The sequence below is a fragment of the Sorex fumeus genome, unplaced genomic scaffold, assembly GCF_029834395.1.
Source record: "Sorex fumeus unplaced genomic scaffold, SorFum_2.1 ptg000122l, whole genome shotgun sequence".
Lineage (NCBI taxonomy): Eukaryota > Metazoa > Chordata > Mammalia > Eulipotyphla > Soricidae > Sorex > Sorex fumeus.
Window position 1 is genome coordinate 50,979,015 of NW_026606179.1, and position 575,136 is coordinate 51,554,150.

General features: G+C 46.8%; 7 protein-coding genes, 2 non-coding genes and 1 pseudogene across 17 annotated transcripts; 6 read left to right on the plus strand and 4 right to left on the minus strand.

The window, feature by feature from the left end:
* Positions 1-793: 793 nt before the first annotated feature.
* On the minus strand, positions 794-31,548 carry TERF2 (telomeric repeat binding factor 2). 2 transcript variants are annotated; one of them, XM_056137263.1, is made up of 10 exons: positions 31,151-31,548; positions 30,982-31,077; positions 30,248-30,378; positions 17,724-17,810; positions 14,973-15,119; positions 13,205-13,311; positions 10,868-11,260; positions 6,157-6,248; positions 2,340-2,383; positions 794-1,931 (listed from the first exon to the last, which is right to left on the minus strand). In XM_056137263.1, exons 1-10 carry the CDS (start codon positions 31,527-31,529, stop codon positions 1,773-1,775), a joined length of 1,635 nt encoding a protein of 544 aa, XP_055993238.1. In that variant the 5' UTR covers positions 31,530-31,548; the 3' UTR covers positions 794-1,772. The 2 variants fall into 2 exon arrangements, with proteins under 2 accessions (XP_055993238.1, XP_055993239.1); XM_056137264.1 differs by lacking the exon at positions 14,973-15,119.
* Positions 31,549-71,082: 39,534 nt separating this feature from the next.
* On the plus strand, positions 71,083-71,208 carry LOC130044583 (small nucleolar RNA SNORA32). The gene has a single exon (XR_008795436.1). It is a non-coding gene; the product is annotated as a small nucleolar RNA SNORA32 (small nucleolar RNA).
* Positions 71,209-80,830: 9,622 nt separating this feature from the next.
* On the plus strand, positions 80,831-348,632 carry LOC130044522 (cytochrome b5 type B). Of its 2 annotated transcripts, XR_008795395.1 has the most exons (6): positions 80,831-81,101; positions 95,835-95,963; positions 97,011-97,040; positions 109,957-109,985; positions 113,818-114,007; positions 348,619-348,632. XR_008795395.1 is itself a non-coding variant. In XM_056137272.1 (5 exons), the coding sequence occupies exons 1-5, from the start codon at positions 80,940-80,942 to the stop codon at positions 113,906-113,908; spliced, it is 441 nt and encodes a 146-aa protein (XP_055993247.1). In that variant the 5' UTR covers positions 80,831-80,939; the 3' UTR covers positions 113,909-115,282. The 2 variants fall into 2 exon arrangements, 1 of the variants encoding a protein (XP_055993247.1); XM_056137272.1 differs by lacking the exon at positions 348,619-348,632 and having other exon boundaries at positions 113,818-115,282.
* LOC130044541 (uncharacterized) lies at positions 101,776-101,874 on the plus strand (annotated as a pseudogene).
* Positions 119,753-119,859, plus strand: LOC130044633 (U6 spliceosomal RNA). The gene has a single exon (XR_008795468.1). It is a non-coding gene; the product is annotated as a U6 spliceosomal RNA (small nuclear RNA).
* On the plus strand, positions 211,470-315,796 carry NFAT5 (nuclear factor of activated T cells 5). 6 transcript variants are annotated; one of them, XM_056137256.1, is made up of 16 exons: positions 211,470-211,666; positions 213,478-213,531; positions 257,534-257,659; positions 271,405-271,544; positions 271,686-271,963; positions 277,344-277,536; positions 278,649-278,839; positions 279,957-280,129; positions 294,593-294,727; positions 294,848-294,900; positions 299,830-299,962; positions 302,910-302,993; positions 306,473-306,621; positions 308,128-310,621; positions 311,701-311,944; positions 312,056-315,796. In XM_056137256.1, the coding sequence occupies exons 1-15, from the start codon at positions 211,594-211,596 to the stop codon at positions 311,934-311,936; spliced, it is 4,512 nt and encodes a 1,503-aa protein (XP_055993231.1). In that variant the 5' UTR covers positions 211,470-211,593; the 3' UTR covers positions 311,937-311,944; positions 312,056-315,796. The 6 variants fall into 6 exon arrangements, with proteins under 6 accessions (XP_055993231.1, XP_055993229.1, XP_055993230.1 ...); XM_056137254.1 differs by having other exon boundaries at positions 271,405-271,963; XM_056137255.1 differs by lacking the exon at positions 213,478-213,531 and having other exon boundaries at positions 271,405-271,963.
* NQO1 (NAD(P)H quinone dehydrogenase 1) lies at positions 325,542-339,865 on the minus strand. The gene is made up of 6 exons (XM_056137270.1): positions 339,763-339,865; positions 330,926-331,090; positions 330,693-330,823; positions 328,501-328,614; positions 327,382-327,483; positions 325,542-326,596 (listed from the first exon to the last, which is right to left on the minus strand). Exons 1-6 carry the CDS (start codon positions 339,767-339,769, stop codon positions 326,291-326,293), a joined length of 825 nt encoding a protein of 274 aa, XP_055993245.1. The 5' UTR covers positions 339,770-339,865; the 3' UTR covers positions 325,542-326,290.
* Positions 348,633-349,034: 402 nt separating the features above from the next.
* On the minus strand, positions 349,035-354,283 carry NOB1 (NIN1 (RPN12) binding protein 1 homolog). 2 transcript variants are annotated; one of them, XM_056137267.1, is made up of 9 exons: positions 354,129-354,283; positions 353,909-354,041; positions 352,346-352,476; positions 351,980-352,051; positions 351,745-351,864; positions 351,471-351,668; positions 350,979-351,076; positions 350,739-350,883; positions 349,035-349,478 (listed from the first exon to the last, which is right to left on the minus strand). In XM_056137267.1, exons 1-9 carry the CDS (start codon positions 354,189-354,191, stop codon positions 349,209-349,211), a joined length of 1,230 nt encoding a protein of 409 aa, XP_055993242.1. In that variant the 5' UTR covers positions 354,192-354,283; the 3' UTR covers positions 349,035-349,208. The 2 variants fall into 2 exon arrangements, with proteins under 2 accessions (XP_055993242.1, XP_055993240.1); XM_056137265.1 differs by having other exon boundaries at positions 351,745-351,867.
* Positions 354,284-356,764: 2,481 nt separating this feature from the next.
* Positions 356,765-470,694, plus strand: WWP2 (WW domain containing E3 ubiquitin protein ligase 2). Its single transcript, XM_056137260.1, has 24 exons — positions 356,765-356,896; positions 370,615-370,699; positions 379,916-380,063; positions 380,239-380,360; positions 404,559-404,696; positions 406,700-406,796; positions 425,779-425,906; positions 437,092-437,308; positions 450,550-450,639; positions 456,633-456,807; positions 462,396-462,450; positions 464,993-465,074; positions 465,453-465,581; positions 465,775-465,850; positions 466,003-466,074; positions 466,275-466,363; positions 467,427-467,586; positions 468,443-468,576; positions 468,761-468,901; positions 469,093-469,213; positions 469,323-469,427; positions 469,826-469,922; positions 470,060-470,132; positions 470,550-470,694. Exons 2-24 carry the CDS (start codon positions 370,630-370,632, stop codon positions 470,647-470,649), a joined length of 2,619 nt encoding a protein of 872 aa, XP_055993235.1. The 5' UTR covers positions 356,765-356,896; positions 370,615-370,629; the 3' UTR covers positions 470,650-470,694.
* Positions 470,695-482,191: 11,497 nt separating this feature from the next.
* PSMD7 (proteasome 26S subunit, non-ATPase 7) lies at positions 482,192-489,885 on the minus strand. Its single transcript, XM_056136176.1, has 7 exons — positions 489,701-489,885; positions 487,675-487,766; positions 486,921-487,013; positions 486,193-486,290; positions 485,356-485,436; positions 483,335-483,426; positions 482,192-482,673 (listed from the first exon to the last, which is right to left on the minus strand). Exons 1-7 carry the CDS (start codon positions 489,772-489,774, stop codon positions 482,235-482,237), a joined length of 969 nt encoding a protein of 322 aa, XP_055992151.1. The 5' UTR covers positions 489,775-489,885; the 3' UTR covers positions 482,192-482,234.
* Positions 489,886-575,136: the final 85,251 nt, after the last annotated feature.

Sequence of the window (575,136 nt, forward strand, 5' to 3'; positions counted from 1 at the left end):
TTGGAGGGTCATGTAGCACTGGGACTTCAGATATGCTGGACACATGTTCTGCCACTTGAGACATAGGCTCAGCCCCTAGGATATTTTGCTTTCCTAAGTGCATCTGAGTGACCTTCTGCTTAAAGAGGGCCATCTTCTGATACCAGGGTTCAAAGGAGAACTGCTTCCAGAACCTAACTTAAACCTAATCTCTTGAAAGATTACAGTCCACTAGTTGATTCTTGGCTGCATCCAAAGGAAACTAAACCCTTTTTTTTTTTTTGGCTTTTTGGGTCACACCTGGCGATGCACAGGGGTTACTCCTGGCTCTGCACTCAGGAATTACTCCTGTCAGTAGCTCAGGGGACTATATGGAATGCTGGGAATTGAAGCTGGGTCAGCTGCGTGCAAAGCAAACACCCTCCCCGCTGTGCTATCGCTTCAACCCCATAAGCCCTCACTTTCTTAGCAGTTTCAGTTCAGGCTAATTGTTAAACATGTAGTTATTAGGGAGTAATGGTGTGTTTAGTTTACACCTAGAAATCACAGGATGCATTTTTAAGTTATAGCTTTTTTTTTTAATCCTTACCTTTCATTTAAAGAAGAAATTCTCCCCCTGCCCCAAACTATGTTATCTGCAGAAATGGACCCCCCTGTGTCCATGCACTAGCACGTTCAAAAATTAACTTTGGATGACATCAGTGTCTTTCCCCTGCATTTTTGGTTTTTGGGCCACACCAGGCTGTGCACAGGGCTTACAGCCTTTTCCTACCTCCATCTGTTCATACATGCTGTGCTGCAATCAAACAGCTACTTACGTTTGAGAGAAGCAAGACTTTAATGAAGAATGCTACACGTTATGGACAATAATTCCCGTATTTTAAAAAAAGATTACAGAAAACGCTACTGAAATTTTTCTAAAAAGACCATCTTTAAGTACGTCAGAAAGACAATAAGCACAGCACAGTACAAAAGGAGAAGGGAATGTCGGATTCCTGTTCAAGACACTAACAGCACAATCAGGGAATCAGGCGGAAGCGACCATTTCACAAAGAATGAAATTAGGCATTTATAGTCCATCAGGATTTTTTAAGCTTTAAAAGTCCAGCATAAGGAAAGGAATTGGGAAAAGAAGATGGGGTTGAGGCTAAGCATATCTACAATCACCATTTTACCTAAAATAAAAAGGAAAAAAAAAAACCCACACGCATGAGAAGTGCTGCCTATACAGCTCAGCAAATATGAAGAGCAGATGCCAAGGCAGTCAAGTTTCAATGCCGAAGTCACAACTAGCTCAACAGATTTTAAAGGAGTCAGACTCCACCAGGTTGGGTCTCACATCAGCTTTGTGACAAAGTTCCTTTGCATTTGCATCAGAAGAGCCAAAGCTTTACCTGGAACAAATTCATTCCAAATAATGCTCGTGTTGCTGGTTTGAACAGATCATGGAATCATGATGGCTCTCGACAGACTCCACCATTTCCTAGGAGGTTCTACTAGTTACTGGGGATTTAAATTCAAGCAAACCACTAAAGAAGGGAAATACTAAAGATATTCTGGCACTGTACAAGCTATGTGCCTGTCATCTATGCCAAGAACATGGGCAGACTTGGCTGTTTCTCAGGTCCATGATCTTCAACAGTGAAGTGAAACTGGGACCTCCCCCACGTCGGAGGAGGATGCCGAAAACCCTACCCCAGTCCAGCTTTTGAAAAAAATAAGACTACCAGGGACTATTATTAGGAACCATGCTCCTGTGAATTCTGTGAATTCTGTAGAAATAAAAGCCGGTTTCAGTTCATGCCAAGTCTTTTCATGGTCCGCCAACGATCCTTAATCATCACAGCTGTTCGGTTAACAAATGGATAATTTTTAGAAATGGCAGCCCAGTTTCCTTCCCCGTATTTCTGCACTCCGGCCTTGACCCACTCACTTTCTTCTACAGTCCACTTCTGCAAAGAAAACCAAAAGATTTATCACAACTTACTCATCTCAACTTACTCATCTTTTCATATAGTATAGGTAGTCAAGACTCCTACAAGGATAATATATTATCAAAAAAAAAAAACCCAAGGTCAGATTTTTTTAAACAGCAGTAACACCATGAAATGGACATTCATAATTTTAAATGACCTGCCATTTCATTCTCAATCATCACTTATACTTTTAAAATTAAAAGTTATGCAGTGTTCATTGTTCTTGGTCCATAATGAGTTGGGTTTCTGTACTAGATTTTGTTCCAAAGAGTAACTTTAGTTTGGGTATCTGAAAAATTATGATTTTTATTTCAGCTAGGTACATGATAAGATATAGACCCTTACTCTTTTCCCACACAATCAGAAAAGAGAATTTCAAATTACCTGTTTTTTTGTTACACTACTTGCATTTTCTTCATCTGGTATTGCTAGAAAATAAAAATAGACTCATTTCAGAGTTCACCTTTGTCTTTACAAACCATAAGAAAAAGACAGAATATTCCTAAAGGGAAAAATGACTCAAATTTCACAAATTTTAAGAAAGTATTACTAAGAACTGCTTTTTTGTCTTTCTTTTGCAAGACAGTACTCATTTCAGTCTCTGACAGTTGGTACAAAGCACACTTTGCAAACAACATATGTTACATATATGGTGGTTAGTGGTGGGGAATTTTGTGGTTTTTTTTTGAAAACCAACATCTTTTCCCTGTTAATTTTTTAAAGACATTTTTGGGAGGAGGGCTGGGAACCACTGCCAGCAATCCATAGCTCAACTATATTTGCCAGTTCAGTGCTGAAACCAGTGATGTGCTGTTTTGGAGACCACTAGGGCCATGCTGTGGTGCTGATGGGACCAGTAGTACTGGGGATCAAACTAGGGGTCTCCAGTTCAGAATGCTATCTCCCTAGATCCAGCAAAACTATAAAATTATTGAGAAGCTCTGGTACTTAAAACCTGAATGTAGGGACTAGAGAGAGTGCAAAGGTTAAGGCATGTGCCTCATATGCAACTGTGGCCAAAGCCCTGGTTCAAATCCCCGCACTACAAAAGGTTCCCTGAGCACAGAGCCAGGAGTGGCCTCCGAGAACTACCAAGTGAGGCCCCGAAACAAACCCACAGGATATTATGTATCTGTACTCACACACAAGTGCACACATATATTCATATATTATGTATACAAAATTATAGTTTAATTCATTAAAAAGAAAGGTAGTAATTGCTTCTCATTCTTACAGACCATGTGAGATGCGCACAAACTTTCTTCTGTGATCTTTTTTCACCCTATGAACAGATCAGACCTCAAAACATGCAGCAAGCGAAATAGGGTTTTTCCCCCAATCTGTTTCTTTGGTTTGTCTTGGGACAGTACCAGCTTACTCCTGACTCCGTTATCAGGGATCACTCCTAGCAGTGGTCAAGGGACAAGGAACCATATGTGGTACTAGAGACAGAACCTAGGCTGGCTGTGTGCAAAGCAAGTGCCCTACCTGCTTTACTATATTGGCAGCCTGTTTATATTTTAAATTTCCCCCCTCCCTCTGCTGTTGTCACACTGTATCAGTATCTGCAATTTGGGGTGGTACTGGGAATGAACTGGAGACTTCAGGCACTCTATGAGGGAGCCAAGGTTGGTCTGTTTTTTTTTTTTTTTTTCTCTCTGAGCAGTCCCCAGGTGACTCAGAGGCCACTCCTGCTAATACTTGGGCTGGAGAGCTCCAGGCAAATATAAAAATTAAAAATTTACTATTTCAAGCCAGTGAGAGCCACTGACGAAGCTGCAAGAAAAGGCAAAGTTGTATGAACATGAAACTTGTTGGAATGGCTGGTTGAGCAAGCCAGTCCCACCAATGTTTCCTAAACAAAGGAGAAAGTTCCTTGCACCTTAAGCCCTGTAATGCCTCTCCAGCCCCAAGTATATTATTCTAAATTGAAGTACTGCTGGAGAGATAATACAAGGCTTAATGCACTTACCTTGCATGCGACAGACTTTGATTTGATCCCTGGCACACAGATAAAAGGTAAAAAGGTAAAGGCCCTCCCGTTGATCGTCGATTTGCTCGAGCGGGCCCAGTAACGTCTCCATTGGAGACTTTGTTGTTACTGTGTCTGGCATATCGAATACTCTCGGTAGCTTGCCGGGCTCTCCGAGAGGGGCGGAGGAATCGAACTCGGGTCGGCCATGTTGGCCGCGTGTAAGGCGAACGCCCTACCGCTGTGCTATCGCTCCGCACACAGATGCTCCTACAAATGAGCAGCACTCTGAATGATTCCTGAGTGCCACGGGGTGAGATCCCCCCAACTCCTCCCGAAAGACGAATTTGGACCAGAGGGACACCTCAGACGGCTGAGCTGATACAGAGCATGCTTTGCATGCTAGAGGCCCAGGTTCAATCCCCATGGCCACATGGTCACCCAGCACCTCTAGGAGTGACATCTGGGCACTGGGGTGTGACCCCCAAATCAGAAATAAAATGAGATGAAATATTTCATACTGTAGGGGAAGCAGACTTCTAAAGCTGACAAATCTGGACTTGCTTGAAAGTGGAGGTTTTCTAGAATTTTTAGATGCTGTTGTTTAAAAAACAATGCCATTTTTGTTGAGTGTTCCTGTTACCTCCCCTATTTTCTTTAGGACCTTGTTCTTTCTAGCTGTTCTTCAGTGAAGGGTTTTATGTTGAGCAGTGCTAGAAGGCAGACCCAGGGCCACACATTCAAGGCACCAGTTAACACCCCCAGCCTCAGGGAAGTTTTTGAACATCCAGCAAGGTTCGGGTTTATTGTGGCTTGATTCTTGGAGGGAGTCACTCCTGGGAGTGTTGGGGATTAAACTTGGTGTTCAATCCTTCGAGCTCTTTTTATCCTTTGAGCTCTGAATGCATTTTTTAAGGACAAGATCTTGAATTGGAAAAATATGTGTGAGCTGGTACTGGTACAACAGTACTGCGGATAGGCATTTGCCTTGCACGTGGCCGACCCAGTTCGATTCCTCCGTCCCTCGCAGAGAGCTCGGCAAGCTACCAAGAGTATCCCACCCGCACAGCAGAGCCTGGCAAGCTCCCCGGGGTGTATTTTATATGCCAAAAACAGTAACAACAAGTCTCAATAGAGACGTTACTGGTGCCCGCTCGAGCAAATCGATGAATGGGAGGACAGTGCTACAGTACTACATCATTGGAAATTTTTGAATTTCCAAAATTAAAATTTAGCACCTCACTCTGCTAGACTATAAAATATGGCTTAAGAAGATCACTGGGGCTGGAGCAATAGCACAGCTCGTAGGGCGTTTGCCTTGCACACGGCCCACCCGGGTTCGATTCCCAGCATCCCATATGGTTCCCTGAGCACTGCCAGGAGTAATTCCTGAGTGTAGAGCTAGGAGTAACCCCTGTGCATTGCCGGGTGTGACCCAAAATGGAAAAAATCACTCAAAGGCATGCTGTAGCATATGATAGGCATGCTGGAGCTCTGAGTTTGATCCCTAGCACTGTTTGGTCTCCTGAGGACTATGCAGGATATAACACTGAAAACAAAGCCTGGGGCCAGAGAATATCTGCCTGGCATTGAGCTGACCCAACTTTAGATCCCTGGCACCTTAGAGCAACTGTGCTGCTAGATGTGGCTCAAACTTCCCCCCCTCCCCCCCGCAAGAAAGCAAACTGTGTGTTAGGAGCTATTATATACAAATATTAAGAAAACAGAAACTTGGCCACTTCTGTTTGGGGAGTCCCTACCTGGCAGTGCTCAGGGGTCACTCCTGGCTCTGTGTTTAGGGATTACTATCAGCAGGCCTTGGGGGACCAGATAGGATAGGATAAAACAAAAGCCTTAACCCCTGTACTGTCTCTGACCCCTTATGACCACTTATGTCTATGTAAAACAAGCTTTAGGAAAAAGATCAACATTGGTTAGAGGGAAAGGACATAAAACTATGCCTGAGTCAAAATGAGAAAAGTAAACTTTCTGGGTGCTGAAGAAACAGTACACCTAGCGATGCTCTGGGATTACTCCTGGCTCTATACTCAGGAATTACTTCTGGCAGTGTAATCCCTGAGCGTCACCAGGTATTACAGAAAAACCAACCTTCCCCGACTAAAACCCTTTTTCTAGTGTAGACAAGTAGTTTCCAGAACATGCAAGGACAGTAACACGCATCTACACTTTAGCAATTAAGGGGAGACCACAGAGACTTTCCTCACTTACCCTGAACTTTAAACAAGTCTTCTTCTTCCACCCATGTCTCTTTTTCTTCGACCCCATTAGACGTGGAGGTATTCCACTTGCCCTTGGATGTTCTGTAGGGAGATTAGAGTACAGGTGGGGAAACAGATTCATCCAGTCACCTCTTAGTTTGTCTTGACCCCACCCTGCCCTGTGATGCCACTGGAGTTCACCTGCACACAATTCTGAAATCTGCCATTTTCCCCTTCCCTGGCAAGACCTCCCCATATCACTCTCCTCCTGGCTTTGGCATTCACTCCCTAAATAAATTCAGCACCTTCTTTTTCAAATTCTTCATGTTCCTGTATTTTGTTGTTACCGTATTGTTTTTATTTTGGGGGCCATGCCCAGCTGTGCTCAGGGATATATCCTGGGCAAGCCAAGTGCCTTAACTAACTCTCTGGCTTCTTGGTAAGTTTAAAGGTCTCAGCATTCTTCTAACCTGAACGCTGCAACTTCCTCTTCACCACCAGAATTCCTAGTAACTGTTCTCTCCTCCACACTCCACTAGTACAAGCCAGGGGTCCTTCACCAGCACAGCCCCTTCCCCTAACAGCTATCTTGAAATCACCACACCTTTGGACCATTAATGATGGCTTTTTGTTACCTAAACAATTGTTTCAGTTCCCAAATGGGGATGGAGATCATTCAGTATAGTCTCAATTTCTTGCTCTAATGCTCCTTTTCCCACCAGTATCTCCACTTGGCCTTTCTCCTATACGCTCTGTGCTCTCCCATCTCTTCACATACAATTTCCTCTGTGTGGAATTCCTTTCTTTACCAAGTAAAATCCTACCCATCTTTCTAAGTCATTCTCAACAAAGCATGCCCAACACTGATACCTAGAACCCATAAAAGCCTCTGCTTCTCAGGCTGGAGTCCTAGCATAGGGATAAAAATAAGCCTTTATGTAGCAGAACTCAGTTTGATCTTGGCACCAAATGATCACCAGGACACTGGGGGGTTCAGCCCCCAAGCATCGCCACTGGCCTCAGCAGCATGTCCTAGGCAGGACAGGCAGAGAATTGAGATTCCAAGGGAAGGGCCTCCAGGCATCCCACCCCCAACAACAAAAAAGTTGCTGCTTCCGGTGATGGTCCTGCTTTCATATGTAATGCGCTTCTAACCCTTAGTGTGTGAAGGTAGGCGTATCTACCTTTGTCCTAAGCACCTAGTATAGTAACTCTCCTTCCCTACAGGAACTAGAGAAATACTAATAAATAATGGAATTACTAGGGGTGGGGAGGGTTGGGATTGGACTCAGTGTCTCATGCACAGGCGAGTGCTCTGTTACTGAGCCACATCTCTGGCCCAGGCAGTAACCGGATTAAGGAGAGTTGCCAAGGAATCACATTGTGATTATAAAAAGGAAAGAGCAAACAGAAGCCTTCCTGAGAACATGAAATGGCACATATCTGAACATAACTAGAAAAACTGAGGCTGAAAAATAGTTTGATAACCTAATTTCAAAACGAAAAATTCTATCTCTAGAATCTTTTTCTATTAGCAAATCTAATCAACTTCAGTTGTTTTTACCTTATAAATTCTATAGCTGCCCTGAGAAAATAAAATAGCGCAAACTTGATCTTTTATTAGAACAATTTCTGATGGGCTGGACAGATAGTCCGGGTTTAAGGCACTTGCCTGGTACATGATGACCCTGGTACAATCCCTGGCACCACCACCTATGGTTACGAGCCCCACCAGGTGTGAACCCTGAGCACAGAGCACAGCCAGGTGTGACACCCCCCAAAACCAAAAATTCATTGAGTTCTGTGAGTTTTCTATTAAATTAACTTAGAGGCTGATGCCTCTAATTTCAGTTACTTATTTTTAGGTCTTGTTAATGTTATTTTTGATAATTTGATACAAGCATAAAAAAATAGAAATTTTTCTTCTTCTCAGGAATATTACTAATCTGTTTAAGTTACAAAGTCAGACTTAATTGACGCTCCATACATGATCATTTCAGTGATAAAAGTTGCCTTTAACCTCTGGGTCTCTGGCCTGAGCTTCCGCCTGTCCTATTCTCTCTTCCTGCAGCCAGCCGTGGCATGCATTTGTGACCTGTACAAACCTTTGGGTGCATCCTACCTCCTGCGGAAGGGACTGAGATCTGATCTTCAAATAAGGCTTTGCAACCAGACAAGTCAAGTCACTTGCAAGTCTGTGCTCCTCACTGAGGAGCCAGATGATCTGGGGGGGTCATGGCCTAGGAGGAGCCAACTATGGCCCGAGGCTGCTAGGTTCTGTACCGCTCTTGTGCCAAGAATGATTTTATATATGCTTAAAGGATTGTTAAATTAAGCAGAAAAATAAAAAAGCAAAAGGCAGGAGACAAAAGTGGCCCACAAAGCACAAAACATTAGTTCTTTACTGTCCATTTATAGTTTTAAATTTCAAGAACCATGAATTATTTTTATTGGTTATGTCTATTAAGGACTTGTCAGATACCTTGGAAATAAAACAATAAAACTCGTAGTTGTGGCCCTGCCTTCCAGATGATCACCCAGATCTTGCCATACTGTCCTCTAGCTCCACTGCCTAGATCCCCCTAGACCTGAGTGCACTCCCGGGCAGTCGCTCGTATCCTCTCAGGAAACCCTCAGTGGGCTTCAGGTTGCTTATATTGGACTTACCAGGGGCACAGTTAGAGAAGCCGATCGTAGAGCCAGGGAGCTGGCTCATAGCACTAGAGCCAAGGTTCGATTCCTGGTCCCACACATCCCCCAGCCCCTCCAGAACAGGTTACAGAGAAGTCCTCTGCCCTTTTTAATTTAGTAGCCAGGAACCTGGGAATGTACAGTTAAGAATTAGTCCACAGGTGATAAAGGATCTCTGGCCTGCAAACCTCTGCCTGTTGGAATAGGACAGAAATGCGAGCCCTGGCCTGTCCACCCAGACTGTTGCTCTTGCCCTTCTGCACTCCTCTGCCACACAGGCCCCACGGCCTTTCTGGAGCATGCCAGACTCGCGCGCCTTGATGCAAGACGCTCCTGCTGCCTTATCTTCCCGCCCCACCCCCACTCCATGGCCAACTTACTGTCTGCTTCTCTGCAAAGTTTACTCCACTTCCAAATCTGAACAAGCTTAGTTCTCTCCTGGAACCCCCAGCACCCATCACATACACTCCTTTAGAGCTGAGATCACTGGATCCCATTTTTCTGTTAAAAGGTTGATAATATAGGTGATACTATCTCAGCAATGTAGCATCAAAATGATGGATGTGGCTGTGTTCCAGTGAAACTTTTATTTCCAAGAACAAGCAGTAGGCCAGTTTAGCCCAGGGGCTTTTGTTTGCCAACTTTTGCTTAAGAGTATCCATCATGCTTCATACCTTTGACTTGAAAGGTATATATGTCTGAAGCCTTCACAAGGCCTTCCCTTTATAAAAATCACTCTAAGCCTTCCCTGTTGCTAGCTTCCCATCTGGTGGAATACTTAAGCTTCATAATAAGCTTAGATATCAAATGAGAGCAAGTGTGTTGAGCTGCATCTGTTTCCCACCAGCTGTGCCCATTTGTCAACTTAGGACTCACTTTCAAATGTAGGTAGTGGTGCAGAGAGTACAGATTTGTACCTGAAAATAAATCACTTATCAAATGCTCCAACCCCTTAGGGCACCTACACATGCATGCCAGAACACAGGTCCCCCATACAACCACAACAGAGAGCAGTGGTCGGGATGACAGTGGCCTGGGGAGACCAGCAAGATGATCACTTACAGCAAGGAGATCAGGGAAGACTCATGGAGGAGGCAGAATTAAGAGGAAGCATGGTGTATATGATCTACAGGTCACGGGCTTGTCTGTTAAGACTGACTTGAATTAAATACCCCATGCTCAGCTTGCCACTTTGCAGCTGTGAGTTCAGGCAAGTAACTTTTCTGTGCTTCCCTAATCAGTTAAATGAGGCTAATCAATCTATCACTAACATTGTACAGACGGCAGAGAATCAGTAAGGTAATGCTCAAAAGTGCTGGGCCCCCAGAAAGCAGTCAGCATCCGCTTCTCTTCCTGTTGAAAGATGGATGGGATTTTGACAAGCAATGATGAAGGGATGATAGTCCAACCATGGGTAATGACAGGAAGAGTACAGTAGCAGAAACAAATACATTGTGTTCCAGAGAAAGCAAGCAGACGAGTTTGCCCGGAGGAAGGACCCACAACAAGGCACAAAGGGTAGCAAAACTCGAAAGCCAGGCTGGGGTCCTGAGGTAGAGCCAAACGAAAGCTTTCTAACCACTGCCCCAGAACCTAGGAGAAAACGGGCAATTGATAAATATTTACTGAATTTGCCAAGTCACAGAATGCTCATAGAAGGTGCAAAACTAAATATTCATGTCTCTTCTAAGGATCAAAATATAATGTGGCCCGATTCAATTTTCTTTTAACGAGACTACCATGTGGTAGGCACTGAGAAGTTGGCTAGGAATGAAAGCAGCGATGAGTAGGAGGCTTTGAAACCTTCCCGTCCTCACTCATGCCCCAGTGCCAAGCCTGGACGCTCAGGGACTTCAGCACTGGTGGGGGGCTATGTCGTCACTCCCCACTCCCGAGTCACATGCTAACAGTCTGAGGAAGCCTTGATGGCGCATAACTTAGCTGCAAGTGGCTTCATTCATGGACTCAATACCAGGCCCAACCAGGACCACCAACCAGCCCCAAAACTGCTACAAAGGAGGTCTTCATACTTGGGATTCTTCTCCCCAGGGAGGGGTTGGTTGAGAGCGGTGGGCTTGGGCGGCGATGCCGGTACGCTTTCTTGGGAGGAGTCAAGGCCTGAGCCCGGGTCTGTACTCTGGCTGTCCTCCTCCAGAACCAATCTGCTTATTGTCATGCGCTTGCTCTTGGGCTGCAGTTCAGAGCTGCCCTCGCCCTCAGCAAGGGCTGAACTTTCACTGTCATCTCTCCTTGGTCTCTTGCTTTTGAGGACTGGAGATGATGTAGACACTCGATTAGGAAGTACCAGGTCTTTCTGGTCCAGTTTCGAGAATGCTGCCTCCGAATCTTGGGCACCAGACAGAGTCTTGAAAGCTGCCTTCAGAGTCATCATTCCAATGGTGGTTGGGGGATTCTGGAGTTGCCTACGAGTAAAGCAGACAAACAGAGATCAGGGTCACCATCAGTGAGAGAGCTACAACTTCCTCAGCGCCTGAAGCTTCCAGCTAGAGGATGCCTTCATGATCAGAATGCTTTACTAAAGAGGCAGAGGGCCAAGGAGGTATGGTGCTGCCTTGCATGCTGCTGACCCAGCACTGCATATGGTGCCTTGAGCACCCAAATGATGATGACAGAGTGGAGGTGGGGTGGGAGATGGTAGGTCAAAGGGCTCGTGCACATGCTTTGCATGCAGGAGGCCTGGGTTCAATTCCCAGCACTGCCTGGAGTGGCAACCCCCAAGGCCGGGAGTAGCCCCCGAGCACTCCAGAAAATGTAGCACAAAACGCGCTATTTAAGTTGAATTATCAAATCAAATTCAAGTAAGGGGCTGGAAAGAGAAGACTGAGGTTAAGGCTCTTGCCGTGCGTGTGGCTGGCCCTGTTCAATCTCCGGCAGCACGTGGCCGCCCAGCACTTTAGGCACAACCCTAGAGAAGCACCACCAGAAACTCCCGCCGCCAAGTAAATGAAATCCGAGGAGAAGTATCTTATTAGGAGCTAGGCCATTGGTCTGGCCTCCAGAGAGCTAAGCTTATGTGCTTTCCAATCCCGTCTATATGGATAGAAATAACGCCTCTCCCTCTGCAAGAATTCTGCAGTTACTGCCTAAGAACTCCCATTCCCTCTGGACAACCAACCAATCTCCCTTTGGGAGTCTTTGAGGTGTTCTAGTCCAAACGTTAGAAAAAGAAGTAAAAGACTAAATCTCCAAACTGTCCTTTCTTTCCTGGATTACTTTTAGGACCGTTTTCTTGAGAACTCTTAGTAATAAGAGCTGTACATTGCTTTAAACAATGAGAAACTGCGTTTTCAAAACCAAGTTATCATTTGATTATTTTTATTTCTACAGTCCTAGGGATTGAAGAATCCCTGCATGCAAAGGCACACCCCAGCCCTATCTAGCATTTGAAATAATTAGTGTATGTTGCAAGTAAAAACTCTTAGCAGAGGCAGCCTTAGAGAGCGAAGTTAGCTGACAAATGTGTCCTACCACCTAAGCGTGTAAGTTTTGGGTTTACCTATTTATTGGTGAAGCAAGGTTGTTTTTTATTGCACCCAATTTAGAAAGCTGTGAGGGGAGAGAGAAGGAGAAGGGCATACTCAAGAGAGAGCACAGCCTTCTCCAGAGTGTAAATAAGCAAAGAAACGCCGGGACAAGCACGCGGGAGCCGTGTTCAGGAGAATGTGCGCTCCAAGAGCAGGGCCAGGGCGAGAGTTCAGAGGACTGGACACAGGCTGTGCATGTGGGACCTCATGGTTCAGCGCCAGCACCTGGTTCCTCAAGTGCTGCCAGGAATGGCAGTAACAAGAGCATTAATAAAATGAGTAAGAGTAACTATTAGTAAAACTTTGATAATATTAGGAAGAAAAATTTCTCATCTTACATAAAATATTTATTTTTTAGTTTTGGTGCTAAGTATGGCGCTCAGGGCATCCTATCAGTGACACATACACTCTCCCACAGAGCCCCCGAGCCAGTGCCCCAACACAGATCCCAAGTCTGGGCATCCTGGGTAGCTGTCCCCCTGTAGCACTCCTGAAGTGTCAACTGCTCTGCGCCACAGGTCTGATTCTCAAACTCCTACCCTCCACCCTCACCTGCCGTGCTCGCTAAGAATTGGTTTAAACTTGTGATCTGGGGAGTCTCATTCACAAGTGTGAACTCCACTTCGTGAATGTTAAAAGATTAAGAATCCATCAGAAGTACTGAGTGGATGTGAGGCAGGAGAGAGAAAAAGAGAACCTTAGAGGAACCTCGGGCCTTGAGTGAATAATGCAAATTACGGGAGTTTGATCACTGGCAGGGGCTGCCCCTCTTCCAGCAGACCACCCTGTGCCTCCCCGGCTCTCGAAAGGGCATCCTCTTACCTGGCAGGTTCTCGGGGCGACTTGGTCACGGGCTCTGGTGCTGGCTGCTTCTCTTCCTTCAGGGTTGCGGAGGTAGCAGCCTCTGGTCGCAACGCCCTTTTGGCCACCTGAAAGGAAGCATGCCATCAGGAAGAGAGGAAGCAGGGTCTCACATGCTCTCTTCTCCTGCTCCCATGTACATCCTCAATATGCAACACTTACAGATCCAATCCAGGCCCAGACTAGAGAGGGAGGGTATAGGCAAGCAGTTCCTCACATTTCTTTCCTCGGAAAGTGGTGGTTTTCTATAGGAAAACACTTTGTCAAGGTGCAAAACTGTATCGATACTGCAGGAATGCTTTAATCCTTAGCAAATAATTATATGATTTTACTCTATTCCCTCTTTTGAGTGATGATTTTCCATAATCCCCAAAATATTTTTCATATTATATACAAAAGCCAAACATTTCTTCTCAGACTAGGGTAACTAAGGTTGGCATGCCTTTCATTGTGCATACAAGTTCATGTCATTATTTCTACAATTACATTTTGCCTTAACTCTGAAAGATCTTTATTTGTACTGTATGAAACCCTGAGTACAAAGTTAGTCTTACTCTCAATCTCGCTCCAATTCCAACTGCTTATCTGTTTTACTATGGTTGAGGTTTTATGAATGACTTGATAATTTCCAATCAGTTTGCTATTATCATTTCAGATACAAATCTGTAACCAGATAAGTATGTCTATTTTGGGGGGTGATGGGAGTTAGAGGGGTGGGCTAATAGGATGGTTCTCAGGGGGGCTACTCCTAGTGGTGCTCGGGAACTATATGCAGTGCCAAGGCTCAAACCAGGATCAGCCACACACAAGGCAAACGCCTTAATACCTGTACTATTTCTATCCATGGATAATGTCTTAAAGAACTGAGTGTCTCTCCTCACAGAGAAACAGTGGCAGATTATTTTCCAATTGCCTGGGTCACACAGGAAAAACTCTAAGGCCAGACCTAATACTTGTAAGGTTTTTATTATAGATTACAAGGTGAGGTGTGTCCAATATGAAGATTGTTGACCTGCACTTAATATGAATCTCACAGCTACAATTAAGAGCTAGGATATTTTCTACATACCAACAGGGGCCAAAGCAGCACTACAGTGGTAGTGCATTTGCCTTACACATAGCTGACTCAGGTTCAATCCCAAGCACCCCATATGGTCTCCCAAGCCAGCGCCAGGAGTAAGCCCTGAGCACTGCTGGGTGTGACTCTCCACCCACCTCTCAGAAATCTTGGTACAAGCAAATATATTGTTTTCCTTAGACTCTCTCCAAGAGAGCATGGTCTAATTCTTCCCCTCATTCTCCAGAACCTCAGCCTCTCTTTCCTTCTGGGCCTCTTGTCTCAGCACACTTCTAATCAGTTTTTCTCCAGTTACGCCTTCTTCCTGTTCACACCACCATCATGCCGTATATAAAACACTATCTCCCCAGACTCAAATTTCACCTCCTATGGGAATCTCCATCAACTACTTATATTCCACTTTACTCAAAATATTATACTCCTATAGAACAGTGAAATGGATGTGAGGAGAGGCCATGCGACCCACTTCCCTCTGCCAGATATCTCTGCTTCTATAGATTTCATTTTAAAGCACTAAGGAAGACAGTGTACAGAATTTTGAGTCTTTCCCACACTTTCACTCATTTCACATCTAAAACAAGTTGTCTTTTCCCGAACACTGCCTGAACATCCCCCAAAGCTACAGCGGGTGAGAGGAAGGTGGCAGCCCACCGTGAGGAGGTAGGGCTCCGTGTCATCCAGATGGCTCTCCAGGAAGCGCAGCATCTTCTGCTGGAAGATCTCGTAGGAAAAGTTCTGGATAACAGGATGGGTCACATTCTTTTCACGGATAATGTTCAGGAGGTCATTCCTCAGCTTCTACACATAGGACCAATATTTGCAACATGAGGATGGAGAACTCTGAAAATTCATTGAGTTAAGACATGCTTTTGGGCTGGAGTGTGCTACGTGGGAGGAAGGTGCCTGCTTACAAGAAGCCAATCCCAGTCTCTGGTCCTCCTGAGCACTGTCAGGAGTGAGCACAGAGCCAGAACTAGGGGTAAGGCCTGGGCATAGCTGGATGTGGCACAAAGACCAAAAGAAAAAAAAAAGAAAAAAAACAACAAAAAGCAAAATCTACCCAGTGGGGACTGAGATGTGACTCAATGGTACAGCACGTGCCTCGCATGAATAAGGCCCTGGGTTCCACTCCTGGTACCACCAAATAGATGAAGAAAGCTTAAAAAAAAAAAAAAAAGCCCCTCCCGTTGATCATCGATTTGCTCGAGCGGGCCCAGTAACGTCTCCATTGGAGACTTTGTTGTTACTGTGTCTGGCATACTGAATACTCTCGGTAGCTTGCCGGGCTCTCCGAGAGGGGCGGAGGAATCGAACTCGGGTCGGCCATGTTGGCTGCGTGCAAGGCAGACGCCCTACCCGCTGTGCTATCGCTCCAGCCCTTAAGAAGTGTAAATATGTGTGAGATGATTTTTTTCCTCCTTTTTGGTGCTGGGGATCAAATCCAGGTCTTCCACACTACCAAATACAAGGCACGTGCTCTGCCACTCAGCCACGACCCCAGGCTTTAAGTAACTTTCGATCCCAAGTTATTCATCTTTAGTCTATAGCTAGCTATTACCTGGTGCTAAAGCCAGGTCAGCTGTGTGCAAGACATACACCGTACCCATTGTACTATCTCTCCAGCACCCCGACAGCTCCCATTTTTAATTTTCGAAAAGAGAGTTCAAAAAAAATCTCCTTGGGGCTGGAGCAATAGCACAGTGGGTAGGGCATTTGTCTTGCACGCGGCCGACCCAGGTTCGATTCCCAGCATCCCATATGGTCCCCCAAGCACCGCCAGGAGTGATTCCTGAGTGCAAAGCCAGGAGTAACCCCTGAGCATCACCGGGTGTGACCCAAAAAGCAAAAAAAAAAAAAAAAAATCTCCTTACCTAATAATACAGAATGAGCAACTCTAAGAAAGTAACTTATAGATTCAGATGAAGGAGATAGCTCTCACACATACCTAGCCACGTGTGAGAGCCTGAGATTATCTCCTGTCACTGTCTGATCTCCCCAACGCTGCCGCATTGGGTTCTGCTGCCCCCCGAGCACCACCAGGAAGGGCCCTCTTAAAAAATACTCAAATTTGTGGGCAGAATATTCTCAAGTACATGTATGGGAAGAGCAGGAAAAATGGATCTGTGTGTGTATATATACACACATGCACACTTAGCTGCCCGCTTATACAAAGAGCTCTGAAAGGATAAAAGAAAAAGCACCGACTGCTCCTGAGAAAAGGAACGAGGCTGACTGAGTCAGAATTTTCAATAACCTCTTTTTTGTACTTCTGAATTTATATTAATTATAAATAGTACCTTTTCACACCCCTCCCTTTGAGGAGGTATGGGACTCCCAAGCAGTTCTCAGGAGGTACAGGAGCCCCTTTTGGCTATTCAGGCAACCAGGCCAGTGGTCAACACAAGGACCCAAGGATGCAGTGCGGTTTGGGTCAACCCAGTGGTGCCAGGATTACCAAGAGCGTCCAGGGACCATATCCAGTGATGCTTGGGAATTCCATGTTTTCAGGGATCAAACATATTATCTTTCCCAAAACTAAATTTAAATTTGAGGGACCAAAAAACTAGTATAGGGTTTATGGCACTTGCCTTCTATGTGGCTGCAATTCAGTCCCCTACACTGGGTCCCCCAAGCATAGCCAGGAACAGCTAGGTCCTAAACACAGCTAGGAGTCGGTCCAAAAGCCCAACATTAAGAAAAAAATAGCAAGGTATCAAAAGAATTTCTGACTCCAGAAAGTCTCTACTAAGGCAGATTCTCAAGTCTATAAGGATTAATATTTAAGTAAGTAAATTTAGAAGTATTATGGTGGGGCTAAAGTACAGCAGGTACAGTGCTTACCCCACGTGGCTAACCTGGGTTCAGTCCCTGGAACCACATATAGTACCCCATGCCCCACCAAGAGTGATCCCTGAGCATAGTCGAGAATAGCCCAGCGGGTAGGGCGTTCGCCTTACAAGCGGCCAACATGGCCGACCCGAGTTCGATTCCTCCGCCCCTCTCGGAGAGCCCGGCAAGCTACCGAGAGTATTCGATATGCCAGACACAGTAACAACAAAGTCTCCAATGGAGATGTTACTGGGCCCACTCGAGCAAATCGAGAATAGCCCAAAAAAACAAAAATAAGAATTATGGTGTTGATAGCTTTTTTTTTGGTTTTGATAGCTTAAACACTGTCCCTAACCAGAAAGAAGGGGGTAAGTAAAATAACCTATGTATAGTTCTCTAATAAAAAAGAAATTTGGAAATCCAATATAACATGGTAAGTCATGTAAAATATAAAAGAATACTACAATATAAAAGACAGGCTGAGATTTTAAAGATGAATAGTCAGAGAACATTCCTAACAAATAACTGTCTCCTCCCACAAACAGGAAAGGATTTAAGTCACATCAAATTTACCTGAGTTGTAGGGTCCTTGGACATATGTTTTTTCAAAATTTTTGAAGCCTTTTCAAATTCTTTGTTTTTGATACAAATGATAACAGCCTACAAAAGGAAGAAGTTATTTAAAATGTTGAAATCGCAGTGTTTAATAATATTAAACTCGACTAAAAAAAAACTGAGTCTTACACGCCCAGCACCTTTTTCACAGTCAAATTCCTGTACTTAAAAGGCACCATTTAGATCTGATAGAGCAAGTACAGTGCTTACCTTGCACACAGCAGACCTGAGTTCCATCCCCAGCACCTGCAGGAGGGAGCCCTGAGCACAGAGCCAGGAGTAAGCCCTGAGCACAGATGGGTGTGGCCCAACAACAAAAAAGTAACAGTTATTAAGTGCTGTGAATAAGCTTGCTCTCTAGACTTAAACACTACACTGGACTAAAGAGGGGGGAAAATGACCAACAGCAGAATCTGTTTGCCCTGAATGATAGTCAGTTTACCCATTTTAAATAGGGTCTCCTCAGAAAAGGCATGAACAGGAGTCATTCAGGGTCCCCAGGCGGGAAGAAGGGGCTATGGAGGAGTGGGGAATAAAAAGAGATTTGCTGGGGCCTGAGAGAAGGCTCAAAGAACTGGACATGTGGGAGCCCCACGTTCGATCCCCTGCACCATCAACAGCTGGGGGCAGCCCCCAGCACTGATGACTGTGACTTTAAAACACAGAACATTGACAAAAACAAAAACAACAGGGAAGTGATCCTGACCAGAGAGCTCTGTTAGTGGCACTCAGGAAAGGCCTGGGCCGTTTCTGCAGGAGAACCCACTCAGGTTCTCAATCCCTGACCCCAGCTCTCAGCCCCAGCCGGCCCCAGCGTGGCCCGCAGCAAAGGGAATCAAGTCCCAGGCACTTGACCAGCCATAGAGAAAAGGAGTCCTCTTTAAACTGAAAACAGACCAAATACACCCCCACTTTCTAACAAGAAATACTGCCTCAGAGTCTATGAAACATACCTCACATACAGGAAGGGAGGAAACTGGGCCTCAGACACTTTCACTGCTCAAAGGGAAGAAGTTAAGGTGTTACAGACCAAGAGAGGGAATAATAAAGAAGTCCTGACTAATCCTGGAGACTGTCCTCTGCACAGCCACACTGATAAGGGAATCTTGAGTAGTAGGTTCTCCTGAGTACTAAGTACCCCCCTCAGTGCTGGGGAAGTGTAGTTAAGTCTTCTCATCTTAACCAGATTCAGTTACTTTGTTTTCAGGGCCACACCTAGCTGTGCTCAGGGGTTAGCTCCATGCAAGGTAAGCTGCTAACCCTCCGATCTGCACAGCCCTTTGACTTTAGAGTATTGTACCCAGCAGTGCTCAGGAGTCACCCTGAAGTCCCTGGGAGACCATACATGGTGCTGACTTGCGATCAAGCCAAGGTCAGCCCCGTGCAGGTAAGCACCTAAACTCCTGCACTCTCCCCAGGTCTGTCGCATGACTTCAATCGGGTATTCATTCTTTTTTTTTTTTTTCATTTTTTTCCTGACACTCGCTCAGTGTTTACTATTGGCTCTGTGCTCAAAAATCGCTACTAGCAAGGCTTGGGGGATCGAGCCCGCCAGCTGCAAGCAAAGCAAGCGCCCTACCTGCCGCGCTATCACTCTGTCTCCTCACCTTTGTATTTCTCACTTACCTGGCATATAGTAAAAGGGACATTCTCAGGTGTACTGTTCAGTTTCATTGTACATACTGACGCTAATCAACATCATAAAAATAATTTTTAAAAAAACCCACTATGCATCCCAAAACTTCCCGTGTCTTCCTTAAAATCTAAGAATGGAAATACCATGTATTTCCATTCACATATTTTTTAAGTACAAGCCCTAAGCAAGTATCCAAAGAATACTAAAACATTAGTTTGAAAGAACAGTTGCGTCCTTCACTGCAGCATTAATCCAAACAGGGAATCAGCCAAAATACCTACCTAGTTATTTATTTAATGGATACCATTCTGTTTTCAAATGATGTGACTGTGCCTATTGTGACAATGTAGACAAAAAAGTGGAATACAGCTTTTCTCTTGTTTATTTTTGCATTTTGAGCCATACCTGGTGGTACTCAGGGCTTACTCTTAGCACTGCACTCAGCACTCACTCACTGGCAGTGTGCAGGGGACCATATGGGATGCTGCGGCTTGAACTCAGGTCAGTCACGTCTAAGGCAAGCACCCATACTACAGCTCCGGCCCATTTCAGTTTTTAAAAAAGTATCTTGGGGGCTGGAGAGATAGCACAGCGGGTAGGGCATTTGCCTTGCACGCGGCCAACCCGAGTTCGATTCCCAGCATCCCATATGGTCCCCTGAGCACCGCCAGGAGTAATTTCTGAGTGCAAAAGTCAGGAGTAACCCCTGTGCATCGCCAGGTGTGACCTGAAAAGAAAAAAAAAAAATCTTGGGGTGATTCAGTAAATAAATAAACGCCAAAAAACAGTATCTCGGTAGAGTTGAAAAGACAGTGAGTAGGGCACTTGCCTTGCATCTGGCAGACCCAGTTTTGATCCTGATACCACATATGGTGCCTTGAGCAGTGTCAAGTGTGGGCCTACCCCTTAGCCTCAAAAAACTCTTAGAGGGGCTGGAGCGATAGCACAGTGGGTAGGGCGTTTGCCTTGCATGCGGCCAACCTGGGTTCGAATCCCAGCATTCCCATATGGTCCCCTGAGCACCTCCAGGAGTAATTCCTGAGTGCAGAGCCAGGAGTGACCCCTGAGCATCGCCGGGTGTGACCCAAAAGGCAAAAAAAAAAAAAACCTCTTAGATACAAGTTGTTGTTGTGGGTTTTTTGGGGTTTTTTTTGCAGGGTGGATCCAAAACCTGACATTTCATGTCTTTGATCAAAGTTTAATTTTTTTGCATAGGGGCAGTCAAATGTTTCAGTATCATTTATTGAACACTATCCTTTTTTCTACTGCATACTCTTTTCTATTCAGTTGTCCTTGTATTTTTTTTCTTTGCTTTTTGGGTCACACCCAGTGATGCACAGGGGTTACTCCTGGTTCATGCACTCAGGAATTACTCCTGGCCGTGCTTGGAGGACCATATGGGATGCTGGGAATAGAACCCAGGTCAGGCCGTGTACAAGGCAAACGCCCTACCCGCTGTGCTATCACTCCAGCCCCTGTCCTTGTATTTTAAAAAAAAACAGTGCCCAGGGGTCAGCCCAGTGGAGCATGGTGGCCCATGTGGCTCCTGGCAGGGATGAAATCCAGGGCTCCCACATGCCAAGCATGCACTTCTCTGGGCTTGAAGGTCTCTGGCCCTAGAAATAAGTTGATGTGAGCTGCAAATATCTTCTATATAGCCTATTTTCCATCATTTTCTCCCTCCTTCCGGTGGGGAGGGGAAGGCTTCTAAGCACTGCTTAGGGGGGTCTATGTTCCTGCCTGTGATTCTCAGACAAATAAGTCAGTGGTCTGTTGCAAGGCTCTGAGGTCCGGGGCTGAGTCAGTGGTGTGGTGCTGGGGATTATCCTGGCATCCCCATGGTTCCTAGGGGTTTCCAAGGCTACACTGTGATGCTTGGGAAACTCTGGTGCCAGGGATTCAACTAGGGTCAGTGCATGCAGGGACTGTACCTTACCTTAACCCTTGTATCATCCCCTCAACTTTTTACTCTTGGCTCTGTGCTCAGAGATTATGCCTGGCAGGTTTGTGGGACCATACAAAGAAACGGGGGTCAAACCCAGGTTGGCATCATGTTAATCAAGTGTCCTACCCACAGTATCACCTATTCAGCCCCCATCCCCCTCCTTTGTTTTTTTGGACCATACCTGGTGATGCTCAGTGTTCTCTTCTCACAATGCTCAGGGACCATATGGGATGCCGGGATCGAACCCGTGTACGCAGTGTGCAAGGCAAGTTTCATGTTTCTCCTAAAAGCGTCCTTGATACTTGTCACATTTATATTGTGATCCATATTGAATTACTTCATGTATTTGGTCAAGGTTTAACTTTTGCATGGGGGCATCCTAGTGTTTCAATACCATTTAGTGAACACTCCTTTTTCTACAACATACCCATGTCTATTTAACTGCCTTAGTATTTTTCAAAAAACAGACTAGGGCTGGGATGTGGCTAAGTGGTACCCAACAAACCTAACAAGTCTGAGGTCCTGGATTCTATCCTTAGTACTATCAAAAATTCAAAACAAAAAATAAGCAGTGCTGGAAAGATGGCTCTAAGGATTAGGTGCCTGTTTTCCATAGCGCAGGTCTGGATTTGATTCCTGGTACCAGTTCCCTGACCACTGCCTGGAATACCTGCTTAGCACACCCCTCCCTCCAAATGTTTTAATCTGTCAATTTGTATGGGTCTGTTTATGGATTTTCTTTTTGGTTTTTGGGTCACACCTGGCGGTGCTCATGGGACCCTATGGGATGCTGGGGATCAAATCCAGGTCGGCCACGTGCTAGGCCAAAACATCCACTGTACTGTCGCTGCGGCCCCTGGATATGGATTTTTTCTTCTGTTCCACAAATATCTGTCAAAAGTTTCAAGTGCTGTGGCTGCATAGTAACTTTTTTGAAAAGCTCGCTTTAGGGCTAGAGCAATAGCACAGTGGGTAGGGTGTTAGCCTTGTAATTAGCTGACCCCAGGTCAATTCAATTCCCAGCATCCCATATGGTCCCCTGAGCACTGCCAGGAGCATTTCCTGAGTGCACGAGCCAAGAGTTACCCCTGTGCATTGCCAGGTGTGACCCCCAAAAAAGCAAAAAAAAAATGCTCACTTTAAGTTTTACACCCCCTTCTCTGCGTAGTGATGACCAGAGGGGCCACACACATGCACAGCGGGTGCTAGCTCACATATCAACTATGCTTGTCATGGGCCACACAGCAGCTTCCGGTGCCTGCACAAAGCCAGGGCACTCTCCCAGCACTGCATGCTGTGGCTGTTAGCTTCATGCACTGTTCTAGGCTTGTCAGGAGAGGCTATGCTCACACATTTGCATGTTAGATAGTGCACTCCAGGTCCTGGTGCCCACACATGCTTTAGTTGTGGTGCCTTTTGGGGACTGCACCCCTTTACTGTGGTGCTTAGACACACCTGGCTGTGGTGTGGCCGGAAGTGCTGCCATTGTATTTCACACTCAGTTGCAGCACCAGTTCATTTTGCCATCCCAGCAGGTATTCTAAGCCCCTGAGCTATTCCTCGAGGTGTGTGGCCACTTTCACTGGTGCTCAAGGATCATTCCTGGCAGGGCCTGGGGTGCCTGGAAAAGAACCTAGTTTGGCTGCATGCAATCCAAGAGCCTTACCCACTGTACTTTCTCCAGCCCCTCACTGGTTCTTTTACAAATATTTTGGTTACTCTAGTCCCTTTTTCTTTCCATATGTGCTGGAATCAAACTGTATTTAGGAAAATCCTGTTGGACTTGTGACAGATTAAATTTTTTTTTTCTTTTTGGGTCACACCTGGCGATGCACAGGGGTTACTCCTGGCGGTGCTCAGGGGACCATATGGGATGCTGGGAATCGAACCCGGGTCGGCCACGTGCAAGGCAAACGCCCTACCCGCTGTGCTATTTCTCCAGCCCCGACAGATTAAATTTTCAATTGGAGAAAATTCATCTTAACTCTGTTGTCTGACAGTCATTGAACATGGTATAGTTTTCTAATTATTAGGTCTTCTTTAATCAGCATTTTATGTTTGTACATGTAAATCCTATACTTGCCAGACTTATACCTAAGTATTTCTTACCATTTTCCTAGAGCTATTGTAAAACAGCACTGTTTCGGTAATCTCATTTCATAGTATTCACAACTAAGGCTGAGGAGATGGCTCAAAAAGGCTGAAGTGAGGGGTCAGAGCAAGTTAGGACGCTTGCCTTGCACATAGCTGACCCAGATTCAATCCCAGCATTCCATATGGTACCCCAAGCACCTCCAGGAGCGATTCCTGACTGCAGGACATGAGTAACCCTTGAGCATCACTGGTGTGACCCAAAAAACAAAAAAAAGAGGAGAGAAGGAGGGGAGGGGAGGATGTAAGCCCTGATTTTGATCTTTGGGACAATGTCCTCCAAGCACTAAGCTGGGAGTAGTCCCTGAGCACTGCCAGTTTTTGTACCTTCCCCCAAACCCTAAAATGTTCGTTGCTAATATATAGTGATTTTGTGTGCTGACCTAGTAGCATGCAATCTTGCGAAACTATAGATGTTTTATGTGTATTATATGAGATTTTCTAAGAACATTTTATTTCTTTCTTTCCAATTTGGTCTTTTGTGTATATGTGTTGGGGGCCAGGGGTCACCTTTACTCTGCTCAGGGCTTACTCCTGGCTCTGTGCACAAAGGACTGTATGTAGTATTGGGAATCAAACCCAGATCCATACATACCCTTAGCACACTACTCTCTCCAGTCCCTACTGTCCTCTACTTTTTGATTTACTGTACTGGGTAGGCTTTTAGGATACCATAGGATGGAACTGATGCGAATGGACATCCAGGCCTTTCTTCGAACTCAGGAACAAAGCACTGCATTCATAACCATTAAATTGTTAGCTTTAGGGTTTTTGTAGGCAGCTCTTATTGGGTTGAGGTACCCTACCAATTCTAGTTTGCTGTTGCTTTTTAAAGTCATGAATGTTGAAATCTAAGGCATTCTTCAGTAAGAGCTGATATGATCATGTTCTTAAGCAATGTGGATTACACTGATTGATCTCCAAGCATCCAGAGCTAAGCAGAACAGTTTAAAAAATAAAGGTCTGGAGGGCCTGGAGCAATGGTACATGGGATAAGACATTTGGCTTGCATGCGTCCAGCCCAGGTTCGATCCCTGGAATCCGTTATGGTCCCCAGAGCACTGCCAGGAGAGATTCCTAAGTGCAGAGCCAGGAAAACCCCGAGCCTCCCCAGGTGTGATCCAAAAACAAACAAAATAATAAAATAAAGGACTGGGTGTTAGTGACTGAATATAATACAGAAAACAGCCAAGCTGGATTTGATCCCTGGCATCCTTATGGTCCTCTGAGCCCTACCAGGAGTGATCTCTGAGTGAAAAGCCAGGAATAAGCCCTGAGCATACTGGCTCAGCCTAGAGATGTGTCAGAGATGTAGCTCACTCATCGTGATTCCCATGTACTTAAGTCCTTTTGAGGTCTGAGTTCAATTCGTCACACACACCAAAAGGTTCTCTAGAGCACAGAGCATGCAGCATATTCTTTGCACTACAGCTCCAATATTAAATGAAGGAAATTCTTAGATTTTAAGTGTCTATACGGCTGTCACCTCACCAATACTGCTGTCTGGGTATTTGGGCAGGAAAGAGAAAAGGGAAAAAAAAAAAACCTAAAATCTAGATCAGTATGTGATCCTCTCTGATCCTTTAAGACCCTTAGGAATACAGCTTCCTTGGTCCCCAGAGCAGAGAAAGCCCCTCTTAGAGCTCAGTTTACGCCTGGAGTGCATTGGGGTTTTAGGATCCTTCAAGGCAGTAATGGAGAGGGGCAAATGGCAAACTATTCATCACCTGTTTGGTGCAATGTCAAGTTCTGGCCACCTCCCAGTAAGTTTGCTACCATTTATGTTTCTTAAGTGTTCGAGCTAGCTGAAACTGTAACAGAAAGAGCATGCTTACCTTGTCTTTCCCAGACCTGGGACACAGACCTTATTCTACTTGTGAAAGGAAATGAGAATGCTTTCAAATTTTCAGCCTGCCTCCAGAGGCTGTGCTGTGAATGTACATTTTAAACCCAGGATTCCTCCATGCAAACATTAAGTTCTCTCTAATCTACCAATGTAGTTGTTTTAAAAAAGAACAATTGCTTTTTCAGAAATGTTTTCTCGTGTTATTTATTAGAATGTATGAGATACCAAGTCTCTGGCTAACTTAAAAAGGAAGTGCTAAATACAGATCTTACATATAGATGAGGCAGGCTTCTATATACTGGGAGAAAGCACAGAGGAAGAGAAAACCAAACTCACTGAGCTGGGGGAAAGAAAAGCTAAAACAGCAAACTCAGAAGGAAACCGGGCTTTTCTAGGACGCACAAATGCTTCAAAAGCTGCATCAAAAAAAGCATTTTGTTTTAAGAACTAGAGTTCAGGAACTGGAGCAATAATACAGTGCTGAGGGCACTTGCTGTGCACGCAGCAGACCTGGGTTCAATCCCCAGCATCCCATATGGTCTCCAGAGCACTGCCAGGAGTAATTCCTTAGTGCAGAATCAAGGAGTAAGCTGTGGGCACCACTGGGTGTGTCCAGTCCCCCCCCCCAAAAAAAGAAAGAAAAAAAAAAGAGTACAAAGCTGTGTATTTGCTGCACCAGCCCCACCCTATCAAGAGCAAAGGAGAGAAAGCTCAACAAAAAGCAGGAACTAACGCTTCTGCAAAAACATGCCAGACACGTTAATCTCTGAGGTGTTCCAAAGAAATCTGAGTCTTTCCTCAGAGAGAACACCCATGCCATGGTTTAACAGTCCACAAAAGCAATTATCAAACTTCTTGGTCTCAGGATTCCTTTATACTCTTAATGAGCACCCTGAAGAGTTTTCTGTCTGTGTGGGGATGTATTTGTTGATATGCACCGCATTAGAAATATAAAACAGAAAATTTTAAAGTATTTATTAATTCATTTAAAAAATGACAAATTACAGGTTAATACAAGTAACATCTAAGAAAAATTACTATATTTCTAAGACAAAAGTTATAATGAGAAGGGTGGCACTATTTTACACTTTTGCAATCTTTTAAATATCTGGTTTAATAGAAGATGGATCCTCGAATCTGCTTCTGCATTCAGTCTGCTGATAATGGTTGATGTAAATTAAAATATCTGGCCTGGGACTGGAGTGGGTAGGGTGCTTGCCTTGCACGTGGCAGACCCAGGCTCAATCCCCAGCATCCCATATGCTCCCCGGAGCACCACCAGGAATAAACCTTGAACACTGCCAGGTGTGGCCCCAAAGCAAAACCAAAAATCTGGCCACCTCAAGGATGCTGTGCAGTGGTTAAGAGTGCATGCTTTGCAGGTGTGAAGCCCAAATCTAATCCCTGAACCTCACATCCACCCAACCTGGCCTCATATAGGAATTCAGAAAAGGCGGAGGAAAGTATTTTAATTTCCTTTTAAGAAAACTGTGGATAATACTCTTTAATTCTACAAACTTTTCCTAAGCTGTTAACATTAAAACCTCATAGACTATCTTGCACTTTTGGGATTAAAGGGCTAAGTCACACTGCAATGCTCAGGGCTTATTCCTGGCTCTGTGCTAAAGAATAATTCCTGGTTATGCTCAGGGGATCATACTGGGTGCCTGGAATTGAAACTGAGTCCACCACGTGCAAGGCAAGTACCTTAGCGTCCATACTGCCTTGTCCCAAGTCTTACACTTTAAATGGCCTTTTATGAAGTTACATAGATTCTTCATTGTGGACATGTTCATCAAAAGTATTTTAGAAATCCCAATTGTCTGTATCATCACCAACCTCATTAGAAAAATTTTTTAAGTATTGAAATGCTTCTGCTTTTCACATGAAGGCTTGAATTCTACCACTAATGAAGAACGCTATTGTTTTCCTGGAAGTTAACAGGTTCACATCACTTTCTCAAGGAAATAATTGCCAATTACCAAAATCTGAATAACTAGAGACTGTTGTTTTCAAGTAAAAATGGTACTTCATTTTTTAAAAAGCATCTCTATCAGCATACAATTCAGCCAGACAAGTTCTTTTCCGATAAACCACCATTCTGTTTCTCTATGCAGAAGTGCTTCAGGCAAACATCCTAATTCCATCACACAAAATACTGAAAAGATGTCTGCTCAAGGATTTATATTTAATGAAGTATTTTTTGCTATACCTCAAACTATTAACTGAAACTGGCTCCCCCCTCCTTAAACTGCCAGCACATGGAATGAAAACAATGACTACTAACTGGTACAATTCACCATTGGTCATTCTAAGACACAAAAATATATTTAAATTAATCAAGGGGCCTACAGGATAGTACAGCGGGTAGGGCACTTGCCTTGCATGCAACTACCTGGGCCCAACTCCCAGCACTCAATCTGGAGCCCTACCACGAGTGATCCCTTAGCATCGAGACAGGAGTGAGTCCTGGTCACCACTGGGTGTGGTCCCAAAACCAACCCCCCCCCAAAAGAGAAGCCAACCAACATTTTGGCATTATGAAAAATTGTGACTGCTAAAAAGATCCTAGAAACCTACAGAGAATCCCTAGATCATTTAAGTTTTAATCTGACAAATGAATATGGTATTTGCTCTCCAAGAAATCAAGATAATTTGAGTCAGTCTCTAAAATGACCCCTAAGACTCCCAATTTCCTACACAGTTCTGTTCTACTTCATAATCCACAGCTGGTCTGGTCTGTATTATCAGTAGCATAACAAAAGTCATGTTATGTCACTTTCAAGATTTACTTTTTAAATGGGGTGGGGGGCTGGAGCAATATGGGTAGGGCGTTTGCCTTGCATGCGACCAACCCGACTTCGATTCCCAGCATCCCATATGGTCCCCTGAGCACCGCCAGGATTTCTGAGTGCAGAGCCAGGAGTAACCCCTGTGCATCGCAGAGTGTGACCCAAAAAGGGAAAAAAAATGGAGGGGGGAAAAAAATAGTTCAAAGAGTTAGAGTGCATGCTTTGCAGACAAGAGGATGAGTGTAATCCCCAGGTACTGCATGGTCCCAGACAGCCCTAATACTGATGGGTGTAACACCCAGCCCCAACAGAACAAGACAGTGGCTTCTCTCTGACCTCCCCGTCAGTTCCTTGGGGAAGCAAGCTGTCCTGTGGGATATAAAGCTGTGCAGAGGTAAGGAGTCAATAGTGAGGACACGGAGTCCTACTAAAAAAATCTCTGAGGAAGCATGGACACAACCTATTTTGGGTGGGGCCACACACACGGTACTTGGGGGTCCTGCACAATAGTGCTTGAGCAGAGTGGCAGGACTGACCCCTGCATATAAAGCATGTGCTCAGCCCACTGACTTTCACCCCAGCCACCCAGTTGCATCTTGAGCCGAGTGCAACCCGAGGAAATACCTGAGTTTCTCATGAGGGACTCTAGCCAGAACCTCTTAGTTAAACCACAACCTGATACCCAGCTTATTGTTTTAAGCTCTCTTAGTCCAACTTACTGAACAGCACAAAGTTTAACAGGAGATCTGATACCTGCTGGAAAATGGGAAAAAGGAAGTCAACCTAAGAAAATGATTGACTATTTTCAGGGAATTTAGATTTTTACCGATAGTAATAAGTCCCCGCATAAGAGGGCTGTGATGTTAAATGCTAGGAAAACAATATAAACAGGCAATCAATGGATGGAAGTCCAAAGACTCCTTTTGGAAAGGGGCAGGACTAATCTGTAGTCTCATGTTGTGAAGAAGCTGCATTTCTCAAACAGCACCGTAATGGGAGTTACAGGAATTACCCTGAATTTGATTTATTTTTTTCCTATCAAAAAGAATTCCTAGCTAATCTTAGAGTAGGCATGAATTTCTCCTCCCTGGTGGCATTTCTCCTCCAACACAGATCTGACTAACTAATACTAAAATCTATTCTTGAAATTATTCCTCCTTGGAATGGAGTAATATTAGATCAAGCAGTTTCTGCAAGACTAAAAGTAGTTCCCACCCCAGGTCCTTACTGAATAAATAAACTACCTGCACCTCAGTTTCTTAAATGGCACTTGAGGAGTGCCATTACGAGTCCCAATACACACAGGGACTCAGAAACTCCTCCTCGCTCACCCAGGTTGACATCCCTGCAACTAAGACCCCGTCCTCGGAGGGAAGGGGGTTATTCTTTCCTTAGCAGTTTCCTTACTTCCAGCCAAGGCCACGTTGAGCTATTTCTCTCCAGTCCCACCTCTGCATCTGTTCCCACAACCCCTAATCTTGGTTACTGGAGAAGAAAAGGCTTTTCCTGACTGGTTCCCACGGCCACTTCCTATGTTTTAAATAAGAAATAAGTTCTACTTAAAGCCGCCTGAGCCACGGCAGTCCCAAATTCCTCCACACTTCACTGGCTGCTTTTCTTGCCAAGAACAGTGCCTAGGCCCCAGCCTTCAGCCAGGTTTCTAACCTGCTGGTGATCCAGTACCTCTGATTCTGTTCCCTAGGTTTCCCTTTCTACAAATAAATGCACAAAATTGTTCAGTCAGTCCCACACTTCCCAAGGCCTCAGCTAGTCTCCTGTAAGTAAGGGTGACCAAATGTAGGCCAATGATATCAAGCCCATTTCACTGTGCTCAAAAAAAAGGTGAGAACTCTTCCATTGCACTTCACTCTGTACTGCCACCCCCAAGCCCTACCCCGCGCCCCAGCCCCCAAGGCCGCAAGAGAAATCACCAAAGTTACAGACACTAGGTACCTTGCCGGCAGTGTTTCTAAGTCCGGGCTGGAAAGAGCACCCCAAGAAACTCTCTGCACCTGCACACTTTGCTCTTTACCCCACACAGAACAGAAAAGCACGGTCTTCCCCCAAAGACCTGAGACTTTTGTTAAAAAGAAAAAAAGAAATGAATCTTACAGCCTCCTTGACCAGCTTTCTACTGGATTCGACCACTGCCTCTGTCAGTGTGAATTCCGTTTTAATCATCTCCAGCACATTGATAGCTGATTCCAGTGGCGTGAGCTCAGCCTCCATATCAAAGGAGCAGTCTAGGACAAAGCACAGTTTGCATTTAGGCTGTTTCCTTCGGGGTGGAATCGTTATGCCCCAAATAGCTACGATATAAAAAAGCATGCAGATATACTAAGATTTGGACATACTGGTTACAGGCTTAAGAAGCAATAAACTTAATGGGACCGCTTTACAGACAGAAAATTATTTTTAACACGTACACTCGAATCTCAAATTTCAAGGCACAAAGTAGTCTCAGATTTAAGCAAGCAGACAAGGAAGATGGTTGGGCCAAACAGCTGTGTCGAGATCGATTCAGGAAAAAAAAATGCGCTCAGACTCTGAAAACACTGTCCCCTGGGGGATGGACGAGGAGGGGGAAGATGTCCGTCTCAACTCACTCCGATAACTGCAGACTTGGGGCGAGCAAGAAACAGGTGGGAGCGGATGGAAAAGCCCAGGAAAATCGGCCCAGAGATTCCCCAGCGGAGGAAACTAAAGCCAAGGACCCGACCCCTCCTCGAAGGAAGAGGAGCACCGCGATGGAAACGGCAGCGCCCCGAAAGCCCGCGTCCAAGTTTGCAAACAACAGCGCCGTACCCCGGAGGAAGTCAACCCCGAGAACACAAAAACGGCCATACCTAGGTTCTCCCCTTCTTCTATGCGCGACAGACACTGCATGACCCGCAGCAGCCGGGACACCGTGTGCTCCTTGCCCAGGGGCCTGACAAGCAGAGCTGGGGGAGAGGACAATGTTGGCGCGGCGAGCGCGACCCCGCGGCCCGGCCCCCCCCGCGGCCCGGCCCTCACCCTGCATGATGTCCCGGATCTGCCTGAAGTCCGCGTAGCGACTCCCCCGAAAGGCCCGCAGCGCCTCGTGGAAGTAGAACTTGAGCACCCAGCGGTTGACGACCTCCTCCAGCCGGGCCTGCCCCGCGCCCCGCGCCGCGGCGCCCCCCAGCCCCGCCTCGTGGCGCCCCCGCCGAGCTCGCCCGCCATGGCGGGACGCCCGCCGGCCCGCCGCCCGCCCGCTGCCGTCGCTGCTCCCGCCTCCCCCGGCCATCTCGCCCGACCGCCGCGCGCGCTCCCCGCCCTCCCGGCCGGGCCGCTTCTTCGACTGTGACGCCGTCGGGTCACGCACGACGCCCGGGCCGGAAGCGGAGCCCGCCGTCCCGGCTCCCGCGGCCATGATGCGGACGGGCTTTGGCGCCGCCCGCGGGCTTCTGGGAGGGAAAGACCGGAGGGCCCGGCCCCCGTCTCGGACACCGTAGTCCGCCGGGCGCCCGCCGCGGTGCCTGCCGGGACTTGAAGTCCGCGCTGCCGCGGCGGGGAAACTAACGGGTTTGCGGCTCCCGGGGCCGGCCGTGGCTTGAACCGCTGCCCCACTGCACCAGGTGCGCGGGAGCACGGTGACTGATACGGTTAAATCCATGATGCTTACTGGAGACCCTCAAAATGGTGCAGTCGGCTCGGAGCCGCGGCTCCGGGCTGAATGCACGCTTCGCGGGCGGTGGGGGAGCGGGGCTGGGTTCATTTCCCCTTCCTGCCGGGAGCCGCTTCAAGTAGCCTGCGGGCTGCCAGCGTGGTCCTCCCAAGGAGACAAACACCAGAAATGTGAAACGTAGCGGGGAGATTTTGTTAAGCAAATTCACATTTTAACCAAGGCAAGGGCAACGTTAGTCCGGTCTAGAAATGGGATTGTTTAGCCAGCGCTTCTCAATAGTTCAGGTCTTCTCTTTTGCTGTGGGGACCACGTAGTGCCAAACCAGGGACTTCTGGAATGCATGTGCTCCAGCCCTTTGATCTAGCTCTCTCCCCCAGGACAATTTTTTTTTGTTTTGTTTTTTGGGTCACACCCGGCGATGCACAGGAGTTACTCCTGGCTCATGCACTCAGGAATTACTCCTGGCGGTGCTCAGGGGACCATATGTGATGCTGGGAATAGAACCCGGGTCGGCCACGTGCAAGGCAACCGTCCTCCCCGTTGTACTATTGCTCCAGCCCCAGGACAATTTTTTTAAGTGATAAAAACAGCATTTTATAGAACGAGTAGGGAAAAAGTAAGCAAAGTTGATAATATCTAAATAACTTAAAATCTCAGGCCAGTGTGCAAACACAAAGGGGCAGCGGCACTCTATCTCTCTCACTGCCCGCCTTAGATAGTCTCAGGTAGTCTCAGCCGTTTCCCCCACCCTGGGGAGGTCCATGGCAATGGGCAGGTGAAGGAAGGAATGAGGGCCAGGCTGATCGGTATCAGTTGCAGTTTATTCCTTATCAGTTGCAGTTTATTCCAATCTCCTCTGAGTCCCCTTCATTCTCCTTCTTGCTTCCCCCTCATTTTCCCCAGGCCTCTCAGCCCACTCTTACAGCCTAGTTTATATAGAAATCATGTAGGGTGGGGATACAGAGGTGGGGTTGAACATTAACAAATCAACAAAGAGAAGTAAGGCCACTCCTCCAGGGGATTAACTCCAGGACAAAATCTCATCTAAGGAGATTACTTCAGATTACTAGGGAATCCACCCAAGGGTGGGATTCCACTCAGGGTGTGTTGCTTCCTTCTAGTAATCCACATAAATAGTTGTAGTAAATCTACTTCTAATATTTCTAGCAGTGTCATTCTGTATGAACACAGTAAGAGATATATCACACTTAAAGTTGGGTTTTTCCTGAGAACATCTCACTATATATTCCGGACCACAGTCCTCAGTCCAGGTTAGTCTTCCTAACCCCAACAGGGTCCTTATTCAGTTATCTCTTTTGGATCATGACAGAGTTTGTCCATGACCATGCTCTTGACTTATAGCTAAGTATTGTGGCTTTTTGGCCTGACCCATTTCGATGCCAGGGTAGCTCACAGCTTGCCCTGGGTCCATCCAGTCGCTCGTCAGGACCCTGCTTTTGGGGTGCTAGGAACTAAAAGCAACTGAGGCGTAAGTTGAGAAATAGATGTCCAGGAGTGAATATTATTTGGAGTCAATTAACTCCCAAGTTACAAAAGCATAATATTAAATGTCTTCCTGTGTACATATAAAAAGGACATTTCTTTAAATTAAACTATGAAAAGGACATTGTACATATAAAAAGGACATTGCTTTAAATTAAACTATGAAAAGGATGGGGAAAAGCAATATTTAACTCACAATACAAGTTCAGCATCCTTAGAAGGTTCTGACCTCACAAGTTAACAGAATCTGATTCGGAAAAAAGGTTGATTAACTGGTTGGGGAGAAGAGCACAGAGATGAGTTACAGATAAACACAGAAGAATGGGAGTGACTATGATGGGAGCACTATGATGGAAGTAACCTGATAAACCTAAGCTCCCTGTGGCAAGAGAAAAAAGACCAATGTTATCCTACAGGCCAGAGCGAAGGCATATGCTTTGCATGTGCTGATCCTAGTTTGAATCCTCTAGGATCACACATGGTCCCTGGAGCATGCCAGGGGTACAGTCAGGATGTGGCCCAATATTCTCTCTCCAAAAAATAAATTTTAAAAAGAGAGCTGGAGATGTAGTACAGGGGTTAAAGTGCTGGCCTTGCTTACTGCCAATCCCAGTTCAATCAGGGCACCAAATATACTGCCTAGAGCAGTACCAGGAGTGATCCCTGAACACAGAGCCAGCATTAAGCCCAGAGCACAGCTGATATAGCCCAAAAATAAAAAAAAAAGGAAAAAAACCAAAGACCTCACATAAAAAAATAAGTTGGTGGGGCTGGAGTGATAGTACAGCAGGTAGGGTGTTTTCCTTGCACGCAGCCACCCATAGTTCAATCTCTGGCATCCCATATGATCCCTCAAGCACTGCCAGGAGTAATTCCTGAGTTCAGAGCCAGGAGTAACCCCTGAGCATCTCTGGGACCCAAAAATCAAAATAATAATAATAATTTGGCATTTAGATTTACAGATTTCTAATGTCTTTTGTGTAACTATTGGGTGTGTATGTATCTTTATTTTTCAAATTGGATCATATAATATTTTATTATGCCCTTTATTTTTAGTTAACATATAATCAACATCTTTCCATGCCTTCCACGTTTTTTTAATCTTCTGTTTTATATATATATATATATATATACATATATATATCTGTCTAAAGTAAGCAAAGATTAATTTTGCTTTTCAGGATTATTACATTATTTCTTTTAAGTGCTTGGAGACAGTGCCAGAAACTTCACCACATGGGCGCTGAATAGGGTTGCTTTGGACAGTGCTTCTTTACCATGCAGGCTGGGTATTGAATCAGGGTCCCTGCATATAAAGCCTGGGCTCCACTGAGCTATCTCTCTGGCCACTCCTTCATTTTAATATCAGTCTTTTGAATTTAGGTTTGTTTCCCCATGCAAAGTTAAAATATAAATCTTATTTTGATCAGCTGAAATTAATGCAGTATTGCTAAAATTGTGTATTTTAAATTTTTATTTATTTGGGCTGGAGCAATAGCACAGCAGATAGGGCGTTTACCTTGCACACAGCCAACCCGTGTTCAATTCCTCCGCCTCTCTCGGAGAGCCCGGCAAGCTACCGAGAGTATCCCGCCCAAAGGCAAAGCCTAGAAAGCTACCTGTGACATATTCCATATGCCAAAAACAGTAACAACAAATCTCACAATGGAGACACTGGGCCCACTTGAGCAAATGATGAACAACCAGGGAGGACAGTGTTACACTGTTACAATGCTTGCCTATACAGTGATTGCATATGTAACAGTGTGGCATTCCAGTATATAGATGAACAAGTTTTCCCTTTTGCAGAGGGAAGTTGTTTGAGTTTGTTTTGAGGCCGCACCTGGTGTTACTCGAGGTTTACTCCAGCCTCTGCTCAGGAGTCACCTCTGACATCCATGATGTCAGGGATCCAGCTGGGATCAACCGCATGCAAGCACCTCAAATTCTGTCCTCTCTGCTCACCTTTATTTTGCCTTTAGTTTGGGGGCCATTCCCAGAGTACTACTTCCTCTTGGGGCTCAGGAGCAACTCTCAAACTGATCCCGTGATCAGGAGGTACTGGATTTAGCAGGGGCTCCCCCAAACAGAGCATGGTGCTCCAAGCCTTTGGGCTATCTTTCTGGCACACTTTTTCCTTTATTTATTTTTAGATAATAAGCTCCTTAAGTTTTATTGTGAAATGAAAAGTCAAGGTGCAAAATAATGTTTTTATAGGGGTCAGAGAGATAATATAGTGGGTAGATCATAGCCAGGTCCTATTTGATTCCCAGCACCCCATATGATCCTCTGAGCCATGTCAGGAGTGATCCCCAAGCCCTCAGTCAAGAGCAGCCCTGAGCACCACTAGGTGTGGCCCCAAAATTAAAGGGGAAAAACAAAGTCTTTATAGTATACTCCTTTTTATAGGCATTTTTGTAATGGACACGTGCAAAAATCTGTGCAACAGTACAGAAGCCGGGATGGAGCAATAGCACAGCGGGCAGAGCGTGTGGCCAACCTGGTTCGATTCCCAGCATCCCATATGGTCCCCCGAGCAGCACTGCCAGGAGTGAGTCCTTGAGTACAGAGCCAGGAATAACTCCTGAGCATTGCCATGTGTGACCCAAAAAGCAAAAAAAAAAAAAAAAAAAAAAAGTACAGAAGCGATCGCCTCAGGAGAGAGGCATATGGGGAATAGATGGAGGGAGTAACTTTCATTTCACTATATACTCCTTTTTTTATTTGGTTTGGGTTTTTTGGTATTTGTATTTGGGCCATAACTGGTGATTCTCAGGGGTTATTCTGAGCTCTACACCCAGGAATGAATCCTGACAGTACTTGGGGGACCATGTGGGATTCTCAGGATGGAATGGGGTCTGCTTTATGCTAGGCAAGTGCCCTACCCACTTGTAGTGTCTTTCCAGCCCCAACTATATACTCCTTTGTATTAAAATATTTCCTCAGCTGAGATGGAAGGAGTATAGCAGGTAAGGCTATACTTGCAGGCCGTGCGGAGTTCAATCTCTGGCACTGCAATACAGTCATCCAAACCCTGCCCGGAGTGATCTCTGAGTGCAGAACCACATGCAAACCCTAAGTACTGCTGGATGTGGACTAACCCCCATTTTCCCCTCGAGGTTTAAGGCTTGGACTCGATTTTTTGCATAGCCAAAAAAGAAAATTACAACGGAATAGAGAATAAATTAGAATATATTACTGGGGGCAGCTAGAAGAATCTAGGTTGGTGCAGGCACATCTGGAGTAGAATTCTCTCTCCTCCACATTTGAAACTGGAAGTTTTACAAGCTGGAACTAAACCCATGTCAGAGCATGAAGCCTTTTCAAGGAGACCAACCTACACGTGTAAACTTTCTTTTGTTTTTGTTTTTAGACCACATCGGGTGGTGCTCAGGATTTATTCCTGGCTCTGTGATCTGGGATCACTGGCCGTACTCCGAGAACCAGTCGAACCCAGATCAGTTTTGCATGCAAGACATGTGCCTCGACTCCTATACTATCTACTTGGCCACCGCAGGCATCTTTGAACTGTGTAGAAAGTAAGACATGCCATTTTAATCTTATTGTGGGGATATTATGCTAAAAATTTGAGTGTGGAGGCATATAAAAGCATAATTCAAAAGACTAATTAAAGCCTCATTAACTACTCCCTTATTGCTCTCATTAAGAGATGAATTTGGGATGGGAATAATTCTGTGCTACTTTGATGTTATTAGTATACAATTATAATTAAAATGCTAAGTTAAGCCCAAGGAAAATTATTGGAGCTTGGAGGCTTGTGGTCACGGCTTACAATTTTTAAAAAAAGATTTTCAAATACAAATCTATTATTATTGGAGAATAATCAAAGGTGAATAATGAACTTTCAAACATCAAAATAGACTACATTAGTGCCTCACGGATACGAGGCCTGAAGTTTTATCCCTAACAGCCCCACCCCAACTGAGAGCAGACATGGATTTCAAGGAGAGAAAAATGATTTCAAATTTCTGAGTATGCAGGCCAGAGTGTGAGCTCAGCAGGCTGGGTGCGGGCCCCCTGGGACTCCAGGCACTGATGATGCTAAGTACCTCTCGTAGCATGAAGCCAGAACACAGACCCAAACTCTGGCAGGTCTGAACCCACCCCCCCCAAAAGAAAGCAGTGTATGTTCAAGAAAGGCTTTCTTCACTTGATCACTTGACATCCCGTTACTCACCGATTTGCTCAAGCGGGTGCCAGCAACATCTCTATTTGTCCCTGTCACGTGCTGGTGTAGCCCAGTGGTGTCTGCTTGTTCTAAGAACATGAACAGCCTCAAACCAATCATTCAGTGTCTTGACGAAGAAGTCTGACCATTTCATAGGTGGGCAGCCACGTGATCTTTTGACGTCCTGTGGAATCCAGTTGGTAATGGCTCTAGTCCAGCGGTCATCTCCAAATCTCATTATGTGTCCAACCCATCTGATTTTCGACACCTTGGCAAACGAGACAGCATCCCTGATTTTGATTGTTGACAGAGGTCGGAACTCCGGATTCTTTCTCTCATTTGAGTGAAACGTGATATTCCAAGCATAGCTCTTTCTATTCTTCTTTGGGAGACCCGAATAGCGTTCTCATCCTGTTTCTGTAGGGCCCAGATTTCTGAGACGTATGTTAATGCAAGAAGAACAGTGGAATCGAAGAGATGTGCTCGGAGCCAGAGGTTCTTTGTCCTCTTAGCTGTTTCTTCGACATTCTTGAAAGGTGTCCCAAGCCGCTCTCTTCCTCCTGCACAACTCAGGTTCCAGGTCATTCATCATGTTGACTTCTCGACCTAGGTACACATAACTGTTGCATTCGAAGATGGTTGTTCTGTTCAGAGTGAAAGGAACGTCAGGAACGAGACTGTCTCTCATAAACATTGTCTTCATGAGATTCAGCTGGAGTTCGACCTTTCCACACTCACGGTCAAAGTTGGCCAGCATGTGTGCCGCTTGGCTAATGTTTGGTGTTAATAGAACGATGTCACCAGCCAAGCGGAGGTGGTGTAGTTGCCAACCATCTATCTTTATTCCCATTCCTTCCCATTCCAGTCTTCGCATGACATTCTCAAGGGTGGCACTGAAGAGTTTCGGTGAAATGGTATCACCCTGCTGAACCCCTCTCTTGATGTCAATGATCATCTCCCTGTAGAATGGTGAGATCCTGGTAGTGAATCTGCAATACAGCTCATGGAAGATCCTGATGTATTGAGTTTGAACGCCCTGTTTGGCTAGGGCTTCGATGGCTTCAGACTCAACAGAATCGAAGGCCTTCTTTAAATCAATGAACATTAGACAGAGCAGCATCTTGAACTCCCGAGAAACCTCAGTGAGCTTGGTTATCGTGTGGATATAGTCGATGGTGCTGAATCCTTTGCGAAACTGGCTTGCTCACATGGTTATCCTTCATCTAGTGTTCTGCCAATCCTATTCAGGATGACTCGACTAAACAGCTTGTAGACGACAGACAACAGGCAGATTGGGTGATAGTTACCAATGTCGTGGATGTCTCCCTTCTTTTACAGTAGTATAGTCCTGCTGGTTTTCCATTGGGATGGAACCTTGCATTCAGACAGGTAGCGTGTGAAGAGCCGAGCCAGTGTATTGATGAGTACTGACGGCAGGTTCTTCAGGTGTTCGGGTTTGACCTTGTCTGGGCCGGGTGCTGTTCGCTTTTTTACCGATGAAATGGCGTGTCAGATTTCAAAAGGGAGAAAGTTGGGAGCGACATATCCATCCTGCAGAATTTGGTATGTGGGCAGATGGACATGGCTATTGAAGAGATCCAAGTAGAAGTCATGGATAATCTTCTCCATTCTCGCCAACATGGCCGACCCGAGTTCGATTCCTCCGCCCCTCTCGGAGAGCCCGGCAAGCTACCGAGAGTATTCGATATGCCAGACACAGTAACAACAAAATCTCCAATGGAGATGTTACTGGGCCCGCTCGAGCAAATCGAACATCAACGGGAGGGCCATTACCTTATTCTCACTTCGGCAGCAAATGCTCATGAGACTGTGGGGCGGGAATCACACCCAGGGCTCCTGAATGCAATGCATGTGCCATAAATGCCCTGAGCCTATCAAGCTCTCTCTCCAGCCCAGCCCTGACTTTCATTTTTATTTCTTTTGGTTTGGGGGTCCCTGTTCACGGGTCTCTCTTGGTGGTGCTGGGGAACAGAGAGCAAGTATCCAGTCCACTGAACTCTCTCTCCGGCCCTCTTTTTATTTTTAAGTGAGTTGAAATGGATATTAGATCATGGTGTTGTTTAGGTTTCATTGGCTAGCTGAGGGACAGCGACCTATATCTTTTCCATGCAGTTAAATGTTTGATGAATCACCCCGGAAAATTCCCTTATGTCCCTTTCAAGTTAATCCCCATTCTCAGAGAAGTTTGGATTTTGAATGTAATAGTTTTTGTTTGCTCTTGAATTTCATGGAAACAGAATATATAGTGATTGCTCTTCCTGTCATGCCTGACTTCTTTTATCTAACAGTGGTTCTGAGATTCACTTTTCCTTCTTCTCATTGCTGAGTAATGTTTCGTTCTGTGAAAATCCAGACTTTAGCCATCCATTCTCCGTAAAAATTAAGATTGTTTCCAGGTACGGGCAACTACAGATAGACTAAGCATCATTCTTTAAGTAAAAAAAAAAAAAAGTGGGTAATTTTAAGGCCGGCCAGCATTTGTACCGTTTGACTAATGTTTGGTGTTATTAAAACAATGTCATCAGCAAAGCAGAAGTGGTGTAGTTGCCGACTGTCTATCTTCACTCCCATTCCTTCCCATTCCAGTCGTCGCATGATGTTCTCGAGGGTGGCACTGAAGAGTTTCGGTGAAATGGTATCACCCTGCCGCACCCCTCTCATGACATCAATGATTACTTCTTTGTAGAATGGTGAGATTCTGGTAGTGAATCTTTAATAGAGCTCACGGAGGATCCTGATGTATTGAGTTTGAATACCCTGATTGGCTAGGGCTTCCATGACCGCTTCCGTCTCAACAGAATCAAAGGCCTTCTTTAAATCAATGAACGTTAAACAGAGCGGCATCTTGAACTCCTGAGAAACCTCAGTGAGCTTGGTTATCGTGTGGATATGGTCAATGGTGCTGAATCCTTTGCGGAACCCGGCTTGCTCGCATGGTTGTCCTTCATCTAGTGTTCTGCCAATCCTATTCAGGATGACTCGAGTGAACAACTTGTAGATGACAGACAATAGGCAGATTGGGCGATAGTTGCCAATGTCGTGGATGTCTCCCTTCTTGTACAGTAGTACAGTCCTGCTGGTTTTCCACCGGGACGGAACCTTGCATTCAGACAGGTAACGTGTGAAGAGCCAAGCCAGTGTATTAATGAGTACTGATGGCAGGTTCTTCAGGTGTTCAGGTCTGACCTTGTCTGGGCCGGGTGCTGTTCGTTTCTTTACCAATGAAATGGCGTGTCAGATTTCGGAAGGGAGAACATTGGGGACGACATATCCATTCTGTGGAATTCGGTATGTCGGCAGGTGGACATGGCTATCGAAGAGATTTGAGTAGAAGTCCTGGATAATCTTCTCCATTTCCCTTCTGGAAGATGTGATAGATCCATCAGGACGTCGGAGGGCAGTCATCTTGGTCTTGTAGTTGGCGAAGGACAGGCGGGCGTTATGAATACTTTTCCCGGCTTCTGCCGCATCTACCAGCACTTCTGCTCTTCTCTCTTTGAGGTCTTCCTTTATCGCATCTCTGCACTGCTTTGCGAGCTCGGACGTTAGCTTGCGGTTGCCTGAGGCATGCGCCAAACCACGCTGGCGAATTAGCTCAAGAGTATTCGAAGATAGGCGATTTTTTGTGGCTATCTCTCTCTTGGCGTTCCTCGCACATTCATGGAGGTACTGAACCAGTCGATCGTATTCCTCGTCAATGTTGCCAACAATGGCATCTTCCCATGTTGCCGCAATAGTGCCAAAGAGTTCCCAGTTGGTGGTCGTTCTGGGAGTTCTCTTTTTGAACTTTGCAGCCCTTTCTCCCCACTCTGTGAAGTAGAATTTTGCACGAAGGAGACAGTGGTCCGATCCCATTTGGAATTTTGGGACAACAGCAACATTGGTCAGGCAAAACCGTCGATTGAATATGATGTGGTCTATTTCATTGTGGAATCGTCCACCGGGATACTCCCATGTCCAACATTTAGATTCGGTCTTCTGGAACCTTGCCGACTTCAACCGTGAGTGTGGAAATGTCGGACTACAGCTGAATCTTACGAAGACAATGTTTATGAGAAACAGCCTCATTCCTGACGCTCCATTTGCTCTCAACGGAATGACCATCTCTGAATGCAACAGTTATGTGTACCTAGGTCGAGAAGTCAACATGACGAATGACCTGGCACCTGAGTTGCGCAAGAGGAAGAGAGCAGCTTGGAACGCCTTCAAGAGCATTGAAGAATAGCTAAGAGGATGAAGAGCCTCTAGGGCACATCTCTTCGATTCCACTGTTCTTCCTGTATTAACATACGCCTCAGAGACCTGGGCCCTATGAAAACAGAATGAGAATGCTATTTGGGTCTCCCAAAGAGGAATCAAAAGAGCTTGGAGTAACCAGCTTCACTCAAATGAGAGAAAGAATCTGGAGTTTCGACCTCCATCGACGATCAAGAATAAGGGACGCTGTCTCATTTGCCAAGGCGTCAAAAATCAGATGGACAGGTCACGTAATGAGATTTAGAGAGACCCGCTGGACTAGAGCCGTTTCAACTGGATTCCACGGGATGTCAAAAGACCGCGTGGCCCCTCACCTACCAGATGGTCAGACTTCTTCATCAAGATCATGAATGATCGGTTTAAGGCTCTTCATGTTCCTAGAACGAACAGACACCATTGGGCTACACTAGCAAGCGACAGGAACAAATGGAGACGTTACTGGCACCCGCTCGAGCAAATCGATGATTAACGGGAAGTCAAGTGATCAAGTGATCAATTTTAAGACCCCTTACAATAGTACAGCGGGTAGGGTTCTTTCCCTGCACACAGCCAGTCTGGGTTTGATCCCTAGCACCCCCGTGGTCCCCCCAAGCTCCACCAGAAATCATCCCTGACCATAGCCAGCTGTGACCCAAAAATTTAAAAAAAAAAAGGGTAGTTAACTTTATCTGATCTTTTTTTTTTCTTTTTGAGTCACACCCAGTGATCTTTACGGGTTACTCCTGGCTCTGCACTCCGGAATTACTCCTGGCAGTGCTTGGGGGACCATAGGGGGTGCCAGGGATCGAACCAGGGCCGGTCGCGTGCTCTACCCTCTGTACTATCTCTCTGACCCAAGGGTAGTTAACTATACCTCAGCTTTAAAATGTGCAAGGGGGTTGCATTGTCATCGGCAGTAATTTCCTTTTCTTTTTTATTGTGGAATATAACGTGCAAAACAACAGCACACGGTTTTCCACAGCAGTTTTCCCATCCAACTCAGCTGTCCGTCCCAACTCTTGCTGCCATCTGATCTACTCCTTCTCTTGGTTACCATGGAAACTCTTCTTTTTTTGGGGGGGTCACACCTGGCGATGCACAGGAGTTAGTCCTGGCTCTGCACTCAAGAATTACACCTGGTGGTGCTCAGGGGACCATATGGGATGCTGGGAATCGAACCCAGGTTGGCCGTGTGCAAGGCAAACACCCTACCCACTGTGCTATCGTTCCAGCCCCTACCCTGTAAACTCTTTCTCCTTTACTGTCAGTGCCTCTAGTCTGAGCTCTGCTGAGTGTGGGCCCCAATCTCCCACACACCAAATGGGGTCACATGATGAGGAGTGAGGGGTCACAAACAGGGGTTAGAAGTCACAGGGCGAGGGGATGTGGGGGCGACTAAAACCTCATGGGAAGGGGGGCGTTCTGGTCCGTCCTTCACGCCCTACCGAGGCCACCAGTTGCCCCCCACGAGCGGCTCTCCGGCACGGCCACGGCCCCAGAAGCACAAGGACTTAATACAGAACCCAGCAGCTTGGAGCAGAAAAGTGAACGGACTATGCGTTGATCCAGCCCATCAAGTCTGCCGGAGGGGAAAGGGTGTTGCCCCATTCGCCCTCTCCTCTCTGGAAAGAAAGATGGCGGCCACATGGGAGCCTTGTGGACAGCAGGTATGAGCCGGGAGTGTGGGGGCGACTAAAACCTCATGGGAAGGGGGGCGTTCCGGTTCGGTCTTCACGCCCTACCGAGGCCGCCAGTTTCCCCCCACGAGCGGCTCTCCAGCACGACCACGACTCCAGAGCACAGAAACCAATCTCTTAATTATCTGACTCTCAGTAGAAATACTTCCAGGGTTAATTAGCAAAATAGCGGAAATCCAAAACCAACATTTAATTCTTGAACCCAGCTGTAGAAAGCGAATCACTTCACAATGCTTTCTCAGCATGTCTGATTTGGGGGAGGGGGTAAACTCTAAATAATAGTGGTGCATCTTTTATTGAAACAATGAATCTAATCAAAGCAGATAGAGTGTCAACTAGAATTCATCTGCCTCACAGGGACGGGGAGGGGTGGGGGGTGGGGCTTTATTGGGGTTCTTCATGGTAAAAAATAAGTATTGGTAAAGGGAAAGGTGTTTGATATTTGCATGACTGAGACCTAAACCTGAAAGCTTTGTAACTTTTCCCACAGCGATTCAATAAATAAATAAATTATTTAAAAAAAAAAAAGTCACAGGGCGAGGGTCACAGACAGGCGCCTTCCTATAGGGAGACAAGCAGTTTTGTTTTTGTCTCTTGGGGTTTTGTTTGTCTTTGGGCCACTCCCAGCTGTGCTCAGGGTTTAATCCTACTCTGAGCTTAGAATCACTCCCAGTGGTGCTGAGGCACCAGTGGGGTGCCTGGGCCGCAGCCCAGGTCGCAAGGCAAGCACCCTGCCCACAGTACTCTCTTTCTCCAGCCGATTTTGCTTTTGTCTTGTTGCAATTTTACCTCACGGGCCATGGAAACAGTATCTGCTTGGGCTCAGGACTACCCCAGGGACAAAACTCCAGGGCAGGAAAATTTTGGGGGGGTGGGAGGGTCCCACAGACTGTGGAAGCAGTCATCAGTTTTATGAGCATGACCTCTCAGCTGGCCGAGGTAAACTGTCCCGCAACCTTCTCCTCTGGCTGGACAGAAAGGACAGTGCTGCGTCCCAGCACGCCAGGGCTATCCATCACCTAGAGCAGGGATCACTCCATGCTGCTCTTCCCCCGCCCAGTCCAGCCACTAGCCAATACACTTCCATCGGCAACCCCCCTCCCCCAACAGACCCCCTCCCGCCACCAGACCCCCTCCCGCCACCTGGCTGGCACTGTGAAAATCCCGCGCCCATCCCAGGGCCTTATAGCCTCTGGGAGCGGACGCCCTGGCCTTGGATGGAGCAGGGCCTGGATAAGCATCAGGGACAAGCAAATGAGTAACCACATCAACGTGTGGGTAAGGGGGGCCACAGAGATAGTGCAGAGGTCAAGGCCTGGCTTTGGATGTCACCAGCCCCAGTACAACCCCTGAACACAGAGCCAGGAGTAGCCCAAACCCCACTCCCGTGTGTGTGTGTGTGTGTGTGTGTGTGTGTGTGTGTGTTTGTGTCTAATATATACCTATATATTAGTGTGCTCTTATCTCCTACAGAATAACAAGTAATGGATCGATTATGTGAGTGATCACAGCCCCAAGCATTGGTACTACAGTAAGAGGTGGGGGCTATTGAATACCTATTCCCACCCCTTTTTTCCACTACAGAATCACACCTGTGGGAGGGGGCAGTGAATATGCAGAAAAAAGGTCATGGAGTTAATTCTTTCTGGTGTTGGGAATCATACCCAGGGTCTCACACACTCAAGGCAAGTGCTCGCTGCAGTTGAGCTGCACACCCCTGACCCAGGGAGCATGTTTAAGCAGTCTGGGAAATTTGCATTTGGCTGTCCAGTCATATGTGAGAATGATAAGATTTATTCTTTTTTATTTTATTTTGTTTTGGTTTTGGGGGCCACATTCGGTAGTGCTCAGAGATACTTTACTCCTGGCTCTAAACTCAGGAATTACTCCTGGTGGTGCTCAGGGGACTATATGGGATGCCGGGAATCAAACCTGGGTCAGTTGTGTGCAAGGCAAGCACCATACCCACTGTACTATCGCTTTGGCCCAGATTTATTCTTTGTAAATAACAATTTGGCAGTATCCACCAAAACTTAAAATATACCTGACTCTGAATCTTCCTAGATGTTACTCAGTATCCCAAAATGTAAGCACAAAGACAGGATTTTTTTTTTTCTCTTTGGGTCACACCCAGCAATGTACAGGGGTTATTCCTGGCTCTGCACTCAGGAATTACTCCTGGCGGCGCTCAGGGGACCATATGGGATGCTGGGAATCGAAGTCAGGTCGGCCACGTGCAAGGCAAATGCCCTAAGAGCTGTGCTATTGCTCCAGCCCCAAAGACAGGATTTTTGAAAGAAATAAATACTTAAAACCGGGAAAGTATCTATTAAGCACATGTTTGTGGGCTTTTTTGAAGGGTCATACTTGGAGGTGCTCAGGACCCAGTGCTCAGGGTCACTCTTCAGTTCTCAGGGAATTGCATGCAGTCCCAAGGATGGAACCGGGGTTAAATACTTGGAAGGGAAATGCCATAACCCCTGTATTAATTCTGTGGCCCCTAAATAAATTTTTTGGTATTATTATCATCACCAGAAACAATTCACTACCACTAGACAAAATTAAGCTCCTACTATTATTGAGACTTATTTTAGCCCATCAAAAAGGACATGAAGAACAACTTATGATACATTGGAATGTTGTATCTCCACCAAAAAGTTTCCTAGTCATACCAATAAAAAAAGAAAAAAAGAAAAGTAACAAAGCAAAGTGCACAGTATAATTCTACTGGTGTAGAAAATATGCTGAAGAAAAATTGTGGAAAAATATTTTTTTAACTTATCACTGATAAGTATGATTATAGGAAAGAAAGTTTAGCTTTTCTTTCGTCCATAAAGTTTTGTTTGAACTTTAAACTTTTGGGCCACAACCTGCTGAGTTGGCAACTGCTCCCAGCTCAGTGCTCTAGGGTCACTCCCAGGGTTCCCAGGTGACCCCTGCCAGGGAGTTAATTGGGCCTCCTGCATGCAAAGCATGTGCTGCAGACCTTTGCTATATTCATGACTGTTTAAACTTTTCTTTTGGCCACACCTGGCAATGCTCAGGGGTTACTCCTGGTTCTGCGGTCAGCATTTGCTCCTGGTGGGGCTCAGGGGGCGATACTGGATTCTGGGGATCAAACCTGGGTCAGCCACATGCAAGGGAATATCTCTCTGGTTCTTGTCTAAATTTTTTTAACCTAAGAAAATATTACTCATAAAAAATTTGACTTAATTCCATATAACCTTCAGAGCCTGCAAGACTTAAACTTTTCCAGCAGGGGGCAGCAGTGGCTCATATAGTTCTGACGTCAGCGGAAAGTTGAGGATTAGTGCACAGATTTCCAATTCCATGCCGAAATACTGTACTTTGATCATTGGATTGTAGAGGGAATATAGAGCAGTGACCATAAAAAAAAGTGCTTAACTACTGTAAGAATCATGGTAAAATGCCTCCTAGATGACTTTTTCTTTTCAATTTCTGTCCTTGATTCTAAACAGGTCACAGTTTTGTCGTTTGTTAAATCAGAGGATCTGGGAATAACATCTTAGAAGGTCTACTTCCAGCTCTAAAATTTAATGTCTTCAAGAATAGAATCAGCATCAAAAAGAAGCAAGTCCCATTGCTCCCTGAAATGAATGTTTATCGGAGAATCTATCTGCTTGACAAACCCTTAGCTAATCAGGATGAGTTATTGCCATTTTTCTCTGCAGCAGACATCAAAGAATACTTGGGGGAAGTTGTTGGTATTTATGCAACTCACTGAGGACGAAGAAAGAGAACTCTCCCACTCAGTAAATATCTAACATGTGTGTAAAGGTTTTAGGACTGGTGTTTAGAAATTACACACAGGCTTAGGAAAGAATCTTTACCAGGCTGGCCAAATTAAACAGCAGGCAGTTGCAGGGAAATAAACACGAGTTAACATTTAACCACAGGCCCCTGTTCTTGCTGCTCAGGTTTTTTTTAATAGCCAGAGTCTGGGAGGGTCAACTTGCTGCCTGTCGTTCCAGCACGACGCTGGGCTCCTCTGAGATCCGACCCATCTAACACAGGGGCCCGAGAGCCGACTCAAAGGGCTGGAAAACGTGCTTTGCATGCAGGAGCCCTGGGCTTCCTCCCTGGTGCTGCACTATTTGCCATGACTTGGCGTGGCACTTGGCAGATGGAAAAACCTGTTAAAATGCTACTTTACAATATTGTTGGATAAAAACTTAAGCAAACAGGGGCTGGAGCAATAGCACAGCGGGTAGGGCTTGTGCCTTGCACGCGGCCGACCCGGATTCGAGTCCCAGCATCCCATATGGTCCCCTGAGCACCGCCAGGGGTAATTTCTGAGTGCAGAACCAGGAGTAACCCCTGTGCTTTGCCGGGTGTGACCCAAAAAGAAAAAAAAAAGCTTAAGCAAATAAGAATTATGCATGCATGGTCTACAGAGATAATCCAAGGGTGAGGCATTTGCCTTGCATGCAACTAACCCTGGTTTGATCCATGGCACTGCATATGGTTCCCCCAAGTAGCACCAGGAGCAATCCCTGAGCACAGAGCCAGGACTAAGCCCTGAGCATAGCCAGATGTGTCTATCTGCCCCCCTCAACCAAAACAAAAACAAAAATGGAATTATGTATATAACCACATATCCCTGATACTGATGTTTCTTTCTCAGATGCTGCTGAACCAAGTGACCAATTTCCTTGAGATTTATTCCTTGTCACGTTCTGATCTTTTGATCCTACTCGAAAGTCTCCAGGGAAGGGCAATGTTACATAACCCCCATTCCTTTGGGTTCAAAAGAAACTTGAGCTGGGGCCAGAGCAATAGTACATTGGGTAGGGCGTTTGCCTTGCATGCAGCCATCCCGGGTTCGATCCCTGGCATCCCATGTGGTCGCTCTCAGAGCACTGCCAGGAATAATCCCTGAGTGCAGAGCCACAAATAACTCCTGAGCACCGCCAGGTGTGGCCCCCAAACAAACAAACCAAAAGAGAAATGAGCTAAATCCCAGAGCAGGAGGACTGAACTTGGGGGAGGTTGGGGAAATTGTTCAAAGCGTTGATCCCGACGCTTTGTGTTTTGTGTGAGAGCCTGGGGTATGAGCCCCTGAGCACTGCTGGCCGTGCTCCCTTTCCCCCACACCCCTGAAAAAAGACACCAGCCTGGACGGTTGGTTAGAACATGTCTTGGTTCCATTCATTTCCTGAGATTTTCATTCTGCTGCAGATTGAAGTGCGGTACATACTTGGCTAGTACTCTAAGATAGCTATTATCATGGGAAGGGCTGCACGCGATTGTAGCCCGCTGACAGTTTTCTTCCCAAGCCATTTACGTGTTCTTTTCTCCCGAATTCTGACTCCTCCATCCTCCCGGAAGAACGTGACTTTGAAGTGCAGGCACAATGCCCTTCCCAGCTTGAGTGCAACTCGGGGCTGTCCCGTTGGCCTCTGACGCTCTCGCCCACAGCTGCCCCGGGAGAGCTGTGCTAACAGCTTGTATTCATGCAGAGGGGTTCCTGGACAAACGACCCAAAGAAAGCCCGGCCCAAAGCCTTCCCCGCCGGCTTCCTTCACTCCACACTCTCCATCCCTGCTCAGTGCTAAGGGTCGCGCCCGGGGGTGCCTGCAGGGGCCCGCATCAGGCCCAGGTGATGTCGATGGCCCCACGGGTGGCAGAGGTGAAGTGGGGAGGAGAAAGACAGTCACTTTCTCCCGATCTGCCTCTGCCATCTGGGACCGAGGGTTATTGGGTTCTTGTCTTGCCTCGCAGAAAAAAATTTCAGGAGTAGACTAAGCGGTGAAGTAAAACAGATTTTTTTTTTTTGAGGTTTTGAAGGGAAGGAGAGAAAGTGGGAGAGAGTGGAGAGTAATGTGCTTAAGAGAGATCGTGGACTTCTCCAAGGGTGGAGAGAGCCCCTACACACATCCCAGCATTAGATAAGAAGGCATGAAAGTCCACATCTCAAGAGGGGAGATGTGGGCGACACATGTGTTCAGGCACCACATGTGCTCGGCTATGTGGGCGCAAGCAGCATGTGGGCTGCATCTGCGTGCCCTTCCTTTGTTCAAGGTGGCCTTCAGGGGACTGGAACAATAGCACAGAGGGTAGGGCATTTGCCTTGCACGCGGCCGATCCGGGTTTGATTCCCAGCATCCCATATGGTCCCCTGAGCACTGCCAGGGGTAATTCCTGAGTGCAGAACCAAGAGTAACCCCTGTGCATCGCGGGGTGTGACCCAAAAAGCAAAAAAAAAAAATAAATAAATAAAAACCAAGGTGGCATTCAAAGGGTTTCTCCAACCTGCCCCCATCTGGGGCTTCTGCCTAGGTCAAAGTCCCTTGCTAAGGAGGTTACCAGGGAGGTTGGGCATGGTGATGGTCTTCTTTGAAATTCCTTTCCTGGCCTTTTGTTCCTGTTGGAGCTTCTCTGGGTCTGTGGCTGTAGATAGGTGAGGGTCTCTTCAGGCCTCAGTTCCTGTTTTCCCTGTTTTCTACAAGGTCAGCTTTCGCCGTTGCCTTGGGAGGGGCCTTCCCTGTCCTGCCTACATCACGGGGATGGTACCGGGTCCTCTGGCACGCAGAGAACAGCTGGTCTCTCAGGCCCTGCTCTCTGCTCTGAGCTACAGGCGGGAGAGGGGCTGTGGGCAGGTCCCCAGGGAACTGCTCTATACCTTTGTGTGTGTGTCAGTTCTGGTTCTTTCCCTCAGGAAGGGGGAGGGAATAGGGGTGGGAGCAGCATGCATTTGCAGAGAGCCCCCAGGGCCCTGGAATCCTGCAGGAACTCTGAGCAGCACGGGTGGGTTCTCACATTCTCCTGGCTTGCGGTGGCCTAGTGTCCCGGCTTCTCCTGCGACAGGCCCCGGCCGACAGCGTCGCGCCCGCCTGGGTGCAGCTGAGGCCAGGCTGACTGCGTGCGTCCTACCCAGCTCCGTGCAATGGGGACAACTAGACGCCCGTCCTCTCTTTCTCCCGAGGAGGGAACAAGACCGGGCCTGTGGCCCAGGCGCGACCCAGAGCAAGTCATGGCAGATACTGAGACGGGTGGTTCAAAATCCATTCCAGCCCCTCCCCGACTCGTTTCCGGACTCTTGCAACACTTGTCCCTCGTAGTTACAGTTGTTTGTGACTTAGATTCTGTGTGTGCGAGGCGGGAGAGATGGGAGTTGGCAGAGGGGTCAGGTGTGAAGCCTGCATTTCGCTGGCATGGACCATGGTGAAGGTGCAGAGATGCCGGCGCGGGAGCTGGGCTGGGTGGCAGCTGCCTAGTGCTGAGCCTGCCGGGGCGGCAGATGCTGGCACTGGCTTGTCGCTTGTCAACTTGGTTCATGGTGTGATTTTTTTTTTTCTTTTTGCCTTTTGGGTCACACCCGGCAATGCACAGGGGTTACTCCTGGCTCTGCACTCAGGAATTACTCCTGGTGGTGCTCAGGGGACCATATGGGATGCTGGGAATCGAACCCGGGTCCGCCGTGTGCAAGGCCAACGCCCTACCTGCTATGCTATCGCCCCAGCCCCCGCACGGTGTGATTTTGGAGCCATTTCCGGACATCTGGCTTAAAGTCTAATTCTCTCTTCTCTCCTTTCCCTTCCTCTCTATTGAGCGGGAGCTGGAGGCCCAGGGGTGACTAAGGCCTGATGGGGCCCTGAGATGCCCTGAGTAGCTCTGGCTGTCCTCTGCCCACTCTAGCCCGCAGTCCCTGAACTCACTAGGTATGGCCCCTTTAATTTTATTTGGGGCTTGGGGGGGGGCATACCTAATGGTGGTTAGGATTTATTCCTGACTCTGTGCCCAGATTTTAATCCTGGTGGTCTCCAGGGGTCGTATTTTTTTTTGTTTGGAGCCGTGCTCAGGGATCACTCCTGGCTGGGCTCCGAGGACCATAGGGGTACCGGGGATGACCCTGAATTAGTGGCTGCTGTACTATCCCTGGCCACAGCTGGCCCCGATTCTTAAAAACAAGTTCATCGTAGTGTTTTTGCTAAAAGACAATCTGTCTTGAAACACAAGTGTCCACATTTGGTTTGCAAAACCACAAAACAAATTGGGGACTTCGGGGCAGGAGCAGTCATACAGCAGAGGGGGCGCTTGCCTTGCATCGGCCAACCCGGTTTGAATCCCCGGCGACACACACATGCTCCTAAGCCCTCCAGGAGGCACCACTGAGCACAGAGCCAGGACTAAGCCCTGAGCACCACCAGGTGTGGCCCCCAACCAAAACAATCAAAAAAGCTTAACAACAAATTGGGTTTTTTTCTATCAGATAGGTAAATGGTTCCCACATTGGGCTTCGCATTCATACTCCGTGATGCACCCAGACGCCAGTCACACTCCAGCCTGCGTTAGAATCTTGGTGTCGGGGCTAGAGCAGTAGCACAGCAGGTAGGGCGTTTGCCTTGCACGCGGCCAACCCGGGTTCGATTCCCAGCATCCCATATGGTCCCCTGAGCACCGCCAGGGCTAATTCCTGAGCGCAGAGCCAGGAGGAACCCCTGTGCATTGCCGACTGTGACCCAAAAAGCCAAAAAAAAAAAGGTCTTGGTGTCGAGAAAAGTCCATCCTTCCCACGCTGCCCAGGCAGTTCCAACAGGCAGGCAGGGCCAGGGCTATAGTTCCACGGGAGAGCATGTACCTCACCGGTGAGGCCCTGGGTTTGATCCCTCCTGGCCCCTCAGACAACAGAAGCAAGAGCCCTGAGGACAGCGTGCAAGTTTGAGAACCAGAGAGTTGAATGTAGTGGAGGGTTCCCTTACATTCCCAATGAGTCACTGAGTTATTTTGTGGATATTTAGAAGCAGTTTCTGTGTGGGGCTGAGGTGGGAGACACATTAGGCTGTGCTCAGGGCTTACTCATGACTCCGCACTCAGGGATCACTCCTGAATGATAATTCTTGAGTGGGGCTGGGAGTGTGCTGGGGATTCATGGGTAGTCAGAGCTGTAACCTCAGAATTATGATTGGTAGAATAAATAATCGAGAAGTTGGAATTCCTCTAAAAACCTATCACATGAGAAATAGTCAAACACAAAGGAATATTATGGAAAAGCTAAATTGTTCAAAGAATGAATTGAGAGGCAGAAATAATAATACAGTGAGGATGGTGCGTGCCTTACAGGGGACTGACCTGGGTTTGACCTACATGCTTGCCATGTGTCATCCCCAGAGTATCTCTGGGTGTGGCCCAAAGACAAAAAAAAAAGAGGAACTGATTTACAGTAACCATATAAAGTTCATTATATTATTAAGTGAAAGAAATCAAGCTACATCATAATGCAGATAGGGGGCTGGATTGATAGCACAGCAGGTAGGGCGTTTGCTTTGCATGCGGCTGACCTGGGTTCAATTCCCAGCATCCCATATGGTCCCCTGAACACCGCCAGGAGTAATTCCTGAGTGCAGTGCCAGGAGGGAACATTGCAGGGTGTGACCCAAAAAGAAAACAAAACCCAACAGAATAATGCAGACAGTAGTATATGCTTATTTAAGCACCCGTACGTGACATATTTTCTATAAGCAGTGCATTTTTTTAATGAGTAGTACATTTGTAATGTATGTAAGCTTAGAAGTGATTTTTTTTTGGGCTGGAGCGATAGCACAGTGGGTAGGGCGTTCGCCTTACACGCGGCCAACATGGCCGACCCGAGTTCGATTCCTCCGCCCCTCTCGGAGAGCCCGGCAAGCTACCGAGAGTATTCGATATGCCAGACACAGTAACAACAAAGTCTCCAATGGAGACGTTACTGGGCCCGCTCGAGCAAATCGACGATCAACGGGAGGGCCTTTACCTTTACCTTTACCTTTGAGGTAAGGAAGAAAATGGCACTGTGGGGCATGTTCTTTTTTATTTATTTTACTTTTTGTTTTTTTGGGTCACACCCTGCAATACTCAGGGGTTACTTCTAGCTCTACACTCAGGAATTACTCCTGGTGGTGCTTGGGGAACCATTTGGGATTCTGGGGATGGAACCTGAGTGGCCGCATGCAAGGCAAACGCCTGACCCACTGTACTAGTATCCGGCCCCTGTGGGTCATGTTTAAAGGGAATCAAAATTGTACCTGCAGCCTTCTAACTATTTTCCAAAAAGAATATACTCAGGGCCCCAGAGTGACACAAAGGGTTGAGAGCAGGCGTCACATGCAGGAGCCCTGGATTCAATCCCTGCTACCACATGACCATCTGAAGTGCCTCTAGCACTGACCCCTGAGCACCGAGCCAGGTGTTGCCCCGGAACACAATGGGTTTTGATCCAGAAACAAAACCCAAGAACAAACAAATAGGAAAGGAATGTATTCTTACAGAAACTAGTAGCTAAGAGCGATAGCACAGCGGGTAGGGCGTTCGCCTTACAAGCGGCCAACATGGCCGACCCGAGTTCGATTCCTCCGCCCCTCTCGGGGAGCCCGGCAAGCTACCGAGAGTATTGGATATGCCAGACACAGTAACAACAAAGTCTCCAATGGAGACGTTACTGGGCCCGCTCGAGCAAATCGACGATCAACGGGAGGGCCTTTACCTTTTTACCTTTTATAAGAAAAACAATGGTCAAATATTGAGATGGGATCATTATAAACTTGTTATTCAAAGCCAGAGTAATTTTTCTACATTTTGGCTGATTAGAGGCCCAGGGAGACAGCAGCCAAAGAGCTATACTCTGCCAACTCAGAAACTTCTAGAATACCAGCGTCCTCAATATGCAGGTTTGTCACCTCCCTCCACTTTCCCTCCTTTCACACAGATCATGAAAAGGCCTGAAGATTTACCCATCTGACGGCTGTAGCCCTTTCTTCCCCTACAACCAATCAAGGGGGGCTGGGGCCAAGGCACGGGAGTGCAGCTAGTGTCAGCTGCTCTCTGCCCCCACCCCGCCACTTCCCCACACGCAGATGATGAATGAACTTGGCCCTGTGCAGTTCAGACCAGAATGCGATGGTCCCAAGAAAAGGCTGAGGAGAGGAACTCACATTTCCTGAAATGATTCTCTCTTGACATTATTTCACATTTAGGAAGGAGCTGCCTAAGGCTTTTATAAATATCGTGAAATATATGTGACTCAAGACAGCCCCGACTTCCTTCTGTCCTCCTGGTGCCTCCTGTGCAGAGTGACACAGGGACACCGGGAAGCGGCCTTTTCCTCCTGTCCCCATTCAACAACGCCGGGGCCTTGCCCCCAGCTCTGGGGCCCAGGTGCTTGGAAGCTCTGCCAAGCACTTCTGCCAACTTCAAAAAAAAAAAAAAGATTGGGATCGTATACCCATTCATTCTGGATTAGGTTATCGGCGCACACGCAGAGGATTCCAAGAACACCAAGTGACATTGGTTCCTCTTTCTGTGACCCCCCAGTTTCCCAGTTCCTATCCCAGTACTACCAGTGTTTTCTCCAAGAAGAGAGATTACCCATCAAACTTTAAAGAACACACACGTGTACAGTCGTTGGCGCCCTAGGTCCAGGGTGGCCACTGTATTGGGGCGGAGGGGGGCGCTGTTCTGATTCCTTCTTTCCCACGCTAGATAGCTGCTCGTTTCAGACTGTCCAGGAGCCTGTGGTGTGGCATGGTTGGGATCCCCTTCGATTCACTGGGCCAAGTCCCTGGTGCGTGTTTCTAATCTTGGCTAGGAACTCAAATCCCATCATTCGTGTCCTAGTCCATGCAGCATGTCAGACCCAAGAGTGTGGGTGTCTATAGGAAACTCACGGATGCAGAAGAGCTGGGTCAGGGGAGTAGAAGTTTCACCGACTTCTTTTTCATCGCGAGCACTTGGCCATGGCTAAATTAAATCCTGTGTTAATTAACGATGGGATTTATCCCCTCAGCTGTGCCATTGGGTGCCTTTGTGTGAGTATACGAGTGGTGTTTTGTTTATTTCTTTGTGGATCCCACCCAGCAGTGCTCAGGGCTTACTCCTGGTGTGGCTCAGGTTGCATGGAGGATAGGCGCCTTACCCACTGGACTTTCTCTTTGGCCCCTGTTGTAGTGCAGTTGCACTAAACCCAGGTGGCACAGCCTGTCACATCCCTCTTGGTCCATCGGAAACATCACATCGCTGACGTTGCCAGTATCCCTGGCAGTTGACTTCAGCCTCTTGGATGGAGAAATCTGTCAGCAATGTAATCGTCCGGGCTAGGATTGAATTTCCCCTCCCCAAGAATTCCCACAAAGCCAAGAGAAGAATGCCACGCAGTTTGTAACTGTTGGACAAGTCTCAGAAACGTAGTGTGGAAAGCAAGAAATGTATCCCCAAAAAGTGCAGGCTGTGTGCTCCCACTCACACTGGTAAATGGAGAACAAATAGGAGGGACCTACGAGATCGGGACCAGAATGCAGGGGCCTGACGTAGCAATCCTAGGAACTCACGGCTGGCAGGAGGAAAAGCTGTCCATCTCCATGTGGCTGGCGGTTACAAGAGCATTTGCCGTTGTCCAAATGCATCCACTTGTGCAGGAAAATGATTTGTTTTTGTAAGATGTGCCTCTGGGGGCTGGAGCGATAGCACAGCGGGTAAGGCACTTGCTTTGCACGCGGCTGACCGGGGTTCAATTCCCAGCATCCCATATGGTCCCCCAAGCACTGACAGGAGTAATTCCTGAGTGCATGAGCCAGGACTAACCCCTGTGCAATACTGGGTGTGACCCAAAAAGAAAAAAAAAGATAAGCCTCTGTTTAAAAATTTGAAACAATGAGTCTAATTTGAAGCTGTGAAGTCTGAAACAGTTCCTTTCTGTAGGCTCCAGCCCCAATTAAATGTCTTTCTCTTGTTTGGTGCTGGGCACGGAACCCAGGCCACATATGTATATAGCTCGTGTTCTGCTCCGGTGCTCATACTGTCTTTTTTCCAATTCTCCGAACATGCCAGGCTTTCCCCCACCCGACGGTGTATCTGTTGGTCTCACTGTCTCTTACTTCCCTTTTTTCTGGCACCACACCAATCTCTGTCTCTCTCATGTAACATACATGCACGAACACACATGCACATACACCTGTCTTTTTTATAATTCCCCGAACTCCTAGACCCGGAGATGCCTCACAGGGCTGAAGCACATGCTTTGCATACTAGAGTTCTGGATTTGAACCTGGCATTGCATGATCCCCTGAACATGGCTAGGAGTGACCTCCCACTTCACTAGGATTAGTAGTCCCCAAGTACTGCCAGGTGTGGCCTCAAAACGGAAACCAAAGCAAATAATTCACTGAGATGTGTGAGTAGTATAGACAATAGCTGGAATGGTGCACAGTATTATAATTTATATGAAATTATATGTGCCAAATGAATGTAGAAGAAATTATCTATTTCCTGGGCTTTGGGTGAAAGTTCAAATGTTAAAGCATGTGCACACATCTGTGAAGCCTTAGCCAAAATCCCAGCACAGCATGGCCCCCTTATTCCGGCACTTCTGGCGAGTTCTTAGTGTCTACCCAGAGCCCCAGCCAAGCTCACAGATCAGCTGAGGCAGGCACAGTGGAGCTGAGTATCAGGTGAGTGACCTGGTATCCCCTGAGCCTTGCCGGTGTAGCCCTCATTTTTATTTTTATTTTTATTTTGCTTTTTGGGTCACACCCGGTGATACACAGGCGCCATTCCTGGCTCTGTACTCAGGAATTACTCCTGGCGGTGCTCAGGAGACCATGGGATGTGGGATGCTGGGATTCGAACCTGGGTCAGCTGCGTGCAAGGCAAACACCCTACCTGCTGCGCTATGGCTCCAGCCCTGTAGCCCTCAGCCCTCTTTTTTTTTTTCTTTTTGGGTCACACCCAGCGATGCTCAGGGGTTACTCCTGGTTCTGCACTCAGGAATTACTCCTGGTGGGGTTTGGGGTACCATATGGGATGCTGGGAATTGAACCCGGGTCGGCTGCATGCAAGGCAAACGCCCTACCCACTGTGCTATCACTCCAGCCCCTGTAGCCCTCATTTAAAAAAAAAAATCACCTACTTCTCAATTTGAGGGAGACCCCAGTTACACACAAATCTCTACCCTCCTATTGGGGTGAGTGACAGTCTTTATCCTTGGCCTCCTGAAATGTTTGTGTGTGGGAGGGAGGAGGGGGTGTTTCCTCACCTGCTGGTGCTAAGGGCTTATGCCTGGCTCTGCACTCAGGGGTCACTCCTGGCTGGACTTGGAGGACTGTATAGGGTACTGGGATACCCAGTAACCCAGGCAGGCCCCTGCCCACTGCACCAGGTGCTCTGGTTCAGCCTCCTGAGATTAAACTGGAGTATAGGAAATGTACAACAGTGGGCGATGGGGCTCTGGTCCTTGTGCCTTTGTGGTGTCGCCGACATGAACATTGTTCTGTCTGGTTTGCATGCATGGGAGAGGATGAGTTCCATCCCAGGGACCCGTCTTGGAGACGCCCAACTCCTGGGAAGGGTTTAGTCTTCCCAGGATCCTTGTTTCCCCAGCCCGCCACTTCTGGGGTTTGGTGTGGAGCTGGTGTGGGACTCTTGGTTGCTTTGGTACCTTTCTCTGTCCTCCCTATTGGACTTGCTTCTAAACAAAAAACCAGTTGGGAGGGGTCAGAGGGATTTTGGGGAGCCCCAGGGGGAGCGAATTAGTCCACAGACCCTCTCACTCAGTTTCCAGTAGATAACGAATGGCTAGAGAGAAAGAAAAGACTGGTTTTGATCCAAGAGACTAAGAGCTTTGCAAACAATTGAAGTAATTAAAAGTTCTCAGAAGTAGCCGATGGTGCCCTTTCACCGGGGGAATGTGGGCCAAGCATGATATATTAAAAGAGGGAGCTGCTCTATTGAAGTTAAAAATAATCTTCTGTCACATGGCTAATTTGTTGGAATGCAGCAATTACAGGGCTGTGACCAGAGGGAGAGCTGGAAGCAGCTGGGAGTGGGGCCCAGGGCACGCCCTGGGGACTGTTTGCCCAGAGAGAAAACAGTGTCACAGCTGACTTGGGGCACCTTATCAGAAAACCCACAAAAGGGGCAGGAAGAAGGAAAAGTGAGGTCAGGTTCAGAGCTGTGACCTTTGGGTGTAGCAGACAGTGACCGGCTGGGCTGGGACCTGTCACCTGTGCTCCCAGGATGCTGATTCACTGGGCAGGGATGAAGGCTTTCCAGTTCCCTTTGCCTTTGAATCCATTTCAAAGGAATACATAACCCCAAGGAGCCCTTTGATCCTAAATTCATGAGAAAACCCCATCTATAGAGTCTGGGGGTGGGGGGGAATCTGGCCAGCAGTACAAATCCTACTTTGGGAAGTTGTTCCTTTTATTTTTTTTTTAATTTTGAGAGCAGTGAAAGGTTTGAAAAGTATTCATGTATAGAGATAGCTCAATGGGCTGAACATGAGCAATGCATGTGGGAGGCTAGGTTTAATCCCTTGCACTGCAAGGTCCCCTGAGCACTGCCAGGAGCAGCCTTTGAGCACTACACTGGGAAGCGGTGTCCCTGAGCACTACTGGATGTAGTCAGAAAGGATTTTGCAAGGTGGGGGAGAAGGGGAAGGGGCACACCCAATAATGCTTAGGGTTTACTCCTGGCTTTGTGCTCGGGAACTACTCCTGGCAGTGCTGGGTGGACTATATGAAATGTCAGGGATCAAAAGGCAACAAGAGCCCTACCTGATGTATTACCTCTCTGGCGCCAAAAAAAAAGTTCTTTTTTTTTTTTTAATTTATCTAGAATAAATTTTCAATCCTGAAATTCACAGGTGTGGCAACAAAGCTAGAGGCTTAACCAGGAAGTGACAGAGGTGTGTGTGGGGGGGTGTGTGGGGGGGAGTTGGGCAGAGAGACAAATTCAGGAAGTAGGAGCTTGCCTTCCCTGTGGCCAACCCCTATTCTATCCCACCCACCCCCTGCACCACATACTGTCCTCCAAGCATTCCCGGAAGTGACCTTGAGTGCAGAGCTAAGAGTAGCTTCCGAGTACCTCCAGGTGTGGCCCAAAAACAAATGAAAAAAAAGTGACAACTAGATTCTAGCCGGGGTTTCTAAGTAGAAACAAAACACTTGGGCAGGGGCTGGAGAGATAGCACAGCGGGTAGGGCGTTTGCCTTGCACGCGGCCAACCCGGGTTCGATTCCCAGCATTCCATATGGTTCCCTGAGCACTGTCAGGAGTACTCCTGAGTGCTGAGCCAGGAATGACCCCTGTGCATTGCCAGGTGTGACCCAAAAAGCAAAAAAAAAAAAAAAAACCACATGGGCAGGGGGCAGGGGGCTATAAGGTCTGGGGTTCGATCCTGGGGGAGTTGGTGGGGAGGTAGGTAGGGAGGGGGAGCGAGAGAGAGAGAGAGAGAGAGAAAGGAGAGAATTAATTGATGGCATGTAACCACAAGTGCAGATTATGGTAAGATACAAGGGTTCAAAAATGTCCACGGGGCATCTTTCTTTTCTCTCTCCCTTTTATTTTTTTCCCTTGTTTTGGAGGAGGCCCATTGTGTACACCTGGCCTAGTGCTCTAAGTGCTTGGGGGAACCACGCGTGGTGCTTCAATCCCCACCAGTGTCGCGGCCACAATCTAGGCAATCAACCTTAACCTTCTACAGTTCCTCAGGGCCTCGAGCCTTTAGACTTTCCATCTGGCCGACAAAGCGGCTGCGAGGAGCCCCAGTTTTACCTTCCAGTTCAGTATCTGTCAAGGTAAGAGCGCCAGTCGGCAGGTGCCAGCCTGAGTGCTCTCCCCCTGATTGGCTGCTCTTTGTCACGTGCCCATCCCCGCAGCCGCACTCTCATCGCCCAGGAAACGAAATACTCTGATTGGACAGATTGGATCACAGGTCACGCCCCTCTAAGCGAGGCAGGGCTAAATGACCAGCTCCTCCAGAGTCAGAGTGAGAATGGGAAGAAGTGGAAGAGCAAGATGGAACTAAGTTCAGCATTGCATGTGCACTGTTTTGGTGGGGAGGGTAGACGGGGTTTGGGCCACACCCAGCGGTGCTCTGCATTCAGGAACTATTCTTAGCGGTGCTGGGGGACCAATATGTGATGCCCAGGATCCAACCTGATTCGGCACCGTGCAAAGCAAACACCCTACACACTGTGCTATCTCTCCGGGCCTATGTGAACTTTTCTGTCTTTCCGGGTCACACCTGGCAATACTCAGGAGTTGCTCCTGACTTTGCACTCAGTGATCACTCCTGGCGGTGCTTGGGGAACCATATGGGATGCTTAGGGATTATGCCTGGCTCTGCACTCAGGAATTACTGGTGCTTGGGGTGACCACATGGGATGCTCACGGGTTGCTCCTGCCTTTGCACTCAGGGATCACTTGTGGCGGTGCATGGGGACCATATGGGTACTCGGGTTGCTCATGGTCTTGCACTCAGGAATTACTCCTAACGGTGCTCTAGGTACCATTGGATTCTGGGAATCAAACCCGGGTTGTCGCGTGCACGGCAAGTGGCCTCCCTACTGTGCTGTGTTCTGGGCCCCCATGTGCAGTTTGCTGAGATGGTGGTTCAAGTTGGGCTCATGTTCTCTAAGTGTCTTGTATGCGGAAGAAATAAAACACTGTCCTCTCGTTGCTCATTGATTTGCTGGAGTGGGCCCAGTAACATCTCTATTTTTTTTGAGACTTCTTGTTACTGTGTTTGGCATATTGAATACGTCACGGGTAGCTTGCCAGGACCTGCCATGCGGGTGAGATACTCTCTCTGAGAGGGGTGGAGGAATCGAACCCAGCTGGGCTGGGCTGGCTGCATGCAAAGCAAACGCCCTACCACTGTGCTGTGTGGAAGAAATAGAACTCTGAATGAGGTAAACGCTTCTCACCACTCTGGATAGGTAGTTATTTCCCCAGAGAGGCTCAGTGTGGAGCTTCCAGATCCCTTTCTCGCCTTAGGTGAGGAGAGCGAGCTTTCAGAGAAACAGACACCTGTTAAGTAGCATCTTCCTTTCCTGATTCCCCCTTCCCCCCACTTGTGAAGGGGCCCCCTGGGCCCTGCTGCCTGGGGTTCATTCGTGGGAAAGGCTGTTAAAAATAAAGTAAAAAATTTAAAAAAAAATTCACATTCTCCAGGGGACTAGAGAGAAAGTAGGGACTACTTTCTCGTAGGACACTAAGGCAGCAGTAGGGCACTTGCCTTTGCACGCAGCCAGCCTGGGTTCGGTCCCCAGCATCCCAAGTGATACCAACGTGGATATGGTCCCCAAGCACTGCCAGGAGTGATTTCTGAGTGCAGAGCCAGGAGTAAGCCCTGAGCATAGCTGACTGTGGTCAAAAATCTCCCAAAAATAATGTTTTCCACCTCCATGCTTCATCCGGAGGGAATTAATCCCTCTTCTGAATGCCTCGATTCAGAGCCAGGTCAATACGGTGGAGAGAATTCTAGAAGCTGGTCCAGAGGGCAGACTCAAGGCAGAGGCAAGGCAAGGCAGCTGGATTTGCAGCCCCAGGTGAGAGGGACTGGGGTTATTTCCTGTGGAGGGAAAAATAAAAAGCACAGAAGGGGTGGTTTCTTAGCGGCCTGGCGCGCGAGGGTGTGGTATCCTGGTAGTTTTCCACATCCTCACCCGGAGGGGTCGTGGCCACGCCGGTCCCCTCTGCTCCCGGCCTTCTGTGTGCGACGCCCACCGCTCGGAAAATAAATTGTTCCACTTCCACAGAGCGGGGGGATGGTTGGGGCTCACATACCAACCTGAACCAAAAAAATATCATTTTTATTATTTTTCCCCCTCCCCTATGTTGTTTTATTTTAAAAAGTTGGGTGCATTCCTGGCAGTGATGAGGGGACAGGGCAGGGACGGAGCTCTGGTCCTTGCACTCACAGACCTCGAGTCTCTGTCCCTTGAGCCACCTTCCTGCCTGCGTTGTCTTGTGACAGGGCCAGGGCCTGTGCACATCACAAGGTGTTTGGCCCCTTTCTTGGGGCGCACATTGAGGCGTCCCACGCTTTTGACTTTCGCTCTGTCACACACGCTTGGTTTGGTTGTGGGACACAAGAAATCACCCTCCTGTGCCACTCGCATCCAAGCAGCAGGGCTTCCAGGATGACCAGGATGGCACTCAGAGCAGGGTCAGGGACAGGGACTGAGCTAGAAGCCTCGTGCCTGCAAGGTGGGGGCCCTGTCTTGGTGCCCTTCTTCCCTTCCTGTAAAAAACTCCAAGGGCGGCCAAGGGGTGGCCCCAATGGCTCTTCCCCTGGCCGCCCAGGTTCTGGGTGGGCCCGGGCTGCTCCCCCAGCCAGGGCGGCCCGGGCCCTGGGGCAGATGACAGAGGAGATGAGGGCCAACTCAGTGGATTAATCAGATGCTGTTTATTCCGTTCTCATCCCTGTTCACTCCTCTCTCTCTCTCTCTCTCTCTCTCTCTCTCTCTCTCTCTCTCTCTCGTTCCTTCTCTCCCGGCCCCGATCTGGAACCCCTTTCTCCCTCTAGCTCTTGACTCTGGATCTTGATCTGATCTCCACCTTCCAGCCCACTCTTACAGTCTAGTTAAATCCCCCAACCATGAGCAACTGGGGTTACATATAGGTGTGGTCACAATCAGTAGGGGTAAAGTTCTTTCCCTCAGGGGATGCTGCCTCTAGGACAGATTCTCTTTCAGCAGGATGACCCACCCAAGGGCGGAATCCCATGGGTGTGTTTCTCCTCTCCTTGTCCAACAAACGTATAAGCATTCATAATATTAATCATTTTGTACTGACATAGTAAGAGATGCATTAAGCTTATAGAATTGCTCTCCTGGGGTCATCTCGATCTCAGACTACAGTGCTCAGGCCAGATTAGTCTTTCCCATCCCTAGCAGGGTCTCCTTGTTTCGTCTTTACTTTTGGATCATGACAGCATTTGTCATGATCAAGCTCTTAACTTAAAGTTAAGAATTGTGGTGCTTTGGCCAGGCCCATCTTGATGCCAGGGTAGCACATAGCTTACCACTTGCCCTGGTTCCATCCAGTCCCTCGTCAGGACCCTGCTTTTGGGGGCGCTAGGAAGTGAGGGCAACTGAGACTTAAGTCAAGAAAGCAGAAGCCCAGGAATGAATAATATTCGAAGCCAATTAAATCCCAAGTTACAAAACTATAATATTAATTATTTTCTTGTGTCTATACAAAAGGACATTGCTTTAAAGTAAACTATTCAAAAGACATAAGGAGAGGAGAAAGGCAATATTAACTTACAATATAAGTTCAGTATTATTAACTTACAATATAACAATGATGGGTCTCATTCTCCTAAAGAGCCTTGAATATAATCTCAGGGCTAGAATGAAAGAGACGTTACTGGGGCCTGCTCGAGGCAATCGACGAATAACAGGATGATGAAATGAAAATGAAAATAAGTTCAGTGAACAGAAACTGATTAGGGGAATAAGCTGATTAACTGTTTGGGGAAGAGAGCATAGAGAAGTGGTTACAGATAAACAAAAGAATGGGAGTGACTCGGGAGTGACTCAGGAGCACTTTGATGGGTGTGACCCGATAAACCTAAGCTCCTTGTGGCAAGGGAGAAAGGACAAAGTAATGTTATCCTACACCTTCCTTCCTCTCTTCCTTCTTCCCTTCCTTCCTCCTTTCCTTTCTTCCTCCCTCCCTCCCTCCCTTCTTCTCTTCCTTCCTCCCTCCCTTCTTCCCTCTCTTCCTTGTTTTCTTCCTTTCTTTCTCTTTTCCTTCCTCCCTCCCTTCCTACTTCCTTCCCTCCCTTGTTTTCTTCCTTGTTCTCTTTTCCTTCCTTCCTCATTCCCTCCTTCCCTTCTTCCTTTACTTCCTCCCTTCTTCCCTTCCTTTCTTCCTCCCTCTGTTCTATCCCTCCCTCCTTCCCTCCTTCCCTCCCTTCCTTCCTTCCTTCCTTCCTTCCTTCCTTCCTTCCTTCCTTCCTTCCTTCTTTTCCTTGCTTTCTTGCTTGCCACACCTAGCGGTGCTCAAGGCTTATTCCTGGCTCTGTGCTTAGAGGATCCCTCCTGGCAGTGCTCAGAAACCATATGTGGTGCAGGGGACTGAACTGGGGTTAACTACATGCTTGGCAAGTGCCTCTGTACTAACTCTCTGGTCCTATTATGATTTTTCTTTGGGCCACATCCAGTAGTGCCCAGTGCTTGGGGACCATATATGGTGATGGGAACTGCATCTGAGTCAATAAAGTGTTTATTATCTCCCCAGCCCCATTCTTAAACTAAACTAAACTAAAATATTTATAATAAAATGGTGTTTAGTTTATGTATTCGATATGCCAAACACAATAACAACAAGTCTCACGATGGAGACGTTACTGGGCCCGCTCGAGCAAAGTTGATGAACAACAGGAGGACAGTGCTACGGTGCTACAGTTTATGTTTTGCTTTTAAGTTGATTGAGATTCTGTGGTTATAATACTGTTAGGAGAATCCTAATACCACACCCCTTACCAGTGTAGGGGTGTTTCCCTTAAAAAATGAAAACGAGGAACTCAGAGATAGTACTTGCCTTCTGCATGGCGAACCTGGGTTCAGTCCATGACACTGTCCTTGGCACCCCATATGGTGCCCCAAGCCCTCCAGGAGTGATTCCTGAGTGCAGAGCCAGGAGTAACCCCTGAGCATCACCCCACCCAAAAAATAAATAAAAGAAATGATATCTTCTCCACTTGATCTTAGGATCTATGGATGCTGTTCAATCAAAGTTTTTCATTGTTACTACTTCTCTTTCTGTCTTCTGACTTCAGGGATGGTTGGCATTAGCGGCATCTATCTGAGAAGAAACTGCTAGTATGGCCCCTCATTTCAGAGAAGGGCACTGAGGCTCAGATGCAGCCACACCCATCTTCTGCGTAGGGGATCAGGGACATTCTCCTGAGATGTGGTGCTCAGCTTTGTTGAGAAAACAAGGCCAAAGAAGTGGTTTCCCGGGGCTGGAGTGATAGCACAGCGGGTAGGGCATTTGCCTTACACGTGGCCGACCCAGGTTCGATTCCCAGCATCCCATATGGTCCCTGAACTACCGCCAGGAGTAATTCTGAGTGCAGAGCCAGGAATAACCCTTGAGCATCACTGGGTGTGACCCCCAAAAAAAGCAAAAAAAAAAAAAAAAGAGAAGTGATTTCCCTAAGCCAGACTCTTGCTTGCTTCTGTCTCAGAAATACCAGCATCCACCTTACTGCCTTGACCTCCACAACTACAAAATTTGCTTCTGGGAATATAGAGTCACAAGGGAACAAAGAGCCCAGGGAAGGTTCTTAATCAGAAGGAGAATGATTTTATTCCATGTGTTTCCTTACAGGAGCGGGGACAATAAGGGGAAAGAATGGGAAGGAATGAAAGGCCAGTTACTCAGGCCCCTGGGAATGAATCACCCCCACTGTCATTCCCCAGCCCGAGTCAGGAAAAGCTTGAGTTTTTCCATGCCAAGAGAAACAGAGGGCAGGAAGAAACAAATTACGACCTTGTTTGTGTTTTGTGTCTTAACGATTTGATTTATAGACCTTGATCCAGTGATTATGGATGAAAGAAAATATCCCAGTGTCCCAAACCTAACCTGAACTTCACCGGGGGTGGGTCTCCTGTCCCCTGCTCCGAGTTAGCACGAGGTTAAAATGCGTTTAAGATGAAAAGCTTGCGGCTGCTTGGAAGCACGCTCAGCTCAGGGGCAAAGCCAAGTTCCTTTCCCACACTCGGATTTCCAAAATCTCCTTTGAGAAACTTTGCCCCTTCCCCCTCTTCCCAGAATTTGGGCATTTGTCTAGTCTAGCGCCTCCTTTGAGCCTAGCATCGCACCGGAAACTCGGCCTGTGATGGTGCGAGATCAGTCAACAGGAACATCAGAAAAATATTTTAGTCATGATAACCCCAGAAAGAAAGAAGGCAGTGATGAATCGGCTGTTAGACCTCATATTTAACTTGATATCAGGGTGATAAAAATTGAAGGTCCCATTGGGTGGGTGGAAGACCATTTCAGGCCAAGGGAGAACCTCCTCAGGCTTGCATGCATCTCAAAAGTGACAAGATAACTCCCACACATAATAGGGGAGGGAGCGAGGGAGGGGTGTGTGTGTACACGCACGTGCGTGTATGTGTGTGTGTGTGTGAGAGAGAGAGAGAGACAGAGACAGAGACAGAGACAGAGACAGAGACAGAGAGAGGAGGGCAGAAATGAAACCATCTAAATGCAAGAAATTCTTTGCCATTAGGATTATTTATCAGGAGTTGATCTAGATTGGAGGTAGTTAGGTTCCTGTTGGACCCTTAACTATAAACATGAATGTTTGGCTTCATGAATGAGTAAGAAATGGGATCCACTCCCCAGAAGTGCTCAGGGGCCCCTGTGGCACCAGGGACAGAACCAGAACCTGAAACACACAGAACACTTGAACCACAGCCAAGCCCTTTTTTTTCCTACTTTGTCAGCTTGTTTTCATGATCATATCTATCTATGTTGGAAATACAATCAGAAATTATAATCTTAAGCATCCATAAATATTTTTAAACAAAAAACTATTTTAGGGGCTGGAGCGATAGCACAGCGGGTAGGGTGTTTGCCTTGCATGCGGCCGACCCAGGTTCGATTCCCAGCATCCCATATGGTTCCCTGAGCACTGCCAGGAGTAATTCCTGAGTGCATGAGCCAGGAGTAACCCCTGTGCAATGCCGGGTGTGACCCAAAAAGAAAAAAAGCAAAAACTATTTAAAATTTAACCATAAATCTCTCATTGTTGAAGAGAATTAGTCAGCATTTCTAAACATTTCTCATCAGTCTAAAGGCTTCTGGTCTCTATGCTTTTTTATGTAAAATTCACTTTAAATCATTGCTCCGTCTATTCATTTTCTTGATACATTACTAAGAAGTTTCCTTTATAATTGGTATCTAACAGCCTATTTATGAGTTATTGAAACATGGTTTTGCTTGAATTTAACCTTTTTTGCAGTTCATTGACTATTTTAAATCTGAAATTATTTGGAGCTAGAGAGATAGCACAGCGGGTAGGGTGTTTGTCTTGCATGCGGCAGGCCAGGGTTCGAGTCCCAGCATCCCATATGGTCCCCTGAGCACTGCCAGAAGTAACTCATGAGTGCAGAGCCAGGAGTAACCCAAAAAGCAAAATAAATAAATCTGAAAAATCTGAATTTTTTTTTAATGTAGGAGTACTGCTATTTATTCAGCCACTGATTAGCTGATTGAATTGGCCATGAACTCCACTGAAATTACTTGTTTTTAAAAGAATTTAGTTCACTTTGATTCCTTCTATTCCAATTATTTTTGTTTTTATTTGCCCGTAGGTGTTTTCATATTTTCATTCTTTTCATGTGGGGTATCTCTTTAGCCTAGTCCTTTCAACATGAGAATGGTTTAAAACAAACATGATAAAGGGGTTGGAGTGATAGTATGGAGGGGAGGGGACTTGCCTTGTAAGCAGCCCACCCCGGTTTAATCCCTGGCACCCCGTATGGTTCCCCAAGCCCCGCAAATACTGATCCATGCCGAGTGAAGTCAGCCAGGAGAGAGACATACAGAATGATCGCAGATGTGGGATACAAAGGAAAATAATAAGGAATAACAGATGACCAAAGGCTCCAGACCCCAGGAACTGGCCTTACCGGGTGGGGTGGAGACAATGGTGGCAGGAAGTGACACTGGTGGTGGTGGGGGGTGTTGGGACACGTTGTGCACTAAACACGATCATGAACTGGATTGTAACTCTGGGTGCCTCAATAACAATTTTTTTTTTTTGCTTTTTGGGTCACACCCGGCAAGGCACAGGGGTCACTGCTGGCTCTGCGCTCAGGAATTACCCCTGGTAGTGCTCAGGGGACCATATGGGATGCTGGGAATCGAACGCGGGTCGGCCGCGTGCAAAGCAAACGCCCTACCTGCTGTGCTATCACTCCAGCCCCTCAATAACAATTTTTAAAAGGAAAAAAAATAGTATGAATGCAAAAAAAAAATAGAAAAGATAGATGAGAGACTTTTCTGTTTCACTGAGGCTTTTCATTGAGGTTTTGTGTTTCATTTTTTTCTTTTCTTTAGAAATCTTTTAAGGTTTTATTCAATAATTTGCACAAAAATATCAGTCACTGTCCTCCCGTTGTTCATCGATTTGCTCGAGCGGGCCCAGTAACATTGTGAGACTTGTTGTTACTGTGTTTGGCAGATCCAGAAAAAATAAGTTACACAAATGTTTGACTATTAAACATTTAACAAAGTTTAATTATCTTCCAGTTATGAGACAATTCAAATATAAATTTAGAAAACACAAGTTTGGAATTGAAATTATGTGTTTTAAAATATTCATTTTTCTTTAAAAAATTAGTGTTTTTATTTATTCTTTATAACTACCTTTTTTTGGGGGGGGTCACAGCCGGTGATGCACAGGGGTTACTCTGGTTCTGCACTCAGGAATTACCCCTGGCAGTGCTCAGGGGACCATATGGGATGCTGGGCATCGAATCCGGGTCAGCCACGTGCAAGGGAAACGCCCTATCGGCTGTGCTATTGCTCCAGCCCCTATAACTACTTTTTTATCACTCCGCAGCAATTTGTTTGTATTCCAAGATTTTTTGGGAATTTACCTTTATTTCATATACTTCTGATCAATTCCAACTCATGCCCAATTATATTACCCTAAATTAAATCAACAGATGTTGATATTTAATGTTTTTTCTTTTTGTTTTTGTGTCACACCAGGCAGTGTGCAGGGGTTACTCCTGGCTCTGAACTAAGGAATCACTTCTGAGAGGCTCGGGGGTGGGCATAGCACTTGCCAGGTATGGAACCTGGGTTGGCTGTGTGAAAGGCGAACACCCTACCAGTTGTGCTGTCACTCCAACCTCAAGACTTTTGTTTTAGGGCTGCGCCAGGGGTGCTCAGGAGTTACTCCCGAAGGAGTTTTCAGGGCTGGGGAAACGTGGTGCTGGGGATTGAACGCAGGATTCCCACATACAAAGCAGCCTTTTAAGTCACCTCACCAGCTCAAGACTATTTTTTTTAAAGTGTTTTTCTTTTTTTGCTTTTTGGTTCACACCTGGCGATGCACAGGGGTTCCTACTGGCTCATGCACTCAGAAATTACTCCTGGCGGTGCTCGGGGGACCCTGTGGGATGCTGGGAATCGAACCAGGGTCGGCTGCATACAAGGCAAATGCCCTACCTGCTGTACTATCGCTCCAGCTCCACTATTTTTGTTTTAACTTTCAGTCTTGAGCCACCATGAATGAAAAACATCGAAGTTAAAAACTGTCCCCTGGGGGCTGGAGCAATAACACAGCGGGTAGGGTGTTTGCCTTGCACGTGGCTGACCCGGGTTCGATTCCCAGCATCGCATCCCATATGGTCCCCTGAGCACCGCCAGGGGTAATTCCTGAGCGCAGAGCCAGGAGTAACCCCTGTGCATCGCTGGGAGTGACCCAAAAAAGAAAAAAGAAAAAAAAAAGAAAAAAAAACAAACAAACCCAAAAAAACTGTCCCCTGGAATAGAAGCCAGAAAACATTTTACCTAAATAAGTATGGCCGATGGTTGCTAGAGAGCCCGTTAGTATATGGAAATTCTATCTCAGCAGGGCTGATTTAAAGGGCATGTTAGAAGTTGAGTCAGCACTGTGGTGCTCTCTGTGCCTCGGTTGGCTAGATAAAGGCCATTGACCAAAGATAGCCGGAGCAGGGTGAGGGCAGCACCCGCCTAAAAGGAGCCAGTGTTGGCGGAGGCTTATGCCTGGTGGACTGTAGTAAAAACAGTGCCCGTCATTCATCCGGTGACCTAGATTATCTTTATCAAAAAGACTCTCTTACAGTAGAAAGGACTTCAGAATTTTAGCATCCTTCCAAATCCATTACTTCCCTGGCTCCGTGTCTGGGAAATTGTAGCCCTTTATTTATTTATTTTACTTGGAGGAAGGTGCAGAATTCCCAGATGAGCCCCCCCCAGCCCCCCAGCTGTGGTCTCGGGGGAGTCACTCCCAGGGGTGCTCCGAAACCCCAGAGGCTCTCCAGAGCAGTGCTCTGAAGGCCAGGAGGGAACAGAGAAGGAACCTGGGTCTTTGCATGCTCCCCAAGCCCTGTAGGGCTTTCCCAGCACCACCTGCTTTGCCTTTTTAAATTTTTGTTTGATTTTGGCTGACCCGTGTTCGATCCCTCCACCCCTCTCCAAGAGCCTGGCACGCTACCGAGAGTATCTCACCCTCATGGCAAAGCCTGGCAAGCTACCCGTGGCGTATTCGTTATGCCAAACACAGTAACACGTCTCACAATGTTACTGGGTCCGCTCAAGCAAAATCAATGAACAACGGGAGGATGGTGACAGTGACTGATTTTGCAACCTAGTGGTAACTGGGACATATTGCTGGCTCTGTGCTCAGGGTCTGAGAACCAAGTGTGGTGCTAGGTGGTGCTAGGGATCAAACCCAGGTCGGCTGAGTGCAAGGCAAGCACCCTGTAGGGACCTTCTGTTCTGTCTCTGTTTTTTTTTTTTTTCCTTTTTGGGTCACACCCAGCAATGCTCAGGGGTTACTCCTGGCTTTGCACTCAGGAATAACTCCTGGCAGTGCTCAGGGGACATATGGGATGCTGGGGATCGAACCTGGGTCGAACGTGCAAGGCAAACGCCCTACCTGCTGTGCTATCACTCTGGCCCCTATCTTTATGTTTTTTTAATCTCTCCTTCCCCTGCTTCACTCCTTCTCCCTGATCATGAATTAATTTTTCCAATGCTGTTTCTAAGGTTATCTACCTTTTTTCCCCTCAAAAAACATTACTGTTATTATTTTCACACTATAAAATATCGTACTTATCCTTCACTAATTTGTGTTCAAACTGTCGCCACAGCTTTGGTCATCACCAAAGCTTTTAGGGTGCAATTTCTGAATTGCCATGGATATACATGACCTCAAAGAAAATGCCCCATGAGGTTTATCTTCTGCTACCTTGCTAGCATTCAGTCAACGGGGAACATTATTATTATTTTTTTTTAAATGGGGCTGGAGCAATACTACAGCACGTAGAACACTTGCCTCGTAGGCAGCCAACCTGGGTTGGATCTCTAGCATCCCATATGGTTCCCTGAGCAGTACCAGGGGTGATCCCTGAGTACAGAGCCAGGAGTAAAAACAGATTGCTGCCACAGGATCTGAGAGGTAGTATAATAGTTAAGGCACTTGCCTTGCATGCAGCCAACTTCGGTGGTACCACATATGCTCTCATTATATGGTCCCCGAGCACTGCCAGGAATAAGGCTCTATGGTTCTATGATGTGCCCCCCCCCCGCCCCCCAACAAAACAAAACAAAACAATGTTCTCTTCTGCTTTTGCGGGATAGAGGTTGATTGAGAAAACCCAGAGCCCCTATTATGCAAAGCATCCACTCCTCCATGGAGCCCCCAGGCTTATTATCGAAAGTTCTGGTCACACAGCAGTACTGTCGAAAGTATATCTTTTCAGACTTCGATTTTCTGTTCTTTGCTCTATTGATCACTCTACTAGGCTAAGACTTTTTGAAAGCTGACCTCCCAATGCATTGTAGGTGGGTGTGTGAATCAGTATGTTCTGTAGGAAGGACAATTTGTTAATATGGACCAAAACTGTAAAACCATGTGTTCTTGGGGCTGGAGCCATAGCACAGTGGGTAGGCCATTTGCCTGGCTTTTGGCTGACCTGGGTTTGATTCCCAGCATCCCAAATGGTCCCCCAAGCACCGCCAGGAATAATTCCTGAGCGCATGAACCAGGAGTAACCCCTGTGCATTGGGTGTGACCCGAAAAGAAAAAAGAAAAGCATGTGTTCTCCGGCCAGCTAGCCCTACTTCTCGGCATAGAACCCAGAGAGAGTTGCACTTGAGCAGAGTGAGAAATGAACATTATTTGTTGAGTATCGAGAAACACAACAAAAAGACTGGAGATAATAAGCCCACAGACAGGGGCCCAGGAGAGACAAGCCGAGGAAAGGGGGACGCAACGTTCCCGAATGCTCGTTGGCCTCTGGTTTCGAGGCTGGTGGGCTCTTTCTGATAGGTTGTCCTTAGCTATTTGTTTTGCAACCTGGAGGCATTTACAGTTTCAGATTTAGGTTTGCTTAGATAGGCCCAAGGCCTGAGAGTCCTCTGGTCTGCTGGGCTCCTTGTTTAAATTCATTTAACAATAAACAAACGAGAGGCTGAGAAAATTAACTATAATTTAGCTCTACACGGAATGCCATGGCTGTGGAGAGGATTAGGCAGCTCTCTCTAAACCGACAGGGAAAGGTGTCAGAGAAAATAAGTGAATGAGACAACATGGTCAAAGTGTGTGTAGTGAATTATAGTCTATAAAAAGGGGAGAGAGGCAGAGGATAAGCGTGTAAACACAAAAAGACAGCAGCGATTAATCTCTTCCGCCGCCTGCGTTCGGTAGTCTCAGGCCGTTTCCCCCACTCCAGGGAGGTAGGTGGCGATGGGCAGGCGGAGGAAGGAAATGAGGGCCAGGCTGGTTGGTCTTGGTTGCAGTTTATTCCAATCCTCTCTCCATTCACGCCTGTCTTTCCTCTGCCTCTCCCAGCCCACTCTTACAGTCTCATTATATCCCATAAAAGAAATTGGAGGGCCCAGATTCTTTCAGACCTATCACCCCCAGGTTCTCTCAAGCCTGTGTTCTCTAGGTTGTCTCAGGCCTGTGTTCCCCCCAGAGAGCCCCAAAATCTCCTTTTATTGATCATGGTACCTCTAAAGGGCGCAGTGCAGTGATGTCATCAAAAGGAGTTACAGGAAGAACATTAAAAATCACAGTTACTATCCTCCCGTTGTTCATCGATTTGCTCGAGCGGGCCCAGTAACGTCTCCATCATGAGACTTGTTGTTACTGTGTTTGGCATATTGAATACGTCACGGGTAGCTTGCCAGGCTCTGCCGTGTGGGCGAGATACTCTGGGTAGCTGGGGCGGAGGAATGGAACTTGGGTTGGCCATGTTGGCTGCGTGCAAGGCAAATGCCCTACCACTCTTGAGGCTTCAAAACATACATTGTTTCTTTGCATCTGCAGGCCAGTAATTTTGGCCTCCGAAAGAAGATACAAAACCGAAACTGAAACCTTTCTTGGGCTACAAGCATGCACTTGGATTTGCATCCCAAAGACTAGTCTGGCTAGAGCCTGGAATCTGCATCCTAAAGATCAGGACTGGCTAGCACCTGAGACCTGCATGTCAAAGACCAGCCAGGTTTCTGTGAGAAAAGGAAAACTGCCTCTTACAATATACTGAAATTATTTACTGAAGGCAGTTTGAAGGGGAAAAATGTTCAGCCTCATCCAAACTAGTCAGGACACAGGGAAAGCCTCTTCTAGGACAGATTCTCATTTAGCAGATCAACCCACCCTAGAACGGAATCCCCTGGGTGTGTTTCTCCTCTCCTTGTCCAACAAACATATAAGCATACATAATATAAATCATTTTGTATGGACACAGTAAAAAAATACTTTAAACTTATAGAGTTGCTCTCCTAGGGCCATCTCGATCTCAGACTACAGTGCTCAGACTAGATAGTCTTTCCTATCCCTAGCGGGGTCCTAGTCTCGTCGTTACTTTTGGATCATGAAAGCATTTGCCTATGATCAAATTCTTAACCTATAGTTAAGAATCGTGGCACTTTGGCCTGGCCCATCTCAATGCCAAGGTAGCATATAGCTTACTGCTTGCCCTGGTTCCATCCAGTCCCTCGTCAGGACCCTGCTTTTGGGGCACTAGGAAGTGAGGGCAACTGAGGCGAAGTTGAGAAAGCAGATGCCTGGGAATGAATAATATCCAAAGCCAATTAAATCCTAAGTTACAAAGCATAATATTAACTGTCTTCCTGCATCTATACAAAAAGGACATTGCATTAAAGTAAACTATTCAAAAGACATAAGGAGAGAAGAAAAGCAATATTAACTTACAATACAAGTTCAGTGTCCTGAAAGGATCTGACCTTACAGATTAACAGATTCTGACTAGGGGAAAAGCTGATTAACTGGTTGGGGAAGAGAGCATAGAGAAGTGGTTACAGATAAAGTAATGGGAATGACTCCGGAACACTATGATGGGTGTGACTCAATGAACCTAAGCTCCTTGTGGCAAGCGAGAAAGGACAAATCAATTGTTATCCTACAGATAAGGAAATAAAAAATGGGACAGGGGAGATGGTGAAAGAATCCATATTAGGGCATCAAATTTTTGTGTGCTTCAGCTAACTTGCAACATTGCTTTCTGTAAAACTGCTTGGCTGCTTTGCACCTGGGGGAGAGGGGCCTTGGAAAGTGAACAGGGCATAACTTCTTTCTAAACCAAGTGTGACAGGATTCAGGTGTATTTACTGTTCCTGGAATGTATTGTCTCACTAAAGCACCCTGCAGACTTGGGTAACTCAAAAGGAGGATGGTCAAGGGAGATTACCTAAGGCTTAATGATTCCAGCTATAACCTTGCTTGTGCTGACAATCGATGTACATAAATGCTGATCTTTGAATCTATAGGCTAAGGAGTGAGGTACTTTTAAATGGATTGGTTAAGAAAGTATATGTTGTTACAAATCTATTGGCTGTGAAATGCGCGGGCTTTGCTGTAACGAACGGCCAGTGAAGGCCTATATAAGATCCCCTTTGAAGAAGTTCGGGGCTCTCAGCCACTGCCCATTTTTGGGGTATGCTGCGGAGTCCCAGCATGCTGGTCTAAATAAACCCCGTTTTTACTCCTGCAGGAATTGTGTCTATCTGGTCTCTCCGCGCCTCCCAGGGCTAGGGAACTCCCGATCCCAACAATGGCACAGGAGGCTGAAGCATGAGGGCGTCTCCTTTGCATGAGGGAGTCTGGGCTTTGATCCATCCCTTGGCAGCCAGGCTGGGAGTAGTCTCCAGCCCTGACAAAAGCTGGGTGAAGGACGTATGTGGGGCTGGAGATGCAGCTCAAGGTTTAGCGCACATGCTGGCATGTGCCAGGCCCTGGGCTTGATCCTGGCAGAGCAGGACCTCCCCCCCCCCCCCCGCTCCCCAAGCAGTGTCAAGAATGACCCCAAAAAACAAAACAAAGTGGATATTTGGAATTTATATATACTTCACACACATATTTATGGATCTAGATGTCCATGTAGAGTTTTGCATATATATTTTCTTTGGGAAAGCAGAGTAGCTGGACTGAGGGTGTAGCCCAGTCACAAAACACTCTCTGGGGTCGGGAGTGTTGCATGAGAGGCACATACTCAGTTCCTGGCACTGCATGAGCCCATGAGCACTGTAAGCAACCCACTGGATGTGGCCCCAAACCCTGACCTCCACCTGTTGGGATCGGGAGTTCCCTAGCCCTGGGAGGCACGGAGAGACCAGCAAAGCCCTGGGAGGCGCGGAGAGAACAGCAAAGCCCGCGCATTTCACAGCCAATAGATTTGTAACAACATATACTTTCTTAACCAATCCATTTAAAAGTACCTCACTCCTTAGCCTATAGATTCAAAGATCAGCATTTACGAATCATTAAGCCTTAGGTAATCTCCCTTGACCATCCTCCTTTTGAGTTACCCAAGTCTGCAGGGTGCTTTAGTGAGACAATACACTCCAGGAAAGGGCAATTTCCCCCAACCACCCGCATCCTGAGTTATCCTTTACCCAAATCTGCAGGGTGCTTTACTGAGACAATACATTTCAGGAACAGTAAATACACCTGAATCCTGTCACACTTGGTTTAGAAAGAAGTTATGCCCTGTTCACTTTCCAAGTCTCCCCCAGGTGCAAAGCAGCCAAGCAGCTTTACAGAAAGCAATGTTGCAAGTTAGCTGAAGTACACAAAAATTTGATGCCCTAATATGGATTCTTTCACACCCACCCCCACCGAAATAAATGAAAGCACTTGCCTTGCATGTGTGAGTTCCTGTGTTCAATTCCAGGCACAATAATAATAATAATAATAATAATCACTGTCACTGTCCTCCCGTTGTTCATCGATGTGCTCGAGCAGGCCCAGTAACATCTCCATTGGAGACTTTGTAAATAAAAGCCAAACAAGCACAAAAACTGAACACCAGAGGACAAAACCAAACCCCACTGCATGTTCTCAAGTCAAGGAAACCAACCCAGGATTTTTTTTTTCCTCTTCTAGAAATCAGGCAAAGCTCGTGGGAGTCACGTCCCAATGACATAAGACACCAGTCAGTCCCACGGAAGGCTCAGAAGCTGTGCCAGCACAGAGCACAGACTGCCTTGGGGTTGCAACCACGGGTGGAAGCTGGCAGCTGGGCTTTCCCTGAAGTCAGGCCCCTGGGAATCAGGGTTCCTAGCTTTGTACCAGCTTCCTCAGCCTCCCTGACCCTGGACTGCCCCCACCCCACCCCCTCCCACCCCTGGCTTTGGCAAGGTAAAGAGAAGGTTCACTAGGTAGCCTGAACAGTTTGCCTTCCTGCTGGCAGGGGAAGAGCTCAGGTTGCCAGGGTGTATACTCCCCTGCAGAGCAGAGCAGACTGGAGGGCCACCTCTGCATTCCATTCCTGGGACAGGACGGGGTGGGGGTGGGGGGTGTTTCTTCCTCACTCCCCCAGACCGGGAGGACACTGCAGTTGACACTGCCAAAACTGGGACAGAATCCTGGTTCCTTGCTCTGTTTCTCAGGCAATATGTCCTGTGTTTTTCTTTCCGGTTTCTTATTTCAAATCCAGTGTTAGTACAGTAACAAAATGAGCTCACAAGGTAAATAACCAGGCCCCTGGAGCTGCGTTTCCCACACTGAGCCAAGCGTTATCAGGGATCAGTGACATGGGGACAGGGTTTTCTAATTTGTAAAAAGAGAAAAAACCTAAAATCTATGGGGGGGGGGGTTGGAGTGATAGTACAGCAGGTAGGGTGCTTACCTTGCAGGCAAACAAAACAAAAATGTCTTGTACGGTTAATGCCAGTTACCCTTCCTTAAGAAGTTAAGTCTCTTCTAACACCCAAGAGTGGCCGGGATTAGTACCAGGAGGTCTGCTCCATGGCTTGGAGGCCAGCCACACATGCTAGGGGAAAAGGGAGCTCAGATAGAGAAGGGAGCACCAAATAAAGGATGTTGGGAGGATCCTCCCAGGATGGGAGAAGCCTGCTGAAAGTAGACTCTAGACCAAACATGATTGCCACTCAATGCCTCTTTTGCAAACCACAACACCCAAGAGGAGAGAGAGAACAAAAGGGAATGCCCTGCCACAAAGGCAGGGTAGTATGGGGGGGTTGGGGGGTGGGAGGGATACTGGGACCCGTGGTGGTGGGAAATGGGCACTGGTGGAGGGATGGGTATTTGATCATTGTATAATTGAAACTCAAGCACAAAAATTTGTAAGTCTCATGGTGTCTCACTAATAAAAATTAAAAAAAGAAGAAGTTAAGTCTCTTGGCTGGATCGATAGTACAGTGGGTAGGGTGTTTGCCTTGCATGCATCGGCCTGGGTTGCATCCGACCTGAATTGCCTCAAGCACTGCCAGGAGTAATTCCTGAGCACAGAGCCAGGAGTAAGTCCTGAGCATCACAGGGGTAGCCAAAAAAAGAAACAAAGTTACATTTCTGAGCCAGAGAGATAGTACAATGGATAGGGCATTTTTCTTGTGCATGACTGACCCATGTTCGATCTCCATCACTACCACTTAGGGTTTCAAGCCCCACCACGAGTGTTTCCTGAGCACAGAGCCAGGAGTAAACTGAGAACCACTGGGTGTGCCCTCCCCCCTCCAAAAAAATGTTAAGTTTAAGAGTTGGGTCTTGGTTAATAGAACACAAATAATACTCCTATGTTGTTAGCCAATAAATGTCAAAGAACTGGGAGGAAAAACTGTACATGCGCAGAAAGAAAATTATAGGTCAATATTTCTCATGAAAGAATTTCTCCAAAGGGAAACAAAATGAACCCAACAATGTGTAAAAAAAAAAAGGTCACATCATAACCATGTGAGACTCCATGAATATAAAGTCAGCCTTTCAATTAATTCACCATATTAATGAAATTAAGGAGAAAACCCCTATGTTCAAACTAATAGATGCAGAAAAAATATAGGATTCAACACCCTTACTTGATTTTTGGAAACCGCAGTGGGCTGGAGAGCTCAAAAGGTTGAACGCATCTTTAGTGTGCTGGAAGCCTGGGTTCCATCTGGTGCTGTCCCCTCAGCATGGCCAGGAGCAACCACCAAGCACTGCATGGGAAGTAATCCCTGAACACCACTGGGAGAGGGGACCCCGCTGCCCCTCCGTTAACCTCTTAGGGATCAGGGGAGTAAGTCAGTGATGGGTAGCACATGTCTTGGGTGTAGAGGGAGCTGGCATGCTCTTTGGGCCCCAGAGTACCATAGGGCATGGCCCTGGTGACCCCCAGCACATAGGGCCTGATCACTGAACCATCTAGCCATGTGGCCCACAGTCCCTAAACACTGCTTGGGAGGCACCCCTTCGTCCCCCCCCCCCCCAAGTTAACCTTTTCATTTTAGAAAGCTTTTGATTTCTAGAAGAGTTGAAACATCAAAGTTTTGTAGAACCCTCTCCCCATTTCCCATAATGGTGCTATGTGACATCACTCTGCTACCTTTGTCCCAAAAAAGAAATCAAAATTGGCCTATGCCTTTATTTAGGTGTGGCCAGTTTTTCCAGTTGTGAGATCCAGTTCCAGCCTCCACACTGCATTTAGTTGTGTCTTCTAGTCTGTTCAGATATTTGACAATATCTGTGTTTGTTTTCTAATTTTGGGGTTACACCCAGCAGTCCTCAGGGATTGTATGGTGCTGAGTCTAGAACCAAGGCTTCTTCTCCTGGAGGTGCTCAGGAGAACCAGGAGGTGCAGCGGTGAATTGGTGTTGACCATTTATAAGGCAGGCAGTTACCCCGGTACCATCTCTCCCACGAAATATTTGTTTTCAATAATAATTATAATAAGAAATGGGAGGAAAAAACCCAAGAAAAATATTAACCGTCTAATTTTTTCCCCCTTTTTGGGGGGGTCACACTTGGCGATGCTCACAGGTTACTCCTGGCTTTGCACTAAGGAATCACTTCTGCAAGTGCTCAGGGGGCCATATGTGATGCTGGGAATCGAACCCAGGTCCGCAGGGTGTGAAGGCAAACACCTTACCCGCTGTGCTATCGCTCCAGCCCTAGCAATTTAAATTTAAAAAAATTCATGGAAGGCCCTGAAGGGGTAGTACAGCAGGTAAGACACTTGTTTTGCAAACAGCTAACCTGGTTTTAACCCCTTGTACCACATATGATCCCTGAGCGGTGGAGTCAGGAATAAGCCCTGAGCACAGCCAGGTGTGACCCAAACGCCCCCCTCTCCCCCCCCAAAAAAAAGTAGTGACTTTTTCAAGTTACTTGTTTGAAATTCTAAGACAAATTCAATTATCAATTTAAAGTATTTTAATCTGAAAAGGGCTGGAGCGATAGCACAGCGGATAGGGCGTCTGCCTTACAAGCGGCCAACATGGCCGACCCGAGTTCGATTCCTCCGCCCCTCTCGGAGAGCCCGGCAAGCTACCGAGAGTATTCGATATGCCAGACACAGTAACAACAAAGTCTCCAATGGAGACGTTACTGGGCCCGCTGGAGCAAATCGATGATCAACGGGAGGGCCTTTACTTACTTAATCTGAAAAAAAATTTGTAACCTAGAGTTCAATGGCTCCGCAAACATTCCGTTTTTGTTTTAGACTTTTGGGCCACACCCTGTGGTGCACAGGTAACAATTCCAGTCGTTGTTGGGGGATCATATGGGATGATGGTCCGACTGGGGTCCACCGCGTGCAAGGCAATTGCTCTACCCGCTGTACAATAGCTATCGCTCTGGCCGGTCCTTAATTTCGAAACTGGGGACACTGGTGGAGGGAAGTGGACCCTGGTGACGTACTGGTGCGGGAGCGTTTCACCTGCAACTTAATTACGAATAACTTTTTTTTTTTTTTTTTTTGCTTTTTTTTGGGTCACACCCGGTGATGCACAGGGCTTCCTCCTGGCTCTGCACTCAGGAATTACCCCTGGCGGTGATCAGGGGACCATCTGGGATGCTGGGGACCTGAACCCAGGTCGGCCGCGTGCAAGGCACGTCCTACCCCCGTGCTATCGCTCCAGCCCCTCACCTGCAACTTAATAATGAATAACTTTTTAAAACTGAAAATTCACGATGATTCAGTTGAAAAAAAAATCTGCTCTATCTGTCCCCAGCAGGATTGATTCACCAGATCCCAGCCTCGAGGCTGCACAATGGAGCTGTAAATCCGAGACCGAACTAGAGATCAGAGGAAACAGACTTCGCGGGACTCTGGAAGCGACCACGGATTAGATTTTACCATTGACACTCGACCCTTCCTCCCAATTCTTGGCCGGTATGTAAAATGGAGCAAAGGAAAAATCTCCTCTGCCGAGGCGCCCACTCGTCGCTTTAGACAGCCTTTCGAAATCATGGCCTTCGATTGGCGAGATTTGGTGCTGGGCGGCTCTGATTGGCTCCCTGGAACTCGAACCAGGTCTCCCTCCGTGGATGGGCAGAGTGGGCGGGACTTGAAACCGCATCCCCAGTCTCATTGGTGCGAGGGAAACGCACTAGGTTCTGTCCCGGGGTGTGATTGGCCGTTGCCAGGAGCCGCCCGGCGGGTCTAACGGGGCCCGGTTACGGAAGCCGCGGAGGGCTGCGGGCCGGCTCCCTCAGGAAGTTCGCCGTGCGAGCCCCCGTAGCGGCGCAGCGGTCTCGGGCCTAATGGCGGCCAAGGAAGCCAGCGGCGGCGAGGGGCTGGGGCCCGGGGGCGAGAAGCCCGTCACCTACTACCGGTTGAATGAGGTGGCGAAGCGCAACTCCATGAAGGAGATATGGCTGGTGATCCACGGGCGCGTCTACGATATCACCCGCTTCCTCAACGAGGTGGGGCCCGGGAGGTGGGCGGCCCCGGGGCTGCCGCGGGCCGGGGGGCGGGGGGGAGTCGGGCCCGAGGCGGGGCGACCCGTGTGGGGCCCGGGGGCGGGCCAGTGGGGCGGCCGGAGCGCGCAGCCCCTGCACGGTGCCCGGCGACCCCATCTCCCAGGCCGGGAGACTGAGCCGCCGGGAACCGGGGTGGGGGGTGGGGGCGCCCCGGGCCGCCCTCGCCACGGGTTCTGCAGCCCTCGCCCCCCGCGTGGGCCCCTGACGTCATCCCGTGGGGGGGTTCCTTCCCCACCCCCCATTCCTTCCCGCTGCCTCCCCGCCCCTCTGCTTCCTAATTTGGGCCGACCTTGAGGCCAGAAGGTCGCGGGTGAATCCCATTTAGCAGGTCCTTGAAACTTGGGTAACCGAGGTTTTTTTTTTTTCCCTTTTTAAAATTTAAACTCTAGGAACCAGAATAGCGATTTCCTCTGATTTTTATTGAGTGGTAATTGCCACGCAGTAAATTGGGCCCATTGAAAACGCACCCTTTGGTGAGCCTTGTCTAAGTATTCACCCTGGTAATCATGACCCCAATTAAGAAAATTAAGAGGCATTCCGTCCCTGGGAAAAGTTCTCTTTGAAGTCATTCCCTCCACACCCCCCCCATTGCACCCTTGAGGCACTATATATGCGTATGAATACATGCACATGTTGCATGTACTTTGTGCATGGTTTTTCTGTGTGGGTAAGTAACCATTAATAATCTTAGTCATTACTGGAACTCGTGCATAATATGACCTTGTTGGAACTGAAAAGTTTATTTAGATTTTTTTTCTTTGAATCAGATCTACTGGTAATTTTTTTTTTCCTCTTCACTCACTTTGGGCCTAGGGAAGACATTTCTGCACCCTGACTCATAAATCAGTAAAAATGTCAAAATGTCAAAATCCCAAGTTTCTCCTAAAGAAATTTTTTTTTGAGGTGTTAGGGACTGAACCCAGGGGCTCAACATGAGTCAGGTAGGTGTTCTGCCGCTGAGATACAGCCCTGTCCCCCCACAAATCACAATTATCATTTTGGTCTTCTGTCCACACCTGGCAGTGCCAAGAGTTGATGGTTGGCTCTATACTCAGGGATCACTCCTGGTGGAACCCAGGGGACTTGTGTGGTTCAGGGATCGAATTTGGGTTGGCAGCATTGAAAACAACACCTTTCTCGCCGGCCCCCTAAATCCAGTTATTTAAATCTTCCTAGTGAGTAGCCATAAAATTTAATAACTTGTTTTGTTTGTGTTTATGCGTCATTTTCGGCTTTTAATGGTGCTATTATTGGGCTGGAGAGGTTGTACAGCGTGTAGGGTGCTTGCCTTGCACTTGACTGACCTGGGTGGATCCCTGGCATCCCATATGCTCCCCTGAGCCCGCCAGGAGTGATCCTTGAGCTGAGAGCCCTAAGCACCACCAGGTGTGGCCCCAAACGAAAGTGCTATTGCTGGGCTGGAGATACGATACAGGAGGTAGAGCACGGGCCTTGCCAACTGTTGCTTCCTGCCAACTGTGGTTTACATCCCTGGCACCACATATGGTCCCCTGAGCACTGCCAGGGTGTCATTCCAGAGTTCTCTGCATGTGGCCCCAAACTGCCTCCCAAACAATAATGAAAAAAGTGCTATCTGAGAATTTCATTCTGTATGTAAGTAGTTGAGGGTGATTTGGTTGGGAGTGACTCATCCCAGCTATGGAAACAGGTTTAGAGAGTTTTTGTCATATGGTTGGTGTGTGGCAGCCATTTGGGTAGATCCCTTGGTTTCTCTTGTCCGCATAGCATTACAGACCCCCCTGCTATCTGAGAATAGAATGTTCCTATTTGCTGTGATTTGGCAGGTTATTTTGGGGGTCTGGGAATGCTAAGCATTTTTTCCATATAAATTAATGCTAATAGCATTCCTCGGCTCCCAGAATAACCTACCAAATCGTACCAAATAGGAACATTCTATGTTTGTGAAAGGACAGGGGCAGGGTGGGCATTCTGCCTTTGAATTTGGGCCTTAGCTATGTCCTTTTGTGTTGGCCTCGTGGTTATGTTTCATTGGGATGATAACACGTGGCACTGGTTAGGCAATCTTATTTTTCATTTGTGGTTCCATTGCCTCTTTTCTTCTTGAGTGATTCTGAATAATGAACTTAAAAGGAACACACAGTGCTTAGAGTAGGGGGCAAGCATCCGGCCTCAGGGAGCGGCGGTTACCCGGTCAGCACACGCGGATGGCACCAGAGCCTGTGCACGTGGGCCACTGCTGCTGCAGTCGGAGCTGTCGAACTTGAACTTGCCCTGCGTGGGCCGTTCCTTTCCTCTGCAGTCTCTGTCCCTATTTTCTTTGCCATCCCCAAGCCTGTTCATTCATTTATTCAGGTGTTTATCAAAGTGTCTGCAGCATGTCAGATACTATGTCTATGTGCTGGGGGGGTGGATAAACATTTCCACCCTTATGGAGATTACAGCCTTTGACCAGAAGCAAAGTAAATAAGGAAAATATGTACTGTGTTAGGTGTAGTGATGGACGCTTGGAAGACAAAGCTGGGAGGAGGGCTGTGGAATGTAGAAGGGGAGGGTGTGAGGATGTGGGCTCACAGCCTCAGGTCTGAAGGCTTTGTTGAGGTGACTAAAGGCTGGGGAGGAAGTTACTGGCCCTCGGGCCTTGGGAGTATCTGCAGGAAGAGCATTCCCAGTGGAAGGGGCAAGTTCAGAGGCTTAAGGGAGGAGGGTGGCTAGTGTGCTTGAGGAAGGGCTGTTGAAGCTGTATCTAGATGAACTTGGACTGATGGGGCGTGGAGGAAGAAGGTTTTGCAGATCATGTATGTCTTTTTTTGAGGAAGGATTTCGATTTTCTGAGATGGGAAGTCATTGGAGCAGAGGAGTGACATGATGTGACTTAATGATTTCGTGGTGTCACTTTTGCCTGCGTCTTGAGACTGAGGAACAGACATGAACTCAATTAGAAGTAGGAATTCAGCCCAGGGGGGCTAGTGAGAGTGTCAGCTTGAAAAGTCCTATGGTGACAGAGCCTGTTACTACCGCTGGATTTGGTGAGGGTGGGAAAGGAGCCAAGGATGGCACCTTCCTCTGGAAGAGTAGGTTACTATTCAGTGACACGGAAGACGACATATCGTTTTTTTTCTCCAACCTATAGTTACTGTGGGCTCCTCCTAATCTTTTTTTTTTTTTTTTTTTTTTTGCTTTTTTAGTCATATCCGGCGATACACAGGGGTTACTGGGTTACTCCTGGTTCATGCACTCAGGTATTACTCCCGGCGGTGCTCGGGAGACCATGTGGGATGCTGGGAATTGAACCCGGGTTGGCCGCGTGCAAGGCAAATGCCCTACCCGCTGTGGAGTCACACCAGCCCTCCTCCTAATCTTAATGTCCTCTATCTATATATTGCTCTTCAAAAAAACATTAAAGCACGTGATTACAGTGTCATCCTATACTTTGAATGCGATCACTTAGAATTGGTAATAGAAAATGAGTTATCTTTGGGGGCGAGGGTTTTGGGGCTCCACCAACAGTGCTCAGGGATTGTTCCTTGCTCTGTTCAGGAGTGACCCCTGGTGGTGCTCTGGGGACCATGTGTGGTGCTGGAGATTTGAGTCAGCACGGTTGTGGTCACATGCAGGGCAAGTTCCCTGTTTGCTGTGTTATTTCTCTGCTCCCGCTCCCACTTTTTTGTTACTTTGGACCACGCTCAGTGGTGTTGAGGGACTGTTCCTGGTTCTGTGCCTAGGAGTATCCCCTGGAAGTACTTGGGGGACCATATGTGGTGCTGGGGGTTGTACCAGGGTCAGCCACATGCAAGGCAAGTACATTATCTTCCATACTATTTCTCCAGCCCCTTAATTGAATTTTCTTTATCTTAACAGATTTTGCATGTTAAAATCAGTGATACGGTTTAATCTATTGAGTTGTAGGTTTAACCTGCCAAAAAGAGCATACAAAAATGAACGTCTTTTCACTCTTTAGTAGTTTACAAACATCACCTAAAAGTGATAACAACGTTTTAAGACATTGACTAGAAAAGATCGAAGCACATCTGTAGCAATGATAAATAGGTTTTTGTGAACTTTGGTTTTGGGGACCATACCTGATGCTGCTCAGGAACTATTGTTGGGGTGCTTGGGTGTCACTATGCTTTCATAGTAGTGATTATATTTGGCATTTTGTTTTATACTTGCAGAAAATTTTTAAATTGATTTTCGATGAAGGCAGCATGATTTACATTTTGCCTCTCTACTGTCTTGTGTTTTGCCGATGACCTGTGCTGTCGCTTCCTTGAACCCGTTGAGCATCCCCATCATGGCATCAGCGCACACGCCGTCTGAGCAATGGCTGGCGTTGCTTGTGTCTTCCATGGCTTAGTCTTCGCTGATTGAACTTAGTGGGCTTCTACATGTTTTCTCCATTGGCTTTCTAGTGTTCTCGCAGTGCTGGGGGATGAGTGTAGTCACCCCCCACTCCGCAAGATCCCAAAAGATTTGAGGGTCATTTCCCTGTCTCCTTTCCCCGTCCTCACAGAGCAATAGGAAGAATAACTGTGAGCAGCACCTAAATTGTTGAGTACATGCGTCTAGCAGCTGCACACGTCAGGGCTATGGTGTGGCCCTTAATATGGTGCAGGCCAGTGTAGCAATGATAAATAGTATTTTGGGCCCCCCGGTTCCAGAAAGGCCCAGTGGTGTCAGCCGAGGCGAGCCTCACCTGGGCTGGTGGAGCTGTGAGCAGGTGGTCGGCGTATTTGGGTTTTCTTATTCTGAGGGCTTAACCTATAATTTCTCTTTCAGCCCTCCCAGCCTCCTGTTCAGAGATGAGAAAACTGGACAGAGAGTTTTCAAAAATTCATAAGGTTAAGGGGTGCAGTGATTTACAGAGTTGTTCATGATGGTTTGTTACAGACATTCACTATTCCAACACCAATCCCACCACCACTGTCACCTTCTCATCACCACTGTCTCCATTTTCCCAACCACCCCTCAAGTCTGCCCCTGTGGCAGACCCACAATAACTTATTTTATTTTGCTTGTTACCACTAAATGGGATGATCAGAAAATACTTCAGTAAAAGAAAATTCATGGAAATGGCTATATCTTACCATGGGGACATTAAGTCCGTGTCTGAGGGTTTACTCAGCTGTTGCAAGCGAAGCCTTCTGTGTTAATGTTTTTGTTAGTCAGGATTGGTTGGCTTCTACGGTTACAGTCCGTCTGATCTGTGTGTTCCTACTAGGATATTAGTATTGTAAGGTTTGAAGGTGTCACTCCAGAACATCCAGGATATTTAGCTGGGCAGTATGGGTGGAGGCACGGCACCAGCTTTTGGGCTGTGAGTGTGGCTGCCGGGGCTTTGGTTGGGCGGGGACTTGGCTTGGCCGCCCCTCCCCTGAGGTTGCCCCAGAGGTCTCAGCCAAGACCAGGTATCCTAGAATGTTTTTGTGGCTAATTAATCTCTTTCGAGATTTAATTATGAGTCTCTGAACAGGGCTGGTAGATGAGCTTGCATGGTGGCAGTGGGACATGGGTTAAAAGTCTTTTGAAGAAGGAATAGGGAGATATGCAGGGCTTACAACATTCATCCCTGCACCAAATCACCTTCTGAGCCTCACCTGGTATGTAGCCCTGGAGCCCCCAAGCATCAGCTCGTAGGGCCCCGAGCCCAGCTGCCCTGTGGACCCTGGTACTACAGGACCCAAGCGGTACCATGACCTCAGTCTGGTTTGCTGTTACCAAAGTGGGCCCCAGACTCGCTGAACCCTTCTTTGAAGGCCTTCCCCAAAAAGAAAATTTAGGTGCATTCTTAGATGTATGAAATATAATTTGAATGGCTGAGTGCTAATTATTGTGGTTCAAGTGTTAAGTTCCGGTTTCCTGCTTGGCCACTAAATAGTTGTATAACCTTGGGCAAATACACTCTGTAAAGGTCCTCTCCTGTAAATGCAGGCCATAGTCTCTGTTTACAGTTGTGACAGTTCATTTTGATAACGCATGTAAAGGCTGTATACTGACATTAAAAACTCAATAAACGTTAGCCATTTGTTTGTCTTAATAAAAAAACATGCTAGTTTTTAAATGTCTTTTGATTGCTTCCTAAGCGCCCTACTGCACTGAAGCCAAAGTGAAGAGAAGGTGAATTAGACGGATGCCTTAGACTTTATAGAAGAAGAGGTCTTGCACCAGTAATAACTGTGCGAAGTAGAGAGCTGTCTGACCTCCAGATCAGGATAAAGGCTCTGTTACACACAACCCTACTCTCCTCCATGCCCTGTGCCATTTGATCATCCCATGCTTGGTTGCCATGGTGCCTTGAGTCTTCCCACGCCGTTAATTCTAGGGTAGTAAGACAGAAGCCTGACATCCAGGGCTGGAGAGGGAGCTCACAGGTCCAGAGGGCATGCTTGGTTGGCTCTCCAGCACCGCCAGGAGCAGTCACTGAGCATGAAGCGGGGAGGCTGGGGACGAAGCAGTTTCTGAGCACCGCAGGACTTGGCACTGAAACGAAACAAAAATTAACCTCTAGCACTGTCGAGGTTAGACACGTTGGTCAGCAGAATGACTTCATTTCTTTAGTCTGTGCCATGGGTGCTCCACACACCACCGAGGAGCTAGAGGGGACAGTGGGCGCCAAGCCAGGCGAGTGGGCCTGGAGCTCACTGTGTTCTAGAATCCAGCCCTGGGCAGTGTAGAACGATGGGGTAGCCTCAGGGGAAGTTGTGGGGGTACTTTTCTGTTGGAGTCAAGAAACGGTTCCCAAGGGGATACTTAGTGTTTTTTGTTTTTTCCCTGAAAAGAGGACAGTAGGCCAAGTAAGTTTGGGAACCTCCCAACTTATGGTAGAAAGAAGACTGGATCATTGGAATTATTATGATTACCATAAAGGTGCCTAATGAATTGTGGGACTCTGTAAGAGTGAGGCTGGTGAGGAGTGGGTGACAGGTATGTTTGGCTCTGCCGTCTTGAATTCAGAGCAGTGGTGGCTTGGCCAAGGTCACACTCTTTCTGGCATTAGTCTCCTCGGTGACATCCTGTCTAACTGGGCTCATTCTAATCCAGATGTAAATACTGTGCATCTGCCCCATTTCCTTCTGTCCACCACCCAGGGCTATTATCTTTCAGGCTGCCATATCTTTATTTTAAAACTGTTGTGAATGGTTCAGTATGTAAATCACAAACTTCACAAAATGGTTCACGATACAGTTGTTTCAGGTATTCAGCATTCCCAACACCAGTGTGCCCTTCCCTCCACCAATGTCCCTGTGTCCCACACTCCCCCAAGCCTGCTCCCTTAGCAGCACTAATTAATTTATATTGCTTCTTACAATCTGTTTCTTGTTAAAGTCATGGCCGGAGGCCGTTGGGCGCTTTGGGCCTTCAGTTTTCCCATCTAATGTTTGTGTTTCTGCTGGGCTGCCAGGTCTGTGAGGCCACTGAAGGCCCTTAGTGGAGGTGTTGTGGCTGCCTGCGTCAGGGGCTTTGGAGCTGGGACGATCAACTGCTGGGGTCTCTGGCATCTCTGGGATCAGTCCTGAAATGGGGTCATTTCTCTGGCAGTCACAGGAGCGAGGCATGGGTGGGTGAAGCGCTGAACCTTTGGCAGTGCTGGGACTTCATCTGCCCCATCCCGGTAGCATCCAGAGATCAGGCCCAATGGTGGTCAGGCCTTCCTGGGATAACTCAGCTGCTGGTCTCTGTCTTATTTTGATGAGGTATTCTGCTAATTTGTTTGGTGAATGATTCCTTTTTACATCACCCAGACCAATTTTGCAGCTTTTGGCATCTTACATGTTTTTAGATTTTTTTTTTCTTTTTGTGGGTCATACTGGGCGATGAACAGGGGTTACTCCTGGCTCTGCACTCAGGAATTACCCCTGGCGGTGCTCGGGGAACCTTATGGAATGCTGGGAATCGAACCCAGGTTGGCCACATGCAGGGCAAATGCCCTACTTGCTGTGCTATTGTTTCAGCCTCTAGATTTCGTTTTTCCACGTCTTCAGTGTATCCCTATTGTTACATTTTTATTACATCAGTGTATAATTCCTCTGCCCCTCTCATTGAGCCCGGCAAGCTACTGAAAGTATCACGCCCGCATGGCAAAGCCTGGCAAGCCTTTGATATGATATGACGTATATCCGATATGCCAAAAACAGTAACAACCAGTCTCACAATTGAGACGTAATTGGTGCCCACTCGAGCAAATCAGTGAACAATGGGAGGACAGTGACAGTGATAATTTTCACCTACAGAGAATGTCATTATTTTCCCAACATCATTTTCGTCCTGAAACTCACCGTACACATCCTTCATATTCTATTCTCTGCCTATTGTCTCCTATCCGTCCCATAGAGTTAGTCATCTGGATTATTGCGAGAGGAGTTGGGGGGGGGTGCATACACGCCTGGGAGTGCTCAAGCCTTACTCCTGGCTCTATTCTCAGTTCTCAGAAATCATGTCCTGATGGGGGACCATGTGAGGTACCAGGGATTGAACTTGGGTTGGCCGCATGCAAGGCACATGTCCTCTCCACTGTATTATTGCTCTGGCACTGGAAGTCCTTTTTTCTATTAGTTATTTTTCCTCTTTATTTTCTATATTAAAACAAATGCTTTCTTCCTCTTTCTAATAAGATTAAAATAAGCATACTTACTTTGCCAGAACAGTATAGTGGGTAGGACGCTTGTTTTGTATGTAGCCAACCTGGGTTTGGTCCCCAGTACCCCATATAGTCCCCCAAGACCACCGAGTGTCCATTAACATAGAGCTAGAAATAAGCCCTGAGCATTGCCTGGTATGGTACCCCTCTCAAAAAAAAAAAAGTGTATTTCACAGAAAAGCTAAGTTCCCTTTACTCTCTACCACAGGGTCTCTGGACAGTTTTTCTTTTGCCTTTTGGGTCACATCCAGCAATGATCCGGGGTCACTCCTGGTTCTGCACTCAGGAATTACTCCTGGTGGTGCTTGGGGGACCATATGGGATGCTGGGGATCGAACCCTGGTCGGTTGCATGCAAGGCAAATGTCCTACCTGCTGTGCTATCGCTTTGGCCCTCTGGACAGTTTTTTGTTTTGTTTTTTTTTTTTTTGGGTCATACCTGGCAGTGCTCAGGTATTACTCCTGGCTCTGCACTCAGGAATCACTGTTGGCAGTGCTTAGGGGACCATATGGGATATTGGGAATTGAACCCGGGTCAGCTGCGTGTAAGGCAAACGCCCTACCAGCTGTACTATCATACCAGCCCCTCTGGACAGTTTTTGACTAAAATCTTGCACAAGAGGACATTACCAGATTTCCTTTTGTATTTCACTTTGTTATTGCTTGAATGAGATAGAAAAAGGTAAGTGGTTTTTTCTTTTTTGATAGTTTATCATCCTGACTGCAGTATATTTTATTTAGTTTTTTGCTTTTGGGGTTGAACTTGGCAATGCACAGGGGTTACTCCTGGCTCTGCACTTAGGAATCACCCCTGGCGGTACTTAGGGATTCTGGTAATTGAACCTGGGTCGGCCACATGCAAGGCAAACGCCCTACCCGCTGTACTATCGCTCCAGCTCCTGCAATATATATTTTTTTATTTGTAGTATTGTGTAGCTGCTTACATAAGCAAGACTGTCCACATCAAGATCATTTTGTTTGTGATTCATATGTTTAAAGGCAGAGCAGGAGCAAGAGATATTCCAAGAGGTTAAGGCACTTGGTATGCTTGTATCCTGGTTTGATCCTGGTACTGCATGTGGCTGCCCTAAGCAGCGCACTGAACACAGAGCCCCGAATAAGCCCTGAACACCGCTGGGTGGTTCTTTCATAACTGTATTATGTAACTATTGCATATAGTTATGTTATAATACATGGGCTGGAGTGATAGCGCAGTGGGTAGGGCATTTGCCTTGCACGCAGCCAACATTGCTGACCCGAGTTTGATTCCTTTGCCCCTCTTGGAGAGCCCGGGAAGCTACCGAGAGTATCTCGCCCGCACAGCAAAGCCTGGCAAGCTACCTGTGGTGTATTCGATATGCCAAACACAGTAACAAGTCTCACAATGTTACTGGGCCTGCTCGAGCAAATCAGTGAACAATGGGAGGACAGTGACAGTGACAATACATAGTCATAATAGATATGTATGACTATTAACTCGTTTGCCATTTTTGGATTATAGAATTCTGGGTTAATTAAAGTTATAGTGTGTAATTATTTCTGCTATCTAATTCTGAAACTTTTTCTCTGTCACTCCAAACACAAACTTTGGAACCATGAAGCAGTAATTCCCCACTCATGGCTCTCTCCAAACTGGACCTTTTAATCTGCATATTACATGAATATGCCTATCTAGGTACCTGATGCAAATCACTTAACACTTGTCCTATTTATTTGGTTTCTTTCGCTTAGCATAATGATTTGATTTTTAAAATTTGTTCATTGCAGGGGCTGGAGTGGTAGCACAGTGGATAGGGCGTTTGCCTTGCACGCAGCCAACATGGGGCGACCCGGGTTCGATTTCCAGCATCCCGTATGGTCCCCTGAGCACCGCCAGGAGTAATTCCTGAGTGCATGAACCAGGAGTAACCCCTGAGCATCGCCGGGTGTGACCCAAAAAGCAAAAAAAAAAAAAAAAAATTTGTTCTTTGCAGTAAAACATAGCATAACTTTACCGTATCAGCCAGTCAATGTGTAGTTCAGTGGTATAACTTCATTCTCATTCTTGAGTCACCATCACCACCTATCTAAAGTTTTTCGTCTCCTCAGACTGCAGCCATACCCATGAAACAATGATGCTTCCTTGCCACCTCTTCCCAGCCCTGGTTGGCACTATTCTGCTTTCTTACTCTGTGGCTTTGTCTAGGTATCACATACAAAGTCGTGTAATATTTGTTCATTGATAGCTAGTGTATTTCACTGAGTATAGTGTCTTTATATTTAAAGTAAAACAGATTTTATTTGGAGGGTTTTAGGAAGGGGAAGGAGGGAAACAGAGGGAGGAGAGAAAGAGAAACGTGCAATCTCAAGAGGGGACATGGAGGGATACATGTGCTTGACTTGGTGGGCATAAGCACATGGACGGGGGCAGCTTCTGCGAATTGTTCCTTTGTCTTGGTGGCTTTTATCTGGTTTCTCCAAGCTAGGTATCTGGTTTCTCAGTTGCTAGGGTGTTGCCAAGGGGGTAGACTTGGGAGTGGTTGAAGATCCTCTTTGAAAACTCCTTTTCTTAACCTTTGTTCCTGCTGGGTTTTGTCTTTGGAGGGTGGGTTGAGGGTTCTGCAGTAATTTCCTTTAGCCCTTTCTGTAGGGAAGGGTCTAGTCTCCTCAGGGTCAGCTCCTGGAGGTCTTAACACGTTCTTGCTTTCTGTATCCACAGCTGGCTCAGCCTTAGGACTAGTGGCTTTATTCTAGGAATTTCATTCCATGATGTTGGGGTGCGTGCTCTTCCCTAATCTCCCTGCCTACATCATATTCCCCCATGGAGATTTCGTTAAGGGGAGACTGGTCAGAGTTCTTTAACTTCATGCTGACAAAGGGGTTGTAGATCCTGCCGCACAAAGGGTGAAATCTCATGCTACCTCAGTTTTCATGGGACCCAGGCAGTGAAAGCACATATCAGAAGTCCTTTTAAGGCAAAAAATACTCATATATGCTCACTCATCCATTCAAATGACGAGTTTTCTCTTTACATTTTATTTTTTGGAGCCACATTTAGCAGTGCTCAGCAGCTACTCCTGTCTGTGTACTCAGGGTTTGCTCTTGGAGGATTTCAGGGTACTGTGCGATGCCAGGGTTCAAATCCAGGCCTCTTGCATGCAAAATGTGTGTTCAGCCTGCTGAGCTGTTGCTCTGGCCTTCATTTCCACGCGCGCGCGCGTGTGTGTGTGTGTATGGATGTATTTAATGTTGTGAACCATGCTACAATGACTTGTTTTTGTTTTTGTTTTGGGTCACACCCATCTGCGTTCAGGGCTTATTCCTGGATAATTCAGGGATCATTGTTCGTTTGGGGAATGAGTGAATTTTTTTTTTTTTAAATTGGATCACACCCAGTGATGCTCAGGTGTTGTTCCTGGCCCTGCACTCAGTAATCACTCCTGGCAGTTCCTTGGGGACCATATGGGATGCCAGGGATTGAATCTGGGTGGTTTGTGTGCAAAGCAAATGCTTTATCCCTGTCTTCTTCTTATTATTATTTTGCTTTTTGGGTCACACCCGATGCATAGGGGTTACTCCTGGCTCATGCACTCACGAATTATTCCTGGTGGTGCTCAGGGGACTATATGGGATGCGGGGAATTGAAACCGAGTTCGGCCATGTGCAAGGCAAACCCCCTACCTGCTGTGCTATGCTCCAGCCCCTAGGTGCTGCATTATTGCTCTGGCCCCCTGCAGTGACATTTTTATTGATATAGACACATGTGCAGTTACAACAATAATAATGATCCCTTTCCCATTCTCCCTCCACCCCTCCATTATAGCATTTAGTAGAACTGTAGTATAAAATGACAGTGTATTGGCATTGGTACACTCCATAGATCTTATTTTGATTTTCCTAGTTTTACTTCCACGTTAGTTTTTCAAAGAAAACACAGGATGAATTAATTTGAGTCAAGAGTCACTTGTACTTGATTATAGTACTCAACCTGCAAATCTCATCTACTGCCATATAAAAATGGCACTCTGCTTCTTCCCTTGATCGTTTAATCCAGACAGAATTTTCCTCAGGCAGTCTTTAGCTATATACCTGCCAGAAATGAGTATCTCTCTCCCTTTTTTGGTGGGGAGGGCTGGGGGGCACATCTGCCAGGGGTGGTCCCTGAGCCAGGAGAAATCCCCAAACATACCAGGTGTGGCCCACCCTCCACACCACCCCCCTCCTCCCCCCAGAAGAACAACCCATAAAACAATAGCACTGTAGCAGTGTCTTCCCATTGTTCATCGATTTGCTCGAGCGGGCACTAGTAACGTCTCCATTGTGAGACTTGTTACTGTGTTTGGCATATCGAATATGCCACGGGGAGCTTGCCAGGCTCTGCTGTGCTGTGGGATACTCTCGGTAGCTTGCTGGGCTCTTTGAGAGAGATGTAGGAATCGAACCCAGGTTGTTCGCATGCAAGACAAACGCCCTACCCACTGTGCTTTTGCTCAGGCCCTGTAGCAAAAGAACCTGAAAAATTTAGAACTCAAATTTAGTTATTTCCATTTAAATTAATCCAGAATGTTGATAAATGGTTAGATAAGTGCAACATATTTTATCTTCGTTTTACAATGAAGGAAAATAAGAGATCTCAATACATTTTTTTTGGGGGGGGAGGGAACATACCCAGCTGTTTCTCCTGGCTCTGCACTCAGTAATCTTACTCTTGGCGGTGCTGAGGAGACTGTATGAGATGCCAGGGATCGAATCCTGGTCGGCCACAGGCAAGGCAAGCACCCTACCCTCTGTACTGTCATTCTGGCCCAGATCTCAGTTTCTTAGTGACGTGTTTAATGTCATCTGCCTTGTAAATTATAAAAGCTACTTATAGATAGAATTTACTTTGGTATAAAGACAGTTTACTGTATTTTGATCTGATTGTTTAGCCTTTTATTTTGAAAACATTTGGAAATTGGAGAAAAGTTGTGGGAATAGAATGAAGAATTCCGTAAGTCCTCATTTTGCTTCGAGTTCCCTTTTGGGTTTCTGCAGCTGTCTCAATAATGTTGACCAGGGGCTGGAGCAGTAGCACAGTGGGTAGAGTGTTTGCCTTGCACGCAGCCGACCCAGGTTCGATTCCCAGCACTTCTAGGAGTAATTCCTGAGTGCATGATCCAGGAGTAACCCCTGAGCATCGCCGGGTGTGACCCAAAAAAGCAAAAAAACAAAAAAAACTCATCAATAATGTTGACCAAAGGCAACAACCCAGAAACACACACTGTGCTAGTGATCCTTCTTTATTTGGGAACAGTTCTTGATCAGTTGTTTTGTAGAGTTTCTTTCAGTTAGCCTGGGTCCTGGGTTTCCTCAGCTATAAATCTGTATTATATATTTGGGTCCAGAATTTTTTGTTGGTTTGTTTTGTTTTTTTTTTTTTTTTTTTCTTTTTTGGGTCACACCCAGCGATGCACAGGAATTAGTCCTGGTTCATGCACTCAGGAATCTCTCCTGGCGGTGTTCGGGGGACCATGTGGGATGCTGGGAATCGAACGTGGGTCTGCTGTATGCAAGGCAGACGCCCTACCCGCTGTGCTATTGCTCCAGCCCCAAGGCTCCAGAATATTCTTGAAAAAAATGTCTAATTCTTTTCATTGCACTTTGTTACTGTGGCATCAATTGTTACTTTGTTCTTTTTTGTTTGTTTATTTGTTTGTTTGTTTGCTTTGATTTTGTTTTGGGGCTACATCCGTAATGCTCACGGGAGAACCTGGCTCTGCACTCAGGAAAACTCCTGGCCATGCTCAGGGGAACCACATAGGATGCCAGGGACTGAACCTGGGTCAGCTGCATTTAAGGCAAGTGCCTTCTTTGCTACACTACCGCTCCAGTCCCATTTTGGCCAATCCGTGTTGGATCCTGGACACTCGATGTGGTTTCCTGAGCCCCGGCAGGAGTAACCCCCGAAGTGCAGAGCTAGTAGTAAGCCCTGACCACTGCTAGTGTGGCCCAAAAAAAGGGGGGGGGGAGAGAGATAGGGAGGGGAAAGGAGTAATACTGGTTTGCTCTTAAGAGATTCCCTACTCTGTCTTTTCCTTGTAGCATCCTGGTGGAGAAGAGGTGCTGCTGGAACAGGCTGGAGCAGACGCAAGTGAGAGCTTCGAAGACGTTGGCCACTCCTCTGACGCCAGGGAGATGCTAAAGCAGTACTATATTGGTGATGTGCACCCGGTAAGAGCCGAGTTAAACATGCTCGTGGGGAGGAAGCTACTTAACAGAGAACATAGGCAATGAATTATGAAAGTGCAAGTTCAACCCTCGCATAAAGCCAAAATTTTCTCCTAAATCATCTATCGAGCCTTGCTAAAATGCTGCTTTTTGTTTGCAAAGCAGCACATGTATAAAAAAACCAAGGGAATGGGTTTTGGATTATTTTTATTTACTGATCTATTTTGTAATGCAGTTAATGGCCTTTCTATGTAAAACAGTGGTTTGTCTCTCTCTCTTTTTTGTTTTTTTTTTTTTTTTGCTTTTTTGGTCACATCCGGCAATGCTCAGGGGTTACTCCTGGCTCTTCACCCAGGAGTTAACTCCTGGCGGTGCTCGGGGGACCATATGGGATGCTGGGAATCGAACCTGGGTCGGCCATGTTGGCTGCGTGCAAGGCAAACGCCCTACCCGCTGTGCTATCGCTCCAGCCCCGGTTTGTCTCTTTTTGCAGATTACTTGCTCCAAGTGATTTGCTGACTATGGTACTCGGGACTTACTCCTGGTTCTGTACTTGGGGCTCCCTCCTGGTGGGCTTGGGGAATCCTATGGGGTACCGGGGCTCACACCCAGGTTAGCTGCATGCAAGGCAAGCGCCTTTCCTGCTGTTTTATCTTTCCAACCCCTTTCAACTTTTAAAACTATATGATTTGAGGGACTGGAGCAATAGCACAGCGGGTAGGGTGTTTGCTTTGCACATAGCCGACCCGGGCTTGATTCCCAGCATCTCCTTTGGTCCCTCGAGCACCGCCAGGAGTAATTCCTCAGTGTAGAGCCAGGAGTAACCCCTGAGCATTGCCGGGTTTGACCCAAAAAGGAAAAAAAAAACCTGTATGATTCGCACAATGGTTCTTATTAGGTCAGAGCCAAGGGTGGGTGGGTAGGGGAGCACTACCTTTTTACAAATTCTGAGGTCTCAGGGAACTTAATTACTCTAAGAATGATGTCTCATATTTCCAGTTGGAAACAAATTCATAGTGAGAGTTTGACTATGTTTTCCTCTTTTAACAGAGTGACCTTAAGCCTGAGAGTGGTAAGAAGGTAAGATGTCATTTGCTTCTATTATGTTTCAATTGTTTTTATTTCTGTTTACGCAAATAGAATTACTGTCATTAAAAAAAATCCCTTTAAGCAAAAATCCTATTTTTCAGGCATTTGGACTTAGTACCATCTCAGGAAAAAAGAATAGCTGGATCTTAAACAGTAGAAAACATTTTGTTCGTGCTTCTATTTGTTTCTTAAACAAGGTTGAAACTCTAAAACCATGTTCCATGTGGTTTTGTAATAAATTTAGTTTATGGATCCAATAATAAAAAAGCATTCCTTATTCTTATATTAAGTAACTGGCTGGAGCGATAGCACAGCGGTAGGGCGTTTGCCTTACAAGCGGCCAACATGGCCGACCCGAGTTCGATTCCTCCGCCCCTCTCGGAGAGCCCGGCAAGCTACCGAGAGTATTCGATATGCCAGACACAGTAACAACAAAGTCTCCAATGGAGACGTTACTGGGCCCGCTCGAGCAAATTGACGATCAACGGGAGGGCCTTTACTTACTTTACTTACTTATATTAAGTAACACAGGAAATTGATGATTCTGTGTCGGAAAAAGATTTGGAAAGTGGATTTTCTCTTAGAAGATTGGAAGGAATTGTAGACTGTTCATTGTCGACTGTATAGGCCTTTGTGTTTCTATTTCTCAGATCTAATTCTCTCATTCTGTAGGCATAGATAGGCCCATACCGTGCCCATTTACTTGGTGATACAGCAAAAAAGCCTGGAATGATTATATGTTGAAAACCCTTAATGTACATTGCATTGCATACCAGGAAAAACATAGGAAACCATTTCACTTCTCACTGCCGGGTGGTGCAGCTCCCTATGTGGGCCCTTGGCTCCGCCCTTTAGCTATGTTTAGTTGCTGCTGAGAACATCTTGGAAGTGAAGCTCCCTCCCTTTTTCTTGTTGCTTCTTCCTCCTGGAGCAGAATTGCTGAACAAGTTTGACACAATAGTTAGCAGTTGGCCTCAACACAAGAATTCTTTCAACACGAGAGATTGCTTGACACGGTCTGCCATCTGTTGCTCTCAGTCCAGAGTGTGTGTATAAATAATTCTTCTGTCTTGCTACATTCTGCTGCTCTGAACAGTTGAGTCGCTGGTGACTGGGGGTGAACTGCCTTTTTAAAGCACTTTTGTGAGCACTGTTGGTTTGTCCTGACTGCCTAACTCATGTACAGGCATGCCTGGGAGATCCTGAGGCTGCAGTAAAGCCAGTCACATGGATGTGTTTTGTTTCCCAGAACGTGTGAAAGCTATGTCACGCTGCATGGGGGTCTAATAAGTATATACTATCATTATGTCAAAAGGAAAATGTACCCCAGGAGTATTTTATTGTGGACGCTGGAGAACTAGTACAAGTGGGTAAGGCGTTTGCCTTGCATGTGGCTGGCCCAGGTTGGAACTTTGCCCCTTTCCTCAGTTTCTTAAAATAAGACAATTACGCTTAATAGCTCTGATTGCCTTTTTCTTTCCTGAAAGAATTCTTTGTAGGGGGTATAACAGGTAGGGTGTTTGTCTTGTACATGGCTGACATGGATTCAATCCCTGGCATCCCATGTGGTCCCCTAAGCACACTAGGTATGATTCTTGAGCTCAGGAGTATCCCCTGAGCACTGCTGGGTGTGGCCCCCAACAGAAAAATAAGAGCAGATTTCTTTGTGGCATACCAAGTTCTTTGATACTATCTTACCCACAGTTGAACTTTTAAAATCAGAGTAAATTGGGCCAGAGAGATAATATAGCCAGCAAGGTGCTCGCCTTACAAACGACCAGGTTCTATCCCTGGCATCTCATAAGGTCCTCAGTCACTGGGCGTGGCCCCCAAACAAAAAAAAATCAGAGTAAACCTTTTCCACCCTGACACACTTTGTCACTAAGTGGATTGTGATGTTCTCAATCTTATCTTGCCTTTTCAGTAATGATCACAGCTTCCTCACCAGGAGATTCCATCTCAAGAAACCACTTCCTTTGTAAGAGACTTTTCCTCTTAAAGTTTTATCTTGAGATCACAGTCTCATGATAATTCAGTCCTATCTTTATGCTCAACTTCTGATTTTAAACTCCAATTTTCTTGCTCTTTCTCTCCTGTCTGCAGTTACTTCCTCCACTATCTAAGTGTCCATATAGTGAGCAGTCATATTTTGAAAGGAATTTTTTTTCTGAGCAGAAGGTCTCTATGGTGGACTTCTAGCAATGTTGCCATAATTGTGCTGTCCTACAGATTTTTTGTACCTTTTCCAGAGCACAAGCAGAGCAGAGTTAATTTTGTTTTTGAGTCACATCTGGTCTTGCTCAGGGACTGCTCCCAACTCCTGCAAAGTGTTTACTCCTGGCAGTGCTCAGGGGATCCTGTGTGCGAGGATTAAACCCCGGGCTCACACATGCAAAGCCTGTGCTGAAGTCCTTTGAGTCATCTCCCTAGCCTAGAATTAATTCTTAATTCTTAAAGCCCTAGGATTTTCAGTGCAATCAATGAGCATTGGCTTCAACTTAAAGTAACCAGCTCTATTATCCTCTAATGAAAGAGCCTATCCTTTGAAGCTTAAATGCAGGCATTAACTTGTCTTTTTGTTTTCTCCAACCGCACAAATCCTTTGTAGTATCTTCCAATATAAGAATGTTTTCTTCTTTCCTTTTAAAAAATTTAGGCACCCTGAGTGATTTATAGTATTAATAATAAAGGCTGTTTCCTCTGTATTGAACATCTTCACTTATCTTAGGCCACCTGAATCCCTTCCTGCCACTTCCCCAGGCCCAGGACATCCTGCTTTACCTTCAGATAATGGAAGTGGCCTGAAGCTGTGGAGTTGGGGTCTCTTCTGAGACTTTACAAACTACCCCTGTTGGTTGCAGATTTTTCTTCCACAGTTTCCTCAGTCTTCTCAGCCTTCATTGAAACGAAGAGTTAGAGTCTTGAGCTGATGAACTTTTATATCCAGGCTACTGAAACTTTGTTCATGCCTGTTATGAAGACCATTTTGCCATTTTAAAAAAATTTTCCGTAACCAGTGATGCCTGGGGTCTGTTCCTAGCTCAGTGCTCAGAGATTGTTCCCAGCGGTGCTCAGGGATCAAACCCAAGGCTCTTGAATGAAAGCTTGTGCTCTAGCCCCTTGAACTACTTTCCTGGTCCTCCCTCCTACTGTTAATGTGGTCATTGAGATAATTTCATAATTTCCTTCAAGAACTTTCCCAAGGGGCCAGAGTTCATGTCAGCATTTGACATGCTTTTCTCATTAATGTGAATGATTTCTAGCTTTTGTCTTAAAGGGAGAGGCATGTGATTGCCTTTCCCTCCCTCCCTCCTTCTGTACTCCCGCCCTCCTACTTGCCCTCGAGGTTTGTGGTGCTTGGAGGGATGGTGCAGTGCAGGGATTGAGCTTGGTCCCTCCTAATTCAGAGAATGCACTCCAGCCCTTCGAACCAGTGACTGTTCAGCTTTCACTTCAGTCCTTAGAGGCCCTTCCAAGGTCACTGATTAATTTCAGCATCATGTCTCAGAATAGGGAGGCCCAGAAAAGGCAAGATGGGAAAGTCCAGCAGGTGGTTTTGGTCTTTTTCCCAACATAGTTAAATTAAATTCCTTTTTTTGTTTATTACATGTTTACATGATTGTTGTGGGGCTTCTCCCCACAATGCTCAGGATCATTAGTGCCTGGGAGCCCCCAGGGCTACATCCACTTGTGTTCACTGCAGGAGTGGGACCCAGGGCCTCCCCCCAGACTTGGATCTGACCACTTGTGACCACTTGAATCACATCTCTGGACCCTTCCAGGTATTTTTTTTTTTAACTCATGCTGGTTTATAGCACAGGTAAATAATTGGTCGCTATTAGATTGGTAATACCTGAATTTTTTTTACTTATTTTTGTTTTTTTGGGTCACACTGGTGGTGTTCTGAGCTCAGGGCCTCCCCCCAGACTTGGATCTGACCACTTGTGACCACTTGAATCACATCTCTGGACCCTTCCAGGAAGTCTTGGGGTACCATATGTCAGGGGTTGAAACCGGGCCGACCAAGTGCAAGGCAAGTGCCCTCCCCAATGTGCTATGACTCTAGCCCCTAAGCTTGAGATTTTTCTTGTCAGGCCAGGCATGTGGCTCAGCCCTAAAGCACTTGTCTTGTGTGTGTGACGCTTTAGCTTTGATTCCTAGCACTTAAAAAAAAAATTATTTTTCCCCCCCGAACTGTTTTGGTTATGGAAACTTACCTTAGAAACAGACTTAGTATTTTCTGTGCCAGTTTGTGTGCCTCCACAGTCTGCAGCTAACCTAGAAATATTTGCGTTCCATCAAGTCTCTTTTGATTTTTGTATTCCGTAGTAGTTTTATCTCTCAGTTAGCGGTCGGTTCAGGAGGGACACTGGCCAGGCGCTTGCTTCAGCCCACACAATAAAAGTGTGGCGGGCCTGCGCAAGAACGGCCAGGATCTGTGGCGTGTTCCGTATTTTTTCCATATTTTTTAATGCATTGTAGCACTGTCCTCCCGTTGTTCTTCGATTTGTTCGAGCGGGCCCAGTAACATCTCCATTGTGAGACTTGTTGTTACTGTGTTTGGCATATCGGATACGTCATGGGGAGCTTGCCGCAGGCTTTGCCGTTTGGGTGAGATACTCTCGGTAGCTTGCCGGGCTCTCCGAGAGGGGTGGAGGAATTGAACTTGGGTTGGCCATGTCGGCCGCATGCAAGGCAAATGCCCTACCGCTGTGTTATCGCTCCAGCCCACTTCGGCAGCACATATACTAAAATTGGAACAATACAGAGAAGATTAGCATGGCCCTGCACAAGGATATTTTTTAATGAAGCATAAAATTTATACCTTGTATGTATGCGGTCCTGGGTTTGATCACTAGTACCACGATAAATAAATATGTGGAAGAGGGGCTGGAGTGATTGCGCATTGGTGGGGCACTGGCCTTGCGTGTGGCCAGCCCAGGTTAGTTCCCAGCACAACACCTGGAACTGACCCCTGCCAGAAGTGAGCCCTGAGCACCACCAAGTGTGTCCCAAAAAACAAAACAAAAAATCCCAGAAGAAGGTGCACCAGCTTTTCATTTATTCAACAGTTAATATCTAGGGTTAGCTACTTCACTGGTCAAATCTTGTTATAAATTATAATCCTAATAGCTTGACCATTTTCTGTACATTTTGTTTTGTTTACCTCTCTCTCTCTCTCTCTCTCTTTTGTGTCTGTGCCACACCCAGAGGTGCTCAGGGCTTCCTCCTGGCTCTTCACTTAGGGATCACTGCTGGAGGTGCTCAGGGTACACGATGGGTTGCCGGGCATCGAACCCTGGTCAGGCCTGGTCAGATAAGGCAAGGAAGCACCTTATCTGCTGTATTTTTTCCTCCAGCCACATGTGCCTTACTTTTAAGTTTTCCTAGTATTTTTTTTTTAATTTTATGAAGATCTCTCTCTCGCTTTTTCGCTCTCGCTCTTTTTTTTTTTTTTTTTTTCGGTGGGGGGCTCTCCTGGCATTACTCATTACTCAGGGCTTACTCCTGTCTCCGCACTCAGGAATCACTCCTGGCAAGGTCAGGAGACCATATGGGGCGCCAGGGATCAAACCAAGTTGGCCGCGTGCAAGACAAGCACCACTGTACTCTCTCTCCAGCCTTCTCTATTCATTCTTTTAAATAGATACTTAGAGTTCTGTAGACAAAAGTTTTGATGAGCTCACATTTGCTGAATCAAAATTTGATCTCTTATTTTTTGGGAAAAAAATCTGCTTAATATATGTATACATGTTTTAATCAACCATTTTATTTATTTTTGCAGCATCAGGGATTGACCCAAGTTTTAGTAGTGAGCTACAGCTCTCCTCTTTTATACATTCTGTGTGTGTGTGTGCGTGTGTGCGTGTGTGTACGTGCTCATGTGCACATGCCACATTCGGCAGTATTCTGGGTACTGGAGATAAAACCTGAACTACTGAACTTTTTCTCTGACTCCTCAACATGTTCTTTATTTTTTTTGTTTTGGGGCCACACGTGGTGGTGCTCGGGAGTTTCTCCTGGCTCTTCACTCAGGAATCCTCAGGGAACCATACGGGATGCTGGGGATCAAACCAAGGTCGGCTGCATGCAAGGCAGGCACCCCGCCCACTGTACCATCTCTTGCCTTTCAGCACGCTTTTATTTAATTTAATTTTATTTTATTTTTGCTTTTTGGGTCACACCCAGCGATGCACAGGGGTTACTCCTGGTTCATGCATTCAGGAATTACTCCTGGCCGTGCTCGGGGGACCATATGGGATGCTGGGAATCGAACCTGGGTCGGGCTGCGTGCAAGGCAAAATGCCCTACCCGCTGTGGTATCACTCCAGCCCCTCAGCATGCTTTTAAAGTACAGCGTTTTCCTTCCTTTGTTGTGAGACCCAGTTCTTCCTCTTCAGTTGTAGTTGTGCACACACACATCTTTGGTCGCAGTGTTCTCTGAGGGTTGCACATGACTACTGTGCTTGCGTGCCTTTGTAGTTGCTTGTCGGGGTGCCAGGGGTCAAATGGCTATACTGCTGGTGTTGCTTGTGGAGAAGTTTAACTTAGAAAAATTCAATGAATTCCTTCATATTAGATGCAGTCTGTCAGTTGCACTTGGATATATTTTTGTGTCCTGGGTGGCTTTTGTGATGACTAGTGATTACTGTTTACCAAACAATTTTTGTCTCATTGTCTAGTTATTCTTTATTTTTATCTAATTTTTAGCATAGTGGCTTTAAAAGCTTGAAATGTAAAGGAAAAATCACTCTTTAAGACAAAATGCTCTTTGTTGAAGGATCACAACGATTAAAGACTTCTTGATAAGATCTGTTTTAAAATGAAGGGTAGTTTTACAAGACAGTGTCAAATCCTTTTCAAATTAGCTTCCTAGTAGTAAAACAAGTTTTTTTACTTCCTGGGTCCCAGCAGAAATTCTGTTTTCATTGTTTTATGCACCGATGTGTTATATAACTAAGCACGAGGGTTCTTGAGAGAGTTGCATACAATTTTATTTTATATTTTTTGGTTTGGGGGTCACACCCAGTGGTGCTCAGGGCTTAGTCCTGGCACTGTACCCTGGGGTTGCTCAAGTTGGTGCTTGGAGACTTGGTGCTGAGGTGCTGAGGGGTCAAACTGAGTAGGGATCAGCTGTGTACAAGGCAAGAACTGCACCATCTTGCTGGCCCCCAAGTTTGTTTTTATTCTTGTTCTTATTTGATAATGCTGGGGATGGACCCTGGGGTCTTGCACATACGGCCCAAGTGTTCTACTCCAAGCCACATCTACCAGCCTTAAAATTTGTTTTAGAAGGTATTTTTCACCTTTGGATTTTTCTCTTCGGTGCAAGGATAGACTTTTTGTATGACTGAACTGACTCGAGGGATATATGCCTTGTAAGGTAGTGATTGGTAAACAGTATTTTTTTTATCATGGGAGAGATGTTATTACATTGGAGCTTTGTGAGAAAGCTTAAGATTCATACACCGTGGTTGTGTCATGGTTGGTACTATAAGATGTTGGAACCGTGTATTTGGCTGCAGATAATGTTTAGGTTCCATGATGAACTTCACACTAAAATTCATACAGTGATACCTCATGCCATGAGTCTTGTCATATGGAGGAAAAATTTTTAGTACTGCTCAAATTTAGAGTTCCTGGTTCTTTTTCTTCAGTTCCTACCCACCTAGATGCCAAAATACATTCTAAATAAAAAGCTGCAAAATTACCCGACCAGCCAAGTACTTATTAAACTTGCTGACGGTGTCCTGTGGCTTGAGACACTTCTGATTTTAAATACTTGAGATCCTTTAAGAATGGCAAGCACGCGAGTGAGGAGTTCAACCATGAGCTCCTATGTATGTCCTAAACCTATGGGAGTCTCAGTACAGACTGCTCAGGGTGAAGGTAGACTGTGCTGCCCGCATACTCTATGGAGCCCTAATGGTAATTCTGAGCATTGTTTCCCATATCCCGGTGACCGAAGTCCACAGCCCGGGTTTTTCTCAGGTTCTTCTGCGGGAGTCGTGTAAATAGGGCTGCTGGGTAAACTGTTGTTACCAACACAAACCCCTAGCATGGGGCGTGGGTTGGGAGACATTTCTTTGTCCTTGTAACTGGAGCAGAGAGGACAGAGCCATGTGGCTGTACTTTGGGAGGATCATCTGGTTGAACACCCCCACGCACCCGCCAGCTGTGACACGGCCGTCCTGTGTGTGGGGTAGCGGCTCCTGTGCGTCTCCGTTGAGCCACGGGAGAGGAGGGTTCCTTCTCCCTGACCTTTGGGAGACCAGGCTGTGGGTTTGCCAGGATGCGCATAAGTTAGAAAAAATTATGACTTAAGAATTCAGTACGGCGGGTGAGGGTGCTTGCTTTGAGTGCTGCCGACCCAGATTCCCAAATGATCCTCGGAGTCCACCAGGAGATCTGATCCCTCACTGCAAAGCCAGGAATAATCCTGAGCACTGCTGGGTGTGACCCGCCCCCCCCCCCCCCCCAAGCAAGCAAACAAAGAATTCAAATTAACCTGGTCTGCACCTTTAACTTTTACAAACAGGGAAACCGATTTAGTGTTGACCTTATTTTATATTTAAGGTATTAGGTATATTTTCATTTATGAGCAGCATTATTAAAAGTTTTTATAAAATGACGTAGTTCCTTTTATTCTGTAAAATTCATGTATAGCTTTTATTTTTGTTTTTGTTCTTTGAGCCACACCCAACAGTGCTCAGGGCTTACTCCTGTCTCTGTAGTCAGGGATCACTCCTGGCAGTACTCAGGGGAGCATATGGGGTCCTGGGGATGGAACCCTCAATTTAGCATTTATATGCTGTTGATTTTTTTTTTTGGAAGGGGGGGGTCACACCTGGCAATGCACAGGGGTTACTCCTGGCTCATGCACTCAGAAATTACTCCTGGCAGTGCTCAGGGAACCATATGGGATGCTGGGAATTGAACCCGGGTCGGTCGCGTGCAAGGCAAACGCCCTACTATTTATTTATTTACTATTGCTCCAGCCCACTGTTGATTTATTTTATAGGAAACTACAGCCTCAGCAAATTCAAGTGAACTTTTTGAAATTAGTTTATTAAAAAGTTGTTTTTTGTTTGGGGGCCAATACCTAGCGATGCTCAGGGCTCACTCTGGATCTGCACTCAGGGAGCATTTCTGGTGGGCTTGGGGGGTGCTGGGCCATGTGAATGGTCAGTGCCATACCCTCTTCTATTGTTGCAGCCCTAAACAGTTAACAGCTAAAATCAGAGTGGACTCAAAGCTGCTGGACTATTTGGAAGTATATCCCACGCTCCGTGTGGGAGATGGACAGACATGTATTTAATTAATAACTCAGTACGACTGTTCCTAGAACTCTGGTTTTGATCTGCCCTCATAACTGAAAGCATTCCCATTTGGGCATCCCCTGCCAAAGATCATGTATTTGTTCTTTTGACCAAAGGTTTTGCCTGAAGCTTAAAGTGTAGGGAAGAATAAAACCATGTTAGATATGCCTGAACACCCCAAACGAATACATTAAGGCCGTCCTGAGCCGTAGGGATTTCACATAAACATCTGTAAGATTCGGCACAGGTTTTTCGTGGGGACAGTGCATAGAGCCTAGAAGGGTGGGGTGAAGGAATGTGTTTCAGAGCCCATTTCTCCTCCGACCCTCCTCCTCGCCCTGCTGCCCTTCCTTCTGCCCTCCCCACGTTTCTTTCTTTTCGCTGTTTCTCCCTTTTCCATTGCTGTTGGAAAGAGCCAACCATACACTTGGTTAGACTGTGCATGGGGTGGTTTGGGTTGTGGTTCTTGCCGCGGTCTGCACTCTTGCTGAGACTGTGTGTTTTGTGCTGGTGCAGGGTCCCCGATAGCAGCTGTCTAAGGGCTCAAACTCTGCTGGTAGGCCGACAGGTCAGTGCTCTCCCAGGGAACCATCCTGGGGCCCACGCCCTTTTCTTTTCAGTTTTGTAAAATTACAAATGACTTCCGACTTCTTCCTAGCTGTTTCTAACGCACTTGACTCCCAAGAGGCAGTGCCTTCAGCAAGTCCTCCATGGCGCTGAGTGAAATGCACAGTGGCCGCCTTCCCTCCCCAGCCCCTGCACTGTCTCCCTTTCCTCTGGTTAGGCCAGTTAGTCTTTTGTCTCCAGGTAGATTTAACAATGAAAAATCCATTTTTTGTCATATGTTTTTATTGTGTTGCTTATTGGGGGGGGTTCTGGAGTAATAGTACAGTGGGCAGGGCACTTGCGTTGAATGACTCACCCTGGGTTCAATCCTCAGCACCCAGTATGGGCCCCTGAGCACCACCAGGAGTAATTCCTCAGTGCAGAGCCATAAGTAAGCTCTGAGCACTGTCAAGTATGGCCCCCAAATAAAAAAAAAACCCTAAATAACAACAACAGCAAAAATGACGAGTTTGCATATTACAGTTTTGTTGGGCAGGTGTTTGGGCCACACCTTACTCCTGGCTCTGCACTTAGGAATTACTTTTGGTGGTGCTCAGGGGACAATAAGGGTGCTGGAGATTGGGTGGGCTGCATGCAAGGCAAGCTTCCTACCTGCTGTACTATCTCTTCAGCCCCCGTATTATAGTCCTGATTCACTCTCTGGCTTCTCTCAGTCACTTTTTTATTTCCGAGACTCTCTGTCATTAATATGCATCCAGGACTTTGGGTCATTAAAAAATGGGTCAAAGTTTTGAGACATGGTCCATATAGTTACATAAGCCATATGACTTTTAGCCTAAGTACAGGTTGAAGTCACACATGTACTCCGTGATCTCTCATGTAAGGCTTCCAGATTATCACAGTTTTGGGTGTGTTTTGTTTGTTTAGGAAGGGAAGAGGGTTTGTTTAAGGGTACATACTTGGCAGTGCTTGGGGTTACTCAGGACCAAGTGCTCAGAGTACCAGTGTACAGTGCATTTACTCTGACTTGAGCTGTCTCCCTTCCCCTGTCTCAGTTTTAAATTTTTAATTTATTTTATTTGTTTGCTGGGTTATTTTTTGCAACATCCAGCAATGTTGGGGGTTTACTCCTGGTTCTGTTCTTGGGATCACTCCTAGTAGTTCACAGCTCAAATGGAATGACGGGGATCGAACCCAGATCAGCTGCATGCAAAGCGAGTGCTTTACTCTCTGTACTATCTCTCCGACCCCCAGTGGAATTTTTAAAAGGCAAAATCTGAATTAATTTCATACATATAACCACTGTCGCTTCCACCTTCCAAATCTGTAAGCTACTTAAATGTATTTTCCAAAGATTGGCCTGTAGCACATTTTAATTAACCTGATTCTTAATTATTGTGGCAGAAATGTTCCAAATAATTATATCAAGGGCTTTAAAGTTTGATAGTATATATCAGTGTGTTCATTCTACAGTCTCTTAATTAGAAGTTTCACTTGCCTATAGACTAATTTTTTTTTTCAGGTTTGGGGCATTTGGTCATTTGCATGATAGTTTTTTTTTAAATGAAATTAAAATTCCATTCATGTTCTGCTCTACAGTGTCTAGGCCTGTATGTAGGCTTTCTGGAAATCCGTGGAGATGCCTGAGAACAGTGGTTAACCAGTGGAACATTCTGTGTTCACACTCTAGCATACCTCTGTCTATTGGCAAAGATGGTATTTTGGGCTGCAAATATCATGCTAATGAATGGGCTGCTGACCTCTGGCTGTGAGTCAAAAAACCTTTGTTCCATACTGCTAGTTAATGGAGTCAGCTATAACCTCTTACCTTGGTTGGATGAAAATGTTTAATTTTAATAACTGGAGTGGTGCAAATGGAGCACAGACTTTGCATGAAGGAGCCCTGGGTCTGATTCCCAGCACTGCCCATTCCCAGAGCAAGGCTGGCTGTCCACCGCCCAAAACCCGTTTCCATACTGTCTAGTTGCCCTTATAACGTGGACAGAGAGCAAGGACAGTCACCCTGTCCACTGAGCTGCACAGTCAGAATTGGAATCCATTTTGCAACATTCCAAAAAGCACCACATACACAGTAATTATTTCTCTTCCTTCCCTGCTTCTTTTCCCTGGCCCCTTGGAGACCACAGATCTATATTCTACTTCTATGGATTTGCCTGTTCTGAATAGGTCATGTAGAGGAATTGATTAGATAATATAAGGCATTTTCTATCTGACTTCTTTGATTTAGCATAATGTTTTCAGGATTCGTCATGTTGTTATTTATATTACTCTGTCATTGTGTTTTATTGCCAAAGTTTCATTTTTAAATTTATTTTGGTATTTTTCTTCCTTTCCCTTTCATTGTAAAAGAAGGCCTCTATCATAATTCCTGTGATTTCAGAGAGTAAACCAATTTATCCTTCTTAGCCACGGAACAGTCATGTGTGTGATCTAGAGCATTTGACAGTTACTATTTTTAGAAATGTGGGACCAGAGTAATAGTAGGGTGCTTGTCTTGCATGGGGCCAACCCTGGTTTGATCCCTGGCACCCCATATAGTCCCTTGAGTCCATCAGGAGTGATTCCTGAGCACAGAGCTAGGAGTCAGCCCTGAGCACAGCAGGGTGTGCCCCATCCCCCCAAAAGAAAAAAAGATTTTTAATATGTTGTCAGAAATTGCTCTGCTAGCCACTGCCAGTGGCAAGCCCAGTTGAACCAGGCATATCATTGTGACTGTATGTTAGTTCATTTCAGTAGAATTTATATCAGAAGCATTTTTATATTATCTGAAAAAATTTAGGTAATTTCTCTATGCTTTCCTCCATGATTTTTCATTAGGAAGAACCAACATATAATCAGAAATTATTCCCTGTCTACCTTCCACATCTGAATTTTCAAACATCAAAATGCATGAACGATGATGTTCTGTTGATAGCTACAGTAGTGATAAAAAGTCCTCAAGATTTATATACTCTGTTAATCGTCTTTTCTTTTTTCTTTTTTTTAATACACATCTTCAGGAACCTTCGAAAAGTGATGCGTGCCAAAGGTTAGTATCCCCTTAAGAGACTTGTACTCAGTGTAATCTTTTCCTTTATTTGCAAGGTTTCTTTTCTAAAGTACCTCCGTAAAGTAACTGCAGAGTACAGTACAGGGCTGCAGATGTGGGGCAGTGGTAGAGCACCACTTGCCTTGCAAGCTTGATTTCCCCCAGCAGGACAAAAAGAGGACGACATTCTGACAATTAATTCTGGCCAAAATTATTGGTCAGTTTAGTAGTTGATTAGCATTTGGATATTTGAATTTGAATTTTAGTCATTTTGAGTAATCTCAAATTCATGCCTTGAGTAGTTTTTAAGTCTTTTTTGAGATATAAATTGGCATCACCCTTAGAGGTGACGTGGACACGTGACTGCTCTTAAGCCCCTGCCTGGTCTGCGGCTCAGCCCACCTTGCTTCTTCCACTTAAAAACACTCATTTAGTCTTCACAACTGCTGTGTAGTGTAGGTGCTACTTTTACAGTTTGCAGAAGAAAAAAATATGTACTAGAGTCATTAGGGATTTGGGTTTTCTCAAAGGTTTACTTATGATACATTTCTTACAGTAATGTAGTAATACATATACAGGTATTCTGAAAGCTAATCATATCCATCCTAAAATTGTCTCTACTTGACAGATTGTAGTCTTTGGTGTGTAAAAACAATAGGGGAGGGGGCTGAAGTGATAGAAGTGATAGCCCAGCCAGTAGGGTGTTTGCCTTGCACTGTGGCCAACCCAGGTTTCATTTCCTGCAACCCAATAATGGTCCCCTGAGCACTGCAGGGAGTAATTCCAAAGTACACAGCCAGGGGTTACCCCTGAGCATCACCAGGTGTGGACACAAAACAAAACAAAACAAAACAGAAAAGGGATTGCATAGAATATCCTTTTTTTTTTTATTTAATCTTTGTTTTGTTTATTTGGCATTTTGGGTCACACCCAACGATGCTCAGGGATTACTCCTGGTTCTGCACTCAGGAGATACTCCTGGTGGTGTTTGGGGGACCATATGGGATGCTGGGGATCGTACCAAAGTCAGCCATGTGCAAGAATATCTTTATCTTATATCTGACTTAAAGCATTTAATGCATAAAGGCAGAAAATGTGTCATTTTTTTCTCATAAAATTGTTACATCTTTTTAGTTTGAAGTGATGAACAGAGTATTGAGAATGCATACTTCCAAGAAACTATTAGTAAATTCAGTTCCTTTAATGTTAAGCACTTAAGACTTTCAAAGATTTTGAAAACATAAGCTACAAACTGTCATAGACATGAGTATGATGAAGCTGATGAGGAATCACTACAGAGAGTATAAAGAAGGCTTACAAACTGATTTGTAAACTTGCTGCAGATTTAGGTACGCCTAGAACAGATTACGAATCCCAAGACAGGGCAGAAAGTACAGTGGGGGGTCGGGGAGGTGGGCTCTTGCCTTGCACACAGCTGGCCTGGGTTCAGTCCCTGGCACCGATGTGGTCCTCCAGACCCAGTCAGGAGTGATCCCTGGGCGCAGAGCCAGTAGTAAACCCTGAGCATCTCCAGAGGTGCCCCCCAAAACAACAAAAAAAGAATCACAACACAGAGTACATAAAGAATTCCTACAAATTGGCTTTTCAAGTAACTCAGTTGATGCAAAGTAAAATGAAAAGTGTATTCCATACATACTTGATTGTCAGACACTGAAATTATTGGGGCTTTTCAAATAGGTGGTGGGCTTGCCTACACACAGCCGACCTTAGTTTGATTCCCCGTACTCCTGTGTGGTTTCCCTCGCCTTGTGCACAGCCAACTGTGGCCCAAAAGCAAACAAGATAAAAACAAAGAAAAATTTTAAATACCAAAATAGGAGATACTTAGGAAGTAGATCTACATTTTATGGATGTAAAAGGGATATGATGACTTTGTAAAACACTTTGAAATTGTCGACTCAGTACTGGAGATTATACTCAAGAGAAATGGGTGTACACTTGTAACAGGAACCCTGTACAAGGAACTACAGAACTTAAGATACCGAAATATCAGAAACAGCCCAGATACCTAATCACTAATACAGTGATTCAGTTGAGGGGGGAGGGTAAGAGTTCAGTGGAATCTGCCGTAAAGGTAAAGGAATCACAGCTCCATGTGGTGCTCGCATGCTTCTCCCTGCAAGGGAGCACTGTCTCTGGGAGCCGGGAACTGTTGGCCCAGCCTCAGCAGCGCTTCGGGACTCTGAGGCCCTGGGGCCTCCGTCTCTTCAGCGGGAGAATTTCTATTCTGGGTTGAGTTCTCAAGGGTCCCACTTTGAAAGTGTTTGTTTCTTGGGGTGCTCTTGGAGATATCTGAGTAAGTTTCCCTGTTTCATGTTGCGGCTTTACATGCCAGCTTGCCGGTTTTAAGCAAACCTTCCTGGCTGACATTCAAAATTTGTCCTGAGCAGCTTTCTGCTGGTCTTAAATGTATAGAATGCTAGCCATGGTTTTTTTTTTTGTTTGTTTGTTTTGTTTTTGCTTTTTGGGTCACACCCGGCAATGCACAGGGGTTCCTCCTGGCTCTGCGCTCAGGAATTACCCCTGGGGGTGCTCAGGGGACCGTATGGGATGCTGGGAATCGAACCCGGGTTGGCCGTGTGCAAGGCAAACGCCCTACCCGCTGTGCTATTGCTCTAGCCCCAGTGCTAAGCATGTTGAGGCAGAGAAAATCATTTTCAGTCTTGAACCTCAGCTAGCTTTCTTGGCCTCAACATTTTTTTTTTTCTCTTTGGGTCTCACCCAGCGATGCACAGGGTTACTCCTGGCTCATGCACTCAGGAATTACTCCTGGCTGTGCTCAGGGGACCATATGGGATGCTGGGAATCGAACCTGGGTCAGCTGCATGCAAGGCAAACGCCCTACCTGCTGTGCTATTGCTTCAGCCCCAGCCTCAACATTTTTTAATACCAAGACCGCAGCTGTTCCCACTAGAAGGGCTACTCAGTCATTGGGTCATGGGAGAACCAGACCTTAAAGTTAGCAGCCGGAAGGGCGACTGCCTTGCACACAGCTGGTCTGGTTTGATCCCCAGCACCCGGTATAGTCCCTGGAGCCCTACCAGGAATCCCTGGGGCAGAGCCAGGAGAATCCTGAGCACAGCCAGGTGCGGTCCCAAAATATGGAAAGGGAAAAAGAAAAACGAAGATGGGTTGGAAGGATGGGACAGCAGGTAAGGTGTTTGCACGGCACGTGGCTGACCCGGCTTCAATCCCCAGCATCCCGTATGGTCCTCCAAGCACTGCCAGAAGTAATTTCTGAGTGCAGAGCCAGGAGTAACCCCTCAGCATCGCTGGGTGTGACCCAAAAGCAGGGGTGGGTGGGAAGAGTTTCTCCTTTAAAAACAAAAACCACATATAGCCAGATGCCAGTAGTTAAGTTAGATGACACTGCTTCAAAATTCACACACACACACACACACACACACACACACACTATATGTGTGTGTGTGTGTGTGTTTTCCTGTTTAAAACATTAATTCTAGAATATGCGAAAAACATGAGAAAACTTTATCCAAAATACTATACCCAGCACTAACCCATAGCCCATATTACATATACTCATATATAGGCATATATGTGTGTGTATTTTTGCATATGTATATATTAGTGTAATACATTGTTTTTAATCTTGTAGAAATTGTTACTTAATAATACTGCCCATTCCGGATCCTTGCTTTTTTTCCCCCCAACTGCTGTGTGTATTAAAGCAGTTAAAGTTACCAAAGAACACCAACCTTTTTGGCATGTAAAGATATTTAACTGTGAGTGTTGAAAACAAAAGTTTGGTCTGCAAGCCTGACGACTTTATTGCTTTTCCCCCCTCCCGTAGTTGCTGGTCCTACTGGATCTTCCCCATCATAGGCGCTGTTCTCCTAGGCTTCCTGTACCGTTACTTCACGTCAGAGAGCCGATCTTCCTGAGGAGGCCTTGTCGGAGTCTGGAAAGCAAACCCACTTGGGAGTGAGAACCAGAGACTGTTGGGACGCTGAGTACTGCCCTGTTTGCGAATCCTGCCCAATGTATCAGCCCCTTGGAGCCTCGATGGTTGGCCAGGCCCCCCGCCCCCCACACCAACTCTCAGAGCTTTGCTTACCATTCTTGCCCCTGCCTCAGCTTCCTCTGCCTTGGTTTCCGCAGGCTTCTCTACCTTTAGAAACTCACTTTCCTGATTGTCACTCTTAGTCGCATTTCCCCCCCAGTTAAAATGCTTTTCAAAACATTGAACTGCATATTAGACGTGCCCAGAAGGTGAGCACTCTCTGGAAGTACACACGAGAATGTTTCGGCTTCATTTTATGTATCATTAGTGGTTTAGTTTGTGAAATTGCCCGCTAGACTTGAAGCACATCTGCCCAAGCTCCATGTTCCCTGTTTGTATTTGTTGAAACTAGAAAGAATCGTGTCATGCGATTCCAGCTGATCCTCTCCTTCCCCACCCGGCGATGCTGAGGGCTCACAACTGGCAGTGCTCAGGGGACCATTTAGGATGATGGGGATCGAACCTGGGTCTGCTGCGTGCAAGGCAAATGCCCTCCCCTCCTCCCTAGAGGCTAGAGTGGCAGGCCGGGCACGCCACCCATGGAGTCCAGGCTGTGTGATTTCCACCTGGCACTGCGTGTGTTGACTTCCCTTTTGTTTACTGAGAACGGGGAAAAAAGAGAAAGGGAGAGATTGGTGCGATGGGGTGATCCATGGTAAATGTTTCTTCTAAAGAAGATTGAAAACATTAGGACAGGAGTATAGAAATGGCCCATGAACACCGGTTTATCGCCATCTGTTTACTCCCCCCCACCTGTCTCCCTCTCGCGCTCTCTGTGTGTCTCTCTGTCTCTCTCGCATCAGGGCCTTAGACTCCTAGGGCAAGCGCTCCACCGCTGAGCTCTGTTCCTGCCCCCCTCCCCTTCCTGCAACCAACTTTTCTTGGTCAAATACAAATTTGTAATGACGTCTGTAGAATTTTACCAGAAAATTTTGATGCTTTTATGTTTTTTGGTTAGCAAAAACTTGATCCTACCTTTTTATAAAAGTTAGAAGAGGTAGAATATTTGATCCGTTTACCCTGGTCAAATCACTTTTCTAGCGAGGCGGCGTGAGGAGGATGTGGGCAGTTATGGCAGGTTTTTTCTCTGTCATCTCTTTTTTACTTCCTTGGCTCCAATTTGTGGTTTTATTCTGTTTTCCATTGAGAATAAAAAACAAACAAAAAACTGGCAGTTTTTCTCTTGAATGAGTGTTTTCCTTGAGAAGGTGATTATGTGGAAATCCGTTATTATTCCTCGTGGTGGAGGAGTCTCTCTCTGACATCTCCGACTTGCCTTCTCTTTCTGTGGAAGCGCCTGAGGAGTCGCGCGGCTGTTTCCTGCTCACCCCTACTGGTGGTGACGGTCCCGTCCCGGGGACGCTGCTGGTCTCCCGGCCCGGGCAGCTGGCTTCAGGCAGGACCAGGCGCTGCTCTTGCCGCCTCCCGCTTCCAGCTGGCCAGCGCTCGACAAGACAGGAAACTGCCCAGCTAACTATTTAAGAAAAGTGCAGCCCAGACCTGTCTCCTGCGATTTTGCAGTTGGGTGGATTCAGAATTCATCAAACCTCGTACTTCCATTATTGGATTGTGACCTTTCGGAACAATTAGGGGACTTGGGCCTGACTTTTTATATACTAGGGGTATGGGTGTGGTCAAACTTTTATCTTTAGAAAACGTTTTGTATGTCTTCTAAAATGCCACTGTAAGGCGATTTAATTGAAAAAAAAAATCCTTGGCTGTTTACAGCAATGGGAAAACTGATGCGCCTCTGTGTGAAGCAGGGAAGACTCGCCGTGAATAAAGCTGCTATAAAAATTCAGTTGCAAGATGCCAGGGGGCTACAGGGGGTAGGAATAACCAACAAAGGAGCATTGAGGAGCCCGAAAGGGAACATTCAAGCTACCACTAAGCCAGAAGATAACCTGGATCAAGTAAAAGTTCTTTGGCAGTCTCCGTCGGGACTGGAAATTGTCTGGCTTATAAGAAACACTGGAGAATGAGTCGAGTGAACTTAGTGTTTTGGATATCTTTTATTGTAAACACTGATGCAAAAGGTCTTTTCAAAATTTCATACTGGCTGTCTTTTCCTGTTTATATCTCGGCTTGTTCTTACTCAGAATCAGAGAAAAAGGTTCTCAGACTTTGTATCTACCCCGCATGAAACGTGTCCAATTCCCAGGACTTTTGAACGACTGCGAATGTGATGGTACTCTGTGGCATGAAAACCACACTTGGGCCGCGCGCTGTTACTCCACTGCCTACATCAACAGCCGCTGAAAGGTAGAGCTTGTTGGAGAGTCTGCGCGGGTTCTCTGAACAATAAAGGGACACAGTGTGGTAGCCAGACCCGTCAGAAGGGACTTTTGTTTGAGAAAGCCCTTCCCGAAGAGGCAGTCTCGGAGTCTCAAATCAGTCTACACACAGGGAGGTGGTGAAAACCCCTCCAGAAGAGCCAGGCCCTGCGTGCCCGGGGCCCCAGGGACAGACCCAGGGTGTCGGGTTATTTGTCCCTGAGGAGAGAGAGCGGCTGCGGCTTGGAACTGGTGCCACCGAGGATCGCGGATCCTGAAGCCAGGGCCCAGCCGGGTCACCAGAACAGCAGTGTCTGTCCGGCCGCCCTCTGCGGAAATTGGTTTTGGTTTTGGTTTGCAGGGATCGGCCTTGGCTTTTAGCTTGTAAAGGATTTCTACCATCTCTAAAGCAGTGGGGATAAAGTTTATATTCTGTTTAGTTCGTACATAGAAGCAAAAAACACCATTGAAACCAGTCACTTGAGCCCCCTGAAGTTCTTTTAGCTTGTCCCGAGCGCGTCTGTTGTGAAATAAGAGCGTTGTTGAATTTAGATTCATTTAGTTCTGATGTAGAGCAACGAAAAATGCTTTTTCAGGCCAGGCATATCATTACTTAATGGGATCTCATGCTTAAAATCTCAAGTGATATCTTTCTGATTAAATTCCATCTTAGGAGAGTGAAATGCAGAACATTAATGTTCACTACTTCCTTCCCCAGGAGAAATGAATTCAGACATGCTTGTCTCAACAAGAAGTTGATTTAAAAAAAAAAAACTATCTCTTGCCAAATATCACAGAAGTAATGGGGAGTTTAGTCACATTTGGCTGTTGTGCTCTGAAAGGGACCGGTTTGGAATTTGTGGGGGTGATCTTAGAGGGGAGGTTCCAAGGAGCAGAAATAATCAAGTTACGGCCCTCATCCCGAGTCTGCTCCGACTTCGAGGCCTGCCCTCTGCCCACACCTGGGCCCTGCCTTGGCCAAAACATTATTATGGTTATTTCACTTCCTTTCTTTCTACTTCACCCTCCACTGTGGACAAGTAACGCTGACATTCCTTTTGTGTATTCAATAATGGAGTTTGTTTACCTATTTTATTTCAGCATATTTTGAACAAAGATCTTTGTCTCTTTCTGCTGGAATGTGCACACAGTGAATGTTTGTTAAAACTAACACAATAAAGATACTGTTTTCCTTTTCTTGCTCTGACTGCAATTGTCCATTTTTATTTATTTTTTTTCTTTTAAGTTTTTTGTTTTAAAATGGACCTGTTGGCTCTGAAATTCTCATGGATTCTGGATGAAAAAAGGCCTGAACAACCTGTTCTTGGGCTGGTGCTGTTTAGCATGACTCGGGGGCAGTTGTGTATTTTGTCAACATTCTCGCTGCAGCGAGTCGCTCATTTGGTAATCATGAGATGCGGAATCAACGCTTCGCTGTGGTTGGTGAGTGGGATGCGGGGAGTTCTGTTTTCACTGAAAGCAGTGCAGAAGCCAGTGCTAAATGAGCACTTCTGTGCAGTCCTCGTCCATAAATGGTTGTTTTCTTAGAAAGAGCTAAACGGGTAGGGAGACTTCAGTACTGAGATCGAAAGTTACAGTGATTGTTAATAACAAGGGGCGATAAATCACTTTGACAGTTACCTTTACCGTAAACTGACGGCCCACTTCACAGTTCTAAGGAGGCCTTGGTCTTGCATTCTCATTAGCTGAGGATTAGTAGCTAGAAATGAGAACCCCATTCAGCAGAATATGATGTTTAATCTTGAATCGTCATAGTTCATCTACCTGTGGTCTTTTTTTTTTTCTTTTTGGGTCACACCTGGCTCTGTGCTCAGGAATTACCCTGGCGGTACTCAGGGGACCATATGGGATGCTGGGATTCGAACCAGGGTCGGCCGCGTGCAAGACAAACGTCCTACCCGCGATCTTGTTTTTTGAGGGAGGGCACAGCTGGCAGTGCGCAGGGTTTACTCTGACTGCACTCAGGAGTTACTTCTGGATGGCCCGGGGCACCATGCTGGGGACTGAACCCGGGTCAGCACTTTGCAAGGCCTGCATCTTTTCAGAATTTCTATAAATCACGTGGAGATTGAAAATGTGCTTCATGTCATGAGGCATAGGATTTGGAAAGTCCGTTTTTCTGCTCTCCAACTTGGAGCACAGGAAGATGATTCCAGCTCGTTGGAGAGGCACAAAGACAAATGCTGTTTGTTCCAGGAGTGACATGGGACTTTTCATCCCTTGGTGCCAGTCTCAAAGCAGCAGTGGCCTGTTGTTTGCGCCTGCTTCCAATCTCTGGCCAAAACATCGGCGCCAGTGTTGAACCGCATGGGATGCGGTAAGAGAAGACCCCAGGTGCTTGAATTTTACCTACAGAAGCTTTGGGAACCGTTTGCCCTAGTTTCCTCACCTAAGATTTTTTTTTTTTTAATTTTTATTAGTGAAATACCATGAGGTACAGTTGTAGACTTACAGATTTTTGTGCTTGGGTTTCAATTATACAATGATCAAATAGCCATGCCTCCACCAGTTCCCATTTTCCACCACCACTGATCCCAGTATCCCTCCCACCCCCCCATCCCTCCCGTCCCACCCAGCATCTGTGGCAGGGCATTCTCTTTCGTTCTCTCTCTCCTTTTGGTTGTTCTGGTTTGCCTCATGTTCGGTCTCTAGTCTACTTTCAGCATGCATCTCTCATCCTAGGAGGATCCTCCCAACACCTTTACTAATTTTTTTTTTTTTTTTTTTTGCTTTTTGGGTCACACTTGGCAATGCATAGGGGTTACTCCTGGCTCTGAACTCAGGAATTATCCCTGGCGGTGCTCAGGGGACCATATGGGATGCTGGGAATCGAACCTGGGTTGGCCACATGCAAGGCAAACGCCCTACCCGCTGTGCTATCATTCCAGGCCCCCCCCCCTTTTTTTTTTTGCTTCCAACACCTTTATTTGGTGCTCCCTTCTCTATCTGAGCTGCCTTTTCCCCTAGTGTATGTGGCTAGCCTCCAAGCCATGGAGTAAACCTCCTGGTACTTATCTCAGCTATTTTTGGGTGTTAGTCTCCTATTTTGTTACTTTATGTTCCCCAGATGAATGCAATCTTTCTATGTCTGTCCCTCTCTTTCTGACTCATTATCCTCACCTAAGATTTAAAAAAATCGGTGTTGCCTTACTTTCTAGAACAATAGGATGGTGTCTGCAGTAAAAATGGATTTTGCACACACATTTACACAGAGAGGAAACCTAGTGAGGAAGGAAGAAAGGAGTTTGGAGAAGTTCATAGCCCTTGAACACAGGAAAATGAACTTTCCAAAGGATCTGATCCCTTTACCACTTTCGGGCCCTAGGACACTTTATTTTCTTTAGCTCTTATCCTACCCTTTCTTTCTCCCTTTAACCAGTGACGAGACAGTACATCAGTGTTTATGCCTTTGTTTTAAAGTATTCTGTTTAGTGCTCGCTTCAGCAGCACATATACTAGAATTGGAATGATACAGAGAAGATTAGCATGGCCCCTGCGCAAGGATGACACACAAATTTGTGAAGCGTTCCATATTTTTAAAATTTAACGCGTTGACTTGGCAAAAAATAAAGTATTCTGTTTAAATGTACCCAATGAGCTGGCCTAGAAAGTATTTGGAAGGACTAAAGCTGAGTGCTTTTTAATCTGGACTGTCCGTGGTGACTGCGGCCTGTTCAGACATCACTGTTGGCCGTGACAGACAGCTAGATTCTAGCTCCAGATCTTTCATGGAGGAATTCATAGTTTACTTTTTGTCTTAATTGACTTTGGTTGGTTTTGGAGACACATCTACCTACTAATGTATGTTTTCTTTCCTTAAAATACCTGCCTTAGCAATGCCTCTCCCACAGGGCAGAAATTCTTTTTACTCCGTGCCATCTAGGTATTATGGGAAAGAAAAAAATCTTCCTCACTTTCAAAAGCTAAACACTTGAAATGAGTTATTTTTGCCATTGGATAACAAAAACAGCATCGCTAATATCAATAAACGGGAAATTGTTATGACTGGTTAGGAACGGGTATTTCATAGAACTTAAGGGCAGGAAAGTCAGCTGGATCTGAACTAGAATTCAGAAGAGGAGAGAATTCAGGGTGGCTACAGTAGTCTCCATCTAAACACCTGATAGAAACTCATTCCTAGAAGCCCGTCCAACTTTGGCTGACCAGATAGTATCAGTGTCTGGTGCCTTCGACGTCCTTACCTTATGCTGGGCCAGTCAGTATGGTTTATCAGCTGGTGTCTGAACTGTCCAACACAGCCTACATTGACCTGGGACCATCGAGGACTCCCAAGTCAAATTTTGAGATAAATCCCAGTGTCCCACCCCCCGCTTGCAAACCCACAGGCAAGTCCAATGTTCTCAGTAGATACAACTGCCAAGCTTGGTGACACAAATATTTTTAGTAAACTTGCTTGGAACAACTTTTTAATTTACAGAAAGGATTGTGAAGATAGTACAGAGAGTTCTGATAAATTCGATACCCTGTTTCCCCCATTATTAACTCCTTACATTATTATGTTACAGTTAATGAGCCCACTGCTGGAATAGCTTATGCTTTATCATTCCCGTTTTTACCTAATGTCCTGCATCCCTAGAATCTCATCCAGGACACCTCAGTACATTTAGTCACCAAACTGCCAAGGTCCCTCTTTCCTGTGATGGTTTCTTGTGCTCTCATTCTTTTATTTTTTAAATTATAATTTTTATTGAATAACTGTGAGATACAGTTTGCAATCGGGTGCAAAGTTCCAACATCCATCTCTCCACTAGTGGACATTTCCCACCAATATCCCCCATAATCCTCCTTCACCCCTCCACCTCCTGCCCCCCACTCCCCTGCAGCTTGCCTCTGGCAGGCTCTCTCTCTCTCTCTCTCTCTCTCTCTCTCTCTCTCTCTCTCTCTCTCTCTCCCTCCCACCCTCCCTCCCTCCCTCTCTCCCTCTCCCTCTCTCCCCCCTGCCTTCCTCCCTCCCTCTCGGCTCCTTCCCCTCCTTTCCCTTCCTCTTCCTCCCCTTCCCCATTTTGGGCATTATGGCTTTTACATCTTGAGAAGCCATTATGTTTGGTCCTTTAACCCACTTTCAGCACACATCTCCCATCCAGAGCGATCCCTTCCAACCATCATTGTCTCACTTGTCCCTTCTCTGTCCGAACTGCCCATTCCCCCAGCCCTTCCTTGAAGCAGGCTTCCAACCACAGACAGTTTGTCCTGGTTGGAACAGGTTGTTAACCTGGTTTTGAGTATTAGTCAGGTACACTGAGAGATGCCTGCTGTTGGAATTTGAATTTTTCTCATGATTAGATAGATTGGAGCTGGCAGAAAGAAAGATGAGATAAAGAGGCCAGCCCTTTTGTTGTTTGTGTTGTTTTGCGTGGGAGTGGGGGTAGGCACATCCAGAAGGAACTCAGGGTTAACTCCTGGTTCTGTGCTCAGGGTCACTCCTGGTGGTGCTCAGGGGACTGTACCCAGTGCTTTTCTGTACCCTTTCTGCAGCCCTAAACTGTGATCACCTCATCTCAAGGACACAGGCCAATTGACATGGTTTCTGAGCTGATGCTGGCCTTCATTGTGGCACATATCAGTATCTCCCCTGGAGAGTTACTGTTTGGCAGGAACTTGCCATCCTGTTTCTTCCCTGCTGAATTGAGGTTGTATACACTTAAGAGATGGGGTGGGCTGTGGGGAGGGGATGCTCTGTGTCTGTGCCGGTGGACTGTGTACATTATCTGGATGTACCTGCATGGGAGATTGGTCCATAGAATTTTATACTTGATTGATAGTTTGTTTTTGACTAGCAGGAAAGGTTATTTGATTGAACACAGTAGTTTGAACTAACTTGTTTGTCGCCGCCCCCTTCCTAAAGCCTCACAATAAGACTAGGGAATGGAATAAAAGAGAAATCCTCACCTGGGCTGTTCCGTGACGCACAGAACACACTGGGTTGGTGGCTGGCGTTGTCACAGTGAGCTGGGAAATGCGCCCTCTGGTGGTACAGTAGAAAAGAGCATTTCTCTACGACCTTGAGCTGACCTCTAGGGATGAAATTAACCAACATCTTGGATCCTCACTAGAAGATCCTTGCCCTACTGGGACTTGGTATCATGAAATATTAAACTTTTCTTAAAAGTGCCTAACCTATACCAAAAAGCAAACAGGCGGACCCCTGAGTGCCTGCAGTATGCCTCTCTAGCTTCGTGCCAGGAATAACACAGAACTTTTTTTTGCTGGGGCCATTCCTAGGAGTCTTCGGAACATGCGGTGCTGGGAATCAAACTCCAAGAACTTGCACCTGCTGGGCACATGCTTTAGTACCTGAGCTGCAATCCCAGTCCAACCTCCTGTGTCCTCAAAGAAGAGGAATTCTTAGCACAGTCAGTACCCAGTGGATATGCAGTAGCTCTGATAAGACAGGCATGATTGATGATGATGGGATATTATATTTTTACTTAGAAAGGCTTTTTCCCTAAAGCTTGAGACCCACTGAGATCAAGTGTGTCATTGATGAATTTGCTCATATTCAAACCGTGCTTATTTGATATGTAATGTCTGTGTTGATATGTTCACTGCCTTATAAATTTAGTGCCAGTTAAAATTGGAAACATTTGTGAGAAAGACACTTCCTCAAAATGTTAATTTTGTGCTAGATTTCAGAAGGATATCCGGGATTTTTCAGTGGTTAGTTGGACAAGTTGCCCTTGTCTTCATCCTTTCTTGTGGGGTCTGAGAATAGTCTGTTACATATTTATCCACTATGAATGATTATTTAAAGACTTTTTCTAAGGGCCGGAGAGGTAATATGGGGTTAAGACATCTGCATTACATGCAGCCAGCCTTGGTTTAATCCCTGGCACTACACATGATCCCCTGAGCACTGTAAGGAGTGACCCCTGAGCCAGAATCCTGGCATAGAGCCAGGAATACTTCCTTGAGCCCTGCTGGGTGTGACCCAAGAAACAGAAGCAAAGATTTAAAAAATAAAATACAAAAATATTGGTACACATGCTCTTATATGTGTAAAATGTATGGACCTAGACAGACAGTAGTTCCATATTTTTGAAAATACTATTTGTCCTGTTTTCTATAGTATTATCTATATGTCCTATTACCTATACTATTATCCATGGCCATGTGATTTTATTATAAAACAGAAATGCCACTTTTGTGTCTATCATGACCTTTCACTGATGAGCCTGGCTCCCCACTCACATCTCCCTGGACGCCCTCGCGTGAATTTCACCCATTCTGATAAGGAGTAGGTACTGATAAAAGGGATGTACTCAGGTTACATCCCCAGTACTGAAAGCAAATGCACGTGTGTGTTCGTGACTCATTTATAATATTTGAAAATTGGTTTTTCATGCAGAAGGTATTCAAATATGTAGGGGTCTGAATAGTTGTTGAGTGTTATCAAGGTAGTTAAAAGACCTGGCGTCCTTTGACAACCCATGATTCACTGACCTGACAGCACTTAGATGAGATGCCATGTATGTGGCATGCCTTCGTGTGGTTTTCAAGGAAGAGAGCATTGTACTAACGGTACCAAAATGTTCTCTCCACCACTTGATCACAAACTCCCAGCAACTTTAAAAATCAGTTTTATTTTGAAAGAATATATGTGTATGAACACTTTTGCTCATCACAGAGCTTGGTACAATAGCCAAGATATGGAACCAGCCCAAATACTCAACCTCAGCTGAACAGATCAGAAAATTGTCAGAGGGGCCGGAGCTATAGCACAGAGAGCAGGGTGTTTGCCTTGCATGGGGCTGACTTGGGTGCAATCCTCAGCATCCTATATGTTCCCCTGAGCCCCACCAAGGAGTAATTCCTGAGTGCAGAGCCAGGAGTAACCATTGAGCATCACTGGGTGTGACCTAAAACAAGCACAATCAGATATGACCAGAAAGGTAGTACAGCAGGTAAGGTGCTTTCCTGGCACATGGCCGACCTGGGTTTTGATCCTCAGCACCAATTATGGTCTCCCAAGCACCACTAGTAGTGATTCCTATGTCTAGAGCCAGGAGTAATCCCTGAGCACCTCAGAGTGTGGCTCAAAAGAAAGAAATTGTGGTACATATACATAATGGAGTACTATGCAGCTCTAGAAAGGACAAAGTTATGACATTTGCCATGACTAGGTTGGAACTAGAAGGTATCTGAGTGAAGTCAGAAGGAGAGGAACAGATACAGAATGATCTGGTGTGTGGGGCTTAAATATACACAGCAAAGGAGCAATAGGGCCAAAGAACACAGCAGGAGAGAACTGAGTCTGTGGTGGTGGTAGAAGGAAGGAATGTGGGAACCTGCAGTCAGGGAGATGGTGCAGCTCTGGTGAGTGGGTACCGTGTTGAAAGGATACGTACAGGAGACCATCATCAACATTATTGTAAATCACAGTTCATTGATCACTTTTTAAAAATTAATAAATTGGGGGATCAAAAAATGCAACTAAATTAAAAAATAGGTTTACAATTCATTGCCCATAAGGGCAATTCAGAGATAAAGCTCATTGACGTGCAGAGGAGAGAGAGAGGGCAAGAACGGCTGTGTTTATTTTGTTACGGTCAATTTATTCTTTCCTCCCAGAGAATTACTTACCTCTAACCTTGAATCTACACCCGTCTGTTTAGCCACAAATCTCTGTTTCTAACCCTTGTTACCATTTAGCAACATTAACCGTGCTTATGAATGAACCGAACCAGACAGGTTCTGGTTCCATTATGGGCCTGCCTGTTCCCAAGTTTAGCCGTGGTCTTTTCAAAAACCACACCACACCAGTGATAAGTCTAGGACTCTGAGGATAATCCCACCCCTGGCCCCCATGTTTGACTGCACAAGGGACACAGTTCTTTTTTGTGTGGGGATGGGTGAGGGGAGGGAACCATACCTGACAATGCTTGCTTCTGCCTCTGTACTCAGGAGTCACTCCTGGCGGTGCCTGGGAGACCATAGGTGATGAACCGGGTCAACTGTGTGCAAACGCCGTCCCTGCTGTGCTGCGGCTCTGGCCCCAATGACACAGTTCTTCCCAGTGAGACAAGACCTCCAGAAGACTCCAAGGAGGAGGCGTCCCGGGAAGAACCGCAGTGTCTGTCTGCAGCAGCCTGGGAGGGAGGTCGATGCCAAAATGGCACGTGGAGGGATGGAAAGTACCTGGCTCCTGGGGGCCGGGGCACTGCCAGTTCAGTGAACCTTGAGGCTCCCCCTTGGGCGGGACGTCCCTTTATGTGGAGGTCATAAATTTTCTCATTGTTTGAGCCCTCTGAGTTGGAGTTGCTGTTCCTTGCAGCTGGAAGCTCAGGAGTAAACTATTCCGAGGAGGAATGAGTCACGGAGAAACAATCCTCCTCCCAGCTCCTGATGAACTCTGGCCTCCACAGTGAATTATCTGGGCCATCAGATACATCCAAAATATGGAGGTCAGAAGACGAAAATTACAGTGGTTGCATCGAGCGAGAGGGCGCGACGAGTTACGGGAGGGGAGGCGAGAGGGGCTTCTGGAATGCGGGTCATTTCTTCATCCGGATGGTGAGCCGACGGGTGTGTTTACTTTGGGAGGAATTCATTGAGCTGTGTATGATTTGTGTGATTTGGGCGCTTTTCTGCAGGTAAGTTATGCCACAGTTAAAAAAATAAATATTTACTGAAAAGTATTCTCCGGTCCCCAGACCTCCGAACGAGCTGTTTATATCTTGAAGGATATGACTAACCCATCACGGGCCTTCGACTGGGCGGCCACACCACGCTGTCTTTTAGAATCTTCTGGAAGCGCATTGTTCGGCGGTTATCAGCCTGTGGCCGGCCCACTCTACTGACACCTCAAGTCTGTGGAGAGACAATGTGCTTAGTTGTTTGTGGAAGAATCTATGGGCTTTGGGGACCAAATTATCTGGAGAACGATTTGGCTTCCCTAGAGGAAAGCAGCTGAGGAAAGTTACCCTCAGCCACACTGAAGGGCAGAGCTGGGCACGAGGCAGCAAGGACCTGAGAAGGCCAGTTCTCACGGGGGAGAATCTTCCATGTGGAGAGTCACCCCCTCATGAAACTCAACGGGGAATGGCTGGCGCTGAGGGCCAAGGAATTCACAGTCGGCACACAGGAATTCACATCCCCAGCCTGTAGGGCTAGAAACTCAAGGGCCGGAACCACAGTACAGCGGGTAGGGCACTGGCCTTGCACTTGGCTTGGGTTCAATCCTGGCACTTGATATGGTCCCCTGAACCCGCCAGGAGTGATCCCTGAGCACAGAACCGGGAGTCACCCCTCCACACCACCGGGTGTGGCCCTCAGACATCAAAAACACAGAAGACTCTGCATGGGTTGGAGGAAGATCTCAAAGGGCAGAATGTAGACTTTGCATGCAAAAGGCCCAGGTTTGGGCCCCCCCAGCACTGCGTGGTCCCCTGAGCACCTCACGGAGCATTCTCTGAGCACAGAGCTGTTTTGCAGCTGAGCACTGCCAAATGTGGCCATCCTTCTCCAGAAGAAGAATGTAGAGGGGCCGGTAGCTCAGTGTGTGTGTGTGTGTGTGTGTGTGTGTGTGTGTGTCTGGATTCAACCCCTGTCCAGGAATAGGACGAGAAAGAATGTGGAGATATGTTAGCTATCAGGGGCTTCTCATTTCTTCATCCCGGCCTTGTGAGACCGTTTTGTGTGATGTGAGCTGTGTACGCCTGCCTGAGAGAACAGACTGGTGTGTCGTGTGCAGCTGGGGCTGACTTGGTGGCTCCTGGCCGCAGCAGTATTCAGGCACCAATGGGGACAGTGCATCTGGACACCGATGGAGGAGCACCTTTAGCATCCACGGCGACAGGCCAGGGGTCCACAGACAGTCTTCCCCACCCCAGCCCAGAGCGTCCACGGCGCTGCTGCTGAGAAAGCCTGGGCCTGCTCAGTCTCTTCGTCTGTAAAATGGGGCATCGGCTTCACCTCGTCCGACTATTATCACCAACAGGCTAATCGCAGTTGGTACTGTGGCCGCCAGCCCCCTGTCGCCTCCTAGGAGCCGCCTTCATAGGGCTTCTCCTCAGAATGAGATAATTCTTTGGGTCAACTACCCAGCCACCCCTGTTTCGTTTCTGATATTGGTACCCAGCAGGCATTTTGCCAGTGTTGGCTGGAGGGAGACGGACACCGGGTCCAACCAGAACAGGAAGCGTTCCTTCTGTCGGCACTGCGTCTGGGGAAATCCCAGAGCAGCCCACTGAAGACCAGGCATGGCCGGCCAGGCCTCGGAGGCACTGCCTCTTTCTTCTCACCTTCGCCCTCTCTGCTGCTGGTTGTCATTGTGTCATTGTCGGTGCCTTTCAAACCCCCTCACACACACACACACACACACACACACACACACACACACACACGCACGCGCAGGCTTCTGTCTGCTATGTACATCCTGGCATCTGCCTCGAGTGGGCATGTGGGGCTGGACGCTTCCTCTGGCTACATCCCTATCACACCTTTGTGGGTTCTTTCCTGCTCTGAGGCCAGAGACGGTGCCGGGTTGGAGCCCTGGGATACGGGGGTGTCAGACACACTGTCCCCCAAGGTCGGGCCCAGGGTCCCACACGAGCAGCTGTTCCACTTCCACCCAAGACAGTCGGGAACAATTCCACGCAAAAACGTGTCCACGTATGTTCCTTACCGCAGATTCGTGATAGCCAGAAGGGGGAACAGCCCAAAGGCAGTCCCCATGCCAGGGGGTGTTATTCAGCATAAAAGGAACCACACAGAAGCTACAGCACCAACATGATGCGAAGTGAAAGAAGCCAGATGCGGAAAACCACGTTACGTAATTCCACTTGAGCGAAATGTTCAGAACAGGCAAATTCAGGAGCCAGAAAGGAGCGAAGTGGCTGCCAGGGGGCAGCGGAAGAGGGGAAATGGGGGAGGGGGATGACCGCTAATGGGTGCAGGGTTCCTGCTTGAGGTGACGAGAATGTTCTAGAATTAGGTTTCCTAATGACCTCATCAGTAGTGAGATTCTGACTATACTAAAATCCACTGAATTTCGTACCTTACGATGGGTGCTCTGTGGTCAGACTGATCTTAAAGATGTCAATTAAAATGTAGTATCCTTATCCTTCACTCACTGAAAGCCAGGGGTGAAGTACCTCAGACATGCCACAGGCCCGTTAGCGCATTGTTGGGGCCACGGGGGAGGCTTTGAGGGGAACATGACCCATGTGCGGTCAGACCTTTGTCAGGACATACACTCCCGAGGGGTTCTCTGAGTGGGGGGTTATGGAAGGGACCGTCTGCGGTCGTGCGGGCAAGCCTGGGCCAGCTGGTGAGGGACCAGGAGGTACTTCCCGGTTGGTCCCAAGCAGCCCCCACGAATGCGCCTTCTCTGTGAGTCTCCCTTGGCTGCAGGGCTGGGAAAACGGCCGGGGAGCTTTGGAGAAGCCCCTGCAGAACACGGAGCCATCTCTCTCCCGCGGGCCTGACGTGTGGAGAGACACAGAGAGAAAAGGGTCACAGGAAGTCATAAACGGGCGGCCTGAAGAGCACGTGGGTGTGTGTGGCTCCAAGGTTTGGGGCTCAGGAGTTGAAGCTGGGACGCAGGAGGTGAGACCCCGTGAGAAGGGGAGGCCTGGGGGAGAACGCCAGGGTCCTCCCCCACCCCAGTACCTCAAAGACAGAACAGAAACCAGTGTTTCCCTGAGTGGGTGATGCCGGCCCCTGTGGGGCGTGGGCCAGAGCCGTGGGGTGGGGGGATAACAGAGCTCCCCCGACTCCCCCATTCATTCTGTTTTTCTGCTCGAAACAGCTGAGTTTCCTCGGGGCGCTGAGGGATTTCTTGTTCTCTGTAAAAGAGGCTTTCAAGCCAAGACGTTTGCAGACCTCTGACACAGACACACACGAGCAGTGTTGGCCAGCGAGTCCCCAGGGGTCAGGATGAGGCTGGGCAGCAAGCAGAGGCCCTGGCAGGGGGCTGCTACCCCGGGCCCGCCCCCCCGGAAGCAGGACGTGTGTGGACGGCGCCTCTCTGGAGCTTACCGTGGGTGCTGGCTCGGCACGCTGGCACTGGGCCCACCTGCTCACCCTGGTCTCCTCCCTGTGCTTGGTGGGAGCCCTGCCATGGCCCAGGTCCCCCTGTGGGGAGGGGGCACGTGGCCCCCCACAGGCCAGTCTAGTCCCCATCACCCCATCACTGGTAAGGAATACTGGGGTGGGCCCGGGCAGGCACGGTAGACCCTGCACCCCGGCCAGGGTCAAACAGAGACCACAGGCCTGGCTGGAATCTGCCACAGCGCAGCCCTGGCCGAAGCTCACCTTCAGAGCTCCTCGACCGCACACTGTCACCCCGTTTTGTGTTTTCCTCGGAGCTTCTCTTGCCTCTGGCTCCCTGCCCAGCCAGTTGCCCACAGGCTGGAAAACAAAAGCCCGCGGCCTTCCCTGGAGACCTGGGCTTAAGGGATGGGCCTCGGGCAGCCTGGGCGGATGCTCTGTTGCTTTTTTTTCCAAGTGCAGAGAATGTGACAGCCAATTCCTGTTGGAAATGGTCTTTGTTTTCTTTGGAGCCTGAAGCACTTTTCCTTTCTCGTGATCGTTTCAGTTCAGGTTGTGTTTAGGATGGAGATGATGTGGGCCGGCCCCGGCACAGTTCTTAACCTTTTGGGGCCCAGAGTTTACCGAAACCCCATGAAAACATACGAGACCTCCCCCACCCCCCCCACCCCCCCCCACACACAAACGCCTACAGGCTGAGGTCCCTGGCAAAGGAAAAGGCACCCTGCCCAGCCCCCAACACCCCCCGCTCCCCACCGCAGCCAAGTTTTGTTTCCAGTCAGGCTCTTGCAAACCCCTTTCTTGGCCCTTTCAGTTCTTGCCTGGCCCGGCCTGAATTAATCCCGTGTGTCCAGCCTGCTAAGGAGAAGCGGCCTTGGCCGTTGCTGGCCGCCTCCGCCTTCAAGGCTGCAGCCCCGAGAAGCTCTTTTTTTTTTTTTTTTTTTTAAGCAGCAGAATATTCCAGCAGGATTCGTCAAACCTCGTCTCTCTCTGGGCCGGCCCGCTCAGCCCCGGCAGATTCTGAAGAGAGGGCACAGCGCTGGGTGAGGCTCTGGGGAGACAGGCGTTGTCTGGTTTTGTTAAATTCCAGAAGCAGGTCCCTCTGCCAAAAATGCCAAAAATAAAAAGGGCCGTCTAGACACTTGCATCGCAGACGCTCCGACACCGAGCAGAGCCCGTTCTGCACCTCACAGATGAATGCCGAGATGGCGCGATGCAGGGGTGCCTTGGTGTCACGAACATACGTGGTGGCTTGCTGTGTTCTGGCCCCCCCGCGGGACACAGTGAACAGAGGATTTAACACAGTGACGAGGGCAGGGAAGAGAAGCAAGCGGGGGAGCATGATCAGTGAGCGCAGGGCATGTCAGCGGCCCTGGTTCCATCCCTGGCACCAGACGGTCCCCGAGCATTGCTGGGAGTGACCCAGAGTGCTGGGCCAGGACTGGCTCCCGGGGACCCTAGGGATGGCCCCAACTCCCCCTTCCCCTAACCAGAAGGCCAGAGGAAGCGTCTCCTTAGCAGGAGGTGTGGAAACCGAGTCCTGAGTGGTGGGAAGCGGCACCCCCATCTGAAGGTGGAGGCTCGGCACAGGGAACAGCAGCTGCGGAGGCCTCGAGGCTGGGCCAGCTGCCCAGGGAAGCACAAAAGCGCATGTGCGGGCGCTTAGGCAGGGAACCTGGCGTCTCACGGGAGCCCGGAGCAGAGGGCTGACGGGATTTGGTTTGCAGTTTTCGATGCGATCTCAACCTCTGTGGGGGGAAGAGGATTTCCAGCGGCCTTGGGGGCCCACGGGAGCTGTCAGGTGAGTCCCCGGGAACCTACACTGGCCTTGTGAGAGAGCTGTGGAGGTCTTGCCCCTTTTGGGAGAAACAACAACAAAGAAGCAAATCCTCCTCGGGAGAAAGTTCCTTGGCTGCTCTTGTTTCCGCAGAATGTTAATCTCCTTGGCACGCAGGGGAGAGATGGAGTGCTGGTGCGCATTAAGTGCCAACTGCATACCTTGACCTCATCTAATCCCACAATAAACCTGCAAGGTCTGTGTTATTAGCCTTTTTTTTTTTTTGAGATGAGGAAACTGAAGTTCAGAGAGGTTAGGTATATTGCCCAAGGTCACATAGCTAACAAGTGACAGAGCTGGGATCCAAACCAGATCCTCCGATTTGCAATTCTTTCTGCATTGTCCCTGGCTAATGAGCCCAGGTCAGCACCTGGGAGACGCCTTTACCCTCCCGCAGCCCGTCCCAGGGTTTTTGCTTCTCCACAGATGAAAACAGGGTTCCTAGGGGGCGAATCACAGACTTCTCCAGACCATGGGTGTGATGAGTACGCAGGAGTTCAGGGCAGGTAGGTCAGACCTTAATTGGTCAGAAGCCTTAAGGATGCCAAGTCATATGGAGAAAGATGGAGTTTGGGTCTGGAGACCCCTCGGGCTCATTCACGGAAACAAAAAAATCCACTGAGGTGAAATCAATCAGGACTAACTGGGAGGCCACACCTGTGTCATGTGGCTAGACTTTCAAAGTGAGAGACTAATGGTGACAGCTGACCTGTCTTGGAGGCAGGTCAGGACAAGGATGAGGGAATCCTGGGCTGGGAACCCCACCCTGATGCTGTCGTTGGTTGCTGTGTGGGATGGCCCAGGGGTGCGGGTGGGGCTGGAAAACTTCCAACATTCCCAATGGGACCCCTGGGTCGATACTCCGTAGGAGCAGGCCTGTTACCCAGGAGTTTTTCAGTTCTGGAGCCTTCAGGAAAGGAGGGTGTGGCCTGGACCACCTGAGAGAGAGGCAGGCGGCAGTTCTGGTGACAGACCCAGGGCCAGACCCCCAAGACCACGGGTGTGCCCAGGTTCCAGGAGACTCTGGTGCTGTGATCCCTCTGAGGGGCCACCCGCCTGCCACCCCAGTGCAGCTCCCTGAGGAAGACCGTCTTTTCTCTCCCTGTTTGTGTGCTTGAATGAGTGAACTGAGTTGGACGGACAGACACCTTGTCCCTGGATCTGACGCTTCCGCTGGAGTTGGGAGCCCCGTGAGAAAAAAATTGGCTGAAAAGCATCCACTCAGGTGTCAGTCGGGGAGGCCTTGCTCCCTCACTGAGGAACGGGCTGGGGGGCCGCTGAGGGAACCGCTCTGGAGCCTGCCCAGGACCCCTGCAGTTCCCCGACTAAGCGTCTCTCTTTAAACGTCCCCGAAAGGCAAGTTCACCGAGTAATGATACTCTTCTTTTGTGTGGTGGATTCTCTTATTCTCTGTTGGGTGCCATTTTTTTTGTTGAAAACTGTGCTGAAGGGTCACTTGGGGTCTGTCCCGGGAAGATTCGCTGTGGAGAGACAAACTTGTCGCAGGGTTGAAGCTCACGGCGGAGCATGTAGTCCTTGAGGCTCCGGTTTCTGGCACAAAGGTTCAGCAGAGGCCGTGGCTTTCAGCATATTCATAGAACAGCCCTTGCCATGGATTCCAGAACATTCTGCTCACTCCAGAAAGTCACCTGGCTTCAGGAACAGTCACTGTCCGACCCCCCTCCCCAGCCCCTGGCAATCATTAATCTCCTTTCCGTCCCTGTGGGTTGGCCGGTAGAGCAGCCTCTGGGTTCAACCAGTTACTGGCCTTGGAGGGAGGGGTCCTGTCCACCCACCACAGTGGGGGTTCTCTACCGGCTCCAGGTCCTGGGCGGTGAATTCTGAGCCTCACAGACACCCAGAGGTGACTCATGCTGTGTCCCCACTTCCTACGCCCACACGAGTCCCACCCAGACCTGCCCCTGACTCCCAGCTTGGGGCCCCAGGGCAGAGGAACCCATGAGGAGCCAAGGTTCAGGCCCAAGGACACCCCAGATGCAGAGAGCGAAGCCAAGGAGGTTCAGTCCATGCGAGGCAGGCCGGGAAGTGGATTCAGAACCGAGTGGGACCAGAGGAAGTCAGGGTGCTGCATTGGCTGTCTGCAGAAACCTGGGCATAACGTGTGCCCCTGTCCCTGCCTGTTTTCTCCACCAACATGTCACCCAGGACTCTGGTGGCGATCGTCCTGGCTTTCTCCTGCTGCTTTGGAAAGGAGTGGCCAGAGAACCTGAAGGATGGAAGGAGACGGGAGGCTGACCGCCATGTCCCCAACACAGCTGGTGGTGTGGGGGCAGGTAGACCTGTCCCAGCTTTACAGCCACTGATGGATGCGAACGGACGGGGGTCTGTGATAAGATCTGGAGATGTTGTCCAGGGCGCCCTAGGCAGGGAAAAGGGGTAAGTCCCCAAACCCTCTTTTTGGGGGAGGGGCCACACCCAGCGATGCTCAGGGCTTACTTCTTGCTTTGCACTCAGGGATCATTCCTGGCTGTGCTCAGGGGACCTTATAGCGTGCTGGGGATCAAACTTGGGTGCTGCGTGCAAGGGAAATACCCACATTACTGCACGCTCTTTTTATTTTTTTAAGAGCCTTTTTATTGTGCTCTTCAGTATTGATAGAAAACTGGGAGTGTGGGAATAGGACAGGACAGAAGCATTTGCCTTGTCGGAGATTGACCCTGGTTCAAATTTCTGGCACTGTGTGTGTCCCTGAGCATCACCTGAGCACCACTGGGTGTGGCCCCAAATCCCACCCATCCACCCCAATTAAAAGAATGAAAAGGAGGTAGGGCTTTGGGGAAACCCAAGGAATACTATTGCAGCATCTTCACTGGCAAGACAAAACCATGAGGGCCGGGTTCAAATCTGAGCATTTCGGATCCTTCCTGTAGATCCCCATAGATACTTACCCATCACTGCCAGGAGGGTCCCTTGTCGGACAGGGAATCTGTTCTGAGACCCCTTTGTTTGCTTCTAATCGTATATAAAACCACTCTATACCTTGTTTCCTCCCATACATCTGTACTGAGGACAGCATTTTACTTGTAACTTGGAAATGGTCAGAGATGGAAAAACAGTGACTTCGTAATTAGAATGATTTTAACAGTAGGCTATCATGAAATTTAAGGGAGGGCTGGAGAAATGACCCAAGGGACTGAAGCACCTACGTTGCCCCCGGGAGCCTCAGCTTTGATTCTTGGCCTTAGATGGCCCCAAAGCACCATCGAGTATGGATGCCCAAATATTTTTTTTCTCTTTTTGGGTCATATCCGGCGTTGCACAGGGGTTACTCCTGGCTCATGCACTCAGGAATTACTGCTGGCGGTGCTCGGAGGACCATATGGGAATGCTGGGAATCAAACCCGGGTTTGATGCGAGGCAAATGTCCTACCCACTGTGCTATTGCTCCAGCTCCCCCCAAATATTTTTTTACACACAAAAAAGTTAGGTGACTAGGGCCTCTCGTTCTCTCTCCATCTATTCTATTGTATATAGTATTTTCAAACTCGGGGTCACTGAAGCAGGGAAGGTGACGCCTGTTTCAGCGGGGACAGCTGCATTAGGTGGGTTTGCCCGAACAACTTTGCTCCCCAGCCAGGCGTAACCCGCAGGGAGGGGACTCCCACTGCTGGTTATTGGGTCTGTGTACGTATGCGTGTGTCTCCTGTGATACTTGCATCATATTTTTAAAAAATCATTTAAATTTGTATTTTGATCCATTTTAATTGGGGAGGGGGATTGTGAACCCAGCAGTTCTCAGAGCTTACTCCTGGCTTTGTGCTCAGGGATGACTCCTAGTAGTGCTCGGAGGACCATATGGGGTACTGGGGATCAAACAGGGGTAGGTACATGCAAGGCAAGTGCCTTACTGCCTGGAATATCTCTCTAGTCCTCGTGATCCATTTTAGTCTTAATTTTTGCTTCTTTTTTGGGGTGGGGGTCACATCTGGCAATGCACAGGGGTTACTCCTGGCTCTGCACTCAGGAGTTACTCCTGGCAGTGTTCCGGAGACCATATGGGATGCTGGGAATCAAAGCCGGGTTGGCCGCGTGCAAGGCAAACGCCCTACCCGCCGTGCTATCTCTCCAGCCCTAGTCTTGATTTTTAATGTTTTATTGATTTGCCATTGATTTCTCATACTACAGCACGGCGGGGCGCAGCTTCCCACCTCCTCGGCATAGAACTGTCTCACACACCCACCGCAGAGGCCCAGTGCCATCACACTTTGTGATCTATTTTTAAATAGGTGATAAATGCACATGGACAGTCTCCCTCCCCTTTTTGTCCTGAACTGCAGAGACACCCACTCTCCTGCTGTAGGTAAGGAATGTTCCTCATTTCTTATGTTGCCTTCCAGAACTTCGTTATGCTTATGTAAATCGATTTGTATAGAAATGAGTGAGGTTTTTGTTTTTCTTTCCCTGTAGGTCCCATAGATTGAACCCAAGTTGCCTCACGTGTGCGGTTAATATGCTTATACTGAGCTCTATTCCTAGCCCCTGAATAGAAATTCTCCTGTTGTTGTTGTTTTGGGGGTCACACTTGACAGTGCTCAGGGCTTACTCCTTTCTCAGGGGACCATATGTGGTGTAGGGGACCAAACCTAGGCTGGCTGTATGTGAGGCAAATTCCCTACCTACTGTACTATTGTTCTGGCCCCTAAATAGAAATTCTTTTTTTTTTTTCTCTTTTTGGGTCACACCCAGCGATGCTCAGGGGTTACTCCTGGCTCATGCACTCAGGAATTGCTCCTGGCAGTGCTCGGGGGACCGTATGGGAGGCTGGGAATCGAACCTGTGTCAGCCATGTTGGCTGCCTGCAAGGCAAACGCCTGACCCGCTGTGCTATCACTCCAGCCCCTAAATAGAAATTCTTAATCCAGAATCTTTGAACTGTTACTCTAGGAAAGAAATTAGAATTCAAACCCGATGACGAGACTCTGAAAACTTTCCACAAACATCTAGAGATGGCGAAGAAGTGGAGACCTTAAAAAGAGGAAGGGATTCTCAGCAGATGTTTAAGATAGGTTAAATATGCATTTCACGTATAGCGCATAAAAATAATACTTGATAAATTCTCATGATAAAGGTGCCAAGAAATGCAATAAAAGGAGAAATCGGGGCTGGAGCGATAGCACAGCGGGTAGGGCGCTTGTCTTGCACGCGGCTGACCCAGGTTTGATTCCCAGCACCCCATATGGTGTCCCAAGCACCGCCAGGGGTAATTCCTGAGTGCATGAGCCAGGAGCATTGCCGGGTGTGACCCCAAAATGAGAAATCACCGCAACCCTTTCTACCCCACGGGCCAATGAGCAGCTTTCCCTGTGAGCCTGTGGCACTTCCTTGCTCTGCTGCGGGATCACTAGCCCCATAGGCTTGTTGAGCGCTTGAAATCTGATCCGTGTAACTGAAGACCTGAATTGTTTATTTCATTTTATTGAATTTTTAACTGAAAATAAAAATGCATGCCGCATGTGCCTGTGCCTGCTGTGCAGGAGGTCCGAGTCCCAGCCTCTCTCTGCACAGAGGCGTGTAAACATGGGCTGGAGGGGGGCCGTGCTGCCGTCCCAAGTGTGAGCCATAGTCAACTCTGCATCATCCTTCTAGGAATGACCCTAGCAAATGACCCTCAGGAGGCCAGAGAGATAGTATAGGGCTTAACGAACTTGTCTTTTTTTTTTTTTAAGTGTTGCATATTATTTTTGTTTATTTATTTTTAAAATTTTTTTATTAGTGAGATACCATGAGGTACAGTTGTAGACTTACAAATTTTTCTGCTTGGGTTTAAATTATACAACGATCAAATACCCATCCCTCTACCAGTGCCCATTTTCCACCACCACGGGTCCCAGTATCCCTCCCACCCCCCATCCCCCACATCCCACTGTGCCTCTGTGGCAGGGCATTGAGTGGCAATCATGTTTGGTCTAGAGTCTACTTTCAGCATGCTTCTCCCATCCTGGGAGGATCCTCCCAACACCCTTTATTTGGTGCTCCCTTCTCTATCTGAGCTCCCTTTTCCCCTAGCATGTGTGACTGGCCTCCAAGCCATGGAGCAAAATTCTTGGTACTAATCTCGGCCATTCTTGGGTGTTAGTCTCCTATTTTGTTAATTTATGTTCCCCAGATGAATGCAATCTTTCTGTGTCTCTCCCTCTCTTTCTAATGTACTTGTCTTGCATGTACCCAATCCCGGCCAGAAATAAGCCCTGAGCACAGCCAGGTCCGTGGACCAATCATCCAAAGATAAAGATAATCTTTGGAGGGGAGGTGTGGACCATACTGTGTGGTTCTGGGGATGGGGAGGGAATGCCACTCCAGGCTTTGTGTTTGGGGGTCACTCCCGACGGTGCTTAGGGACCATGCAGCATGGGGTGATCATGGGATAGACAGCTCAGGATCAGGCCTGTGTCCCTCTGTGCACCCCACGATGTTCCAAGGGGGACAGAGCACAAAACTAGAGTGTCAACTGGTAGGATGAGGGGGAGGGCACAGAAGGGAAACAAGGTTGGAAAGGGGCTGTGTTCGGGAAAAGGCTGAAAAACCCAGGGCAGGATTGTGGAAGGGCTGTGTGTCACCCAGCTGTACCCTCAGATTCAAGGGCTGCAGCCTCAGCTCTTCCTGTCGTGATCCGAGTGACTGTTGCCTGGAACAGACCAGAAGGGGCCACAATGCAAGCCAACTGCCTTCCCCCCATACTGTTTCTCTAGCCCAGAAATATGATCATCATTTGGCTCAAAATCTATCTCTGAGAATGTTTATTAATATGAAAAGCTGGAACCTTGTAAGACATGTTTGCAGATGGGTTAATGTGAAATAATGTGTCTTCACTCTTCACGACTTCCACTCAGTGGAAGGCAGGTGAGAAAGTGGATGATTCCACGAAGTCGCGAATATCAAAAGCCTCACGAGCTAAGTTTCCAGCGACCCAGCTCATGGCAGGCACTCATGAAATCCTCATTCAATGCGTTAGTAAACGTTAATATGAGTTAGCACTGAGGGAGGTGTGAAGTGATGAGAGATCTTTATTTTCTTCTGCTCCTGTGCTTGTAGTGTCTAACTCCATGGCAAACAATGCTTTGTAATCAGAAAAAAAAAAATCCAGTTATTGACGGAAGGAGGGTTTTTCCCTTCTATGAAAGAAGGGTTAGACTCTGAGCTAGGAGTAACTTCTCACGGCAGATGTGCCCAATGGCCAGCCAACAGCAGACATCCAGATTTCCCAACCACATGAATATCTTCAAGAGCAAGTGGAAAACCCAGCCAGATCCTCTCCTGGATGACCATGGCCAGGACCAAATTCCTGTGTGGCCACTCACGAGTCCATCTCGGCAGGAAAAAAACAGACGATGTTTATGTTCCTCCCAAAGATAGAGATGATGAGAAATATAGGGGTGGGTGGGAGAGAAAACAGGGTAATTAAGGTGTTTGCTTTGCATGTGACTAAACCCAGTTTGATCCTGGCACTGTGTGGTTGCCTGAGCATGGCCAGGAGTGACCCCTGAGCACTGCTGGGTGTAGAAGACTCCCCCCACCAAAAATAAATAAATGAATAAAATAAAAAACTGTCCTAACACTTTGGGCCTCTTGTCTGGGTGAGACTCTCGCCGGACTCTCCTCCCCCAAAGTCCTCTGGGTTGTGACCCTGGCCTGGGCACCCCAGGGCTCCTTGTCCAAGCAGTGTGCAGGGTAAAAGTCTCTGTCCCCTGCCAGAGGGAGTCTCCTTCTCGTCCCCATGTTTGGGTGCTTCGAAGCTTGTTCTCTTTCCAGATTCTTCGCTGAGTCTCTGAGTCGCTACCTCAGATGTCCTTTCTTTTCAGTCAGCCTTTGCAGCTGATGTTCGTGCTCAACTCTGGAACTTTTTAATACAAAATCTGCTTTATCCCACAGAATCATTTCTGCCAGCTCGCGGCTCTTTGTTCCTTACCTCCATTCGCCGAATCACTTCCCCCCTGAATACCAACGGGATTCTCAGCACTGGTAGTGACTTTAAAGAGTCTATCCAAGAGAAATGAGGACATAGACAAACAAAAAGCAAAAAGGCTGGTAGCAGGAGCACATGTATGGGGGTCTGGGTTCAATCCCTGGCACCCCCCTCCTTCCTCCTTACAAATAGACTGTTTACTTCAGCTTAAGTCACCATCCCCCAGGCTGCCCATGGGTCCCCGCAGGAGAGTGGAGAGGCTGGGGTCCTGCACTGCCCCTGGAATATTGCTCAGGAGTAAAAAAGGGAGAAAACACTGACCAGCCACTTTAATAGGCCACGAACACATTCCACTCCATGGAAGGTATCTAAAACAAATAAACAAACAAACAAACAAACAAACAAAAAATGAACAGGGGAAACTTGTGCGCTTCCATTTGGGTTAGAAAAGGCAAAAGGAACCTCAGGGGGGAAATAACCAGGAGGGGGACTCTTGACAGGGGTTGGCGGGACCCACACGACACCAGTGAACACGGGATGGGCAGTTCAGGCTCAGTGTTGCTAGACAGGGTCCTGTGTCCCTCTGTGAGCCCCCACGATGCTCCAAGGGGGACACAGTACAGAACTAGGGGGTCAGCTGGTAGGATGGGGGGACACAGAAGGGAAACAAGGCCAGAAGGGGCCTGTGTTTGGGAAAAGACTGAGAAACCCAGGGCTGGATTGTGGAAGGGTCGTGTGTCACCCAGCAGTACCCTGGGATTCAAGGGCTGCAGCCTCAGATCTTCCTGTCGCATGTGACTGTGTGACTGTTGCCTGAAACAGGAGAGAAAGGGGTGCTGAGAAATTGGCTGTGGAGGAGGGGAGCACTGGAAAGGGAGGAGAGCTGCATGGGTGGGACAAGAAAGGCAGAACCTTGAGCTCTGCTGCAGCAGCTCAGAGGGGGGATCGTTATGTGCTTTGTGTAGATTTGATCTGGTTCACTGAGAAAGTGTTTGTGTGGGGGAGTGCCTCCTGAGCGGTGCTGGGGGTCTTGGGGGCCCCTTCCAGCATTACTGGGCTTACTGGGCCTGATGATTTAACCTGTGGCTTTGGTAGTGCTGGAGGCAAAAGCTGGTTTTTTTTTTTTTTTTTTTTGCTTTTTGGGTCATACCCGGCCATGCACAGGGGTTACTCCTGGCTTTGCACTCAGGAATTACTCCTGGCAGTGCTTGGGGGACCATATGGGATGCTGGGAACCGAATCCAGGTTGGGTGCATGCAAGGCAAACACCCTACCCACTGTACTATCGCTCTAGCCCCAAGTTGTTGGTTTTTAATTTAAGAACATATATATATATATATATATATATATATATATATATATCATCATGGTCATGGTCCTCCGATTGTTCATTGATTTGCTCGAGTGGGCCCAGTAATGTCTCCATCATGAGATTTGTTGTTACTGTTTTTTTTTTGCATATCGAATACGTCACAGGTAGCTTGCCAGGCTCTGCCGTGCGGGCGAGATACTCTCGGTAGCTTGCTGGGCTCTCCGAGAGGGGCGGAGGAATGGAACTTGGGTCGGCCATGTTGGCCGCTTGTAAGGCAAATGCCCTACCGCTGTGCTATCGCTCCAGCCCGATATATGTATATATATGTATATATATATATATATATATATATATTTCCTTTTAATATAGGGTCTTCACCTGGTGATGCTGGAGGCTATTCCTCACACAGTGCTGGCAGGGGTGGGGGGGGTCACTCCTGATAACAGTCAGATCATGTGGTAGCAGGGATGGAACCTGGGGCTCCAACATACAAAGCCTGGGCTTCAGCCCTCTGAACTATTTTCCTGGCGTCTAAAAGTATTGTTTGCACTGGTGGAGGGATGGGTATTTGATCATTGTATAATTGAAACCCAAGCACAAAAATTTTTAAGTCTACAACTGTACCTTATGGTGTTTCACTAATAAAAATTTAAAAAAAAAGTATTGTTTGTCTGTTTTTGTGTTTTTTTGGACCCCACCAGGCAGTCCTCAGGGCTTACTCCTATGGGGACTCTGGGGATTAAACAGGCGCGTGCCTTGCCCACTGTACCTTCTCTCCTGGCCCATTATTGTTGTTGTTGTTTTTAAGTATGAATATGTTATTTGTATATATCATTGGGTCCCAGGGATAGTTTAAAGAGAGTTTGCTCAGGGGACTATTTATCAGTGTGTGTACAGCGTAGAGAAAGCTGCACAAGTTGTACATGAAGATTTGCTTTCAGTGAGTACGAGGTGGAGGAGGGGAGAGAGGAAGTGGACGCTGGGCACTCCTTCCACCGTGTCAGCCCGGTGACTCGACAGTCAACAGCCAGAGATCCTTGAAATGTGGTGATGAAATTGGCACTTGGCGGCACTCCCCCCGCCCACCCCCCGCCCAAAACCTGCAAGTTCAGATAGATCACGAGAAGCCTGTCCCACTAATCCCCGCCAAGGCCCTCCACAAAGTACCTGATCACTGTCCACAGGACTGTTGAGTGCCTCAAAGAACTCGGTCAACAGAGCGAAAAGGCAGCCGAGAGTGGGAGAAAGTATTTGCGGATTAAAGACCTGATAAGGAATTCCATCTCCTCTACAGAAAGAATTCCTCTAAGTCAGCAACACAAAACCAAGCAACCCAGTTACAGTACAGGCCAAGGGCAGAAGGAAATATTGCTCTTCATAAACAGCAAATGGCTTTTCAACATGTAAAAAAAAATGCCCCACAGGACTATTCATCAGGGAGATGCAAATGAAGATGATCCCACCACCTCACACCCATTTGGATGGCCCCTCTGTCAATAACGGCAACAACAACAGTGGCAAACCCAAGCAAACTGAATTCAAGTGTTGGTAGAGGTTGGAAATCAGAGAGAATTGGAAGGAAGTGGAGTCCCGCGTTCCGTGAGTGAATGGGAGTTAAATTTCCATCTTCTCTGGAAAGCAGAATGGTGAGTCCTCAGTTATCCACAATCCAGCAATTTCACTTCTGGGTCCAACTTAAAAAAAAAAATCTTGAAAACAGCTAAGAGGTAGGTCATAGGTCATTCACAGCAGCATTTTCTTTTTCCTTTTTTCTTTTTTTTTCTTTTTTGGGTCATACCCAGCAATACCCAGGGGTTACTCCTGGCTCTTCACTCAGGAATTATTTCTGGCAATGCTTGGGGGCACATAAGAGATACAAGGGATTGAATCTGGGTCAGCTGCATGCAAAGCAAATGTTCTACCCACTGTACTATAGCTCCAGCTCCTCAGCAGCATTTACAAGAGTAAAGGGTAAAAACCAAATCACGTTCATGAAGTGATGAACTGATGAAATGTGGGATAGGTCCGATGGAATATTACTCAGCCCTTAAAAAGGATCCCCTAACCCATGCTATATTATGAGTGGAACGGGAGGGCATAATACTCAATGAAAAAACTGCACTTCCACGGATAGCTAGTCAAATTCACAGAAACAGCACACAGGGTTCCGGAGCTGGGAGGAAGAGAAGGAGGATTTGTGGTTCAGTGAGTATACTGGTTCAGTATTGCAAGATGAAAACCTCCTGGACTTCTCTCTGTGGTGCAGAAGTGTGAATATATTTACCTTTTGGACTGCAAACTTCAAAACTGTGAAGCTGTTTTCCAGTGATAGGGCATATGTCATGTGTGAGTGTGTGGCCGTAGGCTCAATCCCTGGAACTGCAAACAATTTTTTTTTTATTTTGTCATGCAGATTTTGCCAATGAGTCTTAAACTCCTACGGTCAACAAAAAAACAAGGAAAGGCTGAGAAATTCTCAGAGCCAAGAGGCACTTAATAGAGACAAAATGACTAAGGGTAATGTCGTGTTCATTTTTGTTTTGTGTTTTGGACCATACCAGGCAGTTCTCAGGACTTACTCCTGGCTCAGAGATAACTCCTGATGGTGCTTGGGGGACTCTATATTGGTGCCAGAAATCAAACGGTGTGTAAGGCGAGCACCTTGACCCCTGTATTATATCTTTAGCCCTAAGGTAGTATTTGGATAGGGTCTTGGCACTAAACAAATCAGAATAATCTATAATCTGTAGCTAATATGACATGTCAACACTGGTATATTCATGATTGCATGCCACAGGATTAAAAGATATTAATGATAAGAAAAATTAGCCGTGGGGGTCTAAGGAAAGCTCTGCTATTTTCTTCATAATTTTATGTACATCTAAAACCAATCTGCAAAATAAAATCAGTTTCTTTTTTGGGGGGAGGGGTTTGCATACCTGGTGATACTCCGGGCTTACTCCTGGCTCTGTACTCATGCATCATTCAAGGAAGGGCTCAGGGGACACGTGTGGTTCCAGGAATTCTGCCCCGGGTTGGCTGTGTGCAAGGCAAGCACCTATCCTCTGTACTATCTCTCTGGCCCTAAAATAAAGTCTGTTTTTAAAGCTGACAGCCTGGCCCTCTCCCTGAAGAAATGGAGTGACTGGGGGCATGAACTTCAACTTGGTCTCTTGGGTTCCAACCTTGGCTTGCCGGCCTACCTGGCAGGATGCCCTTGAGCGGTTGAAGTAACCTCTTGGCCCAAGTTTCTTCCTCTGCTTAAATAGGAGCAATACTAAGCCCTTCCTCAAGGGGGTGCTGTGCGGAATAAATGAAGTGCTGTGTGTGTGTGTGTGTGTGTGTGTGTGTGTGTGTGTGTGCGTGCGCTGCTCCTTGGGTGGTGGCCGCAGCAGTTCCTGAAAGAGCCAGAAATCCAGGCGGATCATGCAGTGCTTGAAAGAAAATCTTTCTGGAGGCCGGAGTGATAGTTCAGTAACTGGGGTGCTTGCCTTGCATGAAGCCAACCTGGGTTCCATCCCGGGCACCCGCCCCTCCACCCCCACATGGTCCCTCCAGCCAGACAGAAGTGATTCTTGAGCACAGCTTGGTGTGCTCCCCCAAAAAACAAAAGAAAAGATAAAAAAGGAAAAAAAAGAAACAAGGAAAGAAAGAAAGAATGAGAGAAAGAAAGGAGAAAGGAAGGAAAGAAGGAAAGAAAGAGAAAGAGAGGAAGGAAGAAAGAAAGAGAGAAAGAAAGGAGGGAGGGAGGACGGGAGAGAGAAAGAGAGAAAAGAAGAGAGGGAGGGGAGGGAAAGGAAAGGAAAAAGAAAGAAAAGAAAAGAAAAGAAAGAAAGAAAGAAAGAAAGAAGGAAGGAAGGAAGGAAGGAAAGAAAGAAATCAGGGAGGGATGAAGGGCAAGGAAAGAGAAAAAAGAAGGGAGGGAGGAAGGGAGAGAGAAATAAAGGAAAGGAAAGAAAAGAAAAAAGAAAAAGAGAAAGAAAGAAGAAAGGAGGGAGGAGGAAGGGAGAGAGAAAGAGAAAAAAGGGAGGGAGAAACGGAGAGAGAAATAAAGGTAAGGAAGAAAAGAAAGGAAGGAGAGAGGGAGGACGAACATCATTCAGGCAGAGAGGTAACAGTGCAGGGTTCAGGCATGTGCCTTGCATTTGGCGCCCCCCCAATTCCATCCCAGGCACCACAAGGAGGTGTAGCCCGCCGAGGCCCCTGGGCACCCCTGGGTGACTCAGGCACACTCTGGCAGGCACAGGCAGTCTGCACCCAGATGCCCACTCTTCCAGTGAATCCTGGACTGGCTCTGTGTGCTGAGTCTCATTTTTCTTAGCTAAGAGATGGTGGTTGGGAAGGTTGAAGGAGCTTCTGCACACATAGCCCAGCACTATGTGTGTCCCCAGGAACCTGGGGGTCAATGAGTGCTGGTGGGGGAGAGACACACTCTAAAACGGTGGGAGGCTCCGCACAGAAGCCAAGAGAATGGTCTGGGAGTACTGGAAGGCTTCCTGGAGGAGGCCACCCAGAAAGGTCTACTCTGACCTCTGGGCTGGGGCTACCGATGGGTCTGCTCCTCCTTCCTCCAAGACTCTCAGTGACCTCGCACCCTCCCACCTGAGGCCCCCCCCACCCAGGTCCCGAGCCTTGGAACAAAGCCTCTGTGTGGTGTTCCTCCGCCGGTCTCTGAAGTCTGCTCAGATTCAGACACGGCCCTGCTCCTGCCTGTCACATTCAATCCACTGCAGAGCCTCATCCAGCCCGGCGGCCCCTGCACGCGGCCTGTGCTCTGATGCCCTTGGTTTCACCGGCTGCCTCTCAGCTCAGTGAAGAAGACGCACCTCAGGCCCTTGGCAGAGTTCGGTTGTAAGCCTGAAGAAACACCAGAACATGTTGAAGGTAGTGCCTTCTTGGCCGGGGGTCTCTGCGGAACACTTGTCCGTGTGTGCGAGGCCCCCGGATTCCGTCTGCAGCACCCCAGAAGGGAAACAGAAAACACAAGACAAGGAAGATAATAAAAGATGCCTCCTCTTCTGCGGGGCGGACTGCTCCAAGGTGCCTGCATTTTTTGTATTTGGAGCTTTGAATATGATCCGGGGGCACTGCATGAAACTGCCGCCCACCTTGCCAGCACTTCTCAGTGTACCCCTCCCCATCCCTGAGCCAGGAGTGCCAGGTGTGACCCAAAGATTAACAAACAAAAGGCAAACACAGGGCTGGAGCGATCGTCCAGCAGGTAGGGCGTCTATCTGCCTGGCATGCGGCTGACATGGGTTCGATTCCCAGCATCCCATTTGGTCCCCTGAGCACCACCAGGAGTAATTCCTGAGTGCAAAGCCAGGAGTAACCCTTGAGCATTGCTGGATGTAACGCAAACAAACAACCAAACAACCCCCCCCCCCAAAAAAAAAAAAACCCAAACTTGCAAAGGGCAAACACAAATGCCTTCTCTCCTTGGTTCCTTTTTTTGCTTTTTGGGTCACACCTGGTGATGCACAGGGGTTACTCCTGGCTCTGCGCTCAGGAATTACCCCTGGTGGTGCTCAGGGGACCACATATACGGGATTCCGGGAATCGAACTTGGGTCGGCCTTGTGCAAGGCAAATACCCTACCCGCTGTGCTATTGCTCCAGCCCCCTGAGCTCTCCTCTTTAAAGCACAAAGCTGCTTAGTCATTCATCAAACGCCAAGGTACACCAGAGCAGACGCACACAGAGCAAGGAGGAGGAAAAGTCGGCCCAGGTGGGGAATGTTAAGGCGGTAACGCTGGCGGGGCTGGGGGGTGGGGACTGGGGATGACCTTCGAGAGTTGTCCCTCCATCAACCCAAATTTTCTTTCCCACTCTCACCCTTCTCCTGAGGCTAGCGCCACTCACTCCACCCCAAAGCCGCCGCCTTCGAGCAGTACACCAGGTGCTCAGGCTTCACACTGCATGTGGAACGGAGCTCCTCCTCCTTTCTCCCACTGGGACAGACACAGGAACTCCAAGCACCCTGGGGAACAGCAGACCCCAACCTTTCTCTCCTCTGTCACCAGCCTGCTTGACAACCCCCCTCCCCCATCTGTCTCTTCCTGTCCCCATCCTCTTTACTTCCTCAGTCTTGGGCTTTAGAAGCAGCCTGTGGCGTTGGGCGGGGGGTGGGGGGGGGCTTAGGGGAGCTCACGGGCCACTAAGGGGCTCGCAGCTCCAAGATCATGGGCCAGTCCGGCGTGTGAATCCCCACCTGGGCATTTTCTCGGTCAGCGACTCTGAGCCATACACCCTGCCCTTCACTTTCCACGTCTCTGGGAAGGGGCTCAGGGCAACCCTTGATGTTGGGGGTGGTCTGAGTTTGTCCGTGAAGCTCAGCGGAAAGAGTCAGGTGGTGGTGGAGGACATTGACGCATTGGCTGTCCAGGAGAGCTTGCTGGGTGCTGATGCGTTTGCTGGGTCCAGGTAGGGACACACACACACACACACACACACACACACACACACACACACACACGTCACGTAGAAGTGGTGACCTTCGGGAGGCTGGTCCTGCTCCGCGCACAGCAGGCCGTGTCCCGGGTCCCTGGCCTGCCTGGGGCCCTCATGGTCTAGTAAGCCCTTTCTTGCCGCCGTCGGGCCGCGGCCTTCTCATCTCGCTGCTCTGCTCAGGAATCTCCTGACCTCCTCTCCGCAGCCCTGGGGCCTCGCCGCCTTTCTGTTTCCTCCTGACTAATTGGAAGTCAGTGGGTCGGCACTGCGGCAGCTGGTGATGCCAGGCTTGGCTGGCAGCAAGCTATTCTGTGGTTTATATTCAGTGAGTCCTCAGGGCCAAAGGGCCAACGTGTTGGACTTTCACTGGGCCACTGCCCGGGCCTGCAGCCTCTTCCTGCCCAGCTCCTTGGACGAGGGTGCAGAGAGCCAGCCCCTGACCTCCACGCTGCTCAACCTCCCTGGGGTGGGCCTCCCTGAAAGATCTCTGGCAAGTTCTGCGGCTCTGCTGTGATCTCCTGGTCTTGGGGACTTAGAGGATTTGGAGCTGTGGTTTCTCCAGCTCCGGGGATGGAGTGAGGCCCATGCCTTGGCGGCAGGATGCCTCAGTCTTGGGGAGCAGGACGCCTCAGTCTTGGGGAGCAGCCGGAGCCGCGGCCATAGAGATGGGGCCTTGTGGTGGAGACATCGGCCTGGTGTTAACAGTGATGCAGGCAAGACCGGCATTTCCAGGGCCTGACTCCAAGGTCACAAGCACAGTGTGAAGTTTTGGTAGCGCAGAGCTTCCTAAGAGCTGAGCTGTCAAGTGAGACGAGGGTCCGTGTGCTCCCCAGTCACTGATGGTTGGTCACCTTGGTGATGGGTCCCCTCTGATCTCAGTGCCTCCGAGTGTCCAGTGCACGTTCCTACCTGCCCTTTGCCTGTGGGAGTTGCCTTTTCTTTTAAAAATTAGTTTATATGGAACAAATTTCCACTTGGTTTTGTTTGGAGGCCACGCCCCGCATTGCTCAGTACTTACTCCTGGCTCTGTGTGCAGGGACCACTCGTGGTGGGGCCTGGAGGGTCATATGAGATGCCAGGGTTTGAACCTAGGTTGGCCAGGGGCAAGGCGAGCACCCTCACTCCTGTTTTATCTCTATGGTCTGCCAAATTATAAGTTTCCGGAAAAGTCATAAACGTGGGATCCAGAAGGTCAGATCACCCTCGCCGCACTTGTTTGCGTCCCCACTACGTCTGCAGGCTTGCGTGGGCCCACGTGTGCCTGCACGTCTGTGTATACAGAATGTTTTCTTGCATCGCCTGCAGCTCAGGGCCACTTTGGCCCCTTCAAATCTCAATGTGTGTTTCCTAGGAACAAAAAGGCTTTATTCCCTAATGGCTTTATAATTATAAAGCTTCCGAAAGTTAGCATTGATCCCCAACTGTGATCAAAGCTACAGTTTATATTCTTATCTCAACAATTTCCAAGGACACGTTTTTTTATTTTTATTTTATTTTGTTTTTTAAAAAATGTATTTATTTTTTTGGGTCACACCCGGTGATGCACAGGGATCCTGGCTTTGCACTCAGGAATTACTCCTGGCAGTGCTCAGAAGACCATATGGGATGCTGGGAATCGAACCCGGGTAGGTTGCATGCAAGGCAAATACCCTACCCACTATGCTATTGCTCCAGCCCCTAAATTTATTTTTTGTAATGGATCCCCATGAGGTGCAGCTACAGAATTACGAACTTTCATGATTACGTTTAAGTCATACAATGCTCAGTTTTATTATAATTTTGTGCCATACGTGGTAGTGCTCAGGGCTTCCTCCTAGCTCTGCACTCAGGGATCACTCTTGGAGAGGGTTGAGGTGCCAAATAGGATTCTGGGATCCAATCCAGGTCTACCACATGCAAGGCAAGCACCCTACCGGCTGTACTATCACTCTGGCCAGAACCTGTTTTAAAAATAATTATTTCCCCCCATCTAGAAGCTAAACCACACAGGTTAGCTGAGTTGTGTGGTGTCATTAGTTTTCTTTCATCTAAGACTTCTTACTCAGTCTTTCTCTTTCTCGTCCTTGTGAGGGTTCTAAGTGTAAATAAATCCAGAAACATTCTCCAGGCTGTGACTTCTCTAGGGCTAACTTTGAAAATAGAATCTTTTCCAGTCCTGGCCTCTGAGTCCTCAAGATGGGGGGTGGGGGGTTTGACAATGGTCTTTGTTGGCCAAGCCAGGACATTTGTGTCTTATCATCTGCCCTAGTCTCAGTTGATCCTGGGATTTGTCCTGGGTACACAGTAGATGCTTAAACCTGTTGGCTTGCCAGGAGAGAAAGTGATTAATGACTAGATTAAATAACCCAAGTGATATTCCAGGAAAGTTTTGCTGAGATAGGTGGAGGCAAAGGACAGCCTCTGCTGGAGTTGAGTACTAGGGGCTCTAATCCAAGGACAGCTCAGAGTTGTTTGGGACGTGTATAAGTGTGTGTGTGTGTGTGTGTGTGTGTGTGTGTGTGTGTGTATTTATAAACTTTATTCCCTCCCTCCCTCTCTCTCTCTTTCTCTTTCTCTCTTTTTCTCTCTTTCTCTCTTTCTCTCTCTCTCTGTGCTCAGGGACCACTCCTGGCAGGGCAAACCCAGGTAGGCAGTGTGCAAGGCCAGTGCTAAGTCCTGGTCCTTTGTCCTTTCTGTCCTAATGCACCACGGCTCTCCTCAGATTCCCAGCGGGAGAGCCAGGATTGCATTTGTGGGCGCTCATCACATGGCCGTTTGGACCCCCGTTACCGGGTCAGATCTTGCCCCTCAGGTCTGTAGGTTTGGATTATCACCCCAGAAACAGTGGTGACTTGGACTTTAAGACACCTCCATGAAGCAGGTTGGTGCAGTGGCTGACAGATGGGTGAAATGCCAGGCTACAAAGGTGGTCTGCACTTTGGTGTTCTGGCCAGCTCTTTGTGGGGGGAAGCTGGCTCCTTTGAATATACCCAGTCGTCCCTATGGCCCCCAGTTAAGGGCCTGCACTTCCAGCCAGCCTTCACCTGCAGCCTGTGAGCCCAGTATCAGAATCTTGTTTCGACCACCCTCCAGTTCCTGACCCATAGAAACAGTGGGAGATACCAAGTTCAGGGGATACTTCCCTGCAAGAATTAATGATGGAGGGGCAGGAGACAGTGCAGGAGGTAAAGCCACCCGCCTTACATGCAGCTTGCAGCGACTGTGAGCCTGAGTCGAATCCCCAGCACCACGTAGGGTTCCCTGAACACTAGCCAGAGGTCATCCCTGACCACAGAGCCGGGAATAGCCCCAGAACACAGCCCGCTGTGGTCCCCCAAATCCCTCCCCCTCAAAATAAATAAAAAGAAACTATTTATTTTTAATTTTTATTAATGAAACACCATGAGGTACAATTGTAGACTTACAAATTTTTGTGCTTGTGTTTCAGTTACACAATGATCCAGTACCCATCCCTCTACCAGTGCCCATTCTCCATCATTTACATTTTTTAAAAAATTTTTTGTTAGTGAAACACCATGAGGTACCATTGTAGATTTACAAATTTTGTGCTTGGGTTTCGTTGTACAAGGATCAAACACCCATCCCTCCACCAGTGCCCATTTTCCACCACCATGGGTCCCAGTATCCCTCCCACCCAAAAAGAAACTTCAATAAACTTAATAATTGATACATCAGTCCATTGAAACTGTGACCCAGACATTCCACTCCCAGATGTGTTTGTTCCCAACAATGAACGAGGAGAAACTGATACCTCACTCCATGTTGGATTATACACAGTAGCCTGAGGGTGGATGTAATACAGGGGTCCTCCAACACATGACTGGTTACTTTTGGGGGTTTTGTTTGTTTGGGGGTCATAACCAGCAGTGCTTGGGAGGCTCTTCTCCACTCAGTGATGTTTGGGGGGGTCCCATGCAGTACAGGGGCTTTGAACCCAGGCTTGCCCTGTAGCCCTGTGAGCTGGCTCTCTGGCCCAGATTAGGGAGTGTGGATTGCCTAGTGCATGAATTATGTCTCAGTAATATTTTGTTACAGACAAACTCTCAGAAGGTCTGCAAGGGGTTTCATTCCTACTTCCAATATATTAATGTTTCCTTTGATACTTTGGTGGTGGTGAAAAATGACACAATTGTAACCAGGTCACCTCAATATAATACATATATATATATATAAAAGATATTAAAAGATACTTGTATATCTTTTGCTGGGTGCAGGGAAGTTTCTGTGAGACTTACCTGGCTAGCAGCTGCAAATGAAATGCTGGAGTTCAGAGTGAGGAAGAAAAGGAAGTAGTCTGGGTTAGTTCAGGGGTTACGGTGCGTTTCTTGTGCTCTGCTGACCCGGGTTCAATCCCCAGCACTACGTGAGCACTCAAGCATCACTGGGAGTGACCCCTGAACACTGCTGGATGTTGCACCCTCCCCCACCCCAACAAAAAATAATCTGCTAAAATAATTAAAGAATAATCACTGAATGTCGTGCAATCAAAAAACAAATCAGTTCCGAGGAAATTTAACTTTGGGGAGGAAGTTAGCAACAGAACCCAGATTCCTGATTAAGTCCTGGTGAGCTAGTGTGTTCCCAGCATGTAGGAATGACAGTAGCTGTGGGCTGGAGAATGCTTCTCCCTCTGCCTGACTGAACTCCAGTCCAGATGATAAGCTCAGACTTTTATCAACCAGTACAACTAATGTTTCACCAACGTGCACTCGAATTCTCTGAAACTGCTGATTAGCAAGGCTTCCTCCCTCCTGTTTGGCACTTGCATTCCAGCATGTTGGGCTCCAAAACGTTTTGCAATCATTTTAATTTTTCTTTTAAAATAAAATCTGGTTCTGCTTATTCCTGTCTCCTTTTTTTTTGTCCAACATGTTCTTTAAAAGTATTTGTTCCTTGGCTGGAGTGATAGTACAGTAGGGTGTTTGCCTTACATGTGGTTAACTGGGTTTGATTCCCAACATCTCATATGGTCCCCCAAGCAGAGCCAAGAGTAACCCCTGAGCATCGCCAGGTGTGACCCAAAAAGCAATAAAAAAAAAATTTGCTCCCGGGCTGGAGAGATAGTACAGTGGGTAGGGTGCTTGCCTTGCAAGTGGCTGATCCAGATTCGATTCCCAGCATTCCACATGGTCCCGGAACTCCGAGGAGTAATTCTGGAATGCAGAATGCAGAGCTAGGAGTAACCCCTGAACATCGCTGGGTGTGGCCCTCAAACAAAACAAAATTATTCTTTGGAATGGAGAGATAGTACAGCAGGTAAGGTGCTTGCTTTGCACGTGGCTGATCTGGGTTCAATCCCTGATACCCCATATGGTCCTCCCAAGTGCCACTAGGAGAAATTCTTGAGTGTAGAACCAAGATATGCCCCTAATAAACAAAACCAAATTAAAATAGAAGTATTGCTTCTTCAAAATTAGAAATCAAGAGAAATGAATATGACCTATACTTAGTTAACATAGAGATGAGGAAGGAGCAATTAAGGTGGGAGAATATTGAATGAAAACATTTTCACTGAATGTTTTCTGCTTCCGTCCCTCTGCTTGTCATTGCAGTGACCCTGCAGGAAGGTGATGGTCACGCACACACTTGATTGTGGGGCTCCCCAGAGGTCACACGTCAAGTCGGTGGTGCTTGCTCACTTCTCTGCCGTGTGACCAAAAATCACCTTCAAGTCTGGGAATCACAGACAGCAGTTGCCTGGCTCTTGAATGTGGTGGCCTCAGGGGTTGATCTCACAGCCTCTGCTCACAAAGCAGGTGCTCTGCATCCCTGGGCTGGCCTCTGGGCTCCATCCTAACAGGATATATGGTCCAGGTATGCAGCCAGTAGCACATCTGCCTGTACAACAAGTCCCCACTCAAAGCCTAAGTCCAGCCTTCACCATACAATTGGCCCCTGTTGCCCAGTTTGCTCACTGCTCATTACACTGCCCTTCTCGTAACAGTTAGTTTGGACTTAAGAGTCTAAACATTCGCTTTTATATTCTTTGATTCATTTTTTTTTCTTTTTTGGATCACACCCAGCAATTCCTGGCTCTGCACTCAGGAATCACTCCTGGCGGTGCTCAGGGGACCATATGGGATGCTGAGAATCGAACCTGGGTTGGCCGCGTGCAAGGCAAATGCCCTACCTGCTGTGCTATTACTCCAGTCCCTGGTTCATTTCTTTATTTGGTTTCTTGACATTAGCCATATATGAGTGAAAATAATACGGTATTCTTCTTTCTCCACTTGGCATATTTAAGCTTAATAGCCTCTTAATCCATTCATATTGTTGCAGATGACAGGATTTAATCTTTTCACAGCTGACTGTGCATCCTTTCTAGTCAATCATCTTTTGAGGGTGCTTTGGTTGTTTCTAAGTCTTGATTATTATGAACAATGACATCATATTGAATACAGGTTGCATATATCTTTTCAAAATAATGTTTAAGTATTGGGGGTGGGGAGTAAAGCCATGCCTGGTGGTGTTCAAGGACTATTCCACGTGCAGTGCTTAAGAGTCACTTCCAGCAGTGTTCAGTGGATCATGCAGTACAGGCATGAAACCCAGGACAGCCGCATGCAACACAAGGGCCTCAACTGCCGTAGAATAGCTCTAGCTCGGAGTTAAAAGTGGTTGTGTGTGTGTGGGGTTGTGGAGTAAATATTGCAGCTGTGGGATAAACAAATTGTATGGGATTTAAAATTTTAAGTTTTTGTTCTGACAGCACACCCAGTGATGCTCAGGGGTTATTCGTGGTCAACATTCAGGAAATACATCTGGCAGTGCTTGGGGGACCATAGGGGGTGCCAGGGATTGAACCAGGGTCAGCTGCATGCAAGACAAGTGCCTTACCCACAACTGTACTATCTCCCCTGTCCCTTAATTTAAAAAAATTGGTTGACGTCATTAATTAAGTTATTCTGTCATTGAAAATTAAAGGGCTGGAACGATAGCAGAGCGGTAGGGCGTTTGCCTTACAAGCGGCCAACATGGCCGACCCGAGTTCGATTCCCGGCAAGCTACCGAGAGTATCTCGCCCGCACGGCAGAGCCTGGCAAGCTCCCCGTGATGTATTCGATATGCCAAACACAGTAACAACAAAGTCTCACAATGGAGACGTTACTGGCCCGCTCGAGCAAATTGATGAACAACGGGAGGACTGTGACCGAGACCGTGACTGGGCCACACCTGGTGGTGCTCAGGGGTTACTCCTGGCTCTGCACTCAGGAATTACTCCTGGCAGTGCTTGAGGGACCATACGGGATGCTGGGGATTGAACCTGGGTCTGCCACATGCAAGGCAAGCAAGCACTTTATTTGCTGTACTATTGCTCTGGCCCTAATTTTTAATTTTTGAGGAATCTCCACACTGTTTTTCAAAATATCTGCACCAATTCACATTCCCACCAGCAGCACATATGAGACCCCTTTACTCCACACCTTTCCAGTACTTGTATCTGTTTTCTGGATACTATTCATGCTCAAGGTGTGAGGGGAGAGATCATTGTTTTGATTTTCTTTCCCCTAATAATAAAAGATGGACAATGTGTCATATGTGTGCTAGTGATCTGTGTGTGTTCTTTGGAGAATGTCCCTTCAGAGGTTGGAGATGCCCATAGAAAATGGGCTGAAACACAGGCTTTGCATGTAAGAGGCCCAGGTTCAATTCCTGGAAACAAATGGTCATCCAGAAGAATACATAGTATTTTCAGGGGATGGAGAGAGAGCACAGCTAGTGGGTAAGGCACTTGTATGCACCTGACACGGGTTCAATCCCAGCATCCCATGTGGTCCCCTGAGCACTGCCAGAAGTAATATCTGAGTGCAGAGCCAGGAGTAATCCCTGAGCATCACCAGGTATGTCCCAATAACAATAACAATAAACAAACAAAGAGTATTTTCAGTTACTGGGGACATAGCTCAAAGGACTGAAGCACATGTTTTACATGCAGGAAACCCAGATTTGATCACCAGTATGACATAGTCCTCCCACTCTGCATGAGTTATCTCAAGTAACAAGCTGAAAGTAATCAACTTTTTAGCATCTTGGGTGGCTCCAAAGCAAAAAAATTTAAAAAAGCAAAAAAACAAACAAATAATGAATATACATAATTTTAAATTCAAATGCTCCTGATGCATTTACTAAAACAGGTCATATCCTGGACCATAAAATAAGTCTCAATAAATACAAAATCATATAGAATATATTATCTTGCCACAAATGGAAGGAAATTATATATCAATGAAAATAACGTTGAACAAACCACTGCACTGCACTGCACTGCACTGTCCTCCCATTGTTCATCGATTGGCTCGAGCGGGCACCAGTAACATCTCACAACAAATTGTGAGACTTGTTGTTACTGTTTTTGGCATATTGAATACATCACGGGTAGCTTGCCAAGCTTTGCCGTGTGGGTGAGATACTCTTAGGAGCTTGCCAGGCTCTCCGAGAGGGGCAAAGGAATCGAACTTGGGTCAGCTGCATACAAGGAAAATTCCCTACCCGCTGTGCTATCACTCCAGCCCTGAAAAACCCAAATATTTGTAAATATAGTACAGTTCTAAATAATTAATAGTCCAAGAAATCATAGATTATTAAATGTTTTGAGTCAAATTATTATAAAAATGACACATAACAAAACTTATAAAAATAATACATTTATAGCTTTAAGTCCTAATTTGAAAAGAAAGTTTTATTGTTTAACTTTCAGAAGCTAAAAAAAAAGGACAAAGAAAACCTAAATTAAGAGATAGGTAGGAAATAATAAAGAGAAGAAATTATAAAATAGAAAGCCTATAATCTGGCCTAATGGCTCCATGGTGAGATACAACAATACTCACATACCCTCTTCTAAGGAAATATTTTTTGATCATTTATAGCGAATTATATATAATAAGAAATATAAAATAAATTATTCAAGGGCCTGCTGTAGGGGCAGTCTTGAGGGGTGGTTGGGATCACTGGAATTAATGGTGGTGGAAAGATGTACTGGTGGTGGGATTGGTGTTGGACTATTGAATGTAATAAATCATGACCAGTTTTATAAAAATAATTACAAAATAAATTCTATAATCTATAAATTAAACAAGCCCAAAAGTTGGTTAATAGAAAAATATATATCTATATATTTTTTTGTTTTGGGATTACACACAGTGATGTTCACAGGTTACTCCTGGCTTTGCACACAGGAATTGCTTCTGGAAGTGCTCCGGGGACTTTATGGGTTGCCACATACCAAACTGTAGTTAACTGCATATAAGGTCAATGCCTTACTCACTGTACTATCATGGTGGTCCTGAAAAATAAATGAAATTTATTAATCTCTCTCTATACCTGGTCATATTCCCCTACCAAATAAAGAGAAGACATATTACTAATATCAGAAATAAGATATATTCTGAAGATATTCAGACATGAAAAGTTTAATAAGAGATTGTCATAAATAATACTGCACGAACAAATAAAACAATGTATATAAAACGGTGAATTTTTAGAAAATTATACCAAATTAATATAAGATAATATAAAATGAGTATTCTATTAGCTGGTAAACACATTTAATACATTATCAACATCCTTCCTACAAAGGAAACTTCAGATATATATGGTTCATTATTAATTTTATCAGATACCAAATAAAATTTTATTATTAAGCTATACAAGCTCTTTCAGAAAATATAAAATGGTCTGTTTTCCGATTTGTTTTTTTTGAACTAGTATAAGTTTGATACAAAAACTTGAAAAGTCAGTACAAAAGAGGAAAGAATAAGAAAGGAAGATGAAGGAGCGGGAAGAGAGGAAGGATATTAATAAAGGAATATTTGGATAAAATAAGGTGCAAAATCCATAACATCATATTAATAAAATATGGTAGTATAAGAGTAATTTATCATAACATATGGGGTTTATCTCAGTAATGCAGGCTGATCCAACAATTGAAAAGTCATCATAACTTTCCATAATAGCAAGAAGAGGGAAAAATATAGTTACCCTAAGTAGAAAAAATGGACCATTTTTACATCTATTTATTATAAGGATATTCATAAAAGCAGTAATAACAAATAATTCTCAATCTGAGAAAGGGAATCTCTTTCACGTCTACAGTCTACATAAATGGTGAAATATTGAGTGCTCTCCTGTAGATTGGGAACGGTAGAGTAGAACATCCCACCTTTTGTGTTCAACACTGGAGATCCTAGCCAGTGTGATAAGACTAGAAATGGAACAAGTCAAACTTCTATTTGCAGATAATCTGATCTTTTAGATAGAAATTCTAAGGAATCCACAGCAGAAAAAAATAAGGAGGGTTGGAGAGATTGTTAGGAGGGTAAGGCACTTGTCTTGCATGCAGCAGACCCTGCTTGGATCCCTGGTAATGTATATGCTTCCTCCAAATACCACCAGGGTTCAGTCCTGAGCACAGAGCCAGAGCCAGATACTGAGGAATAAGTTCAACAGAAACGAGTTCTATACTCTGAAATCTGTACATTGTTGCTCAGAAGAAGAAGGGAAAAAATGATCTAAGTAACTGTCATGTCAGGAGCCGGAAGACTCAATATTGTTCAGATAACAGTTCTATAATTAGCAAATTCTACTTCAGAGCCCTAGTAGGTTTCTATTTAAAATGACAAGAGAGAAAGTGCAGGGATTAAGGCACTTGCCTTGCATACAGCAGCTCCAGTTATATCACCAGAATCACATTTGGTCCCTGGAGTATTGCCTGGCGCAGCCCAAAAATGCCTTCCCCCAAATGACAAGCTGATTCAAAATTTATACTTGGAACCTACAATATCCAGAACAATACTGAAAGAGAAGAGGGAAAAGGAGAAAAAGAAAAGAGGACTTCAAACCTTCCAGTAATTCTACAATACATTTTAAAATTAAGTACATAAATAATCTGATAGGGAGATTAAACTCTTCTCAATAGCTGACATTATCTAATACTGACATTAGAACAAGCTGATATCTGTACAAAGAAACTTCTACTGTATGCAAAATTTAATTTGAGATATATCATAGGCCTGAATGTAGAAACTAAGTCAATCCAGACAGGAGAACATCTTCATGACTTGGTGAGAATTCAGAATTTTTTAAACATTCAAGAAATTGAATAAGCAGACATAGATGGGGCAACATTGTTGAAAAGAAAACACATATCTAACAAAAGCTTGGAATTTGTTTTAGGAGGAAGTTTTAAAACTAAAGAACTATCAAGGCAGGGGCTGGAGTGATAGTTCAGCAGGTAGGGCGTTTGCCTTGCACGCAGCTGACCCGGGTTTGATTCCCAGCATCCCATATGGTCTCCCAAGCACCACCAGGAGTAATTCCTGAGTGCATGAGCCAGGAGTAACCCCTGTGCATTGATGGGTGTGACCCCAAAAAAAGCCAAAAAAAAAAAGAGAGCTATCAAGGCAAACAACCCAATAAAATCTGTGACAAGATGCAAGCAGCTATTTCACAAAGATGGATGTATGACCACTATGTGTTTGAAATCATGCTCGTTATCATTATTAGCTCATGGAGCCAACTATAGTTATAAATACAAATTAAACTACTATGTGCTATCACTATTTATCTATTATAATAAGTTAAATTCAAGAGACGGACATGGCACTGGGATATGGCCTATGTAGTAGAGTACATGCCTTGTATGTATGTAGTACATATGCCTTACATGTATGTATGTATATGCCTTGTACATGCTTTATATGCGCAAGGTCCTTGGTTTGATCCCCATTACCACATGCCCATACACACCCCCAACACCACTAAGTGTGGCCTTGGTGGCTTCCATGTACAAGTCGATCACTGTCACTGTCCTCCCGTTGTTCATCGAATTCCTCTAATGGGCCCAGTAACATTGTGAGACTTGTTACTGTGTTTTGGCATATTGAATACCTCATGGGTAGCTTGCCAGGCTTTGCTGTGCAGGCGAGATACTCTCGGTAGCTTGCTGGGCTCTCTGAGAGGAGTGGAGGAATCAAACTCAGTTGGCCGTGTCGTCCGCGTGCAAGGCAAATGCCCTACCCACTGGGCTATCGCTCCAGCCTGTAAAACTCAGCGTGTCCCCTAATCATTATTTAAAAGGCCAACACCAAATGTAGCACTGTCCTCCTGTTGTTCATCGATTTGCTCGATCAGGCCCAGTAACGTCTCCATTGTGAGACTTCTTGTTACTGTGTTTGGCTTATCAAATACGTCATGAGGAGCTTGCCAGGCTTTGCTTTGGGGGCCCGATACTCTTGGTACTCTTGGTATACTCTTGCCGGGTTCTCAGAGAGGGGCAGAGGAATTGAAGTCGGGTCAGCCGCGCCAGTCACATGCAAGGCAAACACCGTACTGCTGTGCTATGGGATACTATTCAGCTCTAAGATAAGATGATGTCTTGCATTTTGCTACAAATGGATGAAATGCAAGAAGGTGATGCTAAGTGAAAAACATAGGACATAAGGAGAAAAACAAATACTGCATAGTCAATGTTTAATTAAAACTAGCTACCTTTTTTTTTAAGTTAAGTTTTTAAGTTAATACAACAGTATTGAAAATACTGGATCACTGTCCTCCCGTTGTTCATCGATTTGCTCGAGTGGGCCCAGTAATGTCTCCACTGGAGACTTTGTTGTTACTGTGTTTGGCATATCGAATATGTCATGGGGAGCCTGTCAGGCTCTGCCGTGCGGGCCAGATACTCTCGGTAGCTTGCCAGGCTCTCTGAGAGGGGCAGAGGAATTGAACTCGGGTTGGCCATGTTGGCTGAGTGCAAGGCAAACGCCCTACCCGCTGTGCTGTAGCTTCAGCCCTATTAAAAATACATAAGAGGGCAATGAAAGAGGAAGCCTCAGTTTTTCCTTGCCTGGCAAGCAACTTTATTTCAGCTCTCCCATCCTACATTTTAAGTATTCCTGCAAATTCCTGAGCTTTTTTGAGACTGAAGGAGCTCACAACTTCCCCAAACCATAAATTCTGCCCCAGACCAAATGTGGCAAAAAAATATTGACTGCTATTTTCCTGCTGGAGCTGGAGTGATAGTACAGCAGATAGGGTGTTTGCATTGCACATGGTCGACCTGGCTTTGATGTGGCATTTCATAAAGGTCCCCTGAGCACCACCAGGAGTAGCCCCTGAGCACGGAGCCAGGAGGAAACCCAGAGCATCACTGTGTGTGGCCCAACTATCCTCCCCCCATTTTTTATTTTTCTTCTAATTTATCTATGTTAGTAGAACTATAGCACTGTCCTCCCGTTTTTCATCGATTGGCTAGAGCAGGCACCAGTAACATCTCACAACAAATTGTGAGACTTGTTGCTACTGTTTTTGGCATATCGAATACGTCACGGGTAGCTTGCCAGGCTTTGCCGTGTGAGCGAGATGTTCTCGGTAGCTTGCCGGGCTCTCCGAGAGGGGTGGAGGAATCGAACCTGGGTTGGCCGCATGCAAGGCAAATGCCCTACCCGCTGTGCTATTGCTCCAGCCCTATCTTGGTAGGAGCGTCAAATCATATAGCAACTTTGGAACAATGATCTGGAAGTTTTATGTGAAACTAATAAAACCCAGATGACCCACAGATTCAGTTTTTGCTATTTATCTGGGAGAAATAAAAGCATATGTCCATCAAATAACTAGTATGGCAAGGGTGAAAGCATTTTTCTTCATAAAGACCCCATTGGAAATATCCCAGAAGTCAGTTAATAGAAGAAAGCATAAACAAATTGTGTTATATTCACGCAATGAAAGGGAACAAACTACTTATTCATGCAGTACCATGAACGAATTTCATAAACATTGCACTTATGAGTGAAAGAAACTTTAGACAAAAAGGCCTACACTGTAAGATTGCAATTATATGAAGTTCTAAAGCAGCAGGCAAAGCTAATATATGCAGAGAGAGAGAGAGAGAGAGACAGAGAGAGAGACAGAGAAAGAGAGAGAGAGAGAACTGATTGTGGAGGGCATTGACATTGATTGGGAATTTCTAGGTAATTAAAAAAATTTAGTCACTGTGATAAAATGTTCTTAATGATGATTTCATTCATACAATGTTCCAACACCACCCCCTCTACCGAAGTATCTACTTTCCTCCACCTTTGTTTTAGGGTCCCCCTGTCCTCCCCATTAATCCCATTCCCATTACCATCTACCTACCATGGTAAGCTCAGTTTTATAGGCCAGTTATTAGGTTCTGTTGCCTTTGGATATTTGTTATTTCTTTACCACGTTGCTTTATATCCACACTTAAGAGAGATGATTCTGTGTCTTTCTCTCTCTTTCTGACTGACTTCACTCAGGATGACACCATTCACTTCCATCCACACAGCAGCAAACTAAATAACTTTATTTTTGCCATCCAATTAATTTATTTACATTTTCAAACTTTCCCTTACACTTTATATAAACACTGTGGTTTACAAAGTTGTTCATGATGATTTGTTACAGGTATTCAGTGTTCCAACACCAATCCCCCCACCATGACACCTTCCCTCCAATATGGTCTCCAATTTTCCCAACCACCCCTTTTGCCTGCTCCCAGAGCAGGCCCTCAAGAATTTCTTTCATATTGTTTGTTATCAATAGTTTTCTAAGAGAATGACAAAAATTTTATCATTAAATTTTTAATTAGAAGAAAGTTAATGAAGATTGTTGTATCTCACCTTGAAGCCATTAAGTCCTTGTGAAAAAGATTACTAAGATGTTACAGGTTAAGCCTTCTGTAGTAAATGGAATAATTTTTTCTTTTCCTATATCCAAGCAGTATTCCATTGTGTACATGTGCCATAGCGTCTTTCTTTCTTTCTTTCTTTCTTTCTTTCTTTCTTTCTTTCTTTCCTTCCTTCCTTCCTTCCTTCCTTCCTTCCTTCCTTCCTTTCTTTCTTTCTTTCTTTCTTTCTTTCTTTCTTTCTTTCTTTCTTTCTTAATGTGAGAGTACTGCTATTTATTCAGCCACTGATTAAGTTGATGAGCTGAGCAATCTACCACAGTTTCTTTATCCAGTCACCTGTTTTTGGACAGTGCTGCAATGAACATAGAAGCTTAAGTGTCCTTTGTGAAGAGACTTTTGGGGAAATCTCTTTTTTTTTGGTGGGGGGTGAGTGGCACACACCCAGCAGTACTCAGAGCTTATTCCTTGCTATTCTCTCAGGGATCAACTTTTGGTGGGCCTCGGGTGACCATATGTGGTGCCACAGATCCAACCTGTGTCAGCTGTACATGTGGCTAGTGCCCCCTCCATCTGTACTATCTCTTGGGACCCTTTGGGATATCTTTTTATTCTTTTTTTCTTTTTGGGTCATACCCAGCAATGCACAGGGGTTGCTCCTGGCTCTGCACTCAGTAATTACTCCTGGCAGTGCTCGGGGGACCATATGGGATGCTGGGAATTGAACCCGGGTCGGCCGCATGCAACCCTACCCACTGTGCTATTGCCTCAGCCCCAAGGGATGTCTTTTTATTTTGGTCATTGTTTATTTTTGTGGTGCAAAAGCTTCTTAATTTGGTGTAATTTCATTTGCTTATCTTTGTTTCTGTGAAGCTTGTCCAATGGCATTGAATAATTGAAGATGCCTCTAGATTCAATGTCAGGAAGGATTATATGTTTCCCTCAATATAATTATGGATTCAGCTCCTATATAGAGGTCTTTATTTTCTAAATTTTAATTTATTATTATTTTTCTTTTGGAGCCACACCCAGCAATGCTCGGGACTTATTTCTGCATTCAGACGTCACTCCCAGGGGGCCTCAGTGACCATATGGGCTACTGGGGGTTGAAATCGGGTTGGCTGTAGGCAAGGCAAATGCCCTACCTGCTGTACTATTGTTCCAGCCCAATATTGACTTCTCTAATCCATTTAAAATTGACCTTTGATCATGATATGATATAGGAATCTGACTTCATTTTTCTATGCATGGTTGACTGGTTTTCCCATCACCATTTGGTTAAAGACTTAATTGATTAAAGAGACTGTCATTGTTCCACTTCACACTCTTAGTTCTTCTGTCAAATATTAGCTGACCATAAACCTCATTATCTGTCTCTGACTCTCAGTTCTATTCCTTTCGTCTGAGAGTCTGTTCTTATTCCAGTACCATGCTGTCTTAATTACTACAGCTTTACAGTATAATTTAAAGTTGAGCAAAATCTCCAATCTTCTTTTTTCATAGGATTATTTTGGCCTTTCAGATGGTAGTGGGGGTATTAATCCATTATAAATTTCAGCAACATTTTGTCTATATCTTTTCTAAAATGTCATGGATATTTTTATAGGAACTACATTGAATTCATATAGTGCTTTAAATGGGATGGTCATTTTGACAACATTAATCCTTTCAACCCATGAAGAGAGGATGTATTTGCATTTCCTTGTATTTTCTTGGATAATAGCTTTTATATTTTGGTAGGGATTAGGTTTACTCAGGTGTATATATTTATCAAGCTTACTTACTGACTGATATTTAACATGCAAGCATTTTACTTTGTATAGGTTTTCCCTCAAAGAAAAACCCACAAGAAAATACTAAGCTTACATTAATGATAGTAATACCAAAAATTTGGTAAAAAGGTATGTGAATTTCCCTTGAAATGCATTCAGAGGGGTCAGGGAGAGGTGGATTTATGGATGGTTGGAGGCATATACAAATGATTAAAATATTATAACATGCTAATTTAGAATATAACAGAATATAATATTCTAATATAATTTAGAATAGAAGCTCATTAAATGTGTTTATATATGTACTTCTTATATTTTTTCTCAATGATTTTAACTTTTCTATATGCATATATGTGTCTATCATACACCTTTTCTATATGCTTGACATTTTTAAAATTAACTGGGAGAAAAAGGAAATACCACACATATTGAATACTATTTATAGAAGCATTCTTTATAAATGAAATCCACTGTCTATCATCATTGAAGGGATGGATCAATTGCCTTATAATTATACCATGGAATAGACTATAGTGACAAGAAGGGAAGATCTATGATTTTCTGCAGCAATATGGATGAACTTCACAAACACAGGGTTGAATGAGAGAAGTTGGAGACTAAATGCATGACACACTCATATAATATACAGAACAGGCAAAACTAGTCCAAGCTGTTCAAAATGGATGGTGATTGACCTGGGTGGAGGAATGAATGGACAAGAGCAAGAAGGGGGTTCGCAGGGTGCTTGGCCCGGTGCCGGCTATATGGTGGGCTGCTTGTGAAGTCAGTAGTGGCACAAATTTCTCCATCAATCGCTCATTGCTCTGGGCCAGAGAGAGGTACAAAGGATAAGATGCCTTGCATGCAGCCAACCTGGTTTAGATCCCTGGCATCCCATACGGTCCCCAGAGTTCTGCTAGGTATAATTCCTGAGGGCAGAGCAAGGAGTAACCACTGAGCACCGCTAAACAAACTAAATAAAAAAATAACTAAATTAAAAAAAAAAACTATCGTTACTTCAGTGAAAGTTGTTTTGTTTCTTTAAGAAGGTGGTGTTAGGGGTCAAAAAGAGGTAGTGCAGTGGGCAGGACACTTATCTTTCACACAGCTGATCCAGATCTGATCCCTGACACCCCACATGGTTTCCCGAGCCTGCCAGGAGTGACCCCTGAGTGTAGAGCTGGGAGTAAGCTCTGAGCACAGCTGGGTGTGGACCAAAAACTGAAGGGAATTAAAAAAAAAAAAAGAGTTAGTGTTAGACCTCACTGTTCTTAAAACAGGTTCCTCAGCCCAGCCCCAGCCCTGGGAGCGTTTTGCCAGCCATCTCTCTCCAGTCCTCTTGCTCCCAGTCCCCAGGCTCCGACACACCCACCAGGTCCCTCTTCTGCCAGGAAAACGTTCAGTGCAGAAGAATTTGGTTGTCAACCCGTACCAGACTTCAGGAAGGCACACCTTATAAGAGGTTGAAAAAATGACTTTACCTAAACCAAAGAGACACATAGTCCCCAGATAAGTTCCTTAGCTTTCTTACAAGAAAAAGAAGATTATGGGGGACATTTTGGGGGGACTTTAGGAACTCCCAAGTGATGCTCAAGAGGACCTAGGTGTCACTCCCAGTGATACTTGGCCACTGGGCCTATGGATTAAAGTGAGGCCCCAAGATGTGGTACTGCTCAGGCCCTGCAGGTCGGGGACCCCAAGTTTGCCCTGGCCACGCATGGGAGCCCATGTGGTGCTGGGGGGGAGACATCGGTTGGGCTCGTGGCCCTACACTATCTCTCCCACCCCGTCAACTCTGTGTGTGTGTGTGTGTGTGTGTGTGTGTATTTTGGTGGAACTCAGGGCTGACTCCTGTGGGGTGACATATAGGTGGGCACCTTACCCACTGCACTGGATTCTCTCTCCAGCTCTTGGTTGGTTGGTTTTAGAATTTAATTGAATAATATGCAGATAATGTTAGTAATGGGCAGAGAAGTTAGGAAGATTTTACTTATGAGTTTCTAGCTATGCCTACTTTGTTGAACTTAAAAACTCGAGGCACTCGTATGTATGGGGCCTGGGGAGCGTCCGGTGGCTGAGCTCCTCCTGCCTTGCAAGTTGAAGCCAGTGAGACTTGCTCTTCGAGCTCGTGTTCTTCCTTAAACACATGTCCTGCTTGCACGTCTCTTGTCTGTTTGTCTGCTTAGGTCCACTCAGAAAAAACTTGTGTTCTCTTGAACACTCACTTCGTTCTGTATCTCCCCTGACATCTTTTTAAATAAGTTTGAATATAAAAACTGTCTTGAGTTGAAGCCAGTGCGACCTCTTGCTTAAGCCCCAGAACCCAGCCCACTTATGAGCAAGTGTGACCCACTGGCTCTGCAGTTGCGGATACATGGCACCACAATATGGGATCTCTAGAATTTGTTTTTTTTTTTTTTAGGGGGGGTAGAGGCACACCTGGAGGTGTCAGGGCTTACTCCTGGCTCTGCACTCAGGGGTCACTTCTGACAGTCTCAGGGGACCACGTGGGTTTCCCAGGATCTAGCCTGGAGTTGAGGCATGCAAGGCAACACCTACCTGCTGTACTATCTCTTTGGCCCCAACAACCTGTGATTTCCTGTGAGAGCCCCGACAGCATGACACCAAGGAGAGCATGACACCAAGTAAGTGTTCCACCCATGCATGATAGAAGCATCCCCCGATGAGGGCAGAATAAAAATTAAAATCTAGTACATTTTCCTAAAAAATCCAAAATTTGGGTCAGAGCAACAGTACCCCAAGTAGAGTATTTGCCTTGCACGCAACTGACCCAGGTTCAATCCCTGACATCCATATGTCACCCTGGATAGCAGGAGTGGTCCCCGAGTGCAGGGGTAAGTCTGGACCAGGTTTGGGAGGAATCTATGTGTGGCCCAAATAGAAGAAAATAAAACCCAAAATTTCCTGTCAAAGGGCTGGAGCGATAGCACAGCGGGTAGGGCGTTCGCCTTACAAGCGGCCAACATGGCCGACCCGAGTTCGATTCCTCCGCCCCTCTCGGAGAGCCCGGCAAGCTACCGAGAGTATTCGATATGCCAGACACAGTAACAACAAAGTCTCCAATGGAGATGTTACTGGGCCCGCTCGAGCAAATCGATGATCAACGGGAGGGCCTTTACTTACTTTACTTTACTTCCTGTCAAAGGTATTGTGTCTCAAACTGGGGGCAGGGGCCAGAGAGATAGTGCAAGGAGGTTGCCTTGCATGTGGCCCACCCTGTTTCAATCCCTGCTCCTTCTCGGGTCTTGTGCTTTCGCTCAAGAGGCTCAGCCCTGAACGGACAATGCCACAATTTTCTCAGAACTGTCAGTCCCTGAACTCAACCAATCAGCTTCGACTTAATTCCTTTTCAGCCTGAGTAGCTTCTGAGCAAAAGAGACTGAGAATCAGGTCTCGGCCGAGCACACGGCCGCTTCCAGTCACCTCTTGCTGCTGCGGCCGCACTCAGAGGAGTGAGCAATGATTCACTTCCATCCTGCCGGGCACCTCCAGATTTTGGCCACGGGCAGGTTTGGGGGTTGGTTGGTGGACTATGTTTTTCCCTTCCTGCCGTTGAAAGGGGAACTTTGTGTTTCAAAAAGGCACCTTCTTTATGCAGGGACATTCTGTGGTGAGGGCTTCTTGGGCCGGGTCTGGGAGGAACCACCTTGGCTTATGTCTGGGGGAGAGAATGAAATCAAGCACCCCTATTTCCCCCCCTACCCCCTCTCCCCGCGGTACTGAGGCAGAGCTGAAAGGTGTCTTTCAGATGTGCTGGAGACAAGGAGGTGACTGCGTGGTGAGCGCGCACTGGACACGAGGCTGCAGAGAAGTGGCTTCTTGTTTGTGCGTGTGGGTTTGTGGTGAGGAGCTCTGTGAAACCCTCCTCCAGAACACCCCAGTCCCGGGGACTGCGTAGAACAAATAAAACCTCTATTTGTTCATCTCTCCCCTGGATTTAGATGGTGCTTTATGGCCAGGGTTATTGGGACCCACTTGAAACCCTGGCTGTTTATTCCCGGGACTGCAAAGACGGACAAATACCTCTCTGTCCTGCCATTTTTCAGGCCAAGGGGGCAGGAGACACTTTCAATCGGGAGGGCAGGCGGTGAAGAATTGCTTCTTAGGTGCTCACTGGGTCTCCAATGAGGAGTCTTATTGGACATACATAGAAACATACATAGAAAAAGGATGAAATTCAGACTCAAGCCTGCAAGGCATAGAAAATGCAGTTAGCAGAAGGAAGGAAGGTGCAAAAGAAATTGGGAAGAAAGTATTAGCAGTGGGGGAGGGATTTTTGGGGGGGGGCACTAAGAATTAATCTCATAAGTTTTCAGAGAAGAGGACAATGAATTTGGGTGTTGGGCAGCTCTTAGCCAGACCCCACAGTGAAACCACTAGGTAAGAGAATGCTTATCGGACTTGTTCCCCCACCTGGCTCTTAGCACAATACCCAGCAGAGTGGGAAGCTAATATCTGAGGAGCGAGTGAAGGAGGGGGCTGGTATTAGATAAATAGGTGAACAAGAGGGAGGAGGGCATTCCAGCATGAGTCGAATGTCTTGGTCACACTGGTTTAACCACCGTGAAGGGTGTGGAGAGAGGTACAGTGGGAAATGAGGTTAGATATGAGGACGGCTGGTGAAAGGTTGGAAAGCCGGGCAGAGGACTTAAAAGGCCAAAAGTCCTTCATGACCATCCCCCACCCCCTTTAAATCAAGCTTTTGGACATAACCTTGACACAGAGGCAAAAATGGTGGAAAGACGGTGATGAATGAAAGGCTATCCCTCTGTTGACAATAGGCAGAGAATCTTCCCTTGATTATCAACTGTGATAATTATGGTATGGACATTTTCATGGTCTAGTTGCAAGAAAGTAAGGCCGCGTTAAACTTGCTCAAATTAATCTGGTCTGCTTAAAGGTAAACCAGACATCCAAGGCTGGAAAGAGGCGTTTGCTAGAGACACGAGATGGCTTGACTTGATAAACAGGCTTGGTTCTCCTCCCTCCCTCTCTGTCTGCAGTGCCTCAAGGATGGTCTCGCACTCCTGACTCTTTCTCTCGCTATGTCCTTTTCTCCTGCTTCCCGCTCTTGCTAGGATTTTCTTAATGTTAAGTTTCACAGATGAACACCACAATATACTCCTGCACCGGATTCTCTAATCCTCACCTACTCTCAGAGACCTTTAGGGTGGAACACCAAGGGAAATGCAGCTGATTGGTCCAGGTGAGCCCATGGATGAAGAACCCTGAGTCAGGTGATCACTCAGAACCAATCTGCTGTGGGCAGAGGAGCAGATCATGTGATTAAAACATGGCGGCCTAAGCCAATCAAGAATTGCTCATCATAATTCCAAAGAAGGTTTTGTGGACCAGGTGGCAATAATCGAAAAACCCAAATTCCTAAAGTTAACACTGCAGAGAGCGACTCTTTCACTTGGATTAGGGTGGTAAAGAGAGAGGATTATCAGACATAAATAAGATCAGATTTAAAAGTTGGATTTAGCCTTGGTGGTGTTGGAGAGGGTCCTCCCAGATCTGAATAAAAGCAGTGTTTTAGGGCAATGAGACTGACCCTTAGGAGGATCTGAAAAAGTTGAGAAACTGAAGGGTCCCATACCTTCAAGAAGGCTTTAGCTTAATCCAGAATGCAGCCTTTTAGAGATAAGAAAAAAGTAACTTAAAAAAAACTTTTTTTTAGGTCAGAATCTGATTCTCATTTCTTCCTATAACCCTGACCTCATAGTCCTGCTCAGGGCAGCAGCTCATTACACGTTTTTGACTGAATTGAATTCTCCTAAGCCCCAGACAAACAAAAAACACATTGCTATTTGTATTTGTTTAGGGACAGAGGCAGGACCCAAAATACACACACACACACACCCCAAAATATGATTTTTCTGATTTCTGATGAAGGGCTCAGGTCACTGGAGGCAGACTCGGTGAGAAGCAAAAATGTGGCAGGAGAGTCTGGGCCAAGGTGCCTGGCAGAGGGCTGATGAACAGATAGTGCTGGGTCCAGTGGCTCCAGGGGCAGATCAAAGGCGGCTTCCCAGCACAGGCAGCAAGCATGGCAGGAATCTGGGGGACCTCTTACCCAGTACCCCACCCACGCGCACAGATGAAAAGCCAGGCCATTAGTGGCCATACCTTTGAGCACTGCTCGCACTCGGGCACTTGTGACAAAGCTTTCATCATCTAGTGTGTAGATCTCTGCAGATCGGCTGCAGGAGATCGGGCCACACGATCTCTGGCCAGACCAGGTGATGGACACCCAGCTCTGCCATTTAGGCATGTTGCTTAAGTACTTAACTGCTTTGTGTCTTAGTTTCACCATTTGTAAAACAGGGATAATAAACTCCCTTAGAGGACCCAAGAGAAGGTAAAATGAGATCACATAAGCAACACCATTCAAGCAGCACCTGGCTGGTGAGCCTTGCTGTTACAGTAAGCCTTACTAAAAACCTAGTTCTCAGGCCAGACCTGCCCAGCCTGGACGGGTCTGGAGAGGATTTATTTTTTTGGTTTTGTTTTGGGACCACACCCAATGGGCTCAGGGTTTAGTCCTAGCTCTGTGCTCAGATCTCATTCCTGGCAGTGCTCAGAGGACCGCATGGGATGTTCAAAATGGAACCCGGGTTGGCAGTATGCAAGGCTAGCACCCTACCTGCTGTGCTCTCTCTCTCTCTCTCTCTCTCTCTCTCTCTCTCTCTCTCTCTCTAGCCCCTGGAGATGAACCATTAACTGGGGAGAGCAAACTGTTGATGGCTATGCTGTGGCCTGCCTACCACCCATTCCACTTTCTGGGAAAAGACTCATGATGGTCCAGGCGGAACCAGAGAAACAAAGTCAGATTCATTAGATTTCCTCTGGACAGCAGAGACGGTACAGGGGTTAAGGTGCTGACTCGCATCCTGCTGGCCCCATGGTCAAATCCTCAGCACCACAAATGTGGTCTCCTGAGCACTGCCAGGACTCCTGAGCACAGAGCCAGAAATAGTCCCCTGAGCACAGCTGGGTGTGGTCCCCCAAATAAACAAATAAAATTTAAAATAGACCGCTTCCCTAGGATTTTATTTTCCTTTCTTATTTTTACCCCCTAGGATTTTTCTAACTGGATCTTTCAGCTGTTAGAAAAGAAGTTTTCACCATCACTCCCACCCTTTTCAGAGCCAGTAGTAAAGAGAGGAATGTTAAAAGTACACTTCTAGGCTCTGAGCATTGGCTAGGAGTGAATTTTGTGGAAGAGCTGGGTAGGACAGTAGCTTGAAACTCTGCATCTGATTGGGCCTAAGAGATTTTCTGGGATGTGGAACTTTCACTGAACATCAGGACAAGTGGGTCATCCCCTGTGAAACCTGATGGGACTCAGGAGATACCCCTGACTCACACAGGAGGCCTCAGCTCACCCGGAAACAGTTGCAAGGAGGTCACTGAGCAAAGTGTCTTGCGGGCGCCTGTCCCTGCAGCCCAGGGAGGCAGAGGTCAGCATTACTTCTACCTGACAAAGATGCACAAGCAAAGGATCATTTATTCCCCCATCCCTGATGAAACGCCCGCTTTGCACCCCCTGGGGGCCTGGCCTTAGGGGCACAGGAAAATGTACCTCTCTGCAGCTTCCAACTGCCCTCCATGAGCACAACATCTCAGCAGTGCTGGGAGAGGAGAGGAGAGGAGAGGAAGGAATGCCCCATCCCCCCCTCCTCCGCCACCCCGCACCAGTATCGGTGTCTTTGAAAGAAAGTCTGTATTGATCCTGGCACTGCAGAGAATGCGCTTGAAGCCGGCCCCCTCCGTGGTTATGGAGCCTGGAGGTGGCGGGCAGGGGAGCCACGAAGCCCCAGGTCTCATTTATTCTGCGGCATCTGCCTCAGATCAGGTCAGAGAACTAACTGGGGGCCAGCCTTTGCTGACCGCCCCGGGGAGCGGGGGGTACTCTGAGAGCCGGCGTCAGGGCCCCCCAGCTCCCCACGGAAGGACTGGCAGCCTGTGCCCTTTCCAGGCCACCAGTTTGCCAATCCAGGCGTGCCAGGAGGGCGTGTGGAATCGCGGGGCTGTCGCTCACCGAGGGAGGGTGGTGCAGTTCTGGGGGGGGGGGGGGGAGTGGGGCGAGGAGGGTCCCGAATAGGCTCCCTCCGCGCTGACTCGCCAGGTGTTGGAGGCGCTGTGGGTGGGTCCCAGGGAGACAGGTCCGCCCCCTCGTGAAATCGTTCTCTGATGAGATGATGCATGTTAAGTGAACTATAAACTTTTAAGAGCACATTCCATCCCCGCTCATAAACATTAGGGCTCATTCCCTTTGGGAAAGCTGGTATTCGTGAGGCACTCGAGTGTACCACCAGCCTAGGGGAGGCCCTGCCAGCACTTCCTCTCACCCCCAGTTTGCATTCTTGTAAGGGAGCCAGAATTAGAAAAAAAAAGGGTGTAGGGGGGCGGGGGGCTTGGGGTTTTATTGAGACTTTAGCTCTCACACCTTTGGCGTCTTTGATTCCCTTTAACACAGTGGCAGAAACACAGTATTACATCTGATAAAGTGGATAATTTCTCCCCTCCCCCTTCCCACCTCCCCCCCCCACTCCCCTTTTTCCCCCTGCCACTCCACTGGGGCCATCAGATCTGAGTTCAGATCCCCACTCATGGACTAGGGAGAGCTCAGCTGGCTGGAGTGTTTTTTCTGCATGCAAGAAGTCTGGGATTGAACTATCATGTGTCCCCCAAGCATCTTCGGGAGTGGCCCCCTCACCCACTGCCTCCACCAGCACAGAAATAAAAATCAGTGACAAGAAAATGTAAATCTCAGCTTACCTCTCACCTGATGGCTGGTGTATGTGTGGGTGGGGAGGATAACCCACTAACCCTTTCAGCCCCTGAGAGTTTCTCTTTTGAAAGCTTGGTGACAAGGAGTAAAGTGAGTCCCAGAATCGCAGTGCAAGCGGTAGAACAACATGCTAGGACATGAGTCAGGTACCTGGCACCCCAGAGCACCTCCAGGTGTGGCCCCCACAGTAATAAAAGATGAGATGACACAGGTTCTCCCTATGAACCAGAAATCCTGGATATATTTGTTTTCCCAAGAAAAATGGAAATGAACATTCACACAAAACATAGATGCAGATATATGCAGCATTTCTATTCCGGATTTCTCCGCACTGCAAACAACCCAGATGCCTTTGAGCTGATGAGTGGACAGAGCCAGTGGGCTCCGTCTGTCCCATGGAATCCAACTCTCCAATAACAAAGAATAGATTGTCAGCACACAGTTCCCACGGTCATGACGGGGACCCATTGCAAATGCATTCTGCCAATAAAAGAAAACACAGAAGATTACCTACTGCATGAGTCCAGTTATATGACAATCTGGAAAAGGCAAAACTGTCAGGACAGGGTACAGTTGGTGGCTGGTAGGGGCTGGAGGTAACAGAATTGCAAAGGTGCATGATGGAATTGTGGGTGGAGGGCCAGGATGTGGCTCAGTGGTAAAGCACAAGCTTGGCATGTGTAATGCCCTGAGTAGATCCCTGGGAACACACAGACACAGACTCAGACACACACACACACACACACACACACACACACACACACACACACACTTTGGGCTTTTTTTTTTTTTTTTGCTTTTTGGGTCACACCCAGCAATGCTCAGGGGTCACTCCTGGCTTTGCACTCAGGAATTACTCCTACCGGTGCTTGGGGGACCATATGGGATACCGGAGATTGAATCCGGGTCAGTCGCGTGCAAGGCAAACGCCTTAACTGCTGTGCTATCGCTCCGGCCCCCACACACACTTTGGGAGGGTAAAAGACTATATCTAGATTTCAACTACCCAATTGAGTGTATTTATCAAAACTTGTAGAACTAAAAATAAAAGACTTTTCTGCTATTTAAATTATGCCTCATTAAATCTGACATTTTGGTTTTTTTCTGTGGGGTCACACCCAGTGGTACTCAGGGGCTACCCCTGGCTCTGCACTCAGAAATTACTCCTGGCAAGCTTGGGGGACCATGTGGGATGCTGGGGATCAAAACCCGGTCAGTTGTGCGTTCAAGGCAAGCGCCCTACCCGCTGACCTCTCTCTCCTGCCTGAAGTTTGACCGTTAGCAAACGTGGAAGCGGGGATATACCTCTTGCGTGGGAGACTATAGAGCTCATTCCTGACAATCCCCCACCCTCCTACCCCCCACCCCACTTATGAAAACAACAGGAAAGCCTGATGACCTCAGGAAGAAGTACCTATGGATTCCTTTCCCTTAGGGTTAGGCACAGTATATTTTCTTCAGGATTTATTGTCGAGGCCATTTATTAATTATTAATTAATTAATCAGCATTTATTAATCTCCCAAACAGTGCTTAGGGACCTAGGGACTAGGGCAAAGGATTCAGAATTGCTGGGAACCTGAGGTGGTGGGGGTCCCGAGGGTCACACCTGACGGTGACAGGGAGTGGGGGGCAGGTCTCGGCATTGGGGTGGGGTGTTTGTGGGGGTGAGGTCTGAACTCAGTCCCATGGCATGCATCCACCGGCTATCTCCCTGGCCTCATATTTTTTACTTTTATAGAAAGATTGTGCAACTTCTGTAGAAATACAGGGGCGGCTGGGTGTATGTATGCATTTATTTGTATTGCATAAAGAAATTCTGGAAAGATACGCACGAACCTAGTGAGAGAGGCTGCCACACAGTGGGGCAGAGACTAGCCAGATGGGGGCCCAATCAGAGGAAGAGTTTCCAGCAGAACGTGTGTGGGGCGGGGCACGCATGTATATCTATTATATAATTTTGGAACCATGTGAATGTTATGCACAAAATATAAATAACACCCCCACCATCCAAATGGAAAAAGGTCTTTTTTTTTTTTTTAGGCAAATGCTTATTCCCTAGGCTGCTGCTCCGCCCAAGGAAACTGCGAGGGGGCAGCGTTCTTGGGGCACCCCGGTCACGTGTTCCCGTGTGTCCCTTGGCCCTGGGCGTCTGCACTCTACTGCTACTGTATTTCCCCTCAAGATCTGAACCACTGAATAATTCTCACACCTTGGTGTTTTTTGCTTTGTGTTTTTCCCATTTTTAAGAATGCACAATTTTGGGCTGGAGCGAGAGCACAGCGGGTAGGGCGTTTGCCTTGTAGGCGGCTGACCCGGGTTCCACATTCCCAGCATCCCATATGCTCCCCTGAGCACCGCCAGGAGTAATTCCTGAGTGCAGAGCCAGGAGTAACCCCTGTGCATAGCCAGGTGTGACCCAGAAAGCAAAAAAACAAAACCAAAACAAAACAAAACAAAAATAACCACAGTTTTAAAATAAGTTTCACATAATGGTTGTATCCATTCTCTCTCTCTCTCTCTCTCTCTCTCTCTCTCTCTCTCTCTCTCTCGGAGGGGCCCACACATTTTTGTTTTTCTATTATTTTGGCATAAGGTCTGGGACTGTTTTGGGTGAAATTCATGCATCGGGTGGAAGACAGTAGCTGACCAGTTTCCGGTCCAGGGAGACACAACTTATTTTTTTAGGTTTTTATCTAGGGGGACAGGTGAGAGCTCTGAGGTGAGCCAGACAGAGTGCTGGGGTGCGGCCAGGTGTGGGCCTGAATTCAGATCTTGCCTCAGCCTCTTCCTAGTCATTATTCTCAGGATGGGCGTGCATCGCCCAGTGGTGCAGCATGGGGTGCAGGGAAGATCCAAGGGGACCTGGTGATGACCCCACGGCAGCGCCAGAAGGAAGGTAGCTGGGAGCTCAGCAGGCTCAGCCTGGCCCACCTCCAGGTTGCACATGTGCTTCAGGGGAAAGGGTGACAGACTGCACAGAGATGGGGGACGGACCCGCCGGTGGAAGCAGGGTGCGGGGCTGACTCACTCCTGACTCATTTCCTTGCCCAGGGATGAGCTGAGCATCCAGGGACTGCTCCTCACTTGCTTCACAGCCTCTGTTCCTCCTGGGTGGGGAAGGCCCAAGGAAAAGCCCCCTTACCCTCTGGGAGAGTGGGGGGCAGAGCAAGATGTCTACGAGCTAGAAAACAGATTTCTGAGTCACCAAGAACCAGTCCCCAGAGGAGGCAGTCGTTTCAGAAACCGCACATTTGCCCTAGAATGCAGGAGAGACTCCTCACTCACTCTGCCCTTTTCTGGATTATCACAAGGAGATCTGTACCTCATGGAACATTTGCAAAGTACAAGAAAGTGTAAAGAGGCTGGAGATGTCACCCATAATCCTACCACTTAGATTTGATCATGGAGATAGGTTTGGTATTTTTCCATTCTACTCCCCCACCCCTTGCATTCTTTTTTTTTTTATTATTATATGGTCAAATTTTTATAACACACATCTAAAAAAATTATCTATGTGATGGGAGAGATGACTCAAAGGACTAAATGTATGCTTTCCATGTGACAAGCTGGGGTTCAATCCCCAGAATAGCATGGTAGCCCTTGAGTACCATGGGGTATTGCCCTCAAACAAAATTATCTATTTTTATATATGAACACAAATATATATATGTTTATATATATATATATACACACACATACATACATGCAAATAAAAAAGGTTTGTTTTTCTTTCTTTCTTTCTTCTTCTTCTTCTTCTTCTTCTTCTTCTTCTTCTTCTTCTTCTTCTTCTTCTTCTTCTTCTTTTTGTTTTTGGGCCAAACCTGGTGGCTTATTCCTGGCTCTCCACTAGCGATCACTCCTTGCAGTGATCAGGAATTGATGACAAGATTGAACCCCAATGGGCTGCTTGCAACTCAAGTGCCCTACCTGCTGTACTATCTCTCCAACCCTGCCACCTGTGTAGTTTTAAATGTTTTGGTAACTTTACTTACTTATTTTGCTTTTTGGGTCACACCTGGCGACGCACAGGGGTTACTCCTGGCTCTGCACTCAGGAGTTACCCCTGGCAGTGCTCAGGGGACCATATGGGATGCTGGGAATCGAACCTGGGTTTGCCGCGTGCAAGGCAAACGCCCTACCTACTGTGCTATTGCTCCAGCCCCTGTTTTGGTAACTTTATAAAAGAAAAAAATGCCAAAATTATTTCCAAGAATTAATTTATCCCTGTATCTAAAAACAGTATCATTTCCTCCTCTAATCAATATAAAATTATTAATATGATCTGTTCTTTTCTTTTTGCACATCTCACTCTGGGCAAGTCACACTGAGATGCTCAATAGCCCTCTGAGGCTAGGGACATCCTAATGGCCAGAATAAATCTCCATCACTTCCAGATCTTATGACTGTTTGCTTACGTTACATCTTGAGGATGTCCTTACTTCATAAAGATCTTTTGGGAGGAAAAAAATCTTTTTTTTTTATTGTTGATTTGAGGGGCCACAGCCGGTGGTGCTCAGGGGCTACTTCCTGTCTTGAAGCTTGAGGGTTCCTTCTGGCAGTGCTTGGGGGATCCTGTGATGCTGAGGGTTGAACTGAGGTTTCCCGCATGCAAAACAGGCACCAGCCCCCAAACCATTTCTCCAGCCCCCGAAGTAGATAACTTAATACTTCAGATAATGTCTATTCACTGTACAATTCCAAAAGCAGGATGGTTTTTATGTTTTGTTTTCCCCTTGTTTTGTGTGTATTATGTTTCTCCTTTCTCTGGGACAATCTGTGTTAGCCATTTGCGATCATTACTTCTCAGCTATTTTCTCAGCAGCGATACATATTGAACAGAAATTGGACACTTACAATATGGACTGGCTTGTTACCACTCTTTTCCCTGTCACCCTGCAAGTATAGCCAACGAAAATGATCCTGAGGGTGTTGCCTGACCCTCTGCCGAGAGCTAGGCATGCGCCAACACCTGTCTTCGGCAGGGCGACAGGGAGCCGGCCCAGCCCTGTTTCTCAAAAATGGAAACAGGGGCTTAGAGAAGCAAAATGATTTTCGTTCTTGCAAAGTTGGGATCTGATCGAGGCCTTCTGATTTTATCTCTGGAGCCTTTGCTTTCCGCCATCTGGCCTCCTTCTGGAGGGAGGCAGGCGGGCGGGGGCTCTGAGACTTGCCAAAGAAGCAATTTACAAATTAACTTTTGGAGCAGGATTCTCAGCAAATCAGGACGCTGTCTTCCCACAGGTTTCCCCTAGAACCTCTGAAATTCCAGGAGTAAGTCCTCCCTCAGGGATGCCTGTGCCCTCGGGGCTGTCATTTTCCTGTGGGCCATCAGCTCACCACCCCTGCCGATGTCTCTCTGTAATTTCCAGGAAAGATCCTGAAACTTAAACTTCAAGCATTTTTCAACCTTTCAAAGGCTGTTGACCTTTGAGCCAAACCATTCTGTCTCTCTCGGTCTCTGTCTCTGTCTCTCTCTTTTTTCTCTTTCTGAGAGGGGTGTGTGTGTGTATATATGTGTGTGTGTGCGGGGGGGGCGGTGTTAGAAGGGAGCTACACTGTGTGTTACAGGTTGTTTAGTGTCAACCTTGATCTGGTAACAGTATCCCTCCAAGTTGTGACCACCAAATATGTGGACATGGTCAAGCAGCTGCCCCCAGAAAGAAGAGCCCAGGCAGAGAGCCGTGGCTCTGAGTGATACAGACAGAGGAGTCTGCCGTGACCCAGAATGGAGGTAGGATGCTTTTTCTCTGCAGCCTGCTCTTTCCCTTCCTCTCCACCCAGAGCCTCCAGGGTCCAGGAGGAGGAGGGATGCTGCCGCTCTAGTTGTTCTGCCTTCCGGGGTGGACTCCCAGCCACCTGTCTCTGACACTGTGGGTCCACTTTGTGGTGGGTTTCCTGGTAAACAGATACCATCAACCTACAATATGGATCTAGTGGGACAGCAGGTAGGGTGTTTGCCTTGCACATGGCCACACTATGTTGGATCTCCGGTACCCTATAGGAACCCCTGAGCTTTGCCAGGAGTCATTCCTGAGCACAGAGCCAGAAGTAAGCCCTCAGCACCTCTGGGTGTGGCACTCCCCTAATGCCCCCCCAATAAAAGCCCAAAATGAATAAACCAATATTGATGTAGTAGGATGCTGTAAATACTCTCTTTTCTTTTAAGGGGGTGAACTCCGTGGAGATGCTCGAGTGGTCTGAGTCTCACCTGAGATTCTCGGTTGGTTGGACTGCTGGGTCAATGCATGAGGGACGCAGCTTGGTTCCTGCAGCTCCCAAGGATACCTGGACCACCCCATTGGTACTGGGGGCCTGCAGAACTACACCTGGTGATGCTGTAGAAACAGGTGCTTCCTAGTACTCTCTAACCACTGTACTCGATCCCAGTTCCTACAAATTCTTCCCTTATGATGCTTTTCTTTGTTCTCATATTTTATTAGTAACATTCTCTTTTTCTCTAGCTTACTTAACTATAAAAATATGGTGCATTACCGGGGCTGGAGAGATAGCACAGCGGGTAGGGCATTTGCTTTGCACGCGGCCAACCCGGGTTCGATTCCCAGCATTCTATATGGTTCCCTGAGCATCGCCAGGAGTAACTCCTGAGTGCAGAGCCAGGAGTAAACCCTGTGCATCGCCAGGTGTGACCCAAAAAGCAAAAAAATAAGGTAACTGATTATTTATGGGTCAGGTTTCAGATCACTGGAAAACTACTAGTAGTTCAAGTTGAAGAAAGTCAAAATTTACAAGAATGTTTTCAATTGTGCAGGGGTCTGGCAGCTCCAGGCCCCCATATTGTTCTGGGGCCAACTGTCTTTGGCTTTTGCAAATGAAACTAAATGCATTCAACCCATGTTTCGGATGATAATGTCCTTCAAAGTCCACTTCGACTGCAGTTTCCCTGTTCTGTACTCAGGAAATTCTTTCTGTATGCCCCAGAATTATACCTAATCTTAGCATCTACAGCACATGGGATTGTGTATATGTGATTTGATGCCAGAGTGACATGTTTTCAGGTAACAAGGTGGTACTCGGGGATTACTCCCAGCACGATGCTCTGGGATTGCTCCCAGTGGTGCTCAGGAATCCATTCAGTGTCAGGAACCAGACCTGGGGCTCCCACATGCGGAGCATGTGCTCCAACCCTTTGAACTGTCCTCCTAGCCCTGGAAAGACAATCTTTCCCAATTAGGTCAAGTGCCAGATTTTGAACATACCAGAATCATCTGTCTTTCTCATACGGTCGTTTCAATTGTTTCTTTTTTCTTTAACTAACACTGCAGTCAACATGTTTGTGCATGTGTTTATGCTGTGCCATTTTTCTTTTTGAAAAAATAAATCCATATCCCTTGTACGGGAACTGAAAGAACCACCCCTTCCTTCTGAGCACATAGATCCTTCTGCTGGATTTTATAAGTGGAAACTTCTGATTCAGAAAATGAATTTCTGTTCTCAATGAACTGAATAAATAAAATTCCACCAAATTAAATTCATTTAGCTTCCATCGTTCCAAACAAAACTAGAGTGGTTTCCTTCGTAGAGGAGTCTGTTGTCGCTCCAACTCCTTGAGTTTCAATCTCCTCATCCATTTCGTGGCAGTGTGAATGTGTTGAGGGAAATAATGCACTAAAGCTCTTGGCACCTTGTTTGCTTACGTGGCCACATCTAGCACTGCATAGGCGCTGCTCCTGACTCTGTGCTCAGGAGTGACCCTTGGCGGTGCCTAGGATTCAAACCTGGCTGGGTGGCCTTCAAGGCAAATACCCTGACCTCTCTGTACTGTCTCTCTGGCCCTTGGCACCTACTAAAAACTGCTTTTTTTGTTTGTTTGTTTTGTTTAGCAGTTAAGTTAAATGTTAATGATAGAATCTAGGCCATGGGTACGTAAGTGTTCTTTTTTTAAAAAATGAATCTTTCAACTTGTCTATATGTATCTCTGAATGTTTTCAGAATAAAGTGTTGAGGAGAAAAAAAGAACACCTAAACAGATAAATGTCATGTTTGTTGATGCCATGTTTTTTTTTTTCTTTTGGGGGGGTGGTCACACCTGGCGATGCACAGGGGTTACTCCTGGCTCTGCACTCAGGAATTACTCCTGGAGGGGCTTGGGGGACTATATGGGATGCCGGGAATCGAACCCAGGCCGGGCGTGTGCAAGGCAACGCCCTGCCCGCCCACTATACTATTGCTCCAGCCCCTGCCATGGTTATTTTCTAAATAATGAAATGCTAAAGCGGAGTCAGGAGCAACTGTCAGGTGCAAGGGCAACACTTTTGCTTTTGAATTTTTATTAGAGAAACACCATGAGGTACAGTTGTAGACTTACAAATTTTTGTGCTTGAGTTTCAGTTACACAATAATCGAGTACCCATCCCTCCACCAGTGCCCATTCTCTACCACCACTGATCCCAGTGTCCCTCCCACCCCCCATCTCCCCCATCCCACCCTGACTCTGTGGAGGGCACTCCCTTGTGTTCTTTCTCTCCTTTTGGGTGCTGTGGTTTGCAAAAGAGGAATTGAGTGGCAATCATGTTCGGTCTATAGTCTACTTTCAGCATGCGTCTCCCATCCTGGGCGGTTCTTCCCAGCACCCTTCTCTATCTGAGCTGGCAAGGGCAACACTTTATACCTAGCATGGTCATGGTCACAGATTCTGTTCCTGGGAAAATTTTTCTGCAAATCTGTTTCCATCTTCCTTGAGCTCTCCAGAGATGGCTCCAGTGAGAAGCACCTCTCTGGCATGTGTCGGGTCCTGAGTCTGATCCTTGGCACCCCCCAACCCCAGCCACCACCACCCCAATCCCAACACCACCCAGGTAAGGCCTCCAGTTTTTAAAAAAATAAAAGGGAAAAAAATAGATCTTCCTTGATGTAGATAAGTGTAACCAGAGCTTGTCTGAGTGCCAGAAACGACGGTTGGTTTTTATTTTGCCATCTGGTCTCAGCACATAAACCGCAGTATGGGGATAGCATATGTTGTCGATGCAAGTTATTTATTTATTTTTTTAGGTTTAGGAAATTAAAATATATATAGTTTACTGGCAAAGTAGCTTTGAAACACTGTGCAGTGCTTCACTCAGCCTCCTTTCCCCGTGGTTTAGTACTTGCGGGGTCTGTGGGGGGAGTCGCGCCCTTCTGGGGCCTCAGTTTCCTCCCCTGTCTAGCGGGTGATGACAGCACAGCCCTCTCCGGGAGAGAAGGGAGGACCACGAGAGCAGGTCAACGTGCTTCCCCTGGGCTTGCTCACAGGAGGGCTGAGGCCAAGCCTGGCTTCCTCCTTTCCAAGGGGCCCCCCTTGCAGTTTGTTTTGCCAGCGAGAGTCATGCAGAATGCCGCTCTGCTAACGTAACCAGAGGTGATTTTTCAGTTGGGGAGGTCACCGGGAGCTCAGGGTCCTGAACTGCCCACTGCCCAGCGTTGAAAAACTCAACGTATTGTTGTGTTGGTTTCCTCCTATTCAGGGCCCCTGCACGTGGTCGCTAGCTTGATGATTCACTGAGATCCCGCCCAGAAATTCCACTTTGACCTTAAATGTGTGAAAATTCCATTCCTGGCAAGCGAAGCACATGGCTCCCATGAAAGAGAGTGCAGCTTGAGTGGGGTTTTGAATCCCTGACCACGGCATGGGGATCCGCCACCGGGGAATGTGACCTTGCTGTCCCGAGGCTCTGAAGTTTCACATACCCCATGTGGTTCCTGATATCTACAGGATCTGTAAAGGATATTTACAGAACAACATCTCAAGTCGCACTGGCTGTTCTTGCCAACAGCGATGGCTATGTCTCTGCCCGAGTGTATGAATTGGGACGCATCGAGTGGGCCTCCATGAGCTCTTCCCACCCCCCAAACACCCCACCCCAAGCCTAGCACTCTGTGCAGGGCACATCCTCCTGAACCCTGGGATCAGCCTGGAGTTTGGATATAGGGTCGAGCCCACTTTGGATCAACTCCAGTATTTACAGCATTTCCTTGGCTCCCTGAGCCTCCCTGAGCTTAACGCCAGCTTCATATGATCATTACAAAAGGCCCAATGAGAGAGAATGGGTAAAGTCGGTGTGTTCTGAACGTATTTAAAAGCAAATGCCTGGGCCTGAGAGATAGTGCAGTGGGTAGTGAACTTGCCTTGCACAGGGCTGCCTGAAGTTTGATCCCCTGGCGTCACATGTGCTCCCTGAGCCCTAACAGGTGTGACCCCTGAGCACAGAGTCAGGAATTAGTTCTGAGCACTGCCGACTGTGGTGCTCAGAAAAAAATTGAAAGAAAGAAAATGACTAGAAGATACTCTGAGCTAGTAAAAGTGGTTAGAATTTAAAAATAGACTCATATAACCTTGTTTTTGCTACTTTACCGGAGTCTGTTTTGCTTGAACTTGTTTTAATGCATTTTTAATGCTTTAAAAAATGATATTGGGGGGTAATTTCAGATTTAGAAAGATCTGCAAAAACAGCACAGAGATTAAACCCTGCCCAGAACTCCAGAGATAACAGGGTCAAGGACAGATGTGTGAACATCTTAAATAATAATGGGCCTCTCTCAAAACTGAGACAGCAGTATTGATACTATTAAATATTACTACTAGTAAAACTTATTAATATGATTTCATTCGTCGATTGCCTCGAGCAGGCCCCAGTAACATCTCTTTCATCCTAGCCCTGAGATTATATTCAAGGCTATTTAGGAGAATGAGACCCATCATTGTTACTGGTATCTGGCATATTTGGTATGCCACGGGGAGTTATGATTTCATATGATTTCATATTACTATTAAATGCTACTGCTGTTAAATATAATTACTTTTATTACTATGATACAATTACCTATTATGACTCTTACTATTACATATTACTACTGTTAAAATTCAGATTTTATTAGGACTTTACAATTTTTCCATTGTTCCTTTTTTTCTTCCAAAATTACATACTCACATTGCATTTAGATGAATTACTTTTTTTTTTTTTGGCTTATTTTGGCATCACCCGGCAATGCTCAGGGGTCACTCCTGGCTCTGCACTCAGGAATCACTACTGGTGGTACTCAAGGGACCATGTGGGATGCCAAGGATCGAACCCAGGTCGGCTGCATATAAGGCAAACACCCTCCCCGCTGTGCTATGGCTCCGGCCCCTAGATAGATTACTTTTTCATTTGCTAACACACATACAAATATAGTATACATGTGAGGCATGTGCTCATACAAATGAGCCACATTTCTGGTCCTATAAATATTATTTTATTGTTCCCAAGTACAGGAAAAAGAGCAGAGGTTTGAGACTGACTCTGCCTCAGACATATTGATGGTACAACTCTAAGCTATCTGCCTTCTCACTTTGGGCCTCAGTGGCCTGTTTGTGAAATACACGAGCGAGACAAGAGATTTCTAAGCTCCTTCTCTTATAGCCCAGGCCCACTGGTTTTCAGAGGAGGAAAAATGAGAAAGCTAAAGTAGAATGCAGACACTTAAAACACAGTTTCCAAAATATTAAAATAAACTCCTTAGCTCCAAGGAGTCCCTTTTGGCCTCATTAAGGGGAGAAACAGCTAAAGGTCTGATCACAGCTCCCCACCGGGGACTCATGCCTCCTGGGGCCACTGGGGATAGCAGTATTTGGTAGCTAACAGGTCTTTTCCCGTCCTCTTAGCTGGGATTTATTTTGCTGTAGGCTCTCAGAGTAGAGCGAAGGGAGCTCTTGTCCCAATTCTTGGAGAAACAAGATACGAGCAAATTCCCGACTCGCACTTGGTTTCTGTCTGACCTCCCCATCTCTGGAGCGGGAGCTGGGTGCTGGGGTTAGTCTCTTTCCTTCTCTCCCTGCCCAGGTCTGAAGCTGATGGCAGCCTGCCCAAGATGTACCAGCTGAATGAGCTTTAGAAAGTTGCATCTGAAATGAATAATTATGCATCAGGCCCAGCCTACCTTCCCTTCCCTGACTTCCCCAATTCTGCCAGTTTTCTTCCTCCCAGACCATCCACATGATATTCTTGGCTCAGAGGGTGCCGGTGCCAGGCTTGGCTGAGAGAACTCTGTTGCCATAGCCTCATCTCCCCCATGAAGGTGAGGTCAGGCTCCTGCCAGATGCTTTCAGAGACCCCATGAAAAGGTCCCCTTTTCAGTCTTTGGCACACTTGTCACTGCTTAAATTATTTGTTTTAATTTGATTAATGTCACTCTTTCCTTGTGGCTCTTGATTGGAGGAAATTTTGTCCCTCTGGAGACATTTGACAATGTCTGAAGTCACTTGGTTCTCTCAAAACTGGGGATTACTCAGGTATTTAATGGGAAGAAGTGAGGGATGCCGCTGAGCATCTTACAGGACACAGTTCAGTTCATGGAAATATCCAGAGTCTGGAGAATCCTGGCTGCATTGCAAGTTCCCCGGGGACAGGGACTTTGTTTAGTTCACTGATGACACAGTCCTCACACAGGGTCTCTCAGAAAAGACATTTTGGGTACAGTTGGTGATTGACAGCTATCTACCCTGTCCTCTGAAACTGAGGCAAAACGCAGACTGAATTGTGTTTCCCAAAGGCTAAACCCAGGTTTTAGCACATTTTAAGTGAGGGGTTCTAAATAAAGGAATGCACCCATCCATCCATTTCTGGGCCAGAGAAATGGAACAGCAGGTAAGGTGCTTGCCTTGCATGCAATCAACCTGGGTTCAATCCCTGACATCCCATATGGTCCCATGAGCCCCGCTAGGAATGATTCTTGAGCACAGAGCCAGGGTGAGCACTGGACATTGCTGGGTGTAGCCCCAAACAAACCAAAAAAAACATTCATCCATGACTCAGAAAGTTCCTTACACAAAGGACACTTTAGTAATAGTATTCAGTTTTGGTTTTGTCACTACCTATCTCTGTGATCTTATGATTTTGACATGTGTTTTTCTAATCAGCATAGAGTAATAGAGTTGTCTGAAGTTGTGAGAATGGTATGCACCTATCCAGCCCATTGAGTATCCACTGGCTACATGAGGCTATTCAACACTTGTAAAATGTGTAGTGTTATTTTACTTAATTGTATTTAGCCAGGGATGGAGGGATAGAACAGGAAGTAAGGTATTTTCTTTCCTGTGACTCCTTCAACTTCAACTTTGGTTTAATCCCCAGCACTGCATATGGTTCTCTGAACACCTCCAGGTGGCACTCCAGAGCACAGAGCCAGAAACAGCCCCAGAGCACACTTGGTGTGGTACAGCCCCTAGCCCCAATTTATATAACTACCTGCATATTAGACAATACAGTCCTAGACATTTTAGGAGATATTTATAGTCAGTGTCAGATTACCTATTATGTACCCCTGTAAAAAATAAAGTTATTTTTTTAACACAATTTATTTTTTACAGGTTTTTGCAACTTCACTCTTTGAATCATTCTGTTTTTAAATCTCTATCCAGTTAGCATAGTACTTTGGTGTGTGTGTGTGTTTTTGTTTGTTTGTTTTTTGGGTCACACCCAGCAATGCACAGGGCTTATTCCTGGCTCTGCATTTAGGAATTACTCCTGGCGGCGCTCAGGGGACCATATGGGATGCTGGGAATCGAACTCAGGTCGGTCGCATGCAAGGCAAACGCCCTACCCGCTGTGCTGTTGCTCCAGCCCCACTTTGGTGTGTTTTATTAGCCATCCTCCTACTGTTGGACATTTACACTGTTCCTAAATTATTGTTTCTTGGTGTTGCAAAGAATGCTGTAATGAACTAAACTTTGGATACTTCCTTAGGCTTCTCCTTGAGCTCTTTTGAGTGGATTTGCTGTGTCTAAGTCTAAGGATAAATTTAATTTTATTAGTTCTGGTCAAAATCATGCTTGAGTTTTTTTTTTTAAACCTGTAAAATGAGAGGGCTTCAGTGATTACTTCTCCCAGCTAAAACCTAATCATTTTGAGACAATAGAACTGGGAGGTAGACTTTACACTTTTGGCAATGCTCTAGAATATACAGTGCTTGGTCAGATGCAGCGGAAATAGATAATATCCCATGTCCTGTATTCCCAGTTTCTCTTCCCTGGGAAGAGAAAGCGCCATAAAACACCAGCTCAGATTTTCTTTTTAATCCCCTAAGTAATGAAGTGGATGAAAGTTTCTGACAGTGGAAAACTCCAATTATCCAATTACGTTAAAATAAATCTGTCACTTGACTTGGAAACTCAAAGCTTTGCTTGCTCAGATAGCTACAGAAGTAAAAGAGGTTTCCGTGCTCTGCACGCTTTTCTCACCCCCCGCCCGCCATGTGACTGTGACGCAGAGTCATTTTACCCACTCACTCACACCTGCTATTACCCAACTGGTAATGTCAATGCAATGAATGATAAAACGTTGTAAGAGGAACCCCGTCTAATTCCGGTAAATCTCTCATTTCTATTAATGTTGAATGTGCCCATTGTCTCTGGGCAGTAACCACAATTCAGGAGATCAGAATTTGCACACGTGCAAGCAAATATATATTCTGTTCTTTAGAAATGAGGGACAATAGACCTCAACATCTTGTCCGTGACTCATACCCACGTGATTCACTCATGTGAGGGCTTAACCCACTTATCTAAGTACGGGAATACCATTAGGACCGGAAGGGCTTTTCTGTCACTTACTTAACCCAAGATTCTTGGTAATGGTAAACATGTATGTACAAATATGTCAGATGAGGTCCTGCTTATAATTCAGTGGCTTAAAGAGCCTAAGGCCACACGTTCAGTCCCTCACGCTGTTGCCATCTGAGTTGAACTCTGCTGTCTGTGAGCTCCTGGCACCACAAAATTTCAGGGACACTAGAGTCAGGAGTCATAGAGCACTCATTGGGAGCACCCATGAGAGGTATGAGCACCACCGTCGGGAATTGGCCCCTAAGTAGACATGGATGTGAGCACTGCAGTGACCCCCCAGCAAATACTACAACCAGAATGTGCCTCAGCCTCAGAATTCAAGGTGTGGGACCCCCGACTGAAGATCATGGCCACGTGTGCGACTCTCCTGCCAGAGTGTTGGCACCACAACCCAGCGTGTGTGCCACCACTGGTCATCACAGCAGCATCAGCAGAGGGAAGGGAAGGGGGAAGGTATGCAGGAGAGGTCAGCGTTGATGCTGTTTCTGACACTAACAGGATATTTGGCTTCCCTTTGCCACAGATTAAACTGAAGCATGAAGCAAAATGAATGAGTGGCTTTCTTTCCCTTAAAGATTGGCTTATTATAAAATTCTGAAAATTATAGAAAAGAAGACTTCTTATTAGTAAGGAGACATCTTATTACCTAGTTCTTACTCTGGAGAACCTGGCAGGCTACTAAAAGCATCCTGCCCACATGACAGAGTCTGGCAAACTCCTGGTGGCGTATTCAGTATGCCAAAAACAGTAACAATGATGGGTCTCATTCTCCTGACCCTGAAAGAGCCTCGAATGTGGCACTTCCTAAAATCTTAGGGCTAGGACGAAGGAAACATTACTGGTGCCTGCTCGAGGAAATCGATGAACAACAGGATAACAGTGATACAGTGATACAGTGATAGAAAAGAAGGAAGAATAAAAGAGTGACATCTGGGGCAGGAGCGATAGCACAGCGGGTGGGGCGTTTGCCTTGCATGCAGCCAACATGGCCAACACAGGTTCGATTCCCAGCATCCCATATGGTCCCCCCGAGCACCGCCAGGAGCAATTCCTGAGTGCATGAGCCAGGAGTAACCCCTGAGCATTGCCGGGTGTGACCCAAAAAAAGCAAAAAAAAAAATAATAATTATAAGGTAAGGTAAAGGTAAAGGCCCTCCCGTTGATTGTCGATTTGCTCGAGCGGGCCCAGTAACGTCTCCATTGGAGACTTTGTTGTTACTGTGTCTGGCATATCGAATACTCTCGGTAGCTTGCCGGGCTCTCCGAGAGGGGCGGAGGAATCGAACTCAGGTCGGCCATGTTGGCCGCTTGTAAGGCGAACGCCCTACCTGCTGTGCTATCGCTCCAGCCCTGGAGCAATTATTTTATAATAATAAAATAAAAAAAATAAAAGAGTGACATCTTTTTTTTTTCTTTTTGGCTTATACCGGTGATGTGCAGGGGTTACACCTGGATTATGCATTCAGGAATTACTCTTTTTTTGTTTTCCCCTTTTTTATTGATTCACTGTGAAGTACAGTAACAAAGCTTTCATGTTTGGGCTTCAATCATACAATCAACACCCATCCCTCCACCACCCAAATCGCCAGTTCCTCCCCCCGCTCGCCCCCCGCCATTTCACACCTACCTTGCCTGTGTGACAGAGAATTTACACAATACTCTCTTTCTCTACTTTGGTTACCTTCGATATTTCAAGACCAGACCCACCACCACTCATACCTGCCGAAAAGGCAATGCTAGACAATGTGATTTGTATTGCTTGTTATGGATACAATATAATGTTGTACGGCTGCTCTCGCAGCCTCGCGCTTTAGGAATTCTAAAATTTTAATAATTAGGGTCTGGAGAGATCTCTGCAGCTATTTTCTCGGGTCCGAGATTCATTTGTATGTCTCTGGATCATGGCCATGTGGGAGCTTAAGTAGACAGTGGCCGGCTGTGGGCGTCATCTTGGAGTCCCATCAGGTCAGGGGGAAGGAGAAGGGCTGACTCTTCCTCTGTCTCTTGAGTCAGGAATTATTCCTAGTGGTGCTCAGGGAACCATATGGGATGCTGGAAATTGAACTTGGGTTAGCCGCATCCACGGCAAATACCCTGCCCGCTGTTCTTTCGCTACAGCCCCAGAATGACATCTTTTAATATAATTTCTCTCCCTTTTTTCTTCGAAATATATGTATGTGAGGTCAGAGATCATAGAGATTAAGGTGGTTGCCTTGCATGCAGCTAACCCCGGTTTGAAGCTCCAACTTAACATTTTCCCTGAGCATTGCCAGGAGTCATTCCTGAGCACAGAGCCAGGAATAGCTTGTGAGCACTGCTGGGTATGGCTGATTCCAACCTCCGCTCCTTCCAATTTACATAAATATTTCAAGTGCTGGGAATTAAACCCAGATCTCAAGTATGCAAATCAAACGCTTTATCATGGAGCCTCCTCACTGGTGACAAAAATTCTTTACTAGGGCCGGAGAAATATCTCAATGGACTGAGCACCTGCAAAGCATACGGTAATCCAGGCTTCAATTCCTGGCACCACATGGTCCCCCAGACACCACCAGGGGTGACCCTTGAGCCCAGACTGGGAGTAGCCTCTGAGCACCGCCAGGAGTGGTGCATAAAACAACAAAAATTTCTTTAGTATTTTAAGAAGTTCAAAATAGCAGAAATAATTAATGTACTTACGTTACTGGGCCCGCTCGAGCAAATCGACGATCAACGGGAGGGCCTTTACCTTACCTTACCATTACATCAAGAAAAAAAACAGCTATTTCATAATATTTGCTTCCAACCTTTATAACAGAAATTGAAGATTACATTTAAGACTGATTTAACCACCATCGTCTGTCAAGAGGTAGGCATTTTTACTTTGTTTACTGAGTGAAAATAAATAGCTACAGATGACAGAATGAGAGAAAGAGAGAGTGAGAGAGAGAGAGAGTTATATATACATTTCGGTCTATAACAGTACAGTGCTCTTGGGCTTAGAGGTCAATTCCAGGCACATCATGGCCTTTCTAACACCATTGGGTATAGTCCTGGTGGCCAGCCCTACCCCTGCCACTAAAAAATAATGGTCTTTTGAGTGTAAAATTTATATTCATTTTTAAAATTTAAGTGCTGTCATTTTATTAAAAACTTGACGTAACCTTGCAATAAAAACTGGAAAGTAAATCTATTAAGGATTACTTTTCTTTGTTTTTTTTTCAAATTTTTTTAATTTGTGGTATTGATTTGTGCCTTTATCCAGTTTTCAAGTGTACATTGTTACAAATCTGTATGAACATAGTACTCTAAGTTTACCACTAAAGTCTCATACCATCCTTCACTATAAGGTGAACCCCTTTTACCTAATTTCTCTTCCTCTTTTTAGTAGCCACTAATTTAGCATGAAAATTAGTTTTTGTTTTGCTGACTTTATTCATTTTATTCTTATTCATAGGGTCCTTTTATTTGTTTTCATTTATTGACTGTATGTTGTTTGGGGCCACACCCAGCTTTGCTTAGGGCTTTCTCCTGGCTCTGCACTCAGGAATCACTCCTGCAGGGCTCAGGGGACCATGTGGCTTCTGGGGAATTGAACCCAGGTCAGTTGCATGCACGGCAAGCATCCTAATAGAGATACTATCACTCAGCCCCCCTCCTCCCCCCCTTTTTGTGTTTTGGTTTGTTTATATTTTTGAACCACACCCAGCAGTGCTCACTCCTGGCTCTGTGCTCAGGAAACAACATAGGGTACTGGTGTCGAGGATCAGGTTTGCCATATGCAAGATAAGCGCTCTATCTGCCATACTATCTCTCTGGCCCTAGTTTCCTTTTTTCTAGTTTCCTAGTTTCCTTGGGGATGTGCTGTTTTCATATTGCACTTAGACTGATGCTATCCTGAACCCAGAGTTTAGAATCACTCTTGAAGAACGAGAACCTACCAGGAACGGAAGGTGAAACCTCAGATTCTTCAGCTGTCAAATGGGAAAGTAATGGTATCTGGCCCCTAGAGATGAGAGGATGATGAAATGAGGCTTACGGGAATGTGAGTATTAGGGACTCACACCCTCTATATTTTATGTTTTCTTTCACTTCTCTTCTGCTCTGAAAGCTCTCGGCTGCTTGGTTTGGTCCTAATTCCCCCCCCACCCCCTTTTTTTTAATTGTATAAACATTACACGGCAGAGTCTGGCAAACTCCCCGTGGTGTACCCAATATGCCAAATACCAGTAACAATGATGGGTCTCATTCTCCTAAAGAGCCTTGAATATAATCTCAGGGCTAGGATGAAGGAGATGTTACTGGGGCCTGCTCAAGGCAATCGACGAATAACAGGATGGTCGTGATTCGTGAAACATAAGCCATTGGAGTCTCACTTTTCTCATATGTATAGTGTGGATCATATTACTTATCTTTTTGGTTCAGTGACAAGATTATGATATAACGAAGTGTCTTTATGGCGCCTATTGTAAGCACTAAAGAACTAAAAGTTATGATTATTATTGTTATTGTAGGTTGTTATTATTCCTACTATTTTCTTGTACTTTCTCTGCATCTTAAACTTGATTCTTAACTTAAATCCTACATTTTATCTTAAATGGGCAATTATTGTGGGGGGCACCCAAGTGGTGCTCTAGGGTGCCCTCGCAGCAAATTTTGGTCTGCTCGGCAGAGCTCAGGTGCCTCCAGTACCACACCTCACAGTGCCCAGGAGACCATGTGGTGCCAGGGATCAAACCTGAGTCAGTTGCATGACATAACCCCTGTACTATCTCTCTGGTCCCAAACTTAACAGTTCTTTGTTGCTGAAAATGAGTCCATGGAAAAATGTTCCATGGTTAAATGAGTTTGGCTGGGAAACCCTGACTGTTCTAACCAGTCTGTGCTTTGTAGTGCAGAGCAAAATAACAGTTGAAGTCCAAGATAAAAAGAAGTATGGGGTAGGGGTGCTGGAGCGATAGTACAGCAGGTAGGATGCTTGCTTGCATCCCATATGGTCCCCTAAGCGCTGCCAGGAGTAATTTCTGAGTGCAGAGCCAGGAGTAACCCCTGAACATTGCTGAGTGTGACTCAAAAAGCAAAAAAAGAAGAAAAAAAGAGGTGTGGAGTGGTGGTAGGGGTGGGCTTTGGGCTTCTGGGCTACACCCAGCTGTGTTCAGGGCCTACTACTGACTCTGTGCCCAGGGCTCGGGGGATCACACGTAGTAGCACCAGGTCCAACCGAGGTCGTGTCCATGCAAGGCAAGTGCCCTGTCTGCTATGCTGTCACTGTGACCACAATAAGAGGAGTTCTATCTCAACATTTCCCAAACATTTGTGACCACAGAACCCTTCTGCCTCACTGACACTTGAAAATACCTGAAAGAACTCATGTTTGGGGTTAGAGAGATAGTACAGAGGGTAAGGCACTTGCCTTGAACACTCCCAACCTGGTTCAATCCCTAGCAACCCATATAGTCCCCTGAGCCTTCAGGAGTGATCCCTGCATACAGAGCCACTAGCAAGCCCTGAGCATAGCCAGGTGTGCCCCCTCCTTCCCCACCCCTCACCCCCCAAAAAAAAAGAAAACACAAAAATAAATAATAAAAGAACTCATGTTTTTATGCAGAATTCATTTTGAATCTTGGTTTGAAGTGTGATTTCTGGGACTGGAGAGTACCTATCTTGCATGCAGTCAACCTGGGAGGTCCCCAGATTCTCATCAATCATCCTAGCCTCTTGAGGATTGATCCCTGAGTACAGAGCCAGGAGTTAGCTCTGAGCACCACCAGGTGTGACTCCAAACCAAAACACAATTAAAAAAATAAAGTACAATTCCTTAGGTGGCATGCATACCTAGGAACAGCCCTTTTGTGTCTTAATCCACTCAAGAGAGCTTAGCTGGGAGACTCCAAAGTGTCTTCTGTCACACACCAGAACTCACGCTGGCAACTGTGTCCTAATGTCAGACCATTTGGAGCAGCCCACAAAGTACTGGTCCTGTTGGAAAGGTCTCAATTTAATTGTTTTAGAGGCAGTTGTTCAGTCATATGTTGTGATCTCAGAGCAAATTTATCAACTATGGGATAAGGCCCTTTTTATTCAAGACCTGGCTTTTGTATAAGAGTTTTTCAAATTTTACTCATTTAAAAAGTAATGCCTGTAGGAGTTCTGTATGACAGAAGATACCATAAACCAGGCATAGCAAGCCAGGGGAAGGCGGGGGGCATTTTTAACACGTAGGTCCAACCACAGATTTGTAACTAGTATATATTAATGATGCTGAAAGAGACAGCCCAAATGGAAAAAGAAAAACAGGCAAATCAAACAAATAGAAGAGGAACTTGACTGGCCAGAATCTATCTGAAATGGTGTTCACATCTGCTAAAAAATAGAAAAATGCAAATCTGAGCAGTGGAGGTAGATATGTAGGAAAAGTACAACAATTCCAACGTTAGAATCTAAAGCAGAGGTTACTAAAGAGGACCGGCATGGGGAGGGAAAAGGATGATGAGGGAGACTTTAGCATTATCTAGAATGCCTCATTCCTTTCTAAACATTGGGAAATGTTCAATCTTGATTATGTATCTATGGTGTCTATTTCCCATGTATTTGGAATTTTACTCATTTAACTTTCTTTCTTTTCTTTTTTTTTTTGTCTTTTTGAGTCACGCTCAGTGATACTCAGGGGTTAGTCCTGGCCTCCTGACTCTGCACTCAAGGATTACTCTTGGAGGTGCTTAGGGTACTATATAGGATGCCAGGGATCGAACCTGGGTCAGTCGTGTGCAAGGCAAGCGTTCTACTTGCTGTACTATCACTCCAGCCCCTGAAATTTTACTCATTAAAAAAATAAAGAATCACTTCATCTTGAACTAATTGATACGTATATGGTACTTTGTCAGGCATCATCTTATACAAACCACTCCCTCACACTTCAAGTATTTATTTTCTTTATTTATTGATTTTGTGTTTTGATCAACAGACTTGACTAGAATAATTTGTATGTGTAAACCCCAGAGATGATGGTTGTGTGCTTAATTATCCTCTAGGGACTGAAGTGTAGGCATTTAGGCTTTCTTAACATTTGTTGTCTTTTTCCTTTTAAAATAAAAGTTGGAAAAATTGGGCATGTGATCACGCTAGACAAAAACTGAGTGTTGAAAGTAGGTAAAGGAATATTCTTGATAACCTTTCAGTATCAATATTGCACACCACAATGCCCAAACGAAGAGAGAGAGAGAGAGAGAGAGAGAGAGAGAGAGAGAGAGAGAAGAAAAGTACCTGCAATAGAGGCAGACTGGGGAGTGGAGTTGGGGGGTGATGGGATGATGGGAGGGAAATTGGGGACACTGGTGCTGAAAAATACACATTGGTAGAGGAATGGGTGTTGTAATACTTTATGACTGAAACCTATCTATGAACAACTTTGTAAGGGTCTATCTCACAGTGATTCAATAAAAAAAAGTTAAAAAAAAGATGGAAAATTAAAAAAAATTTGGCATGGATTTGGATGAAGTTGTGATAATATCAGTTGTATTAATCAGGGTATAATGAAATGACAAGAGACAGAAAAGCCATCTCAAATGAGCTAAAGTTGGAACTTTATTTGGCCCTGCAACTGAAGGTCTCAGGGCTGTGAAACTGGTGCAACTTCAATAAACCAAGATATGTTGATACAGGGTTTTGAGTGATCATATTTTGTCCCATTTTGGGGTTTTTCAGTATTGCATGTTGCAATATTGTACATATTATGTACACAATAGTGTACATACAAGTGAGTTTATCAGACCTTGATATGGAATTTTTTTTTTTTTTTGCTTTTTAGGTCACACCCGGCAATGCTTAGGGGTTACTCCTGTCTTTGCACTCAGGAATCACTCCTGGCAGTCCTCGGGGGACCATATGGGATGCTGGGAATCGAACCCGGGTTGGCCACGTGCAAGGAAAACGCCCTACCCGCTGGAGTGATAGCCCAGTGGTAGGGTGTTTGCCTTGCATGCAGCCAGCCCGGCCGAGCCGGTTTCTATTCCTCCGCCGCTCTTGGAGAGCCTGGCAAGCTACCAAGAGTATTCAATATGCCAAATACAGTAACAAGAAGTCTCACAGTGGAGACGTTACTGGGCCTGCTCAAGCAAATCGATGAACAACGGGAGGACAGTGACAGTGAAGTGAGATGGAATTACCAAACCAATAATATGGACATTTCTAGCCTTACCAAATATTGCCAAATTTCTAGCCCAGATGAATTTTTATCTTTAAGAATTCATTACTTTTTAGGGTTGAAGCAATAGTACAGTGGATAGGACAGTGGGTAGGACACTTACCTTGCATGCAGCTGACCTAGATTGATGCCTGATATCCCATATAGTCTACTCAAGACCACCGGGAGTGATCCCTGAGCAGAGTCAGGGTAAATCCTGGGCTCTCCCAGGTGGGAGTTCAAAACAAAACAAAAAAAGAATTCATTATGTTACAAGATCTTATTAGGAGTCACATCAAAGAGAGGAGAAAGTACAGAGATTTCCCATGTCCCCTAAGCTCCCCTCCCATGCAGAGCCTCTCCTCTTTTTTTATTTTATTATTTATTAAAAAAAATTTTATTAGTGAAACACCATGTACCTCCATGTATACAATGATCAAATACCCATCCCTCCACCAGTGCCCATTCTCCACCACCACTGATCCCAGTATCCCTCCCTCCCCCAACCTCTTTTTTAAAAAAATTTTTTATTTTATTTTATGAATTTCTTGTGATATCAAAAGGTATAATAAATATCTTCTTTAAATATCTTCCTTTCTCCTCTTAACCTCCCCTTCATAGTGGTACATTTACACAATTGATGAGCTGTTGACACATCAGAGCCTCCCGAAGCCCAGAGTTTATAGCACATCCACTCTTTGTATTGCACGTTCTCTGGGCAATGACATGTATATACCTGTATGCTATCATGTAGAGTAATCTCACCACCTTAAAGAAATCCTTGGTGCTCCCCCTGTTCATCCTTGTCCATTGCCTCTAGAAGCCATTGATTTTACTCCCTATGTAGCTTTTTTTCCCTCTTGTATTTTGGAGGCGCTAGAGCAATAGCACAGCGGGTAGGGCATCTGCTTTGCACGCGGACAACCCAGGTTCGATTCCTCCGCCCCTCTCAGAGCTCGGCAACCTACTGAGAGGCAAGAGGCAAGAGGCAAGCTTCTTGCCGCACAGCAAAGCCTGGTAAACTACCCATGACGTATTCGATATGCCAAAAAGAGTAACAACAAGTCTCACAATGGAGACGTTACTGGTACCCACACGAGCAAATCGATAAACAACAGGAGGACAGTGCAGTGCAATATTTGGGGGGGGGGGCACACCCAGCTGTGCTCAGGGGTTACTCTTGGCTCTGCACTCAGGAATCACTCCTGCCATGCTTGGGGGGACCATGCGGGATAGTGGGGATTGAGCCTGGCTCCGCCGCATGCAAGGCCAGCACCCTACCCATTGTGCCACCCATCTCTCCAGCCCCCCACTGTTCCCGTAGTTTTGTCTTTCTATAATTTCTTATTTGCTGGAGCGGGCCCAGTAACGTCTCCATTGGAGACTTTGTTGTTACTGTGTTTGGCATATCGAATACGTCACGGGGAGCTTGCAGGGCCCTGCCGTGCGGGTGAGATACTCTCGGTAGCTTGCCGGGCTCTCCGAGAGGGGCGGAGGAATCGAACTCGGGTCGGCCATGTTGGCTGCGTGCAAGGCAAACGCCCTACTGCTGTGCTATCGCTCTAGCCCTTATAGTTGGACTCTTACAATACACAGCCTTTCAGATTAGCTTCATTCTTTTAGCAGTAGGTTCCTCTGTGCCTTTTCATGGGGTGGCAATTTGTTTCCTTTCTAGAGATGAATATTATTCCATTGTTTAATGAACCCCATTTACCGGTACTGAAGAACATCTTGATTGCTTCCAAGTCTTGGCAATTATGAATAAAGCTACTCAAAGCCTCTTTATGCAGGCTTTTGTATAGACGCGAATTTTTCAACTCTTCTGGGTTTGCTAGATTGTGTGCAAAGCAGTTAGGTTTTTCACTTATTTTGCCTATTGATACTTTCACTAGCACCACAGTAAAGGAAAGTTTTTCAATTCCTTTCTCTTCGTTCTTTTTCACACTTAGAGTATTAGAACCCTAAAGTGGTTTTACTCTTCAGCCAGGTGATTAAGGTCAACAGCAAGTTGGAAGTCCTGTTGATCCTATGAGAGAATACCTTGGGGTCATGAGATGAAAAGGGCAGTTTACCCATAAGGTCTTCCTCAATATTTTTCGCTCCAGCCTGTGAGAATGGCTTACATTAAAAAGACAAAAGGGGCCAGAGAAATGGGACAGCGGGTAGGGTATCTTGCACATAGCTAACCCAAATGGGTTCTGATATCACATACAGTCGATCCCCTGAGCATTGCCAGGAGTGATCCTTGAGTATAGAATCAGGAGCAAGCCTGGAGCACATCCAGATGCACCCCTCTCCCCAAACAAGCAAACAAACAAAAAAGACAAGAGGTTTGGGATAGAATAGAATATAAGGGCAAGGTGCTTGCCTTGCAGGTAGCCAACCCTGGTTTGGTCCCTGCTAAGGACTGTACCAGCAGGAGTGATCCCTGAGTCCTGACCAGCAGTTAGCCTTGAGCACAGCTGCATTGGCCCAAGAACAAAAGACATTTTTTTCTAATTTTTATTTGAAGTGAAATTTATGTCACAATTAATAAAACTTAAAAAAGAAAGACTCTGAAGCTGCCATCGAAGTGCAAATAACAACGTTCAGTCTTCTTCATGCACGTTTTGTGCACTTAAGATTGGAATATTGAACTGTGTTCTGTATTTTGAAATTTGTTGTTGTTTTGGGGCCTATGTGGTGGTGCTGAGGTGCTACTCCTGGTGCAGTGCTCAGGGGGCTCCTCCCAGTGGTGGGTATGGAGACCATGTGATACCAGAGTTGCACATACAACAGTCCTTGAATAATCACTCAGACCCTCAAATTACTTGTTTTGAAGGTTCAGGTTCCTTTAAGACTCCAAATAGGAATAAACTGCAGAACAACAAGAATCAAAGTGCAGGAAATGGGAGTCCCTTCCCACTTGACAGGCAGTTCCATTTTAGGACTGGAGGGAATTATTTAATCCCACCGTCTGAAGGCTGACCTGGTGTTTGCTTCTATGAGAAACAAATCTATCTTTGAATTTATCATAAAGATTCAGTGACAGATTTGTTAGAGTGGTTTCAAATCATCACATCTTATGTTTATGTTAGATCTTTGAGACAAATTCAATTCTAGTAAAACCTGAATTTTTCAACATTTCCTCCATTACAATAATAATTACCGATAACATCTGTGTTATAATATTACACTTTACAAAGCACTTTCTTACAACCTTGCTCATTTTCTCCTTTATGATAACTCTGTGAATGACAAATGGGGAGATGGGTTTTGGGGTGATTAAGAGATTTATACATGTAGATTAGGGTTGGAGCAATAGTACAGTGGACACAGTGCTTGCTTTGTGTCCCACTGGGTTTGATCGCTGAGTGCAGAGCCAGGAATAAGCCCTGAGCACCAGCAGGTGTGGTTCACCACTACCCCAAAAGAGATTTTTCCATTTAATATGAGTATAGACTACAAATAAAAGGTACTAGTAATTTTTTTTTTTTTTGCTTTTTGGATCACACCCGGCCATACACAGGGGTTACTCCTGGCTCTGCACTCAGAAATTCCCCCTGGAGGTGCTCAGGGGACCATATGGGATGCTGGGAATCAAACCCGGGTCGGCCGTGTGCAAGGCAAACACTCTACTCACTGTGCTATCTCTCCAGCCCTGGGACTAGTAATTTTTGAGCTCAACTAAATCCAATAATTCCAGTCTTTTTCCAGTTTAGTGTAGGGGAAAAAAATCAATGGGCCAAATTTTCTCAAGTTTTTACAGGTTTTTTCTTTTTTTAAAAAAACAAAACAAAACAAAACAGAAATGGGGGCTGGAGTGATAGCACAGCGGGTAGGGCGTTTGCCTTGCACGCAGCCGACCCAGATTCGATTCCTAGCATCCCATATGGTTCCCTGAGCACCGCCAGAGGCAATTCCTGAGTGCAGAGTCAGGAGTAACCCCTATGCATCGCCGAGTGTGACCCCAAAAGCAAAAAAAAAAAAACTCAAAAAAAAAAAAAAGAAATGGTTTCAGTTGTAGCATGAAGTTCTATGTTTTGTGATCAGCACTTTCTCAGGATTCTGCAGAGAGCTTGTATTTCCAGGTGTGGCACCACGGGGATGTATTAAAACCACTGCATCGCATTATGCTGAATAAGCCCTGAAACCTGCAAGGCAAACACATTTTAGGTCCCAAAATAATGGAAAGGAGCTTCAGTGGACTAGGTTCCCTCTGGCCCATATCATACAGTTTTTCCTTTTTACTGCTCATCTGAGAATGACTTATTGAGGGATATATCTAAAGGAAGTAAGAGAAGACTAGAAGCACGGATGAGCTCTAAGGATGTTCATCTCAGTGGTATTTACAAGGATTTTTTTTTCTTTTTGGGTCACACCTGCCGATGCACAGGGGTTACTCCTGGCTCTGCACTCAGGAATCACCCCTGGCGGTGCTCAGGGGGCCATATGGGATGCTGTGAATCGAACCCGGGTTGGCCGCATGCAAGGCAAATGCCCTACCCACTGTGCTATTGCTCCAGCCCCTATTTACAAGGATTTTTGAAAAACAAATTAAATGCCAAAGTAGGAGATTCTCTAAATGAGTTAAAGTCTATTCTGTAATGGAATATACCTCTGCTATTATACTCTTCTAATAATATTTATGTGTACTGATGTTTACAGTTAAATAAAAAAAAACCCTCAGGATCATTGTATGCAATAGAGCTAATTTTGGAATATGTGAGGCAAATGGACATAGGAAAATTTCAGGAAGAAATATATATATATATATATATATATAGTGCTCTTCCTTTTGAGGTTATTTTCTTAGAAAAATTTATATTCTTATTTTCTCTGCTATTTTTTTCTGGATTTTACAATGAACACGTATTGTTTTTGTGGTAAGAAACACCCACATAACTTATTTTTTATTTTAAAAAAAGCCAGTTAGATCTTTATAAAGCATTGGTAAATATGTTACCTACTGTGTTCTGCCAACTTAGAGAGCAAAGGAAGAGGAAATGGCTGTGTGCTGAATTTAATTTAGACATAAGCAGAATTTCCTGAAGGTAAGACCTTTAATCTGTTAAAATGGGAAGGGGCCTGTGTGAAGCAATTAGGTGAAGGGAGGTGGTTGGAGGGCTGACTCCTGAGGCTGAGGTGAGTTTACAATGGGAGAGAGGATTTAAAGGTAGAAAATAAAGGACTTTCTCAAGCTGGCTTCCCGGGATACAAATCACCTTGGTAATGACGCTGAGATGCAGTCACTTAACAAGCATGTATTGAGGACAGAGGAAAGAAGAGCAATAAAAAAGAAGATTTCAATTATTCATTCAGCCATTCATTGCTCAAACATTACCAATCGCTTACTACAAATCCAGCATTGTGCTAAGTGTTAGGCTCCGCTCTTTATAAGCTTACAATTTAATTGGAAAGAGACGGCATCATTTGAGGACTGGAAACTGGAAGTGGAGAGCAGGGGACTCTTTTGACTCTTTTTTTTGATTCGAGAAAGGAATCCATACGTCATGGATGTGAATGTGGTAGAGCACTTGCTTTACACGTGTAAGGTCCTGGGTTTGATCCCCGGCACCAAAAAAAACCAAACAAACCCTCAAACAACAACAACAACAACAACAACCCCCCCAAAAGAAAACTAAAAGAAGGAATCAAATACTCAGTTTTAGTGTGCATATGTTGTCCAGAGACTGAAATTTTTAGATTTTAGAAAACTTCAGGGAAGAAATAACATATGTGATGAACAGTGTGATAGCTCCCATCCACGTTTCATCTATGAGATCTGCTTCTGTGTTTGCAGTTGGGGGGGGGAGGGAGGGAGAAGGGCACTTGGCAGTGCTCAGGGAATCATGCAGTTCCAGGGATAGAACCCAGAGCTCCCAGAGCAAATTCTGAGCTCCAGCCCTTGTTTCTATTTCCGCCAACCTGTTCCTCTTGTTTAAGATTTTGAAAAATGTGCTCCCTTTCCAGAAAATAGCTCTTCTCCACTGAGAAAGAAAATGGTGAAAAGAAATACATATGTATACACATATACAACACGTGTGTACATATGCACATATAAAAGAAGCCCTTTGTTATTATGTGGTCTTTAGCCGAATCTGTAAATATCTAACCAACCTCTTCTTCCCCCCTTCTTGCCATCTGACCCTCAGAAAGCAAGTGCACAGAAGGTAAACGAAACCATCTTTGAAAAACCCACCCATCTCCCTGTCTTCTTTTCAGGTGGGCTGACCGAGTTTTAAACAGAGATCTGTAAGCAGAAGCCTCCACAGGATCCTGCAGGGATCAGAGCAGTCCCCTGGGCCCTCTCCCCTTCTTTCCTCCTGTCATCTTGAATCTCTCCTCCAGGAATGCCTGGAGGTGGCTGCCATCTTTTAAGTGTGAGAACAAGGATCACCTGGACAACAGGTGGACAGCCTGTGAGCCTGATGACATCATGGGCCAGGGATTTCCTTATCCAGATCTCTTAGATTGGGGCAGAGGAGAAAGCCTTTGAGCCACTGGTGTTTGCTATTTGCAGCCAAACACAATGTCTGCCTGATAATCTTTCCCACTTACTTCATCCAGAAGAGACAAGAAAGTTTCAGAAACCTGAAATCAAGTGGAGACTTTCTCACTCTGAAGTGACAGAAGGGGCTTCTTGTAAGGTGACATAATAGGGGAATGTGAGATGTGCATTATCAGCTTGAACGATTAAAGTCAGGTATGGCTTCTTCCAGAGACTCCAATAATTCTTTCAGATTCTGGTTGACTTTCTCCCTGTCTCTTCAATGCTCCCTCTGCTCCTTTTTCTCAGACAGGCTCTCTCCTCTTGGTGGCAAGATGATGCCTGTTGCTCTAGCCTCACCTCAGCTGGGATTAAATTTAAAGAAAAAGCTAAAACTCCTCTGTAGAAGAAAGCCAGACCCCTCAGGAATAGAGTGATAGTCTGTTTTTTTTTTCTTTTTTGGGTCACACCTGGCAATGGACAGGAGTTACTCCTGGTTCATACACTCAGGAATCACTCTTGGCAGTGCTTGGGGAACCATACAGGATGCTGGGAATCGAACCTGGGTCGGCCGCGTGCAAGGCAAACGCCCTACCCACTGTGCTATTGCTCCAGCCCCAGTGATAGTCTGTTGACATCCCAAATATCCTTGTTTATGAGGTGCCTCCAACTGGCACGTACAACTCCTAGTTCTGAGTCAATCCACTTTCTATTCTGCTAAGTCATGTCAGGTAGATAGATGCGACATAAATAGGTATGTGGGACATCTGTCAGAAATATGCTTCTATCAGATATCTCCTTGGGTCATAGGAATTATTGCATTATTACAATTATTTGGTAACTTTTAATTTAATTTGGTAACTTTTAATTCTCGTGGCCCCTCAGCACACCCAGCAATGCTGGGGGCTGTTAGAGTTTGGCACATGGTAGGCACCTGCTCTACTACTTGAACAAACTCCCTGGCACTGTCCTTGGGTAACATTTGGCCGCTAAGGAATATGAATACTTTAGGAGAAATCAGCTCTATCGTGAACTCACTGGCTACCACATCTGAATCAAGCCCTGCATGCTGAAGCCCACATTGGACTGGCCTTTGGGTTGGTCTGCTCGGCACCCATGATCTAGATTAAACCGTCCTGTCTTCCCCTCTCGAGGGAAGTAGACTTATTCTCATCCTATTCTTTTTTTTTTTTTTTTTTTTGCTTTTTGGGTCACACCTGGCTCTGCACTCAGGAATTACTCCTGGCGGTGCTCAGGGTACCATATGGGACGCTGGGATTCGAACCCGGATCGGGGCATGCAAGGCAAACGTCCTACCCCCTGTGCTATCGCTCCAGCCCCTCTCATCCTATTCTTTCCCTAAATGCTTCTTCTTGTGCAGTTCTCTTCCTAAATCTTTCTTTCTTTTTTTTTAAACATTCCTCTTGCATTAAAAAATGATATTTAATAACTACAAAGATTAGGCAGTCTTTTTGTTCTGTAAGATTCCAATTCGGGCTGTCAGGGCAGAGTTCAGAGTTTCCCTCACCCTCTTTTGTACCTGACTTTTGGTCCTTGGTTCAGCCTTACAGAGTAAACCTCAGGTGCGTTATTATTCAAATCTTCCATGAATGGGAGGTTGGCAAATTGATTCTTTTTAAAGGCAGTATGACACTTCTTTAAAAAAATTATTTCTACAAGCTTTTGTTCTTTTTTAGAAGAATTGTTGACCTTTAGCGTTCTTTAAGATTCTTGAAATTCTTCCACATTCAGTTATGATGAAAGTAAGCATTTAAAGGCTTAAATGTTAATGCTCAAGAATGTTTGGAGTGAAAACTGGGAATGCCACACTCATGTAGATTGGTTTCTTATCAATTTACTCTCTTACTGAGTTTCAGTGCGTTGTATTCCCATGGATTTCCTACCAGTATGATGTAAGTTTAGGATCATTTCTTTTCTGATTAGAGTTTTTGCTGCCATTCCAGGTAATAAAGTAGAGTTTTTCTTGGGTGATTCATGTTTGGTGGTATTTGCTTCTCTGTTCTCTCTCTCTCTCTCTCTCTCTCTCTCTCTCTCTCTCTCTCTCTCTCTGTAGGTTAAGCCATGATTCTAATTATGAAAAAAAAAACAACTATTGTGGGTATTTCAAAACTTTTTCTACATCGCCTACATTTTATTCTTTCCTTTTCTTCTTTCTTCCACTCATCATTCAAGCAGTTCATAAGTGCTTTTGCCTCTACTTCCATGAAAATTTCTTTTGTGGTGGGGAGGGGCTTTGGGCTACTCCTAACTCTACTCAGTGCTCAGGGCTTACTCTTAGCTCTGTGCTCAGGCATCACTCCTGGCACTGAGGGGGGTGCACCATATTTGGTACCTAGAGTTGAACCAGGGTCACCCATGTGTAAAGCACATACCTAGCCTCTGTGCGTCTCTCTCTCTCTCTCTCTCTCTCTCTCTCTCTCTCTCTCTCTCTCTCTCCTACTTCCATAAAGTTATATGTTAGTCTTTTTTTCCCCTCATATTTTTCCTTCTCTTTAGGGTTTCACTTGTACTTCACTTGTAATCTCCCGGCTCTATTTCCAGTCTCTCAATTGCCAATTCACACTTCATGCTGCCACCCCTGTTACTTTCTTTATTTAATTTTTGTTTTGGAAGTATAGAAGATTTATTAAAAGGGTGAGAAATAGAAAACCCGTTCAAGGGAGAACATGGGTTTCTCCAGAAAGAGGCAAGAACCCTGTGAATTAAAAGAAAGAGATCACACACCCCCAGTTGGGATGCCATCGGTTCCAGAACGAAATACTGTTACTTTCTTTTAAAAATACAGTTCTGGAACCATGTATGGTTCCCTGAGCACCAAAAGGAGTGATCCCTGAACTCAGAGCTAGGAGTAAGCCCTGAACATTGCTGAATGTGACCCTTAAACAAAAAAGTAACAAAATAAAATATAGTTCCTGCCTCCAAACCTTCAATGACTTCTCAGTGCCCAGAAGATAAAGACAAAATCCTTGGTATAATGTTTGAAGCCTTTCTGCTCTACCACCCTTTTCTTGCCATCTAGTTTATTCTTTTATTCCATTCATCTCCGTACCTATTAAATTTCTATTATAATATCAACGGGCTGGAGTGATAGCACAGCGGGTAGGGCGTTCGCCTTACAAGCGGCCAACATGGCCGACCCGAGTTCGATTCCTCCGCCCCTCTCGGAGAGCCCGGCAAGCTACTGAGAGTATTCGATATGCCAGACACAGTAACAACAAAGTCTCCAATGGAGACGTTACTGGGTCCGCTCGAGCAAATCGACGATCAACGGGAGGGCCTTTACCTTTACCTTATAATATCAACAAACACTTTATGTGTCATTTTATCCTGCCTGTGTGCTAAAGTGTGTGCTTGGCATATTTCATAAATAATTTTTTTGTTTTGTTATTTTTGTTTGGGGGCAACATTTGGCAGTGCTCAGAGGCTAGTCCTATCTCTGCATTCAGGAATTAGTTCTAGCAGGCTCAAGGGACAATATGGGCACATGAGATTCTGGGAATAGAACCCAGGTCGGCTGCATGCAAGGCAAATGCCACACGTGTTGTAGTATCTCTCCAATCCCGTTAATTAAGTTACTTGAGGCTGGGGTGTGTTTTATTTATTTTGTTCTTCTCAAAGACTATAAAATCAAGTGTTTACAATTATTAGAGATTCCTATACTGGAATTCATTGTGATGATCATTTCCCACAGTTTGAATCAGATGTCATGGAAATTCAGAGGTGAAACAATTAATATCACTTGGAAGGATTCAGATGAATCCACATCTGAATTCATACTGGATGAAATAATATCTGAACTGGACTTTGAAGGATGAGCAGGATGTTTGCAAGATGAGACACTGAATGAATAAATAAACGAAGTTTCTTCTTTCTGAGATGAATATTTTGAGTCAGATTCTAACACCTCTAGGTAGATCCCTGTATGTCTTTTCCCAAGTTTGGGATAGTCTGATTTCTTTATTCAGCTGAAACAGATTCTTCCCAGGTGGGCTATGTTATTTCTAAAGTCTTTCTAGTTTATCCAATAACTTAGCTCACCAACCCTGGGGCTTAGTTGTGGATGAGCAATCCAACAATTTTATCATAGCTCCCCTAACCTAAGTATTGAGTCATAATCCTCAACAAAGCTGAAAAAGACACTTGGTGTTTCTTTGAGCATCTGCTGACAAAGTCCAGTGGAGCCCAGGTATTTCGTGGAATATTTGTATCGGCACATAATGGCTGTGATGCAGCCCAATGTAAACATTTGTCTGTCAGGACTTTGCCCTGTCACTGTCTGGCCTGATGTAACCGCCGTAGGTGTGAAATTGAGATTGGTGTGAAGTGAAGTCAGTGAGGGAGCTAGTGGACAGGGCAGAATGATGCGTGTTGGATAACATTCCCTTTTTGCCTATTAGCCAAGAAGGAGGATAATTTACTTCTAGATTTTTATACAGAACTCCAGCATCTGTCATAAAGCAAACGTTTATTTTCACTCATCTCCCACATCAGGCTGAAATAAATAAACAGAGTTTATTTATTTGTATTCAGATCTTCATGTTTCCTGTACCAGCATCGATTCTGGAATGAGGGGAGGGAAGAATGAATTTCCTTCATGTGGAACATTTTTCCATCTTATCTGAGTTATGGTTTTTTTTTTCTTTAGGTTTTTGTTGTTGTGGTTTATGTTTGTTTTTAAGCCACATCCAGCAGTTCTTAGGGCTTAGGCCTGCCTCTGTGCTCAGGGATCAATCCTGGTGGGGGTCCAGGGACGTACATGGTGCCCCAGGGGATCAAACCTGGGTCAGTCCTGCATGCAGGGCAAGCACCCTATTCTCCATTGTACGATCAATCTGGCATATATATATATATGTATATATGTGTATATATACATACACATATATGTATATAAAAGAAATCTTTTGAAAATAAAGACCTTTATCCTGAGAGAAGAGCCATGTATAAGTCAGGGCTTGAATGTATTGGTATATTATATACCAGGGAGATCACAAATGCATGAAACAAAGCCACGAGTCTCAGGCGGAAAGCTCCTCAATGAAGAGAAAGGTTTTAGGAAACTGTAAAATATTCTCTAATCCAGGGCCAGAAAGAGAATTGAATGGGCTGGAGCATGTGCTTTGACTCCAAGAGGCCCAGGCTAGACCTGTAGCTCTTCAACAATTCCCGAGCACTACCAGGCATGAGCTCTGAGCTACAAGTGGGAAGTAGCCTTGACATGGCTGGGTGTGACCCAACACATCCTCCAAATCAACTCTAATTTATATTTTCTGTCAAACTAAGATGATGGCTGAAGTGAGGCTGCTAGACTTGTGTACGATCATTAGACATGGAAAAGGTAAGGTGTCAGTTAGGACTTATGTGCATATCTGACCTGCCTAGTCTTAGAATAACCGAAAGACATTTTCCTCCCATTCCTGGCTTGATAGTCCCAAAAGCTTCTCTTTCCCTGTGGAAATATCTCCTCTCTAATCCACCCTTTCAGTTTCTTGGGCACTTACCTCCATTCTTACAGTCCACAAGTCTGCCTGCATCAGGGGAAGATTGGACTGTATTTCCCTCTCTCTCTCTCTCTCTCTGTCTCTCTCTTTTGCTTTCTGGGTCTCACCCAGTGATGCTCAGGGGTTACTCCTGGCTCTGCACTCAGGAATTACTCTTGGTGGTGCTCGTGGGACTATATGCCAGGGACTGAACTCGGATCAGTCAGGTGCAAGGCAAACACCATACCTGCTGGACTATCGCTCTCGCCCTGGACTGTGTCTCAGAACTTCATTTAGTCTAGATCCTGTGGGATTGAACTGGTCTCTGGAAGACTTCAGATGAACACCAGGATGCAGATCAACTTAAAAAGAACAGAAGTACATCTTCAAAGTGAATTAGGTGCCTAGTGATCAGATTCAGGCACTATGAAAGATACCAGAGTTGAGCATGTTCTAAATCTAATGGCAAAACTTGTGAAATGAATTTCACCTTCAGAAATATTTGTTAGAACAAGTTCTAAGGGTGGAAATTGACAACACATAAACAAATAAGAATCTGGTTACAATTTCCGCACTAATGTGGTCACTGCTATTTCCCACCACTATCAGTTCTCCATTATTATTAAGGAGCGCTCCCAAGGTGGGGCAAAGATAATTTGCGGTCTAAACTTTCTGTCTCTGACTTGAGTCGTTCTGGAAAATTTCCTTTCAGATTTTGTGTTTGTTTAGCAGGCTCTTTACAATATACGTGTGACTAAAATTATTTTAACAGCCTTAATTGTATTACAATGACAAAGATTCTGTAGATCTTGTGACAACACATTCCTCTGTTCTGTATGAGTTTATTTAATTCCTTTTCAGGGGTTGATATTTGAACCTCTTTCATTTAGAGTAGATCCAGCTACACAATCCACTAAGTGCCTGAACAGGTCCAGGAGGGGTTAAAGAACACACCACCAATATAAAAATTACCACTCTGTTGCATAAGATACACAACCTTACGGTTGAGTCTGGGTTCTTATGAAATTCTGAATCAAGTAACTAGGGAATGTGATATATGATTGGGAAGTGATATAAAGGAATTCTTCAAGCTAGTAAATCTGCTTTATGTTTTGTTCTGCAATTCTATTGTCATTTTCAATGAGAGGAAATTTACAAATTCAGCATGCTTAATGTTTTACTTTTTTTGTTGTAAACAAAAAAAATTTATGAATCTGCATGCATCGGTGATGGGTGGTTGTACTTATTTATTTATTTTAGTTTGGGGGGGTCAGACCTGTAAATGCTCAGGGGTTACTTCTGAGCTCTGCATTTAGAGGTTAATCCTGGCTCTGCACTCAGGAACCACTTTTGTTTTTCTTTTTGGGTCACACCCGGCAATGCTCAGGGGCTACTCCTGGCTCTGCACTCAAGAATTACTCCTGGCTGTGCTCTGGGGACCATATGGGATGCCGGGGATCGAACCTGGGTTGACCACATACAACGCAAATGCCCTTCCTGCTGTACTGTTGCTCCATATCAGGAACCACTTTTGGTGGTACTCATGAGGGACCATTTGGGACGCTGGGAATTGAAGCCAAGCTGGCCGCCGGCAAGGCAAGTGCCCTATCCACTGTACTATCTCTCTGTCCCCCTAGGGTGTTTTAAAAATATATAATTTTAGGGACTGAATTGTATAGGAGGTAAGACCTCATCAGTTCCTTGCAGGTGACTGTGGTGACTGTGATCTTGATTTGGAATCCTGGTACCACATATGGTTCCCTAAGCACCACTCCTGAGCCTAGAGCCCAACCTGCCGTACTATGGCTCTGGTCCATATATCTATGTCTATCTTTACAACTTTAGACTATCTCAGATATCAAATAAATGGGGAAGTGACTGAGACATTGGTGACCACAGAGAGAAATATCACTAGAACGAGGAGTAATATGTAATTTACCTACGGCACAGTACTCAAACAATTAGTTCCAGTAATCCTGGTTTTGAAGCACATCATAATACTTTGTGATCAGAGTCAAATACTATTGACTAATACATTTGTGGTTTAAGTCACTGAAACAGGAAGGACAAAGGAAAAATAGGTGCCTTTACAATTGTAAAGCATAGCTATGAAAATTATGGAACTATGAAAATGATCCAATTTCAAATAAACAACGAAAAAAGGGTTTCTTATCAAAGGACAAAGAGAGGGATCAGTACATTTTCAAACAGCCATTTAGAAATAATCATTGCTTGGTGCAGGACTTAATAGAGTGGGACCTGAGTTCAAACAACGCCAATCTAAGGGGAATTCAAAGCCTGAGTGAAACCTCACCTGGGTGGGGGGTAGGGAGGGGGCCATTCTTCACTTTGTTCTCACCTAATCAGGGGAAATCATAGCACTTAAGCTAGGAAAAACAAAAAGTCACAACTGGGCAGAGAAGGGTTGAGGGAAAGGGGAAGGAAGAGGCCTAGTCAATTCTTGACTTGTTAATTAGGGTCAGGAGACAGCGGGGGATTTCCTTCTCTACCCTAAGTTTGGTGAATGATCACATAGGTCTGGGGAAAAAGGATATGTGCAGAGGAGTGATTCATTCAACTTTTATGTTTTTTTTTCTCTTTAGTTTGGGGGCTCTGCCCCATGCATGCAATGCAATTTCCTCTCCTTACATTATGCGTTGACTAATGGAGGGAGGAGAGGGCTCTCGCAAAGGTGTTTGCTCTAATTCAAAAGCCTGGGCGGGTTGGGCAATGTGGGCTTGGAATCTTCTTCCAAGGAAGTGGGACTCGGAGGAGTTAGCAAGGGACTTCCTTCCCTTGGGACTTGTGACAACAGTGTTCAGTCGCATGGAGCTTTGAGGGTCGGTTCCTACTCTGCTTTGCCATCTTGGGGTGGCTTTGTAATGCTTTCTCACTTGTAACAGGAAGAAAATGTTCATAGGGCTAATTGCTATGCCGACTGCAGCGAAGATAATTGGGCAACCTACATCAGATGTGCAGATGGAAAGATAGGTAGGCTCTGATGACACAGGTTTAAATTCTAGGTCTGCAGGTAGAAGCTTTGCAAAAGGCCGCACCCCAGGGGTACCCCCAAGTGGCCTCCTAGGATGGGAGTTTCTCTTAGTCCCACACACCCCAAGCCCAGATAAATGACACAACTTCCTGAAGGAAGTTATAAATTTTATAGAGAGAAAATAAAGACATTATATAAGGGAGAAGAGTATAATAGACTAATTTTAAGGATCTGTAACTATTAACTATCCTTGTAGCTAAAATAACAAAAAAAACGAAACCATCTCAAATAGCTTCAAAATGTGGCCCAGGTGGCTGCCAGCATCAATATTCCACACAAGATCCAAATTATTTCCCAAGATGCCTACTCTGCACTCCAATTGATATTTTAATAACTTGATTTAAAAAATCTGCAAAAGGCTATTAAGACTCAGGAAACGGTCTGCGGTGTAAGGGAGGATTTTCAGTTTTTGCAACGGAAACTTTGGGCCCTATGAAACAGAATAGCAAAAACTCAATTTAATGTGTTCTTCTTCCATCTTTGCTTGCTTAGTCCAAAGGACTGAGAAAACAACAAAACACTTTTTTTTTAAGGCTGGGAGTGCGGTGCTGAAGTTTGTTTTTGTCCGTGACCGTATATATTTTTTTCCCCCTTCTAGTTAGGAATCATAGACTCAAATTTTTAAATTGTCTTCTACCTTCTGCTTCGAATAAAGGTCGACCCCTCCAGCCCCATCAGAAAGATCCTTTTATTTTTTGAGTCTCTGAAGGACCAAGTGGGGGGTGGGAAAGAAGAGGGCCCGGGGAAGAGAGAGACTTAAAACGGGGGGAAAAAAAACTCAAAAAAAAACAGCCCTCGAAATGCTGGGGAGCTGGCCTGCCATTTCCTAATTAAGAAAGGAGTGTGACAGTGCTCTGGCCAGTTTGCATTTAGGCGTCGCTATGACAAACCCCCCAAAAGCTCGCGTCCAAGCGGCGAAGCTCCACCGGCCTGTGCGCCCCTCGGAGGGGGGTAGTGTGTGAGTGGGGGGGTCGCCGGCGGCCGCGGGCAGCCCCGGGGACCGGCCTCCTGCGGGCGCGGGCGCGGGCGCGGGCGGCGAAGAGCCTTTTCCCCCTCCGCGGGGCCCCAGGCGCGGCCGCCTCCCGCCCTCGCGGCCGGCGGGGCCCTTTCCCGGCTGGGGCCCGGCTGCTCCGGCCGCGGCGGCAGGAAGCGAGGCCCGTGTTGATGCTGTTCCGCGGCGCGCCGCCCCACCCTCCGCGCGCCGGCCGGGCTCTTCCCGCCGCGCGCAGCCCCCCGCCGCCGCGCCTGCGCGGTGGCGCGCGGGGGGCGGGGCCCGGATTCCTGTCAGCGGCGGCGGCGGTGGCGGCGACCGTCAGTGTGCGCGGAGGAGAAGCACGAAACGGACCCGTTGGCCGTCTCCCCGCCTCCCTTTCCCCGCCCTGCACCCCCCTCCGGACTCGCGGGGAAGCAGTCGCCGCCGCCGGAGTCGCCCCCCGTCTCGCCGCCGCCGTCGCCGCCGCCGCCGCCGCCGGAGTCGCCGCCGCCGCCGCCGTTCCTCCTCCGTGCTCGGCCCGGTGCGAGTCTCTGCCCTCGAGGAGGAGGAGGAGGAGAGAAGGAGGAGGAGGAGGAGGAGGAGAGGAGGAGGAAAGGAGGAGGAGGAGGAGGAGGCAGCGGCAGCCGCCCTCGCCTCGCCGCCCCCGGTTCGGTGCCCGCGGTCCCGGAGAGGAGGTGCCGCCGCCACCGCCGCTCCCCCCCTCCCGCCGCCCTCGGGCCGGGCTGGGTCGAGCTGCGATGCCCTCGGACTTCATCTCATTGCTCAGCGCGGACCTAGACCTGGAGTCGCCCAAGTCGCTGTACTCGCGAGGTGAGGAGGCCGGGGCGGGGGGCAGGGGCCGGGCCGCTCGCTGCGGCAGGGCGCCCCGCGCCCGAGCGCCGCCGCCGCCGCCGCCACCCGAGGCCCCGCGGCCGCTCCCGGGGGTGGGGTGTGTGTGTGTGTGTGTGTGTGAGTGTGTGTGTGTGTGTGTGAGGGGGGAGGGTGGCGGCGCGCGCGCGCGTGAGGGGGGGCCGGGGGTCCCCGCCGCCCCCCCCACCCCACCCCCCCGCGCCCCGGCTTGTTTGTGCTCGGCCGGGGCTCGGCCCCCCTCTCCCTCCGGCCTAGTCCACTCCCTCCCCGGGCTCGGGACGGCCCCCCGCGCGCCCGGCGTTCTTCCTCTGCCCGTCATCGCCCGGCTGGAAGAGCTCCTGAATTTTCGCCGCCGCCCCCTCCCTCTCTCCCTCCCTCCCTCCTCCCCCTTCGCCTCACCCCCACCCCCCCCCCCCGCCCCCAACCTCGGCAGCCTTCTTAATTACCCCTTGGCCCTCTCTCCTACGGAGCCGGGGTGCTCTCTCCGGATTACTTGGATCCCGCGCCCGTCCCGGGGGGGAGGGGTGGGGGGGATCCGCTCCGCCAACAGGCGCTGCTGTCCTTGGGGAATTTTCTCGCCGCCGTCGCCGTGGGAGGGTTTTGTGGCAGGGAAAGCGGGGAGGTGGGGGGCGGCCCCGGGACGGAGATGCTCCCCCACCCACCCCCCACCCAGCCTACCCCACACCTCCACCGCCTCCTTTTTTTTTTTTTTCAAACTTCCGGCCAGGACCTTTGCAGAGGGGATCCCCGGGATCGATGGGCTGATGGAGGTGGGAGCCGCTCTCTCAGCTGGGGTGAGATTCCGATGCTGGACACCGCAAGAATGTGTTAAACAGGTTCCCTGTGTCCCCCCGGGCCGTCCACCCCAAACGTGCCCCCCCCCACCCCGCGCTGCTCGCTCACCCGCTGCTCCGTCCTTTTTTTTTTTTTAATTAAAAAAAATATATATTTTTTAATTTGAAACCGCGGCGAATGGGGGCGGGGAGCAAAGAAAGACATACCCGGCTTGTAAACTAGACATTTCCCCCCATGTTAAAAAAAAAAAGAAAAAGAAAAAAAGAAAAAGTGTGTGAACCTCCTCCTGCCCAAGAAATTCAGCGTCCTCCAGTTTGTTGTATCCATCCGCTGGTTCCACCACTTCCAAAAGGCGGGTGTGCGTGTGCGTGTGCGTGTGTGTTTATGCATGTGTGCGTGTGTGCGTGCGCGCGTGCGTGTGTATGTTTGAGGTTCAGTGGCACGTTAGTGCGTTTTAGTGATTGAAGTGAATCAGAGTTGCCGTGGTTTGCCCTGGAAGGTGTCGGACTTTCTCGACGGACTGTCCTGAGTTTGTACACAGAGCCCTACTTAGTAACTGTAGCCATTGTCTGGTTCTTGGGATGACTCTAGTTGGCAGTCACCCTCCGGTGGTATGTTTTTTCGGCTGTATTACCTGAACTTGTGTAGGAAGGCTGTAGTTTGGAAAGTCGGAAGGGAGACCAAGTCAAGAGATGGTTCTTGGAGGGCAACTGTGGTGGAGTTGGGTGCTAAAAATTGTCAGGGTATTAACACCATCTATGCAGTAATCATCAGATAATTTTCCGTGAAATCAGTGCTTTATGAGAGCCTAAGTTAAACATACAGACCAATATAGATAGCGCCAGTTCAGTTCAGCCTTTTGGTGCAGTTAGTTCACAGAGATGGGGTTGAGTGCTTCGACTGTCCTTGGTTTTTTTCTTTTTTTAAAGTTCAGTTATTCAGCATAAAAAGTACTTAATGCTTTTTGTGTTTTTCAGATTCTCTGAAGTTACACCCATCACAGAATTTTCATAGAGCTGGACTATTGGAAGGTTAGCAAAGTGCCATTTTAAAGCTTATTGTGTGCGTATGCAAAGACTTTCTCTGAAATGGAGTTTAACTGAGAAAGTGTGAAACTTTGCAAACTCATACAATGTAGTTTTCTCCTAAAGAGCCTGATCCTTCTTTTAGAGCAGTTGAATGTTTTAGTGAATTTTGTCGCTGTATTTGATGTGCTTATTACCTATTGTAAATACTTGGAGAAGCCTTGGGGGGAAAACCTTCCCAAATTATGTGCTGGGTGTTCTACTTTAAAATGCCAGATCTTAAATCTAGCTTAGGAGAAATCTATGAAAGGCTCAAACATTAAGATCAAGAATATAATTAAATAGAATAACACCAAACACTAAGTTTGAAAATTCAGAATTTAGAGCTCTTATTTATTTTTTCAATTTTGGGTTTTGGGGTCACACCCCTCAATGCTTGTGGGTTATTCCTGACTCTGCACTGAGGAATCACTCTTGACCTTCTCGAGGAAACATTTAGGGTGCAGGGGACCAAATCCTGGTGCACCACCTGCAAAACAAGCACCCTACCTGCTGTACTATCTCTCCAGCCCCAGGATTTAGAACGTTTATAGATTGAGCTTTTCAAAGTGACCTATTAACTATTACAAAAGCATTAATGTCTTTCCTATTATGTTAGATTAGCAAAAGGAAAGACATACAATAAAGATGATGATTGAACTGTGCTTAGAAAAAGATTTTGGAAATACCAAAAAAATGTGTAGAATAATTTTAAGCTTTTGTCCTTTATTTTGGGAAAACTTTGTGTGTGTGTGGGGTGTGTGTGTGTGTGTGTGTGTGTGTGTATCACTTAAGAAACAAAAGAATGTGTGTCTTGTTACAGAAATGTTTGGAGTGATTTCGCATAGATCATCTTTGAATCTTGTATTTCTTGAATTGGGTAGCAAGAATGTATATGTATTTCCCATTACAGAGATAAGCAGCCTGAGGCAGAAGTGAGAAGATAGGGGCTGGGGAAGGCACAGGAAAGAAAAAAAATAAAAATGGCTTTGTGTTTTGGCTGGTGATATTCACCCAAAACTAAGCTACTACTATAAAATATAAGTAACCAGTACTTGAACATTTGTAGTCTACAGAGACCCTAAATTTTTGTTTTGTTTTGTTTTTCGGCCACACCCAGCAATTACTCCAGGTGGTGCTCAGGGGACCATATGGAATGCCAGAGATCGAACCCTGGCCGGTCTCGTTTAAGGCAAATATTCTACCCATTGTACTCTGGGGCTCTGGCCCCAAGGCCTTAAATATTTGACTTGTGTGTAGGTATTTGATTTCATATGGTAGTTTGGTGTAGAGGTAAGGAAAATGGGTTTTTGAAATTTAGCTTAAGTTTGAATACCAGTTTAGCTACTTAACTCGTTTTGTGAGGTTGGTTGAGTGATTTGTTTTTCTATACTTGAGATTTTTTCTATAAAAATGTCTATGTTGGGGACCGGAATGATAGTACAGCGGGTAAGGTGTTAGCCTTGCACATGGCCGACCCGGGTTCAATCCCTGTCATCCCATATGGCCTCCCAAGCACTGCCAGCAATTAATTCCTGAGTGCAGAGCCAGGATTAACCCCTGAGCATTGCCAGGTATGACCCCAAAAAACACACAAAAAAGTATATACTGGGGCTAGACTTGATTGTACAGCAAGTAGGGTATTTGCCTTGTATGTGACCCACCCTGGTTCAATTACTGGCATCCCATATGGTCCTCTGAGCACTCCAGGAGTATCCTAAGTGCAGAGCCAGGAGTAATCTCTGAGCATTGCTGGGTGTGTCTCCCCCTCCGCCCCTTGCAGAAAGTATCTATATCTTAAATTTAGTGAGCTAATGTATATGAAAATGCCTACTGTAGTGTCTGGCTTAAGGTCAGCTAATGTCTTAGGTATAACTGAAAGCATATAAAAGGTTTTCAGATTGTTGATTACAGTTATAAGAAACCCATATATATTACTATGAAAATCAACTGCAATTTGAAATGAGGGACTTTTAGAACTGTTTCCTAGTGAAGCAGATTTCTTTTTTTTCTTCATTTTGTTCAATTTGTAACCATGTTGTAGGGTCATATTTATCTGTACAAACCTGTTCATTTTCTGGACAGCAAACCAGAGTGTTATAGAGGCAGAGAGATGAGAAAAGTGTGTTAATTATTTAAGCAAGTATTTTAAGAAGTTAATAAAAATAGAAATAATTTTGTACATAGTTACATGTTTGCACTTAAGTACTCTTGGTCAGATATTCAGTTATTAAAAGTAGGACTCTTCAGATTACACATAAATGTAAAATGTAGAATTATCAAGTATGCCGTGTTCTTTTATATCTGTGCACAGCGTATTGTAAAAAATTCTTTACTTGTATAGTGAATAGCTTTAATTTACCTTATTTCTGTTGTTCACCTTTCATTATGGGCATTCTGTTTTATTTGGGCCACACCCAGCTATGCTCAGGGCTTACTCTGTGCTCTGTGTTCAAGGAATTACTCCTGATGGGATTCAGGGGACTATATGTATTGCTGGGGATTAACCCAGTTTGGCCGAGGACAAGGCAGGTTCTTAAACTGCTGTACTATCTTTCCAGCCCCTTATGGGTCATTTTATGGGTTTTCTTTTGGGCCACATGTGGCAGCATATGGTTTATTAGGGTTTATTCCTGACTGTACACTCAAGGGATCATCTCTGATGGACTCTTGGAATTATATGGGATGCCAGGGATCTAAGGTAGACCCTGCAAGGTAGGCCTACTGCTGTACTCACTCTCTGACCTGTATTATGGGCTTTTAAAGGAATATTCAAAAGTAAAATGAAATAACATACTCTATGTTTATACCCATCGCCAAGCTTTGACAATTAGTTGTGTACATCTAATCTGACTTCTTTTATCCTCTCCCTTCCTTCCCCAAGCAGAATTATTTTAAAGCAAATATCAGATATCATATTTCATACAGAGTACTTCTGTGTTACAGTGATCTATAACTTGTATTTTAAACTACTCTATTTTATTCCAGGAAGTGCACTAATTCATATATATTCTAAAGTCTCCCATGTCTCCCTTTCCCACTTATGAAGATACGTTATATAATAGGAGGTTGTTTCTGATATATAATGTACCTTGTAATGTGTATTAACATCACAGGCCATGAGATCAGACATGGATTCACATTCTTATTTGTGTGTGGCTTCAGTTTAATCATTTAATCATTTTGTGGCTTAATTTCTTCACTTTTAAATGTGGGCACTAATAGCGTCTTCATCATACATAGGCAGTTTTGAAGATTATTTGAGGCAGATTTATTTATAATATTTTTGGGCCACACCCAACAGTGTTCAGGGCTTACTCCTGACTCTGCACTCAGGAGTCTTTCTTGGCAGTGCTCAGGGGACCATATGGAGTGCTGGGGCTCGAATCTGAGTCAAGCCCTACCTGGTGTGCTCTCTGTCCAACCCTTCATTTATAACTTTTTAAAAAAATTATAGATTTTGGGACCACACCTGAAAGTACTGGGGGGAACTCCTTGCACTGAGTTAGGGGTGGAGTGAACCTCATACTGTTATGAATATTGAGCCTGAGTTGGCACAGATCCTTGAGATCTGTGCCTTATCTGCTGTACTATCTCTCCAACCCTAAGGCAAATTTATTTAAATCTTTAAATCTAAGCTGTAGCAAATTCTCACTAAATGTTAGCTGAATAAAATATTTAAATACTAGTGCTTACCTTATGCTGAGAAGTTTACATGCCAGAATTCACTGAATTGTCATTGGGTATTATTTTATAGATGAGGATATACAAGACATAAGGGCTCTCATTAACTTAGAGTCATAGAATTACAGAGTTAAGATTCTAGTTCAGGTAGTCTCACTTAGAGTCTGTGTTCTTAACTAGTATACTAATTTCCTGTTAAATAACATGAAATATTATTAATCTACATTACATAAAAATGTAACTTTTTTGGGGAAGAAAAAGTTTACTCCCGACTGTGTTTTCTATTAAGAACAACAGATAATTTGAGAAAACAATGAAAGATAAATTGGGCTTGAGTATGTAGTGATACAGAATAGTACTGTTAATTTAAGAGAAATAAAATAGTTTTAAGGCTTTGGGATATCACTTGGTGGTAGTGCACTTATTTTGATTGTGTGAGGTACTGGGTTTAATTCCTGGCACCAACAACATTCACCTCACAACATGTAGCAAGCAGGATGACACCTGAACTCTAGCAGGGAGTGAACTCTAGCAGGGAGTAAACAGCTGGGAGTAGCCCCCAAAATAAGAAAAGGGGGCCAGAGCGATAGTACAGCGGGTAGGGCATTTATCTTGCATGCGGATGACCTGGTTTTGATCCCCAACATCCCATATGGTCCCTGAGTGCAGAGCCAGGAGTAACCCCTGAGTTTTGCTGGGTATGACTCAAAAAGCCAAATAAATAAGTAAATAACAAGAAAGTAGAAGACAGTCTTTGATAGAAGTATTGGCTATTGTAGTATATCTTTCACTCAGATTTCATTTCAAGTTATTTAACAGATTTAAGTTCTTATTTAATGTCTCATTAAAAATCAAGGGTAATGGTATTGTAAACCATGCTGCTTAAAATTTAAAAGAAATACGAGGGTTTAAAATAACTAATAAAGTACTGGGCCCACTCGAGCAAATTGATGAACAATGGGAGGACAGTGACAGTGAACATAAATTTATGGGCACATTCTCAAATGAAAAGATAGATATTTTCTTTACCGATTAACTGAAGATAATAAGTTCAGCTTCCAAATCTGTATTATATGATATTTTTTAAATTTTAAAAATTCTCAGTAGCTATTATAAAATAGATATTTTGCTTTTGCTTTTTTTTTAGTAGCATTTACTTGATAATTGGTTGATAATGATTACTGCTGGCCAGTCATGAATATCTGTAACTTCTTTCCCATTTAGAAATACTTGGTTAGGGGCTGGAGCAATAGCACAGCGGGTAGGGCATTTGCCTTGCACGCGGCTGACTCGGGTTCGATTCCCAGCATCCCATATGGTTCCCTAAGCACCGCCAGGGGTAATTCCTCAGTGCAGAGCCAGAAGTAACCCCTGTGCATAGCCGGGTGTGACCCAAAAAGAAAAAAAAAGAAATACTTGGTTAGTTCTTTAGGAAGTTTAATACTTGATTTTGAAGGTAAAATAAGAACAGAAAAATACCTCATAGTGAGCTAAGTTGCTGACCTTTAGAAATTTGGTTTTAGCTAAAAAAAAAAAATACTTAAGGCAATCTCCATAGAACACGTTAAAAGAAACATCATTGATAGTTAAAAGAAGAATAAATCCCATGCGATTAATAATTGAAAAAATGTTTGGATTTTGGAGTAGACTCATTGGTGCTCAGAGGCTACTTTCAGCTCATTCATTCCTGGTACTACTCAAGAAATTATGTGGTTCCAGGAATAAACTTGGGCCTTCTATGACCAACTGAGCTATCTATCTTTGGTCTAGTAGTTAAGAATATTTTGAGCAAATTATTTATACTAATATTTTACAGTTTTTTTTAAGTATTCAATATCAATGATTTTATGATGTACTATCTGTATCTATATTTTATAAATGAGCTAACTGAGATATGGAAGAATTCACTAATTCCCCAAGGCATGTAGCTGTTGGAGGAGTCTGGAATTTAAAAGAACGGTTTTTCCCCAGAGTTTTCAGTTCGTGTGTCCTAAGAGTACAAACAGCTTTTTATACTTTACGCCACGTAAAATGGTATGTAATGCTGGTCAGATGGTATAAAAAGCATACTTTATATAGGATTCCTTAAGCAGCTTTCATCCAGTGAGAAAGATTTTAACACTCAAAATCAGCAAATCATTCATTACCCGGCTTTGGTGGGTGTCTTTAAGATTTGGCTGAAGCACATGGCTTGTTCCAGTCACCCGTGTCTTGTGTACGAATGGTATGCAACAGTGAGGAGTCAGGAAAGGGTGAAAAGGGCTCCACTATCGGAGAATTGCTTTGGAAATGAAGGATTCCACGAATTTATTGACTTCATTGATAGTTTGATGGAAACTTGGGAATCATTGTTCCCTGTTTTTGCTCATATGTTTCAGAGTCAACTTAAATTTGAGAAGAGATAAGCACCAACAAAACAGAATTAACAGGGTCTCAGTAGTTCAGTTTTATGCTGTGATTGGTCTTTGTTTCCTCAGTTTCCTGATAATTTTATGTTAGATATTAAAAGTTAATGACTTTAACTCTGATTTAGCCCTGAGAACCTGTGGAAAATTATGTACACTTTCCTTTTCTTCAGCGGAGACATTATTATTATTGCTTATTAATAGAATGAACAACGGAAATAATGAGGACTTAGAAAACTTCTAACCCCCACCCCCTTGTCTTTCACCCAGTCTTAAGGCCTCACGTATTTTGCTTGTTCCACTATTACTGCTTGCATGCCTTCTTTCCCTATACCGGCCCCCCCTTTTTTTTTTTTCCAAAAAATCATTTGTTTATGTATTTTTGTGTGTGGGGTAGGCTGCATATGGAAACTCTCTCTCTCTCTCTCTCTCTCTCTCTCTCTCTCTCTCTCTCTCTTTCTTTTTTGTTGTTGTTGGGGCAAGGGCATAGATCTAGCTGTGCTCAGGTCTTTTTTCTGCCTCTCTGCTCAGGAATCACTCTTGGGGCTCCGGGAACCATACGGGATGCTGGGGACCTCATTTGGGTTGGATGCATGCAAGGCAAGCACCCTGCCTTTTGTACTATCGCTTCAACCCCTGAAAACTGTCTTATACCAGATACAGAGGAATACTGATTTTTAAATGTTCTGTGGGTTTTTAACAAATTTATGCTTTTGTGTAATCATCACAGTCAAGATATAGGACATTTGAGTCACCCCTCTTTTGTAATCGCTTCTTCCCACTCCATTTTCTCAGGGCTGAACTGTTTTTCTCTTACTGTAGATTAGTTTGCCTTTCCACTGGAATTTCATATAAATGAGTTTATACAGTGTGTACTATACTCCTTTCCCTGTAATGTTTGTTGTTAATCACCAAAACCTAAAAGTGAAAGCATTTTAAAGAATTAAATCTTTTAAAAGCAGGGGCCATACTCAACAGGTCTTGGGAGGTCTGCCTGGAGACGCTCATACTTCCATTGTGGGCCTGATGTATTTAGTGCTGATCCAGTGGGACAGCACTATTTAGCTTGCAATGCACTGTGCTACTAGGGCTTTACCAGCGTTGTGTGAGGTCAGAGATCCAGTTAAGGGTTTTGTATGTGCTAGGTATCTGCTTTTTTTTTTTTTTTTTTTAGTTTTGTATTTGGACCATACCCAACAGTGTTCAGGGGCTATTGCTTCTGTGCTCAGGAGTGACCCCTGGTGGTAATCAGGGGATCATAATGTGGTTCCAGGGATTCCAGGTGTTGTCTGCAGGATGCAAGGCACTTTTTTAACTTTATCTTCTAGCCCCAAAGTAAGTGCTCCTACTACTTGAGTGAACTCCTCAGACCCGAAAAAGGGAAAACATTAAAAAAGGTTTAAGAAAAGGAGTATGTGTGAAGTAGAATTATTAAGGGAGGATGCTAAAATTTATTTTTTGACTTTTTGGGTCATACCTGGTGATGCTCAGGGGTTGTTCCTCCGGGCTCTGCACTCAGCAGTTACTCTTGGACATGCTCAGGGGACCACACGGGATGCTGGGGATCGAACTTTGGTCAGCCATGTGCAAGGATGTGAAATAAGAAGGGTGGTTGACTGCCAAAATGAAGTTCTTTAAAATAATTCTAAAAATTAGTTTGACATTGATTTATAGTAATATGAACTTTTAGTACTTTAGCTTTACACCTTTGTGTTTAATATTATTCTACCAGCAAAGTAGGGCTGGAGCGATAGCACAGCGGGTAGGGCGTTCGCCTTACAAGCGGCCAACATGGCCGACCCGAGTTCGATTCCTCCGCCCCTCTCGGAGAGCCCGGCAAGCTACCGAGAGTATTCGATATGCCAAACACAGTAACAACAAAGTCTCCAATGGAGACGTTACTGGGCCCGCTCGAGCAAATCGACGATCAATGGGAGGGCCTTTACCTTTACCTTTACCTTACCAGCAAAGTAAAAAGTTAAAGTGTTATACTATCCTATAAGGATTTGTCAATAAAAAAATAAAAATGGGAAATTTGGGCCACACTGGCCTATGCTAGGGGCTATTCGGCTTTGTTCCTAGAAGTTAGTGATAATTTTTGATACATATGTGCAAACATGTTTCTTAATAATAGTGTTTGTGTTTCATGAATTACACATAGATTAGGACCGCCTGTTACTTATAGTTTTTTTTGCAAGAGATTATATGTGTGGCTCTCCACTCAGGAATTACTCCTGGCAGGGCTTGACCATATGGAATGCCGGAGATTGAACCCTGGTCAGCCTCATGAAGGCAAATACTCTACCCCCTGTACTGTCATATTCCGGCCCCTCATTGTAGTCAAGTGAATAAGCCCCACTTAGTGTGGGGCTTTTTGTTTTGAATTTATTTGTGGGCCATACCTGTCTGTGCTCAGAGCTTACTTCTGACTCTGCTCAGGGGCCACAGCTAGTGAGGACTGGGGACTATATAGGTACTGAATTTGGGTCTACCTCACGCAAGGCAAGAGCCTTTCCTGCTCCACTATCTTTCCAGGCTCACATCTTTTATTTTAAAATGTATCTTGTAGGCATTTTTCTCAATGAAGTTGTCACTGTCACTGCCCTCCTGTTGTTCATCGATTTGCTCGAATGGGCCCAGTAACCTCCAGCGTGAGACTTGTTACTCTGTTTGGCATATTGAATACGGGTAGCTTGCCAGGCTTTGCCGTGTGGGCGCAATACTCTTGGTAGCTTGCTGGGCTCTCCGAGAGGAACAGAGGAATCGAATTCGGGTCAACCATGTCAGCCGCATGCAAGGCAATCGCCCTACCTCAGTGCTGAGAATTGGATGTTTCTTTTTTCTAGTTTTTGTTTTGTTTTTTTAAAGAGGAGGACTTCCTAAGTAGTGTTGAGGGGTGGGACTAACTCTGGTGACAGCTAACCCAGCAGTGTAGGCTGGGCGGTTCAGTGCTCAGTCCCAGTCGTTCTTGGGACCATGAATACCCAGCATTGCTGGGTAGTAAACTGACTCCTTCTGGAGAATGAACTCAGGACCTTAGGTGTGCTAGGCATGTGCTTCAGCGCTTTAAGCTATCCACCTAGCTCCATATATTTATTTAGAGGGAGTGTTGGGCTGCTTCTGGCAGTACTCGGGGGCATCCAGGCCTTGCCAGGGATCACCAGGTTCTATCATGCAAAGCATGTGCTCCAGCCCTTTGAGCTATTTCCCTGGTTCCCTGCCCCAGTTTTTAAGTGTTGCTTGTACACTGGGTTTTTATTATGAAACAAAGACTTTATTTGAAGTATACTATATAAAATGAAATGAAATGTCCACAAGTATGAGCTTATAATAGTAAATGAGTAGTGTTCTGTTTATAAATACCTAGATAATTCTACGTTAGATACACTACAAATTAAAAGTGTAATTAGAGTTTCAAAAATGTCTATTTTAAATTTCAAGCCTTTTTTATAGGCTATTTTATCACATTGAATTTAAGGTGGAGATCGGTGTATAATTTTTTTGTTTATTGTGTGAGGGCTATATCTGTTTGTGTCCAGGAGCTATTCCTGACAGTGTTTGGGGGACCATGTGGTACAGTTACCAACCCTGGTAATACAAAGCATACGTTGTAGCCTATTTAGCTGTCTCCCTGACCCTGTATCTAATAATTGAAAGTAGATGCTTTGAGTCAGATGACTATGGCTTTAAACTAATTATTGCTTAAAAAAATAAAGATTGAGTAGAGGGGCAAGCGAGATGCCTGTTGGCTTTTCAGAATATCAGATCTGGGAGGATTTAGGGGGAAGTTAATCCTGATAAGTGTTTTCAAAAGTCTGTGCCTCATAAGGTGGAATAACAAGCTAATGCAAGGTGACTATAGAATGAAATTGACCTTACACTAATATTAGCTCTGCGTATTGTGGGATACCTTCTCTGGGGTAGAATGTGGAGTATGTGTGTGAATGAATGTGTGAGAGGATCAGTCTTCAGCACCCACCCCAAACAACTATTAAATGGACCTCATGGGCAAGGGAGGTGTCTCAAAGGGCTAGTGTGTGCTTGCTTTGAAGGCCTGGCTTTGGTCCCTGGCGCTGCATGGCTCTCCAAGCACTGAACTGGGAGGAGCCCCTGAGCATTTGAGGTTTTGTGGTGTGAACCCCCCACCCCTGGATTAATTGATCGCATTATTTTAGACTCATATTTCAGGAGGAGCCAGGTTCACTTTTGAAAAATCACAGGGTGGAGAGAGAGATATACAGGGTTTAAGGTGCTTGCCTTGCATCTAACCAACCCCAGTTCAATCCCTGGTACCACATATAATCCCATGAGTAGCCCTGGAAGTGACCCCTGAATGTGTGTTCAGTGCTGGAGTAACCCCTGAGCACTATTGGATGTGGGCCAAACCTTACCCCCAAATAAGTTTATTTTAAAAATACGTCACTGGAAAAAAATTTTAAATACAAAATAAAAAAATACGTCACCAGAACTAGAACTACCATATAATCCTCACTCCTGAACAAAATGGCCCAAGTAACCCCTGATCACCATGAGATGTGGGCCAAATCCCAACCCCCTTATCGCAACCCCCCCATAAAAATAGGTCCCTGGAAGAATAATTTTTAAAACTATCACTGGAAATAGAACTACCATACGATCCAGTAATCTCACTTATGTGTGGATATGAAAATAATATGAAAGCATCAAAATTATATCACTCTATATTTTTTTGCCGCAATACTTATAATAGCTAAAATATGGAAAGAACCAAAGTGTCTGTCAGAAGATGATAGGATAGGATGTGATGTGTGTATATGCATATATCATTCAACTACCAAAAAATGAAATTTTGCCATTTGTAACAAATGGAAGGAAATCAAGGGAACTATGCATAGTGAAATTAATTAGGAGAATGGCCAACACTGCATTGATATCATTTGTATGTGCATTATAATTGATAAATGAATAAAAATATGAATTATAGAATGGAAATGACAACTAAGTATTAATATTAGAGAAGAGGATGGGTTGGAAGAGATGAAGAAAATGTATAAAATTTTTTGGTTTTGGGTTTTTACTTGGTTTGTTTTTGTGCTACACCCAACAGTGCTCAGGGGTTACTCCTGGCTCTGACCTGTGAGTTACTCCTGGAGGTATTCTGGGGACCATAGGTTGATGGGAATCGAACTCTGTTGACCATGTGCAAGGCAAGTGCCCTACCCACTGTACTCTCTCTCTCCAGCTCCAGTATAGGGAGTTTAAGAGAGGGTTCTGGATATCTGTATATCTACATATGCAGATTATATATATGTGTATATATATGTAACTTTTAAGTGCACACAGATATATGTTGGGGCCAGGAAGATGCGCTAAAGCACTGGAGTGGTTGTTTTGTATGTTAAAGTCAGGGTTTGATCCCTGGCACCACAGGATCCCCAGAGTACTGCCAGATATAGCCCCATACCAACAATGACGTACACAAGTGTGTCAGTACAGAAATAATATTTATAGATTGATGTTTTCTTTTTTAGCTTAAATTTCTTAAGAGTTCTAGGGAGTTTTAAACATCTAAAACACTAACTGAAATAGCTGTAGTTGTATTAACTTCATTGCTATAATACCAGCAGTGGAATAACTAAATACTTAGGTTTTTTTTTTGAAACCGTGTTGGAGATCAAACCCATTGACTCAGACATGCAAGACTAGTGCTCTGCCACTAAACCTAACCCCTAGTTTCTCTTGGGCTGTTTACTCTGGTCACCATACTGCAAAGTATATCACCAGAGCATATGTAACTTACAGACAGAAGTTTGTAACTTTTGGTCACCTTCACTCATTTCACCCTCTACCCCTATCCTTTTTCTGCCTCTTGCAAACCACCAGTCTCTTCTCTGTATCATGAATTCATCTTTAAATTTTTTTTTTTTTTTAAATAGAGTTCATACTCACTGATGCTCAGCAAGGACATTAGTTGTGGCCTAAAGGTTTGGCGCTCAGACCAGCAGTGTTCAGGTCCCCTATGGCTATATCTGGAGGTGCTAGGTAAAGAGACTGTGTCGAGTCAGGGATTAAATGCAGGGCCTTGCACATGCCAGGCATATGCTCTGCCGGTTGAGCTCTGTATGGAGGCTTAGTGCTCTTCCCCCTTAAAAAAAAGATTTTACACATAGGAACTTGTAAGATAGCCTAGCTTACTGAGCACATACTTTGCATGCAGGAGGCCTGGATTCAATCCTTCCTACCACATGGTCCCAAGAGCACCATTGGACTCAGGTCACTGCTGGGTGTGACCTCTCAAGCCACCAAAACAACAGAATAGATTTAACATACATGTGAGGTTATATAGTATTTCACTTGTTTTTGTCAGACATTTTACTTAGCATAATGCCCTCTGGATTCATTCATGTTGTTCCACAGGCAAGATTTTCTTTTTTTTCCCCTTTTCTGTTTTTGGGCTGGAGGTATAGCACAAGCGGGCAGGGTGTTTGCCTTGCACGATTTGCCTTGGGTTCGATTTTTCTGTCTCTCTCAGAGAGCCTGGCAAACTACCGAGAGTATCCCGCCCGCACAACAGAGCCTGGCAAGCTCCGCATGGTGTATTCGATATGCCAAAAACAGTAACAACAAGTCTCACAATGGAGACGTTACTGGTGCCCACTCGAGCAAATCGATGAACAAAGGAAGGACAGTGTTAAACAATGCTACCCAGCCCTTTGGGGCTATTCCTGACTCTGGCTCCAGGGATGATTTCTAAAAGTGCTCAGAGGACAGTATGCAGTGTCAGGGATTTCAGCAACATGCCAGGCAAGTTTCTTGCCTCCTGTACTGTCTCTCTTCCTTCTTGACTGGCTCTAAAAACACACTGTGAATAGAGTCTATATCATTTTGTTTACTAGGACAACTATTACATATTTAATAGCAGCAAAGGTATTTAAGTTGTATTTAAGAATAGTGATTCTTTTTTATTGTAAAGTTAACGTGACAAGTAATTTGTGATAGCATGAAAAAATGGACTTTTCATTTTCACATTTAACAATATATTTTGGTTGTCAGAATTGCTTATTTTTTTTTCCTTCTTTGTTTCAAAGAATTTGAATTTCTTTTATTTTCTATATAGGACCTGAAACCTTAAGCATTAAGTATAAATAAAGATCTAAACACAGATTAGTATTCTATGTTTTAGATAATAAAAAAAACTTTGGTACCAGTGACTTTATGAAAAATATAAGTACAACTATTTTCCTTTAGATTGGAAAAAATTTTGCTATTACTGCTATGATTGATTTGTTGATTTCTGGAAAGCAAATGTTTACATTTAATAGTAGCAAGAGAATCACAGGTTTTCTGATAAATGTCACAGAACTGTGGCAGTGAGCCAAGAACAAGAAAAGCTGCATTAGTGAAGTGAGACATACTTCTGTAGCTATGGAAACTATAAAATGTTAGTGAGTTTCAAAAAGGTATTCTCTTTGTATTATTAATTGGACATTAGTGGAAGTTAATGAGAACACTGGATACTTGTTAGATTAAATTTCAGTATAATTCCATTCATCAGAGGTCTGGGTAAGAGGCAGTGTTTGGTGGTTCAGTATTTGTTTTGTGTGAACATTAAAGTGCTTAATTAATTTATCTTTAATGTGATTTATTAACTACTAAAATGCTTTCTATTTAGAAAAATGTTTTCTTAGATTGTTACAGCTCGAAATTTAAGTTTATTAGAAAATAAGACTAACCGTAATTAAGTTAGTAAAATTAAATTAATCTTGATCAGTAATTATGTTTTCTGATAAATTCACTTAGATTTCATGAGGAGTGTTTTAGATATTAGGTACTTTGGTAATTTATAGTTATTTTTAATAAAATTACTAGAACATTTACTACAAATTTATTGATTGAATCTTGATTATAAACTTAGCATTTTTTTCTAATTACAGAAACCAACTTATTCCTAAAAATATTTATGTTTTAGGTATGTAACTAGGCTTGCCTGCAATCATTTGGTGATTGCTTGGGGTAGCAAACGTCAGGAGAAAGTTTGGTTAATTTAATTTTATTATTTGTTTTATTTTGAATTTTTATTAAGCAACCCTCTCAATCTTAGCTAAAACGTTGTCAACTTTATTAATCTTAACCAGCTCTTGGCATTATTGATTTTTCTCTGCTGTTCTGTTGTCTATTTCACTTCTCTTTGTGTGTTTTTGATTTGGGGGATCATGTGACATTCAGCAGTTCTTGGGGGCTACACCTACTTTTGTGCTTGGGAGTTGCTCCTGGAGGTGCTCTGGGTACTGTATGCAGTACCAGGGATAAAACCAAGGCATCCTACTGCAGAGCCTTCACTCCGTGTATCGAGCTCTCTCTGCCCCCAATTAATGATTGTACTAAACTTCAAGGCTCAGTTTTCAGTTTTTTTTTTAAATGTTTTGGGGCCACACCCAAACAGGAGCTCCTTCTGGCTCTTCCTCAGAAATGGCAGTGCCTGGGTGGCCATATGGGATCCCGAGGATTGAACCCAGACTGCATGCAAGACAAGTGCCCTATCTGTTGTGCTGGCTCTCTAGCCCTGTGCTCAGTTTTCTTATTCTGGGTTTATCTGAGGAAGGAAAAAATTTGTAGTCAGGTGGTTCCAGGCTGCCACTATACAAAAATGGCTTCCTCTTCTGTCTTTAGCAATTCAATTAATCTCGAGATACCTGGATGGCAGAGGGATATCTTCCAGCTCTCCATCCCGACCCCCTCCTGTGTCCAATGTCTTTATTTTCTTTGAAAATATTTCAACATTTTCATATTTTTGTTTTTTGAGCCACACCTGGCTATTCTCAGGATTCACTCCTGGTGTTACTCAGAGGCCGTATGTGATGCCAAGGATTGAGCCCGGGTTGCTGTGTACAGGACCAGAAGCTTTACCCGCTTATTGGCCTGGTGTATTTTGAAAGACTTTATTGTATTATGTGGGTATGCCTTCATTGCCACAATCTGTTCATTGACTCTCCCGTTGTATACTTCTAGTTTTTGTCTTTGTTAACAGTGCTGTGGAGAACATTCTTATATATGCTTATTTTTACATTGAACATACAACCCAGTTGGCCAGGTGCCACTGGGACTAGCCTATGGATCCCCTAGGTATACAGTTTGGAAGATCCACTCCCTCCTTTCCAAAACATATTTGTACCAGTTTATGTTATCAATATAATTTTCAACTATCAATATCAATTTCCTTGCATCTGTGTCAGTATCATGTATTAGCTGAAACTCTTCAATTATTGAAAATTTAGTTTTAATTTATTTGGAAATTCTGCTATCTTAAGGCAAACATTGGGAATTACATATTGTTAATAATTGCAGAAATTGTGATATGTTACCTCTTTATTAATCTCAGATTTGAATGCTTGCTGTTTCTGAGCTATCCAAGGTACTTGTAGTCAAATACTGTGTCTCAACAATACTAGCATTGTAATTTTAGTGCAGTATATGATGTAGTGTAGATGTAGTATTAGATCTTAAATCTGAGATATAACTGCTAATCAGTGTTTACTATTCAGTTGCTAATTTCTTTAAAATAGTTTTTTTAGATTGGTCTCTTAAATTTTTGGAGTAATTTACTTTTGTAATTTGATAGTGTATATGCTTCAGAGTTAGAAGCTGGGCAGAGAGGCTTAAATATAAAAATAAATTCACATCCATTTCTTACCTGGGAAATTTAAGAATTTTTTTAAAACAAAAATGAATGGCAGTTTTGTTTTAGTTTTTGTGAAGACTCATGAAAATACCTAGTATAACTACATATTTTTTCTAGTTTACATTATACTCGGAGTGGTCCCAAAACATTTAAATACAGAAGCCAGAGTAAGCCCTAAACTCTGCTGGGGGTGCTCGACCCACAGTCTTTTCTAGATCTTAGAATTTCAGTTGGTCAAGTTAAAAAATGTCATTTTTACTGTTTTTGTATTTCTCTTTCTAGATGATGTGAACATGTAAGACAGAAGTTGAAATGGCATTTGACAGATTAATTCACCTTTAGTTTTTTTTTTTGTAGCAAGCACAGTTACATTTTTAACAGTTATTTTGAGATTATAGATTAAACAGGCATATAAAGCGAAATTGTGGGCGAATAGAATGCAGTGAAGAAAAGGAATCAATTAATGGAGCAAAATGGTAAATTGAATTTTAAATTTTATTATTTTTCTATGTAATCCTCTTAGCAAGGCTAGGAGTGATCCCTGAACTCAGAGTCCCGAGTAAGCCCTGAGCAAGCCCTGAGCACAGCTGAATGTGGCCAAAAAACAAAAAAAAAAAGAGTTTCAAGTAAGACTCTCCTTGTTAGAATTTCATTTTTTGTTTGGGGCCACACCTTACTGTGCTCAGGGTTTACTCCTGGCTGTCCTTGGGGAACCATATGGGATGCCAGGGATCTGACCAGAGCTGACCACATACAAGGCAAGAGCTCTGCCTGCTGTACTATCTCTGTAGCTCCCTAGTGTTAATTCTTTTCCAAATGTTATTTTCAGTTAGTTATTGCTGAGCTGAATTTATCCCAGTCTTCTTAGTTCATTTAGCATTTGACTACTTAAATAAGTTATGGGAATATCTTACTACTATTTTGTTAAAATTGCTAAGAACTGAAATTCAAGCTGTTCTTTTTCTAGTACATACATCAAATTGATTTCAGTTTGAGAAAAGTTACCTTGAACTATAATGGACTGACATGTTAAGTTGAACAACAGCAAAAATCACGTGGGCAAGTAGGTAGCTTATGCTAATCTCGTATCAAACTTTGCACAGAATTTTGTGGAGCACTTTATATATTTAAACATTTTGACACCTGAGATAGTCAGCATCTACATCATATAGATAATAAAATTAAAACCCCAGACTGTTAAGAGACTTGTCCAGTTTGCCACTTAATAGAAGAGCTAAGAGTGTGTGTGTGTGTGTGTGTGTGTGTGTGTGTGTGTGTGTGTGTGTTTACGTATCCTGGGAGCTCAGAAGATGCCTCAGTCTTTCATGTGCTTGCCTGGAAAATCCAAGGCCTAGATTTAAAACCCCAGTTGCCACCTGCTTTGAGGCTATCATGACAACCCTGCTAGATTCCTGGCAAGAAAGCACCCAGCTCTCAATGGCTTTCAGAATGCCTGAGGCAAGTGTGGAGCCAACAGCTTAATCCCTGTGTCACTGCTTGGGCCTAGGCGATCCGCGTAGCCCCAAAGCCAGGGAGCCTATGAAGGGAAATAAAATGTATTCTGACTTCTTCCATTCCCTTTTTCCTACAACCTCAGCCAAGACCAGTTACTTACTAATTATAGGTTTAATGGTAAAAGATAAAAATGTCATTCTACCCTTGCTGAACTTATTTCTAGTTGGGGAGACAGACTGGCAAGTTATCTATTAAAAATAGAGTGTAAGGACTAGAGGGAGCTCAGTGGAATGCATACTTTGCCTGTAGAAGACCCGGATTCAATCCCCTTCACTGTGTGGTTCCTTGAGCACTGCCAGGAGTGATCCCTGGACACAGAGCCAAAAGTAGCTCTGAGCACCACTACTGTGACCTCAACGCCCTCCTCCCCAATAAATAAAAATAGTATGTGTTAGGTAGCACTGCACTCTCCTCCCATTGTTCAGTGATTCGCTCGATCGGGCACCAATAATGGCTCCATTGTGAGACTTCTTGTTACTGTTTTTGGCAAATCGAATATGTCACGGGTAGCTTCCCAGGCGTTGCCGTGCGTGTGAGATACTCAGTAGCTTGCCGGGCTTTCTGAGAGGGGCGAAGAAATCGAACCTGGGTGGGCTGTATGCAAGGCAAATGCCTTATTCGCTATGCTATCGCTCTGGCCCAGTATGTTAGGTGCCCTGAAAAAAAAAAGTCCATATTCATGGGAGGAACAAGACACAGGAGAGTGCCAGTCATTCCTTCTTTGACTAGGAAGTGCTATTTAAACTTACCTTGAAATCATTAAAAAAATGAGTCAAGTTAAGATGAAAGGATTATATAGAGAGAGTGTTTAGAATACCTAGTCAGAACATTTGTTTTGGTTTTTGTTTTGCTTTTGAACCACATCTGGAGATGCTTGGGGCTTATTCCTGGTTCTATACTCAGGAGTCACTCCTGGCAGTGCTCAGGGGACCATAAGCATTGTGGTGCCAGGGGTCGGAGCATTTGGAGGTGAGTAAATTTGGTATGTTTGGAGAATTGAAGATAATTCAATCTAAAAAGATCATAAAGCTTGTGATAGGGGAGGGAAAGCTAAGTAAGGCAGAAAGATAGGACTATAGAAGATGGATAAAGGCCCCATATAAGAGACAGAGTTAGTAAAGTGGAGATGGAAAGAGGACTTGGAGTATCACAGAAAGTCAAGTAAATGTGATGGAAATGTTGTCAACAGATAATCTTTTATTTGTTTGTTTTTTGCTTTTTGGGTCACACCCAGTGATGCACAGGGATTCCTCCTGGCTCTGCACTCAGGAATTACCCCTGGCGGTGCTGGGGAGGGGGAACCAACCCGGGGATCAACCCCTGGGATGCTGGGAATCAACCGGGGTGGCCGTGCAAGGCAAACACCCTACCCGCTGTACTATCACTCCAGCCCAGTCAAAAGATAATCTTTTGTATGCCTATCATGTATGCCTTGTGGTTCCTTTGTCCAACAAAAAGCACATGATCCTGATAGTTGAAAACAATTAGATTTATACTCTTTGGTGTGGTGACCCTGAAAATTTACTTTGGCTATTAGATTTCCTTGCTACCAATTCATTTCTAGCCTGGCTTCTGTTTTTGTTTTGGGGCTACACCTGGCAGTGCTTAGGGATCCCTCCTAGCAGGGCTCAAGGTGCCTGGGATTCAACCCAGGTCAGACACATGCAAGATAAGCACGCTAGGGGAAAAGGCAGCTCAGATAGAGAAGGGAGCACCAAATAAAGGGTGTTGGGAGCATCCTCCCAGGATGGGAGATGCATGCTGAAAGTAGACTATAGACCGAATATGATTGCCACTCAATGCCTCTTTTGAATACCACAGCACCCAAAAGGAGAGCGAGAACAAAAGGGAATGCCCTGCCACAGAGGCGGGGGGGATGGGGGGGATGGGGGTGGGAGGGATACTGGGATCAGTGGTGGTGGAGAATGGGCACTGGTGGAGGGATGGGTACTCAATTATTGTATAACTGAAACTCAAGCACAAAAATTTGTAAGTCTACAACTGTACCTCATGGTGTTTCACTAATAAAAATTAAAAAAATTAATACTAGTGTGGAAAAAAAAAGATAAGCACTCTCCCCTCGCTGCTACACCCTATCACTTCCAGCCCTGGCTTATGTGCTCAAGTCTGAATCAGTCATTCCCAGGGATGCCAACATTCTGTAAACCTGAAGTAAATAGAAGATGCTTAACTAAGGGAGGCTTATTCTTGCTAGATCTTAGTAATCACTGTTGTCTAGAGAAGAAACTACCAAGTCAAAACAGAGTGAAAGTAGGGTTGGAGAGATAAAAGTTATAGTTTGTTACTGTAATGGTATGTAATTAACATTAACCATAATTTAAATCATCAATACACTGAATATGGAAAATGACCATTTATTTATTGTATTTTGTGCTCAGTGTTTAAAGAGGCTTACCGTTGCTGACAGGACAGATATACACAATTTCATTGTAATTTGAGATTAACACAGATGGTTCATGTTGAAAAGTGAGGCAGCAGATGATAATTAGTTCAATTTGAGATATGTTGAAATTAAGTTGATTGTGGGATATTGAGCACCTCACTATGCATCAAAGCACTAATCTAGGTGTGGAGGGGATATTTCGTTGATTGCCTCGAGCAGGCCCCAGTAACGTCTCCTTCATCCTAGCCCTGAGATTATATTCAAGGCTCTTTAGGAGAATGAGACCCATCATGAGGGAATATAGAAGTAAGAAGAAAGAAAAGTCCCTGCCTTTGCTGGTTTATATTCCAATGGTTGGAAACGGACAATAAACAAGTATTTATCAAATGTCAGAGGGTGAGAATAGGCAAATCCATAGAGATGAAAAGTAAGTTGGTGGTTTCCCAGGAACTAGTCTGGCAATGGGTATAAGGATTCTTTTCAGGTTATAAAAATGTTTTTTAGGGGCTGGAGCAATAGTACAGCAGGCAGGGTGCTTTTAGAGGACTCAGATTTGATCCTCCAAACCCCTATGATCCCCAAGCCTGTCAGGAGTGATCCCTGAGCACAGAGCCAGGAGTAAGCCCTGAATACCATAGGGTGTGACCCAAAAACAAAACAAAAGTTTCGGATATTGATAGTGGTGATGACTGTAGAACCTTGTGAATATACTCAAAACCACCAGGTTAATCACTTTTGAAAGCTGTACCTTACGTTATATGATTTATAGCTTAATTTTAAAATATCAGGAAATAAACTCTAGGAAGGATATGATTGGTGGTTCTATTTTATATAGGGTGGCCAAAATGCCTCAGTCAAGTGATTATGTACAGACAAGAGGAATTGAGAAAGTAAAATGTGAAGTTTTATAGGGAAATAACTTTCCATTTGGAGGATTTGAGACTTGAGAAGGTGCTTGGCATATTAAAGGAATACCAAGGAGGTGATGGAGTAGTGTTAGTGGGTATAAGGGGGGAGAGTTTAGGAGATAAAATGAGAGGAATGGAAGGGGATTTTAATGCAAAGATGTGTTTTATTCTGGGATGGTGCTAAGACATGATGCCATTTGAAATAGCTTTTAAATGGTTTATCAGGTTACATTGTAAATGATAAACTGTAGGAGGGAAAGAATAAATTAAGAGGCAGTTGTATTAGTCCATTTAAGATGACATACCACTAAATACTATTGGATGTAGCAAGAAATAATGGCATACTGAGTATATATCTTTTGGGAAGAACAGACAGAATTTGTTTATGAATGGGATGAAAGTGAGAGAAAAGTAAAAGAAAGATAATCCAACTTTATTTTTCATGAGCATTTAGAAGAAAGGAGTTTTGTAATGAGAGGGCAGTCAGTCTGGTGGACAGGTGGAAGGAAGTAAAATGAGACTGGTTTTGGTCATATTAAGGATGAAAGGTCTACATAAATATCCAAATGAAGATACTGAGCAAGCACAACACATCGATAATTGTTAACATATAGATATTGCATGGTTGAAGGTTAAATTAATAATTGGAAAGAAAACCCAAATATGTAAGAATCATGGGGCGGGGGGAAGTAGAGAGGCAATGAGGAGAGAGAGAGAGAGAGAGAGAGAGAGAGAGAGAGAGAGAGAGAGAGAGAGAGATTAATGGGAAAGGAGGTTTCCAGAAAGTGGGAGTAATCAGTAGTGACAGAAGCTGCAAATAAGTCACTTAGGAGTTTATAGGTAACAGCAGTTTTAATGGAATAGTGGAAATAGAAGCCAAGTACTAACTGGTGATTGAATAATAAATTTGAGTAGAGGAAGTGAATGAAGGCAACTAATGAATACTACTTTTGTTTTTATCAAATGTAATTCCTGAGTACAGAGCCAGGAGTGATCCTTGAGCATTGGAGGATGTTGCCCAAAATTAAAACAAAAATATCTTTGAGCTGCTTTGAGCTAGAGCATTAATTCATAGTCATAGTAGTTTTTGTTTGATTTTTTCCTGTCAAAGTTAAAAGTTTTTTTCTGAGAATGTTGCACACATGTGTGATTCAGGTAATTTGAGAATTGAGCATTATTAATAAGATAAATATTATATGAAAACAATAAGGGTGAGGTAAGGAATTATTCAAGGCAGAACCTCATCTTTTTCTTAATGTTACCTCACCTTGGTCTTGTTTTTTTACTACTTTTCCTTGATAATGCTGCTTTATGTTTAATCTAGAATTAATTTATGTATACACACACTTGCTTTGAAGTTTTAAGATTATGGAAAAGTGGGAGGTATCTCTGTGGTAGAATGCACATTTTACATGTATGAGATTATTTTTTTTAGATCTACACGTAACCATCTGCTTATTTGTGCATTTCTGCTTAAATAAGATTATATAGTACATTGTTTTCTCATCCACTTACTGAAATGATTAAATGTAGGGGCTAAGAGATAGTTCAATGGTTAAATTTCTGGCACACAACCACCCCCCACCCGATCCCCGCCTGAGTATCACAGGGTGTAGCTCTGGAGACTCCTGAAAACTGCTGGGTGTGACCATGGAGGTCCCCGGCACCACCAGGTTGGCCTTAACTATTATATTGGTCCATTATATTTGTAGGAAGAATAAAATATATTTAAATATTCTCTTTACTGATGGACTCTAATATTTTTTTTTTTCTTTTTGGGTCACACCCGGCTATGCTCAGGGGTCACTCCTGGTTCATGCACTCAGGAATCACTCCTGGCGGTGCTCGGGGGACCATATGGGATGCTGGGAATTGAACCTATGTCGGCCATGTTGGCTGCGTGCAAGGCAAACGCCCTACCCGCTGTGCTATCGCTCCAGCCCCGGACTCTAATATTTTACTTTGTTTTGGGGCCACACCTGGCAGTGCTCAGGGCTTACTCCTGCCTCTGTGTTGGGATCACTCCTGACCATGCTCAGAGAACCACATGCAGTCGTGGGGATTGAACCCAGGTCAGTCACAAGCAAGGCAAGAGCCCTACCTAATATCACTGGTCCAGTATTTCATTTTCTTATTTTTATTTGGTGGGCTCACAAGAAGTACTCAGGAGGTTAGGGCCTCACTGGAGGTTCTCAGCCAACCTGGCTTTAGGTTTGATACAAGGGCCTGAGAATGTGATGCTTCTTGGGCCCTCATAGTTAGGGCCAACCTGGTGGTGCTGGGGACCTCCATGGTCACACCCAGCAGTTTTCAGGAGTCTCCAGAGCTACACCCTGTGATACTCAGGCGGGGGTCGGGCGGGGGGTGGTTGTGTGCCAGAAATTTAACCATTGAACTATCTCTTAGCCCCTAATATTTTATTTTATTTTTAATTTTTTTAATTAATTTTTTTTAATAGTGAGACATCATGAGGTATAGTTGCAGACTTACACATTTTTGTGCTTGGGTTTCAATTATACAATGATCAAACACCCATCCCTCCACCAGTGCTCATTTCCCACCATCATGGATCCCAGTATCCCTCCCACCCCCCAGCCCCCATCCCACCCTGCCTCTGTGGCAGGGCATTTCCCTCTCTCTCCTTTTGAGTGCTGTGGTTTACAAAAGAGGCATTGAGTGGCAATCATGTTTGGTCGATAGTCTACTTTCAGCATGCTCTCCCATCCTGGGCGGATCCTCCCAACACCTTTTATTTGGTGTTCCCTTCTCTTTCTGAGGTCCCTTTTCCCATAACATGTGTGGTTGTCCTCTGGGTCATTCACTGTTGGTGGGAATGTTGACTGGTTCAGCCCTTTTGGAAAACAGTATGGATGATTCTCAAGAAACTAGAAATTGAGCTCCCATTTGACCCAGCAATACCACTCCTGGGAATATATCCCAGAGAGGCAAAAAAGTATAGCCGAAGTGACATCTGCAATTGTCTGTTTATTGCAGCACTCTTTACAATAGCCAGAATCTGGAAAAAACCTGAGTGCTGGAGAACAGATGACTGGTTAAAGAAACTTTGGTACATTTACACAATGGAGTACTATGTAGCTGTTAGAAAAGACAAAGTAATGAAATTTACATACAAGTGGTACTACATGGAAAGTATCATGTTAAGCGAAATGACTCAGAAAGAAAGGGATAGACATAGAAAGATTGCATTCATCTGGGGAACATAAAGTAACAAAATAGGAAACTAACACCCAAGAATGGCAGAGATTAATATTTTATTTTTTTAATGTCATAAACATTCTGTAGTGAACATAGTACCTGTTTCTCTCTGTATTTGTAGGGATATTTCCCGTGAGTGATAATCGCAAATATAGACTTCTCCCCCTTCTCTCTGTCTCTCTCTCTGTCTCTCTCTCTCTCTCTCTCTCTCTCTCTATATATATATATATATATATATAATATTATCAAAGATAGGTTTTCTCTAAATACTTAAATTTGTCTTTAGCTTTTAAGTTTTATTGTTATGTTTCAAGGTAAATCTTATAGACTTGCATCTTTTAGTTTTATCTTGAAAATAGAATAACAAAGATTTCCTCGTGACCACACCCAAACTTGTCCAGTAGTAAAGTCACACGTTTAATAGCATAGAAGTCAGACAGATCTGGCTTCAAGTCCTTGCTCTGCTACTTTAGTTATAGGACTCTTAAATGTTAATGTTCCAGTTTGTGAAATGAAAGGAATTTAAACATAAAACCTTTCCACTAAAAGATTTTTATAAGATAAAATAATTACTAAACATTTTATTTAGTGAATATCCTTTATTTTGCACTTAATAACAGGCATCAGAATCTTGGTTATCATCTTTTACTTAATGTATAAATGAACTCATTATTCAAATAATTGAATGATTGGTTTTTCTTTTTTTAAAACTATTTTGGGGGCCACATCTGGCCATTCTTAGAGCTGACTCTTGGCTCTGTGCTCAGGGATCATTCGTGGCAGAACTCTGGGACCATATGGGTGCTAGGGTTGAATCAGGTTTTCTGTGTGCAAGACAAGCACCTACCTGCTGTATTATCTCTCTGGTCCAGAGTTTTAAGCATTTTTATAAAAGACAAGTAGAAAACACTAAAATGGAAATGTCATCTTTTAGAAGTGGGAATTGAAGTGGTTTCATGTTCTCCTTTCTAGGTAAAAAATATTTCCATATTAATACAGTCTTTCATTTGAGGCAGTTCTTTACTCAGGCTTCTCCTGGTGCTATGTTTGAACATCACTTCCAGCATTTAGAGGGACCATGCAGTGCTGATTATTGGATCCAGAGACTTCACAAGCTTGTGCTCCAGTCTCCCTCCCTCCGTCCTTCCCATACAATCTATATATGTTTGTCACTTTTATAACTTACCCATTAAAATGTCAAAATAGTCACCTTTATGTATTAGAACAGTTATAGTATTCTGATGCTTTATAACATTGTCATTTAATTTTTTCTCATAGATAATAATTTTTAATGTTTATATTGGGGCTGGAGCGATAGCACAGTGGGTAGGGTATTTGCTTTGCATGCGGCCAACCAGGCCGACCTGAGTTTGATTCCTCCACTCCTCTTGGGAGAGCCCGGCAAGCTACTGAGAGTATCTCGCCCGCACAGCAAAGCCTGGCAAGCTCTCCGTGACGAATTCGATATGCCAAACACAGTAACAAGTCTCAAAATGTTACTGGTGCCCGCTCGAGCAAATCAGTGAACAACGGGGAGGATAGTGACAGTGTTTATATTTATTAGATCTCTAAATCCTTTTTAAAATTTATGCATTATAATATTTGTAACAAAACAATTATTAATGCCTGGTTCTGTGATGTATAATTTAGGATTACTATTCTGTACATATACATATGTGTGTATAAAATATATATATATATTCCATCTTTTTCCCAAAGCTAACATAGCCGACCCGAGTTCGATTCCTCCACCCCTCTTGGAGAGCCCGGCAAGCTACCGAGAGTATCTTGCCCACACGGCAAAGCCTGGCAAGCTGCCCATGACATATTCAATATGCCAAACACAGTAGCAATTGTCACAATGGAGACGTTACCGGGCCCGCTTGAGCAAATCGATGAACAGCGGGAGGACAGTGACAGTGATTGGTCAGAATTAAATACTAAAAGCCAGATAGGTAGTGCTGGAATAAGAACTTAAAACCTGAATCCTCTAATTAAGTTTGATGTATTCTCAGTTGCGCTGAGTCCCCAGTATTTATGACTTTAATAAAAAAATATATATATCTTTTTGAGATGTGAGCAATTAACGTATTAGTGGTAGCAGCTCTTGGGGATGGAGAGACTTACCAGTTATTAAATTTAAGTGTCACTAATTTTAATAATAACAGACCAGCTAATTTTATTAATAGCTCAGAGGCTATTGGGAGACTCCAAACTTGATTCCTGGCACCCCTAAGCATCTCTCTGGAGGCCCCCAAAATATTTAGCATTAAGTACATTATTGATAATCCTAATTAATATGAACAACTAAAGTTTAATTTCTTCTAAGAACCTGAGTCATTGGATTCTTGCATTATCATTTCAGTCCTCAGAACAAAAGTAGAGATTAAAAAAAATAATTTGTATGGGAGTACATTGGAACTGAGATTCATATGGTACTGAAAGGAAAACCATCTTTTTCTTTTTTTCCATGATAAATTTATTTCTTGGTTATGTGTGAAATTTGCTGAGATGGATGTCCTTAAAACATGTAGCAATGCATTCAGTTACTAATATAAAAGTGGTTTTCCCTTAGGAAGAGTGGATGCTTCAGGTTAGGTGGCATATTCCACCTGGTGGTCAAAAAGGGAATTGTTCTTAAAATGTGTTATTGAGACTCAAAAATATAATCACATAAACTTAAAAATTATTTAGTTTTGGGACAGTACTGGCAATACTCAGGGGCCACAATTCCATACCTACCCCAGTGTCGGCATCTCTCCTCCACTGCCTCAGTCCAATCCCACTCCTTCACATCCCCTTAGCAAACACATTTTTTAAAAAAATGCAGTTCGGGTCACTATGTTTACAATTGTGTAAAATGCTTATGGTTTTGATGGACACAGTTATCTCACCCCACCTCTACCAGAGTGCCCAAGGCCCTTGACCAGTGTCTGTGTATTGTATCAAGTCAACCTCACTGTTCCCCTTTACACACCCTTAACTTGGCATTTCCAGTTCTGTAATCTCATGCCAAAGGTTTGCTGTCCGTTGATAGTCCTTCTGTTCCTTTGTCTCGTACATAAACTATTTTATTTGATTTGGTTTTGTTTTTTGGACCACAACTGACTGTGCTCAGTGCTTGTTACTGACTGTGCTCAGGGAACCACATGGAATGCTGGGAATTGAACCCAGGTCAGCTGCATGCAAGGTCTGCACCGCTGCAGTAGTTGGAGCCATGTAGTGCTGGGATTACACTGATTTTGCTTAGTTCTCTCCCTGGCCCTGGTACTACATTCTTAATTCCTCCTCAGAATAAGGTAGTTACCAGCCCTTCACTATTGTGTGTAATTTTTCATTAATTTTGCCTTAGAGAGGAACCCAGAAAGCTATGATCTTTGTGATAAAGAACATTGAAACTGCTTTTTTGTTTATGCTCTTGCAAAGTTTTTTCAGCAGACTCAGGTTTCGTCTTCATTTTCTCCTATTTTATTAAAAGATGGTAATCTTGCAACCCTGGAATAGAGATAAAAATTCAGATACTAACAGGAGTGAGATGGTGTAAATCAGTGGAATTGCTTAACCGGTAACTAGAAACTAGAAGACACAGTATAAAGAGGTAGCTCCAGTTTAACTGTGGAAATATTAGTCTGGGGCAGTAAAAGCTGGACTTTTGTACAAAATTCCATTCTTAACAGTTGGCAACTAATCAAAACTTTTTAAAAGACATCAGAAACTGGGCTGGAGCGATAGCACAGTGGGTAGGGCATTTGCCTTGCTGACAGCGGCCGACCTGGTCGGCCCAGGTTCGATTTCTCCGCCTCTCTTGGAGAGCCCGGCAAGCTACCGAGAGTATCTCGCCCACACAGCGAAGCCTGGCAAGCCCCCCGTGACGTATTCGATATGCCAAACACAGTAACAACAAATCTCACGATGGAGACGTTACTGGGCCCGCTCGAGCAAATCGATGAACAACGGGAGGACAGTGACAGAAGAAACAACAATTTGGGGGTAGAGAGCGGTGGAGGTTGGGGGAGGATTGGGGTTGTACAGATGTATCCTGGAGACAGTGTAGGGTTTTTTTTTTTTTTTATTACAGAAAGAAATAATTTTCTATTTTGTAGTGCCTGAGTGATCACATTCAGGGGAGCGCTGTGTTTTATTTGTGATTTGGAGGCCACTTCTGACTGTTCAGGGCTTACGCCTGGCTTTGTGTTCAGGAACCACTCCTGGGGACCATAGGAGTTGCTTGGGATCAAACCCAGGTCAGCCAGCCACATGCAAGGCAAGCCTCTTAGCTACTGTGCTATCTCTCCAGCCCCCTGTGTTTTACTTTTCAGGTTTATTTATATGTGGTTTTGAACCACACATGGTGTTGCTGGGAGCTTCTCCTGACACTGTGCTTAGGGATCACTCCTGCCAGTGGTCAAAGCACCGTGCTGGTCCAGGTGGGGTCAGCCACAAGCAAGGCAAGCACTTTAACCCCTGTACTACCTCTCAGGAATGAGCGCTATCTATGTGTTTTGTGTTTTTCCTTTTCTTGTGGGGTGGGAGACTTCCAGGCAGTGCTTGGCTGCCCAGGGCCTCCACTTACTCTTCTCACCCAACCAGGCTGAAGGATGTGGTGCAGCTCTGAACCTGCAGTGTGGGTATACCTGGGCTACCCTGAGAGTGCCAGCCTTCATGGCTGCAGCGAATGGTGCTGGGAGTGAGCCCAGCTCAGGTGCATGCTAGGCATGCTCCCTAACTTCTATATTTTTTACAGGCACCCTTTTTTCAGTAGGCAGGGTAGGGGGCACCCAGGTAATACTCAGGAGGCCAGGGATGTGTTTTAAGATCATATCGGTTTATGTGTAAACTGTTGGCACTTTTTTTTTTAATTAGTGAAACACCATGAGGTACAGTTGTGAACATTACAAGTTTTTGTGCTTGGGTTTCAATTATGCAGTGATGGAGTACCCATCCCTCCACCAGTGCCCATTCTCCACCCCCAATGATCCCAGTATCTCTCCCACCCACCCCATCCCCCCATCCCATCCTGCCTCTGTGGCAGGGCTTTCCCTTTTGTTCTCACTCTCCTTTTGGTTGCTGAGGTTTGCAAAAGAGGCGTTGAGTGGCAATCATGTTCGGTCTATAGTCTACTTTCAGTATGCATCTCCCATCCAGGGAGGATCCTCCCAACACCCTTTACTTGGTGTTCCCTTCTCTATCTGAGCTGCCCTTTCCCCTAGCATATACGGCTGGCCTTCAATGTTGGCACATTTTAATTCTGGGAAACTGGCACTACCATATTGTTTAGTGTGTATGTAGCTTCTGTTTATATTTGCATTATGCCTGTAGCCTTGCTTGGATAATAATTGTTGCCATTTTGTTTGTTTGGTGATTTGGGGTTACTCCAAACATACTGTTTGGAGTATGTGTGTGTGCATGCGTGCACATACACACACATACGCGCGCGCACACACACATACGCGCACACACACACACACACACACAACAGTGCTCAGGGGTTACTCTTGGCTTAGTGCTTGGGGGACCAGGTAGTGCTGGGAATTGAATTTAGACCTCCTGCATGCTAAGCATAAGTTCAAGCTCATTGAGTTGTCTCTCCTGCCCCGTTTGTTCATTTTGTGTTGTTGTTTTACCTTGTTTCCCATTCCTAAAATATAAACTAATTACCACTGGTTGCAATCCTCAAGCACGGAGCAGGAAGTAGCCCTGAAACACCATCAGTTGTGACCCCCAAACAAGCAAGCAGACAGAGCAAAAAAGCAATGACAGGGCCCGAGTGATCGTACAGCGGGTAGGGCGTTTGCCTTGACGTAGCCTGGGCTCAGTCCTCGGCATCCCATATGGTCCCCCGACTACCACCAGGAGTGATTCCTGAGTGCAGAGCCAGGTGTAATCCCTGAGCATCACCTCACCGGGTGTGACTCAAAAAGCGAAAAAAACAAAACAAAAAACCAAAAAGCACTGACAAAATTGGTATTCCTCTCTTCCCAGCCTGCGCTCTTTCTCCAGTCATTATCTGTTCTTGGATTCTTGGTTCTTCCATATTGTTTCCATATTGTTGTTTTTGTATTTTGGCTATTAGAAATAGCTATTAAGAATGCTGCAGTGAACATAGGAATGCAAATGTTTTTTCTGAATAGAGATTTTGAGACCTTTGGGTAGATTCCAAGAAGTAGAAGTACCGAATCATATGGAAGCTTTTTAGTTTTCTGAGATTTCTCTGGAAAGGTTGAGCCAGTCAACATTTCTGCCAGCAGTGGATAAGGATTCTTTTCTTCACATCCATGCCAATACTGTTTTATTAAAAATGTGTTCACATTATTTTTTATTAAAGGTGCTTGCATTTTTCCCCATAGCTTTCACTCCACTTTGAACTTCTAGTACTATTTTTCTTAGTCTTCTGTTTGTCTCATTTCAGAAAGACTCAAGGACAATAACATTTTGGGGGGGGGGGGCGCTCATGTTCAATTTGGCATCCTTGACTCATAGTAAATTGCTTTTAAATTAATTACTAGCAAAATAAAAATATATATACCTTATGCTGGAGAGTGCATTCTAGACACATTGAATCTATTATTGCTAGCATTTGTAGCTACCAGGTAGACAGATGTTACTGCCATCTTATTTTTGAGATAAAGTAACTTGCACAAGTCACATGAAAAAAATAAGTGATAACTTTAAATAGATTAGTAACTTTCTATTTTAGGTTGAGCATAGATTTTGTATAAGGAAGCAAAAATAAAGCACCCAAGAGCAGAGGAGATAGTTCAGACCACTAGAGCACCTGCTTTGCATATGGGAGCCCTTTGTTCCATCCCCAGCACGATATTACCTCCCAAACATTACTCCAGGAGTAGCCCTGAGTGCTTCTGGTGTTGCCCCAAAACCAAAATAAGTAAATAAATAGGGCCGGAGACATAGTACAGTGTGTAAGGCACTTGCCTTCCATGCAACAGACTTGAGTTGATCCCCAGCACCTCTAGGACATTAATTTGAATGATCTATAAGTACCTCAACTTCTATCAAAACAAATCTCTTTCCAGATTTATTGTTTTATCTTAAGAAATAGTAACATTTTCTATTAATATTTTGTAGCTAGAATTCCTATGAGCTGCTTTGTCTTCTTTCTATTCCCCAACCCTCATTCTTCTTGCACTCTTTTTTTCTCATTCCAAACAGTTCCTACCATGTGGACGTCCTCTTTGTTGCTTGGGTTCTCCCAATTACTCCCAATGGGCCACCAGGACATTGCTTAGACACTTTCAGGGCTGTACCTGGCATTGTTCAGAGGCCTCATGGTGTCCAGGGTCTAACCTTGCCTGCTTTGCATGTATGTTCTCTCTTTCACAGTTGGGTTTGGAAGCCATATCTGGCAGTTCTTGGTCACTACTTCTGACACTACTCAGGAGCAAACCCCAGTTAGTGCTCAGCTGAGGTTGGCCTCATGCAAGGCAACACCTTAACCTCTCTACCATCTCTATGGTCCCTATATGTTCTCTTCGTCTTACTTTCCTGGACTCTATCCCATGTTTGGTTTATCTTCTTGCTCTCCTTGTGTTCTGCCTCTTCTCTGCTCTCAACCCTCCATATATTGTGCACCTTCTTTGGACTCTGCACGTGGTCGCCCTCTTTCCCACTTTTTTCTTCATGCTGTTTAAGGAGAGCCCAGCAAGCTACCGAGAGTATCTTGCCCGCACGGCAAAGCCTGGCAAGCTACCCGTGATGTATTTGATATGCCAAACACAGTAACAATTGTCACAATGGAGACGTTACTGGGCCCGCTCCAGCAAATAGATGAACAATGGGAGGACAGTGACAGTGACAGCTGTTAAAGGGCACCCCCTCCTCCAGGTAATCTCTTCTCAGCCCTCTAGACTTATGACATTCAGCCCTGGGCCCTTACCTTTATTGGACTCAGTTCTTAAAACTCTTTTTTTTTTTTTTTTTGCTTTTTTGGGTCACACCTGGCGAAGCTCAGGGGTTACTCCTGGCTCATGCACTCAGGAATTGCTCCTGGCAGTGTTCGGGGGACCATATGGGATGCTGGGAATCGAACCTGTGTTGGCCATGTTGGCTGCGTGCAAGGCAAACGCCTTACTCCCTGTGCTATCGCTCCAGCCCCTTAAAACTCTTTAGAAAAAAAATATTCATCTAAGATCTTTGAAAATTATAAATAAGCCATATTTATTTATGTGTTGGACTGGAGCGATAGCACAGCAGTAGGGCGTTTGCCTTGCACGCAGCCAACATGGCCGACCCGAGTTCGATTCCTCTACCCCTCTCGGAGAGCCCGGCAAGCTACCGAGAGTATCTTGCCCGCACGGCAGAGTCTGGCTCCCCGTGACGTATTCGATATGCCAAACACAGTAACAACAAAGTCTCCAATGGAGACGTTACTGGGCCCGCTCGAGCAAATCGATGAACAATGGGAGGCCCTATACCTATACCTTATTTGTGTCATAAATAAAATTTTTGAACTGAAAAATGTGTTCCTTCTGGGACAGACAAAACATCTCTTCAGGAAATAACATCAACTAACAATGTATATAATTCAAAATGTTTAGTGTATTTTATCTTGTGTTTATAATCATTATGTTTATCTAGAAAGGGTACCTCATCTGGTCCAGCCTTTTTGGAAAACAATATGACATTCCTCAAAAGACTAGAAATTGAACTTCCATTTAATCCAGCAATACCACTCCTGGGAATTACCCTAGGAGTCCCAAACCACAATGCAGAAAAGCCATCTGCTCTCCTATGTTCATTGCAACACTTTCACAATAGCCAGAATCTGGAAACAACCCAAGTACCCAGGAACAGGTGAGTAGATAAAGAACCCAGGGTACATCAACACAATGGAATACTATGCATTCGTCAGTTGTTAGGAAAAACGAAGTGATGAAATTTGCTTATACATGGATGGACATAGAAATGAGTTCGAGGGAGAGGACAGATATAGAAGAATGACACTCGTTTTCAGGATATAAGAAAACATCTGTCCTCCCGTTGTTCATCAGTTTGATCGAGCAGGCCCAGTAACGTCTCCATCGTGAGACTTGTTGTTACTGTGTTTGGTATATCGAATACGTCATGGGTAGCTTGCCAGGCTTTGCCGTGTGGGCAACATACTCTCGGTAGCTTGCTGGGCTCTCCGAGAGGGGTGGAAGAATCAAACCCGTCTTGGCCCGGCCGGCTGCATGCAAGGCAAACGCCCTACCGCTGTGCTATCACTCAAGAAAACATAGTATGAGAATAATAATCAAAGACAGTAGAAACGAGGGCCAGGAGGACTGATCTGTGGTAGAAAGCTTGCCACAAGGGCGGGGTTGAGGTGAGGCGGAATGTTGTTAGGACAAGAAGTGACCACTCTGACAATGATAGTCAGAAGTGATCACTCTGGACAAAAACGGGGTCTTGAAAGGAGGTAAAGTGACATGCAAGATAACCTTACAGTAGCAGTCTTGCAAACCACAGTACTTCAAAAGAAAAATAAAGAGCAGAAAAGTGTCACCATAGAGGCAGACAGGGGCTGGGGAATGGCAGAGGAAATGGGAAATATATTTTGGTGAAGAGATGGATTTTGGAACATTGTATGACTGAAACTCAATCACGAACAACTTCGTAATGGTATCTTGCCACAATTCAATAATATATATTTATTTTGAGTATATATATATTATTTAGAAAATAATTGTGGAACCAGGAGATAGCAGATTGGAGCGGGTTTTGCAGGGGGCCTGTGTTTGATACTTCACACCGTGTGATTCTCTTTTTATCTTCTTGACTCCTGCATCTTCCTGCTCTTCCAGGAGCAACCCCTTAGCACAGAGCTGGACGTAGCTCCTGAGCACTGACTGCCAAGTGTGACGCAAGCAGCAGCAAAAATTGTCAGGTTTTTAGGTGAAAAATAACTCTAGAAAAGAAAATATGTCCTATATTTAATTTAATTATAGAACCTAAGTTAGTTTTGGGCTGGAGCAATAGCACACCGGGTAGGGCGTTTGCCTTGCACGCATCCCATCTGGGTTCTATTCCTCTGTCCCTCTCGGAGAGCCCAGCAAACTGCTGAGAGTATCCTGCCCACAAGGCAGAGCCTCGCAAGCTACCTATGTCGTATTCGATATGCCAAAAAACAGTAACAAGTCTCACAATGGAGACGTTACTGGTGCCCACTCGAGCAAATCATTGTACAACAGGAGGGCAGTACAGGGCTAAGTTAGTTTTATTCTGCCCTATATTAAATTACCTTAAAACACTATTTTTAGGGGACTTATTATACAATACAATCAGGGACAGGGAGATAGCTCCGTGGTCTAGTGTACGTGCTTTCATATGGGAGTCCTGGATTTCATCCCAACACCACTTGGTCTCCTGGGTACTGCTGGGTATAGCTACCTCCTTCCAGAAACCTCCAGTTTCTTCAGTACAGTCAGGGATAAATCATATGATCAAGTGAATGTGGCAGCAAACTAGTAAATTGATGTAGATGAAAATTTCTTAAAACAGAGCATCTCCAACCAGTTATTCTTGGACTTCATAAATTTTTAGAAACCAGATATCCAGTAGACCTGCAGCCAGTACGTTTTTCCAGTGGAGAAGCCAAGTATGATGACTGTCAAGCATGAAGTGTTTTTCACAGAATAAATGCTGCCTCTCTTCAAATGCAGAACTATGTTGGCATAGTGGAACTGCTAGACATTTTGTTTTAGAATGTTTGACTTGAAACCATAGCCTTGGCATTGACCAACTTACTGAGAGAATTAATAGAGAGATGCAGAAGCAAGGCACTTCCCAAACTACCCCAGAACATGTTGAAAATCTTAACTTTTTGGGGTGCTAGAGGGTTACTTTTAGAGCCTTGTAAAAAAAATCTTTTTTGTTTGTTTGTTTGGGGGCCACACCTGTTGATGCTCAGGGCTTTCTCCTGGCTCTGCACTCAGGGGTAACTCCTAGGGTGGTCTGGAGAACCATATGGAGTGCCAGGGATCAAACCCAGGTCAGCTTCATGCAAGACATGCCCTACCTGTTGTACTATCTCTCTGGACCCTAAAATTCTACTTTTTTAAAAGGTATATTTTCTCGAGCGGTCCCAGTAACGTCTCCATTGGAGACTTTGTTGTTACTGTGTCTGGCATATCGAATACGTCACGGAGAGCTTGCCAGGCTCTGCCGTGTCGGCAAGGTACTCTTGGTAGCTTGCCAGGCTCTCCGAGAGGGGCGGAGAAATCGAACTCGAGTTGGCCATATTGGCTTCGTGCAAGGCAAATGCCCTACCGCTAAAGATGTGTATTTCAGTGCTTCCAATATTGGGAACATATGCTATTTGAATAACTAATATCTGTACTATTAATTCGCTTTTTGAAAAATTTAAGCTAGAAGTATTATCTCACCACAGATATTTTTGATTAGCTGCTTGGCAATGGAGTAAAATCTTATTTATAGAGCTTTCTTCCCATTTATATTGTTCCTTTAACCCGATTTTTCTATTATAAGGTATATATAACTTGATTTTGTTACCTGAAAATAAATAATTTTCAGAAAATCGCAATGGAGGTTGGCTCTGTAATAATTTTGGTCTTTGTTTTCTGACCTTAAAGCAATTGAATATTGGGGCAGGAATGATGGTGCAGCAAATAGTACTTGCCAATTGGCCGTGAGCATTGCAGCGTGTGGCCTAAATCCCAGCCCCACTCCCCCCAAAAAAGCAATTGAATATTAAATGTTACCTATTGCTTCATGTAGTCATGTGCTCTCTACCATTCAGCTATCTACATTCCTGGCCCCCTAGAATTAAATATATATATGTATGTATATATATACATATATGAGACACATATAAGTGACATATATATACACATATGTATATATATGTTGTGTGTGTATGTGTGTGTGTGTATGTCACTCATTGGGTCCGGAACAATAGTACAGTGGGTAGGGCACTTGTCTTGCAAGCAGTTGACCTGGTTTAGGTCCCTGGAACCCCATATGGTCCCCCGAACCTACTAGAAGTGATTCCTGAGCACAGAGCCAGGAGTAAGCCCTAAAAACACTGCCAGGCATGCCCTCTCCCACCCAGCCTACCCTCCCTCGCCAAAAAAACCTACCAGATTATTTTTTTGTCTTAAAGCAGTTCTGTGAGAGTATTCACCATCCATGCATAATCTTAACTTTTATTGTATATATTTATGTGATTGTATGTTTTAGTAAAAGGAATGTTACCCTTTCTCATCTCCTTATCCTAAACTTTGTCATTCCTTTCCTTTGTTTTATCTTATTTATTTTTTATCTTTTATACAAATTGTAAATTTTTTATTGGTAAGACCTACCACACGGGATTGTTTTGCAGTTAAATGAGGCAAATATATATAAAGAGTTTTGCCTAGTGCCCCACAGTGGACCCCATACTCAATACTGTTAGGTGTAAATTGTGTTGGAATTTTGTTAGTTGACTATGAGAGACAAATGAGAAGTATGTGTGTCTTTTCTCAGCTGTTTCTTTTGTTTTATCTCTCAGACTCTTGGTGGGGGTGGGACGGGGGCCAGAGAGGAGCATGACATTTTGAAGTTCTTTTCATCTTTATTTGGAACTGAGTGACTTGCAGAATACAACAGTAGAGAAACAGGATTGGGCAGCCAGCATTTAGAGGACTGTTTTCCACTAAGAAGAGAAAGTAACTAGGGTATTTTTTTTTTTAGCTGTAATCTTAAATTACCAATTTTCTCCTTTCTTTTCCACTCTCTTGCACCTTTCACTCTCTTATTCCAGAATAGGATTTCTCTGTACTTTGAGCTTGGTGTGGTATAGTGAAATTTCTGGTTTCTTTATAACTAGTGTTGAAGTTGATAAAGGATCAAATTGACCCAGAAATTGTGTCATTGTGTCAATTAGAGTTTACTGAATGATGAAGAAAATACTGCAGTCTTCCTGTTTTTACATTATTTATAACTTTCTCACCCAACATTGGCAAGAATTAATTTGCTTTTTAAGATCTGAAAATTATTTTATTCCAGCATCTCTTTCTTCTCCCTAGTTTCTTTGTGCCATTTCCCCACTAAGAAATTCTATCTGCCTAATTTCTTTTTTCATACACTTACTTAATAATTTATGTTAATATTTATCATATTTCGCTTGCCCTAGTTTCGTCCTACATGGATACTTAAGCAGCACACTTATAATTCATAACGAACTAAAATTCATAATGAACTGTTGCGTTAGAGTGACTATAAGAATTATTAGTAATATCAATAGAAAAGATATATACAGCAGAACTATATCAACCAAGGGCCAGAAAGAGAGTACTGCAGGAAAGGCACTTGCCTTGCTTTCAATCCCTAGTACCATGCATGTGGTCTCCCAGGTCCCACCAGGAGTTATTCCTGAGCACAGAACTAGGAGTACTCAAAGCCAGCTGAATGTGGCCCAACCTCCCTGCCTCTGCAAATGATGTCAGCCAGATCCTGGCAGACCAAGGAGAGAATTCCTTTGAAAACAAAAATCATTTCTAGAGTCTAAAAAGAGGAAGAATGGGGTTAGGGAGGTAGCTCAAAGCCGGAGAACATGTTTTGTATGAAGTCCTGGATTGGACCCCTTGCACCTCAGGGAGAGACAGACTCCCCTCCCTACACCCCCTCCAAGCTCTAATACGTGTGGCCGGAAAGAAAAAGAGGGACAATGTGCTTAAGTACTTTGCAAACAGAGCCTTTTTTGCCAGCCATCTCATTTTTAATAAATTTTACCTTATTCATTCATTGGGTATGTATTTCAACCTTTTATGTTCAGTGATGAATTACAACATCTCTTGGATTTGTTCTTCTTGAACCTGTAGCATTTGCAAATTAAGTATCTTTGTTCAAGTTGTTGATGTAATCTCTGCACCTTCCAAATTGAACACATAACATTTTTGGGGGTGCTGTTGTTCAGAGTCATATATTTAATTTTTGTTTATAAAAAGAGGGACCAGTGGGTGGGGCACTTGCCTCACACATGGCTGACCCACATTTGATCCCTACCACCCCATTTGGTCCCCTGAGCCCTGCTGGGAGTGATCCCTGAGTGCAGAACCAGGCATAAGCCCTGAAAACTGCCATGGCTAAAAGAATAAAAATGAATTTTAAAAGATCAGATATTTTACTGAATTTAGTAAAAACAGCATTTTTCTGATTCTTAAAATGCACGTTACAACTTGAGTTTTATCATAATTTCACTTTTCACAGATAGATGTTATATGAAGAGATATTTTTATTTATGAAGGTTTTTTTAGCAACTTTGAGACCCATGTTGCTCTTGTGCAATTTTTTTCCACTGTCTCTTTCTCTTTTTTTTTTTTTAATTTTTATTAGTGAGACATCATGAGGTACAGTTGTAGACTTACAAATTTTTGTGCTTGGGTTTCAATTATACAATGATCAAATACCCATCCTTCCACCAGTGCCCATTTCCCACCACCATGGATCCCAGTATCCCTCCCACCCCCTAACCCCCCCATCCCACCCTGCCTCTGTGGCAGGGCACTCCCTTTTGTTCTCTCTCTCTTATTGGGTGTTGTGCTTTCCTGCGCAATTTTTGTGTATACTTGTTCTTTCCAACAAATCATACACACACACGCACACACGCACACACACGCACACACACACACACTTACATACATACCTATCTTTCGGAGAGTCTGGCAAGCTACCTACAGTATCCTGCCTGCATGGCAGAACCTGGCAAGCTACCTGTGGCTTATTCTAAATGCCAAAAACAATAACAATAACGGGTCTCATTCCCCTGATCCTGAGAGAGCCTCCAATACAGCAGCATTGGGAAAGACGAGTAAGGGAGGATGCTAAAATCTCAAGGCTGGGATGAATGAAGACATTACTGGTGCCCGCTTTAGTAAATCATTGAACAATGGGATGACAGTATACAGTGATATAGTGATACTTGTTCTTTCCATTGTCTTTTTTAAAAAAGTTTTACTGATGTATAACATTTTCATTCATTCATTCATCATCCTGTTAATCGTCGATTGCCTCGAGCAGGCCCCAGTAACGTCTCTTTCATCCTAGCCCTGAGATTATATTCAAGGCTTTTTAGGAGAATGAGACCCATCATTGTTACTGGTATTTGGCATATTTGTGCGCCACGAGGAGTTTGCCAGACTCTGCCCTGTGGGCAGGCTATATTCGATAGCCTGCAAGTTTGTCCAGAGTAGGAATGAGATAATGAGATATCATAAAAAGATGCCCTGATAAGATGTCGCGCGGCCGCGAATGCGGCCGCGTGGTTCCGGGAGCTGCATATTGTAGTCTCTGAGTCTTGGCCGCTGATGGGATTACACGGCGCCAGGGGGCCAGGTGGTGGGTGTGACCCCCGCCTACTGGAATTTGGAGGATCTGGGTGGAGGATGCTCGACTCCAATTCGAGTAGGCTTGGAGATCTCGGCCCCGGAACCCGCGTGGCTTTGTCCCTCTGCCAGTACCTTCATGTGTGCGGAGAGTGGTCTCAGCATGGTGGTGGCTGGTCCTGGAGGTCTTCGGCTGCCGGAGCCCTGGTCGGGGTGGGGAGGAAAGCTCAACCCGCTCCCCTCCAAGGGACCCCGGCGAGGAACAGCCAGGCGCAGGGGCAGGAGACTGACTGCACTGGTCTCGTCCGGGAGCTGCATATTGTAGTCTCTGAGTCTTGGCCGCTGATGGGATTACACGGCGCCAGGGGGCCAGGTGGTGGGTGTGACCCCCGCCTACTGGAATTTGGAGGATCTGGGTGGAGGATGCTCGACTCCAATTCGAGTAGGCTTGGAGATCTCGGCCCCGGAACCCGCGTGGCTTTGTCCCTCTGCCAGTACCTTCATGTGTGCGGAGAGTGGTCTCAGCATGGTGGTGGCTGGTCCTGGAGGTCTTTGGCTGCTGGAGCCCTGGTCGGGGTGGGGAGGAAAGCTCAACCCGCTCCCCTCCAAGGGACCCCGGCGAGGAACAGCCAGGCGCAGGGGCAGGAGACTGACTCCTGTTATACATCATATACATTATATATGATGTATAACATATATAATAAATTTCACCCATACACATGCCCCAGGCTTACGTTAGGACTGTTATTTATTTTACAACTTTCTACTTGTTTGGTTTTATTTTGTGGGCTGTATCCAGCAGTGCTCAGGGATCACTCCTGGCAGGGCTCCAGGGCACCATACTGGAGATTGAACCTAGATAGGCTGTGTGTAAGGCAAGTGCCCTGCCCACTGCATTATCACTATAGCCCCTGTAACTCCCGGTACCAACTTTATACGTTGTTTTAGGAAAGGTAGAACGCTTCCATCCACAATGGTCGATTTATCTTTGATTTATTATTATAGTTAGAAAAGTAGAGAGATAGTCTTGGCCAGTAAGATGCTCTTAGTGATTGGGATTAAGTTAACTTCTCCCCCTTGACATATTTTGGTATTTCCTTTTCGTTTGGACAAAAATAGAAACTTGAATATGCTTTACTTTTAAGTACAACAAATTTCAACATTGTAGAAAAAGATGATTGTATTAAAATAAAATTGAAAGATCAGAACATTAGTACAGAAGTTAGGGCGTTTGCCTGGCATGCAGCAACCCCTGGCATCCCGCACGGTTCCCCAAGCACCTCCAATTCTTGAGTGCAGAGCCAGGAGTTACCCCTGAGCACTGCTGAGTGTGTCCCCAAGCCCAAAAATAAATAAAATTTAAAATTGATGGGACTGGAGAGATAGTACCTGGGTAAGGTAATAGTAAGACATGAGCACTGCTGGGTATTGCTCCCAAAACAAAATTTTAATAATTAAACATTAAAATAGTAAATGATTGATGATGTGGCCTTAAAGGTTTACTTAGTTTCTCCTTATTTTGCATGCATATATTTGAAAGATGGAAATAATTTACTGCAGGCTTTTAGCAATGTTTAACAAGTTGAAAAATTTCAGTCAGGTCTATTATATACAGACAGTACTTGCTAAGTACTTTTTTTTTTTATTAGTGAAACACCATGAGGTACAGTTGTAGACTTATAGACTTTCATGCTTGGGTTTCAGTTATACAGTGATCGAGTACCCATCCCTCCACCAGTGCCCATTCTCCACCACCAATGATCCCAGTAGCCCTCCCACCCCCCTCTCCCACTCACCCCACTTCTGTGGCAGGGCATTCCCTTTTGCTCACTCTTTCCTTTAGGGTGTTGTAGTTTGCAATAGAGGTATTGAGTGGCCATTGTATTCGGTTTATAGTCTACTTTCAGCACTTGCAGCACCTATCTCGCATTCCGAGCGAGTCTTCCAAACATCCTTTTAAGTAAGTGCTTTGAAGATGAAAATTTCAGATGTTCGATAATAAGATCTTTTTGAGAGGATCTTCCCAAGCAGTGCATATACACTTTGCCAGCTGGCCTGGACTGTTCCGTGCTTGGTGCTGTACAGTGTGCATGTTTGTGGGGCGGTGGTGGGTGTGAGGCAGGGTGCCGTGAGGTGCCAGAGACAGTGCAGGGGCTTGAGCACATAAGATCTGCTTGCACTTCAGCCTGTGAGCTATCTCCTCAGCACCACTGCAGAGTTATTTTCAGAGAAACTTTTAAGTTGATGCTTTGCTGGGACTGAAAATTCATTTAATAGTGCAGCTTCTAATTTTAGCTTTCCATCATGACTTTTTTTTTCTTACTGATGTCCACATCAAAGTTAAGATACATACTTCTGTGATTCACTGGGAGGATGAAAGTAGTCATTAATTTTGTAATCGGCAACTAGAAATACTGTTATAAGGAATAAAATAATACATGCCTTTCTGGACTTTAGGGTTTTATTTTTTTACTTTTTTAAAATCACTAATGTAAGTAATAATAATCTTATGTTGTTAGAATGTTGAGTTTCTTGGAATACTAAGCAAGGCCCTCAAAATGATGTGCTTCTTTGTGCAGTTTTAGGCCAAAAAATGTTTCAATAAAAGATTGCTGTCTTGGGGCTGGAGTGATAGTACAGCAGGTAAGGCGTCTGCCTTGCATGCAGCTGACCCGGGTTCGATTCCCAGCATCTCATATGGTCCCCTGAGCACCGCCAGGAGTAATTCCTGAATGCAAAGCCAGGAGTAATCTCTGTGCATTTCCAGGTGTGACCCAGAAAGCCGGGAAAAAAGATTGCTGTCTTGCAATTAAAATAAAATGATAAGCTTTTCTTTTTTTTTTTTTGAATTTATTTTTTATTAGTGAAACACCATGAGGTACAGTTGTAGATATACAAAGTTTTGTGCTTGGATTTCGGTCACACCATGATCAAATACCCATCCCTCCACCAGTGCCCATTTTCCACCACCATGGATAATATCCCTCCCCCCATTCCCCCCATCCCCCCCTGCCACTGTGGCAGGACATTCCCTTTTGTTCTCTCTCTCCTTTTGGGTGTTGTGATCAGCAAAAGAGGCATTGAGTGGCAAACATGTTCAGTCCAGTCTACTTTCAACCAGCATCTCCCCTCCTGGGAGGATCCTCCAAACACCCTCCATTTGGTGCTCCCTTCTCTATCTGAACTGTCCTTTCCCCTAGAATACCCGGCTGGCCTCTAAGCTATGGAGTAATCCTCCTGGTGTTGATCTCAGCTATTCTTGGGTATTAATCTCATATTTTGTTACTTTATATCCCCCAGATGAATGCAATCTTTCTATGTCTATCCCTCTCTTTCTGACTCATTTCGCTTAGCATGATACTTTCCATATTGTACCACTTGTATGTAAATTTCATGACTTCATCTTTTCTAAGAGCTACATAGTACTCCATTGTGTAGATGTACCAAAGTTTCTTTAACCAGTCATCTGTTCTTGGGCACTCAGGTTTCTTCCAGTTTCTGGCTACTGTAAAGAGTGCAATGATAAGCTTTTCTGATTGGCCTTTTGAACTTCCTTTCAACATTGATTCTACTACCTTCAGAATATATTTTTAAAACTTTCTGTCCAAAAAGTATACAACATATAAGTGAATTTTTAAATAGTAGAAATACATTAATGGGGAGATTAAAGTATCATAAAATAATTTTAAAATATATATTCCTGGGGACAAAGAAACAGTATAGGCAGTGTGGCACTTACCTTGTATATAGCCGTGGCAGCTGTGACCCTGATTTAAATCCCTGGCACCATATATGGTTCCTAAAGCACTTCCAAGGGTCATTACTAAGCATCACGAGGTGTAGCCCAAACCCCCCAAGAAACCCAAGAGGAAAAAAAAATCATATTCCTGTGTCTGTGATAAAGAAGTAATCATAATAGAATTTCATCATGTACGCTTTCAGGTTTATAAGTATGCTTTTGCCTTTCTGGAGTTGGAGATCCCTCTAGGAAGAACTATTTCCTTGAGTCATGACATTCTATTTTTAGCTTATTTAGGAGGTAAAAACATATTTTGATAGAGAGTAAAATTATTTGCTAAAATCTACTGAGTCAAAACATAGATTAGGAGCCAGAGAGATAGTACAGGGTCCAGAGAGAAAAGTACAGGGATTAAGGTGTTTGCCTTGCACACACTGACCCCAGTTCAGTTCCTGGCATCACATATGGTCTCTTGAGTACTGACAGGAATGATTCCTGAGTTAATAGTCAGGAGCATCCCCTGAGTGCCAGGTATGGCCTCTGAACAGAACATCAAAGTAAGCACCACACAATTAGGCAGTTATCTCATTTAAAGCTGATTCACACTTCTGTACAGATCTCATGTAAAGGGCCATAAGTTGTGCTCATGTCAGAGAAAAGATGTTGAATTGTCTTGGGTTATTTGACATTTTTCCTATTATGTCATGTTTTACCCATTTAAGAAAAACTTACCAACTTTTCCTCGAGGCTTTCATCTTGAACTTAGGGGATAAAACCAAGAAAGAAACAGGGCAGAATGAATGGAAAATTCTTTCGGGTTCTGAGCCCAAAGTACAGTGGTTGGAATGCTTGCCTTGCACCCAGGCAACCCAGATTTGCTCCTAGCACCCCACACGGAGTAAGCTCTGAGCACTTCTGAGCATGACTCCGCCTTTAGTCTTTTAGTAAAATTATACAACAAAATTATATACTTAATAGTTTTCACAACAGTAATTATAGGGAGGGAAGTTTTTTAGCTATGTGAATGTTTTTCCTTGTAAGTAAAAATAATTAATTTTCTTACTCCTTTACCAGATTGTTGACTTTAATATTCTTAAACATTTTCTTCTCTCCCCTACAGAATCTGTCTATGATCTTCTCCCAAAGGAGTTACAGTTACCTCCATCTCGAGAAACATCTGTAGCATCAATGAGTCAGACAAGCGGTGGTGAGGCAGGCTCCCCGCCTCCAGCTGTAGTTGCTGCTGGTATGCATTTTATTTACTTTATTAAAGAAAACTAGTATATTACCTAGCCAACATGAACAGTGTTGGCGAAGTTTGTATCGAAGAGTGTGATTTGAGCGTTTGTTAGGAACTTTCAAAATCTATACTCAGTTAAAATTTTCTAAATATAATTTTTCTTAGTATTTCATATTTGCATTTCTCTTAGACCGTCTCTGAGAGGGAATCATGTCTTTGAAGATGAGAATGAGTTTAAAACTTGTTTTTTGATTATACACTGAAAAAGGTTAAATACCAGGCTATGGATAGAAAATTGTATTTGAGTCTCTAACAGTTTTTTTTAATTAGTTCAAATAGAAAATATTTTGTATAATTTGAAAAAGGACTCAAGTATCTTTTCTACTTGTAGCATGTTACTATAACCTTTTCTCTCTATTTAAAAATTTATGACTTTTTAAAATCTATTTGGAAGTAATAGAAGATTTTAATATAATATTTGTAATGTAAATACATTTTCTTATATTCATGAAGTAGAAGTGCTGTTTGAAATTTATTTTTATTCGACTCTCAAATCACACACTTTATAATTACATAAAATTGGAACAAATTTTAATTTTAAATTAGGTAAAAGATGATAAACTAATAAAAAAGTTGATAAATTACTAAGAATGCTTTCAATAATATTTGCTTTCCCAGCTCCAGTTCTTTTTATAGTTTGCTAAGTTTGTTGGTATTTTAAAAGGGAAAATTACATATATATACATATATATGCTCCAAAGTTTTTTCTGCCCTATTAATGGTGCATAATGGCATGTAAAGTTTTTTAGAGCATTATAATGAAGAAATTCTTTTTATTAAACACAAGTGAAGCAGAGGATTGTCATTTAAATGAAGACTTTTGAGTATGCTTCAGATATTTTTCTCATGTGCATTGACCAGTGTACCCCTAACCAGTCTTTGCTCTGAGCTGCAGTAGACAGCCTTCCTCACTGAGCTTCGGGCAGTTTTAAATATATCAAAGAACCTTAACCTGCCCTGCTCCCTATTCATGTATTGCCAGATATTTTTATTGGCAAATCTGTGGATTTAATTGTGGACATTTATTAATAATTAAATTGGCAAGGTGACTGTTTTCAGTTTGCAACCACTGGACTCCAAAAGTCCCCAAACAATTTTTTTGAAATTTAAGGTTTTAAGTCTAGTTTTAAAATTATATTGAATCATAAATGTTAATATTAAAGTAGACTTTAATAAAATGCTTCACTTTAAATCCACAGGTAGAAATTAACTTTGTATTTTGAAATTGGTTTTTAAAGATATCTTGGTTTTGAATAGAACTAAAAGTCTGTTTCTTCTGTGCTGTGTAGCATCTGTTGACAGTAGATCCAGTCCTTTTACAAGCGGAAAGAAGATTAGCTAGGTTTGGGAAAAGAATACTTCCTTTCAAATGACACTAAATTCAATTTCAAAGTGTTATAAATATTGAAAGTGTGTAAATTAGTCACTTATATTGATTTTCCATATATTTGAGAAGTTAGCTTCAGATAAATTAGTTTGGCTGGTATGAGTTGAGAATGATGGGAACAAAAAAATTATCCAAAGAAAGTAGTCTGAAGTAAAAGAATCTTATTAGATACAGAAGTTATTGATATTGTGAACATGATGAAGAGAACAGAGGTAGCCTTCAGTTTTCTTAGTACAGAAAAACTATATGATCTAAAACCAATTCATTTGTAATTTTAAACATAAGTTTGCATTTACTAATATTGCACATTTAATAATATTGCACCAATGTAGCCTTATTCTCAAATTACAGTATTGTAGGTATCTTTTTCATGTTCCATATGGACAAGAGAGTTTAAATTACAGAATAATTATTGTAGGAAGATGAGTTAGTTTGTAACAGTAGGATTTCTTTTTATTTGATACTACTATCCTCTGTGACATATTGTCAAGGAGAGGTATTTGTAGTTAAGCAGCCAGTGTTTCCTGGTCAGAAGACTAGGCACAGGACTTACAGTACCAGCGGGTAGGGCACTAGACTTGCACGCAGCATATTTGATCCCCGGCACTCCAAATGGTCCCCCAAGCCCTGCCAGGAGTGAACCCTGAGTGCAGAGCCAGAAGTAGGCACTGAGCACTATTGGGTGTGTCCCAAAAAACAAACAAGCAAAAAGACTGGATGTCTGGGGAAAGACAAATTAATTTAGACTTCTGAGAGATTTTTTTTTAATCTATAGCATTTGCTGTTTAAATATGAAATGGTTAAAAATGATGACTCTTGACATAGTTAATTCTTCAGAGTTTTGAAGGAGCAGGATTGGCTGCTATCAGGTATGAGGGCCTGATGGAAACAGACTTCTAGTTCTGCTATAAAGGTTTGTGTTTCACAAATTTTAAATCAATTTAAAATTTAGAAACTGAGCATATAGGTCTTCATGTACATTCTTTATTATTTAATTGTTAAAAATGTATTTCTTAGATTCACCAATCTAGACTTTTTTCCCTTTTACATACTACTGAGAAAGTGAGTAAACATGATGCTGCTAATCCATAATCCAGAATATTGGATAAGAGAGTGTCTCTCAAACCTTTTTCTGCCTCTAATACTACTCACAATTTCACATATTCTCATCAGTAGCATCTTTTTATTGGTAAGTTCCGGGGGAGGGGTGGGGGGAGGACGTATTTCTACGCAGCTTCTCTTTCCATGGAGCCAAGTATCAAAATCTGCGGGATGCAGTTGAAATTCACCCATCTGAAATTTGTATTCCTCCCCATTTTCAAAAAAGACTTCTATTTTTGTCTTATAAGTAAGGTAGCTATGGGGTTCACTGTGTACATGAATAAAGGTTTTAGAAATACAGACTTTGCTCTTAGTAGTTAAGACAAACCATTTTCACAACACTGAAAATTACCCAGATGAATTGATGGTATTGTTTCTGCAAAATACAGAGTTTTTGTGATCATACTCTCTTAAATATAAAATCATGCTTAAAAGTTAGCATTTGTTAAATCTGAGCACAGATATGTAGGTTTTGGATTTAAATATTAAATATATTTATAAAAAGTATACCAAGTTTCGGGCCAGAGAGATATGATATACAGGGTTAAGGTGTTTGCCTTGCATATAGATGACCCCAATTCAGTCCCCAGCATTGCGTATGGTTCCCTGAGCATCACCACATACTGTCGCCAAACAGACATACAAATAAAATACACACCAGTTAGGGACCAATGAGATTTTCTTCGAGCACATGCCTGGCATATACAGGACCCTGAGTTTGATCCCCATCATCACCTGCCCCAGCACTACTGGGTGTGACCCTGGGGTTCTCTTGAGTACCACTAGGCTCAAGTATTTTCAAAAGTGACCTCTACGAAAGTATTTTTAAAGGATAACCATGTGGTAGATTATTTAAAATTCCCTCTGAACTGTGCTCTTAAAAAGTAACAGAAGATGGTGCTGGAGTGATACAGTACTTTGTTTAAGGTGCCTGACTACCTTTCGGCAACCTCAGTTTGATCTCCAGCATCCCATAATCTGCTAATATTGCTGGATGTACGTAGCTGGGAGTTGTCTCCAAGCAAGGCTAGTAGTGCACCCCCCCAAGAAACAAAAACCAGCCCCCCATTCCCAAAATGAGTAACAAAAAATGTAGAGTATATCAGATACATGATGAATTTACTTTTGGCATAAGTACATTAACTTTATTTTTAAATTCACATGTGTGTTCATTAGCTATACTTAATTTAGTCCACCATGGCAACATTAACTCTTCCCTCCCTCCCCCTTGCCTTCTGTATTACTGTCAAAGTAAATTGCTGACTTTTGGGGGAACCAGAGCACTATTCCTATACAGTAGATAGGGTGCTTGCCTTGCACGCAGCCAACCTGGATTTGATTTCTGGCACCCCACATAGTCCCCCAAGCCCCACCAGTAGTGATCCCTGAGTGAAGAGCCAGGAGTAAGCCCTGAGCAGCACCATGTGTGGAACAAATTTATGATAAAAAGAAAATTAGGGGCAGAGAAATGGTAGAGGTTAAGGCATCCCTTGGCGCCCCTTGTCTCGCATCCCATTGATCCTAGTCTGAATCCCCAGTATCACATATGAAAGGTTCACCAAGCACAGCCAGGTGTCAGTTGCTCCCTAGCACACAACCAGAAATTCTGGTGTGTGGCCATTCCCTATAGGGAATGATATATAATAATGAAATAATAATATATTCATTATTATAATAATGAATAATATAATAATTAAAAATGAATAATGAAAAAGCACCTCTAAGTCTGTCGCACTCCCTTCCTCATTATATGCATTAGAGATTTATTTATTTCTACTTATTCCTTCCCACATATTAAATCTAACAAGATTCGAATAGGGTTTGGAAATCACAAAGTCTTCATTTGTATCTGATCACTATTATCATTTATATCATGAAACATAGGTTCCCAAACTTGATTCTTTTCAGAAAAAAAAAATTGTTCAATACCACCTTCTTTAAAGGAATAGAAAGCGTTCCCTATTACACAAAGGTTACTATTGCCCCCTGGATCATTCCAACCCCTTTCCTATGGGGGTGGTATTGTCCGCTTTTGGAAGCACTGATGTAGACACAAATCTGTGAAAGTTATAAAAATTTCTAATAATAGTCTTTTAACTATGCAGTTACATCAAGTTTTAAGGTTATTATGAAGATAAATATTTAAAATGCTTAATGTTATTTGACAATTTGCCATCATCAGTAAACACTGACCTCCCTCCTACATGTGTTTTTTTCTAAGTTAGTAAGGTTTAAAAATAGATCTTACCAGCCTGGAAAGATCATCCAGCACTCACCCAACCTCCATTTGATCATTGACACCGCCTGTGGTCTCCCAAGCACAGCCAGGAATGGTCCATGAGCACAGAGCCAAGAATAAGTTCTGAGCACTGCTAACTATGCCACCCCCCAAAAAAGATCATACTTTGGGGGCCAGGGAAATAGCTCAGAAGTCAGGGGCACGTGCAAAGCATGCACAGGCCCCAAGTTTGAACCCCGACACTCTAGATGTAGCACCGAGAGGCTATATTATTGAGTAATCTGGCTGGTTGACTGAGTATTGTCAATGCTGTCCCAGAGCTCCCTGAGCACTACACAAGAAGCCCATCCCACTCTAAAATAAGATCACATAGCTCTGACATTTATCAAAAAAGACATTTATAAAAAGGTTTGGGCTGGAGAAATAATTCAGTGGACACACTTTGCTGAAGGAGTCCTGGGTTCATTCCCTGGCTCTGCATGGTCTGTCCAGCACCGTCAGGACCAACCCCAACATTGGGAACTGGACTTAGCTCCTGGGCCCTGCCAGGTATGACTCAAAAATAATAAATTTTAGGTTTTACCCCCTCATTTTCACAAAGTTGATTATTTTATCTTATTTTGGAGTTCAGTCAGGGTACAGCTATACCTGGGCCATGGGGTTTACTTTCTGGCTCATCCTTTCCCTTTAACACCTCTCGCTAGGAACACATTGGAGAACTGTAGAGAAAGTTCAGTGAGCTGAGCACATAATTTATACGTGGGAGGCTCAGTTCATCCCTGCCACCTCATGTTCCTCTAAGCACCATCGGTTTGACTCCTAGGCAAAGAGCTGTGAATAGCCCCTAGGCACTGCCAAATACTGCCTAAAAACAAATCAAAATAAATAGTCGAGATTGATAGTAGGTGGGTAGGGTGGCAGGCGGCACGTGTCCCACCCAGGTTTGAACCCCCAGCATCCCATACGGTCTACCAAGCCTGCCAGACGTGATCCTGGAGCACAGAACCAGGAGTAGACACCTCTGGTGTGACCCAGAAACCAACATTTTTTGTTGTTGATTTACAAACCACAGAAAAACAGAAAAAGCCATGGGATGATCTTGCAGTACTGATTATTTAAAAGTTCTCCCTTGGCCTGGTGAAATAGCTCAAAAGACTGAGCACATGCTTTCAATGCAGCAGCCTTGGCCAGTGCCTCATGAGCCCTTGAGAAACACTATGGATGGCCCTAACACTAAAAAGACCTTTTAGATTTCTCACATTTTTTAAAAGAAAGGAAGTGATAAAAATGTCTGATCAATTGTCAAAACTTCCATTAGAGCAATTATAGCTTTTGTTTTTTCACCTAGCTCATTTTGTTCACAATTGGATCTAACAAACACTTTAGTTCAGGCCCAGTAAAACCCGATTAAATTAAATTAGAAGATTTTATGATACAGATAAATCTTTGAGGAATAGTTGTCTTCATTTTTCACATGAACTTCCTGCAGTCTTTATAGTGTAATACATGTTGTAATCAGCTAATATAATGATTCCTTTTATATATTTAAATTATGTGGGGTAGAATATTCTTTCTGGACTTTAGTTTCTTTACCCAGTATCAATTAGTGATACCACAAAAGTATTTAAAACACTATGGAAATCATCTTTGTCCTCCAGTAGAAAAGGATTTTTAAACCAAATTTTATCGTGCTTACTTAGTGCTTAGATTCTGGGCTGAATAGAACAACAGCTTTATTAAAACATTGCTTATAATTAAGTGGTTTTGTTTTTCAGGAGACATTTTTAAATATTCTGTGAATATATTAATTATATTTATAAGGTAATTAAGAGAATTCTTATTAAAATTGGGAAAGTTACTTTGTGTTGTGCAACAACAACTCTGGCATTTTGGAAGACTAAAAAATAGTCTTCAATATATCAGTAACAAACTTTTCAGCTCTAGCAATGGTTCTAACTGTTGTGTTTTTATTTTTTATTTTTTTTTGTGATACCTAGAGATGCTCAGGGCCTACTCCTGGATCTGCACTCAGAGATCAATCCTGGCATGCTTGGGGGACCATATGGGGTGCCAGAGATTAAACCCTCACCAGCCAGGTTGCAAGGCAAATGCCCTACCTGCTGTTGGGCAACCCCCAAACTGTTGTTTTTTAAAATAAAGCTTCTAGGACCAGACATTGTGTGCACATATTATTTATAAGTTGTTAAGTATACAGGTTTCAAAAAATCCTTTTATGAAGGGATGGAATGGTATTTTGGGTGATAGTAAGCATTTGAAATTAAAAATTTTTTTTACCTTTAAAGAGTAGATACATTTTTACTGCTTGAGTGTGTCGATCAGATCATACTCTCTTGTACTCTAAAAGAGTTTGGATCAGAGCATACCCTAAAAATGCTGTCTGAAAGAAAGCATTCTGGTTTATGGATTAGATTGCATTGTTAATGGGAGAATTGGTGAATATTAATTAACAAATATTTTGGATAAAAAATTTTTATACATTAATTTATTCAGATGTTTATAATATTTTTAAATTGTTATAGAACTTAGTATGTAAACTTATATTGGGTGGGGAGAATACAGATGGGAAATTGAAAATGTTTTAAACATGTGAATGAAATGATCACTCCTACAATTTTTGAAGTTTCGTGGTTTTGTAAAGTAATCTGGATTGCTTATTTTATATGCTGGGATGCTAGCTGTTTTTTCTATTAATGCACTTAACTTGCATTCTAGCTTCGCCATTCAGAGACAGGCCTCGTGTGGTGGGTTGTGTGACAGTGTCTGTCAGTAGTGAAGACAAATAGTACGAGAGACACTTTCCCCATCCAGTCTCACCCAGGGTCGGTCTTGTTTCAGACTTCTTCATAAGTCTATTTTTCTCTTTCTTTCTTTCTTTCTTTCTTTCTTTCTTTCTTTCTTTCTTTTCTTTCTTTCTCCTTTTGTTTTTTGTTTCTAAATAGTGGATTGATACTGATTAAAAGTAAACATTTTGTAAAGTTTTAAACTTTACATTAATATTTAAGAAGAAGAAGAAAAGTAGGAAATGGAGGTTGACATGTAAGGTGTTGACCAAGCAGGTTTGCAGCCACTTTGTGTCTTCTTTCCAGTTCCTTGGCAACATGAATGTTGTCCATAATTTGCTGGGTTTTTTTCCTCTAAATATCTTTCTTCTTCCATCTTAAAATATGTCCTGGTATTTGATGACTTTTATCAGGCAAGATGTTTAGATTGAAATTTTTGTTACCAACAAGAAAAATAAAGAAAGGAAAAACATGAAAAGAGTAACTATGGTGTTTCAGACCAGAAATTATTTCCAAATATCCTGTTGTTTTTTTATTATCATTTTCTGAACAGTCAATAGTTACCCCTTCTTCGTTCCACTATTGGTTCACGTAATACACTTGGAAAATTTAATGTTTTTTATGGTTTTTAAAGCAAACTTAACAGACATTACAGTAATGTTAAAAATTTATAAAATTTTTTAGTATATTTAAATGCCAGGAATCACACCTTTTTTTTTGAAAGTTAGTTAAATATCATGATTTGTCACATTTTAAATCAATTCCCTTCTTCTGAGGACTTTAAAGAATGTTTCCAAAGTTTTCTATAAGAAGTATAAATCATATCTCTATCGTATCTTTAAACACTAAAATGAAAAGGTAGTTTTAAAAACATCTAATAGGCGCTGAAGAGACAGTACGAGCCACTCGCCTTGAGTGCAAGTGTAGTGGATGTGATCCCGGTTCAAATCTTTGGCCCCTCAAATGGTTCCCTGTGCATCACCAGGGGTCACCCCTGAGCGTAGAGCCAGGAACAGTCCCTTAACACTACTGGTGTGGCCCACTACAATCCCATATAACATGTAGTTGGTGTGTATTCTTAATTTTGAAATATAGTCTAAGCATAGAATTTATAATTTTTATATGAATTTTTATGGTTTTTTATAAAACTACATGAATTTCTGCATATGATACTTTTAAAATTTATTTTGTGTATATGGTGCTTGGTATCAAACCCAGGTTTCATACACATGCAAGACACAGGATTTACTATTAATACATTCCCAGCCTTAAAGTATGTTCTCATTTTTCACATAAAATTATTAACACTCGCAAATTCTGGAGTATTTATATAGCTGTTACATTATCTGCATTCTTCTTGTCCCAGCTACTTGGAATACTCTTAGTGAAACTTCATTATTTCATCTATTCTTAAAAGTAGCCATGCATCTCTTGTGTGTATGTACAGACATATAATATAAATACACACACATATATGTATCCACATACATACAATTTAAATTCCTTTCATGACTGGCAGTTGGTATAATTGGCTATTGCTAATGATGTTAATATTTGATTTACATATAGAGTATACTATATGTTTCTGCTTTTTTCTTACAAAGTTTTGTATTAACATTTTGAGATTATATACTTCTATTAATAAATTGTAGAAATGACTTTTATATCCAGTTCCCCTTGGTTTACTGAATTCATTCAGGTCACAGAAAATGCTACAGAAGAATAAAAGTCAATCGGGAGCTGGAGAGATAGCACAGCGGGTAGGGCATTTGCCTTGCACGTGGCCGATCCGGGTTCGATTCTTAGCATCCCATATGGTCCCCTGAGCACAGCCAAGAGTAACTCCTGAGGGCAGAGCCAGGAGTAACCCCTGTACATTGCTGGTTGTGGCCCAAAAAGCAAAAAAAAAAAAAAAAGTCAAGGCCAAAGAGGTGGTATTGGCATAAGACACTTGTCTTGCGTGTGGCCAACCTTGGTTTGAACCCTGAGCTATTATATTGGTCCCCCAGCCCTGCTAGCTGTGCCCCACCCCACCAAAACTGTAATAGAAAAAGAAAAAGAAAGTTCTAGGCTCAAAGATAACATTTTCATTAAAATTTTTATCACGTGTTATTTCAGTGAGATAACATTAAGAAAAAAATGAGAAAAAAATCCAACTTTATAAAGGATTGACGAGGGAGTTAGGAAACAGATAAAATTATAAACTGATAGAAATATTATCATGGCTATTCTGCTCAGAGAGCCAATAAAAACTGTTACTCAAACTTTATTTCTAAATTAAAATGTTTATATTTTAATATATATAGCAATTAAACATGGTTCCTAAATTTTTGACAGATAAAATTGGAAACTCAAAGAGGGAGGGGGAGCAGAGGATCGTACAGCAGGGAGAGTGCTTGCCTTGCACGTGGCTGACCTGGGCTCAATCCCCAGCATCTCATATGGTCCCCCAAGCACCACAGGAGTAATTCCTGAGTGCAGAGCCAGGATTAATCCCTGAGCATCACTAATGTGACTCAAAAAGCAAAAAAAGGAGGGGAGGGTAGTTAATATATTTCATTCTTAAGAACTTAAATATTGAGGTCAAAAAGATAGCACAGTGGGTAAGGCACATGCCTTGTTTGCGACTCACCTGGGTTCTATCTCCTGCACCCCATATTGTCCCCTGAGCCCACCAGGAGTGATCCCAGAATGCAGGCCCTGAGAGTGCAGGACTAAGCCCCAAGCACAGCAGGTGTGGCACAAAAGACAAATAAAAAGAGGAAAAGAAAAAGAGGGGACTTAAATATTGAAAAGTTTAGATGAAGCAGTATGCGTCAGCATTGTCCTTTCATACAGTGTCAGTTAAACTGTTTTGTTCATGCTAAAGGGCATACTGAATGGTCTTTGGAGCACCATCGCGTATAGCCCTGGAGCCTCTCAAGTACCTAGAATGGTCTTAGTAGTCCCTGGCATGAAGGGCCCTAGCAGTGTTACATCCTTGGACTCTTAACAGTGAACTGTCCAGCCTGTTTCAACCCCAGGGCCCCCTGAGCACTGCTTAGGAGATGCCTTCCCCAACAAAGAGTATCTGTTATTCATAGTAAGGGGTCCACATTTCTTATATTCTACCTTACCGTATAATACTGTTTCATGCATACGTCATTCCAGCACCACACCCACCACCAGAGTGTCCTGTCCTGTTCCCTCTACCAGTGTCCCCAAGGAAGTGTAACAACTTGATAAAAGATTTTATATTCCATTGTCATCACCAACAGAGCACAGTGATAATCTTGGAAACAATCTTATAGTTTTAAAAAATTGCCTCAGTTGTTACAGTCTGAAAATGAATAGAATCTTTGTAATTCAGGATCAAACTGAGGTAGACTTTTTAAAGTAATGTTTTTATTAAAAGATGCTGGCTGCTGTCTTCTGACAGTTTGCTTTCAGTGTCATAGTTTTGTGCTAATGAACCTTTTTATTTAATACAGGAAACCTCAGGTAAAATATAAAATTTTTATGTTAAGTATTCAAGGAAAATGTGTAGCATATTTTAATTTATGTAGGGTATGAGATCACAGCTTGGCATACCTGTCCCAGAACAAACATTTTAGTATGATTATATCTGTTGGGTTTATATCCAGGAATGTTTTGATCAGATTTGAAAGATAAGATAATACATAGCTCAAACAAAGAGCAATATAAGGTTAAATCTTCCATTTAAATTTATATGTGCCACATAACCTTGATTTTGAGTTCATGATTGTTTTTCACTTGTACTTACCATCTGTCATGGACAGGGATCCCTGAGATGTTCATATTCTGCATTCTCATGTGCATGTTACTTAGATTTAAAATGGGCGGGTGGGAGAAAGGAGTCATAAATACAGAAATACAAGTTCACAGCATTAATGCTGCATGCTTTATGTGTTATACTGCAAATATTACATGCTGCATACTTGTATTTCTCTGAAAATAAAGCATATAGGCTCATATAAACAAAAAACAATTAGGTTTATTTTTGCCAATAGTTGGAACAGATGAAGGAATGTTACACATAATACTTTTTCTTTAATTTCTAAAATAAACTGTTTTTCCCCAAAAAAAGGAAAAAAAAATCTTTATATTTAAACCCAAAGTGGCTACAAATCAGCTCCTAAACTGTCACTGACACTAGCATATAGATTTTGTAGTTTTTCCACATCTTTAAAAAGATTAATTTACAAGAAAACATTGCTTTAATGCATGAGACAAAATTGATAAATTTTTCTTTAAATTGGAATGCAGTTTAAAGTGACTGAATTTTCCAATTTCAGTTACTGCATTTGACAAGGACACAAAATGGAAAATGGAACTGGTATCATCTAATTGTTTTAGGTTCTGACTTAATGGTAGTTGGGAAAAATCTTTCCATGTGGTACTATATAGGTTATATTATTGAAAGCTAATATTAATTACTATTCTCTTCAGCTTTGACTGCAATGAAAAATTATGAATGAATTAAATTCTCTCAAGTGATTTGAGTGTTTTGGTACATGTTTTCATTTTTAAAATAGATCTTTGGGGACCGGAGAGATAGTACAGGGGGCAAGGAGCTTGCCTTGCACGTGGCCGCCCTGGGTTCGATCCCCAGCACCCGCCAGGAGTGATCCCTGAGCTCAGAGCCTGGAGTAAGCCCTGAGCACTGCCGGGTATGGCCCAAAAACCAAATCAATAAATCCTTAGCTTTTTATTACCTAAACATTGGCATTCTTATATTTTATTCTTTATATAATTGCTATGAATGTTGCAGTTCCCGTTACTGCACATCACAGCTTTTAAATTTTACCAGACCACTTTAAAACAGTGGCATACTTAGTTATAGGTAAAGTTAATTTTAGAGTTAAGCATGTTTTTCAGTTGTCTGTCACATGTTATTTGTTTTTTTTATTTGTGTATGATTATAAATGTTTTTATATCTTACACAAGAGAAAGTAGTTTCTCTAAAATTTTAGGGCTGACAGCTTCCAACCTTAACAGTACTAGTATGCCTCTGAGCTTGCATTGTTAAGGTTAAAGTAGTATTTTCAGTGAGCTGTTCTGCCAGTTGCCTTACATTTTGAAAAGACCTACTTAAATCTTTGTTGTTGTTGTTTTTCGCCAGAATAAATAAATGGTTTTGTAGAAACTAATTTTGGTAATCTCCAGAGATTTTTTTGTTGTTGTTAGACTTTAGCTAATGAATTTACTGTTACTCACATTAGAAAATTCCTTTACTATTTAACATCAGACAGATGTTAAAAAGTTATGAAATGGACAGTGGTAATCAATTGCTAAATGTGTTGTCAACTACTTTATAAAAGAAATCCATCCAATAATTGATCTTTACTCTGCATTTTATTCTACTATAAAAGATGGATTTATTTATTTTAGAGATCATAGTTTTGAATTGCCACTTCCAATTTCTGGAGACCCTCAAGTGATTAACTTGTTTTCTACAGTCCAGCATTTTCCAAATCAAACCTTTCCCACTTTCATTCCTCTAGATTTTATAGCAATCATACTGATGGTACCAGTTCCATTTTACCTCCAATTCAGTTGATTTTATTTTTTTTCTATTTATTTCTCATTTTATAATTGATATCTGGAATAATCAGCAGCTCTTTTCTCATTTATTTTCTCATATTTTTATTCCAGGATTTGCCTCTGAAGCAGGGAGTGTCTGCATTAAAAATGACCTGTAGTTCTCTGCTTCATAGGTTAGAAACTTATTTTAATATTTTGTGGCTAAGCACAGTCCCACTTTTCAAATTCTATAATGAATTATTTAATTGGCATTGAATGTGGACCACAAGCATATATTTTATATTGGGGTTTTCTTTATTATTTACGATGATTAAAATTCAACAGAACATCTGGCTGAGGCAATAAAAGCTTGACTCTTGCTTTACAACTTAAAATATTAAATTAGATTTTTAAAAATTTATCAATTATAACAAGTAAAATAATGCTGTTTGGACATTTTAAAAATTGCATTTCTTAGGCCTTGTATTGCTTGAAGCGTTTATATCTAAAACGTGACCAAATTCCAACTATTCATTCTGGGGAAAAACAATCAGTTCACAAATCACATTTTCAATGGGACTGCTAGCCAGTATAGGTGAAAACATGTATAGTGTATTTACTCTTAAATTGTACACTGCAGATGCTTCTTCAGCTCCCTCCTCTTCCTCCATGGGCGGTGCTTGCAGCTCCTTTACCACCTCTTCCAGCCCTACCATTTATTCTACCTCAGTCACCGACAGCAAGGCTATGCAAGTGGAGAGCTGCTCCTCAGCCTTGGGGGTAAGTAACAGAGGGGTAAGTGAAAAGCAGTTAACCAGTAACACAGTTCAGCAGCATCCATCAACACCGAAGAGGCACACAGTCTTGTACATCTCACCACCACCTGAGGACTTGCTGGATAACAGTCGGATGTCCTGCCAGGATGAGGGGTGTGGATTGGAATCTGAGCAGAGCTGCAGTATGTGGATGGAGGATTCCCCCTCCAACTTCAGTAACATGAGCACCAGTTCCTACAATGATAACACTGAGGTACCTCGTAAATCACGAAAACGAAATCCAAAGCAGAGGCCGGGGGTCAAACGACGAGATTGTGAAGAATCTAATATGGATATATTTGATGCCGACAGTGCCAAAGCACCTCACTATGTGCTTTCTCAGCTTACCACGGACAACAAAGGCAACTCAAAAGCAGGAAATGGGTTGGTATTCGCATTTTTTTAAAGTTCTATCACCATAATGCAAAAAAAAAAAAAATCATTCCCCACTTTCCTTAATTGCTCTGCTCGTTCTCATATAAAGCAAAGATACTAATTTTATCACTGAAATACATGAAAATTTTAGATCACCGTTTCATTCTAGAAAAGCTATTAATAGGATTTAGCAATAGGTCTTATTTTATGAATATTAAGTACAGGAAAAAATCTGTTTGAAGTAACATATTTCAAATGGATTTATACTGTTGAAGGATTTAAAACACTCATAGTCATAGAAATAGTGCCATTTCATATCTGTAGCTCAAACAACTCAGAATTTTCACAGAGGCCTAGTTTATTTCTTTCATGCTGTCTCCCCATAGTACTCAGTTTATTTTGTTTCTGTGAGGATTCAGGCTTTCTTTTGTTTATCTTTGTTGGAAACAAGATACACTAAATCTAAATGTTATTAACATTTAGATTTGTGTACTTTAAGATTCAAGATTATTTGCCCTAATGTGTAAATTCATTTTTTTAGAAAGTCACTAATATTTCTGTGATTCTGGATTATTTATTTGAAAGGTGATAGAACAGGACCTTAGTACATCTTGAGTTTTCTTTCACTCCGCAAGTTCATTCACCACTCACTTAAATATATTTCGGACTATTATATTCTTTGACATATAGAATTCTATCACCGATTTTAATTTTTCAATTTCTTCAGTACTTTCATTCTAATACTTAATTGCTAGACTTTTTGACTGGATTCACCGGATTTGAGAGATTTTTTTTTTTTGGGAGACAAGGTATGGCCCTTTAGTTTGCCCATAATCATCTACACTTTCAAATTGCCCCAAAGAAAAACTATTGGTTTACTACTTGATGACATCATTGATAATTTTTTAAAATATTGACTTAACAGATCATTCTTAATGTATACAGATACCTTTAAATACTTTCTTATTATATTTTAAAAGCAGTAACTATGATTATTCTATAGTACTTTCTTCTGTGCTCTCACTTAAAAAATCTTTGGGGTTACATGTACACACTTTTTTATTGGTAGTTCTGGGGATCGAACCCAGGTCTCACACATGCAAAGCAAGTGCTTTGTTACTGAGCCACATCCTCAGCTGGAGTGATATATTTAAATTAAAGTGCACATTAAATACTCTTTACTTTTAGAAAATTCAGATTAACAAATGAGTCTAAAAGAAAATCTTTCTTAAAATGATACATTCTAGAACATAATATTTATAGATTATTTTAGAATCAGACTCTTAAACATAATAACACAGATCTATAAGGTTTATGTTTATCATCAGATACTGGTTTATCTTTATTTGGGCAATAATGAAGACTTTTTTTTTTAAGTTCCAGGAGAGATTTTAATTTTTATACTGAAATAAATGTTAAGTTTCAAATGAAGGATAAGATTTTGACTTAAGAGATAGTCAACACACATGATTTTCAGTTGCTATTAAAGAGATAACTTGACCTACATCTTTTCTGCTTCTACTTTTGTATGATAGATATATCTTAGAAATGATTTGAGGTTACCCAGGGAAAGTATAATAATATTTGTCAAGACAAAAATCTCTCATGAAATAATTCATGGAACAGAAACTCATCAAGCAGCAGAAGAAATGTCCAGCTTCTTAGGTAATGGAAAAATATTTGACACTGGCATATATGGAAATGATGGAAGCTTAAAATTTGAATTTATAAAATGATATCAATAAAAAGATAAAACCATTATAAATATATTGAAAAGTAGTTCTTTGAAAATTAGAGGCTCTCAAATAAAAATTATGTTCTTCAATGAGAAAGATATTAGAAGTGAAAGAAATTTAGAAATGTTTTGAAAGACAAAGTATATTGCCTCAGCTCTAATGTACCTTACATTTGCAGTTATGTAGTGCTAAATATTTTTGAATGTGGTCTCAAATATGTTGCTACAACAGTTTATTGAGCTTCATTATGGAAATAGCATTTTGTATTATTGAAATATTATATAACATTTCAATTTATTAAGAAAGTTAACCATGTTTTTAAAGACTGCTTAGTGACTTACACATTCCAGTCCATGCTGTTTTAAAATTTTTCATCTGTCTCAAGAACTAGTAGCACTATTTTTTTTTCTAGATAGTCTAAAAATGAAAAGATGATGTCATCTGGATGTGAAACCTATTTTAGGTATTTTGTAGTAAAAATTGTTTTTGTGACATAGAAAACCTAAAGCAGGACAAAAAAGTAGAAATATTTGACTACTAAATAGAATATGCCAAGAGGGCTTTGCTATATAGATATCATTCAGAAGTAAAATCCCATGTGCTAATCGACTTCCGTTTTCTTAATTTTTTTTCTTTTTGTTCTCTGGGCCACACCTGGCAGTGCTCAGCCTGGCTAGGTGCTGCGGAGAGCTCCTGGCAGTACTCAGCATTCCTTGAGGTGCTGGGGATGAAGCTCAGGCCCCCCGAGGCGGCCGGCGTGTGCGCATGCGCTCTGCGGTGGCCGAGCTTTTCTTGGCCCTTTTTCTCAAGGTCTTCAAGTTACTTGATTACTCCTAAGAATTATTTGTTTCTTCTTCTTTTTTTTTTTTTGGTATGTGATAGATAAGTACAAACATATACATTCCATTTTCAAACTAAGTGTGAAGTAGTTTTAAGAAATTTTTACGAATTTGTTCCTGAAACTGTTCAGTGACCTGCATTCTTAAACCATGTGTATAGTTACTGGTCAGTGCAGACAGAGGTTTGTTTTGTGCCCCGTGGGAGCAACCCCAGAACTCTCACACATGCAAGGCAAGTGCTCGACTACTGAGCTTTGTCTGTGGCCCAGCACATAAGAGTTTTTATCCCAAATGAAATATCTTGTTTTATGAAATAATAAATAATCCTTATCATCTACTTACCCTCATAAACATAAGCTTGACTAGAAAGAGGATATAAAAACTGTATTTTGCCAAGTTGACATTTTAATCATTCTCTTATCTGTATAATACACCAGTTTTAAACATTTGTAAGATGCAAAAATAGAAGAAAATAATTCACATTCTAATCATTCGTTTTAGTTGTTAGTATTTTGTTGTATTTTCTTTCAATTTCTTTCAATGCATATTTGAGGAGGTTTTACATATTTTCTGTAGATACAATTTTTTGCTTTGATTTTAAAATAAGCGAAAAGCAGTAGCATTGCAGAATTATTTATAAGGGTGTACTGTATATTTTATTCAGAGCAAGTGTTTGAATTTTTATACACAAGGATAAAAAAATAAGGTTTAGTTTGTTCCAGCTTCAGTTTAATGTTTTGGTTTATAGAACTTAATTCTTCTAGAATCTTTCAGATGATTTGATTATGTCAGGCTTACATGAATGGCCTTCCTTAGCCAGTTAGGTAGGATCTAGTTTTTTTCATTTTAATTTTAGATGCTCTCTTTTTTACCCTTCTGCTTTCTGTTCTTTGTCCCTTTTTTCCTGTTTGCCTTCATCAGCAAATATTTTTCCAGCAAATGCTATTTCAGGAACTGTGCAAGGTTCAGGGAATGTGAAGGTGATTGGGCACATCTTAAGGGCACAAGTAGTTATCCTCAGAACTCTCCTCCCTCTTACCTCGTCAGTCTTAATACTTTTCTGTGCATCCTTTCTTTCCTCCGTTCTTCTATCCCTGTCCTAACAACAAGGTTTTAGTTCAGCCTTAGAGCAGTGAGGTACTGCCATTTCTCTCTCTGTTCGCGATGACTGAGGCAATACAATAATTAGAGCTAGAACAGTGAACATTAGAGCCAGGTTTAAAGTTGCTAAGCCATTAATTTTTTTTTTATGTTTGAAGTTATATTTTTCTTGGGGCCTGTTTGCTTTTTACAGTTTAACTTTGTTACTATTGTTTCTTGGCTCCTGGATCTTCAGTGTGAGTGTAAACTTCATATACAGAGTCATAGAGAGCAGGGGATATGATTGAGTGATAGAGTACATGCTTTGTATGCATGAGGTCTTGGATTTGATCTTTGGCATCATGGTTATTCAGAAAACCTTATAAACTCAGACTCTATGACTATTTATTTTTTTTAAATTTCCAAGTACCAGCAGTCAAATCCAGCACCTTCCAAGTGAGGCCATGTACTATGCCTCTGAGCTACATCCCATAATGTTGAACTGTATTTTAAATATTTAAATGCATTTAAATGCACGTTGATTATTTAAATACTGTTTTAAGGGGCCATAGAGATGGTAAGGCGCTTGCCTTGCATGCGGCTGATCTAGGTTCTATCACCGGCATCCCATACGGTCCCCTGAGCACCACCAGGAATGACTCCTGAGTGGAGAGCCAGGAGTTAACCCCTGTGCATCACGGGTGTGACCCAAAAAAAAGCAAAAAAAAAACTGGCAGTATTTTCTGTTTATTATGTTTCAACTTAGTTGTACAGCATGGAATTCTATCATTTGAAGTGCTTTTCTTTAAACATACATTTCATATAGAAAATATATTAAATTGATCTTAGAAATAGTTTAAAATTATATATTCCACCTTAAAGCTCAGATTATAAAATTTGTATAGACCAGGAGATTTATTTAATCATAAAAATTGCAGATCTAGGAAAAACTTGTGTAGACTAAAGCTAATTTTCCACTAAAAGTTGAATTACTCATCTTTTATTATAATTTTCTCTTTCAGATACAGAGAAAATAACCAAAAGAATATGTTGCCTGTAGCTTAGGTTTCTTTCTTTTTTTTGTTTTGTTTTTTTTTTTTTTTTTGCTTTTTGGGTCATACCCAGCGATGCACAGGGGTTACTCCTGGTTCAGTACTCAGGAATTACTCCTGGCAGTGCTCAGGGAACCATATGGGATGCTGGGAATTGAACCCAGGTTGGCCGCATGTAAGGCATATGCCCTACCCGCTGTGCTATTGTTCCAGCCCCTGTAGCTTAGGTTTTTTTTAAAAGGTCTTTACTTGTTTCTTTTTATCACCGCACTTTTCTTTTGCTTTGCAAGCCCCATTAAAAATAATTATAGTTGATCTTGTTGCTTCATATAATAGGTAATTTAAGAATTTTATTTTGACTGAAGTACATGAAAGATTATAGTGACATTAGTTATTCTCTTTCCTGTTATTCCCAGTTTGTGCATTTAATCTTTCTCCTACCACACATTGTTCCTTCTTTATCTCCCCTGTCCAGCTTAGTCACTCTGTTTGGCATCTCATAGTTAAACTTTATTATAAAATTTTAAAGATATTTTACCTAATTAAATGTATATTCCCTTGGATTTTGTTTTATTTTGTCGGTAGTTTTTAATATTATTGTCTATTCTGTTTCTTCCTTTATCTTCGCTAACTTAATAGAAAACTCTCTGATCTGTTTCCATGTTGTTCTTTGACTTCTCAGAACATTAGAAAACCAAAAAGGAACTGGAGCAAAGAAGAGCCCTATGTTGTGTGGACAGTATCCTGTTAAAAGCGAGGGGAAGGAGCTGAAGATTGTTGTGCAGCCTGAGACCCAGCACCGAGCTCGGTACCTGACTGAGGGTAGCCGTGGTTCTGTGAAGGATAGAACACAGCAAGGCTTTCCTACAGTGAAGGTGCTTACTTCATTCAGCAACATACAAAAAATGTCTTGTTTTACTTACTAGCTTCTTTAAAGTTATTAACGGTTTAGGCAGTATGTTCATGGTGGTGTTGGCATTTAGAGGTTTTTTTTGTTCTTTGTTTGCTCTTTGGGTCACACCCAGCGATGCTCAGGGGTTACTCCTGGTTCTGCACTCAGGAATTACTCCTGGAGGTGCTCGGGGGACCATATGGGATGCTGAGAATCGAACCCGGCTTGGCCGCGTGTAAGGCAAACGCCTACCCGCTGTGTTATTGCTCCAGCCCCTTGTGGTTTGTTTTTTTTTTTTTTTGACAGGGACAAGGGTGGGGGCGTGTATCATCACACCCAGCTATGCTCAGGATTTACTCCTGGCTCCCACTCAGGAATTACCTCTGACAGTGCTTGGGGGTCTTTTTGGATGCCAAGAATCGAACCCATGTTGGCCGCATTCAAGGCATCCAGCACCCTACACTGCTATCTTCCCAACTCGTGGCATTTAGTTTTTAACTAGCCAACTACCCACAATAGAAAGGTAAAGTTCATATATATAATATATACATATATATGAATTTTATTTATATACATGAAAAATATGCTAAATTGTGAGCAGAATATCATCACCTTGATATTATCTAAATTTTATTATAAATACAAGAAATTAAGGGCCAGAGAGATAGTACAGAGTCGGTAAGGCCTTGCAAGCCTTACATGCTGGTTAAGTCCCTGAGTTCGCATATGGTCCCTTAAGCATGGCCAGGAGCAGTCGCTGGATATGGTCCAAACACAAAATGAAGGGGCTGGAGTGATAGCACAGTGGGTAGGATGTTTGCCTTGCAGGCGGCCTGACCCAGGTTCAATTCCCAGCATCCCATATGGTTCCCTGAGCAAGGCCAGGAGTAATTCCCTAAGTGCATGAACCAGGAGTAGCCCCTGTGTATTGCTGGGTGTGACCCAAAAAGCAAAAAAAAAAAAAACCAAACAAAAAAAAAACCAAACACAAAATGGAGGGGGTTAGGAGTGGAAAAGTGGGAGGGGAGAGAGATTTTACAGTAACATTATTTGAAAGGCTAATTAATGTTTCAATTCCATGGTCTCTTACTACAGCTGGAAGGCCATAATGAGCCAGTGGTGCTTCAGGTGTTCGTGGGCAATGACTCTGGTCGAGTAAAACCCCACGGATTTTATCAGGCCTGCAGAGTAACCGGGCGAAATACAACCCCCTGCAAAGAAGTTGACATTGAAGGCACTACTGTCATTGAAGTCGGCCTCGACCCAAGCAACAACATGACTCTGGCGTGAGTACTCAGGAGAATATTTCTCACTTACAGCACAACTTTGCAAATGGCAGGAGAGATTTTAATTTGTAGTGCAGAATATTGGGGCTGGAAAGATAGTACAGCGGGCAGGGTGCTTGCTTTGCATATGGCCGACCAGGTGTGATTCCTGGTTCCATGCCCAGCACCACCAGAAGTAATTCCTGAGTGAAGAGGCAGAAGTAACTCCTGAGCATTGCCAGGTGTGGCCCAGAAACAAAAAAAAAAAAAAGAAAAACTGTTTAACAGACATCATTCTTGGTGTGATGACTCATCTTGATGTGAAAAACTTTTTTGATCTAGATTCACCTTTTGTCTTTGTTTTTGTTTTCCTACACTAAAAAAAAATAATAATATCCTGGTACTCTATTTTTGGAGGGGTTTAGATATTGTATGAGGGACCAAACGCAGGGTCTTACACTTGCATAGCATGTGTTCCAGCGGTGACCTATATTTTTGACAAGAATTTTTTTTTGGGGGGGTGGGTAGGTGGGGGGCGGAGACCATACCTGGCAGTGCTCAAAACTTAATCCTGGCTCTGGGCTCAGGAGTCACTCCTGGCAAGGCATGGGGACCCATATTGGGTGCCAGGGATCGAACTTAAATAGGCCACATGCAAGGCAAATGCTGTACTCGCTGTATATTGTTCTGCCCCCGACACTAAATTTCTGTTAACAGTATCTGCATAGTATCTGAGTGCACTAAGAACAACACTAAGCTTATTTAACACAACTAAAGCATCTTTTATTGTAAATCAGATTTTAAAATAGTGATTTTATATCTTTACTATTTTTTCCATTATTATACACAAAAGTTGAAAAGATTGGGTGTTATATTTTTTAAATGCCCCGTGGCATATTCAGTATGCCAAAAACAGTAACAAGTCTCACAATGGAGACGTTACTGGTGCCCGCTTGAGCTAATCGATGAACAATGGAGGACAGTGTTACAGTGCTATCTTTATGTACATTTTTAATTTGAAAACTTATGATTGCATTACAAATACAGAGTAGAAAAGAGATTACTAAGAACAGTATACAATAGAAACTATATTAACGTATTTTGTGTGCATATGTGTGTGTGTGTGTATGTGTAATAGGGTGGACTGCGTAGGAATCTTGAAATTGAGGAATGCTGATGTCGAAGCGAGAATAGGAATTGCTGGTTCCAAGAAAAAAAGCACTCGTGCCAGATTGGTTTTTCGCGTTAATATCACAAGAAAAGATGGCTCTACTTTGACCCTGCAAACACCATCTTCTCCAATTTTGTGTAGTAAGTAAGAATGTGTGTTAAATATGGAGTCTTTTTTATTAGCTTGCTTACCTTTTCTAAACAGTACTAAATTGTAGATGTTTCCTATATGACCACTTGTGATAAAGTAAAATTTGAAACATTTTAAGAGCAATAGTCAGAATTTCTAGACTAAATTCAAAGGTGGATGAGTTTGAAAAAATCCAAAAGACATGTTGAGCATTTCATAATTTCCTGTTTAGCTTCTACTGATTTTTTAAAGTGAAGGAATCACGGGGCTGGAGCCATAGCACAACGGGTAGGGTGTTTGCCTTGCACACTGCTGACCCGGGTTCGATTCCCAGCATCCCATGTGGTCCCCTGAGCACCGCCAGGAATAATTCCTTACTGCATGAGCCAGGAGTAACCCCTGTGCATCGCCAGGTGTGACCTAAAAATAAATAAATAAATAAATAAACAAATGAAGTGAAGGAGTCAGGCCATAGAGTGAGTGAGCCTAAAGGGCTGGAGCACTGCTGGTAGTGACTCCCGAGCTGGGAGTAGTCCCCGAACACTGCTGGGTGTGGCCTCAAAAACAGTAAATAAAAAATTAAAAATGATTTTAAAAATCAAGGGTAGCACAGGAGATAGGGTGTTTGCTTTGCCTGTAGCCACTCCCAGTTTGTTCCCTGGCACTACTTAACGATCCCCTAGTGTCTCTAGGTACAGCCCCCAAACCAAAATAAATAAGTAAATAAATAAAAATCAGCGAATTGGAATTGATTGCCAGAAGTAAACTGCAGAGCCAAAGAATTTCCCAGCATCTTTATTGTGTGGTAAATTACTATAATTGTTTTGTGTTAGGATGTGAGAAAGAGCAGAGTAAGCAGAACTTTGTAAATATATAGTAATTGGAGTTTTGATTGCAGTCTCTAGTGCTGGGAAGTGGTAAATGAAAATTGTAGTTTGCTAACCTTGCCATAAAAAGTGGGCTGGAGCCATAGCAAAGCAGGTAGGGCGTTTGCCTTGCACACGTCTGACCCAGGTTCTATTCCTCTGCCCCTCTCGGAGAGCCCGGCAAGCTACCGAGAGTATCTTGCCCGCACGGCAAAGTCTGGCAAGCTACCCGTGACATATTCGATATGCCAAACACAGTAACAACAAGTTTCACAATTTGCTGTGAGACATTACTGGTGCCTGCTCAAGCAAATCAGTGAACAATGGGAGGACAGTGCTACAGTGCCATAAGTAATGACATTTGTATGTGTTTAAATTCAGTCATGTATGTGCCTCACATATACTTTGATTTCCCTTTAGTGATAGGAAAATTTTTACTTAAGATTTTCATTAAGTGTAGTTTTATCATTACTTCCTTATGATTTATACCTGAATTCAAAAGAGCAGACAAAAATTGTTCTATTTGGCTTCTCAAATGACAAAACAGTTTATTAATTTGAGTTTGATGTTCATTATTCAAGTGAAAATAGTCCATGAATTGAGACCTGGGGGTGGTTCAGTAGCTGTCTTGCAAGCTTGAGGCCATGTGTTTGATCCTTAGTACTGTCCATATGCTCCTAGTGTGGTCCTAGCTTCACTGTGACCTCTGGTGTCACAGCCAAGTGTTCCCTCTCTGGAGCACAAGGTGTCTGAGAAAAGTATGATGACCCCTGGTAAGTGTTGCATACAGCACATGTATCTGCACTACTATCAAGTGTGCAAGTACCACAGTCATTAGCAGCCTTCAGTTACTGCAGTAATAGCAACAAAGGGAAGAGAAAGTTTCTAAGTAAACGGGGCCCTTTGTGCAAGTAAACAGTTACAGAGCAGGAAAAGAAGACTAATCATACCCAGAACCTGCTGCCAGCTCCCAGGCAGTCAAGTCATTTTTCCTCTCTTAAGTGAGTGTTGCAATGGAGCTTACATTATCCCATTTAATCCTAGCAACTTTGTGATATTATTAGAATAGAAATGATTTGTTTCTTTTTTTTTTTAAGAGGAAAGGGAAGAAATCCTGTTTGCTTGAGGTAGTAGATGGCAAATGAGAGGAATACTTTTATGTTTTCATTGTTTTGGACTACTGTCTCGAAGAATAAAGGAAGAACTTTATTTTAAATCAATTATATAGTGGATAGCTATAGCTATATAGCTTGTAGTAACTAGGTATTAACAAATAGGTGTTCATTTACTTTATATAGATTCAGGTTCATGCTTTCTGTCTCATAGAAGAATTACCCTTTTTTGTTTTGATTTTTGAGCCACAAATAGTAATACTCAAAGGTTACTCCTGGCTCTGCACTCAGGAATTGCTCCTGGTGGTATTAAGAAGCCATGTGGAATACTGGGGATCTAACCCAGGTCAGCCTCTTGCAAGGAAAGCACCCTCCCCACTGTACTATTGCTCCAGCCCTTATATATTGTAATGTAAAAAGAATAATAAACGTGAAAATGTTAACTGTTTCAATATTATCTTCTTGAAAATACTAAAGAGAACTGAGTTCCTTTAATTTGATTATTTTATATTCTTTAATAAGAATAGAAATTATTATTCTTTTAATAATTTTTTTCCATAATTTTATTTTTTTCTTATATTTATTGAATCACTATGGGAAAAATTACAAAGCTTTCAGGTTTAAGTTTTTTTTTTTTATAATTTATTTATTTATTGAATCACTGTGGGAAAAGTTACAGAGCTTTCGGGTTTAGGTCTCAGTCATGTAGATACCAAACACATTTCCCTTTACCAATACTCATTTTTAACCCCGAACCCCAATAGACCCCCACCTCCCACCCCTCCTAATTCTTGTGAGGCAGATGAGTTCTAGTTAATACTCTATCTACTTTGACTAGATAGATTATTTCGATAGAAGATGCACAATTATTGTTTAGAATTTACGACCCACCCCCCACAATCAGACATGCTGAAACAGCGTTGTGAAATGATTTGCTTTCTACAACTTGGTTTAAGAATAAAATGATGTCGCGCGGTTTTGAATTTCTGCTATTTTACTTATTGACCCTGGAAGAATTTCTATTAAAAGTTAGCTAGTTAAGAGATTGGTTTCTGTGCCCTGGAGTCGTGGCCGTGCCGGAGAGCCGCTCGTGGGGGGCAGCTGGCGACCTCGGTGGGGCGTGGGGGACGGCCCACAAAGCCCCCCTTCCCATGAGGTTCCCGCCGCTCCCGCCAGCCCCGGCTCAAACCTGCTTTCCACAAGGCTCCCGTGCGGCCGCCATCTTTCTTTCCAGAGCTCTCAGGTTTAAGTCTTGGTCATACAATGATCAAACACCTTTCCCTTCACTAGTACTCATTTTTCACCATCAAGAACCCCAATATATCCCCCTCCCACACCTCCCAATGCCTGTGAGGCAGATGATTTCTACGTAGCTCTTCTCTACATTGATTACATTCATTATTTCGACAAAAGATGCACCATTATTGCTTAGAATCCCCCCCAATAATCAGAATTGCTGAAAAGGCATTGTGAAATATTTTGTTTTCTATAGCTGGTTATGGTGCTTGAGAGTCCTCGCAGCTTGTTGCTAAGGCTTCATTCCTGGTGTCCCTTGGGGAACCAGACAGGTCAGGAATCAAACCTGAGCTGCTCATATGCAAAGTATGTGCTCAGTTCTTTGAGCCATCTCTGGTCAGCTTAACCCATTTTTTAAAAATTGCTAGAAGTTGTCATATACATGTTATCAGCTGTAAATTTGGCCAACAGTAAAATGTTTTGATGAGTCTTTAACTGTTGCATCAAATGAGACTACTAAAATTTGTTTCATTTCATCAAACTAGTGCCTCATTTCATAAGTCATTCTGTTAATGCTTTTTTCCCCCTCTTAATGATAGAGAACTTTTTATTTTTTTTTCCTCTGAAAGCAATGCAGTAAATATTTCCACTTTTAAAATTGAATCACAGTGAGATAAAACAGTTACAAAGTTATTCATGATTGGGTTTCAGTCATATGTTCCAGCAACTCCAGTTTAATTTTGGCTGTGTGGTAGAGCCTTCTTTAGTGCAGCAAAGAAAAGAAATATGCTACCTGAGCAGAACTAATAATCAGAATTTTGGAAAGCTTCAGTGTAATGAATAGTTATAGTGTGCTAAACTTTGAGACAGTTACTTAAACTGGATTTTACTGTCTAGCAGACTCATAACCTTCTGTATATTGTAGAATTATATCATTGTAGAATGATACAAAGGCTACAATAGCTGCATAAGGCATCACAAAAACATAGAAAAATATGTCTTATCCAAATTGCTTGGAAATGGTAAAACTTGGGCTATGACTTAGAGGACAAACAGAAGTAAGCCTAGAAGAATGGGGCTTAGATGGCTAGATCATTTTGGCTAGAGGGAAGAATGTATAAAAACACTCCCTGAAGGCTTGTGCTTCTTTTAGAGTAGTTACAAAGCTTGATGTAATTGGAATAAAAAAGATACACATGAAGAAGCGGTAAGATTTGAAGCAAGTAGAATTTCTTCATAGGCAAGAGTTCTTCATGAATACTTGTATGCCCAGCTAAAAGTCTTGAATTTTATCCTCACCAGTTTTGGACATAGTCTTTGAAGTAGGGAGGTCTGAAGGGAAGAGCAAATAAGCATGAACAATACAAAGCTAAAACAACAGACCCTGAAATCTTTTTATTTAAAAGCTAAAATAAGGATTTTTGTTCCTGAGTCAGAAATAGCTCAGATGACTGGAGCACATGCTTTGCGCACAGAAGGCCTGGGTTTAATCCCCAGTACTGCATGGGCCACAGAAGAGAAGCAGGTGCGGTCCCTAAACAAACCACCAGAGAATGTTCCATTATGGGTTTCAGGTTTGTGTTTATTTCCATGCATATGGATTTTTTTTTTTGGCAGCTTTGAAAATTAGAATAGAATGACTGACTGGAGAAAGGGAGTTGGTTGAAGTTTAGAACTGGAATGGGAGAGAGAAGAAAACAGGAAGATGAGAGGGAGGTGGAAAGGGAAGAGGAGCCAAAAGGGATAAAAGCGGAAGGAAGGAGAGGAAACAGGCATTTGATTTTCCTTCTGGGGACACTCTGTGGAAAGAAGACCTTATGCCAGAATTCTTTGTTGCTGTGCCTTGTGACCTTAACAAAAGCCTTGCATTCTACCTGGTGTTACAGCATTGGCCATTGAACCCATTTTTTGTTTTCCATTTGTTTTTAAGGGCATGAAAGAATCTTCCACTTTTTTTTTTTAATTTATTTGTTGAATCCCCGTGAGAACAGTTACAAAACTTTCAAGTTTAAGTCTCAGTCATACAATGATCAAACACCCATCCCTTCACCAGTACATATTTTCCACCACCAAGAAGCCCAATATACGCCCCCCACCCCACCCCTCCCCATGCCTGTGAGGCAGATGAGAATCTTCCCCTTTTACATTATATCCTTGGCATCTTTTTATATGTCTGAATAATAGTTATATGTGATTTAAATATTGGTGTATTTATATTATTTGGCTATACCAAATTAAAAATTTAAACTTTTGCATTTTTAGTAATCACCCTACTGTTAAACATGGAAAATGTAATAATGCATATAAGATTTTCTTATAAAGCTTATCATACTAAAGCTGACTGAATTTGACAAATTTCAATATATCTCACAACTTTAGGAAATACTATGCTAACAAATGATGGGTCTCATTCTCCTAACCCTGAAAGATCCTTGAATATGGCACCTTTTAAAAAATCTCAGGGCTAGGACGAAGGAGACGTTACTGGGGCCTGCTCGACACAATCGACGAATAACAGGATGGTCATGATCGTGTGATACTAACAAATACTTCACACTGACTTTCACAAACAGTATTATAATGCATTCTGAGCACTTTTTACAAGTTGAAAAATATTTCCTTATTTATTTTTTTCTAGAGGAGTTGGGTGGGAGGAGGGCCTTCCTCAGTCCAGGGACCCAGGAAGAGGTTGCAGACAGTGCAGTGGGTTTGTTTTTTTTTGGGGGGGGAGTGGTTTGGGTTTTGGTCCACATCTTGCAGAGCTCAGGGGTTACTCCTGCTCTTCACTTGGGAATTACTCCAGGCAGTCCTTGGGAGACCATTTGGGATGCTGGGATCAAACATGGGTCAGGTGCATGCAACACAAGCACTGTATCTGCTGTTCTGTCACTCTGGCCCCTCAATTTTATTTTTGAGACTATCAAAAATATATCTGAAAGCACTTGTCATATCTGGAAGGTGGCTGATTTTTTAAAAAATACTTTTTAAGCAGTGTGACACTTTCTAGAGTCAGCTGACTACTTAAATTTAGAAAAAGAGCTGGAGGGCTGCATGCAGACAACCTGGGCTCAATCCCTGGCAGCCTATATGAGTCTCTCAAGAGCTGCCGGGAATAACTCATGAGCACAGAGTCAGGAGCAAGCCCTAAACATCTCCACAGGTGGCCCAAAACAAAAACAAGGCAATTAAATTACCTTGAAGAGTAACAAGCTCTAGTTCTTTGTAATATAAATATATAGAGGATATATCAACATTATACCTTCAGAAGAACAGCCTCCCTTATTTATTCATTGTTTATTTGTCAGACCTGGGTAGGCCACCAAGGCAAACGCCCTACCCACTGTACTATCACTCCGGCCCCCATCTTTAAAGTGTGTGTGTGTGTGTGTGTGTGTGTGTGTGTGTGTGTGTGTATGAGATAGTTAAAATATTTTCATAGTCATTAATTACAGTTTGTTGTTGATTGCTTTTTGGTTCACTCCTGGCAATGCTTAGGGGTTATTCCTGACACTGAACTCAGGAATCACTCCTGACAGTGCTCAGGGTACTATATGGGATGCTGGGAATCAAACCCAGGTCAGCCGCGTGCAAGGCAAATGCCCTTTCCTCTGAATGATCCCTCTAGCCCCAGTAGACATCAATTACATAAGCTTCCCACCTTGTGTTAGAGAATGGAATAAGATTATAGACTTCTCATTTGTTTTGTTAATGTAATCTACTCCCTCTCAGAAAGCAACCGAAAGTATCTCGCCCACACGGCAGAGCCTGGCAGGCTCCCCATGGCGTATTCAATATGCCAAAAACAGTAACAACAAGTCTCACAATGGAGATGTTACTGGTGCCCGCTCAAGCAAATTGATGAACAACGGGATGACAGTGCTACAGACGTAATCTACATATTCATATAATGAATGTTGTAATTCGTAGCTCTTATTGTTTTGTTTTCTTTTTATTTCACTTGAAGTATAACTGACAGGGAAGTTAGTTTCAGATAGACAACATAATGATCTGACATGTTTATAATGTAAAATAACCATTATAAGTCCTACTTTCTAATTTAAAAAACTGCTATATTTTTATTTTTGTTTAGAGCTACACCTGGCAGTGCTCAGGAATTACTCCCTGCTCTGCACTCTGGAGTCACTCCCTTAGGGGCTTAGGAACTATATGGGGTTTCAAGAATGAACCCTGCATCATCTTGTGTAAGGCAAATGCTCTGCCCACTGTACCCTCTCAAGCCCCCCAAATATGGCAAATTATAAGGCTAAAAAGATAATACAGCGTGATATGGCAGTTGCCTGACCCGGGTTCAAGTCCTGGCACCCATTATGGTCTCCTGAGCCCGCCAAGGGTAAGCTCTGCATACCACGAGCTGTGAACCCAAGATCCCCCCAAAAAATGTAATAACTATTTTTTTCATAGTTGAGTTTTATTTTTTATTATTATTATTTTTAACTTATTTAATGAATCACCGTGAGAGCAGTTATAAAACCTTTGAGTTTTAAGACTCGGACATACAATAATGAAACACCCGTCTCTTCACCAGTCCGGTGCACATTTCCCACCACCAACAACCCCAGTAAACCCCCCATCCCACCCTCCCCCTACCTGTGTGGCGGATGATATCCACATTAAAAATGTAATCTCTTTGACTTATTTTTGTTGTTGTTGTTTGGCTGCCATGCACAGCTGTGCTCAGGATTTACTCGTGGCTCTGTGCTCAGATTTCACTTCTGGTGGGGCTGAGAAATCATACGGGGTGTCGGGATCAATCCTGGGTTGACTATGCAAAGGAGGAACCCCATCTGCTATACTCTAAGTTAATTCTTAATTTAAAGGAATATTGCCCAAATAAATAAAGGGATATTGCCAGTGTAGGACCAATAACTTCTTCTTTTCTATTCATAAAGTAACTCAATTCTAGATAGTATTTATCTATATCACCATAATTTCTCTCCAGCTCTCAGACAACTGCAAAATCTTGTCAAATATTTGATAAGATGAGCTGTGTTTGTATTGGTAAGCAAGGCTAAGTGATGTTGCAGAGCCTATAAAATTTCAATGGCTTACAATGACATTTTCATTTCTCCTTCCCCTTATGAGTATGGCTGCATTTTGGAAACAGGTCCTTTCTCTTCACTCTGAAATTCAGGCTTATCTGGATCTTGCTATTTTTGTAATGAAATAAAAAAGGAGATGAAACTTTGTGATTATTTTTAAAGATTTTCACTGGGACTGAAACATTACTTCAGTTTACATTTCATTATTCACACAAATCACAGGGCAAACCAGTTATTAATAGGGAAAAAATATTGCTTTTCTGTAAGGAAAGGGTCTAGGGAAAATGGGGCAGTTAGTAATTTGACAGTAACAGTTTCCCAAATTATATCCTTATAAATAAAAAATTAAATACCAAAGGTGCAAGTAAAGAGGAAGGAATTTAGTTAAAAGTTTCATTAATTTAGAAGTTGAATTAGGAAAGCAGTATTTAAGTTTTTTGTATAGAACATAAAAGGTTCATTTAATCAACAGATAGTAATATATGTCAAAGTACTCAAGACCTTTAGGAGAATAACTTTTTAATTTTTTTTTTCTTTTTGGGTCACACCCAGTGATGCTCAAGGGTTACTCCTGGCTCTGCATTCAAGAATCACTCCTGGCAGTTCTCGGGAGACCACTGAACCCGGGTTGTCTGTGTGCAAGGCAAACTCCCTACCCACTGTACTATTGCTCCGGCCCCCATTTTTTAATTTTTGTTTTCAGTCCACACCTGGTGGTACTCAGGACTTCCTCCTGCCTCTGCACTCAGGAATCAGTCTTGGTGGGCTTGGAGGACCACATCGGGTGCCAGGGGTTGAACACAGGTCAGCTGCCTATAGGGCAAGTGTCCTACTCACAGTACTGTCACTTCAGATCCAGGGAATTACTTTTTTTTTTTTTTCAATGTAGAAATACTCCTGTTTGTTCAGCCGTTGATTAAGCTAATTGAATTGGGCATGAATGCTGTATTACATTTTTAAAATTTTTTTAATTGAATATTCATGAGATAGGTCATTACAAAGCTGTTCAATCATACAGTGATCCAGCACCCTCCACCAGTGTACATTTCCCACCACCAATGTTCCTTGTTTCCCTAGCACCATCCCCCAACACCCCACCCCCCACCTCCAGCCTTCCTCTGTGAGAGGACCTTTTCTTCTTCTCTCTCCTTTTTCTTTTGTGCATTATGGTTTGCAATGCAGGTGCTAAGAGGTCATGGTGTTTGTTCAAGGCATTCGGTATTTTTATCAGGATGGTAAGACTGGAGTAGCTTTTCAGTTGGGTGGCAGCTTTGGGGTGTAGATGTGACTGCCGAGGCTTCTGGAAGCACAGGGAGGTGGGGAGAGGTAGCCTATCCCAACCCAAAGAAAGCCTGGGAATTTCAGTCACAAAACCTCCATACCAGAATTTTCAGCAGATTATGTCTTGATGGGCTGGAGCAATAGCACAGCAGTAGGGTATTTGCCTTGTGCGCGGCCGAGCCGGGTTCGATTCCTCTGCCCCTCTCGAAGAGCCCGGCAAGCTACCGAGAGTATCTTGCCTGCACAGCAGAACCTGGCAAGCTCCCCGTGACGTATTCAGTGTGCCAAACACAGTAACAAGTCTCATGATGGAGACGTTACTGGGCCCGCTGGAGCAAATCGATGAACAACAGGAGGACAGTGCTACAGTGCTGCGTCTCGATGAGATCTGTCCTGTGACTGTGGAGTCAGGCCAGGGGTATGGCGGCAATTTTGATTGTGGGAGCAAGCAGCTGCATGGGGCTCTACTTGTGCGGGCACCAGGCTGGCCTGCCCCTCTTCAATTTACCCCAGTCTGTTCAGCCTTGTGTGGTCCGAGATTAACTGCAGCGTTTGATCTCTTTTGAGATGTATGTATGGGTCTTTGAAGCAAGGTTGGTAGAGCGTATGTGGTGGCACTGTAGTTGGTTCATGGGGGGGTTCACCAGTGCTTCCAGGAGTATTGGGAAGTAGAAGGAGGTAGCCCATCCCAAGGGGAATTACTTTTTTTTTTGTATTTACAAGGTATATAATTGGATGCTTCTTATTCCAGAGATTATTCTGGTAGAAGCTGTTAAAGTATCAATAAGAGAGAACGTTTCTGGAGTCAAACACATTGGAACGAGGCCTGAGTGTTAGTACATAGGGTGGGTTACTCGCCTTGCTCTCCAAGAGTTCTGTCCCCAGCACCCCATTTGGTCCCCCAAGCTCTACGAGGAATAATTCCTGAGCATAGAGCCAGGAATAAGCACTGGATACCACACGGTATGGCCCAAAAACTCAAAAAGTTAGAACAATAATAATAAAATGAAATCCATTTGGGAGACAGTATGCAATACTTGCTCCTTGGGCTTTTGTAAAATATACCAGAATAGAAAATACTAGAAGAAATGTTTTTGCTTATATAAATTGCTTGATTCAGTGTCTCCCAGATTTATTTGACTTTGGAACCAGTTTAGCTAAGTAATACCTACTAAGTTTTCATTTCTGCAAACCCTGGCTTGCAGAAATTGGTAAGTAATTAGTTTATTCATTAGATCTGGCTGCTCAAAACTTGTAAGCCTCTTTAATTTAAACTGTGGTTAGTTTTTATAACTGAAAACTGCACTTCATTTTTTAATTTCAGACTATACCAATTTAGGAATGATCCTTGGATATAAAGAATTATTTTGAGGGGTCAGCAATAGTACCGTATGTAGGGCGCTTGCCTTGTACACAGCCCACCCAGATTTGATCCTCAGCATCCTATTTGGTCTCATAAGCACTGCCAGAACTAACTCCTGAGTGCAAAACCAAGAGTAACCCCTGTGCACTGCTGGGTGTGGCCCAGGAACAACAACAACAACAACAAAAAAAAAAACTGTTAAAAGAATCATTTTGTGGGGCATGGTGTGGCTTAGAGGTAGAACAATTCCTTGGACATGCTGAGGGCAAGGAAGATGGGACAGTGGGTAGGGCCTTCCACGCAGCCAACGTGGGTTTCATCTCCAACACCTCATCCGGTTCTCCCAAGCCAAGCCAGGAGAGATTCTAAGACAGGGCCAGAACTCAGCACCTAATACCAAAAACCCAAAACAAGTCATTTTAAAAAATTACCTTGAATTGGGTTCAGCCTTATTTTCAGGTGTTCTTTTGATATTTTGATATGTAGCCACTGAATCCTGTATCTAGAACCTTAAAGAAAAAAAATTTTTTTTTTATGTAGGAGGACTGCTATTTATTCAGCCACTGATTAGCTGATTGAATTGGGCATGAACTCCACCTTTTTTTTCTTTTCATAGTTTTATTTATTTATTTTTCGTCTTATATTTATTTATTGAATCACTGTGGGAAAAGTTACTAAGCTTTGAGGTTTAAGTCTCGGTCATGCAATAATCAGACACCTTTCGCTTCACCAGTATTCACATTTCACCAACAAGAACCCCAGTATACACCCCCTCCCACCCCACCCAATGCCTATGAGGCAAATGATTTCTACTTAACTCTTCTCTACATTGATTACATTCATCATTTCAACAAAAGATGCACCATTATTGTTTAGAATTTCCCCCCAATCAGAATTGCTGAAAAGGCATTGTGAAATACTTTGTTTTCTATAGCTGGTTATGAGAATCATATAATGTTGCTATTGTGGCCATGCAATTTTGGATTTCTGCAAAGAGCCAGATAATTTAGAGATTGGTTTCTGTGCATCTGGTGTTATGGCTGTGCCGGAGAGCCACTCGTGGGGGTTAACTCAGGACCTCGGTAGTGCGTGAAGGACAAGCCGGTACCGCCCCCCTTCCCATGAGACTGCAGTTGCCCCATCACCTCTGGCTCATACCGGGCTTTCCTATAAGCTCTGAGGCGGCGGCCACCTTGCTGCCAGTGGGGAGAAAGGCAGAAGGGAGAAATATCCTTTCCCTCCCGGGGAGGCATGGCGCCATAGTTTAATGCATGGTCCATTCATTTTTTTGCCACAAACTGCCGGGCTCTGGATTAAGTCCTTTTGCCTCTGGAACCATGGCCGTGCCGGAGAGCCGCTTGTGGGGGGCAACTCGTGACCTCGGTAGGGCATGAAGGACAAGCCGGTACCGTCCCCTTTCCCATGAGACTGCAGTTGCCCTGTCACTGCCGGCTCATACCTGGCTTTTCAATAAGCTCTGAGGCGGCAGCCGCCTTCCTGCTGGGGGGAGAAAGGCGAAGGGAGTAACACCCTTTTCCTCCTGGGGATGCATGGTGCCGTAGTTTAATGCAGGGTCCATTCACTTATCTGCCACAAGCTGTCAGGCTCTGGAATAAGCTTTTGCCTCTGGAGCCATGGCCGTGTATGCGGTCCAGATGCATTTCTGCCAAAAGCCGCTGGGTTTCAAGATTTGTTTCTGAGTCTCTGGAATCATGGCCATTAATCAGCTTGATCAGGAGCCAGAGAGGCTGTTTGTAGGCGGCAACTTGAGGTCTTGCTGGGATGGGAGGAAAGGGCCAGTTCCACCCCCATCTGGTGAGGCCCCGTGTGTCTCGTCACTGCAGGCCCAAACCTGACTATTCTGTGGCCTCTGGAGGATGACGGTCACCAGGCTGCCAAGGAGAACAGGCCAAGGCACGAAACCTATTCCCACCTGGAGTGGCCCAGCCCCAGGAACCTACTGCAGGAACAGGATTCATTCCTGCCAAAAGCTTTTGAGTTCCGCGATTCGTTTCTGAGCCTCTGGGATCATAGCTGTTAAGCAGTTTGATCAGGAACCAGAAAGGCCATGCCTCCAATTATATAGCTGAGCCGGAGGTGGTTTGTGGGTATGTCTCCCACATACCTAACTTTTGGCTGTTTACTTTCTTGGTAAACTTTGCCCCAAGTTTTTGGGGTCTGGCCAAAGGCACAGCAGCAATTTTGGGGTATCTGAAGGCCTGACGGTTCCATCAGGCTGCTGATGCACTTGCCTCACAGGTACAGATTGACCTGCTGGCGGCACCATACCCCCCTAAAGAAAATTTTTTATCAGACTCAGTCACAGAACACATATTGCGTGTTCACCTTGTCATGTTCTCACTCGGCCGTGTTGTGTGTGGTCTGATTGTACTTCCCACCCTCACCCCAGCAAGACAGAGAATGGCTCTGAGCTCCCCCTCCCACAGCCCACCCCTACTCTATCAGCTGCAGTAAAAAATACATATAGGTCGATAAAATGACAGAATATTCATTGCATTCATGAGGCCTTGGTTCATTCCTCACATCATACATACCCTTCTCTTGATCTCTGTATAGATAAAGGTGTAGGATACCCGTGCCATTCCAGTGGTGTTCCGGGACTCCAGGGCTACACCCCCCATGATTCTTGGAGGACCATGTGGTGTCAGCCACTTGCAAGGCAAACACTTTAACTCCTCTGCTGTCTCGCTTGTTCTTCAAATTGAATTTTTTAAGTATTAGGATAAAAAAATGGAGGCTGGAGCAAGAGTATAGTGTGGAGGGCATTTGCCTTGCATGCAGCCGACCCAGGTTCAATCCCTGGCATCCCATATGGTTCCCCAAGCAGCGCCAGTAGTAATTCCTGAGATCATCACTGGATGTGACCCAAAATGTAAAAAATAAGAAGTTGACCAAGTTCATATTTTGGGACATTTTTATGATTTATTAAACTGAGCAAAGATGACATAATAAATTAAAATATCTTAGATAATAATTTTATCTCAGAATTTTACTGTACTATCAAAATGTAGCATGACCTTTGACATTTTTCCCTCTTTTCTCTGTTAGTGCAAAAGTTAAGTTGTAAAATACAAGCCAAGAGCCTGGGGTGTAGCTCAGTGGTAGAACTGGACCTACCTTGGAAATGCCCTGCCACAGAGGCAGGGTGGGAGTGGGGAATGGGGGTGGGAGGGATACTGGGATCCATGGTGGTGGGAAATAGGCACTGGAGAAGGGATGGGTATTTGATCATTGTATAATCAAAACCCAAGCACAAAAATTTGTAAATCTACAACTGTACCTCATGGTGTTTCACTAATAAAAATTAAAAAAAAAAAAAACTGGACCTACCTTGTATAACAGAAATACAAAAACATTAACTCCCCTGTCTCCCTCCTTCCAGCCCCTGGTAAGCAGGAAAAACAAACAAAATTAATGAATGAAATAAAATTCAGAGATAATAAAGACAACTAATAGGCCTATAAAAGAGCTGATTATAGATGGGAAATGAATGTTAGTGGCTTTGTTTTTATGGAATGTTAATGTATTCCTACAGCTCAGCCAGCAGGAGTGCCAGAAATTCTAAAGAAAAGCTTGCATAGCTGTTCAGTGAAAGGAGAAGAAGAAGTTTTTTTAATCGGCAAAAATTTTCTAAAAGGAACTAAAGTTATTTTTCAAGAGAATGTTTCTGGTAAGTAGTCATAAAATTGGAATACAGGCTTTTGTATGTCTCACTTGGTTGCAAATAATCACAGCTAAAAGTAAAATATTTTTTAAAAATTTATTAAGTCACTGTTTGTTTATTTATTAGATGAAAACTCCTGGAAGTCAGAAGCTGAAATCGACATGGAATTATTTCATCAGGTATAATTTCAACCTTTCTGTAGTTTATTTACTCTGAGAAATCATTTTGTTTCAAAATTCTCCTGAATCACCGATTAAATTTCCTCTTTGTGTCTATTCTAAGTCATTTAAGTGAAGATTTTTTCTTCTGTTTTCTTACCTGACATAAAATTAAGTGTTGATGACCAAATGACACTTCGGGGCAGTGGGAGAGGGGGCAATGACACCTGACAATGCTGGCGGCTCCTCCCAGCTCTGTGCTGGGGGATGCTTCTCGCAGTGTTCGGGCAAAAAGGTAGTGCCAGAGGTAGAACTTGGGCCTCCTGAGTTCAAAGCATGCACTCAGCCTTTGCACTCTCTCTCCAGCCTGGAAAACTCTCTATTTTTAAAAGATGAAACATTAAATCCCTTTGCTAATAAATCCAATATTTGCTTGGATAATTTGGATTACCTTAATTTGCTCTTTATTTAAAACAAAGAGAAGCGTTTGTTTTTGTTTTGTTTTGGGGCCATGTCCTGTGGTGCTCAGGGCAACTTCTAATTTAGTTCTCTGGACCCGTGTAATCCTGGGGATCAAACCCAGGCCTTTGCCTACAAAACACGCCCTAGTCTAGCTCTCGAACTCTCTCCCCAGCCCAAGGAAAAGTGGAGTAGCTGCTGTGTGCCAGGCAGGTATTTTATATTTGTTGGGAAATAAATATTTAAAGAAAAATGTGTTCAGAAAATGTACTGAAAGAAAAGAATCGCTGAATATGGTCACTGAATATGAAGTGGTCACTGAATATGAAAAGAATCGCTGAATATGAAGGAATGTCAGGTTTATACAAGATATTTGAAAAAGCATCTCTATTTAAAAAATGCCCAGAGGAACCAGAAAGATTGTGATTAAGATACTTAACCTTGCACTCAGATCCGCATTCAATTTCAGGAACCCTTATGGTCCCTGAGACACTCCAGGAGTTAGGACTGAGGTCAAAGCCAAGAGTAACCCTAAGTAATGCCGATGTGGCCTCAAAACAAAAAATAAATAAATAAAAATTTTAAATGAGGCTGGAGAGATCGTACAGCAGGTAGAGCACTTGCTTTGCACATGACTGAACTGGCTCTATCCCCAGCATTACTTATGGTTCCCAAGCACCGCCAGAAATAATGCCTAAGTGCAGAGCCAGGAATAACGTCTGCGTATCACCAGGTGTGGCTCCAAAATAGATAATTAATTTAAAATGCCCAGAATATGATATTATAGATAAAAAATTTTAGAGATAATTTCGCAGACTTATCAATAATTGTGATAGCTATTCACTTATAACTACAAAATTAAACATTTCTGGTTATATAAGAAATTCTGGTAAAAACTTTAGTTTAATAGTTTAATATTTGCTTCTAAGTCCCCTGTTCTTGTAACAAATTGAAAAGGCACACATATGGTCTTTGTATCTCTGTATCTTTTCATTTTAACAAACTTAGATGAGTTCTTTTTCTTTGTGACCTTAATTGTGTTTGATATATATCAAATGCTGTAGATTGTGTGTGGGGGGGGGGGTGGGGGGAAGAGAGAGAGAGAGAGAGAGAGAGAGAGAGAGAGAGAGAGAGACTAAAAGCTAAAAACAAATATATGAGAAACTCCGAATAGGCATATAATTTTATGAGTGACTTGTTTTATGAAACATGGACTAGACACTATTTCTCTTTCGGAATACACTATTTAGTGTATTCCGAAAGAGAAAATTGTAAATTGTAACTATCAGCTTTAGTTTTCTGGATTCCTTATGTGGCACATTTTAGAGTGTAAGAGTTAAAAATAGGGACCAAAGCAATAGCCCAGTGCATAGGGTGCTTTCCTTGCATGTAGCTGACCTGGTTTCGGTCCCCAGTACCCCATATGGTCCCCAAGTGCCAAAGACCCTCCACCACTGTCCTTGTATCCCTTGTAGTCCGCCTCTTCCTAACTTAGTAGAATTTCTAGATTCAGATTGAGGAAACTTGAAAAAGTAGTAACCAAATAAGCTCATTTAGTTTTTGAAAGGGTTTAAATTAGGCTTCTTTGACTGTATTCTCAAAGCAAGTGGAGTAGAAGCACACTGATAAGGTACAAATTTGTTTTTTATATACTGATTTCTTATCACTAATTACCAGAAACTATTCCTTTTGTTCAGAAAAATAATTTCGATGATAGGAATTTGCCAAATAGTTTTAAGACTAGAATACTAAATCTACCCATTCCACTATCTCCTTAACTCTAGATAGGATGACTTTGTGGCATAATTGTTGGATTTAAAAAGTAAAAATGAGGGTAGACAAGATTCAAGACAATAATAAGTTGGATTGATAAAAATGTGTTTTTGAAGGACAATGTATTTATGTCTCTCATGTTTTTGCCCCCCTACATACGTTTCTCACCTGGTTTTAATAGCATAGTTTGTTTTAAGATATCTGACTATATGCGGAGCTGAAAAATACAGTGGGTAGGGTGCTTGCTTTGACCAACCCCAATTCAATCTCTGGCACCCTATATTGTCCCCCAGCCCTTGCCAGGAGTGATTCCAAAGTGCAGAGCCAGGAGAAAGCCCTGAGCACAGCCAAGTGTGTTCCCGTACCCCCCAAAAAGAAAAATAGTTAACTGACTTAGGAGGCATTATTATGCCATAAATCAGAAATAATTATCATGTAACTGTTTCTAAGAGTGTTTTAAGAGGACTAAGAAATAAATTGAAGGCTTAGAAATTGAAATCTTGAACTTTGGCCCATTTGTCACAAGGCTGTTTACGTGAGTCAACCAACTATTGTCTAACAAAATAAAAATTGTTATCAAAGTTACCTCACTCTCAAAAAAAAAAAGAAGTACAGTGGGTAAGCCATTTTTCTTGCATATAGCCAGTCCAGATTTGATCCTTAGCATCCCATATAAACCCCAACAAGCACCACCAGGAGTGATTCCTGAGTGCAGTGCCAGGAGCATAGCTGGATGTGGCCCAAAAACAAAACAAATTTACCTTAGCTTCAACTGTCAGTAGGTGAATCAGCCACCTGTAAATCATGTCCTAAAACATAATCATTTCTCCTTGGTATTTCTTCCCATTACTATAGTATGGTTTAGCACCAGTATGGGGGTAGAACAATAGCACAGCAGTAGGGTGTTTGCCTTGCGCACAGCCGGCCCGGCCAAGCAGGCCCGGCCAAGCCGGGTTCGATTCCTCTGCCCCTCTCGGAGAGCCCAGCAAGCTACCTAGAGTATCTCGCCTGCACAGCAAAGCCTGGCAAGCTACCCATGACTTATTCGATATGCCAAACAGTAACAAGTCTCACAATGGAGACATTACTGGGCCTGCCCGAGCAAAATCGATGAACAACGGGAGGGCAGTGCTACAGTGCTACTATAGTATATCAAGAAAGAGGAGAAAATGTCAGATACGGTTCAAATTAGCTTCCAGGCACTAGGACAGAATAGCGGGTAGAGCACTTTCCTACAAAACAAAACAAACAAAATTAGATCATCTCCAAAAGGTTGTAGTACCTTCAATCAAGTTACGGTAAAACATTTATAAACTCTTTCCCTTTCCTTTCCATTTTGGGGTCTACACAGCAGGCCTGGAGACCACTCCAAGTTATATTTGGCCTGACAGCTGTTCAGACCCGTGCCCAGTGATGCGGTATTACTTGAATCAGTTGGTGCTGTGATCTTCCAGAGCCATCCTGGCAATGCTAGGGGACCAACAGGGCCATACCAGTGGTGTTCAGGGGTCCATGTGGAACCAGGGATCAAACTCAAACCTTGCTCATTCTCAGCAGGTGCTCCATGCTCCAACCATTCGCCCTATGTCCCCGGCCCCTTCCTTCCAGTTTTTTTCCACTGTTCTAGAAAAAATGATCCTTCTGCCTCTTTTATGACAAAAATAAATAGTTTCAAATAAACTGAACCCTATTTTACTGTAAATGAAAATTACAGTAGTTAAGAAAGCAGTGAACTGTGTATTGAAATACATTTCCCTATTAAGGTTGTACAAAACATGTAACTGATAACATGCTTGGTGTTTTTTCCCCTCAGAAATTTTCATTTGAGGGTCAGAGAGATCATTCAAGTGGTGTTACACATGCCCGGTATGGTTGAGGCTATAAATTTGATCCTTTATTTCCCATCATAGCCATGTGTGGCTTCTGTTTTTAAGATTCATTCTTGAATTCAACACACATATTTTGAGTGTATTTTGTATAAGTGCTTATTAGAAGGGGAAATAGAAGAATAAATAATCTTAAATTCTCATCAAGCATTCATTCTGTGGTTGGAGAGAGACAAAGAAAATTAAGAAAACACACAGTAATTTCAAGTGGCAATAAGGGCTAGTAGAGAGGTAAATATATGTGACCAGTAACAGCAGGGTGCTGCTTTAAAGAGGATGATGAGAGAGTGCTTCCTTGAGGTGACATTTGAATAATGCCTGAAAAGGGTACAGACTTAGTTCCATAAAAGCGGGAAGAAAGAATGGGAAAGAAAAGCAAGTATAAGGGCTTGGAGGAATTTTTGTTCACAGAAAGAATGGACCAAGTCACTGTGGCTGGTGTGTAGCGACCTTGTGAGGAATGAGGATGAGATGAAGTTGACAGGGCAAAGAACAAGTTGTAAAACATTTTAATTTTACCTTAAAGGCAATCTTCTTGGGAGAAGGAAGCGTGCCACAGCTAGCAGTGCTTAGAGGTCACTCTTGTCAGTGCTTAGGAACCATATGCAGTGCCAGGGATACAAATTGGGGTCAGCTGCATGCAAGGTCTTACCCCTGTACTGTCTCTCTGGCCCCTTTCAAAGCAATCTTAAGATTATTGTCCTCGTGCCTGTGAATCTGTTTTCTCTTCAGACTTTTCCAACCTTACAGCTAACAGAAATATACTTAATTATAATTATTTTTTAAATTTAAATATTGTTTATTTTCTGACTCATAATTTTCTTTAAATTAGAATCATCTGATTGTGAAGGTTCCTCCATATCATGACCAACATATAACTTTACCTGTATCGGTGGGAATATATGTAGTGACCAATGCTGGAAGATCTCATGATGTTCAGCCATTTACTTACACTCCAGACCCAGGTATGTTAAAAGAAAAATATCTGAACTAAACATATATACCTTCCAGTTCTTTGGAAAGATATGAAGAAGACCAGCGAAATAAAAAAAATGTGTTATAAAATGAACAAGTTAGGTTGAGTTGGGTTTGGTTGGGTTTTTCTTTGTCTTTTTTTTTTTTTTTGAAATGGCATATTTCCTAAGAAGATAACCACTAACACTACTTTTACACATTGTTAAGGGAATAATTTCTTTTGCAGCAAGAGAGACTTTTTGTGCCATATCTTGTGGTCTTCAAGGGCTCTTTCTTGCTCTATTCTCTTGAGTAACCCCTGGCTGTGTTCAGGGGACTATATCAATCCTAGGTCAGCTGCATGCAAGGCAAGAACCTTACCCTTTGTACTATATCTCTGGCCCCTACAGGAACATAAGTTATTTTGTAATAGGAATTATCATTCACTGAATATACCTTATAAGGTGAAAGTGACAACTTTGGAAACTGCTAATCATTTATTCTAACTTACTTATAGGATGCATTTTTGGGGAGGTAAACTTAGGGTGATAAGTGATAAAATGACATGGAGCTATATGCCTATAGCATTTTCTAACTTCTGTGTTAAAAATATCAAAAACTTGTGGCCAGGTAGATGGCTCAAAGGACTGGAAACGCTTTCCGTGTGAAAGGCTCATGTACCATCTCTGGCACCACAGTATTCTCCAAGCCTTCCAGAAGCAGCCCCTCCCCTCTAAGCACATAACTGGAAGTAACCCCTGACCCCACAGGTGTGGCATTTCCTGGCAAAAGTAGAGACCATTCTGGATAAGGAATTTCTTTAGTGCTTGATTTCTGCCATGCTTACCATTGGTTCAGTTCATTCCTGTCTCGGGCATACTTTCAGAATGAACCAGTCTTCTGTATCTGTAAGTTTACTAACCCCATGTAGTATACAGTGAAAAAAAAAAAAGTATCAGGGAAAGATGGCAGTTTGCCATGGGCTGTGTGCCAGTATAGTCCCCAGACCTGTGTTTGATATCAGCACCACATATAGTCCCCTGAGCCTGCAAGAGGATCCCTAAGCACTGCCAGGTGTGGCCAAAAACCACACCTGGGTTGTTTCCAGATCTTGGGTATCATAAATAGTGCCATAGTAAATATTGATAATTCACATATCTTTTCAGATTCATGTTTTTGTGTTCTTGGAACAGATGTCCAGGATCAGAGGTACTAGGTCAGATGGAAGTTAAATTTTGAGATGTCTGCAAGCCTTTTTCCAAAGAGGATGAACAGTCCCGCCAGCAGTGAACGGGAGTTCCTTTTTCACCACGTGCCCATGAGCACTTAACTGTTTCCCATCTTTTTTAAAAGACCAGGATATAGGACTTTCTTGCTGGTGTGAGGTTTCTCAGTCATTTAGATTTGCATTTCCCTGGTAATTGGTGATGAATATTTTTATATGTACCTGTTGGCCATCTTTATGTCTTCTTTAAGGAAATGTCTGATTATGATTATCTCTTCTCTCCATTTTTTTATGGGGTTGTTTTTGTTGTTGAGCTTTGAGAGTGCTTTATATATCTTGGATGTTAGCCCCTTGTGTGATTATTCTGTACAGGTTGTTTCTCCCAATCAGTAGGGATTAATCATTTCTTACTGATAAATGTTGATTATTAGAAATGTCCCTTTGAAAAATACAATGTAGATAAACTTGTAAGCCTTCTGCTTTAAATATTTTACAAATAAGGCTATGTTTGATCACATTTAGATAATTGTTACCATAAGTTTTTTTTGTTTGTGTTTTTCTTCTTTTTAGGTCACACTCAGCGATGCTCAGGGGTTACTCCTGGTTCTGCACTCAGGAATTACTCCTGTCAGTGCTGAGGTGATCATATGGGATGCCAGGGATCAAACCTGGGTTGACTGCGTGCAAGGCAAATGCCCTCCCCACTATAGTATTGCTCTGGCCCATAAGTTCTTTTTTTTTTTCTTTTTGGGTCACACCTGGCAATGCACAGGGGTTGTTCCTGACTCTGCACTCAGGAATTATTCCTGGCGGTGCTGAGGTGATCATATGGGATGCCAGGGATCAAACCTGGGTTGACTGCGTGCAAGGCAAATGCCCTCCCCACTATAGTATTGCTCTGATCCATAAGTTTTTTTTTTTTTTTTTTGCTTTTTGGGTCACACCTGGCAATGCACAGGGGTTGTTCCTGACTCTGCACTCAGGAATTACTCCTGGCGGTGCTCAGGGGACCATATGGGATGCTGGGAATTGAACCTGGGTTGGCCGCGTGCAAGGCAAATGCCCTACCCACTGTGCTATCTCTCCAGTCCCTATAAGTTCATTTTTTAAAAATTGTTTTCCTTTTGGAACCAGAGAGAGTACAGTGGATAGGGTGCTCAGGGTTTACTACTGGCTTTGTGATAGGGATCTCCTGGCAGGACTCAGGGGACCATAAGTGGTGCTGAGGATTGAACCAGAATCATCCACATGCAAGACAAATACACTACGCAGTACTATTGCTCTGGCCCCAAGCATGACTCTCTTCTTTTCCACTCCTGGTTCTGTCCGATACCTGGTTTGGTGAACTCTCTATCATAGACTAATGGTTAAGAATTCATCTTAACTTTAGTGCTGGATATCATACAGAAGGTAGGGTGCTTGCCTTGGGCATCAATGGATGTGGCACAAAAGCTAATAAAAATAAGAGGCCAGAGGGATAGCCTTGCAGGTAGGGGCCCATGTTTAATCCCAGGCATCTCATATGGTCCCTGAACTCTCCCTGGAGTGGTTCCTGAATACAGTCAGGAGTAAGACCTGAGCACCTGTCAGATGTGGCCCAACCCCTTATACCCCCCAAAAAAGTTTTTAAAAATATCTTAGCGTTTCTATTCATGTTTTATGAAAAAGTATACCAGTTAAAAATTTTTTTAAGATGAACAAACTTAAATATAATTACTTTTTTTGTTTAATAGCAACAGCTGGTGCTTTGAATGTAAATGTGAAGAAGGAAATTTCTAGTCCTGCAAGGCCTTGCTCTTTTGAAGAGGCGATGAAAGGTACTAAGTTGGTTCTTCTCCAAAACAGTAAATAGATGGTTCTGTATATTTCTTACAAGTCTTTAACTATTTTGTTTTATGTACTTGGAATAATTTGCAAGGTATCTTTCATATTGTAAGATAAATACTTGTTTAACTCAAATGCAGACTTAGTTCCCAACTTGGTATTTCCCCCATTCTCCATTAAAATCTTTAAAGTATGTGTAAATAATGTGTATAAAACAGATTCCTGATGCACTAAGATTAGTACTCAACATTGAAACCAGAGACCAAGTTATTGTATGAAGATGTCAATTACTTTATGATATGCCTTTTACTTGTATGTTTCTGCCCTAAAATTCATAAGTTAAAAATCAAATTTAAAATTTAAGGGACTGGGGAAATAGTATGTGGGTGAGAGTGCATGCAAAGACTGTTAAGTATGGCCTTTGGTGGTTCCTTGCACCTTAAGGCCCAAGCACCACATCATCAGGCCCCAGCATTCAAGCAGCCAAGAGTTGTTGAGAGTGGTTTTGGGGCCCCTACGCGTTGCTTGGGAGACCCCCATACTTCCCCTTCCCAGATTAAAAAGTACTTGTTCTTAAGGGGCTTAATGTGCTTTGTTTTGTTTGTGGGCTCGGGCGGTGGAAAGGCGGGTGCTTGAGCCACACCAGTCAAGTTTAGGGCTCACTCCTGGCTCTCTGCTCAGGGATCACTTGTGGTGGTGCTTGTGGGACCATATGAGGTGCCAGGAATTATACCCAGGTCTACGTGTGCAAAGGTAGTGCCCTACCTGCTATACTAACTCTCCAGTCCCACGGCATATGTTTTAATGAATTTGATCAAACACTATAACTTTTTTCTACTGTCAGTAGTAAAATTCTGCATTCTTGTTTTTTTGTTGTTTTTGTGTGTGTGTGTATGTGTGAAGGAAGGTAGTTTTTATTGAATGAAACTTGCTTAGAAAGATGTGAGAGGAGAGAAAGAGGGGAAATATGTGTTCAAGGGAGAAGACAGGCTTCTCCAAAGTGGAAATAAGCAAGCAAAGAAACAGAGACAAGCAAGCAAGATACATGTTCAAGGGAGAACGCGGGCTTGAAGAGCAGGCACCGAATGGCTTTCAGGAGGGAATTCTGCATTCTTATGTATGTGTTCAGTATACTATAAATTCTAACCATGAACACTTTGCAGAGTAGATTATTGAGAAACTGTGCAATTAATTAAGTTTCCAAGATTATCTGATTCAGCTGCAGGAAAATTTACAAATCCTAGCACTGGATAGCCATTGCTAATGTTGAACATATGTTAAGTGGTAGAATAATACGCCAAACTATTTACTGATATTATCTCATTTAATCTTCCAAGTTTTATGTGTTAGATCATTTTTATTCACATTTTATAGATGAGGAACCATGAGGTTCCAGAAAGATTAAATCACTTATCCAAGGTCACTTTTCTGGGATTGAAAAATGATAGTTTGTGCTTTGAATTTTTGAGCCACACCATCTGTGCTTGGGGCTTACTCCCTGGTGGGGTCAGGGGACCATCTGGGGAGCTTGGGATCAAATCTGGATTTGTCTCATGCAAGGAAAGCACCCTACCTGCTGTATATCTCTTCAGCTTCTCAAAATATTTTAACCAGAATGCTTAGAAAATATCTTTTCTACTAAATATACCATTAAATACCTGCTCTGAATCTGAAATTTCTTTCAGTATCAAGTAAGAAATTTAACAGCTATGCCTCTTAGAGAAGCTCGTATTTCTGTCCACAGTGTCTCAAAGTAGTGCTTAGATTTTAAATCAGACTTTGGTTAAATGATCAGAGGACTGTTAGTGTCAGTATCAGCAGGCTCTGCTAAGTGCCAGTGGCAGTCTAGGCAACAAAGAAGAAAGAAGAGAAAACTGGGGTGAGAGATAATGAATAAAACATGCACTGTAGCACTGTCACTGTCCTCCCGTTGTTCATCGATTTGCTCGAGCGGGAACCAGTAAAGTCTCCACTGTGAGACTTGCTATTACTGTTTTTGGCATATCAAATACGCCACCAGGAGCTTGCCAGGCTCTGCCACGCGGGCGGGATACTCTCAGTAGCTTGCCGGGCTCTCCGAGAGGGACGGAGGAATCAGACCCACGTCGGCCACGTGCAAGGCAAACACCCCACCCACTGTACTATCGCTCCAGCCCAATGCAGATGAGGGGGATTAATTCACAACAACAACAACAAAAAAAACCCTTTCCCTTATTCTAAGAGTTGGGGTATTAGGAGCCAAGGGGATGGCTCAAAGAGCCAGAGCCCCAGGTCTGATCCTGGAACTACGTTATCCCTCAAACTCCACAAGGAGTGATCCAAGTTCCAAGCTCAAAATAGCTGTACTCCACCTTCAGCACCACTGGATGTGATCCCAAAACCAAAATATGTTAGGAATTAAAAACTATTTTTTTTAAAAAACTACTGTTTGGGGGCTGCAGTGATAGTATAGCACGTAGGGTCTTTGCCTTAATAGGCCAACCTGGGTTCAGTCCCCGGCATGGTCCCCCAAGCACCACCAGGAATAATATAATGATAAAATTTACCTTGCCTGGACCAGAGAGAGAGAGAGAGAGGACAGCAGACTGGCATTTACTTGCATGCAGCCAACCTAGATTTGATTCCCATCATCCCATATGATCTCCTAAGCACCCTGGAGTAAGCCTTGAGCACTGCCAGTCTAACCCAAAAAGCAACAAAATTACTTTTGAGGCTTTAGAGTCAGAGAGAAGCTGAGCAGTAGAGCACCTTGCCTTGCACATATAAGGCCCTGGGTTTGAGCCCCACTACTGAAAAAAACTCATATATAAAGTTCTGAGACTTTATACTGCCAGGCTGCCGTATACCAAGAGTGAACAATGGTAATCAAATGGTTTTAACCTCTTGGAGACTTCCATACAGATAAATGTTTCCTATAATATATTGTTGGTGGTCTTGAGTAGTGCAGTTCAAGGAACCTTAGAAAGATTCTTGGGATTATTGCTTAAAAATAATATAAGGGGCTGGAGAGAAAGTAAAGTGGATATGGTACTTGCCTTGTACGCAGGTGACCTGGTTTCTACCCCTGAAATCCTATACATTCCCCCAGGCACCACTAGGAATAATTCCTGAATGCAGAGCCAGGAGTATCCCCTAATCATCCCTGGGTATGGCCCCCCGTAATAATAATGATAACACTACAGAGGTTAAGGGGCTTGCCTTGGATTTGGCCAGTTGCATTTCTATCCTTGATACCACATAAGGCCTGCTGAGTAGTGCCAGGCATGATTCCTGAGCACAGAGCCAGTAGTAATCCCTGAGCACTGCCAAGTGTGGTCCAAAAGAGAATACAGACCTGCTGTTGATATCTTAGCTAGTGCTGGGCCCATATTAGGCGCCTTTAAGTTAATGCTACTTTAATGGGAGTGTGCTGTGGAGTGGTTGATGATTTTTGTGGTTTCAAACTTTTCTTTCTTTGTGTGTGTATGTGCAGCAATGAAAACTACTGGATGTAACTTGGATAAGGTAACTATCCTTCCAAATGCTCTGATCACTCCACTCATATCAAGCAGCATGATTAAGAGTGAAGATGTTACTCCAATGGAAGTAACAGCAGAAAAAAGATCTTCCCCTATTTTTAAGGTGAGCTACATTGACACTCCACCAATTAAGCAAAATAAAAATTACTATAACTTGGGTTGTTTTATTTCTCTGTTTTTGCTTTTTGCTTTCCCTATTTCTCCATTCTCTTTGGATACACGTAATGAATTTGCTTTGCAGGTGACCTGGATACTTTTTTGCTTCAATCAAATCACTTGCAAAATGCCTTCGTGTGTGTGTGTGTGTATACATATATATGTATATATATGTATGTATGTGTGTGTATATATATACACACAGTTTTTGACATGGCAAAAATTAATATGATAGATCTGTGGGATATGGTATTAATAAATGTACTGACTTAGCATTTTCCACATCAAAGACAGTTTTATTTCCTTTAACAGTTTTTCTATAATCATTTCTCTTTTCCACTTTTTACCTATGAAATGTTAATGGAAAAAATGGAGATTATTTTTTTCAATGACTTATTAATGGGCTCACATTGTCTAATGAATATCAGTAATTCTTTATTCTTCTACTTCTTTGTTTAGCCATCTTTGCTTATAAAAGTTACTCAAAAAATTCCAAAGATATTACCCAGAATGTAGTTTGATGGTAGAATTCTTGCCTTTGCATGTGTAAGACCCCGAGTTCAATCCCCCAGGAACATAGCAGGGGAATTCCAGTTACTATCAGACATCTTTTCACTGAAAATCATAGCCTTAAGGTTTTTTCTTTTTTCCCCCAAAAATAATATAGAGTGAAGACTGGCCTTGGAGTCTTTCATGTGTGAAGCTCTGGTTTAATCCTAAACACTACCAGAAAAAATTATTATTATTATTTTTAACATAGAGAGTGGAAAGAGCGAAGATAGTACAGGGAGCAAGGCATTTACCTTGTTTGGGGCTGATCCTGGTTCAATCCCTGAGCACAGAGCTGCGTATGATCCCCAAGTACCGCCAGAAATAATCCTTGAGCAGTGCCAGGTGTGGCCCCAAAACCAGATTTTTTTTTAGAGTGCATATGCTTTCCAAGCCCCTATGCTGCTTGTGCCCACATGGCTGAGCACATGTGGTGCCCAAGTATATGTCACCCACATCTCCCCTCTTGAGATGTGTACTTTCATGCTTTCCTGTCTAATGCTGGAATGTGTGTAGGGGCTCTCTCCACTCTCTCACTTTCTCTTCCTCCTTCCCTTCAAAACCGCCAAATAAAATCTGGTGGTTTTTCTTTTTTCTTTTTTCTTTTTTTGGGTCACACCCAGCAATGCACAGGGGTTACTCCTGGCTCATGCACTCAGGAATTACTCCTGGCGGTGCTCGGGGGACTGGGAATTGAACCTGGGTCAGCTACGTGCAAGGTAAACACCCTACCTGCTGTGCTATCGCTTCAGCCCCCATAAAATCTGTTTTTCTTTAAAAAAAAAAATACATAGAGGGAGTGGAAAATTTATCCTGCGTATGTATATGTTCTTTTAAATAACATTTGAAGTGTTGTGGGAGCTCTTTAAATATTTACATATTGACTTGGTCCTTTTTATTTTAGACTACAAAAACAGTTGGATCAACTCAACAAACATTAGAAAATATTTCTAACATGCCAGGAAGTGGATCTTTTTCATCACCATCTTCCCACTTACCTTCTGAAAATGAAAAGCAGCAACAGATTCAGCCCAAGGCATACAACCCAGAGACCCTAACAACTATCCAGACACAGGACATTTCACAGCCCGGGACCTTTCCCACAGTTTCTGCTTCAAGCAGTGATGCGTTACTCCAGCAGGCTACACAGTTCCAGACCAGAGAAACTCAGTCTCGAGAGGTGTTACAGTCTGATGGGACAGTTGTTAACTTGTCGCACCTGACTGAGGCGCAGCAGCAGCAGCAGCAGTCACCACTCCAAGAACAAGCACAAACTTTACAGCAGCAGATTTCATCAAATATTTTCCCACCCCCAAATAGCGTGAGTCAGTTACAGAATACAATTCAGCATTTGCAAGCAGGAAATTTCACAGGCAGTACTACTGGTGGCAGCAGCGGAAACGTCGACTTGGTCCAGCAAGTTTTAGAGGCACAGCAACAGTTATCTTCAGTTCTGTTTTCTGCTACAGATGGTAATGAAAATGTTCAAGAACAGCTTAGCGCAGACATTTTCCAGCAAGTCAGTCAGATCCAAAATAGTGTAAGCCCTGGAATGTTCTCCTCCACAGAGCCTGCGGTCCATACCAGACCAGACAATTTAATAGCTGCGAGAGCTGAGGGTGTTCATTCACAGACTGAAAACACGTTATCAAATCAACAGCAGCAGCAGCAGCAACAGCAAGTGATGGAGTCATCTGCTGCAATGGTGATGGAGATGCAGCAGAGTATCTGCCAGGCCGCTGCCCAGATTCAGTCAGAGTTATTCCCTTCAGCTGCTCCAGCGAACGGAAACCTTCAGCAGTCTCCAGTGTACCAGCAGACTTCTCACATAATGAGTGCGTTACCTTCCAGCGAGGACATGCAAATGCAGTGTGAATTGTTTTCTTCTCCTCCTGCAGTTTCTGGAAATGAAACAGCTACAACCACCACGCAGCAGGTTGCAACCCCTGGCACTGCCCTGTTCCAGACATCAAGTTCAGGAGATGGAGAAGAAACTGCAGCGCAAGCGAAACAGATTCAGAGCAGTGTCTTTCAGACCATGGTTCAGATGCAGCATAGTGGGGACAGTCAGTCTCAAGTTAACCTTTTTCCAACTCCAAAAGGTATGATGAGTGTTCAGAATAGTGGTACCCAACAACAAGGCAATGGTTTATTCCCGCAGAGTAATGAGATGATCTCACTCCAACCTGGGAATTTTTTGCAGCAGTCTTCTCATTCACAGGCTCAACTTTTTCATTCTCAGAACTCTATTGCTGAGGCTCAGAATCTTTCCCAGGAAACGCAAGGTTCTATTTTTCATAGTCCTAGTCCTATTGTCCACAGCCAGGCTTCTACAACCTCCTCGGAACCAATGCAGCCTCCACTGTTCCATTCCCAAAGTACCATGGCCGTGCTCCAGGGTTCTTCTGTTCCTCAAGACCAGCCACCTGCCAATATATTTCTTTCCCAGAATCCCATGAATAATCTTCAGACTAACACAGTCGCCCAGGAAGAGCAGATTTCATTTTTTGCAGCTCAGAACTCAATATCTCCCCTGCAGTCGACTTCCAACCCCGAGCCCCAAGCGGCTTTCCAACAGCAAGCTCCCATCTCACACATCCAGACGCCGATGCTTCCGCAGGAGCAGGCACAGTCCTCACCCCAAGGTCTGTTCCAGCCTCAGGTGTCCCTGGGCTCCCTTCCTCCCAACCAAATGCCTCAGAACCAACAAGGAACCATCTTCCCGCCGCAGCACTCAATAGTTGCCATCCAGAGTAGCTCTCCGTCCCAGGAGCCACAGCAGCAGCCGCAGCCGCAGCCACAGCAGCAGCCGCAGCCGCAGCCGCAGCAACCACAGGGCATCTTATTCAGTAGCCAGAATACCATGGCCACCATGGCGTCTCAGAAGCAGCCGTCGCCGAACATGATGTTCAGCCCAAGTCAGAATCCAATGGCCAATCAGGAGCAACAGAATCAATCCATTTTTCACCAACAGAGTAATATGGCCCCCATGAATCAAGAGCAGCAGCCTATGCAATTTCAGAACCAGCCCACGGTGTCCACGCTGCCGAACCCAGGTCCTCCGCAGTCTGAATCTTCACAGAGCACCTTGTTCCACAGCTCTCCTCAGATTCAGTTGGTCCAAGGCTCACCCAGTTCTCAAGAGCAACAAGTAACACTCTTCCTCTCTCCAGCATCCATGTCTGCATTGCAGACCAGTATAAACCAACAAGACATGCAGCAGTCTCCCCTTTATTCTCCTCAGAACAACATGCCTGGCATTCAAGGAGCCACATCTTCACCTCAACCGCAACCTGCTTTATTTCATAACACTACAGGAGGCACCATGAACCAACTGCAGAATTCTTCTGGGTCATCTCAACAGACTTCAGGAATGTTCTTATTTGGCATTCAAAATAGTAAGGAAACTCACTCTATTTTCTCATTTCTTAAAAGTCATTGATTGAAGTGGTCAGGTTGTTACTATTAGAAGGAAGCAAAACTCAGTGGCTTAAAAAGCACAGATTGCGCTTAGAACTGAATTCAAGTCCCAGCTATAGTAGCACTTATAGACTGAGCTCTTGAGCGAGTTTTATGATCTGCATGAACCTCAATTTCCACATCTAAAATGGTGGTAATACCACATACTTGACAAGGATATTGGGAGGATTAATTCTGGTAATGTATATGTGTTTGCCTTTTTCTCTTTTTTTTTCCCCTCCCTTTGGGGCAGTGGTGCACACCTGGCGATCCTTGGAGGCCACTCCCAGTGGTGCTTAGGGGTCTGTGGAGTGCCTGGCATTGAACCTGGGACTCCTGCAAGCAAAGCTTACATGTGTTTGCCATTTTAAGTCATCAACCTGATAATTTAACAATGACAGAAAATACCTCAGCCAATGAAAGTTTCTAAGGAGGTAGAAATCCATCTTTAATATTTGTATACCAAGGAAATTATGTAGGACCTACGACATAAATTTATTGATAAGCAAAGTTACATTTTTGCACTGCTTAGAGGAAAACCCAAGGATCTCAGTTATGATGGAGAACATTTTGGGCAGCTGTAAAGGCACAAGCTATTTGCGTAAGTTATACATACATGCATATAAAAATATATGTAAACTTGTATGTAGATAAACATATATAAGTATGCATATATGTTATCTGCATATGCCTGTATGCTTTTAAGGCATACATTATAAGGTATAAGGCAGGAGCTCTAAACTATCACTTTCAGTTACGTGTTGAGTGAATACAAAAATGAATTTCTGGGAAAAGAGAGGTAAGGCACTTAGTTGAGGCTGATTTGGTTTCATCTCCAACACTGCATATAGTCCCCCCAGCACTGCCAGGGATCACTCCTGAGCACCTCTAGGTGGGACCCAAAATTGCCCTCCCCCCACCCTCCCATAAATTTCCCCCAGCAATTACTAAGTATCTTCTTATGAATCTTAAGGGAAAGTTACTAATCAAGAATCTCCTATTTTAAATGTCTCTGCAGACTGTAGTCAACTTTTGTCTTCTGGACCAGCCACATTGCCAGATCAGTTGATGGCCATAAGTCAGCCAGGTCAGCCACAAAGTGAGGCCCAGCCACCAGTGACAACACTTCTTTCTCAGCAAATGTCAGAGAATTCTCCAATGGCGTCTTCCATAAACACCAACCAGAACATGGAAAAGATTGATTTGCTTGTTTCATTGCAAAACCAAGGGAACAACCTGACTGGCTCCTTTTAACTGGAGTTGTAAGTGTTGGATTTGTGTGTGTGTGTGTGTGTGTGTGTGTGTGTGCGCACATGCTCAGTGGTGCTCAGTTTTATTAAATTACTCTTTTGTTGTTGTTTTTTTGTTTTTAGAAATGCCTTGAAGAAAATTGATTCCACGAATACCCTGAGATCTTGTGGTTCCATGAGAATTATTGAACTGTTACTTTGAAAACAACAAAATACAAAAAACTGTGATTGAGTAAATGGATAGATTCTACCCTGACTGCAAAAGAGCACATCTATGCTACCTGTTGCAGTGATTAGCCACCGTTAATGTCTCCATATTTTATTTCTAATAACAGTGATGACTGAGAATCTTATATGTGTTTCCAGCTGACAGAGTTCATTGTTGGTATTTTCCTAGGCACTGTTTCTTTAAAATAAGCATAGTTTAAAACTCGAAAGCTGGAGGACTCAGTTATAATTGCTATTAGAAAATAATTCATGTTTACTTTTGTTATTCATTATTTTCCTGCATTGTTTTAGTCAAGTAATGGCTTTTGAAAAAGTAAGATTAAAATCAAACCAAGGCTGTGCTTTTTCAATATAAAAAAACACAACTGTTGACCAAAGTGAAGAAATCTTTTCTTCAGTTGGCCAAAGTAAAGGAATCTTTTTTTCAGTTTTTATAGAGAAACTGAAAAACTATTACTCTGACAAATAAGCTTAAGAGCTCTCCACAAATACGAGACCTCTTTACCTAACAAACTGGGGACAGCTGGAATGCTTTTGATTTTATTTTTTCAGAGAGTTATGAATTCTCTATGTTTCTATTAAAGGGTTTTAGCCATAACTGTGCTTAAAAAAGTAATTAACTTGCTCTGTAAAAAGCAAAGGGGAGACTTTATGGTAAATTATGTTCTGACGTCCTCCTGTAGTAGTTTTAACTAACAGTAATTTGAGTCTGTTTTTTCTTAACCCAGTCTTGGACCTATGTTCCCTTTTTATATTTATATTGTATCCTCCTATTTCTCACTTTCTTTTAAATGATTAGTAATGTACTGCTAGCTTTGTGACCCTGTAGCAGCTAAGGAAAAGGCCACTTTGATCTGAGGTAACCCAGTAACTAGCTCCTTCAGCACAGGCAAAGGAGAAGGGTTATCTTCAGTCCTGAGAAACAAGAAACAATGCATTTTATTTTTTCACGAACGGTGCTGTTCTGAAGTCTTCAATTCCCCCCCCCCCCCCCAATAGGAAACAGTATAAAGTTTATTTTTTGAAAAAAGCAAACTAAAGTTTCTTGAAATATCACTTCTCCCTGAGCGGTAGTGAGTGTAATTCACTTGTCACCTCAGTGCTTTACAGTTTGAAGTGGTCACTTACTGACGATTCCCACAAGCCTTAGGCTTTACAGGGTCATATCATTGACTTAAAATGAAGAATTAACTCATGTTACATCTATAAAGAGCAAAATCACACACTCCAGAACTTGCAGTTGTAGCATTAGTTACACAGTTTTGGGTGTTCTCACCACCCGTGGGATGCCTGCTTCTCACTACAACCTGTTGTCTGGATACATGCTTATGTCTTTCTTTCCTTTTGGCATGTAGAAAGCTATTAATACAGTTTATGGCCAAATTGTGTGTGGCTTCTATATGTAGATAAGATGTTTTGGTATTCTTGTCCATTTTATTTTTGTAAGTGTATAAAAAAAAATAGCCTGCTAGTTGTTTGTTGAGGGCTACTTTTCTGTTTTGGTCTTCGTTCGTTTGTTTCTATCCTATACATTTAGTTGAACTTTGTGGAATAGTGGTGTTGGTTTTGTTTCTTCCGCCAGATTCCCCCTGCCCCTTTTGTGATGGTCTTCCTTCACTCTTTGAATGTGCTATTCTTCTGAGTTTTTTCCTCCTTGTCCTCATATATTCTTCCCTGAACCCTCAACCCTTTCTTTCTTTCTCTCTCTGATTGAGAGGCATTGAATTACGTTTTCAGTAGTACAGGCTTCTTGCCGATATGAAGGGAACTTTTCAGAAAGAGACCTACTCTGGGTCATTTAATTTTGAATACAGTTTTCAATCGTTCAAGTTTTGGATGGTTTATATCTAATGTGTGTTTCATTTTTTTGGAAAGCTATATTTTGTATTTAGGAAATGGTATACTATTTTGCTATTTGTACTGAGTGAGTACATTGGCATAAATATAGAAATTTATATATATACATATATATAAACTATTCTTTTTTTGCCACACATTTTTGTGGTAAATTTGTGAGTTTGTCTGATGTTCTACCACAACGTGGCGTCTGATAACCGTGAGGGGGGGAGGGTTTGTTATGTCTTTATTGAGTATTTAAGTATCTTTTGAAACAAATGACCTGTTCATCCGGTGGCCATTCCATCAGGCAGTTCCTTAATGTTATTGTGGGCTAAAGGCAACTTACTGTGTGTTTGCTGGATTTTTCACTCAGCAAAATGTAGAGTAAGGAAACCCATAAAGGCAGTGTGTCAAATGGTGTTTCATAAGAATGAGCCATTCTGTCTTTGCTCACTATATATTTAATATTTTATTATTGTTATTGTTATTATTAATTGGCTTTCTGTACTCTATGCCTATTATTTATAAAGACACTAAAAAACATGTTTGTAATTTTAATAACATTTTCCCCATCTTGTAATATCCAGAACTACTTTATAAATTCTCTGAACCAAAAGCATTTTCCTCAATATCTCTTTTCTCTCCACCCTTATTAGGAAAAATTACCCAGTATAGTTCAGGTTGTGAAAAGGACCAGCCACACAATCCAGTGCTTCAATTTTAAAGTGTAAAACTGACAGCTGGGGGTTTTCTCAAAGCTTTCCCAGCCGGTATAAAAACAAGTAGAAATAAAATTGTGTTGGATTTATTTCTGAGTTTTTCTGAATTTTTTCCTAACAGATTACAGAGGAGACTCTTAACCAAATTCCAATTAAAAAAAATAATTAACACTGCTTTGTGGATGAAGTGATGGCGAGAAGACTGGCTTGTGTGCTGAATTCTGTTCTGTTATTTAGCAAAGGGTTTATCATTGTAAAATGCAAGTTGCCAATGCCAAGTCACCAGGGACCAATATTCTGTTTTATAATAATTAAGTTTAGAACAGAACAAACACCTGAACTGTAGTACTATGATTGAATGGAGGCAGAAAACCCAATTTTTATTTTCGTAAATTTTGTGGTTATTTATACAAGGGCTGTGCTATGCTACCATATTCATATTCAGTAATGATGGATTTAAAATTTTTTTTAACATTGTTAAATGTCCCTTACTCTAAAGGTCAATGTTAACTTAAGGACGCATATCTTAATATACAATTTGGTTACAAAAAGTATTTGTCTTCTTATTGAAGAATTGCTCAGTGGTCAGTGGTTGATACATGTGCTAATTAATAATACAGTTTCAGATTACTGTTACAAGTTGTTGCTTTTTTAAAGAAGACAGTGAGCCAGCAAAGGCCTTGAAAACAATTTTTTATGTATTTATGGCAGAAAGACTAAATTATGAACCACATTTTATTACTTTACACTGTTACGTTCTTGCTTTTAGCAACTCACATTAATGCTTGGAGCTTATCTCTGTGTATGTATGTTTTTCTTTATTGTCATTCCATTTTATAACAATACCAACAATGGGGGAAGGTAAAATTACAAGTCATTTTGTTTCCAAGCTTTTTCATGTTGTGTTTGTAATAAGATAAAATAATCATGTCATTATTTAGCCAATGTAAATCTGTTTTTATTAGTCACTCTGGAGCAGGTTGTTTTAAAGGCTTTGTTTATTATACGTGCACTGTTAATAAGGGACTTACTTGCTTTTCTTCCTCCGTTCTTCCTTGCCTCTCTTTTTTTTCTTTTTTTTTTTTTACCTACTGTATATGCTGTAGTTGGGAATTTTATTATAGTGTCTTTTTCACCCATCAGAACATCAATTTATGTGCCTAGGAAAAATAGTGTCAAAGGAAATGTGAGAGAAGTTATATCTGAGCCCTTCTAGAACTAAGATAATGATTCCTTTTGACCATTTAAGCCATTATAAACGCTTGTTTTCCAAATGTGAAATCTGTTCAGAGACATCAATAATTAAATACCAGATTAAATGCTTTAATGACCAGCCTGGAATTCAACGTGGTTTATAAATATTCACTAGAAATAATTTCAGAGTGCTCATATTTCTGATAAAATTTATGTTTTAATATGTTTCCTGGTATTTTTGTAATTGAAAGTTTGTTTGAAACCTCTTTATTCTGCTTCATGACCCCAGGTTTCATCCTTAACCGAGACAGCCCTGTTGTATCTGCATGCCTTTGTGATGGAGGCATGCAGTGAAACACAGACTGTACAGTTTAGTCACTTTATTGTTTAAATAACTTCAAGTTTATACCCTAATAAATGGGTTGGTAGAATAAGCATTTATAAAAAGAGGATTTGGGGCTGAATTGATACAATAGGTAGGATGCTTGCTTTGCCCACAGCTAACCTGGGTTTGATCCCTAGCACCCCATATGGTCCCACCATCCCCACAGGAGTGATCCCTCAGCACAGAGCCCAGAGCACCACTGGGTGTGGCCCAAAAATCAAACAATAAATAGAGGATTTCTTCTCTGCCTGTTTGTATCACTAGGGCTAAGTCATAGAGCTTATGTTTATAATTTTAATAAATATTAAAATACAATATCATTTGTGAATTGCCCCACTGCCCTGATTCTTCAGTCATTTATTTTAAGCTATTTTGCCTCATGTAATAATAAATTCTATTTTCCCCCCACTTTATCCTTTAGGAAATATTTTTAATTACTATTTTATATCTAAATGCTTATGGAAAAGTGCCTTTTTTTTAAACCAGGATAGTGCCCCTTTCTTATAATTTCCTTTTCTGCTGTTGTATTGCCAAAACACAAAAACAAGTGGTTTTTAAAAACCCTGACTTTATATTTTTCTATTTTATCTTTCATTTTTTTTCACCTCTTGATTACTTTTAGAAAACAACTTAAGTTTCTAATTCCCTTTGGTATAAAAGTATTAGAAAAGCTATTAGAACTCTTCCTTTGAGCCAGGGTAATTAAGAAATTCCAGAATTAGGGGTCACAGAATTAAGGCACTGCCTTGTATGCGGCCCATCCCAGTTATATCCCTGGTACTACATAAGTCCCTGAACACTGCCAGGTATGCCCTCTCCCCATCCTCAAACACATACAAAACTACAGAATTATACTGCTTAGGCTTTTTTAAATGTATCTTCATTTCAACCAATTAATGATCATTTTTTATTTCACTGCCAGTGAAATTTACACTGTGTTTCAAAGTCCATGGACACATATATGTAGTTAAATGTCAGGAAGTGTTTGAAGCCTCTTCTGATGAAAATAAATTACTTAGCAACACATAATTTCAATGTAGTGTCAGTTTTTCTAATTGGACAGAGCTAAGTAATTCATTATAATGTACTTATCAGAACTTCAGGTAGTCCGCCTAGGAAAAACAATGTCCAAAGAAATGAAGATAGTACATCTGAGTCCCAAAAAAACTAAGGTATTTCCTTGTAGCCATTTATTGTTGGATTGACTATTCCCTTTTTTTTTTTTTTTATCAATTCTGCCTGTGTTCCAGCTTTATAACATGATGGATGGTACTCTGAAGAAAGGACCAGCAGTATCATGTTAGGACAGTCAGAGCTAGAGTGGCCTTCCCTGTGCAAATACTCCCTGACTATAGTGGCACTGAAGATACAGACCTTTAATGCAATATCCTTGATACACTAGTGGTATTAATGCACTTTACTCAATGCAGAGAAGTCAAGAATGCTGTGTAGTGGTAGTTCCTTCTTAGTACATCTTAACTATTTATAATATTTATGTTCCTTTTTACTTCGTTAGCCAACTTCATTTACTGTTATATAACTATTTTCTAAAATGACTATATTGTAGGTCTTAACACTTTTTTTTTTTAATGTAGGTCTCAACACTTTAAAGTGTAATTGGCTGTCAAGAGAAATGATTATATTTCAGCAGATCACTTTAGAAATGTTAAAATGCTCAACTTACTGAATTACATGTTTGAGAGTTGAGCCAGCGAGCCCTCTTCTGTGTTTTGTGTTATGTATGTAAGAATATATGGTATAATTTTCTCTATATATACTGTATAGAAATCATTGATTCTTAAAGTATGACTCCTCAGCCTACCAGCCAACATCAGTACACCTACAAATGTTTATTTATAAATGTAAATACTTGAGCCCTATCCCAGGCATACTGAATCAGAGACGTTGGAATAAAGGCCAAGCGATTGTCTTAAGCCGTCCAGATGATTCTAACGCACATTCAAGTTTAGGCACTAGTATAAATGATATAAATTCAGTAAGATCTAGAAAGTTTTTCCACTGTCTATGTAGATGCCAGTATATATTATTCTTTATGTAAATTCAGCTTGACTTGGTTACCCATAATCATTTATTGGCAGTAACAGTTTATTCTAAGAATTGCCTATAGAAAGACAATATATTTTAAGTACATACAAGTTACTGATAATTTGGTTAACTTAGTTTGGGATTTCCCTACCATTTACTAAAAAGTTTACATTAAATGGCTGATTGAAATATGTAAGTGCAATATACAATATTTCTTTGAATTCTTATGATATTTAAGTAGCTAATATTACTGATGGGTGCTAAAGCCTCTTGTTTATCCCTCAAATTGGTATATCATGGGCAGTGATAATACAAACTGTCCATTCATTGCCTCTTTACCAGCAGACCACAGTTTTGCTCTGACTAGACCGACTCTCTGAACTAAATTATTTACCCTTTCATGTACTCATGTACATCTGAGATACCAAATAAAATGGCTAGTCAGGTCAGAAAAGCAGAATTATTTTTTTAACAGATAAAACTTATCTATCCTATTGCAGGACAGCAGGTAGGATGCTTGCCTTGCATGTGGCAGGCCAGGATTCAATCCCTAATGCTCCATATGGTTCCCTGAGACCTGCCAGGTGTGATTCCTGATCAAAGAGCCAGGAGTAATCCCTGAGCATGCCCAGGTATGGCCCAAAAGTAACAAAAATTTAAAAAACATTTTAAAGTACAAGAGCTACTCTTGGAACTTATGCTTGAGACATGTTGTTTACTAAAATAAATTTTAAGAAAACCGTACATATATAATTGGGTTTTGATTAACCACAAGATAAGTACATTTATTCATTTTAATCTCCCTGTATCATTCAGTAACTATGTAATTGTTCCAATCTTCCTACCACTGTTTACAAATCATCGGTTAACTCATGAAAGATTATGCACATTTCAAAATAAAATGTGCACTATATAAAAATCACTGCTTTTTTTACTTAACACTAGCAGTGGAAATAAGTGGCTTACTCTACAAACTTTGGTGCTGGCAAATAGGTAAATTGTTGGGAGATGCTTTAGCTACATTATTTCCCTCTTACTCCCTCTCCCCACATCCCCACCTTATTGAATATTCTATGCTTAAATCCAAAGCATTCTATCACAATTATGCTTGATTTCAACTTGTTGATTTTTTTCCCCCCATTGTCAGGGATCAAACCCAGGGTTTCATACATAAAAAACGTGCTCTACCACTGAGTGACATCGGTGCCTCCCCAGCCTTATAATATCTCCTTTCAAAGCCCCATGTTTAGGGGCCAGAGCGATCGCACAGCAGGTAGGGCATTTGCCTTGTGCACCGGCTGACCCGGGTTCAATCCCTGGCATCCCATATGGTCCCCCAGCAATGCCAGGAGTAATTCCTGAGTGCAGAGCCAGGAGTAACCCCTGAGCATCTCTGGGTGTGGCCCAAAAACCAGTGAAAAAGAAACATGTTTAACCCTATCATCCCTACTTCTTTTGTTTGTTTGTTTTTTAAGAAGAAATTTTTCTGGTTTGAAATCATTTGTAGGGGATTCCTTATTATTTTAGCTAATGAATCTCAGGACAAGATAACACAAACATACACCCAGCGTATCAGATGTTTGAGAGTGGGTTTGGAATCAGGCAAATGTCCTACACTGAAGTGTTCATGACTTTAACAGCTACACACTGATTCCCGTGATCTTGAGCTGAGTCTTTTGATCGAATGAATGTATCTGCTGACCTTGTTCCTTCTGATTGATAAGCTCCAAGTAAATGCTTACTTTTAGACATTTATTTTCTTTTAGTCTTTTCATATACTATACATGTTAACCTATTTTCAAGTGGTTTGGCTGTCATTTTGCCATTTAAATTTTGTATTTAATTTCATTTGCTTGAGCACACTGATCAACCACTGAACTGCCTTCTTCCATTGTTCTGCAATGACATAAAGGTCACATTTTTGTGTATATGGCTTTCATAGTTGAGATTCAGAGCACTGACACCAGATACTTCAGTTTGTTCTTTGGGGGAATTTAATTTGCATATATGTTTTTAGCTATCTGTGATAACTTGTTAAATATTAAAAAGATATTTTGCTTCTATCAGAACATTTGTATACTCGCAATATATTTCTGTAAACAGCTGCAGTCAAAAATAAACATTGAAAGTTTTCATTTTGCAGTGTTTAATTTCCTTCCCCCCCCAAACTTTATGAATATCATATTCATGAATGTCAACTTCAATTAGCTTGATTATAAAATCACTTAGAAAAATGAAGGAGGGGCTGGAGTGATAGCACAGCCGGTAGGGCGTTTGCCTTGCATGCGGCCAAACCTGGTTCGATTCCCAGTGTCAAATATGGTCCCCTGAGCACCGTCAGGAGTAATTCCTGAGTGCATGAACCAGGAATAGCCCCTGTGCATCACCGAGTGTGACCCAAAAAGCAAAAAGAAAAGAAAAATGAATGAAACATTACTATAAGGTATTTACTGTGTGCCTAGAAGTTTGCCAGACAGTAAACAAAGTGACTTGGTCTGTCAGAATTCGTATCTTCCTTAGTTTAAATAACGTGATAGCAGTTCATGTAGTATGGAAATGCTTTTGTTGAGAACTGTCTTAGTCCCATATCCAGAGGCAGTCTTTTTTGTGTGTTCTGGAAATTATTTCCACAGACTAAATTTATGTTTATTAGAATATGGTACATAAAACAGCGTATCTGTAGTGGTACTAAAAATGATTGCAAGTTAAGCATGGGCAACTATTACTTTTAAACATACTAGACGTTTTAATATGCATTAGAAAAAATGTTTATACATAGTAGACTGAGGAAAAAAGAGTTAAGGAAAAATGTTAATAAAATAGTGCAAGGCTATTACAAATATAACTTAAAAATAACAAGCTTGGGGCTGGAGCGATAGCACAGTGGGTAGGGCGTTTGCCTTGCACGCGGCCAACCCGGGTTCGATTCCCAGCATCCCATATGGTCCCCTGAGCACCGCCAGGAGTAACTCCTGAGTGCAGAGCCAGGAATAACCCCTGTGCATCGGCGGGTGTGACCCAAAAAGCAAAAAAAAAAAATTAAAAAAAAAAAGCTTCTGATGTGCTTCTTTACACGGTGCACTTAAGCTTTCTTATCAAAGGTAATGTGTGGGGCCTGGAGCTAGCTCAAATGGTAAAACACAGGCACATGTGTAAGGCTGAGTATCACCATGGCCGTCGCATGTGACCACTACAAGGTGGCACCAGAGTACTGCTGAGCATATATCCTACTAAAAAATAATAGTCTGTTGGTTTTGTAGTAGCAACTAATTGATTTTCCGTTTTTTTTTGTTTTGTTTTTTTTTGTCGTGGGATCACACCTGGCAGTCCTCAGGGGCTTCTCTGAGTTTGTTTTTGTTTGGAGCTGTAGGATGACATTAGTTTGTCCTTCCTCCCTTGCCACAAGGATCTCAGGTTTATTACAGTGCTCCTGAGGCACTTCCACTCCATTGTGTTTATCTGTAAACTCTTCCCTATGCTCTCCTCCACAACCAGTTAATCAGCTTTTTCCCCTAATCAGACTCTGTTAACATGTAAGGTCAGATTCCTCAGAAATCTGTGATTTTATATGTATGAGTGAAATATTGTCTTTCTCCTCTCCTTATGTCTTAAGAATAGTTTACTTTAAAGCAATGTCCTTTTGTATAAAGTAAAGTAAAGTAAAGGCCCTCCCGTTGATCGTCGATTTGCTCGAGCGGGCCCAGTAACGTCTCCATTGGAGACTTTGTTGTTACTGTGTCTGGCATATCGAATACTCTCGGTAGCTTGCCGGGCTCTCCGAGAGGGGCGGAGGAATCGAACTCGGGTCGGCCATGTTGGCCGCATGCAAGGCAGACGCCCTACCCGCTGTGCTGGGCTGGAGCGATAGCACAGCGGGCTGGAGCGATAGCACAGCGGGTAGGACGTTCGCCTTACAAGCGGCCAACATGGCCGACCCGAGTTCGATTCCTCCGCCCCTCTCGGAGAGCCCGGCAAGCTACCGAGAGTATTCGATATGCCAGACACAGTAACAACAAAGTCTCCAATGGAGACGTTACTGGGCCCGCTCGAGCAAATCGACGATCAACGGGAGGGTCCTTTTGTATATAAGACAGTTAATATTATGCTTAGGATTTAATTGGCTTTGAATATCATTCACTCCTGGGCATCTGCTTTCTTGACTTAAGCTTCAGTTGCCCTTAGTTCCTAACACCCGAAAAGCAGGGTCCTGACGAGGGACTGAATGGACCCAGGGCAAGCGGTAAGCTACCCTGGCATCGAAATGGACCAGGCAAAAGTGCCAAGATCTTAACTATAAGTTAAGAGTTTGATCATAGACAAATGTTGTCATGATCCAAAAGTAACGACGAGACTAGGACCCTGCTAGGGTTAGAAAGATTATCTCGCCTGAGCACTGTAGTCTGAGATTGAGATGGCCCTAGGAGAGCAATTCTATAAGTTTAAAGTACTGTCACTGTCACTGTCCTCCCGTTGTTTATCGATTTGCTCGAGCGGGCCCAGTAACATTGTAAGACTTGTTACTGTGTTTGACATATCGAATACCTCACGGGGAGCTTGCCAGACTTTGCTGTGCAGGCGAGATACTCTCGGTAGCTTGCCGGGCTCTCCGAGAGGGGTGGAGGAATCGAACTCGGGTCGGCCGTGTTGGCTGCTCGCAAGGCAAACGCCCTACCTGCTGTGCTATCGCTCCAGCCCATTTCTTACTATATCCATACAAAATGATTTATATTATATGTTTGTTGGACAAGGAGAGGAGAGAGACAATATTTCACTCATACATACAAAATCACAGATTTCTGAGAAATCTGACCTTGCAACTTAAGAGAGTCTGAGTAGGGGAAAAAGCTGATTAACAGGTTGGGGGGGAGAGCATAGGAAAGAGTTTACAGATAAACACAATGGAATGGAAGTGCCTCGGGAGCACTGTAATAAACCTGAGATCCTTGTGGCAAGGGAGGAAGACAAACTAGTGTCATCGTACAGGAGCTGCGCCTCATGTTGCTGAGGACTTACTCCTGGCAGACAGGAGACTGGGGCGCTGGGCATCAAACGCAGGTCAGCTGTGTGCAAAGCATGAGCCCTGCCTGCTCTTTTATCTCTCCTGTCTCTGCCCAGGGATCACTTCAAAGGTGCTCAGATCAACCAGAGATTGCCATGTACAAGGCATGTACCTTGTGAGCCCGGTACTATCTCTGGCCTAGTAGTAACAGTATTAACACATCCAAGTCAAAACACACACATAATGTAATCAATTTTCCCTCTAAAAGAACATTCATACTTCAACAAAGTAAATGTGTTCTTAAATGTGTTTAAAAGTTTTCCTTTGGGACGAGAGAGATAGTGCAGCAGGTAGGGCTCTTGCCTTTCACAGAGCCAACCTGGGTTTGATTGCTGCACCCAGTATGGTCCACTGAGCCCAACAGGAGTGAGCCCTGAGCACCACCAGGTGTTACTCAAAAGCAAGAGGTTTTTTGGTTTTTTTTTTTTTTTTTTTGCTTTTTTGGGTCACACTTGGCAACGCACAGGGGTTCCTCCTAGCTCTGCTCTCAGGAATTACCCCTGGAGGTGCTCAGGGGACCATATGGGAAGCTGGGAATCGAACCCGGGTTGGCCGCGTGCAAGGCAAACGCCCTACCCGCTGTGCTATTGCTCCAGCCCCATCAAAAGCAAGAGTTTTAAGGAATGGAACTGTAGCACAGTGGGTGGATGCTTGCCCTGCACACTGCCAGCCCGAATTTGTGTTTGATACTGGTGCCTGATAGGGTCTCCTGAGCTCTCCCAGGACTGATCCCTGAGCACTTGCTGGGTGCGGCTCCCAAACCAAAATAACAATAAAAGTTTTCTTTTTAAGACTAAGGACATGGTTCAAGGGATGGGGGCAAGGCCTTAAGTCCAGTCCCTGGCACCACTATGAATAAATCCTGGTGGCCTCCAAGTACTTCCGGGCTGCCCCAACATTTCAGGGTGAAAATTCATAGGGAGACCTGGACCACCTCATTCTCTTGGAGGGGGTCGGGTTGGGGGGAGGTGAGTTTTAGTGAGATGGAAAGGGGTTAAGGCATTTGCCCATGGCTAACTCGATTCACTCCCTACATGTCCCTTATGTGGACCGTATTGATGTGGTCCCCTGAGCACTGTCATATTTGCCCTCCATCCCCATAAGAGCTGAGGGGCCAGAGAGAGTACAGTGTGTAGGGCATTTACCTTCATGAAGCCAACATGGTTCAATCCTTGGCATCACACATGGTCCCCCCAGCCCTGCGAGGATAAGCGTAGAACCAGAAGAAACCCTTGAGCACTCCCGTGTGTGCTCTCCCCCACCCCCCAAAAAAGAAAAAGTTCAGGAAATGTAGCTCAGCAGTAGAATATTCTCATTGAATGCATGAGGCACAAGGTTAGACCCTTGGCACTGCAAAAACAATTAAGTCTCAACTTTCAACATCTCTAGACGTTATAATCAGATCACCAGATGAAATTTAATAAGTATAGACGTGAAAAGTACTTTGATTCAAAAAGCTGCATATGTGGGCACAAGATTGATCTGAAGATCTGCAGATGGGTCTGCAAGTCTTCTAGAAAAGTTGGTGTAATCCAGATTTCTTAAGTTAGTGTCCAGAAGGAATGCCCAGCACTTCGTGTGGTCCTTCAGGCCCGCCAGGAATGATCCCTGAGTTCGGAGCCGGGTGTGCGTCCCCCTCAAGAAAGAAGAGTGCCAAATTTGGTGAGAGTCTAGGCTCACGTTCTATTTCCAAAGTCGTGGAATCAGAGCATGTCTTCAAAGGGAGTGTCAGCAGTCGGAGCCATAGTATGGCAATGGGCAGGGCTCTTGCTTTGCACGCAGCAGGCCTGGTTTCATCCCCAGCTCATATTGTCCCCTGAGCACTGCCAGGAGTAACTTTTATTTGGCCTGTCCCCAAATAAAAACAAGTAAGTAAGTGAAATGAAAGTCAGGAGCCAGAGAGATAGTACAGCAGGTAAGTGCTTCCTTTCACGCGACCAATCTGGGTTCCGTCCCCAGGATATGATCCGCTAAGCCTTCCAGGAGTGAGCCCTGAGTGCAGAGCCAAAAGTAAGCCCTGAACACCTGGGTGTGCCTCCCCCCCACCAAAACAAACAAACGATTTAGGCAGTGATGACTGGTGAAGACAAAAAATCTTTGCGGTTTATACACATCAGAAGGATTGTTTGTGGACGAAAGTGTTTTGAGATGTGTTGGTTTATTTCTGCAGACATTAAATTTAGAAGACAGTTAAATAAGAGACTTTTTAATTAGCTTTTATTTCAAGGTACTTGGGTATCTGTATCCAACAACAAAAGCTGAAGGGAGAGTAACTCACAATGGGAACGTCGGTCACTGTGCAGCAATTAAACCAATATCGCATAATGTATTTATACCTCATAAACAACTATGGATCACTAATGCTCAGCAAGTCCCTGAGGTCAGACAGCTTCAGTCATTTCTTTCTCTAAGCAAATTCCCTGCTGCCATAAGCCACAGAGAGGTAATTTAAAAATAGATAATGAGTTGAATGCTGTCAATCCAGATTTTTTTCCCTACAAAAACACTCTCTAAAAGAGTCAAATTCTGTAGAAGATATTAAAGAATATTGCCTAGCATCTTTCTACTTTTTCCTGTTTTACATCTTTTTTTTTTTTTTGGAGGCACACCTTGGCTGTGTGCAAGGCAAATGCCCTACCCATTGTACTGTCTCTCCGGCCCACCTACTTTTTACATCTTCAGTAGCCCCTTGTGCCTAGTCAGATTTTCCAAGATCTGAGAATCAGGTTTAATAATAAAACTAGCCCAGAATGTAGGGATACAGTCTGTTCTCATTCCTGGTAGGAAGAGAGTCACTCGCACCTCTAAAAACTAAAGTAAATCAAGGATGCCAGCTAGAGAAGCCCGGACCTGGCTTTTTTTTTAAAGGAAATTAAAGTGTTTGAATCTTATTTGCTGGCTTTGATCTGGTTATCAGTCGGGATGGATTTGCCCAAGTGGTGGCCCACGGAAAGGCCGACTTTCTTGTTTTTCTGCTCTTCCTGGACCTCCTTTTTCATTAAGAACCCTGCCTGGAAGTTCAGATCAAAGAAGTCGCTTGGAGCAAAATAGAGAACGGGCTCGTCCCAGATGGTCTCCAGGCGTTTCTTCCACCCTTCCAGGATCTGGATCCGGGCGTCAGCGGGAGTGTGGCCGATACTGTAGGTCAGCTGCGGTGCCAGGACTTGGAAGCCGCAAAAATGCAGGATGCCGCTCTGAGGAGACACCAAGCCCTGCCCAGCTCAAACCCCAGCCCCTCAGGGGTGCGCATCCGGTCTGTCCAAATGAGAGACTGGAGGTGCCCCGAAGAGCCGGTTCCCGGCCACGCTCCCTCCCCGTCTGCTCCCTGGGCCTGCCTGTTGCCTATTTTAGCCCATTCAGCTGTGCTCTCCTCTAAGTGAATAAAATCTTGAAACCCTGCCAGCCCGGATCCTCTGCCAAAAGTGCCGGAAGTTCTATTACATCAGGGAGAGCTGCAGCTTCTTGGCAGGTGACAAGTGCCCAGGCGGGCAGCTGTGCATTCCTCTGCTCTGCGCCTCACTTTTGTCACCTTTCTTCTGCCCCACCGCGGCCACCTCATTTGCCCAGCGCCCTCTCACGAGAGACATTATCTTAAGAGGCCGGTCACCGCCCTAAAGCCCCCCTCTGGACTTCAGATTCATTCACTGGACTAACTCATCACTAGAGTGGCCTTGGGCCCCACCGACCTGGGAGACTGTGGGAGGGAGTATTGGGAGATCAGGGGCTTGGAAAGTTTGGGGTCCGTGGCCCCCGGGGTGTAGGGGCAGGAGAGAATGGGAGTGGAGGTGAGGGTCTCTGACGGCTGCTCTGTGGGTCCAGGGGCCTGGGGACACAGGATTGTCCTAAGAGGAAGCAACGGGGCACTCTCCAGCCACTTCTTCACGTCTCATGTCTGTTCTCAGCTGCTCCCCGGGGGCTCCGAACCCCAGAGAAAGCGCAAGTAATGAATCCCCCTGAAGGTTGGTAGTCAGGGAGGTACCTGAATCGGCCAGAGAATGACGTTCATGTCCCCATGGACGCCCTGGAGCGAATACATGGAGCCGCTGCCACCTGTGGTGATGGAGAGCACTGTCTTCTTATTCTGCAAGAGATGAGGCGTCACCCTCAGACGGGGCACTTCTAAAACTACCCCCAGCAGGGAACACCCGGGTCTGCCCCGTTTGCTCTGTCTGTGGCTTCACGCGGGCTCTCAGCCTGCGGGCCCAGGAGCCCATCCTGGCTGGGCTCAGCAGGAAAGAGGGGTCCCTTCCTGCTCTTTGCTTGTTGCTCCTTTCTCTCCCTCTTTTTTTTTTTTTTTGATTTTTGGGTCACACCCGGCGATGCACAGGGGTTACTCCTGGCTCTGCACTCAAGAGTTACCCCTGGCAGTGCTCAGGGGACCATATGGGATCTGGGAATCGAACCCGGGTTGGCTGCATGCAAGGCAAACGCCCTACCCGCTGTGCTATTGCTCCAGCCCCTGCTCCTTTCTCTTTTAACCCCTTGTTTTGGGGCCACATTTGGATTTCTTGGGGGCTGCTCCAGCCTCGTATGGGGGACATACAATGCAGAACATCAAACCCAGGCCTCCAGATTTGCATCTCTGACATCTGAAGACGGCTTTCTTTACTCTTTCATACTTTGGAACTCTCAGAATCTACCTTCCACACACCTCCCGCACCCCACAGCTTCAACCCTTCGGATCTGCCAGTCTCATTTTCTGTTAGAGCCCCTGGCCTCCCTTACTCATGGAACAATTTATTTCACTCCTTCCTGCTTTTGATTTGAGGGCCACACCTGGCGGTACTCAGGGCTTACTCCTGGCTCTGTGCTCTGGGATCACTCTGGGCGTTGCTCACGGGGTCCAGATGGGGTGCCGGGGATGGAGCCCCTCGTGTGTTTGTTTTGTTTTCAGTTTGGGGACCACACCTTGGGGTGCTCAGAACTTATTCCTGGCTCTGTTCCCCCTCCTCAGTATATTTTCAAGTCGGTTCCAAGCATCATGTCCTGTCAACGAGGGAATCTTCCCAAGCTCACCTAAAGATACCCAGGGTGGGTCAGCCCCTGCCTGTGCCCAGTCAGCCTCGGAACAGACCCCCTGGGGGCAGAGCACACCTACCCGGAAGGGCCCCTTCTCGTACATGGCGGCATACGTGTAAGCAAACTCCCCGATTAACACGCGCTCGAACCAGCCTTTCAGGATGGCAGGCACTCCAAACCACTGTAGCGGGAACTACGGAGAGAGGACAGAGGTCAGGCCCGGCTCTTCGCTGAGCTGCTCTTCTGCCCGCCCTGTCCCTTCCGGAACTCAGAACAGCGTTCCCCAAAGTAGCCAATGCAGCTCCCCAGGGACAGTCCTAGTCACCTCAGTTGCAGCTGGAGGACATTTTCTGATTTTTCCTTTTTGTTTTTTTTTTTCTTTTTAGGTCACACCTGGCAATGCTCAGGGGTTACTCCTGGCTCTGCACTCAGGAATTACCCTTGGCGGTGTTCAGGGGACCATATGGGATGCTGGGGATGGAACCCGGGTTGGCTGCATGCAAGGAAAACGCCCTACCCACTGTACTATTGCTCCAGCCCCCCGTTGTTGGCTTAAAGAAAGTAGATTTCTAAGGTAATGCTAAGTGATTTTCTTCTGGAAAGAGGGCAACTAATTGTGGATACCTGACTTAGCACATTGAAGAAAAGAAAGTGGCCGTTCTGGAATCAGTCGGTTAGCTGCTTCTCTTTCTGATCTTTAGAGAAATCCCCAGGCCAGTTTTTTTTTTCTTTGTGTGCTCAGGGCTTGCTCCTGGCTCTGGACTCAGGGATCACTCCTAGTGAGGCCTTGGTGATGGTATAGGGTGCCGGGGATTGAACCCTGGTCAGCCACATGCAAGACAAACACCCTACCCACTGTGCTATCACTCCAGCCCTAAATAAAAAGCATGTGTTACAAAATCACATTTGGCAGCAAAGCCTCCCAGCCATTGCAGATAAGGTTTGCTTGGATGTGGTGCCTTCTAAATCACTTTAGAAGGTGTGGCACCAAATGATAAAGCCTGGACTGTGCTCCCAGCCCTGGGGGACCCAGTCGTGGCACGCACAGTCCCGCTCCCAAGCAAACTAACGGCCTGGGCTGTCCAGGCAACCAGGGAAGAAAGTGTTTGGCTTAGCCCTGATAAAGGGGAGAGGTGTTCTTCCTCCTCCTCCTCCTGACTCAGGAATTAAAAATCACCATCACTTTCCAGAAGGGAATAACGCTCCATCTGAAAAGGAATCTGCAGGGCGTCCTGGCTTTGTCCAGTGGAGTACGGAATCTTTGGTTCAATGTGAGCCCCATCTACCCTGCCAGGATCTCCCACCTGCTGTGCGAGTGACCATTGCCCCTCAGGCACTCACTGGTCTTCTCGAGATTGTCTGCGGTCTGAGGGTCACCCCGTCTGCAGCTCCTAAGGTGAATGTGCAGGTGGTTTGGGGAAATGACTTTGTGCCCTGGGGATGTTCTGTTCAAGCTGAGAACAGAATCGGTTGGCTGACGGGGTACAGGAAACTGGTTCTCCGTCATGAAGAGACACCAGAGCAGGGTTTGGCCCCCACAACCCCTGGTGTGAGTTAAGGCGCTTCTTCTTTCCCCAGGCACAAGGCAAAGTGCCCTGGGCTCTTGCCCAGGGTCTTGGGGAATGGAGCGGACACATCAGCACGGGCTCTATTGCCTTCAGCGTGGTGCTATATTGCGGCACAAACAATCGGTATCAAAGGCAAAGGGAGGTCGTGCATCCCAGAGAAAGTTTTAACCAAGATCCTTTCCAATTGGGGTTTGTTTTGTATTGTTTTGTTTTTTCTTTTGGGGGTCACACCCGACAGGGCTCAGGGGTTCCTCCTGGCTCTGTACTCAGGAATCACTCCTAGAGGTGCTTGGGGGACCATATGGGATGCCAACGCCCTCCCCACTGTGCTATGGCTCCGGCTCCCCCTTTCTAGTCCTTCTAAACAGTGATTCTGACAGGCGGGACTGGGGCTGCCGCTGCCAGCATGGGGAATGTGGTAGGAAACATGGGCCAAGAGGGCTGGAGCGATGTCAAAAGCCAGCAACATGGGCAGAAGCCAGACACACGGTGCAGGCGGCGGCAGTCCTGCGTGCTGAGTGGAGGGCAGCCGCCTGGGACGGGCAGGAGCGCAGCTGCAGCCGGTCAGGAAGCTGCACGGTGCCAGGTGCCGTCAGCAGTAACCAGGGGACCTAATGCCAGGCGCCAGGCATCCTGCCTGCGGAGTGCGTACTGAGCTCCCGATCTCTCTCCCAGATCCAGCCCTGCTGTTCCTCCACCACACCTGGAAAATCACAAGGTCCGCAGCTTCCAGCTTCTTCTGTTCGGCCACAATGTCTGGGCTAAGCCGGCCCTCCTTATATGCCAGGACAGACTCGGCAGTATACTGGAAGTTCTCGGGGTCCTTCAGTTTACCTGCAGGGCACAAAGAGAAACTGAGGCTTGGGGCCTGGGAGGCTTGCGAGGCCCAGGGGAGAGGGAGCGGAGAGACCTCAGGCTTCGGGGTGCTGGCGGTACCTGTGATGTCTTTCCTGGAGATGAGGGGGTTGAAGTCCATGGCGTAGAGGTCCGACTCGGTCACCTCCCAGCCCTTCCCCTTCAGGGCCTCCACGGCCGCCTCCTTCATGGCATAGTTGAAGGATGTCTTCTCGGAGTGGGCCAGGACCACCAGGGCTCTCTTCCCTAGACAGAGGACATGGGGCATGATAGCCACTCAGCCACCGCCACAGAGCCAAGAGTGACACTTGGTCATGCCAAGCAGCCTCTAACCAGAACCAAGAAGAATGCACCATTAGAGGGACAGAGAGCTGCTCCAAAGGCCAGGACGCATGCCCAGGATGAGAAGGCCCGTGCCCACCCCCACACAGGGCCACCCCGCACTGCCCCACACACCTCCAAGCCCTCTGTTGTCTGACCTGGAAGACTTAGTAGCGCACGAGTGGCTCTACTCAGGAAGCGCCCCCCACCCAAATACCAATGGAAGAGAGGCGGCGTTTTATTTTATTTTATTTTTTGCTTTTTGGGTCACACCTGGCAATGCACAGGGGTTACTCCTGGCTCTATGCTCAGGACTTACGCCTGGTGGTGCTCAGAGGACCACATGGGATGCTGGGAATCAAACCCGGGTTGGCTGTGTGCATGGCAAACGCCCTACCCACTGTGCTATCGCTCCAGCCTTCAGAGGAGGCCTTTTCAATGTAGTGGAAAAACAGTGGCTAAACTAATAAGTGGTGTTTGCATACTTAACCATTGGCATGAAAATAAAACAATCTCTTCCTTTGCTTGGCGGAGAGCTCAAAGGGCTGGAATCCATGGATAGTAGGCCGGTGCCTTGAGTTTGACTCCTGGCACTGAATGGTCCCCTCACTCTGCCAGATGTGGGCCCCACCTCCCAAGCATTGAGCCAGAAGTAGCCCCTGAGCACCACCCGTGTGCCACCTGCCAGTAAAACATTGTGTCTTTGCCATGATGAGGTTTGTTTTGCAGTGGCAGGACTCCAGCCCAGAGCCTCACTCAGGCAAGGCAGATGTTCCCTCTCGGGGTTGCACCCTAGGCCTGGGAACTGTCGCACTGCCACGATTTGGATACAAGAGTAATTAGATGAATAAGGCCATAATTCCATGGCAGGTTAAAGATATAATCGGTTAAATATGCTATTTCGGGTGAGAGGGCCAGGAATGTGGCTCAATGTTAGGGGACTTGCCTTGCATGTGTGAGGCTTGGGGTTCAATTCTGGCACAGCCAGAGAAAACCAAAAATACTATGGAGGAAAGGGAGGATTTTTTTTTAATCTCTGATATTTTTTTCTTTTTGGGTCACACCCAGCCAATGCTCAGGGGTTACTCCTGGATCTGCACTCAGGAATCACTCCTGGTGGTGCTCGGGGGACGCTATGGGATGCTGGGAATCGAACCCGGGTCAGCCACGTGCAAGGCAAACACCCTACCAGCTGTGCTATTGCTCCAACCCCTGATATTATTTTTTATAGTGATGCCAACATCACTGTTTATATCTGCAGTATTGCTACACCACCCAGCAGAGTACCAAGATTCTCTGGAAGGGAGACTTTGAGCAACCTCAGGGCCAATACTTTTTAAGACTAGTGGTCCAGAAACCACAAAGGGGAGTGTGATGGATAAAGCCATGTAAAAATTATGTCTACGTTGGGGCGGAAGGGATCGGGTAGGACATTTGCCTTGTATAGGACCCCTGGGCACCATAGCAGCACTCCCACCCACAGAGTCAGCCCTGAGCACAATAAATGCCTACAAATAATTAAGGAGAAAAAACCCCAAAGAAGAACGAGAAGTCGAGGCTGAGCAATAGCACAGCGGGTAGGGCGTTTGCCTTGTATGTGACCAACCCAGGTTCTTTTCCCAGCATCCCACATGGTCCCCCGAGCACCTCCGGGAGTAATTCCTGAGTGCAAAGCTAGGAGCAACCCCTGTGCATCCCTGTGTGTGACCCAAAAAGCAAATAAAATAAAATAACAAGAAGTCAAGCATCTGAACCCACTGCTCTCAGAGAGAAAATGCGAATGCCAAGAAACCAATGAGAAGCTCCCAGGCTTGGCCCGCTAAGGACAGCAAGTGTGCTAGAAATCATGGGGCTGGAGCAATAGCACAGCAGGTAGGCTGTTTGCCTTGCACGCGGCCAACCCGGGTTCCATTCCCAGCATCCCATATGGTCCCCTGAGCACCGCCAGGGGTAATTCCTGAGCGCAGAGCCAGGAGTAACCCCTGTGCATTGCCAGGTGTGACCCAAAAACAAAACAAAACAAAACAAAACAAAAAAAGAAATCAGCATTCCACAGGCCAGCTGCACCTCACAGCCAGCAACCCCGGGGCAGCTTCAGTGGCAGAGAAGCTGAGGCACGTAGTTTGTGGATTAGAATTGACTTGGCCTTTGGGGGGAAAGAATCTGGCTGGAACTCTTAAAATATTAAAGGCACAGAAAGTTCTTTGATCCAGTTTTTCAGCTTCGGGAAGTCAGTTCTATAGACTGAAAGCATCAAGCCTCAGGACACAGGAACGAGACTACACAGAGACAGTGTGTTCAAGGGGAGCGTTTGAAGAGACGACAATAGTACAACCACAGTGCAAACTCATGTGACACGAGTTACCTCATGCTAGCAAGAATTAGTTCACGATAGGTAGCCATGCATGGTCAAATGAAGGGAACCTAAAACCCTTTTTGTCAAAAAAAAAGAAGCAGCAGCAGCTATCTGATTTATTTTTTTTCCTTTTTGGATCACACCCGGCCATGCACAGGGGTTCCTCCTGGCTCTGCACTCAGGAATTACTCCTGACGGTGCTCAGGGAACTATATGGATTGATGGGAATCGCACCCCAGTTGGCGGCGTGCAAGGCAAATGCCCTACTTGGTGTGCTATCGCTCCAGCTCCAGCAGCTATCTTTTTAAAGCTAAAATCACCATCTTCTTCTGTGTGCTGAAGGAATGGAAAGTAATTGATAATTTCAAGGTGGCCTCCGCCCCTCTCGGAGAGCCCGGCAGGCTACCGAGAGTATCTCGCCCGCATGGCAAAGCCTGGCAAGCTCCCCGTGACGTATTCGATATGCCAAACACAGTAACAACAAAAAGTCTCACAAAGGAGACGTTACTGGGCCCGCTCGAACAAATCGATGAACAACGGGAGGACAGTGACAGTGACAGTGATCTACAACAAGGCCCCTCCTTGGGATGGCCCAAAGGACTGAGCGCGGGCTTTGCATGCAGGAGACCTGGATTTGGACTCTTATCCGGATTTGGCACTACCAGGGGCAACCCCCGAGCACCAAGTTGGAAGAAACTCTTAAACATTGCTGGATGTGTCCCAGCCTTCCTACCAAAAATTGGAAGTTGGGGGGGTATGGAAGTATAGGGAGTAAGTTTCTGGTCTTGCACAGAGCAGGTCCAAATCTGAATCCTCGGACAAAGGATGGCCTTCAGTACCCTCGGGGATCAGCCCTGAGCACAGTGCCAGGAATAGCCCTGAGCACTGAGGGGTGGGGCCCACACCTCCGTCCACCCACCAATGAAAGGGAACTCCTTGTGTATGCAGGGAGAGCTGTGGCGTTCTGGAGTGGGGTTTGGGGAAGCCGTGGAATGATGACCAGAAACCACAGTGGGTTTTCTCAGCTAGGTAAGAGACGGCCAGGGGGCTGAAGCAATAGCACAGCGGGGAGGGTGTCTGCCTTGCACGCGGCCGACCTGGGTTTACCCTAGCATCTCATGTGGTCCCCCGAGCACTGCCAGGAGTGATTTCTGAGTGCAGAGCCAGGAGTAACCCCTAAGCATCGCCAGATATAACGCCCTCCTCCGAAAAAAAAGAGATGGCCAGGGATATGGGCAGAGGGAAGGGGCACTGTCCTGGGCACGAACCCCCTCTGCAACCTGGGAGCCTGCGGGAAAAACACCGGGAGGGGATGCTCTTCCTAAGCCTCTGTCTCTCCCAGCCACAGTACCCCGATAGGAGATTAGTCTCCCCCCACTTTTTTTTTTTTGCTTTTTGGGTCACACTCAGTGATGCACAGGGGTTATTCCTTGCTCTGCACTCAGGAATTACTCCTTGCGGTGCTCAGGAGACCATATGAGATGCTGGGAATTGAACCCAGGTCGGCCGCGTGCAAGGCAAACACCCTACCTGCTGTACTATCACTCCAGCCCCCTCCCCCCACTTTTTTTTTTAAGAGAAGTAAAATCGTCTTTATTTCAAAAAATTTCCTTAAGAGAAGCGTGTGGGTGGGTGAGAGATGTGTTCAAGCGAGAACCTGGGCTTCTCCAGAGTGGGAAGCGCCAGAATCGCTCCTTAAGGATGAGAGCTGACGCTTGCTCGGATGTTCAGCAAGTTACTAACCTTTGGGAATTTAAAAACACACAGAAACAGTGGCCATATGCCTGTGGGAGAGGGAGAGAAGCAGCTGCCAGGGTTTGCTTTGTTTCTGCAGGGGGCACACCCGCCTGGGCTCGGGACTTACTCCCCGCACCTGCAACTTCTTAGCGAAAGTAAGTAAGTAAACAGAAAGGGCCCATTCAGCCCTGGCTCTTCCCACTTGTAATACTACCCACACCTGCCAGGGTTCAGGCGCCCTCCTGGGCGCTGGGGGCCGAGCTTGTGCTAGGTGGGTGCACGCACGCGCGGTGCTCAGAGCCACGAAGGGCTCCGATAGGTGGAAGCGATGGCTCTGCTTAGCCCGGACCGAGGCCGGGAAGGCAGCCAGGCCCCTCATCTCCATCCCGGACCCCACCCTGTTGGACAAAAACGTGAGTGGGGCGAGCAGGCGGGCGGCACCGATCCTGGCATTGCTTGTAGCCAGGCTGCCTGCTCCAGTTTCCCGGGTTTTGTTCTCAGAGGCTTCCTGGGTTAAAGTGGACGCACCACCTGGGTTATGTCAGTTCAGGGGTACAACAGCTAATCCCTGCTTTTTGGAAGGTGACATGATGCCATTGCATTTTACAGCTGAAAGAACAACTCAGGGTCCTGCCATATATGGAGGGAGGGAGCAAAGGAGGGAGGGAAGGAGAGAGAGAGAGAGAGAGAGAGAGAGAGAGAGAGAGAGAGAGAGAGAGAGAGAGAGAGAGAGAGATTTGTTTTGTTTCTGGACCCAGAAACTTTTTAATACGAAAAGATGCGCTCACCACTGAGCCGCATTGTTGGCCCCCAACACAGTTTCAGTTTCAGCTTGGGCAGAACATTTGTCTAGAGTGAACATTCTAGAAGCAGTAGCACCCCTGCAGTGAAGCAGTTCTGCTGTATACCTTCGAGGGGGCTGCGTTCTGCAGGCTGCCGACTGCCCAGGGCGTTCCCACTGCCGCTTCGAGTTGTGCATTATTTTAAGATTCGTACTATTTGGTAGGTCGTTGGGGGCTGGGAAGGCTCAAACTTTTTTTTAATTTTCCCGTGTAAATTAATGGTCTTTAGGGGAGCAGGGGCACCGGAAACTGGTCAGTAGCGTTCAGTGGTTCTCAGCCTTTTCCAGTAGCAGTTGAGACTGCTGATGTAGTTAGCATGCGTCAGCTCACTTTCTAGCAATATACACATTTTATAGAGTAGACAGGACGTGTACATTTGATTCGAGGCTACACCCAGCAGTTACTTGGGGGCTACTCCAGGCTTGGTGCCCTGGGGACCATGCAGGGCTCCTGTGTGCAAATTACGTGCTCCAGTCCGTGGAACCAGATCCCAGCCCTTAGGTTGTTGGATTTTTTTTCCTGCTTTTTGGGTCACACCCAGCCATATACAGGGGTTATTCCTGGCTCTGCACTCAGAAATTACTCCTGGCAGTGCTTGGGGGACCATATGGGATGCTAGGAATCGAACCCTGGTTGGCCATGTGCAAGGCAAATGCCCTACCCGCTGTACTATTGCTCCAGCCCTAGTTTTACTTACCGATTTTTTTCCTTTCTATTCGGGGTTGACACAGTGGTGCTCAGAGATCTCTCCTGGCAGTTGCTCAGGGGGCCTTATGGGTTCTGGGGATCTAACTGGGGTCGGCCATGTGCAAGAGAAGTGCCCTAGCCCCTTGTTTATCAATATTAACAATCTTTGCCTAAATGCTGAACATAAAGTTACTTCCGTCAGAATGAGTTCAGGCTTTCTCTCCTTTGCTTTGAGGGGCTCACCATCTACTGGTTTGGGGTGTGCCAGTTATTCTTAAAAATAAACAGATCTCTGGGGCTGGAGAGATAGCACAGCGGGTAGGGCGTTTGCCTTGCACGCGGCCAACCCGGGTTCAATTCCCAGCATCCCATATGGTCCCCTGAGCACAGCCAGGAGGAACTCCTGAGTGCAGAGCCAGGAGTAACCCCTGTGCGTCGCCAGGTGTGACCCAAAAAGAAAAAAAAAAAACAGATCTGGAGCCTTAGTACAGCCAACCAGACACTTGCCATGCATGCAACTGACCCAGATTCGGTCCCCAGCACCACCATATGGTCTGCAGAGCATGCCAGGAATGATCCCTAAGCAGAGAGCCAGGAGTAAGCCCTGAGCACTGCCAAGGATGGCCCAAAAACAAACAAAATTTTTTAAATAAAAATAAAAGGGGTAGAGAGATTGCGTCATGGCTTAAGCAGAGGCTTTGCACGCAGATGCAGACAAAACAAACGCTTGTCTTCTGTGGGTATACATTCTGACGGTCCCTTGGGAACTGACTTCATGTCTACACTGGCACCCTTGCAACATTCTACCTTCTACCTCAGGCAAATCTTGAAGCAAGAGCTCTTCCTGACCCTTCAGTTCAAACTGGATTGCACCAACCTGCATCTTCACTGATGATCAAATTTGGTGAAACAAAAGATTGTGATACCTCAGTGTCATATCAAGTGCCGTTACCTTTTTCATTTTGACAGTGCTAGGGTTCTAACCTCGGGCCTAGTACATTCAAGGCAAATATTCAACTGCTGAGCTACATTCCTGGCCCAACTCGTTTATTTTGGTTTTGGTTGGTGCTCCTGGGCTACTCCTGGCCCTGTTCTCAGGGGCTTCTGGCTCTATGTTCGGATGTCACTCCTGGCTTTGCATATGTGGTGCCAGGGATTGAACTCTGGTCCATATAAGGTGAGCACCTTAACCTCTGCACCGTCTCTCTGGTAGCTGCCCCTTTATCTTGAACGGTCAAAGGTTTATTATCCTCATGATCATTTTGGCAAGAAGAAAAATCAATTAAGAAACACTGTGACAGCTAGGACGGGTCCCCAGCCCTGTTTCCTGCAGGTGGGTCAGAAGCAACTGATAGAAAACAAAGGTGTTTTGGGGCCAGGCCAGCAGTGCCCAGGGATTACTCCCGGCTCTGCACTCAGGGATCACCCCTGGCCAGCTTGCGCCAGTGCCCTGCCCCCTGTACTGTCTCTCTGACCCTAGCAAATGGTTGTTATTTGCTGAGTGCACCTTATGTCTTAGGCCCTTTACACACGATCCAGACCCTCCACCAGCCCTTATGATGCACCCCATCCCTCCTATTCTTTGGGGGGTCTAAATCACAAACAATGCAGCACATTCCGTAGAGTTGCAAAATCAAGAAATTCTCCTTGCCCTGGTAAAGAAGGAGGCCACCAGCAGCCAGGAAGCCATGACAGTTCCTCCCAAATGCCCACTGTCCCCTGGACACCCAGCGGGGTCCCTTCTCCGATTCTAAAGGTCATTTGCCCTGTCCCACCCTTCATCTAAGATGAGGTTTGCGTGTTTCCACAAGCTTCTGACACAAGGAAGTTACAGAAAGGCTGAGGGTTGCCCCAGTGGAGGAAACACCTTACTTCCTATCTTGGAGGGCATCTCAGAGGGGTTCTCTGGGAAGGAGCGACCCCCCAAAACCACGCAGCCATGGAAACAGGGCGAGGAGTTGGTGGTGAAGTCGGAGGGAGAGTGTGCCTGGAAGCGGACCCATCACTCTGGCCCTGTCTCCTAAATGCACCTGGAGTCTGCTGTCTCTGTTTCTCTACTTGATTAAACTGGGACACACACATATGCACATACATGCAACCACACGTGCATACACACGCACACCGACGTGCACACACACGTGTGCATGCGCAAATGCGCGCGCGCGCTCACACACACACACACACACACACACACACACACACACACACACTTTACTGTAAGGCCAGAGAAGTTGTGCCAGTGGCCAGATCTGGCTTCTGCTGCTTGCTTAAGCCATCTGTTTTAGGAAGGAAATTTTGCAGCTGGATCAGCAGGTAGGGTGCTCACTTTGCATGCAACTGACCCAAGTTCAATCCCCAGCATCCCATAGGGTCCTCCAAGCCCACCAGAAGTGGTCACTGAGTCCAAAGTAAGCCCTGGGGCCAGAGCAATAGTACAAGGTGTAAGGCATGGGCTCATCTTGCAGTCAGCCAACCGGGTTCCAAGCCTGGCACCCATATGATTAGGTTCCAAGCCTGCCAGGAGTGATCCCTGAGTGCAGAGCCAGGAGTAAATCCTGAGCACCACCAGCGTGGCCCGAAAACAAAACAAAAAACCAACAGAAGCCCTGAGCAAAGCCCTGTGTGACCGACAAACTTAAAAAAGAAAAAAAAAAGAAAAAGGAATTTTTTTTTGATCACACACACCTGGCGATGCTCAGGGGTTACTCCTGACTCTGCACACAGGAATCACTCCTGGCGGTGCTCAGGGGACCATATGGGATGCTGGGAATCGAACCCGGGGTTGCCCTTGCGCAAGGCAAACACCCTACCCGCTGTGCTATCGCTCCAGCCCCCAGAGAAAGGAAATTTTGCTTTCTAGGTCAAACCTCCTCTGAACCAGTTCTGGGGGGTGGGTGTGGCAGAACCAGGGGCTCCCCCTCTGGATCAGGACCTGAAGGGAAGGCAAAACCCGGGTGCCCACACACGGTACTCACCGGCCATGGCTCTGGTGCTGTGCTGATTGGCTGATTGGCTGCTGGTTGCCGGGGAGAAACTGGCGGGGCAAGGTCCTCAGGCACTGGGCTGCAGCGTGGAAGGCCCCTGTGTGCAGCCAGGCGCTGGCTCTTACTTTATACCCAGCCAGCCCTGCCCACTTGAGCTGGGCTGCCAGTAAGGGCGGGGCTGCTGGCAGGCCCTGGGGCGCAGGGTGGAGCCCGCATTGGCAGCAGCTTTAGGAAGGATGCAGAGTCCTGGGGGTCGCTTGTGGGGTAGGGACCCTGGGCGCCAAGTCTAGAAGGGTCCTTGGGTAGGTGACGGGAGGGGCAGGAGGGCACCTGGGGGACTCGGGATGGGAGGGGTGGGAGACAGAGGCCCTGAAACCACCTGGACACTGGAAGAGCCAGTTTCTGGTGGGGTCCACTCGCTGCCCTCCCCTTTGTGCCGGGTGCCACACCCCAGCCACCGCTGGCCCAGGCTCAGCCTCAGCCCAGCAGCCACTGAAGGTCTTTGCGAGGCTCGGATTGTGCTGAGTCACTGTGACTTCAAACTTGGGTTTTGGAGTGGGAGGCTCAGAAAGCCTGACTGCCTAGCGGCGTCCCCCGGGAGAGCACTGGCTTCTGCTTCACTGGGCAGGGCCCCTCTTCTGCACTGTCCCCCTGGGGGGGGAGGCGGCAAGACCTCTGACCTCTGACCCTCCACAGGGAACGGAATGAGCTGGTCTGCAGCAGAGAGTTCGCAGCTGGTGTAGGGATCGCAGGCCCGGAGCGCAGAGCCCAGGGACCTGCTTAGGGTAGCAGAGCAGAAGAGACACCTTCCTCCTGCAGAACCTGGAGGGGCTGCAATGGTTTGAGGGATGAATAACCAATGGAAAAGCTAGGAGTGATAACCAAGGAAGGCCCATTAAAAGGGGTCATCGTGGGGCTGGAGCAATAGCACAACAGGTAGGGCGTTTGCCTTGTCCGCAGCCAACCCAGGTTCGATTCCCAGCATCCCATATGGTCCCCCAAGCATTGCCAGGAGTAATTCCTGAGTGCATGAACCAGGAGTAACCCCTGTGCATCACTGGGTGTGACCCAAAAAGGAAAAAATAAGGGGGGGGGTCCATCGCAGGCCCAGAGGACAGGTTCAGGGCTCAGAGTGACTGTCATGTCACGAGTCCCAACCACCGGTGTCCCACATGCATCCCACAAGATCCTGGCACCATGGTCCAGGTGCTGAAAGCAATCCCCAGCCCCTGTTATTTCCCCCGCTCACTGCCAGGAATAATCCCTGAGCGCAGAGCAGGAATAAATCCTGAGCATCGCCGGGTGTGACCCAAAAAAGCAAAAAAAAAAAAAAAAAAAAAGGTTCCAACTGCATCCAAACCAGATATGTGTGAGCAGACCAGATTAGCAGGCAGGGTGCCTGCCTTGCATGTGTTGGACCCAGGTTTGATCCCCAGCACCACATTCTGGCCCTGAATCCTGCCAGAAGTGATCCCTGAGCACAGAGCCAAGAATAAACTCTGAATACTGCGTGTGCAGCCTCCAAACAAAAATATATAAAGTGAATTGTCTGATGGCTTTTAATAGTTTAGAAATTAGCAAATGGCACCATAGAATATTTTCAACATCTCCCTCTAAGAATTTGGGACCCCTCAACAGTCCCCCTCCATGGTCCTTTCTGTTGTCTCAATAATGCCTGTCCTAGTTACTGCCACCTTTGCGGGCATGGGGGGAGTGTGTTCATGTGGTTTAATTGCATTTCCCTAATAGCTACTAATGTTTAATATCTTTTATGTACTTATTGGGCTGGAATGATAGCACGACCGTAGGGCATTTGCCTTTCATGCAGCCGGCCTGGCCGACCAGGGTTCAATTCCTCCGCCCCTCTTGGAGAGCCTGGCAAGCTACCGAGAGTGTCTTGCCTGCACAGCAAAGCCTGGCAAGCTACCTGTGGCGTACTGGGTATGCCAAACACAGTAACAAGTCTCACGATGGAGATGTTACTGGGCCCGCTCGAGCAAATCGATGAACAATGGGAGGACAGTGCTATTCAGTGCTATATGTACTTATTGGCCATTCTCAAATCCTTTATGGAGAAATGTCTACTCAAATCTAAAGTTCAATTCTTATTTGATATTTTTGGCAGAATTGGGGATCATATCTAGACCCTTACACAACTGAGCTATAATTCCTGGACCCGAAATTCAACTTTTATTAGTTTTGTGGTCACACCTGGCAGTGCTCAATAGAGCTCATGGAACAAATTGCAATGCTGGGGATCGAACCGGAGTTGGACATGACCAGGCAAGCACCTTAACCCCTGTCCTATTTTTAGACCCCCCCCCAAATTAAAACTTCAATTGAGTAACTTGCCTTTTTATCAGTAATAAAGTTTTCTTTTTTTAAAAAAAAGAAATTTATTATATTTTTCTTTTTGGTTTGGGGGTCACACCTGGAAATCCTTGGGGGTTACTCCCAGCTCTGAGCTTGGGGTCATTCCATGCAGTGATTAGGGGACCATGTGGTATCAAGGGTGCAGGAGTGATGGTGCAGCAGGTAGGACGTTTGCCTTGTATGTGACCAACCCAGGTTCAGTCCCGGCATCCCATATGATTCTCTGTGCGCCACCAGGAGTGATTCCTAAACTCTCTGAGTGCAGAGCCAGGAAGAACTCTTGAGCATCACTGGAGGTGACCCAAAAAGCAAAAGTAGAAAGAAAAAAAACAAAACAAAGTGGTGCCAGGAACTGATCCCAGGCTTCCCAGAGTGGAGTGCTTGCTCAGCCGTTGAACTGTCGGAAAAGTTAGTTCCTTATCAGATACACGTCTCACAAATATTTACTGCTGTTCTCTGGGTTCATTCCCCTGCCCACTTTTTTTGATGGTGTCTTTGAAACCTCTAGCTTTCATTTTGATGATGTCCTCTTGGCCTGTCTTCTCATTGTGGGTGCTTTGGTGTTGTGTTTAAGGAATCATCCACCTGTCTGGAGGTTCCTTTGAAGAGTCTCAGTTTGGAGTTTCTGTGCTTAGGTTTATAACATGCTTGGAAGGACTTTTTGTCTATGATGTGAACTGGGGAATAAAGACCCATTGTAGAGACAAGAAAACCAAGGCAGCAAGCGGTGATGTTGCTTGACCATAGCTCCACAGCTTGTCACTGATGCCCACCAGAACTGGAACTTGAACTCAGCCTCCAGTCGCACTCCTAAGCTTTCCCCTGCTTGCTATCACTCAGAGTCTGAATTCTTGAGTCATATTCCAGGCCTCAGGAGTGAACATGTGGCTCTGAATAGCCTCCTCCTCCAGTCCTACTGGCTTTAATGTGCCAGTATTCAAGACTGTAGAAACCTCTGGAGTGGTAGTGCGGCTGGTGGGGTGCTTGCCTTGCACACGCCGGCCCGGGTTTGATCCTCGGCATCCGTATGGTCTCCTGAACACCATTAGGAGTGACTCCTGAGTGCAGACCCCTGAGCACCACTGGGTGTAGCCCTGAACACCCCACCCCCAAATGTCCTCCCCCCAATAGCATCCCTTTGGTCTTCTCTGAGTTGGCCTCTGCCCAGGAGGGCCTCAAGGGGTGTGAGCTGAGCCCCCCTGGGAGCCGGCGGGTGCCGTGGAGCTGGAGGACCTGGAGGACGCTTCGAGGGTTTGTCTTCATTATCTAGAAAAGAGAAGCAGGGACAGGAGAGTCCCCTGAGGTCCGTGTCCTCCTCCCAATGATCAACACAAACAGCCTCATTAGTTCCCGCTGGGTCCCAAGCCCTGCGCGCAGGGTCCCCAAAGCCCCCCTGCTTTTCTGAGTGGTGTGGCTGGGCTGCATCGAGCGCTCAGAGCTGGTCCAGCTGCTCCTGGAGCTGGATGTCTCATCCTTGGTGAGCCGGTGACCACCCACCCAATGTCCCCGCAGGAACCAGGTTCTCACTCTGCACTCAGGAATTACTCCTGGCAGTGCTCGGGGGAACCATATGGGATGCTGGGGATCGAACCGGTGTCAGCCGTGTACAAACAGGTGCTGTGCTACTGCTCCGGCCTCAGGTCCTCAATTTGAGGAGGTAAAGGAGCCTTCTGCTGTCACCTGCCTGTCCCCCTATCTCAGCACCATCATCTCCGTCTCCTGGTGTATAATCACCCTGAAGTGCTCTCTCTCTCTCTCTCTCTCTCTCTCTCTCTCTCTCTCTCTCTCTCTCTCTCTCGCCGACTGCATTCGGTGGTCTTGCAACACTCCCCCACCCAGGACAGCTGATGCCATGGGCAGACGAAGGAGGAAATGAGGCTGCCAGGCTGGTTGGTTGGTGATCAGTTGCCCTTTATTCCATTCTCCCCACGCGCCTGTTCCAACCTCACTAAGCTCCCCATTCTCATCTGACACTGCCCCTTTCCTGTCTCCTGTCTCTCCTGCTCATCTCTCTGCTCTCCCACTAGCCCTGCAGCCTGGTCTCTCTCTAGTCTCCAACTCCTTGCATTGGGGGTAGCACAATTAACATATGAAAGCCCTTCTTCTGCTCAAGGGCAAAAACACCTCTTAGGGGTGTTTTTCCTCTCCTTAGTCCAACAGCTTAATTGTCACTGTCACTATCCCTGTCCTCCCGTTGTTCATCGGTCATCATCGATTTGCTCGAGTGGGCCCAGTAACATTGTGAGATTTGTTGTTACTGTGTTTGGCATATCGAACACATCATGGGTAACTTGCCAGTCTTTTGCCGTGCAGGCGAGATACACTCGGTAATTTGCCGGACTCTCTGAGAGGGGCGGAGGAGTCGAACTCGGGTCAGCCATGTCAGCTGTGTGAAACACAAACGTCCTACCCGCTGTGCTATTGCTCCAGCCCAACAACTTAATTAACATCTTAATTCTATTTCTTAATATTAGTTGGGGCTGGAGTGATAGCACAGCAGTAGGGCGTTTGCCTTGCGCTCAGCCAGCCCAGCCGAGCAGGGTTCGATTCCTCTGCCCCTCTCGGAGAGCCAGCCAAGCTACCGAGAGTATCTCTCTCGCCTGCAGGGCAAAGCCTGGCAAGCTACCCATGATGTATTCAATATGTCAAACACAGTAACAACAAGTCTCAAAATGGAGACTTTACTGGGCCCTTTGGAGCAATATTAGTTATTTTGTATGGACACAGTAAGAGATACATTAAGCTTGTAGGCTGGATCTCCTGAGGACGGCTCACTTTATATCTCAGACTACCGTGCTCAGACCAGATAAATCTTTTCTAACCCTAGCAGGGTCTTAATTCAGTTGTTACTTTTTGAATCATGACAGAATTTGTCCATGACCACGCTCTTAAGTATTATGGCACTTTGGCGCGGCCCATTTTGATGCCAGGGTAGCTCACAGCTTGCCCTGGGTCCATCCAGTCCCTTATCAGGACCCTGCTTCTGGGGTGCTAGGAAGTAAGGGCAACTGAGGCTTAAGTTGAGAGAACAGATGCCCAGGAGTGAATATCAATTAACTCCCAAGTTACAAAAGCATAGCATTAACTGTCTTCCTGTATCTATAAAAAAGGACATTGCTCTGAATTGACTATGCAAAGGACTTAAGGAGAAGAGAAAAGCAATATTTACAAGTTAACAGAGTCTGATTCGGAGATAAAGGTGATTCACCAGTCGGGGAAGCAGAGCACAAAGAAAGAGGTTACAAGTAAACACAGAGGAATGAGAGCACTGTGGTGGGAGTAACCCAATAAACCTAAGCTCCCTGTGGCAGAAAAGACAAACCAATGTTATCCTACATCCTGGGACACGCGAGACATCCCCAGGTGAGCTGCCCACCTTGGGTACATTCTGGAACTGAGCCACATCCCCGGTGGGACTCAGCGCTATGGGTCACACTGAAATCCCTCTCAGAGGGCAGCTCTGGCCGAGAAGCCTCTTGCCACAGAGCAGAATGTGTCTGGGCTCTGACCAGAGAACTTAAGGCACGGAAGGGCTGGGGGGCGGAGGGGGAAGTTTCTGATGCTGCTTTCTCTCAGGACAAGTCATTCTGCAGTCACCCTGTGATGGCAGTTCACATGTGACTTTGGAGAGCAAACTAAACTAGCAAACAAAAGGAAAAAACCATTTCCTGCCCCACCCAACTGTTTGCTTCAATCTCTGACTCACACATTCTGTGTCTGAAGCTTTTGGAAAGATGCCTGGGAGTCCCCTGGGGGCTTCCAGGAGGTGGCACACCAGGCCCTGCCCATGTCTCCAGGCTGTGAGCCTGTGGTTCAACCTGCTTCCCGTCCTCCTGGTTCTGGAATCAGCCCCCGCCCTTCCAGTTATGTCACGGGGAACTTAGCCTAGAGAGAGCTCGGCTTCAGTGCCTGCAACACCACCCACAGGACCCCGGGTTGTGTTCCAGCACTGCCTGGTGTGGACCCAAGCCCAAATATGTAAATACATGAGCTCACAAACAGTGCAGGATCTTCGCCCTAGATTTTCCAAGTGCTGGGGGTACAAGTCACTAGCAGTCGAGGTCCAGAGATGAGGCTTCCTTTGTTACTCAGTGGACTCTGGGTCAATCCCCGGCATTGCATACCATTCCAAGAAAAATCCAATTGCAGTTCAGGGGCTGATTCAAGGCCCTCCCATCAAAGTGTGGCAGGGAACCCTGGAAGCCACAACGCACGGACGGAAAGAGCAGCGGGGATGCAGGAAGGTTCTGGGGAACTCTGCTATGCAAATCAGTCTCCGTAAAGTGCTGTGGCCTCTGCACGGAATGGAACTGGCTGAGATCAGGAAGTCAGCATAACGATCCTAGACTAAGAAGGGGATTTCAGCCAGAGCTATGAAATTAGCTTTGGCCTTTCCAGGTTTCATGCCTTTCAGCTTCAGTGAGAAACGAGGCAGGGGAGAACTGAACTCTGTTGGGGCTGGAAAGTTCTGCTGGTAGAACCTCCCTCTTTTCTTCCTGCGGTATCCAAGAATCTGAGAGGTAGGTGCAAGAGAATCCACGTCTGGTTGGATCTGGCTGCTCTTCCCCGAGTGACCTGTAGAGGGAGCACCACCATCTTTCTGTGGCCTACTGCAAAAAGTTTTGTGGAAATTTTTTTGGTTTTTGTGTCATACTGGGCGATACTCAGGGGTTACTCCAGGCTCTGCACTGTCCTCCTGTTGTTCATCGATTTGCTCGAGCGGGCCCAGTAACGTCTCCATTGTGAGACTTGTTGTTACTGTGTTTGGCATATTGAATACGTCACAGGGAGCTTGCCAGGCTCTGCCTTGCGGGCGAGATACTCTTGGTAGCTTGCCAGGCTCTCCAAGAGGGGCAGAGGAATCGAACCTGAGTCTGCTGGGTCGGCCGCATGCAAGACAAATTCCCTACCCGCTGGGCTATCACCCAGGAGTTATTGCTGGTGGTGCATGGGGGGGGGGGATCATATGGAACGCTGGGAATTCAAGAGTCGGCTGCGTGCAAGGCAAACACCTTCCCTGCTGTACTATGGTTCCAGCCCCCCAAAAGTCGTTTCTTTACAACCAGGGGCCAGGAATACAGTTCATGGTAAAGCACTTGTCTCCAAGTGTGAAGCCCTGGTTTTATTTCCACACACACACACACACGCGCGCGTGCACACACACACACACACACACACACACACACACACACACACAGTGTCATTGATAGGGCCTGGGGAGATGACTCAGGAGGTGAGGCACTTGCCCTGCATGTGGTTGTGGCAGTAAGGAAGCAGGCAGGGGAGAGGAAGGGCCTCTCCCCGGGGCCTGACGCTGCCCCTTCTGCTCACCACCCGCTGCACGTCACCCGCTGGCAGGCACCCAAGTTTGAATGGGGAGATGGGGAGAGGCAGGGCCCTTTGTGCTCTACGACCCCCACTTGCACATTTGCAGCCTGTAAAACCTTCCCCTGCATGCTCACCAACGATGGATGTGGCCAAGGCTCACACCTCCTAAGGATGAAGCGGGAGGATGCAGGTCTGTGGTCAGTGCCAAAGGGTTTGGTTGGTGGCTTTGCCCAAAGTGAGCCTGGGCAGCTGCTTAGGCAAGCTCAAACTGGGGGTGTGGAGTCACCAAGCTTCAGTGCAGGACCAAGGCCGCAGGAGACAACGCAGCTTTACAAAAGGCTAAATCGGGATCGGATCGAATGAAGTGCAGCCTAAAGCCGAGTACTGGGCAGCTACATCAACAGAGGACCCACAGCATCCCCCTAGGGCTATACACTAGATTCCTCAGCAATGTGACCCTGTGACAGGGTCCAGCAGCCAGATGTGTGAGGCTGAGGAAATGCAGGAGTTAGCTTTAAGGAGCTCAAAGGTAGCACTTTGACTTGGGACCCTTTATGGGGGTGTGGTGGGGGTGGTGGGGGCACACCTGGCAGTGCTTAGGGGTTTTTCCTGCCTCTGCACTCCTGGCAGGGGTTATTTCTGGCAGTGCTTAGGAACCGTATGCGCTGCTGGGGATCTAACCAGGTTGTACTGACGTGAGACAAGTGGCCTACCCACCGTGCATTGTCCAGTTGCCAACGTTTTTAAAGCTTTGTTTTGGGGCCACACCTGGCAATGCTCAGGGCTACCCCTGGCACTGCACTCAGGAATCACTCCTGGTGGGCCTGAGGAACCTTATGGGAAGCTGGGATTGGCTGTGTGACTTACCCACTGTACTATGACTCTGTTAATTTCCCCTGCTCCCCCTTCCCCAAATGCCTCAGAGGGAAAACATCTGGTCGTCACTGTAGGGGCCTATGTGGTATCAAAGTCAGGGGCCAGGAAGGCACCAGGGCCCAAATGGCAGTTTCACTCTTTCATATTTCCTAGTATTTGTTGACAAATAATTCTAAACATGTGATCCCTGGATGGTGCAGTCTTGGGGCCGGGAGTACTGGGCTAATTCACTTTGTGGTCCCACCACTGCCAGCAGTAATCCCTGAACAGAGCCAGGAGTGTCCCCAACCCCACTCGACCTTGAGCCTTCTTGGGTGGGAGTGGTCATAGCAGAGATAAGGCACTTCCCTTGCCTGTAGCCCACTCATGTTCTAACCCCCGTACCATGTATGGCCTCTACTCCCAGCGCGGCTGAACCTGGCTCAATCTCTAGCGTCACATATGGTGGTGCAGAGCCCACCAGAAGCGAGCCCTGAGCACAAAACCAGCCGTTGGCCCAAGTAACCAGAACAAACCCCCATAACAGAAACGCGGCATTAGTCTTCAGGACTAAGATAGTAACAATCTGGAACACACCGAAGCTTGTGAACACATTTATTAGAAATGACACGATCCCTGTTAAGTTCCCCTCAGGGAAGGCTGAGGCCGGCTCTGGGTCCTGCTCTGTGACTCCAGCTCCGTAGCCCAGGGAGGGCCCAGCTGCCACACAAGCCCCCTGAGCACTGGCGGGTGGAGCAGGGCCAGGCTGCTCAGCTCCCTGCCAGGTCTCTGCGGAGGCTCCATGGGGGGTGCGGGGCGGGGGTTGAGCTCCCTGGCCTCTGGCCATGTGATCCAGTCCAGCTGCGGAGGGCAAGTGCCCTTCACCTCTTCTTCACAAACTTTTTCCTGGAAGCGTTGGGATTCAGGCGCCTCCTGCCGGCGCCCAGGGCGCCGTCTCTCACCTGCAGGGTGGCCGAGCGACTGGAGATGTCATTCTCTGCGAAGGGGGACAGCCCAGCGACGTAGTCAGGGGCGAAGACGTCGGTTTTCTGCCGGGCCTTCTGGGACAGGCGCAGTTGTGGGAAGCGCTGGTCCTCCGTGAGGTGAGGGTTGACGGCGTACTTGCCACCTTTGGGCATGGGCAGGGAGTACTGCGGAGGCAAGGGACCGTCAGCGGGGCCGCAGGGCTGACCGGCCAGGCAGTCTCCCGGCCCGGTCCACCACGCAACCTGCACCTCTCTGAGCCCTGACCACTGCTGAGGAGGCAGAATCCCCTGCACATGGCCCTGCCCCTTTTGCAGTGGCAGTGGCAGCACGCTGGAGTAATGCTGGGCACCACACAGACATCAGTATGGGGTCAAGAGCAGCGCGCAGCGGCTGTGGAGGGTAGAACGGACTCTGGGCCGAGCCAGTCAGCCAGGACCCCTCCTGCCACCGGCGGAGAGGAAATAAATGTGCCACAGGCTCTCTGCCCGCCAAAGGCCGAGTCTGTGACCCCTGCCCCGGGTCTGCTGAGGCCCACCGTCCACCAGTGACGAGCGCCTCAGAGACATGCCTCAGTTTGTGACAAGTGAGTCTCGACTGCCCGGGACCCTGTAAAGGCGCAGCTGGCTGTGGGAACAGTCGGAGTCATGGATCCGGCCTGGAGCTGCGGACTTCAGAAGGAAGGACGCAGCCTGCGTGCTCACAAGAAACGCTCCACCAACTTCAGCCCTGAGCCCGGCTAGATGAGGGGTCACAGCTCCTGCCTAGCAGGACCCACCCAGCCACGCCGATGGTCACAACAGTTACTTTACTCCACGTAACTGCAGGAAGCCCGGGCCAGGCCTGCCACAGCTGGGTCAGGCTATAGTCCCGGGATGACACCCCCCACAATGGCGTGGGCCATCACAGGGTGACCAAAGACGTCATCTCCCAAGGCAGCCCCACCACAGTGCCCAACAGGGCCGTGGCACATGCCAGCAGCAGGTGGCCTGGCCCGGACTGAGGGGCAGTCTACAGGGTTACCCACTAAAATACCTCCACGGTTGGGAGCTGAGACCCAAAAACCCACCGCCACCCGCAGGAGCCCTACTGGGGGAGTGTGCACTGGCCTGACCAGGCCGCAGACACAGCAGGGAGGGCGCGTGCCCTGCACACGGTTGACCCGGCCTCCCAGACAGTCCCCGAGTCACACTAGGAAAGATTCCTGAGCAGAGCCAGGAGTAAGCCCGACCACCACCAGGTGGGGCCCAAGAAACAAGTCTTTGCTGAAGAACAACTGTGCGAGAGTAGCCAAAAGCCAAGCCCTGCAGCTGACTCTCAAATGGTTCCGAAAACGCAGACCAAGGATCCCTAAGCAGCCCAGGAGATCCAGGAGGGGCCGGGAAGTGCTGGTTCTCAGGGGGGACCGCTGCCCATGCCCCACTCACCCGCAGGCCGCGTGGGTTCAGCACCTTGGGGTTGCGGGAGAAGTGCATGTGCAGCGTCCCGTCGGCGCCCACGGACACGGACACTTTCTTCAGGGTCCGGTTCCCACAGTGGGGGCAGAACACGCGGCTCATGTCTGACGTTGTCCTGGAGACACAAGGGGGTGGGAGTGGCGGGGCAGGGGTCACCGCAGGCAGCCGGGCCCAGGGGGAAAGGGCTGCAGGGGCCGGCACCTGACGTACCTGAAGCAGCCGTGGCAGCGCAGCACGTAGCTGCGGGCCTCGCGGATGACCATGCCGTCCACCGCCAGCGCGTGCAGCCCCATCCGCAGCAACACATTCTGGAACAACACGTGCAGTAGCTTGCACCCCGCCCAGCTGCCCCCCCACCCAAGCCCTGCTGGGGCCCTGAAGGTGCCTCTCAGACAAGGAGACGGGAGGGGAGATGGTAACAGGCTCAGCCGGGCACTAGACTTGCACCTGACTTCTGTCCCGGGGACCGCAGGTTTCCTAAGCATTGGGTGTGACCCCAAAAATGGGAAAGGGAAAAGACAGATATACTCTAGGACCTTTGGAGAGCAAATCTGGGGCCTCCCACAAAGCAGGGCACAAACAAACAAAAATCCATCACTCTGCCCCTCATGTGCAAACCCCCAGTCCCTGCCACAGAAAAAGGCAACTCACGACAGCGGACCGCCTCCCCCACCCCGCCCTGACCCGGGGCCCAGCCCGCACCTGCATGGCGAAGTCTGTGGTCACGCAGCCCACCCGCACGTCCTGCGGGACGGTGCACTGCCCCAGCTCCTGCTGCACACGCCGGATGTTGCTGGGGGTGATCCATCCACCCCCATCCCCGTCACTGTCCTCATCCTTCCCATCCTCGGAGCCCTCCTCCTCCTCGTCCTCGCTGGCCACGCCATCACCTGCGCTGCCCTGAAACACAGCAGGCGGGGAGGTGAGTGTCTGGGTGGGCGCAAGCAGCAGGCAGAACCATACGCCGGGGCCTCACCAGCAGCTCCTGGAGGTCCTGCTCGATGCTGGGTAGAGGGTTTCTCCAGAACACGAATGAGCTGAACTCCAGCTCCTGGGACTCAGTGGCCGGTTGCCTGGGCTCTGTGGGTTGGCGTGGCTGCTGAGGCCGAGAGATGATATTTAACCCCTGAAAAGTGTTAGGGAGGGAGGGAGAGGACAGAGGTGGCAGGACCGTGCATTCTCTGGGGAGCAGCAGCTGCCCGAGGGCTCACCTTGGAAGGGAGATGGAAGCCGGACACGTGCAGAGGCGTTTCTGGGTGCTGAATGGAGGAGCTCACCGTGACCTGCGGCAGGAAAAAAGGAGAAACGTTGGCAGCACCATGCAAAACCATGCAGCTTGGACATCACTCCCCACCCCACAGCCCCCAAAGAAAAATTCAAAAACACAGACGGGAACAGCCATAGTGCAACAGGCAGGGCGCTTGCCTTGCTCACAAACAACCCCAGCAACCCCCGAGCACTACCAGAGTGATTCCTGAGTGTGGAGCCGGGGGTAACCCGTGGTCATCACTGGGTGTGGCTCCCAAACCAAACCAAAAATCAAATCAAAACAAAACCCAGCAATGCTCCTGTTTTACCTTTTCTGGTTCTTGTTTAAGGTGAGACACCCCCACAAACTCCGCTTCTAGCTGGTAAGTGAGCGCCAGCACCTGGATGTCCGTGGCAGAAAGACTGGGATAGTCTCCTGTTTTCTTTGAAAACTCAGTTACTGCAAACAAGACAGTCCAATTTCAGAGGCAAATGCCAGAAAACCTCTCTGGCTAGCCATGTAAAAGTATGAACAGAACTTATTTTCATTCAATGCCTGATCTTTCTTTGTTTTGACACTGTATTCTCTGCTGTCAAAATTCCTGCCAGGTAGGATTACTGTGACTATCACGCTCCAGCACAAACGAGGAGTTACTCAATGTGAACACAGTGTTTGTAAGCTAGGAGCGTGCCTTCTGCATGTGAGAACGGAAACTCTCCTCTCTCCTAGCTTTAAAATTCTTTGAAAGCCTAACAGTCCACACTGATAGTATGATCAGATTTGAAGATGGGATGGAAAATTCACTGCACCAATAACTGTGGTAGTCTGTGATGAACCCAAAATAGAAGGCTGCCTAGAAATACTGGAATTTCTGTGCATTTATAAAAACAAAACAGCTGGGGCTGGATGATAGCACAGCGGGTAGGGTGTTTGCCTTGCATGTGGCTGACCCGGGTTTGATTCCCAGCATCCCGTATGGTCCCCCAAGCACTGCCAGGAGTAATTCCTGAGTGCACGAGCAAGGAGTAATCCCTATGCATTGCTGGGTGTGACCCAAAAATACAAAAATAAATAAACCACACAGGGTCATGCATCTCTCTTAAAAGAGGAGTTGTGATGCCAGTCACAGTCTGTCTCCTGAAACACCAGACACAAAGGATGAGTCTCCTGCCGCACTGCCTAAAGAAAAGCAGGCTGTGGCCCTTTCCTAAAAAACCAGGCGCTACTCAGAGCAGCTACAACTTAGCGGGCATTTACTATGACCAAATCCCAAGAACCACTAGTAGTATTTCCGCAGACATATTGAGAAATCTTAACCTAGGGATGGGGACACGGTCCAAAGGGCTGGAGCCCCCAACCAAGCAGCAGTTCCAGAATACACATGGTGTGGACCAGAAACAGAACCGAGAGGGCACAGCGGGCCAGCTGTCAGAGCAAGGACTCCAAGTCACGAGCTGAGGGTGCTGGACAGTGTCCTCGAGCTGGACACCTGGGCTCTCTCCCGGGCATCATCGCTCAGAGTCTTAACAGGAGATCAGAACGGATTCCTGAGCCCAGGGATAACGGATTTCGTTCCCTTTCGGGATTCACGCCAGGTCCAAACAGCCACTTCCTTCCGATCTGAGGCTAGTAAACACCCCGCCCCACGACCGCCTTCTGACACACGCAAAACCAAGGGGCCGGAGTTTGGGAGCTGATGCAGGTGCCGAGACTGCAGATGCTGCGAGCTCGGCGTCCAGGGCCAGGTCGGGGATCCGGGCCGCCGTCATTCGTCCCACGGCGAGGCCGAGATCCAGGACTCCTGGTCCAGGACGCTTTCGTGCCCTCACGACCTCCCCCGGCTGCGGGTGAAGCCCCCCGAGCCCAGCCCCGTGTGGGCAGCGACACTCACCCAGCCGTATGTACTCCGGGAAGGGCTCCTTGAAGTGCAGTTCGTAGGGCAGGACGGCGAGCCGCCGGCGGGTGGCCCGGTCCCGAATCTCGCGCACCACCTCCCGGATCGTGTAGATGTTCTTCCCGATATCCTGCGGGGAGACGGGTCCAGCTCACTCCTGCCCCACTCCCGGGGCTCCTCCCTGGGCCGCCCCCCAGCGGCTGCCCTCTCCCGGGACCTGCAGAGCCACGTCCCGCAGGAAAGCCCCCGCATCCGCAACAACGTGCTCCACCGGCGCCATCTTGGCCGCGTCTGTGCGGCCGCACGCATGCGCGCGCGTGCGCACGACGCCAGTTCCGCCCCGATTTCGGCCTCGGAGGCGGGACCAGCCGTGCAGCTCCGCCCCGATTCCGGCCTCGGAGGCGGGACCTGCCATGTAGCTCCGCCCCCGACTCTCTCGGAGGCGGGACTAGGCCTGCAGCTCCGCCCCCAGTTCCTGGGCTTCGGAGGCGGGACCAGCCGGGCGCATGCGTGCAGTCGCCTCGCGCCCTGGAAGAACCCCCCCAACCATGGGAACGCCTGTGCAGGCACCGCAGCATCCACAGTACAGCGTCTTCTTGACGTTTGCACATGGGCGTAAAAACGGGCACAGCGTTAAAAGTCGGCCGGTACAGCCATCCTGATTTAGTGATCGCAATGGTTCTAAGTTTACTTTTGTTGTCTTTATTTGGGGGCCGCACCCTGAGATCCTCAGGATCCTACTCCACCAGGCTCTGTGCTCAGGAGTCACTCGTGCGGTGCTTGGGAGACCAATATGCAGTGCCAGTACTGCTGTATAGGCACCCCGACTTCATTTCGAGCCATTGGGGCCTAGAGTCTATGCCTTATTTACTTCGATATCTTCTACCTCCGTGCTTCCCCCCCCCCCCCCCAGGAAAGCCAGGCAGGGAATGTGCTGGCAGATAATTCTTTGCTAGCACAAGGAATCTAACTGGAGGGATATTAGCTGACGTCTAAGTTCCTTTTCAAAACAGATTCTCTATGAGATCTTGTCTATCAGAACGTCATGTTGACAAAGTTCGTCTTTTTAAAAATCTTTTGGCCACATCCACCTGTGCTCAAGGGTCACTCCAGGTGGGTCATACCGGGCAGTGCTCAGAGATTACTCCTGGCAGGTCTCAGGTAACTGCATGGGATTCCGGGCATCAAATCTGGGTCAGCCATGTGCAAGGCAAGTGACCTACCTACTGTACTATTGTTCTTAACCTTGATGACTCTGTGTGGCACATATCCAGCTGTGCTTAGGACTTACTCCTAGATCTGTGCTCAAGGATCATTCCTGATGTACTCGAGGACATATGGGGTAATGGGATCAAACCCCAGTTGGCCACATGCAAGGCAAGTGCCTTAACCCATGTACAATCTCTCCAGCCCCTTGATAACTTGTTGATAAAGGATGACAAATAGGATCCAATAGGCTATGCCATAAAGCCAAGTTGTGTGGTAGGTCTGTCATTAGATTTGTTTAATGACACTGATGTACGCTGAGACATCGTCTAAGGATGCTTTTCTCCCAACACATCCTCACTCAGTGACGTGAGTGCACATACATGCAGAGACTCATACAGAGGGAGACTGTGCCAAGCATGGCCCATGTATCGTGCTTTGCCTCAGTTCTTTTCCACATCCTGCTCAGTGCCACCAAATCAAGGAGACCTTCCCTAATTGCTCCACAATAAAGATGGTAGAACTTGCGTTGATAGAACTAAAAAAACAAACGGTTTAGTAATTCTCTGGATGGAATGCATGTAGGGTTTAAGGTTTTAAAGGAGGTAGATAAGTCATCTCCTGGATTTGAAATGTGAACAGGAAGAGTAGAGACTAGAGAGATTTCATCTGTACACATAAGAGGGCCCACCAAAGGCAAAGACGTTAGAATAATTAATGCACAGAACTTTAAATTAATTAGCTATTTGTATTAATTTTACTGGTAACTATAAATGAAAAATTATTTAACTTGTCAATGGGGTTGGGGTGGTTATGCAGAAGGTTGAGTGCATGCTTTGTTTGCTGGAGCAGAGTAGACAGTGGGCTGGCTCCATTGCAGCATAAAAAAAATGTTCACTTAAAATGGGTTTCTTTTAATTCGTAACCTTTATTTGGGGGGTGGGGGCACACCTGGCGGTTCTCAGGGGTTACTCCTGACTGTACACTCAGGACTTACTCGGGGCGGTGCTCAGGGGGCCGCATCCTCCGCGTGCAAGGCAAATACCCTACCGACTGTGCTCTCTCTCCGGGTCCTTAAATCTACCCTTATGAGCTGATTTTGTGTTGGACACGTTCTGAAGACCATCTATTGTTGTCGCAAGGACAGAGACTCCATTCACCACGGCCGTGCTCTTGGCGTTTCTGGAGCCTAGTATGCTGTCTGATACATCGCAGGCGTAGGTATGCTGGGCTTAGCAAAAAACAAAACAAAACAAAAACAAAAACAAAAACAAACCACCAGCTGCCCGATGAGGCTTTGGTAGACATGAGCATTCACATACATATGTCTCACGCAGCATCGGGGACATACAGCTTACGGGCGAGTCGATCTGGAAGCCAGCTGCACCTGGGCGAACTGTGTATGTCACCTGTCGGACCTGCCAAGCGGTTGATGCGGAAAAGGCCTCTTGCCACCTGTCCGTGGGGAGACCGGCGGCCTCCGGGTTGGACCGGAGGCACCACCGGGGCGCTCGGCGGAGCCTCGGCGTATTCGCCGGCGCGGGGCTCGGGCGGCGAGCGCGAGGCCTCCGGGTTCCGAGGGAAAAGCGGCCCAGGACGCCCGGCGGCGGCGGCGGCGGGGCGCGCGCGGAACCGGCCCTCCTAGGTGGCCCACACCTGCGGGCCGGCCAGCCTCTTCCGGGTCAGGTGACCGCGCGCGGCCACGTGACCCGCGCCGAGTGCGGGCGGTGCAAGGCGGAAGTGGCCGAGGAGTTGGCGCCGCCGGTGTGGCCGCGGCAGGTAGCGAGCGGCGGCGCGGGGGGCGCGGCGGGCGCGCGGGGCGGGCGGGCCGGGCCGGGGGCGGGGGGCGGCGGGCGGCGCGGCCGGGGCCGGGGGGGGGGGGCGGCGGGGCCCGGGCGCCGGGGGGCGGCGGCTTCCTGTGGGAGGGGCCTGGCTGGCGGTTCCGGCCTCCGAGGAGGGGTGTCCCGGCTCCCGCCTGCCGGTGCGGGGTGGGTGCGCCGTGCGCGGGTGGGGGACCGGGGTGGGGGGGCTGGAGGGGCGGTGACCCGGGGAGGGTTGGTGGTCGGTGGGTGGGGGTCGCAGGGCAGGGGAGCCAGGGCGGCGGGCCGGGGGTCGCGAGGGGAGGGCGCAGACCGGTTGCAGGGGGAGCCGCGCCACCTCCCCCCACGCCCCCCCAGCGCACGGGCTTTGCAAACGCAGCCGCTCGCAGACTTGCACGTCGGGCCCCTGCAGTTTTGAAACTTCTGGAGGGCTCCCCGGATCGTCAGCGCCGTGCTTCCGTCACACCCACTTACCCGCCTGGGGAGGAGGGTGTTTCCACTTGTGGGGCATCTGAGCCCTCCGGCTCTTCTTTCTCTGACCTGGTCTCCGTCCCCAGATCACATCAACTTGGAGACTTAAGAGAAAGTCGGCGGGCGCGCAGCAGTGTCCACGCGCGACTTAGCCTGCCGGCCGCGGTGCCCACGACCTCGGCCAGGTGCGGGGGAGTGAGTGTGTGTATGTGTGTATGTTGGGGGGCGGGGGGAGGCGAGCCTCGCCGAAACCTAGGACAGGTGGCTGCGACTTTGTGTGACTTTTCCTCTTTTCTTTTCAGTCTAAATTATTCAGCCGCCCCGGCCATAGGGATTGCTTATCTGCACGAGCTGTCCCTAGGTAGGGTGACTCGAGAGGTCTGCGTTGTGTTGCTTGGGACCGTGACGCAGGCGGTGATTTTGAGATTAAACACCCGTGTCGAGGGCTGTTTCTCGTCTTGGGCTGCTTGTGAGCTGACATGTCGGAAGGGAAATGGGTGTCACTGATGCACCGGGACACGCTGGATGTCCAGACTCGGCCTTGGCTGGAGCCAGTGCCATTGGGAGGGTTCTAGGTTAGGGAAACACTGGTACTCTGCAGATGTATTACGGGCGTCAGTGTGTTTGGGTTGTTTGGGGGAATGTCAAACTAGGAACTTTTGGAGCGTCCCCGTGAGTTAGGCTGGGAGATATTATTCTTACTTCACGGTGAATAAACAGTCCTTTGAGCGACGACTTGGTTTTGCTCTCTTTCTTGTTTACCGGTCTCCTTTTCCTGCAAATCTCTCAAGGGCACAGTTCTTGTTTGTCTACTTACCTTAGTGCCCAGCAGGTTGTGGGCACTTGGTTCATGCTTGGTGAAGAAAGGGATTCCTGAAGGTTACGTAGCTGGAAGTGAAGACCTCTGGGTTTAAAGCAAGCCCTAGCTCCTGTCATAAAAGCTCGAAGTTTACAGCCATCCATGCGTGCTTAGGGCTTTCTCCTGGCTCTGTGCTCAGGGAGCGGCTCAGGGGTCACTCCCTGTGGGGTTTCGGGGCATCGAATCTGGGTCATGGAAAAAGGCCTAGGTTGTCGCCTCAAGCCCTTGTACATTCTCCTCAGGAGCTCCTACCAACAGCTCTTGTAATACACACCACTCTCTGGGCTGGTTGGTACTGTCCCTGTTGAACAGATGAAGAAACCGAGGCCTAGTGAAGGTCTTGCTTTCAATTCTAGAAGAAGGGAATAGTTAAACAGAAGCACAAGCCCAAATCCAGACTTAATTTTTTTTTTTTTTTTGCTTTTTGAGTCACACCTGGCGATACACAGGGGTTACTCCTGGCTTTGTGTTCAGGAATTACCCCTGGCAGTGCTCAGGGGACCATATGGGATGCTGGGAATCGAACCCGGGTCAGCCTCATGCAAGGCAAATGTCCTACCCCCCGCTGTGCTATTGCTCCAGCCTCCAGACTTATTATTTTTTTAATTTCTAAAGAATTGTTGTGCCTTTGCCAGCAGTGCTCTGGGGACCATGCCGTACAAGGGATCCAGCCTGGGCATCCTGAAGGCAAAGCCTGTGGTCTGTCTGGCCTTTTAAGCTATCTCTCCAGCCCTAAAGTTTTATTTTCGGTTTTGTGTGGTTCCCCCCCCCACCCCCCCATCATACCTGGCGCTGTTCAGGGAACCGTATGTGGTGCTGGAGTTGGAACCCTTGCTATGTGCAAGGCAACTCTGCCTTAACACCTGTGTTGTCTCTCCAGCCCCTTAGAATATGTTTGATTTATTTATATTTCTGGTGATACTGTGAATCAAACTCAGGACCTCACTTTCACAAGGCCTGCTGTCTATCTCGAAGCTGCATCCTCAACCACAAGTTTTTTTTTTTTTTTGCTTGTTATCTGTGATCAAACCTGGGTTCTATACTATACATACATACAGACAGGGTATGTGCTCTAATGCTATGACACATCTGGTTCCGAAAGCTTCTTTAAAAATTTTCTTTGTCATACACACCTCTGTATGGGTGGTGGGGGGAGGTCACTGTTTGTCATGAGTTGCTCCCAGTGCTCTCAGAGTACCATGTGGTGCCGGTGGTGTTCTACCCTCAGCCCACTGACATCTCTCTCTGACCCTTAAGTTTTACCTTTAAAAAAACATTATTTTTTTCCAGGGCCAGAGATAGCTCAGTAGGTGAGATGTTTGCCTTGTATGCAGCAGACACAGGTTTGATCTCTGGCACCCCACGTGGTGCCCCAATGCGTCCCAGGAGTGCTCCCCAAGCACAGAGCCAGGAGTCTGAGTACAGCAGAACGGGACCTCAAAATTTAAAACCTTGTTTCAAGTATCAAAAGTGTGACGATTGTGAGTGTTGAATGCAAGTGAAGTTCAGAAAACCCTCCATTTTCTCTGCTGCCCCTGGGAAAAAGGTTTTTCGCTTTGCGCCTTGAATATTCAAAAGTGCCTGGATTGTGCTGGGCAGTGCTCTCGTGTTGTGCTGGCCAGCATGGTGGTCACTAGCCATGGGGCTCTGTTGTGCTCTGGAGATATGTATGGGTATGAAACACTGGACTTTTGAAGACTAGGTAAAAAGGTTAAATCTCTCTGTTTTTTAGGAGGAACTGGGGCCTCACCTGGCAGTGCTCAGGGCTTATTTCTGACTGAGTGCTCAGGGACCCACTCCTTGTAGGACTTAGGGGACCCTACCAGGAATTAGACCCACGTAGGCCATGTGCAAGGTAGGCACCTTACTCTCTGTACCATCTCTTGGGGCACCCAGTTTTATGTCTGTATACTTACAGCCACACACACACACACACACACACACACACACACTTATTTGCATGCACCCAACTTGAATTTGACTTCTCACACCACGTATGGTTTCATTAGCCCCACCAGGGGTGATGCCTGAATCCGAGCCAGGAGTAAGCCCTGAGCACTGTTTTGAAGTGATTTTTTTTTTTTGAAGGCCAAGGCTATAGGATAGTGGCCGAGCAGACTTTACATGTGTGAGGGACTGGCTTCAGTCCCTGGTAACCCCCTCCCGCCCCCCAACAATCAAAAGCGTTTTTAATTTTTTTTTGACAAGCCATTCCTGGTGGTACTCAGGGCTTCCCCCTGACTCTCTACTCAGGGATCACTTCTGGTGGGCTCAAGGGGACCATATGGGATGCCAGGGATGGAACCCGGGTTGACTGTGTGCAAGGCCAGCACCTTACCCATGGTGCCATCGCTATGTCTTCCCTAATAAGTGGATTTTTTAGAAAGAGAACATTGTGCTGGATGATGCTGTTGTAAACACTGGTACTGTAGGGCACCAGAAAGTCCTACTCTGCAGCTCAGCCAAGGAGCTCAGTGGGCAGAACCCCCCCCCCCCAGCTAGACCCCTGCTGTGTTGCAGTGGGGGAGGTTGGGGAGGGCAGGGACTGGGCTGCAGGGAGAGCAGGTCCCGGGTCAGTGCCTGCCCTGTGGGTGAGTGGGCATGTGGGTGTCCAGGCAGAGGAAAGGCCAGGCCAGTGGCACCGAGGAGGAGGCGTTGGGGCTGGAACAGTAGCATAGAGGGTTGGGTGTTTGCCTTGTACATGACCCACCTGGGTTCTGTCCCTGGCACCACCTACAATCCCTGGAGCTCTCCAGGAGTAACAGAGTGCAGAGCTAAGTAAGCCCTGAGCACCACCAGTTCTGGTCTCCAAATTAAAAAGAAAAAAAATTCAGAACAAACAGGGAGCATTCCCAGCGTGGTTTCGGGCCAGCCGAGGGACCAGTGTGTCCTGAGAGGCCGGAACAGGGCCAGGCAGTGGAGGTGGTCAAGGTCACAGCACTGTTGGGGGGTAGGGAGAGAGATTTGGGCCGTCACGATAAGAATGGGGGTCTTTGCTCTAGAGGAGTCGGGTCCTCTGGAGGGTTTTGAACAGTGGAGGGGACATAGTCCGTTTGCCGAATGGAGACAGTAAGGTGGACCCAGGCATGGGGACGAGGTTCGAGCAGTAGCTCAGTGAGGAGGTCCCGGGGTCCAGCATGGAGCAGGCCAGCCATCGGGGTGAAGGGTGAGCGGAGCTGTGGAAGGAGCCAAGAGTGAGCATTGGTCTCGGGCATGGAACTGGAGGATTTCATCCGCCAAGGCCGGGCCGGCAGCACAGGGATGCCAGATTCTTTCCCACTGTGCCTGTTGGGACCCAAGGCGGGTGGTGTGGGCACGAGCCCAGATGCTAGGCGAGGACACCGTGGCGCCAGGCGTCTGAAGACTCACGAGCGCTTCTGGTCTGGAGTGACGTTGCAAAACAAGCGCTCCGTTTATGTTGCTCTTCCTGCAGGCGTTTTCAGGACAGCAAAACCCATCGTGTGTCCTGGGACCTTGGTTTGCTTCTTATCTAAAGGCCCTTTTGAAAACCACAAGCTAATGGGTTTCTCTTGGCTCAAAGGACGCGGTTCTTCCAAGTGTGCGTCTTTGGTGCTGGACTCAGCCGAGTGTCAGTTTCTGGAACTTTCTGGGCTGGTTAAGCAACTCAGAGGCCTCCAAGAGGATGGGAAAGAGCCAGCCAGGGATCCAGGGCAATGGTTTTCTAAGGTTCAGAGTCGCTGTTTCCTCTACCTTGTAGTGGGTGCCCCTCTGGCTTCAGATCGTGTGCAGAGCGACCTGGCTGGGGTGATGAGCTAGATCGGCGAGCCGTGATTTGAATCCTGGTCTCCTGACCTGCCGACATCCATCAGAGACTGGGTAGGGCCCGGGAGATGGGTCAATGGGCAGAGCACAGGCTTTTCCCATAGGAGGCCCCGTTTGGATCTCTGGCACCCTCTAATCCCCCAGTTCTGCTGGGAGTGACGCCAGCACAGAGCCAGGAGTAGCCCCCGAGCCAGGCCGGGAGTGTGGGGCTGGGAATTGAACCCAGGGCTTCCCGTATACAAGGTATATGCCTCAGTCACACCTTTGAGCTGCCTTCCTCCCCCACCCAACTTCACTGCCACCTTTTGATTTGGGGCCCGTACCTGGTGGTGCTCAGGGACCATTCATGGCAGTGATGGGGGTCGCTCCCAGCAGTACCCAGGGGACCATGTGGTGCTGGGGATCACCAAAAGCAGGTCGCCCAGCCTGTCGTGACCCTGCGCTGCTGAATCCCAACCCAGCTTGCCGGGAGCTGTTCTCGACTGACTCTGGGCTCCCACAGACGCTGGGATTCCTGGGAGGTTGGAACGAGAGCGAGGGTCTTGTTTCTCTAGGAAACAAACCAACTGGAGGCCTTTCAGTCGGATGTGGTGCCCTGCCCTAGCCCCTCTCCCTGGTGTGCGGAAGCTGACTCACGTCCAGCGTTGATACCTCCTTCTAGGAAAGTACCAAGTACCAACACTTGGCAGCCCTGACCTCGGGCAGGTCCTCTTCCTGTGTGACCCCGGCCGTTGGCTTCCTGTTTTGCCCCAAGACCCGCCTCCCAGACTCTTATTCGTAGCCTCTGAGCCCACTGTGCTTCCAGCGGGACAGCTCCTACGCCCGCCTGCCCGCCCTCTGTCTGTGTGCTCGGTCTTTGTTTGAACGGCCCTTGGCAGAGCTTGGTTCCATTTGATTGTTTTTCAGTATGGGCCTTTGGAGAATGGGAAGTAACTCGATGCTGGGCAGAGGCAGGAGGCCAGGAAGGAAGCCTTGATGTTGGAGAGAACTGGACAAGCATGAGAGCGTGGCGGGAAGGTGGGATGTTCTCAGCAGAGCCTTGTCTTCCAGGAGTGGGTGCTGGGAGGGGGGGGTAGCGGCGTAAATTGGAGCCCTGCCTGTGTCTGCAACTGGCTAATGGCTAACCGAGTCAGACGCCTGGAATCGAGGTGCTGGTGAGTGGCCTGGACTCTTGCTTATATGCTTTACTGGACCTTTCTTACGGGATCGGGGTTCAGTAATTTTTTTTTATTATTGGGGAAGTGGAAGAGGGCCCACAACCCAGCAGTACCGAGGGCTGATTCCCGGCTCTGCACTTAGGGGTCACTCCTGATGCTGCCAGGGACTGTGTGGGATGCCAGGGATAGAACCCTGATTGGCCATCTGCAAGGCAAGTGTCCTCCCCGCTGTGCTGTTGTGCCAGTCCCATCGGTCCAGTTTCTTAGTTCAAAGTCTTAAGAACTAGCTTAGGGGCCGGAGTGATAGGATAGTGGGGAGGGTGTTTGTCTTGCACGCGGCCGACTGGAGTTCGATCCCTGGCATCCCTTATTGTTCTCCAAGCACCTCCAGGAGTAATTTCTGAATATAGAACCAGGAGTAAGCCCTGAGCATTGCTGGTATATGCCTAATTAATTTCACCCCAAATTAAGAAAATCCCCAAAACTAGGGGCCTTGAGAGAAATTGTGCGGTGGGGTGAGCAGTTACCTTCTACACACCCCACCCAGGTTTGACCCCAGTCCACGCTAAGAGGTCCCCTGAGTCCCGCCAGGAGTGATTCCTGAGTGCAGAGCCAGGAGTAAGCCCTGAGTGCCGCTGGGTGTGACCCTCCCCCCCCCCCCCCAAAGCAAAAGCAAAAACAAAACCCTCCAGGTTTAAGTGTGTACATTCCCCAGTGCTTGTTCCTGTTTTTCAGATTTCACTCCTTTGGGTGTTTGTGTCTCTGCCCCCACCGAATTTTTGGTAGAGCTGTTTCTCTCAAGTTATTTTGGCTGCAACCATTTTTGACATGGATTTTTCTGTCATGACACAACACATGTATGTATAAAAATACAGTAGAGTCAACTTTATATGGAGTCAACTTTCTAGGTATAATGTACTCACAGGCTGTCCTGAATTGCATTTCTCTTAAAAAAGGGCTTGTAGTCTAGAGAGATAATACAGGGCGAAGGCACTTGCCTTGCACGCAGCCAAACCTGGATCAAATCCCAGGCACCACATGTGGTCCCTCGAGCACTGCCAGGAGTAGCCAGGAATAACCCCCGAGTACTGCCTGGTGTCTCCCCAAAGCAAAAATTAATAAATGAATGAATGAATGAATGATAGAAGTGCTTCTGAAGGCAGGGAGATAGCTCCAAAGAGCTGGCACCACTGCCTGGCACGCAAAGGACCTCCTGAGTTGGGGGTCCCCCTGGTGGCCCCTGGCACCTCTGGGGGACTCTTGAAGTGACAAAACCCAATCACTGAAGACTTGAGTATGCGAATTCAACTCGGTGGCATTTATTTGGAAGGAATTTTGGGTTTTGGTTCCCTATCCCGTCCCTGGGTGGGGTGGCACCTGGGTCTGGGGTAACGGTCAGCTCAGCAGATGTGCCTGGGAATGGTTTCCCCAGCCAAGATCGGTCAGTGGTGTCTTGCTGACAGAATGTGGGACGGACAGACAAAACTGAATACTTTGAACTTGGGTCACTGTTCACGACAAATGACTTGTTCTTGTGAAGAGGCATTGGAGAACGAGAGAGAATGTGGCGGTTTTTCCTGCTATTCCTCCAGCTTCCCTGGGTGACTTTAGGTCTTCTGAGCCTTCCTTAGAGTTTATCTGATTGATTTTTGCTCCGGGCCGTGAAATGCAGATCAAGAGGTTTTATCTTTCCCCCAAGGAACAGGCCACTTGGGGGCTTTCTTGCAAATTCTGTCTCTGGAGTTTAGACCAAAGGCTAAACCAGCTCAATGAGGAGCGAGTTAAAGCATCACTATAGATTAAAAAAAAAAAATTGTTGTTTACAAGTCATGCTTGTAAATCATGGAACTCTTACTTTCATTGCTTTAGCCCCAGTTACTGAAAGACCCAAGGCTGAGTTTGTTGTTGTTGTTGTTGTCGTCGTTGTTTATTTGATTTTCTGTTTTTTTGGCCACAACCAGAGGTGCTCAGGGGTTACTCCTGGCGCTGCACTCAGGAATTACTCCTGGCAGTGCTGGGGGGAACCATAAGGCATGCCGGGGATCGAACTGGGGTCAGCCGTGTGCAGGGCAAGAGCCTTACCAGCTGTACTATCTCTCAGGCCCCTCGAGGCTGAGTGTATCGTCTTTAATTTTTCCTTCATTACTCAAGATCCAATCTTTTCCTCCCCATAAAATGATTGTTAAATTGCACAAAAGATCAAACGTATCAAATGGGTCAGGGACTAAGATAACAGGCGCTCGTAAAAGCGGCCATCTGGGTTTAATGAAGAGGAACAGTGGTTTCCCATCTCGCCATCTTGTCTTTGGCACTCTTAAGTGGTTGCAGAGAGCTGAAGTCCCCTTGCCTGCCCCCGCTTTGCTGTCCCTCTGCCCCCCCCCCCCCCCAGGCCCCTCGGGCCGCGACTGCCTTTCCACTGTCCTTCCGCTGGTGGTGCCCATGCCCCAGACAGCAGCTGTGTGTTCCAGGGCAGCCTTGCATGCCCTGCTCCCAGGAGTTGCCTTCTTTGTGGCTTTGAAGCTTTCTAGCCTGGGATTTGCCCATACGGGGTGCCGGGGATGGCGCCGGGTCAGAGGTCAGAGGCGTGCAAGGCAACGCCCCGCCAGTGATTCTCTCTCTCTCTCTCTCTCTCTCTCTCTCTCTCTCTCTCTCTCTCTCTCTCTCTCTCACTCGCCCCGCACCCTGAGCTCTCTCACAGGCTGCCAGGTCCTAGCCGATGTGCCAAGCCTCGGGAAGCCGGTGAGCTTTCTAAAAAACACTTACTGTCAGACTTCTAATCATGCACTAATCTGATGCCTAGAGACAGTCTTTTTATTGCCTCATTAAAACAACTTTAGACGAATGGAGTCAAAACATCATACTTTCACGTTCCAGGAAATGGATGCCCTGGTTCGTTTTACTGGATTAGTATTTATGGAAAGCCCGCAAAGGGCCTGGCCCGCCCAAGCGGCCGGCTGGCCTGCAGGGGTAGCAGAGGGGCTCGCAGCTCATCCTCACTTTGCAGGGGAGGGAGGCAGAGTTGAATGCCTTCGGTCAGCTGACAGGGAGCAGGCCAGAGTGCGGGCCGAGCGGTCAGGCAGCAGGATGAGCCTTGAGTGTGTGCGGGTTAGCTGGGGTCCCTAGGCTGCTCAGGGAAGGCCCCTTCGGCAAGCGACATGTGGTTGAATGCCTGGAGGCGGCAAAAGAGTAAGCTGTGCATGGAGGCCGCTAAGGAAGAACATTCTAGATGGAAGGGTTAGAAGCCCGGTAGGGGGCCAGGCCTGGCATGCCCGCGCAACTTTGAGGGGTTGACAGGGAGACAAGTGGGAGATGAGGCTGGAGAAATGGGGGGGGGGGACATCTATCACCCTGGATCTCCAAGGTCGTTCTAGAACTGTGACTTTTACTCCAGTGTAGACAGGAAGTCGCTGGGTGGCCTTGCCGTGCTGCGTGATTCGAGCTGACGTCTATATTATAGAAACTGTGACCGAATATAGAGATTTGACACGTGGTTGAAGGGCAGAAGCCAGTAAAACAGTGATCCAGGGGAAGCATCATGGTACTTTTCCATTACTTTTTATTAAATTGTTTTTGTTTCTGTCTTTTGGGCCACACCCGGAGATATCCAGGGGTTACTCTTGGCTCTGTGCTCAGGAATTAGTGCTGGTGGTGCTCGGGACCATATGGGATGCTGGGGATCGAACCCGGGTCTGCTGAGTGTGAGGCAAGAGCAGGCAAGTGTCCGATCTGCTGTACTATCCCCCTAGTGCCCAGGGGCTTTTTGAAGCTCATCCTCCAGGGCTGGGGAGATGCTCAGAGACCTCGAATCTGCACAGCTTTGCATGTGGGAGTTCCTGGTTTGATTCCCGGCCCCGCATGGTCCCCAAAGCACCACTGGGTCTGCCACATTCCCCAATAAGAGAAAAAATTATTAAAAAAAAAAACCCTTAAGACTTTTGCTATTGTTCTTCCTTTGGGGACACACCCTAATTGCCCAGTTGTACTCAGAGGCTGCTCGTAGCTCTGCGTGGGGGTGGGGGTGGGAGACACCCTCCTGGTGGTGCTCAGGGGCCAGGTGGTACCACGGATCAAAGCCAGGAGCCCTCGGGAGCAGGGGTCCAAGTGGTGGGCAGGAGGGAGGTGGCGGGGTTACCGACAGTTGACCCCGTGGGGGTGGCGCGCCTTGCCCATGGCGAATCATACCCATCTGTAGAGGAACCGGAAATTCTTTTTTTCCTTTTTCTTTTGGCTTTTTGGGCCACACCTGGTGATGCTCAGGGGTTACTCCTGGCCCTCCGCTCAGGAATTACTCTGGTTGGTGCTCAGGGGACCATACGAATGCGGGCAGACGCCCTCCCCACTGTGCTAGCTCTGGTCTGCAGACGGCTCCTTTTTCCTGTTTCTGTTTAGTTTGGGCCGCGCCTGTCTTCCCACCCCAGGTTGTTCCTGGTGGTTGCCGAGGGGTGGCAGGAATGACACCCCGGCCTCCTGTGTGCGCGCAGCTGAGCCCGGCCCGCGGTGCTCGCTCTCGCCCCATCCGGCGGGATTGCCTTTGTTCCAGGAGCACTTTCAGGGCTTTCCCCTGGTTTTTCGCCTCTTAATGGATTAGTCCAGAAAAAATGAGTCACTTTAACATTCTTCTTTGGGCTGGACTTGGAAGTTAGGCACATTCTGTTTTGTTTTTATTAAAATCTTCACACATGGAATCATTTGACTTGAGTAGCAGTAGAAGGATCCAAGCCGACACTTCTTAGCTGCAGCTTCACTTAACCTTCAAGGACTTCCTTCCCCGGAGCCCCAGGGCCAGTTGATCTTGGTGCCCTTTGCGTTTTTGTCTGGGGGCCACACCCGGCTGTGCTGAGGGGTTAGTCTTGGCTCAGTGCTTGGGGGTCGCTGCTGGTGGCCCCCGGGGGTCCCTGATGTGCCAGGAATTGTACCTGGGCCTCTCTCCTGCTCAGCCTGTGCATAGCCCTTTAAGCCGGGCCCCAGGCCCGCGTTCACTGCACTCTCAGTTGTCCTTAGGGGGAAAGGCAGCGGACAAATGGGGTCCCGGGTCCTGCAGCCTCTGACCTTTGACCACTGTCCCGCGTCTTCCGCAGGGTCTAGTTCCCCAGGATCCTGCTTGCACCGAGGGTGCAGACACAAAGGGAAGGAGGCCAGGGTCCTGCCCTACTGGGCACTTGGCCTGGTTCGCCTCTCGGCCCTGCCCCTGGAGAAAGTGCTTAGCAGAGTGGTCCCAGGTCACGGTGTCAGCACCATCAGGCCTCCCTCCGTCCTTGCCGCCACCTGGCAGCACAGCCCTCGTTCTGGGACCCACTGGGGCTTGTACTCCTGGCCGCAGTGCTTGCCTGCCTTTCACCGCAGTGTTTGCTGGGGGCTGCAGCTCTTGATTGGGGGTCTCCCACACCCCTGTGCTGGAAACCGCAGCCAGTTGCAGAGGGGGGGTCTCAGAGAACAGCCTGGACTGCACTCGGCACAGGGGGCGATCCCCAGGGATCTGGCTGGCAGCTGCCCGTGGCTCCGCCCAGGCACTTCTGACCGTTGCGTGCCGAGGTTGCAGGGATGCCCGCCCACTCCCCCTCTACTGTATGAGTGGCTATGCCAGAATTGAGCATCGATCCCCCAGAATCGAGAGCCGGGTGAGTGACTTTTGTCGTGAACTTTCAGTTTTTCACTTAAAAAACATGAGCAAGGGGCTGGAGCAATAGCACAGTGGGTAGGGCATTTGCCTTGCACGCAGCCGACCTAGGTTCGATTTCCAGCATCCCATGTGGTCCCCTGCGCACCGCCAGGAGTAATTCCCAAGTGCATGAGCCAGGAGTAACTCCTGTGCATTGCCGGGTGTGACCCAAAAAGGAAAAAAAAAATCACAAGCAAGCGGAAGCTGCTCTATCTGGGCTCTGGCGGGCACTTCCTTGGCAGCGAGCGGAAGAGGGGCCTGGCACCTCGAGGAAGGCTGCTGGTGGCACTGGTGCCAGTCATGGGAGTATTAAGGTGGACGGCAGAAGCTTGGGGCCCTTACCGCTTGCCACCCGGAGCATGGCCACTTCCGTTCTTTCCCCTTGGTTGTTTTGGGCCACGTCCAGTGAGGCTGGGGGGCCACCGCAGTGTGGGGGGCTCAAACCTGGGCCCGCTCCTACCAGGCGTGTGCTCCCCCGGCTCTTGTGCTCTTGTGCTCCCCCGGGCCCCGCTTCCCAGCTCTTAGAGACTCATCGGAAGAAGTCGAGGGTGGCATTCCCAGACAGGAGTTGGCGATATCGGGCCCCAGAGTGTGTCAGCGTCAGACGGGAGCTGGTAGCACAAGGGACCAAAGTTTAGTGTTCCAGTGACAAGTGGCAGCGTGAGTGAATCCAGTGTGAGCCGGAGGTCAGCTCTCAGGGCGGGGCGGGCTTCTGCTCTGGCCAGCCCCGTGACGGCCAGCCGCAGGGAGAGCCTGCTCACGGCCCATTTCACGAGCTCTCTGGAGAAATGCCTCTGCAGGTTTTTGGCCTACTTAAAAAAGTGGAATCGGGTGGTCAGAGGGATAAGACAGTGGTTAGCGCGCTTCTCTTGCACATAGCTGGTCCCCGGCACCCCATGTAGCCCCCGATCCCTGCTGGGAGCGATCCCGGAGTACAGAGCCAGGAGTAAGCCCTGAGCACTGCCACGCGTGGTCCCAAAACACAACAAAAAATGGGATTAGGACTGGAGAGATAGTCCCGGGGCCAGAGGCTTGCCTTGCCCGTGGCAGACCTCCGTCCTGTCCTCAGCATCTGATGTCCCAAGTTCACCGAGGAGAGACCCCGGTGCTCACCAGTGTGAACTGACCACCACCTCCCCCTGCCCCGCCAGTGATATTAGTTATTTTTCATTGTTGAATTGTTTCTTGGTTTTTGTTCTATATTTTTTTTTTGCCACACCCGGCCCTGCTCAGGGCTAGCTCCTGGCTTTGCACACAGGGATCACCCTAGGTAGGCTTGGGACCATAGGGGTTGCCTGCAATCCACCTGGGCTGGCCATTGTGAGGCAAACGCCCTCCTTGCTGGACTGTCGCCCGGTCCCCGGGCCAGAGTCTTGACTCACTTGTGGTGCTCGCGGACTTCCTGATGGTTCTCGAGGATGGGGGAGAACCACGTGTGCTTGTTGGAGGCTGTGTTGCCTGCCTCAGTGCCCCCGGGTTGCGCCCTGCTCAGCTGTGGCGCCCACACCCGCTGGCTACTGTGAGGCAGCTCTGCGAGTCCGGGCCAACGGTCATGGGGCTGTGCTTGGCACGGGTGGTCCCACGGAGGGCTGCACATGGGTCCTTGTGCTCTGCTGGCCCTGGCCAGCCCCTGAGCATGGACGTCTGTGCTGTTTTGTCCGATTCTCTCTGCTCAGCTATTCACGTGGGGTCTAGTTCTGCATCTTCTGTGGCAGAGTCGCTCAGCCCCCTGCTGTGCTGTCTTGCAGGTTCCTGGTGATGACATGGCGTCTGCCAGCGCCAGCCGGGCTGGAGCGGCCCCGCCTTTCGAGAAGTCGCAGCTCACGCTGAAAGGTGGGTGGCACTGACGGGAGTTGGTGGTCGAGGTCTAGCCCGGTGCCTGGTGAAGGGGCACGTGCACCAGGCAATGGCTTGAGTGTGCATGTGTATGTGTACGTGTGTTTATGTGTGTGCATTGTGTGTGTGCATGTGTGTTTGCATATTTGTGTATCTGTGCATTTGTGTGTGTGTGTGTGTGTGTTCATGTGTGTGTGTGTGTGTGTGTGTGTGTGTGTGTGCCCGGGATGGAACTCAGGGAGGGCTTCATACATGCCAGACAACTGCTTTGTTGCTGAACCACTTTCCTGGAATTTTTGTTTTTTAACCATTCCCCCCACCTCTTTTTATTGAATCGTCATGAGATGCACAGTTCCAAAGTTGTTAGTGAGTGGGTTTCAGTCATACAATGTTCCAGCACCCAAGAGCTGGAATTCTTGAAGAAGGAAGAGTTTTTTTTTTTTCATTTATTCTTTTCTTTTTTTCCCCTTTTTTGGGTCACACCTAGCAATGCTCAGGGGTTACTCGTGGCTCTGCACTCAGAAATATCCCTGGCGGTGCTTGGGGAACCATATGGGATGCTGGGGATTGAACCCGGGTAAGCCACATGCAAGGCAAATGCCCTCCCCGCTGTGCTGTCGCTCCGGCCCGGAAGGAAGATTTGTTGGCAGGAATGTCTGATGTGGTTCCTTCACACCCAGGGTTGTTCTGTGGGTCCATGTGTCATAACTTTTTTCCGACCGTGTCCCCCCTGTTCTGACCTTGTTTCTTTCTGCGGCGCCACTGCCCGCGTTGCCCCAGCTTCATTCCGTGGCCCTTTTATTTATGCAATTTTCACCAACCCCTTGGAATATTCAGTTGAGAAATGCTTTTCTAGGTGATGGTCAAGTGTGTGGTTTTCTTTTCTAGAGGATGGGGAGGGGGATCGCAGTGGTTCTCCGGGCTTACTCCAGGCTCAGTGCTCAGGGGTTATTCCTCCTGGTGCTCAGGGGACCCGGGGTGGCTACACACAAGGCAAGTCCCTCACCTGCTGTTGTGTCCCTCTGACCCTGCTTGTGGCTTTCAGGGCCACCTTCCTTGATCCCTGCCAGGCGGAATCTCTTTCCTTTCTGGAGGGTTCTCTTGAGTGGAACGTAGATGTTCTAGGGGAGAGATATTTGATCTGGTTTGCTGACTGTTGGTTCCCCAGTGACCTATCAGGGGCCCTTGGTTAGTATTGCTGGAATGAGAGCTATAAGGCTCAAAGCGGGACGCCAGCCTCTCACACCTCTAATACTTGGCAAGCCTCAGTCAGAGTAGTCGCACCTGGAGCCTGGTGCCATCCTGAGCTCTGCTTTGGGCCCCTAATATTCTGGAATACACATGGGCTTCCAGAGGTTTTGGTTGCATTTCCTCAGAATGATTTTGGGCATTTTCCTTCCTTCCTCTTTTCCTTCCTTCCTTCCTTCCTTCCTTCCTTCCTTCCTTCCTTCCCCTTCTCTCTCTCTCCTTCCTTCCTTCCTTCCTTCCTTCCTTCCTTCCTTCCTTCCTTCCCCTTCCTTCCTTCCTTCCTTCCTTCCTTCCTTCCTTCTTTCCTTCCTTCCTTCCCCTTCTCTCTCCTTCCTTCCTTCCTTCCTTCCTTCCTTCCTTCCTTCCTTCCTTCCTTCCTTCCCCTTCTCTCTCCTTCCTTCCTTCCTTCTTCCTTCCTTCCTTCCTTCCTTCCTCTTTTCCTTCCTTCCTTCCTTCCTCCCTCCCTCCCTCCCTCCCTCCCTTCCTTCCTTCCTTCCTTCCTTCCTTCCTTCCTTCCTTCCTTCCTTCTCCTTCCTTCCTTCCTTCCTTCCTTCCTTTTCCTTCCTTCCTTCCTTCCTTCCTTCCTTCCTTCCTTCCTTTTCCTTCCTTCCTTCCTTCCTTCCTTCCTTCCTTCCTTCCTTCCTTCCTTCCTTTTCCTTCCTTCCTCTTTTCCTTCCTTCCTTCCTTCCTTCCTTCCTTCTTTCCTTCCTCTTTTCCTTCCTTCCTTCTTTCCTTCCTTCCTTCCTTCCTTCCTTCCTTCCTTCCTTCCTTCCTTCCTCTTTTCCTTCCTTCCTTCCTTCCTTCCTTCCTTCCTTCCTTCCTTCCTTCCCCTTCTCTCTCTCTCCTTCCTTCCTTCCTTCCTTCCTTCCTTCCTTCCTTCCTTCCTTCCCCTTCCTTCCTTCCTTCCTTCCTTCCTTCCTTCCTTCCTTCCTTCCTTCCTCCAGAATTGGCAGGGCCCTAGGCTTACTTCTGACTCTGTGCTCAAAGATCACTCCTGGCAGGGTTCGGGGAACCATGTGGGGTGCTGGGGATCGACCCCGGGTTGGCCGTGTGCAAGGCCAGTGCCCTGTGTGTTGTGCTGTCGCCCTGGGCTCCATGGGCACTTTCTGACCAGTGTAGAGAGCGGACCATAATGCAATTCAGCTTGTGTCTTTAACTTCAGGGACTTTGTGATCCCATGCAGGGAAAACGGGGAGAAGGAGAAAGCGAGAATGCAGCAACGGTTTGGCGGGTGGTTCTCCCGGCCCTCCCCAGCTGGAGCCCAGGGTGTCGTGTGGGGCGTGTCGCTGTGCCTCCCCCGCTGCTTTCGTTCCTGTGTGTCTCTTTGTAGCCTGAGCCTGGAGTTTTAAGATAGACTTTGAAAAGACATCAAGGTCCTGAAACAGAAGCTATTTTGTCTGATATTCAACTCAAGAACCCTGGAATACCGAACACCGAAAAAATGCAGCATGAAAGTAAACCGGTGGTGTGGAGCCCGTGGGAAGTTAACCTGCCAGTCTCTCCCGTGCTGCCGGCCCACGACCTTTGCAGGGTCCACTTTTGAGACCACATGTGATTTATTTTTAATCTTATTTCGTGACTTTATTTATTTGGTATTTGGGCCACACCTGAGGTGCTCCAGGCTTATTCCTGGCTCTGCACTCAGGGTTCTCACCTGGCGGGCTCAGGGGACCATGTAGGGTGCCGGGGATTGAAGTCGGGTTGGTCGTGTATAAGGCGACCGCTGCCCTGCTGCTCTGGCTTCTTTTTTTTTTTTTTCTGCTTTTTGGGTCACACCTGGCGATGTTCAGTGGTTACCCCTGGCTCTTTTCTCAGGAATTACTCCTGGTGGTGCTCGGGGGACCATATGGGATTCCAGGGATCTAACCTGGGCCAGCCGTGTGCAAGGCACATGCTCTCCCTACTGTGCTATTGCTCTGGCCTTAGGGCTCCCTTATATTTTGAGTTTAAAAGCTAAATTCTTTGCGAAGCTGTGCCTCTGTGTAGAAGAAGTTAGCGTTTCTGTATCATCAAACGTGTCCTCAATTTTGGAGATCAAGTTACTTGTATCTTGAGGCTCTTGGTTGTCATTTTTCATTGTTATGGTTTTATGTTTTTTGGGCCACACCCGGTGATTACTCCTGGCTCTGTACTCAGGAATTACTCCTATGAATGCTCGGGGGGCTATATGGGATACCGGGGAACTGAACCCAAGTCGGCTATGTGCGAGGCAAGCACCCTAACCCCTGTGCTGTTACTCCGCCCCCTTGGTTGTCTTTGAAGAACAAGAAATACTTAACATTATCAGTGCATTGGTGAATTATACATTAGAGAGGAGAAGATACATCTTTACTGGGGACTAACCAGACAGCACTGCAGTATCTAGATCAAAGCCTCCCCACAGAGGACACTTCGGTGTATCCAGAATGAGACCCAGAGAGATAGTCTGTTGTTGTGCTTCTGACAGAAACACTCAACTCGGGTAAAATTGCAAAGAAACTATCAGAAAAATGTAGAATCTGGCCGCTTCTCTCAGACAGCAGTTGGAAGGATCTCTTTTAAAAATCATTGTCATGGAAGAAGAAGGGAGCGCATTTGAGATTTTAAAAAACCAGAGTGACAACTTCCAAATGCAATTGGTTCATCTTAATATATATGTGTATATGTATATATATATATCATATAATTTTTTTTTATTTGGAGGACTTTTAAGCTGTGGAGGGGGAGAGAGTGAGAGAGAGAGTAACGGTACTCAAGAGAGAACGCGGGCTTCTCCAAGGGCGGGGAGAGCCCCTACACACATACCAGCATTAGACACGAAAGCATGAAAGTCCACATCTCAAGAGGGGAGATGCGGGCGACACATGTGCTCGGCCGCGTGGGCGCAAGCAACACATGGGCTTGGGGCAGCATATGCGCCCATCTTAATATTTTTTAATTGAATCGCTGTGAATTATAAAGCCATTCGTGATTGAATTTCAGGCATCCAGTGTTCCGGCCTCAATCCCTTCACTTCCTTCTACCAGTGTCTCCAGTCTCCATCCCGCCCCGCAGCCTGTCTCTACGGCCGGCACTTTTCGATTTTTCTTTTCTCCTTTGAGGCACTGTGGTTTACAATGCTATTATTGAGAGGGTTTCGTGCGTGTCACTTTCGGCACCCAGACCTGGTCCAGAGTCTCCACTTCCCCCTACCGTTGTGGGCACCGTACCCCTCCCTCCACAGTGCTAGCTTCCTACTAAGGACCAGTTCTCCTGCTCTTCCTTTCTGTTGCCCTTGGGCATTAGTTGTTCCCCTACTATGTTTCTTTATGTTCTACATGAGTGTGATCGTTCTGTGTCTGTTCCTTTCCCTCTGATGCATTTCACTCAGCATGATACTCTCAGGATCCATCTGTGTATCAACAGATTGAGTGACTTCATCATTTCTTACGGCTGAGTGCTATTCCATTGCGTATATGTACCAGAGCCTTTTAATCCAGCCATCTCAGCTGTTTCATCTTGATTGGATCCTGGACTTGGAGCAAAGGCAGTTATAAAATATATTTGGGAGAGCTGGGTGCATTGGGGAGTGGATTTCAAATGATGGGGGGAGGGAGTTGACTTGCTTTGTTTTTTTTTTTTGTGCCACACCCAGCAGTGCTCAGGGCTCTGAGCTCAGGACACACTCCTGGTGGAGTTTGGGGGACCATATGAGATGCTGCCGATCAAACCGGAGTCAGGGGCATGCAAGGCAAGTGCCCTACCCCTTATATAGTTGCTCTGGCCCAGGAAATGGAGAGGTCTAAATAAGGACAGTCCGGCAGGTGATAGTATTCAGGAATGCCCAGTTTCCCCATGTTAATCACCATACTGTGGTTCTGTTAGGATACAGCAGTGTTCGTAGGACAGGGTGCTGACCTGACTGGGACAACCCACTCTTAAAAGTTAATAGCACGGTGGGTAGGGCGTTTGCCTTGTACACAGCCGACCCAGGTTCGATTCCCAGCATCCCATATGGTCCCCTGAGCACCGCCTGGGGTAATTCCTGAGTGCGGAGGCAGGAGTGACCCCTGTGCATTGCCAGGTGTGACCCAAAAAGCAAAAAAAAAAAGTTTAACAAAATTGGGGCTGGAGCAATAGCGCAGCAGGTAGGGTGTTTGCCTTGCACATAGCTGACCCGGGTTTGATTCCCAGCATCCCATATGGTCTCCCAAGTACCGCCAGGAGTAATTCCTGAGTGCATGAGCCAGAAGTGACCCCTGTGCATCGCCGGGTGTAACCCAAAAAGCAAAAAAAAAGCAAAAAGCTAAAAAAGAAGTTTAACAAAAATGAAAGTGTATGTGTATGAAGGAAGGTCAGGTGAGAGATGAATAAAATGAGTAGAAGAGAAAAGTATTTTACAGATTCTGGGAGATGTATGATATGGTTTCTTTGTTCTATTATTGCAGTGTTTCTGCATAATCTGAAATGATGTCAAAATGAAAAAAAAAAGCAGGAAAAGATCAGAGGTCAGACAAGATGGGGACTGGAGCGATAGTACAGCAGGGAGGGCTCTAGCCTTGCATGCAGCAAACCCGAGTTCGACCCCCAGCATCCCATCTGGTCTCCCGAACACCGCCAGAAATGATCCCTGAGCTCAGGAATATAATCTCGGAGCATCTCCAGATGTGACCCCAAAACCAAAACAAACAAAAACAAGACAGAAAAGAAGGGGCTGGAGCGATAGTACAGGGGGCAGGGCATTTGCCTTGCACGCGGCAAACCAGAGTTCGATCCCCAGCATCCCATCTGGTCTCCCGAGCACCTCCAGGAGTAATTCCTGAGTGCAGAGCCCGGAGTAACCCCTGAGCATCGCTGGGTGTGACCCAAAAAGAAAAAAAAAGACAAAAAAAACAGAAAAGAAAGTATGTTGGAGCTGAAAGAATTGGCCTGCAAGCTGGGAGAGGGGCTCTTCGCTTCATTCTGGCTCACTTAGTAAATCAAGGGTTTGGACTCACTCACGTCCACCTTGTATGCCAGGCCATCTCCAGTTCCAGATGCAGGGCCTGCTCCTTCCTATTTTGTTTTCAGGGGCCGCATGCAAAGCCACTCTGTTCCCACCAGGTGGCGCCAGCCCACCTCCGTCTCAGGGTCAAGCGGCACATTTTCCCGCTCTGGTCCCCCTGGCCCAGAACTTCCCTGCTGGGTACTGTCCCCCATTGCCTCTGAATCCCAGCTTCCGTTCTTGTAGCTGTCTCGTCGGGAAGACAAGAGCTGGTGGAAACAGCCGGGAGGTCGAGGCTGGCCAGCCTCAGGCGGGCGACCAGAGATCGAGCTCTGACTGGAGCCACGTCTCTCGGGGGTTTGGTCCCACCGCCTGGGAGAGGTGTCCTCAGCCCTTTGGCGGCGACTCACTGGGCCTGGCATGTGGGGACCAGAAGCAAAGGCTCAGGAATGCAGCCCTGTGTGGGGCGGGGAGAGAAGAGGGTATAGACGGCTCCTGGGCGCAGGAGTCAGCGGGGCCAGACCCCTGCACCCCTGGCCTCTTCCTGGCTCGCTCGGCGGCCCTGGCACATCCCCAGGGGACTCTGGGGGTCCCTGACCTGCTGGGTCCGCTGAGCGATTTCAGTTTCATACCTGTAAGAAGTGCCCCGGCCTCTTGGCCCTCTGAACCTTTGTGAGACACCTCTCTGATTGGCAGAGTGGAAAAAATAAAAAAGAGACGCTAAATATCCGAACCACAGAGGCAACACGTCCCAAGGTCTCGAGACCCGAACTTTAATCACCAAACCTTCAGGGTGCCTGTCCGGAGGGCAGGCCACAGCCGGGGCGGGGGCTGCGAGAGGGAGACGGGAACACGGGTGGGGGGAGTTGACGCTGGTGGCAAGACTGTTGATGAAACATTGTATGTCAGAAAGCCAACAAGGAACAACTCTGTGGTTCATGGAGCCTCTTTTTTTTTTTTTTAAAAATATTTTAATGGGGAGGGAAACTCAACCCGCCCCCCTCCAAGGGGCCCCAGCAAGGACAGCCAGTATAATCCCGGTGCCGTGTAATACCATCAATGGCCAAAACCCAGAGACTGTAAAATCCAGCTCCTGGAAGCGTGCGGCCGCATTTGCGGCCGCGCAACATCTTATTACCTCATTTTTGCTTTGGACAACCTGCAGGCTACCGAATGTAACCTGCCCATGTGGCAGAGTCTGGCAAACTCCAGTACCCAATATGCCAAATACCAGTAACAATGATGGGTCTCATTCTCCTAACCCTGAAAGAGCCTTGAATGTGGCACTTTTTAGAATTTCAGGGCTAGGACGAAGGAGACGTTACTGGTGCCTGCTTGAGGCAATTGACGAACAACAGGATAATCGTGATTGTGACTTTAATGAATCACCTGGGGAGGTACAGTTACAGATTTACAAACTCTCGTGCTTACGTTTCAGCCATACAATGATCGAGTACACATCCCTCCAGCAGCACCTGTTCTCCACCACCAGTGTTCCCAGTATCCCGCCCGCTTCCGTGTCAGGCACATTTCCTTTCTCCTCTCTCCTGGTTCACGGTGCCTTAATCAGATAAAATATTGAGGAAAAATGAAAAGATGAGTGCTGGGGTGGTACTGGGTGAGATGGGTAGGTTCCTGTAGTGCCGCTGGGGGTCCCCCGTTCTCAGCAGAGCCCGGGCAATTTTGGGAACTCGGAAGGAGCCAGAGAGGTGCCCGGAAGGAGCCAAGGGTGTGCGCACTGCTGGCGGCCTGGCTCTGCTCCGGCGCCCCAGGTGCAGGCTGTCTCCTCCGCAGTGTGAGGGGCCGCGGCTGGTGGGCTGGGGTGCCAGGCAGTGACAGTCACTTGGGGGGAGAATTGACTTTCAAGTTTCGGGGCCACACCCAGCAGGGCTTGGGGGCTGCTCCCTGCACTGTCCCCAGAAGTGCTCTGGGGTCATGTGTGTGACTGGGATTCTGACCAGGGTCGGTTGACAGGCCGCGCCTTTCTGTATTAATCCCGGCCTCTGGGCAGGACCGAAAAGAGGCATAGAGGACGAGTCTGCTCGTACCGAAGTTCAGACTTTTCGGGTGTGGGAGGCTCAGGGCCTCCCCCTACCCGGCATGCTCCCCACCACCATGCCCGGGTCCCTGGATTGGCCCAATCTAAGCCACGATTATCCCAATGTTGGCAGCTTGTAGTGATTTTTTTCCCCCCTTCTGTATTTGTGTTTTTTCTTTTTGGTAGGAGCGATTGCTTTTCATTAAACTTCACAATTTTTTTTTTTTTTAAAAAAAGTCCTTCCTTGGAAGCCGGCCTCACATGCTGGGGGAGAAGGCGGCTCAGAAAGAGAAGGAACCACCAAGTTAAGGGTGCTTGGAGGGCCCGCTTGGGATGGGAGATGCGGGCTGAAAGTAGACTATAGACCGAACACGATGGCCACTCAATACCTCTTGCAAACCACAACACCCAAAAGGAGAGAGAGCGCAAAAAGGAATGCCCTGCCACAGAGGCGGGGTGGGGTGGGGGCATTGGGAGGGATACTGGGAGCATTGGTGGTGGAGAATGGGCACTGGTGGAGGGATGGGTACTTGATCATTGTGTGACTGAAATGTAAGCACGAAAGTATGTAAGTCCGTAACTATACCTCACAGTGATTCACTAATGAAAAATTTTTAAAAAGTTACCTTCAAATAGGGGAAAAAAAAACCAAAGTCCTCCCATTAAAATAAAAACATTTTTTAAAAATTGGAAATGGGGGGCTGGAGTGATAGTACAGCGGGTAGGGCATTTGCCGTGCACACGGCCGACCTGGGTTTGATTCCCAGCATCCCATATGGTCCCCTGCGCATCGCCAGGAGTAATTCCTGAATGCATGAGCCAAGAGTAACCCCTGTGCATCACCGGGGCGACCCAAAAAGAGAAAAGAAAAATTGGGGAAAAAAAACCCCAAAAAATAGATTGGGGAAAAAAAAAGCCTCCCCCAAGGGCCAGCAGGGGGCGGCAGGTGGGGCGTCCTGGGCAGCTCGGCCTTTCTGTCCCGCAGTGGTGTCCGCCAAGCCCAAGGTGCACAGCCGGCAGCCGCGCATCAACTCGTTCGTGGAGGTGGCGGTGGACGGCCTGCCCAGCGAGACCAAGAAGACGGGGAAGCGGATCGGGAGCTCGGAGCTGCTGTGGAACGAGATCATCGTGCTGTAAGCACGGCCCTGATCTCCCCTGGCTCTGGCCCGCCTGCGGGGGGAGCCCGGGGGTGGGGGGGTGGGGGGCTGGGGGGGAGGCGGTGCCACTGATCTGTTTCTTGTTAGTGGTCGGGGTGGTCGGGGTGGCGGGATGGGCTGGGAAGGGATGAATCGGGCGCTTGTTTTCCAGGAATGTCACGGCCCAGAGTCACTTGGATCTGAAGGTCTGGAGCTGCCACACCCTGAGAAATGAGCTGCTGGGCACCGCCTCCGTCAGCCTCTCCAGCGTCCTGAAGAACAATGGGGGCAAAAGTACGTGCGGGCAGCCGTGGCCGCGGGGTGCGGGCGGGCGGCTGGTGTCTCTCTCGGCCTCCGCCTCGTGGGGCCCCAGGTGCGCGCGCCTGCTCTTTCCGGAGCAGGAGCGCTGGCCTGTCCAGTGCCTCCAATGCCTCCAGCCTAGGTCAGCCCTCTCTCTCTTTCTGACCCCGATCCCTGAACGGAGCAAGGGAGTTGCGTGTGCACTTGTGTGTGCATACTTGGGTGTGTGCATGTGCGTGCATGCGTGCGTGTGCGTGCCCCTGGGGCCTGTGCTATGGGCAGTGTCTCTGCATAGGCCCTGGACGAGTGCCCGTGGAGGCACCGTGCGACGTGGAAGGCCTCAGCACGGAAGCCCCATTTCCTCCTGCTCTCGAGGTGTTCTCTGAAAGGGGGAGCTGTCGGGGCGGGATATGGGTGGGGGAAGGAGAGAGTCCCCCTGCACCAACTCAGGCCCTGCTGGGCACCTAGCTGCTGGGCAGTGGGAGGAAGCCCTGGCCGCTCCCTGGGCGCAGTGGGCCTTGATGTTCTCGGCCTTCATCTGTGTTTCGTTGTGGTGCCTTTGCTGCCGTCGGAGCCTCTTTTTTTTTTGCTTTTTGGATCATACCCGACAATGCTCAGGGGTTACTCCTGGCTCTGCACTCAGGAATTACTCCTGGCGGTGCTAGGGGGACCATATGGCATGCTGGGAATCGAACCCGGGTCGACCACATACAAGGTAAAGGTCCGCTGTGCTATTGCTCTAGCCCCAGTCGGAAGCTCTTCGGACGGGCTGTGGGCACCGTGCGGGAGGCCCTGTCATGCTTCAGGTGTCGTCTCAGATGCTTTTTTCCTTGATTCTAAAACAAAATCATAGAAAAACTAGAAGTCACCCAGAGACACACAAAGAAAGTGAGCCCCCCTGTTGGCTCTGCTCTGATGATTTAGACACGGGTCTAAATCATCAAGGTTTGGACCCGTGTCTTGGGAGCCTTCCCCCCCGCCCCACTTCCCCGCCACTCTGTACAAACAAATATTAGTATTGAAGCCCTCCATGAAACCAAATTGAACTCATACACCAATATGTTTTGCGGCCGGCCTCTCTTTCTCTGCCATATCTTACTTATTTACTGCCTTATTTTGGGGCCTCCCAAGCTGCACCCAGGGAGGTTGGAGGCCGTTCCCGGTGGTCCTCCGCCGTCTGGGCTGACAGTGCTTGGGCCCGGCTGAGCTGGAGGCCTCCAGGGCTGCTCACGGCTCTGCCTGAGATACGACGCCTTGGGCATGTGCCCTGGCTCCAGGCTCTCCCTGCCCTTGCTGACTTAGCAACACCTCGAAATTCCATCGGAGCCCTTATGTGCTCCCTGTCCTGTGACCGAACCACGCCCCTTTCACCCAACTCCAGACTCTCTTGGGAATGGAAGCGGTGGGTGTTTGCCCTTTGACCCCGCCCTTGAGCAGTGGGTACCACAAGCTCCTCTTTTGGGGGGATTCAGTGGTAAGGCACTGACCCTGTCTGGGGGTGACTTGGTTTCCAGCCTGGCACCGACGGAGAAAAAGTAAAAGAAGGCAGAGTATCCTTTTCCGCAACGGGATCATAATCTATAGTACGGACCAAGCACATTTGTTGATTCTCCCAGCCATGGATCCTTGGGTTGCTTCCTCCCAACCCCCCACCATTTAAAAAATATTATTACTGTATTTTTGTGGTGCTGAGGATCAGCCCCAGGCCCCACGCCTGCAATGTGTGCACTTTGCCTCTGCGCCGTGTCTCTGTCCTTTCTCAAACGAGCGCTGCTCCCACCAGTGTGGGGACACACGACACTGGGATTGAACTTGGGACCTTGAGCAAGGCGTGTGCTTGGCCCGACCCTGCCTGCCCGCGCCTGCTGATGGTGACCCGGAAACGCTTCAGAACCCAGCAAAGCGCACACAGACCTCTCTCCAGATCCTACCAAAGTGGAGTTGCCGGCTTGCAGGGTCGTTTCACTTAGAAAGGTGTGAGGGGAGAGGAAGAGAGGAAGTCCGTGTGCAAGAGAGAGCACAGGCTCCTCCAGAGTGGAAAGAGGCAGGCGAAGAGACAGAGAGGCAGCACACGAGACACGTGTGCAGGGCAGAACGCGGCTGGAGGAGCGAGTCTGCGCGGTCATTGTGTTCTGTTTGGCTTTCGGGCCACAGCTAGCAGTGCTTTCTTTCTTCTGGCTCTGCACTCAGGGATCACTCACTCCTGTTGGGGACTGGGGGACCGTGTGGGGTGTCGGGATCAAACCCAGGTTGGCAACCTACTCGCTGTACTCTTGCTCCAACTCTGAGCTCTGTGTTAAGGGTGTGAGGAGTTGTAAATGTTTTTCCTGTATTTTATTTGCACGCTAATGTTGTAAGTACTGACCACCTCCACCCCGCAAACAAATGTTTTAGTTTTTTTTGTAATTAGATGTGTCCCCATTATATTTTCAAAATTTTCTTTGATGCTTTGAGAGTAGGTAGAGTCAGTTACTTCAGAGTTTGCTGAGTTTTCCTTTTTTTCACTTTTTAGTTTTTACTCGTGTGTGTGTGTGTGTGTGCGTGTGCGTGCGTGTCTGTGTGCATGCATGTGTATATGCATGCATATGTAAATGCACATATGTGTGTGGAGGTGGGCGTGTGTGTGCATGAGTGTGTGTATGCGTGAGTATGCGGGCTGCATCCTGAGGTGCTTGGGGTTACTCAGCTAAGTGCATGGGGCCCCTCCTGCAGTATTGGGGGACAGTGTGGTGTTAGGGAGTTGAAACTGGAGCACCGTGCAAAGGGTGCGCCTCAGTCCTTTGAACCAGCATTCTGACTCCAGTCTCCCTAAATACCTTTAAAATACCTTTCCTTTTTTCCTTAAATTTTTATTAGTGAAACACCACGAGGTACAGTTGTAGACTTGCAAATTTTTGTGCTTGGGTTTCAGTTATACAACGATCGAGTACCCACCCCTCCACCAGTGCCCATTCTCCACCACCACTGATCCCAGGATCCCTCCCACCCCCATCCCCCCCCATCCCACCCTACCTCTGTGGCAGGGCATTCCCTTTTGCTCTCTCCTTTTGAGTGCTGTGGTTTGCAAAAGAGACATTGAGTGGCAATCTTGTTCGGTCTATAGTCTACTCTCATCACTCATTTCCCATCCTGAGAGGATCCTCCCAACACCCTTTATTTGGTGCTCCCTTCTCTATCTGAGCTGCCTTTTCCCCTAGCGTGTGCGGCTGTCCTCAAAGCCATGGATGGAGTAATCCTCCTGGTACTTATCTCGGCTACTCTTGGGTGTTAGTCTCCTATTTTGTTACTTTATGTTCCCCAGATGAATGCAGTCTTTCTGTGTCTGTCCCTTTCTTTCTGGCTCATTTCGCTTAGCATGATACTTCCCATGTAGTAAAATACCTTTAAAATTATCTTTAGAGGGGTCTGAGCAATAGTAGTGAGGAAGGCATCTGCCTTACACATACATGGCTGACCTAGGTTCTATCCCCAGCATTCCATATGGTCCTCCAGCCCACCAGGAGTGAGCTCAGTGCAGAGCCAGGCGTAAGTAACTCCTGAGTGCCGAAAATGACACAAGACAAAACAAAAAAGCCAACCCTTTAGATGAATTCTTTAAATAGGTGCTTTTTGTTTGTGTTTTGTAGGTGCTTAGGTAGCCCCCTGGCTTGGTGTTTGCTGGGGGTGGGGGGTATGTGGAGAGCTGGGCTGGGTTGGGTCTTCCACTCCTCATGGTGCCTAGGGGAGCATCCAGTGCTGGGAATTGAACCCTGGCTCCTGTCTGCAAAGCACGTGCTCCAGCCCTTTGAGCTCTTTCCAGCCCTAAAAAAACTGTGGGCTACCCTTTTCCGTGCCCTGTTTACCTGAGTGTCTTTCAAACGCAGTGTTGCTGGTATATGAAGATTAGCTCATTCTTCCGTAATCAGCTTTTTTTTTTTTTAAATTTTTTAATTTATTTATTGAATCACTGTGGGAAAGGTTACAAAGCCTTCAGGTTTAGGTCTCAGTCATGCAAATATCAAACACATTTCCCTTTACCAATACTTATTTTTTACCATGAAGAACCCCAATAAACCCCCACCCCCCACCCCTCCCAGTCCCTGTGAGGCAGATGAATTCTAGTTAACACTCTATCTGCTTTGATTAGATTCATTGTTTCATTAAAAGATTCACCACTATTATTTAGAGTTAACCCCCGCCCCCCAAATCAGACATGCTGAAAAAGCATTGTGAAATGATTTGCTTTCTACAGCTGGGTTCAAGAATTAAATGTTGGTTTTGGATTTTGGCTATTTTACTTATTGACCCTGGAAGTATTTCTACTGAAAGTCAGATAGTTAAGAAATTGGTTTCTGTGCTCTGGAGTTGTGGCCGTGCTGGAGAGCCACTCGTGGGGGGCAACTGGTGGCCTCGGTAGGGCGTGAAGGGCGGAGCGAAACGCCCCCCTTCCCATGAGGTTTTAGTCGCCCCCACACCCCCGGCTCATACCTGCTGTCCACAAGGCTCCCATGCGGCCGCCATCTTTCTTTCCAGGGAGGAAAGGGCGAATGGGGCAACACCCTTTCCCCTCCAGACAGACATGATGGCCTGGATTAACGCATAGTCCGTTCACTTTTCTGCTCCAAGCTGCCGGGTTCTGCATTAAGTCCTTGTGCTTCTGGGGCCGTGGCTGTGCTGGAGAGCGGCTCACGGGGGGCAACTGGTGACCTCGGTAGGTCGTGAAGGACGGACCGGAACACCCCCCTTCCCATGAGGTTTTAGTCGCCCCCACACCCCCGGCTCATACCTGTTGTCCACAAGGCTCCCATGCGGCCGCCATCCTTCTTTCCAGAGAAGAGAGGGCGAATGGGGCAACACCCTTTCCCCTCCGGGCAGACATGATGGCCTGGATTAACGCATAGTCCGTTCACTTTTCTGCTCCAAGCTGCTGGGTTCTGCATTAAGTCCTTGTGTTTCTGGGGCAGTGGCCGTGCTCCAATCTTAACTCTGATTTTCAGGGAGAAACGTTGGGTGGTTTACTTCCCATTGATCACTTTGTATATAGAGAGATGTCGCGTGGCCGCATAAGCGGCCGCGCGGTTTTGAGGAAAAGTCCTAGTTCCCGCATACTCGAGCTGTGCTTGTAGAGACTCTGGTCACCGGGGTTCCATCTGGGGGAAGCGGGATGCGGTACCTACCCCATCTGGGACTTCCCGATGATCTCGGCTCTTTTTGGAACCTGTTTTTTTCTTTTTCTCTGGGAGCTGTGGATCCCGCCCTCCATGTGGCCCTTCTCTTCGGCTGTATGCTCCCGTAATCAGCTTTAGTGGAGGTTTTTAAAGCTTCTTTTTGATTTTCTTGGTAGACATTTTTTTCTTCCCTTTTTGGGTCACACCCAGAATTGCTCAGGGGTTACTCCTGGCTTTGCACTCAGGAATTACTCCTGGCAGTGCTCGGGGGACCATATAGGATGCTGGGAATCGAACTCCAGTCAGCTGCGTGCAAGGCAAATGCCCTACCCTCTGTGCTATCGCTCTAGCTCCTCTTGGTGGACATTTTTATTGTTTGTTTTTGGACCACACCTGGTGATGCTCAGGGGTCACTCCTGGCAGTGTGCGAGGTGGGTGGTTGGAATCCTATGGGATGCCCGGGGATCAAACCCGGGTCACGCCTGTCACGTGCAAGGCAAATGCCCTCCCCGCTGTACTGTCTCTCTGCCCCCTTGATAGACATTTATGTGGTAGTTAAGATTGATCATTTTCTGCTCACTCTAGCTGATCATTATATATTTTCTTATTAATTACTTTGTATGCAACTTCCCGTTTGAGTGGTGATGGGATGAACTTCCTGTCCTGTTTATCAAAGCATTGATTATACTTCTGGTGACTCTTACCTAGGTATAGGGTAGGTGTTAGTAATCTGCCTCGGTTTATTTTAACTGAATATTTTTGCAAGAAAGTAAAATCAAGAAAGGTTCTTTGTAAGTATATTTTGAATAATAAATGGAATAATTATTTGATTTTTATCCTATTTATTTTGTGTTATTTTACATTTTGCTATTTTGGGCCCTATCAGAGAGTGCTCAGAGTTTCCTCCTGGCTCTGCGCTCAGAGATCACGCCTCGCCGCAACCACCGTTCTGCCTCTCTGGCCCCTCTTCTTTCATTTTACTGTATTTTCCAATTGCAATAATCTTAAGATTTCTAGAATGTACTTAATTGTTCATGGTGGATTATTCCCTGAAAATCTTGTTAGCATCGCCGACAAACACTAACTGTTACTTGAGGGTTTTCCATTTGTAACCAGAAGTGACTTTTGCCTCAGTTTTGTACTATTTTTGTCAGCTCAGATCTTGAGGTTAAGTTAATTTTATAAAGTAAATTAACGTGCTTTCCAGCTTCTGGAACAGACTCTAACATGGGAATTATCTGTTCCATGAGTGCGGGAAAGAGCTCACCCATAAAACCAACAGGGTTTGGCATCGTCCTTTGAAATAACTCTTTGATGATTTTTTTTCAGTATATTCTCCATAATTATTGGTTTGTTTTTCTGATTCATCTTGCATCAGTTTTTGTTAATTCATATTTTCTGAGAAAATCATTTCATGAGATTTTCATCCTTAAAGTTTTTAAATAGCTTTCTCATTTAAACGATGTTCGTTAAGTTTTCTCACTTAAATTTTTTATCTGTGTATTTGCCCAGTTGTGTGTGTGTGTGTGTGTGTGTGTGTATGTGTGTGTATCAGTTCGAACAATCTTGTTTTAGCTGCTGTTGCCTTTTTTTATTTTAGCTTTTGAGTTTTGGGTCCCACCCAATGGTGCTTAGGCTGTATTCCTGACTCTGTACTCAGGGATCACTGCTGCTGGGCTAAGGGGAACCATAAGGGGTGCCGGGGATTGAACCTGGGGTGGCTGCGTGCAAGGTGAGTGGCCTCCCCACTGTGCTGTCACTCCAGCCCCTCTGTTTGGTTGGTCCCAGTGTCCAGCTGCTCCCAGCTCTGCACTTGGGTGGGCGTCCCTCCCAGGGGTGTGCGGGACACTGTGGGGGTCAAACCTGGACCTCTCCCCACAGGGTCAGCTCCTGCCTGCTGGGCAGTCTCTCCTGCTCTCAACTTGGGGATTCTTTAAATGTTCTTTTTCACAGGAAAGCTTCTTGGGCTTATTTATTACAATTGTACCATCCCCGCTGAAAATTCAACCTGAAACTGTAGTCCATTTATTTTTGTCTTTTCTTGTTGGATTATGAAAACTGAATTATGTTTGACCGTAACTTTGATTTTTCACCCCTAGACACTGAACTTTTTCTCTTTTGAATTAAAATGCACAGATATGATATAGCTTGATGAAGAATTGTAACTGTTCATATCTCTGTAATCACTACTCAACTCAATATGTAGAAAATTTGTAGGGCCCCAGAATGTTCCAGAAGGCTCCTTCTGGTCCCTTCCAGAATGTTTCCAGACTCCTTCTGATTTCTTTCAGAATGTCCCCAGGCTCCTTTTGGGCCCTTCCAGAATGTTCCCAGACTCCTTCTGGTCCCTTCTAGAATGTCCCCCAGGCTCCTTCTGGTCCCTTCCAGAATGTTCCACATGCTCATTCTGGTCCCTTCTAGTATCCCTTCTTAGTTCAGCTTCAATCGCCAGTGTGAGTTTGGCATCTTCTGGGGCTTCACGCAGTGAAATTGTGCAGTGTGAGTATCCCTGGCTCACTGTGGAGGCTTGAGATTGCCCGTGGTTTCCTGTGCAACAGAAGTTGGGTTTTTTTTATTGGTGCATGGAGAGGCCTCCTATTAATCTGCTACAGTTGGCCTTTTCTTTCTTTTTTTTTTTTCTGCTTTTTGGGTCACACCCGGCAGTGCTCAGGTGTTACTCCTGGCTTTGCCCTCAGGAATTACTCCTGGCGGTGCTCAGGGGACCACATGGGATGCTGGGAATCAAACCCGGGTTGGCCACACATAAGGCAAATGCCCTACCTGCTGTGCTATCACTCTAGCTCCAACACAGTTGATCTTTTCTGGATGGGCGCTGGGGCTGTGCCCCTCGCTGGCCCTCCTGTTCAGAGCTGCAAAAAATATTCTCTGCCGCCCGTATCCGAGGACCTCTGAGCGCGTGTCTACAGGGTGGCCGCTCAGTGGACAGCTGCTAGGCTTACTCCTGGAGACTCTCAGGTTGTTTCCTAGCAGTGACCCTTTTTTTTGGCGGGGGGGTCACACCCAGCGATGCTCAGGGGTTAATCCTGGCTCTGCATTTAGGAATCACTCCTGGTGGTGCTCAGGGGACCATATGGGATGCCGGAGATCGAGCCTGGGTTTGCCACGTGCAAGGCAAACACCCTACCTGCTGTGCTATCGCTCCAGCCCCAAGCAGCGACCCTTGAGCCTTGGCATGCGTCTTGGCCTCGTCTTGGATTGTTACACACGGTGGTCCAGGGCGGGGTTTCTGTGCTGGGGGCGTCTTGTTAGTCCATGCCCAGAGCACCTGCCACACTGGCTGGCTTCAGCTTTAGCAGCTTTGGGTTGGGTTGTGAGGCCCTTGAGATTGGAATCTCATGGAAAACGTGGGGTATCGGGGGGCCAGGGGGGCGGCCGCTTCCTTAAAGAGCAAACCTGGGCCGGCCGACAGAGCTGGACAGACTTGGACACGGCCTGGCAAACCTGACTGAGAGTGACCCCGGCGTGGCCGCTGTGGCCGAGGGCTTGGTGGGAGTTGCACAGCTGCGCCCTGGGCCGCCCAAGGCCTCCACCTGAAGTGGTGGGGGGCTCCTGGGGTACTGCCCGCTCGCCTCTGCATGGAAGCCAGGGGGTGAGGTTGACTTTCAAGCTTTGAAGACCTTCCTATAAGGGAAGGCGTCTTGATGGCCGCTGTCCCTCCAGGAGATGCTACCCCACATGGTGGTCCTCTCTCCCTGGGCTGGGGACAGCGCCCTGCCCTCTGCTTGCTCTCCTCGCCTGCAGCCGCCCTCCGTGGTCTTCGAGGGGGGCAGTGTAGCTCGAGCTAGACTGGACAATCAGCCGGATGCTAGCCTCCCTGGTGCTGTGGTGTGGGGCTCACTTCACCTTCCCTTCGTGCTTGCCAAGGTGCCATGGCTGAGAGTCTCGTGCTCGCTTGGGGGTCGGGCACTGGCTGGGGTTGGGGCACTCACACGTGTTCTTGCTGGAGGCAGCACACTTTCTCAGCGGTGTGGGCACAGGCCTGGCCATGGTATGCTGGAGATCACCTGTGCTGGTGGTGCCAGGGCTCCCAAACAGAGCTGCTGGCATGTATTTGGTGCATGTGGGTGGCACTGGTGTCAGACTCGCGACCTCAGGCTTGCAGATGGGTGCTTTGGCCCCTGCGTCATCCCAGCTGCTACTTCCTCTTCCTCCTCTGCCACACCCATCAATGCTTAGGGCTTACTCCTGGCTCTGTGCTCAGGAAATACTCCTGGTGGGGCTCCAGGATTGAACACAGTTGATTGTGAGTGAGGCAAGTGCCCTCCCTGCTTTGCTATTGCTCAGGGCACAGGTCTCTAATTTCTTTATTTTAAAGTCATTTACTGGGGCCAGAGAGATCGTGCAGTGAGTAAGGCTCTTGTTTTGTACCAGTCAGCCTGGGTTTGATCTCTAGCAGTTAGATCCCATATGGTCCTTGAGCTACACCAGGAGTGATCCCTGAGCACTGCTGGGTGTGGCTCCCAAATACCACCCCCTTCCCCCCCCCCCCATTTCAATTTTAGAGAAAAGTTACAATACTAGGACAAAGATCTCCATTATGCTTGTTACTCAACTGCATTTGTATACATATACACATATATGTATATATGTCTAATTTTTGTGTGTGCCAGAGATCAAACCTACACATACGAGCACTTGCTCTCTCTCTGAGCTATATTCGCTGACTGTTAGTGTTTTCTTTTTTTTACTTTAGTCTCACAAATCAAGAACGTAAAATATTGGGAATATTAATATCTAATTTAGATTTCCCATTCCTCGCAATAATGCACTTAGAGTGAATTTTCTCCTCTGACCCAGGATTCCGTGCAAGAGTATGAGTATGCCTTACTGGGCTGGATCAAAAGTACAGCAAGTAGGGTGCTTGCCTTGCATGCATGTGGTCGACTGGGGCTTGATCCCTGCACCCCATATAGTCCCCCTCCCAGGAGTGGTCCCTTAGCTCCGAGCCAGGAGTAAGCCACTGGGTGTGGCCCCAAAACCAGAAAAAGAAAGTATGCCTTGCTTTTTGCGGTCAAGTCCTCCCAGATCTGGGATCAGTTCTTCAGCCCCGGCCTATTAATTTTGTGGCACTGTCGTTGTTGAAAAGTACACGTCAGCCTTGGAAGGCGCCCACATAGGCTTTGCCTGCTGGTTTCCTCCTGAGTGGGTTCGGGGTGTACGTGTCCGACAGGGTGCCTCAGAATTCATGTGGGGTCCCAGGAGCACATGGGCCAGCATGTTTGGTTATTGGTGAGGTGACCGGTTTCTTTCCCCTGGGCTGCTGGGGCAGAACCCAGGACCTCACACTTGCAGTCCATAGATCTGCTTCTGAGAGCTCCATTCCCCGTCTTCATGGTGGTCACCGTCGTTCTCCACTTTGTGTGTGTGTGTGTGTGTGTGTGTGTGTGTGTGTGTCTGCTTTGGTGACAGGTACTTCCCTTGGGCTCTGGAGGGCCCGGGGGTGGGGGGGCTGAGGGGGCATGACCTTCTGTTTTGATGCTCTCGCACTTCCTGGTTGTGGATCCTGGGGGTCACACGCTGTGCTTGCGCTGGCCCACACCTGGCTGGGGGCCTCTGGAGACTTCCTCTGTTGCAGATTTGGGGGTCCCAGGCAGCAGAGGGACTGTGCTTACTGCTGTGGGTGCCTTGGGGGTTGAACTCGCCACCTTGCGCTTGTGAGCAGTACTGGGACCCTGTTGCGTGGCACTGGTAGCCTTGGTCATTTGGGCATGGTGCTGTCCACTGGGCCTCCACAGAGACAGTTGCTGTTCTTGTTTTTCAAGTGCAGAAGTCATGGATGGTGAGAACTGTGGGCGCTCCGCAAATAGGGAAATGTTTTTGTCCTTCCTCATACCTGACCTACTAGTTCTTTTATTTGTTTGCTTTTGGGTTACACACAGTGATACTCAGGGGTTACTCCTGGCTCTGCACTCAGGAATCATTCCTGGAGGTGCCTGGGGGACCATATGGGATGCTGGGGATTGAACCCAGGTCGGCTATGTGCAAGGCAAACATCCTCCCCACTGTACCATTGCTCCAGCCCCGACCTACTCACGGATGCTTTTCTTTTTCTGTGTGAATCTTTTATTATCCTGGTGGCTGCAGGCGTTCCCCAGTTCCATCATTCCTCCTTCATTTGTTCACTTTGCGGGCTGCAGAGAAGAGTGTTTCCTTAATGAGCGCCTGTAAGTCAGCCCCGTCTGTCCGTGGCACCATGTAGATTCTTGTTTGATATTCAGGGACGTGATTTACTACTGCTTAAGGTCACCCTAGTCTTGCCAATATGTGTGTGTGTGGCTCTTCAAGTTGTTTCTTGTATCCCTTTAACATGCCTCCTTGTACAGTTTGGGTGGGTGAGTGGGGTCTTCTGGGCAGTGCTCGGGTGCTCAGGAGACCCAGGGGCCTCTCCAGTCAAGCATCCACCCAGCAGGCTGGTGGTTCATGCAAGGCCCCTGGAGGCTACTCAGCTCTGCAGTGCTGGGACCACCAGGGCCCCTCCAGCTGGGCTTGGGGGCCATCAGGACTATCCCTGGTGATACTTAGGGGATTACACGGTGCGGGTGTGCAGGGTGTGTCTCCTGGGCCACCTCCTGGAGTGTTTTTGTCCAACTCCATAATCCAGGATGGAGAGGGCATTTGCTTCAGGAAAGGGAATTAGCACCCTCGGCCTTCGGACTCCTCGTCAATAGTGAGTGGCTCTCAAAGTGGGGTCCCTCGGCACCCCTGGGAAGCATATTCGAAAGGGAATCCTCAGGCCCTCTGTCAGCTTCCAGGAGGGCTGGGGATCCCTGGGGTGGGGCTTAGCACCCTCAGGCTTCGCCCCTCTCTAAGCTGTCTGCTGTGTGTGTGTGTGACAGCCGGGGGGGGGGGGGGGCGGGGGGGGGGCGGAAGCTGTTAGAAACAGTGAGTGTGAAGCAGGAATCAGGAACTGTGTTAGAAAAGGTGGGTGGGAAAGGGTGAGCGAGACAGTTCCCTGCTCCAGGCTGCTTGTGTGCTCACGGCCTCCTCCTGGTTCCACACTCGGGGTGCCAGGGATGGAACCTGGGCCTGCTGTGCATCTCTCCGGCCACGCGTCCCCCCCTTTTCATGGCTCCGGACCTGGCCAAGCACCAGCTGGGGTCTGGCCGTTCCTTTCCTGACGGGTCTCACAGGCGCCCATGGCTGTCTGTGGGACGCCTGCTTACCAGGCAAAACCCATTTCCTCTCGCTTTTCTCCCTCAAAGTGTTCCCGGCTCTCACACCCTCGTGTTCCTCGGATCGACTGTGTGTCCATCCCTGCCTATGCACACACAGACAACGCGGCTGGCTGTGTGTCTCCGTGTGGAGCGCCTCTCCCTCGCCCCCACCCCCCGGCCCCCTTGACCCCCTCGGCCCCGTGCCTTCCCCTTCTCTGCTCCTGTGGGCCTGGATGGGCTCAGAGCTGCTGCCCCAACAGTGTGCCCCATTGTGTGTCATGGAGTGCCTCAGGGCAGGCCCTAACCCCCCCAACCCCCGCCCCTGCCAGTTGCTGTCTGTGTGTGTCTTTATTTGCCCATGTGTGTCTCCCAGATTTAAGGGGGAAAAAAAGGAAAAGAAAGCAAATAGTCTCTGTTTATTTCGGCGTCTTCTAAGCGAAGGCTGTCATGCATGCTCCATGCCTGGAACAGATAGGCCGGTCCCCGGGAGGGCCCCCCCCCCCCCCCCCCCGTGCCCTCCTACAACGGAGGGTTCTGGGGGCGTTGCTGGGCGTGTCGGGGTGGGGGGGGCTGGCCGGCGGACAGTGCATGCATTTATTTAAAGTCAACACGCTGCTGTTTTTCCAGTTTTTCAACTGAAAGATAAATAACCCTGCTAGTCCCTGGCACTTGAGACAGAGGGAGAAGAGAACATTTTTTTTTTTTAAATTACACGTCAGTTAAAAGTAATGTAAAATTTAAATTTGAGAAATTGCTCAAAAAAAAAAAAAGAAAAATTGTCCACTGTGTCTTCAGCTGAGGAGCGGGCGGGCAAGAGGCAGAAGTCAAAACCAATTTTGAGTTCCTGTGAGCTGGTGTCGTGACGGCAGGCAAGTGGCAGCCGGGAGAAGGAGACGGGCAGCCTGTCCATGGCCACTTGGGGACTGCCCCGAGCTGGGTAGACTCTGGGCCTGGCGACTTCCCTCTTGGGCGACGCTCCCAGGACATTGATGAGACGCTTCCTCCTGGTCCCCAAACTGGAGGTTATTTCTTTCTGATTGTAAAAGAAACACATGCTCCTAAAACTGAAAATGTGATTCCCCCCTTGCCCCTCCTCCCCCCACCTGGCTATTGTTATTTTAACACTTTTGGAATAGAAGCCTTGCGAGTGCTTAGTCTGTATCAGGCCGCTGTTCAGACTCCTCGATCCATGTTTTAAACAGGCTCAGCCTTTCTGCAGAGCTTTCTTTTGGGGGGGGTGGTGGTGGTGGTGGTCACATCTAGTAATGCCCAGGGGTTACTCCTGGCTCTTTACTCAAGAATTACTCCTGGCAGTGCTCGGGGATCATATGGGATGCCAGGGGTTGGACCTGGGTCGGCCGTGTGCAAGGCAAGGGCCCTGCCTGCTGTCCTGTTGCTCTGTCCCTCTGCATAACTTTGAGGTGGATGGTACAGCTTTTCCCCTTGGTGAGGACAGGCTGGCCAAGGTCAGGGTCTTTGTGCAAGGTCACTTCTGTAGGTGGTGTCTCTGTGGGGACTGAACCCAGGGCCTTTGCCCATAAACTCTGCAGAATTTGCTTTCTGAGGAAGGAGGAGAGAGTCGCATGGGTTTCTGTTATTCTGAGCTGGTTCTGTGAATATTTTGTGATATTATGCCATCACACCTTTTCTTTGGTATATAAATCACACATGTGTACATAACCCCTTCCCCCGCATATTGCTTTGTAATTTTGCCTCTTATTTCACCCAATTTTCTCCATCTCAACAGGTATGTGTGTGTGTGTGTGTGTGTGTGTGTGTGTGTGTGTGTGTGGTGTAGGAATTGAACTTAGGGCTTCGCTTATATAAAACTCGCATCCTACCACAAATGACATCCCTGATTCCAGAGTGGGACTGCCGTCTGGCTGCAGTCTCCTTTGGAGGTACGGAGGCACCATAGTTTAGTGGTCACTGCTCCCAGCCTGTCCTCTCAACCTGTGCTTCCAGCACACGCGCACATGCACGGATACTTACATACACATGTGCACTTGTGCACTCACATGTACACATGCTCATGCACACACGTGCACACATGCGCGCACATGTGCACGCTCACATATACACAACACCCAGACACATGCATGTTTGTACACAAATGCAGACATGCAGACATGCTCACACTTGCACATAAATGCAGACATGTAGATATGCACACATGTACATACTCTTAGACACATCACACACACACACACTTGCACACGCACGAGCTGTGTCGATGCTTGTTCTCTATTGAGTAGCGAGTGCAAGCATCTTTTCTTGTGACCTCGTTCTGGGGCCTGTGTCACAGCTGAGGCCCTGAGGGATCTGGGGGGCCCGGGGGGGCTGGTGTCCAGGGGCCTCCGTCCATCCCCAGCCTCGGTGCTGGCCTGGCTCTGTTCCCCGATGGCGGCTGCTCTGTCAGTGACTGCTGTTTTCTTGATTGGCACCAGATGCCTGGTGTTGGCGTGTACAGCTCTCTTTAATACTGTCTGAAAAGCTCTCTGTATGTTGCTTTCCGTCGCCCTGCACCTCAGGCAGACGCAGCCAAGCCCCGGACCTCAAGGAATTCCCGCGGAAGCCAACAGCTCCCCCTCCCGCGAGCGTAGGCCCCAGCTTCTCCGGGCTGCAGCCCGACCCCCTCGCGGCTGCGGTGTCCGTGGAGATTCAAAAGAAAAGGCTCTTTTAGTTGGAACTCTCGAAAGGAAACACGTGGGCCCCCTGAGCGAATGTGCCAGCAGACCCACCTTGTGTGGAAGCTCTGCTGGAGAGAGAGAAAACGCTTTCTGTCCGAGCCCACTCCCTGCACGGGCCACCTCGGCACTGGCGGGCGTAGCTGCCGCCTCGAAGGCTCGCTCGGCCCTGGCTCTCTCCCTGCGCCCGCCGAGGCCGCCCCTCCATCACCCGGGGTCTTTGGGTCCTCGCTCCCTTTTTCTGTTCTTTCCAGGCACAAGATTTCTCAGTGTGGGATCCCGGTTTTGTGTAAGGGGACATAGTCAGCTGTCCTCTGCTCTGCGGGGCTTTGTCCTAGGACCGGGAGCCCCCAGGGGAAGGGGCTTTTCAGATGTTTACTCCCCATCTTTATTTGAGGGGTACACCTGGCTCTACGCTCAGGGCTCACTCCAGGCCGACTCGGGGACCATATGGGGCCGTGTGAAAGCAGTTGCCAGCGCTGGGGAGATGGCCCAGGGGAGGGCACACGCTCAGCATGCATGAGGCTGGCTTCGGTCCCTAGCACTCCTGGGCCGCTCTAGTGACCCTGTAAGCACCAGTATCACATCGTCCGGCCCCTGCCCGTGGGTGTGGCTGCCATATGAATCAGCTTCTTTCACAGAGCAAAAGCAGGGACTGAAGAGATAGTACAATGGGTAGAACACCTATCTTTCATGCGGTGACCCAGGTTCGATCCCTGGTACCATGTAGATCTCCAGAACCTGCCAGGAGTGATCCGTGAGGGCAGAGCCAGGAATAAGTTTTGAGCACCCCTGGGTCAGGGCCCCTCTCCTCCCCAAAAAGCAAAAGCTGATAGGGCTAATTAACTTGAATAAAGCATTTACTTTTGTTCTATCCAAATTAGGTAAAAAGGTAAAAGGTAAAGGCCCTCCCGTTGATCATCGATTTGCTCGAGCAGGCCCAGTAACGTCTCCATTGGAGACTTTGTTGTTACTGTGTCTGGCATATCGAATACGTCATGGGGAACTTGCCAGGCTCTGCCGTGCGGGTGAGATACTCTCGGTAGCTTGCCGGGCTCTCCAAGAGGGGCGGAGGAATCGAACTCGGGTTAGCCATGTTGGCTGCGTGCAAGGCAAACGCCCTACCCGCTGTGCTATCGCTCCAGCCTTTACTTTACTATCCAAATTATGACCATTTTAATACAGACTCAGTACGAAGACTCTGGGAGCAAGATAGTAAGCTTTTACTGGGGTGATTAGATTTTACAGTCTGGGTTGTAGTTGATGCTCTGGGTGCGTCTCGGTCAGACCGGCTGCGTGTCTGGCGCATGGCGGCTGCGGGCGGCTTGTGTCCCCGCGTTGAACAGAGCCCATCTGGAGGCCGACTTGAGGCTTTTCTTCCCTGGCCGGGACTGGCCCGTTTGTGTAGTCCCAGAGTTTCTTTTCTCCCTTTTGCGCCCGCCCCGTGGTCACGCATTGGGGGCGCCTCGTGTTTCCATTCAGCCGCCACTTCTGAGCCCAGGGCTGGAGAGAGGAAGGCAAGGCTGCTGCCCGCTGGGACCTGAGCCATTTCCTTGACCTTGCCAGGGCTCATGTGCTGAGACATGCAGGACCACTGCTGCCACTGGCCCCCAGGAAGGACATCTGTAGTTTCATGTGGGTCAGCAAAGTAGAGTATGCCTGTAACTCCAAGGGTTTTTGTTGTTGTTTTAACGTTGTGGTGTGAATGATCTTCCGTGTTGCTGTACACACTTCTCTGTACATTCATTAAAGTATTAATCGGGACATAATGTAATTTTTCAGAAGTCAGGGTTTCCTGGTGCCAGCTCACGGGCGAGGGCGTGCTTTATGCATGTGGCCCCTGGGTTTGGTCTCTGACACAAGCAAATGAAAAAGTTGTAAATGAGAATGTTTTTCAGAGCGGGACCCTGGCCCGTAAGGATTCTTGTCTGGGGCTGGAGAGTCAGCACAGTGCTTGTACATGGCCTGTCTGGATTTGATCCCCGCCACCCCAGAAATCATCCCCGAGCACTGCCAGGAATGAGCAGCAGAGTTTCTTTTCATTCTTCATGAATGAAAATGGGAGAAAGTGCCCAGATACTGCTTTTATTTACTTATTTATTTTTGCGTTTTGGGTCACACCTGGCGATGCACAGGGGTTACTCCTGGCTCTGCATTCAGGAATCACTCCTGGCAGGGGACCATATGGGATGCTGGGAATCGAACCTGGGTCGGCCGCGTGCAAGGCAAACGCCCTACCCGCTGTGCTATCTCTCCAGCCCTCGCAGATACTGCTTTTAATTGCACACTTTTTTTTCTTTTAGAAAGGAAGAGAGAGAGAGCGATGTCTAAACGGCCTTTGTCACAGGACGCTCTTCTCTGGGAGTTAGTGCCACCCCGGCAGACCAGAACTGTCCTTTAAGGATGATTAGTGGACTCTGGGGACTCTAGGTCCAGGGGGACTTTTCCTTACACCCTCTGTTCTGAGAAGCCTGTCAGGGCGTGAGTGATTGGGGCGGGGGGGGGGGGAATGAAGCCGCATCAACAGGGACCCCCAAACCCCTCAAATTCTGGCATTCTAGACCTGGTGCTAATTAGTTAGACAAGACTTTTGCTCATTCTGCCCTGGCTAAGGGGAAGCCAGAGACCCCGGTGAATAAATGCTGGAAGCTTCTGGCTGGCTGTCGTGGGAGGGAAGGAGAAAGCGAGTTCTCTTTACGCCTGTGTGCGAGTTATGGGGCAGCGGGGAGCGGCGAGGAAACCTGTTTACTCTTGGCCCGTCTGGCATTTCCTCCGGCCCGGTGCCTCTGTGGGCCAGTGTTTCGCAGCTCTGTGGAGAATCAACGCTGCTTATTCTCACCGCTGCGCGCCGAGGGGGCGCAGGAGAATGTAGGCTTGTGTGTTCCACTGGACAGCTCTTGTGAGGGCCAAGTCAATCCCCCCGAGACCCGGGCCCAGAGCCCGCGGTCCCCCCTCCAACCGTCCCACCTCTGTGCCTTGTCCAAGTCGTTCCCCCCTCCCCCGCCCTCGTATTGACATTCTGTGTTTGGAAGTGAAGACAAGTTTCCCTTTGACAAGCTGTAACTTGAGTGTGTCTTGGTGGTACTGGAGCAGGAGGGGTGGGTGACGATAACCGATCCTAAAGTAGAAAGTTCTTCTTTTTTCCAGATGCTTCCGAGAAGCAGGCCAGGCAGGCGCTGGAGATTTCATAACGGAGCCACCTTGGCAGCGTTCGGCCTGGCAGCCGTGCCCACGCCGCTCTCCCTCTGCTGGGGCTCAGGATGACGGGCTCTTCCAGGCCCTATTTATCTCTAATTATTGGTCCCGTTTGCAGAAAACATATTAAAGAAGGAAATGTTCTAGAAAGGGAGAAACTCTTAGAAAAGTGTGACTCATCCTCGTTGTGGGGCTCAGCCCTTTCCAGGAGGAAACTCTTCACCCAGGGGGCGACTTGCAAACTGGCAGGTCTGAAGAGAGGCCGGGGGGGGGGGGGGGGAGCGGGCTTGGTGCACTCCACAGTGGACAGTGTCCAGCTCCTCTGCAGGTCGCTTCTGCCCCAGGTATGCTGGCGCCAAAGAAAACGGTTTCAGCCACTGTGGGCCCTCCTCCCCCAGCATGGACATGAAGGGCCGCCCAGCTCCGTGGGCCTCTCTGATAGCCACTACTCTTTCTTTCTTTCTTTCTTTCTTTCTTTCTTTCTTTCTTTCTTTCTTTCTTTCTTTTTTTCTTTTTGCGTCACACCTGGCAATGTTCAGGGGTTGTTCCTGATTCTGCACTCAGAAATTACTCCTGGCAGTGCTTGGGGGACCATATGGGATGCTGGGAATCGAACCCGGGTTGGCTTCGTGCAAGGCAAACGCCCTCCCCGCTGTGCTATCACTCTGGCCCAGCTTGGTGGCTTTCTGAGGGGGTGGTCAGTGCTTTCTCCAGCAGCGCTCTCGTGAGTCTCGCTCGCCTGCTTGCTCTGCCGGCCTTGACGGGGATCCCCAGCACCACCCCGGGAAACTTCCAGATTCCTCTCCCCAGCTTCTAACACACTGTCCTGATGCTGGCTGTGGTCTTCCAGGACCAGCCTTCCGGCCCCTGCTTGTCTTTTTTGCCGGGGCCCTGGGGTCTCTACACCGAGGCCGTGCTGATCGCTGACGCTCATTCCAGCTGGGGACTCTGGCGTCCCGGAGGGGAGAAGGCTCTTGCCAGCAGAGCAGTTTCATTGTTCGCCCGTGTTTGATGTGGTTGCCGAATTCCTGCAGCCATGCTCCTAGTTGGCACTGTTTGTGGCTCCTGGATGCGCCCGAAGCGTGGCTACCACGAGCCCAGTGGGCCCTGGCTGACATGCCCCGGGGAGCCCACGGGAAGCCCAGGCGAGCATCTCCCTGCAGCCCTGTGCTCCCAGCCGACCCTGACCCCTACTCCCTGCCCCGGCTCCACAGCCCGTCTCTGCTCTGAACCTCTCAGGCCTCTTGACCGCTTGTCCAGCCAATGCCAGAGCCCCAGAGAGGTTCCCTGAGCTGCCCTCATAGGTCCCAGTCACCCACTGCCCCCACGGTCACTCCTTAGACCAGGTGCTCCCTCCCCGGCCAGTGCTCCCTTAGCTCTGACCAGAGTCTTCCTCCCGCAGATACAGCTGTCGCTCCTCCTGCACACTTGGCTCTTCTCTCATCTTCCCCGGGAGGCTTTTTATTCCTGCCGCCCTCCCCCCTCCACCCCTACACACTCTTTTAGAACCCTCTATTTCCTTTCCCTGTTTCCGTTTCTTTCTTTTTTGGGTCACACCCCGCGATGCTAAGGACTTTCTCCTGGCTCTGCACTTAGGAGTTTCTCCTGCGGTGTTTGGGGGCCCAGAGGGGATGCAGGGGATCGAACCTGTGTTGGCTGGCGTGCAAGGTGGGCGCCCTACCCACTGTACTCTCTCTCTGGCCCTCTTTCGCTTCTCCCACATTTGCCACCCTCGAAGACGTCCTGCGGTTAACTTAGAAAATGCAGATTGTCTGCCCCCACCCCAGCCCCGATGGGAAATGCCCCAGAGCAGAGGTGTGTGTCCTGTTCCCGTCTGGTCCCAGGGGCCACCCTGCACGTGGGAAGCGCCGGCCGGCCCCTCTTGCTGAAGTCCCTCCGACCAGTCTGAATCTGGTGATGCAGTGGAACGGACTGGGTCCCTCCACCCTGGTCAGTCTCTTCATTTTGGAGCTGGGGCTCACAGGCAGTGGCGCTGGCGGGCCCAAGGAGAAAGGCCCATTGTGGAGCGGGCGGCGGGCGCCGGGTGCGAGGCCGCGGGCCCCTGTGGCAGGCAGGAGCGCGTGGCTATTTATAGCGAGAATTCCATCCACGCGGCCCTCCTGTCAGTGTCCTTGCAGCAGCGCCCGTCACTCAATTAGCTCCTGGTTTCTTTAGGCCTATTATGCATTGTGGGACTCCCCTGGCTCAGGGTTTTTTTTTTTTTTACTTTTTTGAAAAGGATAATGGAATGCACTGTTCTAAGAGGCTTCATTTCCTAATAACTTTACTAATTGAGAAAAAAGAAAACGCAACCACATTTCCCCAGTTTTTCATGATGAAATGATCCAACATGTGAAGGGATTGGAAATGCAATTCTGGGAAGAACCTGGGGCTGCCCCACTTCGCTTCAGCTTACCCCCCGGGGAGCTCCTGCGAGCCTTGGCCCGGTGGTTTTGCCTCTGGGCCAGACCAGTCGGTGCTGGTGTGGGTTTGTTTTTCTTCGTTTCCATCTTGAACCGTTTGAAGGCCAATTGTGAATGTCATGACGTTTTACTCTTAAAAACTTCAGCCTGTTCTCCTAAGAAATCATTTGAGAATGAGGCTGTTGTCCTAGTTTACTCCCATCTCCATGAATAAGAACTGTGTTTTTTGTTAGTCTTTCTTTTTTTTTATTTTGGTTTTGTTTTTCGTTTGGGGGCCGCGCCCATCTATGCTCAGGGCTTTCTCCTGGCTCTGCACTCAGGAATCACTCCTGGGTGGTGCTTGGGGGACCGGGTAGGATGCCGGGGATCAAACCTGGGTTGGCCACATGCAAGGCAAACACCCTCCCTGCTCTGAGCCTTATTTGTCTTTTGGACCATACCGGGTTGTGCTCAGGGATCATTCCTGGTGGGACTTGGGGGCCTGTTTGTGGTGCTGGAGATTGAACCCAGGTCAGCCACATGCAAGCAGGTGCCTTCCCTACTGTGGTATCTCTCGACCCAAATAAGAACAGTCTTGTTCGAAATGACATGCCTCTACTCTGCCGAACCTGAAGGAATGAACAGTAACTCCGGACATTCACTGATGCAAATTTGGGTGCAAATTTGTCTCAGGAATGTTTTTCTCCAAATCAAGGTTTTAGTCAAAATTTGTATATGATAGTTAGCGTTCTTTAAATATGAAAGTTTCCTTCTCATCTTTTTATTTTATTATTATTATTATTTTTCTTTTTTTAACAGTACTGGGATTAAACCCAGGGCTTCATCCATGCAAGGTACTTGCATACTTGCTTCATCATGGAGCCACGTCTTCGGCCTCTTTCTCCCTCTTTTATTTTTTAATTTTGGAGGCCACACTGGTGGGTCTCAGGTCTCCTGCATGCAGAGTCTTCAGCCTGTTGAGCCATCCCTTGGGCCCTCCTCCCTCCATTCCTTTATTATTATTATTTTTGTTGTTGTTACCAGGACATACCCAATGGTGCTCCGGGCTCTCTGCTCGGGGGTCACTCCTGGCATGGCTCGGGAGAACATATGTGGTGCCTGGGATCAAACCCAGGCTGGCCGCATGCAAGGCAGATGCCTCACCCTCAGACTGTGTCTCCTGGGTCAGTCGCATGCAGGGCACGTGCCTTACCCCTTATTGGACCATCTCTCCAGCCCCCTCGCGGCTCTTTTTGAAGATCAAGCGTAGCTTTTGAAAAGTGTTGCAAGGTAATTAATGTTGGCTTGCTGGGGTGGGGGGTGACTTGGGCCACAGACATCAGGAACTGTTCAGAGCTCGGCAGTGGCCCTGGTGCTGCTTGGGGGATGATACACAGTGCCGGGGATCGAATGGGGGTCGGCAGGATGCACAGCAAGCTCCTGACCCCTGTGCTCTCTCGCTGGCCCTGGAAGGTTCTTTCTGTGCCTGTGAGTCTGTTGTGACTGGTGGGGTGCAGTCTGTTGGTGACCTGACAGAGGACCTAGGGGCGCAGTGCTGAGGAGCGCCGTCTCCTGCAGTGAGACGAGGGACGGGCCAGTTCCGCCCATGCCTAGTCACTCTCGGACCTGTAGCGGCATGAGGTGGCCAGGGAGAGAACCCTCCCACTTCCTGCTGACCCTCACCCTCAGCCTCCTGGATGGAGGGGGAGCCTTAAGGATCCTGGCCTCCTCGAGAAGGGACTTGGGGCACCTGAACCGTATTACCAGTGCCGGCATCCTGGATCCAGGGGAATGTGCCCTCGCCGGGGTGATGGCTCCTCCACAGGGATTTACGGAGTTGGCTGCCACGGCCTTCCGAGCTCGGGCAGGCCAAGATCAGAACAAGTGTACCACGCACAGGCCAGCACCAGAGATACCAGAAATCTCCCACCTAAACACCGCAACATCCGCAGGGAGGGAAGGAAAACGGCGACTTCCCCGGGGCCTGCTCTCGGCCTTCTGGTCTTGTACCTGAGTCCCCTGAGAAGCAAACTCGTCCTGTTCCCGGGGCGGCAGTGAGGGAGGTGATACTCGGGTTGGGTAGCTTGGCTTAGTGCCTTCCCGGGTCTGAGACTCGGACCTCTCTGCCTGGTTGGCACCTGCTCCAGTCCCCTCCCGGGCTCCCAGCCTGACAGAGGGCAATGTGCCTTGATGTGGAAACCATGACATGTGCTGTTACTTGTGGTGAGCGTTGGTGATCTCTCTGTTCCAACGGGGCGGCTCAGAAGTGCCATTTCAGAGAGGTTTGGGGCTCACCCAGCCCATCACGGAAGCAGCAAAAGACTCCAAGGATTTGGAGTGGTGGAGGTTGTGGAGATGCTGAGAAGCTGCGGGGGAACTGGTTTCTCCCTCATTTTGACGAACCCTCGGATTGATCCGTGTGTGTGTGTGTGTGTGTGTGTGTGTGTGTGTGTGTGTGTAATTATTTTGCTTGTTTCGGGGTCCGCTTGGGGTGCTATTCCCAGTTTGTGCTTGGGCATCACTCCTGTCAGTGCCTGGGGGCCTTGGCACACAGGGCGCTACCTTCCTGCCTCCCTGTCTGACTCTCTGTTGCCGGGAACTCGTGCCTCAGAAGTGTTCAGCGAAATCCTTACTCACCCACGTCTTGTCTCATTCTAGAAAGCCAGTGGAATAGATTTTAACAGGACAGGAGCGACTGAGATAAAATGAAGCAGCATGCTGGGTGGTGGTCGCCGGGCTCGGGTTTTCCAGGCTGTTTTGTCAGAGGTGGAGGTGGGGAAGGCCGGCTCTGCTTTCCAGATCCCCCTAAATAGTGCTCTCGCCCACTGATCACTGACATGCTCTCCCGGAAGGCCCTCCGTGGGCCGGGGTATCGGCGGCTGTGCACACATTTCCAGCCCGCCTGGGGCTTGGTGCTTTTGCCTCCCGTCTGCCGTGTGTTCTGGTTCTTTCTGTGGCAACTCTCCCCAGGGGGCCTGGATTCGCCTCCCATTCCAGGGCTGGGCAGCCGGGCTCCAGTGTCACCTGTCACAGTGCCAGGGACAGCAGGTCCCGCCTTCCCGAGGAGCCCTGGGCCACACACGGCCGGAGAGAAATGGCCCGTTGTAGAACCTGGAGTTCGAAAAACTTTGGCCTTGAGAAACATCTTCAGGCTTGAACTTTGAAAACAAACCCACCCCGTGTCAGCACGAGGAGGAAGAGGCCCCGGGCTCTGCATCTGGGTCACGTTTCCTTGGGCCCCTGCCCAGACCATCTCTCTCCTTGGCTGTCCCCTCCCCACCGTCCCCCGCCACCGTCTTTATATGGGACGGGGGAAGGTGGCCTCATGTGCGATCATTTCCTGCCTCTGGAGCGTCCACACTTCCTCTCTCTGGGCCCACGATGTGGCGGCCGTGGAGCAACACCGCAGCCCGCGAGCGCCGTGCAGGGAGGAGCGGGGGCCTCCCCGCCGACCGGCTCCAGCTGCTCCCCCGCCCCTTCTCCGCACCCCTCCATACAGAAGGAGAGGAGGGAGAAGGGGTGAGGGGGTGCTTCGCGGGGGGCGCCCAGTCCTCAGGCCCGCCCTCTTGCCCTTTGTGTCCGGCAGTGGAGAACACGCAGCTGACCCTGAACCTGCAGACGGAGAGCAAGGCGGGCGGCGTCTCGGGCGGCGAGTTGACCATTTTCCTGGACGGCCCGACTGTTGATCTGGGAAGCGTGCCTAACGGCAGCGCCGTGGCTGATGGTGAGTGCCTCCCCGCACCCCCCCAGCTGTGCAGGGCGAGGGCTGGAGACCCCGGGCTCGCTCCTGGTGTCTGGGCTTGGGGACCGCTCAGCCTGCATTCACGGCCAGTACCCCAGGCCCACGCAGGGTCTGGTTTGTCCAGGGCTCTGGTTAGGGACCTGGGCAAATGTCAGGTCCTGCAAAGAGCATTCTTATTGGCCGAAGAGCAGAGAAAAGCATCTTGTGTCCCGGGCTTTGGAAAGTCGGTCATCTCTCCCTGGTGGTACCTGGGTCCGGCGTTCTTCACCCAGACCCAGGGAAGCTGCCCGAAGAGGTGGCAGAGGCTGGTGTTGGTGGGGACAGGGACCGGGTCTTTGGGATAGGGGGTGACGGAGAACAGACAAAAGCCAGATACAGAGTGTCTCTGGCTCTGTCCTGGACGGGTCGGCCTAGTCTCTTTTGACCTCGTGTGACACGAGCCGTTTCGGATCTCGTGGGAAATGGTCTCCTGCCATCTGAATTGGGGAAGGCTTCTCCATCCTTTTTCTTGTCCCTTTCAGGCCCCAGGCAGGCTTTCTGTAGCTTGAGGGAGTCTGGGGAGACCTTTGCCACGCAGTGCAAGGGCTGGAGGGTGGAATGTCAGTGGCCAGAGGGGCTGGCCTACCCAGAGTGCCCCTGCCCGGCACTGTGGGGCAGCCCGTGTTTCCTCATGTGTGCAGCCCGGGGTCCGTGCTGGAGCTGAGGTACGGGCTGGGTGCTGGGGCTTCCCGTCCCTGTCCTGGTGGTGACCTGGTTAGGTGGCCGTGTGGGCGATTCCATCCAAACTGGGGAGCCGGGGGTCCTGGTGCATCTTCTCAGAGGAAGCAGGGATCCACTGAAGGAGGCCAAGCGGGATAGTGGGGTCACAGGGTGCCCAGGTAGGAGGTGTGGGTGCAGAAGTGACCTGTGATGCAACAGAGATGACGTGGTGGCTGGGTTGTAAGGAGCAGGAAGGGAGAACAGGGGGCTGAGAGGCAGGTAGGCTCGTGTCACCAGCCTTGAAGACCTTGGCGAGGATTTTGAAGCTCATCCCAAGAAGCAGAAAAATTTTGGAGGGTTTTTGGTAAACAGTATCAGACTTTGACTTCGGGTGATTTTGATTTGCCTCTTTTTCCCTGGTGATGGGCAGGGGGTTTAGGCCACACCTGGCAGTGCTCAGGGGTTACTCCTGGCCCTGCACTCAGGACTCCTAGCATGCTCAGGGGACTATGCAGGATGTTGGGGATCAAATCTGGGCCGGCAGCATGCTAAGGCAAACGCCCCACCCATTGCGCTATTGCTCTGGCCCCCAATATGTCTCTTGAATGAATGAATGATTTTTGGTCCATTCTCAGGGTTTAACAATAACTCACATGGTAGGGCGTCTGCCTTGCATGTGGCTGGCCCGGCCAGGTCCGGTTCGATTCCTCCACCCCTCTCGGGGAGCCCGGCAAGCTACTGAGAGTATCTCGCCCGCATGGCAAAGCCTGGCAAGCTACCCGTGACGTATTCGATATGCCAAAAGCAGTAACAACAAGTCTCACAATGGAGACGTTACTGGGCCCGCTCGAGAAAATTGATGAACATGGGAGGACAGTGCTACAGTGCTACAGTCTCAGGGTTTTCCTTGAGAGGTGCCTGAGAACTGGGCGGTATTGGGATTGGACCTGACCCTTTGGCCCAGAGTAGAGACACCCCAATTCCTCGCCCTCCGTTGTGCGTGGTCAGCCCCTTTCTCCACCTCACACTGGTGTGCTGAAGCTTACTCAGTGTGTGAGGCGGCAGGTTTTGACCCCTTCATGCAGAGGAAGATGCCCCACCCGTGCAGGTAGACCCCGTGTCACCTGATTGTCCCCAGACCATCTGTGCCACAGCTCCCCATCCTGCTCGGAGTGACGTGGTGTCTACCTAGTGCCCGAGTGAGCTCTGTTCCCGGGTCCACATCTCAGACAAGGCTGAGCTTCTCTGTGTCTCTGACTTAATCTTGTGCTGGGTCCTCATTCTAGGGTCTCAGCCGTCCTCGAGAGACGCCGGTGGCACCGCAGTGGCTCCTGACACTCGGCATCAAGCCCCCAGCACAAACTGCTTTGGTGGCAGATCCCGGTAAGGCCGTGCTCGGGTGGGAGGAGGAGCTGGGACGAGGATCCGAGTGGCAGTTAGAGCCCGCTTGGGTGCCTGGGACGCCCAAGGGGACCGTGACACTCAGAATCCTCAGGAGGGTCAGAGGCGCTTTGTCAGAGAGGGGGGCTGGCTGGCTGGTGATTTGGAGAGACCCAGCACCCGCCCCCTTTGCCAGCTGGTGGAAAGTTTCCGTGCACCCGTGCTGTGCTGTGGGCTGTGCTGAAACCCAGCCGGCTTAGGGCTGGAACAATAGCATAGTGGTTAGGACGCTCGCCTTGCCGGCGGCCAACCCCGGTTCCATCCTTGGCACCTCACATGGCCCTCTGAGCCCAACCAGGAGTGATCCCTGAGCACAGAGCCAGGAGTCACCCCTGTGTACTACTGGGTGTGGCCCCAAATGTAAAGCAAAGCAAACCAGCCGTCGTCTGTGCTCCCAGGACATGTCCCCACATGGGAAGTGAGCAGTGGGGGTGCACGCGCACCATGGACCCTCTGACGGAGGATGAGGGGCCCCACTCTCCTGCCCTGGTTCCCTGCGCCCAAGAAGGGAGGGCTTTGCACTTTGGCTCCCAGGTGAAGTGACTCGCCTCCCCGGGGGAAGGCTGGGCTTTCTGAGGCGAGGTGCTGAGCACCGGGATCCCAGATTGTGTCTTGGAAGCCTTTCTCCTGTTCTCGAGTTCCTTGAAGCTCTGGAGCTGGAGCCGGGGAAGGATGGTTGGAGTGTGGCGGTTCCCCCAGCTCTGAGTTCCATCCCTTGGAACCTGACCTGCACCTGATGAATAATCAGGTGACTCACCTTTTGTTGATTAAGCTTCTGATCTACCCATTTTGAGCCAGCATGGGGTCCCCACCAGCACTCTGTGGACAAAGGGTTGTTTGCAGACACACACTGGTTAGCATGCCACTAGTGGTATTGCTTGAGTAAAGAAAGTTATTATCAGGCCAGAGAGAGAGACTGCATGCAAGGCAGCTGACCAGGGTTTGATTCATGTCACTGCATTTATGACCCTGAGCACCACTGGAAGTGATCCCTGAGCACAGATCCAGGAGTCAGTCCTGGGCATCTCTGGGTGTGGCATAAAAACAGGTAGAAGGAAAAAAGGAAAAAGGACTAGAGGGATAGCATAATGGGCAGGTTCTTCCCTTGCCTGTGGTTGACCTAGGATGCTAGAAGCTCAGCACTTTATATGGTCCCCCAAAGCCTGCCAGGCATTATCCCTGAGCATTATCCCTGAGTGCAGAGCCAGCAGTAAGCCCTGAGTACTACAAGGTGTGCACCCCCCCCCCCCGCAAAAATAAATAAATAAATAAATAAATAAAAGAAGGGAAGGAGAAACAAAGAGCGAATATCATAGGCAGGTTTTATCTTCTTCCCATCACACTCTGGCCTGTGGTCAAGTGGGTGAAAGATAGGTCAGTATGGACAAACTGCCCGACATAATGTTGTGTGAGATAGATACGCAAAAAAATATGCTTTGTGATATAATTCATATACAGTTGAAAGAAACAGATCCACATTTTGTTTTGTTTTTGAGCTATATCTCACAGTGCTCAGGGCTTACTCCTGGCTCTGCCCACAGGGATCATTCCTGGCAAGATTTGGGGGGAACCATATGCAGTGACAGGGATTACATCTGGGTCGGCTGCATGCAAGACAAATGCCCTACCTGCTTCCTATCTACTGGCCCCTGAAACCATCCGTTTTTGATGGATGAAACTATACAAAAAGAGCGACTTCACCCCCGAATCCATGAGAACAGTCCCCGTGGGAGCGGGCAGGATGTGTGTGCCAAGGAAGATGCAGGAGCCCAGGGGTGATTCCCGGGTTCTAGGACTGTCATTTCTCAGCCCTAGTAGTGAGGGCCCAGTAGTTCTTTTTTTTCCTGGCTGATGAAAAGTTTCAATCAGATATATTGTCATTAAAATAGAAAGCCGTAACATTCCTAACCCTCTTTTTTCTTTTCTTTTTTTTTTTTGTGTGTATGCATGGTATGCTTCACCATTTTTGGTTAGTTTTTGAGCCACACCCGGTGATACTCAGTGGTTACTCCTGGCTCTGCACTCAGGTATTACTCCTAGCGGTGCTTAGGGGACCATAAGGGATGCCGGGGATCGAACCTGGGTTGGGCTCGTGCACGGCAAGCGCCATCCCCGCTGTACTATCTCTCCGGTCCCTGTTTCACTCTCACTGTTCTAAGGATCACCCCGCGGCAGTGCTGGGAGGTTGAAGGATCTCAGAGGCCGACAGATCTTGGAGCTCGGGTATGACGTGCCCCCCAGTGCCAGACAGCAGGGCAACCCCTGATTATAAACGAGGCTTTGCCTGGGTCCTGTCTGCCGGGCTCCCCTCATGGAGGCATCCCAGGCCCAGCGTCTGACTGGGGAGCTGGGGGAACGGGCACCGGGTGAAAAGTGGCCGCCAGCTCGTGCGTTAGACCAGACCAGGCTCGGGGGCTCGAGAGCACAGAGGTGACGCTGCGGGGACAGTGACGTGGTATTGTGGGCCGCTCTGCCAGCGTTCCTCCCTCCTGCGCGCGTGGCGTGTGTGTATGTGCGGATGGGCACAGGGCACGCCCGGCACACCCTTTCATGTTTATTTCCCTCTGTGGGCATGAGCGCTGGTCTGGGAACCGGGCCGAAGCCCGTGCCAGTTCTGCGCCTCTCTCTGTGCCCAGCATGGCACACAGCACTCAGGGCGTGCCAGGAACAGCCCTGCTTTCCGCACCACACTTACAGCCCAGTGGTAAAGGAGGCACCGAGCAGACGGGGCTGAGGAAGGACCCAGCGAGGAGCCCGGGGCTGCATGGTGCTGCGGGGACAGGGCCGGCCTTGCAGGAGGCCGTCTGTGCCCTTGTGAGCTCCTGGGGTGCAGGGGAGACAGCGCCCCTAAGGACCTCCGTGGCACTGGCAGCCTTCTTTGGAGTTAGTGTTGGGTTAGAAATGGTTGTCAACCCCCAGAGTGGGAAGGCAGCAAGTCCTGAGCTGTGTTTTTTTTCCTTTTTCTCCTCGCCTCTGATTTTGCTTTCCCCCTTCACTCTCCAGCCACCGTATGAAATCAGGGTATCCAGGTGAATCCCAGAGGGCTGCCTGCAGGTGACACCATGCCTCTGAGAACAGTCTTAAAGTGTCTTGAGTCTCCTGCCCAGTCCCGGGAGGTCTCTCACAGGGAAATGGGGCTGTTCCCTGGTGAGGGCAGGAAGGCGGTGAGCTTGCTTGCCGCGAGGTCTGCAGAGTGTTCATCAGTCACAGGTGTGCACACTGGGGTGGCTTCCCGGGAGGCAGCTGTCCACGCCCACCTGGTTGTTCCCACATTCCCACAATAGGGCGTCTGTCCTGCCAGGTGAGACCAAGAGTTTGGTCTCTGGCACCGTCACTGCCATTGGGTCCCCACGGAGAAGCAGTCAAGGCCACTGCCGCTCACAGTGTGCTGGGTGGAGCACTGCGACCCAGGGTGCCACCTTGGTCAGGGCAGACGGCAACCGAGGGCAGGAGAGGGGGAGCGAGACAGCGCGCAGAGTGGATTTGGGTACGCCAGCTCGCGTCTTGGGGCTTAAAAAAGGCTCATTTCGCAGAAGTGTCCCTAAGGGAGAAATCGAGACTTTCTTGAAAACCAGATATGAAATTTCCCTGGATTAAATGAGAAAGCGGCTGTGTAGGAGCCTCAGAGTTCGTTTCTTTTCTCCAGTTCATGCACAGATAAGTGTGCGAGAGTGGGTGTGCCCTGGGAGGCCTGTGTGGAGCCGACGCAAGGTGCCAGAGGAGATGCAAGTGTGTACTGAGCGTGTGAGAGCATGCGTGTGTCATTTGTGTGAAAGTGAATGTGAGTGTGTGGGCATGCAGGAGGATGTATGTGTGTGCGCATGCGTGGGGTGCATGCGTGTGAGTGTGTATGCAGTGTGGCTTTGCCAGTGTGCGTCAGGATCCTCTCCACAGGCCCCGGTGAGCTTCAGGTGGAATAGTCTTTCCCCCTCGCATTATTGAACGTTCCCTTTTTGTGCTGAGCTGATGAAAACACGCCCCGTTTACCCACCCGCTCTCTCCCTTGCATCCGTGACCCCAACGGTCTGTGACCCGGGAGCCCGACGGGGCCCCTGGTTCTCTGGTGAGCTCTAAATAGCTCATCATCAGTGTCCGCAGACAGCCTGGCCCAGAAAGGAAAGAAAAATAAACTCCACTGGGTCTGAGTCTGCTGGGAACTCTTCGGGGAAGGCCCCAGGGAGTCCAGGGGCAGGGGGGCGGGGAGCAGAGCCAGTGGGCGCGGGAGGGGAGGGGCCCTCTCGGCAGGCCCTGCAGCTGCTCAGGATGGAGGATGCGAGCCCTGGGCCATGGTGCCCTTGGCACCGCCCGCTCCCCCATCATGGCCTTTCCTCTCTGCCTTTTGCCCAGTGGCAGACTTTCCCTTTTTACGTCTCTCCTTTTCCCTCTCTGAGCTGTTGTTGTGACTGGCGGGTCACGTGCACTCGTGTCCGTGTGGCGTTCCCCAGGGGTCACACACTGTAGTGGTGATGTTCCAATGTACTAGGCTGTGGCCGTGCGTCCAGGTCTCACCTGGCACGTTTGATGGCCACTTGGGCCTGACTGCAGTCTTGTGCCTGCCGGGCAGGTGCTCGACTACCGAGCCTCGCCCCTGGGCCCCCATGAGGTTCGACCTGGAGTGACGGGAGCACTGTCGGAGGAGGAATGAGCATGCAGGGTCACTGAGGCTTGGGGGCGCTGGCAAGGAACTCCTGGGAGCATCTGGGCAGGAGGGTTGAGAACCTGGACAGGAGCCCCACAGTGTCCTTGGAGCCAGACTTCCAGCAGGAGCTGGGGAGAGTGAGCCCTGCGTCAGTCGTGCTTCTGGATCATTTGACTGGGTCCCACTTACTCTCCAGGCATTCGATTGGCATACGGACTTTCCCCTATGCACCTGGAGAGGTGTGGCGAGTAGTAGGAAGCTGGCCGGGAGTTTTTCTCCAACAAGAAGCTGGGTGGGCGGGCGGGTGGGCGGACAGAATCACTCCCCCGCCCAGTGACAGGCCCTCATGTGCTGCCCCGGGTCGAGGGCATTGACTCCTGTGCCCGTGGGGTGTGGCAAGTATCCCCAGGGAGAGAGAGGGGCAGGGTCACCCTGCCCAGCTCTCTCACGGGTGGACTCTGAAGAGGGTCTGCTGGGTGAATCTTACCTCTGGCCATTCCGGGCTCATGGCAGGACGCCGGCCGAGGCATTTTTGAGCAGAAATGGCTTAACTGGGAGAACTCAGGGTGGACGGCCAGCATGAGGCAGGCCAGAGGGAGCGCCCGGCCGCCAGCTGCAGCCCAGATGTCAGGGAGCAGCTGCGCAGTGGAGCGTGTAGCCAGCCGGGTGGCTGTCAGTCACTGCCGCCCGGGAGCGGGCCCTGCCTCCCCGCCTCCTGCCAGAGCTGGGGATGGCGGAGGGGAGAGAAGAAGAGAGCCAGGTGTGGACTCATGCCCCAGGCCAAGTGTGAGTATGGAGGAGGGGAGCAGGGACCCCCCCCCCCCAAGCCCCTGTGTAGCAGGAGAGCCACAGAGTACAGGAGACGGGGTGTGTGTGTAGGGGTTCTGGTCGGGCTGGTGCTTGCTTGGAGACAGTGGCACTGAGTGGCTCGAGGCAGAGCTGTTCCTCTGAATTCTCTGCAGGATGAAGAATGGGAAGCCCCCTGCACCCCACCCCGGCCCTGGCTCGGGGTCAGAACACTTGTCCCTCCTGTGTGAGGTCTGGCACCCTATACAGGAGAAAAATGATTAAAAAAAAAAAACACTCCACGTGAAAACCGGCTTTCCAACCGCAGAGCTGAGACTGTTGCCCCCCTTGGAACGGCATTGGCGGGCACTGGGCGGGGCCGACTTCTGCCTGGACCAATGTCTCCATCCCGGGAAATTGTGAAGGAAAGGGAAAGGGCGTAGTGAGACACAAAAGCGAAGACGGGGCTTGGGAGCGTGGCTGTGTCCCGAGGGAAGACGAGGCAGAATTAAGCATAGCTGCATGGGTGGCGGGCCACGTGGCCGCTGTCAGCCTGGCGTCCGTGGCTGTGGTGGGGTGGGTGAGGCGGGACCTGGCCACTGAGTTCTTGGCACGTGGCAGCCCCTTTCCGAGCCAGGGCCCCTGGAGGTGGGGCTCTGGGGTCTGGTTCGTGCCGTTTGGCATCCCTGCCCAGACGGGACAGACCCTTTCCAACTCTGCTGCCGTTCTCTGCTGAGCTTCTCCATTTCGCCTTGCGGAAGGCGTCACGGTTGCTGGACCGACGTGTGAAACTGACGTTGCTCCATGTCCCACGAGTCACGAGTCTCACGAAGCCGCAGAGAAGCCGCCGTGCGCCCTTTGCTGACCGGTAACGCAGAGATACTGTATGTCTGCGCTGTTGTCCGGGCTGCCGGCTGGCTCCCACACTCATGTGTGCTTGCCCAGTCTGATGCCATCTGCTGTCACGGGACACTGAGCAGGTCTGACCGTCCCTCCCGGAAATGTTCCATGCCTTGACCCATGCAGTTCGTGGATTCCCAGAGCGTGCCTCTGTTTTTTATCGATCTTTATTTCTTATTTTGTTTTATTTATTTTTATTTTATTTTTTATTTTTGGCTTTTTGGGACATACCCGGCAATGCACAGGGGTTACGCCTAGCTCTGTACTCAGGAATTACTCCTGGCGGTGCTTGGGGGACCATATGGGATGCTGGGAATCGAACCCAGGTCAGCCGCGTGCAAGACAAACGCCCTACCCGCTGTGCTATCACTCCAGCCCCATTTTTATTCTTTTAAAATGTTTTGTTCTTTGGGCTGGCGATGCTTCGGCCTTGCTCCTGGCTCTGCACTCAGATTATTCCTTGCAGTGCTCGGGAGAGCCTATGGGGATCCCAGGATCGAAATCTGCCCTGCTCGCTGTACACACTCTCTCTCTCTCTCTCTCTCTCTCTCTCTCTCTCTCTCTCTCTCTCTCGCCCCTGATCTTTATTATTCGGCTTGACTGAGCAGCGTGTGAGAATATACTAAGTGGAGGACGTGACAGTAGAAAGCCGTATGGAGTGAGTTCTTCAAGAGACACCTGTTAGGAAGGTGATCTCTGAGCAGAGACATGGACGGGGCGAGACATTTGGCCGTGAAGCCGTCTGGGGAAGAACCCACTGGGGAAACAGCTGCTGACGGGGGCTCCGCTGGGGAGCCTGGGAGTGGGAAGGAAGGGGAGCAGGAGGGAGCAAACCAAACCCCGCCTGTGAACTTGGGCTATTTTATTTGACCATAGTATGAATTTGAAATAGGCCCCGGGGCCACACTGGACTTGCCGTCCCTCTCTCCCGTCCGGCGTGGGGTGGGGTCAAGCCCGGAAAGGCTCACACCGCACCGATGGCCCACGGCAGCATCAGCCTTGTTGCCTTGGAAGTCGTTTTCATCCTCCTCCCTTTCCGTTTCCATCTGTCCTGCCCTCTCTGGCTCCTCTCCCACACCCCACCATGGGCCCACTGTCCACTGTCACCTGACTTGGCCTGCCATTTCTCGGTCTCGAGGGCTGGACAGCTCTTCGGCTCAGTGATTATTTGATAAGACTCTGTGAGATTCTACATCCAGACGTTTCCCCAGGAGGACCAGCGCTCTGTCTCCCTGTCAGGAGATGCTGTTTGGCTTCACCCACGGGCCTGGGTCTGGGGTCTGCTTTGTGTGCCAACATGTGGCCTTGTAAAGAACAAAGTTTTACAGGAACAAACAAAAAAACAAACAAAAACCAAACAGTGGAAGAAGTCTTCACCAGGCTCGTGAAAACCTGGAGTAGGACATGGCGTAAAATGAAGCTTTGTTTTATTTTTTGAATTTTAATTTTTTTTTGCTTTTTGGGTCACACCCAGTGATGCACAGGGGTTACTCCTGGTTCATGCACCCAGGAATTACTCCTGGTCGTGCTCGGGGGGCCATATGAGATGCTGGGAATCAAACCTGGGTCGGGCCGTCGTGCAAGGCAAACGCCCTACCCACTGTGCTTTGTTTCAAATGAAATGCCATGCTTTACCCTTCGGAAAGACCCGAGGCCCGGGGATGGAGGAGAAGCTTCTTCCTTGTCTGTCTTTCCCATGGGGGGGCCTGAGGCCCAAGGGCAAGCCTGCCACGTGCAAGGCCTCTCTGCTGGATTCGGCTTTGGGTAGACTCCGAGAAAGGTGCCCCGCTGCACGTAGCAGCCGCTCAGTAAATATTTGTCGAGTTGAAAGACTCCTATGTTCCTGCTCTCCGTGTGCCAGAACTTGGGGTGGGTTTTGCTGCCCGTTTACATTTCTTGGCGCCCCGACTCCAGAGCAGTGACGGCTCCAGGGGCCCCGGGGTGTGAGGAGACCTTTTATCAGGACCGCCTTGTACTTTCCACGGCTTGGTCTGACCGCCCGGAGCGCCGTTCCTCTTGCGTTCTATCTGTTTTTCCTTCGTGATTGATGGTTCCACGTTGAACCCTTTTCCACAGACGGTTCTTTTCAAGCCCTGCCGCGTTTGTGGTTAGCGCTGAAGCAGGGAGGAGCGCACACAAATGCAGCCTGTGTGGAGGAAAGCTGGCCGGGCCGGGTGCCCGCCGCTGACCAGAAGGCCTCGCTCGAGTTCTCCAGGGATCACTGCATCTGAGAAGCGGCTGTCGCCTGCTTCCATCCCTGAAACGTTGGCCTTGTTTCCGATGGACACCGAGTGTCCAGAGGGCAGTGCCATGCCTGGGAGAAGACCCCGGGGCTGGAACGAGGGGATGCAGGCAGCGAGGGCTCGACCCGCGGCCTTTCCTCCCCACAGACTTGCAGGTCGTGCCTTCCGTGGAAAGTGACATTTGTTGGTATTGAGAAGATGTCCCGGTCTCCGTCGCTGAGCGAGGAATCGCCACAGACTTTGAAGCTGTGCTGCTCACATCTGGCTGGGCAGGGCCGCGTGTCCGGTGGGAAACGCTGAGGAAGAACATGCCTCAGCTCTCCTGGGTGTCGGCGCAACTTGGTCACGTGCAGCTGTGGGACTCGGGTCCCTGTTTCCTTGCTGGCTTCAGGGGGTGCAAGTGGGGTGAGCTCCTCAGGCCCACCCGAATTCCTTCCTCCCGCCAGCCTGGGGCGGGAGCAGGCTGCCTTCATGCTTCAGATTGCTCTCATTTTCTCTTCTGCCCGTCACTTCTGACACCTGCCCGGGAAAGCAAGTCTGACTCGCGTCAATTTGGGGTCACACTGAGCCCTTCTTGTGTGCAGCCTCATTCCTTCAAGAGGGGGCAGGCTTTGGCGGGCGGGCGCGGGCGAGGAGGGATAAGGTCACCCTAAGCATTGGTAGGTTCTGGGCCCAGGAGTGCTTTTGCTTCCACTCAGTGTGTGTGTGTGTGTGTGTGTGTGTGTGTGTGTGTGTGTGTGTATCTGTGTATTTATGCTTGTGGTCGGGGTCAGGCATGTGTGTGGTAGGTACTGTTGATACAAAGGTACAGAAAACCAGGGTCAGAAAGAGCTCAGCAGGCGGGGCATTTGCCTTGCATAAGGCAGACCTGGGTTCGAACCCCGGCACCCCATATGGTCCTCTGAGCCCTGCTAGGAGTGATCCCCAAGTGCAGAGGCCAAGAATGAGCACTTCTGGGTATGGCCCCCAAACGGAACAAAACCAAACCCCCAAACCATCCCCGCCAAACAAACGAGCAAACAACCCTGGACCTGCTCCCTGATGTCATGGGCCTTCATGCGGACGTTCGACAAAAACAGTGCAGACAAGTCCGTCATGACAAGAGGAAGTGTCCAGAGGGAGGGACGGCAGTGAGAGAGTGCAGGGCCACCTCTGGTGGCCCAGAGACGAGGCCTCCTGGGACCCAGTTGGAGGAGGAGCACAGAGGAGCGAGACCCAGGAGAGCAGCAGCAGCAAAGCCCCGGGATCCCCAGGAAGCGTCTCAAGGTCCCTTTGAACCTGCTCCTGCGGGAACATCTCTTCTGCTCAGCCCCTGTCTCGGGTTGTGTCCACCCAGACAGATACCCTCCTGGTCGGGTACCGCAGGCTGCCACCGAGATCCATCATGGGCTGTGCTGTCTGGGTGCTGGGGACCTGCAGGTGGAGGCCTGGCAAGAAGGGGACAGGAGGGACGCTTGCCCCGGAACCTCCCATCATTCAAGTGCGGCTGGGCGAGTGTTCTTTCCCGTGAAGCCCAGCACCTGGCCTAGAACCCAAGCAGCCAGGTCACAATGGATTGTCCACGTCACGCTCCCCAGGGGTGGGTTTGCTAGTCTACCAGGGAAGATTGTCCTGGAGCCCGCGGCTGCAGGTACATCATCTGTCCCCCTCTGAGTCTTACCTCCCTCCTTTGCCGTTGCCGAGGCTGGTGCCTGGGAGTCCCGCTCCTCGCTGCCCTTCGTCCGCTCCCCCTCAGTGTTCTGACCCACTGTGCGCGCAGGTGTGGGTGAGAGGAGGCGTGTTTGGTCAGGCCTCTTGGGACGGAGGTGGGGGAGAAGGGTGGTGCCGGAGTTTCTGTTCCCACCTTCACAGCTTCCCTTTGTGTCTATTCACGTCTATTTTCAGGGCCTGTGTTTTGCCACTGACCTCGCTGGACAGGGGCCCGGCCTTGCTCAGTTGTGTTTCCATGCTGCTATTAAAAGCCGGTGTCCGCTGAGGGTACCAGAGCCGCCCCCTCCTGGTTCTTGCCATTCGGGCAAATGCATTCCCGCACACTGGGCTGTGGAATGACTTCTCAGTGTGCCGGGCTGGTTTTCAAGAGGTGTCTTTTTTTTTTTTTTTTGCTTTTTGGGTCACACCCAGCCAATGCTCAGAGGTTACTCCTGGCTCTGCACTCAGGAATCACTCCTGGCAGTGCTTGGGGGACCATATGGGATGCTGGGAATCGAACCCGGGTCAGCCGCGTGCAAGGCAAATGCCCTACCCGCTGTGCTATTGCTCCAGTCCCCAAGAGGTGCCTTTTCATGTGTTTCTTGCTGATTTATAGTGGGGGATTGTGGAGATTTCACTCCCCATAGTGTGTGTGTGTGTGTGTGTGTGTGTGTGTACACGCATGCGTACACACGCTAGGGTTAACTCCTGACTGCACTTGAATCACTCCTGGCAGGCTCAGGGAACCATATGGGATGCTGGGGATCGAACTCGGGTCCGCTGTGTGCAAGGCAAGTGCCCTACCTGCTGTGCTATCTCTCCGGCCCCCGCCAGTGTCTTCTCAGCCCTAAACACCCTCTATCTGTTCCTCCCACCCTGCCTCTCTGCCCGTCATGGCACCAATCATAGTTTTCACGAGTCTAGGAGTTCATTTTGTGTTTTCCTTTTTTTCTGGACTATTTTTTCCCCTTCTGTTATAATCCCATATATGAGGGAAACCTGGTAATCATTCCTCACTTTATTTCACCTAGCCACAACCACCTCAAGTTCCATCTATCTTGTCACAAAAGACATAACTCCATGTTGTTTTTCTTTTTTGGGGGGCGACGGTATATGGGCCCTACCTGATAGTGCCCAGGGGCTACTCCGGGCTTGGTGCTGGCGGGGGTGGGGATGTCATGCTCGCAGGGCTCAGGACCAGGCAGTTCCAGGAGTCAGACACAGAGCCTGTGCTGGGCCTCTGTCCTAGCCCTGCCTTCTCCTCTCAGCTCCAGGGCAGGGGCGCCTGGAGTAACTGTGCACAGCATCTTTGCCCATCACCTGTTGGGGTGTGTGACGTCAGGGTAATAGGCTCTAGTCAGCAATGCTGGCAAGATATAGGGGTGCAGATGACTTTCAATTCACGTGCTTTAAAATATTCTGTTTCCAAACTCTTCGTTAGATAACTGTTCGGCATATTTCCCCAATTATAGATCTCCCCCCCCTCCCCATTTTCTTGATAGTATGTTTGGAAGAATAGGAGTTTAGAATTTTGAAGAAGTCATCAACTATTTTTGGGGGGGAGGGGGGACGGGGTAGGGGCGACATCTGGCAGTACTCAGGCTTACTCCTGGTTCTGGGCTCGGGGATCACTCCTCAGGTACCACTTGGGGTAATGGGGATCAAATCCAGGTTTGACCTCATGCAAGGCAAGTGCCCTACATGCTTTACTATAGCTCTGGCCCCAGTAAGCAACTGCTTTGTAAAGTTGATTTCCAGGACTAGAGGGAGAACAGTGGGTAGGGCGCTTGCCTTGGGCCTGGCTGACGCGGGTTCAATCCCTGGCATAGCATATGGTTCCCTGAGCCCTGCCAGGGGTGATCCCTGAGCCCAGAACCTGTTGTCACGCCCGGGCACTGCTGGGTGTTGCCCAACTGCCTGCTGTCCCCTTCCTCCAAAAGAAAAAAAAATTGATTTCCACAGAAAGGACAAAATTGACTCAATGATCGCAGATTTCTGTGCCGCCACCAAATTTAGAGTCTCTTGGTTGATTTTTGTCCTTACCTGGTGGTGCCTAAAGGATTATCCCTGGTGTTGTTCAGGGGACCAGGAGGTACCTAGGATCCAGCCCAGGCCTCTTGCCTGCGAAGTGTTTGCTCAACCCTTCTCTCCAGAAACTTTTTTAATCTAGAAAAAAGAAAATGGGGGTTCTGGCCAGCGAGCCTTCATTTTTTTTGGACCGTCCATTTGGTTGGCACTTACCTGCCGCTGACAGGCCTTGGCTTCCTTTCAGAATGTGTCAGTCGCCCCTGGGAAGGTGTCGCATGTCTGGCATGGGTCGGCAGAGCCCAGCCTCTGAGTGAGAGGACCTGCATGTCAGCTGGGCTGTCCCTCCCCGCCGGTACCATGGGGTGTCAGGCAGATTCATCTCGGGCAAAACAACCCATTACCACCTTTCCACGAACAATCTCAGCGCCTGGCGAAAGTGTAAAGGTCGAGTTCTCGGTCCGTGTAGTTGTGAGCCCTCCCGCAGGACCTCTGGCTCTGGAGTCCTGCTTGGTGCTTGTAGTCCAGGGGCCTTCTGGAAGGGGTGAGCGAGACAAGGAGTGTCGGGGTCCCGGGTGCGGTCGAGGAGGAAGCCAGCCCTGGGGATGGGCTCTCTGGGGAGCCTCAGCCGCGTCACAGACCTTGTGGGGATCACTGGGAGAGAGCCCCGATGCCGATTGGCCTTCCTGGGGGGAGGCCTCAGCTTCTGAGGGAGGAACTTGGGGCACGGAGTGGAAAAGGACAGCCCGGGAAGGGAGACGGTGACCCGGCAGGGAGGTGACACCCACGGACCTGCCCCAGCTGTCCTGGCCACTGCACGGCTTCCTTCCTCAGGGCCCCGCCGTGGTCTCACCATGCCCCCCGAGCACATTGGCACACAAGGCCCATGCCAGGGCCTAACTCTGCACTGGCACCGTCGGTGTTTGGCCCGGTGCAGCCGGGGCTCTGGGTGTGGTTCAGCCCAGTGCTCCCTCTGCCATGGCCCGTTCCCCCCATCCCTCCCTAGGCCCCTCAAAGGCATTCTGGAGGGAAAGGGGGAGGGGAGACTGGGCCGGGGAGCTGTGTGGGGGGTGCTCCCAGCTCCTTGCCTCTGGCCCAGCCCCCTCGGGCAGTGGCTCTCATTAGTGGTCAGGCTCTGCTGACCACATGCCCTCGCGTGCGGGAGGGGCAGCCCTGTCATCCTGCCCAGCTGTTCTGTGGAGGCACAGGGTGCTGGGGCCCCCGGAGTCCCACGGACCCCCCACCCCCTGCCCCCTTTATGTCCTCCTCAGAGAAACCGTGTATTGACCAGTGTCCCCAGCGGCCACCTCTGGAGTTCGCGGTCCTCGTGCTCTCTCCTGCGGCTGCGCAGAAACGCTGCACCCAGCCTGCCCCCCCTTCCCCCCAAGTCTGCAGACTTGGAAGAGTTCACCGGACCGAGGCGTGGCTTGACAGCATGTGATTTATGAAATTAGCTCAGGGGGAAAATAAGATGGAAAAAGAAGAGTCCAAATTAAACTTTTATTTCCACAGTCCAGTGGCATGGTCTCACCCCATCTTTTACTGCCGTGTGCAGTCTGGGGGCATGAAGGGGGCCCCAAGTTTGCTGGATTTCTTTTATTTTTGTGGTGGTAGTTTGGGTCTAAAGTAATAGCACAGTGGGTAGGGCGTTTGCCTTGCATGAGGCCGACCTGGTTGACCTGAGTTCTATTCCTTTGGCCCTCTCGGAGAGCCTGGTAAGTTGCTGAGAGTATCTTGCCTGCATGGCAAAGCCTGGCAAGCTACCCATGATGTTTTTGATATACCCAACACAGTAACAACAAGTCTCACAATAGAGACATTACTGGGTCTGCTCAAGCAAATCGATGAACAACAGGAGGACGGTGCGACAGTTTTGGGTCTGAGACAGTCCCTGTGTTTCCTTCCTTCCTTCCTTCCTTCCTTCCTTCCTTCCTTCCTTCCTTCTTTCCTTCTCTTTCTTTCTCTTTCTCTCCCCTCCCTCCCTCCCTCCCTCCCTCCCTCCCTCCCTCCCTTCCTTCCATCCATTTCCAGCAAATCTAACTCCTAGACTTGGTGAAAGCTACTGTGGTTACTGGAAGGAACGAGGGGTGAGGAGGGAGGGAGGAGGCCAACTCGGGCTTGGAGGGTCCTGAAATCGTAGTGGCAGGCAAGGTGAACCCTACACACGTACAGAGGAATAGAGCCGTATTCCTGGGTCTTTCTATAGTGCTTTAGCACTATACATGAAGGAAGATCTATTTTTTTTTTTAAACGGGATAAAAAACAGAAAAGAAAAATGGGAGAAAATAAAATAGAGTCCCTGCCTGGTCCCCACTAAGGAAATAAAAAAAAAAAAGATTTCTTACCCTTAAAAGTATATATGAAGAGAACTAGACATAGCTAGAAAAACACAAGAGGCAAAGCTTAAGCTTTGGGCTTTGCTTTTCCCAACGCTGCTCAATCAGTATTCAGACCTCACTGTGCTGGAAACATCCATGAGGAGGGAGTTGGTAGGGATGCTTCATCTTCCCCCAGGAAGTTTGTTGTCCTGAATTTAGCTGGCTTAGCCCAGCACCCAGATGAGAGAGTCTTAGCCGCAGAGGTGTCCCTGTGGGTGTGGGGGCACCGTTATCTCACCTTCAGGGAAAATGCAGCCAGGAGCAGACCAGCCAGTGCCTCGACTTCCCACCCAGCCTTGAACCCAAGTTTAGACATTGTTAAAAAAAAAAAAGTTTAAACTTTATTTTTACACCATGTTTTACGAAGTTGCTCAGAATCCAGCTGTTTTTATGCAGTCAGTGTCGCAATACTAAGCCTGCTGTGGCCTCCCCGCCACCAGTGTCCTCAGTTCTCCAGCCAACCCCCAAGGCTGCCCCCTTAGCAGGTGAAAAATCATTTACTTTCTATTGCTTGTCATCACAAAATGGCAAATTATCAAAAAAAAAAAATAGCGCAGTAAAGGAAATTGGTTAAAATTGTGATACCTCCCAGTGGTGTTACTGAAGTCATTGAGGGTTTACTGAGTTGGTTGGTGCTGGCTGAGCCTTTGCTGATCATTGAGCTTAGCGGGTTTTGATGCAACTTTCCCATCAAATTTGCTGTGCTCCCACACTAGGCCGTCAGTAGTGTGCAATCTGGAGATGTTGCATGTGGAGCTGAACTGTTCATCTTCTGGAGGGTGTTGGGTGTGTGTGGGGGGGGGGCATGGAGCACTGGGTCTTTGAGCCGGGTGGGGGCTCAGCCAGTCCCGAACCCTAAGAAGGCTCCAGAGTTCTCAGCCTGGAGACTGTCTCCCTGGGACAGTCCTGCGGTTTAGTCTCTCTTTCTCTCTCTCTCTCTCTCTCTCTCTCTCTCTCTCTCTCTCTCTGTAGAAGTACTGCTATTTATTCAGCCACTTATTAGCTGATTGAATTGGGCATGAACTCCACCTTACTTTTTTTTTTTCATTTTTTATAATTTTATTTATTGAATCACCGTGAGAGCAGTTACAAAGCTTTTGGGTCTAAGTCTCGGTCATACAATGAAACACCCATACCTTCACCAGTGCCCATTCTCCACCACCAACAACCCCAGTATACACCCATCCCACACCCTCCCCCTACCTGTGGGGCAGATGATCTCCACATTACTCTCTCTCTCTACTTTGATCACATTCACTATTTTGACACCAGACCCACCATTATTATTTGAGATTTTACCCCAACACTCAGGTCTGCTTGAAAAGGCAACAGTAGACAATTTGCTTTCTATTGCTTGTTGTGAATAACATATGTTGTTGTGTGGCTGCAGTAGTGGCCGCACAATTTTGAAATTCCGAAATTTTAACACTTAAATCTGGAGGGATTTCTGTCAAAACCTGCTGGGTTCTGAGATTTGCTCCTGAGTCTCTGGGATCATGGCCGTTAAGCAGCTTGATCAGGCGCCAGAGAAAGGCCATTCATGGGCGGTGACTTGGGGTCTCATTGGGATGGGGACAAAAAGGCTGGCTCCACCCCCATCCCGTGAGGCCCCACATGTCTTGTCACTGAGGTCCCAAACCTGACTATCCAGTGGCTTCTGGAGGATGGTGGCCACTGAGCCACCTTGGGGGAGCAGGCGGAGGGACAACACCTTTGCCCCCTGGGGTGGCCCGGCAACAGTAACCTACTGCGCGGTCCAGACGCATTTCTGCCAAAAGCCGTTGGGTTTTGAGATTTGTTTCTGAGTCTCTGGAATCATGGCCGTTAAGCAGCTTGATCAGGAGCCAGAGAGGCCGTTCGTGGGTGGCGACTCGGGGGTCTCATTGGGGTGGGGAGGAAAAGACCGGCTCCACCCCCATCCTGTGAGGCCCCGTGTGTCTCGTCACTGTGGGCCCAGACTGTCCAGTGGCCTCTGGAGGGTAGCAGCCACTAGGCTACCAGGGGGAACAGGCCAAGGCACGAAACCTATTCCCACCTGGGTTGGCCCAGCGCCAGAAACCCACTGCAGGGACTCGACGCATTTCTGCCAAAAGCCGCTGGGTTCCTAGATTTGTTTCTGAGTCTCTGGGATCATGACCGTTAAGCAGCTTGATCAGGAGCCAGAAAGGCTGTTCATGGGCGGCAACTCGGGGTCTCGTTGGGGTGGGGAGGAAAGGGCCGGCTCCACCCCAATCCCGGGAGGCCCTGCTTGTCTCGTCACTGCGGCCCAAACCTGACTGTCCAGTAGCCTCTGGAGGATGGCAGCCACCAAGGCATGAGGGGGAACAGACCAAGGCATGAAACTTATTCCCACCTGGGTTGGCCCAGTGCCGGTAACCTGCTGCAGGGACCAGATGCTTTTCTGCCAAAAGCCTTTGGGTTTCGAGATTTGTTTCTGAGTCTCTGGGATCACGGCCGTTAAGCAGTTCAATCAGGAACCAGAGAGGCCATGCCTCCAATTATATAGCTGAGCCGGAGGTGGTTTGTGGGTGTGTTTTCCACATACCTAACTTTTGGCCATTTACTTTCTTGGTAAACTTTGCCCCAAGGTTTTGGGGTCTGGCCAAAGGCACAGCAGCAATTTTTGGGTATCTGTAAGTCTGAAGGCGCCATCAGGTTGCTGATGCACTCGCCTCACAGGTACAGATTGACCTGCTGGCAGCACCATACCCCCCACCCCTAGTTTAATGTCTCTTTGAGATTAGCCATGCGCTGGGAAGCTGGGTAGTGTATATGCCCGCCTGCAGCACGTGATACACTATTTCCATTTTGATTTGGGGGGAGGGGACTTGGGGCCACACCTAACAGTGTTCAGACGCTGTTCCTGGCTCTGCACTCAGAGGTCATCCCTGGTAGTGCTCTGGGGACCAGATGTAGTGGTGTTGGGGGCTCCAACTGTGACTTGCCACGTGCAGGAAAAAGTGCCGTAACCCCATACAGTCTCTGTGGCCCCACTCTCTGGGTTTGATCGTGATCACGTCTGGTGGTGATGGGGGACCTTGCGATGCTGGTGATCAAACCCAGACCTCCTGCATGCAAAGCGTTGTTCTCAGCTCATTGAGCCACCTCTCGGCCATAGTCATGATGTGCGCATGAGATAGAATGTACACATGAGACATGACGTGTACAGGAGACATGACGTGTACAGGAGACAGAATGTACACACGAGACAGAATGTGCACAAGAGACAGGATGTGCATATGAGACATGATATGCACATGAGACATGTACATGAGACATGACATGTACATAAGACACGATATGTATATGAGACAGTGTGTACATGAGACATGACGTGTACATGAGATGTGATGTGTATATGAGATGTGAGATGCACACCGCTCGCTCAATGTAGAGGATCCTCCAGAGCTAATGTCAGGATCTGACTGACTGACTGTCGATGTTCTCACTGCCGCACCCCGCCGGGACTCAGACTGCCCTGTGGACCTCTGTTCTCTGCCTGGGGAGCGGCTGGTCATTTTTTCCCTGGTCAATAATGAATTGTCTCACCGTTGACCAGTAGCGAACAGTGACCGAGGAGCAGAATCTCCTTGGACAAGGAGGCCCCAGCTGAGTAAGTGAGGCGTCACCAGATGCACTGTCGCTGTTGGCTGGAAACCTCATGTTCTCGGCAGATGTCACCCAGGTCCCCTGCGAGCCCCATTTCTCCTCTTGGATCCAGATCCCTCTTTGCACCCTCCTCTTCCAGCTGGACAGGGCCGTGAGCTGTCTTTTCTGGATCAACCACGCGCATACAGGCCTGAGCTGAAGGCCCCCAGCACCCCTGCCGCTGTCCTCAGGGGAAGCGTCTTCCTAGAGAAAATGAACTTGGATAAGTTTGAGGCTCTTTTTTTGCCTCAGGGAGGAATTATTTCATCTGTAGCCTGTCCAGAGATTCTTGTTTATTTATTACACTGAACCCAATCAAAACAGCATGATAGTCACAGGATATTTTGCAAGTCCCTTCAAGTGTGCGGGGCACTCACTCTGGATTTGTTCCACTTCAAGTGGAAAAGTTTATACAAAATTTGCTCTCTGGCCTTTCCCCAAGAAGGATGCTTACCTGGTCTCTGTTGGGCGCCAGCTCTGGTCGAGGGCAAGGCTAGAGGGGCTAATAAAACTCTTACTCCAATAAAGAGCGCGGGGAATCCACTGAGTTAGGTGGGACATACTCCTTTCTCCTTCCCAGTGACCTCATGCCTGTCCTTCATGCTTTGACCCTACAGGACACACAGACATTCAGGTAGCTCCGCGAGAACCACCGCCACAGCCGGCGAGCAGAGCCCCGCCGGGAGCAGCCGACACCGCCAGCCCGTCAAGAACCCGAGTCACAGCAGCTTGGCCAATGTCACAGGTGAGTGACCGCCCCACGTGGCCGCCCCTGTTCTGGGCGTGGGGACTCTGGCCTCTGGCCTCTACCTGCTGTGACAGTGTGTGGGGTGGGTCAGACCAGACCCCTGTGCTTGGATGGATTTGAATCCACTCACCTCTCCACTGGCCCAAGTTCTTGGGTCCCGGGCAAGTTCTGCCGAGCCAGGCCACTGTCCATCTCGCACATTCTTTATTGCTCAGAAGTGAAAGGTTATGCTTTCCCTGGGAGGGCGAGACTTCGAGACAACGCCATCGTTCATTTCCTGAAGGGAAACAAGCCAATGGGGGAGAAAGGAGACAGAGGCTTGTGGGTGAGGGTTAGTGTCAGTGAAGATGGGTGCGCTGTGGAGTGGATGAGAGGTAGCCTGGACAGCCCCGCGATGGCCGCTGGGGACACTCCGGGTTCCCTTTGTTCTGGGGAGCCAGCCCTGCCGCCTCCGGGGGGACAGGCCCCATCTGCGCTCCTGTAACTGGGGGACAGAGGCGTGTTTCACAGCGACTTCCTTTGGCCCTGCTCTTTCTTGTCACGACAGAGAAGGGGAAAAGAGAATAGCACATTTTTTCCTCAAAATTGTTGAAGAGGGATTTTGAGGAATAACCGATGCACCCCAGGGTTTAAGGGAACTGCCTCGTGGTTTGATTGGCACTCACTGTGAACTGGGGCCAGAGACAGAGTGCGGGGGGAGGGGGGGGGAGGCACGTATGTGTCTTGGTCTGCGGCCAATTCCACTTTGATCCCTGGCACTACTTGGTCCCCTGAGCACAGAGCCAGGAGTAGCTGAATACTTGGCAGGTATGGCCCAAACCGCCCCTCTCAAAATATGCACATTCTGTGAGATGATAACCCTGCCGATAGGCTCAGTTAACATCCATGTTCTCATATAGAAACAGGAGAAAGGAAAGAAGGAAAGAAAGAAGGCAAGGGCTAGAGAGACAGTTCAGGAGACAGGACGCATGCCTTGTATGTGGCTGACCTCAGTTCGATCTCTGGCATTGCAGATGGTCCCTTGACCACCTGAGTCGAAATCAGGAGAAAGTCCTGAGCACTGTGGGTGTGGCCCCCCAGAACAAGGACAGCAATACATGTCAAAGAAGCGGGGTGGATCAAGTTTTCCTAGGGATGTAGATTGTCAAATATTTTTAAAAATAATTTTTAGTTTTTGTTCTTTGGGTCACACCCAGGGATCCTCAGGGGTTACTCCTGGCTCTGCACTCAGGAGTCACTCTTGGTGGTGCCTGGGGGACCTTATGGGGTGCCAGGGATTGAACCCGGGTTGACCACATGCACAGCAAATGCCCTCCCTGCTGTACTATCACTCTGGCCCCTAATTGTTTCTATTTTTAAAAAAATGGCATTGGGGGCAGCCCCAGTGATGGCAGGGGCTTCTTGTCCTTTGCCCAGCAGTGCTGGGCATCCAGCTCAGGGCCCCGTGCGTGCCAGGCATGTGCTCCAACTAGCCATCCCACCCGTCCCAAGATTGTCCAGTCTTTAGTGACAACTGGTCACTTGGTAATCTGTCTTAATCCAGGACAGTTGGAAAGGTTCAGAGACATGAGTGTTTAGATCCGTGTCCCCGAAAACGCTGGTGGTGGCCGAGATGAGGTGGGGCATGGGCTTGAAGCTGCCCAGCTGTTCCCAGGAGCAGGGCTGTGGCCGGGGCAGGCGGGACACGATGTAGGAATCGCTGTGGTTCCTTTCAGCTCGTGGCCACCCCCTTAGGCTGCAGAGCCCCCATGAGTTGTCCCAGGGTCCGTGTGAGCAGCGGGGAGGGGTGGCATCCTGTACAGCTCCTGCCTGTGTAGACCCTGTTCCCAGGATCTGAGCCCTGAAGTCGAGGGTGCTGTGGGGGTGAGGGGACCTGTGCACTCAGGGTGTCCGAAGGCTGCCGTACGTAGCAGCCAAACCTGCTTGGCCGGGATCTCAGTCCGTGCCCAGGGAAGCCGCGTGCTGGGCCTGCCCAGACTATTGCTAACACCCTCTTCTGGCCTTTGGTTATGTAGTGGAATGTTGTGCCCATTTGCAATCGCCTCTTTACAGCTTGTTTCAGCCCATCTGCTTTTGGGGACTCGGCCTTCTCCGCAGGCATGTCACGCTTCGGCAGGCGGGGGCAGGTGCCAGAGCATCCGAGACAGTCCGCTTTCTCACCTCCAGAACCTAAAAATGTGTCACAGGCCATGCGGGAAGTGCCTGGACATTCCCTGGCCTGACCCATGGGGGGGCAGGAGTCGTGTCGTCGGGGGTCCTGTGCAGGGGTCGAGCCTCTGGCCTGTGTCTCGTCTCTTCTACCTGCCGGGATGTCACTGCTCTTCTTCCCAGACAGCTGGGACCGCTGGACCTTCTAGCGCCCAGTCAGACACTCCAGAGAGATTCAGCCTTTCCTCTGGGGACTGGACAGAAGCCCCCGGGTGGGAACTTGAGTCTCGGGGGTCTGCACACATGAGGGTGGGCATGTTCCTGCTCCAGGGCTCTGCCGTTGGAGCCGTGAGGTCGCTGAGGTGGCACTGGGGTGAGATCTCCCTTACTCCCCCCCCCCCCCCCCCCCCACACACACACACACACACACAGCGCTGCCACAGATGCCAGGATCTGGGATGTATGGAGCGGGCATGAAAAAACACATGTGAGGGCAGAACCGGAGCCGAGCGCCTGGCGGTGGCTCGTGGTCTCCCGGCTGTGACGTCTCCCAAGGGTAGGAAACGAGAGGGAATGGCCGCTTGTCTGTGTCAAGGGAACCTTTCCACATTCTCCAAGTGGGGGGCTGAGAAAAAAGACTAATAGCCGTGCCGCGCTTCCCCACGGCTTGTTTGCAATGATTTACTGTCTTGAATTTTTTTTTTAATCAAACACTTAATCTGAAGCAACATCTCTCCCTCCAGCCTTAAATCTGATTTCCACGCACGTAGGTCCGGCTCGGCCTCCTGCCGGCTGCCGGTGGATTCTGATCCCCGGGCATGGGGAGAGAGAAGGCGACTCACTGTGTCCACGTTTCCTCGTTAATAAAATTAGGACAGGCGTCTACATCTCAGAGGGTCGTTACAGTAAGAAAATGCTCTCAGGCATGTCGAGTGCCTGGCACGGTGCCTGGACTCAGTAAGTTCTCAGAGTAGCCTTTCACCTGCGTCGTTCATTTCATAGTTAAAGCCACGCAGCCTGGGGCGGAGGGAGAGTGCAGCATGCGGGTTCGATTCCCCCCGGCGACTCCTATGGTTTCCTCCCAGGAGCCGTTCCTGAGCACAGAGCCAGCACTAACCCCTGAGCACCGCCGGGTATGATCCTCCTGTCTTGGCCCCCCCCAAATTATGCAATGCAATCTAAATAAATGTCCCTTTTTTACTTTGGGTTTTTTTTGTTTGTCTCAAAATGGAGACGTTACTGGGCCCGCTCGAGCAAATCGATGAACAACGGGAGGACAGTGCTATAGTGCTACAGTTTTTTTTATGATTCCAGTAGCCCCTTTCTACGTCGTAGTTAACCTTCATTCAAACCTTTGAATCCCTCTGTCTGGTAGAGCAGATTGCCTCCCACACAGCTTTGTTTCTTCTTGAAGTTCTTGAGTGACAGAAGGTGGATTTTATTATCGCACTGTAGCACTGTCCTCCCATTATCCATCGGTTTGCTCGAGTGGGCACCAGTAACGTCTCTATCGTGAGACCTGTTGTTACTGTTTTTGGCATATCGAATACGTCACGGGTAGCTTGCCAGGCTTTGCCATGCGGGTGCGATACTCTCAGTAGCTTGCTGGGCTCTCTGAGAGGGGTGGAAGAATCGAACTGGGGTTGTCCTGGGTTGTCCACTTGCAAGGCAAATGCCCTCTCGCTGTGCTATTGCTCCAGTCCATTTTATTATTATTTATTTTTATTTTTGGGGGGGTCACACCCAGCGATGCTCAGGGGTTACTCCTGGCAGTACTTGGGTGACCATGTGGGATGCCAGGGATTGAACCCAGGTCAGCCACGTGCAACGCAAACAACCTAACCCGCTGTGCTATCGCTCCAGAAAGGTGGATTTTTAAAAGAACGAGATGCAATGTTTGTCACCGATTCCCTTTCAAAGGGTCGAGGGAAATCATCTGCCCCAGCCGGGCAGAATCTGTTCCTCAAGTGGTGAATAAGCCTTATTTCTATCCCTCAGCAATGCTGTGATTTTACTAACGGATAGCGTGGCCCTCTCATTATATTACCTCACGGCATTTCTTCAGCTTTCTGTTTTGTTTTTGGAGGATGAGCCCTGGCTCTGTGCTCAGGAATCAGTCCTGGTGAGCTTGGGGACCCTATGGGGATGCTGGGGACGGAATCCGGGCCAGCCGCATGCAGGCAAACACTCTCCCGACCTGCTGTTCTTTCCCTCCAGCCTCCGCGTTCGTTCAGTTATTCTGTACTCTCTTTGCTGTTGTTGTTTCTGAGCCACGCCTGAGAAACACGAGTGACCTGGTGTTTTTCCCTGCCATGACTTGCCTGTCCCTCACTGTGTTCTCTGTGCTGGGTTCCCTCACTTCTGGAACTGTGACTCCTCCTGTTCGTTTCTGCCCTGCTTTGAGCAGGGCCCCCGTGCTGTGGGTCATTGGTGTGATCATGTCGATTTCTCTAGCATCTGGAAGGACTCGTCTGGCCCTGTCATGATCGTCTTTGATAGTTTATACATCTTCAAAATCAATTTCAGACTCGAATGCTGGGGAGTGTGGTGGGATGGAGAAGGAGTGAATGTGGGTGCTGGGCGGGGAGGTTTGAACTTTGCCAGCAGGTACCCTGCTAGGGCTTGTTTTGTCATCTTTGCTGCCTCCTGCTCCCGCTCCTGCTCTTCCTCCTCCCCTTCCTCCTCTTCACGGATCATGTGATCATGTATTTTGAGTCATCCTGGGTTTCAAAAGCCTCTGTTGTTGTCATGCGCCTTCTCCTGCCCAGCTGTGGGGCGGGAAGGGCCAGTGTGTACCCCGCGGGCACCCCACATGCACCTGAAGAACCCTCCCGTACAGTGAGGTGGCCCCGTGTCCAGGCGCGGGGAGAAGAGTGTCTGATTCCCCGTGTTTTTCCAAAGCTAACAGGGAGCCGAGTGTGCCTTTGCCCTAAGAGTGCCCCGCTCAGAAAGCTGAGTGTTCAGCCGCAGCGCACGGGGACCTTTCAGGTCCCGTCGCCCAAACTGGGACCGCTCCGCTGCCTTTTCCCAGCTTAGTCCATTCCAGCGACTCTTCCCTCCCCGCCCTGCCCAGCCTCTGCCCTGACTTCCCGGACTTGTGGGTGTGGGCACGGCTGCTGACCCGTCTGGGTGGCACCTCTGTGAGCCTCTGTTCCACGTCAGGATAATGGGAATAATAAACACACAGGGCACTGCAGCGGGTCTTGGAACAGTGCAACGACAGTAGTGGAAAAGCTGCTGAGATGCAAACGGAAGCTGCAGTGTGGCTGATTGTGTTCACCAGCATCAATTTTGGAGCACTGACAAATGTGCCCGGTGGAGGGTATTCCGTCTTTGTCACTTTTCTCTAAATGTGAAATTATTTCAAAAAATCAGAGGGGTGGTAGAGAGAGAGAAGAGAGAGAGAGAAGAGAGAAGAGAGAGAGAGAGAGAGAGAGAGAGAAAGAGAGAAAGAGACTGAGGGAGAGAGAGGAAGAGAGAGAGGGAGGAAGGAGAGAGAGTGAGTACAAGAGCGCTGCTTCGTAAATGCTGCTGTTCTCTAACGGTGAGGGGTCTTACCTCAGCACCTTCTCGGTTTGATTGACAGACATTCATCGGCCTTACCAGTTGAGGTCCATTTCAATAAACTCTCTGGAAAGTCTAAAGGAATACAGAATTGGGCCTTAGCCCCAGATTTGTTTCAGGAAAAGAATCTGAGAAGACACAGCGCAGGGCACACCGGCGGGAAGCGAGTGGCCGAGTGGCACACGCCCTGGGGAGGGATGGAGTCTGGGCTGCTGAAAAGGGCACCCGGGGCGGTGAGCAGAGGGCCTCAGGCAGGAGTCCAGGGGGGAGGAGGGGAAGGCGTGAGCTGAGCTGGAGCCACTGTGTCATCCTCCACAAGGACCCAGGCATCAGGGGAAGAGTTGTGTGTGAGCCGTGCTGGCGCCTGTGTCGGGTGGGGCTGACGCGGAAGCCGGCACCTTCCTCTCAGGCCCTGAGAAGGGCTGGACCTTCTTATCCATGGCTGTCCAGCTTTCCTCGCCTCTCCCAGCGCCCAGCCTGACGTGCCCCGCTGAGGGCTGGTGGCTTCACTGTCTAAACTTCAGCGTCTTCTCTGTGGGCTGTGATGGTGCAGCTTGACTGCAGAGGGTCTTTCAAACCCTCCTGAAAGTTTGTCCATCTTGGGTATCGGGCTCTGCCGTCTGCTTTCAGAGCAGGGTCTGGCATCAGACCTCGCCCGATGAGCTGCTGTGGCACACCCGTGGCCCTCGGGGACGTCCGGACCGACGCCACCCCAGTTGGACCCTCCCCGCACCCCCAGCTCAGTTTGCTGTGTCATGAAGGGTCAGGTCTAAACTGGATTGATCTGAAGGTCTTTCCCAGTGACATGCCATGGGACTCAGGTTTTCCAGTCCATAATTTTGGGTAGCACTGCTCTGTAGCACTGTCCTCCCGTTGTTCATTGATTTGCTCTTGCGGGCCCAGTAACATTGTGAGACTTATGGTTACTGTGTTTGGCATATCGAATATGTCACGGGTAGCTTGCCAGGCTTTGCTGTGTGGGCGAGATACTCTCGGTAGCTTGCCGGGCTCTGCGAGAGGGGTGGAGGAATCAAACCCGGGTTGGCCAGGTGGGCCGTGTGCAAGACAAACACCCTACCCACTGTGCTATCGCTCCAGCCCAGTCTTGTGTAATTCTGTTTAATAGGTAGCACATCCACGTCATGGTTCCTTTTAGAGCACAACAGCTTTTCTTTTCCTGCCCCTCACCTTCCTGTTCCTTCCCCAGAGAAAAGTCTGTTTTGCTTCTTTTTGTTCTTTCACAGAGCGTCTTTTGAGATTGCACACGCACATATATATAGCTCTATCTTTTTTTTCTTCAGAAATACTCACACGGAGACTCAGAATATGTTATTCTGCACTTTCCCCCTTCATCGTGATGTTTAAAAATTTCCCACGGAGCTTGATGCACGTTTGAAGAGTTCTGTATCTCTCCAGCCCTGCCGGAGGCGGGGACGGGCCAGGAGCATCACTCAGAGTGCAGATCTCCGTGAGCCATAGAAACTCGTCAGGGTTTTGAAACAAAACAAGATTTTATTGTTCATTTTTCTGTTTGTGGAGGACATGAGGAAATTGTTTTTCTGAAAGGTGATAAAGGAAATGGAAAAACCTCAAGCATTTCTTCTTCCCTTTCTTTCCAAACCTGGAGTCTCCAGGGAACCACATTGGGGGAAATTGCTTCTTAAAGGTGATGGAGTAGAAGCTGCTGCTTGCAGGCCCCGGCCAGTTAGGGGGAGACAGATGGGCCTGGGGGTTCTTCTGATGCACCTGAGGTCACAGCATCGACTGTGTCCAGAAGTAAAAGGAATGTTATCCAGGGATGCCACCCACTTGCAGCTCTGACCGACTCAGGGCCACCTGAGCCTCTGCACCTGCCCCCACCGGCCTCCTCGTTGTTGCTTTTCACTGTTGGGCATTGCCCGTTTTTGCCTCTGTTCGGCTCTCTCAGCTTCTGCTCCTACCAACAATAAGTGAAAGTCACAAGTTTGGGTCCCCCCACCCCCCTCTTATCAGCATACTTAAATATTTTCCCTCCCTCCCTCCCTCCCTCTCTCCCTCCCTCCCTCCCTTCCTTCCTTCCTTCCTTCCTTCCTTCCTTCCTTCCTTCCTTCCTTCCTGCTTTTTGGGTCACACCCAGTGATGCTCAGGGGGTTACTCCTGACTCTGCACTCAGGAATTACTTCTGGCGATGCTCCAGGGACCATATGGGATGCTGAGAATTGAACCCGGGTTGGCCGTGTGGAAGTCCTTCCAGATACCCTACCTTCTGTGCTATCGCTCCAGCCCAAATATTTTCATTCTTGCAAATCTGAGGGCGTAAAGTGTGGTATTCGGGGCTGGGGTGATAGCACAGTGGGTAGAGCATTTGCCCTCGTACAGCTGACCCGCGTTTGTATCCAGGACCCCATATGGCCCCCTGAGCACTGCCAGGAGCAATTTCTGAGCGCTGAGCTAGGAGTGACTCCTAAGCACTGCTTGGTATGGCCCCCAAATAAACAATCCCCCCTCCCCCAACAACAAAACGCATGGTATTTGTTTGGACTGGAGGGGAAAGCAGGAGGGAAGGCGCTTGGCCTTGTGTGTGGCGGTGGCAGTCGCCACCTTGGTCCAACCGCCTGAGGACCACCAGGAGCACAGAGGCAGGCATTGCCCCTGAACGCAGTGTGACCCAACTCCCGCCCACCTCCAGGCTATCCTGTTAGATTCTTTCAAAACTTTTGTTTTCGTTTTTGGTGTTGCACCCCGCTGTGCTCAGGACTTACTCCTGACTGTGCTCAGTAGAAATAGGTCCCATCCCATTGTTTTCAGTACCTGACTCAGTTGTCACAGTACTGTTTATTGCATATTCTGTCTGTCTGTCTGTCTCTCTCTCTCTCTCTCTCTCTCTCTCTCTCTCTCGGGGGGGGGGGTGATCATTAAAAAAGCCACCTTTGTCACATACTAAATTCCTATGTGTTCTGTGCTGAACTTCCTTGTTTGTTTACTGATTGATTGACTAGTTGATCGATTAATTGCATTGCTGGGAATTGAACCCAGGGCCTCAGACATATGAGGCTTGTGCTCCACCATGGACTTACTTCCCTGATTCTTCCTGGTTCGTTTTCTTTACTTCCACTTATTCGTGCATCAGTGCTACGTTGCTTTCACTGTAGCTTTATTTTATGTCTTAATATACTTTAGAAATTTAATCCTTGCTTAGACATACACACAGAACTCGTTTAGCGTTTCATGACTGTCCTTGTGATGTTCATTTCCTTTATACATTTCAGAATGATTTTCTTCGAGTTCTCATAAGCTAAAAATATGACATGTTTTGGGTGTTTTTTTTTTTTAAAACTGAATAGCGTTTATATTTTTGCATAGAAAGAAATGCCATCTGCCCTGGTGTACTCACTCGGGCAAGAGGGGAAGGAATCTAAATATAAAGTTGTGCGTTCGTGTTGGGAAAACATCAGTTCACAGGATGTAGTCGCTTATTAAACAGCGAGTTCAGTCCGTGTGCCAGAGACTAGTTCACGGACGGGGGAGAAAACAAGTGAATTGAGCATCGGTTGCACTCTTGTCCGTTTCTTAGGGAACGGGTCCGAGAGAGCACCTGGGGCTGAGAGCAGGCCCTGTCCTCGGGGCTGGGTTAGATCTCAGGCAGTCGGTGTCCCATACCCCTCGGGGACCAGTCCCGAGCAGAGCTAGGAATAGCCCCCATCACCAGTGGGTGTGGCCCCCCAGTCCAAAGCAAGTAGCTTCACATCTGTGAAGTGGTTTCCTTTCCCCTCGCCCATTCCCCACCAGGGCCGAGAGCCACCTGGGGTGGTGGCACAGTTGTCCGCACCTGAGCCAGAGGATGTGCAGAGACATGGCCGGGGGGGAACTGGGCAGCCTGGGAGAAACGGGGTGCTGTGAGTTATGTGTGAGGCTGAGTGAGATCCTCCCAAACGCTCAGGGCCCTGCCTGGCACCCGCTGGGGTTCTGTGGCTGCTAACTGGTATCATTTCTATTGGCGGTAGGAGCCCACTGGTCCAGTCTCTTACATTCACTTCCTGGTTCCATGTCGAAAGCGCAGTTGAGAAGGAGTCTAGAGGAGGGCAGCCTCCTGGTAAGAACAGTGAGCCAACCTTTGTATGGCGACCATGAAGCAAATACGAAACGAGGAGACCAGATTCTTACTGTGGGTTGTGCGGGGAGTTGGAGGGGAGGGAGGGGGGGACAAGCTGGTGGGAAAGGCCAGCACCTCTGCCCCACAGTGCACTGTCAGCATGAAGGAAGCCCCTCGTTGGAACGTTCAAGAAGAGTCTTGCTTGCCCTTTGTTAGGGGAACTGCAAAAACCAATTTTTTTTTTGTTGTTTTGATTTTTGGTGGTAGTGGGGGCAGCATACTTGGTGGTCCTCTCGGCTGCTCCTGGTTCTGTGCACGTCAGCAGGGGCGCTTGGGAAATTCCATCTGTGTCCCTGCACGCACAGCATGTGCTCTGCTCCTGGAGCGCTTTCTCTGGCCCAAGAATTCCTGGATTTGGCAGATGAGGCTAAATGAAAATGTGGGTTTTCCTACACATGCACGTGCTCTGTCGATGTACGTGCACAGTCGCAAACTCTCTGCAGTGCGCCCTAGGTGGGCCCAAGGGTAGATCTCTCAGACCTTCCCCGATCCCTCTGTGAGTGGGAGGATGAGACGGCGCTGCCTGCCCTGGGTGCCTTGTGACGCCAGTCATCATCAAAAGTTGGGAAAATGGAACGGTGGAACGGCAGCGAGGCCAGGAACCAGCCTGCTCACTTCTCCCTGTGTCCGTGTTGCCTTGGAAACGTGTCCCTGGTCTTCTTTGGAACACCTTTTTTGTCCGGAGTCTTCATCCTTGCTTCCTTCTTTGGGCTAAGTCTTTCCAGGCACAAATGCTTGATGGGAGGGTTCCTCATGCGTAGAGTGTCTGGAGCTTTTTTGGAAGGAAGATGCCGTTCAGGTGACAAGCTTGGAGCTAGGTCTGTGACCCGCATCGTCTTGGCCATGCTCCATGCAGCCCTTTCCCATGACCCTCCTCTCTCCTGCCACTCGCTCATGGTTTGCCTGTCACCGTGGTGTGCCTTGTAAACGCATGAAAGTGCTAGCCAAGCGAGTACTTGGGTTTCAGACCCACCTCCCTCTCCTGTGAGCAAGCTCTCGTTCAGTTGTTTGACTCCCGTAGTTAGGTTTGTCTTGTTTTTTTTGTTTTCTTTTTTTTTTGGTGGGGGGCGGGCCACAAACCCAGTGGTGCCCAGGGCTTAACTCCTGGCTGTGCTCTGGGATCATCACTCCAGGAGGTGGGGGATCGGGGACCAGGTGAGACCCAGGCATGAAACCTGGGTTGGGCGCATGCCAGGCAAGCAGCCTGCCGACTGTGCTGTTGCCCAGTGATTAGGGTTTGTACCATTTTCTGCTGTCACCCACGCTGTGTTTAGTGGGGCAAGTGCAAGACGCCTCTGATCCTGTTGGTCCCTGAAGCCCGGTTTCTTCTGTTTCCAGTGAACGATGACCCCGTGGCCGTCACCGATCCTGAAGACGCCTCAGTGGTCGTCGTCGGCGTGACGTCCCCGCCCGCTGCCGTGGCCAGCGTGACCGCGAACCCCGCCATCGCGTCCCTCCCAGGCCCTGCTGTGCCAGCCGAAGGAGAAGAGCCCGGCACCTCGAGCGCGCCACAGCTGCCCGCTTCTGTCCCTGCCCTCGACGTTCTGCCTGCGGGGTGAGTAGCCCCTGTCCCCGCTGCCCCCGGCCCCCTCACGCAGACCGAGTAGGGCTCCCTCCCAAGGCACAAACAACGGGGAGATTTATGGCCCCGCGGCCGGTGGTCTCCGGGGAGGCGGCCGCCGAGTAGTGCCGTGCAAGAGCCGCTTGTTCAACATAAATCTTCACGGCGTCTCGGCTGTCTGGGGCGCGAATCAATGCCGCCTCACACTCTCCGGGACCGCGGCGTCTGCAGAACAAGGAGCTCATTCTGTCCTCCGGCACCGTCGTCGGAGGGTGTTTGCCCAGAGCCTGCCCGGTAACGGCTGTTCTCTGCTGAGGTTTCCAGCAGCCTGTGGGTCCCTGCGTCTCCCGTCGGCCCACTGGCTTGCTCGCCCCCTCCCCTTCCGCACCAAGTCCGATGGGGAAGGCCTCGGGTGAACTGATGGAGGTGGCAGTGTTGAGCCCTGGATGAGGCGGGGCCCAAGTGTGTGGGCACAGGAGTGCGCTCGCTCGGGTCTCCATTCCCGTCACCCCCAGCAAGACCCGGCTGAGGGCTTGGCTGGTTTGGTGAGGTGGCAGGAGCAGCCACACACGCCTCCCCAGGAAAAGAAGCTCCTGGTTGGCGGTACCCCCCAGTTTTCCGCCCCCCAAAAGGTGGTCGAGGGACCGTGAAGGAAGTGAATGGCTTCGAACTGGAAACTGAAGTCTTGTCTCCTCACCTGGCGGCCTCAGTCAGGGCCAGTCTGCCTGTGGGCCTGCTGGCCACCCTTGTTAGCACTGCGGTACTGAGGAAATTATTGCCACTCTGGCCACAGTCGCGGTGGCCTGGCCGTGGTGATTCGGGTGGGAAGAGGAAGCCCCAGCTCACCACGCCCCACGCTGTGCAGGGTGCCGGGCCCTCCCTGAGCCACTAAAGAAAACCCACTTTCTCTCTCAGACTCGGACCCGGGACTCACAGATGGTGTTTGCCGTCCACACGTGGCACCATAGCATCGGGCACACTCCCCAGCTCGTGTTTCCTAACAAAAACACAGTGAACAAGTGAAAAGTGTCCAGGGTTGCCTGGAGCACGGTGTCCTGCCCAGCTGTGGAGAATCGGGAATTGCGGGGTGCGGGGGGTGAGTCGCAGGGACCTTGTAGCGGGGGAGCTCCAAGAGGGACCCATGGGGTGCTGGCTCCGTTGGAAGGATTAATAACCAGCCACTCGTGCCCGGCTCTTCCCTACCCGAGACGCCTTTTCTCTTTCTGTGTGGTTAGGGATACTCGAAAGATCTCCCGTTGGCTTTTAATTTTCAACCTGCACGCTATAATTTGGGGAAAATGGAGCAGAGTCGCTTTGGCAGAAAGGAGGGAAAATGGCCGCCGGTGTGCCCCATGAGCTGTTCTGTTTTCTTTCTGCCGAGCAAATGCCTGGAAGGCCACCGCCCGCACCCTTAGCCACAGGCAGGCAGGCCCGGGGCTCCCCCAGGCCTCAGGGAGGCGCGTGTGTGAGGGTCACTGTTCTCATGGATTGGGCTCTTCCTGTTTCCAGGCAGCTGGAAAACTCCAGGCCCTGAAAACGCTCTTTATTCACCTCTGGGGGACGCCCGCCACCCCCCACCCCGCCCCCAAGGCGTATCCCTGCCCGCACCACCCGGGCAGAAACACTTTCCTGAGGTAGAGTTTGCATTGCATTTTTCCCTTAGGCCTCTTAGAACCCCGGGAGGCCTCTGCCCACGGGAACACGCTTCGCTGTCCAGTGGGTGTCCAGCCCTCGTTTCCCAGCCAAAACCAGCCCCTAGGGGCCGGTCAGTAAGAGCAGAGGGAGTGCTGGCCCTCTACAGTCTCTGGGCCTGGTTGGGGGTGGGCTGGGGGGCTTGCCATGGGTGGTCGTGGCTGTCTTGGACACTTCCCCTCCCCTCCCCAGGCGCGCCCCCGTCAGCCCTGCTGGGGTATGGGGTCAGGAGGCCCAGAGGGAGGGTCTCTTTCTGCTGCTGCAGAGCCTCAGAGCCTCCATGAATGACAACCTGGAGCGTGTCAGTCCCTCAGCATGCCACAGTTGAGGCCTGAGAAGCCCCTCAGCGCTACCCTGACAGCTTGATCTTCTCTCACACAGCCTCCATCCTGCTTCTCCTCACGGCGCCCTCGCTGGTCTGCCCCCTGACTTCCTCCCTCAGGCCCTGTCCAGCATCAGGCTCACCTTTCCCTTGGGCAGGGGTCCTGGGTTCCCACAGCGCTGTCCATGCCAGGGCCACAGCACGCCTGGCACCAAGGAGGTGTGTGAATCCCAGTGCCATCGGTTGCTCTCCTTCGCCGTGGGGGAACCTTCTCTGCATCTTTGATGCCCCAAAGGGCAGCTCTGCGGACTCCTATGTTTTCTTCCAGAGAGCAAGAACCCAGCACCCTCATTCTTGGGCGTTTTAGTTTTGGGGCCACGTGTAGGGGTGCTGGGGATGGCAGCTGGGGCTCCCACATGCCCAGCAGCCTGCTGGCCATCTCCTGGCCTCGGCAGGGGATGGACGTCGGGAGGGGGGCTTCCTCTGAGCACTGCCTGCCCTCGCCGGGAGCCCCCAGGGCTGGGGAGACCGGGAGTGTCTGTGCTCTGTGAAGGCGGCTGGGCCAGGCTTGGGCTGCCCCCTAGACGGCTCCTCAGCCCACCCAGTGATTCAGCGGGGCTCGTCTGGGGACCCCAAGGGCCTGTGTTCTTTTCAGATGGCAACTTTGCTTCTCAAGTCAGTAGTTGAGGAGAGAGACAGTTCACCCCAGTCATGTGTCCACATGCACACCTGTATGTGTCTGGACGGGGCCGTCATCTGTTTCAGGGACGGAAGGCTCCCGAAGCCAAGTTGAAACCCAGCACCTCTTCCGGACTGTCCCCTCCCCCCTCCCGCTCCCCGTCCCTTTTCATTTAACTGTCAGCAGAGCAGCCCCCTGGCAGGGTCACAAATGCTCAGCAGAGAAGGGGTTGCCGGGAAGCCTTGGGAGAGCTGGCGGGGGGAACACTGGGGTGCAGGCCGCGGGACCTGAGAGGGGTCCACTTGGATGGCCCGCCCCACATCTGGTTTTCATCAGCCCGCGCCCACTCAGGGGGCCGAGTGCTCATTAACAGGCCATGTGTACATGGCTTAGATAAACGCCGAGTGTGTGCGGGGCCCAGTGCCCGCGCACAGAGGGGGCTTTATTTCACGCTGGCAGCCAAGCTCGGCTCCGGCTGCTCACAGAAGGGCGGCCCTTGTGCTCGGCTGCAGACACGCCCGCCCCCCGCTTCACACCAACACGCCCCTGTCACCGGGGGCCAGAAGCCACGAGATCTGCAGGAGAATCCATGAGCCCCAGGCCCTAGGGTGCACACATATGAGCGTGCGCACACACGCGTGCTTGCCCACGCACACCACACGCACACACATTTGCATACACGCCTACACGTCTGCACATACCACACACACACACACATGCATGTGCTTACACATGCACGCACACGTGCACACAGATGCACGCATACATGCGTGTGCATAGACATGTATACACGCACACTCAATGCATACATGCTTACGCACGCACATCACACCGGTCTGCACACACACATGCATACATGCACACGCACACACACACGCACACGCACACACATGCACACTTGCACACTCCCACCTTGGGAGGGCCAGAAACCCATCCTCCAGGTGGTCCTGGAGACAGTTGTCAAGTGTGACCGCTTGTAAGGCGCCCCAGCTTGGCCCAGTTGTCAAGAGGTTTCCAGACTAGGGTTTGGAACTGCTCTGCTAAACTATAAACCAGCCACTGCCATTAAATTTCCTTCCAAGCTTGGTTTTGGCACAAAAATCCTTTCTCAAGAGGTTTGAAGCCAGAGCTTCTCAAACTTCCTATGGAGAACCAGTCCTTCTCCACCCCGCCCCGTCCTGCTCCTGCTTCACTCGATTTCTGGAATTTTCAATCTCTTATGAGTTCCTTTGTTCTTGGCTCTTCCACGAGAGATATAGACTCATCGGAGCTGGAGGGTGTGGCTGTGATGTGTCGGTACTGGAGTTTTATTTCCAATATGCTTATGGTCTCTAAGTTCTTTACTGGTTCCTGAGGAGGGAGTCCGGGCTGTGGACCTTAGTTAGAGTAGCGTGGGATTGAAGGGTCTTACTGGGTGATCAGGGCCATTTTGCCGACTGTGTACTATTCCTGGACTCTGTGAGGGTCATCACCCGTGGAAGGGAAGCCTAATGGTGTCCCTGGCCTCCCTCTGGACGAATACCTTGTTTGTGCTAACCCCACTCACATTGGAGGCTGACCTACCAGATGAACACCCTTTTTTCTGTGTGGAGGGCTTTGTGTAACAGTGAGTTTTCTTTAGTGGGGATAACGTCCTCGTCACATAGCCCCTGGCATAATGCTTGGCATCTAGAGAGCTGGAGGGAGATGTGGTGGTTAAGTGACGGGATGAATGATTCCATTCTCTGTAGCCTGTTAGCCATTTTAGTCTTCTTTTTTTCTCTTTTCTTTTTTTTTTTTAATCAAGAAAAAAAATCGAGGAGAACCACAAATACCCAACCAGCTACTATGACAAACATCCCCCAGGCTGAGCCGCACGTGCCTTTCCTGGACCACGGGTCGGTCTTGTCTGCCTCCTCTGTCACTCACTGGGCTCGGTGTTTGCACGTGGTGCAGACAGGCCACGGACTGTTCTGTGCCATCTCACGACGCTGCAAAGGAGCTGCGGTTCTCCTTCCTTTGCCCCAGGCCACATGTACTGTCATGCACACACACGCCTCTACCAAAGTTGGCTCACTTTAGGGATTGTACTTGTAAAGTTAAATTATAAAAAGTATTTGGGGGATTCAGAGAAAAAGTGCAGTGGGTCAGGCGCTTCCCTTGCAGGTGACCACCCCACGTCCATTCTCTGGCACCACATGTGGTCTCCCGAGCACTGCCAGTGGTCCCTGAGCACAGAGCCAGGACCACCCAGCCCCCCCCCCCACTTCCCCCACCCCCAAGCCCCAAATATTTTAAGCATATAAGACTGGAGGGTGATATAAGAAATGCATCTCTGTGTGCTGTGGGCCCGCCTGCCCTGTGGTGCAGGGCCTGCCTGAGTTGGCTCTCTGGCACGGCATGGACCGCTGGGTATGGATGGCCCTGGGGACCCTGGCATCGCTGGGCCTGAGCACCACTGCATGGAGCATCCCCCACTTTGAACTGTTTGTACAGTGTTGTTGAAAGTGGCCCTATGGACCCATGAACAGAATTTGGGAGCCCCCATCCCAAAAGAAATCCCCGTGTCTACTAAAGCCCTCCCCTCCCTCTCGTCACAAAAGCCCCCTAGCCTCAGCCAGTCCCCGTGTGCAGAGATGCTCAGAACGTGGGCCCTTGGGCTGCAGGGACAGTATAGAGGGTAAGACTTGCCTTGCATACACCTGAGCTGCCTTCCATCCCCAGCGCCCCATATGGTCCCCTGAGCCCACCAGGAGTGATCCCCGAGTGCAGAGTCAGGAGTCAGCCCTGATGCCTCTGGGGGTGGCCCAAAATTAAAACTCCCCCCAAAAAGAACTTTCAACTGCCGAAGGTATTCTGTTGTATGACTAAGTAAACATTTATTTGTGCTACTTAAGTGAATAGTTACTGTGTATTGTAACATTTTAAAGAAAGTATAATACATTTCCTATTGCTTTAAGTGATTCCCTTCTCAGTGCAGAACAATGCTACAGTGAAACTTTTCTGGAAGCTGTTTAAGCATTTTCAAAATTTATATTTATTTTAAGTATCCCATGGGTTATGTTTCCAGTGGTATTGATGTTTGTGGTCTTGGTGTACCCAGTACCTGCCCCATCTCATTTCCCCAAGTAACCTCAGTCCTCCTGCTTCCCTAATCTGGTGCTCTCAGTCTGTGCTCCTGTCCCAGAATTTGCTCTCCGTGTGTGTGTGTGTGTGTGTGTGTGTGTGTGTGTGTGTGTGTGTTTAAGGGTGTGTGGGGGTTGAGGGGCACACCCAGCGATGCTCAGGGATTACTCCTGGTTCTACTCCTGGTGGGGCTTGGAGGACCACAAGGGATGCTGGGGATCAAACCTAGGTCAGTAACATGCAAGGCAGGCACCCTCCCCGCTGGGCCATCACTCTGGCCCCTTCCCTCGTTTTTCTTCTCTGGGAAACAGTGATGCGAGGAGAGCTCGCCATTGCTTGCCCGACTCTCGGCCGAGTTCTCTCTGGACAGTCCTTTTGTGGTACCCGCTTGTTTCTTCCGGACTTCCTTACTTTAGTAGCTGCCGTCAAATTGTTTTTCTTTGAGTCAGTTCCCAGCGCACAGGCCCCCGAGTGTGCGTCAGCCGTCCAGTGGAGCAAACTTGTGCCTGATTTGGTTTCCATTGTGGCCGTGGATGGCGTCACCGCATGACTTTCTTCCTCGTTCCCTCGGTTCCCAGGGAGAGCCGACCTCTTTTTTACCTGCCTTTCAAACTTTCACTTTTTGGTTTCCTTTTCTGTGAATTGCCAACTCATATCTTTTTATCTTTTTAGTTTTTCCTTTGTGTGTTTTTCACCTTAATCTGCAGGATTTTATTTTATTTGATGGTTGAGTGGAGGGAATCTCACCTGGTGTAGGTTGTCTTCTCAGACCAAATCCAAAGGGTTTCTTTATAAAGAAAATATGTTTGGCTTTGGGGCAGTGCTTGGCAATGTTCAGGGCTTATCCCTGGGTCTGCCTAGGCATCAGTCCTGGTAGACTCGGGGGGGGGGGGGCATATGGGGTTCTGGGGATTGAACCTGGGTCGATCATGTGCAAGGCAAGAACCCTACCAGCTACTGTCTGACCCCAACAAGATTTCTTAATACTAATCACATCTCAGTTATATTGCATTGAAAATATTTTCTCCCTGTTTGTGGTTTGCCTTTTCACTTAGGTTTAGTTTTCTGTCCTTTCTGTAAAAATTTTTGTTTTGTTTTGGGCCATCCTGGTGGGACTCAGATATCTGTGTTCAGAAAATTCCTCCTGCTGGGAGAGGGATCAGATGTGGTGATCAGATGTGGTGCTGGAGATTGCACAAGTTTTGCCAGGGTCCGGCCAGTATTTCACCTATTGTACTTTCTCCAGCCCATGTCTTTTCTCTTTAAAAAAAAAAAAAGGGAATCCGGTCAGTTTTGATCTTTTTCACTTATTTTTTATTGTGGTAAAATATGAATATCCGAAATTGATAATTTTAGCTATTTTATTATACAGATTAGTGGTATTTAGCATATTGGCATGATTATCTTTCTACCTTTTATGTTGTCGTTTATTGTTCAGAAACTCATATTTGAAAGGAGCCAAATTTAGTCTTTTTAATGCATCTTTTTAGGTCTTGTCTAAAACCCTTCCTGAGGGGCTGGAAAAATGGTATAGCAGGTAGGGCATTTGCCTTGCATGCAGCTGACCCGGGATCTACTCTTGGCATCCCCGGGCACTGCCAGGAGTAATTCCTAAGTGCAGTCAGGAGTTTAACCCCTGAGCATCGCCAGGTGTGACCCCCTCCCCCCTCTAAAATATCCTTCCCGAATCTGATATCACAAAATTTTTTTATACACTCTCCCTATTAATTCTGGTTTGCATGTTGTTTTCCGTTTCAACTTCTTTAAAATTGAAATGTGATTTCAAGCATCAAAGTGTCACAGTTTAATTGACAGTGCTCTTTTATTCCGTATTGGTAAGATTAACTTACAATTGATGATATTTTAGATCCATTGAAAAACAGTATATTCATACAGCCTTTAAGTCACGTATTGGTAGCTTGAGTACCTTATTTTAAGCTTGCTTTTTCTACCCAAAACATAAATATCTGAATAAGCCATTATTATTTCCAATGATTTTTTTTCAGTGGCTGAATACTTATGGAAATAAAACATAATTTAGTTTACTGAGCTGCATTAGGGGGTCTTTTATGCATTTCCAGGTTTTCTGCAACACGTGGTAACATTCTGTAATAGATACAGCTACATTTCTACAATAACACTGAGAAACAGATAGAGCTATGGTTTTAATGCTTATTTCCGCAGGCCACGTGGTAGACTTAAAGGGTGTTTACATAGGGGTTTCAACCAAATGGCCCAAGTGCCTGGGGAAAGAATAGACACATTGTTCCTCCCACCAGCTTTCCTTTTTCTTTCTTTCTTTTTTTAAAGGCAACTCTGCCCACATTGCCAAATCATCCACGAAATCTTTTCTCTGCCAAAATGTTTAAAAAGTATTTTTATAGAAACCATCTCCGGGAACTGACTGGCCACTCGGAAAGCCTGTCTCTTTCTGTCCTCACCTTCCCCTGAAGAGCCCAGAAGATGATTTATTCCAAGGCAGAGAAAGTGGAATGGTTGAAGGAGAAGAAAATTAGAGGGAATCAGAGACCGCGGCCCTGCGGGGGGCCCCCGGGGGGGCTGGGGAGGCAAGGGCTCTGTAAAGGGGTTTGTGCCTTGCTTGGGGCTTAAGGGGTCACTCAGCAGGTCCTGGACTGCCACACTGGGAGCGGCTGGCTGAGTCTCCCGCTTCCCGCCCCATTCATTGTGTCCAGACCCTGCTGCAGCCTGACCCCTCCCACCACCCAGGTGGGGGAAGCATATCTTGCCACTCTCCGGCTCAGAGAGGCATCTGGAAGCTTCAGGTTCACCCAGGCCACGGCCAAAGTCCACTCAGGCCTTCCCGGCCCTGTTTCTGGAGTGGGGTCTTTGTCTCCGCGCGGGCAAGCCATCTGTTTGGGGTGTCGATGGGCACCAGGGCGACTCCCCCGCCACCCCTTCCCCGGGCAAAAAGCGTGTGTTCAGTGGTGACACGCGGGTCTGCAGGAGGGTGCGTGGCAGCTGGACGGGGCTGGGCTTGGCACGCGTCATGCTTCTGACGAGCCTCCCTGGGATAGATATTTTGAGCCGATCGATAAGTCAATTTGTGAGGACCGCGTCCACATCTCTGATCTGGACCTGAAATTCTCACCCACCTTTAATCCCTTCCCATGGAATCCTGCACCTTGGGAATCTGGGATTCCGTCTGCATGTTGGGGAACTTCAGTAGGAACTGGAGGTGACAGAATCGGGGTGGCAGCATATAGCCCGCCGTGACTGAGGACAGAGAATTTCTTTCCCCAAAACCCCTTAAGGAACCCTGCGAGGAGCTAGCAGGTGTGGCTCTGATGGGGTTCAGGCTCTCCCCTTCTCCCCTCATCCCCCCAGGATGATAGGATGCCGTAGCGGCCTCTTAGGACCCATGGGAGCCAAGGTAATTCAGGTTCCAAAAAGAATATATATATATATATATTTTAAAATTTTTTTAAAAAAAGGCCCCTAAGATGAATTGAATGGGGAGGCAACTTTTTAAGCACTTTCAAACACACCAGGCTGTGTAGCTCCTGGTGCCTCTGAGAGCCACTGATCCGAGGCCAAGGAGCAATGTGTGAAGAAGGGACCTGCATTGGGCTGGAAGCTTTGAACACGGTTCCTGAGAGCATCAAAGAGCACTATTGAGTGGCGGAGGCGGTGATCCACGTGACCAACGACGCCAGACCGAGACCCTGAGGTAGCGGCCCTGAAAAGCCCATTCATCTCAGCGGGCCCAGAAGGGCCCGAAGCCTCAGCCCTGGCGGATGAAAGGTCGGCGCCAGACTCACTGCGGAGACCAAACCCCGCCAGTCGAAAGGCCGCGTCTATGTGGGTCAGCGGTGACCGTGGACAAACGAGCACAGGAGGCGGCGGCCGAGCCAAGAACCGCCCGGCTGTGTCGCCTGAATGGCGGGGAGCGGTCCGTTTGAATTCCCAGGCGCCGTGCAGGGTTCGGGAGGAGTTGCGAGTTCCCTAAGAAAAGCAGCGGGGCCAGGTCATGGATCAGGGAGTGCCCACCTGGACATTTAATCCGAGCAGGAGTCCAATTTGAAAGGGGGAGCGGGGAAGAAGTCAATATAGGAAAGAAGAAAGGAAGAGAAAAGGCAATGGATGAAAGGTCTGGCCCTGTGATAGCTTTTTTCCGAGCTCAGCTGATTGAGAGGGTTCGCAGGAGAACACTGAGATTCCCCGGACAATGGCAGTGTCAGCAGGCGGGCGTCAAAGATGGGCTGGGCAGAGCTCGTGGAGGTGCGGAACAGGCAGCTGTGACTTGGGAATGTCACCAGTCCCCTCCCCGGCCAGCCGCAGGAGAGCGTGCTGTCCGGGGGAGGCGTTAATTCTGGCCAGGCGGAGAATCCCCATTGACCCCCACCCCTCATCATACATGAACACGTCTCCCCCTTTCCTCGCCCCAGATGAAGTATAAAAGAAGTGAAAGAGGAGCCTCCTTGTTAGATGAAAGTGGCCGTTGACTCAAGGATTCCTAGAAGAAAAGAAAAGAAAAGAAAGTGTTTCTAAGATGCACGCAGGTCCTGTGTTTCCAGAGGGGGCGGCCCCATCCGTTCACCCTGGACGGCTTTCCCGGAAGTGGCAGCCAAGCGTCCAGACTGACTCTCTGTTTGCTTCCTGATTGTGGGGGAAGGGAGGATCCCGGTGCAGGTGACACGCGACCAGATCCCCTGGGCACAGATGGAGCCTCCGCGAGTCAGTCCTTCCCCGGAAGCTCGCTCTTTCTCTTGTGTTGGTGGTGTGGGGACCAAGCCCGGGGTCTCCTGGGTGCGAGGCAAGTGTACTGCCACTGAGCCACGTCCCCAGCCCCTCTAGCTCTTTTCCAAGACTTTGCTCCTTTCCAGGTTATTTGGGGCTTTACTCTGACTGATCACAGAGGTCTTCAGGAGCCCCTGGGGTAGGATACCCCCACCATCTTCCCATGACCTGACCGGGCCCTGCCTCTTGAGTAGCTGCTTGAGACTTGACCCAAAGGGAGAAGATGTTCAGTTTCACCCAGTCTACACTTCCGTCTGGCCTTTTTCTGTTTTGCTTCGGGGCTACCCCTGGCCTTGCTGAGGGTTTATTCCAACTCTGTGCACAGGGATCCCTCCTAGCGGGCTTGGGACTCTATGGGATGCCGGGGGTCTAGCCCGGGTTGGCCATACGAGCCCTACCTGCTGTACTATCACTCCATACCCTCCCCCTTTGTTGCCATAATATTCTTTCAAATTAAAAATACCAAAGGAAGTATGAGGCTCTTCATTTTCTGAGCTGGGAGGAAGAAACTGAGGGGGGCCTAAATCAAACCCCCAGTGTTCACTTCAGTCAGAACCTGGAGCAGGAATGTCGGGAGAGCAGATGAGCTGGGGCTGTCTTCTGAGTTTCGTAGCCCCCTGGGTTTCGGCCCAGGAGCTCATCCCTTCTGAGGGCTGGAAATGTGGAGCCTCTTGACCTTATCAGTGGTCCCCATCGCTGACCCTCCCTGTGGTGCAAATGTGCTGACGGTGTCTGAGTGGGTGGCCATGGTGGAGAAGGATCTGAGAAACATCCTCCCAGTGCTCAGGTTCCTCCTGCCCCCTGCCTGCTGTCATGAGTTTCCTTTAACCCCCAATTCTCCTCTTCCCCTTCCCCCCCCCAACTTCTAGCGTCCCCTGGCAGAGTTCAAAAGGAGTCATCTGTCAACTGCAGCTGGTGGCCACGTGGGACTGACTTAACCTTTCTCACTCTCACTCCCCCGTGGAGGGCTGTTCTCCACATCAAAGCACGGAGGCTTGAGGGGAGCCCAGTGCCCAGAGCCCTGTGCAGACGATGGTGTGTCTCATTCCATCCAGACCTCAGTACATCGGTGCACTAGCTTCCGGGGGCACGGACCAGACCCCCAGGCCTCAGTGGGCGGTGGCAGGGAGCGGAGCCTGTGCTGACGGGGCAGATGCACCAGGCTGAGTGGCAGAAGCGACGGTCTTTATTTCCTTTGTTTCTGCCAGAATGTGTTTCCTCACAGATAGCTGCGTTCTGTGACACCACCGCATCAAAACTTCAGGGCTCGCAAGGAAACAAAAAGGACGAGGTGCTTGACTGTCTGGATCTTTGCTAGTGCCACAAATGACAGGGACATCAGAAAGACAGTGGTGCAGTGAGCACAGGCCAAGTGGGAGAGAGGCAGGGAGTACGGTGACTGGGGATCGGAGGCATCAGAAGGGCGCTGGACATGTGGTAAACAGAGGGTTCTCGGGAGCGCCAAGGGAATGCAGCCCGGGAGAGGGCGGGGCAGGCCGGTGCCACCCGGTCAGCTGCAGTAGCTGCTGGGGGTGGATCCCTCCAGAATGAGGCTGAGCTCGGGGAGAACAACGTCAGACCTGACCTGAGAGTCGCGTTGCTCACACGGAGCGTATCCCAGTCTCTCCTTTTTCACCCTATTGGATCAAACCGCGTGCTCAAGTCAAGCATGTCAGCAGAACCAACTGTTCCAGCTCCCGAAGAAAGGTCACCTGCAAGGCAGGATCCTGAGGCTAAAAGCAAATAGAGACTGCGAGAAGGACACGGGCTCGGAGGGGCGGGCGGCGGGTCCTGTGTCACTGGCGGGCGCCAGGCTCATAGTTCACTGAATCTGTGGGGTGAGGGGTGAGTGGGCCCCTCATTGGGCTTTGTTCTCCCTGGGCCACATCTGCTACCTGCTTCTTCCCATTGGCCCTGATGAGTCACCCTTTGCACCCAGACCTCATGCTGACTACACACCTGGCCTCAGGTGGAAAGCCAATAAATAGCGGGGTGCTGGCCTTCTAGTTCTACCCAGGTTTTAAGGAATTCTGTGTTCTACAAACAGACGTGGACATGGTGGACAGGGGAGATCAGCTGGCTGTGGGGCTTTAAGAGGTAGCAGGGTTCAAAAGGTTTGAAGCACCTGGGATACAATGTAGGTGTGTCCCCGAGACCCTGAAATGGCACTTACATTTGGGAAGGAAACAGCCTGTGCGTCCCGGCACCTCTCAGCACATCTTTGACCCCCAAACAGCCCTGAAATACCAGTTCAGAAAAGTCTCATCAGGGCCATTGAGGGTGTTCAGTGGCAGTGGTTTTTCCTGGCACACTGAGTTCTGGAGGGCTGGGGGCGGTTTGGGTTCTTCTCAAGACACACTCACGGGGACCCCTTGGATGTTATGGGCCACAGGACCCCGGGCTGTGTTGTGTGGGGCTTCTCTGCTGTTCCCTTCAAAGTTCATGCCAGGGGCCAGCATGATACAGTTCAGTGAGTCGGGCATTTGCCTTGCATGTGGCCAACCCAGGTTCTACCCCTAGCATCACGTACAACCCTCAGAGCACTGCCAGGGGTGATTTCCTCAGTACTGAGCACTGCTGGGTATGGCGCCCTAAACAAGAAGCCAAACCCAGACGAAATCCACGACAGTTGGTGGGACTTTCTTTCTAACCAGCACCCCCCACCCGCCTCTTTTGCAGATGGGAGCAGCGAGAACTGCCCAACGGGCGTGTCTATTATGTCGACCACAACACCAAGACCACCACCTGGGAGCGGCCTCTGCCTCCAGGGTAAGGCTGCGCCCCCCTCGCCCCCCCCCCCCCCCCCGCCACTCTCCCTCCACCCTGCCTACTCCTTTCTCCTTTTCTCATCCTTTCCTTGACCACTGCATTGGCCTCGGCTGGCTGGCCTGGGCATTTCCCTGTGGAACCGAAAGCTTGTGTGTTTCACCCTTGTGCGGTTCACCTCAGAGGGACTGGCCACTGAGGGACGATTTTTCCTCCTCTTTCTGCAGAAGTGACCAAGAACAGGGACATTGACCCCAGGCCTGTGCTGGCTTCTGGGCCTCCTTAGGACTTAGGGTGGGAGTGTGTGGGGGCACAGGGAGGCAGGGAGAGCAAGAGTGTTCACTGATCACTCACATTCAGAGAAGGGCCTCTGGCTTCTGTCTGCCAGGGATGGCAGATCCTTTCACATTGCAGTGTCTCCCACGCTCGGGCATTTTTCTGCTCTTGGAAATGACTCCCAGAGGAGCAGCCTTTGTGAGGGGAACCCTTCACCTCCCCCCCCCCCCCCAGCGCTGATGGATGGCGGGTTACAAGCACAGGAACCCCGTAGGCAGGTGCCAGCACAGTCCTGCTCGGCCCCTGGCCCGCCGCATCAGCCCAGGCTTAGCCTTGGCTCCTGCCAGCTCTCACCATTGACCTGTCATTGGTGAGATGCTGTCTTCTTAGAAAACCACCAATTTGATCATGGCAGTGGTAGAGATTTTCATATTATGGAACTTTTTCAGAAATGTGTGCCACAGACACACAACGCAGAGTATGATAGCACAGCGGTAGGGCGTTTGCCTTGCATGTGGCCGATCTGACTGACCCGGGTTCAATTCCTCTGTCCCTCTCGGAGAGCCCAGCAAGGTACCGAGAATATCTCGCCCGCATGGCAAAGCCTGGCAAGCTCCCCGTGATGTATTCGATATGCCAAACACAGTAACAACAGGTCTTACAATGGAGACGTTACTGGGCCTGCTTGAGCAAATCGATGAACAACGGGAGGACAGGGACAGTAACAGTGTGCCACAGGGGCCAAAGCAATGGTCCAGCGGGGAGGGCACTTGCCTTGCTCATGGCCAACCTGGGTTCAGCCCCTGGCATCCTGTTGGGTCCCCCAAGTTCTGCTAGGAGTGAGCCTTGAGCACAGAGCCAGGAGTAAGCCCCAAGCACTGTCGGGCATGGCCCAAATACCAACCAAACAACCAACAACAACAACAACAAAAAAAAAAACAGGAAAAAAAAAACGTGCCCAATAGAATTTTCCTCAGCCACCCTGAACTTGAAGAATGATCCTGTTTCTCCTGTTCCAAGGGCTGTTTTTGTGCTGAATGTTTCCCTGGAGCGTGGCCCCTCCCTGCCACGAGGATGTGACAGAGACCACAACCTCCCCCTCCACCCTCGGCCCTCCTCCCCATCGCGCACTTGGGGGGTTTGTGTTTGTTTTCAGTTTTGCAATCAAGGGCTCGAATCCAGCGCCTGACAGGTACGAAGTCTCCATGCCCCCCAGCACACAGATCCTTGTTCATAGGGAAAATGGGGAAAATGACAGCTCCTGACTGAAATCCTTTCCCGTCCCTCCCTGTCACTCTGAGCAAATCCCAGACGGCACGTCACTCTGCTCACTTTTCATTGTATGTTTCTGAACAGTTGTTCTCTGGTTGAAAATAGAAGCACTGGCATGTTCATGCTGTTTCCTTCCCATTACCGAGCTGTCTGTCTGTTTCCGAGCTCTGGGCCTGGGGATGGGGCTTGCGGCAGAGCCCCTGGCCCCAGTGTGTGAGATCCTGGGTTCCATCCCCGATATGGGTCCCCCACAGAGCCCATAGGTTTCTCTGACTGTCTCTCCAGTGATGGGTATCAGTGACTCCTTTTTAGAGTGTGGGGACACACCAGTGGTGACTGGTGCCCAGGGTTTATGTCTGGCAGAGCCCGGGAACCATGTGATACCCAGGTCCAAGCTGGGGTTCCATCCCCTAGCCGTTTTTTCCGTGTGCACCCTGTTTCCCAGGTGGGAGTTCAGGGCAGCTGTGTCCCCTGGCTGGAGTGGCCCTCACCTTTCTGGCTGTGAGTGTGGAGGCCTAGGCCTGGCCAGCACATGAGAGAGACGTTCAGGGACAGTGTCTCTGGCTATGGTGGAGGGTCTGAGGGGGCATGTGGGTAGTCCAGCTCCCTCTCGGGATCATTGGCGTCTTCCCCGAATGCTGGGACTTCCTCCTGCCTTTGCAGCTCAGACCTCTGCGCCCCGGCTCTTGCTTTTAGGGCATTTGTAGGGAACCGAGAAGGACAGAAGGACTGATGGTTTCATCTGAGGGTTTAGGGCATGTTTGGGGGGAGATAGTTAGCCACTGGAGGGCCGCAGCCTGGAAGCGGTGGAGCCTGTGGACTCGCTTCCTCCCGCCAACCCCCTTCGGAGCCCTCAAACGAGGCTCCTTTGCTCCTGGAGCTGTGAGCACCGGCCTGGGAGCATGGTGCAAATAATCACGGACTACCCTTGAGGAGGAGGAGGAGGAGGAGGAGGAGGACCCCCCACCTGCTGGAGTCGGGGGCTCCCCCTGATGGCCTGGGAAGGCTGTGCTGAGGGACTGAGCAAGGAGCATCTTCTCTGAGGGGGGAAGAGGTGCTGCCCCAGACAGGAATCCCGGCAGTGCAGAGGAGGCCCAGGTACGCGTGTAGTTCTCCAGGTGTGGATTTCCATTCCCGCTCCCCATCCCCCAATCCTCTCAAATGGCAGCAAAGGATAAGAAGCAAGTGTAGGCCTCAGGGATGGAGGGATGGACGAGATGCGGTTTCTGAGGATGTGTGGCAGCGCCTTGGAGCTTAGAAAACCGCAGCGATCAGAGACACACGGAGGGGTGTGTGTGTGTGTGTGTGTGTGTGTGTGTGTGTGTGCATGTGCACACATGTGCGCACGCTTCATATGGTGATATTTAGGGACCTTTTCCTGTCTCTGTGTGTTTTGAGACTGAAAGCTTTCATTCAGGGCCTGGGAAGATGGCTCACAGGGCCAGCACGCGTGATCTGCTCGCAGAAGGCTGAGTTTTGTTCTCTAACACAGCCCTGAGAGTAGCCCAGGTGCTGCCGAGTGTGGCCCCAAAGCCTGCAGATCGGTTGGAGGAGTGCCCACTGGGCACGATGGAGGAGCGCCCACTGGGTACGTGTGTCTGTGAGTTCAACCCCTGGCTACTGTGACCTCCGGGCCACAGCAAGTATCACCTCTGGCCACTGCAGCCATGTGTGTGACTCCAGGAACACCCCAGCCAAGTGTGTGACCCCTGGACTTTGTAACAGCAGCCACAAAAAAGGCAGGGGAGGGGTGGAGGGGGAGAGAAAGGGGTGGGGGAGGAAGGGAAGAAGGAGAAAATGTGCAGGACGGGTTAGTCTCGGATTGTCACTGTGGCTTCCATCCGTCGGCCACCATGTGAGCACACACAGAAACACGTGTATACACGCAGCCATGGGACTAATAGGCCCTGGCACCCTGGGGTGGGGGGTAGGATGGCTGCTAACTTAAGGCAGGGGTGAACTTGGGAAAGGGGTTGGGGGTGCAATCCCCATGTCAAGATGGGAGGATTTATTTTGCTGAGAAAAGGGACCAGTATCAGGGAAGGGGCTACAGATGGCGATATTTAGGGACCTTTCCCTGGAGCAGCTGGTGACAGCCAGTCACAGCTTCCAGCCAGCCTGTCCATGACTGGCTTTTCAGTATGAACCAACAGGTGGGAAAAAATGGGCTTTGGGGACAACAGAGTACGGAGCTGGCAAAAGCGTCTACAAGGGACACAGAATGGCGATTCATGTCCTCAGTGGTTTGGAAGAGAGCTGGAGAGATAGCACAGTGCGCAGGGCACACTTGCCTCAGACACTGACCACAGCTTGCTCCCTGGAACCTCATTTAGTTATGGAGTACCAGAAGGGATCCCTGAGCCCCTTGGGGGTGTGGCCCAGATCCTCCTCTAGCTTCACCTCTTTGACCCCCAAAAAAAGTTTGGGAGGAGATAAGGCATCTGTGCAAGAATTGGAGACCGTTACATGAGCTCTGTGGAAAATAAGGAAAAAGCACAAGGGGTCTGGAGAGAGCGGGTGGGATTAAGGCATTTGCCTTACATACAGCCAACCCGGGCTCACTCCCGGCACATAGTCCCTGGAGCCTTGCTAGGAGTAATCCTTGAGCACCCCAGGGAGTGGCCCCCAAAACAAAGACTAAATGCCAGTAAGAGCTTTTAGGTATCTATTAGGAATCTATTAGTAAAGGGGAGCACACATTTTAAAAATGCGGCAGGAGGATTCAAGTTGGAAATAGGTCATTCACAGGTGAGAGCAACAGGTCCGAGGTCTAAAGAGTTGTTTGGCAAGGAAGAGTAAGGCAAGGATGGATCATCAGAAACAGAGTCAAAGCAGAGTGTCGGCACAGAAAGGTCTGAACCTATTGCTTTATTTTTTAAAACCAAGGTGCACAATTATCCCAGCCCACAAGATGAAAGGTATTGCCTTATTTTTTTTTTATCATACCTAGTCCATGTTCCACTTCTCCCATTTGTCATCTGAGTGTTTTTACATTTGATTTGTTGTTCAATGATTTGTTTGATTTGTTCAGTCCAACCCAAACTCAAGGTCAACAGGTTGCTTTAAGCTGACGCGTCTCCCAAGCCTCTGAATCTGTGACTTGCCTTGCCCGCTATGTTGTAGTTTTTTCAAGTCATGCCTGGGTATTTGCTTTGTAGAATTTCTTATTTTCTAGATGTTGGCAGATAATGGCTTCATACGGTAGTCTAACACTCTAGAAATCAAGTCTAGAATTATCTCTCTAGCCTTGTCCTTTCTGTGAACTGGTAGTTATAAAAAGAGGTTTGAATTCTATAAATCATTTTTTTAAAAAATGACGTTAATTTACTCACATTAAGATGTACCAATCTCGGAGGAATAGTATGCTGAGTTTTGACAAGTACATAAATTCATGTACTGCACAACTCTTCAAAATATAATTACTTCCTTTGTCCCACAGATTTTCCTGTTTTTTGATAACTTCTTTTTTTGATGACTTCTCTGTGCGCGTGTGTGTGTGTGTGTGTGTGTGTGTGTGTGTATGTGTGTGTGTGTAGAAATCCAGTCACACCTAGCACACACAGCTGAGAACCTCCCCATCTGCTGGAGTGCAGCCTTGCCTAGGCGTAGATTAGAACCCACAATGGAAGGATTGCGTCCTCACTAGAGAGAGTGACATCTCCGACTGTTGAGACCGACTCTTCTTCACAGGGCCATGCAGCTCCTTTTCACCAACACTTCCTGTCATGAAATGCCCAGTTACCAACCACACAAACTAGGTTTCAGATCCGTTCAAACAAGGACCGGTTCAATCAAACCTCTTCTTATAGCTACTAGTTTACAGAAAGGACAAGGCTAGAGAGATTATTCTAGAGTTGATTTCTAGAGTGTTAGACTACAGTATAAAGCCATCATCAGCCAATATCTAGAAAACAGGAAATTCTACAAAGCAAATACCCAGGCATGACTTGAACCAGCTGATGTACTGAAAATTCTCGGTGTCGTTATCCTGGTTTCAGACGAAACCCGCTCCAGTGGTTGGGTCAGTACGCCTAAAGGGCTGCCTTCCCCGTCTCCTCCATTCTCCCCAGTGTTCCTGCCTTACCACCCAACCGCATAGGGTCTCCAGTTCAAGGTAGCAGCCCCCAGGAGAGGATGCTGACGTTTCCCAGAATCCCTAGCGAAAGCCCCGAGTTCCATCCCGATTGATTCGCTGTTGGCCACGTGACCCACTCCCGGTTCTGCCCCCTGCAGCCCCCCGCCCCCCCCCCAATGTGGGAACCAAGAGCTGAGGTTGAGGATGGGGTTGCTTGTGGCCGTGGGTACCGCAGGTGCCCGCTAGCATCCCCGAGTCCCCGGGAGCTTCCGTGATGGTTCCTGGGGGCAGCCAGGCCCCGAGAGGAGCTGGCATTGGCAAGCGGACACCGGTGAGCGGCCCCCGGGTCTCACTCTGGGCCTCCTCCTTGCAGCTGGGAGAAGCGCACTGACCCCCGCGGCCGCTTCTACTATGTGGATCACAACACGCGGACCACCACCTGGCAGCGGCCCACGGCCGAGTACGTGCGCAACTACGAGCAGTGGCAGTCGCAGCGGAGCCAGCTGCAGGGTGCCATGCAGCACTTCAGCCAAAGATTCCTCTACCAGGTGAGAGGCCCGCAGTGACCCGGCAATTCCTCCCGCCGCTGTGACATTCCACAGCTCCTGCCCGAGCCACTCCGGGTCCGGCCTCTGCGTCTGGGCGGGGACGCGCCATCGCCCTGCCTGCCATGCCCTTCTCTCCTGGCCCCTCCAGCCGAGTCGGTCGGTCAGGAACCCTGGAGGCCAGGGGTCGCCCCTCTGCACCCCAGATCTCCAAAGCAGAGTAGCCCCCACCACCCTCCAATCCTCCTTCCATTGTTGCCGCCAGTTTTTCTCAGAGATTTGTAAGAGCAGAACCTTGAAGTTTCATCTAGAATCATCTTCTCTTAGACCTTGATTCCTGAGGCCCCCCTGCCTGCACCCCATCCAACTAGTTGTCCTCCCACCCCGGTTTCCTGCTGTGACCCCCTACTTATGCCATCATCCCCTTGGAATATCCCTGGGGCCTTCAGGGGCTGTGTGACATCCCTCCCCCACCCCGCTTTGAGAACTAATGCTCTCGATCAAGGCTTGGTGTGCTGGGGTCCTGGAATCCAGCCAGCCCCTGCCCGTCCTGTAAAAAAAGTTTTATGGGCGTGTGCCACGTCCAGTGGTTTTCCGACTGTGGCTGCTTTCATGTGGCCCCCTCAGGGCTGGACAAGCATGGCTGAGGTTGGGTCACACCTACAAAGCCTGAGATAGTAGAGAAGGTCCAGCCCTTCCCCATGGGGTGGTCAGGGCAGCCTCTGAGCCCACCTGCTGCTGATTCCTCCTCTTTCCCTGCAGTCTTGTCTGCTGGTCCCTCTGGGCTATTTCTGGAGGTCACTGTCACAGTGCAGTGGCAGGTTGAAGGAAGCGGGCGTGGGGGGGGGGCTTTCGTTCCGCACTTGTCATCATCATTTTTGTCTGTGTCACTTACACTTTCTAGTCCAGAACTCAGGGCACTGTGGGCGAATGTTCTCCCATCTCCTGTGGCCCTTTGGGAAGCCCCAGTTCTCCTTCCTGTCTCTGCCCTATGAGTCTCCCAGAGTGGCCGGGCCTGGTGGTGGCGGTGGAGTTGGTTGAGGGTGGGCAGTGGGTGGGGGGGGGGGGGACGCATCCTCACAGCCTCTTTGGACAGGAGAGGAGGGTCCCCAGATCGGAACCCTGACGGCATTTTCTCTGAGCACCATGCACAGCAGTGGATGTGGGTGGTAGTGGTGATGGTCTGCAGTGGCCCCACAGAGGATTATGGCGTGTGGGACACTGTGCCATCTGAGCTGGCCTCTGACATCTGACCTTGGCTGGATCCCGGGCACTCCCACTGAAGAGGAACTCTGGCCCCACCGTCCTTGCCTGCATTTGACACTGCCCTAATTACATGTCCAGGCAGCCCTGAATCCCCATGAAGGAGAGCCAGAGTGACACTGCTACTGTCAGCCTTGGTGGCATGTCCCCTGGTGGCATGGCTTTTCTTCTTCTGGGGAGGGCAGGTGTTTGGGGTGTCTGCTGTTGTACCAGGAGAAGGCTGTTGAGGACTGGGGTTCCCTACTGTGGGGTTCCCAGGTTCTAATCAGTTTAACGCCTGTCCCTGGCACGGCCTGGTGGGCCCATGGTGGTACCTCACGTGGAGCTGGGAGCCTCGCCCCGTGGCCCAGTGTGGTGTGTCTCAGACCTGGATTAGTCGGATCCATCTCTGCCTTTCCGGATTGTCTTTCTGGTGCGGGGCCTCCGGGGCTCCACCTGCTGTTGTCCCCCTGACCGGCATGGGCCGGAGTATCTTCATCCTCTGAGGAGAGAGACATGGACATGTTTTTGGAGTCTCACCCAGTTTGGTCTTTCCATTTACCCACCAACTTCTCAATTTCATTGAAGAAGTCCTTGAGGGGAATCTCTCCTTCCTCCCCCACACTGCGTGGTTCTGTGGTTCCGTGGGCTGATGGCAGTGCTCGGCGTGCCAGATGGGCCGAAGGGCAGAGGCTGGCGCTCCCCGCTGCTGTGGGGCCTGCCCCCCTTTCTCCTTGGGGCTGCGTTGTCCTGGGGCCGGCAGAGGCTCCACGGGCAGAAAGGGAGCGGCCGGGGTGCGGCTGTCTGAGCGTTCTGCCGAGTTTCTCTCGTCTTGGCCGGGCGTTGGGGCTGGGGGGGCCCGCAGTGGAGGGGTCCCCTGTGCAGCGGCGAAGCAGGGACCTCTTGGACTCGGCTCCCGACGTCTGTCTGGCCGTTGCTTCTCCACCCTCTGGCTTTGGGCCGCCTCTCCTGTTTGCTGTGGTGCCATGTCCTGGTTACAGAAAGAGTCGCTCACAGAGGCTTATTCTGGGGTTTGGCCTTGGCCCAAGGTTTGACCGAAGAGCTGACGCTATACCAGCAGCTTTCCTTCCTCCTCCTCCTCCTCCTCCTCCTCCTCCTCCTCCTCCTCCTCCTCCTCCCCCCCCCCTTCTCCTTCTTCTCCTCCTCCTCTACCTCCTCCACCTCTTCCTCGTCTAAGTCGGAGACTTGGTCCTACCTCCCTGCCCTACAGAGAACCTGAAATGCGGATCAAAACGGAAATCAAGGGGACCTTGGGGTGCATGAGCCCGCTCCTGCCGTCTGCTCAGCACACGCCCTTTTCACTCTCTCTGTCCTTGTTCCCTTCTATTGTGGCCTGTCTCCCCTTCCTCCTGCCCATCACTACCCCCACCCCCCGTTCGTGCTTGCCTGGCAGCTCCGTGCCCACCAGATGTTTGCCCAGGCAGCAGCCTTCTGTCCTCTGGTGCTTGGAGGACGCCTGTCCGTGGGCAGCTGGGCATCCCCGCGATGCCCCTTTCGGCCAGGCCTGCCTCAGTTCCTGTGATCCTTTTTCCTGTCCGTCCAACTGCCCATGACCATGGCTAGGAGATTGGCGGGATGAGCTCTGCGGCTCACGTGGCGTGGAAGTGGGGCAGCCTCGGGAGAACCTGAGTGGGACCCCTGTGGGAGGGGAGCCGCCTTCCCTGGGGGCACCACCCGGGGCCCTCCCTAGTCCCGGGTGCTCTTGGCGTCATTTGCTAGACATTCTTTATTTCTGACTTTGTGTCTTAAAATATTCCTGGGAGGCCACTCAGCATCCCCAGGAGACGTGACCTCGCTCATGTGAGCTCCCTGGCTCGGGGCCGGCACCCCACATCTCCCGGCCCGTGTGCTAAGTGAGTGAACCGGCCCGGGGCTCTCCCCAGTTCCCGCCGGTCTCACGGACTGTGGCGGGAGGAGAGGGGGCTGCCTGTGGGTTCCTGGCACACGGGGGATGGTGAGGGGGGGACTTGGGGGTTTTCCCACCCGGACTCGGGGCTTTCATTTCTTGTTTCTTCTTGGCATCCCCTCATTTCCTCGTCGGGTTGCTCAGGCCGTGCCAACCAGGAAGGAATGTCTCGGGTGGCCACGCACTCCTCTGCTGTCCCTGTGAACGGGGCGGTCCTTCCCCAGTGGTCGTGGGTCTGTCTCCCCCTCGCTCCCTTCCTCTGGCTTCTCTCCGTGCCTTGGGGCACGTGGGCGAAGGCGAGGTTGCAAGAGCAGGGCTGAAGAATACTTGTTTCTAGTGCAGTGCAGGTCATGGAAGCTGGTCTACAGAGTTGTAGAGTTAAGGAGAAGAGGGGACAGAGGGGCCCTGGCCTCGGCCCCAGCCCCGCAGGGACCACTTGGGAGCTGGTTTCCCACTGAGAGCTTCCAGGTGCTTCCTGGGCCAGGCACTCCTGTGGAAGAAGGCCTGAGGCCTTTTTGTACCAAATGCCACTTCCTTCCACGGCTTCCAGCAGCTTCTGGAATCTTCTCTTGCAGGGCCCCAGCGCCCTTGCAGTCCACCATCCCTGCCTGCCGTGCGCGTGTTTCTCACAGCCCTTCTCTGCGTTGGGTCGCGAATACTCCGGCCCCTGTTCTTCCTTCCGTCCCAGCCTCAGATGTCGGAGGAACTCGGGTTTTATGTGCTTCCCCATCCCACCAGGACGGACTGGGGGATCCCTCTCCCTGCACCCCCTCCATGTGAATCACAGTGGAGGTTCTGAGCATGTCCTCGAGGTGGGTCACCCCGAGCGGAGCCTCCACACCCCGGTGTAGCTCAGCAGGCGGGTGGGGTGGGGGAGGCCCCCTCTGCTGAACCCACGGTTTCAAGACTTAAACGTCTTTGTTGGAATTTGCTTTGGAAGGATTCCTTGTGCTGCCACCTTGGAAAGAAAGCGTCTGTGTCCCGCAGGCCGGGGGTGGAAGGAGGGCTGTGGAAAGGGGGGCTCCTGGCAGCAGACGGCCACCGGTGTTTGCTTAAGCCCAGACTGAGCCTCATTCATCCTCCTGCCCGTGTGTGGCTCCGTGGCCCCTGGAATGGGCCAGCCAGGCAGCCCCGAGCCTGCATGGAGAACTCAGTGCCCCTAGGTAGTGATTCCATCTCAGTAAGTGAAATGAAAATGCTTGAGGAAAACATACATATGCACACGTGCGTGCGCGCACACACACACACACACACACACACATTCACATGCACACACAATACACACGTGCAAACACACTTGCGCGCACACACACACACTCACAAAGACACACATGCTCACACACATGCTCACACACGCGCGTGCACACACACACACATACCCCCCCCAAAAAAACGGCCGGTCAGCCAGGCAGCCCAGAGTCTGCAAGGAGAACTCAGCGCCCCTAGGTAGTGATTCCGTCTCAGTAAGTGAAATGAAAATGCTTGAGGAAAACACACACACACACACACACACACACACACACTCACACAGACACATGTGTGCACACATACGTGCACACACGCGCACACACGCACACATACACGTGCGCACGCGCACACACACACACACTCACACACCAAAAAAACGGCCGGCCGGCCAGGCAGCGCTGAACAATACTTGTTTTATTTAACTCTGAACCCTTGTGACAGCGCCCCCTTCCCTGCAGGATACGGCAGCTCTCGGCCACGGCGGCCCTTCCCCTGAGACTCCTTGCTACGATGACGCGGGGAGTGGGGGTGGAGGGAGGGGGTCTTAAGGTAAACAGTGACCCCAGAGTCCTGGAGACGGCCCCCCTCCCCTGTGCTGCCACCTCGGCCCGGCCCCACCTCCTCAGACAGGCACCCGCGGACACTGCGCAACTTCAGGTCGGGCGCGGAGAAGAAAGGTGCTTTGTGAGGGGAAGCCGAACATTCCTGGGGGAGGCGCGGGCCCCCGGCTGTGAATGTGCCCTCAGTCTGGGCTCCCGCGCCCCTTCCCGCACCCCCAGCCCGGGGAGGGCCCAGCCCCCAGCCAGGAAGCACTGGGCGTGGGCAGGGCTTGTGGGAATGATTTCATTGGAAAGGCCTGCGATATTTTTTCCCCTCCCGTGTGTGGTTCTTGGAGAAAGTTGGAGGTGGTGGGTGATTTCAGTCGCCTTGGCCGCGGGAGCGGGAGCCGAGCAGAGGCGGCTGTCTTCCTGGGGCGCCACCCTCCCCGAGCCCACGGGGCTCCCTGCCACCGTCTGCCTCTTTTTTAAAAGAAGAGGAGCGGCCACCCCTGGGCCCCGCCGCGTCCCGTGTCCAGGCGCGCGAGGACCGCTCGCCCCTCTCCTTGGCCGTCGCTCCCCACCGGGACGGTGCCGGTGCCCCGCTAACCTCTGTGTTCTGCTGTCTCTCGGTCTAGTCTTCCAATGTGTCCGTCGACCAGGACCCGCTGGGCCCCCTCCCTCCTGGCTGGGGTAAGTACCGCGTGTGCGCTCTGTTCCCCACCCGCCTCCGCGTGGTGCCTCAGTTTCCTGTGTAGCTCCTCTCCAGCCTGCTGTGTGGGGCTGTCCCGCTGGAGCCCCTGTGGGCCATGGGGCAGCACAGGGGGGTCGAATAACTGCCCTTGGGGGTGCGCCGGACCCAAAGGCAGGCAAGGGAAACCGGACAGAAGAAGACCCTTGGCGTCTGGGTGCCACCAACTGTCAAGGTGCCCCGTCCTGATGGGATGTGCAGACGCCTTTGTTGCAGGTCTGACGCAGCATGCCCGGAGGGAGCCAGCCTGGACCCGCTCTGCAGCCAAGCTGGACCACCGCGGCCTGGCTCTGATGAGGGGCTGCGGGGCGGCCGGTGTGGCCAGAGGGACATAGATCAGGGCATGGGGCAGGGAGACTGGACATGCTTCCTTCGTGGGACCCCAGCAGGACCCCCTTGTCCTTGGAACCCGAGTGCCTTCCTGGGGTGGCATGCCCCTGGCCGAGGGCGCGACTCCAGGAGGAATCATGGGGACAGCATGTGGGACGGGGCCTGGTGTGGGCCGCACTGGCCAGTCGGGAGGGCTGGCTACAGACTGCGAGTGCTGGTTTGAGGGTGCAAGCAGAGGATGTTTTTTTCGGGGAGAGGGTGATCCCCAGAAAGGGCAGCCTCTGAGTTGGACCTTTTGCAGTCACAGCAGCTCCCTGGTGTCATTTACAAAGGTGCGGGGTCACTTAGGGCATTGCTGCTGCATTCCCACGCGCTGAGAGAGTGTTGCCTTGGGGTGGGGTGCCTTGGGGGTGTCAGTGGGGCTTTCTCACTGGGGAGCAGTCCCTGACGCCGCACCTGGCCCCTGAGCCGAGGGAAGCGCAGGTAACCTACAGGACAAGCACAAGGAGCCACTCAGGGCCCCCTCTAGCAGGGAACACCGGTGCCCCATGAATGACAATCTGGAATGGCGCATGGTGGCTGGTGTTGCTGTGACTCCAGCTGGTGGCTGGGTCACTTCTGCCCCTGCAGCCTGTGTGACTGGCTCCTGTGCCTGTTTGATCAGAGTTAGAGGGTGAGGGCCGGAGGGTGAGGGCCGGAGGGTGAGGGTCGGAGGGTGAGGAAGGAGGGTGAGGGTTGGAGGGTGAGGGCCAGAGTGTGAGGGTCAGAGGGTGAGGGTCAGGGACAGTTGTTAGAAACACACCAAGCTGCCACAGGCTTCAGACAGACCGATTGTTCTGCACCTTCCCGGTCAGAGTGCTGAGGGCTTTCCCTTCTCCCCCTGGGGTGGGGGTGAGGCTCAATGGGGACCCAGAGAACGGCGAGCCCAGGAGACAGTGCTCAGCCCTGCCTGGCTCCCCAGCGTGGGTCCCTGCACCTGCAGCAGCCCCGGCCCCAGCCCCGGGCCCGCTTCTGCCTCAGATGGGGTCAGTCTCTGCTCGTTCGAGAACTTTCCCAGTCCCCCATGACTCCAGGGTTGTGGACAGCTCGACTGTTGCTGCAGAGACCCAGCCCCCCCCCCCCCCCATAGCTCTCCCTGCCAGAGCCCGGGGCATAGGCCCCGACCCGCGGGATGGCCCGCGGCCTGCGGTCAGCTCTGGTTGTGGCCTCTGGCAGAGCAGCCGCCAAGGATCCAGCTCAAAGTGGAGGCGTCTGGGCAGGGAGCCGCTGTGCCCCCCCCCCCCACCCCCGCGGGGCGCTGGCCAAGCCCCCTCCCTTTGCCTCTACCCTGGGGTGGAGGCTGCCAGGGATGGCCGAGGGGGACCAGGCCCAGGCCCATGCTGGGACGCCCATGCTCTGCACCCCCATGGGCGTCCGGTCTTCAGGGCAGAGGCGGGGCTGCCTGGGACCCCTCCTGTCCACCTGAGCGGAGGCACCGTCCCCAATGCCCCAGACCACCAGCGAGAACCAGGGCTGCCCAGCAGCTCAGACGTGGCCTCTAGGGCTTCTGCTCCCCACCTCCTTCCCCAGTCGCCCCCCCCACGTCCCCTCCCCCACTCGCTCAGGGACGGGAACGGGCCAGAGCGAGCAGCGTTGGGGGCTGCCCAAGGCCCATCTTGAGCGCAGGCTGAGGTGTGGACCCAGAAGGCCTTTGTCTGCCCCGTCCCTGAGTGATCTGCACGTGGGGCATGTGCAGGGGGCTGGCGCGAGTCTACACCCCAGCTCTGCTGTGGGCGGGGGGGAAAGAGAAGGTGGAGGACGGACCCCCCTGTGCGGACAGCTGGTTGTAATTAGGCCTCCAGTTCCAGTGTGTGTGGGGGCTGCACCCTCTGTGCTGCCACGCCGCCCCCTCCCCTGCCCCTCCCCCCCCGCCCACCACCTCCAAGCGCCCAGCCCCTCTGGCCAGAGCCTGGTGCAGTGTTGCTGCGAACGTCCTGTCCCTCCCTCCCCGGCCCGGCAGCCAGAGTGCCCCCCCACCCCGTCCATGCCACAGCTGTCCTGGCTCTCCTGGGGGTGGGGCGGGGTGGGGTGAGGGTGCACCTCCCCGCACAGGCCGGGGAGAGGGCAGTGGACATGGCTCAGGAGGTTTCACAGTGGCCGTCTCTTCCCCCGCAGAGAAGAGACAGGACAATGGACGGGTGTATTACGTGAACCACAACACACGCACGACCCAGTGGGAGGACCCCCGCACCCAGGGGTGAGCATGTGGGCCAGCAGGCGCTCCCCCCACCCCCATCCCCGCCCCAGTGCTCGGACACCGTGGGGCCAGCTTGCCGGGACCCCCGACTGAGCTGCCGGGTGCAGGCGTGGCTGCTGCAGCCAAGAACACAACATAAGGAAGTGGAGGGACACGCCGAAGCCACTCACGGGGCCTCAGGATGGTGGGGTCGGAGGTGGTCAGCGACCCCAGGACGTGGCAGGGTGGGGATAGGGTGTGTGTGTGTGTGTGTGTGTGTGTGTGTGTAGCTGCAGGGCCCAGGGTGGGGGGGGCAGAGGAAACAGCCCCGTGAGGCCCCGTCCTAAGTGCTCCCCAGGCGGTAAGGCCAGCCCAGCCCCAGCCTTGCTTTGTGTCCAGGATGATCCAGGAGCCCGCGCTGCCCCCGGGCTGGGAGATGAAGTACACCAGCGAGGGGGTGCGCTACTTCGTGGACCACAACACCCGCACCACCACCTTCAAGGACCCGCGGCCCGGCTTCGAGTCCGGGTAAGGCTGCTCCCGCCCCCTTGTGGCCGCTGGGCTGAGCTCCGGGCAGCGCCCAAGAGCTGCGAAGCGTCGTGGCCCCCAGTGCGTTTCCTGGAGGCCTTTCTCCCCTGCAGACTGACACGGCATCTACCTGGCCAGCAGGTTGCTAAGTCTTGAGAAATTGCAACATCCAGCCCCTCTTTGCTTTTCCCAGGGCGAAGCAAGGGTCTCCTGGCGCCTACGACCGCAGCTTCCGGTGGAAGTACCACCAGTTCCGTTTCCTCTGCCACGTGAGTGCGGGGCTGGGCCCTCCTTGGCACCTGTCTTAGCCCGACCCAGCTTCAGGGAGGGCTTGGGTCTCGGGGAGCCTCAGTCAGAGGGAGAGTGGACGGGCCAGCTCCTGCCTGGCCCGGTCTCAGCTGGTGTCTCCTGTTCTCCGCAGTCCAATGCCCTCCCCAGCCACGTGAAGGTCAGCGTGTCCAGACAGACACTCTTTGAGGATTCTTTCCAGCAGGTTAGAGAGTGGCCACGGCGAGCGAGCCCAGGGTGGACACAGAGTCTGCCTCCTGCCTCTGTCGGCTGAGCCACTAACCCCCCCCACCCCATTGCCCAGTCCCAGAGCCCCCCTCCTGCCTCTGCCCACCTCACCCCACGGCCCGGTGGGGGGAGGGATGTCAGGGTGCAGCAGGCTAGCCTGATGCTCTGTCTCCCCAGATCATGAACATGAAGCCCTATGACCTGCGTCGCCGGCTCTACATTATCATGCGTGGCGAGGAGGGCCTGGACTACGGGGGCATCGCCAGGTGAGCTGGGCACCCCTCCCCCTCTCCAGGACCCCTCCTGGCCAGGCCCCCAGGAGAGGGCACGGGAGCAGGGCCCGGCCCCTCCCTCCCTCCAGTGATTGGGTCTCCGGGAGCCCAGGAGCTTCTTTCCAGCCACCGCCTCGCCTGGTCCCTGTGCCGGGGCGCTCAGGGTTGGTGCCCGGGGGCATCTGCACTCAAGCCTTGAGTCAGGTTCCGCGGGGTGTCGGGCACCTGACACATGTGAGCTACGTCACAGCCAGTGGCCTCGACCCCGGCGCTCAGCCCGGGGCCTGGCGTGTGGTCTCCCCCTCGCCCCTGTCCCCCCTACACCCCAGCGGGCTCCCTGACCACTGACAACACCCTGCCCATGGCCGCGGCAGAGGGAAGGGGACGCCCTGGCCCGCGGGGCACCGCCTGCCCCCTCGCTTGGTGGCGGGCTCACGTGCTTCCTCCGGCCTCCTGCTCGGGTGCTGACTGTGGTGGGTCGCTCTGCCTCCCCTGGTGACCTCCTGCAGCCTCTGCTCGGTGGCTTCCGGTGCGACCTGCCTGTGTGTCTCTCTCTGTGTCCTGCCAGTGGTTTTACCCTATGGTAGGTTACGTCATGCTGTTCTACCACAGGGTAGAACCACGGACAGGATACCGGGGCACCCTCTGCGTCCACCGACTCCTCGGCTGCCAGCCACGGACGCCCCTCGGCGCTTGCCCCTTGCTCTTTTGGCTCAAGCCCCAAAGCGCCCCGAGTCCTGGCTTGAAGCTCGTACCCAGGCAGGGGCTGTGCCAGAGGAGCACGAGGAAGGGGGCAGCAGGGGGGGCACGTGAGCGGCGGTGGTGGGAGTTGGGGCCGGCTGCAAGGCGGAGGGGGCTCAGGGCTGTCTCTCCAGAAAACCAGACTCCCCCCACCCCACCCCACCCCCACTTTCTGGCTACTCGCAGCGAAGCCCTTGCCGTGTGCTGAGGTGTGTGGCCCCCACCCTGCACCGGGCTCTGGAGCCTGGGGCAACGCCCTGGGAGGCACCGTCTATGGGGTCGGGCGGGAGCCCACGAGCTGGCCTCTTCCCCCCAGGGAGTGGTTCTTCCTCCTGTCCCACGAGGTGCTCAACCCCATGTACTGTCTGTTCGAGTACGCCGGGAAGAACAACTACTGCCTGCAGATCAACCCTGCCTCCTCCATCAACCCCGACCACCTCACCTACTTCCGCTTCATCGGCAGGTTCATTGCCATGGTAAGGGTGACACCCCTCTCCCCACCCTGGCACAAAATGCCCCAAGTGAGAAAATTTCAAGAGACCAGCCACCCTCCCTGTGTGTCCCCCCAGAGGCATCGAGCGGGTTTCTGGCTGACCGGTGGGGGAGTGACCAGGTAGCAGCCACCCTGGCCATCCCTCCGTGCTCTCACCCTGGGTGCCCCTTGACCTGCCCCATGCCGCTGACTCTGCGGGGGGGGCCCCCACCCCCAGCTGTCCAGGCCCGAGTGAGGCCCTTCTGGAAGGGGCTGGGTGTGGGCACATGCAGCCCCCATAGGACCCTCGAGCAGGCTGAAGGGCCATTGTGGCACCCACGTTTGTGTAGAGAGAGGAGCACGGTGGGAGCACAGAGGGGCTGTTCCGTGGGCCCCGTCTTGGGAGTATGTAGAAGGCGGGCTTGGGAGGCTTCAGGGGCCCGCCCTTCCCCCCACTTCCCTTCCCGCCGGCGCTGCCCGCTGCCCTCTTGGGGACAGGCTCTGTTCCCTCCCACCGGCGGGAGGCTCAGGAAGTGGGCACATTCCTGCCCGAGGGAGACAGCCCGGCCCAGGAAAACCCAGACACTTACTCACCGGCTGGCCACTGCTGGCTGACCCTGGTGTCTGCGTTATTCTCGGCCGCCTCCGGGCTGGCTCGGGGCATCTGCGAGGCAGGGCAGCTCCCGAATGGGGTGCTGAGCACCATCCCTGAGAGCACGAGTGGCCCTTTGCCGGAGGCTCCTGGTGGCCCTCTGCTCCGTCCCTGGGGACGGCCGGGCCACGAGAGGCCACCCAAGGGTGCCCTGCGGTTCTGAACCTTGGGGCCGGCCCCAGCCTCTCTGTGCCTGACACTCCCCCAGGCCCTGTACCACGGCAAGTTCATCGACACGGGCTTCACGCTGCCCTTCTACAAGCGCATGCTCAACAAGCGGCCCACCCTCAAGGACCTGGAGTCCATTGACCCCGAGTTCTACAACTCCATCGTCTGGATCAAGTGAGGCTGTGCCCCGCCTTTGAGTTGGGGTGTGGGGCTTCCTCTTCTCTGCCCCTGGGACCCCTGCCCTTCCCCTCTACCAGCCTCCCCCCCGTGGGTGGGCACTGGCCTGAGCGGGCAGCGGGGCAGGATGGCAGGATGAAGGGGGACCCGCCTAACCACCCCGTGTCGCACCCGTCCGCAGAGAGAACAACCTGGAGGAGTGCGGCCTGGAGCTCTATTTCATCCAGGACATGGAGACGCTGGGCAAGGTGACCACCCATGAGCTGAAGGAAGGCGGGGAGAACATCCGGGTGACGGAGGAGAACAAGGAGGAGTACATCATGTGAGCCTACCCCGGGGCCTCAGGGTGGACTGCCAGGCTTGCCCGTTCTTGTCCCCGGAGCGCTCGTGCGGGGCTCCCACACCAGTCCCCGGGGTCACCTGCCCCTGGTCCTTGGCCCTCCGTGGCTGCCCTGCACCATGTGGGGGGCCGTGTGGGCATGGTGCCAGCTGCCCTGCATGGTGCCCGGGCAGGCTGCTGACCGACTGGCGCTTCACCCGGGGAGTGGAGGAGCAGACCAAGGCCTTCCTGGACGGCTTCAACGAGGTGGCACCCCTGGAGTGGCTGCGCTACTTCGATGAGAAGGAGCTGGAGGTGAGCACTCAGCTGCCCGCCCCCCCCCTTCACCCCCGCAGCCCTGCTCTGGGGTACGGCCCCGCGGCAGTGGCCCCCGAGCGCCCACAATGCCCCGTGTTTCCTGCAGCTGATGCTGTGCGGCATGCAGGAGATCGACATGAGTGACTGGCAGCGCAACACGGTGTACCGCCACTACACCAAGAGCAGCAAGCAGGTGCAGTGGTTCTGGCAGGTGCGTCCACTGGCCCCTGAGGATCCCGGAGACATGGGGGCGGGCTGGCCACAGTCCCCGGGAGCCTGTGGGCAGGGTGGGGGGTGGGGAGCAGCTCAGGAGCTGTAGTTATCAGATTACACCTCCAGGGGTTCCATCCAGTGGCTTTTCTCCGTCCCCCCCAACCCCCCCCCCACTACAGAGCTTCTCTCCCTGCCAGCAGGGCGTCCGTCCTCTGGCTTTGGGCAGCCGAGCTGGACAGACAGGAAGAGCCACCTTGGGCCTCAGAGATGCTCTTGGAGCAAAGGCACATTCCCCCAGCACAGTCTCTTAAGGGGGCTTATGGGGCTTCCTCCACTGGGCCCCGTGTCTGCAGAGTGATGTGTGGGGTCGGGGGGTGGGGGGCGCGGCTGTTGCAGGTGGTGAAGGAGATGGACAATGAGAAGCGGATCCGGCTGCTGCAGTTCGTCACTGGGACCTGCCGCCTGCCCGTCGGTGGCTTTGCCGAGCTCATCGGTACGGCGCCCGTCCTGCCCGGTGCCCATGGGGGCGGGGTGGGCAGCTTGCCCTTGGGCGGAAGCTGGAGGAAAGTCCCTCTGCCCCCTGCCCGGGAATGGGATGTTTCTCTGACCCTGGCATGTCTCGGCACACAGGCAGCAACGGACCCCAGAAGTTCTGCATCGACAAGGTGGGCAAAGAGGCCTGGCTGCCCCGAAGCCACACCTGGTGAGCATGCGCGGGCCTGGGGGTGGCCGGAGCCCACAGACAGGGTGTGGGGGACAGGAACCGGCTTTGTGAAGCCCCAGGGATTGGGGTGCCTTGGAGGGGCTGTGAGGTGTTCGGATGCCTCTGCCTGCATCGTTTCTTATTGCTGGGGAATTGATTGCTCTCAGCCCAGGGAGCACTGTTTCCTCTGCCCCTGAGCCTGCAGGCAGGTGGGCAGGTGAGCAGGGCGACAGGTGAGCAGGTGGGCAAGGGGAAGATGAGCAGGTGGCAGGTGGGCAGGTGTGCAGGTGGCAGGTATGCAGGTGGGCAGGTGAACAGGTGAGCAGGTGGACAGGTGTGCAGATGAGCAGGTGGTGGGCGGGCGGGCTGTGTGAGCCCCGGGCTGCTGGCCCCACGGTGTTGCTCTCGTCTCCGCAGCTTCAACCGCCTGGACCTCCCGCCGTACAAGAGCTACGAGCAGCTGAAGGAGAAGCTTCTCTACGCCATCGAGGAGACGGAGGGCTTTGGACAGGAGTAACACCCCCCACCCCCCTGGCACAGCCCCGAGCCTGGTGGCCTTGTGTGGGACCGCGCTGTCCCCTGCTGGCGGCAGGAGGGCCCGACTCGCCATGCTCCCTGCTGGTGGCAGTCTGGAATAAAGCCCCCCCGGTCGCCTTTGGCCGTCCCCTCGCAGAGACCAGGGGCCACCCCTTTCTGCCATGCCCCCTTCTGCGTCCCTTGAGGGTGGGCGGGCCAGGATCCCGCCCAGCCAGGGCATCTGGCTTCTTAGCCGAGGAGGCAGCCACCAGAAGGGGGTGCTTCCCTGTGCCGGGGTCTTCGCCAGTACAAGCAGCTGTTTGCAGTGAAGAGGGGGGATGGCCGCCCCACGTCCGCCAAGGGCCAGCAGGCACTGACAGGGTGACCCTGCTCTGGGGGCGTCCAGGGATGGAGCCGGCAGACCCTGGCTCTCTCCCTTAGACTTGCCTGTCCGGGGTTGCTTCTGGTTCTGTGGTCAGCCTGCTGCTGTCGCCCCCCTCCCTCCCCCCAGGAGCCCCTGGACGTTGCCTGGACAGCCGCTCCTCTTGGGTAGCAGCCGAGCAGTGCTGTGAGCTCACGCTGGTCTGCGCAGGTTCTCAGCTTCCCCGTGCCCGAGGGTCAGGGGAGGGCTTGGGACCCCCGAGGCCATAGATCCTGGCTCCTCCCTGGGACAGGAGCCCCCTTTCCTGCCTGGCGCTGCTAGGAATAAAGTGTATCCGGGTATTCCTGGTGGGCTCCTGCCTTAGCCCAATTGCCTAGGCTTGCACCGAGCTGAGGGGGGGAGTGTTGAGACTATCTAGGTGACCACCTGCACCCCTGGGTGGCTAGAGTGTGGGAGGAACAGTGAGCACCTTCCACTGTAGGCTAGCCAGAGCAGCCCGACACCCTGCTGGGTTGTGGCGCCGCCCCCAACGCCAGGGTCCTGGAAGGTCCAGCTCGTGGTGGTCACCTGCCCACCGCCTGCAGTGTCCGCCTGGGGTGGGAGCAGGGCTCGGGAGTGCGTGTCCGTGTGTGCGCGTGTGCATCTGTGTCTGTCTGAGGTGTCTGTCGGGAATGCCCTTTGCTAGCTCTCGGTTGGTCTCCAGGTTGTTCCGTGACGCCTGCCCCCTCGCCTCCTCCGTATTGCCAGTTTCTCGTGCAATAAACAGTCAGCAGCGGTGTCTGTGTCAGCGTGGGTGTCCGCGGGGCGCCGTGCGCTCGGCTTGGGGAAGCACGGGTGGCGTGCACCAAGAGCCGCACTTGGGCAGGTGGCCACATCAGGCCCAGAGGTCAGTGGGCACCATCCTCGGTCAACTGGGCGCCCCCAAGCTCCCCCCCTGCCCGCCCGGGTCCCACTGCAGAACATGGATGCCGACGGCTGCAGGTGGCCTGGGCCGGGGAGACACTGCAGCCAGGCGGGGGCCAGGCTGGGGGTCAGCCCGGACACAGCCATTTGAGGTCTGGGACCGTGGAGGGAGCCTGGTCTAAGCTCGAGGTCACACACGTACTGGACATTCACTGCAGGACCCCTGCCCGGTGAGCTGGACACGGGAAGGCCCTTTGTCCCGCTCAGAGCGGCCCTTCCTCCCCCGGAGGGAGTTGAGCTGTTTGGAGCTGGGGCCGCTCCCTGTGGTCTCAGTCGCATCCACCGCTGCTCCCCACCCCACCCCCCAGACCTCCAAGCTTGATAGGCCGTGTGATTGGGGAGCATGTCTGGTACTTGTTTTGTGGGGGGCACACCTGGCAGTGCTCAGGAGGCTGCTGCGGGGGCGCCTGCGCAGAGAAGCCCTGGGAGGAAATGACCGAGAAAGCACCGAGCTTCTGCCCGTGTCTCTGTCAGTGCTGCGAGACTTGCTCCAGAGGAAACGGGCTTCCCCCCCCCACCCCCCAGAGGCTTTGCCGTGGACCCCCCAGATTCTTTGTGCGCGCCTGAAGATCAGGCCCCCGGGTGACACCCCCAGACAGTGTCTTGTCCCCTTCAGTGTGGTGCCGGGATGCTGCTCTGGGCTCATCCACTTGGACACCCCGGGCCTGCAGCCAGCTCCCGGCTCTGCCCCTTGACTTCACAAAAGATGTTTGTGTGAAAAAGAAGTTTCCGTTCTGCTGTGCAGCCAGAATGAAATCTCTGCTTCCTCTGAAGGTTGATTCAGAAAACCATAAAGCGGAAGCCATGTTGTGCCTCCGGTCATGCTTGGTGGTCACCCCAGCCCCGCGCCTCTGATTGATCATGGTCTTCACCCCAGACCCACATCTGTGATCGATTAGTGGTGTTCACCCCAGCCCTGTGCCTCTGATCAATTGTGCTGTGTTCACCCCAGCCCCGCATCTGTGATTGATTGTGGTATTCACCCCAGCCCTGCGCCTCTGATCGATTGTGCAGTGTACACCCCAGACCCACATCTCTGATCAATTGTGCAGTGTTCACTCCAGCCCTGCGCCTCTGATCGATTGTGTAGTGTACACCCCAGACCCACATCTCTGATCAATTGTGCAGTGTTCACTCCAGCCCTGCGCCTCTGATCGATTGTGTAGTGTACACCCCAGACCCACATCTCTGATCAATTGTGCAGTGTTCACTCCAGCCCTGCGCCTCTGATCGATTGTGTAGTGTACACCCCAGACCCACATCTCTGATCAATTGTGCAGTGTACACCCCAGACCCACATCTCTGATCAATTGTGCAGTGTTCACTCCAGCCCTGCGCCTCTGATCGATTGTGTAGTGTACACCCCAGACCCACATCTCTGATCAATTGTGCAGTGTTCACTCCAGCCCTGCGCCTCTGATCGATTGTGTAGTGTACACCCCAGACCCACATCTCTGATCAATTGTGCAGTGTACACCCCAGACCCACATCTCTGATCAATTGTGCAGTGTTCACTCCAGCCCTGCGCCTCTGATCGATTGTGTAGTGTACACCCCAGACCCACATCTCTGATCAATTGTGCAGTGTTCACTCCAGCCCTGCGCCTCTGATCGATTGTGTAGTGTACACCCCAGACCCACATCTCTGATCAATTGTGCAGTGTACACCCCAGACCCACATCTCTGATCAATTGTGCAGTGTTCACTCCAGCCCTGCGCCTCTGATTGATTGTGCAGTGTTCACCCCAGAGCCACATCTCTGGTCGATCATGGTGTTCACTGCAGCCCTGCATCTCTGATCGATCATGGTGTTCACTGCAGCCCTGCATCTCTGATCGATTATGCAGTGTTTGCCCCAGCCCCGCGCCTCAGACCGTGCAGTTTCCTCCATGCCCCCAGCACTGGTGCAGCCATGTTGCTGCTTCTGCATCTGGCACTCACCGGGGGCTCTTACAGCCCCTCTGCACTCTCACTGTTCCATTGTTTCTTTCCCTGACTGATGCTTTGCAAAGTAAAGGTGACGGGCAGGGAGTGGCCCCCATCCCCAATATAATCAGCCAGTGCTGTGAGATAGGTTTGGAAGTGGAGAGACTCAAATCCCTTTGTCACCCACGGTGTCCATGGGGTCTCACTGCTGTTACCCCACCAAGAGGGCGGCTCTGACCCTGCCCCGTGCAGAGGGAAGCTTCCAGGCCTCAGCAGTGCCCCCGCCTCATCTTGGGGAAGGAAACTCTTAGTGCCCAGTTTCCGGACAGTCTGGGCCAGGCGTGAGGGTGCCTTTGGATCAGGGGCTGATCTGAGTCCAAGCTCACATTTCTCTGTGAGCTGCCTGTCAACACCCGGGTCAGTGGCAAAGCCCAGAGCCCGTGACTTCCGCATGACATGCTTCTCTCCCTCAGCCCCTCTCAACATCACGCTGGACGTGGGGCCTGATCCCTCTGAGATAGTTGATGCTCTGGCTGTGTAGCGTTCTCAGGCCCAGAGACCGCTGCTAGGCCCCACCAGGAGCCCTCATGCTTGGGGGGGTGCTAGACATTACTGGAAGCCAAAATGGGTTTTCTGTCCCAGTGGCCCGGTGACCCCAATGACCAGGTCTGTTTCTCTGCTGTCAGTGATGCTGCAGCAGCACGAGAGAGAGAGAGAGAGAGACAGAGAGAGAGAGAGACAGAGAGAGAGAGACAGAGAGAGAGAGAGACAGAGAGAGAGAGAGACTGTGTGAGAGCGAGCTAGCCACAAAGACCAGTTCAGAAATGAGAAATGAGACACAGGATTTCGTGGGTCGGACACAGAATCAGTGCAAAGTGTCGATCAAGACTTAAGTATGGGTCTGGGGACCCTGGGCCTGAGAGCGACTGGACCTTGGCTTCGTGGGATGAGGGTCTCTCAGGAAGCACTGGGGTAGACATGCTGGTCCCCGCTTCCGGTGAGTTAGCGCGGATGGAGCATGGAGCGACATCTCATCAGTCTGAGAAGCTTTGTTTTTTTGATAGCTCTGTCTGGCAGAGGAGGCGGCACCTGGGAGCTGGCATTCCTGAGCTAACCGATGGCTCTGACTGCAGCCTCTCTCAGGCCCGAGTCTGTCCTAGGTATTTCCGGGCTGGGGCTCCCATGTCTGCTCACTCCTGCTTTCCTCCTTCTAGAAACAAGTTGGGTTTTCTAGTCCACGCCTCTTGATCTGGGCCAAAGGACCAGCGACATGCGGGACCTTTCCAGTTATTCCTTGTTATTGTAAAGGGGAAGAGAAAAATCCACATCCGTGCTGCATCACGAACCAGCCAGTCAGACCCACTGCATCCCACCTCTCCGAGAGCACAGGCTGGAGTCCTGCTCTGGCTTGTTTTATTTCCTTTTGGTTTGATCTCTAAAGCCAGTGGTGGCATTCAGAGTCCTTTTTATCAACAGAGAGATGCTTTACTGCTGCATTTCTTACGAACACTCTCATTCTAAGACCTTATTTAGGCATTGAAATTAGAAACCTGGAGTCAGATAGTACAGGGGTAAGGCCCTGGCCTTGCATGCAGCCAACCCCGGTTCTGTCCCTAGCACCATAGGAGATCCTTCAAAGCACGGCCAGGGAGCATAGAATAGTCCGGAATAGCCCTTGAGCATAGATAAGTGTCGCCCCAAACTCAATAAACAAATGAAAACGTATGGGCTAGGCACAGGGTTCATGAGTGGTGCTGCGTGTGCCTTGGGTGCAAGGCCCAGGTTCAATCCTCACCCGACAAAATAGGGCAAAGAAGAAATCACAGTAACCTACTGTGGATGACCTGGAAGATCTTATTCCCATAAGGGGTAGCTGGAGGCAGACCATGGGATCCCCGTGGTCCCCTCTCCTTGTGTACAGATTGGGCTATTGCAGGGGATGGGCTGTCACATCCATATTAAGCCACGAAGGACTGGGGCCTCCTAGCCACAGGCTGCCTCTCCAGTACCCACTAGGCTTGTATGTGTGAGCTTTTGTTGTTGTTGGGCCACACTTGGTGCTCAGGGCTTCCTCCTGGCACAAGGATCCCCACACAGGGTGTTGGGGATCGAACCCCAGTCGATCACAGTAAGGAACTTACTGTGTGGAAAGTAAGTTCCTTCCCCACTGTACCATTGCTCTGGCCCCTGGACTAGTGTGCATTGATGACAGTGTGGTGTTGGAGAGGCCGTGGTGGAGGGCATGGTCAGAGGGCAACTCCGTGTCCACACCAGTCAGTTGAGGAACTAAGAGGCCAGTTCTTGGATTAGCATCACTTCCACATCCCTGGGCCCGAATGTGGCCCCTAACACAGGAAAGCCTCCTGGTCTGGGGATGATGTATAGCTCCAGTGGTCACAAGGACCAGGTAGGCAGGCAGGTACCAGGCCAGCTCCTGCAGATGCTGTGTGTGTGTGTGTGTGTGTGTGTGTGTTCATTCCCAACCCTTCCCAGCCCACAACCTCACCTCCAGGCTGGCTCCTGCAAACACTGCGCGTGTGTGTGTGTGTGTGTGTGTGTGTGTGTGTGTGTGTGTGTCTATCTGTGTGTCTGTGTGGTCATTCCTAACCTTTCCCAGCACACACCCTCACCTCCAGGATGTCGGAGGCAGAGCCTGCCCAGTTCACAGTAGGGTTTGTGCCGTGGGAAGCCAGGGCTTCTTGTCTAGGTCTCTAGTCCAACCCAGTTGGCCAGTTACGTCCAGTCTCTCCAGGACAATTCTGGGCCCGTTTCTTGTGTAATTGAGGGGTGAGCTGCAGGGGCAAGGGTGCCTGATGGCAGCAAATTAGCCAGAGGCCTTTGTAGCCCTGGGCCTCCCACAGAGGTGGGGTGGTACATCTCCTGCCTCAGTGGGCCTCCCTTCCTGGTGGGGAAGGGCCTCACTTCCCAAGGCTGTTCCCTTTTCACCCGTGAGCTTGGGGCTTCACACTCTGCTCTGCAGTCAGTTCACATGTGCTGAGATATGGAACGTAGGGTTCACGTGGGAGCTACGGCTCCTTCCCTGACCCTTTCTGCAGGGGCTCAGCACGTACTGGGGGGCCTTGGCTGTCCAGCACTGGAATATAGAAAGCCTCTATTTTTTTTTTTATGGGGCGTGCGGGGCACAGTTGGCAGTGGTCAGACAGGAGCTTCTCTGGCTCTGTGCCAGGGGTTTGTCCTGGCAGGGGATAATGAGGTGCTGGGGATTGAACACTGTGAAAGAGCCACATGGGGAGTGTCATAAAACCAGAGCTTTCTGGACAGTTCAGAGCAGGAGGTACATTGTATTAACTTAAATTTATATCTAAAAAGACAATGGTCCCTACTGTATTCTCAGAAGTTTTATTATTTAATATTGTAGTCTCTTGATATTTACTGTTAAAGAAATCTTTGGTTTTTTTTTTTTTTTTTGGCTTTTTGGGTGCATACCAGGGCTGGAGCAATAGCTCAGCGGGTAGGGTGTTTGCTTTGTAAGCGGCCAACATGGCCAATCCGAGTTCGATTCCTCCACCCCTCTCGGAGAGCCCACCAAGCTACCGAGAATATCTTGCCTGCATGGCAAAGCATGGCAAGCTACCCATGATGTATTCGATATGCCAAACACAGTAACAGTTGTCACAATAGAGACGTTGCTGGGCCCGCTCAAGCAAATCGATGAACAATGGGAGGACAGTGACAGTGACAGGGTGCATGCTGATGATGCACAGGGGTTACTCCTGGCTCATGCACTCAGGAATTACTCCTGGCGGTTCTTGGGGGACCATATGGGAGGATGGGGATCAAACCCGGGTTGGCCGTGTGCAAGGCACACACTCCCCCACTGTACTGTCGCTCTGGCCCATCTATTAATTTTGTAACCTGAAACTTTACTGAATTATTAGTTGTAATTATTTTTTTGGTGGTGTCTTTAGATTTTTCTGTATGTAATATAATATCGGAGAGCCCGGCAAGCATCATCTGCAGATACCTTTATTTCTTCCTTTCTTTTTTTTGGAGAGGGTTCACACCCCACAAAGCTCAAGGCTTACTCTGACTCTTGGCTCAGGGATCACTCCTGGTGGGGCTCAGGGGACCATGTGGTATTGGAGTTTGGCCACATGCAAGGCAAGTGCCTTACCTCTTGTACTATCTCTCTGGCTCCATTCCTTTCTTTCTGGTTTAGAGGCTTTTAATTCTTTTTCTGGCCAAATTGTTCCAGCTTTTAGAACTCAGCCTTGTGGAGTGATGCTGAATGCAAGTGGCAGGCATTGGGCAGGCACTGGGCATCCATCGTGGCCTTGTTACTTGTTTCCAGTCGCATGGGACATCTCTGCCCCCACCCCTTCACATACAGTCTGTGTGTGGCCTCATTGCAGTGGGTCTCAGGCAGCACACAGGGGAGGCTGCCAACACATCATTGATTATGGGCCTTTCATCGGCCCCATCTTTCCTTGCCTTGTGTTGGGTCACACCTGCTTGGTCGGGGCACTTGTACATTGTCGTTATGCTGCTGGGGGTCACACAAGAGGCCGTGGTCTTGTTGGGGGATGCGCTCCCTTTGCTGTTGCTTTGCTTGTTTTGCCCACTGGAGGTCGCTGCAGTGCTCACGGGGTCCCACTTCCAGGATCCACAGCAGCTGCATCCTCTCAGCTCTGGCACCTGATCACAGTCAGCTCCACATTCGCCCTCTGGTGGCATCAGGGGCTTGAACTCGTGGCCTTCCATTTGTACAGGCAGGCTCTCAACCACAGAGCACTGTCACATCTACATTAAACCACGGAGGACTGGGACCTCCTAGCCAGCTGCCTCTCTACTACCCACCAGGCTTGTGCATGTTGTTTTGTTGCTGGGCCACACTCGGTGGTCCTCAGGGTTTATTCCTGGCTCAAGGAGAGGGACTGGAGCTATACAGTGCAGTGGGCAGGGCGCTTGCATCTGGCCAACCCGGGTTCAATCCCAGGCACCCTCTGTGGTCCCCATGAGCCCACCAGAAGTGACCACTGAGCACAGAGCCAGAAGTAAACCCTGCGCACCACCCCTAAGCAAAACAAGCCAGGAGAGTCTGGAATATGCTGATGAGCCAAGCTCCATACTGCCTTTGGCCAGAGCAAGGAACCATCAGGCAAACACTGCAGGGAGGGGCGCTGGTTGGTTTAAAAATCAAACCAGGAGCAGGAACAGGTTGGCTGTGTGTCACCCAACTGAGGGGCACCTGTGACAGCCCAACACAGTCCTTTAACCCAGCGGCTGTGCTCAGTGGGCCTCCAGTGGCTCGCTGGCCGAGGTAAGCGCGCCCTCTAGTGTTGAAGAGCAGAGAGGCCTCCAAGAGACGCACCAAGGCGGCTCTTCCCAGGCTCCCTTACCACTGTCTTCATTTCCTCCCTTCCTACTCACCCTCCGACAAGAACAGGCTCGCCTTTTCCGGAAAGACTGGAATTATTACACCCAGGCAAATACTGATGATGCCAAGATTTAAATGGTGTTACAATGCAATTCAGTACTTGCTATACTATGGGCACTGCCTTGCAGACTGTTGAAACTGTAAAATTCTTGTCTTGCGGGGCTCACAAACCTACTTCCCTGCCTTCTCAGCCAGCATGCCCTCCTTCCTGTCTCCCGGGACAGTGCGCTGTAGTTTCATAAGCAACTCAGACTCACTCTCGTCTTCTGCTTTGAGATGTGTTAAATTTTCCTTTGGGCCACACCTGGCTGTGTTCAGGGCTTACTCCTGGCAGGCTTGGGGGACTGATATAGGGTGTTGGGGATTGAACTCAGGTCAGCCACAGACAAGGCAAGCACATTTTAAGCTGTATACAAGGTTGAGTTCTTGGAGCCTGAGGGTCCTCCAGAACCAGAGACTCCAAGTTCTGATCCTGTTTAGCAGATGCAGATCCAGCACAGGAGCAAGATTCCCTCAGGACAACACTGCCTGAACATGTTATGACTTGGCCCATAGCTACTGCATTCTGCTGTCTTTGTATAGATAACTGATTTCCTCTTGGATGCTTCCCATGTCTGTGATCTAAATGCCACCACCTCTGACTGTGGGGTGCCCTTCCCACTCATTGTACTAGCCCTGTTCTAGTGGCTGCTTGAACCCTAAACCATCTCTTAAGCACTTGGACATGGAGGGGAAAGTCTTGGCGTCTCCCAGGACACTTTTCCAGTGACTCCAACAAGAACAGTTTAGAAATTTCATTTAGACACTCGGCCCTCTGAACACAAAGCTTCATTTCAGGAGCGTGCCATAGGTTTAGTCTGGTCGTCCTCTTACCCGAAGAACCTCCGGCTCCAGGCACATCTCTTCGATTTCACTGTTCTTCCTGCGTTAACATATGCCTCAGAGACCTGGGCCCTACGAAAGCAGGATGAGAATTCTATTTGGGTCTCCCAAAGAGGAATCAAAAGAGCTATGTTTGGAGTATCACGCTTCACTCAAATGAGAGAAAGAATCTGGAGTTCCAACCTCCGTCGATGGTCAAGAATCAGGGTTGCTGTCTTGTTTGCCAAGGCGTCGAAAATCAGATGGGATGGACACGTAATGAGATTTGGAGACGACCGCTGGTCTAGAGCTGTTACCGACTGGGGCTGCCCATCTACGAGATGGTCAGACTTCTTCATCAAGATGCTGAACGATTGGTTTAAGGCTGTTCGTGTCCCTAGAATGAGCAGACGCCATTGGGCTACACTAGCACGCAACAGGGATGAATGGAGACATTACTGGCATCCGCTCAAGCAAATCCGAGTAACGGGATGTCAAGTGATCAAGTGAAGTGATCAGTTGCTGTTTCTAAGACAGGGTCCCCCTTAACTAGGAACACAGTTCTGCCTGAGGCACACCACAGGCTACCAGCTACTTCCATTAGAAGACCGTTTAAGGGAGGTAAAGACAAGCACATCTAGAAATCTCACAAGGCCCAGGTACTCCCTCATCCTTTGGTGCTCGATAAACATCCCAGTTCTCCAAACTGGGTATCTGGTGGCACTTTTGCCATTGTATAGCTGGGGGAGGCTCATGACACCCTTTCACAAGGATCTGCCACCCCTGGATGTTGATGTTGGCCCCATCCCGAGACTCAGCCCTCCATTGCTGCAGCTGCCTCTGCCCTTTCCAGGGATAAAGTGAGCATCCCGTTTCTTTTCTTATTTAACCTGTATCAAAGTAGCCTCAACACTCCTTTATGTGCATATTTACATGACTTATGTGCGTTTCTTTTGTTTAGATAGTCCAGCCCTCCAACGGTTGACTGTGTGGCCCTCTAGTTTTCCTGTCTATCCTAGGAATGTAATGAACTGTAAGGACCCATTCCGTGGACCTGCTTCTTCATGGAGAGCAAAAGTGTGGTTATTATTAACCCCTAAATTTCCACTAACTCGCTCTTCAGCAGGCCTATAGAGTTAAAATAGATGCTTGGGAAACTGAAGCTTCTCAGCTTATGAGTAGTTTGTGAGTCAGCTTTTTCTTTAAAAAAACAACAATAAAAAAAACCAACCACCATTTTCTTGTATTTCAAATCCTGGAACACTGATCTTTCCTATGGCATATCACCAAACTCCTAAGGAGGGACACCTGCTGGCAAGAGGCTGGCTGTGGGCACCTGCCTGTGTCCCTTCTGGAAACCCGCTCCTGACCTCAGAAGGAACTGGATGCAGTTAGGACCCATGATGTTTCTTTCTTTTTTTTTTTTAGGGAATGAGGTGCTTTTGTAAAGATTTCACGTCTGAAATGACAAATTTACTTTTGTGGTACTGGGGAGCGAACCCAGGGCCTGATGCATGTAAGGCATAAGCTTCGGCCGGACTATCACAACTGCTGGAAACAATGGCTCAGCACTGAGTCAAGGACGACTGCAACACAGATTTACAAACCACGCTGTTTTAATCGTGTCTCTGAAGGTAAACAGTGTACTGGGCTGGAGCCATGCCCAGAGGACACCAAAGTGTCCACAACCCGGACTCAGGTGAGCTGAGGCAAAGCACGCGGGGATCCAGGCAATCCGGTTAGCAACTTCACAAACGGTCAAAAACCCAGAGTCTTTTGAGATGGGTCAACTGCCTCCCAGTCTTACTGACAGAAGAATTTAGAGTACCAAGACTTGTACTCACTTCGTCTTTCTCCCACAATTTGACGCCTGAACTATCACACCCCCGACTTACAGTTGCACCTTAGGTCCATGACCTGTCCCTCTGTCTGTCCGTTCTGGAGTGCCACAGGCGGGACCCACAGCTTTCGGACAAGCACTCAAGTGAAAAGAACCCGCCGGCCGCACACCAAGTTCGTTTGTAAGATTTTAATTTACAAATTGGAAAGCTACATGGTTATTTTTTCTCCTTTTTCTCCTCTTTCTTTACATCGCTCTTCTCTTTCTCCTTCTCCTTGTCGTCTTTCCTATCCTTCTTGCTCTCCTCCTTTTCCTGCCCTTCTTTCTTCTCGGCATCCCGGTTGGCAATCTTGTTGTTGATGAGGTTGTGCAGGGCGACCACGGACCTGATCAGCGAGGCCAAGTACACCACCACCATCTGGTCGTTGGTCTTCAGGTAAAAGGCCTTGACGAACTCCTGCAGGCTGACATCCGGCAGCAGGTTGAAGACGTCCTGCAGCTGATAGATGATCTGGTGGTTGATGGGCAGCTTGCCCGTGGCCACTTTCTCTAGGTAGCTCCTGATATCCAGAAGCTTGGAGTTCAGTCCTTTCAAACCATGGACCTGGTTGGTGATCCGCTGGGACAGAGTGCCCACTGTGGTGTCCTTGATGTCTCTAGGGACACACAAAGGGCAGGAAAAGGCATCAGGGTTCAGATCAAGGTGAGGCCCAGGGTACAAATCCCTGGCATCCCCTGCCCCTTTGAGGTTACTTTTCCACTTATAAAGATATATGGATAAACCACCTTCATCTTGTTTTCCTTAGAAGAAATGTTATTTTCTCATCATGAGGCATTTTTCAGAAGAGGGACTGTGAGAGCCAAAACAAACCCATTTTTACCTAATCTGACAGTGGCACTCTGGGTAAATTTTAATTTTTACTGTGTGCTACCTCAATGTCCCTCTTCTTTAAAAAGCCCATTCTCTGTGTGTTTCCAGAAACTATCGTGAAAAGCTTAACTTGGCAGAAATGTTTTTAACTGGATGGAACTTTATTAGTTGAGAAAACTATGACTGTTCCAAGCCAGTTATAGAAACCAAAGCATTTTAAAACAAGAGCCACCGGCAGACTCTCAGTATGACACGGTTGAGTGACCTGTGAGGATATGGCAGCTTGGTATCACTCATCCGTCCCAGTGACAGTCCCCACGACAGGTTCCAGGTAGGTGCACTGTCCACCCAGCCACAAACTGAAACCCGAGAGCCTCGAGCTGATGCAGGCCTCGAACCCTGGTCTCCCCAGTCTGGAGGGAGTGCAGCTATCGGGGTGCGCTCACCGTAACAAGTGTTCCACTCCCACTTCTTCTGCTTCCTCAGCTCCGATCTCACTGGTCACATGCTCGAAGGTTTTCGAGGTGGGGGTTCCATCCTGAGAGGAGAGCAAACTGTAACGCCTGACTCACAGCCCAGCACTCACACCGGGCATCACTCCCGGGCTCTTCTGGTTTTCCTCGGGCGTGGGCGAGGGTGGCCCTGAAAGCTCGGGTCCTCTCGCCAGTGACAGAGCTGCTGGGGCTTCATCACTGGCTAGTTTCTAAGGAAAGCCTGATTTCTAACCTCTTCCCATCTTTGCCCTCGGATGTGATGAGAACAGAGCCACAATCACCACCCCCCACCCCCACATTGTATCTGGCTTTCTGGTGGCCTGACTTATCAAAGCGCTACCAAGGCTCTGGGGCACCCAGGCCCCGGGAAGGACAAGATGAGATTCCTGTACAGACTATGCACTGTGAGGCCACAAGCTCCAGCGACGGCCCGGTTCATGCCTGGCTGTGTGGGACGGGAGAGCACCTGGCTCGCTGGAGGGGGAACATTAGCTCTGATGTTTCTATCCAGGACTGTGGGACTCCTGCCAAGGTCTTCCTGCCTCGCTTGCCGGGATGGTCAGCGGCTTTCAGTATCTTGTAGGATTTCATGACATGCCTCTTCAGGTACCAGTTTTCTAGCTTCATCTTACAATATGGCTAATCATGTCCCTTCTATACCCGTTAAAAAGAAAATCTGTTCTCTGGTCATAGAGTGTAAGTAGGATAAAGTATTAACGTATGAGAAGTCCTAAAGAAGTAGGATAAGATATTAACGTGTAAGAAACGTTTTCTAGGTGAATTCAGTATTTTCCTAGATTTAAAAAACTAAACATCGAGGGGCCGGAGCAGTAGTGCAGTAAGGTGCCTTGCCTTGCATGTGGCTGACCTGGGTTTGATCCCCGGCATCCCATATGGTCCCCTGTGCACTGCCAGGAGTGGTTCCTGAGTGCAGAGCCAGGAGTAACCCCTGCACACTGCCAGGAATAGCCCCAAAAGTAAAAACCAAAAACAACCCCCAAACACATAGGCTGGAAAGACAAGTCAGGGGATAAGGCACTGGCCTTGCTCCTGAACACCCAAAGGGTGTAGCCCCCAACAAGTAAATTAGCAAATAGAAGAAACAAAAGAACAAAAAGAAAATATCCATGAATGTGGGGCTGGAGAGACAGTATAAGGAGTAAAGGCACTTGCCTTGCACACAGCCGGCCCCACCTGAATCCCAGCACCACATTATGGTCCCTGTGAGGAGTCAGCCTGGAGCACAGATGAGTGCCCCCGCCCCCAGTTAATCTAAGACTGCATGCTGCACAATCAAATCCAATGAGACATTAATCGACCCCTCAGACTTTGACTCTGGAAATTCGAGAATGAACTCCACTCACCCAAAGTGCTAATAATTCTTACAAGAAAATATATACGCGTTTTCTCATCAAACTCTATCCAAGAACCTGAGCCTGGTTTCGGCTGCTGTTTGTGACTACATCCAAGACTCCAGCTCTAGGGGCGAGCACGGGGTCAAGGTGTTCGCCTTTGGTAACACAGGCCGAGTCCCAATAGGCACCTGACTGGTTGGTAGTCAAGTGTCTGATCACTTTTTGCCACCGGTTCCCACCAGCTCTGGCAACTATTCGGAAACCTTTGATTTCCTCTAAAGGGATAGAAAGTCTTCAAGGAGGAAGAATTCCAGCTTAGCAGGGCCCAATTTATGAAAAGTACATTATATTCAAACTAAATTCAGACGCTGCGCTAGCTTTACTGTTAACACCTGTGGGAAATTATCTACTTTGGGACTCAAATTCATGTGTAAAAGGGAATTTTAGACTTCTCTGGCCCTATTTCTAAAATTTAGTGATTCAAAACCTCCTGGTGGAAAAAAATGCAACATCAAACCGTAGACAGAAAACAACTCTCTTTTTGTACGGAGATAAAAAATAATTTGCTGAAAATAGGCAAAGAAGCTCAATTGCTTGAGAAGTAGCAAAATGACTTACATCATGAACTTCTTCCACGGAGATATATGCTTCTGTGGGCAGTCCCAGGTCCTTTGGCTTCACGTCAATAATGACCAATACCTGGTAGAAAATACATGTCAGCAAACCACCTCGATGAAGGAATAATGACAGTCACACTGGATGGCAACTGGAGCTATTTCATTCAACCTGACATAAATCTGGATTTTCAGCAAAACTGAGTTTTCTTCATGTCAAACGAGCTCATCATTTGCTATTCTTTACCATCATTAAATTGAGAGGTCGGATCACTGTCACTGTCCTCCCATTGTTCATTGATTTGCTCAAGCGGGCCCAGTAACGTGTCCATCGTGAGACTTGTTACCGTGTTTGGCATATCGAGTACATCATGGGGAGCTTGCCAGGCTCTGCCGTGCGGGCGAGATGCTCTCGGTAGCTTGCCGGGCTCTCCGAGAGGGGCGGAGGAATCGAACTCAGGTCAGCCATGTTGGCTGCGTGCAAGGCAAACGCCCTACCCGCTGTGCTATCGCTCCAGCCCAAGAGGTCGGGTGTGGGGGGAATAAGAGTAGAGGTGACCAACATTTTAATCCTAGTCCACACTTCTAGACCTTAGTAACCACTCTGAATCTGTTTTCTCACTGTCTTCCTGATTGAGATGATTAAGGTAATTAACATATTTGGCATTCAGCAAGAGTTTACAGTAACTTCCTGAACATACTGGCTGGCACAAAACCCTAAAAAATGATTCAAAATAAGTAACTGATAGAAGAGTGATAAAATGATCTGCTTTCTCTGTACAACATTTTCTTGAATTAACTGGCAAGAATATCAAGAATCTGAGGAACAGAGTACACTTACTGAGTTAGGGCAATATCTTTTCATGAGTTCATTGATGGCGATGTCATTCTTGTGTAATTTAGGGCCTGTATGGTACCACCCAACGATCCTTTCTCTGGCTGGGAAAGAAAATAAAAAAACGCATTTATACTGTTATATGACGAGCTATACAATTTCCTTAAAAAAAAGGTCAAGAACCCTGGTGGGAAAGTTCTGCATTTTGAAAAAAATTCCTAGACATCTATTTAATTTTATTTCCATGCCGGGGCCTCATGCATGCAAGGCAAGTGCATGCTCTACTCTTGAGCCACACCCAAAGCCCCAGACTTCTATGTCAATCTTTACAGACTTCTGGGTTCGACCCCCGCTCTCTGGGTACGGGGCCCTTCCTTGGCAGGACACTGCTCCTATGGCCTGTGGGTGCTCCCCCTGCTGCTGACAAACTGCTGCTACTCTTCCTCTTTCTTTATTTTCTCATTCTTCTACTACCATCTCTTACATCTAAATGAATAGACTGACATTTGACAAAGAAAAGGAATTATTTATTTTTTGCTTTTTTGGGTCACACCTGGAGATGCACAGGGGACCATATGGGATGCTGGGAATCGAACCCGGGCAGGCCGCAAGGCAAACGCCCTACCCGCTGTACTATCACTCCAGTCCCAGAAAAGGAATTATTTAAACATCATATACCCCCCGCCCAACTAACATAACAGTTAAAAAAACAAAAAAAAACAACCAAGACATACCATTGACCTTCTTAAACATTCCATACATGTTCTCCAAGTAATCATGGTCTAAAAACCAGACAGAATCGTCTTTGTCATCTTCATCAAAAGGAACTAAAGAGGAAAAAAAAAAGCTTAGGATGCCAGAGAGAACGAGGACCCCTGGGCCAGACCCGACCCATGTATTTGATTTGTACCTGCCACCTGTTCCCTTTAACAAAGACACATTCTTCAGTTTGACAAAAGCCCGTCACTTCCTAATTCTCCCACCAAGCTGCTGCCTGGTCCTTTTTAGATAACAACATTAGAGATCTCTAGTCCAGAAGTGATGCCAGCAGTTACTTTGTTCTTTCATGTTACTTGAATCATGACATTCATGGGAGACGTTCTTATCAAGATTCATGAAACAGTGACAGGTCACAGTGCCTGGCTCCCTCAGCTCCGTCTATAAACTATGGGCAGGTTACAGCTTTGGTGCAGAGGCTGATGAACTATCCCGACTGCCTTATTCTCTGAAAGCATCTCTAATCACAGCTCCTCATTTGTCTGCCATCTCAAGCTGCTGTAGTTCAACAGAGCTGGGTACTGGCATGGAGAATGGTTAGCCTGAAATTTAAAGTATTTACTATCCAGCTGAGGTGGAGTTTCCCTCTTCTACATATACACAATTCTGAAATACAATCTCTTGGGTGTAGTTAAAAACAAAGAGAAAGGAAAGAACATTTCTTCTAATTCACAGATTAACCACAACCAAAAAAATATAGAATTCTTTTACCTGCAAAGCTGTTGGATACATCAAGTACTTTCTTTTGCCATGACCCCAAAAGCACACCAACCACACGTTTCTGGTTTCCAACTTTGCCTATTCTGAATGAGAAAGGAGAAGGTCATTCTGATAGACGCAGAGCCGCAACCCTAGAATTATACGCTTCTTCAGAGGAAGGTTGAGGCTACAGACACAGTTCACCTGGGGGTGAGACCCCCTACATTAGCACCAGGTAAATCTGTGTAACTATAATGGGTGCCCGTGTACTGTGAGTGCTGGCAGAGTTATTCACCTTAGGCTATGAAAATCACACCTCATACCTGAGGAAAGTGACAAACTTCAGAGAAAACAAAAATGGAGAGGAGAAAACTCAACTCTTAGGACCTTTACAATGTTACTCGGAGGGGGTGATGTGAAATACAGCGGAAAGCGCACTTTCCCTGCACAGCGCCTACTTGGGTTCCATCCCCGTGCACCACATACGGTTTCCTAAGACCCGGAGACCGACCACGAGTGACCTCTGAGTACAGAGTCAGGAGTAGCCCTGAACACCACCTGCTGTGGTCCCAAAACAAACAAAAAAACATTACTTGGTTGGTGTCTGAGAAACCTGTCCCCACATCTTACCATCTTTGCTTTCCAACTCTCTCCCCACCCACTTCTTATCCTCAAGTCTTTTCAGGGATAAAGATGACCCAAGTTCTGCGGTGCCAGCCCTCCTCTGCATTGTCCACTCCCAGCTGACCTGTCCCACTAGAACAAGTCCCACCAAAAGTGCCTGGGCCATCTGGCGACTGGGAGAGTGACCCTGATTAGAGGCTTGTGCACCATTTGCGGCCCCTCCAAGGAGCATAGCTGGACCAGGAGGATTTTCACGGTGTCTCCAGATCACACCTTCCGAGGGATTTGGGTGGGTGGGTGGGGGTACGACACACACAAGTCCCAGAGTGTCACAAACTCTCTCTGCTCTGAACCACTAGCAAAAGGTGAGATACAGGAACAATGCAACCAACTCTGTGACCCGAGGACCGGCGGGGACCCCCCGTGAAACGCAGCCGAGGTGGTCCGGTCACCGCCTGCGTTCTGCCTTGGGTTAGTGTTCTAGAAACGCCTGCAGTGACAATTTCCGAACCGCGGACTGAACTCGGGGTTTGAACGCCACGGAGCCAGGACACCACTGCGCGTCGCCGGCAGGGCCCAGCCTTCCTGGCGGTTCGGATTTGGGGCAGAGGGGGATTCTCAGGCGGGGCATCTCCACGCTTCGCAGCACACCCCACACTCCCTGGCTGCGCCCTGGGTCTCCCACGTCCAAACCCTCCCCTGGACGGCTGCAGTGTCCGCCGTGGGCTCCTTGCACCGGCGCGCGTGGCAGGTAGCAGGACTCAATCGCCGGTGCTGGTGTGTGTGTGTGTGTGGGGGGGTGCCTGCAGCTCTGGCGGGGCGGGGGTGAGAGAGTTCTAGTGCGGAATCCCCCACCCCCCCGCGCTCCCCAGCAGAAGAGGCCCGGGCGGCCGTCCACCCGCTCCGCTTGCTCTGCAAACTCCGGAGCGCTCAACAGGTGCAGCGGGAGGAGCGGGTGCAAGGGCCCAGGGGCGGCGGAGGGGCTCCCCCACCCTCCAAGGCCTGGGAACCGGGGCGCCCTGCGGGATCTTTTCCTACCCGACCCGCCAGCCCCCGCGGCTCCGGCCGGGGTCTCTCGTGTACAAGGAACGCGGGGGTCCCCTGGCGCCCCGGCGCTCAAACCCGGCTCCCACCGACGGGGCGACCCCCGAGCGAGCAGCCCTGCGCTTCCTTCCGGGGACTCGGCTGGGCCGGGCCGTCCCGGGGTGACGGGGGGGCGGGGGCGTCGGCCACGGGGGTCGTCCCGGTCTCCTCGGCTCCCCACCCCGCCGGGGCAGCGGAGCACGCAGCGGGTCGAGGCCCGGGACTCGGGCGCCGAGACCTCGAGGGGGGCTTCTGCGGCCCCCGGCGCGCCCGTGACTCAGCAGCGCCCGCGCCGCCCGCCCCGCCATGCCGCCCCGCGCCGCCCGCTCACCGGTTGAAGTGATCCACCACACTGAGCAGCACCAGGGGGTGGACGACCACCTTCTGCACCGCCAGCTCCGGCATCGCGACGCAACCCGCCCGCCAAGGCCGGCTCTCGGCGCCCGCAAACAGCGACAGTCAGCGCGCCCGCAACTCTCGCGGCTCCGCCAGGCCCGGCCCCGCCTCTTCCGGCCCGGCCGCAGCGCAGAGCCGCGCCGGCCTCCACTTCCGCTCCCAGAGGGCCGCGCGCGCCCTGCCCGGCCCGTGACGCTCGTGCCGCCATCTTGAGGAGGGGAAGGGGCGGGGCGGGGCGGGGCGGGGCAGGCGGGCTCCGCCTCAGGGACTGCAAAGTCGAAGGAAGAAGTCGGATCTGCTGGACCGTCTGGCGGCGTCTCTGGACCGTCGCGGGTAGCTCGGGACTGTTTCGGGCTGTTCGAGTTGCTTCTCAGCTCCCTCACGTCCCCACGCTCTTCCTGAATTTTTAAGAAAAAACTTCCCTTTTTTTGGCACTTCCCAGAAAATGTTCATCTTTCGCTTCCAGTCAAACCCTCCAAAATCTGGAGGCGAGCTGACTGACTTTGAATCGCTAACGTCAGAGCGTGGCTTTGAAGTAGTTTCGGTAATTTCTATCCCATTGTAATTTGTCTCCCAGTGTAGTGAATCATGTCCCGCTGTGGTGTTTCGTGTCAGGGAGTTTCCTCCTCAGTGGATTCTGGCCCCTTTGCAGCGAGTCTCCGGTCGTCTCCCCGCAGGAGACCGCAGACCTTGGTCACCGACAGCCAGGGTGGACAGTCCACGAGCTAGGAAGAAGGCAAAGGAAACCGCTAGAGGGAAACGCGGGAGACGCCGGCTTAAACTGTCCCTGTCAGTTTCAGTCCCTGACAAGGAGGCAAATCACACAAAATCCAGACGACTTTCTCGAAGTCGTCCCGGTGTCCAGAAACAAAAATAGTACTTCAGAGACCCGAATAATTTACTTTGTTGTTGGACCAGCCTTTAATTTTTAGCCTTCTTGTGCCATCCCCAGAGGGTCTGAGCGCGGGCGGAAGACCGAGAGGCTTTTGCTCGGAACCTTCGTCTCCTTCCGTGCAACCAGGGAGCTTCGGATTCTCTTTCTGGATTCTTGTCCCCATCTCGCCCACGACAGACATGCTCCCTGCTTCTGCAGACGTTGCTTTGGGCTGTCCTCATTCCTTTTAAGAGATTTGAGTCAGCTGTGAACAGGGGTACTGCTGCTTCAGAGCACTTTTAGATGAAGACAGTTTGAAGTCACTTGCCTTGTGTGAGGTTTTCAGATAGGCTGGCTGGGGTTTCCGTGCCTGATGGAAAAAATTCTTGTTCTATCTCTCCGAGGGTAGCCAAGTGCCTGCTATGAAGAGTGGGGAAGGATTTCCAACTCTTGATTTTGTAAGGAATGATTTTTGAAGATCAGAGATTGCTTTATCCCCGCCCCCCCCTTATGTGCCAAATAAGACTTAGGAATTGGATTAGAAAAAAGATTTAAATTATACAAGAATTCAAGAGTTAGCTCCAAGGACTACAGACAGCTCATGCTTTGCATACAGAAGTTCCCAGTTTGATTTGAGCACCACATGGCTTCTCAGGGCTTCTTCCTCTAGGCTTCAGGGGGCATCCCCTGAGCACTGCTGGGTGTGGCCCCCTCTGGAAACCGACTCACCAGCCAACTAAACTAACCCTACTCCTACCTAAATTATCTAGTGTGTATAACTAAAACCATCTGAAATCTCCCTCTTTTCTTGGTGCTACACCTGGGTGTATTCAGAATTTACATCTGGCTCTGCACTCAGGAATCACTCCTGGTGAGGCTTGGGGGTATGATATGTGGTGCTGGGGATCAGTTACAGGTGGGCCATGTGCAAGGCAAGTACTCTACTCACTGTAATATCTCTTTGCCATCCCTCCCCTCCCCACCCACTTGAAATCTTTTGTTTGGGCGCCACACCCAGCAGTGCTCAGGGTTTACTCCTGGCTCTGTACTGAGAGATCACTCCTGGTAGGGCTCAGGGTACCATTTGGGGTCCTGGGGATTGAACATGCATGCAAGGCAAGTGCCCTACCTGTTGCACTACTTCTTCAGCTCCCTGTGTTCTCTATTTTCTGTTTTGTGTTTTTGTTTCGGGCATCTGGTAGTGCTCAGGAGGTACTTCTGGCTCTGTACTTAGGAATTACTCCTGGCAGGCTTGGGGAACCATATGGGATGCCAGGAATCAAACCCAGGTGCAAAGCAAGCACCCTACTCACTGTGTTATCTTTCCAGCACCAACTCTCTTTGAAATGTTAAGGAAAGTGTTTTCTTATTGTCTCTTTTTAGAATGGACTTAAGAATCTGACATGATGATGCAGCCATTACTGGGAGCTGAATTCATTTAGAGGAACTCAGGGAGGTTCTAGAAATCTGCTTTCTTTTGTTCATTAAATTCTGGCCTTGATTTTAAGAGGATCTTTTGTCACCTTTAATCATCTCTATCTGCCTTTCTATATTAAATTCTTTTCCCCCAGATATTTTGAGATACAGGGGACTTATGTGACTGTGTAAGTTTAAGGGCTGTCTTGTGATGATTGGGAAATGGTTGCTCCAGTAAGGTTTGTGCACACCTCCACCACCTCACACAGTTACCTTTGTGGATATGTGTTGAGATTATTTAGATCTATTTTCCAAGTACATTGTACAATATCTTTAGCAGTTCTGGAGGAGATGGGTATGTGGAGATAATATGGCTGGAGTCAGAGTAGGAAAAAATATAACATCAAGGATACTGCAGGTCCTCTCTGATTTGTGTGCATGTAGGATATCCCTGGGATTCCAGGGACTATTTGGGTTGGGAGTTGAAGAAGAAAAGACCTGGAATTCTTCAGCAACAAAGGAAAAGCAATGGCTGGTGAAGTACTGATTATACATGAATTAAGGGTGTATATATATATGTAATATATATTTTAATGGCAGCATTCTCTAAGGAGGAAATCTTAAGACTTTTCTGTCATCTTACCATAAAAGTAAGAAAATCATTTAAAAATGTGAGCAGTTTAGCAGTCAAAGTTGAAGCTTCATAAGAATACAGTGAATGGAAAGGTAAAGTTATGAGTTTTGGAAATAATGTAAATGCATTGTGAGGGTGTATATGTGCATTTGGACTGCGATTATTACATTGAGCTCATCTGTCTGTTCCTGTGGAGACTCTGGTGTGTGAGAAAGGTGGGTTATCTTTGATAAATCATTGATGTCCTTCCTGTCTTTTCCTTCCATAGAAAACATTTGTTTTCTTTTGGGGAGACTTTTTGGGAGATCAGTGTGGGTCAAGAAATTGTAAACAGTGTGGGTCAAGAAATTGTGAAGCAGGGGGTCAGAGCCATAGTACAGTGGGTAGAGCACTGCCATGCATGTGTTCAAGCTGGGTTTGATTCTTGGCATCCCATACGGTCCCTTGAGCACCGTAGCACTGTAGCACTGTCCTCCTGTTGTTTATCAGTTTGCTTGAGCGGGCACCAGTAACATCTCCATTGTGAGACTTGTTACTGTTTTTGGCATATTGAATACGCCAGGGGAGCTAGCTTACCACGCTCTGCTGTGCGGGCGGGATACTCTTGGTAGCTTGCTGGACTCTCAGAGAGGGACAGAGGATTCAAACCTGGGTCGGCCATGTGCAAGCCAAATGCCCTACCCACTGTGCTATTGCTTCAGCCTTGAGCACCACCAGGAAAATATATTACTGAATGCAGAGTCAGTAGAAATTTCTGAGCACCACCAGGTGTGGTCAAAAACAAACAAAAAGCCCCAACAAAACAATCCCTCCCCCAAAGAAAATGAAAAAGAGAAAGAGATAATATTTAGTTTCTGATGTGCAAAGTTGTTGTTACTTACTACATTAATAGTTCTGTAAGCTGGAACATTACTTTGAGAATTTATTTTCTAATTCTTTCTGTTCTCTTCGTGGCTACTCTACCATAGAGGCCTTAGGAACACCATGTTGACCACTAAAGCTCACCCTGAGCCAGAAAGAAAGAAGACAGGACCCGATGGGGCTAAAAGAGAACCCTCTGCCTTTTCCTCCTGAGTAAAGTGAAGGCAATTGCCGAGCCAGGTGGTGAGATATGAGTGTCTCTGTTGTTCCTTCTTGCGCTTATCGCACTCTTGGTGGTGGTGGTGGAGGAACAGGGGTCCTCCTATTTGGTTTTTTGTTTGGAACTCTGGACCACCTCTGCTTGCCCGGAGTCTCCCTGACTTGGTCTGACTGTGGAAGGAGGCAGGTTGAGAGGATGGCTTCTAGTTGGGCCATGGGAGTCATTACTGACTTGTGTGGCATGGCCACAGGTCACTGTCACTGTCCTCCCGTTGTTCATAGATTTGCTCGAGCGGGCCCAGTAACGTCTCCACTGGAGACTTTGTTATTACTGTGTTTTGCATATCGAATACATCACGGGGAGCTTGCCAGGCTCTGCATGCGGGTGAGATACTCTCGGTAGCTTGCTGGGCTCTCTGAGAGGGGCGGAGGAATCGAACTCGGGTCGGCCATGTTGGCTGCATGCAAGGCAAATGCCCTACCTCTGTGCTATCACTCTAGCCACAGGTAGCAGCATAAAATGACCTAGGTGCCTGGAGCTCATTGCCCTGACAGGATTCTACAGCCCAGGGTGCCTGAGCCAGTCCAGGCACAGTCAGTGGGTTGAGGGGAGACCAGATGACCTGGAACTTCTCCCAGAACAGCCAGACCCCAGGAAAGGGTCCTTGATATACCAATCATGAACTGACAATCAAGCCAGCAAGGTGTCCTGCCACCAGGCAGTCAGAGATAGACAGTGTCTCAGAGCTGGGTGGAAACCAGCCCACTGGTCAGCTGAGCTCTTGGTCTCTTCCTCCATTGTCACCAAGTCACACCACCCCCACTCTGTCTCCTATGGGATAGAAAGGAGGGCAAGGAAAACACAGCTTAGTTATGGAAACAATTCTGAAGACATGGCTTAAAGCATTCATATTTTGAAGTCATTTTGCTCACACTAACCTGCATGTGAAGTCTGGCAAGACTGGTAGAGATTCCATGTGTGTTTGAGAGTTAAAGGCAATTAAGTCCTACACCTGTAGCAGTGAGTATTCTAATCCCCAAGCCCTGCACTCCCTTTTTTCTTGTGTGTGTGTGTGGGGCGGGGGGCGAGGGGGGTAGAACGTTGGGTCACTCCCAGTGGTGCTCAGGGCTAACTCCTGGCTCTCTGCTTGGGGTCAGCAGGATGAAGCAAGTGGCTTAACCCTACATTATCTTTTTTGCTTGTTTGTTTTTGTTTTTGGGTCACTCCTGGTGATGTTCAGGGGTTACTCCTGGCTCTACACTCAGGAATCACTCCTGGCACTGCTCAGGGGACTATGTGGGATGCCGGGAATTGAGCCCTGATCTGCCGCATACAAGGCCAGTGCATTACCTGCAGTGCTATCTCTCTGGCCTTGCCTGCTCTATCCTTTGACCTTCCTTTCCTTTATCGAACATGGTCTGTCTGGGTGCAAGGCAAAGACTCTCTTTTGTGGGGAACTTTGGTTAATCACCCTCATGATTAGAAATATTGTGTGGATTTTCCTGCAGTTGCCTTAATCTAGTTGAGGGGGAACGGGCAGCTTATTAAAATATCTTAGGCCTACAATTCTTTCCTGATTTCCAGATCTAGATAGGCTTCTGTCTCTAAGTGATCCTAGCCCACTGGGTGTCTCAAGTTGAGCAGGATGAAACGTAAGTAATTTCCTTGTTTTCCTCTGGAGCTGCCTGTTGCTTTTGTAGAGCTCAGCAGCTGCGCCCCCTTCTCCTGACACCCGCCCTCCCCTCTTGCAATTAACCTGGTCAGAAACTTGGATGTCATGCTAGATTTGCCATTTCTTTCCTTCAGAAATTGAATTGGTCAGTCAGCTCTTGCCTCTGTAGATGACTTAAAAGAGGTTGCCCACCCCCTGCTGACATCGACCTGCCCTTCCAGGTCTCAAAGGAGCAGCCAAGGGAGAGGTTCCTCCACCTTCCTTGCTGGCTGTTTGGAGTGCTCTAGGTCACCTCTTGAGACTGGGCTCAGGAACCAATGTGATGACAGTCTTTTCCTGGGACAGTTAGAGGCATGCTGCTTCAGGATCTGTTCTCCCCATACCCTTCTTCTGTCCCTGTTGATTTGAAGGCTTCTCATGTAGCCTGGGGGAGCTCTCCAAAGAAGGGGGTTTGAACTATTCATCTTTGTTTCTCCTGACTTAGGGCCAGACATTGGTAGCACTCGATAATAAATACTTGTCAGATAAGTTAAGTGCTCAATTTAACTTCCAGAAATTAAAAAAAAAACTTTTAGTTTTTCACAAAAACTTTTGTTTTACTTTTTTTTCCTTTCCGGAAAGGTGGGTAAATGCACATTTGTACTGCTAAAACGTCTTATGCAAACGGTGCTGACCTTTGTGTTGATTCTGGATGTTTTTAATGTTTCCCTACCCTTGAGGAAGCCTGTATGCAAATATACCTGTGAGAAGCCTATATGTAAATATGGACTAACTGCCCTTGAATTATGCTCTATGCCCTGATTATATTCGAACCTCTCTGTGAAGGAGTTTTCTGCACAATTTGCATGGATGTGGGGTTCTTGATAAAGGTAAGAAATGTCAAGTATTAACTTTAAAAAGTACGCTGTAAATGAATACTTAAGTGTTAAAGGTAAAAAGGTAAAGGCCCTCCCGTTGGTCGTCGATTTGCTCGAGCGGGCCCAGTAACGTCTCCATTGGAGACTTTGTTGTTACTGTGTCTGGCATATCGAATACTCTCGGTAGCTTGTCGGGCTCTCCGAGAGGGGCGGAGGAATCGAACTCGGGTCGGCCATGTTGGCCGCTTGTAAGGCGAACGCCCTACCCGCTGTGTTATCGCTCCAGCCCTTTACCTTTACTTAAGTGTTAATGAAAAATATTACTAGTGGTGCAGAAAAAGCATAGGAGGAAACAGATCAACCTGTTAACATTAAGTTGTTTTTATTGCTATTGCTTGTATGTTTGTTTGGCCAGGACACACCTGCTGGTGCTCAGGCATTCTGCAGAGCTGGGGATAGAGCTCAGGTCCTGCCCACAGAAATGCACTCAGCCCTTTGAGCCACTGCCCGGCCCAGCAGGAGTTGCTTTGGAATATTGACATTGAGTGTTGTTTCCTGTTTGACTGTTTTAAGTTTTACAACTTCTCTATAGTTATTTATTATTATATGGGTGGAAATTAACTTCCTATTAGCAGACCAACAATGTAGAAAAGTATGTGTTTAAAAAAGTGCAATCTTCACAAGCAAACAGATCTCTTGAGTTTTATCATCTAGTTTCTTATCTGTGAACATGGATAATAAGACACTAATTATAACCAGATCTGTCTTTGTTTTTTTTGGGGGGGGTGTCACACCCAGCGATGCTCAGGAGTTACTCCTGTCTCTGCACTCAGGAATTAGTTGTGGAGGTTCTTGGGGGATCATATTGGATGCTGAGAATTGAACTTGGGTTGGTCACATGCAAGGCAAATGCCCTCCCCGCTGTACTATTGCTCCAGCCCCCAGATCTCTCTTTGAATCTTTTCTTTTTCTCTTCTATGTTGGCTAAAGGTTTTTATTTTTTTTAATTTTAATTTAATTTTTTTTTTGGCTTTTTGGCAATGCACATGGGCTACTCCTGGCTCTATACTCAGGAATTACTCCTGGCGGTAGCTCAGGGACCATATGGGATGCTGGGAATCGAACCTGGGTCGGCCAAGTGCAAGGCAAACTCTCTACCCGCTGTGCTATCACTCCAGCCCCTAAAGCTTTTTATTTTGTAGTTACCTTGAGGCTTACATAAAACTTCTGATAAATAAAAGTTTATTTAAAACTACTAATAGCTTTGGTTATAGACAAAAGACCCTTTACTCTCTTCCCATCACCTTATCACTGTGTGTGTATTCAGAATTTGATTGCCTTACCAAGTACATGCTTCTGAGACTCAGCGCAGACTCATGCACAAGGGCCAGGGATACAGGCTGGGACCCGCGATGGGCACAGGAGCAGGAGCCGCTATACAGCTGCAGCACCTTGGCTCTGAGCTTTTCTTTACACATGTGCATGTGGGCTCTGGGCCTGGCCAGACTCTCCTTGATTGCTCATGGTGGAGCTCTGCCTGATTAGCTGAAACACAGGAAGGGAATTGCTCGTCTCATGTAACAGGCAAGGTCCAGGGCCCTGCAGGCTCTCCTGCTCCCGCGCGTGGCTGTCCTCGCCGGGGCCCCTTAGAGGGGAGCGGGTTGAGCTTTCCTCCCCACCCCGACCAGGGCTCCGGCAGCCGAAGACCTCCAGGACCAGCCACCACCATGCTGAGACATCTTATTATCTCATCCCTACTTTGGACAAACTGGCAGGCTACTGAATGTAACCTGCCCACACGGCAGAGTCTGGGTCTCCCCGTGGCGTACCCAATATGCCAAATATTAGTAACAATGATGGGTCTCATTCTCCTAAAGAGCCTTGAATATAGCACTTTCTTAAAAATCTCAGGGCTAGGATGAAGGAGACGTTACTGGGGCCTGCTCGAGGCAATCGATGAATAACAGGATGGTCGTGATTCGTGATTCGTGATGTAACAGGCAAGGTCCAGGGCCCTGCAGTCTCCAGGGACTCAAATAATGTTTCTCTTTCCACCTTTCAGTTTGTCAGTATCCTGGCAGGCTTGGGAGACCTAATAGTCGAGGTGGGGGTGTGAGGGGATGTGGGGGTGTGTGTGTGGTGGAGACAAACCCAATTGGCCATGTGCAAGCCAAATACCCTACCTGCTGTATTATCACTCTAGCTCCAAGATCTTGCTTTTTACAGGAATGGAAATGGGTAAAAATTTTACAAAGGAACACCTTGCTTTAATCTCATATGACACTTTTTTCCTTTTGACATATAAGTTGGAAGAGAGGTATGCATTAACTTGGGTTTTGTGATTATGTTTTATTATCACTGAAATCCTCTTATGGCTCCCAAATATTCACATGTTCCCTATCTCTGTGCTTAGCTATTATACCAGATTTTGTCTCCCCTATTATTACTATTACTACTACTATTATTATTACTTTTTTGGGGGGGGGGTCACATCTGGAGATGTTCAGGGGTTACTCCTGGGAGGGCTGGAGCGATAGCACAGAGGTGGGGCGTTTGCCTTGTGCGCGTCCAGCCTGGCCGAGCTGGGTTCAATTCCTCCTCCCCTCTCGGAGAGCCCGGCAAGCTACCGAGAGTATCTCGCCCACACGGCAGAGCCTGGCAAGCTACCCATGACATATTCGATATGCCAAACACAGTAACAACAAGTCTCACAATGGAGACGTTACTGGGTCCGCTTAAGCAAATTGATGAGCAATGGAGGACAGTGCTACAGTGCTATAGTGCTCAGGGAAACATATGAGATGCTGGGAATTGAACCCAGGTTGACCGTTAATTAAATGAGAAACATTGTTTGAGTCCCTGCTGTACTATTGCTCTGGCCCACCCACCTAGGACATGCCACTCTTGCCTGCCTCCAGTTAGAACATGACCATTTAGCTGAATCCACTGTATTATTTTCCCCTTGACCATCCCCATAGTGAAGTGATTTTATATCTTAAAATCTTTCAAAACTTGGATCAGAGTTAAGCTCCCATCACTACTTAAGATCCCCTCAGTATCACCATATGTGACCCAGGAGACCTTTGAGGCACTGAGAGGGTGGCCCTGGGATGAACCATCGGCCTGGTTCAGAGTATCAACTGTGGGTGTCCCCGGACCCGCTGAGCTCTGGTTTGAGACTCCCTCCAGCCCACAATCTCTTAAAATCTTTCCAGGGTCTATGGTACAAAATTTAAAGTTTAGGAAGGTAATCAAGATCTTTCCATCCTGGCCTCAGATGACCCCTCGAATCCTACTGTTGTTGCTCTTGGCCAAACCAACCAGGAACTCCAGTCTTTCCAGCTCTTCCTGATCATCTCTGCTTCTGTGTCCACTCAGTCAGGCTTATGATCCTAACTGCCTTCTACAGAATTTCCAGGTCTTTGTCAAGAATTCGATGGAGAAGCTTCTTTCTGCTTTCTCCAGGCTGTGTTAGTTCTGTCCTCCAGGTTTCTGGAGCATTTTTACCCCTTTCTTTCAGCATCCATCAGTTTGGAACGTAATTCTTCATCTAGTATGTGTCCTTTTGTCAAGGAGAGGGGTGAAGGCCAGGACTGCCTCTCAGCCAACTGTTCTAATATCTGTACCTAGAAAGAGTGAGACTTTGGTTAGCGGTCTCGTGTAACTAAGATAGTATGTTGCATAGTATTTCCATCCTGTGTGTTCATTCTACAGAAAAATATTCCTATTCAGCATGCAAATAAATAATGCTGTTCTCTGTAGTCTCCTGACATGGCTGGGGGAGGAGATGAAATTCCATAAAGAATGAGCTGTCACTGTCACTGTCACTGTCCTCCCGTTGTTCATAGATATTCTCGAGCGGGCCCAGTAACATCTCCATTGGAGACTTTGTTGTTACTGTGTTTGGCATATCGAATACATCATGGGTAGCTTGCCAAGCTCTAAAGAATGAGCAAAGACTTTTAATTAAATATTTCCATCCAGCAAATGAGATTTTCTATCTATCCACTGTTTCAAATAGAAATGAAATGTGTTGACCCATGAATGAGAAATATTAAACTATTATTGAGTCCATTTGGGTCTGGGTAACTGTAAGTTTTTGAGTGCTACTATGTACAATTTTTTGGTTAGTGACAACCTCTTCACCTTCATTCAGCTCTTAACAACTTTTATTATAATTTCTGAAGCCCTTCTTTGTAGTCAGAGTTAAGAGTCCAGAGACAGACTCTTCAGAGCATTAACACCTGCTTAGGACTGCAGTGGCAGGGAGAGATTGAAAAGCAGTGAAGAGCCTTTTCAATAAAGTACTTAGCATTTTAAATAGTGGATGTATGAAAAAAATAATGATAATAATAGTATTGGAAGCTTTCACACCAGCCCTCGAAAGAGAGGAATGTGGAGCTGTTTAGTGGATTAAAACTTTTGAGTTTTCAAAAGCCTTCATTTGCAAAGGCGGTTCAAACTTGATTTTGATCAAATTAAATTACTAAGAATACAGACTCTTCTTTGAGCACTGATTTATTCCTTTTCTTTTAAGTTTTAAGCCACTTTCCTCCTAATGCCAGAGTGAATAGATTTAAGGCCTTTAAAATCTTATTCTAAGTTACTTAAAAAAATAAAACCCAAAACCTTGGGATAAAGGTCAGAAAATTAGGGAGTGCTGAAGTAATTAAATTTTAGTTCTCACCCACTACTTGAAATTGAATATAAAGTGATATAGTTCAGGTTAGTTTCTGAAAGGTGCATGTGTTCTTCAGTCCCTAATGCATTTGTATTATTCCCATCATCTTCTGGAGCCTTCAAAGATTCACAGACCTGTGATGGACTTCTTAAGATCACATTTTTTTACATCTTCCAATTTTTAGTCTTTTTAATTTTTTCACTGGAGAAAATTTGTTTTCCCAGCAGAGGGAGACATCTGACCATGAACCGGGTGTACTGCCACTTGCCAGGAGTATTCTGTACCCCATTTTATCAATATACATAAAAAACTCAATGTTCAAATTAACTAGTTCAATAAGTAATTTAGCTCATTGATTTTTGGGCATATCCTAAGTGCCATTACAAGCTACGGATATTTTAAATGCCATTACCTAATAGAAGGAATGTTTTAAGCACCTTTTATTGATTTTATTACTGCTTTATTTTGCTGTCTTGGTTTAAAATCATTTTAACCACTCCGTAATCAAGAAGAAATATATCGTTGGTGAAATACAGTCAATTTCCTAAAAACCTTTGACATCGTTAAATAAGGAATTACAGTTGTTAAATCATGTCAGGCAATAACTGAGGGACAGAGAGATATAAAATTTGGAGCAGTGGGCCAGCATGACAGTAAGCTGGGGTGACCTCAAACAAGAGACTCTCTCTGCCTATGACAGTCCCTATCAAGCCCCCTCTTCAGCTTTGCTGTGGTTCCTATATCAGTAAGGAAGATGCAGAACCCCAATAGCAGGGAAGGTGGAAGCAGGAGAGCCAAGTGTGATGCAGAGGCAATTATGGATCTTTTTTATTGACCTCTTGTGACTTTTGGTTAAAATGATTCTTTAAGCAATTTTAAAACTTCATTTGCTTTTCTTGCTAGGTTAGAGTCTATTGATACTCTGCATAAGAGGGAACCAGCAAGCTCCCTGGGGTTTTGAGCACTTCCTTCCTTGACTCCTTTGATTTTATATTAGCCATATTATTGAGCTGATCAGCTGGGAGACACATGGAACCCAGCCCCTACCCTGCTCCATCAAAGAGCTGCGGAAGCAGGCAGTGAGCACTGAGACTGAGAGCAGCTCGCTAATGAGTTGATTGCATTGACATTTGATGTAATTTAGCTGCAGAGTGGCAAATATCAATACCTGTGTATGATTTGGCTGATGGTTGTTGAACTGTGATTAGAAGTTTAGAATGATTCCCGGTAAAAGACCACCTGGCAGTAACCCAAGAATGGGGAACCGAGTTTCCCCATTAAATGGAATAGGTCCAGAAAGTCAAGTGTTCTGATCATTAATAGAGTCTTTCCTTTTCTTTCAGCAAATGTGAATTTCAGGAGGAAATTGATAATTATGCATGGGTCTATTAAGTGATCTTAAGGAGAGCTCTTTTCATCCCTCCCAATGAGCTCATATCTATGGCCATGGTGATTACTCACCAGCAAAGAAAGAAAAATAGTTAAAATACTGATCGGTGTCATTTCAGATATACTGGGTGTGAAGGAAGCATCATGGTAGAATTAGTCTATTTGAGGTTGAAAAATAGGTTTGGCTGTAGTCATAATAACTATTCTATATTGTTTTTAGAAATTATATAAATATAGAAAAAATTTAAACTGGGCTAAATAAATTAAAATAATTTAAACACATGCTTGAGAACACAATGATGATGCCCCACTTGCCACAGAGAAGGAAGGCAGGAGATACAGCAGCTGCAAGAGGAGGAAAGGGCTGTCTTGTGGGAAGAGGAAATGTGTTCGCATTGTGGAGATGTTACTTAACATAGATTTTGTACTGTTGGAGATGAACATTCCAGAAGCATAGAGACTAGTAATGTGAAGAGTAGAGTCTTTAAAACTTTATCTTAAATTGGCTTTATTTTATTATGGCAGTTCCAAGTTCATAGCAAAATTAAAGGTGAAGTACAGAGTGTTCCCATAAACCTCCCCACTCCCCAGACACAGCCTCCTTCATGATCTGCACAATATACATTTGTTGTAGTTGATGAACCTACACTAACATGTTATCACCCTAAGTTCATAATTGACATTAAGATTCACTCTTGGTGGTGTACATTTTATGAGCCTTGACAGTGCATAATGGCATGTATCCACCATGCCAGTATTGTTCAGAATGGCTTTATTCTTAGTATTCACTGTCCCTACTCGTCCCTCCCTTCAAATCCCTGGTAGCTGTCTGGCCAGAGATAATACATTGGGTAAGGCATTTACCTTACATGAGGTTCACCTGGGTTTGATCCCTGGCACCCTGTATGATCTCTGAGCCCTTATAGGAGTGATCTCTGAGAGCAGAGCCAGAAGTATGCCCTGAGCACCACTGAATATAACCCCCAAACCCAAAACCTAACTAAAATAAAACAAAAACAAAAACCTAACCAATCCCCAGTAGCTACTGATGTTTTTTTTCTGTATCCATAGTATGAAAGCTTTTGAAAAATTTGAAATGTTAATGTACCACTATACATGAATGATGTGTCAAGAGCAATGACATAAATAACATGCATTCATCTAGCTCTGATACAGGAACTACCAATATTTCTGAAACTTTGCTGTGATCCTGCCCTGGCTTGCCCTTCTGCCTTCCCAATACTTTACACTGGTTTTCTCAGAGCATACTCAGCATAACCTGGATCTCTTGAGGCAACAATCCCCTTTTTCATATCTCTGATTAGATCTCTGCAAGATGAAGTGAAGGAAGGACTTACCTAGTGGATTCAGAATATGTAAAACTATGTGTGTGTATATATATCTAGTATATATATTTATATCTATACCTATATTTGTATCAGTATCTGTGTGTAGAAGATGGGGAGTCTTAATTAACCTTAAGGTAAAGGTAAAGGCCCTCCCGTTGATCGTCGATTTGCTCGAGCGGGCCCAGTAACGTCTCCATTGGAGACTTTGTTGTTACTGTGTCTGGCATATCGAATACTCTCGGTAGCTTGCCGGGCTCTCCGAGAGGGGCAGAGGAATCGAACTTGGGTCGGCCATGTTGGCCGCTTGTAAGGCGAACGCCCTACCCGCTGTGCTATCTCTCCAGCCCTTAAGTGACTATAAATTTAATTTGATATAGAAAATAGGAACTAGTATTGTTAACAAAATTATAGATTCTACTCACTTGGAACTCCACAGCCCCTTCTTGCTCAGTAGATACAGATTGAATGGATAACCTAATCCCAGAGCTTTCTGGCAGAGTCATGCAGTTAGACAGAGAGAATTATTCAAAATTTTTATGCATATAGATGTCAGTGCTAGCATAGAATACTCATCTATAGCCACAAGCTATACACATGTTCAGGTCATAATTTACACATATTTAGGTCATAGTTACTGGTTTTTTGGTCCATACCTGGTGGTGCTCAGGGTTTCCTCCTAGCTCAGTGCTTAGGGATCATTCCTGGCAGTGCTTAGAGAACCATTGTGGTGCCAGGAACTGAACCTGGTCAGCCACATGTAAGGCAAAATCTTAACCAGCTGTACTATCTCTTTGGCTCCAGAATTACTTTTTAAGTTGGTTGGTGGATATGCGCTTATCAACCCATTGTCACTTTTTAGTTTCAAAGATCTTTATAGAAAACAAGATGAAGGACAATCATGCAAGCAAGCCAGGTTCCAAAAAGTATTCAGCACGATCGATTATATCCACACAATAACCAAGCTCATTGAGGTTTCTCGGGAGTTCAAGATGCCACTCTGTCTAACGTTAATTGATTTAATGAAGGCCTTTGATTTTGTTGAGACTGAAGCAGTCATTGAAGCCCAAGCCAAATAGGGCATTCAAACTCAATCCATCAGGATCCTCCGTGAGCTGTATTACAGATTCACTACGAGGATCTCACTGTTCTACAAGGAAGTGATCATAGATGTCAAGAGAGGGGTTTGGCAGGGTGATACCATTTCATTGATACTCTTCAGCGCCACCCTCAAGAATGTCTTCTTCTTGTGGAGTTCAACCAGTACTTTGTATATCCTTGATATCAACCCCTTGTCGGATGTGTATTCGGCGAATATCCTTTCCCATTCTGTAGACTGTCTTTGTATTTTGGTCACTGTTTCTTTTGAGGTGCAGAAGGGAGCACCAAATAAAGGGTGTTGGGAGGATCCTCCCAGGATGGGGGAAGCATGCTGAAAGTAGACTATAGACCAAACATGATTGCCACTCAATGCCTCTTTTGCAAACCACAACACTCAAAAGGAGAGAGAGAACAAAAGGGTATGCCCTGCCACAGAGGCAGGGTGGGATGGGGAGGATGGGGGTTGGGAGGGATACTGGAATTTGTGGTGGTGGGAAATGGGCACTGGTGGAGGGATGGATATTTGATCATTGTATAATTGAAACCCAAGCACAAAAATTTGTAAGTCTACAACTGTACCTCATGGTGTCTCACTAATAAAAATATATTTTTTTTAAAAATTAAAAAAAAAGAATGTCATGCGACGACTGGAATGGAAGGAATGGGAGTGAAGATAGATGGTTGGCAACTACACCACCTCTGCTTCACTGATGACATCATTCTAATAACACATTAGCCAAGAGGCACAAATGCTGGTCGACTTTGACCGTTAGTGTGGAAAGGTTGGACTGCAGCTGAATCTCACAAAGACAATGTTTATGAGAAACAGCCTCATTCCTGATGCTCCATTCGCTCTCAGCGGAACAACCATCTTCGAATGCAACAATTATGTGTACCTAGGTCGAGAAGTCAACATGACAAATGACCTGGCACCTGTGTTGCTCAGGAGAAGGGAGAGATCGGCTTGGAATGCCTTCAAGAGTGTCGAAGAAATAGCTAAGAGGATGAAGAACCTCTGGCTCCAGGCACATCTCTTCGATTCCACTGTTCTTCCTGTATTAACATACGCCTCAGAGACCTGGGCCCTATGAAAACAGGATGAGAACGCTATTCGGGTCTCCCAAAGAGGAACCGAAAGAGCTATGCTTGAAGTATCACGCTTCACTCAAGTGAGAGAAAGAATCTGGAGTTCTGACCTCCATTGACAATCAAGAATCAGGGTTGCTGTCTCGTTTGCCAAGGCATCGAAAATCAGATGGGCTGGACACGTAATGCGCTTTGGAGATGACCCTGGACTAGAGCCGCTACCAACTAGATTCCACGGGATGTCAAAAGATCGTGTGGTCATCCACCTATGAGATGGTCAAAGTTCTTCGTCAAGACTCTGAACGATCGGTTTGAGGCTGTTCATGTTCCTGGAGCGAGTAGATGCCATTGGGCTACACTAGCATGCGGCAGGGACGAATGGAGACATTACTGGCACCCACTCGAGCAAATTGATGAGTAACGGGATGTCAAGTGATCAAGAGGCACTTTATTAAGGCAATGGTACATCGAGAAAGTGGAAACAGTCTGGTTACTTTTAGCCAAAAGATCCATCTAATTTTAGTAATATACATGATCTGCCCAGTATAACATTTCAGCCCTTGTTAAAGTTTAGTAAACTCAGTATTTGGTGACTAAAATAATGAGTGAGCAGCCCTCATGAGTGGATTGAGGGTTGGGGTAGAGAATGGGGTCGGTTTTTGAAGCACTTAATAAACCCAGGCATGCCCAGTCCAGGGAGACATATTTAAAGCATCCCAGTAACATGAAGTTGTATGTAAGATGGTGAACTTTAAGGGTGATTGAGCCTGGACTGGTGCCTGTCTGTGCTTAGCATCAGTCTCTGAATCTCCGACCAAGGCTCACTGTCTCCTGAAACTGCCCAACGTGGTCTTCAGGGTCTGACTCTGGAAAATCTGCCAATGCCCAGAGAGGCTGGTGCCCATTTTGTCTTATTGCTTCCTTCCCTTCCTCTTGTGCCAAGTGTGCTGGAGAGCTATGGGGACATTCTCCTGGATGCCTCCACTTGACCCCCCTATATGACATCTGTGAAGTTCTGACTTCCTTTTCAGGATTCCTCATCCATCTGCAGGTAGGGCATTCCTCTTTGGTCTTATTTGGAAGATTAATTTTTGGTCTGGGAACACTGTTTCCACTCATTCATATACCCTGAATACCACACCTCTGTTGCATTGTTGTAATGATCAGGGGGCCCACATGCTTGGTTGCAGTGCTCCTGGGTCTTTAATAGCATGTGGGGTGGTCCTGGGGGCCTAACTAATCATCTCATGCTTGCAGGGAAGGACACTGTACTACTGAGTCCTCCTTGGGCAAATATAAACTTGTTGAGCATTCCCAGACCTCAAAAAAATAACCCTCCAAATCTAGGACTCTGGTTCACATTTACCAATCAGTAATTTAAGGACATACATTATGATAAGCTAGAACCTGGAGTTTTCTTCCAGAGAAACACCTTACTATTTCAGAGGAGAGGTTGGACACCTCACAGAATAGTCTATGTAAGGAGGAAGATGACAATGGAGAGGGGACACCATGTCTGTCTTTTGTCATCATTGGTACAAGACCTGATGACCACATCTGAGCTTTGGAAACTCTGCTGAGGTTTCTGCTCTTTTCAACTGAGTCCCAGGACAACCTGTACAGATTGGAAATCGCAGCTGAGGGACCTGTAAGAGTATGCGTTATTATTCATTCCTATTTGGAGGGGGGCTGAGCTAAGAAAATATACGTTTGGCAAGAATTGGCCAGTGCTAGACTAGAACAAAGTAAGGCATAGAAGGAGACAAAGCCACCAGAATGTGAGTCCTTTTTGTTAGTATAAAGTGTCATTTAATAAAACCCCTGGTGGTTAGGCTGGCTTCTGGATGCACACTGTTATGAAATGTGTCCTTACTCACAAGAACCTAAAAACCAAAGTCAAAATGAGTCATTGCTTCACCCCTGCTTCTTTGGCCCCCAATCTGCCTACAGCAGCAAGTTGATCATTTGAAAGTCTTATGTTGGCTCTTGTTGCTTGGTACAAAGTGGAGTTTGTGAACTGGCCAGTTTTTGATATGTGCATTGTTACTCAGTCATTTATATATCTCAGTAGCCTTTCTGTATTCTGTTGTGTAGGTATTGTGAGAAGGAAATATGTTCAAAGTTCTTACATGGCGCACTGTGAAATAAGTGAGTCTTGCGAGAAGGGTAGATCACTCAAATTCCTCCTGATTTGGTTCTATGGAGAATTTAGCCATACTAAGAAAAGTGATTTTTTTTTGTTGTTCTTTGGCTCCCTCTGCAATAAAACCTCTGTGGAATTTTTAAAGACTGTTGTGGCAAAGTATTTTGAGCTCCTTGGAGAAAAAAGCTACTCAGTGAGGTAGCTTTGTTATTCCTTTTAGCGTCAATTACAGTCTGAAATATGATTTCAGATTTTCAGGATCCAGGACCTCTGATTGACCTGGCAGCTGATCGATGCTGTGGAATTTAGAGTTCACTTTTTCAACACTGAGCCCAAATTTGCTTTGGCTAAAAGAGGTAAAACATACACTTATGTTCAGAAACATAATAATAAATCTACTGTAACAACCTTCTTTCCACCACATATCTTTTCTGGTATTTATCTGAATATCCAACTTACAAGAAACCAGAAGAGATTATGATTTCAAGAGCACCAGCCACCCTTTGAGCACACAAAGCTATTTAAAGCATGATCTGCTTTTATTTTTCCAACATGCACATCAGAAAGGGGTTCTTTCTTAGAGTTTGTAAATTAAAAAAAGGAGACAAACAGTTAAAAGTAGGGAAGTTCGCATGCTGCTTTTTCTACACCTTGAGGACTAGCAAAATCTTTAATATGAGACTTTATTTGTACAAAGCAAAACTTCAAAACCACTCAAAAGCTTTTCTTATTAACTGCTGTCAGTCCTGTGATTTACAGAGGCAATAAAGAACTAGAGGGGGCACATTTATCACGGACTTCAGCACACCGGGAGCCATTTTCTCCAGCGGGAAAGGCAAGTGATAAAACGAATTCTTTTGTTCTATAACCAAGACACATTCTCTGTTCCCCCGCTCTCTTTAACTTGGGCGCGCCAGGTCTCTCTGGTGGCAACTTGGCACCATCTCATCCACAGCTAATGATAAATTGTCCACAGGAAAACACTGACAATACACCTGGAGCACCTGGCCTTGAATGGCACTGTTTACCTTCCGTACACAATAGACAGCTGCCAGTGTACATGTAGTATTAATTCCCGGGTTACCTGGAACACTACTTTGTGTGCACGTGTGTGTGAATGCATGTGTGTGTGTGTGCACATGTGTGTGCCTGCATGCACTCTCATCCATGTTTAATTAATAAGAGCTGGTTTTTTTTAGTTTCAAAAAGGGTGAAACATTTTGGGGTTTGAGTCACTATTTTCTTTGTTGTAATTTAAGTGCCTCATCAGAATTTTGATGCCCACTTGTTCCCTTATAGATTTCCCCCCCCAAATTCACTTTGTGTTTGAACATGTTTTTTTATATCTTAGTGAGGCAAGGTATAATAGACAGGGACAATTTTAAGCTGTGCAGAGGAGTGATCACACATTTGTGGGTTTTTGAAAGGGACTCATTAGATTTTGAGTTAACCTGGATACAAGGTTACAATACTTTTGCTCTTTGTGAAACGCAAATACAATGGTAAATTTTGGAATATTCTAGACTTTGTCCATTTCCACCAATAATCTTTATTAGCAGTCACCTGTGCATGTCAGTGTGTCGGGCACAAATATTACTGGGGAGAAGACCAGTGATTTGGAACCAGAGATAGTGGTAGTGTTTATACTCGGGAGAAAATGATCACAAATGTTAAATTGTGAGTGTTATTCCTAATGGAGAAAGCTGTGTTGTTAATTTAGTCTCTAAAAAAGACAAGGGCACTCAAGGAAAATCTCTTGGCATTTCCCAATTATGCAATCATTATGCTCCTTATAGCCGCATTAATGAAAAATAATGTTTCCGAGACAATGGGAAGGCTGAGGATGTGAGAAATCTTGGGGGTGGGAAGGTGGAGGGGGGGAGAGTAATTCAGGTCAGGCATGTTTGTGATTTGTTGGCCATGCTTATAAACTTTCAGCCAGGAAAGAATTTGGAATGGTATTATGTGGGAGTTTCATTTACCCATCTTTTCTTTGCAATGTATAATTTAGTGGTTAAAGTTATTCTCTTGCTTCTGTCACTATCAGTTTCTTTTCACAGAAAGGGGAAATAGGTCCTCTGTCAGTAATTTGGCCAAAGTGCTGAAAAGCCCATTATCTCTGTTGGAGAGAAAGCAAACCTCCCCTGGTATGTGAGGACCTGGCTGGCTCCATCCAGAGACAGGAGTCCAAGAAACCTCCAGGGAGAGATGTTTTGTTTATTTTTGTTTGTTTCCTGAGAGATACTAGCCATTGTCTATTTGAATCCTTGGTCTAATGAACTGCTTCTTAAATCCACCTAATGTTTTCTCAGTAATATTATCACCACTGTTGCCTCAACTCCCTTTTATAAACAATTTCATTGGTACTGGAGAAGAAAAAAGTACTCATTTGGATAAGGAAGTCATGTCTTTAATGTCCTTCATGCTGCCATCTGTGTTCTGGGGAAGGGGCTTCTATATCTGTCTGGTCAGAGAATGGGGAAATTGAACACGACAGTTCTGGGAGTTCTGGGTACACTTCTGCTTGTATTTCCTTAGCCAAGAGGGAGAGGCTGGTGGGTGTTGGAGCGCATCATTACCAACCGGTGTGCACGGAAGCCCAGAGCTTTTGCTAACTGGTATGTGTGGGCAGCATGGCAGAAATACCATTCTAATCCTTAGCTCCCATCTTAGGGCCTCACTTCCTCACTGGAAGAAAAAACTTTCTGCAGGGGTTTACTTTTTTTTTATATGGCTTTGAAGGGAATTGCATTTTACTTCTGACACTTATTGTATTGTAAAATCTCTAGTCTCTGATATTTAAAGGTGGAAACTCTTAACTTTCTCTCTTAAAAAAAAAACAACTCTAGGGACTTTTTAGTACTACAGCCTCTCAAATAATTCCAGAGCTTTGAAAAATGAAATACTTTATTTTATGAAGCAGTTTTGGGGTCAGTTTTTCCCCCTAAAATGTATGCTTTTATGTTGGGTAGTTTAAAGACCAGCTGTTAAATGAAACCAACCGTCAACGAAGTTGCATGAAGTCGTGTTTTCTATTAGTCTTGTATCTTTCCTATTAGTCATTTATGAAAGGGCACAGGAACATCTAAGAGCGCTCCAAACAAAAATGGAAAAAACAGATGTCGAAACCAGATTGGCTCGACAGTTTGCTTATTTTTTAATAATAAAAAAGGAATATAGTAATTATTAGCGGACTATAAAATAATACTACTGTATCACAAAATTATTTGTAGTTGCTTCCAGTTGAAAATTGATGTTTCATTGGAATTCCAGAGGTTCCAAAAAAAAAAAGAAAGAAAAAAAAGAAAAAAGGGAGTTGATACCTGGGAGCCCCATGATGGAGAAAGTGTGACATTTTCAACTGTGGGGTACTTCTGAGGCTCTAAAGGTGTGTTTATTATGTTGTCATGGTGAGCAGTGAATTTAAAAAAAAATAACAAGACTGCTCCTTGGGTAGTTGTGACTTATTGGTAGTTATCTTTACAAGAGTTCCATGCTGACTTAAGTAAAGATCTTTGGGGGGAAAAAAACAAACTTTATTTTTTCAAATAAATTCAGCTAAGAGCCCACAGGCTTCCATGACACCACACTGAATGATTATGAATGTGCACTGCTGTGAGAATAATGCTGGCTGCCACTGAACAATAACCCCATCCTCTGGAATTCCAGGAAAGCAGTAGGAAAATGAGAGGCAGATTTAAGTGCTGCTGTTGAATTCAATGTGCTGGCTGACGGGTCCAACATTTTTATCGTTGCTTGTGCAAGGAAGTGGAGAGAGAGAAAGAGAGAGAGAGAGAGAGAGAGAGAGAGAGAGAGAGAGAGAGAGAGAGAGAGAGAGAGAGAGAGCACTGTTTGGGGACATGGAGCACATGGGACTGGCAAGGGTGTTGCAGAGACGTTTTTTCACAAGCCAGACATTGCTCCTGGCCAGGAAGAGGCTGGCTGAACCTGCTTTCTTTTCCAGGATGCCCTCTCTGTCCTCTGACAGTCACACATTCTAGTTCTAGAAGGCAAGGGTTTGATCATGCGGGGTTCTCCCTCACTGGTCTTTGGAGTCTCTTACAAAAGTCAAATAGTGCTTGTTAGTTTTTCACTTAGTCATTTACCAGATTGGTCTTGAAGCTTATTATTAGGATTAGAATTACCTTTATCTATTTGGAGTTTCTTTATGCCAAGGTCTTCCAGCTTGTATTTCTAAATATATTCCCACTGTTCCCAGTCATTTTACTTCCTCCTCTACCACTCTTCTCCCTTTTGTTTTTGGTCTCATCGCTATGCCACACCAGTGGCTGTTCTCTAAATAATCCCTCTAATATCTTGCTCTTGCTTGTCTAGCATTTTGTGTGCTTTCACGCATGCTGGCCCCAGGGAGTTCTAGCCCCTTCATAGTCTGCAGGGTCCACATCATCCTATACCACATCAGAGAACGGCTTCCAAATTCTTATACCTTCTTCCCTGGAACAAAGTTCCCTTTTCCTCACTTCCAGTACTCTGGCTCATTCCAGTGTATGCTTCAGTGTGTGTGTGTGTGTGTGTGTGTGTGTGTGTTACCTTTGCCTGGCAGGATAGGCCCTGTAGGAGAGGGAGGTATGATCATTGTCTTTGCATCTGCCTCTACTGTGTAGTATTGCCCCTGACTCTGTGCCTTGTGTAGGTTAGAAAGAAATCTTCAGCAATGAAATTCAGTCATTGGTGATTGAACCAGGCCATGTGCAAGTCAAGCACTTAACTGTATTATCTCTCTGCTCCTAAGACATAGTATCTTTTGGACTGGGGAATTACATAAAAAACTGGAGCACAGGCTTTGCGTGTGAGAGGCCCCGTTTTATCCCTCGTGCCACATGGTCCTTTGGGCACCACTGGGAGTCATCCCTAAGTATAGCTTCTAAACACAGCTGGGTGTGGCCTAAAAGCCAACAATAGCAACAGCAAGAACAAGAACAAAAACAACAACAACAAATGGGCAGCAGAGTGAGACAAAGATGGGACAGATCCCTGGAAGGGATTGTGGGAGGGAGGAACCTTAGCAGGAGTTAGAGAATCTGTAGGAATATGGACCAACAGGTCATTCTCAGTGTAGGATTAGAGAGAAAGAGTACAGCAGAGTATGTGTTTACCTTGCGACCAACCTGGGTTTAACCCCTGGCATCACTGCCAGGAGTGGTCCCTGAGTGCAGAGCTAGGAGTGACCCCTGAGCACTGCTGGGTGTGGCCAAAAAAATAAATAAATAAAAAGGAAAGGAAAAGGTTAAAAAGCACTCTCAAGAAGGTATATTTTCATATTACTGCTGAGAAAATAGAAAATCCTATGGGAAAAAAATCAGAATTTTCCCATCACATTTTCCCAAGATGCAGTGGTTTGCAGCCATCAACTTCCCTCTGGCTTTGGTCTGGCCCTGCTTCAGCTTGCAGGGAGCACAGCATGGGGTGGAGCTGCTGCAGGCACTTAGTCATCTGCTTCAGTCCCCACATACCACAGACACCCAGAGTCACCAAAACAGCATGCAGCCCCTTCCCACAGTTCTGGGGCTCAGCAGGAGAGTATGGCGGAATGGGCTAGTCTGATGCCTTCTGTGGCCCTCTCCTTGGCTCGCAGACCGTCTCTACGGTCTTCCTGCTGAGGTCTTCCCTCCATGTGTAGCCACCAGCTGTCTGCATGTGTCCAGAGTTCCTTGTCTCCTCAAGACACCAGTCCCGGGTAGAAGGTGAGCGCTTTCTCTGAGTGCCTCACCCAGCTGCCAGGAGAACCATCACCCAGGCCCAGACTGTGGAGCTCAGCCATGCCCCTGGGGGTTGCAGTGCAGGCCCGAGTCACTGCTGTGGCTCCTGGTTCCAGGTGCTGTAGCCCAGTTAATCTGACCACAGGACACCTCATAGGGTGCAGGGTGGACTGCCCTGTTGCCTGTCTCGTCTCCTTGCATTTCACTGTGTCCGAATGCCCAGAGTCCGTGGGAGGGGAGCTGTCGCCCGCAGACAGGTAGCCAGGGGTGACTGGGGAGATCAAGCCGCCCCACCAACAGTGGTGGGACTTCACGTCCTTCTCTTGGTAAAGGAAGCCTGCGTTTGGGGGAACCCGAGGTGGGGCAGTGAGGATGGTGTGAAATTGCCCAGTGGCACAGAGCAGTAACAGCATTTGAGCAGTGTGGTGTCTCCTGAAGTCAGGAGTGACCCAGCCAGCCCCACATGTCTGCTCCCGTGCCCCTGGGGTTCGGCTACTCACCCCGTTGTTCTTTCCCTGGGTAACTGCTTTCCCTCTCCCTGGATTCATTTCAAAAGTCACTTTCTCTGCTTAGGCAGCTGTGTTCCCCTGGCACATGCAGACTTTTCCATTCTCCTGAACACTTTTGCTTTAGCATTTAAAAAATTTTTTTTGGTGCCACATCTAGCTGTGCTCAGGTTTTATTACTGACCCTGTACTCAGGGATCACTACTGGTATTGCATGGTGAACCCTCTGGAGTTCTGGGTTCAGGTGTCTTAACCCCTGACCTCTCTAGCTCCGGGAAATTTTTGTTTTGTTTTGTTTTGGAGGCATATCCAGTAGTACTTAGAGGCTATTCCTGGCAGTGGTTGGGGACCCATGCAGGGCCGGGTAATGAACCCAGACTCCCTCATGCAAAGTCTGCACTCAGCCCTTTGAGCTATCTCCCTGTCTTTTATAACAAATTCTTTCCTTCTTTTTTTTTTAAAGACAACCCAATTTATTTATTTATTTATTGCTTTTTTTTGGGGGGGGGGGTCACACCCAGTGATGCACAGGGGTTACTCCTGGCTCTGCACTCAGGAATTACTCCTGGCAGTGCTCAGGGGACCATATGGAATGCTGAGAGTCGAACCCAGGTTGGCCGCATGCAAGGCAAATGCCCTACCTGCTGTGCTATTGCTCTAGCCCCCTTATAACAAATTCTTATTGTAGTTCTTAGGTTACTGCAGTGTCCTCCATGTCATCACACCTGCTCACCTGACTGTTCTTGCTAGATTCTGTCTTTCAGGCAGAACTTTCTCTACATTTCATTTCTGTACTCCCACATCCACAGCAGTGCCTGGAACATAGTTAAGGGCTTCAAACATGTTACCTGAATAGCTAAGTGAGAACAATTCAATGCTCTTTATTTTAAATTATAATCAGGAAGCCAATGGAATGTGAATCAGAAACAAGTGGATATGTTTTCACATTTCCAGACCTGAACTAGAACTGTTATTTTATTGAACCTGAACCTGAACTAAATTGAAACAAAGCTTCCTGATATTTTCATTGTAAATCAGTTTGAATTGCTTACTGGCTTGAACCAGAGATAAACTGCAGCACTGTTACACTCAGAGTGGAACTAATTGGGAAAATGTACTGGTCTGTTCTCTAGTTACTGAAGAAGGCACTCAGGCACCTCTGAGTATGGAAGTGCTTTTTGGGTGACAGTGGGTTGATATATATTCACTCACAGGTGAGTGCTTAACCCGTTTCTTCCAGGGAGATAGCTGATCTATAAGACCCTCTTGCCTGAGTGGAGTTGTTCTTAGAATATTGTGGGTCGTTGTTTTTTTTATTCATTTATTCATTCATTCAGTGCTCTCATGCTTTACAGCCTAAAACTCATTCTAGAAAAAAATTAAAATCAATTAGTGAGGAAATCAGGGAATAGAAGGAGAGGAGGGGCAGAGAAGCAAACCAGCACAGGAAAAATTAAATGAAGCTAAGAAAAGCTTTGTATCTAAGTAGTAGGGGACCCACAGTCTTATGTATTTTGTTAAATTATATTCCAACTTCAATGAAATTAAAATTGAATATTTGAAGCTATAACAATAATATTCAGTTAAATCATATCTGATAGAAATGGAATGAATTATGGAGGGAAATACTTAAGTGGGTCTTTTAAACAAATATATATGTATACACCTACTTCCTTTACATTCCTGATCTATGAAGAATTTACTTTGGTTTACTGCTTTAAACACTATCAGCCCCCTTCCCTTCACCCCTTCATATATTGAATATGCTGGAAAGGCAAAATGAAATACAGTGAATAACTTCAGACTTTTATATTAATTTGACTCAGTCCAGGGGAGCCAAGATGTAACTCAGTGGTAGAGTACTTGACCTGCATGTGTGAAACCCTGGGTTGGATCTCTGGTACTATAAAAACCTAAAGAATGAGATCATGAGAATAATTTCTTGTGTTTCCTCCTACTAAAGGTTCTGTGTATGACGATAAATGTCCTTCTTTTATGGTGAAGTGCCACAGTGTCTCTTGTGTTCTCACAATCCAGCGATAGCCTCCGGAATTCTCCTATTTTTTCCTAGAATTTAGAAAAGGTTAATTAGTTATTCACTGATATTAGTGAAAAAGATACTGAAAAATGTAACATTTACCAGATATTCAAGTAGGGCATGAGGGTAACATCACAGGGGGGTACTATCATTTTATCAAATTTGTCCAGGTAAGTTGGCACCAAAGGTGAAATGATCAGAGCCCACAGTTAATGTTAATATGCTAATACATCACAGCAAGTTGGGAATTAAATAAAATGATACAATTAATATACTTTTATGGGCCATGGAAAGACTTAGGAAGGTCATTTGTAGATTATATTAGAGTCCCGTTTAGACACGTTGGGTTTAAAATTCAGTGTTCTTTAAAGAAAGCAGCAGACACCTGACGTTTGCATTTTAGTGACCTTAGCATGAAGAAGCCAGTGTGTGGGTCTTGATCTGGGTTCTTAAGATAAAGGGACTTACTGGGCTTGCCTTTAAATACAGCTCAGACGGAGCCTTTAGAGATTAATCTCCTAAGTGTCACCACATGGAAAATGTTGCAGACTGTTGCTCCTGGGAGGGATTTAACAGAGAAAGTATTTAATCAGAGAAGACTTTAGTTTCTTAATGTGCCTCTGAAAGTGATTCTACAATTTTGCTTGGTAGTCAATTTGAGTAGCCTTGGGTCTCTTTTGCTTGGACAATTTCTCCCTTTTATTTAATATGAAGTCTTTGAAGTTAATTCTATGGCTGAAATAGAATGTTTAAAAATTATTTTTGTTTTTTGAGTCATACCTGGGAGTGCTCAGGGGCTGCTCTTGGCTCGGTGCTTGGGGATCGCTCAGAGGGACCATGAAGTGACAGGGCTTGCACTTGGGCCCCCTGCACTTGGGCAAACCACACACTCAACCCAGCCTAGGAATTAAGAAACAAAACATAACGTGCTGGTCTATGTGTTAATGGGCTAACTTCAGCAGTGCTGCTCATTTATTGAGCAGCATGGATGAGGAGTATTTGAAATACACTAGTAATTCATCCCCATGGAAGAACAACTCAGCATTTCAGACTACAAATGGAGCTGGTAGGGATCCTGTCTTTCATTGCACACTTCATGTTTTTGTATCATTCCAGGATTCAGTGAGGCAATGTGTATAAGCTGCATGGTACAGGAGCTTGCACAGTGATGAGGTTCCCACAGCCCTAGGGCTGCTGGAGGCTTCCTTGGATCTGCCTGGCAGATGCTCCATCGCACTGCAAAATGTAATACTAGAGAACTGTGTTTCCTGCTCTCAGGTTCACACAAATGTTGGAATTTCTGATAAAAAAGCAAAATCAGGGGACCAGAAGTCAGGAGTAATTCCTAAGTGCAGAGCTAGGAGTAACCCCTAAGCATTGCCGGGGTGTGACCCAAAAAAGCAAAGAAGAAGAAGGAGAAGGAGAAGGAGAAGGAGAAGGAGAAGGAGAAGGAGAAGGAGGAGAAGGAGAAGGAGAAGGAGAAGGAGAAGGAGAAGGAGAAGGAGAAGAAGAAGAAGAAGAAGAAGAAGAAGAAGAAGAAGAAGAAGAAGAAGAAGAGCAGAATCATTTTTCTTGGCATCCTTCTATAATGTGAAGTGAGTAGTCTAAGCTTTAAGAATTTGTGTCTTCATGAGAAAATGCTCTACATCATTAAACATCAGGGAGGTGCAGATCAAAACCACAATGAGATACCATCTCACAACTCAGAGACTGGCCCACATTCAAAAGAACAAAAGCAACTGATGCTGGCGTGGATGTGGTGAGAAAGGGACACTCCTTCACTGTTGGTGGGAATGTCGACTGGTTCAGCCCTTCTGGAAAACAGTATGGACGATTCTCAAAAAATTAGAAATTGAGCTCCCATTTGACCCAGCAATACCACTCCTGGGAATATATCCCAGAGAGGCAAAAATGTATAGTCGAAGTGACATCTGCACTTGTTTGTTCATTGCAGCACTCTTTACAATAGCCAGAAACTGGAAGAAACCTGAATGCCAAGAACAGATGACTGGTTAAAGAAACTTTGGTACATCTACACAATGGAGTACTATGTAGCTGTTAGAAAAGATGAAGTCATGAAATTTACATATAAGTGGTACAACATGGAAAGTATCATGCTAAGCGAAATGAGTCAGAAAGAGAGGGATAGACATAGAAAGATTGCATTCATCTGGGGGATATAAAGTAACAAAATATGAGATTAATACCCAAGAATAGCTGAGATCAGCACGAGGAGAATTACTCCATAGCTTAGTGGCCAGCCGGGCATTCTAGAGGAAAGGGCAGCTCAGATAGAGAAGGGAGCATCAAATAAAGGGTGTTTGGAGGATCCTCCCAGGAGGGGAGATGCATGTTGAAAGTAGACTATGGACTGAACATGTTTGCCACTCAATACCTCTTTTGCAGACCACAACACCCAAAAGGAGAGAGAGAACACAGGGGATTGCCCTGCCACAGAGGCAGGGGGGGATGGGGGGATGGGGGTGGGGGGGATATTATCCATGGTGGTGGAAAATGGGCACTGGTGGAGGGATGGGTATCTGATCATTGTATAATAGAAACCCAAGCACAAAAATTGTAAATCTACAACTGTACCTTATGGTGTTTCACTAATAATAAAAAAATAAAAAAAAAAGAATTTGTGTCTTATTTCCCTCATAAGACTAAATATAGCTATTTTTTTGTGTACACATGCATACATATTTATATATTTTGATTTTTGGTCTATACCAAATATAAGCTCTTGGCTCTGTGCTCAGGGATCACTTCTGGCAGTGCTCAGGGGGACCATATGTGGTTCTGGGACTCAAACCCAGGTTGGCTGAGTGCAAGGCAAGTGCCATTATCAGCTGTACAGAGGCCTTCATATTTTTCTTTTAAGCAAAGCCAACTCATTTTGATATCTTAAATGATCCTAGTCAGTAAAAGATTGCTCATTATTTGTCTACAGACATAGTTTGGTAAGGGGATGTTTTCTTCCTCTTCTCTCTCTTGTTCATTAAGGAGCCCTATTTGCCTGCAGGCCCCACATTGCATCCACCCTTAGAATCATGCTGATCTTGGTCTTGATTCTAAGATGTTTTAGGTATCATACTCCTTTTTTTGGCTTCTAACCTCATGTTTGTTTCTCTAATCCTTTGTGTAAATTCCATCTCTTGAGCTTCACTCCATCTCCTACTCTTCTCTTTCTGCTGTCTACGTGTCATTTCTAAACACCAGTGTGTGTCATTGCAGAGTTTGAGCCCTCCTTGTCCATCTTACTGTCAGCCCTGCTGGTGCTGATCCTCATTGACTTAACTACAAGACAGTTCCAATTCCATTGGGCTTTGAGTCATGGAGAACCTGCCTCTTCTTTCTCTCTGAACTTAGATGCATTTTACTTAAAATTACTATATCTTGGAGGCTAAAAAAGACATAGATTACAAAAGGGTTATCACACCCAGTTTTTACAAGCCTGTTATTAGTATGAGGTCCCTTTGAGTTATTCCTCCATGAGCTGTGGAAAAACTGTCGTCTTCCTTGTTGCTGCTACTACTTCTGCTTCTTCTTCTTCTTCTTCCTCCTCCTCCTCCTCCTCCTCCTCCTCCTCCTCCTCTTCTTCCTTCTCCTTTTCCTCCTCTTCTTGCTACTCTTCTTTCTCCTCCTCCTCCTCCTCCTCCTCTTCTTGTTCCTCTTCCTTCTCCTCCTCCTCCTGTCTCTCCTCCTCCTCCTCTATCTCTTTCTTCCTCCCTCTCCCCCACCCTCCATCTTTCAACCCCCATATGGGATGCCAGGGATTGAACCCGGATTGGTGAATGCAAGGCAAGTGCCTTACCCACCATACCAGCCCCTAACCCCCCCCTTCTTATTCTTTTTTTTTATTCTTATGTAAAATGCAGTGGACCATGGGGAGCAGTCTATTGCTTATGATGGTGTACCTGTATGATTTGATGTGGCAAATAGATTCTAAATACCATGGTGTCAGAAATTGGTCTGTTTTGCTCACTCCTGTTTCCCTAGAATTTAGCATTTGTCACTTGATGAGTTCATAATGATTATCTGATGAAGGCAATGAATGAAAATCTGAGCCCCAAGGCCATGGTAGAACTGCAATGTGACATATCCTGCCTGACCAAATGATTTTACTCCTTGGCTTTCTTATAACCAACAAACATTTCTTACTGGACTGCAGCATCCAAGAAGATCACAGCATGTCACCTGTCACCAGCTCTATCTTTTGCCACATAGAATATTATTCAGGTTTCTACCATTGCTACTCTAAACAAAATGACTTATTGGCTTCCGGGTGTTGATATTATTGTATCAGCTCTGATGATGGACTAGGGAGGATTGGGACAAATTTTTACCTGGTCTTAAACTCCTCCAGCTAACTTGGGGACTGGTTGGCACAAGAGTAAGGATTCAGCATGTCCTTCCTTTCTTATATAGGCTGTGGTGGAAGAGTCAATGTAATGATAAAGGGTAATTGATGGGGAAGACTTCGGATGAGAAGTTGGTCAACAACATAAGGGATAAATCACAAGCTAGATTCTTTCCTGCCTTTTATCCACGGGGCCACCATCAATGAAGTATCTATTTCCTTAATGTCTTGAGATCTAATCCCCTTTCGCTTTCAACTTCTCCTACCTTTGCTTTTATTCTGAAAATCTTAACAGTCCTTCATTTTTGCCTACCAGATAAAATCTCGATGTGTGTGTCATATACACACACACACCACAGACACACACACAGATTAATCCCGACTATACCTGCTTGGTTAAGTTTACCTACAGCAGCTTCTCCTAGTGTGCCCTGGGCCAGTGCTTCATAACCTAGTGCTGTATGGCTCCCATGAACTCCAGGGAGCCACAGCTAAAAATGATGTAAATGGAGTGGCCTGGTCAGTCATATGTAAGGCAAAATCTTAACCTGCTGTACTATCTCTTTGGCTCCAGAATTACTTTTTAAGTTGGTTGGTGGATATGCACTTATCAACCTGTTTTCATTTTTTTTTTTTTGGCTTTTTGGGTCACACCCGGCAATGCACAGGAGTTACTCCTGGCTCTGCACTCGGGAATTACCCCTGGCGGTGCTCAGGGGACCATATTGGATGCTGGGAATCGAACCTGGGTTGGCCGCGTGCAAGGCAAACGCCCTACCTGCTGTGCTATTGCTCCAGCCCCGCGTTGTCACTTTTCAGTTTCAAAGATCTTCATAGAAAACTAGATGAAGGACAACCGTGCAAGCAAGCCAGGTTCCAAAAAGTATTCAGCACGATCGACTATATCTACATGATAACCAAGCTCATTGAGGTTTCTCGGGAGTTCAAGATGCCACTCTGTCTAACGTTAATTGATTTAAAGAAGGCCTTTGATTTTGTTGAGACTGAAGCAGTCATTGAAGCCCGAGCTAAACAGGCCATTCAAACTCAATTCATCAGGATCCTCCGTGAGCTGTATTACAGATTCACTACCAGGATCTCACTATTCTACAAGGAAGTGATCATCGATGTCAAGAGAGGGGTTTGACAGGGTGATACCTGATACTCTTCACTGCTACTCTTCAGCGCCACCCTCAAGAATGTCTTCTTCTTGTGGAGTTCAACCAGTACTTTGTACATCCTTGATATCAACCCCTTGTTGGATGTGTATTTGGCAAATATCCTTTCCCATTCTGTAGACTGTCTTTGTATTTTGGTCACTGTTTCTTTTGAGGTGCAGAAGGGAGCATCAAATAAAGGGTGTTGGGAGGATCTTCCCAGGATAGGAGAAGCATGCTGAAAGTAGACTTTAGACCAAACATGATTGCCACTCAATGCCTCTTTTGCAAACCATAACACCCAATAAGAGAGAGAGAACAAAAGGGAATGCCCTGCCACAGAGGCAGGGTGGGATGGGGGTTGGGAGGGATACTGGGATCCGTGGTGGTGGGAAATGGGCACTGGTGGAGGGATGGGTATTTGATCATTGTATAATTGAAACCCAAGCACAAAAATTTGTAAGTCTACAACTGTACCTCATGATGTCTCACTAATAAAAATTTAAAAAAAAGCATGAAAGAAGCAGATGACAAGACCATGCAGCCTTTTCCCAAGGCCATCTTCCAGGGAAAGTACACTTCCTGGGGGTGAGGAGCAGAATCTTAGCAGGGAGATACACAGGCTGGGTGGTGACATGGTAACAGGCCCTCAAGGGACACAGAGGGGTTGGCCCGGCTTACGCCAGCCTTCCATCACTTGGTTTCCTGTCTCAATCTTGGAATCAGAGGAGTCCTTAAATTCTATTTTTAACCTTGGGCATGCAGATTGTTTTGAAAGTTTATTCATCAAAGTAGGAGAAGAGAGTCTGCATACTTGGATCCCACATCCTGCAAATATAAGAGGTGCTGGTTTTGCTGGAATCTTTTTTTTTTTTTTGCTTTTTTGGGTTACATCCGGCAATGCTCAGGGGTTACTCCTGGCTCTGCACTCAGAAATTACTCCTGGTTGTTCTGGGGGACCATATGGGATCGAACCCAGGTCGGCCCCGTGCAAGGCAAATGCCCTAACCGCTGTGCTATTGCTCCAGCTCCAGGTTTTGCTTGAATCTTAAAGCCACCCCCTGTTGCCTTTAGGTTTTGTTTGCTGGATAAATATTTAGCCTTTGCTTTTATTTTAAAAGTCTTAACCATATATAAAGAAATGCTACAGTGCTGATTTCTACCAAGCTAGAGACAGTTACCTCACATACCTTTTCAGGAACTGCCTATTCTATGTGAGAGAGTTCCTGAGGGTGAGGCAAAGAGACTACCAGGTAGTGTTATATTCGGTGGAGAAAATGGGAAGAAGGGGTAGTGGGAAAAAGGAAAGATGTGAAAATTCAAAAACACTTGTAACAAGGAGAGCATGCAAAAGGTTGTAGCAGACTCCTGGCAAGCATAGGACTTTAGGCTGGGCCCCTGACACCGCCACACGGATACTGCGTGGCCTCCAAGCCTAATGGTGTCTTAGATGGCTGCCAACAGTGCTGTGGAGGCTCCTCTAAAACAAAACAAAGGGGCTGGAGCGATAGCACAGTGGGTAGGGCATTTGCCTTGTACACAGCTGACCCGGGTTTGATTCCCAGCATCCCATATGGTCCCCCAAGCACCACCAGGAGTAATTCCTGAGTGCAGATCCAGGAGTAACCCCTGAGCATTGCTGGGAGTGGCCCAAAAAAACAAAAATAAATAAATAAATAAAACAAAAGAAAGCAAATATACTCACTAATAACAGTTGGCTTCTAATAAGCCTTTTTTCTCTGATGAGTTTTTGTGGAAATAGGTGTACAAATAAATATCTGTTTAAAAAAATTTCTATGGAGTCTTGATAAGTATCATGGGGTTGTTCTTGATTATCTGTGTGAAGCTTTAATTAGAAGAAGAATATAGTAATGTGTTTTTCAAGCAGAAAAGACATAGGAATAAAAAATGCTGCGAATAATTCTCAATTCCTATTTAGCAAGATCTGATACAAGCAGAAATAATTAGAGTGATAAAGTCTAACTGGCACTAGTAAATTTGACTAAAAGCCAAGAGCAGCACAGCCAGGACACTTATGTTCATGTTTAAATTACTCAAGTGCTTAATTGTATAATTTCGGTTTCAATTACCAAATGCCCTTACTTTTAAAATGAGTCCTTTGAGTATTAGCTGCATGATGTTGTTATTAAAGTTGAAAATCTGCTATTATGGTTTAGAGGATTATTGCAAAGTTGTTGGCATATGTCTTGTTTAATAAATAAGTTTAATTGTGCATGTAATCTGGTAATTTAATAATGATGAATTATATTTTACAGAAATGTAGAATGTTTGCTTTTTTTCTTAGGGTAAAGCAAAATTACTTTTTAGGATTTATGTTTCAGAGGAAATATTTTATTACAAAAATACCTCGGATGCCTCTTGTAACATGTAAGTCCTTACAAATAGCAAGACTTAATAGAAATTTTACATTAAAAATCCCCCCTCCCATATTAAAGAGGGTGAGAGTAGAGAAAGGAAGTTCAGTTAACAAGGATGTGATGTTTGTATATTGAACATGCTCTGTTTTTTTACCCTCAGAATACTGAGAGTATGACAGAATAACCCATACAGTAGATTAGTGTATTTTTTTCTCCATGAGGCACTTTCCCATATGGATATGAACTTGCATCTGCTATTAGTGTTAATGAACTAGTCAAGAAATTCCCCTGAGTGCCCTTGGAATTACTTTGTGCAAAACCAGCTGGCATTATATTGTACACATTTCCATCAGCTCCAGTTGTCTTCATGGAAGTCTAGGGAGGAAAAGAAAAATCAGTTTTTTTAGTCTCTATTTTTGAGTAAGATGTTTTGGAATCTTAGAATTCAAGGGCATTTATTTTTCTAAATGAGAATAAGAGGCTTCTCCCTGCAGATACCTGCCAGGCATCACTGCCTTTTCCAAGCCCCTCAAACATAGAGGCCTCTATGGAAAGGGTGGACCTGGCAAGCTTTAGTCTTCAAGATTCCAGGCACAGCCAAGAGTGTAGGTGTGGGCACCAAACTACGATCAAGATAAAATCAACATGTTGAATGGATGGAAAATACCAGGTTCCCTGAAACCCACCTTCTAGAAAGCCTGAACTGGGTTTCTCCTTATCTAGTTGGAGGTCACAGATGTCATTTGGACACTGACTCCAGAGAAATTTCCATAAATAATGATAACTAAGAGTATCTTAGTGGAATGACCAGGGCTCCCTCTGCTCAAGTTTGAAATCATTATACAATCTCTGTCTACAGGGATTCCAACCTTTTTTTTAAATGTCTCACACTTAAATTATGAATGGACAGTTGCCAGTTGCCAGATATTTGAGAAATGCCTGAAAAATGGAACAGAATAAAATGGCTGCAAAAGAAATGGGAAAACAGAGGTGGGAAAAGAGAACAAGAAAGGAAAACAAAAAAAATGAAAGAACAAGTTTATTAATATGATTAGAGAGGAAGTTACTGCACTTATGATTTAGGTAAACAAATTCAGGAGGGGACAAGTAATTATTGGAAATTAAGCGTGAGATTCAAGAGAAAAAGAGACTTAATAGAAAAAAATGAAGATAAAATCAAGGAAATATTCCCAGAGAAGTACAAAAAGAAAAGAGAATATGGAAATTTATGCAGGAGATTCAGCTTGCAGATAACAGGAGGAAAAAAATGAAAGGAGAAGTTTTGAAAAATGACACAAAGAAAATCCTCCAAACAGAAGATCTTGGGAATCTAGATGAAAAGAGTGTATTAAGAACATAATACAATGTGTGAGTCATGAGTCAGGATCCTTGAGAGCAACAGAACCAGCAGTGGAGTTGTTCATTCATACAGTCATCACTTTTATGGAATTCTCTCTCACTTATAGGTGGTGGCTTATTCCAAAGATCTGCAGGGTGAGTTGATGCTCTGGAGACCCAGGAAGCACTGATGTTACATTTTGAGTTCCCAGTCAGGAAAAAGTAGGAACATTATCCATTAGGCAGGAAGAATCCTCTCAGAATAGGAGGCATATCTGCTATTTGGTTCTCTCTGGGCCTTCAAGGGCTTGGATGGACCCAACGACAACAGGGAGAGCAATCTGCTTACTGCTATTCACTGATTTAACTGTTCTCAGTAGAAGCACTCAGAATGCTGCTTCACCGACTCTCTTAGAACTCTGTTCTAGGCACTGTAGCAACAAAATTAATAATAATCGATACCAAATATGCAATATAAAATAACAAAATATAAGGTATAGCTTATTATTATGATTGTTGTTATTGTTGCCAGGGGCCAAAACCATTGCATATGTAGGGTAGGTGCTTATACAGTGGAGTAGTTGTAGTTTTTAACCTAGTCCTGAAAAAAAAAATTCTTAAAATCTAAAGATATTAGGACCCAGTAGCAGTGGAATCGTATCTTCAAAAGTTTTAGAGACAATCACTTCTTAGCTGGAATTCTGTTTCCAGAAAGCCATCGTGAAAGTAGCACAAAGATATTTCTGTCCATGCAAGGTATCTCATAAATTTTTCCTCAAGGCAACCTACTCTTGGAGACATACTTGCAGATAAGCTTATATGACATCATTGCAAGGAGAATGATCATGGAAGAGGAAGATTTGGGCTCTAGTAAACAGAAGATGAATAACAGGATTTAGAAGCAGGATGAATATAATAAAAAAATTTGGTGAACAGATTGCCTAATTTGCTTCAACATATTGAGAGGAAACTGAAGAGTTTTTAGAAAAATTGTTTATATATATTTTGTTGTTGTTGGGTTTAGAGAATATCAACAATAATAGCAAAAATAGTTATTGTCTTCTAGGGAAAAGAGTTGTACTAGAAAATAGACAAATTACTCCATAAGGCTCAGTTGTAAGCACCATTCCCAGCATTATGTTAAATACTGATTATTAATTTAACTAAAAATTATACCACAACTCTGTAAGAGGAATTGTGTATGTGTATGTTGGTGGGGGGAATGGGTGGTTGAGTGGGAAAGTGCATAGTGGTATAAAGCTGATAAATCCTAGTTTTTTATAATAGAAAGTGAGTAGATGATGAGTTTATTAGCAATCCATAAAGATGTAGAATTAGAACAAAGATCCAAAAGCTCAAAATTTTTGCTCTCTGGGGCATTGGAGTTAGTGTGGTTTGATGTTTCAAAATGCTGTTAATAATTCTTTAGCCTTCTCCTCTCCCTAGTATGTGAGCGAGTACTCCTTTCTCTGAGTGTGGGCTACATTTAGTAACCCATCAAATTAATAAAATGAAGCAGGAGTGACAGTAGGTGACTTCTCAGAGCAGGTTGTGAAAATGATTAGAACTTTCATGTCACTGCCCACTAGGTAAAACCAATTCTCATGCCATAAGGACACTTTTAATGGCAGTTATGTGGAGAGGTCCACATCATGAGGGACATGTAGTTCTAAAAGCTGGAATTTCAAGCCCTTTCATCTGGACAGGTGGCTGAGAATGGGTGGTGTAATTCCATGATCAATGGATGAATTGCTTTCTAAGACAGTGGAGGTCTTCTTATCCTGTAGCACAAATTCTGAAAATTGCACCCTGGGATATTTAAAGTTTTTGGTTGTGCCTATAAACTTTTATGTGGTAAACATCTGTAAGTGAACCTAATTAATAATTCTAAAATCAAAGCAGATGTGGGTCAAGTGGCCCACATTCAAAAGAACAAAAGCAACCGGTGTTGGCGTGGATGTGGCAAGAAAGCGACCCTCCTTCACTTCTGGCGGGAATGCCGACTGGTTCAGCCCTTTTGGAAAACAGTATGGACGATTCTCAAAAAATTAGAAAGTGAGCTCCCATTTGACCCAGCAATACCACTCCTGGGAATATGTCCCAGAGAGGCAAAAAAGTACAGTTGAAATGACATCTGCACCTCTATGTTCATTGCTGCACTGTTCATAATAGCCAAAATTTGGAAAAACCTGAGGGCCCGAGAACAGATGACTGGTTAGAGAAACTTTGGTACATCTACACAATAGAATACTATGCAACTGTTAGAAAAGATGAAATTATGAAATTTACATGCAAGTGATTCTACATGGAAAGTACTATGCTAAGTGAGATGAGCCAGAAAGAGAGGGACAGACATAGAAAGACTGCACTCATCTGGGGAATATAAAGTAACAGAATGGGAGTCGAACACCCAAAAATGGTTGAGATAAATACCAGGAGGTCTGCTCCACAGCTTGGAAGCCTGCACAGAGGTGGGTTGGGGTGGGGGAATGGGAGGGTTACTGGGATCATTGGTGGTGGAGAATGGGCACTGGTGGAGGGATGGGTACTCGAACATTGTATAACTGAAACCCAAGCATGAAAGTTTGTAAGTCTACAACTGTACCTCATGGTGTTTCATTAATTAAAAAAAAGGAAACGCAAAAAAGAGAAAAAAACCAAAGCGGGATCATTATTAAAATGTTCTCGAATATTATGTGGCTTCCTAAGATTTAATGAATTAATTTAATTAGTTGAATATAATTTCTGTTCTTTTAAAGTACTGAAGAGGGGGACAGGTATGGTGCTCAGTGGGGAGAACAGAGGTGAGTCCTGGGTTCCTTTGTATCCCATTCCCAGCCTCTTTCCTGCTCCAGATATTAAACAAAAACTCCCAACACTAAGACCAACGCAGTTCCTTTGCTTTCTTTCTGCACGGTGAATTTATTTATAGGCACTCTTTCTTGAAGACAGTGACCCTTAGATGATCTAATGTGGAATAGAGCTGAGTATTGTCTATTAGCTTATTTTCTACTGGATAGCTCTAAACCTGGTCTCTGGCCCTCATCTTGCCTCTCACCCACCCACACAACTGTATTGCAGACAACAAAGATAACATCACTGGGCAGGACGAAAGCTAGCTTTGGCACTTGTTTATATTTCCAGATCCTGGCTTCCATTCTGCTTTTCACCTCTAGGGTGACCTGTTTTTATCAGTTCAGTTATGAATTTGAGGGTTTTTTTGTTGTTTGTTTTTTTTGGTCATACCTTGCCATTCTTGGGGATTTCTTCTGACTCTGTACAATAGGGGTTGCCAGTGATTCTTTGGAGACCAGATGGTGCTGGTGCTTGAACTGGGTCTCCATCATTCTAAGGAGGTGCACCATCTCTTTGAGGGTTTTTTGTTGTTGTTTGAAATGATAATGCCTAGCACTTTTAGTTGCTTGCAGTGAGAAAGTTCTTCAGAGTCTCTGTACCTTCTACTAAGATGTGGCCTGACTTTGGTAGCCCATAGTGGAGTCTAGACTCCAGATGAAGACACTCAAGAGAAACTGGATCTAGCCTGCTGGAGGAGGCATTGTTGAAGTCCCTTCCAGGTTCTTTTAACTCTCCTGTGTCCGCTTGCAGCTGTGGTCAATCAAGACATGTTAACCTCAAATTATTAGCTCCTGTGTTCACTGCTTTCCTTCCCAAGGACTTTCTATGACTCTTCAGGCTTCAGCCAGGTCATGGGGCAGCCTGTAGAGGGAGGCATTCTGTATCTGCTCTCAGGTCGAGAAGGTGAGTGTCTCAATTTCTTATCCTTGGTCCTGTCCTTGTAAAGACCACAGGGGTTCTGAAAAGTGAGTTGTTCATTTATACACCCCAATTTTTTCCCCTTTCTTCATTTCCTCTATGATTTATTCAGGGACCACCTCTTTAATAAACTATCCCAAACTTTATCTCAGGCTACTTATTTTGGAGAACATTAAGACACCATCACATAGACAAACCATATTCTCCTCAATCCCTGATTCTGGCAATGAAACCCAGTAATGAAATGTGCTTCCATGCACCCTTCAGCACAAGAATCCCTTCTGTGAGTTTTATTTGCTAAAATGAACTGTTTCTCTTTGAAGAAACAGCGTTAAAGAAAAGAGATGGACTATTTCTTCCATTTAAAAATTATTATTATTATTATTATTTTTTGCATTTTGGATCACACCCGGCAATGCACAGGGGTTATTCCTGGCTCTGCACCCAGGAATTACTCCTGGCGGTGCTCAGGGGACCATATGGGATGCTGGGAATCGAACTCAGGTTGGCCGCGTGCAAGGCAAACGCCCTACCTGCTGTGCTATTGCTCCAGCCCCCCAAAATTATTATTTTTTAATCGAATCACCATAAGATACAGTTACACAGCATTTATGATCAGGTGAGATTGACTTCTTGCTAATAATTTAGGGTTGATTTTTGGATTGTGGTGCTTTTGTTGTTTGGTGTCTTATTTAATACAAGAAGAAGAGTGTTAGTAAAGCTACCATTTTATTTTTAAATATTCTAGGATATTTTAACTCATAATTTTAGCTTAAAGCTTAAAAATGTTTTAGAAATATCCCAGCCTATTCTAATAATTTCTCAGAGAGTAAAGTTATAAATTTAGAATTTTCCATAGATGCACAGTGGTAGCATTAGGTGATAACAATGATTTATTCTGCCTACAAAGGTGAGAAAATGAGTAAGAATAAGTGTTACTTCAAATCTGTAACACAGGAAGAGGCTATGTTAATATTGGACAGGGTCTCCCTGGGATCCCTGTATTTCTTGGGGCTATCTGTTGTGGACTCAGGCTGTGGTTCAGCAAATGGTAAAAAGGAATTTGGGCCCCTTCCTGATCAACTGTGGCCTCTGCTTTGTATCTTTTCCTTCATATTCAGTTCCACATTTTCTTGTTATGGCACAAATAATTTTGGTCCCATTCACAATTTCGCTTTCCAACATAAAGTTATCCTCATTTCTTTGTTGTACATATCTTCTTAAAATTCACTAGAACTCTTGATTCACTTGAGGTGAACTAGTAAACCATGTGCCTTATCTGTATGCTCTGCATTTGGGTTTTCTACAATAGTTGTCAAGTTAAGACCAGTTTTATCTAAGAGGCAATATATGCTGAGCTGCAAACTACCCCAAGACCATAGTATAAGTAATATCTATCATCTTGATGACTCTTAATACTTCTTTGGTCCTTATATTTGGTATTTTCAATGGTTTCTAAAAGAAGTCAGAAATGCTTATGTTAATCTATAAACATTCTAGTACTCCTTAACCCACTGACTAAATAAAACAATTTTAATTTTCTGGGGAAAATGCTGCAAGTATATTCCCTCTCCAGGTCTAAAAATTGGAATGTCATGAAGTGATAACTATAAAAACAGAGCTTTGTTTTACTGCAATTTTCTTAAGAAAATATACCTCTTAAAATCATCAAACTTCGTCCAGAGTTCATCCCTGTGGTTGTATTTTGTGAGCTGTAGTAAACAGGTAACAGACAAAACAAATTGTACTTTTAAACACACTGTGGATTTGTTGGTTGATCAATAATCTGAAGTGGCCATTTTTTAAGCTCTAGGGGAAAGCCATGCTGTGGATGTTTCTTTGGAACTTTTTCGGTGTGTGTGTGTGTGTGTGTGTGTGTGTGTGTGTGTGTGTGTGTGTTACACTGGAAATGCTCCAGTGCTTCTTCTAGCTCTGTACTCAGGGGTTATGCCTGCAGGCCTGCCTAGTGATGCTGGGGAATCGTATGCAGTGCTGGGAATTGAAATGGGGTTGATCATGTGCAAGGCAAGTAAGTGTCTTAATCCCTTTGACTGTTTCTTTTCTTTTCTTTTTTTGTTTTAGGACCACACCTGGTAGGGCTCAGGACTTACTCCTAGCTCTGCACCATGAAATAACTCCTGGTGGTGCTTAGGGGACCATAGAGGGTGCTGGGGATTGAACTCCATTGATTGTGTGCCAGGAAGCCTTACCCACTGTCCTATTTCTCCAGTCCCTCTGGCCTATTTCTTAGCATCTTGAATGGTTTGCTTAGTGTATTATTGTCAAGTAACATCTTATACTTTAATAAAAATACTCATCAGTAAAATGGGCTGGAGCGATAGCACAGCGGTAGGGTGTTTGTCTTGCATGCAGCCAACATGGCCGACCCAAGTTCGATTCCTCCGCCCCAATCGGAGAGCCCGGCAAGCTACCGAGAGTAGTATTCGCCCGCACGGCAGAGCCTGGCAAGCTCCCCGTGATGTATTCGATATGCCAAACACAGTAACAACAAAGTCTCCAATGGAGACGTTACTGGGCCTGCTCGAGCAAATCGATGAACAACGGGAGGACAGTGAGAATGACAGTGGCAGATCAGTAAAATAGCTTGATAAATGTTTCACTTACCTATAGATAACTTATCAGGTTTGTGATGGGTAATCTCTCTCTTTACTGATAAATATGGACTTTTTTCACCATCAAGAACTTTTACATTATATGATTGTAAATCAAGTCTCTCTCTCTCTCTCTCTCGCTTTTACTGATTATGTCTCTTTTTTTATTGATCTGTATGAATGATTTCTCTTTCTACCATCAAACACATTATTTGATTGTAAAATATCAACTTTTACTATAAAACTAAGACTTTATCTTTCAGTATCAGTTCACAGGTGCACTGGAGATACACCATTTCTATAGCTTTCAGCTTGGGTAGCTATAAAGAAAATTGATGATAAATTTCAGAACACTCCTATGTCTGTGTTATTTTTCCAGTGTTCAACATTTCATTTGATAGCATTTTTAGCAGTGAGATTTTATCAAGTTATTTTTAATTTTTTAAAATAGGTTTTCAATTTTACTTTTATAAAGTAGTTCACAATATTTAATTACATTTAATATTCAAACACCAATCCCACAACCATTACACCTCACACCACCATATTTCAGGTGTTTCCATCCAGAAATCCTATCCCTGCCCCAAAGCTGAACTGAAATAAATATTTTGTATTGTTTGTTATGAAAAACTACCGAAAATGCTACAAAAATGTATCGTTAGAGGAAAGAGGGTGAGGATTATTGTTTTCCACCCAGGGCCATTAATCCTCCTATAAGAGATCACTAGTATGTTGTTAGAAGTTGAGCCTTGTGTGCTTTATATCTATATATCTATATCTATATGTAATCTATATATTTGTAAAAAATGTTTCCCTCTAAGATTGGTTGCTTCTTACTTTGAACCCCATCAAACGTGGTTGGGTACTCTGGAGTATGGGTAGAGTGTGTTGCATGAAGTGTCCAGAAATAAGTTCACTCGTGGGTGAGGCTCTGCCAGAGCATGTGTGGAGCAGCCGTGTGCATGGCGGCGGTTGAGTTCTGGAGGTTTTTGGCTGGTGGGGCTGGGTCCCTTGGGGCGGTGAGGGTTCTCACCTGCCCCATCTGGGGTGCCCCAAGTGAAACAGCCTGGCACGGGGTCTGGTGGCATGGTTATGGCAAGCGTCATGTTATGCTCCCTTCTGGGAGAGAAGGTCAAGTTATTTTTTAAAGCATTCATTCCCCCCAAGCAATTCTTGTGTAAAGTTCATCAGTTTGCATGTTATTGAACTATATAACTATAGTGTATAGTTATAATATCAAGTAAAACCAACATAAACAGAGCAGAGGCAGACAGGGCTTACAGTATACAAGATGCCATTGGTGAGAGCAGAGGAGCCCATAGACGAAGTAAACAGGCTTCAAACATTTGTCACACGTGAGCATGAACCAGCATTCTGTATAGTGATAGTGATAGTGATTTCACTGAGATCAGTTTCTAATCCTTTAATTGTTCTTGGTAACTAAACTGTGCTCTGAAAAATCTGATACTACCCCAAATCTTAGTCATCAGCACCCCAAAATGACATCTGGGAGCCTAAGCTATGACTTAAGAGCCACTCTTGAGAATTTGGAGCTGGGCCAAGAATCAGTCTTCAGGAGGATTGCAGTAAGTCTGGAGAGACATCTCAAAGGGTTGGAGTATATATGCTCAGCACACAGAAGGTCTGGGTTTGATTCCCCTGTACCTCATAGTCCCCTGAGCACCACTAGTAATAACTTGAGCATTGTCAGATGTAGCCCCAAAACAAAGAAAGAAATGGAGTAGATAAATATGTGCTATGAAAATACTTGGAATACAACCCTGCAACCAATTGCATTTGAGGGGAAATCCTCAAAATTTTGTAAACTGCAACAATGATTCAAGACCATCTTTCTTTGGAAATGAGAGTTGTTTCTACATGTATAGAAATGGGAGCTGTCTGTCCTTCTCAGATCACACCAAAGTCTCTGCCTGCCTTAGCACTTTGGGATTTAAGAACTCTCTTATATGTCAGGCACTCTATTTAGTACTTCATCAGGATTATCTTGTTTAATCCTCACAATGACCTTCCCAAGTGGGTTTTCTAGATGAGAAGATAGCGTTTACCTGGGAGGACACAGCCACAGAGAGAAGATGGAGACTTGAGTTCAGAGGTCATCATCTTCCCCTTTGCCTCTCCCTGGCACTCCAGCCCACTCAAAATTACTTCAGTATTATAAAGAAAATCTCAATTTCCTTTGATTCTGTCTGATCTGGCAGAATCAAAGACATTTTTACTCATGGAGTTGGTTACAACTATTTCTGATCTTGGAAATGTCTGAAAATTATTGAATGAAAGGTAACTTTGGGTTTGAAATCATAGCCCCAAAGAAAAGACCACATGAAAAATTAAAATACTTCTGTCCCTATAGATTAAAGATATTTAGCAAATTAAAAGAAAATATCCCTTCTCAAATTTCACTCTTAACTCAATTCTTCTGAAGTGGGATTTAGTAATAGCAATTGTAGCTAAGATAGATTACTTGATCACTTGATCACTTGACATCCCATTACCCATCGATTTGCTCGAGCAGGTGCCAGTAACGTCTCCATTTGTCCCTGTCGTGTGCTAGTGTAGCCCAATGGTGTCTTCTCGCTCCAGGAACACGAAGAGCCTCAAAGAAGTCTGAGCATCTCGTAGGTAGGTGGCCACACAATCTTTTGACATTGCATGGAATCCAGTCAGTAACAGCTCAAGTACAGCGGTCATCTCCAAATTGCATTACATGTCCATCCCATCTGATTTTTGACGCCTTGGCAAACGAGACAACGTCCCTGATTCTTGATTGTTGATGGAAGTCAGAACTCTGGATTCTTTCACTTGAGTGTAGCGTGATACTCCAAGCATAGCTCTTTCGATTCCTCTTTGGGAGACCCAAATAGTGTTCTCATCCTGTTTTCATAGGGCCCAGGTCTCTAAGGCGTATGTTAATGCAGGAAGAACATTGGAATCAAAAAGATGTGCCTGGAGCCGGAGGTTCTTTGTCCCCTTAGCTATTTCTTTGAGGCTCTTGAAGGCGTTCCAAGCTGCTCTCTTCCTCCTCCTGCACAACTCAGGTGCCAGGTCATTCGTCATGTTGACTTCTTGACCTAGGTACATAACTGTTGCATTTGGAGGTGTTTGTTCCATTGAGAGCAAATGGAACGTCAGGAATGAGACCGTTTCTCATAAATATTGTCTTCATGAGATTCAGCTGCAGTCTGACCTTTCCACACTCATGGTTGAAGTCAGCCAACATTTGTACTGCTTGGCTAATGTTTGGTGTTATTAGAACGATGTCATCAGTGAAGCAGAGGTGGTATAGTTGCCAACCGTCTATCTTCACTCCCATTCCTTCCCATTCCAGTCATCTCATGACAATCTCGAGGGTGGCACTGAAGAGGTTCAGTGAAATGGTATCACCCTGCTGAACCTCTCTCTTGACATGGATGATCACTTTCTTGTATAATGGTGAGATCCTGGTAGTGAATCCATAATACAGATCACAGAGGATCCTGATGTGTTGAGTTTGAACACCCTGTTTGGCTAGGGCTTCTATGATGGCTTCAGTCTCAACAGAATCAAAGGCCTTTCTTTTCTTTTCTTTTCTTTTCTTTTCTTTTCTTTTCTTTTCTTTTCTTTTCTTTTCTTTTCTTTTTCTCTTTCTTTCTTTCTTTCTTTCTTTCTTTCTTTCTTAAATTTTTATTAGTGAAACACCATGAGGTACAGTTGTAGACTTACAAATTTTTGTGCTTGGGTTTCATTTATACAATGATCGAATATCCATCACTCCACCAGTGCCCATTCTCCACTGCCACTGATCCCAGTATCCCTCCCACCCCCACATCCCCATCCCACCCTGCCTCTGTGGCAGGGCATTCCCTTTTGTTCTCTCTCTCCTTTTGGGTGTAAATCAATGAACGTTAGATAGGGGCATCTTGAACTCCCGAGGAACCTCAATGAGCTTGGTTATCGTGTGGATATGGTCGGTCATGCTGAATCCTTTTCAGAACCTGGCTTGCTCGCATGGTTGTCCTTCATTTGGTGTTCTGCCAATCCTATTCAGGATGACTCGAGTGAACAGCTTGTAGACAACAGACAACAGGCAGATCAGGCAATAGTTGTCAATGTCGCAGATGTCTCCCTTCTTGTACAGTAGTACAGTTCTGCTGGTTTTCCACTGGGATGGAAACTTGCATTCAGTCAGGTAGCATGTGAAGCGCTGAGCCAGCGTATTGATGAGTACTGATGGCAGGTTCTTCAGGTGTTGGGGTCTGACCTTGTCTGGGCCAGGTGCTGTTCGCTTTTTTACCAATGAAATGGCGTGTTGAATTTCGGAAGGGAGAACGTTGGGAACTACATATCCATCCTGTGGAATTTGGTATATGGGCAGGTGGACGTGGCTATCAAAGAGATCTGAGTAGAAGTCATGGATAATCTTCTCCATTGCCCTTCTGGAAGATGTGATAGATCCATCAGAATGTTGGAGGGCAGTCATCTTGGTCTTGTAGTTGGCGAAGAACAGGCGGGTGTTGTGAATGCTTTTCCTGGCTTCTGCCACCTCTGTCAGCACTGCTGCTCTTCTCTCTTTGAGGTCTTCCTTTATTGCTTCTCTGCACTGTTTTGCAATCTTGGACATTTGCTTGTGGTTGCCTGAGGCTCGCGCCAAGATAGATAATAGTTTTATTCCATGCTGAAAGAGAATGAAGAAACACATAACATCAGGAAACTCAGGCCTAGTCCTTCTAAATGACACTGTCATTGCTCCATAGTCCTAGAGAAAGGGGAGAAGGTGACAGCTGTGGTCTTGATCCACAGTCCATAGACTGCATCAATACCTTTCCTAGACTTGTCAGTCAAATAATCATAGAACAGCAAACTTGGGAGAGTTTTTAGAATAGTCCCCAAATCAGCCACCTTTGAACATCAGACTAAGGCATCAATATGACATACCCCATAGCCATACATTCTGCAGCTGTGGTTTTCTGGGATAACAACAGGTGAGGACAGGAATGTAGCAATTTTTGGGGCCTAATAAAAATTATTAAGGGTTTATAAAACTCCTATGTAACCTATACACAAAGTTTCTATGCATTTCTTCTTTTTTTAAAATTTTATTTTATTTTCATAAAGTTGTTCACAACAATGTATTACACTTAATATTCCAACACCAATCACACTACCATTACACCTTCCCACCATCATATTTTAGATGTTTCCACCCCAACTCTCAAGCCCTGCCCCCAAAGTAGGACCTAAATTATTTTGTATTGCATGTTATGAATAATCCACTAAAAATGATCCAAAAAAAGTTTTCTTAGATAAAAGTGTGTGAAGATTGTTGTATTTCACTCTGGAGCCATGAAGCCCTTGTATAAGAGATTACTAACATGTTGTCAAAGTTTGTTGTGTGCATATATGTGTGTATCTATATATTTTTTCCTCCCCAAGATTGGTTGCCTTCTACTTTACATCCCATCAAAAGTGATGTGCTACTCTTCATATGTCAGTGGTGTAGTGGCCACAAGCTCTAGGAATTCTAAAATTTAAAATATGGTTATGCAGGGTATGGAGCGATAGCATAGTGGGTAGGGCGTTTGCCTTGCACACAGCCAACATGGACAACCCCCGTTTGATTCCTCCACCCCTCTAGGAGATCCTGGCGAGCTAATGAGAGTATTTCACCCACACGGCAAAGCCTGGCAAGCTATCTGTGACATATTCGATATTCCAAACACAGTAACAAAGTCTCACAATAGAGACGTTACTAGGACGTTACTGCTTGAGCAAATTGATGAACAATGGGAGGACAGTGACAGAACAGTGATGGTTATGCAGATGAGGTTAATATAATTTTTTTTAACTGGATGGTGACTTTGGGTTTTGAAAGTATCTCTGTGGCATATTGCTCTTGTGTTGCTCTCTTCTGAGAGATTTATTTGTGAGTCTCTGGATCATGGCCATTAAGGAGATTATATGGTGCCAAAGATAGTTTGTGGGTGTGACTTCTAGACTACTGGAAGCACAGGGAGACTGGGGGAGGTCCTCCATTCCTGACTCAATATGAGCCTGAAGATTTCAGTCATAAGTCCCACATAGCTGGGTTTTTTAGTAGATTCATTCATGGAGGAAGCTTGTCCAAGCCTGTGGCGATCTACAGTGAGCATGGTGGTGATTGAGTTCTGGAGGCTTTTGGCTGCCAGGGCTCTCTAGGAATTTCTAAAATACAAACAATATATTTTAAATGAATAAATATGTGTGTATATATATTTATACAGATCTATCTATCTATCTATCTATCTATCTATCAATCAATCTATCTATCTATCTATCTATCTAGAAGACAAAGAGGACTTGGCTCTTCATTTCACTGTCTATATGTAAACCAAGCTCCCCTCCTCCACCCCAACTATGTTCCTTTTTCACGGTGAATGGGCCTAATGTACAATGCATCTCAAATGAGGGAGCCTCAATTAAGTGATTCAATCACTCTGTTTTGGTCATTATGCAGAATTGACAGAAAGTTTTTCTCTTACTCCCAGAAATCGCTGATATTCCTTTGGGAGAACTAAATAAAGACACTGCATTAAGAGGAGCGTTAAGAACTCTGACAAATGAGAACCACAGACAGCAGAAGTCAGCACATGTTCAAAGAGGAGGGACTATAACTTCTGTCACTGCATTTTCCAAAAATCCCCCTCTTGGATGATTAATAAAAGGCTCACATACTTTCTAATGCATTTTTCTCATGACATGATGTATTTTAAAAGGCACTTTTGTGGGTGTAGTGGGCTTATCATTTGCAAAAGATCTGGGTTGGTAGATAAAATATCTGCTTATTTGTTTCATTTGGTTAAAGAACGTAATATCAGTATTAATAGTATATATGAATAGTTAACCCTCTGCTCCTCTGATTTTGAAACAGTTGCTATCTGTGACATTTTCAGTAATACAGATAAGAAAATAATACAACTGGTGAACTATCTAATCTTTTTAAGTTTAAAGGAAAAAACCCAAAGATTCACTCTCATTGTCCTACATCCTTATATAGCTCTTTTATATAAAATCCCTGTTGGGGACTGGAGAGATTGTACAGAGGTTAAGGAGCTTGTCTTGCATGAGATTTAATCCTCAGCACCACATATGGTCTCCTCAGGACAGCCAGGCGTGATACCTGATGAGCACAGAGTGTGCCCCCCACCCCAAAACCCTCCCACCCATTCTATACTTAGTTTTCTGAGAGTCTTTTTTTTGGTCAGGAATGTAGAATGAGTTTTGTTAAATTTTTTTTCATCCTTTATGATGATCATGTTTTCCTGTTTTATTAACATTGTGTATTTCATTGATATCTGCCTATTGACCTAACCTGTATTGCTGGCATAAGATGTACTAAGTTGAGTTGTCTTACCCAATGTATGTATTGTTGGTGTAGATGAATTAAAATTTTGTGATGAATTTTTGCATATGTGTTAAAAGGAGCATATTGGAGTGCTATTTTTCCTTATAATGTCTTTGGTTTGGATATGAGAATAATACTGGCCTCATAAAATGCTGGGAACAAAAATTATTTTTTGGAAGAATTTGTATAGAATTCATAGTACTTCTTTTTCAAGTATTAATAGAATGTACCAGGAGGAACTATCTGGGTCTGGAGTGTTACTAATAGACATAAATTACAAAGTTAACTTCTTCCTGAGTGAGCTCTAGTAGTTGTGTTTTTCAAGAAAGCTTTCCATTTACCTAGGTTGGATTTATTATTTAATTTATTTGTATATTTTTTCTTGTTTTTTTGGGTAACACCTGGGTGTGATCAGGTTTTAATCCTGATTCTGCACTTAGGGATCACTCCTGGTGGGGCTTGGCATGGGGGAGTGACCATTTCCAGTATCATTGATTGAACTTGGGTGGTTGCAAGAAAGGAAAGTACCTTACCTACTGGCTTGCTCTCTGGTCTTACTCATATGGTTTTGAATTTTTTTCTTATGATTTTTTTTGTTATACCAAAAAAATCTGGGATCTGTAATGATGTTACTTCTCATTTCTGGTATTGATCACTTCTCTATCTTTTTTGCTCAGTATTATTGGTAGAGTTTTGTTTGCTTGTTTTGTGGACACACCTAGCATTACTTAGGGCTTACTCCTGGCTCTGAGCTCAGGAGTCACTTATGGAGGAGTTTAGGAGACTGTATAAAATGCCAGGAATTGAAACTAGGTTGGTTGCCTGCAAGGCAAACACCCTACTGATGGTGCTACCGCTGAGGCCCTGATTGGTATATTTCTAAGAAGAGATTTTCAAGAATAAGGAGTTAATTCATAAATAGAAGGATAGAGGGGTCAAACAGTCAAGAGGACATACAATTGCTCTTTATGTACCTACTATACAGTCTTGTAAAAATAAAAATAAAAAACCAAAACACTGTCCTCCTGTTGTTCATCAATTTGCTCGGGCGGGCCCAGTAATGTCTCCATTTTGAGACTTGTTGTTACTGAGTTTGGCATATTGAATACGTCATGAGTAGCTTGCCAGACTTTGCCATGCAGGCGAGATATTCTCGGTAGCTTGCCGGGCTCTCCAAGAGGGGCAGAGGAATCGAACCCGGGTTGGCTGGGTCGGCTGCATGCAAGGCAAATGCCCTACCGCTGTGCTATCGCTCCAGCCCTATAAAAATCTTCTTATAAAAATAAATAAGTATTTAATAACAGCTCTTCAAGATACATTAAACAAACCTGATTGAAATTCAGGGGATATAGGCAATCAATAAAAGGTTAGATATATTTATCAATGTTCTTCTCTCTCATTCGCTAATGAAAAAAGGAAAGGAGAAAATTAGGAATGACACAGAAAGCTTGAGCAGCATTATCAGTTAACTTCATGTATTTATCATTTATAAAACATCCCATGCAATTGTGGTAAAACTACACTTTGTTCAAAATGAGCAGGTGAATTATGAATATTTTCTAAGATGATCATATTACAATGTATAAAACAAGTTACTAAAAAGGATTAAAATGGTATAAGATAAATTTTCTGACATAATTAATTTAGAAATCAGTGACAGAGGAAATAGGTAAACTCATCAGGTATTTGAAAATAAAGATGCATGTTTCCAAGTAAACCATGTATTACAACAATATTTATTTTTTTATTTTGGAAAAATACTTTTTTGGGCTGGAGCAATAGGACAGTGGATAGGGCACTTGTCCTGCAGACATCTAACCTGGGTTAGATCCTGTACCCCACTTGGTCCCTGAGCCTGCCAGGAGTGACCCCTGAGTGCAGAGCCAGGAGTAAGACCTGAGCACTGCTAGGTGTGGCCCTAGAACAAACAGTAAAGTACTTATAACTAAACAAAAATGAGAACACAAATGATACAGTTTGTGTTGGCAACATAACTAGTGTTAGAGGACATTTACTGTACTCAATTCCTAATCTAGGGAAGTTAAAAATCTCAATTTAATGACCCCTTCTTAAGAAACTTTTACCTTCTGAGTTATAAATTTAGGAAAAGAAATTAAATCATAACTAAGCAGAAAAAGGAAATATAAGAACAGATATCATTGGCTAGAAAACAAAGTCATCAGAGAACACTGAAGCCCCAAATGAGATGATGGAAAACTTTTGCTCCTGAAGGAGAATCCTCCAAGGCAAACAAGGGTTACCTGCTGGCTAGTGCTTAGCAATTTCACATACTGCCATTCTGTTTTTCTGGTCCTCTGCTGTCTTGGCTCTAATGCCATCACCTCTCTGGGTAGTTGATGGTGTATTCACTGGTGGAACTCCTGCTATATGTCTGGGGTGTGGCCTATTGCAGGCCTGTCCAGCCCTGGTGATCCTATCTCTGCTTCCATCACTGAGCCTTTGGTCCACTTTCTTGTGCAAAGATTCTCTTTTTGTCTGTTCATCCAGACCCTTCTTGGTTATCAGAACCACAGGCCTGTCTGATCTGTGGGGTGCACCACGGGGTCACCAGGACTGGCAGGAGACAACTTGGAACTTAAAGGAATCTCCCAAGAAGAGGCCTGCTTGCCATTGGCTCTGCCCCTGGAAAGCCAAGCAGTGGCTCCCATTCTCTTCCCTAGCTAGTTTACAAGTGGACTTATTTAGAATCCTCTGGTGGGCTGTGATGGCAGAGGAAGAGGAATGCCAGCACAGACTGTACTGTACAAATGTGGTGTTAGAATGGTGGGGAAAGGCTTCTCAGGTCTTCGTACGGTCTTCAAATGGTCTTTCTGTTTTTCTAGTCACATCGTTTGAACAGGAAACCCCAGGCAGGAGTAGTCCACAGAAAATATTACCTAATGGTTTTGGTCCTCATGGTCCCTCAGGCCCTGATAGAGCAGTGGGGCATGAGTATCCCTTGAGCACTATGAGGTGTACCCCTCATGCCCTAATATTACTTACTGTGTGCTGGGGAAAGAGGTCAAAGGTCTGGAGTATATGCTTTGCAAGCCCGGGACCTGGGTTTGGTCCACAGCAAACCATGGTCTCCTTTGCACCTCCAGGAGTGACTCATGATGACCAAGAAGTAGCCTCTGAGCACCACAGGATGTGCCCCAAAGAAAGCAAAACAAAATGCATTTCTTATTGATATATCCAAACACATCTTCATCCAGGGGTAATGTATCTTTCCACCTGGGGAGAAAATTCTATGATGTTGTGGATGTGTCGAAATATTATGCTGTACCTTCATGTTACATTGATTATGTTTCATTCTGGTACCCTGGCAAGTGGCATGTGCTGCATCCAGCTTTCCCCTCTGCATATACCTTTTGGATGGTTGGTAGCTCTTATTATGGGTCCCTGCCTAGCTTGGTGATTGTGTGGCCAGGCAGTTCATTATTTATTAAATATTTAAAAAAATATCTTAGTATCTTTTCCTCTTTCATTATAATTTCTATTCTTCTCACTCTCCTCTTTGGCTATGATTATATAATTTCAGTCTTTACTCTGCCAGGCTTAAGAGAGTTCTTGGAGTCATCATTTATTTTCATTAAGGAAAAAAAGTACTATCATGGACCAAGTACTCTCTGAGGTCAGGGAAGGATAAGTTAGTACAGGTCCCCCCTTGAGGGAATCCTAGAGTCTGGGGGGTGAGGGGAATCTATAACAAGGTGAATCTACCCAGCACCGAGATGGTTCCTACCTTTCCTTTGCTTCCCAACCTTCCCCCGAATCTCTTTCCAAGTGCCTTGGGAACCCAGGAGAGGAAATAGAGGCAGGCAACGGTAGCCTCAGATTCAGCCCAGTGTTCATTACTAGAAATCAGGCACCAAGAGAGAAGATGGTAGGGTTCAGGCTTTTGGAAGGCCGTAGGATTGGTGATTGGTGTGTGCATGTGTGTGTATGTGGGTATGTGCATGTGTGTGTGCGCATGCACACATGTGCATGGCAGAGATAGAGAGACAGACAGACGGAGAGCAGAAACAGAGACTGACAGAGACACAGATATAGAAAGAGAAAGACAGAGACCTACAGAGACACACACAGAGAGGTGTCTGGTCATGACCTCTATTCAGACCTACTATGAATAGCATAATAGTTGACCAAATTCTTGTCTTTCTCCATGGAATGCCCAGTCTCTGAACTATGCAAAAATATTCAAGCATTTTAAGCCTGCCTTCACATGAGATTTCACTCAGAATAGACCTTTATGAATATTCATGTTGAAGTATTTAGCCTTGGGGTGTGAAATATTAATCTCTTACCTGAGTTTTACATCTAATTCTTTTTCAGTGACACAGAGAAAAATTAAATGTTACCTGCCACGAGGGGCATCATTAGGATGAGTTCTTTAGGCAAAAGGCCTGAAAAAGGAACTCACAGACACTAATAATTCTTTTGCTATTTCCCTATCCTATGGCAGGCAAAATCTGTACAAGAATTATCATTGTTTTTGTTCAATAGTGACCTCCTATCTGTGAGTTCAAAAAGCATGGGCGATCTGGACGCGTGTGTTTGTGGCTGAGAGTCGCTTCCGCAGGCCAGCCAAAGGCGACAGGAGAATGAAGGGTGGAGGAATGGGAGAACGAAGGAACAGGGACCCAGGCTGGTTGGTAATCAGTGACCATTTATTTCTCTCTCTTCTTCTCCTCTCATCTCTTACAGTATAGTTATTTCCCCTATAGCATCATTATTTTCTCCCCTCTCCCACACCCAGTGCAGTTATTTTCTTCCCCAGTGTAGTTATTTTCTTCCCCCGGCATATTTTTCTTCTCCCCCCTCCTGATAGCACAGTTATATAGAAATCATGAAGTGTGGGGGTACACATATAGGTGGGGTTGAACACTATCATAACAACAAAGAGATGTAAAGCCCCTCCTTCAGGGGAAGCTCTTCTAGGAGATGAACTCAAGGACAAATCTCACCTGAGGGTTCAGCATTCCAGATTACTATACCACCACTCAAGGGTGGGATCCCATCTAGGGCATATTGCTATCTTCTTTCCTCAGCTAAAATCCTTTTAAGCAATCAGTATTTTTACTTCTTACTAATATTTCTATTTATTTTGTATGAACACAGTAAGAGATATATTAAGCTTAAAATTTGACTCTTCCTGGGGACATCTTGCCATATATCTCAGACCACAGTTCTCAGCTGGGTTAGTCTTTCCTAACATCAGCAGGGTCCTTATTCAGTTACTTCTTTTTGGGTCATGACAGAGTTTGTTCCATGACCATGCTCTAAATTTATTATACTTCTTATGGCACTTTGTTTGTCCCTTTTTGATGCCAGGGTTGCTTACAGCTTTCCAGGGATTCTATACTTGTCCCTTTCCAGGACCCTCTTTTGGGGGGGTATTAGGAATTAAGGGCAACTGAGGCTTAAGTCAAGTAAATATGATGGATGCCGTGGAGTAAATATTATTCGGAATCAACCATGTCACAAAAGCATAGAATCAACTGTCTTCCTGTGTCTATACAAAAAAGGACATTGCTAAACCATGCAAAGGACAAGTAAAGAGAAAAGCAATATAGAATTATTAGTACTTGGTGGAATTGGGTGTGCCTCAGGAGCACTGTTGTGGGAGTCACTCAATAAACCTAAGATCCCTGCAGGAGGAACAAGGACAAACCAATGTTATCCAGCACCTATCCATCCAGATTTGACAAGCAAATAATATTAAAGACCAACTTCTATTACAGTAATGTGAGTAAATATGGATATAGTAAGAGAGATTCCAGTTAGTTTTTTATATTAGGATTTTATATGAAGAGTGCATGCCTAGAGATTACAGAGTTTATCAATAGAGTGTAAAGAGACTCACAGTGATGGATCAGCAGTGAAAGAAGCACTCGGCAGGAGCAGAGACAGTGATGAGGGATACTGCGGGGTTGCATTTCTGTGGGGTGTATGCTCATTTCTTCATGCCTCTTGGTGTTTGATAGTGTATATGATCTAAGTGGGTTTTTCAGAAGGAGTGGGGAGAAAGGAGCAGGAGGCTAAGTTTTGTGTTTTCCCTTTTAAAACTAATTACTAGTTAGTGCAGAAATTTAGAAGTCATGAATATATAAAAATTATTTCTGGGACCAGAGAACTAGTACAATAGGTAGGATGCTTGCTTTGAATATGGCCAATCCTGGTTTGATCCCTGGCATCTCATAGAGTCCCCTGACTGCAGAGTCAGGAGCAAGCATAGCTGATGTGGTCCAAAGACCCTCCAAAAATTATTTCTGGGAAAACCCCATTCTAATGTCAGCTTCTTTTCTTGGTTGTTTTGGGGCCACATCTGGTGATGCTCAGAGGTTACTTCTGCCTCTGCACTCGGGAATCACTCAGGGGACGCTATGGGAAGTTGTGGATTGAACCCGGGTCAGCTGCGTACAAGTTAAGCTGCCTATCCGCTGTACTATTGCTCCAGCCCCTAATGTTAGATTCTTTTATTTCGTCTTACTTTTTTTAAAGGGGGATTAAGGAGTTTGAAACACACCTGGTGATATTCGGTACTTAGGACTTCCTCCTGGCTCTGTGCTCATGGATCACTCCTGGCTCTGCTCAGTCAGCTGCATGTAAGGCAAGTCTTACTCACTGTGCTAGCTCTTTGGACCTGCTCAGTCTTCCTTTCTATGTTAAACATTCAAATCTGAGGGCCAGGGGCCAGGGGTGGGGGAAGCTCAAAGGGCTAGATCTCACACCCTGCATGAAGTAGGCTCCAGATTCTACCACTGCCATGGCATAGCCCCTTAAGCACTATTGGGGTATCCTTGATGTGCCTCAGCACCTCTGGGTCTGAGTACAGTTAACCCTTGGCCCTAACACTGTATCGTCCAGTTCAGTACAGCTGGGCTGAGTATTGGCAAGAGTGGTCCCTGGGTGGTCTAAGATCTGACTGGGAGGTTGCTAGTTACTTCTTGAAGAATTGAAGAAGGAAAGAAACTTTTTCTTTTTCCAGGAAGGTGACAGAATTCCTTTAATTTAACGGGTGATCTCACATTAAGTACTCATCCCCCTCCCTCAGCCAATGCAAGTTCTTGCACTGGTAGGAAATTCCTTTCTTGAGACACAGATTTTTTTCTCTACAACTTTTAATTGCTATTAATATTATTGTGATTTTATTTTTGGGGGGCAAAGGAGTTTGGGCCACCCCCAGTCATGCTCTAGGTTTACTCCTTGCTCTTTGCCTAGGTAACACTCCTGGCAGGTTCAGGCGTATAAGTGGTCCTGGGGATTGAACCCAGGTTGGCCACATGGAAGGCAAGCACCTTACCACCATTCTGTCTTTCTGTCCAAGTTTTGTTGTGATTTTACTTGTCTACAATTCAGCAACTCTTTATTTAAAGAACTATGGGCTTGCAGATTGATATATTCTATGAGTCTAGAGGTTGTAATAATCTGATGTGGGGTTAGAACAAAGAATTGAATAACCAGGACTAGATTTTGTAGCCCTCATGTTTGGGTTTAATCCCAAGTGTAGTGAATAAGGCCAGTGAGCACAAAAAGATAGAATTCTAGCCAATAAAGCATTTATATTCTTTCAGACGAATTTTGTCAGTACTAAAACTGTTTATTTTGGGCTGGGATAGTATAATAAAAGTTCAGTAACATGTACACAGGTCTACATTATTGCTTCAGTTTTAAATGCTGCTGAAAGGCTATATCGAGGTGGCTTAGTTGGAAGATCAGCGTGAATGTTGGGAATGCCATGAAAGTGGTAACTTGGGGCCTTTCTGCTCCTGTGTACTTATTCAAAGTTCACTTGGAACCTGATACCCTTCAAACTTACTGCTTAGATTATGGTTGATGTTGGTCCAAAGCACGATAGTGGTTTATCTAGTTTATTTGTGTATGCTTCTACTCTAAGACTCTGATACTGATTATCAAAGAACATCTTTGTTACTCTCCTCCTTACTCACTAATTCTATTCATTTTTTGTCTTTCCCCTGTCTTGTCCCAGGCTCATCTCTGCCAGATTAAATGTAGTCAAGAACACTGAATTTGTTGGACTATAGATGGATCATATTCTGTCATACCAAAATCCTATTTGGAATAGTGAGTAGCTGCTTTTCCGGTGGAGTTGGGGAGAAATTGAATACCTGCCAACAAAGCCCATTGCAATTGTGAGATCTTCTCTACTTGTCCAGTTTTCTTTTTTATACTTCATTGGCAGTAAATAGAGTTCTTGCTCTCCTGCCTTCTTTGGCTTTTAGAAAAAAACTCCTCTCCACCTGAGAAGTGCTTTACCTTCATTTGCACAGTCTTGCATATAAGATGGGCCCTTCAACATGCCCGCTCTCTGCTTTCCAAGACCTGGAACCCCTAAAGCCCTGGTGCCTTGTTGAAGGGATTTATTTCCTCTGACATTCTATGTGCTTTATTCACTTTCTCTTTAATATAGCACCAATCACCTTCTGCCTTCTCCTACTGTTGTTTATGGTCTTGTCTTATTCTTCGTTGATTAAAAATTGCTGGGGAAGGATATACAAAATACTGGTTAAACTCCACAAGAAGAAAACATCCAACCCCATCCAAAAATGGGGCAATGAAATGAACAGAAACTTTCTCAAAGAAGAAATCCGAATGGCAAAAAAGCACATGAGAAAATGCTCTACATCATTAATCATCAGGGAGATGCAGATCAAAACCACAATGAGATACCATCTCACACCTCAGAGACTGGCCCAAATTCAAAAGAACAAAAGCAACCGATGCTGGCGTGGATGTGGCGAGAAAGGGACACTCCTTCACTGTTGGTGGGAATGTCCACTGGTTCAGCCCTTCTGGAAAACAGTATGGACGATTCTCAAAAAATTAGAAATTGAGCTCCCATTTGACCCAGCAATACCACTCCTGGGAATATATCCCAGAGAGGCAAAAATGTATAGTCGAAGTGACATCTGCACTTGTTTGTTCATTGCAGCCCTCTTTACAATAGCCAGAAACTGGAAGAAACCTGAATGCCCAAGAACAGATGACTGGTTAAAGAAACTTTGGTACATCTACACAATGGAGTACTATGTAGCTCTTAGAAAAGATGAAGTCATGAAATTTACATACAAGTGGTACAATATGGAAAGTATCATGCTAAGCGAAATGAGTCAGAAAGAGAGGGATAGACATAGAAAGATTGCATTCATCTGGGGGATATAAAGTAACAAAGTATGAGATTAATACCCAAGAATAGCTGAGATCAGCACCAGGAGGATTACTCCATAACTTAGAGGCCAGCCGGGTATCCTAGAGGAAAGGGCTATTCAGATAGAGAAGGGAGCACCAAATAAAGGATGTTTGGAGGATCCTCCCAGGAGGGGAGATGCATGTCGAAAGTAGACTATGGACTGAACATGTTTGCCACTCAATGCCTCTTTTGCAGACCACAACACCCAAAAGGAGAGAGAGAACACAGGGGATTGCCCTGCCACAGAGACGGGGGGATGGGGGGATGGGGGTGGGAGGGATATTATCCATGGTGGTGGAAAATGGGCACTGGTGGAGGGATGGGTATCTGATCATTGTATAATTGAAACCAAAGCACAAAAAATTGTAAATCTACAACTTTAAAAAAAATAAAATAAAATAAAGGGGAAAAAAAAAAAAAGAAAAAAAAATTGCTGGGGATCAGGGGCTTCATTTTATTTTTTTATGTTTGAATTCCTAGCCAGATCCTGTACTGTGTTGAGCATATACATGTTGTCAATAAATGCTTAAATGAAAATGCATCGAAAAATTATTGGCATTATCACTAATGTGATCTTATGGGTATTTACTTATAATGGATGGTGATTGTTATGACATTCCAAGCGACTCTTCTCTGTGGATGTTAACGGAAACAGTTCTATTTCAGAACTGTTGGATCTTCTTTAAGACCACTTGAAAAAGTATTTTTAATGACAGTTTAGAAGGAAAATGAACAATTTGCCTCCTTTCTTTCCTTCTCTTTGTTGTAGTTTTTAGTGTGATGTCTGGGCTCGCACACTTGGTCAGACTGCTTAGGCTCAATTGGATACAGTACACAGAGGAGTGGGAGCTATTTGTAGCTTGGGGATCATGATCACAGTGTGACTGGAATCACACTGGTGATGTGTGACTCACCACATCATGCTTTCACGGGCGGCTTTCTACCATTGAGTCACATCCCAGGCTCTCAAAATGACTAACTTACAAGTAGCATTTTGGTCTAACCTGAGCGGCAGTCACAGCATTAAGTATGTGAACTTTGTATTTGCCCCATTTCTTGATCCTGTCAATGCTGTGTCCCACCATCTCCATGGAATGTAAACCTCTGGCACTTTGGGTTCACTTTCTTACATGGCCAAACAATCACTGTGCTCAATTAATCTTCATAGACAACAGCTTGTGGATGCAACACAATCCCTCTAGCTCATCCTGAGTCATGCAGACAGCCAGCTGTCTGAGGGCTTTCTATCCTCATGCCTCCCTACTCTGAGGGCACCAAGAAGCACACTTTTCAGAGTCATCTACAGACATGTCATCAATAATCCAGATGTCACTTGTGGCGTTCTGTGGATTGTATTCAGACCTGAGCTTTACAGCCCTTACAATGGCTTATCTGGTTCCCTTCTCTCTGTTCTTGTCTTGCCTTCTTTTGAAGCAGTTGCTTTTCCTTGGAAAACCATGTCTTGCAGACCTTTCTGATCTGCCCTGCTCAGTCTTTTTATTAGTCATTTCTGGTTGGGCTACCCAGAATGTTTTTCTTCCTTTTTCTCTACCTAAAAGTGTTCATCCTCTCCTCATGTCCTATCTCCTTCTTAGAAATTCGCTCTTTTCTCTGGCCCAGTTATTTCTGGACTGGAGCGATACAACAGTGGGTAGGGCATTTGCCCTGAACATGGCCAATCGGGCCGATCCGAGTTCAATTCCTCTGCCTTTGATTCCTCTGCTCCTCACGGAGAGCCCAGCAAGCTACCGAGAGTATCTTGCCCACACAGCAAAGCCTGGCAAGCTACCCATGACGTATTCAATATACCAAACACAGTTACAAGTCTCACAATGTTACTGGGCCCGCTCGAGCAAATCGATGAGGATGGCGACAGTGACAGTTATTACTGTCTGCTGTGCTCATAGGGCCTTGGCCAGTTGTGCATACACCTGGTTCCCCCAAGTATGAAGGTGGTATGTGGGAAAATTCCTGGTGCTTTTGAGTGGGAATCAAGGGAAGTTCCTTTTATTTTGTCCTGGTACTTAGCACCATGTTAAGAAATGCCCAGTGAAGATTCAGAAGTCTATAACTTAGGAAAGAGTCCTGTCTCTAATAGACTAGGCTGTCTTTCAGAATTTTTTTCCCCCCATTTTTGGGTCTCACCCAGAAATGCTCAGGTATTACTTCTGGTAATACAACTTTTCATTAAGGTGCTCAGGGAACCATATGGGATGCCATGGATTGAACCTAGGTCAGCTATGTGCAAAGCAAATGCCCTACCCATTGTACTATTGCTCTGGCCCTTTGTCTTTCAGAACGTTAAAGGCATTTTCATAATAATTTTATTGATTATGAATTTTTTCTCCTCTCAACAAGAGAACAAGAAAATGTAAAATGATAAAAAACCCCTCACTTTGGATCTTACTAAAGCACTTTTTATATGGTGATTTTTTTTTAACATATGGTGAAATAAGACCAGGCTTTCTCCTGTGCATGACTGGGATAGATTTGTGCCAAAGCTATAGTACAAGTTAGCTTCTGGTTGAAATTGGGCATTGAATATGGCACTCATGATGATCAATCCCTTCCTTCAGGGTCCGGGTGAACCTCTACAGAATTGCTTTAAAAGTCACTAAAAACAACTTTGGGATTATCTGCTTTTGCAGGAGTTTGGTGAGATTGGTATCTTCTCTTTCCTAGACTGTCCTGTACAGATAATGGTGTAAGGTGGTAGGCCCCCTCCTCCATGATGAACCTGGTGATGGGCCATTCTGCCCATTTCTTGTGTAGAAAGGTGGGAACAAGACAAGGGCTTTCTGATGGGTGCTTTAAGAATCTGCACACATTCTTTATCCTCCTCTACTCGCACTCTCTCTAATTATTTAAAATATATGTGCATCTAAATATTATTAAAACTAATTATTGCAGTTTCTCCCTTGACCCAAGTCTGGTGGCTACTTGCAGCCCAACCCCTGATGTTGCTGTACTTTGTTATTCAGAAATTTCATTTTGGTACAACATTTAACAGCTATTGAGGTTATGTGAGCATCAGGGAATCCAGCAGTAATCAGGTAGATAATGGAGAGAGCCATGTGCAAGTCTGAAAAATCCAACACCATATTTATATTGATAGCGAGCTCTATATTTCCTCCACCAGAGGGCAGGAAAGGCTGGGCTGTAAATACAGTTTTCCAGAAAAACATCTTTAGGAGTAGAGCTTTGCTCCTATATTTTAAATTTTTTCTCCATTAGAAAAAGTTCTCAGGTAGAAGATTTTCAATGTTTCCCCTGTCTAATGGGCAATTGCCCTTTGGGGTGGCCCTTCCCCTTTTCTCCACCTCCATCTCCAGACTCAATGTTAGCAGGTGGTGTGGTCGGTGAGGAGGCAGCTTCTTTGTATTGACTCATGATTTAATCAGTTTGTTTGGAGTTGGGGCCACAACTGGCAGTTCTTAGGGCTTATTCCTAGTTTTCTGCTCAGGGGTCACTCCTGGCAGTGCTCTGGCGACCCTATGTAGTGATAGAGATTGAACCGTAAAGTGGTCATATGTCAGGTAAGCACCTTACCCACTGTACAATCTCTCTGGTCTCCCGACTCATGATTTTCCACTTCCACACCCAGGAGGGAAGAGTAAAACCCAGTGTTTCAGTGGATGCTTCTGCCACAGGAGAAATGTGGCCCACATCAAAGCCTCAGACCATGTGCAAAATGCATTGCATGCCCTCCACCCTCCTGCGGATCGGTCCATTCTCCATGACCCACTGGGCTCCTTTCTGCATGTGGCTTTTGTCCTTCCACGAGATTTCAATCCCATCCATATCTGTGATATCAAAACCTGAGTGCCACTCTCTTCCGGCTCACCCAACCCAGTGGGCTGCCCCAGTCAGGCTTGCCTGCACTATGGTAACAGCAGGATATGCCATAAAGGAGATATCGGACAAATTTGTTTATTTTCACAAAAATATGAGGGAAGATATTTGTAAGATTCAGATTTGGGGATTGACTGTGACTTGGATACTCAGCTCTAGTTGAAATCTCTTTTCATCATTCCTTCGTTTATCCCTTCCTTTCTCCTCGTACAAGAGCTAATAGACAGCAAGATAAATTGTGTAAAACAATAAAGCATTAAAGACTCAATTTTTGTTTAAGGCCGATAGTGATTCCCCCCCGTCGGGCATGAAATTAAAATGTGCGCACAGAACCAAATGATTGCTTCAGTCTTGTGTTTTTTAGCACTGGTTGTTCTCTTGAAGTCGCCCATGCTGCTAGAAGCCAGTGAAGTGGAACAATGCAGGGGCACAGAATTGATTCAAAGAGGATGTTTATATAGGAAAATTATTGACAGCTACGGAGGTAATTGGTTGGCAGAAGCTCTGTGATAGGCATGGCAGAGATGTGAGAGAGATATCACAGACACAGCGTGGAAGCATTTCCGTGCTGGGGAGACGTGAGATTGAGAATATCTTTTGCTCCCATACAAGTTTGAGAACCACACAAGGTTGAGAATATCTTTTGCTCCCATTGCAAGTCTGAGTCTCTTGGCTACCCACAAGTCCCCTTGGTTGTGATGTGGATGCTGAGAATCGTCCAAGACAGGGGTCACCTGCCCTTGCCTCAACTCCTAAAGCAGTTAGGGGAAGTTTATTGGAAGAATCCCTTCTTGTTTCACTCCTGATTATAGATACAGATCCAGATGGCCACAGAGGCTTGGAGGGGCCAAACCACCCCCCCCAAATCTAGGCTGTAGAATATTTAGCAGTCCTAAAAGTTTATTTCAATCCTTCAAGTGCCTTATGTCTTTTTTTCTCATCCTATGTTCTTCTCAAAATACAGACAGCGGGAGTTCTGGTTTTCTTTAAAGCAATGTAATACACGTGCCTGCACATCCATGTATAATTTATATCTATATTTTATAATTTTTTTTTACATTATCACTGAGCTGAGCATGGTGTGCCTGGGCTGGTAGAGTGAGTTGCTCTCATGGTGATTCTGGCTCCCATCCAGCAAGCAGCCCCGGGCAGAGGGAAAAATGACCACGTTGACCAAGAATCCCACAGCACAGTGTGGGGAGGAATGTACTAAACAGATTTTACCCAAAGGAAACATGAGGAAAACATCTTATTATAAGATATATATTTAATATGTTTTTCATATTTGGAAAGAAAAGTTAATGTCTGGGAATGTCCTTTGATTCACTGGCCAGGATTTGTGTTGCCGGGCAAACCTCCCCACCTCCAAAGTCTTTAGATTAGAAATGATTTATGTGCAGAGAAGAGAGCAGTACTTTGATATGCTATACTAATGTTACACATTGTCAGGGTTTAAGTATATTTACAAGCGTGTAAAAATTGTGGCGGCAAATGTGCTTTGTGTTACCTTGTGCTCAGGTGTACTGTGAAGACAAAAATACAGGGATTTTGTGAAAGAAAAAGACCAAGAAAAGAGGGTGGAGTAGATTTGTATTGTTTAATCACCTTTGGATATTTTGTGTAGATGCGTCTATTTTGTGGATGACTTCGAATACATAATCTCATAAAACAAGGATTTAATATACAGAGTTCATTTTTAGAGCCATGGTATATTAGTATGTTAAAGTTCAGAGAAAATTTCATAGTAACTCCTTAGTCTCAGCCAGTCAAAAATATATTGAATAAATAAAATGTAATTTATTGAAAAATATTCATTTTCTATAAAAAGTTCATTCTTTGTTCTTTAGGAGAAAAATTATTATTTGTAGAGATACTGAGTACTTTCATTTGGGCATTACTTTTAGAGGAAAAGTATTTTTATTTACTCATTGAGATTAGTGAGACCTTATGTTAGTTCATGTGGAAAAAAGTTAAATACATTTATACAAAATGTTCACACAAGTAGCCTGCAAAGAGGGCATCCTGTATATCTCAGGTGAACCTAGAAATTTCTTTTCAGTATCTGTGAAGTGCAGATTTGCTTGTTTTGTTTTGCTTTGTTGTCTGTTTGAAGCACAGACTCCATGTATGGGGGAATGGCAAAACGCAGAGGGCAGCCGAGTCACTGCCCAGCTTGAAGCATCCCATTAACTTTTAGGGAAGTCGCAGTTAGACAAAGTGAGAGTCAGGCTTTGTCCAGGGAGAAAAAGGGTTTTTTCTTTTCCCAGAGCTTTGTTTGCCTTATCCAGGAGCAAGAAACAAGGATTGAGATGAGACTAGTTTACAGAGAGATTATTACTGCACAGAGCCTGTCCCAAACCACAGGTTTACCAGCTGAGGATTCTGGGGGCACTGTTGGGTGACCAGAAAGGAAAGAGATATTTCTGGGAGACTCCAGGCCAATGATGTCCCAGACAACAGGACAGGGTCCAGCTCTTGAATCATAGATGTTTGTAAAAATAGTACAAAACACTCTGCTGTGTTCTATACTTAACCTACCAATTTGTCACTTAAATTGCGTTGGTCTCACTCTGCATATATGCACATATAGAGAGCAAGCATTTTATGAACCTTTGAGTGGAAGTTGTGCAAATCATGCCTCTTTACTTCTTGGTCCTTTTGCCTGTATATTTTTCAAGAATAATGATTTTCTCTTACATAATCTTATCTAATTCAGAACGTTGAACATTGATACAATACTTCTGCATAATCTGCAGTGTAACATTCCAGTTTCATCAATTCTCCTAATTAATTTTTTAAAAATTTGCGGCACCATCATTTACAATACTGGTCATGATAGTGTTTTGTGTCTATAGGGCTCCAATGCTGCACCCTCCACCAGAGTCCACACCACCTTCTCCACTCCACAACCCCTCAGTTCTGTAGACCACTTATCACTTCTTCGTCACATTTTTTCTGGTCCAGGATTCAGTCCAGTATCACCTTTTGAATTCAGTTGTCCCCTGAGAGAGAGTTATCCTTAGTTGACAATTTCCAATATAATGTCCCATTCCACTCTTCCAGCTTCCCACTGCCAAAATAGGAAGGTCAGAGCAAGTTTGATTTTTCTCCTTTTCTATATGTATATGTACTGCATATTGATAGTGCTATGCCCACCTTTTGTGAACTGATTACTTGAAGTTTTACATACTTTCAAGGGCTGTCTCTTACATGGAAGTGAGAGATCTCAAGCCTAGGAATAAAGGGACTGTTTTTACTTCTGCAGCCTTGAAGGAGACACCCTAATGATGTTAGAAGAAAGTCAGGACCATCTATCTTCAAACAGTTATAGCTACATTTTATTACATGTGCCAGGCACTTAATACACAAAACTCTTATTTAATCTTCTAAGCACATTCATGATGTAGGTTAAAAATCCTTCACGCCTCATTAAGCCGGTGTTATCGAGGACTTACTTCCACCACTGGCTCACTAGTCCCCACCCTCACAGCCCTTCATGTTTCTCCCAGAACCATGTTACTTTCCACCCCAGTGTCTACACACACATGCACGTATGCATGCACACAACACACACACAAACACACACACACACCACTTCTTTTTGCTGGGAATGCCCTTTTTATTGTATTTTGAAGAAGCCCAACTGTGAAGGGATGAGGGAAGTTAACAAAAGGAGCATTATGTGTGGTTCATATTCCTGAGGTCCTGCACTTGTTTAAATGATAGCCACATATCACCCCCAGTTTTAGGTCACAGCCAGTTTTAGGTCACACCCAGTGATGCTCAGAGGTGACTGACTGGCTCTGCACTCAGGAATTACTTCTGGCAGTGCTTGGGGCACTGTAGGGGCCTTTGGAAGGCAAGTGTTCTACACTCTGTATTATTACTCTGCTCCCCATTTTTTCTTTTATGTAGAGGGAAGGAGTCAAAGGAGATAGGATAGAGATACAGAGGAGGAAGTAAACTGATGAAGGGAGATTCCCATTGAAGAGGTTGGAGATGAAGTGAAAAGATGAGTTTTACATAGCCAGGAAAGTCTTAGCTAGGTATGTTGGATGTTGAGAGGATTTGCCTCTGCCGGCTTCTAATTTTCACTGTGAAATATGTGGTCTCATGTGACAGGAAGTTCAGAGCAAGGTGAGAGAGGTAGAAGGGTTAATAGGATAATAGGATCAAATAATACATTTGAGAAATCTGGGACTAGAAGATACCTGGGGTCTTGTTCTTAGGTTGGAGCTCTGAAAAGCAAAATGATTGTGAAAGTCTGTTGCATGCAGCATGTGAGAACAGAAGAAATGTCAGCGTGGGGTACCTGGGAGAGGTGCATGGAGTCCTGGCCCAAAGGAACAACAGTAGAGTTTTCCTGTGTGGCAAGAGTGGCAGAGACATAATACATGGGGTTTATGGGAATGAGGAAGGGAGAGTGAGGGAATGAGGAGGAGGGATTATGGCAAGGGCCTGGGAGTTAAGCAGTTGAAAATGGCAACAGTAGAGGGGATGGCAGCCTCGTGGGCAAAATGAGGACCCAGTTGTTGTCTTCCTTCAAATTTTAGTCCTAAAACCCCAACCCCACATGCAAAATGATACAAATCTGGACAGCACAGAAATACTTCTTCTGAACCCACGCAGTCCTAAGAAAATGTCAAGGCTTGTAAATAACATGAGAAGCAGCATACAAGGAAAATCCTAGTTCAGTTGTCTTTTAAAATAGGAAGCACTTCTCAATGTTAGTGTTACAAGGACTGAATTCATTGAGAAATTTCCACCGAGAGTTGGAGCTGAAAGAGCTGTGCAGTGATAGAAATGGAAATCTTTCCTTACGAGCCCTTGGAATATAGGCCTTTTTACTTTTCAATAATTTTCTGCCTGAAGCAATGACATGTCTAATTAATAATAATATTCTATTAAACAGTATGATTAATCGAAGAGATCATTATGCACAAGTAGATTAAAAAAGCAACCTAAATCCCTTTGGTCTGATTTAAGATAAAATAAACCTGAATTTCTTACCCATGGAGATTTTTCTTTTCCTTGTGATATAACTTGAGGGGAAATTCTATTTCTGTGATTCCTTTGGTATGTGTTCTTTATTATCTGATTCACTTGAAGGAGATCTTTGAATAAATAGCACCTATTCAGTGCCCTCCTTATTTAATTATAATTTTATATAAGCTGTTTGCAAATGTGTTTTTTTTTCCCCAGACTATATCAATTGGTGCTGCAGCGATAGTACAGTGGATTGAGTGCTTTTCTTGCATACAAACAACCCCAGTTCTGTCTCTGGCACCGCATGTAGTCTTCTGAGCCTACCATACGTGATCCCTGAACTCAAAAGCAGGTATAAGCCCTGAGCTCAGCCGGGGGTGACCTCCAAATAAAACAAAATATAAAACCAAAACCAGAACATATCAAATTCTAATAATGTCTTTCTGGGCAGAAGGACATTGTAGAATATGGGGCAGAAATTGATCTTAATATTTTATGAGGAGAAACAAAGAAAGATTTGGGAGAGTTGGGTAGAGATGAACCCCACAAGGATTTGTCCCAGAGGAAATGCCCAGCTTTATTCCTAGAGTAGCATTGGAGAAATGGTGATAGCAATCCATAGCAGCGCTTCCCAAGTTCTTTGATCAAAAACAAAGTCTATGGTCTTGCTTACTTCAACAGCAACATTTTCAGGAAGTCTGAATATTTTAAGAGTTGTTTCTTGAATTTTAAATTTATTAGTGGGAAATTTTTTGATAAACATTCCCGTGGTCAGATACTAGAGTGTCATGACTTCACCTTTTAATCTAGTCTGAGGGGCTTGCTGGGTTCTGCTCTCAGCTCTGCCTCTTCCCAGCTGTCAACTCTCTGCAAGTTATCTAATGCTTCCTGTCTCAGCATCCTGATCCATGAAGTGGGGAAATCACTAGTGTCAGTGTCCTGGCAGAGCTTCCTCAGTTTGTGTGCTTCCCAGAGCGCAGGTCTTAGCATCCATCTGGTGGCCCACCACCCCAGACTCCAGCAGTGGACAAACGTACTCGCATTTGAGGAACAAAAACCAGTTGTGAGTATCAAAGTTATAGGAGAATCAGTGGCTTTAGCTCTGTGTTAGGGCCTCATGTTTGTTCACCTACGACCAGCGTCTCTTTGTGCTCAGTGTGATTGGCAATTCATCATTTTTTTCAGCTCAGATCCAAGTTTTTTTTGCGATGGATTTGTGTTATTTGTGTTATTCCACCTGGAATTTTGCATGACAAAGATTTATCTACCAGCTGGGCATTAGAACCCAATGGTAATTATGCAGATTTCACAACAGTACTTTGACATATAATCTAGTTGTCTTACAACTTACAAAACATTTCCCACATAGTTTTTTTATATGGTCAGTACTAGTTATGGCCAATTTTAATATTTGATTTTGTCCAAATGGATAGTTTCAAGACATATCAAACTTAAACTCTTTCTCTTTCGCTTCCCCTAACTTCTAGACTTCCAGAACTTAAAGTTTATGGAAAGCAGGCTACTCACATCAACACACATACACTCATTTTAACTATAGATTATTTAGGTAAAACACACAAACTGCTTAGTTATTGATGCTTATAGATATTGAGAGAAATGTAATTATTTGTACTTTTGATTATTAAAATTATTGAATGGCATGGGAGGCAGGGGATTTCTTATAATTCCTTCCAGTACTCTAATAGGGACAAAAAATCATAAACAAAAAAGCAGAAACGTGTTAGTATATAATTAATTAGTAACATTTAAAAGTGTTATTGAAGGTCTGGAGTGATAGTACAGTGACTAGGACACTTGCTTTGCACACAGCCTTCCTACATTAATTTCCTGGTAGTTGCCTGAGCCCTGCCAGGAGTGATCCCTAAGAACAGGGAGTAAGCCCTGAGCACTACTGGGTGTAGTAACACCATCAAATAAATAAATAAAACTGTCATTAAAAAATGAAAATACCTGAGTTGCCAAGAATTTGAGGATGCAGATCTGAAATGAAAATATGTTTGAAACTGGATTAAATCTGTAATTAAGGGGAAGTTATTTCAAAAACAGTGGGGCAAAATAAAAACTTAGAAAATGTACACTTTAAAGGGCACTGAAACAAATGGTAATGTCTTGGTCAGAAATGTTTTCCTCTCTTTAAGGGTGTGTGCATCTGATTAAGTGCCCTATCTATACACATGCATAAGCACATTCAGGCAGTCTCGTTCTGAGAGTTGTCAATTATGATAGAAACTCTTCCCATGACACGTGAAGATATGGGACTCGTTCCAGTAACACAGCTCATTCACGATGAAATAATCAGAACAGAGCCCAAGAAACACTCATGCCATTTTTAATACCTGCTCCTCTGTGGGTGATTTCAAAAACCCTTAAGATGTCAAATGCCTCCTCACCAGCGAATTAATTCTTTCCATTTCTGTGATTAGAGATTCACACCTTTGGATATTTTTAAAAATTATTTATTTTAGGTCATTGTTAAAGTAGTGCAAAGAGCTCATTGCCTTGGTTCAAGCTCTAGCACTGTCACTCATACTTGTTATACTCCCCAGCTCTGGCGGTACTGTTCTGAGACACACAATGCATCTGGACAGGGCCCACATTCACTTCTCTACAGTGTGCTAGAGATTGTCATGGCCCTGGGATCCTGCAAGAGCAGTGCCACGGGGGCTTTTGGGATCACCCTTGGCGTGTGGGTCAGTGGCAGGATTGAGCTCAGACTCACTTGTCTTGTGATGCCAGATCCTCATAGAAACATTTGGGAGAAGTTAATAGGTGTGACTTTTGCTATCACCCAGAGTTCTGCAGTGTGGGAGAAGAAGAGCATCCCCATCCCAGTTCTTTTCCCCTTTGTGAAGCTGGTGAGAGGTTCCTGGGACTCTTCACCAATTATACATCTACTGGGAATGGAGTCAGTGGGATAGATGAAGTTCTGCTTTTGTGTTGTGGGGTCCTTGAAGAAATCACAAAACTGTCTTTTCCAAATTATGAAAAGGTTTTCGAACAGAAAAAATGTTCTCAGACAGTTTCAGAAGAATCATTTACACATAGACCAGATCATCATGGGAAGTATGAGCTCATGTTCTTGAAGCTGGTGATAAGTCTCACGGAATAGGTGTCTAACTAGATGGTTGCTCTAACTGTCCCCAGTGAATCACACCTTCCTGCTACTTTTTATGATGCTGGGGCTCTTTTGCTCCCCCATGAATTTCATCGGCTTTGTGAGCTGCTCTCCCAGAAAAAAGGAACATTGGGAAGTGATAGAAGAAACATTCTAGACTTCCCATCTGGGTCATATGGCTTTTTGACCACATAGGGGAGCCTGTAGAGATGATCTGGAGACAGTGCTCATACTACGTAGAAGTTGCAGAATCTTTTCATTGCACTGGAAGCAAAATTCAATCTCCTCAATCAGTATACAGGCACCATGTTCTTTTTTTTTAAGTTTTATTTATTGAATAACTGTGAGAACAGTCACAAAGCCTTTCAGTTTAAGTCTCGGTTGGTCATACAATGATCAAACATCCATCCCTTCACCAGTGCACATTTTCTACCACCAAGAACCCCAGTATACAACCCCCCCGAGTGGCAGGTTTCCACTTTACTCTCTCTCTACATTGATCACATTCAATATTATGACAAAAGAGCCAACATTTATTTTTTGGAATTTCCCCAACATTCAGACATCATTAGATAATTTGTTTTCTATCGCTGATTATGAAGAGCATATGATGTCGTGCCACGCAATTTTGGATTTCTAATATTTTAGTAATAAGCCTAGACGGATTACTGCCAAAAGCCCCTGGGTTCTGAGATTGGTTTGTGTGCCTCTGGGATCATGGTCGTTCAGGAGCGGAGGAGGCTCTTGTGGGTGGCAACCAGGGCCTTGTCAGAGCGGGGAGCAGGGCCGGTTAGGTACCATGTTCTTGTCCCCCTCTGCCATGTCTTCTTGTTCATGCCGCAGCTGTTCTGACCTTCTCTCTGTTCCTTGAACCTCCCCCTCTTATTGCTTCAGAGCATTTCTCTGCTCAAATAGTTTCACACAGTGGTTTCCTAATCTGTTTTTTCCCTTCTAAATTCTGTGAGTTAGATAATTTTTTAGGAAGGGGTTTTCGTAGTGCTCAGTAGCTTCTCCTGGATGTGTATTCATGAGACCATATGCTATGCCAGGGGATCAAAATGGGGTTGGCTGCATTCAAGAACAGTTTCCTACTTCTTGTACTATGCCTCTGGTTCCTAGCGAATTAGATTCCTTTATGCTTTGTTCATTGTTGTGTCTCCTGTATTTGAAACAGTGCCTGACAACTAGTGGGGAGTAGGTTAAAATGTTGAAATGATGAATGAATGAAATTGTTCAAAGGCAGCTATGTCAGAAACCTGGTATTCATCCTCTACTCCTCTCCTGCTTTTACATTCTATTTCTAATCATTATCCAAGTAGATTTGGGGCTACCGATTTTTTAAAAAGCCTACCCCAAATTTGCTACCACTCTTCTGATTTATTTCACCAGTAGCTTAATGGTTTCTGATCAATGATCCACTGCTCAAGGATGAACTCCTGGATAGAACTTTTACCTTTTCCAGGAGGAACCAACTAAATCTGTGTTATGCCCCTATGATATCCTTCTGAGGCAGGATCCAAATCTTCTCTTTTTAATTCCATGCATAGCACAGTGCCTTGTGTGTTGTAAATATCTCCTAAATTTTTGAAAGAAGAAAATGAAGGAAGATAAATGTATGAGCTGGTTAAAGGAGCTTTATAAAAAAACAGCTATATTAATGCACAAACCAAAACTTAGATGTATCCGTAATGTTGATTTAACTTGTAGATTTAAAATAAGCTCTAAAATAAAGTTCTCTTGCAGTTTAGCAGCAGAGAGTAACGATTGATGAACATACTTTTGAGGTTACACTTTTTTTTCTGTCCAGTATTGTCAGTTCTAGCTCTCGCTGCCTTTTGTTGAGATCATTCTTTTACATGACAATACAAATGGAGTCTTTTCCATATTTCACTCAAGGTGATATAAAAATAAAGATAACCTAGTGCAAAGAACCCCATGACATACACAAGTTGGAGAAAATCTGCTTTTTTGCCCTTTATATCTTGTGGCGTCTTTTCAGTGTGCTTCACATATCTAAAACAATTTAGGGAAACTGAATAAAACGATTCACACATCCTAGGACCCTAATCTAACTTTGGTGGATGTGAGTTTCATTCTTATTTTTGCCACAAAGACACACTCCATGAACATCTTTTGTGTTTCTAAATATTAAAATCAAAATATAGATGGGCTGAGTGAAATATGGGAAGCTCTTACCATGATATTTCCAGAAGGTGAATATACAGTACTTTTTGCATGTAATTTTTATCTCCTTTCCATCAAGCAGAACAATATGTTGAATTTGCCATGGGCCTTTAAAGCTTCGATGTTGCGAGAAGCTCTGCATGAAATTTTAAAGAGACTGGACCTTTCATCTGCAAGCAGCAGGGTACCTCACTATAGGAACAAGAAAGAGAGAGAGTGTGAGAGAGATAGTGAGAGAGCATTCTGAAGTAATAGCAAAAAATAACAGCAGAAGCAATTATTTCATCAAAGCTTGATTTTTTTCTCTATTCTCTCTCTATGTATGATATATGGCCATATTTTTTTTCAAATTTCTTAGCTGGAGATTGTCTGCCTTGTTATCTTCATCTCCTGGTATATGTTTAATTTTTCAGATTTCACATGGCTGAAATGAGGGAGGGGGGCCATAAATGAAAGAATGTGTACTTAAGAAGGTGATGTTATTGACAATAGCATTTGAATATGTTTGCCAGGGAACTGTGCATGGGAAGTGATGTGTAGAATTAAATTTGGCCTTGTTTGGGCTCCTATGCCTGCTGATCTTAGGAATGTGATGATGCAGATGTGTTCCACAGACATATTAGATTGTATTCTTAAAGGGTTTGTGAATGTCTGTAGATGGATGTTCCAAAACACAGTAACCATTGCGGGCTTCCACAGAGCAACAGTCACCCCTTCATTCTCAATCTCGGGTCTTTGAATTTATTTAAAAGCCACAGAATCTCTCCTTTTAAGAAATCATATGTAGGGGCCAGAGAGCTAGTACAGTGGGTAGGGCATTGCCATGCAGGTTTGATCTCATATGGTCCCCGAGCCTGCCAGGAGTGATTTCTGAGTGCAGAACCTGGTGTAAGCCCTGAGTACTGTCTGGTGTGGCCTCCAAATAAACCAACCAACTCCCAAAACAACAAAAAATCATATGCAAGCTCCTGATCTATAAATCAGAGAGCGGTGGGTTGTCTGTCAGGACATCTGTCAGGAAATTTCCCAAATTTCCACCAGTTTCCTTCTCAGAATCCTGTAATATTCCCTGCAATTCCTCTTCCTGTCCTACTTGCTCCAACTTTTAAACAATGATTCCTGGGTCTGCAGGGAATATGTAATCCACTTAGGTATGTAACAGATTTCTGGTAGATATATTCTTCAGTAATGCCTTGTGTCAATCATTTTGTTTGGGTGAATTCAAACCAGGAATAAAATAGAAAAAGTTATTTGAACTATAATCTTTGGGGACCACTCAGGCAGATGGCTCGCGGGTGGCCCACAGAGGAGCGGGGTCTCCTGCAGGGACATTGCCTTGGTGAATTCACAGCCTAAGCATTAGCCTCTATGCCGTCAGGCTAAGGCATTTGATTTTGCGCATGTCCTGTGGCTGAGTTGGTCTACTCCTTGAACCAACTGGATCCTTAGACTGGAGTTCTGTTATCGTGGAAGAATTTTCATGTACTCTGGTATCTTGAGCATCTCTGAAGCCCTCTGTACTTATGTGGCTTAGCAATAGTTGCCTCAGTGGACCCATTACATCCCTCATGGCGGTCATATTCTAAGTGAGGATAGTCCAGAGTTGCCAACCCAAAGGCTTCCTGCTTATGTTGGAAAAGAGAGCACCAAGAACATAGATGTGAAATGACATAGGAGGAAGTTCATATCCTGAGCCTGCTATATACAGGCTGTGCTGCTTTCTGATAGTAGATGGTACCTGGATTTGGTATGACTTGATAGACTGTTTAGGGGTCCTGGGAGTGCTATTATCATTAATTAACATGGAATAAGTTTGAGTTTTTTCCAAGTCCCACAAATTATACCCAATAGCAATGTCAACCTTTGGGATGTTGGGGGAGACTGTGTAAACTCTGTGACCTTGGCTAATATTCCTGACCTTTCCAGGCTCATCTTCCCATCAAAAAAATAAAAACAACTGTGGGTTGTGCAGATTAAGTGAAATTCAGTGTCTGAAAGTCCCTGGTGCTTAGCTAAGGAAGTTGCCTGGCACTGTGAACTGCTAACTTGGAGATAATTTGAGCCTCTCATCTCTCTTATCCTCATTAATTTGTGTTGGTTTTCAAGTTTCACTCTTGGAGACATGGCCTGTTTCTCTCTCTCTCTCTCTCTCTCTTTTTGCTTTTTGGGTCACACACAGCAATGCTCAGGGGTTACTACTCCTGGCTCATGCACTCAGGAATTACTCCTGGCGTGTTTGGGGGACCATATGGGATGCTGGGAATCAAACCCGGGTCGGCCATGTTGGCTGCGTGCAAGGCAAACGCTCTACCCGCTGTGCTATTGCTCCATCCCCCTGTTTCTCTTTTAATTCCAGGTTCTGGGAAGATGCCCCACTGTAGTTCAGAGAGGCCAAACCTTTGATCTCCATCACATCTCGCTGACCAATATCTCCACTTCTCTGTCTCTGGAAGAGCTGCGTTATGAGAGAACCATACTTGCCCCTGTGGGCAGCATTGGCCACTCTGTGCTTGGACCGGGTCAAAGGGGGAACTTCGTCTCGGAAGTTAGAGTTTGCTGTGGCAGCCTAGTTGGAACTGTCTGTGCTCTGACCCCTCCTGTTGCTCAGGTATGTGTATTACAAAGGAATTCCACATATACAATACAAATCCCTGCTTTGGTGCAACCACACTTTCCTCCCTTTGCCCTTCAAACCCTGAACAGTCACTAATTTCGGCTCCTATTTTCAGTGGGCATTGTTCTAGCCATTTCCATATGCCCTTGCATGTGTTATTTTAAAAAATGGTATTTTTACATTGTTCTTTGGCAGTCAGCCTTTTAAACTTAGCAAATTCTTTATAATTATGCTTAATTTCCATATTGATGAATTGATGTTTACCTTTAAAGTATTAAAGAATATCTAGCTGCCCAAGTATTAATACTCAAAACCAAGGTTCTGTGAATATTTTTAGGTTGTAAGGCATGTGCCCAATTAACATTTTGGGTAGATGGGTAGAGTTTTTATTTTATTGTTTTTTAATTTTTTTTGATAGGGGCACACTTGGCTATACTCAGGGGTTACTCCTGGCTCTGTGCTCAGGGATCACTCTGGGTGGCCTAGGGAGACTACCTGGGGTGCCCAGGATCAAACCTAGATCGAGATCGACCACATGCAAGGTCGCTTCTCTACTTGCTGTGCTATCACTCCAGCTCTGTAGTTAATATTTTTTGGCTTTGGTGATGCAAAGTTTTTTTATTGAAAATTGTTTATCTAGATGTGAGAAAAAGAGAAAAGCGTGTGTATGAGAGAGAATAGCAGGCTTCTCCACGATGGAAATAAGCAAGTAAAGAAACGTAGAGATAAGTAAACAAGATACATGTTCAAGGGAGAACATGGGTTTGAAGAGCAAGCTGTATAGTTAATATTTTTATTTGTACTTTGTACTACCATCAGTTGATATCTTTTCCTGTTTTATTTTGAGTTGTCTTTTATTATAATTAATATTATTATTTTGATTTATGGGCTGGCAGTTTTTGGGGGCTACCTCTGGTGATGCTGGGGAGACCATGCAGTGCTGGCAATTGAATTTGCGTCTCCCCCATACAGAACAAGTGCTTCTTCCTTTCCAGTCATTCTCCTGGACCCTCTTTTTCTCCCGTTTTATAGATCTGTATTAGTTCTGGATTTTTAACACTTTGTTAAATCTATTTTCCTAACAGCTAATTGTGTGTTTCTAATTGTGTGTTTTAAAAATATCATTTGCTATAAATATGTTTAAAATATTATCTAGTTGTTTTTGATTTCTTGATATGAAATTTATGTTTGTAAAGGACTGTGAAAAATTTTAAATTACTCAGTCTCCTTTGTGGCAAACATCGGTTAATATTGTACACTGTAAATAACAAATGTATAGCACATAATGTTTAAGAGGCTTATAAACCTCAGTTATTTTCAAATTGAATCAGTAGGTATTTATTGAACACCTACTACAAGTTTAATGGGTTGCATAATAGAAAATAAATGTGAAAGGTGGTCATTGCCTTTAGGGTGTTGGCAAACGAATCGCAAAATTTTAGAAAATCAAATTGGACATTAAAAACCTGAGTTCACTTTAGATTAAAAACAAAGTAGTAGCAGAATTTACAATGAACTTGGCGAGCAGAGTGTGGATAGTAGCACGTGGCAAAGGCTAGAGGCATGGTGGGAAGCCCAAGCTGGACTTAAATCCTAGGAAAGAGTTCATGCTGAGGTTCTAGGCCTTGTACCAGCCATCACCCAAGAGTAAACCACCCCAAAGCTCGTGTCTTACAAAAATTCCGCTGAACACCTGTGCTTTGGGGGCTCGGCTGGGCACTTCTGTTATGGGCCAAGTTTGACTCAACTCAGTCCCATATGGTGGGACCCACCGGATCATTTGCCCGGTGATGGATCATCTGGACCAACTGACTGCTGATAGTGCTGTTCTGAGCAGCTGTGATGGTTTTCCCCACAGTGACTCCCCGGCCCTCACAGGCCAGCAAGGGAGAGTTCCCAAGGGGTGTATAGAAGACGAGCTGCTAGGTCACTCAAGGTAAATCTCTGGATTGGCATCTTGCCTTTTATGTGGGGTGGGGGTGGGGGTGCAGGGGTGCAGCCAGGCTATAAGTCAAGCTCAAAGTCAAGAAATTGGAAAAAAATATAACTTCAGTCTACTACTGAACTTCAATTCTAACTTTTTTTTAAAAAAAAATTCTATTTTAGTGATTTACCCCTGGTGCTTATGTATGTTGATCATGCTCCAAATCTGTCTTTGACTAGGACAGGTAGAAACTGAAATAGTGATCAGAGAGAGGTCCGAATACAAGAGCTGTTTTTTTTCCAGGTCAAACATGTATTGACTTTTTTAGAGAAATTTCATCTTGTTTTAAGTAGGACAATTAAGAAATATATGATGTTTCGATTTCTAATCTGGCCAGAATGATGTCTCATAATGTCTCCCAATGCCTTTTAACAAAGGGTGAAGGAGATAGGGTGTTCAGTTCTGACAATGAATACTCTGGTCTTGAAATGCAAAGGCATACAGGACAAGAGCTGCACCTCCCAGTTTCTCAGTTAAGAGTCAGTGTCTAGTCCTTGATTTCTTGTAGTCACCTTTATTTTCAAGTTAATTAACATTGCTTGCAAATTCTAGTTCATATGATGGGTATGTAGCACTGTAGCACTGTCACCCGTTGTTCATCGATTTGCTCAAACAGGCACCAGTAACATCTCCATTGTGAGACTTGTTACTGTTATTGGCATTTTGAATATGCCATGGGTAGCTTGCCAGGCTCTGATGATAATGGGTATAAGTAAAGTAAAGTAAAGGCCTTCCCGTTGATCGTCGATTTGCTCGAGCAGGCCCAGTAACATCTCCATTGGAGACTTTGTTGTTACTGTGTCTGGCATATCGAATACTCTCAGCAGCTTGCCGGGCTCTCCGAGAGGGGCGGAGGAATCGAACTCGGGTCGGCCATGTTGGCCGCTTGTAAGGCGAACGCCCTACCGCTGTGCTACCGATAATGGGTATAATTCCTCTTAATGTATTTTGCTTTGTAGAAACTGTCATGGGAATTTTATAAGTTCTAATGTGGAACATTTAATTGTCCCAAGAAGATCTTTCTCTAAGCTTTTCTCTCTTGTAGACGTTGTGATAGCTTTTCTGTAGATATATGAGATCCAGGCTTAGCAAGCAGACCAAGTTCAGGACTATAAAGTTAAAGTCTCTTAGAGGACCGGGGATATAGCTTGGTAGCAGAGAATTTGCTTTGCATGTAGGAGGCACTGGGTTTAATTCCTAGCGCTGCAAATAAAATATCAAGTAATGATCTCTTGACAGAACCTGTAACTATGTGAATAAGTTAAGAAGGAGTGAAGAAGGAATAAAGTGAGGGTGCAGTCCAAAATACTATCTTTAAAGACAGTGTTTTAAAATAATTCCAGGTTATCTATTACTCTCAGTTCTGTCTTATATAAAAAAGCAGCAGACATATCTTAGATTTCTTAATGTTGAAACATAAAAAAAGTTTCCCTCTTATTCTTGTGCATGTACAACATGATGCTAATGAAAATTAATATGCTGTTCAATAGAGGAACAGTGAGTATATCCTGGAGTTGTTTGAAATGTTGGAGCCAGAGTCTTGTTTGAATTAGGAGGATGTCTGCTAAGTCAGGGTGCCCTGTGGAGATGTATACGGCCAGAGCTTCCGGCAGTCCATACTGTCCTCATTGAGAGACATATTTATATCTTCCAGACTGGTAATTAATCACTCAGTGGGGCTTTTTCGAGGGGGAAGTCGTGCGCTCACAGAGAATCTTTTTGTACTGCCAGGAACCACAGTGCATGGGCACAATTAAAATGCTGATTTAATTTATTATATTGAGGCACAGAACAGGAATGTTTAAATGATGTTGACAGGGCCAGAATTTCAGAACCACCTTTTTAAAAATAGAAAACAAATGCCTACCCCCTTAAATTAAATTATATTAATAACATGTTTCTGTAAGTTGCTTGGAAGCAAAATAAGGCTCTTGACATTAATTAAAATTTGAAGATGTTGTATCATTTGTTGTTAATGTGCAGTCTTTGTTAGGGGAAATACATTTCAAAGTGATCTATTTATGAAAATTAAATGGGGGAAAATTGCCTATTGAGCAAATGTCGCTTAATAAGGCGGCTTTTCTTAGAAATGTGGATTCTTAAGTAACTAAAATGTTTTTATATTCCAATAATGGTTTCTAATTTTGATCCTCTCAAAAATTGTCTTTGTTACTTGAATTTTGATATTTCCACATGGAATTCTATTGTCAGGGGGCCCAAAACTCTGAAAACCAGGAAGGCTTTCATATATTTTAGAGAGTTAGGTAGCATGTATTTGCAAAGAGAATTTCTCTCAAATCTATGTGGTTAGGCACCTGGACCTTTTCCAGATTCCTGGCAAGACCAGAAGCCAAAGGGCCCCATTAGCAGCCTTTAAGTAGTTCTCCTTTAATGAATGCTATGCCCTGTATCTCAGAGTGGCATTTGCCTGGCTTTACACAAATTCAAAAGTGCCAAGAGATAATGGGAGAGTTGTTTGCCCTGCTGTACCACTGTGAGGGGGAGCTAATAGAGTCACCTCCGTGAGAACGTCATATGCAAATCAGATTCTGAAAAGCCACACAGCTCCAGTACCTGGGGAGAGGCAAGTCTCTTGCCCTTATCAAGGTTTATATTTTCCTCATGACATTGGTTCAGATATATTCAGTTTGGGTTTTCAAAGCTCGTACCAAGTAGAACTCTTTGCTAATGTTGAAATGATGGGGATTGAGTAAGTTAATTCCAAACGATGCACGTTCTCCCCACACTGCTTCCAGATTTTCGAATCTTCATGGTGCGCTTCCAGCACACTTGTTGGTCCTGATAATTCCCTTGATTGGGGTGCAAATGGGATGGAAGGAGCAGAGTTTTTCCTTCTGGCTCCACGCTTTCTGAAGGCAATTTTGACTTTAGGAACTTCTACATGCTGTGCATTTTCTTCTGGGAAATGTTCCTATTTTTTGTGGAAAAACTGTCGCCTTAGGTACTAAGTAATAATTAACTGCTGTTGACATTTTGTTTTTCTTCTCTGCCTTTTACTCATCCCTATGGTCACTGAGTCATCAATCCCTGCGGTTTGTATTTAATATTTAAACGTTATGTGCTCATTTCTCCCATCAGCCCTCCACCCCAGGCTTCTAAACTCCCACCCTAGCAATCTTGGATTTCCTTGTCTGTTTCTCCTTGAAGCTGTAAACTGAGGGTCTGAATCACATCTCATTTAACTTGTGTTTGGGGTCTAGTAGGTGATCCTTTTATACTTTACATACAAAGCTTTCTATATAGGCTATTGAATTCTGATTTCCTCAAAATGACATCACAGTGTATGTACATATATTTGTGTGTGTGTGTGTGTGTGTGTGTGTGTGTGTGTGTGCGCACGCGTGGGAATGTGAGCTCATTATTGGCATCTTGTGCAGAGGCCAAGATGCTGTTTAAGCAGCCTGGCCCCAAATGCCCACAGTGCCAAGGTTGAGAAATCCCTTGAGCCTTAAACTCAATTCTATCCAGATAATATGAAATTTCAGTTACTTAGTATGTAACTAAGTATGTATTAAGTATGTAACTTAGTATGTAATTTCAGTTTCTTAGGCGATTATTCTGATGGTTGACTTTAATGATCAGGAAAATTGGAGATTTTAGCCTTGGAAAACTGCCCATATTCTACTCAAAAGTAATAATCAGTAATTAAGGCAAGGAATGCTTGTGCGCTCATCTGAGAGGTATTTCTTGTAAAGATTTCTTTAGATCTTGTATAAAATATTTGCATTCCTTAGGATTTTTATTTTCCCAGCAAAGAACTCCCTAGTAAAGTAAAGCACATTCATACTAACCTTTTTAGATGGTTCTGAAAGATTCACAGTATTAAATGTTTTTCTATTACTAAAATTGAGATATGGAATATCTGAATTGGCTGTAAGGTGTTTTGAGCTACATCTTAATTAATTTTTTATGCAGTACCATCATACATCCAGGTATTACCCAGCACAGATGCTTTATGTGCACCAATCTGTTTATCACCTGAATTATAGATTTGAATGAAACTATGGTATGTCTGTACATGCACACATATTGTTTAGCCATTGCCTTTCTGGAAATAGTGGCAGTGATAGAATACAAAAGGGTAACTAAATTGTAAGGGTAACTAAATCAGCCAATGGGAGAAAATCAGTATTTAAACAAAGGAGATAGGAGTTATGGCCTGCAAGGATATTTTAAGATTTTCATGAAGAAACAAAGACATTTAAGACATTTTCTTCCCTTAAGGGGTGCTCAAATAGCAGGCAAGATGTATGTGTGTATCAAAATCAATTAAAAAGATTAGAAAATGTGAAGGCTCAATGAGTAGTAGGAGCTGAGAATACAGAAGACAAAATATTTTATGTTGCCAAGAACTGGGAAGGAATTTGCCTCACAAAATTGCAAAACTTAACTATTTAGGAGCCAGACTGATAGTACAGTGGGCAGGGCATTTGGCTTGCTCGCGACCGACTTGGTTTGATTCCTGGCATCCCATATGGTCCCCCAAACAATGCCAGGAGTATTTCCTGAGTGAAGAACCAGGAGTAACTTCTGAGCAACACTGGATGGGACCCACAAAAAGTAAACAAAACAAAACAAACAAACTAAAAACTTAACTGTTTAATTCAAATAGAAAAATATAACTTATGAAGACCAACTAAAAAAATCCTATAGTGAATCATTCTAGATAATATACATTTTTATACTGATAATGAAAACAACTTAGCAAAAACTGCCTACTTTTAATTTGCAAAAAACCTGAGTGCCCGAGAACAGATGATTGGTTAAAGAAACGTTGGTACATTTACACAATGGTGTACTATGTAGCTGTTAGAAAAGGGGAAGTCATGAAATTTCCATACAAGTGGTACTACATGAAAAGTATCATGTTAAATGAAATGTGTCAGAAAGAGAGGGATAGACATAGAAAGATTGCATTCATCTGGGGAACATAAAGTAACAAAATAGGAGACTAACACCCAAGAATGGCCCAGATTAGTACCAGGAATTTTGCTCCATGGCTTAGAGGCCAGTCACACATGCTAGGGGTAAAGGCAGCTCAGATAAAGAAGGGAGCACCAAATAAAGGGTGTTGGGAGGATCCTCCCAGGATGGGAGAAGCATGCTGAAAGTAGACTATAGACCAAACATGATTGCCACTCAGTGCCTCTTTTGCAAACCACAACATCCAAAAGGAGAGAGAGAACAGAGGGGAATGCCCTGCTACAGAGGCAGGGTGGGATGGGGGGATGGGGGGGATGGAAGGGATACTGGGATCCTTGGTGGTGGGAAATGGGCACTGGTGGAGGGATGGGTATTTGATCATTGTATAATTGAAACCCAAGCACAAAATTTGTAAGTCTACAACTGTACCTCATGGTGTCTCACTAATTAAAAAAAAAAGAAAGAAAAGAAATATTTTCATATGTAAAAAAAATAATTTAATTTCTTTTTTTTTGCTTTTTGGGTCACACCCGGTGGTGCACAGGGTTTACTCCTGGCTCATGCACTCAGGAGTTACTCCTGGAAGTGCTCGAGGGACCATATGGGATGCTGGGAATTGAACCCGGGTGGGCCAGGTGCAAGGCAAATGCCCTACCCCCTGTGCTATCACTCCAGCCCCAAGAATTTAATTATTATTTATAATTTTTCTATGCTGTTGATTCCTAATCTTTGCAGGTGCCCAATCTTTCTGAGTTTCTTAGGATTCTTTGCCATTTGTAAATGCTTTCTATGTAAAAATTCTTAAACTCACTTGAAGCAGAATTTAAAGAAAATATTTAGAAAACTCTAAAATCTGTTCTATAGCTCAGCAGTAGAGTACTTGCTTTGAATGCTTAAGATCTAGTTTTGATCCTGGAGCTGAAAATTAAAATGAAACAAAATACCTAAGTGTCATCCCATCTTTGAACACCATCCTTGACTTTGTGAAACTTGTGGTTCCTTCAGAGTGGGGATGAGAGACTACTCAAGACAACTGAGTCAAAATGGGGAGAAGATCATTTTAGAGCAGATATGGGTATAAGTTTTCAAAATTTTGAAAGTGAATAAAAATAAAAATCTATGCTTTGGTTCCTGGTAGAGAAGAACATGTTTGAGATTTCTTTCAGTTTCAGGAGAAGTGACATATCTCATTGACAACACTTCTGCTTTATTTTTCAAATTCCAAGTGAAGTTAGTATTAGATTGACCCAATTTGACCAGTAAAAGTGGCAATTCTGACCTCTAAATATGCTGGAAATTTAGAAAACTCCAATATCAAACGGTTGAAGAAACATTCTGAATATATAAATAAAACACATTTTGCACATATTAGCAAGAACATCGCATTCGTGAAAAAAATGTGCCCCTTCCAAGAGTATCAAGATTTGTGAAGTTTAGACTGATGGAACCAAATAGTTCAAGTGTCCATCTGATTCACTACAGAGTACAGTTATCTTTCACTAACAAATGATAAAATTGAGAAATCTTGTGTACTATAGGAAGAAAAACCAGGTAAACTTGGTGAGTCCATTTCTCAAATCTTATTAGAAAATCTTTCAATCAAGCTTGTTTAAAGTTCTACATTTAGCAGGAATGTTTGAACACATTATTCAGAAAAGCAAAATTAAACAGACCTTGAGGTGACGTTATTTTACACTGAAATATTATACAAATATTTTTTTTAGCTCATGGAATATGGCAGCTGAGAGGATTAATTTTAAATTTCAGTCAAACATGTCTAAATTGTAAATAGTAAAAACTGTGGTTCCCAGATCACTTAAAATCTTTTATTTGGCTGAACAGAGGAACACTCTATTTTCCTTTCAGTAGGACTGATGTCAGGCAGAACCATGAAGGAGGTAAAGATGGTTTTCCATTTGTTTTCAGATTATCCTTTTTGTGTTTAGGGCCTGTTTGTAATAAGATTTACCTTTAGAAAAAAGACAGAATAAATTTATTTACAGGAAAGTAAAATAGTGAAGGCTCATTGGTAACCAGTTTCTTTTCTTTTCTTTTTTTCTTTTTAAGGGGAGAGGTGGCAGGAGTAAACACCTGGCTGTACTCAGGTTTTCCTCCTCGCTATGTGCTCAGGGATCACTCCTGGTGGTGCATAGGGGGACCATGTGTGGTGCAGGAATCAAACTCGGGTCGGTCACATGGAAAGCAAATGCTTTTTCCACTGTACTATTGCTCCAACTCAGTAACCACTTTCTGACTAAGATGGTGAGTGGTCTAGAAGTCTTGTCTTAAAGTCAAAGCTTCTAGAACTGGCTGTAAGAGAGAAAGGAAGATAGTAGATGGGGATGAAAAATATAAAATGCTATGCTTGTGAGAGACTACACATCAAATAGAGCAAAGTACTTGTAACTTCGTCTTTGTTTCTTGGTTTTGGGGCCACATTTGGCAGTGCTCAGAGATTATTCCTGGCTCTGTGCTCAGATAACTCCTGGTGGGGTTTGGGGGATCATATGTGGTGCCTGGGATCAAACCTGGATCAGATGCATGCAAGGCAAGCACTTACCTAAGGTTCCAGTACCTTTGTTCCAGTACCATGCTATTTTAATTATTACTGCTTTGTAGTAGAGTTTGAAGTTAGGGACGTTGATTCTTCCCATTTTCTTTTTCCCAAGAATTGCTTTAGCTATTCATGGGGGATTATTGTTCCATGTGAATTTCAAGAGTGTTTGCTCCATTTCTTTGAAGAATGTCATGGGTATCCTTATAGGGATCACATTGAATTTGTACAATGCTTTGGGAAGTAGTGCCATTTTGACAATGTTAATTCTCCTAGTCCATGAGCAGGGGATATCTTTCCATTTCCTCGTTTATTTCCTGAAGTAGTGTTTCATAGTTTTCTTTGTACAGGTCCTTTACTTC

What these genes read in the sequence shown, in the direction of transcription:
- TERF2 (XM_056137263.1), bottom strand. Translation starts at nt 31,529, where the DNA reads ATGGCCGCGGGAGCCGGGACGGCGGGCTCCGCTTCCGGCCCGGGCGTC. An exon ending in GATCCGGGACATCATGCAGG is followed by an intron (nt 31,078 to 31,150) that starts GTGAGGGCCGGG and finishes CCTCTCCCCCAG; the next exon opens with CTCTGCTTGTCAGGCCCCTG. An exon ending in AGACTTGTTTAAAGTTCAGG is followed by an intron (nt 2,384 to 6,156) that starts GTAAGTGAGGAA and finishes TTTATTTTCTAG; the next exon opens with CAATACCAGATGAAGAAAAT.
- LOC130044522 (XM_056137272.1), top strand. Translation starts at nt 80,940, where the DNA reads ATGGCGGCCAAGGAAGCCAGCGGCGGCGAGGGGCTGGGGCCCGGGGGC. An exon ending in ATATTGGTGATGTGCACCCG is followed by an intron (nt 95,964 to 97,010) that starts GTAAGAGCCGAG and finishes CTCTTTTAACAG; the next exon opens with AGTGACCTTAAGCCTGAGAG. An exon ending in AAAAGTGATGCGTGCCAAAG is followed by an intron (nt 109,986 to 113,817) that starts GTTAGTATCCCC and finishes CCCCTCCCGTAG; the next exon opens with TTGCTGGTCCTACTGGATCT.
- NFAT5 (XM_056137254.1), top strand. Translation starts at nt 211,594, where the DNA reads ATGCCCTCGGACTTCATCTCATTGCTCAGCGCGGACCTAGACCTGGAG. An exon ending in TTTTGAAGAGGCGATGAAAG is followed by an intron (nt 302,994 to 306,472) that starts GTACTAAGTTGG and finishes GTGTATGTGCAG; the next exon opens with CAATGAAAACTACTGGATGT. An exon ending in GATCTTCCCCTATTTTTAAG is followed by an intron (nt 306,622 to 308,127) that starts GTGAGCTACATT and finishes TTTTTATTTTAG; the next exon opens with ACTACAAAAACAGTTGGATC.
- NQO1 (XM_056137270.1), bottom strand. An exon ending in CTCCAGGAAAGACATCACAG is followed by an intron (nt 330,824 to 330,925) that starts GTACCGCCAGCA and finishes TGTGCCCTGCAG; the next exon opens with GTAAACTGAAGGACCCCGAG. An exon ending in TCATTCTCTGGCCGATTCAG is followed by an intron (nt 326,597 to 327,381) that starts GTACCTCCCTGA and finishes GTGTCTCCTCAG; the next exon opens with AGCGGCATCCTGCATTTTTG.
- NOB1 (XM_056137265.1), bottom strand. Translation starts at nt 354,191, where the DNA reads ATGGCGCCGGTGGAGCACGTTGTTGCGGATGCGGGGGCTTTCCTGCGG. An exon ending in TGCGGGACGTGGCTCTGCAG is followed by an intron (nt 354,042 to 354,128) that starts GTCCCGGGAGAG and finishes GTCTCCCCGCAG; the next exon opens with GATATCGGGAAGAACATCTA. An exon ending in CCCGGAGTACATACGGCTGG is followed by an intron (nt 352,477 to 353,908) that starts GTGAGTGTCGCT and finishes TCTTGTTTGCAG; the next exon opens with TAACTGAGTTTTCAAAGAAA.
- WWP2 (XM_056137260.1), top strand. Translation starts at nt 370,630, where the DNA reads ATGGCGTCTGCCAGCGCCAGCCGGGCTGGAGCGGCCCCGCCTTTCGAG. An exon ending in GTCGCAGCTCACGCTGAAAG is followed by an intron (nt 370,700 to 379,915) that starts GTGGGTGGCACT and finishes TCTGTCCCGCAG; the next exon opens with TGGTGTCCGCCAAGCCCAAG. An exon ending in CAGCTTGGCCAATGTCACAG is followed by an intron (nt 425,907 to 437,091) that starts GTGAGTGACCGC and finishes TTCTGTTTCCAG; the next exon opens with TGAACGATGACCCCGTGGCC.
- PSMD7 (XM_056136176.1), bottom strand. Translation starts at nt 489,774, where the DNA reads ATGCCGGAGCTGGCGGTGCAGAAGGTGGTCGTCCACCCCCTGGTGCTG. An exon ending in GTGGTGGATCACTTCAACCG is followed by an intron (nt 487,767 to 489,700) that starts GTGAGCGGGCGG and finishes TTTCTCATTCAG; the next exon opens with AATAGGCAAAGTTGGAAACC. An exon ending in GGAGTGGAACACTTGTTACG is followed by an intron (nt 482,674 to 483,334) that starts GTGAGCGCACCC and finishes GTGTGTCCCTAG; the next exon opens with AGACATCAAGGACACCACAG.